At 35.1% G+C, this 431,066-nt stretch overlaps 1 protein-coding gene across 1 annotated transcript; it reads left to right on the forward strand.

Annotated features, from left to right (window-relative positions):
• Window positions 1-191,818: 191,818 nt before the first annotated feature.
• LOC150019283 (glutamate receptor ionotropic, delta-2-like) lies at window positions 191,819-429,042 on the forward strand. Its single transcript, XM_090267948.1, has 7 exons — window positions 191,819-192,097; window positions 199,318-199,523; window positions 301,852-301,905; window positions 309,844-310,017; window positions 317,552-317,713; window positions 333,665-333,784; window positions 428,841-429,042. The coding sequence occupies exons 1-7, from the start codon at window positions 191,824-191,826 to the stop codon at window positions 428,844-428,846; spliced, it is 996 nt and encodes a 331-aa protein (XP_090124074.1). The 5' UTR covers window positions 191,819-191,823; the 3' UTR covers window positions 428,847-429,042.
• The last annotated feature ends 2,024 nt before the right edge of the window (window positions 429,043-431,066 follow it).

The raw sequence follows: 431,066 nt of genomic DNA on the forward strand, positions 1-431,066 counted from the left end.
ATGCAAATAGACCTCCTTCAGGGAAAGGCTGGGCAGTCTAATCTGCACCCTGTGCTGAGCCCTAGAAGGATGAATGGGACATTCAGCGAATCCCTGAGAGTCCAGTAAGAACCGTTCTCTTGTTGGCTTTAGTATTGTGGGTCAAGCAAGCCTTGGAGGCTTTGAGAGCTAAGTGTTTGGGGGCCATCCTTCAGGAAGAAGACTTAAAAGGTGGGCAACAGATATTGGGTCCAAACCCTTTACTCCTTAGGCAGAAGCTGGAAGTTTTGATTTCCTTTTTGATTGCATGTCTCAATGCCATGAATGGGTTTATGTGTCTCAGCCTCTCCTGCTCCTTTTGATGTGTTTTCTTTTTTCTTATTTACCTGATGTGTAGTTTCTGGATTTCTTTCACAGGGAACTGTTTCATGTGTAGCTGTAGATTCGGTGTGTCCCTGAGAGGAGATGAGTGCAGGAGCCTTCTGTATTGCCACCTTGAACAGGAACCCTTTCTATGTTTCTGATGCTATCCTTCTAAATAGAGAATAGGACAGGATCCTTATTATAGACATAGAAGATTGCAGTGCTTAGACAGTCTGAATGGCTGCTGAAACTTTTGCTATAGTTATTATGCAAATAACTCAAATAATGAATTAATGTGTTGTTGACATGTTTTATAAAATAAAATTTTGATGTGATGTGCTAATGTGTATAATCACAAGTAATAATTTTTTAAATTGCTTTTAAAAATATTGTCTCAGAGATAAAAATGGAGAGGTCATTTAAAAATGTGACTAGATAGTATGCAAGAACTCAGTTCTATATACATTTGTTTTAATAATCATTAATATTATTTATATAGTCTTTTAAAAGTTCACATGCCAACTGTATTTTCAGTTTTGATTATGTGCTAGTAAAATTCTTAGAACACATATCATTTGCTAAGTATTAGTGCCAGTTGTGCAGGTGATGGCCTGGGAATAATCCTTCAAAAGTGCCTTGATTCAATTATTTTTACTTAAATGATTTAGTTTGGACATATTTGGTGAGGTAGAGTTTTATTTTAGAAGCAAGGTGAGATTTTTCATCTTTAGTTCTAGTCTTGAAATAGTATGCCAGATTGATGGAGTCTCATTTAGGGCTCATCAGGAACAGGGAACACTGAAATGTGGTTTGATTATAGTGTTAAATATCAAGCAACACAAGCAAGAAAACCATTAAGCCAGGTGTGGTTTATGCATGCTTTAAATAAAATGCATTTTACTCAAATTTTAAGCTGATTTGTTTGGCACACAAAACATATTATATGGGTCTTAGAAAGCAAAAAATTAAAGAATATATATTTGTAAATAATTTTAGTACACTATTTTTATTAAAGAGACATTAGTTACGATCTTAAAGATGTGGCAGTATTGGATAGTAAGTGGCTTTCTCATTTTTTAAATTTCAAATGCCCAAGCTACATTAGGAGTTTTAAGTTAGAAATATGCTTTGTTAAATAAAAACAGGCCATTTTATTTGTGGTGAGGCTTCGAGGATTCTTCACCATGGTAATACCCCAGTGTCCAAGAAGGGTCACCAAGAAGGAAATCTACATTGGACCAGAGAACTTTTAAAATTGAGATACCTCACTTGACTATTATTTTTAGAAAAAAAAGTACTTAAGAATCACTAATCCATGGATTACTGCTTCCATTTTATAAGTACCTCATATTTTCACTCCTTTGCTATGTTTAAAATAAATAACTGCATAGATGATCATTCTAAAGAACAATATAAACCTATGGTACTCTTATGATGGTATCTTCAACTCTTATGATTATTGTCACTATGGCTAGTGTTGTCGGTGGAAATTAGACTCTTCCATAGGATAAGAGGAAACATTCCAAGGGCCCATGCACAGGAGACCATGGTGTGGCATGGTTTATTCACGTGGAAATAGAAGCTTCCCCCTGGATTTCCAATGTCCTGTTTTCATCCATTTTGCCATAGAAGAAGTCTTATATTCAGTACGACAAGGCAAGAGCCAGTGTCCAGAATTTCTGCTCTAGATTAAAGTATAATCCAGTCCAGCGTCCAACCAGTTTAGAGTGTTTCCAGCTGCAGCCCATTTCGGGCTCCCTCCTGGAGTCTGTGTGTGGAGCCTACACAGCCAGGGACCATGTGGCTGCTATGGCCACTTAGCCATAGAGAGAGGACACATAAGGTGTAAGGGGCAAGTGCAGGTCATGAGCGAGAAAGAAAGTGATTTTGTAGTCCATGCCATCTGCTGCTGTGAGTCCCAGTGGCTACCAGACCCACACGGTTGCATGTTCCTGGTGAGAGAGCGCACAAATGAATGGGGCAAGTGCATTTCCAGATATGCAGGAGAGCAAAAGAACCTCTTTGTTCTCCAGGGATTATATTAGTTTGGGTTTGGGATGGACCAGGTTCTTTCTGAAAGTGACCAATCAGCTTCTCAAGCTTTTGTGGACTTTAGATGGGTTTACCTCCCAACCAATCCCTTCTTTCCCCAAGCTAGACCAGGAGGCACCTTTGTCAAGCACCTCCCCAACCCCCCGTGCCATTTCGATTTCTATTGTGCACGTGCCTGCCTCCCCCTACTCTCATCTGGCAATCTGGTACCTCTGGTGGGAAGAGAGGAGTGTTAATCCGCTTGGTGGAAGAATGCTGTTGCTTCCCGGTGGAGCCAATAGGCTCATGCTTCCCAGTTTATTAAGCTCAATGTCTAATTCCTTTACTCCCTTTTTCTGCTGAATACAGACAGCTACACTAGTTCCTTGTGCTATTTCCCATCTTTGATATGTGAAATCCCTGAGTGGTGGTAAAAAGAGAAAGTCCAATAGCATAATGTCTGGCTGGCTCTGAATGCTTAGATAGACCCACAGAACAAGTTTCCTCCTTTTTCCAATTCAAGTTGCCGGATTTCTGGGTTTTCTTTTTATTTATGTGTCTGGTAAATAGAAAAAGCAAGATGTGCATATGTTTGTGTATTTTGTTATGATTTTACTTATTTCTAAATTGTGTCTTTTGTTTTATTTTTACTTATTTTTGGTGTGATAAATGACCACAGAACCAGCAAGTCAGAGAAGTTCTCTTGATAGTTTAGGCTTTAACACATACACAGAAGTCATGCTCTTCCTCTTCATCATGTCATTTCATTGTCTGTGGAGCAAATCACCCCTCAGAAAACCTTCTTTCTTTGGTAGCTACTAGATTCTGGTACAGTCTGCCTTGAATTGCAGGGTGGCTTTCCTATTACAGGGGCATCATCCGGTAGAGTTATGTGGATGGAACCACTGTGAGGGGGGTGTAGTCCTGAAGCTTTGACTAAGGTTTTTCACTCTACTTTAGGATTCACCTGCATTTTTTAATAACTCTTCCTATTGAAGTAAAGAAAATATGGAATAAAGTTTTCCAAAGATTTAAAATCTCTGTTTGCAATCCCTTTCTCCCTCTAAAATCTGACTCTGTATGCAAAGTCTGGCTGACCTACACATTTTAAAGTTTTAATTTATTGTCTTTATTCCTTGTCCTCCTATATACCACATTTACCCATTCATCAGTACTTCTTGATACACTCACTATTTCTAGCCATCTATTTACCAGTGTTTACCACAAAAAATAGTGCATAGTAGACCTTTTTATATATGTTAACTTAATGCATAAACAAATCAATATGGAAGTGAATGCATGTGGCAGCGTGGTGTATGAAACTTCAAGTTTCAAGGAATATGATGCAGCCTATAGAGAATATGATGAACCAGCCAGGACAACTTGGTTGAAAGAAGGAATTAGGGTAAAGGAACTAAGTTATTTCATTTTCAGATTAACTAAAACAGATCTTTGTCAAAAATAATTATTTTTTAATTGTTGTAGTGATACCTTTGAGTGCATTTTACTCTTTTATTAATAATAAGTACCTTTATAAACTATCTCTACTGATTTGATAGATCTGATAAGGTAATCATCTGTAAGTTATATAATGTATCATTTGAATTGTACAAGCTATATGTGGGCATTGTTTTTAATACATGAGTAGATTCTGGAATTGGAATCCTATAGCAAATTTACATCAGTTTGTTAGTGGTTTGACCACATAAAAATTGTTGAGAAAAGTTTTCTATGTAATCCTTCCCCAATTCTACAGAATGCTAAGAAATCAATAAATTTCAAGCATAATATAGCTAATTCAAGTAAGAAACAAGTGGTTTTAAAATGTAGAATATATTGTTTTATTTATACCTTGATGTTTAGTTTGAAATGAAAAATTTTTTATAAAAAATATAACTCTAAAAAAATATTGAGAAGGTGTTTTAATGTTATATATAACTCAATTTTCTGGTACTCAAATTATCTGTAACATTTTAAATTTAAAATTACCATTTCTTTTCAAAATTATTTACTCAACAACAAATATTGAGTGTACTTACTAGAGATGCAACATCTTAGGGTGGAATGAAGAGTTTTTTAGGGGGGGGTGGTGATTTATTGAGTTGCAAGAATAAATTTTCACCAAATTATTTGACTAGTCTTAAAGCTCATGTTCTTTTGGGTATGACTAGCAACTAAGCCTGAGGTTTAACCTCTTGAGTGCCAGCGTCTCTGTGAGTGAACTGACAAATGTTCCCAAAAGTGCCAGCGTCCCTCCTAGCAACTCTTTTTTTCAATGGCTATAAATGTAAATAACAATGGAATAATTCATATTTTATGTTTTGTTCTTTTTTTTGTACCTCAGGTTATATATTGATATAATTTTTCTCATGCTGATCCAAATTTTGAATTATGCATGGCACTCAAAGGGTTAAATAAACATATTTCTGTTGGCAATCACCATGCTAAACACTGATTTCCTTAGAAGTATAATTAAGAAGTGTGTGATATTGCCAATGGGATGTGGTGATATATGCCCAGAGAGGAAAACAACCAAAAGTCTCCTTCAGTAAAAAAGTGTTTAATTTTACACACCATTTAATCATTTGTATTATTCCAGTTGCATGGAAATTATGTACAAAAAGAGGATGCATATATTTAGCCTATTAGAACTAACTTTAAAATATAGTATTCTTATTGATGTTGTTTTGATGAACTATTTTTATTTGAATTTTTATGCTTCAAATATTTTATAACATATTTCTCTTGCAGCTTTTATCTAGCTTCTGCCAGCCCTATAGTAGTTTATATATCATTTTAATGCAACTAAACCAACATTTTCTACCTAACAGGTCTTCAGGAAAGAAAATATGAAAATTCATATTTCTTGATATATATTATCTGCATAAAAGCTGAGATATACATTTTAAGGGTCAACTTCATTGTCCCTCAAATGCTCAAAATACAATAAAATTGGCCCTTAAAATGTATATCTTGGCCTTTATTCAGAAAATATATATCATGGAGTATGTTAGTTACTACTTTACAATACAACTTGGATCACGTTATTGCAATGCAAGCAAACCAGTGTGTTTATGCAATGCTTGAACAGATATAGATATAGAAAATGATTTTTTTAAAAGTCCCTTTGACCATTTAAGTAGTAAAATTTACTGCTTATGTTTATGTGAATCTCAGGAAATGTATTCACCATTTTACAGAAGCAGAAGCAATTAATAGTATTGCACATTCGTTTTGAAATCTAAAATTAAGTACCTGTTATGATCCAGGTACTATATCAGACACTAAAGATACAGAATGGGTAAAATAATAGACATAATTTCCAGACTCAAATAGAAGACTAAACAAAGTACAGAGAGAAGTCCTAAGTGAACCACAAGGCTGTTTAATCTACTCCCTGAATGAAAAATGTAAAGTATGTTTCAGAAAGGAAAGGGAGAAATAGCCATCTTTTTCACTAGGCATCTGCTTGTCATCTGGGCTGAACAGCCAAAAAAAATTTACATTATTAAATGTAATAGGTGAAAACATCTTATTTCTATTTCAATAAGTTAATCACATAGGAAAGGTATAAAAGTTTCCTAAAGTAGATTCAGTATGAGTTGGAATGTTTCAAAGCCCAAATCTGGGGCAAGCATGCCTATCTTACAGGAGATTCCTACATCAGAATCATAAAACTCACAGTTATCAAGGGTGCAGAGTACAGAGGCTACTTCTTGAATCATATTTGCAGATACAATGATTTTTAGTTTCTGAGATAGGTAATGCAAAAATGGCCATAAAACTCCGATTTTCAAGGGCGGGTCTGTTCTGTTTTTTGAAGAGCGTGCTAAACTATCTGAACATTCCTATTATTTAGCCTTCCAAATTATACCTCTTCCATTATATTTTGCAACATACACACAAATGCACACTTTTTAAATTATATTTAAATAAGAAAACATGATTGTAACAGTTTTGATGTTGGTAACAAACTATTGTGTTAAAAGACATAAGGAATTTGTTCAAAACTGTAAATGATGTTGTTTTGACATAGAGTCTTCTGTTTAAAAATTGTTCTTAAATATATGTTTTTCTTGTTACATTAGAAATTCATAATGTAAGCTATAAGTTGTAATAAGGAATGCATTTTCTCTAAAATTGTGGCAGCTCATTCCTCATTCACAGTGCTGGGGTTAGAGATGTTAGTGAACAAATATTAGCTCTTGCATCCATTAATACACTTAAAATGGCAGATTGTGACTCTGAACTGGAAACATTAATAAGAAAGAATGCAAGTATTTTTTAAATAATTAATAAAGGGCCATTTTCAAGAACTAAACTAAGATCTAATTCACTTAACCATGAAATTCACAAGGTAAAGACTTATCAAATAATCTGTTCTGTTCTAAGGGTTAATATATTGATTGATTTAAAAATATTAAACCCAATAAATGTTAATATAGGTAATTATAGTTTTTAAAACAAAATATTGTTGAGTGGTATTGTTTCACATTTTAGTAAATTTCCTTTTTTTAAGATTTTATTCATTTATTTTTAGACAGAGGAGAAGGGAGGGAGAAAGAGAGGGAGAGAAACATGCAAGAGACATAATGATTGGTTAACTCTCACACCCCCAACTGGGGGCCCCGCCCTCAACCCAGGCATGTGCTCTGACTGGGAATCAAACCAAGGACCCTTCAATTCACAGGCCGGCACCCAATCCACTGAGCCACACCTACCAGGGCTAAATTTCTTTTAGTGTCTTTTATTTTATTTAAGGTATAGTTGACATACAATATTGTATGAATTTCAGGTGTACAACATAGCGATTTCATATTTACATACCTTACGAAGTAACCATCTTGATAAGTCTAGTAACCACGTGTCAACATCCAAAGTTATTACAATATTAACTTTATTCCCTACATAGTATATTATATTCCTGTGACTTATTTATTTTATAAGTAATAGTTTGTACCTCTCAATGATCTCTTCTTTTACAGTAAAAACAATGAATTACTACAGATTTGTAAAATTGTTGATTTTACCCTTTAAAAGCAATTTCATTTGTTCAATAGAACAATTCAGTAGCTGATATAAACTATTTAGCATAACATAAAACAGTACCTACAGCATTTTATTTAAAGCAAACAAATACATGAATTTCAAAGGAAGAAAATATGAGAGAAACTCGTTCATTTTATTGCCTGACAAGGCATAATAATTAAAAATATCCATATACTTTGAAAAGAATGAATGAAACCTGATACTTGTATATGGATGCATTGGGGTTTTTTTCCTTGAAAATAAACTTACAGTGTAAATCCAGAGTTCACCTACTCTACTTAATTATAGAACTCAGAATTTGAGAATGAGATTTATGAAAATAAGTTGAAGTTGAAATGCAGGTAATATGTTTTGGGATAATGTGGGTTTGATGATGTGTTATTTTGGAATCTTAAGTTTTATTAGTCTGCGTAAGTAAAAGTCTGAATGTGGACCCTTTGCTGTATGGTCCCTATCTTATTCATCTTTACACTCTATAGAGTTTAAAACAGTAACTACCAGAAGTGAATGCTCAGCGATTGGGAAGAAACAGAAATCGTGGAGGGATGAATAAATAAAGCTAACCATCTGCCCCTTGTTATTCACTACCTCAAAACTCTTTATTCTATGTTTATTTTAAGTATTTATTTTTAGAGAGAGGGAAAAGGATGAAGAAAGAGAAGGAGAAAAACATTAATGTGTCATTGCCTCTCGCACACTCCCAACTGGGGACCTGGCCCGCAACCCAGGCACGTGCCCTGACTGGGAATTGAAATAGCGACATTTCGATTCACAGGATGCTACTCAATCCACTGAGCAACTACAGCCAGGGCTTGGCATATAACATTTTAATCAAGAAGCACTGTGGCATGATAGAAAGAGATCTGAATTGACAGAAATTCTGGGTTCTTATGCCATCTCTGATTCTTTTCTAATTATTGTACATTAGACAAGTTAGTGAACATTCTGGAGCCTATTTTTCTTCACCTGCAAAATGAAGGTATTGGAATAGAATGATCCCCCAAATTATGCTTCTCTGATGTTATAACACAGTATACTGGCCCAAGTAGACTTTTTTCTCTTAATTTTTAAAGTTTGACAAAATTCTGTCTTATTCATTTATTGAGTTTACAGAGATAATTCACTATTACTGTTTAAAAGATTCCCGCTGCGCCACAGTTGGCTCAGGTGAAAGAGATTAAGAAGGAGAGCAGAGCACTGTAAGACTTCATCAGCTACTCTGCTTAATTATAGAAGTCAGAATTTGAGAATGAGATTTATGAAGATAAGTTGAAATGCATATAATATGTTTCAGATAATGTAAGGTTGATGATGTGTTATTTTGGAATCTTAAGTTTTTCTGTTCTGCATAAGTAGAGAAGGGTGGTATCATAAATCCAAATGTGAAAATGGATCCTCCAGTCTTTCGGCCAATGTGGTTGATGTTGATCCTGGCAAAATTCTAAATTTGATAAGTAATTATTTTTAGTGATAACACTGAAAAATTAAATAACTAGAAGTTAATGTAAGCTTTTTAGTTAAAATTAATATCAGCCTGAGAATATGAAACTTGTTAGAAAAATCTTAGGTTTTCTTAACTGAAATATAGATTTTAGACAAAAACAGGTAATACTCTATTTCTGCCCTACACTTATTGGTCAGACTTCATGCCAAGTATTAATGATGGAGAGTATGTTTAATAGAACAATCACATAACTGAAATTAATTGAGCCATGTAATTAAGTATTTGGGAGTTCTCAACTATGTATAGGGTATCACTGTGGTTTTTAGTACTGAAAATTCTTCAACCATTTCTTTTTCTTCTGGTAAGCATGATTCTTGTTTCCTCCTGAAAATCGAGACTCCTCTCACTCTCAGTCTTAGGGTGAAGTTGACTCAAAAGTCTCCTCTGAGGACAAGTCAGAGGAAATACTTGAAATAGAATTAAGGTCAGCACAGGTGCACTCTGCAGACATAATTGTTTGTGGCCAGTGTATATTCTGACTGATTGATGGTAATGTCTATTCTGATAGACAGAAGTATGGGATATATATCTCCTATACTGCCCACCATGCCACAATGATTTATTTCATGATTAATGAGAGTCATTTTCTCTTTTCCACTAGACACAGAATTGTAAAGACACAAGACTGGAAATATATTAACATTAAAATGGGAGAATCTGTGTATCCAATATGTAGTAGGTGAGATAGGTTTTTGAGATGGAAAAACAAGGTCCTAATGACATAATTTGAGCACTTGGATCATACCAAACCTGAAGCAGTAGATCTACTTCAGTTCTTAGTCAAAAAAAAAGTTAACTTTTGTATAAACCAAAATCAAATAATATTAACTAAGTCATCATGAAGGAAACAAACCATTTCACAAAACAAAACCAGAGGTATTTATAAGAGAGAAAGGGAAACAAGTTATTTATATATTAATGATCTGTCATTAGACAACTTTGCAATATTGAGAGTATCAAAGGGTACACGTGGATAGAAGTTTCAGGTAGACAAATTTGGGATCAATGAAAGGGAGGAGATCTTCACAATTTGAGTTATCTAATAAATTAAACTGTTTTCTGTGGTAATAAGTACTAAAATTGAGTCTGGATAGTAAGGGATATTGTATTAGGTTGAAGGATCCACTAGCTATTACTAAAATCCTTAAAATTTATTGAATAATTACTGAGCCAGACACTGTATCAAGCGCTTTATATACTTTGTCTGTAAAGTCAGTACTATAACTAATGAAGAAACCAGGGAGCAATGAAGTTTAATCACATGCCCAAGGAAAGAAACCTAGGACATAACAACGATGGGAATGAAACCCAGTGTATTCTGATGGGCTTTACAACTTTATCCCTCCACTAACATTCTAACAGTGCCTGGACTTTTATGAATTTAAAGCAATTATAAAACCCTGCATTTTACTAACATTTTAGCAATAATTCATGTAAAAAAGAATTAATATAGTAAAGAATGAATTATCTTGGATTTATGGACATTAAGGTTTTATGAAAATTCTAAATATACACTTAAAGAAATTTAGTATGTAAAATGCATGATGATCAAAAGATGTAATACCTATGTGAACATAATTAAACTGTGTGGCTTATATAAATCTCCATAAATACTAAAAGAAAAAAGCAAACCCCAATTAGTCATAAAAATGCAAAATAAATATAATTTCTGAGAAAGCCTAAACAAACTCCCAGGAAATATGACTTCAAGGGCTAAGTAGCCACATTTTCTTCCAAGAGTTGTAATCAATACTACGTTTTTGAAACTGGAGATAGTGTAGCTACATGGAAGAGAAACTTCCTGCTGTAAATGAGGTCCTGATGGAAAGTATGCAAAGGAGTTTTAGTTGGTAATTCTAGTGCTAATTTATTGCCTCTAATTACATCTCTAAAACTGAAAAAATAAAAATATCATCTCAGGATCATTTAAAAACTTTATACTGATGCAGGTATCATGGTAATATGATAAGCATCATTATAAGACCTCTATTGTTTGATGTCATTATATTTTGTAATATGAGAAATATTAGATATTGTAGATTGTAGGACTGATATAGTTAAGAAAGTGCTTTGCCTGATGTAACTGCTAACTTAAATTCATCACAATTTTAAGAAAAATATGTTTAAAAGCAGATCCTTTTGTGGTTTATTTGATCAAATTTGTGGTCAAGCATACCCAGATTTTAATTATCAGTCTATTTGCTGAGCGAATCGCTTAACCTTTGCAAGTCTCTCTTTTCTCATATGTTAATGGGGATGCTAATGTTTGACTACCTCAGAGATTATTATTAGATTAAAAAATATAACCTGCAACTTCTGTGCCTGCCCAGAAAGGTCCAGAATAGACAATAGCTGCCTTCCCTGCTCTTTTCCTCCAAACTTTCCCTCTGCTTCTCTGACTTTCCAAAATTAATCTCAAAATTAATGAAAAACAACCATCTCCTTAACGCAAGTCAGATTTTAGTCCATATTTTTGTGTATAAGTCAGTCTTATGTAGTGTGTATTTCTGGGAAAGGGGAAGATATTGCGTAATAAAAGTATTAAGAATGAATGGTAGTCCATTTTTAAATCAAATTCTATTTCTTCTTTTTACCATCTCATTTTATTTCTGTGCTATCTCTAGCATGAGTCGTATCACCTAGCATCATGGCTTCTCTAAGTTGTAATGCAGAACAGTCTTTACAAAGACTGTTACTGCCAGATTTAACTTGGATCATTGGGTCTTCCCCAATTTGGGAAAGTCACTTAGCGCTTAACTGCACTGTAAGCATATTACTTCCTAGGTTGGAGAGCCTTGGAGCTGTTGCTGGAACACAATTAAAAAATGAAATTAAATCAAATCTCACTTGCTCAGACCCTAGATTTTTAGTAAGCAGACAGCAAGTTACCTTGAAATGAGAAGCTGGGGAAGGGCCACAAATAAATTGACTATTGTCCCAAGGTCACATAGTAATAGAGAGCTGCAGTCATAATCACACCCTAAGAAGATAAGGATGCTAGAATTTTGGCTGAGCTAGCATATACACTTTTTCAGTTTAGGAAGAGATTTCCAAGTTCAAATTTACATTTTCACTTGCTTTTGGTATCCGTTGCATCTAAAAACTTGAGAAGAATAAAATCTGTAGGTCATATATATCAAAGCACAAAAAAATTGAACTCACTTATTTTTTATATATTTTAGTTATTACCCATTAATTACATATGTTGAGTACCCACTGAATAGATCAGTACCCTGGCAACATGAAAAAAGAAAACATTCAGATCAATAATAAATAAAAAGATACATAGCCATCCTCTTTTTCCCCTACCCAACAAAATGAGAACATAAATTCTAATGCCTGAAAAATTTAAACTACCAGAAAATCAAAGGAATAAAGTTGCACATTTTTAAACCATGTATCGGGTCTAGCTATGTGACAGACTTGAAACCAAAAACACTATTTTTTCCAATATTTTCTAAAAGCAGCAAACTTTGAAATATATTTTAATTTTATTTTAATGATAATAGAAGATATTAAATGACCACACCAAACATATACGGTATATACTTGTGTCTTCAAGTCTGTTCGTATTAGCTTAAAACCCGAAGCTGTTACATGTAACATAGAACTTCTGTGAATTCCACTGCTCTCTGCGGGGGGTGGGGGGGTGGGGGGGATAACTTTTATTGGATTGTAGAGGGGAGGAGAAAGAGAAGAGGGCTTTTAAAAGTCAGGTAGTTCAGATAAGAAAAACTGGATGCTTCAGCAAAATTGTCAACCCTCTGAGATTCAGCTTTGACTATTATTACTAATGTAATGCTTTCAGTGTACAGTAAATTGGATCTTGGATACATTATGGGCCAAATCCTATCCTTTTATACTCATGTGTAACCCTTAACAGGTTTCAATGGGACATGTGCTTGGTTACTTGGAAGCACTTTTCCCATTATTTTTTCTACCCTAAATCTGATACAATGAAAGCAAAGGGAAGAAATACATGGGAACATTTTAATAGTAATAATATCTTTAATTTATTTAGCACTTTACCAGTTGCAGAGCTATATACTACATGTCATTTCATTATATCTGTATAGTACAATACATTTAGTTGTATATATAAAAATGTACTAAAAAGTCTTCAAAATCAAAATTTAAAATAAGTTTCAGAAAAAAGATAACTGCTTAAATTTATGTTTAACACAACCACATGTTAAAAAGAATAAAACTATGAATTCAATTATGTCAAATGGTCAAAAAAGTTAATTCTAATAATGGGAGTTCATTATTTATAAAATCTATAGAAACTATTATAATTATAAAATAATTTCAATTTACATTTTTCTCAATTTTATGAACTTCCCTTTGCTTGTATTTCTTTCCTTTTTCTCTATTTTGCTCGTTTGCATTTTTTCTTTTTTTTCTTATTTTATAGTTTAGGTATTTTTTGTTCTGTTTTATTTTTCATTTTCTGGTTCATTATCTAGGAAAGTATTTACCAGGATACAGGCTTCCAACAAAGAGTATTCTGAGTCAGCATCCTGAGTCATTGTCCTGGATGGTTGCATTTCGAGCTACTTCTATCATACTTTCTAGCTACTGAGTAGGACTCTATTTCCCAAGCATCTGTAAGCATGCATTTGAGATGTTATTGTCAGATTCATCATAGATATATTGTCATATGTTTCATTTGTTTGACTTTTTAAAAGGAACAGATTACTGTGATCTTGAAATTAAAAAAATGCAAAAACAAGGAAAAAACTTTGGGTGCTATTGTGCAAAACATAGCTATCAATAGAGTATTTGCAAAAGGAATTTCATTCATTATTTATTCAGCAAAATATTGATTGAGCTCATATTACTGTGTCTGAAATGGTGCTTAAGTGCTAGGAATATACAAATAAACAATAACAAACAAAAACATAAATAATAAGTACCTTTCTGGGGAGATTAGAAGAGAGTGATAATAGCAACACATAATGAAAAATTACACTTTGCAGCCTTTTGGAAGATGGTAAGTGCCATGGAAAAGGGAACAGGATCAGGCAGACCAGGAACATGTGGGAGAGGGGATTCCAGTTAGTCCTAGTGAGGTAGGTGTATTTGCACACAGACTTCAAGGTGTTGAAGGGATTAGTCAGGAAGCTACCTGGAGAGGAGTGCAAAAGGCCTAACTTTGGAAATGTGGCTGATGCATTTCAAGACCAGCTGAGGCTAATCTGGTTGGAGACCAGTAAACCAGAAAGTAAGAGGAGAGGAGGTCAGAAAATGAAGACTGGGAGCAGAGCATTAGAGATCATTGTCAACTTTAATTCTGCTTTCACTGGAAGCTCTAACAGGTTATGAGCAGAGGAGTGACACAAAACCTTTAATTGGGTCACTTTCATTGCTCTGTTGAAAATAGACTTCAGGAAACCAAAAGCAGGAGCAATTAAAATTTTTAAACAACGAAAGGAAGAACTTGGGAAGATGCTTTGGGAATCTTAGCTTCGTACAAAATTTTGAAGTAGGTAAATTAACTGCAATATTTCTAGATTGTCTTTTATCACCTTTATAAAAAATCTTCCCTCTCTACTTTTAATTTGTCAAACTTGATCTCAGCAAAGGATCCTATAACCACATTTTAAGGTAAAGGTAATGATTTACCTACATTTTACCAGGAGTAACCCACAGGAACACATTTTTTTCTTATTAAATTTCAAGCCTTAAAAAGCAGGGAGAGATATTTTGGGTTTAAGAAGATATTTAGACCTATGGGCAACATCAGTCAGTTCTGGTTCTTGATTTACTATAAAAGTTTCTCTTTACCAGAAAACTAAATATAAAAATTTAGAACTGACACTATTTTTTAATTTGAAGCAGATTGCTGAGTCTGTACTAACTTTTCTAGAAATGTTCATTGAATTGTTATAGGGAAGCAATTAAGTGCCACACAAGAATGAGGGCACTAGTAATACAATTTGAATGAAACACTGTACCTCTCTCCTCTCAAAGTGCCCAGAGTATGGAGCAAAGACATTGGATGTGTAAACAATTGCAGGGCAGTGGTGAAAGATCTACTGAGAGGAAAGTAAGTGCCTGTGTCAATGACAGCTCATCCAAAAATTCTTCTTCTTCTGTTTAACCTTCATCACCATTCCCCACAATCCAATTCCTTCTTTTATTGGGAAGGTCATGAACAACACCATCATGTCTCATTGACATGTGCTCTTAAACCTTGAGTTGTCACTAACTTCTCCCTCTTCTTCACCTTTAACATTTTTTCATGGTGGGTCTGTGGCAGATGGATTTGGTTCAGCATTTCTCTAACATCTTTTCAAATGTCCATGTCTCCAATTACATCCCTGATGACAAACTATTAAAATGATTATTAATTGGATTTCTTCTCTTCAGTCTCTACCTGCTCTGATGTATTCAAATAAAGCTTACAGAATATCTGTGATCATACCAAACACATGTTAAATGAATCACTACTAAAAATAACAAAATAAAATATTTATTTACTGTGTCATTAGATAAAACCTGATTTGTCTGACATTCATTATCTTCTGTGACCTGACTCTAAGCTACTCTTCTAACTACATCGTTGATATTTTCTCACATCCTATGAGCTATCTAAATCTTCCTATTTGCTGTTTTCCCCAACGTGTTGTGCATTTTGTGCTCTCTGTTCATATATACATAATTTCCTCTGCTGAAATGAACTCATTCTTACCTTCATATATAAAAGTCCTACCATCCTTCAAGGATCTAAAATCATCTTCTTTATAAAATATTTTTTCAAACATATCTTTCTCTCATAAGTTCCAAGATGACAGTGTCTGTGGCTTTATCATTTTTGGTTTCCAGAATTATTCCTTGGACTTGAATATATTAAGTTAAATTGGCTATAACATTAGTGCGCTGCCTTACCTTTTTTCAAAATGATTTACATACTATTTTGATCACTTTTTTGTAGTCATTTTGTTTCAATGCATTACTTTATAATTTTGTACAGGTTATTACCCAAAGATGAAAATAATTCTAATATATTTTTATTAAATTTAAATATTGCCTTGACATTTCTTTTGCACTCACAGTTATTGATTTAATAACAATGTAGAACATTCTTGTTTTTAGTACTATATGGTGAGATTAGATAGTAGTGCTTCTTTTTTACCACTGAAGAGTACATATGCATTTACCAACCAGAGCATGAAGTAAAAGGTGACTCTAGTAATATAGCTTCTCATATAATGCAGACATGAAAGTATACAGGAGAGAAAGAGAAAGCAATACAAGGAAAATTATAATTAGGCAAAATCTCAAATATAATGTTCAGCATACATTGGTGTGACACTGTAAGAAGTATTAAAACTTAAGGGGAAAACAGTTTAGGAAATTGAAACCGTATGTGTAAAATAGAATCAGCCCAGAGCAGTAGCAATGACAAAGTGAGAGGAGGAGGGTATTTAGGAGTTACAGAAAAGGAATTTTACATCAATGAAGGCGGAGAGGCTTCCTTTGGTAAACATCAAATGAGAGGAGTAGCTTATAAAGTTTTATGACTTTAGCATAAATTCTGGTGGAAAGAAATCTTATAATCAATAAAATATTCTTTAAAAAAGGAGAAGATAATGAAGAAAATAGACAACATCTGTGAGGAGAAATTTAATATTTAAAATACCCTTTTGAATGAATACTTGACTGGTTGTAACTTAAATGCTTAATTTTAAAATTAAAAATAAATAAATACTATAGTATATTATGATAACCTAATTTTACTAATCAAAACTTTAACAACTTGTAAAGTTGATGATTGACTAAATCAAGGTGGTGCATTGCTTCATCAATATGTAGGCACTTTGTTGTACTCTTTTGAATACTGAACTAAGGTCTGGTGATACTTATTGAAAACAAATGTGATATAGTGTTGTCTAATTTTTCCACTTATTTAAAGAATTATATATATTTTACCCATAGACAAAATTTCCATGATACAGTTGATCTTATAATAGGTGATAAAGTGGAATATTGAAATCTGATGCCATTAAAATTCAAAACTTAGTCCACCTCTACCCAAGACAAAGATAGGAACTGAAGTTTGAATAAGTTAATTACAAAAGCAGGACAAACTTTAGCCCCCAACATCTTTAACCTCAGCTGGGCTCTGAAAAACCAACATGATCCTCTTCTCTAATATATAGTAATGTTAACTTATGTCTTTTTCATATGATGGTTGTGAGAATAAAATTATATAACACTAAATGGTTTAAAACTTAACAAATGCATAGACAATCTGTCAACACTAAAGTAAGATTGAATTTTCCAACAGAATTTTCTGTGGTGTTGTAAATGTTCATATAGACCTGGAGGCAGTTCAGTATGGTGGCCACAAGCCACACATGGCAACTGAACTCTTGAAATGTGACTTGTGTTATTAAGGAAATTAATTTTTCCTTGTATTTAATTTTAATTAACATAAATGCAATCAGTCAGATGGCGTTAGTAGCTACAATAATGAAAAGTACAGATCTAGAACTAACCTTTTAAATGTGAGTTGATCATTTAATACCTCAATTTTGTAATTCATGTAGCTGCTGCAAAGTTTCACTGGAGATTACTCAAGAAGCTTTCTGGGAGAGGAGTGTTTTAAATGACCAGAAATTTTCCCCCAAGAATTGCAACAGAGATTTCAGATAAAGCATGAGCCAGCCTCTTTTGATGATAAATTATTAATAAACATACTAATTTAGCTAGCTCTATAATTAAGGTTTAGTAGTCACGTTACTTTAATCAAGCCATACATATTAATGCTTAGGTTTCTCAATTGTAAATGGGTAGACAAGGTGGATTAAGATTTGTAAAAGTTAGTTCATGAACAAGTCTTACAGTGTCATGTGAATAGTATGTTTTCAATACATATTAGTTACCTTTAATGAAAGCAAGCATTACAGAAAAATAAACATTGTTATGCCCTCTTCTGAATAAAGAAGTTGTTATTGATGACAATTAGATTATTCTTAGGGTTTCGGAACCTGGGCTTCCCTTGAACTAGGATTAAAGAGAAATACATCTCTAGTATTCTTATTTTGCTCTCATGTTTATGCTTTTGGTAGAGCTGTTACTGCATTACTCATTCCAAAGCTGATTATTAAACATTTGCAAGAATTCTGCTATTTCTGAGTCGACTCAGCCAGAGACGAAGCCGGGTCTTAGCCACCTTGCCTGACGCAGTGTTTTATGCCTCTCAGACTCGCACTTAACTCTTCCCTAATTACCATGGCTTGGTAAAGCTCTCTTGGTCTACGTGTCCTTTTAGTTTCTAAATTGCATGGAAATCCACCCCTACCACCCCTCAAAAATTAAACTTCTGGGACTTTAAAGCATCCCCCGGAAAAAATTCTCTGGCACTTCCTTTTACATTCTATATGATTTAGATTAACTTTAATTTCATAGCTTTACTGCTCAAAGTATTGGATTTGAACAAACATCGTAAAATGGCTTCACCTTGAAGCTTGTTAGTAATGTGGAATGTCAGGCCCCACACCAGATCTACTCAATCAGAATCTGCATGTTCTGTTACTAAGTGTTTCATACGTAGATGGGCACATAAATATTTAAGTGCTTTTTTATAGCACATATCCTCTTGTTTGCTCTGAAAGAACAGGAAGGTGTCTTATAAATTAATTTGTTTTGATACCACTTCTTAATGGAGCCAAACTTAATTATCCCCAACCAATTTAGGCCTCATTTTTCTGTTCCAAGTCATTTTATCTATTTTATTTTCCTTTCAGAAGTTTTAAAAAATTAGTTAAGTACAAAAAATAGTCAGACTTTTATTCTTCCCTTATCTTCTTATAGAGGGTAAATGTGCATATTTATTGGCCCAACATTCCTGTAAATGCCCCACTTTAGGAACAGCTCTACAAAGTACAATGACTACTAATTTCTATATATAGGTGTTTAGTATCACTTAGAATATTATCAACCTTTCCTAGTGATTTTAAATCCCATTTTAGTTAAATTTTCTTTTTTTAAAAAATCTTTATTTTTCTCTCTCAAAATACTTTTTTATGAAACACTTATTCCTTGACATTTGAATTAACATAGTTCCTTTGTTGTTTACTGCTCTGTTATTGGGCATCTAGCTGCAGGATGCTTACCCTTTATGACCTAAGAGGAAAGAAAGGAAAGGATTCTTACTCATGTTTGCCTTAATATATTTGTGACGTCATAGGATACAGAGTTTGTAGTATAAAATGACATTAAGAATTAATCAATTTTGTTCAGATTTTCTATTGTTAGTTGATATGGTTAATTTCTATAGGTAAAGATTTTCATTATTATTGTTTAAATAACAAGGGCAAAAAAAAAACTTAAAAATATCATACAGTATGTCCTAGATATTTTCTTTAACCTCAAACAAAAAGCATAAGAAAAAACTTGATGGGTTATTTTTTTCCTTTACTGGGATTCTAACCCTCTTATATTTGTTAAATGAAATAAAATAAACATATAAAAAGACATTTATGTTCTATTAGGTCAATATTCTATTCTGTTGTTTAGCCATTTTCATTTATACATATGTTATATTATGCAACCTAAATATTTCCTGTTATTATAGTTTAAGAAAATTTTCTTTAATGCTTTCTTTTGTGTACCAAAGTGTATAATTCAACAACAAAAAACTTTTTAAGTCAAAATCTACCTTTAAAAAGGAAGCACCATTTTTCTGGTATTTTTCACTTCAACTTACTTATTTGTAAAACAATTGCTCTCATTCTTTAGCTATTTTCCCACTTGGATAATTGTTCTATGCCTACAGAATATCACTTCTGCATTGATCTTAACTACTTTTTAGCATTATTGAACCTTCTATGTGTTTCCAAAGTTTTCTCTAGTATGTCTGAAATAAGTCTCTTAAAATGAATCATGTAGCAAAATACACACTATTTTCTGTCCAGAAAAAGTCCAGCAATTGTTAAGATAATGAGAACTATTTATGTGACATCGATGTAACCTGGCAGCCAAGGAGAATGGACTGGAATGCATACACATGAACACTGTACTAGTCAGTGGGGGCGGTAGACACCATTAAGTGAGCATGTGTACAGTGTGGCCATCATATCCAAAATGATTGAGTGAGTAAGGAATTTCCATCAAATTTTGCATTAAGCTTGAACATTCCTCTGTAGAAATTATTTGGGCGATTCAGAAGGCTTTCCGGGATGATGCAATGAGTGCAATGCAAATAAAAGTGGGGCACAAGTGCTTCAAAGATGGCCGAGAATCTGTTGAAAGTGATTCATGTTCTGGAAGGCCTGAAACAAGCAGAACACCTGAGAATGTTGAACATGTATGGACTGCAATCAACAAAGACTGGAGATGGACAGTGCGAGAACTAGAAGCTGATCTGGGGATTCTAAAACACTACTGTGTCTGAGATTTTGACACAGGATCTTGGCATGAAGCATGTCATGGCAAAATTAGTTCTGAGGCTTCCGCTACTGGAGCAGAAGGAACATTGTGCTGCATTTGTTAATGACTTGATTCAAACTGCTACCAGTGAGCCAGATTTCCTCAAGATGGTCATAACTGGAGAGGAATTGTGGGTTTACAGCTATGATCTGGAAACGAAGGCCCACTCATCCCAGTGGAAGTCACCTGGTTCTCCATGCCCGAAAAAGGCGTGGCAAAGTTGCAGCAAGATCAAGACCATGTTAACTGTTTTTCTGATTGGGAAGGTGTTGCACGTCACCAGTATACCACCCCCAGGCCAAACAATTAGTAAGGAGTACCACCTCAATGTTCTTCATTAGTTGGGAGATGCAATAAGATAAAAATGGCTACAACTATGGGCAACTGGTGATTGGCAGTTTCATCACAACAACATGCCAGCTCATGCATCACATTCTCTTGCAGAGTTTTTTGGTGAAACATCAAATCACCCAGGTGAATCAGCCTTCCTACAGCCCGGATTTGGCTCCCTGTCACTTCTGGCTTTTCCCAAAGCTAAAATCACCTTAGAAAGAGAAGAGATTTCAGACTATCAATGAGATTCAAGAAAATACAACAGTGGAGCTAATGGTGATTGGGAGAACTGTGTGAGGTCCCAAGGTGCCTACTTTGAAGGGGACTGAGGTATCATTTTCCTGTGTACAATGTTTCTGTATCTTGTATCTTCTTCAATAAATGTCTCTATTTTTCATATTACATGTCTGGATACTTTCTAGACAGACCTTATCTATACTGTGTGTGTGTATGTGTGTGTGTGTGTGTGTGTGTGTGTGTGTAGATAATAGAGCAAGAGAGAAAGGGAGATGGAGGAAGGGAGAGAGAGAGACAGACAGAAAGATAAATAAACTTATTGTTCCACTTATTTATGACTGGGAATGGAACCCGCAACCTTGGTATGTCAGGACAACACTCTGACCAACTGAGCTCCCTGGCCAGGGCCTACTCATTATATTTTAATTTATTAGTAACAATAGTTATTTTATTTGTCATTTCTTTCATTGGTGATTCTGATAAACATATTCATGTTTTGGTTTAGTTTTGTTGAGAAAATGTTTTGCTAAATAGATTTTGTAACTTAAGTCTGATACAGAGTTCTTTTTGTCAGTGTAGAACTATATATTTAATTCCAAATAGAAATAAAGAAAATAAGAAAGAGCAGCGAAATGGATGGTTGTGTATTTTTTCTTATTGTGGTAACCATCAAAGAGGCATTCTAAACCCTGTTTAATTTTATGTATAAATAAGTTTCTAATAGGCTTATACGGTGCTATGTTCTAATTAACTAAATATACGGTAGTCTCTCCTTATCTGCAGAGGATACATTCCAAGACATCTATGGGGTTCTTGGATCCACAGATGATGCCAAACCCTACAAATATTGTGTATTTTCTTATATATACGTATGTATGATAGAGTCTAATTTATAAATCAGTTACAGTAAGAGATCAACAATAGTAATACCAATAAACTTTAACAATTATAACAATATACTGTAATAAAAATTATGTGAATGGGGACTCTCTTTCAAAGTATCTTATTTACTGTCTGCACTGTTCTTCTTGTAAATATTTGAGATGACAAAATCCCTAATTAAGTCAAGTACACTTACCCTCAGCTTAAAGAAAGCACTTAATGGCATATTTGGATTGCCAGAATCACTACTTTTGAGCTTTCGGGCTGTTCATAAGTATAGTAAGGGTTGCTTGAACACAAGCACTGTGATGCCCTGACAGGTGACCTGATAACTGAGACGGCGGCTACATGGCTAATGGGAAGGACGTGTGTTCAGACTGGAGAAGCTGGAAAAGCGGGTGAAATGGAGCTCAGTGGGTATGAGATTTCATCCTGCTACAGATCAAGGCAAAATTTAAAATGTATGAATTGTATATTATCTGGATTTTTCAGACCATGGTTGACCACAAGTAACTGAATTTTTGGAAAAGGGAATTGGGGATAAGGGAGACTAATTTATTTGGTTAATTGACCATTGGTTGAAGCTGATTGCTTTAGAATAACTCATGAAGTAACAGAAATTTTCCTGCATGATGACTCAGCGAAAATAAAATATCAAAACAGTGAATTTAATTTTTGGAGGTAGTATAGCTAACACTGGTTATATGATAGAAACTTCGCTTTGATCACAGTAGTTTATCCTACTTAACTCCCACAGAGAAGCTGTTTCTTAGCTCATTCCATGGGGCTTGTGGAATTCATTCTGAGCCCTGGTACCCAAAAGGTATACCAGATAGGGTCCCTCATGTACAAAAGGACATATCATAGAGTTCATGAGCAACTCAATATCCCAATATTAAGTGTTAAATGAATCCCTGGATGGTCAATATGTTTTTTAAGGGTTTATTGAGCCATATACTAATCAGAAAAATAACCAGAACCTGGGACATTAAGCCTGAACCACCATCGGAAGGGTTAGATGGCAAAGGCAAACACACATGTTTGTTGTCTTGGGATTTATGGGGCCCTTTTATTACAATGAGTTTGGAGAAGAAAGGTATGTGTTTTGAGAGAAGTTACATTTGCTTTAGATAAGTGGGGGCAGAAGAAGGTAATGTGGGGCTAGTTCTGGGATAGGTGCAATGTCTGTGAGAAAGAGGTGTTTGTTGCTTTTGAACTGGTTGTGGGCGACAGCCTGGAAAGTTCATGCTTAAGTAGGATGTGGTGGAGGGAGCCTGGTGGTCAGGTAGCACTCTAGTTAAGAGCTGAAATGGCTGCCTGGAAGTTGATTCAAGGTTTCAATCAACATTCTGGAATGTGAGCAGTCTTTTGTTGGTTTCTGCCTTTGGCTATAGTAACTGTTTACCTCCTTTCATTTTTCTACCTTCTGACCCACTATAATTTAACTTAAAACATCTCAGAATTTATCTCTTCTCAAGAGTAATGGAACATATACATGCTAGTCTCTTTTCTTACTCGAAATTATTTTATGTAATATTGAGTGAATTAGATCATCAGGTATTTTAATAAAAATTGTTGTATTTGTACTGTACGTATGCTCTGAGTACATGCTTTGAGAAACATCGTACCAGTTGCTAAAATACTGAGGTAAAAATTAAAGATAAAAATAAAATTACAACTAAAGAAAAATATTTTAATTAATTAATTAACTTATTTATTTATTTATTTTTAGAGAGAGGGGAAAGGAGATAGAGAGGGAAAGAAACATCACTGTGCAATTGCCTCTCATTTGTGCCCCCAACTGGGGTCCTGACATGCAACCCAGTCATGTCCCCTGACTGGGAATCGAACCAGCAACACTTGGTTCGCAGGCTGATGCTCAATCCACTGAGCCACAGCAGCCAGGGCTAAAGAAAAATATTAAGGTTAAAGTTCATGTTATTTCATAAACTATACCAAAGCAATCAACATAAACCAGTGGTCAATTGTCAAATACATCTTTCAGTGATGCAAAACAACCCCAAAGGCAGGATAGAGTTTTATTAGGAAAATATAAGCATTAAAATTGTGCCCGTTATAAATAAAAAATGACCCTGGCCATTTAGCTCAGTTGGTTAGAGCATCACCCTGATATGCCCAAGGCTGTGGGTTTAATCCTTATGCAGGGCACATGCAAGAATCAACCAATGGATGTATAAATAAGTGGAACAACAAACTGATATTTCTCTCTCACTCTCTCTAAAACCAATTTAGAAAAATCAAAAAGAAAAATTATAAGAACAGTTAACAGATATAATTTGTAGTATGTTTTATTAGCATTAAAATAAATTTTGTAGTATTTAAAAGGGTAGTCTGTGGAAGCAGAGGGTGGGCAGGACAGGGGAGAGCAAAAGGGAAAAAATTGGGACAACAGTAATTGAACAACAATAAAATAAAATAATATTTAAAAAGATAATAATATAGATTAATTCAGGAGAATAAGGAAATGCAATGTGTTAAATTTCTGATTTCTTATAATAGTTTAAAGATCAATAAATCTCTGCCCAAAACTTTCAAGTTTACAAATAGATATACATTTATTTTAGTTTGTTGACAGTGTTCTGGGATGGTCTTAATCCTGTAGTGGCTATATGTACTTCATTTTTAATTTGTTAGGCATCTCTGGAACACTCCATGTGACTTCATAAATTTCCTTTTTATAAATTTACTTATTAATAGTTACAAAAAATACATGGCTTTAAAAATTTATTTTTCAATTATAGCTGACATACAATATTGTATTAGTTTCAGGTGTACAATGTAGTGATTAGAAGTTTATGTACCATACAAAAAGATAACCGCAGTAACCCAACTAACACCATACATAATCATTATTATTGATTTATTTCCTATGCAGCACTTCACATCCCTGTGACCATTTTTATAAATAGCAATTTGTACTTCTTAATCCCTTTTACTTCATAGAGCTTTTAAATATAATTGATGAAACAATGAAGCAAATCTAATTGTCATTAAATTGATATGTAAGATAAAGTGATGTATTTTAGGTAATTTAATTATAAATTTACAGGAATGTATTGTTTAAATGTCTGAAAAATTGATGACTATTTTGGTTCTAGTATATTTGGGAAACTTTTTAATTATATGTTTATTTTTCAAAACAGAGCTTGGTAAGAATGATCTGATCTAAATGATTTTTTATTAAGCTTATTGGGGTAACATTTTAATAAGATTATATACGTTTCAAGTGTATGATTCTATAATACATCATCTGTATATTACCTTATTTGCTCACCAACCAGGGTCAGGTCTCTGTCACCATATATTTGACTTCCTTTACCCTCTTTAAGTACCCAAAATACTGTTATCCGTGTCTATGAGGATTTTTGTTTGTTTTGTTCATTTGTAGCTCTCTGTATTATATTTTACATGTCAGTGAAATCATGGCTCTTGTCCTTTTCTGTCTGATTTATGTCAATGATTTATTATGAAGATCCATTAATGTTATTGCAAATGGCAGTATTACAGCTTTTCTTATGACTGAGTCATATTCCATTGTATATATGTACCACGTCTTCTTCTTCTTTGTTTTTTGTTTAAGTTAAAATTTTTTGATATATTTTATTGATTATGCTGTTATAGTTGTCCCAATTTATTTTCCCTTAGCTCCCCTCCACCCAGAAAACTCCCTCCCTTCAGTAGTCCCTCACCCCTTAGTCCATGTCTATGGGTCGTATGTATAAGCTCTTCTCTACCTCCCCCTCTCCATTCTTCACCTTCCCTCTATGCTTCTTAATTTCTGCACCATTTCCCTCCCTCTCCTCTCTTCTCCCTCCCAGCTGACCTCCCGCTCCCCATGCTCCACATACTTATGATTCTGTTCCCACTCTGGTTGTCCTCTTAGCTTGCCTTTGTTTTCATTCCCTAGCTTCTGTTGTTGATAGTTGTTGGGGACCCCCGACCCACAGAGATTCTCCTGGTGTTGGTGGATGAAATGAAGACTTCCCAGGTGGCTTGTGCTAGGGTAGAGAAGGCTGGTAAATGTCGGAGAGACAAATTCCTCAATTGCCTTCCTCTAATGTCTTTTATTGAGTGCAGTATGCTTACAGGCATATAGCATGCACGTAAAGCTCATCAATCAATGTTAAACAGTGCTGATTATAGAAAACAGGTATTGTTCAGGAATAAGAATTGAAGGAACATTGAGATCTTCCTCAGGTCAGGGTATGTTGGACACAAAGACTTCAGATGGCTATAAAATACGGAGGGTACGTTCATTTTGAGTTAAAGTGAAAACTGCTGCTGCTGGTACAATAAAGCAATCAAGCAAGGTAAGAGAACAGGGCAAGCTTCAAAGGACATAAAGCATTTCATCATGGCCTGATAACCACTGAGGCCCACTGGTTATAGCATCGTGGCACGTATGCATGCAGCTTTCCCAGGTCTTACACGCTTCATTTCCTTTACCTGGCCTGCGCAGGGCTCCGAGTCTTGATATTTTCCCAAGGCGACCCTTACATCACCCCCTTTCTTGTTTGATATCAACATGACGGTACTTAAACCAATGAAACCCACCACATGTTTCTTGGGAATGTGGTCCTGCAGGAACAATTTGCAGATACATCTCAAAATACACAATTGGAGGCAGCCGTCCGTCTCGAGAGACGATGGTGTAGCTTCTTAAGAGTCTATCTGCACCGCCGAGAATGGCTGTGCAGTCCGACTCGGGAGTGACACGGTATCTGTCTCCTCCCGTGTTGAATCAACATCTTGCGATGACGCTGGAGTGTCCTCTCCAGTGAAGCTGAAGCTACAGAGCCTGGGCAGGGTGATATGGAGGGTCTGCTGTTGCCCATGCAGCAGACCCCCCCTCTCTTCGCAGCTGAAGGGTCCAAGGGAAAGACGGAGTCAATACAGCTTGGCTTCAGGTGCGCCGCAGGAGTTGCCGGTGTTGACTACAACGTCAAACCGCCTTAGGGACTCCGGCTCCGGATTTTCTGTCGGGGTTTACTCCCTTAGCCTTTCCCCTGAAGAGGTATGCCGCAAGGCAGCGGAGGTTTTTTGGAGTCAGAGTTTTCCTTCTCTGCAAAATACACAATATTATAATAGTAAGTAGGTATCCAGCAGCTCCCATTACCTACACTTTTACATTAAGACCATCAAGCCAGGTTTTGGGGTTCAGCTAATGGAGGTTACCATTCAAAGTTTGGAAAACACTTTGCTGTGTTTTTTAATGTACTTAAGTTGTTGTTTCTTATTTTATTTTTTAGATTCAGTTGTTGATAATTATGAGTTTATTGTCATTTTATTGCTCATAGTTTTTATCTTCTTTTTATTATATAAGTCTCTTTAACATTTCATGGAGTAAGGGCTTGGTGATGATGAACTCCTTCAGCTTAACCCTGTCTGGGAAGCACTTCATCTTCCCTTCCATTCTAAATAATAGTTTTGCTGGATAGAGTAATCTTGGCTGTAGGTCCTTCATTTTCATCTCTTTGAATACTTCTTGTCAGTCCCTTCTTGCTTGCAAAGTTTCTTTTGAGAAATCAACTGATAGTCTTATGGGAATTCCTTTGAAGGTAACTCTTCTTCTTTTCTCTTGGTGCTTTTAAGATTCTTTATCTCTAACCTTTGGCATTTTAATTATGATGTGTCTTGGTGTGGTCTTCTTTGGGTCCAACTTGTTTGGGAATCTCTGTGCTTCCTGGACTTGTATGTATATTTTTTTCTCCAAGTTAGAGAAGTTTTCTTTCATTCTTTTTTTCAAATAAGTTTTCAGTTTCTTGCTCTTCCTCTTCTCCTTCTGGCTCCCCTATGATTCAGATGTTGGTTTGTTTAAAGTTGTCCAAGAGGTTCCTAAGCCTCTCCTCATTTTTTTCAATTCTTATTTCTTCTTTCTGTTCTGGATGAATGTTTATTACTTTTGTTCCAAACCACTGATTTGAATCCCTGCTTCTTTCCCTTCCCTGTTGGTTCCCTTTATATTTTTCTTTATTTCACTTTATATAACCTTCACTTCCTCCTTTATTTTGTGGCTGTACTCTATGTGTTCTCCGAACATCCTGATCACTAGTGTTTTGAACTGTACATCTCTGGGTTGGCTATCTCTGTTTCACTGAGTTCTTTTTCTGGGCCTTTGTTCTTTTCTTCATTTGGGCCTTATTTCTTTGCCTCCTTAATTTGTCAGTGTCCCTGTGTTTGTTTATGTGTATTAGGTAGAACTGCTTTGACTCCGTGTCTTGCTAGTATTGACTAATGCAGTAGGTGTCCTGTAGGGTCTAGTGGCACAGCTTCCCTATCACCCAAGCTGGCACTTGAGATGTGCCATTGATGTGGGCTAGTACACCCTCCTCTTTTAGTTGAGTCTTGATTGCTGTTGGCATCAATGGGGGGGGGGGGATTTACCCAGGCCTGTCAGCTGAAAGAATTGGCAATGACAACTGACCACCAACCTCCTCCCTCCATGGAGGATCAGTTGTGCAGGGGCAGGCTGATGGTGCTCCCATGTGGTCTGTAGCTATCCACTGGGTGGGCTGGCCCTGAGATTTCCTCAGTGGTACAGGCCAAAGTCAGCCCCCACCTGTGTTTTGCGTGGGGCATCCTGCCTGAGCTATAAGGCAATCTGAGATGAGTGTTATTTATGCTGAGCTTGGAGATTCCCAGGTGAAGCTGAGCTGTGAATCTAAGCTGGTTGTTGCTAGTGCCAGGCCTGGAGCTCACTGAGGCCAGCTGTTGCCTGTTTGATGGGATTTAGGAAGTTGTGAAGCAGGAGCCAAGATCAGCCTTTCATATGAAAAAGCATCTTGGGTAGGCCTGTAAATTGGGTGGGGCAGAAAGAATCTTTGGGGATCTCCAAGGCAGGTCAAACAGAGTTAGCCAGGTTGATGGAGTCTCAGATATGGTACCAGCTTGCTGGCTTGTGGGATAGGGTTTAGGAAAAAGATGATGGCCTCTGCTCACCTTAATACCAGACACTTCAGTTTTTCTCTGTATAACACTGGTGCCTTTCAAGCTTCTATACCCTGGTGCTGGAGCTCAGAGGGCATGAGTCTGAGTAGACGAGTCTGTGTGTGGGTTCTTTAAGAGGAACTGCTTGGAGCTCCTGCAATTTCTTCCACTGAAGCAATCCCTGCTGATTTTTGAAGCCAGAAATTGTGGGGATTTATCTTTCAACACTGGAATCTTGGGATGGGGGACCTGGTGGGGGACTGGAACTCCTTGTTCCTGAGATATCCTCCTGAATTTTTATCCACTACCATGGGTAAGAGACCAACCTGTTCCACAGCTGTGACCCTCCTACCTGTCTCAATGGATGTGGTTCTTTAATTCTGTAGTTGTCAGACTTCCATTTTCTCGATTTCTGCTGGTTCTGGCTGATGATTGTTTTATATTTTAGTTGTAATTTTGATGTGGTTGTGTGAAGAGGCGAGCCATGTCTTCCTATGTCACCATCTTGACCAGATCTCTAGATATGCACAGTACCACTTCTTCTTTATGCAGTCATTTATCAAGGACACTTAGGTTGTTTCCATGTCTTGGCTATCATGAATAATGCTGCAGAGATCATAAGGGCACACATATTTTTTAAAGTAAATATTTCAAAAATTTTCAGGCAGATACTCAGAAGAGGACTTGTTGGGTTATATGGTAGCTGCGTTCTTAATTTTTTGAGCAACCTCTATACTGTTTCCATAGTGACTATACCAATTTACATTCCAACCAGCAGTGTTTGAGGACTTCTTTTTCTCCACATCCTCTCCCATACTTGTTATTTTTTATCTTATTGATACTAGTCATTCTAACATGCATAAGGTAGTATTGGTATCTCATTGTGCTTTTGATTTTTCTTTCCCTTATAGCTAGTGAAGTTAGTCATCTCTTCATATATGTTAGCCATATGTATGACTTCTTGGGGGAAAAAAGTCTGATCAGGTCCTCTAACCATTTTTTTTAATTTGATTGTTTTTTGTTGTTGTTGAGTTGTATGAGTTCTTTATATATATTAGTCCCTTATCAAAGATATCATTTGCAAATATCTTCTCCCATTTTGTTGGTGTTTTTTTGTTTAGTTGATAGTTTATTTCGCTGTGCATAAGCTTTTTAGTTTAATGTAGTCCCATTTTTCTTTTTTTCTTTTCCTTTTGTTTCCCTTGCCTTTTGGGGTCAAATTTATAAAATCATTTTGAAATCAAGGTCCATAAGTTTAGTACTATGTTTTAACCTGTGTATTTTATTGTTTCAGGTGTTGTATTTAGGTCTAAATTATTCTTAAAATAATTGTTTATATTTAATTTAAGTACAAATTATCCTAATTAGTAATTTATGTAAGGCCTTAGATAAAAACTTTACTGAGTAAATTCAATCTAAATTATCATAAAACTGAGGAATGATTATGTAATTAAATCTAGTTACTTATTGTTTTCTTTGGAGAAATGCTTTATAAAACTCAATTTTATGTTAATATTTTGGTATAGAAGGAAGTTACTCCAACATGTATCTGAAATAAAAGACCAAATCTTATGTGCATTACATTAAGGCTTTTCCATTATAAACACCTTCTGTTATATGTGTCGTCAAATAGTTTTTCAAAATTAGAGGAAAAGCAACTGTAATATGTATGTTCTAAAGTATTTCTCATAATTAGCAAAATCTGTGATTATGACTTTAGTTTTAAATTAATTTTAGTTTTAAAATTTCAAATTTGGAATTACAGGAATCCAAAGCATGTTGAAATGTATATAAGTAGAGCTTTAATATTATTCACAAATATATTCATTATTTTAATGCACATTAATTGAGCATCTATATTTTCAATCATTATTTCCTACATTAAAAGGAACTCATAGCCAAATCAAAGAGCAGAATGAGATAATAAAATATATTTATATAAATTGACAATTATTATAAAATAACAGGCATAGGTTGTGAACACACTCTGCCTGTGAGGTATTAAAGAAGTCCTTACAGAAAAGATGCAGCAACTTTAAAGGAATAGGAATTTAGTAAGAAAAAGGGAAGGAGCAAAAGATTTCTAAGCCTAGAGAGTGTGGTGAGATCTTTACAACCATTGTCATATAGAATGGATAACATGGAGATGCAAATTTTGGCTTTATCAAAAAGAGATTTGATGGTTCAACTTCAGTAGGTAGTATTTATTTTATGCCTACTGATATAAGAAGAAGAATATGTGTTCAGGGAGTCATCAGAATCATCTAGGAAGATTTAAAAATTACAAAACCCTGCACCTCCTTCTGCTTCATTCCTTAGAGAATCTGCTAAGCAAGACTGAGGTGCCAATAATTTTGTATTAATATATTTGTAATAATCATTGTGTGATTATGATGCCCACACAGATTGAGAACCACCAGATTTGCCCAGAGAGAGACGAAAGTTTTAGTCAAGTATTGGAATTAAGTGACTTCACTTAAATTTTTTTAATTCTGCAATTTTTGTGTAGAATGAGTAGGCAACAAAAATTAATTTGAAAGGTACAATTGAGAGGTAAGGGACTGCATCAAGGCTCTGGCAAAGTAGAAAGGAGTGGGGTCATAGAGAAATTTCAAAAATAAGGGCAGTCTACTCTGTCAGATGCTTAGATTATGTGTTTTTAAATATAGTACTTATTTAATTAACCAAGTAACTTTATAGAGTTTCTGATAGTCAATACAGTATAGGAGTATTAATCTACAGTATGACAAATAATTAGGCTAATATTCCTCTTGTGCATTCCTTTAGGTGTACATTTTTTCATTTATTATTGTATTTATTTATTCACTTAATAAATAACTTTTGAATGCCTACAATATGCCACATAGTGCTAACTAGATACAGTATCTATTTACGAAAAATGGAATCTTTTTGAAAGGGCTATCAATTTCATACAGATATTTTCTTTCTTTTTAGATATGCTTTATTGATTATGCTGTTATAGTAGTCCCAATTTCTTTTCCCTTTGTGCATATAGTTCTTCTCAACCTCTTCTCCACTCCCTCCTACTATGCTTCTTAATTCCTGTACCATCTCCCTCCCTTACCCCCTTACCCCTCCCCACTGACCTCCCTCCAAAATGTTTCCCAAACCTACAATTCTTTTCACACTCTCATTGCCTACTTAGTTTGCCTTTGTTTCAATTCCCTAGCTTCTGTTGTTGGTTGTGATACAGTTTTCATTTTACTGTTCATTGTTTTGATCCTCTTTCTCCTAAACAAGTCCCTTTAACATTTCATATGACAGTGGTTTGGATCTGATGAACTCCTTCAGTTTTACTTTGTCCTGGAAGCACTTTCTCTGCCCTTCTATTCTGAATGACAGCTTCGCTGGATATAGTAAGTGTGGTTGTAGGTTTTTGCTTTTCATTACTTTGAATATTTCTTGCTAGTCCCTTCTTGCCTGCAGAGTTTCTTTTGAGAAATCAGCTGATAGTTTTATTGGGATGCCTTTGTATGTAATTCTCTTCGCTCTTGCTGCTTTTAAGATTCTCTCTTTATCCTTAATTTTTGACATTTTGATTCTAATGTGTCTTGTGTGGTTCTCCTTGGGTCATTTTTTGGAACTCTCTGTGCTTCCTGAATGGGTAAGTCTATTTCCTTCCCCAAGTTAGGGAAGTTCTGCTTCATTATCTTTTCACATAATTTTTTAATTTCTAGTTCTTCTTCCTCACCTGGCAACCCTGTGTTGGATGTTGGCCTGCTTATAGCTGTCCCATAGGTTTCTGAGCCTCTCCTCACTTTTCTCACTTTTTGTTTCCTCTTTCTGCACTGGTTGACTGTTTGTTTCTTCCCTATGCTCTATTTGTTGATTTGATCCCTGGTTTTCTTGCCCTCACCACTAGTTTTGTATATGTTTTTGTTCATTTCAGCAGGACTAGCCTTCATTCCTTCCCCATCTTGCTTAAGATCTGCTATTTGGTCTGTAAGCATTTTTATAACCAAAGCTCTGAACGGTGCCTCAGAAAGATTTTCTATCTGCTGCTTCATTAGATTAGATATTTGCTGTCTGGTCAGCTGTGTCACTGGATCTGTGCCACCCTGAATTTTTGTGTTTATCTTTGCTTCCTGGGCAGGGCTGTCACACCTCCTATGTCATAGGGGGTGGAGCCCTGTGCACTCGTCACAACTGGGTGACCCTTCTCACACTGTGGCATTTTCTGTGGGGGTGGGGGTCCAAGATGGATTCCTGCCATTCACTCTCTGCTGAGAGACCAGGAGCCTTCTCCTCCATCCTGACCCTCTCTGGGCCTCACAGTTCAAGGCAATGGGGGTCTGCCTTCCCTGGCATTGGAATTGCAAGATTACAGGTCCAGTCTGCAGCCATGGGTACTCCCCAGTCACTTCTCACCTCCCCTTAAATACGGATGTGTGTGCTTACTGCTGTCCCGCTGCCATCACCACTGTTGTTGCCACCAGTACAACTTGACGTCTCTGCCCCAGCTTTACCCCTCCTACCTATTCGGATGAGCAGCACTTTTTCATAATTTCATACGTTGGACTTCCATTTATTTTCTGGAACTTCTGGTTATCTCTGTTTTGCAGTAGTTGTATTCCTTCTTAGTTGTACAGGGCGATGGAGCTGTCAGTATAGGCCTCCATCTTGGCCAGAAGTCTCCTGTCCAGATATTTTCATTAAATTTCTTTCTCTATCCTTGTTGCTAAGAATTTAGAAAGGTATTTATAAATTTATACTACCTTTCTGGAGGACAAGTAAGCTATAGGTATCAAAAACATTTAAGGCATGCAACACATAATGTTTTTTTTTTATTTCTGCAAGTAGGTATTATGCTATGACAACATTGAATATGTATCTCTTTTCTAGTATGATGAATTTATACAGATATTCTTGGACTGCAAAATAACTGCTGGTATGTCATAAAGGAAAAGACATTGTATAAATAATAAGTTCCATCTAAGTTTCCTTTTTCAAACTTACTATCTTAATGTGCAATTGTATCTCTAAATCAGACAACCTGGAGCAATAAATAGAGACCTGCTTTTATAAGCATTGGCAAAGACATACCTTTTTTACAAAAACTTTTCTGTCTAGTTTATGTGCATTTATATAAGAATTCACAGCAATGATAAATCACCTGTGGTACTAATTCTTAGGAATTATAACAGTGTTAGTAATAAAATATTATTCACATAGGATTATAATTAGTCCAATTTATGTTATGAATGCATAATAATTAGGATATGAAGATTCTTAATGTTATCAACATGTTATTGGCCCATATCTTATATTGATAAAATGATAATAACAAACTTTTCATAAATGATGAAAAACTATTTTTGTTTTATATTTAGTGTGCACTTTACCATATTACTCCTACAGGTAAAACACTTCCTTGAAGAAGTTTCATTTACTGTATACACAGGATGTTCTATTTTAGTTTCCTTTTTCACAGTTAAAGCCAAAATTATTTTACATTTCTAGAAGAATATATACATTTTAGTTCATAGATGAGAAAGGTATACTACACATGGTGTTTATCAGTTCAGCAGCCAAAAGGTCAAGAAGCTAAATGAAAATGACCTCAAGTCTGCAAGTGAAAAATAGATCTTGTAAGCTAGAAAGACACTAAGATATTTAATTTGAAACAGAATTTTGGAACCTCAGCTACAGCACCATTTGTAAAATGCTTTTCCCATACGGTCTGCTTTAATGGTTATACATTTTACTTACTTAGATAGTGTATTGAGGGGGCCTGGTATTTCTGCCATAATATATTTGCCATAGACATCTTTGCCTGAAACATTTTTGCTGGAAATATTTTTACTGAATAACTAATTGACTATATGGCAGTTTTTCCAGAAAGAAGATAAAAATTAGAACCAATAAAAGAGGACATGAATGACTAACGATGAAGAGATTAAGCAACAACAACAACAATAAACACCTCATAGACACAGACAACGGTGTGGTGATTATGGGAGGGAAAGGGGGCAGGAAGTAGGAGAGGGTAAAGGGGCAATAAATAATGATGGAAGGAGACTTGACTTGGTGTGGGGAACACACAGTACAATACGCAGATGAAGTATTACATAATTGGACAGCTGAAAGCTATATAGTTTTATTTACCAATGTCACCTCAATAAATTCAATTAAAAAATAAAAATAAATAAGTAACAAAAGTAGAAAATACTTTATTGCAAATAAAGCAAAATATTTGAATGCATTTACAATGTGTGTAGATTAGTGGCAATACTGTGGAAATAACTGATTTTATTTTGTTTATTATACCAAAGGACTTGTTTCATTCTATGGAAAATGTGTATTCAACTCTCCACCCACTAAGAAGTGCCTTAGTGCTTATTTCCCCTCACAATGTAGTGTGTTTCAGAATAAAAAAACTAATAGGAATCTCTTGGGGTAAAATCATCTCATTTGGAAGAAATCCTAATTATTTTAAGACTACCACTATTAAACTGTTTTCTACACAGCTTTATCAATGGAGAAATGAAAATAAACAGGCCAGTTTAAAAAAATACTGTCAACCAGTTATTTTACCTTGTTTTAATGCAAAAGTGCCTACAACCAGTCAGTTATACAGTAAAAAAAAATCTTTGTGGCAAAAATGCTAATACGTTTTGCAGGAACAAAGATGCTGTGGTGACAGTACCTAGAAATGTGGATTGATATGTACAGAAAGGATGTATATCATTTTAAAAGAACTTTATCCTAAAAAATAAACAAACTACAATGTTGTTAGAGTCTATCAATAGAGCAGATCGAAAAATATTTGAATATGAAACATCAATGTTATTTATAATTTTTAAAAAGTCATGATTCTGTTGAGTGGTGTTTCAATTTGAGAATATTGTTTCCTTAATTGTAAAGATATTGAATTGTGCAGACATTGAATACAAACTCTTAGAATTACAGTTATAAAACAATGGTTCCTTAAACTTTGAAACTCTGATAAGTAATGGAATCTTCCTTCAGAAAACTGCACATACATACATTGTAAATAAAAATTTACAATTTGGTGAAAATCACAGGTTACTTTTACCTACCTATAATACCCATAGCTATTTTTTAGAACCTTAAATAAAAGTTCCTATGGAAGTATAGGAGATTTGTTCTACTGCCTTATGTACAAATAGAGTATTGATCCTAACTTTGTTCATTAAAGAGGATGATTTTGTGGCTTAAGACTAAATACGGATAGTGAATAATCATCAACAGTAATAAAATATATGAAAGTTATACCCTGACTTTATAATTTTTATTAATTCATTTGTTCAAAACACAGGGAAAGTAATATTCCACTTGATTTATGTCAAAATATTTTGTCTCTTCAGAATAAGTTTTATAAAAGTCAAGTTTGAAAAAATCGTAGACATTTATTGCTTGCCTTCTTATCTGGATGCTACTAATTATTATTTTTACTTCCGTTTTTGTTTTCTTGTGTACCTTTTTTTTGCTCTTAAAGTTACAAACCATCAGATTTTTAAGAAAGATGAAAATTTAAGTAAATTCTGTTAATACCACATTTTAAAAAATCAATTATCAATTAAAATAATTATTTTTCAAATATAATTTATAATACCGATTTCTTATCATTATTATTCCTGTTATAAAAACCAACAAAAATGACAAAAGTATATTAGGAAGAATATCCTAAGACATAACTGGCAAGTTGAATCCATTATACACATACGACTTTGGCAACATAGAAATATTTACTAAATGAGATATTGAAATATATTATGAGGCACATCACAAGATAACTGGCTATGGGTATCCATTTGCACATTTACCAGCGAAGCAGTTAATGAGCACATCTTCAATAGCATTAAGGAAACTACAACACTAAAATTAAGTTATTTAATCCTATAGAAAGAGAATGTGCTGATTTTACCTTGGATATGGAAGCAATTGTAACAATCTTTAAAATCTAAGATGTATGTGTCAAAGGGAAAAATGCAGAAAATGCCTTACTTTTTTAGACAACATTTCTGAGATTGAAGAATTTAAGGCCTTCTTCACCTACCCTTCTTCCTAGCCTTTATTTAATACTGATTTGGAATACTTTGTATGGCTTTTTATAGCACATTTATGCTTGTATTATCACAGCTCTGAAATAACATCCTTTGTTGTTTCTTAATCATATTACTGTGGAAGCTTCTAATTGAAGATGACATTCCACATTCTGTATTGTTCCTGGAATGATTTATTGATTTCTTTTTTTTTTTTTTTTGTATCTGAAATCAAACATTTAGAACATCCTTTCCTCAAAAATATAAGGCACCCTGTCTTTAGGCAGGAGTCTTTCTACGTATTTAGCACATGTCTTTACTTTATTAAGTATACAGAATTAATACCGAAGGTTTATGATAAATACAATAAACAGAAGCATCTTTATCAAGTTAAGGTACATTTTCCTACCCATTGCTAAAGAGTTGTCAGTATAAGCCAACCAAATATAAAGAGATGAACTCAAAATTTTAAAAAATTACTTTGAGCAAAATTTGATTTATTGTTTAATCTAGGTACATGATTCATATTCTGTCTCCTTCTCTCAGTCTCTCTCTCTAGCTCTATCCTTACTTCTATCTGTCTTTCTCCCTCTTCCCACCCCACCAGGAGATTTAAAAAAATAAACTATGATGCTGAGATTTCTGAAAAGCCATGAAGTAAAGAAACCTGACTATACCTTCAAAGCAATCACTATTTTCAAAAGAACATAATTTCATTTATTCACCAAAAAGTAGAAGGTAAAAACAGGTTGTTTAATAATATTGCTTTCTTTATAATATTTATTATAGGTTTTGCAATATAAACCAGAGCAAATGACTTTTAAAATGACATTTATGTGGGTAAAATATTTGCAAATAATATGTAGCATTTTTTTTTTTGTGTGTGTGTGTGTGTGTGTGTGTGTGTGTGTGTGTGTGACTGGCATCTAGGAATGGAATTATCAAAGTATAGATTAAGAAACCAATATATATTAATTGGAACCTCCTACCTGTGCATCCAGTTAAAACATAATCAAACTTATATTTGCTATTAACATATTAGGAATTGGTTTTATTTTAGTTTGGGAAGCTTCTGCTTTCTGTTGTGACTGAGTTCTTTTCTCTCACTCCTTCAATACCTTTATTTGAATTATGACTTTTAAAAATTTCATTAGTTTCACTAGCACAGGCTGAAAAGTACAATAGTTAGTTTTAGATACAGTAGTCCCTCTCCATATCACAGTTCACTTATTGTGGCCTCACTGTATCATGGGACTATTTAAAATATTATATTTAATTATTTATCGTGGATTTTTCGCTGTATCGCGGGATTTTGCCGTACTGTATACATATGTTGTTAAAGTTACATAGGTTTAAGAGTGTAGAATATGTTTAAGAATATAATTAGTGTTTATAAAAGTGTGGAAAAGGTTAATAAGGGAGTGGGAAAGGTTAATAGGGGACTGGGAATGGTTTATAAGTGTGTGGAAGCATTTATAAAGTCTTAAATACATATAAATACTAAAATAAATGTTATGTTCCTACTTCGCGGATTGCCATCGCGGGGGCAGTCTAGAACGTAATACCTGTGATAAGTGAGGGAATACTGTATACGCTATCAGAAAACCCACCATTTGTGTGTCCTTAAACATTAGTGTAAATAACCTAGACATTTTTCTTACTACATAATTAGAGTTGCAACAGCAGTCTGATAGTGTGTTTAATTATGAACAAGGAAAATAACCAAGTAAGACTTTAATATTTCAGAATGTTACAGCAACATTAAAAGGCTGTATTTTATTATGTGACATTTCTAGAACACTCTCCAATGATGTCGATTAATTGTGCCCCAAGTGTATTTTAATGCAAGTAAATTAGAACTGATTAATGTTCCCACTAAACAAAATAAGTATAACTAAAAGGCAGTTATTTTTTCTTTTGTTAATGAATACTTTGAAGAAGGTTGATTTATGGCTAGAGATGTATGCATTCTGCAATTATCTGGATGTTAAGTAACATGTTTATACCTATTAACTCTACTATTTTATGGTGGTGACTTATTTGCCTTGTGAATGAGGAGGTGGAATGATAAGTGACTCATTACTGACAAAAGCGAGTGGCAGTAGTTTATCATGGCAATTACCTGTTTCTCTAAGAGCGTTCTCATATTTTTTATTTCTAATGATTTCTAAACAAGGCCTATAAATTTGCTATATGTGACATTACTAAGGATATCCAGTATAAGTCCTGAAATTGATCTGTTGGAAAAAGTACTAAATGGATGATTATCAACTTACAAGACTTTTTCTATGGTAAAGTTATTTACAGAATGAATTTTTATAATTTTTTGTCGTCTGCATCCCACCCTTCTCCTCACACACATACAGGAAGTTAATACCTATTTAGAGGGCTTTTGAAAATATTAAAATGGGATTCCTTTAAAGCATCTTGCTTATTTCATGAACTTAGCTGAAAAATCAACACAATCTAAGTTTATTGCATGCAGCTCATGGTCAGGAATCACCCTATCTCTTGCACTGCAGCAACCATTTTCTATAGTTCAAGAGAAGAGTCAAATCAAATGAAAAACGCAGGGAGTACTTCCCTTGTCTTAGTTTGGGGAATTTGTCAAGAATTGTGAAGAGTCTGAGGTGTTATCATTACAACTCAGCCTGTCAGGTTCATAGATACTGGCAGAAGATATGAGACTTCTGGGAAAGAGACAAAGAACTTTATTATTTGGATTCATAGCCAGAGTATCTGTATTTTCTTATATTAGTTCCCAAGCTCCAGTTCCAACAAGGAGATACAAAACTGGCCAGGTGATTCCTGTACGCAAGTGGTTTACAATTCAGGAAAGGAACCCTGGCCTTAGGGACAGAAATCTTTTATGACAGTCATTAAAAATGCTCACCTTTCGCCCTGAAGAGACATTATCTTTATTCTGCTGGAGGGGTTAGCATGCCTGCCCTTTGCTCCAGAATTATGTACTATTTCTATCTTGCAATGTTGCTTGTTATACACACTTATACACATTTGAAAAGATAGTCCAGAAGAAAAGGGCAGTCAATGCTTTGCTTGCAAGACATGCAGAAACATGAATGACCACAAAATATTATCTCTCAACAGAGCCCATGGAAGTACAGTACAAAGACCATCTGTTTTACTATCCCCATCAATTTACACCAATCGTAGAGATTTGAAGCAGTCACTTCAGCAACAGGGAATTAAAATGGAAACTTACCTAAGGAATAAAAAGAGGAGGATTGAATTATGTGCATCTATTAATACAATTATCACATCTTTGATTTAGAAAGTTTTAAGTCAAATTTTGCTCTTTAGAGGTGGCTAGTTAAGAAAATTTGTTCAACTCACAAATAATCTGATAGGTACACTAATTGAGTTTCTTTTGCATATTAGGGTTCTCATAAGGGAATAAAAAGTGACTACAGAGTTTGCAAGAAATATGTGGGGCCAATGTTCTGCAGTTTAATATGTCTCTAAATTTTCTTGCCTTTATTGAATTTATGTAAATTCTCCTATTTAACATTTACTTGAGATAGATTCTTGTAATTTAATTAAAGAAATAGTATTTGTGGTGGAGAATTGGGAAGCAATATTTAGCTCTATTAGGTAATTAGCCACTGAACAAAAGGTCTGATCATTTTTCTGATTTCACACTAAAATGAACGAAATGACATACCAGGGATGAGATGTTTTGTTTTTTTTTTTATTTCAAGCTGGTGAAGTTTCTTAATGATTTTGTGATTTACTAAATTCTAGTAATGTTTGTGTGGATGTTCAAAATACATTCAAGGCAGTTAATTTTTGAGCATTCTTTTTGGCAGTATATAATAATGTTTTAATTTCACCATCTAGTGATAGCAAGAAACCAAAACAAATCCACCCCCATACCCCAATAAAGCCCAAGTACACCTTTCTACATAGGCATTGTACTGAACCTATTTGTTTTACTTAGTCTTAATTTTGAATAGTAAATCATTGTAATCACTATATCTTTCTTTTTAAAAACTCATTAAAAACAATTATAAAAAGCTTACTCTGTATAAAACTTTAATCTTTCAAGGAACTAAGTACAGGCTTATCAGCTTTAAAGAATACCATTTTTTTTCAAATGAAGTAGCACTTATTAATATTATTATAGTTGACTTAATAGAACTGACTCTTTATACCCCTTGTCTCAAAAGCCTTGAATTTGAGTGAAGATTAATAAACATTCCTCAATATCCTACTTTTTTCTTTTTAAAATTATTGTTCTATTACAGTTGTCTCAATTTCCCCCCATTGCTATCCCCTTCCTGTGCCCCCCACCACACACACTCCCACAGTCAATCCCGCCCTGTTGTCCCTGTCCTTGGGTTATTTATACCTGTTCCCTGACTAGACCCTTCACTTTCTTTACCCTCTTATCCCAGATATCCTATATTTTTTAACTCCCTTTCTTCATATGTTAATTTTTCCTTTTTGTTCCTTTTATGCAACTCTTAGCATTTGGTTTTAAGAAAAGCAATTCATTCTTAATAAACAATTTATTTTATATTTAAAAAATAAAACCAATAATTCATAGCAAGAACAACAAGTAATTTTTCTGGTTGGTCATATTTTACCAGTACTATTTTTATAATCAGCATGGCTACTACATCTTTTGTACCACATTGCTAACAAAACAACAGTGATGTGAGAAAAGGCTCTATGTGGTGTAATGTAATTCACAGACCAAATTAGTATGTAAAAGTCATAAACATTCTTCTATTGATAAAGTGTTCTTAAAAGTTGAGTGAATTACAGTATAAGTATGCACAATTTGAAATTGAGATGGCTTCCTATTTAATGAAGATATGTACTTAGAGTCCAAAAACTTGGGTTAAATCTTGTGTGAAATTACTAAATCCCTTAAATATCTGTAAAATTGTCTTAAAAATAACCTATTAGTTTTACCTGTTAAATAAGGGTAATGTATAAAATTATTTGATATACTGGTTGCTTAATAAATATAAATATAAATTACTTTTTACTGACTCTGGGTTTTACAGAATAATAGTATGTTAATATTGAAATCATCATCTATATTCTGGTTTAACTCAATGATTCTACCTCTGAGAATCTGGATAATTCTTTAATTTCTTTGTCCCCTTTGAAGAAGAAGGAGGAGACCTGTATGTTAAAGATCTATTATGAGTTACTTTCAAGTGAATTGTAGCATTTAATTTTATTACTCTTAAAACAATAGAGAAACTGGGAGTCACACGAAGTAAATGACATAAGATCACATAAGCAGGACAAAGTAATAATCACACCTAGATCTATATGAATTCAAAACGCTGTAACTTCTCTCCAAATTGTTTAATTTCTCACAGTTCAGATATTCCCCAGCAGGGCACGCCATTTAACGGTATCTGTGGGCATAGGCTTCTGCTTCTTACTGCAATGTTTCCATCTTTACCCAGAGTTTATAAATAAATATAAAATGTTTTATAAAAGCATAAATATCTGATTGCTTAATTTTATTTAATTTATCATTTTGCTTTGTTACTAATAAAGATTAAAGACTTAGATTTGAATATGTTTACTATACTTCCTTTTATTGTAATATTTCAAATCATAAAAATAAGATTGTCAATATTTAGACAATTAGCACTATCCTTTATTCTGCTACTCTCAGCATTCTGTTTCTCACTTCTGCAACACCTCATGCACATACCGTGTGTGTGCTTTTGTGTGTGAGGTTGTACATATGTATGTATATCTCCTGTCACATTGAATGCCATAATGAAATTACTGTGAAAATATAGTCTTGTTATCAAGTTTGTATAACTCAGTAACAAGAAAAACAAATAACTTGATTTAAAAATGGGCAAAAGGCATGACTAGACATTTTTCCAAAGAAGACATCCAAAAGGCTAACAGCATCACTAATCATCAGAGAAATCCTAATCAAAACTGCAATGAGATATCACATCATACCTGTTAATTTGACTATTATCAAAAAGCCAAAAGATAACGAATGTTGGCAAGGATGTTGAGAAAACAGAAATCTTGGCCACTGTAATTTGCTACAGCGATTATGGAAAACATATGAGGTTTTTCAAAAAATTAAAGGTAGACATTATAGGATTCAGTAATCTCAGTTCAAGGTATATATCCAAGGGGAATGAAATGAGGGTCTCAGAGAGACATCTATACACTCATGTTCATTGAAGTGTTATTCAAAATAGCTGATATAGAAATAATCTATGTGTCTGTCGATGGATGAATAAAGAAAATGTGCTACACACACACACGTGAGTATTATTCAGTTTTAAAAAAGAAGACAACCCTATCGTTTGTGATAACATGGGTAAATCTGGAGACCATTATGCTAGGTGAAATAAGCCAGAGTTAGTAAGAAATACATATACTGCATGACCACACTTATACATAGAATATACAATTGTCCAACTTATAAAACTAAAGAGTAGAATAGTGTTTGCCAGGTTATGGGGAGCAGGGGAAATGGAGAGATATTGGTCAAAGGTACAAAGTTTGTTATTAAGGATAAATAATTTCTGGATATCTAATGTACAACTAGCAATTATAGTTAATAATACTCTAATGTATATTTAAAATTGCTAAGGAATTAGGTCTTAATTGTTCTCACAATAAAAAGTAACTATGTGAGGTAATGGATATTAATTAGCTTGCTAGTAGTAATCATTTTGCAATGTATACATTTATCAAAAATGTAACATTGTATACAGTATTCCCTCACTTATTGCTGGTATTACATTCTAGACAAACCCCCCTCGCAAAGTAGGAACCTTACATTTATTTTACACACTTAAACCTGAGTAACTTTAACAACATATGTATACGGTACTGCAAAATTCCGTGATATAGCAAAATATCTGTGATAAATAATTAAATATAATATTTTTAAAAATCTCACGATATAGTGAGGCCACGATAAGTGAACCATGATATGGAGCGGGACTACTGTACCTTATATATTTTCTATTTATAAACCTGGCAACATTTTCAAAAAGCATTTGTTTCATTTGAAATCTGATATAATTCTTAGATGGTATAAAATATTATGAGAAGCTTGATATAGAATGCACATTTACCATGGATTTATGTTGTAAAAATTATTGCATTAATCAACATTTCTTATTGGTTAAATTAATTCTACTGGAAAACTATTTAGAATTTTCTTCTTTACAAATTGTACAAAAAGAAGGAAGTATATTTGAATTTTGGGGGCTACACTGAAGCTATTTCTGAAAACATGATAGGTTATAAGACTTCAAAATTCAGTTTTGTGGTGGAAAATAAATGATTTGGATGCTTAAGAAATGATGCGCTATGCAATGAGACCGGAACATAGAATCAAGGCTGGGAAGCTGCAATTTCCAAAGTGTGTTTATGTCTATTACAAAGTTTCATAGTAGCTTTACACTTTTCCTTCTACTTGGTCTTTTTAAAAATGCTACCAAAATTTAGAATGATTTATTCATTGGGTACTACAGTAATATAAAATGAAGACATTTTCTTTTCTCTTCATTGTCATTTTCTAACTATTGTATCTTTGTTTATGCTTTAAAAGGCAGTTTCCTCAGAAATAAGATATCATATATCACTTAAGATTGACTTTGTACGTGAAAAGGAGGTAGGTCTGAAATTAAAAGGGTAATGATTTATAATATTATAAAGGTAGTCTCTATACTATCTACAGAGCCTCATGTAAATATATACTTTAAAGCTTTTTGAAATGATGGCTGTATGTTTAGTCAACATATTTATAAAATTTATAAGTGACTAAACAACAATTATATTTTTTAAAAGTTGGCAAGGATGTGAAGAAAAAGGAGCCCTCCTGCATTGTTGATGGGAATGCAGATGGTGTGCAGCCACTGTGGAAAAAAGTATGGAGTTTCCTCAAAAACTAAAAATGGAACTGCCCATTGACCCTGAGATCCCACTTCTTGGAATATACTCAAAGAAACCCAAAATACTGATTTGAAAGAATATATGAACCCTTATGTTCATTGTCACATTACTTAACAATCACCAAAATTTGGCAGCAGTCCAAATTCCCATCACTAGATGAGTGGATAAAAAAGCTGTGGTACATTTACACAATGGACTGCTACTCAACCATAAAAAATAAGGAATTCCTACCTTGTTGGGACAGCATGAATGGACCTGGAGAGCATTATGCTAAGTGAAATAAGCCAGTCAGAGAAAGACAAGTACCATAAGGTTTCACTGATATGTAGAATCTAATGAACAAAAAATCTAACAAACAAAATAGAAACAGACTCATAGACACAGGGAACAGACTGACAATGTGAGCAGAAAGGGGTCTCAGAGCTGGGTGAACATGGCGAAGGGATTAGAAAAAAAAAAAATTACAGACACAGACAACATTATGTTGATTACTGAAGGGAAGGTGGGCTGGGAGCAGTAGCATAAAGGGTGGTAAATGGAGATGGAAGGAGACTTGACTTTGATTGGTGAACACAGTACAATACAGGTGATGTGTTATAGAACGGTACACTTGGATCCTATAAAATTTTATTAACCAACGTCACCCTAATAAATTCAATATACTTTTTAAATCTTGAATCCTGAAATGTTTTTTCTGCTTTAGAAACTTAAATGAAATGTCTTGGGAGAAAATATTTGCATTGAAATATGGTATACAAAAGAAATTTACTTTTTAAATTATAAAATGCCTTTTCTCTTTCATTTTCTTCCAATAGTGACTTCTATTTTGTGATCTTCACAAATAAATAATTACAAAATAATTTTGACACCAATATGTTCTGTTTGCATGGGAGTTTAAGTAATTAATAACCAAGTAAGGCCTAATTGCCTTACAAATTGATTGAACATTTGTATAGTTTAAATATAGAAATGGTTTCCATTAAGGTATTAGCTGAGTTTTTTCATAAATATAAGTCATGTCATTAAATATGCTGCCTTTTTCTTGAATAACTATAGAGTCAAGGGTCATTTTTATTTATATTATTTGCAGAGATTAGTAACAAAAAAACCAGATCAGCAATAATTTTTTCTGTTCTGAAACTACTGTTTAGTACTTGATAATGTAAAATTAGTAGATTGTGATTTCTAATCTTTTTTAGATAATTGCTTTCTCTTTCCCTAGCAAACTTCAACAGTGACTTTGTCTTTTTTTTGCTATTTGAAAGATCAGCTCATTCAATATCATAATTTTGTCTTAATTTCATAGTATTGTTATGTCCTGAATTACAGAATTTAAAAAAATAGGATTTTTTTAAAAGCAGTTTTAGGTTCACAGCAAAATTAAGCAAAAGGAATTAAGATTTCTTATATAACACATGAATACTCCCCCACTATCAACATCCCTTACCAGAATAATATATTTCTTAAAATTGGTAGACTTACATTGACACATTATAATCACTGAGAGTTCACGCTTTACATTGGGGTCACAGGTGCTGTACATCTTAGGGGTTTAGAAAATTATGAGGTGTTTTAGGATGCTGCCTTATCCATTTTTGTGTCTCTGGTCACTGATTATACGTAAACTTTTGAAGATACATTGTTTTGAAATACTCATTTTCAGAACCCCCAGTCTTCACTGAAATGCAAACATGTGTGTTTTGCATTTGTATATATTTTTATTATAGCTATCCTAGTGGATGTGAACAGGGGGATCTTACGTTTAAATTTGCCTTTCCCTAATGACTAATGCTTTAGAGTATCTTATCCTGTGTTTGTTGATCACTTGTGTATCTCATTTGGAGAAATGTCTACTCAAGCCTTTTGCCCATTTTTAAATTGTCTCTTTGTTTTTGACTTGCAGGGGTTCTCTATATATTCAGAGTAGGAGACTCTTAATCAGATATATGATGTGGAAACTTTTTTCCTTTTGTGTTTGTCTTTCGCTTTCATGAGAGTGTACTTTTGTATGCAAAAAATGTTCATTTTGGTATAGTCCAACTCATTTATTTTTCTTTTTTGTTGCTCATATTTTTGGTATCATATCTAAGAAGCCATTACCAAGTTACCCTGGAGATTTTTCCCTATTTTTTTTAAGTTTGATAGTTTTAGCTCATTTATGTACCTCTTCTATTTATTGTAAGTTAAGTTTATATGGCGTTAAGTAGGGGATCCAACTTCTTACTTTTGCACATGGATATTCAGTCGTCCCAGGACCATTTGTTTAAGAGACTATTCTTGGCCTTATCAAAATGGTCTTGACACCCTTGTTGAAAATTAGTTGGTCGTAGACACTTGGGCTTATTTTTAGACTCTCAATTGTATTTATTGACCCCAGTGTTCATCCTTATGCCAATATCATGTTGTCTTGATTACTGGTGATTTGTAATAAGTTTTGAAATGAAAAAGTGTGGATCTTCCTATTTTATTTCAAGATTATTTTGCTTTGGGACCCATTGAAATCCATATGGATTTTGGTATCAGCTTCTACATTTTTGCAGGAGAGTTATTGGGATTTTTGTAAGGATTGCATTGAGCTTCTAGATTACCTTTACCTTTAGTAGTGTTACTATATTAACAATAATATTAATTATTCTAATTCATGAACATAGGGTGTTTTTTTCCATTTGTTAGATTCCTTTTAATTTTTTTTTGCAGTATTTGGTACTTTTCACTGCACAAGTCTTGCACATCCTTGGTTAGATTTATTCCAAATATTTTTTCTTTTATAAATATGTTTGTTTTCTTACTTTACTTTTGAGATTGTTAGGTATATAGAAATAAAACATATTTTGTTTTGATCTTGTACCCTGCAACTTTACGGACTTTATTAGCTCTAATAATATTTAAATCTTTATATTTTTATACATAGTATCATGTCATCTGTGAATAAATATAGTTTTGCTTCTTTCCAATTTATGCATTTTACTTCTCTCTTTTGCCTGTTTACTCTAGCTAGAACTTCTAGTACAATGTTAAGTCACATTGGCAAAATTAGACATCATTGTCTTGAACCTCATCTAAAGGAAAAGCTTTCACTCTTTCACTAAATGTCATGGTAGCTGCAGGGTTTTCATTAAAATCCTTTATCATGTTGAGGAGCTTTCCTTCTAATCTTAGACTCCTGAGAGATTTTATGATGAAAAATAATTATATTTTTGTCAAATACTTTATCTGCATCAATTGAAAAGAAACCTTTATTTTTCCATTCATGTTATTAATGTGGTATACTACATTGATTGATTTTGTATATTGAACGACCCTTGCATTGTCTGAACAACTCCTACATGGTCATCCTTTTAATATTCTGCTAGATTTGGTTTACTAGTATTAGCAAGGATTTACAAGTTATTTTCATTGAAAAAATTTACTTATTGATAATATAAATCTTCTTTGTCATCAATTACTCTAGTATTATTTCACAGGAATTTCAAAAGAAATTATAATAATCTGTCTTATCCATGAGATCAAGTTTAAATCCTTTTGATTAATTTTTATGAGAGAAATAATTATTTCCCCAATAATCCCTGATAATTCTTTCTCCAAATCTCTTAAATTGAGATGTCTAAAGTACAGTAAAATAAGTATCCTAGTTGTTTGGTGTCAAGAGTAGTGGGAGGAATACTTGTCAGTTTTTCTGATATAATCCATTTGATTACATCAATTTGCAGCTTCTAATGCATTACTTACAAAATATGTATACACCAAATCCAAATACATAAAGAATTTCTCTTCAGAGATGTTATATTTGCATCTCTATTTATAGACTGTATTACATCTATGAATAATTTATTTTGTTTAGATTGATTCTTCAGTTTCACTAATTAATGAAGACTAGTTGAATTTTTTTCTGATTACAATCTAAACTTGAAATGAGTGTTTAACTTTTCTTGTTAAACCTCACATTCATTAAACATATTTTTTAATATTATTATATTGCAGGAATACATAGTTAAGTAATTTTCTATGTGATGATGCATGTGAGATATAATTTTGAGTTATTGCATACATAAACATCACTTTATTCTACCCTCACCTTTGATTTATAGTTTAGTGTAGTATAAATTGTGTTGAAAGTTATTTTCTCTCAGAACTTTGAAAGCATTGTTCTATTGTTCCATAGAGTTAAACATTACTTATGATTATAATACCAACCATGCTATCACTTCTTTGTATATGATCTGAGTTTTTTTTCTCCCCCAATGGAGAAAGTTGAACATCAATTAAGTAATTTTTGCTGCTCTGACGATCTATAAAAGTGTGACTAGTTATTTGTATTTTAAATTATTATTTATTGAGCTATACAGTCAAAGAAAACTGATTTTTCAACTCTATGAATTTTCCTTCTATTTTCTAATAGGTTTATCTTTTATTTTCTCTATTCTAGTAAACTAGAATTGGTCATTGTGAAGAGAGTTTTATTAAGGAGCACCACCATGATCCATGCTAGCTGCTCCAATTTGTCCCAGACCATTTTTGAAAAACAAATTCTTTGTTTTGAAACAGAGGTTCTGAACTTACTGCCATTAATTCTGTTCAGGATAGTGGAGTAAGCAGTTGATGGAGATATTTTCAGTTAATCATCTTGTTTTTAGCCTTTTTACTGCCTGCTGTCTTGGTTTATCAAGTCTTCCTCCCAACCCTCTGAAGGCTATTTTAGGAAAGATTCCTGCTTCCTTAACTTCAGTCCTCTCCATAAACATTTTTTGATGTAACTCTCTGCACTGTGCTTCATGAGTCAATACATTTCCACATTTACAACTGTCTTATAGAAATTTGTTGAAAAGTCTAGTTTGCTGATGACTTACCACTTGTTGTCTTCATTTTTATGGTGTATAGCTTTTAGAAATACCTTTTTTATCACAGTTTAGGTCTCTCAAATGAGAGAATAATAATGATATTTTCTTAGTTCATCTACTTCATTCAAAGGTTCCCTTAACACAATTCATTGACACATGGCATTTGGGTATATGAATCAATTTATTGAAGTTTTGGAAGATGGAAGGCCCTGAAAGCAGTTTATTCCTATTGTGACATATACTAGTTCCCTAAAGTCACTTCACTATTTTTTCTATTATGTGGTCACTTGATAATATTTTTCTGTTACTTAGCCTGCATGCCCATTATCCACTCCTCTATTAACTATCGCATAGCCTAAATTTTTTATATTTTATATAGATTGTTTTATCTATTATATTTCTTTTCTTGTTTCTTTCTGAATATATCCTCAGGAATTTATCTTCTTCTCAAATAGCTTATTCAAGTATTTTCTAAACACTTTCCTTCCAAAAAGAAATTCTAGTGACAGCTGTGTTATTTGTTTTAATCCTATTTCATTATAAATTCCACTGATTTGTAGTACTATTCAAATTCTACTATATAGTATTTTGTAATATTGACTTTAGCTCATTGTATTCAACAATGAATACCCTCTCATTTCCAACACATAAACTGCTTCAGGAAGGGGAACAGTGTACATGAGGTGGACATAGAAAATCCCACAACTGTCCTGGCAAGGTGGCTCAGTTGCTTGGAGCGTCATCCTGTGCATCAGAAGGTTGCCTGTTTCGTTTCCAGTCAAGACACATAGCTAGGTTGCAGATTGATCCCTGGTTTGGGTGCATATGGAAGGCAACCAAGTGATGTTTGTCTCTCACGTCAATGTTTCTCTCTCTTTTTCTTTCTCTATTCCGCTCTCTCTAAAATCAATAAACATTTTTTTAATAATAAAGAAAATCTCACAACTAACACATTAGAGGTGTGGTTTCAATATTTGGCATCCATCAGAATCACCTGAAGGACTTGGTAATACATAAGTTTCTGGGTCACTTCCCATAATTTTTAATTCAGTAGGTTTGTATGGAGCTCAATAATTTCCATTTGTGTTAAGCTTCTGATAACTCTGATACAGCTAATCTGGGTACTATAATATGAAACCACTGCCTAGACAGAGTAGCTCAGATGTCCTCAATGTGAGAGAGAGGAGGATTTAGAGAAAGTCCAAATACGTCAATAGTTTCTGAGAGCATTACCTTTTGTAACTGTGACATGTTAATATTTTCAGTAGATATTCAATAGCAGAAAAAGCTGTTTGAGAAGGACATGGCAAAAAATCGGGTATGTTTATGTGACTAGTACTTTCGCACTCTGGTAAAGTGGGTCAAAGTGCACATAAGCATTAAACATCAGCTAATTTTTGCATAGACTATGGGGACCATACAAAAGCACAGACATTAAAATGGGCCTCATTCTCTTTGCCAGAATTTGTGATTTCTATATGTACGCCCAATATTTATGTACTAATATGAGAGAAATATTTATTAAGAATAGCATTTTTAACAAAAAAAATGTTCCTTCTTTAGCAACCATAAAGTGTGAAATAATGGCTGAAATAAAATTAGAATTACTAATTTCTCATTCTGTAAGGCAATAACATGAATGTTCCCTGTGGAATACTAAAGCTACATTATTATAGTATTTTCATTATTAAGATGTGAACGTACAAAGTGTCAGATTTACATTTTTTCAACAACTGAGTATATCTTAAGTTAGATTGCATGAACAAATGTCTACTTTTTGAGAATAGATTTGACTTAATGAAAAACTGATTAAAGATTTTATAGCCTTGATATATCCTTCAAGGTGTGTGTGTGTACATGTGTGTATGAGTGTGTGATAGTGTCATTGCTAATCCTAAAAGGATGCATTAGAAAAGCTGCCTTCCACATTGTATTTATCAAAAAAAAAAACACAAATTTTATCTGCTGAGCTATGTTTTTGGTTGATTACTTCCAGTTTGATAATGAAACGAAGCTCATGCTCTTCTTTCAGTTTAATTACCTTTGTAAAAAATTATCTAACATTATATTATCAGCATTTTCCATGCCATCAAACATGCTTCTGGAACATGATTTTCTTAATGTCCAAAGAGTACTGCACCATATAAATGTGGCATGAATTAAGCCGCATTTATGTCTGTCTGTTGTTGGGCATTTCTTTAAAATTGTTTCCTGAGAGTAGATTTGCTGAGTTAGTGTATAAATACATTTAATACTTTTAATAAATTTTTGCAAAAAAATGCAGCAACTGATATTCCTACCTAGTGTAAAAATGTATATTTTATAGCACATTTGTAAATAAATACTGCCTATTATCATTTTATTTATTTTTTACCAATTTGGTAAGTAAAATCATATCATACCAATGTAGTTTTAACTTGCATTTTTGTAACTTTGTGTGCAGTAGATTGTTTTTAATGCTTTTAGGCTAATTGTTTTTTTCTTTAGTTTAAAATACTTGTGTTTTCTGTGAATATAACCTATTACAGAAAAGCCACAGAAGAATTACTAAGATTTTGCAAAGATTACTTACATACTCTTTTCCTACTTTATGGAAGTGTAAGGTAAATTTATATATGACTTCTATAGCTGATTTAATATATGTATTAGAATTAGAGATATTTGTCCCTCTCTCCTTTTTCCTTTTCTCTCCTCTATTTTTATTCACTAAAGAAAGGTTTATTTAAATTAATATATTACATTCAGATTCAATGCACAGCTTTATATTTAGGATGAATAGAGTTTATATATGGTAAAAATATGATATATGAATGATATTTTCTAGAATTAATGCTCTTAATTTTTTAGGTAATAGAACACATTATAAACTATATGAGTATGTGTATTTGTTTTACCACTTCCCAATTCAAAATCATCTCTTTGTTGAATTATTGAATATGTATCTTAATATATAGGAAAGTTTTGAAAACGAAATGGAGCATAACATTTTAGATAAAGACTACTGAGTGAGAAGCTAAAATAGCCTTTACGACTCCAGAGGAGACTGAATTTTAGTTTATGATCAGCTCTCTTCCAGCAGTAGGATTGGCAGAGTTCAGATAGGGAGCTAAATGTGACCCTGCTGAGATAAGAAATGGGAAAAAATAGAAGAAGTAATTGCTTTAGCAATGATCTAGTTTGGAAGGGATGGATTCTTTTAGGTAGAAGTTGGTAACCTTTCTGTCCCTAGTACACTCTCTGTGAGGTAAATTGCTCTGTCTAGGGAGGTGGAAACTCTTTAGAAACCTGCTACCATCCTAAACATTGTACTGAACTGATATAAGTGTAGTCGTGCATCAGGTCTTGTTATTCTCTGTGTCCATGAACATGATGTGAAGAGGAGCCATTTCCTAAAGATTTTTCAGATACAGTACTCTTCAGATCTAATCAGATCAGTCAACTTTAGATAAACACCCTGATGCTGAACCTGCGACTGGCATCTCCCTCTAACACATTTGTTGTTGGCACAGAATGTTTAGGGCAAAAGAAATACCAATTTTTTACATGCCTTTTTGAGAAAAGAAACAAGACAAGTCAATAAAGATATAGAAAAGTTTGGCTTTTGAATTTTTCCTGTTTGTGCTCCTCTGACCAGCTGTACATGTTTGGGAAACTAATCATTTACTTTGACAGACTTTGTTCTGCATCACACTTCCTACCGAGTTTTGTGTAAAGCAGAGAATATTCTGTCCTCCGGCATTCACACACCAGCTGGTCTGATTTTTGCCTGTTGGCTCACAGTAGGTGTTTGAAGGCTTTCTCCCTGACCTGAATCAATTCCCCAACTGACAGAGCAAAGTAAATCTTGGACAAAAACAACAAAGAATATGTTTCCACTAGCAAGGTCAGTGTAAATTATGGAGGATTTATGTACTAAGATGATGTATTAGAGTCCTGTGCCTTTGTTTGAATAGCAACATCAAAATAGAAAGAAGTGTTAACTTAGACAGATACATTATTTTTTCAGTCTGGTTCGATTATTAGTTAATATTACTTCATTCCCCTGATGCTTCATTAGTTGCACAACTAGAATGTGTGCAGTTTTCTAGCTCATTTCCAAAGAAACAGGATTAGTCAGAGATAAATCTTCCTAGCATTCTACCTCTGATAGTGGCACCAGACAAGCATGGCAATAGCATATATTTGTCCTCCTAGTCATTAGCCTCAAAAGTTGGTCCTTGATTTTGGCTTTATACTCCATTATTTATATAAACCTTTGAAAGTGAACTTAAGTTTATGATTTTGGCATCATTTTAAGAAACATACACTAGAAAAACATAGCCTTTGAGGTAAATTTGATTGATGTCTTTGTATTTTTTAAATAATAGTACCTGATTGAATTTCATCTATGGGATGCTCCCATTTCTTACTCTTTTGAAAATTACTTGTCAAATCCATATTCAAGTCATTTGTATTGATCATGCTTCAAAGATTTTGTTCCTATTCCCTTTAATATTTCCTTTCCTATTTTAAGTACCTAAATATTTTTTTTTCTATTCTTCTAAAATACTCTTTTAACTCTTTAATCAGCTTTCTTTGGAGGCTCCCTTCTTTTTTGATATTTTTTTTGCAGGTAAGAATTAGAACCACGCTATTGGAAGTATATATATTCTATAGATTTTACCTCTGTGATAGGTAAACGTGTTCTGATGTTTTCAATATAGTATTCCCTCACTTATCACAGGCATTATGTTCTAGACACCCCCGCAATAGGTGAAAATCCACGAAGTAGGAACCTTACATTTATTTTAGTATTTATATATATTTTAAGGCTTTATAAATCTTTCCCACACACTTATAAACCTTATAAACCCAGTCCCTTATTAACTTTTCCCACTCCCTTATTAACCTTTTCCACACTTTTATAAACACTACCTATGTTCTTAAACATATTCTACACTCTTAAACCTACGTAACGTTAACAACATACGTATACAGTACCACAAAATCCTGCAATATAGCAAAAAGCCTGCAATAAATAAAATATTTTTAAAAATCCCACAATACAGTGAGGCTGCGATAAGCGAACCGTGATATAGAGAGGGACTAGTGTACTCTTGATTATTCACATGGTTTTCATTACTACAACATAATCGTTATTAAGCTTTGTAAATGTTAGATATCTAAGCTTGTTGCATAAAGAGAAATTTGCCTCTATAGATTTTATGGTGTGCCATGTAAAATATTCCAAAAATTAGTAACAGAATATTTTATTTATCTTTTCAATATATAATGTACTCACGTGTTCAAATATTTAAAAAGCATGAAAACCAGCGATAAGCTTTCTATTACTCATTTGTTTTTCTATCAATATGTTGTAGACACATACAAGCAAAACCTAATTTCCTATTTTTTAAAAATATTCAGATGGCTTTATTCTACACATATTGTTCTGCACCTTGCTTCAAATACTTAATGTGTTTTGGATAACAATCCTTTATCCTTGAAGAATTTCATGTATTTATATGGCTTCATATTATTCTATTTCATGGGTTATTTATTTAACCTTTTCCCTACTGTTTAACATGTGCAGTTTTTGAAATCCTTTTCTGTTAAAAACAGTGATTCATTAAAATGTTAGCATATATGTGTTTTCACATATGTGCAGTAATGTAGAAGATAAATTTCTAAAGGTTGGGTTGCTGAGTCAATGGGTAAATGCATTCATATCATTGATTTATTGCCAAATTGCCCTCCAAGGTTATTGTACCAGTATGAGCTTAACCCCAATAATCTTTGACAGCACTTGTTTTCTTACAGCCCTAGGTACCCTAACATATTAATAGATCTTTATCAATAGAATAGGTGAAAAATGTTTTTCTGTTTGAAGTAATGTTGAGCATATATGTGTTGTGTTTCTTATGTCTTTTACTCATGTATTCCATTGTGTTCTTTTTCTTGTCATTTGTAAACAATGGGTCTTCACTAAGGGAAGTAGAACTTCATGAGTTACAACTATTTTATACAATATGATCTTTGACTTTAACTGCACTATGGTGGCTTTACCATGTAACAACTTAAATTTTTTTAAATTCTTATTCTATTATAGGTATCCTAATATTTTCCCTTTGCTCTCCTCCACCCAGCCCACCTCCCCCTCCCACAGTAAGTTCCCACACCCTTGTCCATGTCCATGGGTCATTTATGCTTTCTGTTTAATTAGTCCCCTTTCCTTCTTTCGACTGTTATCCCCCTCCCCCTGTCCCCTCTGGTCGCTGTTAGTCTGTTCCATGTTTCCTTGCCTCTGGTTCTATTTACTTGTTAGTTTGTTCATTAGATTCCACTTATAGGTGAGACCATATGGTATTTGTCTTTCACTGCCTGGCTTATTTCACTTAGCATAATAGCCTCCAGTTCCATCCATGCTGTAGCAAAAGGTAGGCATTCCTTCTTTCTTTTTGCTGTGTAGTATTCCATTGTGTAAGTGTATCACAGTTTTTTGATCCACTCGTTTACTGATGAGGACCTAGGTTGTTTCCAAATCTTGGATATTATAAATATCACTGCTATGAACATAAAGCTGCATAAATTATTCTGAACTTGGTGATTTGGGATTTTTAGGGTATATTCCCAGCAGTGGATTGAGGAGTCAAAAGGCAGTTCTATTTTTATTTTTTGAGGAGATTACATACTGTTTTCCACAGTGGCTGCACCAGTCTGCATTCTCACCAACAGTGCACTAGAGTTCCCTTTTCTCCTCATCCTCGCCAGCACTTCTTGTTTGTTGATTTGTAAATGATGGCCATTCTGACTGGCGTGAAGTGGTATCTCATTGTGGTTTTAATTAGCATCTCTCTGATGGCTAGTGATGTTGAGCATTCTTTCATGTGTCTATGGCCCTCTGTATGTCATCCCTGGAGAAGTGTCTGTTCAGGTCCTTTGCCCATTTTTTAATTGGGTTATTACCTTCCAGGTGTTGAGTCTTATGAGTTCTTTATATATTTTGGAGATCAAACCCTTGTCTGAGGTATCATTGGCAAATATGTTTTCCCATACGGTTGGTTCCCTTTTCATTTTGCTGATGTTTCCTTTCACTATGCAGAAGCTTTTTAACTTGATGTAGTCCTATTTGTTTATTCTTTCTTTTATATCCCTTGCCGTAGGAGATCTATCAGTGAAAATATTGCTGCATGGGATATCTGAGATTTTACTGCTTATGTTTTCCTCTGGGATTTTTTATGGTGTCATCACTTAAATTTAAATATTTTATCCATATTGAGTTTATTCTAGTATAAATTGATGGTCTAGTTTTATCCTTTTGCATATATCATTACAGTTCTCCCAACACCATTTATTGAAGAGAATATTTTTACTCAATTGTATACTCATACCCCCTTGGTCAAATATTAATTGACCATAGAGACATGGTTATTTATGAGCTCTCTATTCTGTTCCATTGATCTATATGTCTGTTCTTATGCCAGTACCAGGCTGTTTTGATTACAGTGGCCTTGTAGTATAGTATTATATCAGGTGTGATCCCTGCTACTTTGTTCTTCTTTCTTAAGATTATGAGGTTATTTGGTGTCCTTTTTTTGTTGTTGTTGTTCCATATAACTTTTTGAAATATTTGTTCTAGATCTGTGAAATATGACATTTGTATCTTAATAGGAATTTCAGCGGGTCTATAGATTGCTTTGAATAGTATGGACATTTTAATGATGTTAATTCTTCCATTCCATGAACACAGTATATGCTTCCATTTATTTATATCTTTCTCAATTTCTTTCTTTAGTGTTCTATAGTATTCTGAGTACAGGTCTTTTACCTCCTTGGTTAAATTTATCCCTAGATACTTTATTTTTCTTGTTACTATAATACATGTGATTTTTCCCCTAGCTTCTCTTTCTGATAGTTCATTATCAGTGTACAAAAATACCATCAATTTCTGAATATTTACTTTGTATCCCGCTCTTTTGTGGAATTTACTTATTAGGAAAAGTAGCTTCTTGGTGGGGACTACAGGATTTTCTGTGTACGCAGTCATGTCATCTGCAATAATGACAGTTTTTCATCATCCTTTTCTATTTGGATAACTTTTATTTCTTTTTCCTTCCTGATCACTGTGGAAATGATGGGTGAAAGCAGACACCCTTGCCTTGTCCCTGATCTTAGGGGGAAAGCTTTTAGTTTTTGCCCATTGAATATGATGCCGGAAGTAGGTTTCCCATAAAGCTTTTATAATGTTGAGATGTGTTCCCTGTATTCCCAATTTGTTGAGTGTTTTATCATAAATGGGTGCTGGATTTTTTTAATGCTTTTTCAGCATCAATTGATAGGATTATATGGTTTTGTCCTTCAATTTTTTATGTGGTGCATTACTGTTATTGATTCGCGAATATTGTGCCATCCTTGCATCCGTCGGATGAATCCTACTTGATAATGATGTATGATTTTTTTAATGTATTGCAGGATCTGATTTGCAATTATTTTGTTGAGGATATTGGCCATTTATTTTTATCAGTGATATTGGCCTATGGTCTTGTTGTTGTGTCTGTACCTGGTTTTGGAGTTAGGGTAATACTGGCCTTGTAAAAAGAAGTTGGGAATATTCCCTCTTCTCAAATTTTTTGGAATAGTTTGAGAATGCTAGGAGTTAGTTCTTCTTTAAATTTTGGTAGAATTTTCCTGTAAAGACATCTGGTCCAGGGGTTTTGTGTGCCAGGAGTTTTTTTTATTATTGCTTTGATTTCATTAGTTGTTATCAGTTTATTCAGGCTTTCTGCTTCTTCTTGATTCAGTTTGGGGAGATTGTATGTTTCTAGAAATGTATCCATTTTTCCCAGGTTGTCCCAATTTCTTGGCATATAGTTATTCATAGTAATTTCTTACAATTCTTATTTCTGTGATATCCTATTGTAACTTCTTTTTCATTTCTGATTTTATTTATTTGTGTCCTATCACTTTTTTTGTTGTTGTTATTGAGTCTGCTTAAAGTTTTGGCAATTTGTTCATCTTTTCAAAGAATTAGCTTCTGGATTCACTGATCCTTTGATTTTGTTGTTTATGTTGTTGTTGTTGTTGTTGTTTTGTGTCTGTGTCATTTAATTCTTCTCTGATCTTCATTATTTTCTTCCTTCTCCTCACTCTTGGCTTTGTTTGTTGTCATTCCTCTAGTTCTTGTAAATGTAGGGTTAGGTTGCTAATTTTAGATTTTTCTGTCTTCTTTAGCTAGGCTGTATTGCTATGAACTTTTCTCTCAGGACTGCCTTCACTGTGTCCCATAGGTTTTGGGCTGTTTTGTGTTCATTTTCATTTGTTTCCAGATACATTCTGATTTCTTCCTTGAAGTCATTGTTAACCCATTCATTATTTAATTTTATGTTGTTCATCTCCATGTATTTGAATGTATTTGAGTTTTTTCCTCAAAGTTGGTTTCTAGTTACAAGCCATTGTGACTCCAGAAGTTGCTTGATATGATTATGATTTCAATTTTCTTGAATTTGTTGAGGTTTGTTTTGTGTCCTACCATATGGTCTATCTTTGAAAATGTTATATGTGTATTTGAAAAGAACGTATATTTTGCATCTTTGGGGTGAAATATTTTATATATATATATATACATATATATATATATGTGTGTGTGTATATATATATATATATATCCGTCGGCAGCCATCCGTCTCCAGAGACGATGGTGTAGCTTCTTAAGAGTCTATCTGCACCGCCAAGAATGGCTGTGCAGTCCAACTCGGGAGTGACACGGTATCTGTCTCCTCCCGTGTTGCATCGACATCTTGTGATGATGCTGGAGTGTCCTCTCCAGTGAAGCTGAAGCTACAGAGCCTGGGCAGGGTGATATGGAGGGTCTGCTGTTGCCCATGCAGCAGACCCCCCCTCTCTTCGCAGCTGAAGGGTCCAAGGGAAAGACAGAGTCAATACAGCTTGGCTTCAGGTGCGCCGCAGGAGTTGCCGGTGTTGACTACAACGTCAAACCGCCTTAGGGACTCCGGCTCCGGATTTTCTGTCGGGGTTTACTCCCTTAGCCTTTCCCCTGAAGAGGTATGCCGCAAGGCAGCGGAGGTTTTTTGGAGTCAGAGTTTTCCTTCTCTCTCTCTCTCTCTCTCTCTCTCTCTCTATATATATATATATATAAATTAAGTTCATTTGATCTAGAGTTTTGTTCATTGCCACACTATCTATTGATTCTTTGCCTGGAAGATTGATCTATTGTTGACAGTAGGGTGTTAATATCTCCTACAATGACTGTGTTGCTGTCAATATCTTTCTTGAAGTCCTCCAAGATTTTCCTTATATATTTATGTGCTCCTATTATTGCATGCATAGATGTTTACAAGGGTTATATCCTCTTGTTGGACCTCTCCCTTGAATATTATGTACTGACCTTCTTAGTCTCTTGTTATGGGCTTTGTTTTGAAGTCTATTTTGTCTGATATAGGTATTGCTACCGCGGCTTTTTTTTTTTTTTTTTTTAATGTCCATTTGCTTGTAATTTTTTTTTTCATACCTTCACTGTCACTCTGTATAGATCTTTGGTTCTGATGTGGGTGTCTTGTAGACAGCATAAATGCAGGTCATGTTTTCTCATGTATTCAGATACCTATGTTTTTTGATTGGATCATTTAATCCATTTACACTTAAGGTTATTATTGATAACTACTTATTCATTGGCCTGTCCCAAATTATTTCCAATAATGTATAGTTTCTGATGAATTAGCTGTCCATTTACTGTGAGGGACCAATCTCTGTATAAGAAGCAGCTCTTAGCTGCTTGGTGCTGATGGCAGCTCTGTATAAAATCAATGCTGGGTTGGGCCCTGAACACCCCTTGTTGCACCTATCTCTAATCTCTCTGCTCCCTTGGTTTCAGTGGATCAGGGCCTAAGGAACCAGCGTAGCTTGTAGTGTCTGATACAAGTTCAGAAAGGTCCTTTTTAAACTTCTCCTTTTTTCCCCTGGGGCTATGCACTGAGCAGGGGGCTCAGGAGCCTGACCTCACTGATCTGCAGAGCCTGTAGTCCTGTAGATGGAGGTTGGATACACATACCTGTTAGCGCTCTGCTTGCTGCAATGAATCTCAAGCATTCAGCTCCTGGCTGTCCAGTCCACAGCCTGCCACTCTGGCAGGAGACTCAGGCCCAAACTCTCCTCTCTGTGCAGTCTCCTGCTCACCAGCTGCACTTTCTGTTCTTCCTGTGTAGTTTGACTCAGTGGGGACAAACTGCGCTCTTACTCTGGTTTCGTTGTTAGCAGAACTGCCCATGCAACAACTTTAAAAATTATTTTTTGTTCTGCAATTATAGGTTTTATGTCATATTTAGACAATAGTCACTAATCCAAAAATTATCAATGGCTAATTCTGTAGCATTTTGGTTTCAGTTTTTTACTTTTCCATTTTTCAGTTTTAACATTAAATACTTTATCAATTTTGAATTTATTGTATAAACTGTGAGTGATGGATTAAGATTCAATTTTATTTCCAGAGGACAATCCAAGTTTTCTAGAATAATTTATTAAGTAACCTAACTTTTCCTTAACTTAATCATTTACCACATTCCCAAACAATATCTGTTTTTCTGTACTTTTCCATCTAAACTTGAAATTAGTTTACTTATTTTAAAAACATAAATGCTATTGGCATTTTATTGAAAACTGCATCAAATTTAAATATTATTTTAGGGAAATTTTATATTTTTGTAAATTTATTCAAATCTAAGAATAAGGTACAGCTTGCCCTCTCTTAAAATCTTTGTTTGAACATTTCAATTTTTCTAGTATAGAAGTTCAAATTTTCTTGTACAGTTAATTTTTATGCATTTTATTCATGAATCTTTTATTTTTTTCTGATTCTAAATGAGAGGTCTGTGATCTTGTACAATTTTATTAACAGGTATTTGATAACTTTATTGGATAGTGTGGATAATTAGGAAATTGTGACAGTAAAGTGATGCGATAAACATAACTCAGTTGCACAGCTCATTATATAATTCATTCTTCACACAAGTCAAAGAGGAATCTCTTTCTTGCCTATTTTAGATTGCTCATGCTTCAGGCTGCTTTTGCCATTTTGACCATTTCATAATTCTGTAAATCCTATTACGACTGTATTAATTTTTTAGGCTATCTTCCATTCAGATTTAAGTGGACTTTGTTTTTCCCTTTTGAAAGTATAGGTAATTAAAGCTAACTTTAATGAATAGCTTATGTGCCAGATATTGCCCTAAACCTTTTAGTAATTACAAATATACTCTGATATAGACACTACTATCATGCCCATTTTAAACCAAGATATGGAGGCATGGGGAGATAATGTAACTCTCCTTGGCTCACACAGCTGAGAAGTAATAAGTGTAGTCTCAGTAAAGCAGTCTAATGACAAAGCAGACCGGCACTTTAGAGTCTCTTTGTACTTTAGGCAACAACATAATAAAGCTGGTCAGTATGCTCAAGTTAATGCTTTAAGTCAGAATCTCCTTTGAGTAAATTTCTGGATCGTATTAGATCTGGGAGCAGTATGAATGATAGTGGATTAATTAAGCAAACTAATTAAGCTTGGTCCACCACTTGCTTGGATTGCTTTTATATCACAGAAGTCAACCTGTCAAATAATTACGAAATACGAAAGTGAAAATAAGCTCAGTAAGCTAATTTTTATTTGAATAAAAATTTCAATATTTCCTAGTAATACTCAAATATTCTTTTTAAAAGTAAAGTAGACAAATGGTATATTTAATGTAAAGGATATTTTCTTATTTATTAATTATTACCTAATTTTGGCTATGTTTATTTTATTTATATTTACTATTGCTTATAAATATTTATGATTAGTAAGAAAAGTATAGTTTATGTTTGAAAATTAGAAGAAAGCAGGCTCTTTATTACATGTTTCTTGCTTTTATGACTTCAGTTCTCAGTATTTTTAGTTTTAATATAATTCAGATTCAGTTGGCATACATTTTAATTACATAATGAAAATACAAATTAGATATTTTTCAAATTCTGGATTTAATTATATCTGTTGCATTCAGGGATATGGAAATATCTGTGAAAATGTGCAGAGACAAGACAGTCCCGGCGCCATTTGCTGTGCTGCAAAGTCTATTGTTGCTTCATTGTATCACCTTTCCTGTTCTCTCAGATACCATGTGACTATCTATGTGGTCTATTTCTGGGCTTCTACTCTGTTCCACGGATTAATTTTTCATTTTTTCATCAATGCCCCACTGTCTGGATTTCTGTAACTGTATGGTAAACAGCATCAGTCCTCCAACTTTATCCTTGTTCTTCAATGTTGTGGTGGCTGTTCTGGATCTTCGGCCTCTTCATGTACACTACACTTTAGAGTCAGTTTGTCAATAATTGTAAAACAACTTACTGGGATTTGAGTCTATAGATCAAGTTGGGAAAAACTGACTTCTTGATTCTATTGTCTTTCTATTCATGAATGTGGAATATCTCCATTTATTTGTTATGCTTTGCTATCTTTCATCAGAGTTTTGTAGTTTTCCTCATAGAGATTTTTGACACAATTATTTTAGATTTATATCTAAGTATTTAATTTTTCAAGGATGCTGATGTTAATGATATTATGTTATTAATTTCAAATTCTGCTTGTTCATTGCAAGTATATAGGAACAAATCTGACTTCTGTATAATAACCTGGTAACCTGAAATACTGTTATAATTACATATGATGCCAGAAGTTTTTTTGGTTAATTCTTTGGGATTATTTTTGTATGGATGATCATCTATAAACAATGATATTTATTACTTCCTTCCCAATATATATACCTTTCTATCCTTTCCTTGTCTTATTGTATTAACTAGAACTTTAAATATAGTGTTGAAAAGGAGTGATGAGAGAAGATAGCCATGCCTTGTATCTGGTCTTAGTGGGAAAACTTCAAGTTTCTCATCATTAAATATAATGTTCACTGTAGGTTGATTATAGATACTTTTTATCAAGTCGAGGAACTTCCCCTGTATTTCCAGTTTACTGAGAGCTTTTGTCATGAATATATGTTGGAATTTGTTAAACACTGTTTTCTGCATATATTGACATGATTATGTCATTTTTCTCTTATAGTCTGTTGAAGTGATATAATATGTTAATTGGTTTATGAATGCTGAAACAACTATCCTTAATTTGCAAAATCCCACTTGGTCATAGTGTATAATTTTTATACATTTTGGATTTTATTGGGTTATACCTTGTTGAGAATTTTTTGCATCTGTATTCATGATAGATATTGGTTTGTAGTCTTCCTGTAATATCTTTGTTTGGTTTTGGTATTAGGATAATATGAACCTTACAGAATGAGTTATGAAACATTCCTCTGCTTCTATCTCTCTGAATGATATTGCAGATAATTGATATAAATATTTTCTTAAATGTTTGGTAGAATTTACCAATGAGCCCATCTGAGCCTGGTGCTTTCTGGTTTAAAAGTTATTAAGTACTGATTAAATTTTTAAAGCTAGAGTTCTATTCAGGTTGTCTCCTTTTTGTTTTGTAAATTTTGGCAGTATGATTAAATATCTTGGAAAGTAGTTGGCATAAAATAAAGGTTAAGTAAGTGAATGAATTAATTAATGAATAAGTGAATGAACAATATTTCTTGGATTATGAATAAATATGCATTAAATTTAAGTGTGGAGTGAAAGTAATGAAAAAAAGGCCCAGCAAAAACAAGTAAGCTCCATTTAACTTTCTTTCTCAAAGTTAAGGAAGGAAATGGTCATTCAACTTATATTGTTATTGTCTTTCTAACAATTCTCTGTGCTAGCTATGATTATACCTTTCTTTCCAGATTAGCAACCCAAAATACAGAGGCCACTTAAATGCTCTGGTAGTATTAGTCTTCAAAACATAGTCTACCTGATTCCATAACTTCTTATCTTTACATATAGTATATTTTCTTACCTTTGACATGCAGAAATGGTACAAAGAATTTCCTAAAGAGATATGGTTACTTCTCATTGTACTGACAATGTCAGATTCTACTACTATTCTGGAAACTTTAGTTGAACTAAACTTCAGATTATTGAAATTTTATAGAATTACTTTGATATACATCTTTGAGATATGTCCAGTAATTTCTGTACTTAGAAAAATAAAATAAATCTTAAAATTTTAGAATTGGAATGTTCTTGGAAATAATTTACCCTGGTCCACCACTTTATTCCATGCAATATAATAAGTTATCTTTTTCTCTAAGATCTATAGAGTGTCATGTGAAGGATCAAAATTTACTGAAGTCAGAATGTTTTGTTCATTCTATTTTCATAACCTTATATGACCCAAAGACATGTTACTTATAGTATACTAATAATTATCTAGAATATACAATTTCTTGATACTAATCTGACTTTTAACAGCATGATGCTTACTTTGATTTTAAAAAAGCTGTTGGTCCCTAGTGATATTTCTAACCTGTGTAAAATCAAAGATGTTTTGTTCTTCAAAACTGTAATTTGTTTAGTAATGCATTGTTACAAGAGAGGCAATGGAGCATCACTGGAGAAAGAGAGCAGTATTTGATAGCAGATAATGTACCATCAGAATACTGGGGTTTCAATCCTATCTCCTTTTAAGGCTTTCTTTGTAATAGTAATTTGTTTTCTATAACACTGAAAATACACTTCTCTGACAAAACTAGTTTTTAAAAAAATCTCTTTATTGAGGTATAACTTTGCATAACACAGAAAACATTCATTTAAAGTACTAATTTAGTGGTTTTTGCTGTAGAGGCACATAAATGTACAACCACTGCCGTATTCTATTTTAGAACACTTCCTCAACCCAAAAAGAAATTTTATTTTCATTAACAGTCATTCTTCATCTCCCCATCCAACTCCCCCAGCACTAGTTGGGACTAGTTAGGATTAGTTTGAAATCCTTCTTGTTGCACAGTCGGATAGAAAGCGTATGACTAGAAATATTGTTAACCTTGAGTAATAATGCCATGTAGTGCAAAGATGTAGTGGCAGCTGAGATTCCACTAACCTACGAAGTTATGGGTCATCTAACACAAATTATAGTCGTTTTAGAGGAAGATTGTCACATTTAATATCAATACACGCTCCCATTCAACCTGTCCTTAGTCAGTCTCTCATATCAGAAAAATATAAAGATATATGTATCTTTTAATACATATATGGTTTATTGTATATATTAATTCAGATATAATGCAATAGATTTTTAATAAATAATATTTAATATATTTAATGATAACTATGAAAATTGAGTAATCAAAACTAAATTTATGCTATTTGGCTGGTGTAGCCAATTGAGCTTATATCTTTTTGCTTAGTACATAAACACCAAAAACCATATTTTCAGAATATGATAATATAATAAGGACCTACATTTTGGAAATTACTTTGATTTTAGTCCTAAAAATATCAATTAGTGAGACACAATATTTTAGAAATACTTTTTTTAAGTTCTATCAATGCAATAGTATAAAGACAACTGAGAGAATCACTTGAAGATATATCTGTCTAATCAGGAACTGATTACAATTCGAGAATGTACAAGGAATCCTTACTAGTGAGAAAATATTTACCAATAATTCTCATTTTATGATACACTTCACGTGATAGTGAAAAAATATCCCTTATACCATGTATAGATTATGATGAATAACATAAAAATATAATTAGTACTTTATAAATCTATAAGTGTGTGTGTGGTGTATGTATATGTGTGTATGTGTGTGTCTATTATTAAAGCCCTAAACTAAGTAAATAGCCCATAAATGATGAGTTTTAGAAATAAATCTTTTTTTAAGTATATTTTATTGATTATGTTGTTACAGTGATTCCAGTTTTTTTTCCCCTTTGCTCCCCTCTGCCCAGTACCACCCTTTCCTCCAGCAATCCCACCCCCCCCACCTTGGTTCATACCCATAATCATGCATATAAGTTCTTTGGCTTCAACCTTTCCTATATTATTCTTAACTTCCCCCTGTCTATTTTGTACCAACCAATTATGCTTCTTAATTTCTGCACCATATCCCCATTTCTCCCCCTCCCTACTCCCAGCTGATAACCCTCCAAATGATCTTCATACCTATGATTCTATTCCTATTCTGGTTTGCTTAGTTGGATTTTGTTTTTATTTTTTAGATTCAGTTGTTGATGGTTGTGAGTTTGTTGTCATTTTAGTGTTCATAGTTTTGGTCTTTTTCTTAAGTAAGTCCCTTTGACATTTCATATAATAATGGCTTGGTGATGATGAACTCTTTTAGCATTACCTTGTCTGGAAAGCACTTCATCTGCCCTTCCATTCCAAATGATAGCCTTGCTGGATAGACTAGTCCTGGTTACAGGTTGCATTTCATCACATTGAATACTGCTTGCCAGCTCCTGCCTGCCTGCAAAGTGTCCTCTGAGAAATCAGCTGATAGTCCTATAGACACCCCCCTGTAGGCAACTCTCCGCCTCCTTCTTGCTGCCCCCCAGGATCTCTCTTCATCTTTCACCTTTGGCATCTCAATCATGATGCGTCCTGGTGTGGTCCCCTCTGGGTCTAGCTTGCTCATGACCCTCCATGCCTCCCGGACCCATATGTCCATCTCCTTCACAAAATTTGGGAAGTTTTCCTAATTTTTTTCAATACTTGCTTCCTCATTCAGCACTGGTTGACTGTTTTTTTCTTCCTTATGTTCCAGATCATTAATTTGAAGCCTCGTTTCCTTCCCTTCACCATTAGTTTTGTGTGGATTTTCCTTCATTTCACTTAGCATAGCCTTCACTTCTTCTCTTATGAGTTTACTGTACTCAAACATATCTGTCAAACCTGTGAGCATCTTTATCACCAGTGTTTTGAGTTCTTCGTCTGTTAGGTTGTTTATCTCCTCATCTGTGAGGTTGGCTATTTCCTTGTCGCTTAGTTCTCCCACTGGAACCTTAATCCATTCCCCCTTTTGGGCCATACTTCTCAGTCTCCTCATTCTGACAGACTCCTGTGTTTGTTTGCCTCCACATCTCAGGTACAGCTGTCGCTCCTGTTATGTTGTAAGGGGTGGATCCTTAGGGATTCATCAGTACAGGGCAACCTGTTTCACCACATTGTGATGCTGTATGTGGTGGAGGGGTCCGGGAGGGAACAATGGCACCTTCCCAGCACCTGCCGCTTTTCCAGGTACCTCTCCCAATTTTTAAGGGACTGGTGCCTCTCTAGCTGCTGCCCTGGCCATTGTTCCCAGAGTGGGTGGGTCTGCAGACATTCTAGGACTGTGGGGGCCCTTTAAACAAGCAGACTCTGCTGAGAGACTGGCAGTTTCTGTCTCTGCCCGAACCCCCACTGTTCTGCACAGTCAGAAGCAACAAGCCTTGATTTTCCCCGGTGCTGGGACCATGAGCTGAAAAGGCCAGTGAGGAGCTGGGAGTGCTCCCCAGGTGTCCCTCCTGACTTTTTAAAACACATGATTGCGCTTTCTGCTGGCCTGCTGCTGCTCCCACACTGCGTCCTCTCCGCCTTGGCTCAGTCCCTCCTACCTGTCTGGATGAGTATTTCTTCTTTATATCTTTGTTTGATGTACTTCCATGTAGTTTGGTTTTCTGAAACTTCTGGTTGTTTCTAGTTTTGACGTAGTTGCATTCCTTCTTAGTTGTGGAGGGAGACGCAGTGTGTCTGTCTATCCCTCCATCTTGGCTGGAAGACACCAGAATAAATCTTTGCAGGCACCATCTCATAATATGTTCTCTCTTGATTGACCATTGATGAATTTAAATGTATATATTAGGTTTGAATGCTTAGTGGCATATTAATTTAGCTGTTTTGCAATCGAGTCCTATATAATAAGGACATGGTTATTTAAATTACTAGTATTTAAACTGATAATGACATATCTTAATAACTTCTAGAAAGTATAGGAACAAGGAGTGAAGTATTTTATTATTTGGGAAAATAAAAATAAATTAAATACATTTAACATGGTTTATGAATAAAATGGATAATACAGTATTACAACACATGTCAGTCTCTTGCCAGTGAAAAATATGTCTGTTTTGAAGAGAAACTTAAGTATAAATTTGTCTATTATCCTAGTTATATAAGGATATTGTTTAGTAGTATATGTAGGAATTTTATTAAACTCAATTTTCTAGCTCTCTCGGGAAAAACAATAGTTATCCTCTATCCTAGGAAGAGAGAGAGAGAAGACACTATTCCGTAGTTTCCCCTATATATTATGATTTTGGAGCAGAAGAGAAACAATGACAATGTATCGAGAAGCAGTTGGATATGAATCCCATGTTCTTACATGAAAGGAAAAATTGTCATATAATTGACACAATGTAATGACAGCTGTGTGCAATCCATTGTGCTCATGCTTTAAATGCCTTAACTCAGTTTTATAGCAGTTGCATAGATTATTTTATTTTATTACTTAATAAGAGGAAGGAATTAGTTTATATGACATTGAATTAAGTCTTGACTGGAACAAATGTAAGAAGGTTGAGAGTGACTGTACGGATGTGAGGTGTGAGGGTAGATAAATTCCTTTTATAGGTTAAGTTATTATAATTTTAGTAAGCTCTTTAAAACATTTAGGAAATATTAACAATGCTTTCCAATGATTGTTTAAAATACCAAATCTTATTTAAAAAGTCATCTGAAATCATAATATGCACTGTAAGCACTGCTTTTATCAGGAGTTGATTTATAGCTGGCTTATGATATTTATACATTGTAATGTTTTGAGTGAATAGAATAAAATATTTCTATAACATGAAATTGATTATACTCCAATACAGTTTTTGTTTCAACCTGGCTCTGCAAATTTAATCATAACAGGATGCTTGTAGTAAGCAACACTCAATTTTCTAAGATATAGAAGTAGTCCATGGTAATCCTGGATAAAAATTGCCTTGAAAATGTAGTTATAATGCAGTTTAATAATGTATAATGTCCACAACATCAGTACCATTACTTGTAGGTTGCAAACTAGTAGGGAAGAATCCCTTCTTTCTTCTCACTTTTCATTTTATTATGTGAGGAAATTTCTACAAGCTTATTTTATAAAGTAAATACTTTCAACAGTCAGTAAATTATTATTAGTAACAACTTGCTTGCAATCAGTTCCCCAACTGATGACACACAGCAGTGTATCAAGAGAGTTGATGTACACATCTGGGTTACAAATTATGCTGTTAATATCTAAGAATGGATTGTGGAGTGTTCTGATAGCAGGGACTCTAACTTCCTCTTCTGCTCCATGAGATGTAGATGGACTAGTTACAAGCTCAAGAAAACTAAATTTCCATGACACATGAACCACATACAACTGCTCTGTCTTAAGCCAAGTTTTGGTCAGTTAATACACTACCTGGTTAAATCATTGAATATTAACAAATATGTGCTCATAAACACAGAGTATATTCTTTCAGTTACTGTATTGACTCCTCCACATATATAGTGTTGATCAAAGAGAAGACACTAAGAATATTTCAACTTGGTCATAGTAACTAATGATCTGGTAGATAAAGTAAAAATTAAAATTAACTGATAGCAGATCTCTCTACAGACAAAAAGAATAGACATGGATTAAAACTCAGAATTGCAAAGCAGGCACAAATACAAAGAGTGGCATTTTTAATAAAGGAATTCACACTACAAATTTAAATCCTCTTTTATAGTAACATAAGATACAGTGCCTGTATCTTCATTTCATGGACAGTGAGTTACAGAAATAAAAGCACACATAAACATCAGTACAACTGAAACTTTTGTCTATAGTAATGTTGTAATATATGAGTGTAGTCAAGTCTTGATTATATATATGCATCATTTTATGACCCATTTTAATTTTACTTCTGGGATATTTTGTCCTAAACATGGAGTACATCTCTGGCATACTTATGACCATTGTCAGATTTGCGTAGCTTAGAAAGTATAAGGCAATTTAGTATTGCCAAAGCAAAACACAATTACAGCAGTTCAAAATCTGCCATTCAGTATTATCTCTACGCTTCTCCTTACATTAGCAGATAAAATTGAATTGATGTTTATTGCTGACTCTCCCAGAATTGTGGTTTCAGCACAGCTGAGAGATTTCATGGATACTTAGCCAGTTGGCATGAATATATTTTAGTAAATAAATAAATACTATCACAATTGATTCCCCCTTTTATTATCCATTTTCTTACTTCATAGAATTTTAAATCTTATATTTAATTGGGAACCGATATTATAATGCTTATTTTACTTGTGAAGAAACTCTGACTCACACATTAGCTTCCATGACTGACCAAAGTACAGTTAGCAGGTAGCAGATCTGAATGTAGAACTGAATTCTTCCCACACATATGCAATCCATTCAGCAATCATTCTAAATATTTATGGTATATCTAATATTTGCCAGGCTCTGGAAAACTTATCTGATAGTTTAAGAGTCAGAAACTAAAAAGTAAGAAAATAAGTAGAACATAATTACATATTAAATACAAATGTTAGCTGAGGGAAGTAAGAAAGATGATCTGTGAAAGAGTAACTGTGAGGTAGTGGTAATGTTGATCTACATAAAACCATAGGTGTTTTCTCAAGGAGATGACATTTGATGTGAAGGTAGAATCACAATATGGAGTCAAGCATGAAAAAAACTTGGAGGGAACAATCTATGTAAAAGGAACAGGGAATGAAAGGGCTCAGGGTTAAGAAAGAACCTGGAGATTTCCAGAAACATAAAAATTAACATAAGGTGTATAGTGATGGTGGATTTAGGAAGAGATGAAATGGATAGTCAGGGGCCAGATCTTTAAAGCATTTTATGCCTTAGTAAAAAATTGGATTCTGTTCTAAGTGAAGTGGGCATTCTCTAAAGAGCCTTAAGCATACATTATTTGTTTCAATTTTATAGAAAACATTCTAACTGCAATGTGAACAATATATTGTAGGGGAGGAGAAATGAAAGCCATTGCTATAGCATAGGAGTGAAATTATTATGATTTGGAGTAAAATGTTTTTAATGGAATTGGAGAGAAATGGACACATTCAACATATATTTTGGGATTAAAATCAATAGAATTTGCTGATGGGTTAGATATAGAGAGGAGAAAAGGGAGAAATTAAGGATGATTTTCAAATGTCTATTCTGATCAGTTGTGTAGACTATCATGCTATTTATTGAGATGGGAAGACTAGGAAAGAAATAGAAGTAGGAAAAGTAACTAATAAATAATTATTTTCAAAGTATGTGAGATTTGAGATGCTAGATATATAGTCAACAGGAAATTTCAGTTGCCTGGAATCTCAGGAAGAGAAATGGAAATCTTGATACAAGTTATAAATATGGTGGTATTGCTAAACATAGGCTTCAGCAAGATTACCAAAGGACAGTCTATATAAAGAAGAGAAGAAGGTTCAGGACTAATCCATGGGAAATTTTAGAGTCTGGCTATGAGACGAGGACAGAGGAGAGGTAAGTAAGAAGGAATATCTAGAGCTATTGAGGAAACCAAGGAGCATAACCAAAAGAAATGAAGATTTACTAAGAGGTAAGTGCAATGATGTAGACTACTGCTACTGGTTAGAAAGGCTCTGTTATCATTCAGAGGACATTGTAATTTGAAATAAATAACACATGTTCTAAAATGTTCCAACCCAGTAACTGCCAAAAGCCTCAACAGTCTTGTAAAGTTAGGATGTTTTCTTTTTTTAATGAAAAATTTTAATAGCTTAGTTCTTTCCCAATACCTCTGTACATACAGTCAAACCTGTATTTTTCTAATGCTATTGTCATCAACAACCTTGATTTGCTGCACTTGAGTACATTAGCATAAAACTATGACATCACTGACTTCTGACATTCTCACTTCATATTGCCAGATGCCCTAAATCTTTTCTTCCCTGTCTCCTCATGGGACTACTACTGTTATTATGCACCAACTTATACCACAGTTTGACTCCTAACCCCCATCTTGGTCTTCCTCTCCGCTTTTCTCAATAACCGGGAAAACAGGGAGTAATTCCTGTCAATTACAATCCTTGTTACTGTTACAAGTCCATTGCCAGCACGACTGCAAACATTCAAAAATATTTGGTGAAGGAACTTATTTTCATTTCTACTGTTGTTGCTTTTACTCCTACTCTGCTTTTTTCCTCTGATTATCCTGTTTCAAGACCTCCAGTGGTCTGATCTAGGCTTCAGGGAACTTCTCTGGATTGTTTCATTTCTCTTGCAGGGATAAAACTCATTTAAACAGAAAGCACCCTCAGCCCATGAATTAAAGAGAAAGAAGAGATTTAGAAAAGAGCACAATCCACCATTTCACCACTAACGTTAGTTCTGTGCATATTTCTAAATCATATGAATTACTTTATACCTGTGCTATCCAGCATGATAGCCACTAGCCACGTGTAACTATTAAGCACTTGAAATGCGGCCAGTACAAATTGTGATGTGCCATAAGAGCAAAGTACAGCAGATTTCATAATAATACTAACAAAACAATGTAAAATACCTCATTATCAAAGATCTATTGCTCATATGCTGAAATATTATTTTTGATATATATGCTTTAATAAAATAAATCACTAAAATTAATTGCACCTTTTAAAAAACATTTAATGTATATATTAGAAAAGTAAAATTATACATCTAAATTATGTTTTCTTGGACAGTCCTGTTCTATACTTCTGATGCACAAAACAAGCACCTTAGAACAGGGTGTAGGTATCACCTAGGATACTGTTAAACATGCAGAATCTCAGGCGCTTTTCCAGACCGATGAGTCAAAATCTACTTTTCAACAACATCCCTAGGTAATTTGTATGCATGCTGAAGTTTGAAAAATACCGCTGTTGTTGCTGTCTCCAAAGAGCAAGGTGATTATGCGGTTAAATAATGACATATCCAACCTCATTTCCTGTGTAATTCAGACCGAAATCTTAAAAACTGCAAATCGTTCAGTGATGCACAGAAAGGTTATTATCAAGTGTGAACCCAGCTTTCAAGCCTCAGTCCTGCATTTTCCACTACAAGGGTTCATGTGCCTTACTTAGAAATTAGTGTAAGCAAAAGCCAGCTCGCTTTGCTTCTGCCTTTTGCTACTTAGAGAGATTTGCATTTCACAAATTAAGCTCAGGTGATAAAATGCCACTGCCAGAATGCCTGAGAAATTCAGTTCCTTATACAATTTTTGGAGTGGTCAGCAGGAATGCTAGCAGGCAACATCCCATTTTTTGGAGTTAATCTGCTTTATTGCTACAGTGTAATTTAAAAGAGCTTTGTCTAGAGGGAACCTGTTTTTTGTTGGGATTGTGATTTTTTTCAGGTTCTATATTACTCCCTCACCAATCTTTACTTTAAATATATTATGTTGGCTTTGGTATAAATATAATTTTGTGAGCATGTTAAATTAATACTGCCGTGATAATTCCTATAACCCATTTTTGAAAATTATTAGATCTTTACATTTTATTTAATATTTTTGTAGCTTTTGATTTATTTAGATAGAGTTGGGGAGAGTAGTGTACTTTTTCAAAAATATTAAATTGTGCATGGACACTGTCATGTCATCTGAATATTTGTACTTAATAGAGGTTCAAAAAATTTGTAATGAATAGTTTAAATTTATATGGTTAATTAATTAATTAGTATGATACCATTGCCCTAGAAAAACATTGAAGGTATTTGTTATATAGATCACCTTTGTGTATTTAAAATCATAGGGTACATAGACAACAAAAGCCGCATTTAGATTCCACCTTCTTTTCAAATTGAATTACTCATATATTGAAAGAAATGGAAGAAGTTATAAACACAACTCCTAGACTATCCTGATACTACATATTTGTTATTATGCAGGAGAGATTTGTACTTATCAAACACCCTCTTTAGTAGTTCAAGTACTCTTCTAGTTTTCCAGGAATGCCAAGAACTCATCAACGCTAGTGCCAGAATTTATGGGGGTCTTTAATAACAGGGATTGAGGGAGTTAAGAGGTATCACTAGTTGTAACAGTCACTGAGAGTATGACTATCCTAGTTACAGGTTCTGGCGGACTACCCCCAGTGCCTGTTACAGCTAGTGATACCCCTTAATCCCCTCAGTGCCTGTGTTACTACTAGAATAGTGACCCCACCAGAACTCCCTTTATGTACTATGAACTTCAGCATTTATGGCTGCTCACCCAGTTACTGCTGGCCTCCTCACACAGAAATCTCGTGTGCACTGGAAACAGTATGGAGGTAGATGAGACAGCTGTAGCATCTAACAGAGCCAGTGGTCAGCTGAGAACATGTTACTTCAGCTCCACCCACCTGCCTCTCATGATTGGCAGAGCTTAAGACACAGTGATTGGTGATGGGAGGTGGTTCTACTGACACAGTCCCCACCCAGTGTCAAAGACAATTGGCCATTGGCACTGTGCCTCATACCCGTTATTAGCCTCAGCTGATTCGACAGGTCAGCGGTTGTAGCTGGGAGTGTCAGGTGGCTCTCTGCACTCTCCCAGGTCTCAGGTGATGGGCAGAGGTGGATGGCAACTGACCAGACCCCTGAGATTTTGCAGTAAAATGGACATTTAAGTGTCCCCAGCAGTTTCACATGGGCCCACCGCCTCCTCTTCTAACAGCTATCACCACTGCTGACAGGTCGAGTAATATACATCACAGTCTGTGACACAATATTCACACCATAAGACGCACAGGCATTTCCCCCAACTTTTGTGGGGAAAAAAAAGTGCATCTTATGGAGTAAAAGGTACAGTAATTATTTTGTTCATGTTTCCTAAAATGTGAAAATCACTGCCCAGCCATTGATGTGAATTTGTGGCCTCATTAGCGCTGGAATCCGCACACATCCAAGTTAATGTCTATGTATTGTTGATAATGATTTTATGAACACTAAGAACAACTGTACATTTGAGTAAGTCTTGTAATTATAACTAGACATATCCTGTTTATAAACATGGAAAGAATCAATAATTCAAAAGTTTTAATCAAGGGCAGAAAGATTAAATCTGCAGCTAACCCTTATTCCCAAGGCCTTTTTCTCTGTATATCATATTTTATGGATTAAAAGTGAATGTGATTTCTCCGTGTCTGTAGCAACAACACATAATATACAGTGAGCTGAATTTATAGGAACTGGAAACTGGATTTATAGGAACAATTACTGTTGCTTATATTTGGCCTATAAATACATATGATGCTTGCCAAGAGTTCTGCGGATACATGGTCTTAATAATTCAGGAAATCTTGGGAATATATTCCCTGAAAACACAGCTAATCAATACAATGCAGAGACCAATAACAAAATTAATAACTTTTTTTTTCATTATTCTCACTTTAACTCCTTATTAAGCTGTAAAAACCTACATTTAGTGCAAATCAACAACTTTAAATGGTTTAATATGCAGTGTGGAAGTAAACCTTACTGAATTTGCCTAGTCCAGACAATGCTGATGTATGGAAAGTTTAGTTTATTTCAGTTTTTACAGAAAAACACCTTCACAGTGTAAAGTACTGTTAAAAAAAGATCACTCAGAAATCAGCACTTGCGTATGATAAGTGGGAGTCTCATTTTTATTCTGCTATCCTCCCTTCCTCTGTTGGATGTGACAATAAACTGTGAAATGGTCAAAATGAGTGGGAAAACAAAGCTAGATAATCTCAAATTCAGATTTTTCTACATCAACAACAGCTGTAAATGTCATTGATAAACATATGATATTGCAAAGTATATTATGCTCATTTCAATATATATAGTAATATAAAGATTACATATCAATTTCTTATAATGGGTTTAGATTGCAAAAGTTGAGATGAGTTCAAATTAATCTATGCAAATGTCATTTAGCAGTGATATTATGTGAGTGATTGAAAATTACTTAAATTTTGTTAAATAGCATAAGTGCAAAATACATCAGAATATTTCTTGACACTGCCATTTCCTCAATTTCCATATCTGATTTATTCCCAAACCCTGATTCTTCTGCTCATCTCTTGTCATCTTCATCCTCAGTGCCTCAGTACAGTTTTTTATCATCTGTCATTTGGATTTTTGCAAGAGCTCTCTGCTTGCTTTCACGTTTTCTTTCTTCATTTCATTCTCCACATTGCCTCCATGGATATCCAGATTACATTTATACTAAAGTTGACACTTCGTAGTTTTTTAACTCAAATCTTAAATTTTAGAGAAATAAAGTAATAACGGGTGTTAAGCAGAGCCATGTATCAAAGTTACAGATAATCACAGAACAAATACCTTCAGTGTTCAACTTAATTAAGACTCATTCTTAAGACTCATTAACCTTTTAGGAATACAAAAGGTGAGTGTTCGCCCTCTTCTGAGGCCCTCCAGGCAGAGAAGAGGCAAGGATAAGGACACTCCATGCCTGGTAAAGGAGGCTATCGATGAGCCTGGTTCAGCTGAGGCAAAAAGAAACAAAGCACCTTCTCCATCCAAGACAGGAAGTACAATCCCCCACCTGTGAAAAGGTAAAGGCGATTTCGAGTTATATTCAGGAGTTCATAGAGAAAAGCATATGAGTTGAATGAAGTGGTTTAGCACACAAAATAAAGCCATATTTACATGGATAATTTGGTGTGATAAAAGGAATACAAAATGTACTCTGCTTAGTTTTGATTTTGTAAAGGTAACCTCAGTGATATATTTAATTATTTGGTATATATCTTAGTAATATTTTTGTATGGAGAATCATCAGTTTATTATGAATGTATAGTGTATGATTGCTTATGAAAATTTCTCATTTTTGACTTAATATAAAATAAGGAGAGCCTGGCTTGGAAGCTCAGTTCCTTAGAGCATTGTCCCGATATGCCAAGGTTGCAGGTTTGATTGCAGGTTTGATCCTGGTCAGGGGAGGTACAAGAATGAACCAATGAATGTATAAAGACATCACTGTCTTTCTCTCTGGATCTCTCATTCTCTCACTTAAATAGGGAGAAATACACACACACACACACACACACACACATGCATGTGTGTGTGTATTTATGTATGTATAGTCTTCTTGATCTGCATTCATTCTTTATCTCTCTCTTTCTCTCTTGAAAGCATGACAGGAGAGATATTTGAGTTATTTTTATTTCCAGAATGAAGGAAGGCAACATTATTTAAAGATTCTTATTTTATTTATCCAAAGGAGTAAAATCTAAGACTCCTTTTAATAACCATAGTTGAACTGCAATATACCAACATAGTTGAGAAATATTTCACTCATGAGTGAGTCAGATTTTTCAGTCAACCATAAGTCATCTTCCAGCATTTAAACTTCATATAGAAGTTATACATAAATTAAAAAGCTGCATGAAATATTATCATGGATTATATATGTGATAGTTTATACATCTGAGGAAGAAACATTCATAATATTTTTTCATTAAACTAGCTCAAATAATCATCTGTTTAATCCTTACATCCTCATGTAGTTGACTTATGACCTGTTTTCAAAGAATGAAAGTAAAGTAAAAATGTAGCACAGCTAAGACATGCATTGATAAAGCAGGTAAAACTGAGTTTTATATTTGCTTGGAGACATGGATCACTTGCCTGAATCTGGTTTGTGCTGATCAAAGTTAATGGATTATAGATAAAATGTCATATCTAAGCCCCAATTTTCAAATCCATTATTCTTGGGGAAAAAATATCTGAAAAAGAAAAGACTATATTTACAATCCATGCCAATACCAAGATGGAAATTTGACACATCCAAAAGTAAATAACCTTAGGGAGAATGCTATTTACATTAATAAAGAGGAAACATTTTTCACTGGAGAGTCTCATAAAGGTCTATTTTGGGGATTAATTCAACCAATAATCAAGAAGAAGAAGAATTGAAAAATATGTATTGAGGGTGTATTTAATGTCTGTCTTTCTGGATCTAGAGATACAGCAGTTGACCAGAAAGATTCTTTATACTCAAATATTAACTAAGTATTAATTGTTGGTGGAAGAGGAACAATGTAGTAGAGGAATAGTATGAGTTTGCATTGATTCAGAAAGCAAAACAGGTGCATATGAGAGAAATGGAAGGAAAACTATCTTTGCATACATGATATCAATTGGCTTGTTGTGAAAGTAAATTATCGCACTAAATTTTGGTTCATTCTGAAAGAAATTTCATACCATTTTTGAATAGATAGAGACCTTATAGATTTTCTGATTGACGTTTCCTAACTTGTAGATGAAAAAACTGAGACTCGAAGAGGTTATATTTGTTGCCCAAAGTCACATGTTTAGTTACCAAAATATAAGTCCAGGCTACTCCATCCCAGGTCATTTCTTCTTTCTTCAAATCCAGTTTTATTTTTTATATGGTATGGCCATAAGTTCTCAAAAAGACCTCTCTTATAACTGATGAACAGAGCTCTAGCAGAAAAGCCTTATTTCTTTTTTAATTTGCCCTTCTTGTACAGAGACTAATTGGCCAGTACTTTGTTTATCTATGAAGACATTATAGAAATATTTCAATGTTAAAAAGTTTTAATTTAAATAAATGTAGAAGAGATTAAAAAATCAAGTATCATCATTAGTAAGCCCCACTATAGGAATTTCTTTCAGATAAAATCTACTGATGGATGCTGATATTAGTGGGCAAACATTTGAGAAGGCACAGGATATGAACATACTATTAGAGTCTCAAAAGAATTCTCAATTACAAACAGGAGATTCACAGTGTTACAGTGAAGAAATCTGTCAAACAGTTGATCAAGTTTAATGCCATCAGTTAGAAGACTAATTGATGTCAGGTACCCCTGAGAACACAACATGACTTGTGTGGTATTTTATTGCCAAACTGCATAATTTCAATGTAATTTTGAGCAACCAAAATTTAGAGAGATTATACAAACTAGCTGAGCACTGCTGATCAGATGTCAAAATTATCAGAGAGAAGAGAAATATGAGGACTAAGAGACCCAGCTGATGTGCAGTGTGGGACCCTGGGTTGGGCACTGGTACAGAAAATGGACCTTTGGTGAAAAAGCAGTGAAATTCAAATAAAATCTGTAGTTTGCTAATAGCAGCGGTGTGCTGGGGCTGGCTTGTACAGCTGGCACTAGTGATTCTGTGCATCTCCTTCCAACTTCAAGTTCAGCAATCTTGTGTTGATAGGTTGAAATTAGCCAACTGAAATTAGGAATACAAGGAAATTGACAAACATTACCAATCAGTGCTTCTCCACTGCCATCCCTGAAAAACTGTTTTAGCCACAAACCACTGATTAGTAGTGAGTGCTGAGCCAATGTTAATATCCAGGTTTCCAAAATACAGTAAGATTATATAAATTAGCATTAAAGGAAGCGGATATATGTGGATTCTCTGTACTATATTTACAACTTTTCTGTAAGTTTAAACTTACTTCTAAGTAAAAATTTTAAAATATTAAAGTAATAGTGCAAGGCTAATTATCATGTACATGGTATCTTATACATCAGACATAGATATAAAGACAAATAGAGTCCCTGTCTTTTAGAATTCACTATTTCACATAGTTTAGAGTGATTAGAAAATTTGGGAATTAGTGAATCAACAAATACTTTGAGTAGTACAAGGTTTTTTTTTTTTTTTCCTTTTTCCTTTTGAGTGTGTGTTGTTGATGTTACTATTGTTGTTATGCATTTAGTCATGGAACCTGAAATCCTCCAAGAGTTCATCAAATATAATGTATGCTCTTGAGCAGGGTTTAAAAATAAAGCTTCAAAATAGACTCTACAAAGAATGAGGCCTTTGCAAAGATTTTTTTGCATCTATTTCTAGTTGATTCCTATTAATTAACATTTATCAAGCACTGATTGCATGTCAGCTCTCCTGGTTCTGAAAGGAAAGTATTATTATATTAGTTTTACAAAAAGGAATCTGAATCTCTGAGATTTTCTGATTTACCCAAGTTTCTTAGTAATAAAAAATGAACTAATATTTGAAATTATGCATTATGAAAAAGGCACAGCCAATATTAGTAGTCACAACACAAGGCATGGGGGTAACTCTGCACATGGTGTGCTCCTTGAGAAATTATATTCTAGCCTTAGTTGTGCGCACTCAGTGGAAGGGCCAGAACAGTTAGGTTCCCATTGCTTTACTGTTGTTCCTCTCAGTAAATTCTGTGAATGTTAGAAAAAGTCATTCTAAAATTTTTTTCTAATGAGATGATGTGGATTTGGTAATATTTTACTACTAACTAAATTTGTACAAACAGAAATGGTTTTCTTGGAAGATTAAAACAAAAAATATTCTCCTACTACTTGGATAATTCCCACGGCCTTTAATTGTAACTTAAAAATCCAAGTACTCTATGGTACTGAAAAAGACAGTTATAAGAGAAGGCAATTTATAATTGATATCTGTTAATATCACAAAAGTTGTGTGTTTTGCTTCATCCTGAGATGGTAAAGAGATTTCTGCAATGTGACATTTGGTCTGGAGTGCATATTATGTTAGAGACTTAAAATTTTACATTAATGGGTTGACCGATTCTTTATTCAGTAAGTGTTTATAATGTTTATCTATGACTCTGTAACACATTGCTCCAAAATGTAGTGACTTAAAACAGCAAACATTTATTCTCTCCTGCTTTTGTGTGTCAGGAATCAGGAGTGGCTTGCCTGGGTGCCTCTAGCTCAGGATTTGTCACAAAGGGACAGTCAGGGCTACAGTCATCTCAAGACTCAACTGGGAAAGGATGAACCTCTGAGCTCCTTCAGGTGGTCGTGGGCAGGTCTGATTTCTCACAAGCTCTTGAACTGAAAGCTTCAGTTCTTTCCTACCAAATGGTGACCGAAGACAAATGAGAGCCATTCAATAGGGCAGTTTACAACATAGCAACTGGTTTTCTTCGGAGCCAGCGCGTGAGACAGCAAGAGAGGGCAAACAAGACAGAAACCAAAGTCTTCTATAAACTAATGTTGGAAGTGACATCCCCTTACTTCTGCCATGCTCTCTTTATTATAAGCAGGTCACTAGATCCAGCCTTCACTTGGGTAGAAGTGAGGAGATGACACTAATAGGAATGGGGGTCACTTGGAGCCATCCTCAAAGCTGCCTGTCACAGTAGTTTTTAAATTAACTGGGTCATCCCTTTTATAGATGACACCAGAAATATAAATTATTGTTTTATGTAATGGCTTCAGATATGGTCCCCAGTCTAGAGGTATTCAAAATCTCTGGAAGGATATAGACAAGTAAAGGATAACCATTATAATTATGCAACACATAGTATAATTGTAGAGTGAACCAAATGCCACAGAATCCCAGAGGAGCTGTAAGAGTGTCTACAGAGAAAAGGTGAAACTGAAAGATGAAGGGAAACAGCCTCAAAATTGTATCAATTGTATTTTCTCTGAATATGGAGAGCATTGTTAACACCATTTAGCTCTGCTTCAATAGGAAACTAACAATAAGCTTAAAGTACATGTAAAATTCCCGTAGCCATTTTATATATAGTATGTGTCTATGTATATGCACATGTATATATATATATGTGTGTGTATGTTTATATGTGTGCATCTGTATACACATTAAATATCACTCAAAAGAGAATGAGTTGGATGTGATAGCAATGCTGCCTTTTTGAATGATATTGTGACACCTTTACTGTGATAGCCCATCATGTAAATTCCAATGGATGTTAAGCTGTTGAAGTTAATGTCTAGTTAGTATTTAATGTCACTTTTATAATTATCAACACAGCTGCTCTGGTCTAAAATCTTGATCTCATGTCAGAGCTAATTTTAATAAAAAGTGTCCACTTTATGATCTCCAAATAATTTGTACACCAGTGTAAACACCTGCTGCATCTAAGTCCCATAATATCATCCTGATAACTTTTGAGCCAAAATCTTTTACACAATTCATCATAATTTATTTTAGTGACATATATTTATGACTTGCAGGTGTTAACATCTCTACTGAATAATATCAGGCTTCAGAAATTGAGCTAAGACAAAATAACATTTTATGTATTTTATTCAGTTTATATTAAAATATATAGAACATACAAACATGTTTCAAGATCATAGCAACATTTGTGAAAAAGCTTCACTTTATTAAGAAAAAATCATAAGGAACTAGAAAAAGAAAAACCTAAATGAGAAATTTACTGAACTTTCCCTGTAAAAAGAGAATATAGCACATATGTAGCTTTGGAAAATACTTTCACATAGTGAACCAAAACTAGACATTGGATAAGAAAAACTTGGAAGTGAAAATAGGCTGTTTTTACTTTAATCTCTTTAGAGTAGCCTTCTTAATGTCAGTGTGCATCAAAGATATGTAAATCCAAAATAGTGTGGCAATGATCTTAAAACATTTTATGTTGTGTTATTAATGTGTTGGAAGTTGTAAATGTTAAGTATGAGTATATTCACATTACAAACGACTAAAGTAAAACAAAATAAGTGAAGACCAATAGTAATGCAGACTCACAGTGTATATAAACTTCTATGGGCTAAATCAAAGGAACAATAGATTACAACCCTAGAAATGGATTTGATTACTGAAAATATAACAACATTTGTATTGCTTTCCATAGAAGTAAAAAAAATAAGAGCAACAACTCTCAAAAAGAGGAATATTTAACATATTTCAGTTCAAAATATATCAGCACAAATTAAGGAATACTTTAATAAAATTGTTTTTGTAAGGCAGTGTAATAACGGTGATAACGATTACAGTATTGAATGTTTACTCTGTGGCACAGATTACGCTCAACACTTTCTATATTTTCCCATTACTGACAACTTTGCTAGTTGAGTGTTATCTATTTTTTATATTTTAAAAACACCTGAGACTTATACATATTAAGTGGTTAGCCAAGTCATACGGAGAGTGAGGCTGAAATCCCAGCTCAGAATCTTTCAATGATCTTAGAATCATAGTTTGTAATACCAGAGACTGTATTTAAAGAGAAAAGAAATGCCTTTAAAGGAAATATACAGACCATCCTGATTCTCTAGGAAAAACAAGTAGACAAAAAGGTCACTACATTGTATTATATAATTGTGAATCTTAGGCAAGCATATATAGTAAGCTACCAAACTGACAATAAGCATGAAATTATGAACTGGAATAAATCTGGTGTAAATTAGATATTAAGTTACAAAGACCACGCATCATGGAAATTAGGAGAACCATCTCCATGGAAATAATTAATGCTATTTAACCACCCAAAGGGTAAATAGAAAAAGTATCTAATTGCTCAAGTTGGTTTTATTTATGAACAGTAAACATAATAAGATTGTTGCTAACTACAGTATAGGGTAGGCAATGATTATGAAGTAAAGGAAATGCTTTTCTTAGAACTGCTATACATTTATGGATCTGAGCTACTTTTATGGATTTGAGCTTCTTAAAAGGAATTTCAGAGCTTGCCAATGGTTGTAGAAAATTAATGAATAAAGTATTTTAAAGAACCAACTTGTATTATAAAATGTGAGATGCACCCGCAAGTAATTTAGGTCTGAAGACAAATAAATAAAAGTTAGAAATTAAAGCCAAATGACATTTTAAATTTCACTCTTAAAAATAAAGAGAACAAACAAAAAAACTTCACTGCATTAGATAATATATAGACTATTACATTTTTTAGATTTTTAATTTAAATGTAGAGATACATATATTTTTTCAATAGTCTAAATAAAAATCTATGAAGTACATGGGAGGTACATTACAATGGTAAGTTGCATTTATAAGAAGGAAGTTAACTGGGATGCTCAATTATGGTGACTCCTTTCCTATCCAAAACTATATCAGGTAGAGAAGAAGGTAAACTCACTTTAAAAAACTGGATTATTTGTCAGACTAAGTATGTTAGCATTTTCATAGTTTATCAAAGAATGAACCACTCTCCTACGGTAAATATGAGACCATGTTTGTGAGTGGTACAGCTGTTAACTGCACAATGACTTGGGAGACTCTCGTCACACCTCTGACAGTGGATGACAACCATTGCTTCATGACAGCTTCAGGCTCACTTCACTCGCCTTCTCATTATTTCTAGATGCACAAATAATGCAAAACTTCTACTATGATTACTTGAGTTCCAAATGTGTTGATCAGTTCATATAATAACTAAGCACAGTATATTTTTATGGGTTAGTAATAATATGTGGAAGTTAATTACTTCATGGTTGAATATTTATAAAATAAAACATATCTTTTAAAAATGTTTTCTTTATTTTAAGTATCACATTTTGCAATCACATTTTGTGATTTCTATATGAGGAGTAACTAATGCACATTGTGAAACTTATCTTTATTGTCAGAATTTTCATTTGAGCTTGGATCGTACATGCTTATGCAGGACTGCTTCTGATTTTACCTGCAAAATAATGATTTTTTTTCAGTCCAGTGAGCAATAAGTGCTTTCTACTTCTTCCCTGTACTTTCCAGTAGGTAATGAAATGTCACAGATTTGAAGATCATTAAACTTATATTTGAGATCCCTTTCAGAATTTGTCACTTTTTGTGCTGTTGTGTGCCTTTTCTCATCTTTATTGTGTCTCATAAATTTTTATGTCTTCTTTGCATTGGAAATCTGCAATTTTTCTCAGAGCTCCCCTAGGTACATTCTAACAGTAATAAAACCCCTGTCACCTTATATTGCAGCTTCTTCTAGAGGAAGGCCTACTGGCTTCATTCTGCAGCATATTAGACAAAATAATCAGTATGCTCAGGTTGAAAAATTAAATGCAGCATTTGTGTAGCCATTGAGTTACAGTGTTTTGAGGTTGAAACAAATGGCCTTGTAGAGATTTGTTAGATTTCTTGAGACTGGGTATTTTTTCCTCCTCTTTTTGTATCTACTTGATTTTTGGATCTACCAAAAAAGAAATTATCCAAAACAATTAATATCCATTTGACTCTTCTCAAAAAAAAAAAAAAGTATTGTAACTATTGAAAACAACTGTAGTTTTTCAAAGCATTTTCTAGATTATGTAGTTACCTTCTGAATAAATTATGATTAATCTTATATTTGTGAACTTTTTATGTGTGCGCATCCCTAGTCACCTGTAAGATTTCTATTGCAAAACTATTTTAACTCCTTATAATGTGTGATAAAAATGTAATATTATGAAGTGATGCCCATGTCCTTTCCTTTCTTAATATAAATTAAAGTTACCAATGAACCCTATGTCTGACCTGTATTTCTTCTGGAGCCTAATGCTTTTCTAGAGTGAAAAATGCTTCTCAAATATTTCACTTCAACTTGAATATTACATAGTCACTGTATTGCATTCTTTACATAGGCAATTTGGAGAAGGATAGTTAGGCATTTAAGAAATCAGTTGTCTATTGTTTACCCATACATTCAGCTCATTGATTATTCTGTGAAATTTTGACAAGTTCAAGGATCACAGAACATAGAACTAATTCATTTATTCAACAAATATTTGTTGAGCATCTGCTATGAGCTTGGGACTCATTGTGCTGAAATCTAGGTATAAAGCAGTTTATAAATAAACAAGAACTTGTGTCCATAAAGTTTTGTTATGATTTAAATATGCTATGAATTACATGTGTTTTGTTGTTTCAAAGTAAGATAAGCTCCTAGTTTTCTCAAGGTACTCTCAGTAAAGATATTTAAATTGTAAGCATTACTAAATTTAATTGATTTAAGTATTCAATCATCATGTCACTTCAGGAGCAGATAGAAAGAAACTTCTGCTCTTTCCCCAATTGTATGAGGATAAAATGAGGTTGTACATAAAGACCCATCAGAGTAGGTCTAATGTTATGTAGTGAATATGAAAGACTAAATGCATCACTGAGTCAGGCTGGCAGCAAATGCGTTCTCTTTCAGTTGTTCCTTTCTGCCCCTGTCTCTCACATTCTTACCGGGTTATCCTCTCCAGAGGATTATCTTATAGCAGAGGTAGCTATTTAAAAGAGAGTCATGCCCTGACTGGCATGGCTCAGTTGGTTGAACATCCACCAACAAAGCGCAAAGTTGCCGATTGGAATTTTGAGCAGGGCACATGCTTGGGTAATAGGCCCAGTCCCTGGTTGGGATACGTGCCAAAGGCCACTGACCGATGTTTCTCTCCATATCTTTCTCCCTCCCTTTCCTCTTTCTAAAAATAAGTAAAATCCTTTAAAAAATAAAATAAAATAAAAGAAAGCCATACTGCTAAAAATCTGAAAGCTTTAAGAGATGTATCCATCATACCTTAACTATATGCTGCTGTCTTTGGTAATTGTAAAGTAGCCTCATTTTGTTTTATATCTTGTCTTTTTGAAGTAATATTTATATATTCACTTTAAGTGCCATGCCTATTAATATTGGGATGTACTGTATGTCACAATAGGAGTTGTGTGACAACATTTAACACCATCACAACAAAATCATTATATATCAAGTCAGTGAAAGAGCTCATAGCTTAGGAAGAGTTACCTCCCACATGAGAGGGACTGATGCCTACCCATAATGTGTGAGCTGAAATTTGGCACAAATTAGTGCAATACAAAGCCTCAAAGATCTGGGCCTTATCCTTATACTCTCCCTGTGTCAAAGTAACCCAGTGAGAGAAAATTACTTGGGAGGTGGTGCGGGGCTTCCTGGGGAGATCAGAGCCCCTAATATAGAGATCCTTACAATTATAAATTCTTTACTCATAAAAAGCAAGGAGACATACATTCTTTTACCCTCATTCTAATGGGGAAGAGACTGCTTTATGGAAGAATTGGCTATATATGGCACATTTTTAACCTTAGGAAGCTGAGGGAAGTTGGAGAGGACGTGGATCGTGGCTGTCTGTCAGCAATAAAGTCGGTAGTCTGGCCTCATGAGAGTGAAGGTATAATGGTTTGGGGAAACACTGAGCAAATCATTTTATCACTCTGGATAGATGTTTCTTTTTCTACAAAATTATGGATTTGAAATCATCTTTCAGGCTCCAGAGTTGGAAGACCTGCATTGAAATTTCAGCTCTGTCATTTACTAGTTGCTTAATATTAGCAGAACAGTTACCACCCTTTCTGTGAAAATATCAGGAAATCTAAGTCACTCTGGCTTAAAGAAAGAAAATAAAATAAAATAATGGAATTTATTTATTGCTTACATATTAACTCCAGGGAAAACTTGTTAAACCTTATCTTTAGACCTCATTTCCTTATTCTTTCTTAGTGGCTACCAGCAGCTATGGCTTTACTTTCCCTTGAGTTTAAATAATTAACCAACTTGAGTCACATACTCCTCTGAAGGAATCTCTCTGGCTAGGTCAATTCTCTGGGCTGACAGATAATACTCTAATACTCCAGCCCTCATTCTGTTGAAATGAATCAAATTAAACAACAATGGAAATTAAAGTATTCTGTCATTAATTCAATTATTTAGAATGGTACATTGCATTAAAATATTTAGTTTTCATGATAACAGTAATGCTCTGATGTCCTCTCATTAGCCCACAGTATTACTTAATTGTATTTTGAACTGTTTTAATGCATTGCAAGGGACAAACAGTCATAGTCTCTGTATTAGAGTAAAGAAAAAAGCTGAAGACATTATTTCTGTATTTTCCCTGCTTTTCAAACTAAAACATGAGTTGCTTTGTAATCTAATTGAGACTATTGGAACCAGAGGATTCTTGCATCAAGAAAGTTAGGTTTCCACATGTGTGCAGTTTCAGTTAATTAGTGTCAAATATGTGGGATATTTTATGCAGAAAAAAATTAATTTGGCATATATTTAGAAAATACTTTCACTATTATTGTTTAAATAAGCTGAAATTATTTACAGAATTATATATATGTACATACATACATATATATATTTTCTGAAAAGAGGGTCCATAACATTTTACCAAATTGTCAAAAGGAAGACAATGTTCAAAAATGATGAATAATCAATGTATGAGATGATTTTATGTCAGTTTTATTGGGGTATTTTTGACAAATAAAATTGTAATATAAAGTATATACCATGGTGATTTGATATACATATACGTTGTGAAAGGATTCCCCATCTAGTTAATTAATACATCCATCACCTCAACTTATTTTTTTGGTGGGGAGTACATTTTCATTGCATTCAAGAGAGAGGATGGGAGAGAGAGATAAAGGGAGAAAGGGAGAGAGAACATCAATCGGTTGCCTCCCGTATACACGCCCCCCCCCCCGCCCCACCCAGGTATTGACCCAGCCACTGAGGTATGTACCCTGACCAGGGATCATACCCAAAACCCTTTAGTTTGCAGGATGATGCTCCAACCAATTGAGCCACACTGGTCAGGATAAGGTCCTTCTTTAAAATGTCTTCATGACAAGAAACTTGACTGCTCCTTATTTTATTGCTGTCTCAATTCTTGCTCAAAATTCAGGTGTCTTTTTAATGTATTTTTATCCTATAGGAAATGAAAGATCAATATATAAACTTTTAATATATAGAAAAGTAAAAACAAGGGAAAGCAACTTCCTTATTTTTAATATAGACTCTCTCACAATTTGGGTGCATAAAAACATGTATGCTATATTAATTGTATCACAATAAGAACTTTTTATTTATTAACTAATGTATTAAACATTTGTTAAGATCCTACAAAGTATATTGACCAAACATCTCAGTTTACCTGGGACCTTCATGCTGTTATCAGTGGAAGTCTCATATCCTGGGAAATCTGTCAGTCCTTGGCAAACTGGGATGATTAGTCACCTTTCTAAAAGATGGGGATGAATAACAATCAAACAAATTAACATTGAGTTTAGTGTGGGGTTGATATAATAAGTTCTAAGTTGCTAAATCAATGTTTTATTAATATTTTGTATGTTGCCGCATAATTTTAGTAGTGCTTTTATAACAATAAGCTTCTTTAATGTGAAGGTAAAATAAGGTAATATATCTATTGCTTTAGAGTAGACATTTGAATCACTTCCCAATTTTGTTATTGTAGACAACATTGACATGAACATCTCCTATTACAACTCTTTTTGATGTTTATAATAATTTCTTCAAGATAGAATCATAGGATATGGAATTGCTGAGATGAAGTGTATAAGTTTCTGGTACATGCTGCCAAGTTGCTCTCCAAAATTATGTTAAAATTTTATAGTTCAAATAGGCAGGAATATATTTTTTCAGGTAGACACAAAATTTATTTGTCTAGAACACTTTTTTCTGTAGTGTATTGGTCAACAATATTCCCCGGGGTCTGAAAGAGAACTCTTAAAGGGTAGTAAAAGGAAATATACTTATGTGGTCATATAATAGTTTTAATTAAATGTAACAATCTTGCTGGCCGCATTAGAACCAAACAGCCAGCTATCTCATAAGGGCTCTAAAAATAAATTTCTTTTTGGTTGAGATGCTTAGTGGGTAGTTGTGTTAGAAAATTTTTCAACATTAGCAGTATTAATAACTCTGTTTAGATTTATGAACACTTTACTTCAGGAAATTATATTATGAATGATAAAATTTTCTGTTTCTTTTGTGACTAGGGCTCTATTAATAAAGGTCTTGAATCTATCTTTAAATAAAAGCTCTCTTTAAAAACATGATAGCAGCCCTGGCCGGTAGCTCAGTGCATTAGAACGTCATTCCGAAACACCACAGTTTCAGCCTTGATCTCCAGTCAGGGCGCATACAAGAATCAACCAATGAATGCATAAATAAGTGGGACACCAAATCTCTCTCTCTCTTTCCTCCTCGCTCTTCCTCCATCCCACCCCCTCCTCCCTCTCTCTCCCTCACTTCCTCTCTCTCTGAAATCAATAAATAAAAAAAAAAGCCTTTAATAATATCAGAAAAAGACAAATAAGTGGCAAGATATTCTTTGTTCATTTGGTAGAATTAAAACTGTTAAAATACTCTTACTACACAAAGCAATCTATAGATTCAGTGCAATCCACATCAAAATTCCAATGGCATTTTTCACAGAACTAGAACAAATAATTCTAAAATTTGTACTGAACCACAGAAAAACTCCAAATATCCAAAACAATTTTAAGAAAGAAAAAAGACAGAGTTATCAAGCTCTTTGGTTTCAAACTATATTACAAAGATATAGTAATCAAGTGGTACACCATCGACACAAAAGCAGATACATATATCAATGGAACAGAATAGAAAGCCCAGAAATAACCACAAATATATGGGCTTATGACAAGGAACCCAAAAAAAATACAATGTGCAAAAATATGAAAGTGGACCACTATCTTACTCCATATACAAAAATTAACTCAAAATGTATTAAAGACATGAATGTAAAATCTGAAACCAGATGTTACATCGATGTTTCTCTCCCTGTCTTTCTCCCTCCTGTCCCTCTCTTTAATAATAAGGTTTTTATAATCTTTAAAATAAATAAACCATAGGGATGTAATGTACAGCATGGAGAATATAGTCAATTATATTGTATTAATTTTTAAGGTAACAGAGGGTAACTAGACATTTTGTGGTAACCATGTTTCAATGTCAGTAAAGGTTTAATCACTATGCTGTTCATCTGAAACTAGTATAATATTGTATGTTAATTATACATCAATAAAAATCTAATATCAGATTTTCAAAATAATTAAATTTTGGCTGAGAATTACTTAGTATTATGAGTTGTTGTAGGATCAGTATTCTGACAGAACTTCGACTTCCCCAGAGAGAAGACTTTAGCTTAATATATATATATAATATGTATAAATATATATATATATATAGTTTAATGGACTTATTTAATCAAATATGGGTATCTGACTGAAAATAGCTTCGTAACAGAAAAAGTAGACTATTAAAATTTTCTTCAGTTAACAATTCTCTAGCACAGAAGAATAAACCTTTAACTATATTGTAGATGAAAATTAATATTTATATTTAATAGCATTTACCTATAGCTCCATATATGTGCATATATATGTTTCATATCATGTTATACCATAATAACTTAGATATTTAATTAAACTTGAAAACTCAAGACCACAATAATTTTGCTAATAATTAAACATGCAGCACTGGATAAAATCATATTTACTTTGGTGTAGTAATGTTATGCTAGCAAGCATGTATTTAATATTACATAACTATTGTAACTTTTATCCTCTATATTCAGCATACATGTTAACTCCAGATTAAAATTGACTCATTATGTGAATGTGATGTCAAGACAAATATTATATTATAAAATTAAAAATTTATGATTAAACATACAAGTGTATTAATTGTATTATTTTCTTTTATGAAATGAAGCCACAGTAAACCTCATTTCAATTCATGTTCTCCTATCTCATTAACAATTGCTAGCACAAGCAATTATATGAAAAATTGAAGGGGAGCCAAAGGCTGCAATAGAGCTAAAGAAATTTAGATTGGATTCATATGTAAAATGAACCATATAGGAATCAAAGATATACCATCTGCTAGAACTTAACACTTATAAAAATGAATAGGATATTAAATGCCTTTGCATAATAATGAACATGCTATCGAACTTTGCATAAAAACACCATTAAAATTTTCCTGTACTTAATTGGTACTCTGAAAACTATAGAGTATTTAGTTTTCATAGTATTTGCATCAGAAATCAAGTCTCCAAATAAATGAAAGTCATAGACTAAATGATTGAGGGGAGAATTCTTTGAGAATATACAAAGTTCAGCTGTGTGCTAGGTCCATAAATTTACTCAACAATTCTACAACGCATACTAATCCCAAATTATTGGCAAGACAACTACAATTTAGAGAGGTTATGCAAAGTTTCTAAATTTATATGGCCAGTTAGTGGTTGAAGCTCTCTTTAAAATAATATCTATCTCCCAAGTCCATTTTTTTATCTCTTAGATCACACAAATAATGGTGGACACTGGAGTAATTAAAAATTTTTGCATACATACTTTTGGATGAGTATGTAAGTAATTCTGTAGAATAGACTAGATGGTCAGATTCCTAGGACAAAGTGAATATTTTAACTCTTGACATATTTAGTACTGCCAAATTGTTCTTTCCAAAGTCTTAGTAATTATTTTTAGTCTTAGTGTAAAAGAGTGATTGTTTTCTTGAACTTGCCCCAATGAAAGTTATTATTTTATAATAATTTTCTCCAATATCTGTGATGACTAATATGTAATTCAAGAAGGCCGTCTAATCATTGAATACCTTGAGATTATTTTTAGTGTAAAAAAAAAATCAAAGATTATATTTTTATTCCAGCTGGCCAAATTAAGCTTAACTAGTATTTTATCGTGATATAATCAAAACTTGCTTTGCTGCATGACTTATTTAAAGACAAAAACCTTCTGTGCGATAGGCCCCTCAAAACTGACTTTAACATAGTTGATGGAACCTGTGATTTCATTTTAGCTATGATCTCCCTCTTTGTTCTACTATTGTTGACACTAAATGTTTGCAGGTCTGTCCCTTTATTGTTTTAAATTCCTGGAAATCAGAAGAAAAAAAAAATTTCCCCTCTGTAAAAAGTAAGTTAGGTTAAAAGAAAAAATATCCAGTTAAGCACATGATAATCATTCACAGTAATCGCTCCCTCTCAAGAAGCTTCATTTAATCACATTTGAAAAGTCACCTTGCTATGAAAAGTAACATTCACAGGTTCCAGGGATTAGAACGTAGATATCTTTTTTCTTTTCTTTTCTTTTTTTTTTTTTTAACGGCGGGAGGCAGTATTTAGCCTATCAAAAAGATACAAACCACTAGTCAGTAGTATCATTTATCCTATATTTTTATTCATTGTTTTTATGTTCAAATGAAGTGCAGACTTTACAAGGCAATTATTTCATGAGCAGTGTGCAAATTGTTTAAATGACTCATTTCTATTCACATTTGTTCAGAGATCCATAGTCATTTTAGTCCTTAAAATTTTTAATATAGTAAAGCATTATGTAACTGCATAACAATCTAATGCAAATGGTCCTACTGATTTCTATTTTTTACTTAGTTCTAAATTAGGAAATATACAAAACATGATTAAGTACATTTAATTTCCATGGCAATAGCTGCTCAATTACTAGAAGCATTCTGTCTGGGGATAACTTGCATACATTTGTGAAACTACTTCTTTTTCTAATCTCTCCTCACTATTTTCAGCAGTTTTTACCATGTTCCTCAATGCTGGTGTATGGAAAAATTAGTCTGGACATGTTAATATTGGTGTGATGTGTGTGAGTGTGTGTGTGGGAGGGTGGAACAAACTTGAAAAAATATATCTTTAGGAATTAAAGATAAATAGCTGTGTCTTCTCAGAGCACTTATGCTACTATACATCAGTAATCTCCAAAAAGGTAATTTAGTATGTGATATTTTCATAATTTTACTTAATCATGGACATTTTTTTGTACTTAGAACCTCAGTTAACATCTTTAGCAACTAGTGAAGCAAGGAAATACCACACTAAACATCCACAGGTCTTTACAATCGTAAAATCTAAAAAAGGTTTAAAAACCGAAGATCATTTTAACTCATTTGAAGTCAAAACTAAACCAGAATGATTTTTTGTTTTTGTGACTTTTTAGTCACATTATATGTGGCTATTGATATTTTTGCTACAGAATGTGAATAAGTTTGCTTTGGTGGTACTGCAGCAGACCCTCCTGATAGCGTTATAAAAAAATGTGTAATATTGTCTTTCTAAAACCCATATTATGAATATTTAGACATATTGCATTTTAGGTATTGCTGTTAAAGGATTATAGATCTATATTACAAAAAGCATCTGCATTCCTTCACAGGTGATGCAAAAGCCTTTTTTTTTTTTAAGTTTGTGACCACGGGTCTCAAGTGAGTTTATAGCCCTACCTGAGAATGCTACTACAGTTCCTCAGACTAGTTCTTTTGTTACTGGAGAAACTCTGGTACTTTTAGCCAATGCAGTAAAGAATTACAGATCAGTGAGCCTATTAGCATGTTTGCAAAGTTTATTAGTGAGTGGGAGAGCAAAAGCAAGGGTGACCAAAGGCCCAGGTGGCAAGCTCAGCCTAGTGTGGCCAGAGAGCCAAGAGCATCAAGAGAGTGAGTCCTTTGTTTTGAGGAGTTATATAGTTGGTGGGGTGGCAGTCACAAGTTACATATTGATCAACAGAGAAAGGTGGGACCAGCTTTTCTTGGGGATCATGGCTACCCAAACTAGGTGTATGTGGGGATCTGTTAGCCAGAATCCTTATCTTGCTCCAAGACTGGATTTGTTTGTTCATCTTGTAACAGATATGTAACAGGAGGCAATTAATTAAAGTTGGGGCAGTTATCCAAAGTCATCTATGGGCTCTTTCTCTAAGCATAAGTGACTCCGTCATAAAACAGATAGCAACAGATATTGACCAGAGGTAGGCAATTAACTAAAGTTGTTTTATGGGCCGCTTCTTTGGGCACTGTGGACCTGCTTTCAGGCCTTGGAATGAAAGCATAGTTTCAAAGGCTTTCTTTTCCAGATAGTGAAGACTGATAAATAGAATTTTGAGGATTGCTCTCCTCCCATGTTAACATGGTGTTTCCTGTAATGTTGGAACACCTGGAAATATTATCAGACCAGGTCCAGGACTGCTGAGTTAGTGGGTGAGGCATGTCTCCCTCTGCTTCTAGCCTCCTTCATTAAGTTCTTTGTTAGATTGCAATGGTGCAATGCCTTTATTTTCCCTCTGCTACTCATTCTACTGTAACACTTTGGTTTCATTGGAAATAGAAATAATCAAGAGGCCTTCCCCATTTTCCTGCCACTGACACTACTAAGCTAGCTCTGCATGAGCCATGCACTCTGTTTAACTTCTGTGACACAGACTCTGTTCATACCTCCTTAAGGCCACCCTGTGATCTCTCTTCACACTGCACCTGCAAATATCTTCCCGCAAGCCAATAATGTGCATGCACACACTCATGAATCCAGAATTTCTTCCTTCCCGTCTCATTCTTTCCAATAGGAGGAAACATGCTGTGCTACTTCTTATATTACAACGCTCTTAACAATCAATCCCCATACCATGCGCTCCTCCGGTGAATGCCACGTCCCCCTGTCCCATTCGGAACAATACTCCTCTATAAGGCATCCAAAGTCACGTTCTCTTCTCCTTCACTTACTTTTCTCTTTTCAACCAATTCCTGTTCTCTAATATTCCTCTTACCATGGTTACTAATAATCTTCATTGTAACACTTCAATGGTCAGTTACTTTGTCACCACATTCCATTACAGTTTGACCCAGCCAATCCATTTTTCAGCCTTTAAACTATTTCTTAACTTTTCTTCCGATTTTAGATTTTTTTTCCCCTTTCTGCCTATTTCAAGGCTTATCCTCCTACAATTTTTCCATACCTCTAAATGACCTAGGGGCCAAGTGTTTTCTTTGGGGACTTGGTCTCTTCTTTGCACTTACTGCATGTGCCTCCATCTATTCTGATGGCTTCCAAATTCGTAAATGTACCACAGTGCTTCTGCTATGCTCTCGACTCACTTATTCATTTATCCACCCTTAATTCTAAAAAGAATTCCAAATTTTATGTTTCCAAAACAAGAACTATTGATTTTCTTTATAAACCTGTTCTTTTTCTACTTTTTAAAAACATATTTAACCTTAGTAAATCACATGTCATTAATCAAAAAGCATAGTTCATATACTGGACTCCTTCTTGACAGATAATTCTTTTGTACTCGGTCAATAAGTGCTGCTCGTGCCACCTTCAAAACATGTTAAATTCTATTACTTTTCACCATGATTTCTGCTACTGCCCCCATGCAAGTCACTGCAATATCTCACTTAGATTACTCCAGTAGCCTTCATCTCCCTGCTTCCTATCTTCTGTCCCTTTAGCACAGCGATCAGGATCTTTTAAAAATGTAAATTAGTTCATGCCTCTTTTGTCAAAACCTTCAAGTTCCTTCTCATACATTCAGATTAAAAAAAAAACAACTTATACTCAGTAAAATTAAATAGGTATTTAAATGCTTGTACACACATATTCATAGCAGCACTATTCACAAGTAGGAAAAAACTGAGTGTCCATGAACTGATGAATGATAAAAAGGTCATGGTATATACATATAATGCAATGTTGATATTCAGTCATTAAAAGACATGAAGTACTGATACATACTACAACATGGATGATCCTTGAAAAAATTAGGTGGAAGAAGCCAGTCACAAAAGGCCACATGTTATATGATTGCATACATATGAAATGTTCAGAGTAGGTAAATCCATAGGTATAGGAAACAAAGCTCCTAATTAGCTCTTCAGCCTCTTTCTTATCACTCTTCATTTATAACTCTTACACTAGCCACACTGGTCCCTGTCTATCCTTACACTCCTAACATAGTCTCAGTCAGTTTATTTATGATAGCTTTTCTCTCTGCTTGTATTTCTCTAAAATCAAAACTAGAATGGCTTTTTCTGGCATTTCATTAAGATATCTTCTTAGAATGCCTTCTCCTTAAAAACCTGTCACCTCTTCAACAGCTCCTGCAAACTCTCTATAAATAACAGTGGCTTCCTAAAACCAAATCTCCTCCAAAAACTATACAGATTGTAAGGAGTGTAACTACCTACAGAAACACCTTTAGCATTACAAGCAGAGTCACCTGTGTGTAAGGATAAAAACACCTAAAACAGCAGAACTGACTCTGGAATTCACACTGAATTAGAGAAACAAACTTTCAAACTAAAGGAGAGAAAGTGAAGGCTCAGAAATGACCAAATCACCCCACAGAGATTATCACCCGATGCCGAGAATAAGTCTAAGGAAATACTGAGAACAGGTCTAAGAACGGGTGAGTAGAAAGGAAAGTGCTTGAGATTATGTGAGACCAGATGTTACAGCTGAGTGAATATACTATTTCTGAGAATAGGCAAATTAAAAAAGTGTAAACTATTCCTTGGAGACTCTGTGGTAAAAATTAAAAAATGAAAAAGTTGAAATTAAAGGCCCAACAGAAACAAAACAATTACTATGTCAGAAAACTCTGTTGTATTAAAAATAAAACATACCTTCAATTATTTCGTTTCACTTTAACAACACAAGACAATATCCGTTAACAAAGAATCTATAAAGCCATGAAAATATTCTTTGCTCTTCTACCAGCTATTGCTTGTTGAGGAAATGATATTTTAAAACAAACAGAAAACTCTAAACAATAACCCCATGAATGTATCATTTTTAAAAAATGGATATTTAGTATCAAAAAAATTTAACTAATGAAAATTCTCACCCCACCCTCCCACATACATTGAAACAACCAAGCAAAAAGGAACACTGAAACTAAACACGTTGAAACACAACACCTTAATTAAATATCCTTTTAAAATGATTTGAAAATATTAAAAATATTTTCTGAATCAGTGAAACAAAAATAGAAGTGGACAAAACATTGAAAGATGTGAAATCAGAGTTGAGTAGATTAAAAAGAAAAAAGAAAAAAATCACTCAACTATAAAGATTAAACTGAAAGCTTCCGAATAGATTCTCATTAATATGTGTTATAAGTGGTGTTGATGAAGAAAACTTATTTGGAAGAATAAAGGGTAAAAAATACTCACAATAAAGATTATAAATAATGAGCTAAAACAAAGCAGAGAAAAAAATGATATAGTTATCTAAGCAGATACAGAACTCTTAAAATTGGAATCCCTGAAAAAGAACAGCAAAACAGGAAAAAAAAGTATTAAGGCTATAGCTCAAGAAAGTTTTTCAGAAATTAAAGATCTCAGTTACATATTGAAGGGTACATTTTGTTAACTATTAAAAACACCCTAGGGAAAAAAATATTAGCTTTTATGGATATTTTGGAAAGGTTCTCTGGGATTTCAAGCAAAAAGACCAATTTACTTCCAAAAGAAATAGAGCTGATTGTTATCAGATTTATCCACAATAATCAAAACAAGACAACGATGAAATCCTATTTTCAAAAAAATAAAGGAAGGACTATGAGGCAAGGGGTTGTTTAAGTGTTGGGGTAAGATACAGTTTTAAACTTGAAAGAACTTACAGAATATTATACTCACTAGAAGATCATCTTTACCCAACTTAGTTCTTAGGTAAACTTTGATGAAATATTTAATACTGTAGACTGAACATATTTAATTGTAGTCCAAAGACTAAAAGGTGTGAAAAGGGCTAGTATTGTATATAAATATGTTATATCTCTCTAAGGTAGGAATTTCACAACATTAAACAAATGGAGGACAGAGAAAAGAAAAATGGAAAGGATGACATTAATTTTTACATAGATGACAAATGGGAGTCCAAGAATATAATTTAAAGCTACATTAGTATCCCTAATTTTAAAAAACTACTAAAACTTCAAACCTTAATCCTGTCTCTCAAAGAGCTCAAAATGTTCTAGGGAAGATAATACACATACATTCATGATTTCTAGCACAGCTGATCTTTGAAAATGTTTTCAAAAATAACATTCAAAATGTGTATGTCTAAATTCTAGGAAGAAATTTCTACAAGCATATTGAAAAGTGTATCATGAATTTAGAAATCTATTGAATTTCTTGTCAGGAAACTATATAGTGTGTTTACAAGTGTGCTGTTTGTTGATTAAAGTGTATGGAAATATAAATATGCTTAAATGAAATAGTTGCCTTTTGAAATGTTCAATTCCATTTTATTTGGAAAAAAACAATTTTCATTTCCTTCCTTTTTCTCTTCCCTTCCTGTCCCTTCCTTCTGTCTTTCTCACTTCTTACTTTCTTCTGAAAATGAATATATTTTTTGAAATCATTCTTGCAAATTGTGTATGTGTATGTGTACATATGTGTGAATATGCGTCTTATTTTTTTACAGTTTTTGGTCATGTTGTTTGTGTGTTTTCGGTGGTGACTATGGCAGCAATGGTGGTGATATTTTATGTAGATCATCCACTTCCAAATGCATTTAAAAACATATCATAGAACAATTTCTGCTTTTGTGTCCTTTTGCATCGGCTATAGCTAGCTGTTTTCAATATTTTTGCTTAATGAAGTCAAAAGCAATATAAACAAAATTTATCCTTGCAAATGAATCTCATCCAACTGCACTCAGCTATGAAAGAGCTCTCAGAAAAGACTACCTATTAATTTTCATTTCAAAAATATTTTGTAAAGTGGTTCATGGGCCTTCATTAATGGCTTGGCTGATGTCCTCTGGATCACCATATGCTGTCATCACAGAACAGCAGGTCCATGGAGAAATGGCCTGACTGTTTTTTAAGGTTAAATTGTTGGGGAAAATATCACTAAGTCAAATCAAATAATTCAATTTCCTTAATCAAGTGTTCTGTGATTTTATGGCATAGAAATAGAGAAATGTTTTTCATTTCTTCTACTACATCTCATGGAATTGACAATAAGTTAATAAAGAAATACCTGACTGGATGTGAGTGAACTGAAAGAATCTAGTCAATGAACTGGGAGAACTTCTACCTTCCCTTCTTCAGGAGAAAACAACGTGTGGGAAGCCGGATGACATGTTAGTGGACTACCCTTACAACAAGTTTCAGCTAGAGCCAAAGAGATGCTCTTTACAGGGAAAAAAAAAGGATCAGGGTCTGGTGAGAGAATGGAGGGAAGGATGCTCAGTGGTAAGGAAAGCCCACGCTGAAACTGGATAGAACCAAAGGGTTCTTCTGGAGAAAAGTCTCAATTATTCTAATAAATATGTGATGCTTATATAGTCATCTTGTTTCTTTTCTTTGTCAGGCAGAAATTGGTAACTTGAATTTGCCCTCATATTTTTTTCTAACATAGGTGGGTGAATTCCATTTGACCCCCTTTCCCACAGCATCTGATTCAGTTCTTTTACCCTTACCACCTAGAGTCAGAGAGCTCTGTTTCTGTGCTTGTGTTCACAGTTGTTTCTGAAAGTTATGTACTCCGATTTCTTTTCTGAGAAATGCTGCTGTTTTGTATTAGATTTTTTTCTCCTGGTGGGATGCTTAAACACTTTTCAGTCATTTCCATAACTCAACATGGTATCTTGGAAACCTATAAAGTTCTCCACCTTTGCTAAGGGTATCTGTTTTTAAGAACGGTACCTTTAGTTTTCCTTGAGACTCCTTATTCATCCCTCTGGACTTGTTCTCTCTAGTTTAGAAGGTATTAGTAAGAATTACCAAGATCCTGTCAACTAACCTTTCTACATTATATTTGCGAGAGAGGGTGGTGGATAGGTAGAAGTCCAAACCAATAGCTACAACTTTTGTTATTTGTGGCAGAGGGTTATTCACTTTGTTTTTTTGACAATAATTTACATTTTAGTTTTGATTATTTTAAGTGTATGTTATTAGCTAATAGGGAGTATATGATCCAGCTTCTTTACACCATTTTTCCTTAACAGAATGTTTATCTTTTAAATATTTAAATGAATCTGATCAAGAAAATTTTATTTGAAAGGGACATATACGTGTGAATGTGTGTAGCCACATACATGTGCATGCATATATAATATTCTTGGGGTTTTTGTCATTAAAAGTTTTACTGATGGCATTAGCTTACTATATAATATACTTTCACAAAACACTTGATCATTTTCTTACAAGTGTCTTAACGAGCACATAAGAATGTATCCTGTTCCAAACAAGAAAATGGAACAACAAAAAAGGAACTCCGGGACTGAAAGACAGTTGATTTTTTTTTCCTTTTTCATTTTCTTGAAATTAATTATAAGGTGATACTATAGTTTGACACATGTTGCTATCCCACAGAAAGAGCATCACTGGAATTCTCATCAGCTTGTTTTGTAATTTTGGCTTCTATCTCTATTTTTATTGTGTAAATTGATGCTTTCTATAGATCATGAATAATGTCAAAGTAGCTTCCCATCCCTAAATGAGCTCTGAGCCATAATCATCAAGACTGGCACCAAAATAATTGGGTACCTGTAAACTTCATAAGCTCTGAAATTTCTTGCTGAAAAAAAAAAAATAGAGCAGTGCATGTAAATGTGCTTGAGATAAGAGACTGGTGAGTAATAGTTCCCTGGTACAGCTCTTATTATTATTCTTAATTCTGTTCTCTCATTTCTTTTTAGATGAAGGTAAACCAATTGGAATACCACTTACTTCTGAGCTTTTCTCATTGTCTTCTCTTCCTTTGTCTCTCCTCTAAACCAGGATGCAGAAATGAGTTTTTAATCAAAACTATTAATTCACATACATAAACATATTTCTTAGCATCACCCCCATGCTATATACCAAAGATCCCTTTTCTTTTTTATATTTTTATTATCCACATCAAAGTAGTACAGATCATGAAAATATCTGAAAAAACATGGTCAGTATACCTAGGTCTAGGACAACCATGTTCAAACCCACCATACATTTGGCAGGTGCTGGTAGCTTATTGCCATCATGTTCTATGACATGTACCATCCAGAGCTTGAACTTAGAATTACTTCTGTATCAAATTAAATCTAAGATGACTGAAGTCTTTTAAGAAAAAGGTACTTATTATTAAAAAATAATAATATTGTAGTGAGTAAAACTATGCTTTTGAAAATTTAAAAACACTAGTTTTGCTAATATGTAAAAATGGGATGAAATCTGCCTTAAAATATATGGATATTTTGTGATTGGCTTACCTAAAATTATTTTTACTGTGAAGATATAAAAAATTACTCTAAAGATATGGGAAAGTTATAGTTCAGCCAAACTATGCATATGTATGTACACATATGTGTTTATATATATTTATATATAATAAAATATATATCACATTATCTTTGAGAAATAAATTGAAATAATTAGATAGATGTTAGAAGTGAAGAAAGCTCCTTTAATATTCTGACAGTTTTGCTGCAATTCAAATGGAAAATTTTATACATAATTTCTTGCCTAGAAGGATTGATATAAGGATTACTAGTTACGTGACAGAGATATTTGTAAATCACCTTGATCTTCTCAAAGAAAAAATTGTAGTAGTGATCAGAAAATAAAATCTACTTACCTTATAACCCAGTCTGAGATCAGATCTTCTTTCACATGATAAAGAAAGTTAGTATTATCAAAAGGAGTCTAATATGTAGACAGATGGTCTAGAGAGATGGTATAGATGATCATGAGAAGAGTTTTATAGCCTTCTTTTATTTGATGAGATTTTTTAAACTATATTTATTATGAATAACTTTATGTTTATTGACACCATATGCTAGTACTATGTAAACACAGGATGTCTACACATTTAGTTAATACTCCACTCACTGAACTTTTCAGTGAGTTAAAATATTTGAAGCAAGTCAGCATACATCATCCATATGTTGCTCATATTTGATATTTTTAGCAAGGATGCTAATAATATAAAGGTTTTGACTTGCTATATGGATACATACACACACACACACACACACATGGTCAGTTGAGAGAAAGTCCAGCCATTGTTAATATAATAAGAACAATTTGTAAGACATCAGTGTAATCTGGCAGCCAAGAACAGTGGACTGGAATGCGCATGTGTGAACTGTACTAGTCAGTGGGGTGGTAGATGCTGTTGAGTGAGCATGTGTACTATGTGGTCATCATATTCAAAATGAGCACATAGAACAATGAATCCACATCAGATTTTTGGGTAAGCTTGAACAGTCACCCACAGAAACTCTTCAGATGATTCAGAAGGCTGCAGCTATGGGCAACTGGTGACTGGCAGCTTCGTTACAACAATGCGTCCACTAATGCATCACACCTTGTACAGAACTTTTTGGCAAAACATCAAATTGCCCAGGTGACTCAGCCCCACTACAGCCCAGATTTGGTGCCCTGCTACTTCTGGCTTTTCCTAAAACTAAAATCTTTGTTTGAAAGGGAAGAGATTTCAGACTATTGATGAGATTAAGGAGAATACAACAGGTCAGCTGATGGTGACTGGAAGAACTAAATGAGGTCCCAAGGTGCCTACTTTGAAGGCGACTGAGGTGTCATTGTCCTATGTACAATGTTCCTTGTATCTTGTATCTTCTTTAATAAATGTCTCTATTTTTTATATAACATGGCTGAATACCTTCTGGACAGACTCTATATATATATATATAGACACACACACACACATACATACACACACATATATATACATATATACACACACATATATACATATATATGTATGTATATGTATATATATATAGTGTGTGTGTGTCACATATTAAAGACTTACTATATTACAGGTTTTTGCTTATCTTAAATCATTGTTTCCTAGAATATATGCATGTATTCCTTTTATTATCACTACCAATTCATACTTTCTGGCTGTCTCAAAGGTAGGATATGCTACATATCTATTAAGTCTGTATTGTCACAAAGAGTTACTAGATATTTGGATTACTTCTTAATTATTCTTAATCATAAATTATTTAACTCATCTGCCTTAATATTTAAAAGTAGGGATAAATATGCCTTGCGGCATACCTCTTCAGGGGAAAGGCTAAGGGAGTAAACCCCGACAGAAAATCCGGAGCCGGAGTCCCTAAGGCGGTTTGACGTTGTAGTCAACACCGGCAACTCCTGCGGCGCACCTGAAGCCAAGCTGTATTGACTCCGTCTTTCCCTTGGACCCTTCAGCTGCGAAGAAAGGGGGGGTCTGCTGCATGGGCAACAGCAGACCCTCCATATCACCCTGCCCAGGCTCTGTAGCTTCAGCGTCATCGCAAGATGTCGATTCAACACGGGAGGAGACAGATACCATGTCACTCCCGAGTCGGACTACACAGCCATTCTCGGCGGTGCAGATGGACTCTTAAGAAGCTACACCATCGTCTCTCGAGACGGACGGCTGCCGACGACGAATGTATTTCAATAAACATTACTTGAGTGATAATTATGAACAAATATCTGATAAAGCATATAGTGGAACTAAGGGGAAGAATTGGAATGGAGAGTCAAATGATGTTAAAATAGTGACAGATATTGATTCAGTTCTCCAGAAGGTCAAATTCCATGGTGAAGACTGAATCCAAGGTAAATAATTATAAAACAGTGTAGATCAATAAAAATATTCTAACTAAAATGTTTGGACACTTTGTAGAAAGAAGGGGCATAAATTAATGTTGTTATTGTTGTTGTTGTTTTATGTATCAAGTGAAAGCCACATGGAAGTCACAGGATTTCTACACATCAAATTTAAGTGGGGATTCTAAGCAGATGGAAATGTACAAATAATAATACAAATAATACAAAGTATTCCTCCCGTGTCACGGGAGGAGACAGATACCGTGTCACTCCTGAGTCGGACTGCACAGCCATTCTCGGCGGTGCAGATAGACTCTTAAGAAGCTACACCATCGTCTCTCGAGACGGACGGCTGCCGACGACGACGAATACAAAGTATTTGAAGGAAAATGAAACTAGTTTGCTGGAGTAGGAACTAGACCTGAAAAAACCACCATGGTAAATGGAAGCCACTGTATAATTATTACATCAAACAATGCAGTCACAGAAGTTCATAGTAGTCACATAAGGAACTTGGGTTTGGGGAAGATCAATTCTGTAGAAAATATAGAAAATATAATACCAACAGCCATGTCAAATGCTGAATGTAGGGTTCTTAATAAATAGCTCTCATTAGATAAATTAATCTCTTGAATACATGTGTGAAGCCCTGTTTACGACACATAGATGCCTTGTTTTGGAGAGGTGATCTCTAAGTTTTGCTTCATATTCTCAAAGTATCTGAAACCACTAAGAGATTAAAACCAAGGGTGATAGTGGACCAGGACAGATCCTGAGGTAGACTAAGTCCATGCAAAGGAAGGAAAAAAAGAAACGAGGGAGACAATCTTGAGAAAGCAATGGTCCAAAGGTCAAAGCCACAAAGGACCTACAAAATTTCATAGAAATTAAAAGTACACATACTGAAGTCAGGCTGTGAGGGCACAAATCCTGATCTTACTAATAGCTAAGATTTTGATTGATTTATTTAACATTTTTATGACAATTCTCTGTATTTATTTAAAGTAGAAATAAAAATAGAAATATACTTCAAAGGATAGTATTGAATGTCAAATGGTTTTATATAAGTTAATTGCTGACAAAAGAGCCCAACACAAAGGCAGTGCTGTTTCAGTGTAAATCATGCACAAGAATCTGCCCTGGGGATTTCTACATGCTATTTAATTCTCATAGCGACTCGTGAATTAGATATTATAAATCACATCATGTAGTAAAGAAACCATCATTAAAACTAACTTTAGGCACAGTTCTGCTTGACTCTTTTTGTTCTTTATTTTTAAGTATATTTTATTGGTTATGTTATTACAGTTCTCCCAAATGTTTTTCCTTTGCCCTCTCCTACCCTTCCCTCAAGAAATCCACCCCCCTTAGTTCATGCCCATGCATCATGCATATAAGTTATTTGACTTCTCCATTTACTTTACTATTCTTAATGACCCCTGTTGATTTTGTACCTACCAGTTATGCTTCTTTATCCCTGTACTTTTTCCCTCCTTCCCCAATTCCTCCTCCCCACTGATAACTCTCCATATGATTTCCATATCTTTGGTTCTGTCCCTATTCTAGCTGTTTGCTTAGTTTGTTTCTGTTTTTTAGATTAATTTGTTGATAGTTTTTAGTTTGTTGTCATTCTATTGTACATAGTTTTGATCTTCTTTTTCTTAAAAATGTCCCTTTTACATTTCATATAAGAAGGGCTTGTTTATGATGAACTCCTTTAGCTTCGCCTTGTCTGGGAAGCACTTTATCTACCCTTGCACTCTAAATAATAGAATAATCTTGGTTGTAGGTCCTTGATTTTTATCGCTTTGAACACTTCTTGCCAGTCCCTTCTTGCTTACAAAGTTCCTTTTGAGAAGTCAGATGACAGTCTTATGAAAACTACTTTGTAGGTAACTCTTCTTTGATCTTACTGCTTTTAAGATTCTCTATTTATCTTTAACCTTTGGCATTTTGATTATGATGTGTCTTGGTGTGGTTCTTTTGGATCTAGCTTGTTTGGGACTCTGTGTTTCCTGGACTTGTATGTTATTTTCTTTGCCGAAGTAGGGAAGTTTTCCTTCATTATTTTTTTCAAATAAGTTTTCAATTTCTTGCGTTCTCTTCTCCTTATGGCACCTGTATGATTCATATGTTGGTATGATTAAAGTTGCCCCAGAAGTTCCTAAGCCTCTCTTCATTTTTTTCAATTCTTGGTTCTTCATTCTGTACCAGTTGACTATTTATTTCTTCTTTATGTACTAACTCATTGATTTGAACCCCAGCTTTCTTCTCTTCACCATTGGTTTTGTGTGGCTTTTTCTTCATTTCACTTAGTATAGCCTTCATCTCTTCCAGTATGCATTTGCTATACTCAATTATTTCTGTGAGTATCATTATCACCGGTGTTTTGAACTCTGCATCTGTTAGGCTGGCTATCTCCTCCTCACTGAGCTCTCCCTCTGGAGCCTTGATCTTCTCTCTCTTTTGTTCCATACTTGTCTGTCTCCTCTACTTGACAGCCTTTTGTGTTTGCCTCTTTGTATTAGGGAAAGCTGTTGCACCTGTTACATTTTAAAAGGTGGAGCCTTAGGTATTCGTGCTGTGTGACCTGTCTCACCACCTTATGGCACTGTATGTGGGGCAGGGGTCAGAGAGGGAACAATGACACTTGCTCAGCAATTGCTTCCTTTCCAGTCAATTCACCTGCTTCCTGTATGTGACTGGCACCCCTCTAGCTGTTGCCCTGGTGTTGGTTCCATGAGTAGGTGGGTTTTAGATGTTATAGGACCATGGGGGCTCTGTAAGCAAACTCTCCTAAGATACTAGCAGTTTATTCCAGTGTCCCAACACCTACTAGCTGTTCACATCCAGAAGCAATGAGGCTTTTTTTTTCCTGGTGCTGGAACTGTGAGCTGTGTGGTCTGGCCTGGGACTGGGATAATTCCCCAGGTGTCCCTACCAGCTTTTATAATGTGTGACTTCTCTTTATGCCTGTCAGCCACCTCCACACCATGTTCTCTCCACCCTGGCTTCCCTGCTCCACCCCTACTACCTGTCTAGATAATTATTACTTCTTTATATATTTGTTTATTGGACTTCATGCAGTTCAATATTCTGGCAGTTCTGGTTGCTTTTTGCTTTGAGGTATATGTAGTCCTTCTTATCATATAGGATGAGGTGAAGTGTGTCTAACTTTGCCTTCATCTTGACCAGAAGTCTCTCTGTTTGCTTCTTAAACCCAAGCTCCTTCAACTATACTACATGGTCATTGCAGAATATCAAAAGACACAGTTTTGAACATGCTTAGGCTTGTCAAATTCTATCGAGGAAGAATATTGAAATGTGCATCAAGATTTTTTATTGATGTACATAGACCACAAAAGAAATGTTTTCAAATGAATTTGGTTGATGGCAGAATGCAAAAGAAGATAACACATAGAAATAACAAATGCAAGTGAGAAGTTTTCACTTTAAAACAAATTGAGTAATACTTTTGAAGAGTTAAGAAATTTTCCTGTGGAATTTCTGTGAGTATATACATACAATGTGTGTATGTGTGTCTAACACCATTACTCTTTTGTGTGTTTGGAAGATGAGTGGGACTTGAGCCTGGTAGAATATTTAGAGAACAGAACACTGGAAAAGAAAGTTAAATTAATGAAAGAAGGAAAAATTTGTGCATCAACAATTGGGGCAAAAAATGTGTCTTTGGAAATAGAGATGCCCATTCTCCTACCAAAAGCAGGTGGAAATCAAAGAATCTTGTGGACTCTATTAACCCAATAGATGGTAACATGGATCAGTAACACTGAGTTCTTAATGGTGCACTGTACACTATTATAAGTGCTTTAAGTGAATCAATTCATGCAATTCTTATAACAGCCTTTTTTGAGCTAGCTACTGTTACTAAGAGGATAGTGAAGTATAGAGAAATTCCTATAGTGGCAGTGCCTGAACTTAGACTTTTACAGTTAAATTCTAAAATCTATGTACTTTACCTACCTACCTAAGTGCACTACCCCTCTGTATAACCCCTGGCTGGGCAGTTGAAAGTTAAAGACTAGTTCAGCATCTTCTAATGTTCTGGAATGTACAGATGTCTGAAGAAAGATAAATGGAAAAAAAAAACATAGTGATAGTAGTGAGTGAATAATGAGGAGGAGTCAGAACCCGAACAGAAACTGAAAACTAGCAGAAGATTCTGGAAAGAAACTGGCTTAGAGTGGGCAAAAGAGAAATGAAGACATGCCAACTACATTAGGTGTCAAGTTAACTGTTAAAATTAACTGTTATTAAAATTAATCTACTTTAGTCATATCAAGCTCATTTATTTTTAGAATAAAGTTATCACATTATTAGATTTTAAATTCACTATTTTTTTAAAAATTAATTTGCATGAGTGACTTCAACTTCCTTTAAAAAATCCACTCTTCTTCAGTACTGTCACTTTATGCTATAATATAGAAAGGATGAAAATACATTGAAGAAGATCTGGCTGGAAACTTCTAATTGTAAGGATAAAGACTAAAAATTATAAATTATTAAATTGGGAAATTTTATCAAAATCCCTTTAAGTCTCCTAAATATATCTGTTTAAAATTAGCACTACATTTCAAATGTAATATTGTGCTTCCTGTGGGGATTTTTGAAGATATTTGGACAAACTTAGAATATGAAATTTATTCCATAAATTACTTAGTAATAAATTGGCTCATAAAAATTGTTAACTATTTTTCTATAGAAAAATTAATACATTTAAGTTTTACATAATCAACATTTTATATATAGTTGAATGTGTGGCTTTTAAAAAAATCAGTAGATACTTTATTCTTAGGCTCTATTATATTTACATATGCAATTCATGGAATATGAAATATTAGCTTTTGGTACACTCAAGAAAAAGGTTTATAAAAAAGAATATTAATCAAATGTAAACATTTATTTTTTAATTTTTTTCTACTCTGTTTTTTACTTAAGAATTAAAAATTTTAGTTTTCATTCATTACTTGAAGGAAAGAAGAAATTTAAAAAATAATGATGCACTATATTAATTTAACTGACTAAGAATTCCAATGATTATATTGCTGTTATATAAGATAGTAAAAATCTTATGATCTCTATTATATCCAGACTTTTTTTCTTTTAGTAATATGCTTACTTTCTTCGGTTAATAAGTAGCAAAATGAATGTCATATTTTGAAACTTCTGTTACTGTGGTTACTAATAGGAAGAAAGTAATGACTATTAAATTATTAATTCTTTCTTTCTCTTGGTCTTATAAACATAATGGAAAAACAGAACATCTAAAGTTCAATCAATAGAAAAACAAAAACCTTCCTTTTCACCAAGAGGATTTTCTTATTTCAACTTAGTTCTTCCTGCAGACTTTAGTTTTCAGAGTAAAGACCTGAAATCCTCCCACAAAATATACTTTCTTAATGAGAGTCTGTCCCAGAAGCTTTAAAGATCAGGAATTAAAATAGCCTTTTTCATTAAAGCATCTGGTAACCCATAGCACATTTAGTGTGAAAGAAATTTTGCAAATCTAAATGAAGAAGACTTTATCTTAAAAAAGTATTCTAGCAAAATAGTAAGATACTTTAAAAGAAATAGCATTTGGTATTCTCTGACACTTCTGTAGCACAGTGTGTATGCTTCACTATTTGTGTATTACCACATTAAGGATCAGTCCAGTTGGGTTTATCTCACTTACTTCCTGCAGAGAATTCCATGCTACCTATTCCATCTATTATTGTGTTGGCCAAAAAGTTTGTGTGTGTGTGTGTGTTTTATGTAAAATGAGACACATTCTTTTCTCATTTTTACCAATAACCTTATTGATTTGGATATTTTGAGTATGCCAGCTATCTTCTGCATGGTATAATGCTAGTTTTTCTCAGTTAATGTCTTGATTTAATTGCTATCAACTTCAATTGGCCTACATGACCATGGAGCATCATCCAGTGAGAAATCTCCAGCATGAAACTTCACAAACCACTTTTGACACATTTGTTCAATCACAGCACCTTCTCTATTCACTATACAAATCTTTTTTGTGTGTTTCAGTTGCATTTTTACATTTTTTAAAATAATAAAGCATAATATGCCAAAAAATGATGCATATTTTCTTCCATCTCAATATTAAAATGGCTACACAAGAATTCACCAGTTTTGGTAAGCTTTTAAAAAATACATGTTGATATGACAGCTGTCACAATATAATCTAACAAAATTGTTTTCAATTAAGTTAAAGACAACTAAGCACTGCTAGAGCCATCTTACGGCAAAACCAAACAAACTTTTTGGACAACCAAATAAAAATACAAAATTTACTGTTATATGGAAGTAAATACCAAAAACCAGGTAGTCCATTAGAAAATGGCACATGCTATGTGTACCCAAACATAATATGTGAGGCTTTTTAAAAATAATATTTCAGTCTCTCAACAGTTTTGTAGAACATTTCCTTGTCAGGTATCAAATAGGTTATACAATTGTACTGGATAGGGCTTACTTGGGGATTATAATCCAATTATATAATAAGCAAAGAACACCAACAGAATTTGTATGAAACATTCTATGTTTTGTTTTTTTCTTTTTTACTGTCCAGTGTTATCTTTTTTACTTGATGAAAGATATAAATATTAGACTATAAAATATTTGGCAATACTGAACAAGGGCATGTCATCACATTTTATCAAGAGTACACATTTTAATTTTACAATAGCAGTGTGCTTTGTTAAAAAAATATAGGAAAGTTTCAGTTGTGTAGAAACTATTTAGTTAACTGGCCAGTTTTCTATATGACTTTTTATTCTACATTTTTTTTTTGTTTGTTTGTTTTTTGTTTTTTGACTGGAGTACTGGAGTAGTATTGCTCATTACTTCTTCATCTTGAGTAGAAATAGAAAGAAAAATGAAACTAGTTAATGTCAGCTTGTTTGGCTCTATGTTCAGTGAGAGAAAATGTTGATGCTGGCTTAAAGTAGAGCTGTTATTTATTTTGAGTCGTTATTCATCCATCACTAGTTTTTGCTAATAAAGTTAACTGTGGTTTATCTACCAACAGATCAATTCTATTTTAAGAGTGATTTATAATGCTTGGAGACAACCATGAATATAAAATTGTACAATTCATCATATTTTAACAATGGACAACCAAAATTGACTAATCAAAATCTAATTTCACCACTGGCCTAAAAGAAAGTTAAGATTTCCCTGATATTTTTTTTATTGGATTAAGTTACTACCTTTCTTATTATTCTTTGGTTTCTTATCTTGTGTCTAGCACAGTGGTACATATCAAAGGAAAATTAAAAATCCTAGTAAACTGTATGAGAGCATTTTACCATAAAGACACTCTAGTGAAGAAGGTTCAGAATCCAACTCCATGCAAAATTTGCATGAAAGGTAAAAAACCTATTCCATCCTTGAAGCAGAAAATGCATATTGAATTTTGTTATGTTTCACAATATGTGACTTTTTCTGCCAAGGTGTTAAGAACATCAGAGAATGTGGAGAGAACACCTCAGTGTCTACCATGAAATTCTTTATATTGATCAATATTGTATAGGCTTGGTTTTAATGAATATTCTGATGGAACTATTGGTTTCTGAGAGATTTTATTTTTAAATTATTTCTGTCTGTACACACATCCATATACACACAAACATATGTACATACATATACTGGAAGAATGAAGTCACAATCTTATAGCCAAGTATCGAATGCATTTTTATTACTTACATTTGCTTCTAATGGTACCAAGTAATGAATAAGTGCTTTAGTTACTCATCAGCTTGAGTTTCTCTAACTGGCATTCAAGAATATTTATCTTGGGATGTGAATATTTTTAAATTTATGAAGCACTGGAATAGATGACCCTAAATTAACCAATTGCCATCATCTTTTCTGTCGTATTAAGACCTTCGTGAACTGTTGAACACAAAATATCAGGAAAATAGTCTGCCTTTGGGTTACCATTGTCCACTCCATGTACATACCCTTGTCCTTATATAATACATAATCTTTAAAGTGACTTAAAAGGACAGAGCACATGCAGCCTAGCTGGACAGGACTTAGCTTTTTAGCACCACTCACACCAGACTTGCCTCTTCCCTCACAGCCAGGAATATAAGTCGATAGCCTGAGATAATTCTCTCAATGGCTTCCATTCTCTTTACCTCCCTTTTCTCTCCTCAGCTACAATGGTTTCTTTTACAATATAAAATCTAAAACCTGGTCACTATTTCCAGAGGGACATTGAAAGGTAGTAAATTATAAATTATATAGGGTATGTAGTTAAGCCCATGAATTCCAGAGCCTGATTGAGTTCATATTCTTTACTCTATGACTTAAAATTGTGTGACATTGGACCTGATATTTTACTTCTTTGTGGCACAGTTAGTAATTTATAAAACAGCACTTACCTTATGTGTATCTGAAAATAGCACTTACCTTATATGTATTTCTTGAGAAATTCACAAACCAAATTATTAAATTGTTTAATCACATTTAATGTATACAAGTAATTTAATATGAAACTAAAATTAAAATATTAAGGTGATGTTTGGGTACAATGTCATATTATAATTATGACCATGTCTTCATGATAAAAGTAACAGTATGTAGTACCCAGGCTAAATAACTGGACTCCACTAATATTTCCATGACATTTTTCTTCCCAAGCGTAACAGGTGACTTTTATTTTAATTTTATTAGCCATACAATGAAATTTTAAAACTCTATGAAAAGTGAAAAGGAATCCTCTGGTTTATATAAATTTATTAATATCATTTTCTCTTAAAGAGCATTAAAAGTTCTCATGCTCATGCCATTTAGCAAATAGATTCTCATTTTAAAAAAGGAGAAACCAGTATATGTACGAGAACTTAGTTTTGTTTAGCTTTGCTGATCATGAATAGTCAAAGACTAACTGTCAAATGTGGAAATGGACTGATATTTATTGATACCAAAGAAAATCTATAACCATATGGCAGCCAACATTTTATATTCAGGAAAAGCCTTATAAATCATAAAGTTTGTGGAGGTCCAAGATGACAGAGGAGTAAGTGGAGGCTGCACTGACCTCCTCCCAGGACCAATCTGAAATTACAACTAAATTCTAGAAAAATCATCCTGAATAATACACTGAACACTTGCTGGAGAGAAGCCTTATAACCAAGGACAGATAAGAAACCACTTCACCACAATGAGACTGATAAGGAGTGTGGAGGAGGCATGAGACAGCTGGCTGGGTTCCCATGGGTGGCAGCTGAAGTTCTGGAGAGGTACTTCAGAGGCTGGGGGTTCCGCTTGAGAATTGTGGGGTCTAAACCCCAAGCTGAGCTGCCCAGCCTACAGAACCAGAGCTGGAAAGGAACCCAGATGACATCCAGCTGTGAAAAGCAGAAGTATTTCTGTCTGCCAGGGAGAGACACCTGGAATCACATAGAGCCTCTTAAAGGCCTAATGCACAGAATTTTGTTTCAGCTATTTACCTGGGCCCTGACAGAGGGTGGCAGAGTGGACTAGAGAAGCTTGAGGTGAGTCTGGGGGTGGCTCTGGGGAGAGAAATAAAGAAACAGAGCCAGGATCCCTGTACTGACTCATTCCCCATACTGCAGAAACCATCTTTCTCAGACCGAGCAGTCCCCTCCAAGTGACATCTGCCTGAAGGAAAGCAATAGCCCCACCTGCAGGAATTACTCTGCCCCACAATGTGGTGCTTAAACCTTGCTACTGATTACGACTTAAGATTTTATTATCACTGACCAGGTAACAACTAAGGCAGAAAATACAAAGAAGCAGCCAGAATGGGAAGACAAAGAAACAGATCCCAAATAAAAGAACTAGAGAATCCTCCAGAAGAAGAACTAAATGAAAGTGATGGAAGCAATTTCTCAGAGAGTTTAGAGTAATAATTATAAGGATACTCAACAACACAAAAAAGGATATGAAACCATCAAAAAAAAAAAAGTCAGAAATAAATGCAATATCTGAAATAAATAATACACTGGAAGGAATAAACAGTAGGTTAGATGAAGCAGAGGATCAAATCAGTAATTTGGAAAACAAGGCAGAAAAAAATGCCCAGGTAGAGCAGCAAAAGAATTAAAAAAATAAACAAACAAAAAAATAAACAAGAACTAAAGAAACATTTTAGATAACATGAAGCATAACAGCATCCACATCATGGAAATGCCAGAGGGAGAAAAGAGTGAGCAACGGATCAAGAATCTTTTTGAAGAAATAATGACTGAAAACTTCCCTAATCTGGTGAAGGAAAAAGACATACATCCAGGAAATTCAGAAAGTCCAACACAAGTTGGAACCAAAAAGGCCTACACCTAGACACATCATAATTAAATGATAAGTCTTAAAGAAAAGGAGAGAATCCTAAAAGCCACAAGAGATAGGCAGGTATTAACCTACAAAGGAGCACCAATTAGACAGTCATCTGATTTCTCAAAAGAAGCATTTCAGGTCAGAAGAGAGTGGATGAAATATTCAAGGTGATGAAAAGCAAAGAGATGGAGCTATGTTAATTTGGAAAAAAATAATATCTAAAAATCAATTTTAAGAGTTGTGTTTGATGTTATATTCTTTACATAGAGGAAAATAAAATAAGGAAAGTGGGTAATTTAAAAATTTTTAAATATCACTTCTCAATTCTAATTGCCTTTCACTCAGAAAAGTAGGTAATAGCAAAAAATAGGTATGTTTTTCACTAACAACATCTAAAAATAAAAAAATAGTTTTCTTCTCTCTTTCCCCATAATTACTATCTTCCCTCTCCACAGTTAAAATCTATCATGATTAATTGGGAAGTTATGGTATTAGCTAAAATCTGTTTCAGGTTTACTCAAATGCTTTTTGAGGTTTGCTTTGTAGTTTATTAAGCTTATTATAAAATGGTTTATAAGGCACATTTAGCCTCATAGTCCACTTCATACAGAGGACAGCCTATGGATTGTCAGAAAACAATGGCTATATTTGAGGATAAATGTATCTGACTTGTACAGAGCAAGTTTAAATGCACATGAAACATCTCTATATTCCACATGTGGCTTTATTTCTTATCATCATGCATATTTGTGATGTTAAAATGTATGTCAAAAGTGGTTCTGTATATTGTAAAGTTTGAAGATCAATTCCATTGCATGCTAGTGCATACGTATTTTGAGATTTGCTTAGAGTAGTGTAGAAAAGGGTATTCATAATAAAACTTCGGTATAGTGTGTGTTTGTATTTTCCATCATTCTAATCCTTTGAAAATTATCCCCCAGACACCATTTTTCCTTGTCTGCATTTTTAAGATTTAATGTTGGGTGGAACATAATTATGAGTAACTAAATTTAAGAATGCAGCTTCTAAAATCTGTTTTTACTTCTGGTATACTGTTTATAGAAAATATGAAATTATATGCAAAATTATCTTTGTGATACTAGGTCCCAAAACCGAAAATGTAAACATTATTTATTTTTAATTTTACACTTGCATTATCATGCACATTTTAACTTGCTTACTCTTTGGAAACAAACAGAAAAGATGGTGATCTGAAAACTTCCTATTTTTAGTCAGACCAAGAATAGGCAGGCCATAGAAATGGGAGGAATGTTCACACAGAGGTGAAGTACAGATGTTATTCAGAATTGAAAGGAAGAAAATAGAATAATAAGACAATTTCCTTGAGGACTTCTGGTCAAGATGGAGGAGCAGACAGACATGACTTGCCTCCTCCCACAACCACATCAAAATTACAGCTAAAATATAGAACAACTGTCACTCAGAACTGTCAGAAATAAAGCTGAATGAAAATTCTAACAAATACAGAATAAACAAAACCACCTCCATCCAGGTTGGTAAGAAGGGCACAGATGCAGAATGGGCTGGTCCCACATCCACATACAGTTGATAAAAATTTGAGAGGGATATATTGGGAGCAAGGCATCCCAGCCCCACACCAGGCCCCATATCTCAGAGTTCCAGTGCCAGGAAGAGAAGTCCCCACAACTTCTGACCACAAAAACAAGTGTGGATTGAGTCGGTGGAAGAAACTGCTAGAGCCCAAAACAATTCCTCTTAAAGAGCCCACACACAGACTCACCTATGCAGACTCAGTCCATCTGAGCTCCAACACCAAGGTAACAGCTTGAAAGGCACCAAGGAGAAACTGAAGTGTCTGGCATCAAGGTGAGCAGAGGCCACTATCCCTTTTCTGAATGCTCCCCCTACAGAGCCAGCAAGCTGGTGCCATACCTGACTCCATCAATATGGCTAACAACTGTTTGCCCCACCCAGGAAATCCCTGAGACTCCACCTCACCCAACATATGGGCCTACTCAGGCTGCTTTTCCGTATGAATGGCAGGTCTCAGCTCATGCTTCACAGCTTCCTAAATCCTCTCAAAGAAGCAACACACCTGGCCTCATTGAGCCCTAGGTCTGGCACTAGCAGCAGTCAGCCCAGATTCACAACTGGCTGTGCCTAGGAATGTCCATGCCCAGGACAAGCAGCAGCTATCTCAGATTGCTTTATAGCTCAGGCAGGGTGGCCCCATGTAAAACACAGGTGGGGACTGGCCTTGCCCTGAACCACCTGGGAAACCCCAGAGACTGTGTACCCAGTGTACCCAGTGGGCAGCTATATACCACGTGGGAGTACCCCAACCCTGCCCCTGCATAACTGATCCTCCACAGAGAGCAGAGAGTGGTGGGCAGTGGTGGTCAGTGGCCACAACCATTCCTTGCAACTGACTGGCCTGGGTAAATCCCTCCCGTGAACCTGCCAATAGCAGTCAAGGCTCAAGTACAAGAGGAGGGTGTACTCAGCCTATATGAAGGGCATACCTCAGTTATACAGCTTGGGTGATAGGGGAAGCTGTGCCACTGGACCCTACAGGACACCTACTGCATTAGGCCACTCTACCAAGACACAGAGTCAAAGCAGCTCTACCTAATACATAGAGACAAACACAAGGACACTGCCAAAATGAAAAGACAAAGAAACAAGGCACAGGTGAAAGAACAGATCAAAACTCCAGAAAAAGAGCTAAATGAAATGGAGAGAAGCAGTTTTTATATGCAGAGTTCAAAACACTGGTTACAAGGTTGCTGAAGGAACTTAGTAAGGACCTCAACAACATAAAAAAATCCAGTCAGAAAGAAGGATGCACTAATTGAAATAAAAAAACAATTTTCAGGGAAACAAGAGTAGAATGGATGAAGTCAAGAATCAAATCAATGATTTAGAATATAAGGAAGAAAATAACAACCAACCAGAACAACAGGAAGAAAAAAGAATCCGAAACATGAGAATAATGTAAGGAGCCTGTGGAACAACTTCAAGAGGTCCAACATCCAAATCATAGGGGTGCCAGAAGAAGAAGAGAAAGAGCAAGAAATTGAAAATCCATTTGAAAAAATAATGAAAGAAAACGTCCTTAATTTGGTGAATGAAATAGTAATGTAAGTCCAAGAAGCACAGAGTTCCAAGCAACATGAATGCAGAGGCCCATTCCAAGACACATCATAATTAAAATGCCAAAAGTTAAAGATAAAGATATAATCTTAAAAGTAGCAAACAAAAAGTACTTACCTACAGGGAATACCCATAAGACTGTCAGCTGATTTCTCAAAAAAAAAAAAAAAAAAAAACTTTACAGGCTAGAAAGGATTGGCAAGAAATGTTTCAAGTCATGGAGAGCAGACCTATAGCCAAGATTGCTCTATTCAGAAAAGATATAATTTAAAATCAAAGGGCAGATAAAGAGCTTCCTAGCAAAAAAAAGCAACTAAAGGAGTCCATCATCACCAAACCATTATTATATGAAATGTTAAAGGGACTTATTTAAGAAAAAAAAGAAGAGAAAAACTATGAACAATAAAATGGTAACAAATACTTATCTATCAACTATTGAATCTGAAGGACAAACTAAGCAAACAAGAACAGAGACAGAATCATGGATATGGAGAGCATTTTGATGGTTGCCAGATGGGAGGAGTATTTGGGGAAATGGGTGAAAAGGTGAGGGGATTAAGAAGTACAAATATGTAGTTACAGAATAGCCATGGGATGTAAAGTATAGTACAGGAAATGGAATAGCCAAAGAATTTACACACGTGACCTATGGACTTAAACAATTGTGTAGGATTGCCTGAGGGAGTGGGGGATGCTGGGTGAAGTAGGGCAAAGGGGGAAAATCAGGACAACTATAATAGCATAATCACTAAAATATAATTTAAAAAAATATTTTCTCTTCAGCACACATTGGCAAATCAACTAATGAATTAAGTTTTTTTGTTTGTTTTATATATAAAATCATTTTTTTAGTTATTCTGGAACTATTCATATGAAAGCTATACTATTGTTGTAATGGTGATTTCTTTGTTTCCATTTGACTACATTTATATCGTCGTCATCGTCGTCGGCAGCCGTCCGTCTCGAGAGACGATGGTGTAGCTTCTTAAGAGTCTATCTGCACCGCCGAGAATGGCTGTGCAGTCCGACTCGGGAGTGACATGGTATCTGTCTCCTCCCGTGTTGAATCGACATCTTGCGATGACGCTGGAGTGTCCTCTCCAGTGAAGCTGAAGCTACAGAGCCTGGGCAGGGTGATATGGAGGGTCTGCTCTTGCCCATGCAGCAGACCCCCCCTCTCTTCGCAGCTGAAGGATCCAAGGGAAAGACGGAGTCAATACAGCTTGGCTTCAGGTGCGCCGCAGGAGTTGCCGGTGTTGACTACAACGTCAAACCGCCTTAGGGACTCCGGCTCCGGATATTCTACATTTATATAGGATGACATTATTAGCTATTTATCACTGGCTAGAACAATTATAAATTCTTAGTGTAAATGTGTCCAGTATATTAGTTTGTTTCATTAATGCATAATAAGTAGGCATTCTTTTTTTCAAATTTTATTACTAACACTAACATTCACAAAAGAATTACTGAAAATTTAAGTGGGATAATGCAATATCTTACCATGATTAGGAAATAAAAATTAAAGTGAGTACTATGTATCACTAGACAAAAGGTAAGTGTACTTATGGTTACACTAAATAGTATTTTTTTCCTGAGCTTTACAGAGAATATCCACAAACAAGTTTTATTACTCATTCTAACTAGTCTTACATTTTCAAAGTGTGATGTTTAGTAATTCAAAACACATTCATAACAATTATCTTATTTCTGGTGTTGAGGAAAGGATTGAATAAGTGTAAAAATATGCACTGATTTTTACAATAAAAATCTGAGCTAAACAAACATTTTTTTCTATCTTCAAATCCTTCTTACTGAAATTAGGTAAAAATATATTTAAACATATATGTTAGCTTTCATTATTTTATTAAAAGAAATAACTGAAATACTAATTTATAACATTAACACACAGCTTTTATTTTTTTCATGGCATGTTAATACAAAAATTATTGTAAAGAGCACAAACATACTTATTAATAAGAATGGAAAATTCTAATCAAAATCTATGTAATTTAAATAATTATTTTATTTATAATCAAACTAATATTTACAAATGTTTTAAAGTTATTTCTATTCCTCATTTTACAACTAGGAAATTATAAAGACCCAAATGCAATGAAGTGTCTAATTCACACTTGGAAAGATTTCTGTCACATACTATCTATTTAAAAAGAAGAGAATCAGGCTCTTCTTTAATTTATTCATCAAAAAAATATTCATTTAGTGCCTATAATTTGCCAAGTACTGTTTTAGGCATGAGAACAATGAATAAATTAGACTAGTTCCATGAGCTCATGATGCTTATAATATAATGAGGACGATAAGATACAACAATAAACACACAAATATATAAAAGATTAATGTCAGCTAATGATAAGCAGTGCTGCTTTTGGTAGTGCTTAGAGAAGACATTTGGAGCAGAATCTTGAAAGAACAGGAAGTGTTACCCAAGACACTGGAGTGCTTGGTGTCTCCTTGGAGCAGCAGCACCAGCATGCTGGAGGAGAGTGAGTGAGTCCCAGGGCAAGAAGATTGAAGAGTGTGCCAGAAGTCAGAAAGACTCAGACTCTTTCTAAGGAGAGTTGACATGGTTAAATAATGCTTTATAAGGCAGACAATGAAAACTTGGACTACTGTGATGGTATTGAATATACAAAGAAAATATGATTTGGGAATAATTTTAAAGCAGAATGTACTGCATTTGATGATAGATTGGATGTAGGCCTTGAGAGAAGGATAATTTTCTATGATGATTTCCAGGGTTTAGTACAAACAACCACTAGAGTTAAATAGAGGTATCAGATTTGGCATAAGGAATAATTCAAAAATCAAGAGTCCTATTTTTATTGGTAATATTTTGATGATTTTAAAAATAAAATTGGAATAGACTAAATAGGCAATTATATGTGGAAGTCAGGGAGATGTTTTTAAAGAAAAAAAAATATGCTGATGGCTTTTATTCAGGACAAGTACAATATGGGACAGGACTATTGCAATAAGGGAGAGAGATTAAACACCAGTGAAAGAAAAGGCTGAAGAATTTTTAAATGGGATAAACTACTGGAAAAGTACTGGACATCAACAGGGAGGTTGGTCAATATCATTAGAACGTCTGTGTTTGCTAATTTATGGATATAGAAGTTAGCCTTCTATCTTCCCTCAGAGACTGGGAGAGTGGGACCTTATCTGTTATTGATGAATAGGATTCAAAGAGATGGCTCCTGACTAGTAAAACGGACAGAGGCAGGGAGAAGATTTACATCTCAACTAGGCAGGGAAGACATTTACAGTGACAAGTAATCTAAAATAAACACTATAGGAAAAAAGAGGCCAGGGACCTGCAGGCAGGAAGAAACCTATCTTAATTTTAGGTTAGCAAAGGGGAACCTTAGGGCCCTTTGGGTCACATCTGAGTATTATGATAATTATTTTCATTTTTGTGACCCATTCCATTAAAAAACAATTACAAAGTTCAAAGAAAAAGAAACCTTCACCAGATGAATTCTCTCAACTTTTTCTTAACCACATCTCTCTCTTCTTGTGACCACTCTGTATCTCATTCCTCCATTTTTTAAATTGATATTCATGATCCACTCTTTTCCAGTTTTCATCTACCTAATTGATCTTCCTTTCTCAGTCACCTTTGCTTCTTTTCTCTCAACTCTCTGACCTCTCAACATTGTAGTGCTCGCCATTTATAACATCCTGAGGTACACTTCAGTCTGACACATCTAGATGCCGTTACATGCTGATGAACATGATGTTTGTGATGCCAGTATCAACCATGAGTGACCCCAGAGTGACAGACTCATATGTCTAATCGCCTATTCTAAATCACCACATTAAATTTAAACTTTTAAGGCCCAAAATGAACATCTGATTTACACTCTCTAAACTAGGTCCTCTCAGATCAATTTCAGTCAAGGTAACTATATCCTACCGCTGGCTCACAAAACAATTCTTAGTCATCCAAGGCTTTTCTTTTTCTGTCACATACTATATTAAAAAATCATTATGCTTTAAAAATCTCACCTAGAATCTGATTATTTCCCAAATAAAATAATCAGATTCTAATTTCCTGATCCAAGACTCCTTCCACACCTTCTCCTTCCTGGATGAAAACAATAGCCTCTTAGCTGTTCTTCTTTCATCTGTCCTTGTCCTCCTAGATATGCAAACACATGACAACCAGAGCAGGTTTTGTAAGATATGTCAGATCTCTTCATCATCTGCCTAGATCTTCCAATGTCCTAACTTTTGACTCTGAGTGTGTGTGTGTCGGCAGCCGTCTGTCTCGAGAAACGATGGTGTAGCTTCTTAAGAGTCTATCTGCACCGCCAAGAATGGCTGTGCAGTCCAACTCGGGAGTGACACGGTATCTGTCTCCTCCCGTGTTGAATCGACATCTTGTGATAACGCTGGAGTGTCCTTTCCAGTGAAGCTGAAGCTACAGAGCCTGGGCAGGGTGATATGGAGGGTCTGCTGTTGCCCATGCAGCAGACGCCCCCCCTCTCTTCGCAGCTGAAGGGTCCAAGGGAAAGACGGAGTCAATACAGCTTGGCTTCAGGTGCGCCGCAGGAGTTGCCGGTGTTGACTACAATGTCAAACCGCCTTAGGGACTCCGGCTCCGGATTTTCTGTCGGGGTTTACTCCCTTAGCCTTTCCCCTGAAGAGGTATGCCGCAAGGCAGCGGAGGTTTTTTGGAGTCAGAGTTTTCCTTCTCTGATGTGCCCTGACTGGAAGATCGAACCAGCGACACTTAGCTCGCAGGCCGACGCTCAATCCACTGAGCCAAACCAGTAAAAAGTCAAAATTCATAAAATTCTTACAAGACCGCAAATGATTTCCCTTCATTAGCTTTCTGATCTTATCTCCCACTAGTCTCTTTTTATCTTCATATTTAGCCACAGAAACTTCGTAGTTGTTACTCCAGCAAGCCAAATGCTCTCCTGCCACAGAACTTTCAAACTTCTGTCCTTCTTGTTTCTCTTCCAGCCACTACATAGCTGTTCTCTCTTCCAACCACTACATAGCTGTTCCCTCTTCCTTCAGTACTTCTCCAATGGGTCTATTGTCAGATCCTACTTGCCCATATGTACAGTAGCAATTCCCATGTGATTCCAGAATATCTTTTCTTCCTTCATTTTTTATTTTTCTCCATAGTACTTTCACCACCTGACAAATACTTATTCTGCTTATTTGTTTGTCCATTGCCCGGCTCCTACTCTCACCTTTCCCATGAAGGTATATGATCCAGGGAGGCAAAAATATGAATCTCCTCTGTTCATTGTGGTATCCCCAGCACTTAAAATAGGGCCTAGGATATAGTGGATGTTTGAAAAGTACTTGTAAAATGACTCAGGAGAGTCCATACAGTTGAGCTTTCTGTTTGATGAATAATCTTAATTATCTCACATTTATTATTGGTTTTTATTGTCTTTGTTTCTTCTGTATGGAATTAGGTTCTAACCCTAGCTCAACATGTTTTCCATGTCACTTAAAAATGACATGTTATCTTTTCTTAGACCACCCAAAATATTTCATCCTAAACAACCAACTAAATAGTACATACTGAGAAACTCTTGTGTGACTAGTACTATTTATAAACACAGAATCTTTATTAAAAGTCATTGGGGGTGAACTTCATAAATTTATTTAAAATTCCACAGTTCCATCACATAATTTTGAATAAAACACCCAGACATATAGTCATATCACCTATTAATAGCTTTTTGAAGTCTGCTGGAAAGCTGTATATGATCCCTTAACTCTCACCCATCTTCTTCTTTCCTCCCTGTAAGGGCTGGTTTCTGGTGTGTGTGACCGAGGCAGTTTCACTAACCCTAATATTGAGAAGGTTCTGTTTGGTTTAGTGCTTTACTGTTACTATATTGAAATTCTAAATAATTTTTGAATAAGAGGTATTCGTTTTTATTTTTCAGTAGGTCTTGAAAATTATGTAGCTGTCTCTGCTCTCTGATGTTACTTAAAGAATCTTCTGGAACAATTACATATGTAAATGATCCAGTTAAAAAATAGTGACTTTCAATTTAAGAAGCCCAGAAAAATTATGAAACCATTATATAAGGAAAACTTTTATGCAAGTAAATATAATTAGAGCAGGAGAATAATGAGCTAATACAGTGAGTTTATTTTGTGAAGAGATTAACTCAGAAGAAAGGAATTTCTCAAAATTTTAAATTAACATGGTGTTATTAATCTTCATAAATATCACATCCTGAGTTCACATTAGGTGCAGCGGGAAACATTTACAGATTATTAAAATGAGGCATAGAGGAAATAAATTATAAACTTTCCAAGCAAACACAAACTCAAAGGTTTTAAACGAAGAAAGGTCAAATAGAGATAAAGAGAAACTTTGTTGTTTTTTAAACTTCAAGATATAATTCAAGATTTACTACTTTCCAAAATATTTCTCAGATTAAAATTTCTTGGTTTCTCTATGAGTTACAGCTTTTATAATATATTTTATTCATATTTTAATACAGTAGATTCACTAATATGTGTTGATTTTGAATTTGAAGACAAACTGAACATTTTGAAATGTGGCCTTATGTAGTATAAATATTTTTCCTTTTTATTGGTACTATGCAGTCGTCGTTGTCGGCAGCCGTCCGTCTCGAGAGACGATGGTGCAGCTTCTTAAGAGTCTATCTGCACCGCCGAGAATGGCTGTGCAGTCCGACTCGGGAGTGACACGGTATCTGTCTCCTCCCGTGTTGAATCGACATCTTGCGATGACGCTGAAGCTACAGAGCCTGGGCAGGGTGATATGGAGGGTCTGCTGTTGCCCATGCAGCAGACCCCCCCTCTCTTCGCAGCTGAAGGGTCCAAGGGAAAGACGGAGTCAATACAGCTTGGCTTCAGGTGCGCCGCAGGAGTTGCCGGTGTTGACTACAACGTCAAACCGCCTTAGGGACTCCGGCTCCGGATTTTCTGTCGGGGTTTACTCCCTTAGCCTTTCCCCTGAGGAGGTATGCCGCAAGGCAGCGGAGGTTTTTTGGAGTCAGAGTTTTCCTTCTCTGATGTGTCCTGACTGGAAGATCGAACCAGCAACACTTAGCTCGCAGGCCGACGCTCAATCCACTGAGCCAAACCAGCCAGGGTACTATGTAGTAATATTATATTAAAATACTACATGTAATCATCATATTGTGATGGTATTAATATTAAGTGGTGTTTTTCTTTTAACTTTCCTCTATAACTATAAATATAAAGCATAAGGTACGAATGCGTAGGAGAATTATTTTATACTAAATGTGTCATTTTTATAAGATCCAATATTTATATTTCTTAATGAGGAAATAGAATTAATGAAAGTGTTATCACTAGAATAAGAAGAAAAATAATAAACTCACAACATCAAACTGTGAATAATTATTTTACAGATAAGTCCACTATGTCAATAATAGTATTTTATTATTTCTGATTATTTATATGACCAAAAGTAAATTATAAGAAAGATTGTTTTTAAAAAATTACCTCCCTCCTTCTGCCCAGTCTTTTTAAAAAGATGAAGAAATGTAAGGAAAAATAATTGACTGGAGGGCATGGTAAAGCAGAGTGTTTCATTTGCGCACCGTGCTGCTCCTCCTGAGATGCAGAGGAAGCTGCCTGTGAACTAGCAGCTGCTGTTAGAGCACCAGGGGCCTCGCCCGCTGAGGGAACACAGCTGGAGAACTGTGCCGAGCGTTTTCATCTTTAAATCAAACACAAACTAGAGAAACGGTTAATACTACATACAGAATACTTGTACTATTGACCAAGTTGAGTTTTCTGATCTTTCTCCTTTTTCAGCATTCATTTTAAGCTATGCCTCAAAGAATCTTTTCAGGGAAGCTTATAAAATACATGATTCTTTTGTGGCATTTAACTGTGAGTGTTTTTTAATTCAAATTTTTATTTACTTCCTTCTCTCCTTTTCCCTGTGCTTCCTCCCTTCCTTCCTTTGTTACCCATAGTGTCCCTTTAACACCTATCAAGTTTTAGGCCCCATTCTAAATTTTACGGACAATGTGGGTAACAGGTTGCTGCTCTCACTAAGCTGAGAGTATAGTGGGCAAAGGTTTTCTTTTGGTCATAATAACATATACAAACACACATTTTAAATGAAAGATGTAAAAATTCAGGAGATAAAAAAATGGTATCACAAAATGAGAGCAGGTAGGAGAATGTCGATGAGAGAGGAGAGGGAAGGAGAGGAAAAGGGAGGGAGAAAACAAGTTTATTTGACACTTCTTAGATATTTTGGGGAGATGGAAAGGAGTTTGTGGAATTCCCTGCTATGAGCACTCATTATCATGGAATTTTAATTTCTTTAAAACTCCTGCTACCAAGTGTTTTATGTGATTCACTATCAAACATATATAATTTAGGATACACAATCCTCAGTAATTCAGCTCTCAACAAGTCTTCCCTTGGGAGCTATAGTCAGTAGTTGAAACCAGGGATATTTTCCATTTTCCATACATCTGGCCTTTAAGTAGACTAAAGTTGTACTCACTTTAGGAAGAAAAATACTGCTCTCTTCTACTGAGCCATTTATATAGAGGCAAAATAATTCCACCTGAAAATTTACCAGCAGATTCTGTTTCAATCTAGGCAAAGCTCAAGAGTAATAAATATTATAAGGAGATTAACCTAAAGAAACATGAGGAATTGCAAGAGTTCCAGTGGTTTATAACTCTGAGAAACACAATTTTTGTTGAGTTAGGTCTGACACTTGTTTTTGACTAAATTTTGGCATCTGAATGCAAAAATGACCCCAGTTTTTCTCTATCATGTCAACTTTTTAAAGTACAGGATACCCTCCCTTTGTCCCCAAAATCATACAAAATGTACATACAAAGGAAAATAAAGAAAAAATTACCTGAATATTCTGTTTATGTAGAGTTATCTTATTCATATAAAGGCTATATATTGTTACTGTAAGTAAAATTGTGTACAAGTAGTAAAGTTCTGCTACCAAACATACATATTAAGGGATTTTATCTTTTCAAACAACAGACTAGGAAATGCCAAAATGAGATACTTGAAACAGACTCCTCCAATTGGCAAAGCTTTAACAAATTGCTTCATGAGACCGTTTTATGTGCAGAAGGGAATATAATGTTCTTTCTGTCAGCAAGTGGCTCATGTAGGATGTTTGGAATACCAGGTTTGAGGTCAGATCTTGGAGGCCAATTCAACTCCACCCAATGCTTCTCATGAGCTCTGCTGTCCCACATACACAGAAAAGAGGGATATCTAGTGTATCTGCGTTGCTTACCAAGAAGGAAGCAGACCATTTGAAGATCAACATAGATGATCCAATTGTGTTTGTGATATTACAACAGATCAATGACCTTCTTTATGTCTTCATATTCTTCATGAAAACAAACCGAATGGCCAATTGAGACTGCACCAAATAAATTGCCATTGTGGAGGAAGATATACCTCAAGCTCCGCTTTGAGCTATATGATAAACAGTTGCCATTCAGTTGTATTATAGATTGGAATTCCCGATTCCTCCATTAAACCATGTATGTTACGGCAATACAGTAGTCCCTCTCTATGTCGCAGTTCACTTATCGTGGTCTCACTGTATGGCGGGATTAAAAAAAATATTATATTTAATTATTGCAGATTTTTTGCTATATTTCAGGATTTTGCGGTATTGTATATATATATGTTGTTAAAGTTATGTAGGTTTAAAAGTGTAGAATATGTTTAAGAACATAAGTAGTGTTTATAAAAGTGTGGAAAAGGTTAAGGGAGTGGGAATGGTTAATAAGGGACTGGGAATAGTTTATAAGTGGGTGAGAAGGGTTTATAAAGCCTTAAAAAAATATATATATATATATAAAAATACTAAATTAAATGTAAGGTTCCTACTTCACAGATTTTCACCTATCCTGGGGGGGGGGGGGGCTAGAACGTAATACCTGTGATAAATGAGGGAATACTCTACACAAGCCACCATCACTTTGAAAGTACTACAGAAATGCACTTTCTCTTGATTGAAAGTAGGATACCTTTGCTCCTTTTTCAAGCCAGTTTTTCTCATGCAATCTTGATGCTAGGAGTTCTGAACCCTTTATGGATAGTCCCAAATCGTGTGCCAAATCAATCAACTCATGCAGATCAAACCCCTTACGAACTGAGTCATCTTCAATTTTAAAATCTTCATCATTGCTGTCACTTAGTTCTTCACCATACTCATGTTTTCTGAAAGAGGGAAGTTCAATGAAAACTGACACTGGGATTTTAGCTGAATGAGGCACTGGATGTATAGCCAATGGTAGACTAAGATACTCTATTTTACATTTATTTTTCTTGTTCTATCCTGACGTTTTCACTATACAAAAGTAACAGTCACTTGAACGATCTCTGGGCTCTCGCCAAATCTTAGGTATACCAAATGACAATTTATAATGTGTTCCATTCATCCACATCCATAAACTCTCAACACACAGCTTGCAGACCTTGTGAGAGCCCAAGACTTATCTTGATCACCAATGTGCAAAATCGGCTTGCCTGACAAGTGTGCTGATGTGTGTTCTTTGGGAATGGGGAATCTGTCACAGATATAATAAAATGAATCAGGGTTGTTTAGGCACTTTGACGAGAAATAGCAGAGGCAGACACGATCCGAAGGAAAGGAAATGAGTACGTATGTAAATAAAATAATAAATTCTGCTAACTCCTTGTATACAGACAAGAACTCGGACTACACTTCGGAATACGATTCACTATATAGAGCAGCACAGAACCTCTCACCACACTGTCTCACGTGTAACTGAATAGCCTAGACAAGTGTGAACTGTCGCTGGTCTCCAAGGTTGTCCCGCACCCCTCCCCACTTGAGGGAGGTTTGCCCTCAGCCAATAGAGCACTAGTGCTTCCCTCAATCCAGGCTCCATCCAGGCTCAATCCAGCCTAGAGTGGCTGCATTAAGATAAGCTGTAGAGAAAAACTTGACACAATAGAAGAAAACTAATTGCAGCTTTGAAATGAGCATGCCTATTTAAGTCTAAAACAGCTGAAAAACTGAACACCACAGGAATTACGTTAAAAATTGTCCCCCTGTGTAATTTAATAAGGAAATAAGAAAAGCACTATCTCAGAGAAACAGGAGAACTTCCTAAAACACCTGGGCAAATATAGTCGGTTCCCCCTAACATAACAAGTTCTGTCATACTGTAACTTATGATTATGAGTGAAAGATTATTTTCAGCTAGAGAGTAGCCCTGATAATTTTATCTCATTTATGTTATATTTGGAACATGGAAATTGGAAGATTCAGAGGTCAGTGCCAAAATCAAGATGATTTCAGTTAGTCTTTGGAAAATAGAGCTAAACTGGTCCACCAAGTTTATCTTGGGAAGGATCATAGACTTGAATATTGAAACACTAATATAAGTGGGTATTCAAACTAATCACAGCTTTTTAAAGAAACAGAAACATGATATTGAAGCAAATTTTGTGCAGAGCAACCCAAAAGCATTCTCACACATTGTTTTTAAGTCATTACATCTTGCCTCCTATTATCCTAACAGATAAGAGGGTTTTCTTAACTTCTACTCTTATTGGAAACTTTGTATCAATGTTTTATGTCAGAATGCAAATAAGCTAACTTTGCTCAAAAACTGTGTTCTTGTAGTGAAATTCAGTGCAAAATTATACTCAATGTCCACTTTTTTGGTAGGTCTAGTCATAGTTTCGTTCTAATTACGTGTATGTTCAAAGAAAAAAACTACTTAGACTGAAAAGATAGAATATATACTTATGTAACTTGAAAATATCAACTCATTTTTCATAAATAATAAAAAATCAAGTTATAAAAGTAGGCTAGCACCCACAAATTGCTATAGCCATACTTTCTATTAAAGAACAGCATATGCCAGAGTTTACAGTTTAGCCATGTATTTCTATCATGAAAACCACTAGAAGTCCTATTTTTCTTATAAAATATGACATTGCTATTAACTGACATTACCAAATTATTAGAATTTGTGTCAAATTTTTTTTAATGTGCTATCTGGCATTGAAATATTTTCACCCAAATATGTGTACCCAATATCACACATAGTGATAAAGACTTGTGCATCCTAATTTGTCCCTGTGGAGAGTTGTAGCCAAATGTGAAGTTAGAGGAAACACAGTCCACATAAGACCACCCTCACTTCCCACACCAACTACAAATTCAGGATGTTCCCAACACTACCCTCAGATCTGATGATTTGCTAGAACTTACAGAACTTACTAAAACTGTTACACTCATGTTTTTTTTAATGTGTCATTTATTACAGAGAAATGATACAGATTAAAATTCATCAAAGGAAGAAGCTCATAGGGAAGAGTCTAAGAAAGTGTCACACATGGAGCTTCTGTTTTCCTCTCGCCATGGAGTCAGAGCAGCCTGACTTTCTTGGTGTTTATGTGAGACAATATACTCAGAGCATTGCCACTCAGTGCTCAATATCCAGAATTTTCACTGGACATATGATTGATGGCCCCTGTGCCTGATCTTAGGACCTGTAGCTACTTGAACCAAAGCCCTGATCCTAAATCATATTGTCTTTCTGGCATGGTTAACCCCCACTGTAAATACTATCTGATTTGGCTAACTCTCACCCTAAATCATTTTGTTAGTCTAATCAGCATGATCCACAGAAATCAAAGACACTCTAATCAGGCGTCATATTCTCAGGGTCTTAGCTGAGAGCAAAAGCCAGATCTCACTTTAGGAAAGGATAAGTTCTTTACTACAAAGACACCAAAGGTCAGTTTGAGCCAACATGATGTGTACCTTGGCTCCTGGCCAAAAAAAAAAAGATTATGGAGTCTTAGGCTGTATTAATTAAAGTGATGTTCACATTATTCTGATTGGTAAGACCCTCTCTGGAGTTGTAATTGCCACACATTGGGAAAAGAAAAACTAGGAAGTTGGAGAAGAGTCTAGATTTTATGTCACTTATTTGTTCATTTGCTTTACATTGACTCCACAAACATTTTGGGGAACAATTACTGTGTGTCAAGCCTTTTGCATATTGTTATTGATATTGGATGTAGACAAACAAATAGTCATGGTATACTAAGCTCTGCTTAGTTTCACAGAGGAGAAAACCTTGTAGCTGCCTTTGAGCTGATCTCAAGGCATGCCCAGCAGTCTTCTGAGTTGATACTGTGTAGAGAGGTGTACAGGGCTATTGAGGGAAAGAAACATTATAGGGAAAAGAGAATGAAGCTGCACGACATGTTTTCTATAACATTTAGCAACGAAGCATATTTAGACAGTTAAAGAGAAAACTCAGAGATAAAAAATAAAGTAGTAGTTTTCAAGTAATAGAAGGCAAAAATATAAGCACGGCAATCAGTGCATCTAGGGTTTTTCCAGAATTGTTTGTACTTAAACTCTGTGTGTTAACATGGTAGTTTTCTAAAATCGAGCTTGGGTGCTACATACTTGAGGGATTAAAAACTTTGACTAGTAGTAAACAAGCCAGCAATAGGAATAACCCAATCACTGGCACACAGCACAGCAATATTTCACTCCACCTGGGAAAGCATTCACAGCTGTCACATTACTCATTGAGCACAACGTTTATAATGGATTGCTACTGGGCTTGAACTATTTTCTATCCTAACTATGCTCCCTTATATACTCACCAAGCATGTCCCGGTAAATACGTGACCTTTATTTAGTGCAGGCTTGGCATTATGTTACATTTCTTATTTCTTCCCTGGGCAAATTCTATCCCACTGAATACCCAGGTACATAACTCACTCAGTCCAATGTTTCAACAGAAAAGATCACCAGAGCAGTGTATATATAGTATACTAAACACACTCAACTTAGAACATAATGAAAAATGTATCTTTATTCTGACCTCGGAGTCTGTGTAAGATTTACTCAGTGGTGGGTACCTTCCCTGATGCTCCATGGAAACATGACAGGTCCCATGTCTTTTCAGTTTTTTCTTAGACAGTATACATTCTTGTAGTCATTTAAGAACCAATGTAGTTACCACTCATGAAAAAATTAATTTCCAGCACAAGACTATCAAAAATCATGACTGGATATAACAGAACTTTTCATGTCTTCCCAGCTCAGTTCTGCATGTGAAAGGAAGCATCAGCTCTTCCATGCCTTTTCATGCCCATCTCTTTGGCCTCCCAGGATTGGGGTTAGGAGCAGTGGAGGTAACAGGGTACAAGACAGTTACTTGAAGTAGTTTCCATGTTTTGGCTATATCCCTATGTTAGTTATCTTTTTTTTTTTTTTGTAACAAGTTACTCCCAAGTTTAGAGTATTAAAATAACAAACATTAATTATGTCATACTTTCAGCATATTGGGCATGGCTTTACTTGGTCCTCAAGCTCAGTGTCTCTCCCAAGTCTCCAATCAAGGTGTTGGCTGGGCTGCCGTTATCCTGAGGACCAACATGGGAAGGATTCACTTCCATATTCATTTCCATGGCTGTTAGCAGGCGTCAAATACTTGCTGGCTGAAACAGAAGAATCAGTTCCTTGTCACATTAGCCCCTCTGTACAAAATGGTCCCTGGCTTCCCTCGCAGCAAGCAAATGTGAGAGTAGAGCCCCAGATAGAACCCATGGTCTCGTGATCTAATCTCAGGAGTGACATCTCAACACTCTGCAGTATCCCATTCATTACAAACAAATTACTAGGTTCAGCATATTCTCAAGGGGAGTGGATAACACAGAGCACGAATACTAGGAGATGAGAATAATTGGAGACCATCTTAGAGGTTACCTGCCACAAATCCCCCTGGGCCCTTTTAAAAGATGATTCTTTGTCTAGTTGTCACCTTTGTGAGCCTTTGGGAGATTTTTGTCCCTGGAGAATTCTCACCTGTGGTTATCTTAACTGAGCAATGTATTTGTATTTCATTTAGAGTCTCCTCTTACGTTCTCAGCTAAGATAGTCTTAATAACTTAATAGTAATATATTTGGTGCAACCAAAAACAAACAAAAAACAAAAATAAACAACAACAAAAACAACAAAACTCCTATATACCTTATTTCCAAAAACTTTTAGAAGTGCATATTGATTCCAGCACAGCAATTATTGACTGCATGTGCTATTAAGATTTACATTTACATTTACATACAATGCCACATGTCTTAGTGGGTTGCCTACTGTCCCATTATCCACTTGTACACTCTCTACTTTTATATCTTAGTAAAACAAACCTTTACTTTTTTTTAAATTAAGGTATTTTGTATAGAAACAAATACCCTAAGAAACTACAGTTATATACTTATATTGATGGATATCAAAATCATTTAAAACATAATTATTGTCTTCAGGGAATAAAATATTTTTCTGTGTTATTTTCCTAGAAGTCATAAAGAGATAAAGAATAACAACAAAAAAAGGCCAGTGAATTAGTAAAATAGGTAGCAAACATAGCTTTTAAATATCCTGAGCTTTCACCAAAATCAAGTACAATTTACTTTATTTAATTTATACTAACAATACTCTATCATAATTCTCTATGGTCTTACACTATTTAGGCTCTGATTAATGTGTAGGGTGTTACAGTTTAACACTTTCATGGTATGGGCATGAAATTATACTAAGTAATAGTGGAAAACTGAAAGGCCATAGCTCTTATTCTATATAGGGAATTAAGTATGTTATCTAAACACTTGATAACATGGAATAAAATTGACACAATTTAATAACTAAAGGTAGTAATGAGAAAAGAATTCATAGTAGGAAAGGTACAAAGCTGTATGTCTACTAATTGTTGGTCTCAAGCTAGGTAGCTTTCTATTTATCATGCAACTCTTGAGTGTTGCTTAGTTTTTCAGCACATTTGATAAAAAGAATACTCAAATCAAATTATTTTATTATTTTAATTTGATTATCAGCACTTATTAGAGCATCTACAAAACACTAAATTTCTCTGTGACTTAGTTTCCTGTTTACACAAAAGAAAGGTAGAATTTTATTACCTCTCAAGTCACTACTACTTCTAGAATTCTGTAATTGTATTAAAAGTGCTGAAATAGTCACTTCTTGGGAAAGTAGAAAGAATAGAAAAGGTGCACTCTTGAACTCTTTCCACAAAGGTTATATACAAGCATTAAAGAAAAGATCACTGACAATGAAGTTAGTAACTAATAATCATGACGGACTTTGAATGGTACAATCTAAGATTTGAAAAGTAATTATGGGCCAAGATGGTGACATAATTTTGAGACATAACTTGGCCTTGGAGTTTGGTAACATTCTAATAGTAGATTTTTGTGATAGTGTTCTTTTTCTCTCTTTCACATCATAAGTACATAAAGGGTACAAAATTATTATTATCTGGATGAATCAGACCAAAAACTCATTAGAATGGATATAGTTTTAATTCTGTCTTAGTCAACTGTGATATCTTGTGCCTTTTATGTTTCTTTACTTGACTAATTAGTGAATTTGTTGTTTTATATATTTTAACAACAAAAATTTAAAGCACTGTTAAGAATGAGAACTTTATAATATTACATATATAAAATTTTAATAATTATTAAGTTCAATAGCTTATTTCTTTTTGGAAAGTTTTACTTATATCTGTTATGAAATTTTAAGTAATTTTTGAGTTTCGTATAGTGGTATGTGGCTGTACATATGATATCTTTGTGTGTCCTATTTTCACATTATTTTTTTCTGGTTATATTTATTAGGATTTCCAGCAGGGGTCAGAAACATTGTAAGAGATTTATATGAAAAATCTGAAAATATGAAATAAGTATAGAAAAGTAAATGTAGAGAATTAAAAGTTTAGAACAAAATTAGGCTTCAGACAATAGAGTTTAAAAGTTTGAAGTAATAGACAATTTTAAGTTTTGAATGAACGAAATATTATTAATGAAAGGATTTAAAAGTTTGACATTACCTTGATGAATTCAGGGATGTTTAAATTAGCAATCTCATTTTGTCAGCATAGTTAAACTGTGTCATTCAGTTAAAGAGTCAAGTTAACTAAACTCTCAGAGACCTATGTACAAGCCAAAGTGCAGAAATGCTGGCCCAGATAACTTGTCAGGCCCTGCTTAAGTATTTTCCCATAATTCCCCCTTAACTTCATTTTTTTAAATGAAAAGCCTCTCACCCTTTTAAATGATGTATTCCTTCTTGGCACATGTGAACACCATTAATTAGAGTGGTGTCAAATATCACTGTTTCAGGAGTCCTTTTATCTCTAAAAATTGATATTGCAGATTTATGACTTAAACCATTGATTTCTAGTTTAAATTTTGTAAGGGAAACGTCACCTTTAGTTCTCAGAAGAAACCTCTTAGATGTCAGTCACTATGTACAAGCTATCAAACCTAATTCATGTTTTAAATGAAGGCAATATGAATGGCATAAGATTACCTTTACATATTTTTTTAACTGTTATTTTGAAATCTCATGAAAAAGATTATATTTTTACAAAATCAAAACTGAAATATCTGAGTTGATATTTCTACCAAATGTTCTAATGTGTTAAGAATTGTGCTCAAAAGAGTTTAGCATCTATATGCAATTGTAGAATAGAGCACCTTTATCTAGAGAAACTTTATATTTTTCATAATTTAAAAATCTTGATTTGTCTACCACATTTTATTATTTTAATATTTAAAATATAATTGAAATTAAAGTGAAAAAGATTGTGCTTACCAAATCTGATAATGCTTATGATTTCAATGTGAAACCTAAAAGGGGAAGATTCTAAGAATTCCTCAAGAAAAGTATAACAAATAAATAAGGGAAAGTTTAATTAGATGATAGGAATAATAATGTGTTCAAGCTAATGTAAGAACATACAGAGTAGGGCAAAAGTAGGTTTAAAGTTGTGAGTACACAAAACAGTTTATTCTTGTATTATTAGGAATTATTATATGATTTCCCATATGAGCAACTGTAAACCTGCTTTTTACCCAACCTGTATATTCAGGAGGACTTGAGAGTATAAATAAGATATAAATGATTATTAAAAGGAATCTATTTCTTCAGAGATAAGATAAATACTAACTATATGGAATCATTTGTTTTTATAAGTCTTTCCTGCTTCCCTGAATGTTTTTCATATATGTTCCTCATTTTAACATATAAGTTGACTTAAGTTTTTTTACCATATATAGAAATATATTTCATCAATTTTTTGTAGAAAACATAATGCATGTTTAACAAATTGTTTTCAAAAACTCCTGTAATTTTGTCATGAGAAAAAAGTATATATATATACCAAAAGAAAATCACATTCCTGGCAATTATTTTTAGCCCATCAAGGTTCTTTTGTGAACAAGCCATTGATTGTTTTTCTTCATATGAAAAAGATCATGTTCCCTTCAGATTTATCCCAAAACTATATTAGGCATCAGACCAGGTAGCTACTTTAGGAGAAGAAGCAAGTAAGCAACAGCAGCCCTTCTTAGTAATTTTTGCAATGATGCAGCTATGGGACTATGATGGCCTGTCTTTAGCTGCCAATTAGAAAGGAAAGAGCATATTTTAGAGGATAAGAAAGGAAATAATGCTTCTGAGTGTCTGACTATAAGAGATAATAATAAGAATGCATCCTAGCAAATAATTTCTTTCTCTTTGCTAAGGGAGATGTCAAAGTCTGTTAATGAAGGGGAGTAACTGAAGTAATAGTCTTAAATATAATAACTAAAGTTCCCTTACATAAATTTATTAAAAATGAGTTAAGGATTTGACAATTAGATGTCTTTTGGTGACATTCAAGATCATTTAAATATCATGCAGTTTTTGTAGCCAAGAATTACAGTATTTTTCACACTATAATATGCACCTGACCAGAAGACACACCTAGATTTAGAGGAGGTAAACAAGAAAAAAAAATATTCTGAACCAAATAGTGTACTAAAATATTTAATAAAATATAACAATAATACTTCAACCATGGAAAATGAACAGCAGTCAACAGTGGTATTAAGACAATCATCACTGTCAGTAACAAATGAGGAGGGACTTTAAGTTTCAAGTACTCTTCTAGCTTTCTGGGGACCCCAAGAACTCATCATCACTAGTGTCAGAATTTATGAAGCTCAGTTGCTTACAATCACTGATATAACTTACTTCACTATCTTTATACTGACCAGACACCCTGAGATTCAGCAGTAAATTGGGACATTTAAGCATCCCTGGGGTTTTCACGTGGGCCCACTGCTTCCTCTTTTAACAGCGGCCGCCACTGCTGACAGGTCAGGTAATACACATCACAGTCTGTGACGCAATATTTGCTCCATAAGATGCACAGACATTTCCCCTCCACTTTTTTTGGGGGGGGGGGTGCATCTTATGGAGCAAAAAATACGGTAAGTGGTTTTTAAAATTGAGTATTTACTTATTGAACTTCTAACATGTACTAGTTAAGGTTAAAATACAGATTACAAGAGACAATTTGTACCTTCAATATACTTATAATTTGTAAAGGAGAGAGATAGATGCACAAATGGTAGAGTACATTGCACAAAAGCGTTACACAAAAGATAAAAGGGTAGCAAAGACTTGGGAGCATTTAAGCCATTCTGAGAGGGAAGGGCAGGCTTCACACTACGCTTGAGCCCTCTAGGAAGGGTAACAGGTTCACAGAACACTTAAGAGGTTAATGTAAGAGAGGATGGCATATTTTCTGGGAGATGAAGTTTAAAATGAGGAGTGATGTGAACAAAGACCAGACATGTAATTGGAATCTGCTCATCAAAGACATGTGAGTGACAGACAAGACTCCTGTCACTTCTCTTAAGTAACTTATAGTTTATAAGAAAAGAAAACTTTCACATGAAAAAAATGATGGAAAAGTGATAGCATGAGAGGAGCATTTTTCTTAATTTTCAAAGTTATTTAGATAACTTCATAAAATGAATAGGTATATTGCCATCTTAAACACCAGTCCTCCAACTGGCTTCCCAAACATGAGCCTCATATATTGTCATGGAAAATACTTTGTCAGGCTCTGATAATATCTGAACTTGGGCTCTTTATCTGTTATGAAACATTGCACAATTTTCAAGAATAGAAACTTATAAATAAATGTTGGTATATCTGTGGATATTATCAGGAAGCTTGCATATTACATTCAAAAGGAGTGGACTATAGATGAGGTAAAATTTTTTAGTTAAGATACTATTTTCCTACCAAAAGCACCTAGCTAAAGGTCACTGTTTTTCTTTAGGTTTAGAAAAGAAACTTTTCAGAACCTCTTTCAACTAAAGGAAAGAAGAAATCTTTTGAAAAGCATGTAGAATAGACATTATAAGGAGTAAGGGTTCCAATTGATCTATGGTGAATCTACAGTAATATTTGATCTTGCATCATCTATGTTAATGTTAAAAAATCAAAGAGAAAATTAGAAGTTTTTTGCTGTTGCTATTGCTTAAGCATATTTATTCATTTTGGTTAATTAACCATGCCCCATTATATCACAGTTGTTCAAAAGTTCATTTATTAATAGCAGTTAGAATCTTCAACGATACACTGAGCACTGTGCTGGGTCTCTCATTTCTCATTCCAGCCTTACAGATCAGGAAACCATTCTACAAAGGGTTTCCGTCCTACTAATTTTTATTGCTTATGCCTTATATACAATGTTTCCTGTATATATCATACTTTCTGAGAGAAACTTGACCCTTTTTACAGGTGTATTAGTGACCATTTAAAAGCATTTAAACACAATCATGTAAATGATAACCTTGTGGCCTGAGAGAGCTGATGTCACCTTGTGCATGCTCCAGGGCATGTCTGCTCATGGCAAGGTATCATTAGCATCATAGAAAGTTAGAATGAGCAGCATATATCCTAACGACTCACATTAGTAGCTTCCTTGGCTCCAATTATGTTATGTCTTTAGGATGCTCATAAAAGAAATTTAATTAGAGAAATGCTAATGAAGATTGAGAGAAAATAGCTAATAATTCAAATAAATGTACTTTCCTATTTTATACTTATTGATAGACTATATTTCTTGCTTCCAGTTTCCTGTGTTAGGTTTTTCTGTAGACCATGTAGGTACTACAGTGGTGATATTTCTGTGATACTACTTTTCATAAGGCATTGCACACAAACTAAAGGGAACCTGACAAATTGCAGTTTTTCACTATGTCTCATATATGCAGATATCTGTTATAAATCTAAGGTCTCACACACAACACCACAGAAATAAGTGCTTAAATCTAATAAGGTGACTATTATGCTCCATGCATGTGTCTAGTCAGCCTTTGTTCATGGTGCCTCTTTACCTTTGTCTTCATCACTTTCCTCTTAGCGCCTCTAGCTTTGACATACCTGTTCCATCTGCTCCTGCGGTGTCTGTCTCTTCCTCCAAGTTCATGGCTTGAGCCTTTATTATATCACAATAGATTAAAACTTTTTTTTTATTAAATTCACTTGGTATTAGGATCTTCTCCTGTGCATTATTCACTGTCCTGAGTCTTTCTCATTTCTCATACCTGGCTTACAAATCAGGAGACCATTTTACGCATGGTTTCTGCCTACCAATCTACTTTCTGAAACATTCTTCTCTTACACTTTTGTTTTTATTTTTGTTTTTCACTTCCTATACACATATTTATATAGACGTTCTGGAAAATAAAGACCACTAAAATGAACTCCATGCCGTGAGTTGTTCTTTCCTAAGCCAAGAACTGCGTAATGGGTCAATGTTTTAGAATTTAGTATTATAACAGCAAAATAGAATAAGCAAATAGAGCAGGCTTAATTCCTCAATGTCTTAGAAAATAGGTTTTAATTGATAAAAATGACAAACACATGTAGGATGCTTGGAAGTCTTACAAAATATAAGGTAGGCAGTAGAAAAGGCACTGCATATTTTCTGTATATTTGAATCCATGCAATAAACAGTCATCATCATAAACTTTATATAAGTAAGTAATATTTTCCTATAACTGTCAAATGTTCCTCTAATATTTGCAATTTAGGACATGTTTTTCTCTGATTTTTTCCTCATGATATAACATCTTTTGCACATTTAATCTATGACCAGTGACGGCCAATAACAATCTCTGTCAGTCATTCTTTAGGTATCTAGCTTTTATAATAAAACTGCCAGGACTCCCCACTGAATTTCTTTTTGAAGTTCAGATTTTTCTTTTACCTAAAGGGCAGTGTGCAGTGAGAGAAACAGTGAAAGATTCCAAGATAAAAAATGGATGCTGAAGGAATTTCAGCAGATGAGACTTTTATAATCATCTTAGCCACCTCCCTTTATTCATATAAAGGTTTAAGAAAGTTTACAGAAACTTAATTAAACATTTACAGAAAATTATAAATTGTGTTCAAGATCTCTCTTAGTATTTAATTAAGTGTTCTGAGGAATTATCCTGTATTAATATTTTCATCAGAGTAGCTTTCAATAAGAAAAATCCACTGATTTCTTTACTCTTTCTATGAGGCAACACTTCATCTCCCAAGTTCATCTCTCATTGACGAGTGATATTGCTGAATCAGATTTATGAAGAATACACCATGCAAGCATTTTCACACTAAGTATTTTGCTTTGCCCATTTGCCTTCAGTCTCATGATGGAAATCTATTAAAATTCATTGTCCACATATAAAATAAAAAACCATGAATCCATACTGATAGAAGTAAAATATTGAATAAATTAATAAATGAGAGAGAAGAGGCAAATTTTCCAAACAGAATAATCCCAAATAATTTTCTCACCACTCTACCTTCAAGCATAAGGAGCATAACTCCCTCCTCTGAAGTGTGTGCTGCACACAGTGCCTGCCTTCAAAGTCTAAGTGTGGAAAAGAATAACCTTATAGTACAGAAACTTAACAAACACTCTCTCAGCCAGGTGATCAAGGCAGACATCAGCAGCCGTAAGTCATCTTAATAATATTTATAATTGAGAGGATAATGTGAAATGATGGAAATGGCACTTTACCCCTGTGCTCTTCCTTCTAATAACCAATCACCAATGAATGAGTCTTATCGTGAGAAAAACAACAGAGAAATCATAGTAGTGAGCCATCCTATGAAATACTTGACTATTACCCCTCAAAACTGTCCTTGTTGTCACAAATAAGAAATGTATGGGGGAATGCCAAAGCCAATAGTAGCCTAAAGAGAGATGGCAGTTAAATGTAGTGTGGGATCCTGGTTGAACCCCTGGTACAGAAAAAATTAAGTAAAAACTAAGTAAATCCAAGTACCTATGGACTTTTGTTAATAACAACGGGTCGATACTGGTTCATTAATTAGTTAACAATGTTATCATATTAATGTAAGTTGTTTATTATAGGAGAAGCTGAGTGTGAGATATATGGAAACTCCCTATTCAATTTACACTCTTCTTAAAATTTCTGTATAGCTAAGGCTATTCTAAAGGATAAAGGCTTTTAAAAAAGATATTTAGTTGCTCGTGTTTTATAAAATTTGGATGACAGTGCTTTTGTACCATCCATTTAGTGCACTCTTATAAGGAACAATGGCACTACTGGCAATAATTTATTAAACTTCCCACCTGCCTCAAAAACAGTCAAAATTACTATACTTAACAGAGAGTTATAGTAATAAATTTAACTAATACAAAACAGTACATAACATTAGTCCTGTGTTTACAGAAAACAAATTTATTTTTCCCTAAATGATCACATCCTAGTTTAAATCACCTGTATGACTTAATTTTTTCAGTGATTTCTAGTATCAAACAATTGTTATGAATCATACTACTCAGCTATTCTAATTTCTCCCCTGGACATGCAGAGGTACATAAAAACAAACAAACAAACAAAAAACCCACCTCACCTTTCTTTACAAAGAAAATAAAATTTCCTTTAAGTTTATCTTTTATTGTATTTTTCAATTACTATTTAGTCTTTTACTCCCCTGTTCCCCGACAATCACCACCTTGTTGTCCATATCCATGAGTCCTTTCTCCTTTTTGCTCGATCTCTCCAACACCAAGCCACCCTTCTAGAGCTGTCAGCCTGCTCTCTGTCTATGAATCTGTCTCTGTTTTGCTTGTTTGTTCATTTTGTTCATTAGATTCCATGTATGAGTAAAATCATATGGTATTTGTCTTTCTCTGACTGGCTTATTTCACTTAGCATAATGTCTTCCATGTCCATCCATGCTGTTACAGAGGATACATCTTTTTCCTTTTTATGGTCAAGTAGTATTCCATTATGTAAATTCCCCATAGTTGTTTTTTCCACTCATCTGCTAGATGGACCCTTGAGATGATTCCAAATCTTGGTGATTGGAAATAATGCTGCAATGAACATAAGGCTGCTTATAGTCTTTCAAATTGATGTTTCGGGTTTCTTCAAATAAATTCCTAGAAGTGAAATTGCCAGGAGATAAAACAATTCCATTTTTTAATTTTTTTGAGATGTTTCCATACTGGTTTTCACAGTGGCTGAACCAGTCTTCCTTCCCACCAACAGTGCAGTAGGGTTCCCGTTTCTCCACATCCTCTCCAGCTCTTGTTGTTTGTTGATTTGTTGATGATGGTCATTCTGACTGGTGTGAGGTGGTATCTCATTGTGGTTTTAATTTACATTTCTCTGATGATTAGTGACTGATATGTGTATTGGCCATGTGTATATCCTATTTGGAGAAGTGTCTATTCAGATCCTTTGCCCATTTTTTAATTGGGTTGTTATTTGATTTGTTTTGTTTTGTTTTTGGTGTCGAGTTTTATAAGTTTCCTTATAGACCCCATATTAAATGTATTGACGAATATGATCTCCTGTTCATAGGGATGCCTTTTTATTTTGATGGTTTCCTTTGCTGCGCAAAAACATTTTAGTTTAATGTAAGGACCTGTACTCAAAAGCTGTACGGTACTGAAGAAAGAAATTGAAGAAGGTACAAGTAAGCAGAAGCACACTCCATGTTCGTGGAGAAGAAGAATGAACTACATTTAAATGTCATACTACCCAAAGCAATCTGTATATTTAACACAATTCCTATCAAGATACCAGTGATGTATTTCACAGAACTAGAAAATATTTCAAAAATGTATATGGAACCACAAAAGCCCCAAACAGCAACAATGTTCTTGGGAAAGAAGAACAAAGTTGGAGGAATCATGCTACTTATTATCAAACTACACAATAAGGCCATAATAATCAAACACCATGGTACTGGCATAAAACCAGACACATAGATCAACGTAACAGAACAGAGAATGCAGAAATAAACCCATGCCTTTATAGTCAATTAATATTTGACAGAGCAAGCAAGCACATACAGTGGGCTAACAATAGTTTATTCAATAAATGATATTGGGAAAATTGGAAAAATATGTGCAGAAGAATGAAACTATACCATCTTCTTATCCCACACACAAGAATAAATTCAAAATGGATTAAAGACTTAAATGTTAGATCTGAACCCATAAAAATTCTAGAAGGAAACATTGGCAGTAAAATCTCAGACAATGCTCGTAGCAATGTTTTATCTGATATATCTCCTAAGGCAAGAGAAACAAAAGAAAAAATAAACAAATGAAGTTACACCAAAGACTTCTCTAATGTAGCTCAGAGGTGAGGTTCAGAGAATTGAGGCTCCAGGGAAAGAAATGGAGTATATTTTTTTAAACTGGAAGTCAGTACCTCCAACTATACTGATGAAACCTAAGCTAATAGGAGAAACATGTGGGCCTTCCAGCAAGAGGTTTTTGCTCCGTATGTTAGGTGCCTCACAAGGGATGGTGGTGCCCCTGTTCTCAGGGAGTCACAAGTGCACCACTCTCAACAACTGTAAGCCCACACAAAATAAAACATCTGAGGTTCAGCCAGTTCCTATTCTAAAATTTTGACTCATACAGAAAGCACTTATTTCACACGCAGGAAAGAAGCTTCTGTCCATTCCTTTTGTATCCAGTACTCTTCAGCCTTCTAATGTACCTGTGCCTTTTAACTTTCTATAGTTTTCCCCTGTTTTGAGCTAGTCCAACAGTCTTCCTAGAGAATACGTATCTCAGTTAGATGTGTGATCCCTTCTCTATGGGACTTCCTGATCAAATCTGCATCTGTGGGAAGCCACTGGTTTCTGAAAATCACTGTCATTTGACATAATGCTTAAAAGTGAAAAGTGACCCCTTTAAAAAATGCCTCCCTTCCCTGCCCAAAAAATCATTTATATGAAAATCTATAGGAAATTTTATCAACCACTTATTTTAAAACTTTCCAGCTGAGAGGGACATAGGAAAGATGAGTTACTACATACAAAAAGATAATCACAGAAAGATAAAGCAAATCCCCAATTTTTCCTTGAAGGAAATTTCATACTTTTTTTGATGAATAAAGGAAATCATTGATCTAAGGTCTAGACAGCTTTGACATTTCTTTTTATGTACCATAGTTCTATCTGAACACAGTTAAGAAAAAGAAAAGAAATTTTTGATCCACTAGCAATGGGTATGAAGAAAAACTCAAACTTATTGAGAGAAATGTTAAATATGGCCCGTGAGTTTATTAAAATGCCTGATCTCCTTAGAGGCTGCTAGCTTCAGAGCAAGCTCTAGCATTCTACAGCACAGCATAACATCTGGTTGAAGATCTCTGTATTACAAGGACAAGTTAAACAGTGAAATTTCTCTAATAGTCGTAGGTTATTAAAACACTAAAATGATGAGCTTAAACGCTATGCAGAGTAATTGTAGGTGGCTTTTTAAAATTGTCTTAAATTAGCATAGTATATAAAATCATTCTGTTTTAAAATGATGTATATTTTTATATATTTTTTGAAATACTTTAATTCCTTTTTTTCTTTTTAAAATATTTTATTGTTTATGCTATACAGTTGTCCCACTTTTTCCCCTTCATCCCTTTACACCTAGCCTACCCCCCACTTCCGTAATCAGCTCCCTCACCATTGTCCACGTCCATGGGTATTCATATATGTTTTTTGACTAATCCCTTCACCTTCTTTCAGTCAGTCCCACTTCCTTCCTCCCTTCTGTCAGTCTGTTCCATGTTTCTATGCCTCTGATTTTATTTTGCTCATTAGTTTATTTTGTTCATTAGTTTATTTCATTCATTAGATTTCTCTTGTAAGTGAGGCCATATGGTATTTGTCTTTCACCACCCGACTTATTTCACTTAGCATTATATTCTCCAGCTCCACCATGCTGTCGCAGATGGTAGGCATTCCTTCTTTCTTTCTGCTGCGTAGTATTCCATTGTGTAAATGTACCATCATTTTTGTTTTTTATCTACTCATCTACTGATGGGCACTTAAGCTGTTTTCAAATTTTGGCTATTGTAAGTAGCATGGCTATGAACATGGGGTGCCTAAATTATTTTGAATTGGTGTTTTGGAGTTCTTTAGGTATATTCCCAGCACTGGAATTGCTGAGTCAAAAAGTAGTCCCATTTTTATTTTCTGAGATATCTCCATACTGTTTTCTACAGTGGCTGCACCAGTCTGCATTCCCACCAACAGTGCAGTAGGGTTCCTGTTTCTCCACATCCTCGCCAGCACTTGTTTGTTGATTCATTAATGATGGACATTCTGACAGGTGTGAGGTAGTATTCCATTGTGATTTTAATTTTCATCTCTCTTATGGCTGGTGATGTTAAGCATTTTTTCATATGTCTATGAACACATTGTATGCTTCCACTTTTTGTATCTTCCTCAATTTCTTTCTTCAGTTTCCTATAGTTATCCGAGTACAGGTCTTTTACCTCCTTGGTTAAACCTATTCCTAGGTACTTTAATTTTTATTGTTAGTGTTGCAATAGTAAATGTGATTGTTTTCTTAGTTTCTCTTTCTGATAGTTCATTATTGGTATATAAAAATGCCATTGATTTTTGAATATTGACTTTGGAATCTGCTACTTTGCTGAATTCATTTATTAGGCAGAGCCTATAGGGTTTTCTATGTATATTATTTTGGCCATGAATAATGACAGCTTTATTTCCTCTTTTCCAATTTGGATGTCTTCTATTTCTTCTTCTTTTCTGATTGCTATGGGTAAGATTTCTAGTACTACATTAAAAAGGAGGTGAAAGCAGGCAACCTTGTCTTGTTTCCTATCTTAAAGTGTAGGTTTGTAGTTGTTCCCATTGAGTATGCTGTTGGAAATGAGTTTTTCATATATGGCCTTTATTATATTGAGGTATACTTCCTCTATTCCCACTTTGCTGAGTGTTTTTATCATAAATGGGTGCTGGATTTTATCCAATGATTTTCTACTTCTATTGATAGGATCATGTGATTTTTGTCCTTCACTTTGTTTATGTGATGTATCGTGTTTATTAATTTATGGATATTGTACATCATTAAAGTGTCCATACTACCCAAAACAATTTATAGATGCAATGCAATTTCTATTAAAATACCAATGGCATAAATTCACAGATATAGAACAAATTTTCAAAAATTTATATGCAACCAAAAATGATCCCAAATAGCCCCAGCACACTTAAGACAGAAGAACAAATTTGGAGGGATCATAATACCTGATATCAAACTCTACTACAAGGCAACTGTAATCAAAAGAGTCTGGCACCGGCATAAGGCCAGACACATAGATCAATGGAATAGAGAAGAGACCCCAGAAATACACCCACATTTTTATGGTCAATTAATATTTCACAGTGGAGATAAGAGTATAGGATCGAGTAAAAGCAGTCTCTTCAATAAATTGTATTGGGAGAACTGGCCTGGTACATGCAAAAAAAAAAAAAAAAGAAAGAAAGAAAGAAAAGAAGTTAGACCACCATCTTACCCCCTACACAAGAATAAACTCAAAATAGATAAAAGATTTAAATATGATATGTCATGATACCACAAAAATCCTGGAGGAAAATACAGGCAGTAAAAGTTTGAATATCTCATGTAGTAGTATTTTTTGCAGCTATATTTCCTAGAACAAGAGAAATAAAGAAAAGTAATGAACAACTGGGACTACATCAAACTAAAAAGCTTCTGCACAGCTAAAGAAACCATCAAAATGAATAGGGAACTGACTGTACTGGAGAACATATTTGCCACCAGTACATCAGAGAAGTGTTTCATCTCCAAAATATATAAAGAACTTCTACAACTCAACATCAGGAAGATAAGCAGCCCAATTAAAAAAGTCAAAGGACCTGAATAGATAGTTCTGCACGGAAGACATACAGATAGCCCATAGACATATAAAATGAGTTATATTTCTCTTAAAATGGGAAATGTAAAAATATAGATAATTTGAGAGTAATGCATGAATATTATAGGTTTGCCACCTAACAACTTTCTCATTTATATTACAAATAAAGAACTCTCATAAAACTAATTAAATAGAAAATTATCTAGAATGTATACATGCAGTGCATGTATACAGTTCCTTCCAAAATGACAAAAAAAATCACTGTTTTTATATTTACTGATCTTGATTGTCTTGCTTTCATAAGTTGCAATTCAAATTATTATTTTGCTGATATGCACTACATTAGTATAATAAATTAACAAGTGAGAATCTGAAAATATTCTCTAAAAAACATCAATGCATTAACCTAATGTTTAGAACACAAAATCTGTCCAAAGACAAAGAGTCTCCAGCAGAATAAAATAATTAACTATGCTTTTATTACAATAATATAAATAAAATATTTGTCTTTTTAGAATATCAAGGTAATGCTGGCAAATTAAAATTTTTATGACTTTTAAATGGTAATATTAAAAATACATTCATCCAATATTCCTTTGCTCACTAATATAAAGATATGCAATTATCTTAGTTCTTTACATTTTCTTAACTACTAGGACATACACATGTCTAAAGGTATTATTTCAAAATTCCACAGTCTTACTCAGAAAGTTTTATGTTTCCATGGACTTCTTGCCTTTCTATTTATGCCCTGGCAATTAGTAATTATTGTACTATCTCTTCCTATGTAACAAGTGGAAGTATAAATTCTTGTGAACATAAAAAGATCAAGGATAAGTCACATTTAATATCAGAATCATTCCTGAAAGTACATTGCATGATTTTAACAAATTATACTGTACTAAATATTTTTGTTCTTTCATCTTAATCTTGACCTAAAGCAGCAATCTATATTTGTTGTTTTCTGAAAGCAGAGAGGCCATTACTAGAAATCAAAAATTGTCTATCTGGTCTCTGTACAGCATTTCAAATTGCAGAAGTTCAAGATGATAGTGGTGTTTTCTTTAACATAACTGCAATAGCCAGTCAACCATTAAATAAACATTTCTGAAATCCTGATATCTCCTCTTATTCTTTTATTTTTAATTAAAGCTTCAGAGAAGCATTGATTGAAATGTCTTTTATCCTCTTATTGCTTTTTATAAAAAATTTTACCTCAGTCTTTTATACTCTTTCTTAATTATGAATGCAAATAAAATTCAAACTGTAATCAGCAGCTGCTGAAAGAGAACACTGAGCAAACTGGTTGCCATGGGAACCATAAAGCCAGTCCTTGACCAGACAAAGAATAATACCTGATGTGTGTATGATGTGTGTTTGTGCAGATGCTTAACAAAAATTTACAAAGAACAACTGAAAATATGTCAAGGTTTCCCCCCCAAAAGAAATTGTTCAATTTTAGATACCATATTATGTTAAAGGTGAATGAATAAAGTCAACTATTCCGTTAAATTAGTAAGAGGTTGCTTCTCATTTGAGTCTGTATAGTCCTATACTGAATGAAACTACAGGTATGAAGATGTTAGACCACAACTGAACATGATAAATATTGAAATTTCTCCTTTGCAAACAAATAAACATTTAACGTAATTATTTGGCTATTATTTGTCATTATTCTTGCCTTCACTTCTCCAACAGGCATTACAGCATTTTAATTTTATTTTCTTTTGGGAAAGAACTATCTCCTATAGTAAGATCCCAGGGGAAAGTATTGTTAAGCTTTTTAAATGTTGAATATAAAGGTCATACCATGTGGGACTTTCTGCTGTGAGTAAATACATTCAGGGGAAGTAGTTCTCCACATCGCTCTTAGGCAATAAATGTGGTTTTAAACTGAATGCCACAGGTTTAAGTATCTCCATTTGGCATGAATAATGACCGTTGCTGGAAAGAATATCATTAGAATCTGTTAGAAGGACTTTATTAAAACTTATTAATAAGTCTGTGTAAAAGATAAAGACAACTGAATTCTATACATTTAAATCTGTTCTATACTTTCCATACCTTGGAGGAAAAAAAATTCTTGATTAATAAGTCACAAAAACAGTTGTCTGGTGGAGAATCTGAATTTAAGTTTGGGACACACAGACAGATCATATATCACTCGCCACAGGCACTGAGAAGGTGTTTGATCTTTCTTCTCTATCCACTTTGCCAAGAGGCAAAAGTTGCTACCATTCTCTTTGTACATATTACCTCCTGCCTGGAAGGTTTCTTTTTTTATTGGGTGCTCTCTTCATCCTGCATGCAGGATAGGTAACTGTGATTCTCTCAGCTTTACAGTTGAGAAAACATATGCATAAAATTTCACTGACTTGTCTAAAGTAGCAGACAAGTTATCAAGAGGGAAGAAATTGGAATTTACTTCTGATTTGAGTGTGTTTCAAAGATTTTACTTTTTCCTGACATGATAAATTTGGACTTACAAGTAGATATTGGCAAGAAGGTTACTAATTGAAGTTATTAGAATATAGAAATAGCATTGCTATCTAAAACATGTCATTAAAACTGTGTATGTGTTCTTACTTGACTAATAAAGACAGAGAATGTGGTTAGCATTTTTTTTACCATTTTTTCTAAGCTTCCTCTTACTTATTTGTCCAGTTTTTCTTTTCCTGTCATCTTGCAGCATACTTTACTGTTATGTCAGTAACTTCTTCTTAGTTTTTTCAAGCAATCAGTGCAAACTAATTTTGTTCTAATTGGTTCTACTTGGAAATGGTATTCAAGATGCCAAAGAGTCATTTTTACCTAGAAAGTAAGCAATTTTTTGTCAGAGTTTTTAAACAGATATGCCTTTTCAAATGTCTTCTTTGCAAGATAGTTTAATTTCTTTGGAATTATGTTGTATTAAAATATTTTAAAAATTTAGTATTTTAAATAGTGTAAAATTACTATGATAATGGAACTTAAATTAGGTTGACCAAGTTTCCCATCTGAGTACATTCCTATTCTCTTCATCACTGCTTCTACTTTATGAGGAGGGTGAGAGTTGGTAGCACACTTGCACATTAATTGATATATATTGCAATATTGCGTAACATTTCTTTTAATGTTCAAGTTCATGTATTCTGAGACTGATCCTCTGAATTATAAAAAGGCATTTCTTGTCCTGGGCTTCTCTTCATCAGATATTCCAAAGGAACTCCACAACTATTTCTTTATTCCAAAAAGATTAGTCCCAGTTTCTATCCTGAAATGTGCCACATCAGTCGGCTCAAGCATTACATTCTTCTCCACTCTCGCTGCAGTTAATCAGTGCTGCTTAGGGTCACTCACCAAATCCACAGCTGTTTGAGCAGTGTGAGAAAAATTCCCATTAGCCTTTACTAGTTCCACACCCTTACAGCGGTATTCACATTACTGGTTCAGAAGAAATAACAGCAGATATAATTGGTGGGAGGAATGAGCCTTCCTTCCAAATATCTATAGGTAGCAGCACAAGCTCCTCCCACTGAACTATCATGAAAAGCATATCAGATTGAATCTAATTGTAACCACTGCCCAACAGGCCATCAAGGCTAATTTAGCCATTTTTGTCTCATTTATGTTGTACAAAATGAATTTTTGTAAATCACCTGAAATTTTTACCTGATGGGGGCAGATTGTAAACTCGACATTTTTTCAAAATTTCTTAAGGAAATGCTAACTGAAACAAAAAAGTATATATGGACACTTATTACAACTATGAATTATAAAATTCACAAAATTAAGATTAGCCAATTTTATTTTAGTTCCAACGTGTTCTGTAATATTATTAAACTATTATAGTTGTTTAAAGAAAAAATAATAAAACAGTAAATGAGTTTAAGAGATTATTTTGTCTAATATTTACCTGTTAGGTAGAATAATAAACTTGACATTTAAGAAAGTAGTCCATTTGTATATCTTTTCTATCAAGCTTGGCTTCTATTTTCTTGATTTGTTGAGAAATTTGGGAAGAAGAGTCAACTTTCCTACTTCAGGCCAAGAACAACAGAGTTTAAATCACTTCTTAGAGTGGGATAAAAAGTGACAATCTATAGTCAAATTTTAACATATACCATATGTTTTAATATGTCACCACTTCTTTTCTATCTTTGTTGTCTTATTCAATACCAGCTAATTTATCATTAAAAGAATGCTTTAGAAAAAAACTAAAATGCATTTTTAATATGGAAATATAATTTATCCCATTAATTGAAATCTGGAAACCTAGTAAAAATTCAACTTCTTTAATAAATCAAAAAAATTAATGTTTTAAATCTAGTATGATAGTAAGAATAATTAAGTTTGCTTTGATCTTACAATTGAAGATTTCTAGAAGTATTTTCTAATAAAATGATTTCACATATTCTTCTCCATTCTATCAGTGTTAGCCTCTTCTACACACATTAAGACAAGTACTATATCTAGTTTTTTAGCTTTTCACTATTTTACAAGAGCAGAGTTGGGCCTTATCTTTATTTAGTTGTTAATTTCAACTTTATTGAGGTATAATTGACATACAAAATTATAAAATATTTAAAGTATACATTGTGGTAATTTGAGATGTAGATATACATTTTGAAGAGATTCCCCCATCTACTTAATTAACACCTACATCACCTCACATATTTACCATTTTTGGTGAAAATATTTAAGTTCTACTCTCTTAGCTAATTTTAAATATAATGTACAGTGTTATAAACTATAGTCACATATTTTACAGTAAAACCCCAGACCTGATCTATCTAATAGCTAAAAGTTTGTACCATTTTACCAACTTCTCCCTATTTCTCCCCCCTTCTACTCCCAACCCTAGCAACTTGTTTTCTGCTATCTATTTCTGAGCTTAGCTTTTTAAAAAATTCTACATATAAGCGATACCATATGATATTTCAGTTGGTCTTTTTCTGTCAAGTTTATTTTATGTAGCATAAGACTCTCAAGGTCAATCCATGTTGTCACAAATAGTAGAGTTTCCTCCTTTCTCTTGGCTGAGTAATATTCTACTTTATGTATATACCACATCTTTTTTATACAGTCATCTGTTGACTACTTAGGTTGTTTCCATATCTTGGCTCTTGTGAATAGTGCTGCAGTAAACATGGGAATACAGATACTGCTTTGATATCCTGTTTTAACTTCATTTGCATATAATATTCAGAGTTGCAGTTGGTGGACCATGTAGTAGTTGTATTTTAAATTTTTGGAGAACCCTTCAGATTGTTTTCCATAGTGACTACACCAATACACATTCCTAGCCATACTGCACAAATGTTCCCATTCCTCTATATTCTCACCAACTTTGTTATCTTTTGTCTTTTTTGATGATAACCAACCTAACAGATATGAGGTGATATCTTAATGTGAAATTAACTTGCATTTTCCTGATGATTAGTAACATTGAGCACATTTTCATGTACCTGTTAGCCATTTATACGTCTTCTCTAGAAACAGTTCTTAACTGGCTGGCAAGGACTCACTGTGGCTCAGATGTGGTTATACAATTTGATTAAAAAACGGGAAGAGGATCTGAATAGTTGTGTTTCCACTCCCTCTTTATGGTACGCAGTGCTGAGGTTATTAGTGTTAATAAAACAATGCTAGGTTTTCTACACTGTAATTTTCTATTCATAGGTCCTTCCCTTACCCACAGAAGGGTAAGAAAAACTTAGAAAAATTGATAATATTTAAATTTAATATCCCAATTTAAAACTTGGTATCTCTCTTTTTTTTTTTTTTTTTTTTTTTTTTTGCACAGAGGAAAATATAAGACATTTAACTTAAAAGTCACTGAGAGCCTTGAATAATTCACTCTAAATTTCAAATATTTTTATTGAATGCTGCTTTTTTTAATCCTTTGCTATTATAAATGATACCATCACCTTCTGAACTCATTAAGGTCTCACATAGGTTTGTTTATATGTGTTTCTGTGACATATTTATCAGTCAGAGCAGTTCAGAAACCTGCAGGGGTGTGGAATTGCTACAGATGGATCATTATGCAAAACCAAGGATATTAAGCCACCCAAAACTGAAAAAAGAAAATACTCTGGAATATAAAGGAGACATATGTTCCAGCTATAGATGCTGGCTTATAGTAGTCAGCTCTGCACACAGATTGTTTTCTATTAGCAGCTTTGAGGTAGCTGATCATAAGTGTTTATTTATGACTTTAAGAGTTCTGTAAGGTCTATGCTGATAATTTACTTTATTATAAACCTTCTGTTCTCTAGGAGAAACCAAAAAGTAAGAATCAGTCAATGATGATTCATTGAAGTAGGAATGTAAATGGAGGGAAAGGAACTACTCTGAGGGTGGGTGGACTGAAAAAAATAAATGAAAGAGCAGCATATTCAAAAATTTTATTAACCCTGAATGAAAATCATGTAAATGAAATAAGCTGGACATTCAAGTTAAACAACAAGCCCAGCAATCTAGATTTTGCCATTCTCAATTTTTAAATATCCTTTCCAATTATATCTTTTTTATTCTTAATGTAGTATTCACCAAAGATAGTTTATTCATTTTCAAACATTCTAAGTTAAAGAATGAACTGAATTGGAAACTGAGAAAAGTCAATTGTAACCCATGACTGGTATGTAGTTTACAATGAATATAAAGACTCAGGTATGTAACCCACTCAGAAGTAATCTAAATTAGGAGAAAATACAGAAAATAAAGAAGATTTGGTTTCTTGGCTCCATACTAGTAGTTTTCAACCTGCAGGTCAATACTAAGCTCATCAGAGTAAGCCAGTAATAAAACACTTTTTTCATTATCATTGACTACATTTATTTTAACAAACATGGTACAGCAAGTAAAGAACAGAAAATAAGCCTGGAGAGAAGACACTTTCATCTTATAAAAACGATATTTGCTTATGAGTACATATCTGTCATTGGCTTGTGACTACTGGGTAAATTACTTTTCAAGGGTTATAGAATTAAGTAAGCAAAGAATTTATTGCCCTCAAATTTTCTATCTGTTGCCTAGCTACTGAATCTTGCTGTGTTTGTGGTAGTTTGCATTCAAGTATCTTAAAATGCAGTAATTAGAATCATAACATTTCTTTTTGAAAAAAAATCTGTCAGATATAACACAAGTATCTGCCACCAGGATTGATTATTGTAATAGAAAGTTGTTCTGGGTTTAATATATTGGGCATAATTTGATAAATATTACAAAATCCTAAGAAGAAACATTTTTCAGTTTTATGAAATATTGGTAGCAAGATTAAGAATGTAAATAAAAATGAAAATAAATGAAAGTAATTGCAATTCTATGTACATAATTAAAGAGAATCTTAAGACGATACAAAGAAAACTGAAAAAGTGACTGGATCTGGAGAAAATCGCACGCGTGTGTGTGTGTGTGTGTGTGTGCATGTGTGTTTATGAGACAGAGAGAGAGACGGAGAAACAGAGAGAGAGAGAAATCTTAGCATATTTGGTCATTATGAATTATCACTTCCTAATATGGGAATGAAATTATTTATGCTTCTTAGGTGAATATTTCAGTATTCCTTTTTCAGTTAGTACAGCTTTTGATAAGAAGAAATAGAATATGTGACCTATAGTGACATAAAATATAAGGTTATGTAATGTTTAGGACAAAAAGTCTCAAGACCCTTGACCCTGAAATGTGCTTGGATTTTTTTTTGTGCTTCCTCTCTTGGCTGCAGTATCATTCTTACATCCTCACATGACTAGGTTTCAATACTGGAAGGAGATGAGGATGGCTCAGGAAGAGAGAGAGAGAGAAGAGGAGGAAGGAAGGGAGGGAGGGAGGAAAGAAAACATTCTTTACCCATTCCGTATTTCTTATATCAGGGCCACTGTCTTTTTGGAAGGATTCCGTCAGTATCTTTGACTAGAATTTTGTCAGTGAACTCCCCTATCTTCAAAGTAGTGGAAGAAAAGTATCCTGGTTTTCTATCTGAAGTAGAATATCTTTCAAATGTGAAAGATGGATAAAGAAGACTAGTAGGGGAGGCATCATGGTATCCAGTGAATAGAACCTGCCACAAATCTTATCTGCATTTAATATTAGTTCTCTATGCGTAGAACTCAGGAAGAATTGCTAGGCAACCCAGTTAAGGTTTTACTTTTTGTCAGGTAGGCATGTTCAAAATAGAGTTTTATTGAATTTACCTTCTCTATTTTTAGGAAATAAAATTATACTGAAAATGGATGTATATCTGTATTATAAAATTCAGATTTTGTTTATTTTTTCTTTGTCTTTAATTTTTCATGTTCCACCTTTGGTTTTATTCTTTAGAGTATGTTCTACCACAAGAAAACAAAGGTTGTTAGGATGAAGCTAGAACATGGAATTATCATACGATGTGCTCTCCAAGTTTACTTGAAATACTATGTGAAATTTTATTTATTTTTTACAATTTAAAAAATTTTTGAATTTCAGTTGAAATTCAATATTAGTTTCAAGTATATAACGTAGTGGCTAGAAATTGACATAACATGGAAAGAGATCACCCCTATAAGCTAGTACCCAGCTGACACCATACATAGATATTACAATATTTTCAACTATATTCCCATGCTGTACTTTACATCCCCATGAAGATTTTGTAACTGCCAATTTGTACTTCTAATTCCTTCACCTTTTGCAACCATTTTAAATTTAATAATATAAAAGATCAGTCTAAGTTGATCTCTACTCAAGCACAAGATACATTAATAAAAAACTGTTGATATCATCAAAAACTGTTTTTAAAGCATTTGCTGACCAGTGTTGTGAGTAAATTACTGGGGGTGACATCTACAATTCACAGTAAATTGAGTACACTTATAACAATTTTTCAGCAATATCATTCATGGGAGTATTTCACATTAGTTTTTTTTTTTTTTCCTACTCATTTATTATTTACTATATCCCTTCTCATTTACCTTTAAAATTGAAGAATGACTACATTGGCCAACAATTTGTTTTTATTTGAATTAAGAATATTTCATCTACTCAGAGGCAATGGATTTGCTAAGAAAATCTTGGGTCTTCTTTTGAAAAATCATTCTTCAGTTCTATTCAGAGTTGCTAACCAGCAGGCCCTCTGCTTTCCATTATTCAGGCCCTCTGTATTCTATTATTGCTTAAATCATGGTAAGTAGAATTCTTAATTCTACCACAGGAAGTAAATAGTCCCTCAGATCTCTCAATTTCTATATTACACAATTTTTTTCTTGCAAGTACACTTTGGGTTTTCTTAAAAGCCTTTGTACATGTACATTTTAATATCTAAAATTATTTAATTGTCTAATTGAAAGTATCTTTCATATGGCTTGTTCCAAATAAGTGCTTTCGTATACTAAAGTTAATTCAAGTTTGATATATTAAAATAGTTGTTTTATAAAAGAGACTGACAGTGCTCAGTTGATTTTGGCATCAGAATGTTAGTAATACTCATTCTGCAGAAAGGTGGTGTATTCAATCTGTTCTGACACCACATAATCATTTTCATTGCACTTGATCAGATAGTAGTAGAAAGATAGTCATCTTGCAAAATTTCACCAAAAAGAACATTCTATCTCTTGAGACACTGGGAGCTCTCAGTAATTTGAGCTTGCTGAAGAGCAAGTATACATAGTGTAAATACATCAATTAGGTTCACGCAAGAACTCTTCATTTGGTAACTTTTGAAATGCATGTCTGAAATGCAGAAACAGGTTAATAATCCAATCTAGGACAGAAAAAGTTTTCCAGATTTCTCCAACTTTTACTAATGACTGAAATGAAAGTCAATTGTCTAGGCAAATGAGTTGTTTCATTTTAGACTAAGATGGGGTTCTTTAAATTCATCACGATTGGTGTTTTGGACTGGGTGCTTCTCCATTATGACAGGGCAGCATCCTTGTACCGTGTGGTGTTTAACATACAGTGAGGCATCTCTGGCATATTCGCTAGTGGCAGTAATGTCCCCTCAAGTTCTGATTTAAAAAATGTCTGCAGACATCACCAAATATTACTAGGAGGACAAGATTGCCTTCAGTTGAGAACCACTGGACTAATGAGTGAATCAATTTATTTAATTTTATGTTCGTCAGTTTAGACATTTGAATATTATAAAATTTGTTAGATAATGTGTTTGGTATTATGAATATGACAAATATGAGTTTCACTAAGATTTGTCTGTGAAGAAAAAATTAATTAAACATATTTTATGCCACCTACAAAGATAAATTAGAGAAACAGTTATATTACATAGTTGTTAAACTTTTATCATCTGTTTTCCAAATAGAATGCTTAAAAAAGGATTCTTAGAAGTTTATTCCTAAGTGATCTTTTTATCAGTAATAGACAACACAAGGTCGCTAGATGTGTAAACCTAATAATTCTACCTATTATGTTGGTATCTCCTTTTCTCAAACTATCTAGACCATTACCATCTTTAACACTTTTCACAAAGAATTCAGTGTTCTCAACTGTTTTTTTTTTTTTTTAATTTACTATTTTCTGAAATCTGTTCTTTTGTCTGCTTATGTTTTAAAATAGGACCAGTAGGAAATATTTAGCCAAAACACAGCTAGATACTTTGATGGAGAGAGTTTGCTTAGGCATGAAATGCTGCTGTTTATTAGTAAACCTTACTGTGTATGTAATTTGACAATATTTTAGACTCCACAGTTAATGAGGTTAGCAGCAAACTGTATCCCTTGGGCCTAGTCAATTTGACACCATTTCCATATAGGTTGTCATAGCTATGTTTACTTTATTTATTTTATTGGGAATATAAAAATCAAATTCTTCATGTTGTATGGAAAGGTTTTTTTTTTTTTTTTTTTGCTTATTCTCCTTTGGTTTCTCTATCCATACAAATAGTAGATATCTAACTACTTGCTGCATCTCTACAAAATAATGTGTTGAATAGGTGGATATGTAAATAGGTATTTCCTTTTAAATGATCTAGATATTTGATTAAACATATTTCTCTCCAAAAACCACATATTTTCAATGCTAATATCAACTTCTACCAAAAAAATGTAATTACATAATGGAATAATGCAGCACATATGTTAACCTGATGCTCATAGCATGAGACCATATGTCCTCATAGGATGAACAACAAGAGGCAGGAAAATTAAATCATTGCTAATTCTATAGTTTTTCAACAAAAATATTTTCACTCGTGCCATTTTTTCAAACATCTTTGTTTAGTTGTATCTGTATGTTTTTCTTTTAAATTATATTTTATTGATTATGCTATTACAGTGGTCCTGATTTTTCCACCTTCTCCCCCTCCATCCAGCACTTCCCACTCCCTTGAGCAATCCCCCATCATTGTTCATGTCCATAAATCAGGCATAGGTTCTTTGGCTACTCCATTTCCTATACTGTACTTTACATCCCCATGACTATTCTGTAACTACCAATTTGTATTTCTTAATCCCCTCACCTCTTCACCCATTTCCCCACACCCTCCTCCCATCTGGTAACCATCAAAATGCTCTCTGTGTTCATTATTCTTCCTCTGTTCTTCTTATTTTCTTAGTTTGTCTTTTAGATTCAATTGTTGATACATGTGTATAATATTTATTTATTGCCATTTAATTGTTCATAGTTTTGATTTTCTGCTTTTTCTTAAATAAATCCCTTTAACATTTCATATAGTAATGGTTTGGTGATGATGAACTCCCTTAGTTTAGTTTAGTTTAGTTTAGTTTAGTTTTGTTTTGTTTTGTTTTGTTTGTCTGGGAAGTTCTTTATCTGCCCTTCGATTCTAAATGATAGCTTTCTTGGGTAGAGCAATCTTGACTGTAGCTCCCTGCTTTCCATGACTTTGAGTATCTCTTGCTAATTATTTCTAGTCTGCAAAGTTTCTTTTGAGAAATTAGCTGCTTGTCATATGGGAACTCTCCTGTAGGTAACTAATTGCTTTTCTCTTTCTGCTTTTAAGATTCTTTCTTTATCTTTAAGTGTTGGCATTTTAATTATGATGTGTCTTGGAGTGGACCTCTTTGCATCCATCTTGTTTAGGACTCTCTGTACTTCCTGGACTGATATGTCAATTTACTTCACCAAATTAAGGAAGTTTTCTTTCATTATTTTTTTCAAATAGGTTTCCAATTTCTTGCTCTTCCTTTTCTCCTTCTGGCACCCCTATGATGTGAATGTTGGAACAACTGAAGAGGCTCCTTACACTGTCCTCATATTTTTGGATTTCTTTTTCTTCTTCTTGTTCTGATTGATTGTTTTTTCTTCCTTGTGTTCTGAATCATTGATTTGACTCTCAGCTTCATACACTCTACTATTGTTTCCCCATAAGTTGTTCTTTATTTTAATTAGTGTAGTCTGTGTTTCTGACTGGATCATTTTTATGCTATTGAGGTCCTCACTAAGTTCCTTTAGCATCCTTATAACCAATGTTTTCAATTCTGCACCTGATAGATTGCTTATCTTTATTCTGTTTATCTCTTTTTCTGGAGTTTTGATCTTTTCTTTCATGGGCCACATTTCTTTGTCTGTTAATTTTGGCAGCTTCCCTGTGTTTGTTTCCTTGTATTAAGTAGAGCTGCTATGACTCTCTATCTTGGTAATGTGGCCTAATGTAGTAAATATTCTATAGGGTCTAGTGGCACAGCTTCCCCTACCATCCAAGCTTGGTATGAGGTGTGCCGTTACTTTGGGATGAGTACATCCCCTCTTGTAGTTGAGCTTTAGTTGCTGTTGGCAGGTCAATGGGAGGCATTTACCCAGGCCAGTCAGCTGCAAGGGCTGGCTATGACCACTGACCTCCGCCCTCCATGGAAGATCAGCTCTACAGTGGCAAGGTGGTAGTGCTCTGACTTGGTCTGTACCTGTCCACTAATTGTGCAGGCCCTGAAGTTTCCCAGGTGGGGCAGGCCCTGTGTTTTAACTGGGGCCACCCTGACTGAGCTATAAAGCAATCAGAGATGGCTGCTACTTGGCTAGGCTTGGAGATTCCCAGGCAAAGCCCAGCTGTGAATCCAGGCTGGCTTCAGTTTGTGCAGTATCTGGGGCCACTTAGCAAGAGGCATGAGGCCTGGAGTCTCCCTGAGGCTGGCTATTGCTTGATTGAAAGGATTTAGGAAGTTGTGAATCAGGAGCCAAGACCAGCCATTCATATGGAAAAGCTACTCTTAACAGGTGTAAATTGGGTGGGACATTGCCTCAGGGGATTTTCAGGGCTGGGAAAACAGTGTTAGACAGGTTGATGGAGTCTCAGATATGGCACCTCCCTGCTAGCTCTGTGGCTGTGTCTGGAGAGGGTTCAGATAAGGGACAACGGCTGTTGCCTGCCTTTCTCTCTGGGAGAAAACTATCCCTCTGCTCTTGTCTTTTTGCCAGACACTTCAGTTCCTTCCTGTATGCCATTGCTGCCTTTGAAGCTGTTACATTGCTGCTGAAGCTCAGAGGGAGTGGGTCTGAGTAAGTCTGTGTGTGGCTTCTTTAAGAGGAACTGCTTGGGACTCCAGAAGTTCCTTCCACCAACACAATCCCCACTGGTTTTTGCCGCCAGAAGTTGTGGGTACTTATCTTCTTGGCATTGGAACCCTGGGCAGTGGAGCCTGGTGTGGGTTTGAGACCCTTTGCTCCCAAGATATCCCTCCCAAATTTTTATCCTCCATGTGTGGATATGGGACCAACTTGTTCTGCATCTCTCCCCCTCCTACCATTCTGAATGAATGTGTTTTCTTTAATTTCCTAGCTGTAAGACTTCCATTCAACTTGATTTCTGATGGTTCTGGATGATGGTTGTTCTATAATTTAGTTGTAATTTTGACGTGGTTGTACAAAGAAGTTAGCCATGTTTACCTATGCTGCCATCTTGACTAGAAATCCTTGTTTGTTTTTCAAAAGTAAATTTACAGAACTTTACAGAAGGCAGTTTGGCTAATTAATTTAGTGCAAGTTTTAAGTTATTAAAGTAAAGGAAAATGTTATTTTAGAAATATCTTTATATTTTTTTCTGTCAGCCCGGGTCCCCAGCGCTGCCCCCTCCTAGAAATATCTTTTAATGCTATATATTTGTCACTTTTCTTCTGTTTTTGATGACATCTAACAAATACCTCAAAATTTCAGGGGCTTACACAAAGAAAACATTGTTCTTACTCAGATCTGTGAGTGGGCTGGAGTGGTTCTGATTCAGGCTGCAGTCAGGCTCTTTTTGTAATGGATGCCATCAGCACCAGAGACCAGGCTAAATCATGGCTACTGGCATTCCATTGGCTATGGCAAGTGACATGACCAAGCCCAAATAAAATGGCAGGGAAATAAATCTCAGAATCTTCAGTGATGGGCATTGCACCATCAGTGGTATGGTTGTACAATTCTATTAAGGAAGAGGGTGAAGACTTGGGAATTACTTGTACCCCAAAGGGCTGAATTGTCAAAGCAAACTTTACCAACTCACAAATATTACTCAATATCCATCTTTATTAATAACTGGCAAATATTACAAGCAAAAAATAGGCACAGAAATAGCAATTCTCTCTGGAATGGTCTCCTAACCTGTCAGATACAACTTCTGAAAGTACCTTTTTCTACAGTGGAACACATTTCTGTGTGAAAGTGAAAGCTAAGCACTCACACATCCATGGCTTCTTAGATACTTAGATACCACACCACACTGAGGTAGAGAAATACTATGTGGAAACTTAGATTATTGATTTTAGAGACCTCATCTTTCTAATGTATGCATTCAGTGTTATAACTTTTACTTCTAAGATATGATTTCACTCTTTCACAAATTTTGATGAGTTGTGCTTTGATTTTCATTTTAATTCAAAATATTTTTAAATTTCTGAAGATTTCTTATTTGAATCACGTGTTATTTAAAACTGCAATGTTTAATCTCCGTATAGTTTGGAATTTTCCAGTTATCTTTATTTTATTGATTTCTTATTTAATTTCATTGTAGTCTGAGAGCAAAATTATATGATTTCCATTATTTTAAGTTTCTTAACATGTGTTTGTTGGCCCAGAATGTGATTAATCTTGTTAACTGTTTCATGTGAACTTAAGAACATGTGTATTCTACTGTCATTGGATGAAATAGTCTATAGATGTCAATTATAACCAATTCATTGATGGTGATGTTGAGTTCAATCATGTTCTTACTGATTTTCTGCATGCTGGCTCTATCCATTTCTGAGAGAGGTATGTGTGTTGAAGTGTACAATGACAATAGTACATTTATCTATTTCTCCTAGCAATTCTGTAATTTTTTGCCTCACATAGTTTGGCACTCTGTCAGGTGTATACACATTAAGTATTGTTAAAACTTTTTGGAGAATTGACTTGTTTATCATTATGTAATTCCTGTTTTTATCCCTGAAACTTGCCTTACTTTGAAGTCTGCTCTATTTAAAATTAATATAGTTACTCCTGCTTTCTTTTGATTAGTGTAGTATGGTATATTCTCCATCCATTTACTTTTAACCTAAATGTGTTTTTATATTTAAAGTGGGTTTTTTGTATTCTACATACAAGGTAGAGCAAAAGTAGGTTCAGTTGTTTGTATGGAAAATGATACATTAATAAATAATAATACAAGAATAAACTGTGTTTCACATATTAACACCTATAAACCTACTTTTGCCCCACGCTGTATACACGGGTAGTGTTTTTTGATCCACTCTGACAATCTCTCTCTTTTAAGTCAGACTATTTACATTCAAAGTAATTATTGAAATTGTTTGATTAATATCTACTGTATTTGTTACTGTTTTCTATTTGTTGCCATTGTTCTGTGGTCCACTATTTGCTTTCTACTCTTCTTCTGCCTTTTGCAGTTTTCTCTGAGCATTTTATATAATTCTATTTTCTCTCTTTTTTTAACAGATGGGTTGTACTTATTATTGTTATTATTATTATTACTATTATTCATTTTTTGGTGGTTGCCAAGATTTTGCAATACCCTTTTACAACTAATCTAAGTTCACTTTCAAATAATACTGTACCACTCCTTGGGTAGTATGATTACCATAAAATACCAAAATAATCTTTATTCCTTCCTCTGGTCCTGTGTATCATTACTGTCATTCATTTCACTTATACTTACGCATTCATAAACACATATATATATATATATATATTTACACATAATATATATACACAAGCATCCACAATTAAATACTCTTAATATCTTAAACTGTTATCTATTAGATTAATTAAGAATAGGAAAAATAAAAAGTTTTATTTTACCTTTCCTTATTCCTTCTTCAATGTTCTTACATTTTTATGTAGATCTGAGTTTCTCTCTTATTTTCTTTATCTCTAAAACAATCTTTTCAAAATCATTTCTTGCAAAACAAAACTACTGATAATAAATACACTCAATTTTTGTTTGAGAAAGTCTTTACTTCTTCAGTTTTGAATGATAGCTTTCCTGGGTATAGAATTCCAGTGTTGTGTCTTTATTTTCTCACAACACTTTAAATATCTCACTCTACTTTTTACTGGCTTGCATGGTTTCTGAGGAGTCAGCTATAGTTCTTATCTTTATTCCTTCACAGGTAAGGTGCGTTTTTGCCTCTGGCTATATTTCAGATTTTTTTTCTTTATCTTTTATTTCTGCATTTTTGAAAATGATATTTCTAGGTGTAGGGTTTTTGTTTGTTTGTTTTTTCCTCTTTGGTATTTTATGAGCTTCCTGGATCTGTGGTTTCATGTCTGACATTAATTTGGCAAAATTCCCAGTAATCATTTTTTCAAAATTTTTTTGTTCCTTCCTCTCTTCTTCTTTTAGTATTTCAATTACACTTATGTTACACCATTTGTAGTTGTCTTACAGCCCTTGGATATTTTATTCTGTTTGTTTGTTTGTTTTCAATCTCTCTTTTTCTTTCTGTATGTCTCTCTCTCTCTGATTTTGAGGATTCTGTTGTTATGTCCTCTAGCTCAGAGATGTTTTCTCACCCATATCCAGTCTATTCATAAGCCATTCATTTTGGTTACAGTGTTTACGTATCTAGCATTTCATTTTGATTGTTAGGATTTCCATCTATGTTGTCCATCTGTTCTTGCATGCCGTCTACTTTATCCATTACATCACTTATCATATTAATCATAGTTTATTTTTACATTCCTGATATGGTAATTCTAACATTCTTGCCTTGATTCATTCTGATGCTTACTCTGTTTCTTCAAAATGTGTTTTTCCTCCAAATTGTGGTATGACTTGACATTTTTTCTTGATAGCTGGACATGCTGACATGCTCTACCAGGTAAAAGGAACTCATATAAATAAGCCTTTGGTAATAAGATGTTGAGGTGTGGGGGAGAGGAAGCCTTCTATAATCCTCTGATCAGGACTCATTCTTTTAGTTTCTTATGGATCCAAGAAGAGTTCTTGGTTTTTAGTCTCTACAATTTTTTACTTGTTGTTAGGGCACCATGGTGACTTCCAAGCATGGCAAGAAACCAGAAGTCAAACACTATTTTAATGGGGTTTTGGCTAATGGTTTTCCCACTAATGTAACATCCAAATCTTATGCACCTAAATATAAAATACATCCTCTCTTTAATTGAGTAATATATGGATAATATGTTCAATAAGTGTTGAGAATTGGGGTGATTGTATTTTTTTCACATTTTATAGTTACTACAACTTAAAGAACTGGAAAGAGGAAGAAGAAGAGGAGAAATGATCTACCGATTATAAAGATCCTCAAATCCATACACAGATCTAAAAAGATATTAAATAATCATAATTCTCGTGTAATGTCTTTCTGGCTATAAGCTGAAGATAGTAGTTGATTTAGTTACAGAGGTCATGATTAGAGGTAAATATAAGATGTCCTCCAGTAGTTATATTCCATATAATGATATAAATACAAAATAATTACACATATCTTTTTTGTCTCTAATTTCTCCTGATATTTTACTCATTGGTATGAACCCTTCATTCACATGCTGTAGAAAGTGCAACTACAGTTGGTCAAAGTTACTTAAGGACTGAAAGAGAGAGATATTTTGTATTCTATATCTTTTGAACTATATCTTTATGTAATTTCAGACTCAATTCTATATTTTTGAACTCTTGCAAGGGAACAAACCTAGTCTTGACTCTATAAAAATATGTTTCTTATTTAGAAAAAGAAGGCTATTTCCATATCACTGATACATTTTAGTAGAGTGATTGTTTCTGATTTACATTATTTGCATGGAGATCACCATTGTTTCTAAAAGGGCAAAATAAAATTCCATGCATCTATCAATGAAACAGGTTCTTGGAAAAGTTTATCCTAAGACATTATCAATTGTGTTGAAATCAGTATTATTCTAAATGAACAAACTTCAAAGTTATTTAAATGAGATGACTCTAATCTGTTTCAAGGCTCTGCTCTGGCAGCAGTGATGATTTGGCATTCTGACACTCATTCCACTTTGAAACACAAAATTTGCTTGTGGAGTTTTTTTTTTTTTGAGGGGGTGAGGAGAGGAGTATGACAGGAGAAATTGAAAAAATAGTACCATAAAATTTAATATGTGAGAAGCATTTGCAATTTGGAATTATGATGATCTCATTTTACTCTTACTAAAAAATATCAAAACCAAAAGTTGTATATGTTTTAACTCACATTTGATAATTAATACTGTATATCAAGTATTCTGTTTGGTGCACAATTTGATGCACTGTAGCCTAATCCTTAATAGATGCTCTATATGGGATTATATCCAGAAGATACATATTTGCTAACAATCAAGTTTTACCTTGAACTAGAATAATTTACTCAGGGCAGCAAATCAATAATGAATTTCTCCTAACTCCAGGTGAACAAATCTCATTTTCTTTCCACTTAGCCTATATGCTAATATATTCAAATTTATAAAGTAAAACATAAGAAATTATCTTGACTGATGTTTAGGATATTGCTAATGGTTTCCCATCAGTTGCAAATAAATAATAAATAAATAAAAAATAAAAAGCTATAGTGTTCATTTGTCTAAAAAGAATTTTCCTGTTTGGAAATAAATACAATTTGATTTTATATAGCATGCATTTCTGAAACCAATGAATAACTATCTTTGGATTGCTGTAATAATAACTTACATCTTTCAAATATTTTAGTTTCCAAGCTTAATGAATATGACCTTTTAGTACATTAATTTTGCAGATAAATAAACTGAGACTTGCACTTTTATTTAGAAAGTTACAAATCCAGGCTGCCTTTATAAAATTTTTAAATATGAGAATTGCATTTTATTCACCAAAGTACATTGTATAGTTTCTCTCTCTCTCTCTCTCTCTCTCTCTCTCTCTCTCTCTCTCTCTCTCTCTCTCTCTCTCCCTCTCTCTCTCCTTCTTATTAACCCTTTGGGGGTCATCAACTCCTTTGAGAATCTATGTAACATTTAATCAGAAAAAATGTTCAAACATAAATTATGTATAGAATTTCAAAAAGGGGTGTATGTAGTTTATATCTCTCTTGAAGTTCACCTTCAAGTTCAATTTTTAGAAAACGAAATTTACTGAATTCATGTCCCTCAGACAAACTCACACTGGTTGAGTTTAGGATTTTAATTTATTTTCTATTTTTTAATTTTGTTCAATTACAGTTGTCCCATCTTTCCCCCATTGCTCTCCCCTGCCCCACCCACCTCCTCCCTCTCCCACAGTCAATGCCCACCCTGTTGTCCATGTCCATGGGTCATTTATACTAGTTCCTTGACTAGACCCTTCCCTTTCTTTCCCCCCTTCTCCCTCTCCCCCTTCCCCCTGGTCACTGTCAGTCTGTTCTTTGTTTCTGGTTCTATTTGCTCATTTGTTTGTATAGTTTTTTTTTTTTTTTAATTATTATGTTGTTAGAGTAGTTTCAATTTTTCCTCTTTGTTCCCCTCTGCTCAGTACCCCTCTTCCCCCAGCAATCCCACCCCCCCTTAGTTCATGTCCATGGGTCATGCATATATGTTCTTTGGCTTCAGTCTTTCCTACATTATTCTTAACTTCCCCCTGTCTCTTTTGTACCAACCGATTATGCTTCTTAGTCCCTGCATCATTTCCCCATTTCTCCCCCTGCCCCCTTCCAGCTGATAACCCCCCAAATGATCCCTATACCTATGATTCTGTTCCTATTCTGGTTTGCTTAGTTAAATTTTGTTTGTATTTTTTAGATTCAGTTGTTGATAGTTTTGAGTTTGTTGTCATTTTAGTGTTTGTAGTTTTGATCTTCTTTTTCTTAAATAAGACCCTTTAACATTTCATATAATAATGGCTTCACCTTGTCTGGGAAGTACTTCATCTGCCCCTCCAGTCTAAATGATAGCTTTGCTGGGTAAAATAATGTTGGTTGTAGGTCCTTGCTTTTCATCACTTTGAATATTTCTTGCCAGTCCCTTCTTGCCTGAAAAGTTTCTTTTGAGAAATCAGCTGAAAGTCATATAGGTACCCATTTGTTGATAGCTCTCTGCTTTTCTCTTGATGCTTTTAAGATTCTCTCTTTATCTTGAACCTTTGGCATTTTAATTATGAAGTGTCTTGGTGTGGTCTTCTTTGGGTCTAGCTTGTTTGGGACTCTCTATGCTTCCTGAACATGTTTGTCTATTTGGGAACTTTTCCTTCATCATTTTCTCACCTTAGCTTTCAATTTCTTGCTCCTCCTCTTCTCCTTCTGGCACCCCTATGATTTGGATGTTAGCACATTTAAAGTTGTCCCAGCCGTTCCTAAGCCTCTCCTCACTTTTTTCAATTCTTGTTTCCTCATTCTGTACTGGTTGACTGTTTTTTTCTACCTATGCTCCAAATCACTGATTTGAACCCTGGTTTCCTTCCCTTTACCATTGGTTTGGTGTGGATTATCCTTCATTTCACTTATCACAGCCTTCACTTATTCCCTTATGCATCTGCCATACTTAAGCATATCTGTCAAGCCTGTGAGCATTTTTATCACCAGTGTTTTGAACTCTGCATCTCTAAGGTTGGCTAGCTCCTCGTTGCGTAGTTCTCCCATGGTACCTTGATCCATTCCCTCTTCTGGGCCATACTTCTCTGTCTCCTCATCTTGACAGGCTCCTGTGTTTGTTTGCCTGTGTCTTACATGGAGCTGTCACTCCTGTTACGTTGTAAGGAGCAGATCCTTAGGTATTCCTCAGTACAGGGCGACCCGTTTTACCATGTTGTGGTGCTGTATGTGGGGGAGGGGTCGGAGAGGGAACAATGCCACTTTCTCATCACTTGTCCCTTTTCCAGGCACTTCTCCCACTTCCGTATGGGACTGGTGCCTCTCTAGCTGTTGCCCTGGCCATCTGTTCCCAGAATGAGTGGGTCTGCAGATGTTCTGGGTCCATGGGGCCCTTTAAACAAGCTGACTCTGCTGAGACACCAGCAGTTCCTTCCTCTGCCCGAACCCCTACTGGTTTGCACAGTCAGAAGCAATGAGACTTGATTTTCTCTGGCACTAGGACCTTGAGCTTTGGCATCTGGTCAGGAGCTGGAAATGCACCCCAGGTGTCCCTCCCCACTTTAAAACATGTGACTACACTTTCTACTGGCCTGCCACTGCTGCTGCCACCGCACTGCATTCTCTCCACCCAGGCTCCGCCCTTCCTACCTGTTTGAATGAGTATTTCTTCCTTATATCTTTGTTTTCTGGACTTCCATGAAGCTTGATTTTCTGGAACTTCTGGTTGTCCTAGTTTTGAGGTAGTTCTATTCCTTCTTAGTTGTGGAGGCAGATGCAGCATGTCTATCCAGGCCTCCATCTTGGCCGGAAGTCTCTTTTTAGTTTCTTAATATATATTTGCTTAGATTAAGTTGAATTGTCTTTTCTCAGTGTTCCACAATATCAGAAGGTTAAGTAACATAAGTAATATATATGCGTATATATGAGGTATATTATATATTTACTATATTAAACACAAGTGTACATATAATATATAAAAGCACATTATAACACCATTATAATATTAAAATAGTATAATATGATCTATTTATATATAGTTTTCTTCTTGTATTTTTCTCATCACCACTTACAGAAAATAAAATCAAGCATAACATTTTTCTATGTAATTCTCCTCTATGCATTTTCATTATTTGTTTTGAAATAGTGATGTAAGATTTCACCATAATGCTTTGGGGTTTGGAAATATAATTTTATGAATTATAATGATGACATTACAATCTTACAAATATAAGTTTATTTTCTACCAACCTTCACTAGCTCTTTGCCGTGGCTTATACCTGTTAAATTCAACAGCACTAAGCTCTATCGATCGTTCCATTTCTTTGCACACCCACCTGCACTTGTCTGTGCTCTTCCTTCCAAGCCTGGTCTCCCTGACTAACAGGCAAACATGAAGCCAGGATAGAGTAGCTTATGTTACACTAGTTTGATCAAGATAGAAAGCATGCCTGAGATCATTAATTAAAGGTTGGGTTTACCCAAACTTCTAGACCATTTTTGCCTGACCCACAGAATTTTTTTTTTCTCCTTTCATCCAGAATGTAAAAGGAAAATGAATCAACATCATATCCCAATCCTTTTCCACTGTATCCTCATCTTTAGGGTCTCTTTTTTAAATGCATTAGCACACGTTTAAAGATATATCATTTTAATGATTTAACTAAGTTTGTTTTTAGTCATTATTTAAAATTTTTCTGTAATGAATCAGTAGGTGAATAGTCTTACTACAAGTTTATTTTGCTATTTGTCTATTATAGATTTAGCAAATCATTCTGTTCCTTATGTCATAAATGAACTGTTAACCCTTAAACCTAATTTCCTGTTTTAATAATGGTAATTTTATAAAACATAAGTTGTCATAAATTTGTGCTTTTCAATACAAAGTTAAAATGCAAATAGTGGCAACAAAATATGTTAAACTTTTGAAAAATATGTTTTGATAAAATTATAAACTTTATTGGCATTTTTCACCTAATAAGTAGAAAAAGAACTCAGTGACTTTTAAGAATCATGGGAGAATCTGAACCTAGTTTTATAATGATGTAAACCAAGAGCTCATGTTTAAAAGAAGATTTCATTTAAATTCTGATTTAAATAAAAAGAAACAGCTTGTCATTGTGGGTCATTGATACTGGTTTTCTTTTCAGCGCAATCACACTGCCTTAGTGAGATGTTTCAGGGACACATGCAGTTTGTACAAGTTTATTTACTCACAATGAGAATATTTCAAGCTGATAGTTTTAATTACTTTAGCTGATTCCTGTGATTGCTTTTGTGCAAAGGCTGAAAGAGGTGACTGTCTCTGTTAATCACTCCCAGTTATAACTTATGTGGAGCTCTGAGACATGCCCAGCTTGGAAAACTAATTTGATCTTTTTCAGAAAATACTAGTAAAAAGAAGACATGTAAGAAATCTAGGATGTGAATATATCAAGAACAGTTAAGAATCTAAAATTCAGAACTATCACTTCAGATGCAAGAAGAAATCTTTATGGAATTCATGAGAGTCTTGAAATACAGCATCAAACACAGATTTGCACATGAGAGATATTCATTAGTCATCTGTTGCATGAATAGTGAGTCATAATTTCCTCTACTACCAAGCAATTTATTTTCCTCATTTTTTAAAATTTTTTGTCTAGGTGTAGCATACTGGCCCTTCCTAACAGACTACTCTACAGCCTCCCTTCCTGACACCTATTCTGTTAAGAATTCAAATTTAAAACTAAAGGCTAATTTTTATTGAGTCGTCGTCGGCAGCCGTCCGTCTCGAGAGACGATGGTGTAGCTTCTTAAGAGTCTATCTGCACCGCCGAGAATGGCTGTGCAGTCCGACTCGGGAGTGACATGTTATCTGTCTCCTCCCATGTTGAATCGACATCTTGTGATGACGCTGAAGCTACAGAGCCTGGGCAGGGTGATATGGAGGGTCTGCTGTTGCCCATGCAGCAGACCCCCCCTCTCTTCGCAGCTGAAGAGTCCAAGGGAAAGACGGAGTCAATACAGCTTGGCTTCAGGTGCGCCGCAGGAGTTGCCGGTGTTGACTACAACGTCGAACCGCCTTAGGGACTCCGGCTCCGGATTTTCTGTCGGGGTTTACTCCCTTAGCCTTTCCCCTGAAGAGGTATGCCGCAAGGCAGCGGAGGTTTTTTGGAGTCAGAGTTTTCCTTCTCTGATGTACCCTGACTGGAAGATCGAACCAGCGACACTTAGCTCGCAGGCCGACGCTCAATCCACTGAGCTAAACCAGCCAGGGCAAATTTTTATTGAGTACTCAATGTGTATCAGGCACTGCCCTAAAATAATTTAATTCATCTAGTTCTTATGATAATTTCTGGTGGTGTATATTGGTTCATTTCCACTGTAGTGGTGAGAAAACAAGACCCATACAGGTTAAATAACTTTCTTGAAGTCATACAGCTAATAAGCATAGGAGCTAGAATAAAAATCCAAGCACACATACATATAACCAGCACATGGTTATTCTGTCTGAAACATTGGAAAATGGTATTTTTTATCTCTCTCTTATATTATAGATACCATAGAAAATCAACATGTAGTGGTACCAAGATATATGGAGAAAAGTAACATAGTAATTTGACTGCATTTGTTTTATCTCATTGCTATTTAACCTTTACTCAGTAAATAGGCCATTATTTGAAGAGGATGAGAGTGATTGTAATCACTGTTCCTGGGTAAACATCTGCCAGGAAAAACTGTTACTTAATCAGCAGTTCTCTCTTCCTGACACATAAATGACTACTCTTCTGTACCATTTGTAATTCCTAGAACTCTTAAGATCCCTCCTCTTTAAGCTAACACTAACAAGCAGTTCTCTGATTGCTATGCTACAGGTTGAACTACTCTCAATTAGGGCACCCAGGAGTCTAGAAATAGTGTACATTTTTGAAATTACAGTTCCAGTTGTTCTTGAGTTTATCTCTTTTGCTGAGTTATTATGAAAAAAATATTTCAGCTCAACCTGCAAATAAGAGCAAGGTAGCCTCACCATGATCTGTTTTCTCTATTTCCTTTCCCAAAGGAAGGAAGAGTTCATGATTTAGGTCTTTCCTCCACATTCCAGGATACCTTCCTCCTTCCTCCTTGGTTATCAGAATCAAACTCTTCAAGATCCACATTACTTTTGTTTCAACAAATATTTCTTAAGTGCAGACTCTGTGTCAATAGAAAATGAATAAGAAAATGTTGTCTTATTTAGGGATTTAAAAGCTAATGTGTTCCTTCAGAAAAAAAATTATCCAACTAGTTCAGGCCAAAATGATCCAACTCACATTAACATATATCCTCTATTTGAACACAAATGATATTTGCATATCAGCCATATGTTTTCTTTTATATAAATGTGCTATCTGTATTTGATTAATATTGGGTGGCACAGACTAGTGAGGCAACTGTAAGCTTCTAAAGACTGTGGACACCTTTTCTTACACTGTTTTTATTCCTTTGGGCATGTCCTTCATGGTTGTTTGAATCAAGGATTACAGACCTTAAGCTCTAAGTGATTGCTATGTTTAGTAAACAACTCAAACTATACTTCTGATACCTTCCAGGAAAGAGTGAAGTCATGTGAATGAAGGTAATACAAATTATAATAAAGTCTAACTCTGCTGTTGAAAAAGGACTTCCACATACATGTTTTCATTTGTGGTTAGCCAAAACTCTGGGGCAAATAGAGTATAACGACCACTATTTGCTTCATAATTGTCTGTGGTGGTGAAAGAGATAGAAAGGGCTTTGAAATGAACTCTCTAAGCTTATGGAAAGCATCATTATGTTATCACTACAATGGATAAACATTTCTTTGTATTTGGGGCATCTAACTCCTTAAATCAATTTTCAGGGATATCATTTATGGAAGAGTTCAAGATGGTATGGCATAGAAGGTGCTGTGAAGTATAAAACGTTACAGGGTTTCCTGGAAAGACAGAGGGATGAGAATGTCATCCTAAGACATGTTATTTCTGGAGATTGCTTCTTGGATGTAAACCCACATGAGTCCTAATTTCTGTGTCTGTCTTGTGTCTAGAAAAAGGACAATTCTCAATAACCAGAATATTATTTTAGAACTTTCTCATTTCTTTTATATTCTTGAGGGGAAGGGAATGAAGATAGTAAATTTAGTGCTACATGTGTGGTTTTATAATATAAATATGACACATTCAAAGATAATAGTTTTGTTAAAATTAGAGAAACCTTTATTTGAAGAGGTGACAAACCATTACACAGTGAAAAAATCCAAATGCTAGGGACATTTGAAAACAGGCATATTATAAATAAACTTCATTATACACTTTTCATTATAAGCTTGCAAGAGTGTACTTCCTGAAACATCAATTCAAAAGAACCTATGCACCCCTATGTTCATAGCAGTGCTATTTATAATAGCCAAGTGCTGGAAACAACTTAAGTGCCCATCTGTAGATGAGTGGATCAAAAAACTGTGGTACATTTACACAATGGCATACTACGCAGCAGAAAGGAAGAAGGAACTCTTAACTTTTGTGACAGCATGGATGGAACTGGAGAGTATTATGCTAAGTAAAATAAGCCAGGCAGCGAAAGACAAATACCATATGATCTTACCTAATACAGGAAACTAATAAACAAAACAAATGAGTAAAATAGAACCAGAGGCAAGGAAACAAGGAACAGACTAACAGTGACCAGGGGGAGAGGGGGAGGAGGAAAAGGGAGGAAAGAAGGGAAGGGTCTAGTCAAGAGACTAGTATAAATGACCCATGGACATGGACAACGGGGTGGGGACAGACTGTGGGGGGAGGGCAGGGGGAGAGCAATGGGGGAAAAAACGGGACAGCTGTAATAGAAAAACAATTTTAAAAATGTTTAGAAAAAGAAAAGAAAAAGAAAAATATTTTGTTTTTACTTTAGAATCTTATTCTCTAACTAGAGAATGTAGTTACTCTCCAAATGCCAGGCATGCTGAAACAAAGTAAATGATAGTATTATGTAAAAATAAACAAACAAACAAAAAAGAATATACTGAGCATACTGATTCACCAATAGCGCTCAACCCCCACTTGATAAAGGAAAAATAAAAATGTCCTTATAATGAATAAAAACAGAGGAATAGAAAGCCACTTTAAAGGGAAAGAAAAAATATTTCTATTTCTAGGACAATAGGTAACTAATTAAGTTAGAGCATGCCAAATAGAAGAAAGATTTGTTAATAATTCAAGAAAGGAGAAGAAAGAGAAGTGTTGGTATAATGTCTCCTAATCTCCACCCTTAATACATGAAGGAACTAAAATCCAAAAAGTAAAAATGATTTTTGCCCAAGGTCCATCACTGATCCACATCTGAACAAGAACTAAAAATCAGGATTCTTTACACACTCACTACGTTTCTAGATTATAAAGTCAGCACACTTCCCTGTGCTTATAGGCAATAGCAGGAGCAGAGGAGCCTTAGTTGTTGTTTTTGTTGTTTTCCGTGCTCAAGTCAGTGGTCAGGAAGATTGTCCTTTCAGCATAGTGTTTTGATTTTATATCTTCTCTTAGAAGAAACACTGTCTTGGTATGTTTAAGTGAATTGCACACAAGAGAATTACTGTCAAACATTTAAATACAGGTCTTTTCAACAACTTACACAATGCTGCTTAAAAATATATATATACACGTGAAGAGTTCACGTGATTTGTGAAAAGCTGTCTTTTGAAATAGTTGCCACAAATTTTATGCCATACTCTTCAGGAATTAGCTTTTTTTTACTTCATAATTGCTGCTAACAGTGGCCAAACCAGTAAACAGTGTTTTGGACCTTATGCACTGTTCCATAGCTCTGTAAAGTACATAGTTTTTTCCCCCAGAAATAGAAATGCTCCCAAAACTATGTTGAAAGGCATTATTAGAGAAATTAGAATATGATAACAAACTGCAGATGGTAAAAGATTACTTCCGCAGAGAATAATCCAAGTGCGTTTTATTCTAAGTGAAAGTGATTATCCATTAACTGTGATAGTGATGATCGACTCACAAATGGGTAACTGTGATACAGTTCCTACTACCAATTATATGTCTTCATTAGACCAAGATGAAAATCACAGATTAGAGATTGAGAAAAAAATTAAAAGCATTTTGCAATGAATTGGGATATACTATATCAGAAAATCACCTGCATTTTCATAGTTGCTATCATAAATCATACAAATAGCCATTTTAGTCCTTTTAGAAACCAAAATGAATTCTTCTGTTTAGCTTAAAATCATCTAAGACATACATAGTATTAAAATATTACTTTAATCAAATAAAATTTCATGTACTTTCAAAATAAATTTTTGCAGACTAAAGAGATAGACTATATTTGATATATCACTAATGCAAAAGCATCCATGGAAAATATTGCTTCTAAAGATGATGTTCTACTCTATTATATATTATATTGTATTCACATCTTTAGGAAATATTTACTGAGGTGTCCTATATGCCAAGATGATCTGAGTTAAAAAGTAATGCATGACATCTCTGGTTTTATGGAGCTTACATATGCTAGTCCTATTTCAAAGGAATATTAATATTTCTAAATGGTACATGTAAGGGAATACTAAACAACACTTTGTTATGAATGACAAATTCTTCTCCCTTTGCCCTTTTTGCTATTGTCAACTCCATTTAAGATTCTTCTTTATGAGCAAAAATAGACTGTTTAGACTGTTTTTGTGAAATAAGCCAACTGAGTAATGTAACGGTGAACAACCATTTCTTGTGTAATTAAACTACCTTACAGAGTTTCCACTTTGGGGATTAGATCGTTGCTATACTGTATATTCAGCCATTCATTCATTCACCATATATTCATTGGATGCCTACAATAGACCCATCTCTCTTCTAGGTTTTAGGCATAAAGCATTGAGCAAATAGTCAAAGCTCCTCCTCTAATGTAAAAGTATAAAAGCAAATAGATAAAATGTATTTAGATGATGATAAGTATTAAGGAAAAAATTTGCTTCATCATTTCCACTTTTTTAATAGGCCCCATTGCTTCTTTGGCTTCAAAAACCTACGTATTAATGGAATGGGAAATACTGTAGTCCTCAGCAAACTTGCCCCAGAGTCCCAGCCTTTCGCCCACAGGTCACTGAGAGTGACAAATGGCAAGAAGGTGGTGTCAGAGGACAGACTGTGGCCCCTTGCAGCAAGTGTTCTCGATTTTTGGGGTCTGGGCTCAGCTGGAGTCCTAACCATCCAGGAAGCCTGGCCCTGACCAGGGCAGCCTTAACAGCGCCCTGCTGCCGGAGGGGTCCCTGCCACCCCTGCCGGGTACTTTGGTCCTCAGTGGCACCACTGTCCTTGATGGTGCAGCCCTGGCATACTGGCCCTCTGCCGCCCTGGTCCCTACTCGGTTGGTGCTGAGAGTGAATCACAGAGCCTTTTCCCTGCAGCAGGAGACCGGCCCCTGGGCTATCATGTTGCTGGACTGTCCTGGGAACCGGTGCTCGGGCGGCACCAAACCCATCCCCGCCACGTTGATCGCAGCTTCCTCCAGCCACCAGCAGTCCTGCTTCCAGCGGGGCCAGGTTGGCACAGGAAGATGCTTGGGAATAGCTTGGCTTCCCATCTCCAGACAGAGCAGACTGGGGTGTGTTCCATTCTCTCTTACAGCTAGGATGCGGACCGCACAATGTAGGTCTTTCCGCACCCGCGGCTCCAGGGTGGCGGGGCTGGCAGCTGAGCTCATGTAGGGTGGCGGTGGGACTTCTACCCAAGTGTGCCTGTTGGTGCTGCGGATATTTTTCTTGAAACAAGAAATATTCTGAAGTTCCTCTGTTGGGCTTGCCAGCTGTTATATTCAGCTCCCATAGCTAGGCCTCGAGGCCTGAGTTCATCTCCAGGTCAAGGAGAGGCTAGGAGATAGATGCCTGACTCAATCTCATCTGGTTCTCATCAATGGGCTAAAGCATCTTTTCGGAGGAACTGAATATATAGAGCCTTCTTCTTGGTGAGCACCCTTCTGGGAAGAGCCAAAGTGAAAATAATAAGGTGCTGGGGGAAGGGCAAAATACCCTCTTACCCGCATGGTGCTCGTTGCTGGTCTAACAGTCAAAGCAGAAGCCTCTACTGGTGGAAGAGAAGTAGGAAACCATCTTGGGTCAAGGATCGTTCACAAATAGCAAGCAGTGATGTACTGAATCTGAGGCACAAGAATCTCTTTCCTGACCCACTGCCAAAGGTAAAAGATGGTGTTTAGCTATCACAGAGATGGGGGGCAGCAACACTGAGAAAGGGTCACCTTTAAGGCTCAGTTGCACAGGGCCTGCCTGAGATTGAGACTGAACCAGAAAGCATCAAACTTAGTGCAGAATCACACACAGCAGCCTACCTCAGTGGGTGGATGGATACAAGTCACAAAGGGATCATCACTGTGGTGCAGCTAGGGAGGAGGAAGACCTCTGAAGAAAACCTCCCCATTCTCAGAACAAAGTAACAACAACCTGCTGCTAGCAGAATTGGAAGCTTGTGGAGAGCTGTACAGAGTGATGACAAGAAAAACAAAGAAAACACATACCCAGATCAATTCCTGACTACACTGACTCATCCACACACTAACAGCCTGACAGAAGTGTATCGAATAATTTCATTTATCTCAACATCTGCTGTCCAGCAATCCATCTAAAATTATGAGACACACACAGAAATGCAAGAAAAAAAAAATCAGAAACTAAAGTGAGCAACAGAAAAATACTGAGCTATATAGTCACAGATGTTGGAACTATCAAAAAGAGAATAAAAAATTATTATTATGGTTAAATATATTAGCAGGAAAGGTGAATCACATCAATGAATAATAAATAAAATTTAACAGAAAGAGGGTAAACTGAAACAGTGCATAAATAGAAATTTATAAGACTAAATACCTATATTAGAAAAAATAAAAAAGAAAGGTCTAAAATTAATTATCATGGCTTTTGCCCTAGAAAAAGAAGAGCAAGCTAAACTCAAATTAAGCAGAAGGAAATTATAAAGATCAGCGTGGACATACAAAGAACACAATAAAGAAAATTAATGAAAATGAAAAGCTGTTTCTTGGAAAAAATTAATGAAATTGATAAATTTCTATACAGACTGATGGGGAACCAAAAAGAAATGATCCAAATTATCAGCATTAGGAATGAGAGAGCAAGCATACCACTAATTCTATAGCTATAAAAAGAATTATAAGGGATTATTATGAATGCCTTTATGCCAGTAAATTTGAGAACTTAGATAAAAAGGACAAATTGCTAGTAAGACCCAAACTACCTAAGTTCAATCAATAAGAAATAAATAAGATGGCTATTTCTATATTTATCCTTAAAATTGAGTTTATAATTAAAAACTTTCTCACAAATGACACTCTCCTTTCAGAAAGTTTTACTGGTGAGTTCTGCCAAATATTTAAGGGAGGAATAATGCTAATTATACAAAAACTCTTCCAGAAAACTGAATAGATATGATTATTTTCCAACTTATTTACTAAGGTCAGCATTATCCTTGCAAGGACGGTTTAAAATCCAGGTATCAACCAAAGTAATTATCCATATTAGGAGACTAAGAAAATAAGAAGCCATATATGTTCATCTCAATAGATGCAGAAAAATGTTTTGAGAAGATTCCCACATCCATTCATGAATAAAACAAAAAACAAAACAAAACAAAGCAAAAAAACTCTCAGAAAACTAGGAATAAAAGGGGACATCCTCAATTTCATAGACAACCTGGTCAAGAAAAAATCATATAGGTTACATCATATTTAATTGTCAAAGTCTGAATATCCCGCCCCCATATCAGAAATAAAGGAATGATGGTTGCTCTTGCATGTATATTCAACATTGGACTGGTACTAGCCAATGCAGTGAGACATGAAAAAAAAAAAGTTATTAAGACTGGAAAGGAAGAAATACAGCCACCTTATATGAAGATGATATCAATCTATGTAAATAATAGAATCTACCAAAAAGGAAACTAGAACTAACAAGTGACTTTAATAAGATTTTATGATATAAAATCAATACATGACAATCTAATGTATTTTTGTAATCTAGCAATGAAATATTGAAAATTAAAACAAAAGTACCATTTACTTATATATACATATAAATATAATACTTAGTAATAAAAGTGACAAAAGAAAAGCAGGTCCTATTTATTGCGTGCTATAAAATGTTGCTTAGGAAATTTTAGAAGACTGAATTAAATAAAAATACCTATTACACTCATGAATCAAAAGACTCAGTATTTTTAAGATAGCAAAAACAAAACTGTATAAGCACCTAGGCTGCTGAAAAAATAATATAATTAAAGTAAAAAGTATCTTGGTTTTATAGGACAGTGTGAAGAATTAATGGCAAGGGAGGTGGAGGTGGGCATGAAAATGTAGATTGGGGCGAATCGCGAAGGGCTTTGTATGCCTTGCTAATAGTTTGGGCTTTTTCTTTCAGAAATGGGAAGTCATTGCCAATTTTATCTCCTTTTAACTTTTAATTTTGAAATAGTTTTAGATTTATTGAGCAATTTCAAAAATAGGTGCAGACTTTCCTTATATTATGCCTCACACTAACTTCTATGATATTAACATCTTACACAACCATAGTACAATTATCAAGAACAGTTGGTTAAAATCAATACATTATTATTATTATTTTAATATGTTTTATTGATTGTACTATTACAGTTGTCCCAATTTCCCTTCCCTATGCTCCCCTTCACCCAGTGGTCCCCCTCCCTCCAGCTGTCCCCCCCTTTTAGTCCATGTCCATTGGTTGTGCATATAATTCTTCTCAACCTCTTCCTGTCTACTCCATTCCCTCCTACTATGCTTCTTAATTCCTGTACCATCTCCCTCCCTTACCCCCTTACTCCTCCCTGCTGACCTCCCCCCAATATGTTCCCCATACCTATAGTTCTTTTTCCACTCTCGTTGCCTATTTAGTTTGCCTTTGTTTCAATTCCCTAGCTTCTGTTGTTGGTTCTTGTGATGAAGTTTTCATTTTAATGTTCATAGTTTTGATCCTCCTTTTTCTAAACCAGTCCCTTTAACATCTCATATAATAGTGGTTTGTATCTGATGAACTCCTTCAGTTTTATTTTGTCCTGGAAACACTTTCTCTGCCCTTCTATTCTGAATGACAATTTCACTGGATAGAGTATTTGTGGTTGTAGGTTTTGGATTTTCATTACTTTGAATATTTCTTGCCAGTCCCTTCTTGCCTGCAGGGCCTCCCTTGAGATGTCAGCTGACAGTCTAATTGGGACCCCCTTCTATGTAATTCTCTTCTTCTCTCTTGCTGCTTTTAAGATTCTCTCTTTATCTTTAATTTTTGAAATTTTGATTATAATATGTCTTGGAGTGGTTCTCCCTGGGTCCAGTTTTTTCTGGAACTCTGTGCTTCCTGGACCTGTAAGACTATTTCCTTCCCCAAGTTTGGGAAGTTCTGCTTTATTATGTTTTCACTTAATTTTTCAATTTCTAGTTCATCTTCTTCACCTTCTGGCAATTCTATAATTCTTATATTCTATCTCTTATATCTGTCCCAGAGGTTTCTGATCCTCTTCTCACTTTCCTTGCTTCCTGTTTCCTCTCTCCATACTGGTTGACTGTTTGTTCCTTCTCTATGTTCTGGTTTGTTGATTTGAACTCTGGATTTTATTTCCTCACCATTTGTCTCATATGTGTTTTTGTTTTTTTCATTATGAGTGGTTTTTAATCCTTCCTCGTCTTTTTCCAAATCTTTTGTTAATTCTGTAAGCCACCTGATAACAATGGCCCTGAACTGAGCCTCTGAAATGCTTCTTATTTGTTCATCTGTCAGATTCTTCATCTGTTGCCTGGTGAGCTGTGCCACCGGGATTTCTATAGTTGTCTGCCTCATTTTGACAGATGCGTTTTGCTTTCTTGGGCCAGCTATAGGTGGCAGAGCCTGTGTACTCATCACAACCCAGTGACCCGAAGCAATCTGCAACCTTTTTCACCGCGCTGTGGTGCTTTGTGTGGGGGCAGGGGTCCAAGATGGATTCCTGCCATTATTCTCTGATAGGAGACCCAGATCTGTCCTCCTGTCCTCTGGGCCTCACCGTCCGAGGCAATGCGGTGGCTTCTTTTCCCAGCGTTGGGGTCGGGAGCTGCTGGGGCTCAACTGCAGCCAGGACTGTTCTCCCTGCCACTGCCCCTGGTGCTACCGCAAACAGCACCGCCCGATTCGCTCTTCTTACCTGCCCGATGAGCGCTGCTGGTTTATAAGTTCGTACATTGGGCTTCCGTGTAGTTTTATTTTCTGGAATTTCTAATTGTCTTTTGTTTTGAGGTAGTTGTATTCCTTTCTAGTTGTAGAAGGAGACCTAGCATGTCCATCTAAGCCTCCATCTTGGCCAGAAGTCTTCAATACATTATTATAACTGAACTACAAACTTTATTTAAAGTTCACCAATTTCTTTAATAACTTTTTTTCTGTTCCAATCTTATCTAAAATCTCATATTGCATTTAGTTATAATTTTTCCTCAGTTCCTCCCAGGTATAATAGCTTCTCACCCTTTTCTTGATGGCTTTAAACATAGAAATAACATAATGGGATTAAAAAATAGAATTATTTGTTTACAATGTAGATGATTGGAAAAGGTTAAGCTGGAGGCTGTGGAATTATACTAGTTTGGGGATAGTTTAGTAATTGGATCAGTGGTGATAGTGATAGAACTAAGGGATTGGCAGTGAATATTTTAAGAATAATTTTGAGAAATATTTAGGAGGTAAAATTATCAGTATGAGTTAACTAAAATAGATTTGAAGGAGTGTGAGGAAGAAGATAGAGGAAATAATTGATGATGACTGATGAGTTTGGCTTTAATATTCTAGATAAATCACAATAACAGAGAGCAATGTAAAATATTATTTTTCGTCATTCTCTGTCTTCTTCTTACACAAACATAAGCACATGGTTTCTCATATATTTTTACCAAGATATTACTTTTGTTTTACAAGATATAATTTGCTGGAGTATATTAAATATGCTGTCACTCATCTTGAAAGAAGCAGTTCTAAATCCAGAATGTGGCATATCACAAAAGAATAATAAATTTAGGAACTAGAATTTTGATAAAATGATGGAAAAAGTTTTGAAGATAGAACTATAATATTATATGATCATTATATCATATTATGTTGTGACAATTATATTTAATCCTCACTTTTTGCTGGCTTGGGTTATGCAGAGAAATATCAAACTTTACCTGTATGAACCAAATACAAGATTGTGGACCCATCTAGTTTCCTAAATTCCTATTGCTTTATCTTTTATTAGCTATTGGCTATGGGGTATAGGATAGCAAAGATGTTATTTTAGATAAGATGATTATTGTATGTGTGTAAATTGTGGGAAAAAGGCCTTTCTAAACATGATATGAAGCAAAATATTTCTGAAAGTAAAAGACTGACAAATTTGATTATATAATAATTATTAAACTTCTAAATAACTATATAAATTATACATAAATTTAAAGTACAAGAATAAAGGCAGATATTTAACATATAAATAACAGATAAAAGGTTGATACTGAAACTCTCCTTTGAATTAACTACAAAAAGGCAAACAAACCTTCTCAGAGATCACATTTCTTGGCTACTCCTCCATCTTTATCTTCACCATTCCCCAACGTGGTCTCTGCACTTCAGCTACTTGACTCTTCTGTCTTCCTCACAGGTGTTTCATGGTCCTTCTGCCACAGTGTCTTTGCACATTCCATTTCTTCTGTTTAGAAATATTTTCTTTACCCTTTGTTATCAAGATAACTTCTAGTCACTTAACTAGGTTCTATTTGTCTTTCAAATTGCAACCCATTATTCACTTCTGCATAAAAAGCTTCCCTAAACCACAGACTAGGAAAAATACTTCAGAGCTATCATAAAATAATGGCCCTTTTTGACTTACCACCTACTCAGCATATCATTCATTGTATATTTACAGGACTATCGTTTGACTCCCCCATTATTAACTTGCCTATTTTTGACCACCATGATTCAAGAGTACCTGGCACTTACCTGATACAGTATATACATTTTACATATGTAACACATAAATATATATGCACATAAATGTGTTCATTGCAGAATTTTTACTAAGATTAAAAGAGGAGGAGATTAATCTGAATTTTCATAAATAGGAGGCTATAGTAGTACCTAGTTGAAAGGTTCTAAAGTAAATACCACAAGATCTATATTCTAGGCTTGTCTTCACTACTTATTGGAAATGTAAAAAGGACCCTCAATTTAGTGTTCTGTAAATAAGGGTAAGAATTTATTTAATATAGTCATGCTGATAAGATGCATGTAAAAATATTTTGTAAAATATAAACAGCAATATAAAAACATACTAATATTTAGTCATTATTTTATCATTTTTACCACATTATTGTTTGTAGAGGCACTTTTGGGATTGATTGAAAGTATACTCAGTACTTTGCAGGTTCTTCTCAGCAGCTATTTTCAAACTTGTTAAAATTGTCTGTATATACTCTTTATATTTGGAGCTGAAACTATACAAATGTAACAATTTATATCCAAGCCCCCCCAAAAAAGAGAAAGAAGGGTATCAAAATTATTATTATCCATTTCTCTGAAATTTACTAAACATTGTATTGAGAGTTAAGTGACTTCCAGTGACTCTCTGTGTTTAAAAGCAATGATTTTTCAGTTCTCTATGGCCCAGGCATTGAAATCTGTGCCAGGTTTGAATTCCAACTGTGTCATTTACTAATGGCATGAATTTGGACAATACATTTAACTTCACTGAGACAGCTTCCTTACTTGAAAATGAGAATGATAGTAACTTCTCTGGACAAGGTTGTTATAAAATGGAAATGGAAAAATAAAGTGACTTAGAGGTGGGCTAGATTGGAGGGTAACAATGAGGGAAAACATGGGACAACAGTAACAGAAAAACAATAAAAATAAAATTAAAAAGAAAAAGAAAGTGACTTATAATAAGTGCTGGGTTAAATGTTTAGTCCATCTCAGGCTTAGATCACAAATTATGGACTTCCGGCCAAGATGGAGGCTTAGACGGACTCGCTCAGTCTCCCTCTGCAACTAGAGAGGAATACAACTACTTCAAAACAAAAGATAACTAGAAATTCCAGAAAACAAAACTACACAGAAGCCCAACATACAAAGTTATAAACCAGCGGCGCTCTTTGGGCAGGTAAGAGCGAAAGTAGGTGGTGCTGTTTGCGGTCGCAGCAGGGACAGCAGCAGGGAGAGCAATCCCAGCTGCAGTCGAACCCCAGCAGCTCCCGACCCCAACACTGGGAAGAGCAACCACCACATCGCGGAACCGTGAGGCCCAGAGGGTGGGAGGACAGATCCTGGTCTCCTAGCGGAATAACTGCAGGAATCCATCTTGGACCCCCACCCCCACACAAAGCGCCACAGCGCTGCGAAATAGGTTGCGGATCGCCACTGGTCGCTGGGCAGCGACGACACAGTGTCACAGCGCAGCGGAAAAGGTTGCTGGTCCACCGCCGGTTACTGGGTAGTGACCACAAAGGGCCACAGCGCAGCAAAAAAGGTTGCAGATCACTGCTGGTCGCTGGGTTGTAACAAGTACACAAGCACTGCCCCCTATAGGTGGCCCAAGAAAACAAAACACAGCTGTCAAAATGAGGCAGACGACTATAGAAATCCCGGTGGCGCAGCTCACCAGGCAACAGATGAAGAACCTGACAGATGAACAAATAAGAAACCTGTCAGAGGCTCAGTTCAGGGCCATTGTTATCAGGTGGCTTACAGAATTAACAAAAGATCTAGAAAAAGATGAGAAAGAATTGAAAAAGACTCATACTGAAAGAAACAAAACTACATACGAGACAGATGGTGAGGAAATAAAATCCAGAGTTCAAGTCAACAAACCAAAACATAGAGAAGGAACAAAGAGTCAACCAGTGCAGAGAGAAAAAACGGGAAGCAAGGAAAATGATGAGGGGATCAGAAACCTCTGGGACAGCTATAAAAGACCAAATATAAGAATAATTGGTTTGCCAGAGGGGAAAGAAGATGAACTAGAAATTGAAAAATTAAGTGAAAATATAATAAAGCAGAACTTCCCAAACTTGGGGGAGGAAATAGACTTACAGGTCCAGGAAGCACAGAGAGTTCCACAAAAACTGGACCCAGGGAGAACCACTCTAAGACACATTATAATCAGAATGTCAAGAGTTAAAGATAAAGAGAGAATCTTAAAAGCAGCAAGAGAGAAGAAAAGAATGATGTACAAAGGGGTCCCAATTAGACTATCTGCTGACTTCTCAAGGGAGACCCTGCAGGCAAGAAGGGACTGGCAAGAAATATTCAAAGTAATGAAAATCCAAAACCTACAACCACAAATACTCTATCCAGTGAAATTGTCATTCAGAATAGAAGGACAGAGAAAGTGTTTCCAGGACAAAATAAAACTGAAAGAGTTCATTAGATCCAAATCACTGTTATATGAGATGTTAAAAGGACTGGTTTAGAAAAAGGAGGATCAAAGCTATGAACACTAAAATGAAAACTGCATCACAAGAACCAACAACAGAAGCTAGGGAATTGAAACAAAGGCAAACTAAATAGGCAATGAGAGTGGAAAAGAACTATAGGTATGGGGAGCATATTGGAGGGAGGTCAGCAGGGAAGGGGAAGGGGGAGAGGGAGGGAGATGGTATAGGAATTAAGAAACATCATAGGAGGGAATGGAATAGAGAGAGGTTGAGAAGAATTATATGCACAACCAATGGACATGGACTAAAAGGGGGGGACAAGGGGAGGGAGGGGGGCCACCAGGTGGAGGGGAGCATAGGGAAGGGAAATTGGAACAAATGTAACACTGTAATCAATAAAACACATTAAAAAAACAAACAAATTATAACAAAAGTTTCATGAGATGACTGAAAAATAGTTGACTGAAAATTATTCAGTTAGTTTATTTGATGGCTGGTAATCAACAATTTTAGACATTCATATTATTTATAAGAAGAAATTAAGTTTTAATGCTCTTTATTTATAATAAAGTGAATATTTTTCAGTATTCTCATTTCCTAGGTAGATAATTATTATTAAATTGGACCTTGTAACACAATTTATATATAAAGACCATCTTCATTTAGAAGAATTTGTTCCAAATGATTATCTTTTTAGCAAACTACATTGATGATGTGTCAAATTAATCCCACCTTTTATATCCCACCTCTCAGTTGGTTGCCAAAAATCATATTTACAAAGAATGCTACATGTCTAGAATAGGCTGGAAATTTTTTGTATTACTATATTCTTACAAGTAGAAAAGCAAATGTCAAGTGCTTTTTTGCGGATGAAAAAGGGGAAAAAAGCAATTATAAATACTATGCTTCATTAATAGATTAAATAGAAAAATGAAGTTAAATTAAACTCAGCTGCTTAGAAAGAGTACAGATCTTTCCCATCTGCCATGGAAGCTTACCATATTTTCTCATTTAGAAAATCTCACTGCTTGTAACATTTATTATTGATTAATGAATTTTTCAAGAAAAATAATCTATCATATTAAATGTATTGAACAATTTTAAAATATGTCCTGATTTCAGATACAATAAAGTAGGGAAACCACATACATTTTAGAATTGTTGGAAATATGATATGTTGTGGAAATGTGGCATGAAGCCTTCTTTATTATTGGGGGAAAAAGAAGATAAGAATCACTTTGGGGGGTGCTTGACTCTTATTAACTCTTATCTTCTTACCTATACCTCACTTCTACTCACAAACTTAGATAATTAGAATAACAAAGAAGTTCTACTCCCCAGTTATGGTCATATTATCAATAATATTATTGAAAGAAAAAAAGGAACGTAGGAAAATCAACAAGTATTAGATGTTGTGCAACAATCACATCAAAGAGCACTGCAGTTACATTCTACCAGACTAATATTTTCCAGGAAGGGTTGCACTTACCACTGCACAGACAATACATCCTAATGCACACCCATGGCTATTAGCCTGGGATGAAAAAAGTAGAGCTTCTAAGGGTAGACTTAGTCACCTGTATTTTTTAAAATCTCTACTTTGAATTTTGATGCAGGGAGATTTTTGGAAATTCATTATGGTGAAGAGAGTGGGAGATCTTTGAGGATAGAAACTGTAATATACATTTTCTGATCTTGAAAGAAGCTCCTGATACATGGTTGAAAAGTGATAAAGGTGTGTTAAACACACTTAAAGACAGTTAAGAAACAAGTGTGTGAATGGAATGTGCTGAAGTCCTGGGGTGATTTAAAATTATTGGAAGAGCTTATATCAGGACAAATTGGTCAAGATAAACAAGTCAGAAAAAATATCACAGGGAATAAGTATAATCAAGTAAGATGGTGCTATCCTAAAATATTTTACTGAGCTCTCCTTGAGTGTTCAGTAACAGGTGATCAATTTCAAGACCCTTTACAAATTTTATTTTCATCTCATTTTATTTAAGAAAATGAAGACTCAAACTAATTAGTTTAAGAAATGAGAAAGATACTGTACATGAATATGATTTAACTTAAATTTATCCATTTACACAGATAATTTTATTTTCATAACTGCTTAGTAACTGATAAGGGTGAAACTAATGATAATTGAAAGAAAAAAGATAGAAAGAAAAGATAGAAAGAAAGAAAGAAAGAAAGAAAGAAAGAAAGAAAGAAAGAAAGAAAGAAAAAGAGCTTTCAGCAATTAGTGCAGACTCTAAACATCTTTGATAGTGTTAAAATCTCAAACAATTGGAGTCACAAAACCAGCAGCTGTTCAATATGCTCTATATATTTGGAGGTTCATTTGTACATGCATACACAATGTAAATAAGTGACAAGACTTGAAATAATAGTGTGAAAGAAATAGGACATTGAGAAATCCTTGGCTTTAATTCTTATAATTAAAACAAGGAAATACCGACAAAAACACACTGTGATCTTCCAAATTCAGTTTCACACTATAGGTAATAAACTGAAGTATGCATTGTATGGAAATAAAACTAAATAATGTGGCATTCTAACAGTCAAGATATGAAATTCATGTAGCAAATGGTAGGCTGCTTCACTCTTCTTTGCTTCTGTTCTTGCTATAGCTCTTTATTTTTCTCAAATCTCTCTTCTGCTGTCACAAGTCATAGCCTCTTTTTTATACTAAACTTTCTGTAGGACTCTATGAAGGGTCAATGTCCAGAGGAAATCAATTTGTATTTTCTCTGCTCCAACCAAATATTTATATTGATAAAATGAGGCAAAATGGACATTAAAAATAGCCTTAATAGGTTGCCTTGCAGAACAATTCTTATATGTGCCCAATTGGGGTTATGTTTGGGTCAGCCGGTCCCAATCCATTTTAGGTGTGGGAGCTCTTTGTTTCTTTATTGGGACCACCTATTTTACCAAAACTGACAAGAGACAATCTTTAATTGAACTTCCCCTTGCAGAGAACTCTATGTATCTGTTCTTTGCCATGCAAAATTTTAAATTTAAAAATATTATTTGCTTGCTATGTGAAATGGATATTGGACAATGAGTTAGAAACAAGTCATTTTTTAAAAAGGAAGTGTATGCTTTTTGACAACTGTAATCAATAATCAGCCCTGGCTGGTTTAGCTCAGTGGATTGAGCGTCGGCCTGCGAGCTAAGTGTCGCTGGTTCGATCTTCCAGTCAGGGTACATCAGAGAAGGAAAACTCTGACTCCAAAAAACCTCCGCTGCCTTGCGGCATACCTCTTCAGGGGAAAGGCTAAGGGAGTAAACCCCGACAGAAAATCCGGAGCCGGAGTCCCTAAGGCGGTTCGACGTTGTAGTCAACACCGGCAACTCCTGCGGCGCACCTGAAGCCAAGCTGTATTGACTCCGTCTTTCCCTTGGACCCTTCAGCTGCGAAGAGAGGGGGGGTCTGCTGCATGGGCAACAGCTGGCCCTCCATATCACCCTGCCCAGGCTCTGTAGCTTCAGCGTCACCGCAAGATGTCAATTCAACATGGGAGGAGACAGATACCATGTCACTCCCGAGTCGGACTGCACAGCCATTCTCGGCCGTGCAGATAGACTCTTAAGAAGCTACACCATCGTCTCTCGAGACGGACGGCTGCCGACGAATCAATAATCAACAGCAGGTAGAGCAGCATAAGAGGAATGCATGTTTAGGACTTGCCGGCTACCTCTCCCCTCCACCCCAGTCTCTTCCTTAGAGAAGCCTAACATAAATAATTATTTTGGTACTCTTTCTTAATGAGTCTTAGAATCTTTCAAAGTAGTGTTCCAAAATGCCTATTTATGAAACAGTCGTGTCTGGCCTACCAGTTAAAGTTGATTTTACATCTCTAGACTACATCATCTCTGAATAGCATGTCAGATCTAACATTATATAGTTCTCTGATTGTAATTTTTATGGTTTCTATTTTTATTTGATAGGGAAATTTTAGTTACTCTTGCTAATATATATAGCAGAATGAATAATACCAAACAGTAGATAATCTAACAATAATACATTTGCTTATGTAGTAATAACTTTTTCCACTGTTTGTTTAGTTTGTGTTCTTACTAACAGAGGTTAATAGGAAGTGACATAGTTGATTAGAGGAAATTATAGATTATATACTACAACAAATTTGTCCACTAAATAATGATTCATATGACTTTTTGGAGTTATCTTTAAATTTTAAAGATTAATATAGACAATTTTCATGTATTTTATATGAGAGAATATAATACTAAAACTGTATTTTTTTATCTCAAACTTTTATATGCATAACTATAACATTTGTGGTACATCTATATCGTCGGCAGCCGTCCGTCTCGAGAGACGATGGTGTAGCTTCTTAAGTGTCTATCTGCACCGCCGAGAATGGCTGTGCAGTCCGACTCGGGAGTGACACGGCATCTGTCTCCTCCCGTGTTGAATTGACATCTTGCGATGACGCTGGAGTGTCCTCTCCAGTGGAGCTGAAGCTACAGAGCCTGGGCAGGGTGATATGGAGGGTCTGCTGTTGCCCATGCAGCAGACCCCCCCTCTCTTCGCAGCTGAAGGATCCAAGGGAAAGACGGAGTCGATACAGCTTGGCTTCAGGTGCGCCGCAGGAGTTGCCGGTGTTGACTACAACGTCAAACCGCCTTAGGGACTCCGGCTCCGGATTTTCTGTCGGGGTTTACTCCCTTAGCCTTTCCCCAGAAGAGGTATGCCGCAAGGCAGCGGAGGTTTTTTGGAGTCAGAGTTTTCCTTCTCTGATGTACCCTGACTGGAAGATCGAACCAGCGACACTTAGCTCGCAGGCCGACGCTCAATCCACTGAGCTAAACCAGCCAGGGCAAGGTACATCTATATAAAATGTTATATTTGTTTAATCATTTTTAATTAGTGTAATTTAAAGATGGAATTCAATTGTGTACACCTTAATGCACTCTTATTTTGATATTAAATGCTAAATGAGTCAAAAGTTTAATCAAAATCTTTTTTAAAGTGAATTTCTACCTGCTTATATAAGCAATAATGGTATTATTTACTATAATAATGAAGCAACCTATTCACCAGTGTTTTTGCATAAATTCATTGAAAGTATAACTATAAAATCATACACATATTTCATGAACATGAGTAGGTACTATGATTTTTACTGAAACTCCAACCTCAATCAGTTATGATCTAAAAAGTGTTCATTTCTGAAGCTATTTTTCACATTTATTTGAAATCATATAACCTCTCTTTTCCTTAAAAATTATATTTCTAATAACTATTTGTTTATTTACTATGTATTAGTTTTCTTAGCATTAATCATAATAAATTTACTTGATGTTTATATGCAGGTCATTAGTATAACTTTCATTAACTGGTCAATGAATTACATATAGGTATTTATCATCTAAGTTTTCCTTTGAATTTTTAAGAATTATGTAAAACAATCTATATTAATGTCTGAATACAGAGAACATAATGACTATAATACCTACGGTCTAGAATAAAGACTGAGCCAATTATAATAACTAACTTTCTAAAATGGGATATATTTTGCCTTCATTCCTTTGAATTTACTTTTGATTTTTTTCTGATATCTTGCCTTCAAAGATTGACATTCTGAGATATCATTTCTTGTTTTTTCTTTTTCTCTATATGCTCTGTCTTTATATTTACTTATAATTTATACTTGATCTAGTTTCAATATATTTTGAAGTAAGCATATTGTCGAACACAGAAGAGCTAAAATTAAATTAAAACGGAGATCTCCCTGGTGATCTTTGGTTGGAGTGTCACCCGGTACAACAAAACATAGATCACAAATCATATAAAAGAAATAAAAAATTGTTCAGCTGGAAACCAGAATGAGATAGTTGCTGAAATTTAGTGTTGATTTGACTATGAGTTTCTGACTTGTCAAGAAGAAGAACAAAAAGATTTTCAATTCTCCAGTTTAGTAAGAGAGACAAAGTGCTACCAAAGTTTTAAATACCATATGGCTGTTTTCTGTGGCCAGAAATGTGTTACTCAAACCCTTCATCCTCCCGCCCCCACTCCATTCATTCACCAGTTTAGATATTACATCCTTTTTGAAAACCTTATATTATATACTCAGTAAAGAATGACCTCTGATTTATATATTAATAATTATAAAAGCATAGCTATCACTATCATCTGACAGGCAAATAACAGACACTAAATTATTTCCAACCATGGCAATGATCCTGCAAAATTCATGCTATTTTACCCTCTTTACAGATGAAGAAACTGAGACCAAGAGAAGTAAAGTAATTTGCACGGGTCAACTAGCTAAAAGGGCAGAATTTTTAAACTGTATTCCAATAGCACTTTATAATTTTGAGGCTCTCCTCAGGTATAATGTTTCTTTAAAAAATATCCATAGTTGTATAAATAACTATGAGCTTAATTCACTGCTGCTCAAAAAAAGAGAAAATATATGAAACTCGATGACATTTGAATATTACTGTGCTTTCTTGCAGCCTGCGAACTTATGAATCAAGGCATCTTGGCTCTGGTCAGTTCCATTGGCTGCACGTCAGCGGGGTCCCTCCAGTCTTTGGCAGATGCCATGCATATCCCCCACCTCTTCATTCAGCGTGCAACAGCTGGGACCCCAAGGAGTGGCTGCGGACTCACCCGGAGCAACAGGAATGATGACTACACACTCTCTGTTCGCCCGCCTATCTACTTAAATGATGTTATCCTGAGAGTGGTCACAGAATATGCCTGGCAGAAATTCATTATATTTTATGACAGTGAATATGGTAAGTGTGATTTGTGTGGGTTTTGTAAGTTGATATTTGCATGGCAAGCAACTTCATTAAATCATGAAGAACTTCAAGGACTTACTCATTGTTGACTGTGGGTTTCTTGTCCTGTCATATTCTTCTAATAAATTCAGCAGCAACAATAAAAGGTAAAGTTCAATCTTTTCTATTAAATCCCTTTGAAATCAGATTTTAATATAAATACCTGTACCTAGTCCTCAGTCTATAAATATTTGTAAAGGGAATCTGACTCCAGTGCCTCTTCATGTTTCAAATACTGGAAGTCATAAAGACAATACTGCCATTTTCCCCTTTTAAAAACATTTACATCTCTATATCATAAAAAAAGACCATTTTGGACAGATCTTGGAACACTGAAAAATTACTTATTTCTATTTATTGGTTCCAAAAATATCTGACATATCTTGCTTACACCTTTGTGTAGACTTTCATACCTACTTAGTACTTAACTTTTTTTTGGATCACTGAAATTACATTACTTTAAATTACCATGACATATTATCTACAATATGAAATCTCACAAAAATACAGAATAGTATGAAGATTCTTAATTTATTTCACTTTCCAAGGTAAGACACAAGCATTTTCCCTAAATTTACAATAAGTTGAAAAGATGCTTTGTCTCAGTATTTTTCTTTCATTTAATTAAGAAAAGTAAACAAAAATGATATTGTTTAATTTTTTCCTGAATTAATCTACTTGTTCCCTGACTGATCCTAGAGATGCTCAAATATAGTTTCTTATTTTTTTTCATTGGGAAGAAAAAGATGGATATAATCAAATGAAAGAAAGAAACAGAGATTGTAAAGCATATATATTTTGAAATATGTGTTTCCTTAGAGATTAGCCTTAAGATGGAATCTCAGAAAAAAAAAAAATTTCCATTCAATATAGATGGGTCTAGTTTTCACAGTTTTGTGGAAAAAAAATATCAAAACAGAACAAGAAGTTTCACTTTCTGAAGCGTAACTTATTTTTCTTAACATATAAATAAAACAAGCATTTTTAAAATACTGGTGTTCTTTTTATAAACTACTCAGCAGTGTGAACAATATTGGAAAACAGTAACACAAGAGTGAGCCAGAAGAAGCATCAATAGAACTGAACACAAAAAAGGTTGGCAGAAATACGGGAAGTAACAAGTAAGAACCCCTGTGGACTCCCAGCAAGGGAAAGCAAGTGGTAGTGACATTTAGCCCTAAATATTCAAAGATCACATGGGGTTTTGGCAGCCACAGTCACATTAAACTAGATGGGTAGATTCCAGCCCAAGCCTGTGGCACTCTCCGGAAGCACACTCCTTTATCTCCAGCACGGAAATCCTTCTTTTGCTTAACTCATGTTATTTAGGGGTCAGAGAACAAAAACCAAGAGACTGAAATGAATAAAATAAACAAAAAGAAAATTAAAAATAATTGGCTCATCAGTAAAAGAAAAGGTTGAACACAAATTTGAAATTCACTGATAGGATTATTTAATGAACATAGTAAGTTCTTCCAATGGAACTGTTACAGAGCGAAAAGGGGTTCTTTCACGTGGTGACTTGGTGTAAAACTCAACAACTAGTGTTGAGGAAATCAGGTCTTTATTTACAATATCCAACCTGGGGAGGGCAGTGAGCACTTCAACTCAGAGCCCTGTTCTCCCACTGGACCCAACACTTCCCTTGCTCCCCAAAAGGCTAGAAGCCAAAAACATGCCCAGAAGTTCCCCATCCCTTATGTGTCAGCTCTCTCATTCAGGATCTGGGGTGAGATGTCGTCAGCCTCCGTATAACAGTCCAGGAAAACATGTGCCATGTTGCACTGGATCACACATGGTTCTCTCTTTGCCCCTTCAAAGCCGCTTGGAGTTCTCCTCAGCCCTCCTGGCAAACCACATGGATCTCCTCTCCTCCTCTCAAAACTGCATGGAGATCCTAGCTAAAATGTCTGCTGCCTATTTTTAAACCCCCAACTGTGTCCTGTGACACAGTGGGTGTGGTACCAAGTTCTGACCATTCACAGAACCTTGTGCAGGCCCTGTATGCTCTTTCTGCACCATTCTTTGGTCAAAACCCCTCCCATCTTCTTGGGGCCTTGGAAGAACCAAAGCCATTTGCGTAACTGAGATGCAAAGGCATCTTAAGTGCTGTTCCCTTTTCCCTATCCCTCAATCTGCAGGCCCTGGGGATTTTTTGGAGACCCCCACTCTGTATCAGAACCAACATGCTGAGTATGGTTTTATCATTTTTCTTCCAATCAGATAATCTATGATTTTTATAACCTTAAAAGGCATTTTCATGACCTCTGCTGAAACATAGTTTGAAATAATAAATTTTTAAACCCTAAATTTTTCATTAAGGAGAGAAAACACTTTTTAGTAGTATCAAAATATTCCTGTAAAATAAGGAACAGAAAAGTGATTTTGGTTGAAGGCACCTTTTACAACACTAAAATGAGAATTTTACTCTTTAATATAAATGCCCATGAGGAAAGAAAATACTTTGTTATCTTGTTTCTAAGTCCTACATGTATTACGGTTAGGAAATTGTTACAAGGGAATACATTTTTACTACTGATGAGACAAATATTTTTGTAAATGTACATTAAATTTGTAGTAATATAGAATCATTTACATTCACTTGAAATTCCTCAATTTCTTTTGAGTAAATAAGATGCTATAATCTTGGTGTAATTCTGGGTCCTCTGATAGAAGCAGGATTTGTTTAGAAATAAATTTTTTTTCCTTTACTCTGGTGGTAACTTGCTCTTGACTTATTTAATTTATTAATTTATAAAAGATAACCTTGAAGTATCATTAAAATTATTTCTAGTTATACTCTTGTTTAGTGAGAGAATTTTTTTCTTTGATACTTAAACTAAATCTACTTAGTAAAGAACTGGGCCAAAGTCCAAAATAAATATCAAGCTCTCAAAATACTTTGTACCTTGAAGAGAGCTATGTTTATTTACATATCCATTCATCAGTGTCATCATTTTAAGTTCAAACATTGGAATTATACTTGACTTTTATCTTGGTTATTAGGAATTGCTTTCATTAATGAATGGATTAAGTATCATCTGTGGATGGAATCAGGCAACCTGCTGGAGCCAAATGTTATTGAACATATGTTTTGCTTAGAAAAATATACTTTAAAAAAGATTAAACTTCTATATCCAGTTAATTAGAGAAACACTTTTTTTTTTCAAAAGCAGTTAGTTATGAATAAGGGCACATTATAAAAGTCTACTTTAAATTCCCTAACAAAGAAGATTCAAGTCTTTGATTCTAAGTGAATGCATGAAAAGAGAAAAAAAAATGTGGAAACTTAATTTGAATGGATTGATTCAAAACATTTTTTTAAAGGCTTGAAAAGAATTTAAAAGTGTTGAGGTTTCAGAAAATCTTTCATTCAGGAAATGTTCAGTGCTCATTTGCTTCATGCGATGCTAAGTATGAGATAAAAAAGTCTTACAGAATGTAGTCTTAGCCTTTTAGAAACTTACTATTAAAAAGAGGTAAAATATTTATATGACTCTCTTAATAGAGAAAATAACGTGTCATGAATGATGTAAACTAAATGCTTGTGGAGTGTAATAAAAAGTGTTTCATTTCATCAGCAGTAATCAAAGGCTTTATGGTTAGGCTTTGACTGGATTGTTGCCTCTCAAAATCCTACCAAACTGTCACAAAGTATGGCAGATGACTGATCCAATAGAGAGAAAGTGTGAACAAATCTTGCAGCAGTAAACATAGTTAAAATAATATCCCTGAACATTTTTATATTCCAGGGACAAGAATAAATATTTTATATTATACCATTTAATCTCCTCAACATTTTTATATTTCAGGGACAAGAATATTTTATATTATACCATTTAATCTCCTCAACAGCTCTGATGAAGTAATATTATTATCACAATTTTACAGTTGGAAAACAGAAGCAACTGATGGGTTACTTGCTCACAAAGCATAGCTAAGATGTATCAAAGCTGAGATGTAGAGTCTGACCAGAGCCTGTACTCCTAACCATATATAATGAGTATAAAGAGGTTCAGTGGCCTATCACCCAAAAATATACCAAGCGCTATATAGAGAGCATTTATTGTATCCAGGCTCTGTTCTAAGTGCCTTACGTGTATCATATCAGTTGATTGTCATAGCAGCCCTATGAAGTAGATGATAGTGATGATGACTTTTACAACTGAAAAAACTGAGGTAGTAAGAAGTCAGGTAACTTGAAAGTAAGTCAAGAAGCCTGAATTCAAACACTGATAGTCTCATTTATTATACCCTTGCTTTCAGCACTAGAGAACTTTGATGTTATAGAAATAAGTACAAGATTAAGTTCTAAAAAACTGTAAAATAAAAAAGTTCACAAGTGAAATATATAGAATATATTTATTAGAAAGAGACAATAACTTCAAGCTTGAAGTTGTAATAGAAACAATATAATTGAACCATGATCACTTAAGGATCATGGAGTCATTGAGAAAAGGTTAGAATTGAATGTAGTGGACACCTAGAACCCTAATTTGGTGGTAAATCAGAATGACTAGAAAAGCTTTTTTAATCATCATAATACCTGGGTCTCATCCAGGATCTTCGAAACCAGAATTTTTGCAAAGTAGGCACAAGCAACATAATTTTAACAATCCCCGGGTGATTCTGATAAAGTCAGCTCTGTTCCTTGATAAGGCATCTCAGAAACAAGTTTCAGCAGATCTATTCTTTAACATCTTTGGTAGCATTGGTTGCCCTGTCAGAACCAAGAATACTCCAAGGGAGAGAGAACTCATATTCTGAAGAAGCCTACTTCACAATCACCATTGAACATTTCTAAGTTGTCAGAAAGCTTTTCTTTATATGAAACTTAAAACACTTGCATTGGACAAAATGATCAATTTTTAGTAATTACATAAGTAATCATTTTGCTTATAATAACATCAATAAGTAAAGAAAATTGTTACTTAGTCTTTTCCTTACTTAGTCTTCTATGCCTAATTACCAAGAGCAATTTCCTATTTTCAACATGGCTTGCTTTTCAGGTGTTCTATCTTTCTGAATGCCTTTATCCCTAGCTATTCTCATTTTTCAATCATATTATCTGACAGATATACTGATTACACAATGTGCCACATGCTCTTATTGCCTTCAAGAGAGAGGTGAAACCATTACCTCTTTTTAGGAAAATAAAAACACATATACCTTGTTGCGTGTCCTTTTAATTTCTGCATTTAAAAAATTGCATGTTAACTCCTTATTGTATTACTCATTATACATCTCTATCCTTAAAATTGTGCATCATTCTCAATTTGCTTAGCTTTCAACCAAATCTCTGAGAGGAATTGTGGTCGTGTAGGTGGAATATGATATCCAAGAATAGTCATTAAAAACAATTGACAGTAGTCCAGGCAGGCCCACTATCAGAGAGATCTAAGCAAGAAATTAATTGAATGTAATGACTAGATTCCAGAATCAGGGAACTGACAATATACAGAAACCAGAAAGTTATAGGAGTAGGTGGTCCTTAGAACAAAAGCAGATAGATTGCTTTAGTGGGAGGATTCTAGTCAGAGACTATTGACGAGAGAACAGTTGAATTTCAGGGCTGGGAGAACTGAACAGAACAGAATAGAAGGATATAAGCAGTAAGTTTGAATTGCTCTTCATCGAATGAGCTATTAGGGTTCTTTAATTTCCCTTGCCTGAAACAATACTGATCCCAGCCTGATATTGGCATGGATCTATTTGTAGATCTATTTGATGGATCTAATTATGGAGACTAGAAGGACAATAATAACAGGGATCTAAGCAGCTTGTTAGAGTAATGAGAGGCATGAACTCTTTGAAAGTAATGAGATACCCACTTATATATCCCCTCATTTCTACTTCAGTTCAACCATTGGCTTCATTCCCAGGCAAGAGAGATGGCATCGGTGACTCAAATCTTATCCTTACAGGTTATTATACTAAAGAATGACCCTTCCCATTTTTTAGCAACATATCAGGTATTATCTATATGGATATATATCCATATATCAAGCTCAGGCCCTGTTTGGGTCCTGTGCTAATCCTTGAACCAAATAATTTGGTCAGGGGCAGCTGGATTACATGATGGTTCTCTGAATGAAGGGTAGGCACATGTGGATACATGTGCTTCCCTTTCCAATTTGAAAGAAACCTTACTTAGAAAAAAAAATTAAATATTAATTAGGTTGTTTTAATTAAATTTATTTATTTTAAATTTTAATTTAATATTGAATTGAATTCTCTTAAATATTTAATGTTAAATATTTAAAATTATAAATATTTATTTTTGTCATTCAACCTTTAAAGTTGCTCTTAAAACATATACTTCTTTAGCTTGAATTTATTTATGTTTGTTTGGTCAGCATAAACTGTTTTATGTTCCTTATAGTTTTAGTATAATCTTTTCTCTTTTACAGCAAGATTTTTGGTTATATATAAATCTTTACTATAATTTGCTAAACTCAGTATTTCTGAAAATCAGAGAATTAAAAGTGCATAATAGTTGTTGATAAAATAAAATAACAGTATGGAAATGACTAAATCAATTATATCATTCTCTATATACATGTATAGATAACCAAGTTTCTTGCAAATAACACCCAGAATTGTCAGAAACTGAATCTAAAAAATAAAAACAAAAACAAACTAAGCAAACAACCAGAACAGGAACAGAATCATAAGTACAGGCATCATTTGGAGGGTTATCAGCTGAGCGGGGGGGAAGGAGGAGAAATGGGGGTAACGTGCAGGGATTAAGCATAATTGTTAAGTGCAAAACAGACAGGGAAATGCTAAGAATAGTATAGAAAATGGAGAAGCCAAAGAACTTATGTGCATGACCTATGGGCTTGAAGTAAGGCGTGGGGATTTCTGGAGGGAAGAGGGGTACCACACAGAGGAGGGCAAAGGGGGAAAATTGGGACAACTGTAATATCATAATCAATAAAATATATTCAATAAATAAATACAATTCAAAATAAAATAATAATCTCTACATTTTTATGTAAACACATTAAATCATGCTAAACCTTAAACCTACTTCAGAGTTTCACCAGCTACTCAATTTGTAGTTTTAGATGGCTTGTAATGTTGAACAATAAACTATTCTGATTTAAATTACGCAGCTCTTATCTCCCTTCTGTGCTCTAATTCACACTTTAATGGAATTTTGTTGCTCCTAGATATCCGTGGAATACAGGAGTTTCTGGACAAAGTATCTCAGCAGGGGATGGATGTTGCACTTCAAAAGGTAGAAAACAACATCAATAAAATGATCACCACTCTATTTGATACCATGAGAATCGAGGAGTTGAATCGCTATCGAGACACTCTTAGGCGAGCCATCCTTGTTATGAATCCCGCCACAGCCAAAGCCTTCATTACTGAGGTAAGGAAACCTTATCAAGGGACAGGGTTACGGCGTAAAAGTTAAATGTGTTGAAATAGACCCACAGAGGAGTTGAAAATTAAGAGCAGTGAGAAGGAATTAAGTACACAACTCTCATAAACACTGGTGGAAATAGCACAGTGAACTCCTGGCTCATTGCATGTACCCGATACTGTCCAGTTTATTGCCGAAAATGATTGCATTTATATATAGGCACATAGCCAGGATGGTTTTAAGAAATCTTATGAGGATTTACAAGTGGTGTTGACCTGAATGAATCTAACAAGCTCAAGAATGAAATTAAAAGTGCAAAGCTCTCTAACTAATCCTTAAGTCTTTTTGCAAGTTAAAACTTTACTTCTGAGAAAAAAATTTACCTGAACCAGGCTATTACTGCCTGAACATGATTACTTTTACACAAATATATAGCCAATTTACTTCTGTTCCGTGAACTCTGTATCAAGACAAATAATTAAAACTATCTGAAACTCTGCAAAGTGATGACCACTGTACATTTTATGATACCGCAGCCTCAAAGTTTTAATTGTATCTGTTCATGTGGCTAGACGCTTCAAAATTTTGTCAAAATACAGTTAAGACATTTTAATGATTGGTGTAACATATCTATGTTCTAAAATGCTTGCTATTGTCTTGCAAAGGATTATTGTCAAGTCATTTTTGCTCTAAGTTTGTAGTTTTATATAGTGCTAGAACTGGTCATGACATTACATATTTCCACATGGGTTTTATTATTCGTGTTTTTAATTTTGGTGACTTTGACTAATACTTTTTTCTCATTTCTTTATTATGCTTTCTTTAGCTCCCAAAGTACTGCTATAAAGCCTCCAAATTAAGAAAGTGTTAGAGGTTCTATAACACTCTATAATATAATTGGTGTCAAGGAACTAAAAAGAATAAAACTTTTGGGAAAATATCAATACTGTCATTTTATTTTAACAGATAACTTTGTTTTGCAGTTTAAGGACAAATATAGAACTTTAACCTTTTTCTAATCTAGAAAATTAAACAACTAGATTTTTCCACAATACAAAGAATATATCCTATTTTATAGGAGTTGAATTCTTTCCTTTAAGAAACACAAAATATACTAGAAGATTGAAGGGAAATGCACAAAAAACATGTAATATAAATTAGAATCTTAAAATTATAATAAGTCAGGTTGAAGCATCTGGTGTCATTTTTGTCTGGGGAGATCAGAGAAGGCTTCATTCAGAGGGTACCTTTGAACTGGCCTTAGTGTCCAAAGTAGGAATTCAGAACAGAGATGTTGTATGTAACAGGTAAATATGAGTCTGCCTCAGCCACTTCCTGGGTGTGTTATGTTGGTAAATTAATTAACATTTCTGAGTTTCTATTTTATCATCAGTAAAATAGGAATAATATATTGATTTCAACATAATAAATTTGTACTGTAGATTAATGAAATATCCCAGATATGCCTTAAAAAATAGGGGGTGGGAATTGAGCCTTTTACTAAGTCAAGGAAGCAGGTATCTAAAGATGGGGCAATATACGAGGAAGAGCTGGTCTGGGGATAAGGTGAAGAGGTCTGTGTTGGACATGTTGAGTATGCTATTTAGTCCTCAGAGTTCTTCCTCATGCTCAAGTAAATAGCTATGCAGTAAGCAGTTGAATACATTATTCAGATGCTGAAGAGAGATCAGGTCCTAAAACAGATACCTATATTTAAAGCACTACAGTGTGTAAAGAAACAGTAGGTCAAGTAAGGGGAAGGACAAAATTTAAGAACAAGCACAGACATGGAAATAAGAAATAGCAAAGGAAACCAAGAAAAACCTAAGCTTGTAGGGGAAAACCAAAACAGAATTAAAAAAGTACAAAAGTAAAAACGCTTGTACAAAGCAAAGGGGAAAATAATACCAAGATGATATTGCTGACAAGTTGCCCAATAAAATAAGGTCTGAAGTGTATTAGATTGAAACGTCCACTAGTATAGTTATTTAGCAATAACAAGTTCATTTGTGAATTAGAAGACAGATTTCTGTGTTGAATGGTGAATATGTGATGAGAAAACAAAGCAATGAATACTGACCAACATGTTGGAATGAAAATTGCCAGAAAGAGATAGAAACCTAGAAAAGTCTTAAATGAAAGATTTTTTGGTGCAGGGATGCCTTTAAAACCTTGCACATGGAAGATATCTCTGAAGGGGAACTTATAAAGAATAAATTAGAGAGGGCTATAAATGAAATCTGAGGGAAGCTCTACTAATTTTGCTAAGTGTGAAGAAACTATGCAGGCAAGGGATAAGATAGTCTAAAAGGTAGGGAGATAACCCAGATAGTGGTATGTTATGTGTCCTAAGTGTGTAGAACAAAGGATAGCTGTTAGGGTTAAACATTTTAGGGTGGTAACTCAAAACAATATATTTGTATGGAGGAGCCAAAAAGTTCTTAAGAATGGCAGAGACTACAGAAAGATTGCAAAAAATCATGGGGGGAGTTACAGAGTTGGGTACGTTGACTACTCAAGGAGTTTGGTGATGAAAGTAAAAATAAATTATGGACAATTTTTTAAAATGTTGGTGGATATCGAAAACAGAAAAATCTGTTTTATTTTTGGGAACTAAAACAACTGAAGCTCTTTTACACAGGTCCAAAGAAAGCAATCAGTAGAAACTGATAGATTGAAGATCAGAGAATAATTGCTGAGACTAGATCCCAGAGTATTAGCCCTCAGGAAGTTCTCTCAGGGAAGGCCTACCCATGGCCAATAACCAGAAATTGCTGTTTCAGGTAGATAAAATCAGTCCAGACTTTTTCAAAGGAATTTTCTTTGACCATCTGTGTATTATCGATAATTAATTAACCAATATGATCTTGACTTGTATTGTGATCATGGCCCCCTTTCCTTAACTGAACTTTGATACTTGTAATAATCTACTTCTATCTTTTTCTCAAACACATAAAGTCTGTTTGTGATTTTCCTGAGAGACTTCGCTCCCTTCCTCTTCTCAGCCACCATTTTTCCCCACTCACTTGTCTTTCACAATCACTGGTTTTATGTATCCAAACTGTGAACTAAGTTTATTCTACAGACTCAAGCAATGAAATAGGAATAACAGAAGGAATACGAACCTATCGCCTTCCCCATCCTAAGCTGGTTATACTGTCCTCTGACATATATAGTGGTTCCCCTTTCTCAGTTAGCTGTTCTTAGACTCCTCCCATGCCTTCTAGAAGCATCTCCCTGCTTAGGGAATAGGCTGAACTTTTCAGTACTAAAAGCAATTCTTTTAAAAAGCAAGTAGCATGAAATTCAAAAGGCAGGCATCATCAAAAGTCTGGAGACACAAAGAATAATTCCTGCCTTAAAAGATCACTTAGTGGAGTGGAGGAGACAGACATATAACTCAATAATGAAATGTGAAAGAAAAATGCTGTAATCCTGAAGGACAAATGGTGCTCTAGAATCCCAGAGAACTGACTTACTCAGCAGGGAACTCGGCTAGAGTCAGGATAAGTTTCACAGAGAATTTGCTTTACCAGAATCTTGCAAAATGAGTAAGAATTCTTTGGGCAGACAATAATAGGCATTTTCTGTGTGTGTTTGTATTTGTGTGTGAGCATGTATATGAGAGAGACAGATTAAAAAACAAATACAGCTGAAGGTTTTATAACAGAACACAAGACTTTCATGGTCCACCTCTTTTACTTCAGTTATTCTTTTCAGAAAAAATTACTTATTTATCATTTTTTAAATTTAATTTGTATTTACTTTTGAAATTATACATTCACATGGTTTAAGATCTAAAAAGTTCTTTTTCAATTTCAGTTTACATTCAATATTATTTTGTATTAGTTTCAGGTGTACAACATCATGGTTGGGCAATCATATACTTTATAAAGTATCACTCTAATATTTTAAATACCTACCTGGCACCATACATAGTTTTTGAAATATTATTGACTATATTCTCTATGCTGTACTTTGCATCCTTATGATTATTTTTCTACAAATTTTTAACGATTTAAAGGTTCTAAATGATAATCACCTGCCATATTCCTCAAGCACCTGATTTTCTTATCAGGAGTCGAATAATGTGTCTTGTTTGGCATTCCAGGTATAAACACACACACACACACACTTTTTACTTTTTCTTATGCGAATAGGGGTGTGTAAGGTACAAGCTCTGTGCCTGGACTTTTGTTACTTAGTGACACCTAGGAGCTCATGTAACTGATGCATATGAAGCGTTCTTCATCATTTTAGTAGCTATATAATATTTCATTAATAGATGGGATTGCTTTTAGCTCTTGCATTTTTCCTTTCACTTTCTCTGATGAATATTATCAGTTGACTTATTATTCTATTTCCCACTTATTTCCTTCTGATGTGGTAAAAATGAAGACTTAGTTCATTTGCTTCACCAATACTCACAGCTCCTCTCAATGTAACACGATTTTAAATAACTTTGAACAGCACAGCTACACCTTCACGCCTGTGCCATCTCCTATAGAGAGGACAGTATCCATGAAAGCTCTGCCACTCTTCTGCCTGTCAACTTCCGTGGCCTACCATTTTGCTTTTATACTGAGTGTGTTAGAGCACATATTTTCTAATCTGCAGCCATAAAAGATGGGATTCTGGAAATGTGCTTAATGTTTTAATCACTATAAATGTGTTTCTCTACACAATGAAACATGTAATTTTGTTGAGTTTTTATTTTATTTTTTCCTCAGTTTCAGGTTTTTTGTTTGAGTTATAACTTTTCTTACTTTTTTTGTTTTATCTTTGTTGACACCTTAAATTCTAAATTGATATGTTTAATAGCAAATCTCTTAAATCCCTGTTCCTTGCCTGGAGCCTCCCCTTCCAGAGGCCTGTCTCCCCTGCCCTACTTCTGGCACTTCCTTCATAACTCCTCTGGATCAGATCCGTGAATTCCTGGATTTCTTATGTTTCAGTTTCTTAGTTTGCTGGAGAATATCCTCAAGTGATTTCTTAAGAAAGAGTATGTAAAGGTAGAATTGATCATTTCTTTACCTTTTTTTAATGAAAATCTATTTATTCTAACTTAACCATTCATGAATAAATTGGCTAATTATAATTCCCTTGGTTAAAAATGATTTGCTTCAGAACATCACCAGCATTTATTTACTCTACTCTGGCACTTAGTGTGCTGATGAAAAATTCAGTGGATGTCTGAGCCTTATTTCTTTGAAGGTGGCTTGTTGTTTGCACCTTTTGGGAACCTTTATGTTTCTAAATTTTACAATAATGTGTCTACTTTTTTTTTAACCATCCATTTTACTGTATGCTTGATAAGCTTTGTTTCTTTTACTTTTGACTTATAAAATATCTTCTTTGAGTTCGCAATAGTTACTACTTAGAATTTTTAAGTTCTATTATTTCCTCAAAATATCTGTCCTTTATAAGGTATTTTTCCCTGTTTTATCTTGATCTTTTCCATTTTGCAGTTGTTTTCATATTTAAGGATGAATCAATAAAGGGTTTAGTAAAAGTTATGCATAGGGAAATAGACTTTTTAGCCTGTCCATTGAAAAGCTCCCCTTTAGATTGAGCAAATGGAACATTGTCAATTAACTGGAGGTTAACATTAGATTTTGTATGCGTGTTTATGTGTGGTCTTTGCTCTAGGATAATAATGCCAACATTTGTTGCCCCATTTTCCCCAGGAAGTCCACTTGAGTCTTCAGATAAGAATTCTATTATTATTATTTATTTATTTATTTTATTTTTTGCGTAAGTATGAATGTCAGCTTTCAGGGATATTATTCAGGAGGCTGTGTGAGAAGAACCCTGAGAAAATCAAAATGCACTTAAGTAGAGTCGATCCTCCTTGTTTACTGATTCTGCGTTTGTAAATTCACTTACTCATTAAAATTTATTTGTAACTGCAAAATTAACATTAGAAATGCCTTCATGGTCATTCATTAAAATATGCAGAGCTGTGAAAAATTTAAGTTACCCACTGCCCATATTCTCAGCTAAAGTCAAATAAATCCATTCTCTGTATTCTTGTTTCAACTTTCATATTGTAAACACGTCCTTTCTTGCAATCTATTTAGTGTCCTTTTTTGCATTTTTTTGTGTCTTTTGTTGGTGATTCCACTGTTTAAAATGGCCTCCAAGTGGAGAGCTGAAGTGCCATTCATCTTCCTAGACAGAAGCAGGCTGTGATGCTTCTGAGAAAGCACTTGTGTTAGATAAGATGGTTTTGGGCTTCAGTTATCATGCCTTTGGCCATGAATTCAACAATAATGACTTAGGATGCTATTATTTGAATGTTTGTGCCCCCTCAAAATTTATATTTTGAAATGCTTTGCCTAATGTGATGGTATCAATAGGCGGGGCCTTTGTGGGTGCTTAAATCATGAGGGTGGAGCCTTCATAAACAGGATTAGTGCTATTCTAAAGGCTGAAGAGACTCCACAGAGATCCCTAGCTCCTCGCCTTCCACCATGGAAAAATGCAATGAAAAATGTGCAACCAGGGAGGGCCACACTGACACGTGATTTTGGATTTCTAATCTCCGGAACTGTGATAGATAATGTTTTGCTGTGTTAAACTACCCAATCTGTAGTATTTTACTGAAGCAGCTAGAAGGGACTAAAGCAAAATGTCTTTAAAAAAGAACTACAAATGAAATCAAAGGCTTGCAGGAATCAAACCCTGTACTTTGTCTAGGAGCTATGGCTCAGTATTTACAAATTCAGTATGCATGAGAAATTTATAGAAATAACTACTTCAGATGACAGAAACTGATTAATTGACTGCACGCTCCAACTTTTCAGGTCTCTATCTCACTTCTGCCCACCACTTGACTGGACATTTGCAAACATCAAAATTTCTAGGACTCAGCAGGATAGAGGGCTCTCTCTGCTTTGCCCCTTCTAAATGATACCTAGTCTATGGCTGCTCGTACCATCTTCCTTAAATATCACTGCTTTATCTGGGTTTTCTTTTTCAGTAATTTATTTTAAAACACTTTTCTTATGGCCTTTTTTCCTTTTTCCTCATGGTTGTTGGTTTCTATACCTATCCAGTCCTTTATCTCTTGTTGGGGTTTTGGATTGCTCCCTTTAACCTTTTTAAGTTGGAAGTTTCAGAATGTTCTTTCAGATTTATAGAGATTAAAATTAAACAAACATAAAGTACTTGTAAGAACCATTTCTTTATTTTTTTAGGAAATAATATATTGATTTATGTCATTTTAGATTTTGAAAGTACAACATGTAACATTTTGTCCAAATTCCAGATTTACATTTTAAAAATCCAAAGCTGCTCTAGATATAATCAATGTTGGTCTCTAACTTCCTGCAGCACTGCTCAATGCCTTAGCTGAGAGCTGATGGAGGGGACACACAGGGTTCGAAACTGGTAAAGTAAGTTGTCAGCAGGTCAAAGTGGGTACATCATTGTTGTATTTGTAGAATACAAGTTTGTAGAAATGACTTACCTTCAATTGTATGATGAATAGAAAGGCCAATGAAGCTAGAAGGAAACTGGTGGATTGGGATAATAGGGAAGATAGAGAAAGTAAATAAAGGTCATGAGGAAGGCAGAGATAGTCAGGCTCAGGAAGCACCTAAGAGAGGAAGAGGTAGAGGGAGAAATTCTGGAAAAAAAAAAAAAAAAAAGGCTGGGGGGTGGGGGGAGACAATAGTGGAACACCCACCTTTACTGCTTCCTGTATACTGTAAGTTGGCACTGAAAGTTGTTGAAATATTCAAGAGCTATATTAACTTAAAAGTCAAAAGTTTGAATTTTAAAAAAAGGAATTGCTCACTTAGCATTGCCATTTAATTTCTAAGGGGGAAAATGAGAATATCAATTCTGTTTTGTATCTTTTTTTCTATCCCTGGAGCAATTATGCAGCACTGAATTAATTTTTCTCCCTTTGAAGTCTTAGAAATTTAATACATTACATGTTTACAGTTAATGCTCCACCTCTCATTCAAAGCTTTAAGAACTGCTGCAGTTTTCTGCAGCTGAGTAAATCATCCTGCTGTGATATTGGTAGAAACTTGTTAACACAGTGTACCTATAAGAGTCCTTGAAATGAATATGGTGAAAGAGGAGTGCTCATGTGCTTTGACTTAAATATGCCTTGGGTTGATATGTCGAAAAACAATATTTTTTATATAGAAAAATATTGTATACCATTTCCAAAGGATACAAAAATTGTATGTTACTGGTCACAACTTTCAATTTTGGAGTTTGAAATAAGAAAATCAATTATTTAAAAACAGGAGCTTTTATTATATGATAATTAATATCATTTTCTGTTTGCATTGTTTTCAAGTTTTCGGAAAGGAATCCTGCTGTTACAGGAAAGTCTTTTATTCTGCAATTAGAAAAGTGTATTAGTTCTTATTCCTTAAACATACTGTATGAAATAATTTTCATTCCATTGTACTGTGTCCCAGAGAACTTCAATCTTGTCATACATCAAAAAGAAAAAATTGCTTACCTCAAATATATAAGAAGCTTCAGAGAAGTAAGCCTTTAGGAAGGTTTAGGAAACAAGTGAAAGTATCTTGTCTCAATGGATAAAGATTCCTCGTTATCAAAAGAGTACCCTGAATATTCAAATTACTGTGATCATTACTTAATAGCTTTTGAAACAACTCAGTTGTTACCTCACCAATACTTGTTATTTTTCACTTTCATTTTGTTTATACTGTTGGGTATGCATTAAGTTTATATTTTGTTTTCAGTTTGTATTTTCTTGATACATTATTATTTGTTTATTTGTTGATTTTTTCATATTTTCTTTTATGGAGTGCCTACTCATTTTTATTTACTTTTTCTCGTGGTTTGTATGAGTTCTATGTATATTAATGGTAGGAGTCCACTGCCAATTGAATATATTTTAAACACTTTCTCCTACTGTTTGTTATCTATAAATGGTGAATTCTGATTAACATAAATTCCTATTTATAATGTAGTCCAAGTTATTAATTTGTTTTTATTATAGTTAGCATTTTTTCTCTCTCTTTTTTTTTTTTTTTTTTTTTGTAAAGAAAGCTTCTTATCCCAAGATCATGAGACATAGTCTATGTTTTTTCTAGGAATTTTCTTTTATCATTTATATTCAACACTGAAGTACATCTGAAATTGTTTGTATTATATGGTAAGAGTTGGTGAAGAGATACATTTATTTTCCATATAATGTCTACTATTCCTTTCAACAAAGGATCAGTGTTCCATGAATAGAAGAGAATGTTAAAAGTTTCCACCACCAATGAATAAAATGGGAGTTAGTAGATTTTGAAGTATAGGACCATTATTCTTGTATAGCATCTTGTGTCTATATTGTATTTTTTTTTTCTCTCTACCGTGAAGCACATGATTTTGGAGAGAATGAAAAACTAGAATGATGATTTCACTAGAATAAGAATATTTCCACGATCCCATGCTAACGAAATTTAATGGTGCTGGATTCCATAATAAAAGTTGCAACTCTTTCCAGGGTCCCATTATCACAGCTCACCAAGTAGCAGCTAGTAGCCAGCCACTCAAAAACTTAATCACTTTATATAGATATGGTTTTTACAATAATGTGGAATTCTAAGAAAAAAACCTCTAACAGGCAAATACTACATTCCTGACTCAACTGAAGTTTTCTTATGGCACAGTTATCAATTATTACTGAACTGCTCCCAAATCTTAGTTTTTCATTTAGTTCAATATTGTTTTGAATTTGAAAAGCAGTTTTGTTACTAGCCAACGTACACCTTTGAATTTTTTTTTTTTTGCAAACGAGGAAGTCTCAAATTTATTTTACTTTCCACTTGATCAAAATAATGATGACAGTTTTTGGTTCTGGTAATGAGGCCTGACAGAGAATATGAGGCTTAAATGTTCTGATTGCAGCTCTGTTTCGCTCTCAGAGGATTCTCCTAAAGATGGGTACTAATTAGAGAACGTGTTTCCAATGAGTCCAGTTCCAGTGAGTCCGAATAAGACAGATCCAACTCACCTCTCTCCTCTGACAACTGACTTGGGATACTGATATTGTTGGATAGTTTGCCTCTAACTGATTCTACTACTCTAAAGTTCATTTAGCAGTTTTTGCCTTTGCAGTATCTAATTTGCTAGTTTTTCTTTTTCTATTAGGTTTTTTAACGAGTTTGACATTTTCATTCTATTCTACTTATTAAAACTAAGTTAAACAGGAAAATACCCAAACTTAAGTGAGGATTGTACTCGTTCTTGAAATATAAAATCACAATTGCTTTAAACTTCAATATAAGGGAACTGAAGTTCTTCTCTAATTCATTATTCATTTATTCAGTCTTTCAGAAAGCATGTTTAAAGCTATTCTGAGCATGGCAGTGTGGAAAGTATTGCTAGAAATACAATCATGAATGATGCATGGTTTTAGCTCCCAAGGAACATACAGACTACTAAGGAAAAGTTGTAAACATAAAATATATAAAATAATAAAACCAGAAGAAAGGAAACAGTTAAATTACTCTCTTCACCTCACACAGATAAATTAAAAATAAAGAAAACAAAGTTGCTATATAAAATTTAATCAAATAAAGTATGTAGATAATGTGTAAGATTACCCATATCTAGAAGTAAACCAAAATTTTATGTCTTATTAGGTAGCAGAGAAGTCTTGGCTCCTTCAAAAAGATTCATAATTTGCTATATGGGCTTATCAAAGCAAGTCTAGAATTTGAATGAATCCAAGAGTGACTAAATTTACATTGTTTTTCCCTCCTTTAAATTATATGAACAAAACAAAAGCAAAGAGATGAATTACAATAGACTTAATGATAACTTCAAAGATTATAATTTGGCAATATTTGTCTATTATTGCCTTAGAAAAGAAAGACAGCAGACCTGGAAGCAAGGACATGCTAACATAGAAAGGTGTTCCCTTTACTATGCCAGGCACAATTTATCAGGTCTTACCACAGTCAGTGTGAAATGATTTTCAAAATTATGCACCTCCTTCTTTCTGCTCCCATTCTCAGCATCACTTTTTGAGGCTAGAAAGATGGTGAGCCCCTATTTTATAAGCACGGGGAAGGTATCTGTGCTGCAAATAAATGTTAGTAATTTAATTAATATCTCTGTTTCTAATAATTTGGTTAGTATTTAAATGACAAGTATGGCTCATACATGCTACAAGTACTATTATTTTCCATTTCCAGACCAAAACATAGATTGCTGTACGCTGCCTCGCTGTTCTAGGCAGCCATGGCAAATGGATCTTAGTTAGCGCTGGAGTCTAAAGATTTGCCAACCTGAGTTACTGGGATTCAGTGTCTCAGAACTTAATCAATGCCTTAAATGCTTACTGACAAAATCAATATTTTATATTTGTAGAGGACCAGAACTTCAGGCATAGTCAGTCCGTGAAGTTTTGTTGAAAAGTTAGCCGCTACCCTTATGTTACAATCCTGTCCATGCTTTTTCTCACTGTAATACAGATCATAGAAAAGAAATAAACTGCCTAGGTAGAAAAATTAAGAAGTTTCATTTGATTTTTCTAGAAAATGTTATTTTAATAGAGCACACAAAATTGTAACATAAGAAGAATAAAAGATTACTTACATGTGCCCACCCAACACTAAAAAAATATGATCATATGAGTCCATTAATTTTAAATTGCAATCACTATATATGTATGTATATATAAAACAATATATATATATATGTATATACTGCTTGATCGGACAACATTTAAATCAATACTTGGTACCCCTGTTTAGGATTTGGATTTTAGGCAATATGGAACAAGGTCATCCTTCCATGAATGAAGGGAATGCATGAGTAAAGATATTGAGCTGGAAATTGACAAGGGACAGGACAAGAGAAACAGGCTATCTAAAGTAAAATTTTAGGACGCAAAATCAGGAAATTAAGGTGGGACCCAATTGGTAAGTGAAAACTTTGAAAACTAAACCTAAAGAAAGATATAGACTACAATGACAGCATACACGTAGAATTTGGATTCAGTTTCGGTCTAACTAGCTGTGTAGCCCCAGCCAACCCACTTAAAATTATTAAGCTTTATTTTCCTCATCTATAGAATAGAGTAATTCCTGCTAGTGGAGTTATTTTGAAGGCTATATTTGGTAAGTATATACAATACATAATGTTCACATGTAGTAAAACTTTTAAAGTTTTAGTTGTACAATGCTTTAGAATTGTAGAGTAGGATAGAGAAGAAATTCTACATGGTAATTGAATTAATAGTCTTGGGAACTGATTGGGTGAATGCAATGACATTGAGAAGTGGACAACAGAGATGAATCCTATGATTAAAGTGGGGTTTCAAGGAAGTTGATGTTTAAAAATCAGGAACATAAGAAGATGAACAGGTTTTGAGATAATATAATAAGTGCAATTTTAGTCATAAGTTATCCTGGAACATCTAGACTGAGACATGAATCACATCAGTGGAAATCAAGGAATGGTACCCAGTAGTTTTAAGGAAAAGTTATTGTATTTGTCAATGAGATGATCATTGGTGACCTTTGAAAAACATTTTTATTAAAATAGTGTGAAAGAGAAAGGATTATAGGGAAATAATGAAGAGCTTGTTATCAAATAAGTAGATTAAAAGTGGGCAGCTATTTCAACTTTAGAAGCAAAAAGAAGAGTCAAGTAAAACTGAATCTTGGAAAGAAACATTTCAAGGTAGACATTTTCTGAGTAAGGATATCAGATGGGAAGGGAGAAAGAGGAGGTGCAAGATACAGAAAAAGAGTCAACATAAAGTCATTGAAATGAGGTCGAGTCAGCTTTATAAATAGGTTATACAGTATTTGAATGGAAGAGAAGCAGAAGGAGCAAGAAAGGATGAAAATACAGAGAATTTTGAAGGTAACAGGAGAGCTCAATTTCACTTTGATGGAATGCACTTATAGTAGAATCCGGGGATTCTTATTCATTTGTTTTCTGTAAGTGCTTAGTAGGTTATATGGAGAAACAGAGAGAAAAAAAAAATAAGTGAAAAAGATGTCTCACCCAAGGGCCAGGCTGTTTGAAGGGCCAGGCTCCCTCTGGGGACTATGATGTAAATGGTAGCTAATTATCAATAAGATACGCTGGGGATTTCCAGCAAGAAACCTACTTCCTAATGTGAGTTACCAGCTTTAAAGGAAAACAAAAAACTAAAACTAAACTTTGCTTATATTTTGCTTATACCTACATAGTAGATCTAGACTAGAGTTTTAAAGAAAGTATATTAACTGGGTTAGTACTTTAGAGAGAAATAAAAATGTGCTTAACTAGAACAAAATTTCTCAGCCTTGGCACTGTTGACAATTTGGACTAAATAATTCTTTGTTGTGGGAGGCTATCCTGTGCATTGTAATATGTTTTGCAGAATCCCTATCTCTACCCATTAGACACCAGTGCCAATCGAAAAAAAGTTCCAGATATTGCCGAGTTTTCCCATCCGTGGTGGTGGCTGGCAGTGGTGGCAGATTAAAAGCATCCCTAGTTGATAATCACTGATCTACAACTATTCAATGTTTGAAACATAAAATTGATTCTAATGGAATTTTTATTGCTGGTATTTGCGTTTCACTTTTCCTGTAACAGTAGCTAGTCAACATTTTTGGACTCTTTTCAAGTATTTGACACTATTCTAATTGCTCTCTAAATTATCTTGAATAATATTCAAAAATCCAAATAGATAGATATAGTAGTATCTTCATTCTGCAGATAAACAATCAAAAGGATGATGCATATCATCCTAGATTAAACAGATTATTTGCATTTTTATTAACTTACTTATCATTTTCTAAGTTGCTTTACTATTTTCTAACAATGTTCATTATAAATTTCTTTTTTTGGGCTAGAGTATAATTAGTTTCTACTTAATACTTACCTCTCTAGACTTTAACTAGTAAATTTATGTTATGGTCTTTGAACACGCCATCTGGGGCAAATCAATCTGCCTGATATATTTAGCTCAAAATAAATGAAAAGGCAAAAAAAAAATCAATTAATTGTATAAGTAAACTGATAAGGCATAACTAATTGGTGGCAAGGCATCTGACTTGATTCTACACATTGTAAAGCAGCTGCCACAGGCAGCAACTAACATTCATTGAGTTTTTCTTATGTGCCAGACACTAGTCTAAGCATGTTTTACATATTAATATGTTAAATCCTTACACTTAGTCTTGAGAGGTATCTAGTCCCCTTTTACAAAGAAAAGGAAAAGTGAGGCACAGAGAGATTGTGAAATTAACCCCAGTTCACACAGCAAGTAATAGCAAAGCCAAGTCTAGACAATACTTAGTGGATATTATATGCTTTATTACTTCACCAGGTGTGCAATTAATATGAAAAATGTCATCCTAACTTTTTATTTATGACTAAGGATTGAGCAAAAAAAATTTTTTTAAAGAAGATAAAGAACTCATGGACATGGGCAATAGTGTGGCAGAAGGGGGTGAGTAGAGGTGGAAGAGGGTATGGGGGGATAATTGGTAATAGAAAAATCCAATTAGAAAAGAAGTAGTTTGTATGCCTAACTCCCATTAAATTATTTTTAAAAAGAGTGCACTGGGCTGAGCTAGTGGAAAGGTATGGAAGGTCATTATGGTTGGTCAATGTGATTAGGCCATCTGTGTTTGGTAATTAGCCTCTATCTTTCTTAATTATTACATTTCAAAAGCATTCTCTCCTAGATCCTTGAGAAAGACAATCCTAGGTTCTAAAGCTAGCAAGAGGCTGGGAGAATATTTATATCTCAAAGGAGCAGAGAAAGAATTTACCATTTCAAGTCTTCTAAAGTAAATGCTCTAAGGAAAGGGAAGTCAAAGGCCTAGAGTCAGAAAGGAACCTATCTAAAGCTTAGATCCCATCTAAGAACCTTAATTTTAACTTCTGGGATGGACCACAGGCATTAGCATTTTAAAAAATATCCTCTGGTTATTACCATACATAGGAACTAATTATCAATAAGAAAGAAAGCAAAGGGAATTAGACATTGAGTTTAATAAACTGGGAAGCAAGGGTCTGTTTGCTTATCCAGGAAGCTATAGCTTCACACACTCCAGGAGATTACAGCGTTTCTTTTTTCTTTGCCAAGGGGATAAACACTTTTTCCTTGAGGGACACAGGGACAGACACTTGACCACAGGGACTTGTCAGTCCAACTAGGGGGTGTACCTATTAGAAGCCTGTGAAAGTTTGGGAAGTTGACTGGTTATTCTCAAAAAAGCTGCTGGTTGTAACCCCAGGGGAATGAAGAAGCGCTCTCTCTCTCTCTCTCTCTCTCTCTCTCTCTCTCTCTCTCTCTCTCTCTCTCTCTCTTTGCTTGGTGACTCAGTCTTGCCTCATTCATTTGTGCACTCTCTTGCCTGAGAACACATGCAACCACATGGGTCTAACAGACATGTGGGCCTGTGGCAGACCATGCTGCCTCCAAATGAGCTTTAATATGAAACAGAAACTCTGGACACTGGCCTGTGTTTTGGCCCCGATTTTCCACAGCAGGATGGAGGAAGATGGGACATTGGAAACCCAGGGGCAGGTTTCCACCATAATAAATTATCTTGTTACACCACAATGCATGGGTCTGAAATGCTTTTCTTGGGATCCTGTGGAAGAGCCAGATTCCAACTGACAACATGGTAGCTGATGGTAAGGCGCACAGAGTTTCAGAACCACTGCTCTAGATGACTGCTTCTTAAACTTCAATGTACATAATAATCTGGAGATTTTGTTAAAATGCAAATACTGATTCTGTAGGTATAAACCTGATATTTTATATTTCTGTCTAGCTCCCAGATAATATTGGACAGAGCACATATAGAGTATTTCTATCATCACAGAAAGTTGTATTGGCCAGCACTTCTCTAGACCCTGAATTTATATCTAAAAACAACAACAACAAAAAACAAACAAACAAACAAAAAAAACAAACATTGCCTGAAATTCAGAACTACTGCCATTTGGAGAGTGTAGAAATTTTGTAATAAATATTGTCTAATAATATAAATAGCTGTTCAGCATAAGTAGTTTAGCATTTAATACATCTATGTAAACTGTAACAGGCATTTCTCAACTCCCATGTCTGAGGCCCATTAGTTGTTGAAAAAAATAATTATAATAGAAGAGTTATTTTCTGACAATCCCCCACTAGCTAAAGTATTGAAACACTGGTTCTCTCTAACCTGACTGCAAGATTCCTAGGGTGTTCAAAACCTACCATATCCTTTTGATGCTAGTGAAAACGGGTCCTTTGTGGTGTTGCAAGAAAAGATTTTTAAAGGGCAGATGTGTGGGAAAATTTTAAGTCTAGTGGTAGGATGTATTGGGGCATAAAGAAATAATACAGCCTGGGGATTTAAAAAGTGGGTATGCTCTAGTAGCAACTACTCCAAGATCCTTGATAATCATCCATATATTTTCTTGGTTTTCAAGAACCAGCAGGTTTGTCATTCAAACGATTTAGCGTACTTCCTAGGTTTTTCCAGACCTGTGCTGGGCCCTCCCCCCATCCAATTTCTTTCCTGAATCTTCTGGGGTTTCACACCCTTATTCTATCCAGTCCTTTTCCCGGATTTTCCCATGCTAGAATCCTCCCCTGTATGTCTCTATTGTGGCTCCCACTGTGCATGCCCCATAGTTTTGCCTCATTGTCTGGTTTCTACTGCTACACCTGTGCTTACCTATCCCTGTGCCATCTTGGTTTCTACAATACATGAGCCCAACAAAGGAATTTCCTCAGCTGTTTTATTCCCCGGCCCCACCCTGTAATCCCAGCTATCAGACTGATTGTTCCCTAGATAGTTTGGAAAGCTGGATCTTCCTACCTGCTTGGAGATTCATGTCTATTTGGTGGAGGATGCAGCTGTCCCTTGGGGAGTCTGTGAATACTACATCTTCCTAGTTAATCAGGCACTATCTGATTCAGCTCCCTAGTTTATTAGGCTTAATGTCTGATTCAATTTGTTTCCTTCCTTTGTTAATAACTAAATAGCTACCTACGCACTTTCACCTTTCCACAAGGATTCTGGTATCATGGTTTTTATGTTGATGATCCAGTTACTCCAAATGTAACTTGGAGACTATTGATTCTACCAAAAAAAAATTCACAAATTACTCTCACACCAGGCTATCATGGATATCACTGTCTAGGGCCTCCTAGACACAGCAAAGTGCCTCTTCCAGCCCAAGAGCAGTCCCGAGCAACTCAACACCAAACCTTAGTCCCCTAAGCATTGAGTCCTCAGTTGAGTCAACAGTAGTAGTATATTTTGTTCCCTTAGTTTGATGGAAAAACTCTGGGATCTGGCATTTATTTGTTTATTTATTTAACCTTTTCTTTTTTTTTATTTTTTATTGCAACTCATTTTTCTGTGGCGTTTAGTACTCAGACACATGGAGCATAGCAGGGTGTCCTTCAGAGTAATGTCTCCCTTTAGACCCAAATGTTAGAAACACCAAATTAGTGGTGCTGCATTTCATACAATGTTCAGTGAGGGTGAAGGCTGGACCATATCCCCCCGAAGATAAGTGGATCTAACCTAGACATCCAGCTCTCAGCCCCCATATGTCTGGGGGTATTCCCCTTTATTTAAACAGCTTATGCAAATAGACCATTGTGTTTCCACCTTGTCAACCTTTCAGACATAAAATGGCAGAACTGAGATAGCTAAATCTAAGATATGCTAGGGCTCTCAGTACAAAACCAAATTGCTTCTGAAGATGATAATATACTCTGAGCACAACAATCGCTTTATATTTACTTGGAAAGATACAAATTTCAACACTAATAGGAGAAACAAAAAATAAAGAAATGAAAAAGCAGCCTTTTAAATTTCCCTACAGATTAATTCAGATTGTTTTTCTAGCTTTGATTAATGGACAAACATCTAGAATTTTGGATCTTTTAAGTCATTTACCAATTTTGACATTATTGTTTTTCTTATTTGTTAGATTATAAGCTTCATGGGATCAGGTTCTTTATTCAACTTTAAATCCAAATAAATGGTAAATTTTTTGAAGTAAAATTTTCCCTGTAGATGGATCATTTTAGTTTCTTTATTTTGATGTTTTAGACATTTTACAATGGATCCAAATAAGAACTAAGTCACATATACCAAGATGAATGAAACATATTTTTTTCTTATCTAATTGCATCCTTTCCCCCTTTCAACTGTATGTGAGATTATTGGCCTCATGTCGAATTCAGCCTTCAAATAAGCTAAATTCTAGCCAACCAATAATTTCTTGAAACATAACTGAGAGTGTTTCTCCACAGCAATGACCCTCTCCTCTACTTAGAATGTCTACTCTTGAAAATTTCTGTATGTATTACCATAATTTCCATTAAGAGAGTAAATGAAACAGTATTTAAAAATTTAGTCTAATCCTTTAATTTTACTCAATTTTAAAAATAACTGGTAAAATGAGCATATTTATTTATTTATGTTTAGTATTGTTTTAATGAACTAGATTGAGAACTAGCCTGGTTCAAACTTAGTATAGGGTGTAATATTTGAGACATCTAGTTCTCATCTCTGAACAAGTAATCCTTTTTTGTTGTTCAGTAAAGGAGGAAAAAATATTTTTCTTTATCCACCTAGGTTCAGTAACTAGGTCCCCAGAGTATCATACCGGTAAAAGAGAGATTAACAAACAAACGAACAAGCAAACAACAACAACAACAAAAGACTTAATTACAAACTGAAGGAGAAAAAATGTTTTTTTTCTTTTATTCTTGTAGGTTCTTGGCAGGGGTTCTTTAAGAAAAGACAGGGATTAACAAGAGAAAAACAAAGCAGAAGTTTATTAATATGTATATGGGGAAAATGCAGGATGAGTAACTCAAAGAATTGGCTAGAACTGGTACTTAAATACCATCTTCACTAAAACAGAGGAAGAGGCTATGGGGGAGGCAACTTATGGGAAGGTGACAAGGAAAAGTACAGTAACCAAATGCGTCTGTTATGCAGGTTTAAGTTAGAACCTTCTCCAGTGAGAAGCATTTCTTGTGATACAGAATCATCTACTTCTTGGTATACAGATGTCACTCAAGGACAATGAAGGGCTTATATCTCATCCCAAAGGATGACATAATGGAAAATAGGCTAGACAAAGAAAAACGGGTTTTCGGCTTCTGGAAGGGGAGATGTTAGAAGGTGACTAGGAAAATATGGTAAACCAGGATTGTTTATTAAGGTCAGTTCTGCAGTTTTAAATCAGAGCCTTCTCCATTAATAAGAATTGTTAGGTGTGGTCCTCATCTTCCTGGTACAGGAGGGAGGGACACCTTCACAAATGTAAATTTCCTCTATAAATGTAAATCTCCTTTACAAAAGGGAGGCTTATGCTCCTTTTTAGAGCTTTTTCTACATCTGCTATTCCTCAATTGCCTTCAACTAAAAGTAATCCTTATGCCAAAGTGACATACTTGGGGGCGGCATTTTCTGTTCCTCTTCAGTTCTTTTTCCTATGTGTGCAACTAGCATTATAGAGCAGCAATCTAGGAATATCAGATGTTTGCTTACACAGGGCCTCCTAGAATGGCATTTCTTGGTGCTTTTATATTCAGTATCTAATTTCAGGCACTTGTTCTTTAGTTATTTATAACCTGCTCATTCTGTAAGCAAACAAATAAACAAACATGCACTACTAAAACTGACTGGAATCCAAACCTGCAACAAAAATGGTTAAACATTAGGGGTAAGGAAAGTTAGCAGATTAAAGGGGTCCATTTGCCTGCATGCATCAAAGCCCAATAAGACATGAACAGGAGTTTGCAGCAAAGAAAGTAAGGGTTTATTTTTAGGAAGTGGCCCAGAGGATGGGTTATAAAGGGGGAAAATCACTAATCACAGAGACTAAGGGAGTCAGAGTTATGGTCTCTACTGATTGGTCGGTGGTAGGTGAGGGGGAAGCTGATCAGTGCACCTGGTCCTGACACCAGCCAACGTTTCCCTTCATCTGGTTCTGCTACTTTCCTGGGCCTGGAGCTGAAACACAGCTAAGGCCTAGGTGTTATCTCTAGTTTGACCAAAACTCCGTCTCTAAAGTCAGGGAGTGGTCGGGGTGCTACATGAGGCCAATCTGATTGAAAAGGAGAGAAAGGAGAGAAGGTCATATCAAAGAAACAAAAGTTTTACAGGGCTGCAAAAGGATGAACTAGAATAGAAGGATAAAGTTTAGGAAAGATTATATCAAAATTAGGTCGTGATGTTGCATTACCCACCCCCCAATAGTAAACTCCTTGAGGTTAGAGACTATTATAAATTTCATATTCTTATTAGTATTTGATGCAACACCTACATACAATTGATGCTCAATAAACACCTGATGGTTTGTTTTATTTCATTTACTTGTGCAGAAAATAGAGCATAAACAGATGATTGCTTTACACATCATGAAATCATTTTCTTTTTTATTGATGACAGCCTGCTGAATGACATAATGTTGAAAAGCTAGGAAACTGAACCACTCTCAAATTGCTTCACCGCATGGCCAGTTTTAAATACCTGAGGCAAAAACCATTGAAAATCCTTTATTGTGTCCACTGTTAAGTTTGGGCATGTTCTCACACCTCTCAGCATGGACACTAATTTCCAAATTTTAACTTGAGCCTTGAGGGTTCCAATTGCTTAACTGATACCTCTTTAGACAAAATGAACTTCAATCTGACATATATTCACTAATTATTATTATTACTCAATTCTCTTAAAACAGAAAAGATGAGAAGCTAAAACATAATTCTATTGGCAAAGGAATTTCATACCAGGAAGGCGCTTCTTGATTGTCAGCTGTGTAGGCAGAGGGAGGGTCGGTGGTATGGAAATTTGGCTAAGAATTCACACAGAAAAGTGCTCCCTGTGCTTGGAAATAGCTCAGTGAGTACTCAGCATGCTGTGAAAGCATTCAACTGGTGCTTGACTTCCAGCATATTTAAATGAGCTGAAAACTTACTTTTTAAAACATACTCAACTGGGAGTGCTCAGGTTGTGATGCCTGTTAGTTAGTTGAGTGCTAATTAACTTGTCCTTTTCATGTGGTTCAGTTCTCAGTTAAGCAGATAGTTTTGCTATTCATGTTTTCAGGTAGAACTGGACTTTGCAGGAGACACTGAGAGATCTGCACTTCTTTTGGAGGAATCAAATATCCTCCCAACCATTTCCAGTGCTTTCTTTTCTTTGGTTCATTTCCACTCGATTATTCTCTCCCCCTCCCTTTCTCTCTCCCTCCCTCTCTCTCTCCTCTCTCCTGTCTTCTTTCTCTGTCCTTTCTTTCTGTCTCTCTGAACTTTATTGTCTTGTTTGAAGGTATTTTGAGAAGACCAAAATAGCGGAGCTTGCTGTGTTATTTGATCTGGTAACTTTTTTTATTCTTGATACATGGGTTTATTTTTTCCCAAGTGCTTTTTCAATCATTTTGATAACATTGCTCCTCAGAAATGGCTTTGAGCTTTATTTTGAGCTTAAGAAACTGTGTAGCTTTGTGCGATGTTCCATAATGTTCACTTTTACCTTTGGTTAACTCATTGGTATCTCATTTTTTAAGTAGGGTAGATGAGTCTCATAATATGCTATAGAATATATAACTCCATTAACAAATTTGCTATAACAAATTTGAGCTATATATTTTTAGAATGCACTTTGGGAAAATATACTGTATTTTATGATAATTACCTCACTATTGCTATAAATTGAGACAAAGATTTAAATGGAATTCTGTTTTCTGTAGCAACTTCAAATTCTTATAGGAATGTGCATTGATGTGTGAATGCATTTTAAATTACTCAAATGATGTCATGTATTATTTTTGCATATACAGTACTTCATTATGCATTAAAAACAAAGTATATGCATCTACATGTTAAGTAGCCCATGGCTGCTCACATAGATCTGTTATTCAGTATGTTTTGTGACGCATGGGCTGCAACTCGGCAGGTGTAACCAATTTCCCTTGATTATCAATACAAAGTCTTTATCAGCTGAGGGAAGTCTTCAAGAACATCCTCCTTTAAATGGAAAAAAAAAAAACGTCAAGCCAAAATTTTGCCTCTTAAAATACAAGTTGTCAAAGCCTTTATTTCATTTTAATTCTTGATCTTCTATAATGGTGTGGCAGGTTGTTGTTCCAAGTAACGATAAAGGAATGTTGAGGTTAATAGAAAGGTAAAATGCTGTGTACGTCACCTGATAACTGAAGGGAAATGCAGAGCCTTCATTTTAAGGTGAGTAAAATAACACTTTGACTAGCATCTAATGCAGTACTAATGCATTAGCCTCATAACTCCTTTCCCCTGGTCTATAATTCATTAAAAAGGCCATGAATTTTTGTGGAGATATATATCAGGGCTTCTTAGGTTGCTGTAATTGAAAATGTGAATCATCTAACTTTCCCATTCTGATTTGAGTTCTTCATGCAACCTTCTGATTGTAATCGGCTTCCATATTGGTCTGAGGCAAAGAAATACTAAGTTGGGCAGATGAATAAATTGTTTAGAAAATAACTTAGTCAATATAATGCTATATGTCAGTCATGCCACAATATTTTCAAAAAGAAAAAATGAGTCATATTCCAGAATATGTGAAAGATATGAATCTCACTGGAATTTAATAAATTTACATGAGAGCTTTTTATCACAATCTGAATTTTGCTAGTTTGAATCTGCACAATCTGTTGGAATGATGTATGTTATTCTTGTAATAGCGGCTTTCTTAGACAACAGTGCTAATGGCTTGACCTTGGATGGCAGTGAACTCACTAAAGTAATGACTATTACACCTTGAAGCCCTGTTTAGGAAAGTTGCTAGATATCAAACTCATATTTAAAATTTTTTTCTTTGAATTTCTGTTTAATTCCTGTTGTATTTTCATTGTGTTCACAAAACTAATGCCATCCTCAGTTTTGTGAACACGATGAACGTTATTTTTCTAACTTAATGCTGATATTCAAAACTATACAATTAAAAGTATTTCAATCAAAATTAAAATTTTACATTTTCAGCCACCTGGAGTAGCTTATATTGGTAATTTCCAATTAGGAATATATTTTTTATAGAACAAAATGAAGGAAGTTGGTTAGCAAAGGTTTCTTCACAAATTCCCCCCAGTGGCTATAAGAGGCAGTACGGTGTTACTGCTTTGCTCTGAAATGAAGCTAGAAATGTATCCCCTGTTGCTCCTCACTGTTCTGAATATTGAAACTTGTCTGTTAAATTACCCCTTCCAAAGTTTCACCAAGCTCTCTTTCTATGAAAATAAAAGCTAATTCAGCTTTCTTATCTTTATGACAGAAAAAGGAATTATACCTAGAGTCAGAGTTTACCATGCAATTGTTGCACATTCAAGTAATGTATTTATTTTAATAAGCCAAGGAGGTATTTAGGTGGTTTGCATCAATTTTAAACAATTATATTTTTGTATTTACTAAACTTAATTAGATAATGATGTGCAAACAAATTTGATTCAACAGCACATTAGTAAAAATGTTCACTGAAGTATTAAAACAACTGCTTTTAATATTCCTGAACAAGAGGAGGCTGAGGATTCAACCTCCTGTGAGGTGTGTGGTGCTTAGTTGTGAACAGCTCTGACATTTTCTGATATTTCCACTACAAAAGAGTTCTGTTTTGAAAACATTTATTAGGGAGCAGCTGAATGTGTGTCCTTCGTTGACTGCTTCTTCATTTTGTTGTTGTTTTTCTTGTTTTCAGTTGTTGGTGGCCAAGATTAAGAGGAAGCATCTGTGTACATCACTTAATTTCCATATAAGATACTATTTTTTCACTTTTTAGTATTATCTTTTCCAAAGGAGGATTTTTTAATGTTGTTAATATGCAAATGCTTGCTATGACTGTGTTTTTCCTTTACGCTATGATTTGCTTTCCAATTAAAATTAATAACGGCTCTCAATTGGTCCTAAAATTTTCCTCAATATAAGCAGATGTTGCTATTGTTTGTTTGACTGGAACATTTACTTTGAAAGATATTATGAATTTGAAAATAAACTAAGCCCTAGTCCTGTTTTTGTGTAGTAGTGTTACAAGAGAAACTTGGTTCTTCTTGCCGATACAGTAAAGAATTACAGATCAGCAAGTCTATTAGAATGCAAACAAAGTGTATTAGTGTTACATTCTCATGGAAGAGAATGGACCTTACCCAGGTGGGGGTGAAGACAAGAGCAAGGGTGGCAAAAAGCATGGGTGGCAAAAGCAAAGATGGTCAGTGGCCAGGTGGCCAGAGGCATCAGGTCCTTTGTTCTGAGGACTGACATAGTTGGCGGGATGCGAGTGAGGGAGCTACATAGTGGTTGGTAGGTAAAGGTGGTGCCAGCTTCCCCCTGGAGGGTGTGACTACCCAAACATATGTGTGGGGGTTCTTTCCCAGATAGTGGAAATGGTACATAAAATTTCAAGGATTTCCTTCCCACCATCTAGGCCTTAGGATGTCCAGGACACTGAGCAATCTTGGTAAGATTATTACAGAAGCTTACAGATGCCCAGTCTCAAGGACTCTCCTCTCCTCCTATACTATTGTAGTTTTCCTTGTGTTATTTGGAATGCCTGGCAATTTTATGGGACCATCCTCAGGACTTCTGAGTTAGTGGGTGAGATCTTCCTTTGCTTCCAGTTTCTTGTATTAAATTTGTTGTTAGATTGTAATGGTGAGGGCCCTGCCTTTATTTCCCCTCTGGCTGCTCATTCCTAACTGCTGCCTAACAGTAGCATCAGCAAAATATTTTGTTTTGTTGTGAACTCAGTGGTAAACCAATGGTAGTTGTCTGATCATTTGTAGGATGTGCATTTCAGAGAGAAGTCATTCGTGCTTTTTCTTTTATTTTTATATTGATGTCTAGTCAACGACAACAAATAAGACACATGCTAGATCGAGTTCAAATGACAATGCATCTGTAATGGGGCTTGTTATAAGCTGTATGGTATGCTAAAATATTAGTCATTTTATCCATTTGTAAAAATCGAGCAAACATATAATGCAAATCATGTGCAACTGTTCAAACCAATTACAAGTTCTTGTAAACATTATATTACCCTTATAGGATAAACATTATTACTATCCCCAGTTTACAGATGAAGAATCTCAGGTTCAGAGAGATATATAGCCTTCCCAAGGTCACATTGTGTAGCTTGTAACCAAGGCAACCTGCTCCACGGTATGTGCTTGTAACTGCTATACTATGTTGTGTCAATAACTCCAAGTACTACCATTATTCCGTGGGAATTCTAGCTTCTGGATGTTTGTAAGTCCCTGCCTTAATGGTAAGATAGTTGACTTTCCAATAGTGTATTGGTACTCTTTGTCTAAATATGTAGTCTTAGTTTCTGCGGGGCATGACAGCCAAAAGAAAGGAGAAGTGAGAAAGAAGCTCACAAGTTTGCTAAGGTGACCCCAGTACTGAAAACCAGTGGGATGAAAGTGTTGTACCAGTGCAGTCACTTCATTTAATCTTAAAACTAAACCTTTTAATGAAAAATAATTTTTAGAAAATCTTAATGTATGCTGTCAATACTGATTGTAATATTCTTGCTTATTATCTTACACATAGTAGAAATAATCATTTGAAAAGATTGTGCAGAAAAGTTATATACCCATTATGAACTCAAGAAAGGAGAAGTGTAGAAGAATCTGTTGTTGAGATAAATTTACCTCTTTAAAGATGCCTTATTTTTTTTAAGAACCAATTATAATGCTACTAATTGAATACGACTGATATGGCGATTTCATCAACTGACGAGACCAATTATTTCCAGGATATAGAATACTATATAACTCTTATAGGCAAATAGCTTCTTTTATTACCTCATAAAAATATGAAACCCTTATTTTCCCTTTAAAATGTGGCCTCTTTCATCAGATAGTTTATAATCTAAGACTGTTGATTAGGGCTCAGAGAAAAAATTATAAAAATATAAGTACATTCAGAGAAAATAAAATGCGTAATTGTTTAAAGTATTAGACTATATGTCAGTTATTTCAAGTTCTAAATGATGAGACTTGGCTTGTAAATATAAATGTTACTGTTGCAGCCAGTTGATATTTGGCAGTCATTCTTAACCCTTTTCGAGTTTCAGTAGGAAATCAACATTTTGAAGTTTGCTTATCTTAGGCATATGGTTATGGCAAAACACCAGCCTGAGTTTATTTGCTCCTTGAACTCCTGGGAAAAAAAATAAATGTAAAATAAAATAAGCCTTTGAATTATTTAAAAAATGTTTATAGGCATTATGATGATTATTATGCAGAAGGCTGCCTTGCCCTTGAGAAATTTGCATTTTACATTAAGCAAACTGCCAGTTTATACTACTGTTGCTTGAGGTGACACAAATACACTGCAGGCACCTTACCTTATCCATTAGGCTCAGAAGGAACCCCCAAACTGCTCTGTCAATATTATTCATGCAAGTGACATATAATGTCAAACATACTTAATGATGTAAGTAAACAGAGTCAAGGGGGTTTATGATAGAAAGAAATAGTATATGGATGCACAGTGTGGCTGGGATATGGTTTGAGATGACAGAATTGCAGTTTAGGCTATGTTGCTCTGTTTTGTATATTATCCAATAGATATGAAATGTACTTGAAACAAATGAGTTTTATTGCTCTAAGAGAGCAAATATCATAGGGATAGTTTAATTATATCATGTTTAATAACATTTTATCATCAAACCAAAACATGTGGGACCATTGAAAAGTTACTATATTTTGTATTTGTCTACCTCAAGAGAGTAGTGTTTTAAAATTTTTTAAATTAATATAATTAGAAAAATAAATGTTCTATGTGAAAATTTTCACATATTTTGTGATAAAAAAGTTGAGCTTTTTGATATTTAACATAAAATTATACTGAGAATTTCTTCTTAATTTGGCATAATAAATGCATTTAAGTTTTACTTTTGTACTTTATTTATATCATAACCTATATATGCAAGACTATTATTATGCGATACAGGATATTTCTGAAAATCATCATCTACATATCATTGACTAATTTGAGGAATAAGTAGTATAAACTGAAACTGAGAAAAAAAGAAGGACAATAGTGGCCATAAACATTTGCAAAAAAGGTAAGATAATTTATGGCTCTGCAGTCAGACTTTCTGGGTTCCACATGCATTTTCTGTGTGACCTTGAACCTTCCTGAGCCTAGTCTCTTTACTAGCAAAATTGAGTTAATAGTAATACTTAAAAAAATATTAAAATTGTTAATAGAAATAAAGAATTAAATACATATAAACTACTTAAAATAGTGTCTGATACCTAGTAAAAACAATATATGTGCTGTTTTTGGTTATTTCCCCTATTTTAGTTATGATTATTATTAATCATGGCTCAAGATACTGTTGGCGGACTTTTATGTTGGTGGATTCTTGGTACAGCATCACAAATACTAAGTAACTAAATCAGGGTTTCAGTTCCTCTAAGAATGCCCCAGGTAAATCTGCTCACTAAAACTGAATATTCTCTCTGAGTATAATGTGCTGAAATTTCATGTGTAATATATCATAGTTCTTCTCTTATTTGCTCTTCCTAAACTCTTCTGATGTATTTATGCCTTTTGTGCTCTGTTAATTATGTTTACTACTTCTAATTGAACCACTGATTCTTCTTTGAATCTCCATATGGCTACATTACAGCATATCCAGCCAAAATATTTAATACATTAATTTGCCAATTATACCATAAGCCAAATGCTATTCTGACTTGTTACTCTCAAATTAGCCCATGAATCTCTACTGCAAGGCTATTCTAACTACTCCCCCAGTTAACTACACCTCTATTGACACTGTTATTGAAGCCAAACTGGGTGTTACCTTTGTCACACCCCAGGTCACCCAAGCTCCCTTACTCACTCTCCATCCTAATTGCCATCATTCCTGTCAAGGAGTCTGTTAACCCTCAGCTTCTCTTGCCTGGCTTATTACTTCAGGTTTGCTGACTGCTCTATATTTAACTTACCTCCAAAACGCTTTCTGAAGTGTTGCCCAAGTACTCTTCCTAAAATGCAAACAGGATTATATCGCAGCTGTACCTGAAATCTTTTAATAGCTCTTTATTCTCTTTAGGATAGTCTGCCTAGTCCTTATAGATGCATACATGTCCTTTCTACCTTCATCCCCTGCCACTGTCTTTTATTTATGCAATACTTTTTATAATTCCCTGAGAAATGCTCTCCTACTATCCTTCAAGACTCAGATTGTGTAAATCAGGGTTCCAACCAGAAAAAGACTATACCCAAGTCATTTAAATATCTCAAGGAGGGTGTAGTACAGTGGGTCTATTTACAAAAGTGTATTCAGAATGTGGGTAACACACAAATGAAAATGCAGTAATTGGGCTAATAAAAGAATTAGAGTATTACAATCCTAGTCTTGAAGTGGCAAGGAGAGAGGGTGGTTATCTGAAGGTGGAAGGAAGAATTATGTAGAGAAGGCTAACTGAAGGGGACCAGTGACTGTAAAACATAGCAGTTTGCAGGAAAGGAGCCTGGGGAATAAACAACGAATACATTTGTCTTGCTTCCATCCAGCACTGGGGCTTCCTATTGTCTGAACCTCCTCCAGAAGGAGGCTTGGGAGCCATTCACATGGCCCACACAATCTGCCAGGTCGGAAAGCTAGAGGGAGACAGTGGAGGTAGATCTGGAGAGCCAAATGGAAGATTCCTGAAGCAAAGTGGTTCCAGATTTTTCCCATGTCTAGTTAGCTGGTAGCTCTTGTGGGTTTTGTAGTCCATATTCTCCTTTTACAGCACATGTGGCTTGGATTGTAATTGTCTGGTGCTGGCCTGTTTCCTGCTAGACCGTGATGTCCTAGGGCCCGTGGGAGACCATTGTGCTTTACAAGTCACCTTCCCTTTCCTTCCCAACAAACTTAAATCAGCATCAGCATTTTAAATTGATTTTGTTGTATTTTCTTTAGTTCCCCACTGAGAAATTAGACCAACCTTTTGGAAAACACATATAAACACAGAATCCCACAGTTCGATAGGATTTATTGGTGTCCCATACAATTTCACATATTATTTATATGATGGAAAACCATGCATTGTGAGAAGAGGGTATGAAAATGGAATTATATATGTCTCTATCATTCGTGTGTGATCAGGAATGAATGTGATAAAACGCTAAGCAATTATACACTGACTATAAAGGAGGAAAACTAAGCAACAGATCCTTGCATTCTACGAAATTATAAATTGGACCACATACATATGAACAATGTTATGAAGCAGAAGTTACAACAACAACAAAAAAAGATCAAATGGCTACCAGAGGGGAAGGCTGGTGGAGGAGTTTAAGAAGGTAAAGGGAATCTAATGCATTGTAATGAAAAGAGACTAGACATTGGGTTGTGGGCACACAATGCAGTATACAATTGTACACTTGAAATTTATATACTCATTACTAAATGTTGTCCCAATAAATTAAGTTTTAAAAAAGGAAAAAAAGAAAAGGGAAGATCTAGGTCGGTTAAACATTTCATTAAATAGAGTAGCATTATGCTCTAGGTTCCCAGAGTAGATGAAAGTTGCTGGCTAGATATTTTAGAAAATATTATGGTAGTGTTGTTTTTGCACTGAATCCCCTTCCTTTTCCTAGAGACTCTGGGTGTTTCACTGAGGTCACAGAAAACCTCGCCTCAAACATGTAATTATATCCATGCCACATTTTGACAAATTGCTTTAGTCTCTGGAGAACTATCTGCTTGCTTTATTTACAGAGTTTCAGTACTGCTGGAGAAAATCCATTTTCACAATTCAGTTTATTTAGATGTAAAATTTAACTATTCTGATTTCTAAATTGATAGCTTCTATTATTTCTTACTATTTTGTAGTTTTACTTATTTTTATTATTTTTACATAGTACTTTTTTAAGTTTTATGGATTTTGAGGGAGATAGAGATAGAGATAGATAGATAGATAGAGAGAGAGAGACCGATTTGTTCCTCCACTTATTCATGAATTAATTGGTTGATTATTGTGTATGCCCTGACCTGAGATTGAACCTGCAACGTTGTTGTATCAGAACAGTGCTACAACCAACTGAGCTACCCAGCCAGGGCTCTTTACATTGTATTTTTAAATTTATTTTCACTTTTGTTTTAATTAATAGTATCTGAGATTGATTATAGATTCAAAATTATACATGCAGTGTGTCCATTTCTTTTTAAATCTGGAGATTAAAATTATCTTTAAAAGTTACACTTAAGCTACTTCCGAACCCAAGACCTTTCCTTCTGTGCAGTGGTTTGGAAACCAGCAGCAGTCCTGATACCTGGCAGTGGTTTGGACTTAGAAACTGAGTAAATAGGACCAGCCCTCAATTTTAAGCCCCTAAAGTGTGTTCATGAAAGAGGAAGGCAATGCAATTTGCAGGCTTAAAATAGAAAAGTAGTGTACAGAAGAGATTCTTAAAGGTGTTTCACAAACAAATGATTTTAATTTGAAATATATGTGTTTAAAGTATTACAAGTCATCTGTACACATTACAGAATGCTGTCAAGTTAACACATGACTGATTAAAAAAAGACATAATGTGTGATCTGGATATATTAATTCAAGAAAGTGAGTATGTTTCTGCCCACACTCAGATAAATGACAGCTACAGCTGTGGAACAACTGCTTGGGAATGCTCTCGTCGTGGCAGAACCTCTATACACTGACAGTATAACAGACTTCCATTGTTGTTGTGTTGTGCTGTATTACGAATAGCGTTAGTGTTTGTTACAAGTTTCAGGAAGCCTCACTTAAGTCTTATGCCTATAACAAGGAATTTAGATAATTGGTAAGTACTATTTGTGATTCAATATTTAAAAAGTAATGTCTACTGTTTCTTTTTTCAATCTTCCATGTTAGTACTTTGAGAAAATTTTTAAATTGCCTTGTACCTGAGTAAGCCAGATTCATTTTTGTTAATCTCATTGATGGTCTGAAATCTCTTCCCTTTCAAAGGTGATTTTAGTTTTGGGAAAAGTCAGAAGTCACAGGGTGCCAAATCTGGGCTGTAGGGGTCTGAGTCACCTGGGTGATTTGATGTTTTGCCAAAAAACTTTGCATGAGATGTGATGCATGAGTAGGTGCGTTGTTGTGATGAAGCTGCCAATCACCAGTTGCCCATAGCTGCAGCCTTCTGGATCATCTGAATAGTTTCTGTGGATGAATGTTCAAGCTTAATGCAAAATTTGATTCAGATTCATTGCTCTACCCATTCAGTCATTTTGAATGTGACAGCCACACAGCACACATGCTCACTCAACAGCATCTACCACCCCCACTGACTAGTACAGTGAATTCATCAGTGTTCACACATGTACATTCTAGTCCACTCTCCTTGGCTGCCAGGTTACATTGATGCCGCAGACACTGTTCTCATTATATTAATAATGGCTGGACTTCTTCCAAACAGACCTTGTATATGACTAAGTTTTCCTATTTTATTTTATGACTAAGTTTTTATTTTTTATAAGACTTGAAGCCAGCATGAAAACTTTCTAGCAGCAAATATGCCTTTTTGCTCAAACGGTTTTCAGAGGATTATTCTAACATTTGGATACAATTAGAGTTTTCTGTGAGGGGATAAAATACATTTTGTTTGCCCTTTTATTTGCATTGATATTGTCTAGGAAGTTTTGTAAAGGATATTACAAATTTCCAAACTACTTATTCCACCACATCTAAGGAAGTTAATTATGAACAACTAGGGATAAACTTAATAATGTAGTAACGTATGTCCTCCAATGCAACATTAGCCTGAGTCTGCATCACCAAGAGCATTTGGCAAAACATAGATTCCTGGGCCAACCCCTGATTTCTTATTCAGTAATGCTAGAGAATTCGCTTCCTACAAAGTTGCCAGATGTTTACTGCTGGTCCAGGGACCACACTTTGAGAATCAGTGCTCCAAAGAAATGGTACTCAAATAATGGAAATGAAGATTATGAAGATGAGGGTAGCTGGTAATACATACTACATACTATCCTGGTGCTTGGAAACCTGTTAAATTTTTACATACATAAACTCATTATGTCTCATTATTAGTTTTAATGAGAAACCTGAAGCTAAAAGAGGTTAAATGAATTTCCCAAGTTCATGACACTGAAAAGTGCAGGAGCCAGTCCTTATGCCAGCCATTTCTTCCTACAAAGTCTTTCACTCTTTGCTTGACAAACAGTAGGAACGGTATCTATAGGAGAGAAAGAAATTGTCACACAGGCGGGAAAACAACTGTACAGTCCATGAAGAAACCTTTGGCACTAAAAAGCAGATTCAGGAGAGCCAGGAATAACCTGAGGCTTCTAGTGAGGGGTAAGGAGAAGTTTCCTGTGTGGGAATTAGCTCTTTTAATCTGAATCCTTTAATGAGTCAAGAGACAGCTCAAAGTCATGAAAACCCCAGAAGCAACCTATAAATCACAAGAGGAAAGATAAACACTAGGGTTTCTCCATAGCTTTCATATTTAAAATTAAATGGCTTCTGTTGCTTAGAGCAGTGATTTTCAACCAGTTTGCCGCAAGGGGCACACTGGTGTGTTGCAAAAAATTTTAAAACATGCTATACTTGACTATTAAGTCAGGGTCACTGACTTCTTTTCCCTTAGATTGTCAAATTAAAATAATAACAACAGCCAACAACAATAGCTGTCCAATATGAGTAAATCAAAATTATACCTATTTTTTGTCAGATTGGTAAAAATATAACATATATTTTTGGTATGCCACAGAATTTTAGTAATTACTTTATTTGTGCCATGAGACAAAGAAGGTTGAAAATATCTGGTTTAGAGTAAATAACAATATTTCTTTATCAAAGTAATAGAGATTGAAATTGTGTTCTCTCTTTGCTTCATGCCCAATAAAAGTCAAAAATGATGCATTTGCTGGAGGACCCATAAAAAGGACCATTAATCATCTGGTTTCTGTGACAAGGGCAAAGTATCAGGGGAAAATAGGAACTTGTGGATAAGCCTTAAAATCTGAATCATAGGCCAAAACAAATATATCAGAACCTCTCCCACCTTTATCTCTACTGACTTCATTTGTGTTCCTTGAACACACCAAAGTTGTTTCTCACTTACAGAAATTGCAATAGCTCTTTCCCCTCCCAAGAACACCTTTATTCTGATGTGCACATGGCAGATCTCAAATGTTGCAAACTCAGGGAGACCCATTCCTGATCACCCACAGCCCATAGCAGTGATCACCATATGTTGCAGCATATATTTTAGTTATTTATTTGTTAATTATATATATTTTCTCTCCAACCACTATAATGAAAGCTTTGTTAAAAGAGGAATAGTTGCCTGGTTTTTACTACTATGTTCTTGGCATATAAACAGTGTCCAGCACACATTAGGTTTTCAATAATTATTAGTTTTTTAATAAATGAATAAAGGATGAAAGGAAGAGAGAGGAATTTAAAAAGAAGTATAGAAATTACAGCTCTTGAACTTAGATTACTCATAGGATTTCCATGCCTTACATCTGCATGAAGTTCCTATGCTACTATCTCTTTCTACACACACACACACACACACACACACACACACACAATTTCCTTTACAGTTTTCTGTCCGCAGTGATGATCCAATGCAATGTAGTTATATAATTATAGTCTCTGATTTTTGCCTACCCCATTTTCTCAGTGTTCTAAATAGACAAAGGGATATTCATATGAACAATATCTTTGAAAACTCCAAACAAATTCTCAGTTCAAAATTTGGTCAAATATTTAATTAGCTTGAATCACTTAAAAGATAATTCATTCTCCTCCAGAAGCAGTAGAAGTTATGTAGGAGACCCAAGACTAAATATTTTCATTCTACTTTTCTAGTGCTTGCTTCAGCAGCACGTACACTAAAATAATTCTACTTTTCTACTCTGTCAGGAATAAAACTGCATGTTTATATTGTGTAATCAATTGCAAACTACTTTTTTCATGAAGTCATATTTAATAGTGACATGGAGACTTAACTCTGTTTGGTAATGTATTTGGATTTTCATTTGGATAGAATTTAAAACAAGGGATTTGAAAATAAAGTGAAGAGGGAAATTCAATTATGATAAAAATTGAGTCAGTGATGAAAGTAGCATCCTGTAAGCTCTAATGTAAACCCAGTCTTTGAAAAATAACGTGCATAGTACTTGGAGATGCTCTGAAGATTGAAAGCTTTTCATGTGTGATCTTCTTAAAATGTAATTCATGTTCAAATAGTATGGATCCTGGTGTACAAAAAGCAGTAATGCATCCCAAGAGTCTTTCTAGATTTACGTGTGTGCAGGTGTGTGTGGCAGTAATGCATCCCAAGAGTCTTTCTAGATTTTTGTGTGTGCATGTGTGTGTGTATATAAGAGAGAGAGAGAGAGAGGGAGAGAGAGAGAGAGAGAGAGAGAGAGAGAGAGAGAGAGAGAGAGAGAGAACCAGATGACAGAGGTTGAGAGAAAACACATTGTTGTAATTTATAAATATTATGCTTTAGACTTATTAAATAAATAGAAAGGTTCATAAAATATGCTTATTTATTATGATTGCTCATTGGTATGAAGTAGGGATAACACAGTGCACTTTGTTTGTGGCTTTTAAATACTTACTCACCATTAAAATATTTATTGTGTATCTACTATATGTTTTTTATGTGCTGGGAGTGCAGCAAAGCATCTAGTTTCCTAACTCATATAATTTTCTAAACTGAAAAGAAGAGCAACTGCTTCTTAGATGTAGAGTGATTGAAAATATGATGAGATTGAATACAAATGTATTCTGTAAAGGTCTATGCCATATCTCTTTGGCTTAGTATTTTATTATAATGAAAAGATAACAGAATCAAGTAGAACTTTTTTTGGTCATTTTGTAAAGCAACCATGAACTAAGGAACAGAGTTATAAGGAAAGTGACCAGTGGATTGTGCATTTATATTGAGACCTATAGGGATTTTCGGTATGACAGGAAATGACATTTATAAACTCCATATGGAGTTGTAGTGCTAGGAATATACTTTTAATTTGCAGGAAAATATATGAAAATGATCTATAGATGCAGTTCCTATTATTCTAGAAAAACAACTAATGGATAGTAGAGAAAGTAAAAGAAAGTCTTCTTCTGATGTAGGGGATTTTATATACATTCTAAAAGAGTAATTAATGCTTATCAATTATTTTCTCTTTGACCTAGATGATATTTGACAGATTCTGTGAGAAAAATTTGTGCTCAAAGCAAATATAATCTTAGTGCAATCCTTTTAATGTCAGCCTTTTGGAAAAAAAAAATAGACTTTCTTTTCAATTTCACACTCATGGAAAAACAGAAACAGTGAAAGTAGAAATGCAAGACACAGTGCTGATCACTTCTTGAGGTGCTGTGCTAGGGCCTGGGAGAGAGAAGAGATGTCGTTAAGTCAGCCTGCTTCATACTGTGAGCCATTAGCTCACTGCTCCGGGCTCTGCGACAACAGTGCAGCAGAAGAGGAGGTGGCCCTTTGCAGGGAGGAAAGAAAAAAACAGATTTATTGTCTTCTCTATAGGATCTTATTTCCATTCTACTCTCGTGCTCTGTTATAAGACAAATAATTTCTAAACTCTTTATTGTGTGCATTCTTTGCAATCTGAATCAATGGAAAGGTATTTATAGTTTTTCTTGAAGTCATTTTAAAATGTGTGATTTTTACTTGTTTATCACTTTATACTTATAGCTTCCTAAAGACAAAGTCCTGGGAACTGAATTTTCTAAAGTGTGATTTTTATGAGTTTAGTTCACTGCAGTATGCATTTCTGGTGCTTAGAATAATACCTACGACACGGTAAGTGTTCAACAGATGTGTCACCTGAATGAATGGTTGTCTTTTGTTTGTGACAATTTTAAATAATATGGAAGGAACAAAGCCATGATATGCATAATATTATCAGAGTATGAAGTGGAGTGTAATTGCTTAAAGCCCAGATGCTTAACTCATACAGACCATGGTATAAAACACAGCTCTGACATTTGTCATATGCCTCTGAATAAGTGAGTTAACCTCTTTAAATATAAATTTTCTCTGTTGCAAAATGGAAATAACACTACTAACAACTTTACAAATTGAATGTAAAATAATGTCAGTCACACATTAAGCCCTTGTTATAAGTCTTATTTATCAGTGTCATTATTTTGACTGATGTAACATACACGTACAGAAAAGAAAAAGAAAATGAAAGTCAAAGAGACCTTGTAGGAAGGAAAGGATTCAAATGCTTAATGTATAATAATTAACTTACAAACCTAATTCTCTTTCACATATTATATTAAAATAAATTCTGCATTCTCAATTATAGCATATTACTATATGCCAGATTCAGTGTATTCATTGAAGTGTGACTGTAAGTGAGGATTGTTTCAAGTGCACTAAGCGGCATAACTTTGAGTGTTTAGTAACCTAATGTGAACATAACTGGGCTAGTTTCATTTGTAAATATCTGTAGTTATAAGTAAAGTTACAAGACCCTGGCTGGTTTAGCTCAGTGGATTGAGCGTCGGCCTGCGAGCTAAGTGTCGCTGGTTCGATCTTCCAGTCAGGGCACATCAGAGAAGGAAAACTCTGACTCCAAAAAACCTCCGCTGCCTTGTGGCATACCTCTTCAGGGGAAAGGCTAAGGGAGTAAACCCCGACAGAAAATCCGGAGCCGGAGTCCCTAAGGCGGTTTGACGTTGTAGTCAACACCGGCAACTCCTGCGGCGCACCTGAACCCAAGCTGTATGGACTCTGTCTTTCCCTTGGACCCTTCAGCTGCGAAGAGAGGGGGGGTCTGCTGCATGGGCAACAGCAGACCCTCCATATCACCCTGCCCAGGCTCTGTAGCTTCAGCATCATCACAAGATGTCGATTCAACATGGGAGGAGACAGATACCATGTCACTCCCGAGTCGGACTGCACAGCCATTCTCGGCAGTGCAGATAGACTCTTAAGAAGCTACACCATCGTCTCTCGAGACGGACGGCTGCCGACGACGAAGTAAAGTTACATATGATGCTAAATTGGTGCAAGAATGCAAGCTCTTCAAGAGCAGGGATTTTTGTCTCTTGTTCACTGCTAGATACAAATTTCTATGCTAAATGTGTAATAAATATTTGTTGATTGAATCAATGAATGTGGCAGCATTACATATGTTAAGATTTTTTGAAAGAATTTTGAGACTACTAATATAACTCATTAATGAAAACTGATAGGAAAAAATTGATTTGTTTGATGTATGATGTTGGAGGAAGGCTCTCTGGATACCCTGGACCACTAGAAAAATGAACAAGTGGGTCCTAGAGCACATTAGGCCTGAAACATCACTGGAGGCAAAAGTGACAAAACTGAAGCTGTCCTACTTAGGGCACATCATGAGGAGGCAGGGTTCTTTAGAGAAGACAATACTTCTGGGGAAGATAGAAGGCAGCAGGGAAAGAGGAGGAGCAAATATGCGATGGACTGATTCCATACAAGAAGCCATAGGCTTGAGGCTACAGGAACTGAGCAGAGCTGTTGAGGAAAGGACATTGTGGACATCACTCATTCAGAGGGTGGCCAGGAGTCAGAGCTGACTCAATGGCATGTACCATACATAGTATAAATTAACCTCATGCAAAACCATGACAAAGAAAAGTTCTGTTCCCATATCTTTGGCTTGGGCAAATGGCTTTGTCAATTTATGTCTCAGAAAGAAGTAAAGGAAGCATTTATTATTTTCAGTGCCTTCTCCCTTGGTTGTCAATGATGCCGCTAGCGTGTGGCTCCTCACATTAGACCTGTGTAACATTCCTGTACACAGGGAATATACACACTGTACTTACACAAAGCTTTTGGATCAAAAATGCATATAAAATTAAAAATCTTCATTTCCTCCCACAGGTACCAAGCAGCCAAAGGGGGACTAGGATATCAAAGAATATGAAGATTGTTTTATAAGTAACAAGCTGGATATTTAGTACAGAGAAAAGCTTTATAACCATAATCATCCTCTTCAGATATTAAAATCCTGTCAAGAGACATATCAATTAGACAGTTTTGCACTGCTACAGAGGGCAAAACGAGGCCTATAGATAAAATTTCCAAAGAAACAATTTTTAATTCAGTACCGGAAAAATACTTTAGGAGTTCAGGTTGCCCCCAAATTGAATAAAACTACTTGGTCAGTGAATGTGTTAGTTAATTTTGTGTGTGGAAGTTTTCAGGGAGCTTAGTCATAAAGTGTTTTGAGGGAAAAACTACTTATCTAGCTTAAGTACAGATCAACTTTAACCTAAATGTCCTGAAAATTTTCACACCATATAAAATACACAGAACAGAAGCAATAAATAAATAATTAATGTAATCTTGCTGGCAAGAACACAATGTCTAGAGGCAGTAGAGAAAAGACTGCATGTGAATATCTTTTTAAATTTGTCATTACATCTATTCTGGTTTGAAGAGTCTCTCCTTATAAATTTTCACCTCAATCCCCAACCCTTTGTAGGGTACCCCTTAGAGGCAGGGGCTTACTCCTTTTGGGGGAGTCAGGAGAGCTAAAGGACCAGTGGTCTGGCCCCCTCTGCAGGTTGAGATCACAGTCTCAAGGGTTCCATCTGACTTCTTCTTGGTGTTTGTCTTGCACACACTCCAAAATTTATTTGGGAGGTCCCAGCACATAGTGGTCTCTCTATCCTGGACCTTGGGCCTCTGGCTTTCTCAGAAGTTGTGTCCTGTTACAGAGCATAGAGAAACTACTGAGCCGGTGTCAGAAGCATAGCCTCAGGCTCATGTCTGCTTCTGCCTTCTGTGCTACCTTGCTTGATAGTTAAGAGGTGGGTGTAAAGATTTTGCTACAGGCTTGAAGCCAAGGTTTAATATGCTTGGAAAGAGGTCCCCAAAATCTCAAAATCCCACGTACTCTTATACATGTTACTGTCAGCTCCCAATCCCTTCCCACCTTCTTAACCTCTGGAGTCCACCTCCAGGGGAGAAATGTAATACAGACAACTTTGAGACCACCTCCTACAAAGGTCACCAACCAAGGCAGAAACTAGGCACTGCCTTTTCAATGTTGAAACTCCATAATCAAGTCAGCCACGTTCTTGATAAGGATAACAAAAACTATATTAAATAGCATCTCTCAAATATTATAGTTATGAACACCTATGAATTATGAAAAGAACAAAAGAATGGGGAAAAAGTGTAGTATAAACATACATAATTTCATAATCTGAGACATACTCATATACCACTATTAAAAAATGAAGGAACATCTAATACATGTGGAAGCAACCTTTGTATTTTGAAATCAACAATGCCAGGAGACAATATTAGTTTTGGAGATAGAATAATTTTCTTCTTTCAAGATATTTTAATCCAATAATCACATTCAATGGACTTGTTTTATGTGCTTCAATGCACAGTAAAATAGAAATACGTGTCTTTGGGTTCTGAAACTCTTGATTTAAATTTGATCAATTATACATCAGATTTTAATAGCTATGAATCAGCTTCAGTGTAACAGACTTCATATAGAATGCAAGCTTTTTAATTTATTTTGGAATGCTCTAGTTTCACTTGGTAAAATGTACAGATGAATGCTAATCTCCAAAGTGTGAAAGGAACAATAGTTCAAGGAATAGCACAAAGGACTTCAGAAAAGCAATCTAATCTCTTTGTTTCAGCTTATAGATTTGGAGTGAAAATGCATCCAAAATAACAGGATAATTAAATCTTCAAAATTTAATCTTAAAACCTTAAGATACTATCTTTAAACATAAGCATTTTGCTTGTGGACTAATTCTTTATCATTTTGATTTTTTTTTAATTTATTATTTTTAAATAGTTCATTTTTATTGTATTTTTCATGACTTATCCCCCCATACCCTCTTCCACCTCTGCCCACCCCCTGCCCACACTCCGCAATTCCACACTGTTTCTTGTTTCCAGTGTTCTTTTCTTTTTTTCTCCATCCCTTTACCCCCCTAACACCCCTTCCCCAGAGCTGTCAGCCTGCCCTCTTATCTATAAGTCTATCTCCGTTTTGCTTGTTAGTTCAGTTTGTTCATTGGGTTCCATTTACGAGGGAAATAATTTCATTAGGTTTGATATTTCACTTTTTAGAAATTATTAAATTTAATGTGGTGACAATTGTTGAAAGAATTATATAGGTTTCAAGTGTATATTTCTATGACACAAGATCTGTATGTTGCACTGTGTGCCCTCAGTATTTCATTTGGAGGTGCTAAGTAAAGGTGGTTGCTTATCCTTGAAAAAGATGAAGACATATATTACAGAATTGCCTTTCCAAGAAAAACATGAGAGAAAACAGATGAGATATTTTACTAGAAATTTTTGAGTCAGAATATTTATAATTAGGCACAGCTTAATTGAATAGTTGGTTACATACTGGTTGGTATACAAGGTCATTTTGTATTTTAAGTTTGCCCAAGTCTAGAAACAAATGATGTTTTTTTTATCATCTCTCTATTGTCACCAGCTATGACTGTAATAGACTGAGAAGTCCCTTTGTGTGGCTTTTTCTGGTAGATGAAATGTCTCAAAATTAACAATAGTATAGATTAACTATAATTGAGAAAATATTTGAGATGATCCAGAAAAGGAAAAGAGATAGTTTATAGCCAGGGGATGAATAGCACAAGAGTGTTGGACAGTTGAAAAATAGAACTCTGAAAGTATATCTGTAAAAATCTTGATGAAGATAAAAGGAATAACATGATCAGAGCAAGAAACACAGTTGTCCATGATTTTCAATGTTTACTTAGAGAAATGCTGCTGGGAAATGCAGTCTTTTGTGCAGTCTTTCAACCACCTCTTGGACAGATAAAGATAGACCTTGGCCTCGAACATTTTCTTACCAAGAGATGTAGGGCCCACAGAATCTGTGCTAACCTTCTTCCTTATGGGGGGATGGCTTTTTCTGCTTCAGACTCAAAAGGTGCTCCTTTGTTCTGCTTAAGCACATATGTCAATGGTCCTCAGAGAGACCTCCAGCTTAAGATATTTCAGGCTCCACAGTACGAGTCCTTCTGCTACAGTACAAGACATATGTGTATAGACCAACTGCCCTGTGTTAGCTCTACAGAGAGGCAGGAGGGGAAGACCCACTTGCAATGGGGGATTGACACACGCTATTAGAGTTGATCTTACTCTGTCTCTTTTTTTTTTAAGTATATTTTATTGATTATATTGTTACAATAGTTCCAATTTTTTCCCCTTTGCTCCCCTCTGCCCAGCACCCCCCTTCCCCAACAATCCCCTTCCCAAGTCCATGCCCATGGGTCGTACATACAAGCTCTCTTGCCTCATCCTTTCATATATTCTTCTTCTTTTTTTAAAAAATAATTAATTAATTAGTTAAATATTTTAACAATAAAAAATAACAATCCCTCTCTCTCAGACTTAAGACTCTTTACAATCTTATAAAGGACAATGGACGAAGGTCTCGAGCTCCTCTAGCTGCTTCAAGCTGGACATGGTCGTTGTCCTATCTACCCTTGGATCAAGAAATCCCTAATAAGAGTGGGGGTGTGGAGGGGAGGGTGGCTTTCCCACAAGGGGAAGGATCGTGCAGACTCCAGGTTGGTTGGCTGTCTCTGGACAACGGCATGCTTGGTTTAACAGGCTGGCATCCTTGTTGTATTCTGGGGGCAACAGGGTTAAAGGACATCATTCAATCCGTAACCACTAGATGACAAAAGACAGGTATTCATTTTTCAATGTCCCACATTAGGGAAAAGAAGGGCTTCTTTGGAGGAAGGTATGCCAGGTACATCTCACCTGTCCAAAACCCTTTTGCCCATTATACTTAGTTTGAACTGAGGGAAATATTTTAGGTTTCCCCCCTCTCAGGCCTCTGGGCTCTTTCCGTCCAAGCCTTTAGGATAGAAAAGAGAAACCAGTTTTAAAGTGAAGCCCACAGACCACCCCGTTCTTCACCAACCCAGCCACTTAATTCAGCCAAACCATTGAGTCTCAGGAGGCAGCAATGCAGACAGGATTAAGTGAGGCCTATACGTACAATCACTCAGGTAATGAGATCGTAGGCTTATGCCCTTTGAAAACAGAAAACATGTTAATTTATGTAACATAACCCCCATACAAGTCTCTAAATCTGTAGGACTGTCTTATTGGAAAGACATCCAGTTGCAAGGCATTTGACATTCTTCTTGCCTGTAAATTAAACATCTTTGATAATGCCACAGACATAGTTTAACTTTCAAATGAAAACAAATTTTAAATGAAAAGAAACTTTAAAGACGATTAGCTGCACTACTTTATATTCTACCACTGGGCATTGTGATCTTCCTTGAATCGTGATTTTTCTCCCTAAGATTACCCTCCTTGTCATTAAAGGGACTGCATTAAGTTCATTTTTAATTTATCCTGTTCATTTGCATAAACACAACAAGAGCAGCAAATGATCACTTATGATCTTTAGTTCTGCTTTGCTGGAACTTACGCAAGGAACATTTAGGGTGACCTTCAGTCTGCCTGCCCTTCAGGGCACAGAAGCTGAGCCACATACCTGGCATTCAGCCTTGCCTGTAAACACCTGTCTTTTCCAGGTCCTTCTGGTTTTCCATTGTGCCTTAAGGTCCCTTCTAGCCATCTTTCAGGAAAACAACCTTCATTCCTTCCCTAGAAAGATTGCTATGGACCGCTCATCCATCTAAGGTACCAGGCCTTTTATCTTGTGGAATTTTATTGTCTTTGAAAGTCAGTCCCAGTTGCTCAGGGCTTTTTGGTAGCAACCAAAGCCCAAGCATGTCTCCTTTAGGCATGACATTCCAGTCAAAGTCTTAGTGAAAAAAAATCATTATTAACAACTGGTCTTATTAGTTTTATGCAAAGAAACTTAGGTCATTACTTACTTCTTTAGAATGCCAAACTCTGGAGGGATCAGATAGGGAGAAAAATATACAGTGTGGAGGAAAATCCTTGTCCTTCTAATATTCACTGAACTTGCATTTCTATTCTTTATATTTTTATTTTCCCCCCCCACTAAAAATTTTTCTGTTTGTTTTTCCATTACAGTTGTCTCACTTTTTTCCCCCTCTTTCTTCCCTGCACCCTGCCCCCTCTTCTTCCACATTCAGTCTCCACCCAGTTGTCGGTGTCCATGGGTCATTTATACATGTTCTTTGACTAGACCCTTCCCCTTCTTACCACTTCTCTCCCTCCCATCTCCCCCTTTGTTACTGTTAGTTTATTCCTTGTTTACATACCTCTGGTTCAATTTTGGTCATTTGTTTGTGTTGTTCATTAGTTTCCTGTAACAGGTGATAGCATAAGGTAATTTTCTTTTGTTGCCTGGCTTATTTCGCTAAGCATAATTCTCTCTAGTTCCAATCATGTTGTTGCAAATGGTAGAAGTTCCTTCTTTCTTTCAGTACTTATTCATTGTCATTTTCCCCCTTTGTACTCGTGTTCCTCTCTGTCTCTCTCTGTTTCTCCATCTTCTTAAAGCAGACCCTTTAGCATCTCTTGCAATGCTGGTTTGGTGGAGATGTATTCTTTTAGCCTTCTTTTGTCTTGGAAACTCCTTATTTCACCTTCCATTTTGAATGAGAGCCTTGCTGGGTAGAGTATTCTTGGTTGTAGGCCTTTGTTTTTCATTACTTGGAATATATTTTGCCATTCCCTTCTGGCTTGTAGTGTTTCTGCTGAGAAATCTGATGATAGCCTTATTGGAGCTCCCTTGTATGTTATTAGTTGTTTCTCTCTTGCTGCTTTTAGGATTCTCTCCTTGTCTTTGAATGTTGGCATTTTAATTATGATGTGTCTTGAAGTGGGCCTGTTGGGGTTCATCTTCATTGGGACCCTCTGTGCTTCCTGGACTTGCATGATTCTTTCTCTCTTCATGTTAGGGAAGTTTTCTGTCATTAGTTTTTCAAAGAGGTTTTCTATTCCTTGCTCTTCTTCTTCTCCTTCTGGAATTCCTATGATATGGATATTATTACGTTTCATGTTGTCCTGCAGCTGTCTTAGAGCCTCTTCGGTCTTGTTCAGTCTTTTTTCGTTTCGTTGCACTGTCTGTGAGTTTTTGTCTACATTGTCCTCCAGCTCGCTGATCCGGTCTTCTGCTTCCTCTAGCCTGTTTTTAATTCAATCTACTGTGTTCTTCAATTCAGAGATCGTATTCTTCATTTCCTCCTGGCTCTTATTGATAGCTTCCATGTCCTTTTTGATGCTGGTATAATTCTCAGTAAGTTCCTTATAGTTCTTCTGGAGTTCTTTGTAGTTTCTGCTGAGCTCATTGAGCTTCTCCATAATCCCCTCTATTTCATTTAGCACTCTTTCTGGGGACTCTACCTTTCCTTTCGATGGGGGGTTGTTTCTCTGTCTCCCCATTTTTGTGACTCCTATTGTTTGTTGGTGCTTCTTAGAATGATCTGCACTTCCTGGATCTGCCCCTGGTGGCGTCAGATCCTGTACCAGTCTGGGCCTAGGCAGCCTGTTGGAGACTTCCAGGGATCTACTGCCTTTGTCTGTCTCCTTTAGTTGTTAATCTATTCAATCTGTGATTAGCTGTCAGGCTTAAGGACCATGGGTGTGGCAGCTTAATTCCTGTAGGCAGGGCCTTTGCTTCCCCTCAGGCTGATGCCACTTGGCCGGGAATGGTCTGCCTGCAGTGTGGGGATGAGTCAGCACTGGGACCCAGTCGGCTGCTTCCCCAGTTCTCTCCTCAAAGCCACCACACCAAACTCTCCCCAAGCATCTCCAGTCCTCTCTGTCTTCCCTCTGCTTGAGCCCAGGGTAAGTGGGGGCAGAATATTTTCATATGTGATCCGCTTAAGAGCTCTTTTTCTCCAGCTGTTTCTCTCTGGCTAGCAAGAAACCCTGTGGCTTTTCGCTTTTCTCAGCTGGATACTATTTTACTTTCCACTCTGTTGCTGTAGGCTGGGAAGCTCAGCAGGGGGGTTAGACCCTGCCCTCCTCGGGGGGGATCCCCAGCTGCTGAGCTGTTTCTCAGTCCCTTCAGCTGCCACCCGTGTGAGCCCAGCCAGCCCTTCCGCATCTCCACACTCCCCACCGGTCATGTTGTGATGTAGCGGCCTTTTCTGTCTCTCCGTGGTTATAAGACTTCTCTCCAGCTAGTGTTCGGTTGGTTATTCCAGATGATTTCTCCAAAATTAAGTTGTAAATCCAGACTAGTTCTGGGAGGAAGTTAGTGTAGCTTCCACTTACTCCTCCGCCATCTTGTTTCTCTCTCTCTGTCTCTTCCTTATGTGAATAAAAGCATTGTTCCCTGCAGTGCTTGGCTGCATTGCTTTTTCCTTGGCAACTACTTCACCTAGAAGCAATGTCAGAAGTGTTGGAACTTCTGTTCTTGGTGGTTGACACAGGGATGACCTTTGCACTTCTCCATGTGATTAGAGTCCTCCCCTGGCACTTGGAAGCATACATGGTGTTCTTCTCTATAAGAGCCTATAATGATATTTTGTCTTGAATCTGTCCCATTGAACATTTTTATCAATAACTTTTATGAAGATAAAGAAAGCCCAAGTATGAAATTAAGAAATAATTCCCAAAAATGATTGAATGTGTTTTGAATAGTACTCAATATCTAATTTATATAGTTGGAATTAAAGGCTCCAAAAGAATTAGAAGTAAAATTAACAAAAATATATATAAAATTCTAGTCTCCTGTTTCCTCAAGAGTGACATACTCAGTAACTGGAGTGCTCTTCCATTTATAATAATGAAAGCTCATATACATTTTTAGAAATAGTTCATAAATACTTCCATGAGCTGGCAAAAACACCCGGGTCTAAATCAGGTGGAGCACACACAATGTGGCTTTCATTTCGAGAGCATTTGCCAAACCAGGGAAGTTTGAGCGTTGGTTTTTTTCAGGCTTCCTGTACTCAGGGGACAGGGCAAAAAGCCCAGTGCCTATTCTTCCTACCAGAGAAGTGGCAGAGCCTAGCTATTTGCTCACCAATTTCATTTTGTTTTCTGTAGCATAATGGAAGGCAATATTTCCTTGCCTTTCTTGGGTTAGGTAAGGGTCATGCAGCTAAAATCTAGTCAACATGATAATGAATGAAAGTGTCATATGTTCCTTGTGGGCCAGGCTGTAACATGTTTTTTATCCCTTCAGTGGACACTGTAGTCATGTGTTGAAGTTGGTAGTGTCCCAGTTTAGAAACAAACTGAGTCACTGACTCAAGGCACAAGAAAGAGCCACCCAGGGGAGTTGTGATTCTCCTTTAAGTGTCCTTAAATATTTCTAATTTTAATTTTCTCACTTTTCATGTGAAATAATTGACATTCAGATACCTTAATATTCTTCTAGACCTAAAGTTTTTATTTTTTTCCTAAACACATTATAAACTATTTGAAGATAGGAATGATGTTTTGTTGCATATTAATGGGTATACTTCCTTGCATAGAATCTGGCATAAAATAAGCACTTGGTGTATTATAACAAATGAGTGAACAAATGATTCAAAAACTACTTTTCCCTGCAAAAATGTTTTCCATGGCAACTATCCCTACCTTTACTCAAAATTCTATTCCTTCAGTGTCACCATCTTATTGAAGAATAACTTTTCAGGAAAATAATCATTGAACAAATTCATACTTGGAAATAATGATATAAACTCTACAGGCTTATTGAAATTTAGTTGCTATGCACAGTTGTTAAAATATTGAAGTATTCCCATATCATTTCATAAATAGCTGCACCTTCTAGGCCAAAATTATAATGCGAAGGTGTCCCTAGTTACACTCCCACTGGCGCCATACCTGTTGACCCACATAGTGAGCTCACTTACACAGATTCATCATGTTTAGCCTTCAGGGTTTTTTTCTTCCCATCTCCCTGCCCTGCCAAAACCATTATTGGGGCCGATGATGTATGAGCTTTTCCTTGTGAACTGAATGATGTTCTCTCTATCTAATTGGCAATATGGGGGTGGGATGGAGCTGTTCCAGTGTAATGATTACTCAAGGGTGTTCTTAAGGTGTGTGCTCTCCACTATGCCTTGATGTCCACCTACCTTACTTACTGTGGTGTCAGGAGTTTGAGATCACGTGATGATGCTAACTCAGGACTATAAGTGTAAGTATTACACCATTTCTTCATGTTACAAAACTACAGAATTTCATTCTGCAGTTTGAAAAACTGTGGCCACAGCTGTGACATGCAGCTCACCTGCCACCCAGAATGGGCCCTGCACTTTGAATAGGCTTTCCATTTTGTTTTGAAGGCTCTCACAGTGAACCTTCTTGTTTACAGATTTTTTTGTTTGTTTTTGAGAAAAATGTTTACTCTTCCATCATTTAAAAACATTTAAAAGACAAAAAACTGTAGGATGAGTTAAAGGATGCTTTTTTTTATCTCTGAGAAAAAGGAGCAGCATTTGGCCATGTTCTATTGTTTTCTATTCCTGTCCTTAATCAAAGAGCATGATTCTCAGGAAAACCAGTTCCCCAGTTCAAAAATAAATAAATAAATAAATAAATAAATAAATAAATAAATAAATAAATAAATGTGTCTAGTTTCTTATAGCAAAAAAGGAAAACCCCCAACTTTTAGCATTGATACTACATACCCCTTTGTTAAAGAATTTTCTCTGCCAACAAAAGAAAGAAAAACAAAACGAAACAAAACAAAACAAAACAGACAAAAAACACTTCAAGCAGAAGTTTGACATTCTGCTTTCAAATGTTCTTTTTATTAGTGAGTGATGCTGCTTTGCTAATGATCAAGAGGTAATAAATTTTCTAATTCTTTCAAGTAGCTCTCTCTGTTTCTGCTCTCATGACTACAGTAATGTTTTACTGTTGTATCTTAAAGCTGAAATCAGTAACTATGCATCCTGCAAGCAAGGTATTGGGCTTATAGAATCTTTCATCGTATAGAGAATTTTAAATGTTGTTGCAAACTAACGAGTTACACCATTTTTACAATTTCTTTCTTTCCCCCCACCCCTTCTTTTTTGCCCACTAAAGAACAGACTAAACAAGGGTGAAAATTTTAACAGTACAGCATTTGCCATCATTTTATTGTCTTGATTCTGTTTGCATCCTACGATGCAAAAGAAGTCAGTGGCTTCACTGTATACAAAGAGAATGAGATTGTAAAATGTACAGTTTGGTTGTGTTTAATTATGAAATTTCTTCAAATGTAATAAACCATGACTTTTTGGCTGCTCAACATTAATTGTTCCTTTTTTGTGAATTTATTTGTATGCTCCTTTTGATAATGAAAATTTTCAAGTTGCTGTGCTTGAGCGTTCTCATAGAGCAACCGATTAAAAAATTTAAGCAATTATTTGAACATTTTATTTGAACTTATTCAGTTTCACCCTGAAATACTGTGAGAACAATGGGAAACTGTAATTTGCTCCTTCCTGCCTTTGTTGAGCATCTTTGGGATCTTGTTGCTCCAGACTTCTGTGACTTCATCTTCCTTACCATTTATGCCCATCTCAAGCCTCAGCAAAAGACCCTTTGGAACATGAAATTTAATGACTTGACAGTGTCCTAGTGTTACATTCATAGCTCTGTTACAGAACAAGAAATGCCGCCATCTGGAATGGCCTTCTTCTCCCGTCACAGTGCACACTGTTCCTCGCCACAGGAGCTCTGGGACAAAGCCTGTGTATGTATTTCAGTGTGTGACTTAAATCATGCTCCAGCTTGCCAGCTGTAAGCTAATGTTCAGTGCATTTGATGTATATTGACTTCCATACTGGTTTGACCAAAGACCAAAGGTAACTTTGAAAAATCTTGTCTGGAAATGTTTGGAACGTTAAGCTGACTGACCTTTTGGGGCATTGAGTAGCATATAATTGACTTCATAACTGTGTTAATTATATTGTTCAAGTGCTTGGGAGTTTTTTGCACTTGTTAGGTGGAACTAAAGTGTTTGAGCTTCCCCTTACTCCTCCGCCATCTTGGATCCCCTAAATAAATAAATAAATAAATAAATAGCTGCACCTTCAAACCTTCCAGTGTTCTTACCTCCAAAGTCCATGTGACAATCTTTGCCTGGATTCCTATGAGTTTCTAAAATTTCATCTTTCTCATTTCTTATCATTTCTCAGTACCTGTGTGGTCTCGATAATTGGCTTAATGATCCACCTTTTAGACAAAACTTGAAATTATATATTCATGACCTTTTCACTCTTACTTCTTTTATTTAAGTATTCACCAAATTCTCTTAATTCTACCTCCTAAATATCTCATGAATTTTTTCTCTTTCTTTATTCCCACTGCCACACACAGGATGGCCTAGGCATTCTGAACCATATGAAATTCCTCAATGAGCCCTGTTTTCTCATGCCTCTACATATTCTATTTCTCTGTAGACAATGACTTTATCAGTCCCAGCATACTCTTCTGTCTTGCAGATGCTTTCTCCTTATTCTTTTTATACCAAGTTTATCAGTCACCCTTTTTCAAATCTGTCCTGATACCTACAGGTCACAAAATATTACATCTCTATTATTGCACTTAATATATTTTACTGCAATAAATTCTGAACCACTCCAAAATATCCTAGACTTTAGCCAGTTTATCAAGAGGAATTACGGTGAGATAGTCATTGTTGGCACTATTTGCCAACACCTCATTCAGGTATTCTAATAGCCTAGTAATTGACATAGGAATTAGTCTAAAACATGATAACTGGAAAAATATTGGAGATGTGTGTACAAAAAATGGAGAACACAGAAGTGAGCAGTTTAGGAAATTTAAGTAGCTTCCTGTATCCAGAGCATAAAATATGGAGGGGAAAGGCAAGATATAAGTGTGAAGAAAAACAGAGAGGCTTCCTTTGAAAATACTTACAAGAAAAATTAAAATACTAGACTTTGTGTTTAAACATGGTGAGGACTTACTAATATGCTTTATTAGCAAGGAGGCAATTGGGATCAAATAAGGCTGAGATTCTGGCTTAGATGAGTGGATGTAAGAAAGCTATTAACTAAAATGAGAACAACGGTGAAGGATGCTTTGACAAGACTAGGATGGAGTGGATAGTGATTTGAATTTAGATCTAATATTTTAAGGAGTATATAGGGGATGCAAGGAAAGATACCCAGTACGTAGCTGAATGTATAAACTTAGAGCATAGACGAGAGTTATTTCTGGGTAGACAGATTTAAAACTAATCAGCTTCTCAGTGGTTGTTAAAGCAACACTCTCTACCTTCACCTCACTGATTAGTAAGAGTGAATGAAAGGAAAAGAAACTATGGCCATCCTATTTACTCATTGTTTCTGTTCCATAATTTTCAACACAAATAGTTGGCTAATAGGAGGAAGCAACACAATTAAGAAAACATATGATAGGGTTTCTCAGTCATTCATGATTCTTAGAATGCTTCCTATATAATACACTAACTTGTAGTCATGCTGAGTCACTTCACATGCATTTACCATGGACACACCAGGATTCCATGCTCAGGGGACATGGCAAATGCCATATGAGAATGGAGCAACAAGGAATCGTGAGTACACATATTACACACATCTCTTTTGCTAAGGCTTATGTTTCATTGTCTCATCAAAATTCACTTATAAAACTCAAGTTCAAGTTTCAAAATTATTAAAATTTTAAGACAGAAATAGTAGAATGTTAAACTAAGTAATCATGGGGCCATTCTGATTGCTAGGTCCCATGTGACTTCAAAGATTTATGCCTCAGAAGTTGGCCTTGTATATAATCTTTTACCACATGGCTTTTTTTCTACAACACAATCCCCCAGCCTGGAGGTGCTTTGGCTCACCAATGTTTTCCATTTGGAAAAATGGCATTATAAAGATACATGATAGTAGTGTGGGAAAAAATGTCATTCTAGTTACTTGTCTTCTCAGTTGCACACTTGGTGTTATCTTTGGCATAAAAAAATCTATATGTTAAAAATAAATGAGAAAAATCATCCTCTGTTACACACATTTATCATCCACTGAACATTTCTTTAATGTTGCATCAAAGGATGCTAGATTTGTTATTTTTAAATATATTTTTATTGATTATGCTGTTACAGTTGTCCCAATATTTTCCATTTGCTCCTTTCCACCCAGTAACCCCCTTCTCTCCAGCAATCCCTCCCCACTTAGATCATATCCATGGGTTGTGCATGTAAGTTCTTTGTCTTCAGCCTTTCCTATACTATTCTTAACATCCCCCTGTCTATTTTGTTCCTACCAATTATACTTGATCCCTGCACCATTTCCCCCTTACTTCCCCTTCCCCCTCCAAGTGATCCCCATACCTGTGATTCTGTTTCTTTTCTGATTAATGGTTTTTTGTTTTGTTTTGTTTTTATTTTTTTAGGTTCTGTTGTTGAATAGTCATGATTTTGTTGTCATTTTAATGTTCATAGTTTTGATCTTCTTTTTCTTAAATAAGTCCCTTTAACATATCATGTAATAATGGCTTGGTGATGATGAACTCTTTTTAGCTTTATCTTGTCTGGGAAGCACTTTATCTGCCCTTCCATTCTAAATGATAGCTTTGTTGGATAGAGTAGTCTTGATTATAGGCCATTTGTTTTCATCACTTAAGAATACTTCTTGCCAGCTCCTTCTTGCTTACAAAGTTTCTTTTGGGAAATCAGCCCATAGTCTTATGAGAACTCCTTTGTAGGTAACTCTCTGCTTTTTCCCTTGCTGCTTTTAAGATTCTCTCTTTATCTTTAACTTTTGACATTTTAATTATGATGTGTCTTGGTGTGGTCTTCTTTGGGTCCATCGTGTTTGGGACTCTCTGTGCTTATTGAACTTCACCTAATTAGGGAAGTTTTCAATTTCTTGCTCTTCTTCTTCTCCTTCTGGCACCCCTGTGATTCAGATGTTGGTATACTTATAGTTATCTCAGAGATTCCTAATCTTCTCCCCATTTTTTTCAATTCTTGTTTCTTCTTTCTGTTCTGGGTGAATATTTATTTCTTCTTTTTGCTCCAAATGGTTGTTTTGATTCCCAGCTTCCTTCCCATCTCTGTTGGTCCACTGTACATTTTTCTTTATTTCACTTTGTATAACCTTCACTTTCTCCTTTATTTTTGTGGATGTACTCAATCATTTCCCTGAGCATCCTGATCAACAGTGTTCTGAACTCTACATCTGATGGGTTGGCTATCTCCATTTCACTTAGTTCTTTGGGGTTTTGTTCTATTCTTTCATTTGGGCCATATTTCTTTGCCTCCTTAATTTGGCAGTCTCTCTCTGTTTCAGTGTATTGGGTTAAGCTGCTTTGACTCCCTGCCTTGGTAGTATGGCCTAATGTAGTAGGTGTCCTGTAGGGTCCAGTGGCACAGCCTCCCTTAACACCCTATATGGATACTCAAGGTACACCAATTCTGTGTGTTGAGCACACTCTTCTTTGTAGTTGAACCTTGGTTGCTGTTGGCAGATCAATGGGAAAGATTTGCCCAGGCCAGTCAGCTGCGAGGACTGGCTGAGCACACTTACCACCAACCTCTGCCCTCTGTGGAAGATCAGCTGTGCAGGGGCAGGGTGGTGGTGCTCTGGTATGGTCTGGAGCTGTCCACTGGATGTGCCATCCCTGGGGTTTCCTGGGTGGTGCAGGCCAACGTCAGCCCCAACCTGTGTTTTGCCAGGGGCACACTGCCTTAGATATACAGCAATCTGAGGTGGCTGCTACTGGTGCAGGGCTTGGAGATTCCCAAGCAAAGCCAAGGTATGAACTGAAGCTGGGCCTGGAGCTCACTGAGGCCAGCTGTGCTTGCTTGATAGGATTGAGGAAGTTGTGAAGCAGGAGCCAAGACCTGCCATTCATATAGAAAAGCAACTTGAGTGGGCCTATAGACTGGGTGGGGCAGAGTCTTTGGGGATCTTCAAAGCAGGTCAAATAGAGTTAGCCAGGTTGATGGAGTCTTAGGTATAGCAGCAGGTTGCCAGCTCTGTGGGAGCTGGTTGAATCAATTTACTGGGGCTAGGTGCATATGAAGTCTGTCCAGTAAGTATCCAGTCATGTAATATGAAAAACTAAAGATATTTATTGAAGAAGATACAAGGTACAAGGAACATTGTACATAGGACAGTGATGCCTCACTCTCCTTCATAGTAAGCACCTCGGAACCTCACACAGTTCTCCCAGTGTATCTTCTACCATTCAAAACACTCTGCAAAATCCTTTGTTGGAATTGCCATCGGCCCATTTTATGCCAAGATCCTGCATCAAAATCTTGGACACAGTAGTTTTTGGAATCCCCAGATTAGCTTCTAGTTCTCACACTGTCAGTCCCCAGTCTTTGTTGACTGCAGCCCATACACGTTCAACATCCTCAGATGTTCTGCTTGTTACAGGCCTTCGAAAACATGGATCACTTTCAACAGATTCTCAGCCATCTTTGAAGTACTTGTACCACATTTTTATTTGCACCACACTCATTGCATTGTCTCCAAAAGCCTTCTGAATCATCCAAATAGTTTCCTTGGAGGAATGTTCAAGCTTAACACAAACTTTGATGCACATCTGTTGCTGTACTTGCTCAGTCATTTTTAATGTGATGGCCACACAGTACACATTCTCACTCAATGGTGTCTACTGCCCCCACTGACTAGTACAGTGAAGTCATCATTGTTTACACATGCACATTCCAATCCACTCTTCTTGGTCACCAGATAACATCAATGTCACGCAAACCATTCTCATTATATTAACAATGGCTGGACTTTTTCTGGACAAATCTCATCACAGTTAGATTTTATGTCTTTTAGAACTCCTACTGTACTACTTTATCTTGCAGAAAATATATATCCATTTCTAAATTATATTTGAATTTTTTATAGTTCTGGGAACTATGAAACTCCCTTGCTAGATAAATAAGAAAACCTACATCAATGAATACAACCATCTACCATGTAGAAGCTCTGGAGTTTTAGTTTGGCAAACAAATATTTGTCCCCCAGCCATTCTTGGAAGAATGTAGAGATATATAGAAATATTGGAAGAATGTAGAGATATTTTATAAAATATAAAAATTTATTTTTTTCTGTATCTTAGACTATACAAAATCTTTGTATAAATGGAATGAAGAGGTTTAAACCAACAGATGTGCCAACCAACAGATGTATTAATAAGACTATGCTATGATGAATTACAATTAAGAATTAAATATAGTAATTGAAAATTATCAATGCAATAGTAGTGAATGAAAGCTTAATACACATGTCTTTGAACAATGGCATGAGATATTTTCCTTTTTTATTCTCAGAAACATAAAGTCTCATTCTTTAATATTACAACTCTTATTTCACATTAAATGGACTAATTTTTTGTATTAACATAAACATAAATGGGTACACAAACATGCACACACACATATATATCCTCACATTTTTAAATGACTCTCTGGACTCCAAATGATAATTGCAAATTTCTCATTCTAAGACTTTTCAATCAGAATTATTTTCTCTGAAATTGTGAGACATTTTACATATCTGTATATATTTGAAATAGTATATTCCCTTGAAAGGCTTTTATTAAATTGATGTGTTTTACAAGCACCAGTTTCTTAAAATACAGTAATAGCTAAGACCCAAAAGTGAGTTGACACAATCTGGGCATTATGTGTAATGTGCTTTTTAGAAATTATCTTATTTGATTTTCAGATATTATGGGATAGGAATCATTTTTATCATCACTTTGATTATGAAAAATCTTAGATGGGGTGCCTAAGACAATGGTGCTATTAAGTTGAGCTTACACATCATTCTAAAATGGCTTCAAATGTTGCATTCAGAACCATCCTCCTATTTTGCTTGGGTACAGAGATCGATTGGCCCTTATTTGCTCCTGAAAGACTTAATCTATATAATTATTTGGTGACAATATTTTAACGATACTATCTGTTGGTGTTTTTTTCACCCCCTGCTCGTGGCCGAGTCCATCCCCACATAAAATCACTCCTTGCAAGCTGTACTTCATTTCTTAGCAGTTGTTTGGACTCCACCTACACAGTGGAAAAGAATGGAATGGCTTGAGGAAATAGATGATTGCACTTAAACTGGTCAAATTACTAAATAATCAGTAAGGCTGCCTCTGAAATATTATTGACTGGGAGGCTCATCTGAGCCCATTAACTTTACTTCTAGTCAATGTTCCAAGGGTTGCTAGATGCAGGACCACCTGCAGAACCTAAGATTCATGTAGCGCTGAGGAAGCAACACAGGATTATTCTTATTATAGTTGATGCAGTGTTTTCAAATCTTCTGGTCATTTTCATTGTATTATAGGTATGATGCTCCATCATTCTTTTTCTGTCTCTATAGCTTTCTACTGGAAAAGAATTCAGTATAAACAATTTGTTCTTTTCTGTGCACACTCATGTATCTTACTTATCGATTTTATAGCAGGTTGACATAGTGAAAGAAAGATTATTAATACAGAAGATATTTAACCACTTTAAAACTCAAAGAATAATTTTTTAAACATTGTATTATCTTTATTCTAAGTACTTAAAACAAGATAGATAGGAATTTTTCACATTTGTGTTTTTGTTTTGTTTTGTTTTGTTTTTGTTTTACCACTGAGGAATTAAGTTCTTAGCACAGACATTTTTTATTTGGCATTGTCAGTATAAATAATTAGATAGATGCATCTAATCAGATTGAATTTGACTTACAAAGACAAAATCATGTGAGAGGATTGGATAATTATACAAAAATAAGTGGACTTAGTCCTATTATTATTTTTGAATAATATAGTGGTTAAATAATCTGTTGAACTTCTATAGCCATTTTATTAAGAACTCAAGGAATAGTACAATTTGACTTTTATTCCCATAGATGTTAGTCACATTTCATTTGTTATTCCAGGCAATAAAATGTGTTTGCATTTAATTATTCAGTATAGAATGAAGATAGAATGAGTTTTCTGTAGCTAAGAGGATATATAACCTTTGACACACATTGTCAAAGTTAATTACTGCCAGATAAAATACACATTGTTGTTCCAACTGGAAAAATCTGTGTGATAATAACCACTTGGATTGACAAGTAAAGAAACAAAAATTATGATACAAGTCATGATTATTAAGCCTAAAATTTTATCCAATAATTAATATTAATGAGGTTAACATCATTGCATAATTAAGCCCAATTAAGCTTGAAAAACCCGAGGTGAAAAATACAAAAAGAAAACTCCTCAGGTTGTCTTAAGTCTCAAAAAAAAAAGTCTACTTCAGAGATTATAAAGATAATAGCTGAGTCTATTATAATTTTGCTAGAGTTCCTGTTGCTAGCTAGTATCCAATTTCTTGGAATGATGACAATGCTGGAAGATTGTGAAATTAATGTTTTGTGACCACCAACTTCCCCTTTTATCCCTGCTTTTTGGCAAGGTCTGCACTATCTCTCCTCCAGGAATCCCCGTCCCTCATAAGGATTCCAGAGCAGCCCCGTTAGGAAAGGCCTCTTCTCCTGTCTCCAGTTCGTACATTTATCAGCCCTATTTAATGCAATAAAATATTGCAGCCTTATTCTGGATCCTGTAGGGATATCTTCACTGGTAGAAGCTGTTATTAGTAAATGGTGTGCTCATAAGTTAATGAGCATTAGGGTGCGCCATGGAGCAGGACCAGTCTTACCTGAGAACTAGCTAGAAATGCGTATCTGGGGGCTCCAACTCTATCTGCTGAAAGTGAATCTGCATTTTAACAAGGTACTCAGGTGATTCCTATACATGTGAAGGTTTGAGAAATGCTATTAGGCCACAGCAAAATGCTAACACTCCTGAATGATGGTCAAGAACACAATCCCTCAGCGGCAGAAATGTGTCCTTTTAAAGAAAAGATTCATTTGGTAACAGCACCAGGCTCCACGGTCAGGCAGCCTGCAGGGGAAATATTTTGGGACAGGGAAGGCTAATAGCTATTTTGGGAATTGCAACACTAGGATACTGAATAGATACAAGTATTTTTGTTTGTTAGTTTGTTTGTTTTTGGTCTTTGAAAACAAAATCGCTCCTTACTTTTCTGGGAAAATTTCACAAGACAGTACAAATTTTAAAAGAGGCAAAAAGTAATACAACTTTTTGCAATAAGAGAGAAAGAAACTTTTAAATAAAGCACTAGCAAAACTTTTGACCTATTGCAAATCATACAATTATAGGTATTGGATTTGTCTCTAACATTTGAGGTTTGATCAGAAACCTAATTTTCCAACCTTTAATCATTTCTGTGACATTTTCTGAATTCTTCACATCCTCATCATGACTAGGTTTTAAAACTGAGGGAAGGTTTTGATCAATATTTGTCACAATGGGAGAAATTTGAGTTCTCTATTAGCACATTTGTTTTATGCTTTATACTTTTTATTACAGCTGCATCTTAAATAGTTTTTAAATAATTAGCTCCACGTGGGAATTTATACATTTAATAAATTTATCAGGTGATTATAGTGCATGTAATCCTTGGACTAAACTTTGAAAGACTCTGAGGACTAATCACTAGACTCATCCCTAAGATTTCTGGAGTGAAAAAACAAACCAAAAACTGATATGTAAATCCTGTTTTTTATATGCCTGAAACTTTGTTGTCTCTCTAATTCAGTTTACTTTGTCAGTTGTGATTTTTTTAATGTAGTAATATTTTCCTCAATTTTTGCAGTGGGATCAATGTAAATTATACATATTTAGGTTGAAAAATGTTTTAAGTCTTTACTAATTTCTTCCATAATTCAAGTTTTTCTGAACTTTACCTATAATTATTTGTAATTCTTTTAAAATTTTTAAAAAGACTGTGATAGCAATTTAATCAACTCATAATATATTTTGAAAGAATAATCTTCCTAATATTTCTAGGGAAGAATTAAAATACAGTACTAAAGTTTTCTTTGAAACAAGCCTGTTGGGTTTTTCTCTTGGGGACCATTTTAGGACCCTCCCAATAGAAAATTTCTCATTTCAGGTAAGCTCTCCTTGTTTTTTGTTAATTTTAAAAATTTTATCTCTAAATACTATAGAATGAAACAAAATTCTTAGGCAGACTTATAAAATAACAATTATATCAGAATTATAAAGTAACCTTTTTACTGTGAATAACACTGAATATAATGGTGTCTCATAAAATTTTATATTTACATATATTTATTTTGTAAATATTTAAAAATAGTAACAACTTTAGCTCCTTCTTTTGGTGACATGGAAGCTTCTTTAAAATATAATAAGCATGCCACCCTATCAAATAATAGTTTCTTCAACTTGTTGAGATGTAAACAAGGACGGCAGGTGTTCAAAGAATAGAAATCTTGTGCTTATGCTTATAACCTCTCCGCTAGCTTTTACTTTAAATGGCTCTGTGTATTTGTATATTCCTCTTAACTTAATTTTAAAAGTAAACTAATCTTTAAAATACTGTCTGTAGACTTAGAAACCCATAATTATAATTATTCAACTTGACCAATGAACTTTATTTTATGGGTGCATTATCAACCTTGTATCCTTTTTGTCTGTTACACACAAACCTTGCCTTTAGAAATCCTTGAAATGTTCAAATTCACTGTCTTGAAAAGCCTTCACTAGAAAGAATGATGACTTTACCAATAATTAGGAAGAAGCAAAAATTTGGAAGGAAATTTGAGGAGTTCCATCTTAATTATGGTCAGATAAGCAAGCTGATGGAACATCTAGTAGGCAGTGTTAGGCAGCTCAGGCTCAGTATTGAGCACTGTGCAAAAACTAAATGAAGTGAAAAGAGAAGGGCCAGGATCCATTCACACTGGCCCACGCAGGGATAAAACTACTCATTGCATTATACAGAACATAAAGGTTTTAGCAACTCTTTTATAAGTTCAATTTAAAATACATCTGTGAAACATTTTGCTAGGTGTTAACTCTAAGTGAAATAAGAGGAAGATAACTAACATATTATTTCACTTATATGCAGAATCTAAAAAACTGAAACAAGTGAATAAATAAAACAAAATGAAAACAGACCCATAGGTACAGAGAGCTTGCTGATGGTTGGCGAAGTGGAGGTGGATATAGGAATGGGAACAAAACTGAATAAGTACTATTAAAGTAAATTAAACACACAATTAAAACATCATCTATTTTTTAAAGTGCATGCAGGTATTGAAGCACATATATCAAACACAGTGCAAGATCATTTTTTCTCATTCATAGTTCTGCTCTCCTCCCTTTTCAGGGGAAAGATATTTGGTATGGTTTGGAGTCATTTTGATTGTCACAACTGGGGAAGTGGTTGATGCTGGCATCTAGTAGGTGAAGTCCAGGAATTGTACTTCTCATCCTAAAAATAAAAATACACCTTGGGAAGTATGTTTTTTCATCAAAATATCTTATTCTTGAAAAATTTATATTATTTTGACTTCTATGTTGTAAACAAATATGTTTAACACTTTTCACTCAAGATGTATTATCTAAATTTGAACTCAGGTATATATGAATTTATAGGCCCTATTCTGTGATTTTATTTTCTCTATTAATGATCTTTTACATGTATTCTTCTAATAATATTCTGAAAGCATATAGACCAAAACATCAACTGTGCCTAGCTTAAGGTTGTAAGATTATAAATAACTTTTATTTTTCTCTTTTGCTTTCCTTTCCTTTCCTTTCTTTTTTTTTCTTTTCATACTCATCTGAGGACATGCTTATTGATTTTAGCAAGAGGGAAGGGAGGGAGAATGAGAAAGAGAAAAATACCAATGTGAGAGCGAAACATTGACTAGTTGCCTCTTGTACAAGCCCTGACCAGGAACTGAACCTGAAACCTAGGCATGGTCCTGACCAGGAATCAAACCTGCAACCTTTTGGTTTGTGGGATGACACCCAACCAACTGAGCCACATCAGCCAGGGCTGCTTTTCTTTATTTAAAAATAATTTAATAAAAAATATAATAGAAGATATTTTGAAAAAGAACAATAGAAGCAACTCAAAATAAATGTTTTGTATGAATTTATGTTTTCGATGAGGGGCTATTCATTAAAATTTTAGCTAAGAGAAGTAAAATCATATGAGGTTTTAATTGCCTGAAGAAGGATATCATGCTACCTTCACCAGGAGGAGCTATCTACTCCTCTGGAGTAGCTCTGGAAAATAAATTTATATGAAAAGAGTAGACTGTGACCAAATATCTGGGCTGTTTGCAAATGTCCTTTTAATATATATAGCACTGGAAATAATGTGAGAGTTACGAGTTTGAGATGACCAGCTAGGAGACTCAAAGTGCATGATGCAAATTTATAGACGGAGATGGCTGTTTATGCCATGGAATCAGGACCCCTTCCTATATAACAGCACCTCTCCTACCCCTTATCACACTGTATTGTAATTACTTAGTTAACTGTGTTTACCTATAGATTATAAGTTTGTCAGGAAGGAATTTGGGTTTATAAATTGTGCCTGGTATATAGTAGGGCATCAGTATATTATAGTTACATGAGAGGAGAACAAGATTTTAAACAAAGCATGGAGGAAATTTAGAAAAGAAGAATAAATAGAAAAAAAATTAGATAGTGTGGATGTCTCAGCAGAAATTATGGAGAGGCAGTGTAATTTTTAAGGGCATGATTTTTGAACTACGATTACCCTGGCATGATTCTACTCCTCGTGAGAATGAAGAGCAAACCTAATAAGTTAAAGTGACTAAGATTTGCAGCATTGGTTGGTACATGAGAAAAGTTGCTAAGCTTTATTACAAGATAAATTAAACTCAGAATATAACAAGTCATTTTTGGGAAATAATTTTTTAAAATATAGCTGAGATATTCATAAAATATGCAGTTTTTGAAAAATTTAGGACCAAGACTGGAACCCTTAAAAATTTATGCTTCTCTGATTTTGTCTACCCTAAATTAATCTAGAAATAAGGTTAGAGAGAAGTCAGATTTTATAATACTCTATGTTGACTTTAATAATGTCAAAAGGATTGTAGGGAAGGAAAATATATATTGGTTATCTTTGATTAAGGAATCTTGCTTTGGGAGGAAAGCAATGAATAGCTATTTAATTTTTTTCCAACATTTTTTCAGTTTTAGTTTTAGAAAAACACTTAGAAAAGTCTGAGTGTGATTTTTTTTTTCTATTGCCAGAGTACAAAGATAATGTGACAATTGGAGTCAATAAAGGTAGCTTTGACTGCCCTAATTCACACATGCTGCTGACATTCCTGTGCTCAGGAAAGTAACACATCTGGAAAGCAGATATGAATTCTTTTCTAGAGAAGCAAAATGATGTAAAACTTAACTGTATGGGCAGTGTTATTTCACACACTAGTATTCAAATCCTTACTTATCTGAAAGGCCTTGGACAAGCTTTTCAACTTCTCTGAAGACTGATTCTTCATATGGAAGATGGATATAAGAACTTCCTTATATAATTGTTGGGATGATTAAATGGGGTAATTTGTGTAAAGGGCTGAATACAGAGCCTGATACACAATAAGCGCAAAGACATGTAAGCTATTTTGCTCTGCCTTTTTTTTCTAATAAGATACTGATCATGCAGCTCTGCACCAACGGCTAGTCCTAAGGCCTGGCAGAGGACTTGCCACAGGCGGGGGAAGTAGACAGGGAACAGAGAAGGCCTTAGGTGGTTATCTTCTCCTAAAAGTTCTTACTGCAAAAAGAAGAAAAGACCAGGAACATGGCAAGAAGCACTTGAATATAGTCAATAACTCAGTTTTTTAGGAGCGTGAGAGATGCTAATAAATGAATCTACAACTAAAGGAAGAAATCCTGGAATCTTTTTCCTCCCTTGCCTTTCCCCACCTTTCTTTTGGGAGTTTTACAGCAGTGACACTGAGCAGAGTAAATGACAAAGAAGGAAGTACTGATGGCAGAGAACCAGAACTGGGAAACGTGGTGTGCCTGTTACATTAATATGATTTCCAAAAAGCTTGCCTAAGAGCACGACTTATCTTAGTTTTGAACAATACCCCTCTCTCCTGGTGTCTGTTCTTCCCTGTCAGAACTAAGCCCTATTAGCAATGGTGGCAGCCCAACATGAATGAATATTCCAAAATTAAAATGACTCTCTTTAATTAGAAGTACTAGATAGATAGGAGACAGCTTTTAAATCCACCTATTTGAACCACGAATAGAGGAATGTCTTTTGCATTTGCCTAACAAATATTGCATTAAATATCTAGACTGCTATAATACCAGTAGTAGAGGAGACCATCAAATTAAAGGTGCTTTTATCTTAAAGTGCTAAAGCATGCAGTCTAGGCAATTGCAAAATAGAACTACATGCAGTAAAATGCTCGTTGTATCTTTTAGGTGAAGTGAAAGGTGAGTGAGATACTACTGTCTTTGTGATTGTCCACATTGAAGGAGATAGAATTGGAGCTAGGATTTAAACTGGCATAAATAATTAAAGGTAAACTGAAAAAAATTAGAACAGTGTGGAACTTGTTAGCTAAACAGTTCAATACCAATCTACTGTTTCCTATGCCACCGACTCTAGAAAGCTAAAATTATACATTTTCCCCCAACCCCTACAGTGAGAATGGGAGGAAGGAGTTAAAGCAGCTGGCCTGCTACCCTTTCACTCCCTTCACTAGGAGAAGACACCTGGGAGAAGGAAAACGCAGGTGACTGAGGTGTATTCTTCCTGTCAAATGGGTCTGCAGGTAAACAGACTAAGGATATATGCTAGGTGGAAGGGACATGCCCTCTGAAATGCTCTCAGCATGATGGCCTGGCTAAGGAGCTCATAACTCTAGTAGATACAACCCTGCATCTTTAACGCATGACAATCTATAAGAAACGTCACATAAAACTACAGAATTATCTTGGGTATAGAAGGAAGATGTTTCAGAATTTGTACACCCACTGCTGTTTGAGGAACCCTGCAAGTCTCACCTAGAGACCTGGTCTGTTCTGGCCAGAGGTGCTCGTCTGACAGGGAAGAAAGACCCTGGGAAGCTGCCCTTGACATCCAGTTCACCCTTTGATTGAGGCTTTTCATTGCTTGTATCCTTGAAATTATTACTAGTTTACTTCTGAGTAAGGACTGTGATGCATATGAGTTTGATCTGACAATTCGATCCAGTGTTCAAGTTTGTAGGTTCTAGATAACTTGAATTCCACTAAACAGATGCTGTTTTGTTATCCTTGAATTTGGAAATGAGATAAATTGAGAGAGGAGTAGAGCATTGACAACCATGTTACTATTTAATTTACCACCACAACTAATGTGACCAAGGTGTGTGTATGTGTGTGTTGGGAGCAGAGGAGCATATATCATGAACAAATTTTATAAGAGGCACAATAGAAGTGAGAGTGAGAGCAAGAAAAAAAAAATAAAACATGAAGGAGGGAACAAAATTTGCCTGAGTTCTAGTTTTTTTCTGAGACACAGCCAGCATTAATATTTTTTATTGTTTTAAAAGAAATTCTGAGTCTTTTAAAGAAATACTTGAATTGCTTCAATGACAAAGATTCATACTCTAGAGACACCCAATTCTTCTTTTTTTCTTTTTCTTTTTTATTATTGATTATGCTGTTACAGTTGTCCCAATTTCCTTCCCCCCTGATCCCCCCACCCTCCAGTTGTCTCCCCACTTAGTCCATGCCCATTGGTCCTGTATATAGTTCTTTTCAACATCTTCCTGTCCACTCCACTCCCTCCCACTATGCTTCTCAATACCTGCACCATCTCCCTCCCTCTCCCCCTCCCCCTCCCCACTGACCTCCCCCTATTATGCTCCCCATACCTATAATTCTTTTTCCCTCTCATTGCCTACTTAGTTTGCCCTTGCCTCAGTTCCCTAGCTTCTGCTGTTGGTTGTTGTGATACAGTTTTCATTTTAATGTTCATTGTCCTGATCCTCCTTCTTCTAAACCAGTCCCTTTAACATCTCATATAACAGTGGTTTGGACCTAACAAACTCCTTCAGCCTTACTTTGTCCTGGAAACACTTTCTCTGTCCTTCTATCCTGAATGACAGCTTCGTTGGATAGAGTAATTGTGGTTGTAGGTTTTTGCTTTTCATTACTTTGAATATTTCTTGTTAGTCCCTTCTTGCCTATAAAGTCTCTTTGAGAAATCTGCTGATAGTCTAATTGGGACCCCTTTGTACATGAGTCTTCTCTTCTCTCTTGCTGCTTTTAAGATTCTCTCTTTATCTTTAATTTTTGACATTTTGATGATAATGTGTCTTGGTGTGATCCTCCCTGGGTCCAGCCTATCCAAAACTCTCTGTGCTTCTTGGACCTGTAAATTCACTTCCTTCCTCAAGTTAGGGAAGTTCTGCTTCATTATTTTTTCACATAATTTTTCAATTTATAATTCTTCTTCTTCACCCTTTGGCAATCCGATAACCCGAATGTTCATTCTCTTATACCTGTCCCACAGGTTTCTGAGCCTGTCGTCATATTCCTCACTCTTCATTTCCTCTTTCTGCACTGGTTGACTGTTTGTTCCCTCCCTATGTTCCGATTTGTTGATTTGATCCATGGCTTTCCCTTCCTCACCACTTGTCTCATATGTATTTTTGTTCATTTCAGCAGGGCTAGCCTTCATTCCTTCCCTGTCTTGATTCAGTCCCCCCGTTAGGTCTGTAAGCTGCCTTATGACTATGACTCTAAACTGAGATTCCGAAAGATTTGCTATTTGTTCCTTGGTCAAGGCTTTTATTTGTTTTTTTGTTAGCTGTGTGATTGGTATTTTAATCATTAATTCTGCTATTCTGACCATTTTGTTTATCTTCCCTCTTGGGCAGGGTGCTGTCACACCTCCTATGCTGTATTGGGCGACCTTTCTCACCACAATGTGGCACTTTGCATGGGGGGGGCAGTCCAAGATGGATTTTCACTGTTACTCTCTGCTGGGGAACAGGGCCGCCTCCCAACGGGGTCCACCCTCTCCAGCATTGGAATCGCAAGCCGACAGATCTGGTCTGCAGCCAGAGCCGTCTCCCAGACTCTTCTCTCCTCCCCTCAAATACAGGCATCTGCTTACTCGGTCCCACTGTTTGCTGCTGCGGCTGCCGCCTCCAGCACAGTTCGATCTTTCTCAGCCGCGGGTTCGCACTTCCTTCCCGTCCGGACGAGCACCACTTGTTTATGACTACATACGTTGGACTTCCATGTATCTTTATTTTCAGAAACTTCTTATTATTTTTAGTTTTGCATTAGCTGTAATCCTTCTTAGCTGTAGAGGGAGACAAAGCATTTGGTCTATGCCTCCATCTTGGCTGGAAGTCCCCCAATTCTTCTTTTGATGGGTCTTGTAGTTAAGCAGTTATATTGATATAAATCTGTCCCCAAACAGATTCTATCCTTCAGCCTCCTCCTTGGTGCTAATTTTTATTATGACTCTAAAGTGTTTGAAGACAGCAATCAAATTCATATGAGTCCACTGGTCTCTTGGTGTTTGTTTTCCTAATTCTTTCAGCCATTCTTCATAACATTGTTTGGAGTCTAACAATAAAAATAAATGCAAAGTAAGGAAATAAAAAGAAAGGTGGAAGACAAGCCTATAGATTAAAACCGATTTTTAAAAATCTAAAACATAGCAAAGCATGTATCTTTTTTCAAGGATTTTATTTATTTTTAGAGAGAGAGGGAAGGAAGGAGAAAGGGAGAGCAGGCTGGGCCCGTGACCCAGGCACATGCCGAACCGGAAACCCTTTGTTTTGTGGGACAACAGTCAACCAATTGAGCCACATGAGCTAAAGCATGTATTTTATTTGGATACTGATTCAAACAGATGGAGTGAAAAAAATTATTGTATGCAAGTTATCTGAAATTTTAAACAGTTACTGAAAATTTGTTAATATGGAGGAATTATTGTTAATTATTTCTAGGTATGATTTTAGTATTGGGATTATGTTTTAAAGGTTCCTCTCTTTTAAAAATGCATGTTGAAAAATTTATGGATGAAATGATATCTGAAGGTTGCTCCAAAGTAATTTATGGTGGTGAATATATGGGTATATATACACATGGCTAAGGTCTCCATGAGTAGGTATTTGCTGAAGCTGAATGAGGTTTATATGGGGGTTTAGTTAATATTCAGGTAACTTTTGTAAGTATTTGAAATTCATTATAATAAAAAGCGTCATACAGAAATTTTAAATTAAATTTATTTCCGTAGGGGCAGTTTGCTGCAATTAATTTCATCATCATTAGCTATATGCCTTATTCAAGAAACCACTCCACAAATAAGTGGGTATATGTGTGAAGTTAGATAGCCAGTCAAACTAGTACATAAGAAAAATGAGATCACTACCATCAGGATGCACTATTGAGGTTAATCACGGGATTCAACAAGTTAATTTATTTAATATAAATAACATATGACAAAAATCTCTTTTAAAATTCATCTTAAATACAGGCAGTTAGAGTGACTGTTTTGACTGTTTCTTTGCTTAAACTTGGAAATCTTACAGAGAAAGACAGAATGGAGGGAAGGAAAGATATGACTAGATATATTCATCTTTTAAGAAATCAGCTTTTATGTGAATGTTATTGAAAATATGATCACCAGGAATATTTCTTAAGTCAACATGTTTTATGGTATAAATGTGGTCTGTTTTGCTCTGAAAGCTGGTTTTCAAATGGCTCTGAGAAAAAGGACGTTAAAGGTTAACAGCCAAAAAAATAAAAAGCCAATATTATTTTATTTATCATTTTAGTTTTAGGTCACCTTTCAAACCACAAAAACAGACTATTACGTAAATATTTCTGAAGATGACTAAGGGAGCATTCACTGGCCTCAAACACTATTTTCTGAAAACTACCCAAGTGAGTACAAACAACATGTATTCACTCTTTGCAAGTAATATCATCTTCCCAAGTGATTTTCTTCATTATAAGAAAAAATACAATGCACACCCCTAAAAATTTGCTAAATCTGTAAAAAATCTATAAAAAATTTACTCTCTGGTATTTGAGCATACAAAATAGAAATATGTATGTTTATTGTACTCTTTCCTCAATTGAAATATTTCAAATTATTTTGAAAAACATGGAATTTTGAAATACCATGTTTATGAGCCCACCAATATTCATCTGAAATGCATGTAAAGATAGCTCTATATAACTTCACAATAGGACAAATGGGCTCATAAACATGATATTCATAGTCTTATTAAGATTTTATATTAATGTCAAATGATTTCCTAGCTTTCTTGATTATATAATAAGTTATCTATAACATATTCAATATTTAATTGCTATATAATTCCCAGAAAGAATCAGACATGGGTAGATGCCAAATTTAAGAATGTTATAGATTATAGCACTCTAAAAATGTAATGTTATTTCTTGTGATAAAAGTTTCAATAGGTTTTTAAGTCACTGATATAATTTTTCTCAACAATTCATGCCTGAAAGAAGATTTTATAAATATGGATATATTGTATAAATAAAGAGCAAGCCTCTCTTAAAGCATCTTGTATATCACAGAGTAGAGAGTGAGTTATTTTTCAGTGGTTGCATGTATCGTCAATAAATCACAAGATGGATAAAACCTTTTATATGCTAAAGCTCAATGTGTCCACTTGTACCCAATAGTTATTGTATCTTGAGCCTCTGATTCATACTCAGAGGAACATGAATTCCATCACCCTGCATGTACAGGCAAATTTCACCTAAATACAGTTAGAGGGGTCAAGAAAACAATCCAAACTGTTAGCTGTCTATAACAATTCTCACTGAAAGAATCAAATGATTTTGAATGGTTTTGTAAATATATACATATAATATCCCGCTATATTCAAGCATGTTTAAAACTGTATTATAACATAGGTTTAACTTGAAAAAGAAAACAATGAATTTCTATTACTTTAAATATTATATGTAATTCTGGAAGCCACTTTTACTTCTTGGCACTTTTCAAATACTTTAAAATATTATAATACCTTACAATTTTATGCTACTTAAGTGTTTAGAGTTTTTTAAATGCATTTTCTAACTTAATCCTCGTGGTAACCTTGTATAGTGTTATGTTTACCTACAATAATTTGGCTTAAAAGTAAGAAAATTTCACATAATCTACTTACTTATTATAATGACCCATGGAATATAATTGCAAAAATGTCAGTCAGATTGCTGGTCACGTGGCACTAGGCTTGGATGCACACCATAGCTGTGTATCTGCTTTATTTTTCTTTCTATTGCTATATTGATAGGTTTCCCTGTAAGACACTTATCTCCTGCTTCAGCATAATAGTGACTTTATTTTAGTCTTGTGTCTTGTAGGCACTGATTCTGACCCAAACTCTATATGTCAAACTCAAGTGTCAAGTAGGATCAGGTCCTGTGTCATAAATCCAAGTTCTCAGGTGAGAGAACGTGATTGTCTCAGCTTTGGGCAATAATTTCTCTTCTGAATTATAGTCTTACTTATCCAATTGACTGTTGCATACCTCCAATTAGATGTTTAATAGGTTATAAAATGTAAAATGTCCAAACTTGAATGTCAGATTTTTCTTGGAGTCATGTTTGATTTATCTCTTTGTTAAATGCCTGCATCCAATTCAATAAACCCACTTAGTTTTATTTTACAATAACACCCAGAATACCATGGCTGTTCAGTTCTTCTATCACTACTACTCAAAGCAAACTATAGTTCTCATGCCTGGATCATCCATCTCTCTGAATCTGCCCATTCTCACTACAGCCTACTCTCCATACAGAAAGTAGAATCATCTTTTAAAAATTAGAGTCAGATCATGTCACTTCTCTGGTCAAATTTCCTATCTTACTTCTAGTAAAATCAAATTTCTTAACAATCTTCTGCAGGTTCTGTATCCCCTGTGCTCCACCCAATGCCTTTGCGATGTTTTACTCTTCATCTTGCTCACTTGGCTCAAGCCACACTAACTTTTTACTGTTCCTAGTGCATGCCAGGGACATCCGCAGTTGCAAGGTTCTTTCTCCTGACTTAAACGTTCCTTCCTGAGACATCTGCGAGGTTTATTTTCTAACTTCCTTCAAGTGTTTGCTTAACTGTCTTCTCCTCAGTGAGGCCATTCCTGACCACTATATTTAAAATTGTAATTCTTATCACAATATTTCCTAAGCTTGCTCCATTGTTTAAATTTTTCTAGACCACTGATCTTCATATGACATACTATTTATTTTTCTATTTATTTATTTATTTTAGCTCTATCCTCTTGACATCTCTCTAGAACGTAAGCTCCATGAATACATGTATTTCTGTCAGTTTTGCCCAGAAACACTGCCTGGTAAATAAATATTTGTTGAAAGAATACATTGTCCGTCTCATTTCCAATAAGCTAAGGCCTATGAAGTGAGAGGCCATGACTTACAATGAAGAGGGTGTCAGGGGTGGAGAAAATATTTAGTGTCTATTATAGAAGCACATATTATTGTCTACTTCAGAAATAAAAGAAGAAATATACAGTGTCCATCAGGGACCTGCTCAGAGTTACATGACTAGTTAGTGATGGAAAACAATTGAATTTAAGTACTGCACAAGTGAGTTCAGAACTGTGTCAGCAGTCATGTAGCCATAGTGGCACATGACCTGAGGTTTGTTAGCCAAGACATTCCAAATTAATCTCATTTCATACAGTTCTGAAACTGACCTGTAAATTGGAAAACTACTAGATTCTTGTTTAATTATATTCTGGTGATTTACCTCCCAGCAGACTGTTTAAAGTCATATACGTTGTCTATCTGCTTAATGACACTATTATACAAATCTGGGTCAAATTGAGCCATGATGTCTCTTTTTGACTTCAGGTCAATAGCTCTCCTCTTTGGAAGTTTAATAACATACAGCACAAGAGCTTTTCAACTTAGATTCTCCTGAAGTTAAACTTGCAGCTTCCATGTTCTAAAATTGTCAGGTATTCAAAGGACCTGTTTAATGTCTGATGCTCTGTTATCATTGATATTGATAGGATGAAGCTGTCACATGAGGGACATTTACCATAATTTCTGATGAAAAGAATGAGAGTTATTTTTGGAAAATTATATCTAGTGATCCTATAACACAAATTGAGTAATATACTGGTGAGTGGATTAATAAAATTTTTTAAAAAAAGATCTGTAGCTGTATTGCAGACAGCAGACTGCTACGTTAAGAACCTAAGTTAAGATAAAGGGAAATTTGAATTGTACGAGAACCAAATGAGTCTCGGGTGAATTGATTCAAACTGCTAAAGTTTAGGAAAAATAGTTAACTGAAAATTAACATTTGAATTACATCGTAAAAAACATGTTGTATTGTGCTCTTATTTTTTCAATTTAGTGATTCACTATTGCAGTGCCAGATTTTTCTGTCTTAAGAATACATCATTTATTAGATACAAGGTATAGTTCAGGCAGAAAATATTTTTTGTTGTTGATAACAAATTTTACTTTTATATCAATGGTATATCAAAGAGTTATAAGAAAAATTATATTGTCCAAATAATTAAGACATAATTTTCTTATAATGTATAGATAGGCTGTTTAAAGCTATTGATTTTCTTTATGTGTTTAACAAACTACTTATAAATTAATTCGGTATAGTTCCTTTACCAAATTTTAAGGTCAGATTCAAAAGAGGCTTTTCAATTTATAGTATAAGAAAGAAAATTGTTTCTGCTCATTTTAAAGCACCTACTTTGTGACTAGAACTGATAATTTATTATAGAGCATATCAGGGCTATATTATTAGAAGTTACTGAGTCTTTCTCCTAAGAAATTGATAAATGAAATTTAATTTCATTTATCAACTCATTTTATCTAAATTTTCTTCTCCCTTCAGCCCTCAACCCAAGGAAGTAAGGAAGGGATAAAGGAAAGAAAAAAGGAAGGAAGGGAAAGAAATAGCAATCAAGAAAAGCAAAACTCATTCTTATTATAGATTTTTAAGTTTTGAGAAATTTGGGAGTGATGATAAAATATAGAGCTACCATGTTTATTCCAAAAATTTTCTTGAATAAAAATTTTATTTTTAGATAATTGTAAATTGACATATAATTGTAAGGAAAAAATATAGAGTAATCCAGTATATCTTTCACCCAAATTTCCCTAAATAATAACATATCACAAAACTATAGTACAGGACTACAACTAGAAAACTGATATTAATACAATCCATCAGTCTTATTTATATTTTACCAGTTTTATACATACTCATTTGTGTGTGTGTGTGTCTATATTTAGTTCAATGCAATTTTATAATATGTGTAGATTCAAGTGACCACCATGGTAGTCAAGAAAGAACAGTTCTATCAAAGAGATCCTTTGCCCTGGTCAGGTGGCTCAGTTGGTTGGCGTATCACCCTGTACACCAAAAAGCTGAGGGTTTGATTCCTGGTCAGGGTACATACCTAGGTTGTGGTTTCAAGCCCCAGTCAGGGCATGTATTGGAACCAACCAAATGATATATATTTCTATCTCACAGCAGCGTTTTTCTCTCTTTCTACCTTCCTCTCTCTCTAAAATCAATAATTAAAAAAATATATCCTCTGGTGAGGATTAAAAAAATAAATAAATAAAAGAAGGATGCTTATGCCACTCTATTGTAGCCAGACCCCTTCCTTCTGCACATCACCCTAATTCCTGGAAACTACTAATTTTCTCACCATCTCTATAATTTGTCATTTCAAGAATGTTATATAAAGGGAATCATGCAGTATGTAATCTTTAGAGATTGGCTTTCTTTTTCACTCAGCATAATTCTCTAAAGATCCATCCACATTGGTCTGTGACCAAGCAGAATCCAAAATGCTATAAACTGCATTTGTCCACTTCCAAGCTCACAATTTCTGATCTCCGATGTGACTACACCTGGGGTTAAGATCTTACTAACAATTGAGGTTAACTTGGGTCATAAGGGTGTGACCTAATTTAATAAGACTGTGACCTTATAAAAAGTAGAAAGAGGAGGAGGAGGAGAGGAAGAGGAAGAAGAGGAGAAGGAAGAGAAGGAGCAGAAGGGAAGTTTCTCTAGTTCTCTTTATGCTTTGTGAGGACACAGTGAAAAGGCGACCAGGAACACAGCTCTCACTAGAACACAATCATGCTGGCACCCTGGTGTCAGATGTTCAGCCTCCAGAATTGTGAGATAATACATTTCTGTTGTTTAAGCCATCCAGTCTGTAGTTTGTAATGGCAGCTTGAGCTGACTAATACACATGGCATGGATATATCAGTTTATTTAACAAGTTTGTTTAACCCAGGACCTCTGGGTTGCTTCCAGTTTGAGCTTTTATAAATAAAGCTGCTGTTAACACTCACGTACAGGCTTTGTGGTACATGGGTTTTCATTACTCTGTGGTAAATGCCCAATATTGCAGATGCTGAGACATATAATGAGTGCATGTTTAGTTTTGTAAGAAACTGCCTACGCTTTTTCTAGCATAGCTGTACAATTTTGCATTTTCACCAGTAACATATGAGTAATCCCATTTCTCCACTTCTTCATTAGCATTAGGTGTTATCACTACTTTTTATTTAGACAGTCTGATAGATGTATAGTGATACCTCATTGTAGTTTTAATTTGCATTTTCCTAATGGCTAATGATGTCAAACATCTTTCCATGTGGGTCTTACTAGATTTTAAAAACTATATGGAACTATATTTTAAAAGGCCTATGAATTTTTTTTTCCAAGACATACACTCAACACCGAAATTTTGGTCATGGTATTTATATTATACGGCAAAGTGTGTTTAGTCTTTGAAGCTCAAGTTTTATTTGTAAAATTCCAAGAAAATATAATATACATATTTTAAACTTATAGAAAGTAAAATAGATACTTAAACTGTGATTGTCACTAATCGTTTTTAGTTGTCTTTGGAGTAATTTTTACATGTTTTTAGAAATATGTTTTAATGTAATAATTTAGTTCAAACAGTAGCCATTCTGTAAAGTCGTATCCTCTAGCAGTGCAACGTCCCAGCACACCCTGTAATCCTGCAAAGCACTATGGGAGGACGGATAATTTTTAGGCAGACACATCTGCATTAGGAGTATATCTTTGTTCAGACGGTATCCAGAAATCTTGAATTATGGCTTTGGCTTTCACATGTCTTCCTAGGTACCTGCAATGTAAGTTAATAGCAGCCATAATAATTAGTTTCCTTAAAGTAAGTTGAGTTGGAAATACTCCATTTGTGTGTGAACTAACTAACGTCAGCTTTTAGTTTTTGGCTTTTTTTTTTTTTTTTTTTTTTAATGTGGTATAGTTCTTTGGTCCTCACAACCATCTCTGAGAAATATTCTCTTATTACCTTTATTTTTTCTTTGAAGAAATTGAGGCTTAGAGTCATTGCTGAAGGTCATAGAGTGAAGATGTCAAGAATTAAGCCCAAGTTTCTCTGAGTCTAAAGCATGGATGTTCTCCATTTTGTCATAATAAAAAATTTCAAAATACACTAGTTCCTCTCTATATCACGGTTCACTTATCGTGGCCTCACTGTATCACAGGATTTTTTAAAATATTATATTTAATTATTTATCACGGACTTTTTGCTATATCACGGGATTTTTGTGGTACTGTATATGTATGTTGTTAAAGTTACATAGGTTTAAGAGTGTAGAATATGTTTAAGAACATACGTAGTGTTCATAAAAGTGTGGAAAGGGTTAATAAGGGAGTGAGAAAGGTTAATAAGGGACTGGGAATGGTTTATAAGTGTGTGGGAAGGGTTTATAAAGTCTTAAAATATATATAAAGATTAAAGTAAATGTAAGGTTCCTACTTTGCGGATTTTCACCTATCGCGGAGGGATCTAGAATGTAATACCCATGATAAGTGAAGGAATATTGTACTTCAGAAACAAAACCCTAAATTAAACATTAGTAGGAAAGGATTGAGTACTGTAGATTTAGTATATAAGGAGCATGAGGGAAAAATTAATTCTAAAGCATATTTTACCACTAGCCAGCAGGTACAAAAAATCCTGTCAAGTTAAAACTAGGTGGTCAAAGTATATTTCTTCTAAAATTTCATCACTTAATCCATATAAAATTGTACTTAGGGCCTTATAATAAAAAAGGGGCTTTTTTTCCCCCTAAACAAGAGCAATTAACTAATAGCAACTGCTAGTACTTTATCCAGCTGTTTGAAGTGATTATTGAATTTTTACCAGTAACTGCTACAGAAGTCATTTATCCTTAAACATGTTTATAAAAAAAGACCATACTTTTAGTCAAAAATATTTTTATTACTTGAAATACCAATTTTTTAATTCTGAAGTTATTTAACAACAGCTATCCTTTCTCAATCAGTATACTTTTTTGACTTAGCTTTTAAAACCAAAAGGATTCCTTTTAAATATCTCTAGTCTTTAGATAAAAAGTCATTATTTAGTTATGTTTTTGCCAAACATTGTGCAGAAGAAGCCTCAACATATAAAGTGTACTACTTTTCATCATTTTTAAACCTAAATCCTTCAATTCTTCACATCCAGCTGGTACTTCAAACTTTTCTCTCTTTATTGGCTCCTTTCAGTCTGTATAAATACTCAGTTTTGTCATCTTGAAAAACAAAAATCTAAACAGATTAACAAGTAAGCCTTCCTTAAAGCTATGCTTTATCTATCCTGGCTTCCTCCTTCGCTAATCATCCTAAAGAGAAAGTCACTGCAGTGTGGCTCTGCTCCCAGCCCCCAGGCCTCCTCAACGTCCCCATGTTCAGTGGACAGTTGAAGTCCTCATTTTACTTAGTGTTCTTTAATATTTAACACTGAGGGCCATTTTTTTCTACTTGATTCTTAACATTGTTTTCCTTTAAAATTTTTCAAGATAAAAGTTTATTTTAGGCTCTGGCTGGTGTGGCTCAGTGGATTGAGTGACAGCCTGTGAACCAAAGGGTCGCTGGTTCAAGCCCCAGTGAGGGCACATGCCTGGGTTGCAGGCCAGGGCCCCAGTTGGGGGCAAGTGAGCGGCAACCATACATTGATATTTCTCTCCCTCACTTTCTCCCTCCCTTCCCCTCTCTCTAAAAATAAATAAATAAAGTCTTTAAAAATATGTATTTTAACTTCTATTTGTGATGAGAGACAGAGAAAGAAAGAGGAGAATGAAAGAGAGATATTATTTACGAAAGGTGATTTTTCAAAATCTCATTTATGGTATTAACTAGTAAACACTACCTGCCTAGGATTGTTATATCATTTTTGATTTTTGAGTTCTTATTTCTATAAAGTGGCTCTGTGAGGGTTTGTGGGGGAACCCAAAGTAAAAATATTCTACTTGCTTATTCAAAGAGGACTGAATACCACTTTGTAAGCCAAGGTTGCTGGCCCTTTATTTGAACCTATGTCAGTTGTTTTTCTCTTTAGATATATGTGACTGAGTGGAGGGAAGATATTTCATAAAACAGAGCACAGGGAAAAACTGGGGGGATTAGTAGAATTTAACATTTTAACAAGGGCTTGGGAAGACCTGGATCTGAGCTGGGAATCCCACTGAGGCAAAGTATAAAGAGGACACACATCTTTGTTCGATTTTAAATTGTTGGGTTTTTAACACTCTTTTCTCCAGTATAAGTCAACCTGATATTTAAGTCACAGACACTGTTGGAGAGCATAGCAATTGAAGCCACAATAGAGGGAAGCTAAATCTAAAATTACTTTACATCTTCATAGTAACTGTATCTATTTTATAGAGGTCAGTAATAACAATTTTATTTTGGGCCTGTAATATAGAAGGTAAAATATCAAATGAAATCTACAAATGTCAAATCCCTTGTTCATGTTTTTCCCTTAAAGTCTTGGAAAGTAAAAAATATTATGGCTTTTGAAAATCATGTGGACTAACGGTATCCAGTGTATATAAGCACCCACTGGTGAGTTATTTATATAAAATAAAATCATTTACAGAACTGTAGTATGTGAAATAAATATTAACTTTTATTGAGAGCTTATGTTGCACCAACAACTCTGCTAAGTAGTTCATATATAGCATCTTTTTAAATCATCTTAACAGTCCCATATGACAAGAACTATTTTGATACCTAACTAATAAACTAGGAATTTGAAACTCAGAGGAATTAGTAGTAACTAAAGTGCCACATAGTAACTAGTAGATTTGGGTTTAATTCTAAACAACACTGCTGATGTAAGCAGATAAATACACAGATGCATGCAATTAACGAGGGAACTAAAACATGACCTTGGAATACCACTGACCCTCACAGTATTTCCTAAGAAAATTTCAAGGACCCTCACCTCTAGTGTAACAAAAAAAAAATCAGAATTTTTCATTCCAACTTGTTGACTAAGTGCTCTTAGAACTCCTTTCCCTACTGAGCATCAATTTAAATGATTTTGAAGGAAGACCGGAGATACAAATACACCATGACCACATTCACCCAGTTGCTCAAGCCACAGCCCTAAGAGCACTTTTATGCTCCAATGCACTCACACTGTCACCAGTTTAATTTTTAAATCATCAAATGTGAGTATTATCACTGCTTATAATACTCCTTGCTACCACCTTAGTCTAAACCACAGTAATCTTTTTTCCCACACTATTTCAATGGCCTCCTACATGGTACATCTGCTTTCTCTCTTGAACCCTCTATTGAATTCTCCATTGTGTGACCTTTTGAAAATATGTTTTATGATATCATTTCTCTATCCTGCTTTAAAAAGTGTAATCGTTTATCATTACATTGAGAGTAAAATTTTCAACATTTGTAAATGATATGACACCAACTTGACCTCACCTCCTCTTTACACTTTTATTCACTCTACTCCAGGTATCCAGGCCTCTTCTCTATCCCTCGAAGAACATGAGTCCATACCTTCCTTGGAACCTTAGCATTTGACATTTTTTCTCCCTGGAACAACTGCATGGCTCACTTCCTCACTTTTTTTCAGCTATTGCCTAAGAGAAATTTGCCTTGACTATTTTATCTAACACAACCCTTAACTCTTATTCTCTTTCCTTTTCTTCCCTCTTTCCTTTCCTCCCTTCCTTCCTTCCTTCCTTCCTTCCTTCCTTCCTTCCTTCCTTCCTCCGATAACACTTTTGTGCTAGTCATTTCTTTGTTCCCTCCACTGACTCCGTGCCTCCTGGGGCCGCACTCTGTGGACTGCTGCCCCCCGAATGTCATTGGCCCTTGGCTACTGGTTGGAATTGGCAATGGAGCACTGGCAGTAGGTCAGATGGTAAAAAAAAAAGAGAGAGAGAGAGAGATGGATCAGGTTATTCATTATTCCCTTGCTTTCTTTATGTCTTGAGTCTGCTGTAGCCATGATAGACTTGCTTTAGGTCCACACTTGCTGACTGGTGGTACCTTTCCCACAGCCCCACTTCTGTTTCCCTTTATAACACAGTTCTCTTTGCTTACCTTTCAGGCTTAGATTGGTTCCACCTCCCCACTGCTGCTGGTCCCAGGGCACTTTATCATCCTCTGTGAGTTTCTGTAACCCTGTCCTTATCTCTGTATGAATGGTTTTTAACTCTCTTTAACTAAACTCATTGCCATCTTTATCCTGCCTGAAATCCACATGACTCAATCTCTCCTCTCCTTACTTGAAATTTGTTATTTGTTTTTTATCATCTAACTTTGCCACCAGAATGGAAGTTTTATGAGATATGATAAGCAGAATAATGCCTCCATTCCCACCAAGAGGTACATACCCTGACACTGTGAAAATGTTACCTTCCATGGCAGGTGGTTAAGGAGACAGACACTGAAATGGGGAGATTACCCTGGATTGCCTAGGTGGGCCCAATCTAATCATTCTAGGTCTTCAAATCACAGAAGCATTCCTGGCTAGGTCAGAGAGATGAGACAGAGAGAGAGTCTGAAAGCAGGGGAGAAACTCAATTTACCATTGCTGACTTTGAAACCAGAAGAAGGAAGCCACAGGCCAGGAGTGTAGTCAGTTTATAGAGGGTGGCAACACGGTCGGCTGACAGACAGCCAGGAAAGGAGACTCAGTCCTAAAACTACAAGGAACTGAATTTTACCAGTAATCTGAAGAAGGAAATGGGTCCTCCTTAGCACCCTACCAACTTTCTGTGAGAAATTTATTAGATTTCTTACCTACAGAATTGTAAAATTTTTACTGCCTATGCCACTAAACCTATGATAATTTGTTAGGACAGCAACAGGAAAACTAATGCAAGATGTTTTATTTGTCTGAGCCTTTGTTGTATATACAGCGCCTAGAACAGTGCCTGTACATGTAAAGATACTCAATAAATTCTGGTAAATTAATGAATTGATTTGTTAACATATATTAAAAAAAAAAACTTGTTCATGTTGACACATAGCATATGAAAGAGAATAATTATTTATAAAGAAGACATACCTCGGAGATACTGCAGGTTCATTTCAGACTACCACAATAAAGCAAGTTGTATTCTTTTTTGCTGGTGAAGGGTCTTGCCTTCAGTTTTTAAAAATGCAACATCTATAAAGCACAATAAAGTGGGGTAAACAAAATGAGGTATGCCTGTATTTATAAAATGTGATACTCCATGAGATCATCAAGAAGTAAGCTGAGACACTTTGGAAAGTATATGATTGTCTAACCACTGTGCTGCACACTTGAAATTAATACAAAATAATATTGAATGTAAATTGTAATTATAAAATAAGGTTAAAATAAAAGAAAAAGATAAGCTTAGAAAAAAGGGTTTAATGATCTGTCATTTTAGAAGTTAAACAGTAAATCAGTTTCTACTCAAGTTCAAATGAGCTTTACATTTTTAATATTTAAGATGTAGTATACCTGACATATGTAAAGTATGTTCTTTAGAAAAATTAAGTCATTAAACCATCTCATGTAGGTTTACTTAGGGGCTTCTTAAATTGTCAAAAATCTATTTTTTGAATTGAACTCACTTTAACAGCTTTTTCTTTCCCTGAAAATATCTAGTGATGTTGTGCCTCTAAAACTAATTCAAAACTCTAAATCTGTGATTTTTTTATGTGTGAAAGATCCTTACTTAGGCAAACTATTCTATTATCCTTAAAATAGACTGCATTATCAATTCAAATGTATAATCAATAAAATTGGAAGAAGGCAATTAAAAGTAGTCATCTAGACAACTATTAATTAGTTTTAAATTTCACTTTCTCTGTACTTACGTAGAGACAGGAATTTTTTAAAGTACATTTTATTGATTATGTTGTTACAGTAATCCTAATTTTTTTCTCTTTGCTCCCATTCTCCCAGCACCCCCCCTTCCCTCCAGCAATCCCACCCCCTTTAGTTCATGTCCATGGGTCATGCATATAAGTTCCTTGGCTTCACCCTTTCCTATACTATTCTTAACTTTCCCCCTGTCTATTTTGTACCAACCAATTATGCTTCTTAATCCCTGCACCATTTCCTCATTTCTCCCCCATCCCCATCCCATCTGATAACCCTGCAAGTGATCCCCATACCCATGACTCTGTACCTATTCTGGTTTGCCTAGTTGGATTTTGTTTCTATTTTTTAGATTTAGTTGTTGATAGTTGTGATTTTGTTGTCATTTTACTGTTCATAGTTTTGATCTTCTTCTTAAATAACTCCCTTTAACATTTCATATAATAATGGTTTGGTGATGATGAACTCCTTTAGCTTTACCTTGTCTTGGAAGCACTTGATCTGCCCTTCCATTTTAAATGTTAGCTTTGCTGGATAGAGTAGTCTTGGTTGTAGGTCCTTGATTTTCATCACATTGAATACTTCTTGCCAGTCCCTTCCTGCCTGAATAGTTTCTTTTGAGATATCAGCGGACAGTCTTATAGGCACCCCTTTGTAGGCAACTCTCTGCCTTTCTCTTGCTGCTTTTAAGATTCTCTCTTTATCTTGAACCTTTGGCCTTTTACTTATGATGTGTCTTGGTGTGGTCTTCTTTGAGTCTAGCTTGTTTGGGACTCTCTGTGCTTCCTGGACTTGTATGTCTATTTCCTTTGCCAAATTTGGGAAGTTTTCCTTCATTATTTTCTCATGTAAGCTTTCAATTTCTTGCTCCTCCTCTTCTCCTTCTGACACCCCTATAATTCGGATATTGGCACATTTAAAGTTGTCCCAGAGGTTCCTAAGCCTCTCCTCATTTTTTTTCAACTCTTGTTTCCTCATTCTGTACTGGTTGACTGTTTTTTTCTTCCTTATGTTTCAAATCATTGATTTGATCACTGGTTTCCTTCCCTTCACCATTGGTTTTGTATGAATTTTCCTTCATTTCACTTAGCATAGCCTTCACTTCTTCCCTTATGTGTTTGCCATACTCAAGCATATCTGCCAAGCCTGTGAGCATCTTTATCACCAGTGTTTTGAACTATTCATCTGTTAGGTTGTCTATCTCCTTGTTTATTAGGTTGGCTCTTTCATCACTTAGTTCTACCCCTGGAACCTTGGTCCAGTCCCTCCTTTGGACCACACTGCTCTGTCTCCTCATCTTGACAGGCTTCTGTGTTTGTTTGCCTCAGTGTCTTAGGTAAGCTGTCACTCCTGTTACATTGTAAGGGGCGGAGCCTTAGGTATTGTGGCACTGTGTTGGGGGAGCGGTCCAAGAGGGAACAATGCCACCTGCTCAGCACTTGCCCCTCTTCCAGGCATCTCTCCCACCTCTGTATGGGACTGGCATCTCTCTAGCTGTTGCCCTGGCCATCGTTCCCAGAGTGGGTTAGTCTGCGGATGTTCTAGGACTGTGGGGGCCCTTTCAACAAGGGGACTCTGCTAAGAGACCAGCCATTTCTTCCTCCACTCCAACCCTCACTGGTTTGCACAGTCAGAAGCAATGAGGCTCTTATTTTCCCTGGCACTGGGACTGAGAACTATGCAGCCTGGTCTGGGGCTGGGAACATTCCCCAGGTCTTCCTCCTGACTTTTTTTAAATGTGTGACTGCATTTTCTGCTGGCCTGCCACTGCCACCGCTACTGCTGCCACCACACCATGTCCTCTCCACCCTGGCTCCGCCCCTCCTACCTGTCTGAATGAGTATTTCTTCTTTATATCTTTGATTGCTGGACTTCCATGCAGCTTGATTTTCTGGAACTTCTGATTGTCTCTAGTTTTGAGGTAGTTGTATTCCTTCTTAGTTGTGGAGGGAGATACAGCATATCTGTCAATGCCTCCATCTTGGCCGGAAGTCTAAAGACAGGAATTTGAAGCTAATGCTAGATCATCAGAAGTCAAACCAATTTTTAATGTATGCTAGAAGGAGAATTTTTCAAGTTTACTCTAGTTTGAGTTTTCTGGATCTTCAAAATTTGAATTATGAGAAGCTCCAACATGTTGCCAACATGTAATATGAACTCTAATCTCCTCTAGTGAAGGTTTTTATCTTTTTATTTTTCTTTCTATTTTTATTACAGTGGGTCTCAAAATGTGATCCCTGAATCAGCAGCATCAGCATCACCTGAGAAAATGTTAAAAATGCAAGTTATTGGACCCAGTTGTCTCAGCTCTACAGAGTCAGACACTCTGGGGGTGGAGCCTTACAGTCTTCTAAACTGTCCAGCTGATGCTTATGCAGCTCAGGTTTGAGGATCATTGCACTAGAGCAGTGAATTGCCTACATTTCATGAGTTCTTCTCATCAGTTGAGCAGAATTAAATCAAAATGAGAAATGAAGAAAATAAGAATTGTACTTTCCTAAGATGTAGCTGCATATATACACAATACCTCAATTTCCACAGATACTGCAATTGCCAATAAGAAAACTGGGTAATGGGGTGTTCTGTTTGGGGAGAGTTAACAACAGAAAGTCTCTAACCTTGCAAAACATTTGCACATTTCAGTTACAGCTTTGTTTTTCCTTTTGATCTGTGTCTGTCAAGATTATAAACTGGACATAATACTGAACAATATACTAGGAGATCAGAAATAATGATTTTTGTGGTCCCTTTTTAAAGACATAAACATATTTTTCTCAATACTGAAAAATGAGTGCTGGCCCTCAATCAATAGACGCTTCCCGTGTGATGAATTTGTTCTAATACATGTAAAGAGTCCATGCACCTGCTGAGTACACACAAGAAAGGGCCCATTAAGGCTTCCCCATGGCATCCAGCTGATACATTCATTCCAAAAGTACTTGGGAAGTGTCCACAAGGTAGCTAGCTACTGCCAGACACTGAACTGGATACAGGGTAAAGTGAGGCAGCTTTCTGTCTGCCAGGATTTATAATTGAGCCAGGAATTAAAAAGAGAGGAAAAGGATCAAACATTGTCTCATACTCTCATGTGCCAGGCCCTGAGTAGGGCAGGAGATGTAAACTTTATCAGTTAATCTATGTAACCATGCAGAGAAGTTGACATAATTCCCAGTTTACAAATAAGGATGCATTAGTCTGATAAATGCTGAGAATTTGTTCAGATTCCTCAGAAAAACAAGTGACAGAGGTGAAATTTCAAAATCAAAACAGTTCATGCAGTTTCCACTGTACCATTTCTCCCACTTCTCTCTCATATACGACACATGCAGCAACTCACAGACATATACAATAAGTGCCTCAGTGCATGATGTATTACGTTCCTTGCTGGGGAGGGATTTGAAAAGGATCAATAACTGTGGATGATGAGGTGAAGACTTAACAGTAAATCTTCGTTGAAAGAAGACAGTGTCATGGCTTGGATAGGAAAAGATAGGATTAAAAGCATTCCAGATGGAAATGACTGTTAAATAGAAATGCCTAGTCAAAAATGAGAAAGGCAAGTTCCAGCAGAATGATAGCATCAGCTCAGCACATTTTAAGTGCCCAATAAATGATATACAGTAGCTTTGCTTCATTCTGTCTATTCATTAAAACACACCCTTTAACAAAGGCTAATGGTGAACCTTACAAATAAGTTTCACTTAAGTGGTGTATTTGCTGGTTTGAGGACTCTACTTTCCTGGCTTTAACTTCAGGTATGCATTATCTTCCCTCATTCTGCTCCTCTCCCATGCAGCCAACAAAATTCACTCACTTTAGCTGTATTATCTCTCAAAGAAAATCTCACAGGTACCTTTTCATAAATTCCTCAAGTCCAAAAAAAAAAAAAAAAATTCCTCAAGTCCCTAGAGCTGAACTAGTTCTTAGGACTATCAGGTATCCCAGGAACATGTTTGCAGATTTTGGCCAGAAAACACAGTCTTGCCGTGGGCAATCCAGTTTTGATTCAAGTTAGTATTAAGGAAATACCCATAGGTAATTATTGTAAGTAAAGCATGTCTGAGGAAAAGATGCACTTGATTGGTCTATCCTATTAACTTCAGTAGATTTGTAAGTAGATTTTTATCTGCCTCTGTATTTATTTTAAATCAAAGGACCCATATCGAGGTAGAAGGACATTTCAAGGAGTAATTTCAAAAGTGCCTTTGTTTTGCTCTCTTATTAAAGCTCTCTCTGTGGTAAGAAATATTTTTGTCATCTGGTAGCTGTGAATTTCAAAAGTATCTCTTGTGGTAGAATAGTCATTCCCCAGAGATCTTTGATCTACTATGGGGAATGCCATTGTTCCCAAAGCAGTAATAAAAGCAGTATGAAAATAATAATCATTCTCTGTAGGATATCACAGTTTTAATTGACTATGGGCACTCAGATTGATTTTTTAATATAAGGGTGCATGACCATGTCAGCAACAGAGGATTTGATAATGCTTTATGTACATAATATGAAGGCTATAGTTAAGATCTGGAGTATAAGCATAAGTGAAGTATGGTACTTTGAAAATATAACAGGTTTTAAAACTGCATATATTAATTATACTTCAGTGTGATTTTGGAGCCAATTTTAACAAAAATTATTTAGAAAATATTTTGCTTAGGTTTTTTTTAAAAAACAGTTCCTTTTTATAATTATGTGGCCAAAGACTATATAACAATTTTTTAAGATAAATGTTATTTTTATTAAAATTTTACATGTACTCAATAAATATTTTTAAAAGCATTTTATAAGACCAATAATGAACAAGAGTTGCTTCCTCACTCACTCATCCCTACTCTCTCTTCCCACTCTACAAAGAAAACCTTCAATTTTTGTTTTGTTATAGCTACTTCTGATATTTTAAAAATATTTAAATTACATGTTTATACTGCTTTCCTCTGATTTTTCAGATATTGATATAATCAATTGATAAACTAATATGAAATATGATAACTTAAGTTTATATAGATCATCTCACAAAAACTTACCCTTCCCTCCAAGTATAGTTTTAAGACATTTATAACTAGATCCTTATTCATTATTATCATTAATGTGACCATGTAAACATTTTTTTTCCTGATTCTAGGGAGGCTCTGACATCATTCAATATGCGTACTTTCCATGAATTACTTTACTTTTTTGTTCAATTCTTTAACGAGTCACCCATATTTTTGTTAGTTATATATACAGATAATATCTTTAAAAAATTATATATATATATATATATATATATATATACACACACACACACACATTATCTTTAAGAAAAATTTTGGACTAATTTACTGTCACTGTTTCAAATGTTTTTTTTTTTTTTGTTCCTTCTGATTTAGTTACAAAAAGTGAAATATAGATAACATGCATAGCACTACCATTATGTTTAGATATTAAATCTATTTGGAAATTTTAATTATCTTCACTTATTGCCAATCTTTAAAACCTGTGTATATATTTCCATCACTGGCTGCTAAAATGCAATAGGTCTTGAAAACTATTAACAGGATAGAAAGCCTACAAGAGACCAAATGTCTTGCCTCGTATGGTGATGTGTTTTTCCCCTTGAACTCTTGAGAGTGATGCCAGTCTCAGCACTGATTTTTGTTGCCCTCTTTGGATGAGTGTATTTACAACTACTAAAACTCTAACTTGTAATTGGCTCTGCATCTACTTTTTGTATTATATTTTAATCTTACGTAGTTTTGAGATCTTGATAGTTTAATAGTCTTTACTTATGTCATAATCTGTCCCCCCAAATAAAATGTCTTAAGGAATGGAAGAGCCTAGCACTTCTGTTTGCTTTTATTAAAACAATAACAATACACTCTAGTGTCTTTATGAAGATATTTGGTTGATAGACTTGATATTTTTCAAATTTAATATAGATTTTATATTTTATTAAACTATATTTCAAAAGCCACTGTCGAGTTCTATAAACTGGAACAGCCATTGAGTTAACAAAGAGGACTTAATTCAGCTCTGTTATATCACTGAGTTTGCAAGAAAAGAAACAAAATAATCCAACAAACAATAATCGGATCACTCCATTTCAACAATTGTGATCAATTCAGAAAATGATGTTTCCTTCAACTATGCCCTTGTCCTTAATTTTCACAAGAATATGCACTATCTGAATACTCTTCAAGTCTTTGAATACTCTGTTATCAAGCCATCTGGGAAAGAAGCCTTTAGAAGCTTGTCAATGAGTCTGCATTATGACTGTTCTCAAATTTTTCTAGAGAAGAAAGCAGGTGGCTCTCAGAAATACAGGCGTTAGTGCATCTCTTAAGATCTGAGGGAGACAAAGGGATTGTTATCTAATAGAGACTGCTTTGCTGTCATACTTCCATAAGACCTTTCATTCTGACTTGAGTAAACTGGAAAACTAGGATAAATATGAAACTACCTTGTGAAACAGTGCTAAGTATTTAAGTAAACTGTGAAACATATGGAAGATTCTAAATCAGTATGTAATTCTTAAAGTGGACCAGGAAACTTCTGGCACTATCTTTAGGACACTCCATGAATTATGAACCAAGATTGTGCACACAGCATTTATGGTGTCAACTCTAATGACAGAACACATTTCAGTCCCATTCTGTAATTCCTCATAAAAAGTAATTATCAAAAGAATTTACCAAAAGGCAGAAATACATACAGTAACCCTCAGAATTTTTTTTTCTCTTGATCTGTTGGAGTTAGAGAAAGCAAGCCTTAGCATGTTTATTTAATAACTTAGGAGAACTGATTTATACTGTTGAACCCAGGGTTGGCATATAAAAAAATAAAGAACAGGCAAATCCAATGATAATATTTCATGATCTAATTGGTAGCCTATATTCAAAACTGGCCTTATTACTGAGGATTTAAAAAAAAAAGAAAGAAAAAAAATACATGGTAGCAAAATCAAAGTAATGTATATGTTTACCAATCCCAAAAAATTTTAAATTATTTTAATAAATAATAGCCTATTACCCCAAAAGGAAAATTGTGTGATCAAAATAATTTGGATAAAAGTGTAATTTTTGTGAAAATGATTGAGGTATAAATAGCAGCATTTTAATGTGTATAAGAATTTTTACTTCAAATGAGAAGCTATATTTAAACAATAGTCTTACAATGACTATATTCTTTCTAAAACAGGCTTTTTGCCTTTTCTCCTATGGAAAGGTTTGTGTCCTTAGTTCTTTTGGCTAGAACATTGCAGATGCATTGTCAGGTACTCTTACACTTTTCATATTCCTAATAAGCATCCAATGGAGCTAGGCTAACAGCTAACTTAGGACAAAAATCACATCTGCCTTTGTGAGTGAGGCGACTCTAGTCTAGCACTATAGCTAGTGTATTTCAGGAACTCAAAAAGGTTAAATGGAAGGACCCTTTGGTTGTTTTCATGTCTTGGCCATCATGAATAAGGCTGCAATGAGCATAAGGGTTCATATATCTTTGGGATATAAAACTGAAAGCAACAAATGAACAAAAAGTAAAATAAACAAAAACTCATAGACACAGACAAAAGTATGGTGGTTACCAGAGGGAAGGAGGGTGAGGGTGTGGTAAAGGGTAAAAGCGTTCAAATATATGGTGACAGAAGAGATTTGACTTTGGCTAGTGGGCTCAAAATGCATTATAAAGTTGATGTATCAGAGAATTGTACACTTGAAACCTATATAATTTTATTAAGGAATGTCAGCCCAATAGCTTTAACTTTTACAAAAGTCAGATGGTTTTTCCTAGATAATTGGATGGCTATAGAATCAATGCCAGGTCATCACACTCTCTCCCTGAGTAGGGCTTTTCGTAAAGCAGTGGATCTCAGAACAATTCACCCAATCTGCAACATCGACACCAGCTGGGAACGTGTTAGAAATACAAGTTCTCAGACTCCATGATAGACCTTCAATCTCAGAAACTGTTGGAGTGGGCCAGCAATCTGCGTTGAAAAAGCCATCCATGTGATCCTAATTTGTGCTAAATTGAGAATCAGCAATGTAAAAAATCCTCAAATACACTGTACACAGTGACATCAAAGCTTTTTGTAATTATAAAAGTGCCTCACTAGTCTATTATAGGAACACAACTTCTCTGGACAGATTGTGCATAATTTTAATTTGTTGAGAATGTTTCTACTTCTCAAGAATTTCTCCATTTTAACTAGAGGGACTATTCTCTATTCATGCGTAGTAAATTGTGTTTTATGTAGGAAGGCTGACTCAGTTTGAGTTACTGGTACAGATGCTGAGTCAAGGACTTAGGAGCAGATGATTTATTAGGGAGATGATCCCAAAAAGCACAAGTGAGGAGGTAATAAACATGAGGGGAAAAAAAGAGGAAATTCAGTCAAGAATGTGTTACCAATAATGGATTACAAATGTTGGAAAAGGGGCTCAATCCTGCAAGGACCCTTCAGAGAAACTGTAACATATCTCAGAATCACTCCAGTGAAGAATGAGTAAACTGGAGCATTTATGCACACCCTCCCATCCCCATTGGCTGGTTGAGATGATGCTAAAATATCAGTAATGCTATCATGTACTGTACCCACTTCCTGGTTTTATTTGCATGTGGCCAAAGAAGCTGGACCAAGTTCTCAGGCAGAAGATAAAACACACAAACTCTTGAGGTGGGATAAGTCAATACACTAGAAACTCTTTTCATTTACTATTTCAGGGCATTTCACATAGGCTGAAGGGCTACAAGGCAAAGTTATCTTTCAACATGATAGTTTCCATCCAAGTTTGCAGTACTTATTTAATGTCTATTATGAGTCACATCCAAAGTTATTTGTTGGGAATAGTAAAAAAAATAAAACACCCTCCCTGCTTCCTGTAGCTTTTTGTATAGTGGAGAATGTAGACAAAAAGGTAATTAAAATATAATTAGATATGTTCAGTGACAGAGGTATATAGCCACATTAATAAGAGGAATTTATGTTGGGAGAGAGTGTAGTAATCATGGTAGACTTCTTAGAGGTGATGATAATAATTATGTCTAGTGAGAGTCCTAAAAAACACTTAAAGGCCAGCCAAATGGGGAGGGGGAAAGAGATGGTGTGGACAGAAGCCAGAATGATTGAGATGTGAAGAGGAGGTGCAAAAAAAGAAAAAGCAATTGTAGGCAATATTTGAGAAAATTGTCTGTAAAGGCTGGAGAGATCCTTTATTAGGTGGAAGGCAATGTAGAGTCCCATAGGAGGTACGTAGAGAGATGCAAACGGCACAGAAGTCTATAAATAATTGATGCTGAAGATTCCCTAAAGGAGGAAGGAAGAAAAGGAGCCAGACCTCCACTGATATGATTAGTCCTCTCTTTGGAGGAAGAGAGCCTGTTTTACTGTGAACGAATGGGAGGAATGAAGTTAAGAAGGTGTATATTCATTTATAAAATAGGAAAACAATAACTATTTTCAAAGGGTTATTATGAAACCTAAATAAGGAAGGTCACTAAAATGTTTACTTTTGTTTCTCATGGGTAATATGCCCATAATGTTAGTTAATATTATTCAAATAAGGATTTTCTTTTGCTTTGCTTCTCATTTTAGTGGGGCGGTAATTTGGGGTCTTGAAACCTTTTCTACCTGCTGAATAGGAAACAAAGTTGCCTGTGGAGTTTGAGCAAAACCAATGGTATAAGCGGGTAGAAAAAATTGCTGGTTAGAATTAAGTATCCAGGAAATGATTCTGCAGTGGCACTAAACCACCCAGTTTTGTGATCTGTTTCCAGGAAAGGTGGAGCAGTATATTATACAACATGTAAATGGCATTCAGGGTAAGTGTAGTCATTTTGTACAAATTATAAACACTGGCAAACAGATAAGCATACATGTAAATAAAACTATCCTTTTAAGATTTAAAAAAATGCTCCAAGAGGTTTAAGATCAATGAAAACTCTAACACAGGTCAGATGACTCTCAGCATTCTGACATTATGTGGTTGTAGCACAGGTTCTTTTGTCAGACTGTGTATTTCTGTTCTACAAATGACATTTTGTTGGAGTAGTTACCAGTTGGTGCCTCAGTTTCAACTGACATTTTGTTACTAAACACAGTTCTGACACCATAAGGTGATTTGTCAGTGGTAAGAAAAAGATGGTTTATATTTTACTGTAGTAAAATAGCACAGATGGGAGAGTTGACTGCTTGGAATTCAGGAAAGGGTCCATGCTGTTAAGTCCATCACCATTGAAAACTTTTTTTTTTACACGAAGCCGCAGGGTATAGTTTTTATGGAAGAAAATATGAAAATAATTTAGAAATCCCAGAAAGCTTGAAGGTTTTGTTTTGATTCTATAAAAACTTCAAGGGTTATACCTCCAATGAAATTAAATACCTTGAGAAGGACCAACACAATTACTTTAAGAATATGATCAGGGAAGTCCATATTTTGCATTTCTTTATTTTCCTTTTGGATACTTTGTGTGTCTAAACTAATAAGACTTTTGAATTATTTTCTTCTCCTATGAAGTCTCTTGATTCTAGAATTATCAACATTTTATACCAATACTGACATTCCAAGAAGCAGAGTTCACATGAAATATTGGAAAAGCCCAGGCAAAACAGAAATATTGAACTAGAAATGTCTTTTAATGGGGAATAACCAGCTTTTATAGTGGCTTCATCAGTGATGAGCCATTGAGAACCCAGAATATGGCCAAGTTATAAAAATAACATGAGTAAACTGATTAACTACAGAAACTAGATACTAATCGCCTTATTGCTAAAATACCCAATATTTATTATCTATTTTCTCTATAAAAGCTTTTACCCCTTTATCTTGTAGTGACAAAAGTTTTGTTTTGATGAGAGAGCAGGAACAGAGAACTGTTCCTCTGGTTAAGCACTCTATCTATATCTATCTATATATATAGCAAGTTGCTCCCATTTTGCAAAGAATATGGGAACTAAGACTCACTGTGAAAGAAAAGCATATTTTCTAACACCACTTCAAAACAAATGGTCATGGAGTAGAATGGTGGATGAAATCATCTGCATTTCTCAAACTATTTAAGATTCATTTTCTCTCTCTCTCTCTCTCCCTCAGAGGTGTGTAATAGACACGAATAAATTACATAATAGAATTCAAATACATAAAATTCCAGCATATACTGCACAACCTTCTATAATATTTTATTTAAACTCTAATTATTTTAATTTTGAAGAAAGCATCATAGTTTATGAAACTTGGTGAAAAAAAGACTATGAAAACATTATGTAGGAAGAATCTTTTTTAGTTATTGATTCTAGTTTCCATCCCAGGTGTTATGATTTGAGTGAGTTACTTTAGTTTCTTTACATGTAAAGTAGATAAAAATGTAGTATTCATACTATAAGGATATTGTGAGCATTAAATAAGTTATATATATGAAAGCACTTAGTACCTGGCACATAGTAAGCACTCAATAAATATTAGCTTTTATTATATTATTGATATACTGTAAATAGCATTCAATAAACATTTATTGAATAAACGTGTTTATAGTTATGTATGAGTATTGTCAAAAAATACTGCAACAAATTGAGTGAAGAAGAGAAAGCAGGTTAACAGAGAAAAGAGATTAGCATATATAATGTCAGAGGTGCATTAGACACATCCATCATTTAATCCTCACTATACACCTATGAAAAAAGCATTATTCAGATAATCAGGGAACCAAAACTCAGAGTAAGCAATGTACCTGACTGTCAATAGAGCTAAGCCCAGTTACTGCAAAAAGTTTATGTTCTTTATATCACCTACTTTCCAAATTCTGAGCTATTTGACTTTGAAGATCTTGAATATGCTACTTCTATACTTTCTTAGCAAATAAATAATCAAGGTTTCCTCAATTGAGAAAATGCAATTGAGTAATTTTTTTGTTATTTAACTTTTTAAAATTAAATTCGATCTGATGACTTCTTTCCAGCACAAGTTATCACATGGTTTAGTCCTAGGTGAAGGAGGGATATTCACAGATGTACAAACATACCGTAAGATTATCTAGTTATCTTTTTCTACAAACATTTAGTGAAAATCTGCCTGTGCCCAGCTACAAATTTTGCTGAAACCCTACTATGTGTCACTGATTATTTTAAGGGTTACAGGTGAGTGATTAAAAGTATAATATTTCTGTGAAGCTTATATCCTAGTGTAAGGAAAGGATCAGTAAATATGTGTGTGTGTATGTGTATGTTTGTCTCATGTGGATGAGCGCCTGCGGGGAGAATGATGGGTGATCATAGAAATCATGCCTGATACAGTGATATTTATGCAGAGACCTAAATGAAATGAAGAAAGGCCTCTGTGAACGTCCTGGGTGGAAGAGCAATTCAGAAGGCAAAGCAAGGGAAAGGCGGGCACTGGAGGACCAGTAAGAAAGCCAGTCCAGCTGCAGCAGAGGAAATAATGGGAGAGAAAGCACACGTGGCCCTCAGCCAGTGACATAACAACACCTGATTTAACCAAGGCTGGAATAAAGGCCTCTTCTGTGTGTTAGATGAACGTAAGAATCAGGACAATACTACCTGGATTAAGGAGCTAAACGTGGGGGAATTTTTGACATTTGTTTCAGTATTTAAATTTTGAGAAATACTTTGCCAAGGAGAGAGGACAAAGAAGCCATCAAAGGAAACAAGGCAAAGGCGTGAAAGTTCACTTTGGTGAAGGGCCTGTATGTTGCATTTTGATGTGATGAGTGGACTTCACTGTAGGAAAAGGGTTTCCTCCTTTATTTGCTTCAACATAACAACAAAGCATTATTTCATAAACCCTAGCAACTAAGTGCCAGTATACCCCCAAATCATGTTTTTGAGTCCCAATCAAACCCCAAGTAAGAGCTTATACTCATTTGTTTGTCAGTTATTCTTAAGAATTAATTTACTCTGCCAAGGGTTATTTAGCTATTAAAAAATAAATATTAAATAATACCCTGTTGTGCAAAAAAGTTAGCATATTAGAATATGGTAAAATAGACAAGGCAAGGGGTGAGTAATCCTTCAACGAATGCTACTTTTCCTAACTGTGTTGGGATAATGTACCTTTAATCACTACAGCAGACATCTAAAAGAACCCCAATGCAAGCAGAAACTCACAAAGAAAGCAGTAACAGAGTGATCCCCTGCACTAAAAATAATTGTTAAAACTTTATTTATATCCTCATCAGGCAAAGCATTGAAATTCTTGATTTACTTTTAATCACTGTTTAGTCTCTGTCCAATAATATGGAACACAGGAACGTCAGTCTGTACCATATAACGAATGCAGAGCCTCTATCTGCCTGCATTAGGTCCCATCTTCCCACATTAAGAAGCATAGCAGGTTGCATATTGTTGGCCAGTTCTTAGTGGTGGCATATTTCCATCTCTTAGGGGGTGTGGGAAGACCCAACTGCACAGCAGTAAGAATAATTCTAGCATATCCGTTTATGAAATAACTTTGGCAGTAATGGCAAGAGGATTTGGATGAAAGTGTATTTGTGGTTTTCCAGCTGGTAGATTAGAGCAGAGATTCTAAAGCAAAAAGCACAGAGTGGGATGGCAGATAGCGGTTGCTTGGATAAGGACAGAAGAGAGCTGTGGATCCATGCTAAGCTCAAGGGGAATGCAAACAAGACAGTGATTTCAAAATATCCCCAGGCTGCCTAATATCAGCACAAGGGATTACTGATGCCATCTGCTGGATATACTTGGGATTTTAAAATGGAATCTACACAAAACTCTGTTGTCTCCTTATACTGTGGCTTCAGTTCTACTGATTAAAAACAAAACAAAACAAAACAAGCTAAACAAAACACAACAAAAACAACCAATAGAATCATGTAATCCTTACCATACCTTAAGAATGCTGGAGTGTGTTATTGTCACTGCATTTCTGACATGTGTCGTATTTAATTGCATTTGGGGGGTGGGATGGTGGTGTTGCTATTGTTAAAAGCAGAACTCTGTGGTAGTACAGCTTAGCCATATATGACACCCAGGCAACTGAGTGTGAAGTTTGTACGGTAAATCCAGAAAGCTCTTTCTAAAAATCTATGCGTTATAAACTTTATACATGATTTATTCCCTTTCTATACTTTATTGGAGAAGAGTATAGTGGCTTGGTTTTTATTTTTGACTTGTTTTGTTTCATTAGAAAGTAAGAAAAAAAGATGAGAAGGAACGAATTAGTATCACTATTTGGTCAGAACTATTACATATGCATTGAGGTTTTACATAAAATATGATAATTCAACATTTGTTCTTGTTTTGTGGAACATTTCACTCTCTAGGATTATTGTAAGATCACGAATTAAAAATTACAAAACTCTTCACAATGCTTCAGTAAAATTTTAGAACTTTTAGAAATATGTGGCTAAATTAACATTGATTCTTAAAAAAGTCTATTTTCTTTAAAAGTACTAATTGCATAAGTTTTATAATGAGAAAAATGGTTTCCTTTTCATATCCATTTGGAGTATGTTACCTTCCAAGTATGTTCTCAGAGTTCCATAAAGCACACTAGTTAATATAAGGAGTTGGCATTTATTGAGAATTTACAGTGTGCCAATATTACATTTGATCTTTCTTATGATTCTCTTATGTGGGCACTTTTATTAACCCTAGTGACAAATGAAGAAACTGAGGCTTACAGGATTGGTAATTTTTTCAAAGTCATACCGTAAGAAAATAGAGGCACTGGCTGTCTGACTTTAGAGCTCAAGCACATAAGTCTGGTAATAATATGTCCCAGACTGATAAATGAAATTATTCATATTAATATTACTTTTGTGTTAATTTTATTTTGATGTTGATGTTAACCTGTTAAAGTTTCAAAGAGTAATGCAGTAATGACATCTACTTAACTTTGATTAACCTGGCACATTTGAATCTATTTGGCTACAGGATGCTTACCAATTTTAGCAGAAGCAGTTTTCTGAAGAATACAGTTCTAGAAATGCTGATGATATAAGCTATGGTATTGATGCAGAGGAGGAGACAGGAAGGGAGTAGCCTTTACTATTTCTCTGGCTAGTTGCTGCAGACTAACTGCTGATGTCCTTCCCCAGGCACTACACTCATAGGTTCCCACCTGGCAATCTGGAATGGGCAGCGAAGGGAAGCAAGTGCCCAGTTTCATCACTTCTGCAGGCGTACAGGGCACTGGGAACCTGCGCATAAATGTGTGATATTTAGTCCATCCTACAAAGGGAACAAGCTTAATTTAGTTAAGCCACAAGGTTGAGCATGTTGCTCTTTATTGTTTAGTCAAAATTAAATTGTCCTCTGTGCTTATATGAACTGTTGCATGTTATTTCCAGTGAGGTATATGCACTGGCAGTTTTTTTGGTTCAGACTATCTCATGTTAAGCAAACCTAAAGATCTGAGAACAAATGACGGAAGACATGGTGATAAATTGTTGGGCTTTTCTAAAGATTCAGAAGTTCTAAAGTTCCTGCCAGTGACAGATGGTCTGTCCTTACTTATCGCTTGTCTTCCTGATTTTTTTTTCCCTCCTTTTTTTGCTCATTCCTCTAAAGGAAGCTCAGCTTCTTGGAAGATGACCAGCTTCAGTTGTTGTAACTACATTACTCTATATCAACATGGCAGCTACTCTGCATGAACATGCTCTCTTACTAATCACCAATTACAAATATACACACATGTAATAAGACTAAAGCATGGAATAAGAGAGAGAGAGAAACAAATTACCAAAGAAAATCCTTATTTCCTTCCTTCCGGTTATTTTGATAACCAAACATACAGGAGTCCCCACTGGATAGCTGTTTTTTTGTCTTTTTGCTTACTGACTTGCTACTTTCTTTTGATAGCCCAAGCATGATGTGATGTTTTGGGAAATGTTGCTTGTTATTATAGCAATAAAGTATATATTAATTTAAGACCTTCAATATTTCATAGCAAACTAATTCTCTTAAATTTTAGGTTAAGAAGTACAATCACTGTTTACTAACTTGCTAAACCTTTATAAGAATTCACAGAATGACACCAAACAATTGTAGCAATTATGTGCTTAGTTATAAAATAAGTTCCCACTGAGGGAAAAGGGGAAATTTTCAAGTTGTTTAATCTCTTTCATTGGCTTCAAATACATTTATTGATGAAATAGGAGATGTATTACTTAAGTAAGGAAGGTGGGGAAAATAAACAGTTTTCCCTGCTTGCATTCTAACATAACTGTGTAGGTAAATACATATCGTCGTCAGCAGCCGTCCGTCTCGAGAGACGATGGTGTAGCTTCTTAAGAGTCTATCTGCACCGCCGAGAATGGCTGTGCAGTCCGACTCGGGAGTGACACGGTATCTGTCTCCTCCCGTGTTGAATCGACATCTTGCGATGACGCTGGAGTGTCCTCTCCAGTGAAGCTGAAGCTACAGAGCCTGGGCAGGGTGATATGGAGGGTCTGCTGTTGCCCATGCAGCAGACCCCCCCCTCTCTTCGCAGCTGAAGGGTCCAAGGGAAAGACGGAGTCAATACAGCTTGGCTTCAGGTGCGCCGCAGGAGTTGCCGGTGTTGACTACAACGTCAAACCGCCTTAGGGACTCTGGCTCCGGATTTTCTGTCGGGGTTTACTCCCTTAGCCTTTCCCCTGAAGAGGTATGCCGCAAGGCGGCGGAGGTTTTTTGGAGTCAGAGTTTTCCTTCTCTGATGTGCCCTGACTGGAAGATCGAACCAGCGACACTTAGCTCGCAGGCCGACGCTCAATCCACTGAGCTAAACCAGCCAGGGCATATTTAGGGATCAATGCATTTATTAAAATGATAATAGAGGCTTTTTTCTTTATTATTTGTATTATAAAAACCTAATTACAATACAAAATAAATAGGATATAACTTAGAAGTCTCATGTCAGAGAATACTGCCTAGGAATTCTTCAACATCCAAGTTATTATTAGTTTTTAACTGATTCCTGGCAGAACCCTCAGTATTTTTAACATAATTGGGCAAAAAAACAAAAACAAAACAAAGCTGTGCTAAACCACTTTTTTCCCCACTGTAAGTCAGAAAGTTCATGTTCAACTGTTATTTCTTGAACTTAAAATTTCAACACTGCCAGTTTTATCAGAGTTTAATACATACTGGTTCTTGTCCTCCAATTTTTGATGTCCCATTCCTGCAAAGTGTACTTTGCATATAAAGAGCAGTGTTTGTCTTCCAGCATGTGGAGTTTTTACTGGAAAAGCAAACTAGCGAGACGGGTTCACACAAAGTTATGGGATGACTCAATAACGATCTGGTATATCTAGATCATTATAACATAATGGTTATAACATAACCATTATTTAGCTCTTAAACATTGAGAAACTGAATTTTAACTGATAAGTAATAGCAAGCATTGTAAGATAATATAAAAGAAAATTGACATTTAAAGTGATAGGTTTATTCTCTTTTGGAATTTGAAAGCATGGAGAGAATAGGCTTGGGGAGGATTATATCCCTATGAAAGCCCTTAAAAACATTTTAGTGTGCTTAAGATATTGAACAGTATACTAAATAGATAATCAGGAAAAATTTGGATACTGTAGACTTCCATGATTTTCTTTCATGGCACTCCAGGATTCTTCTACCCATTTTTCGTCCTTGTCTTTTTTAGAGAGTAACATCAACTTATTGTTCCACTTATTTATGCATTCATTGGTTGATTCTTGTATGTTCCCTGACCCAGGGATCAGGAGGATGCTCTAACCAACTAAGCTAACCTGCTAGGGCCTATCACACTTGTCTCATTGCAGAGAATGTGTATTCTAAGAGGAACTTATTTCAGTGGGGTTTTTCTTCAGTAAACATGTAAAGCTGTTTTTAACTTACAAGAAAGTTGTTAACCTCTTTGGTTCCACTCTAGTCTTTAGAAATACCATACAGAATATATTAGGTAATGAGATTTTAAAAGATGCTTTGGATCAGGGGCCCCCAGCCTCCAGGCTGTGGGCTGGGTACTGGTTCCCACAGCAGGAGGTGAGCTTGAATGTAATGCGCTTGAATCATCCTGAAACAATCCCCCCACTCCAGTACATGAAAAAAACTGTCTTCTACAAAACTGGTCCCTGGTGCCAGAAAGGTTGGGGACCTTTAGATAATCCCTATAAACCTGACTAAGCCTTTTCCTCTTAAAGCATACTTTAGGCATACCTTAGCACACTTCTCTCCCCACTCTCACTCAACTGCCTTCTCTACCAATGTTCTTTGCCAAAAAAAAAAAAGCCTTGTCTGCTCCTTTTTATCCTTTTCCCAACCCTCAGCTTTCTGTATCTTACCTTTCCTCAAGAATGACCTTATATGCCTGAGTTTTCCAAAGTAAAATTCTCAAGTTAAAGCAAAGCAACAATCTAATTAGAATCTTTGTAAGGGCAATAGGTGGTTTTAAGACCGGGCTGTAGGTGTACTTTATTCCAAGTAAATATTTAATAATGCATATTACTTTTATGCTTCTCTTTTCCCACATACCATATTTATCTGAAGCCATTAGATTTTCATCTATTAAGGGTTTGTAAAAGACTGTGCAGTAGGCTCTGAAGGAGCATTTTAATGGAGGCCTTAATATTTTCAACCAAGATGAACATTGAGAATTTCTTATTTATGTGTTTGAAAACATACAGGATTATTTCTGTTAAGTTTCTCAGAATAAATTCTGTTATTTTATTGGCCATGGTTCTACCTCAGACCATTCTAACCTTTTAAAGGAAGTTTATCATTTAAAAGTAAGACTGAGGGGAAAGTACAGATAGTGGCAATTCATTGATATTGAAGCAGTTTAACTTTCTCTTCCAGCCTGTCCTTTCCCCTCCATTCTTCATATTAAAACTATTAATTCAAAATTCTCTGTGTCTGATTCTTCCTATCATAGAATCTTCTGAATTATCATCATTTAACTAAAGTTGATGGACTATAAATAGAGTCCTTTGAGACATTAACCCTAAATCTTTTATTTAACTACAAATATCCGTACACTGAAAAAGTGATCCCTATGTTAACAAATTGGCTGGTTTTTTTTTAAGAGTCAGAATGCAAAAAGGAAACAGTAGGATGTAGATAATCTTTGTTCTTGTCTCTGGGCAACAGGATGCTGGAGTGGAGGCAGGAAGGGCAGCTAAGGCTTGGATAGTCCCCCTTAGCCTCTGGGATATAATTATGTGGTGAAAGGTGGTTCTTTGGGGAAGACTGCACAAAGTACTGGTAATACCTTCACTGAAGAAAGAAACTGTTTTTGGTGTATTTCTTTATGCTCAATTGACAGCCACTAAAACTTGGCTAACTTTGAATAAACTAACTCTTTCTAATATTTCTTTTAAATGTAAATGTGTGTCTGCATCTGCTTCCACAGGTAAAATGCTGCCTTCATAGGTAAATTAAATTTAGGATTAACTCAGTCTGAAAGTTCATTTAGATGACAGATAATTTGTGTGTCTTCTACACCTTTGCCCTTAGCCCTGAGGTTTTTTGTTGTTGCTGCTGCTCTTGTAATACTTTTTAGTTGAATATGGAACTCTGTTGATATTATAAAGGCTTTTCATTTGGGGACAGAATGAGGGAAAAGGAAGCCAAATGCCTCTAACTAAACCAACTCTCCTCACCCCCACCCCTACCCCACCGCAGGCCAAATCTACTAAGGACAGAAGAGCTAAATAAATAATGGTAAATACATATATTGTTTAAAAAATTCTAAATGTCTTATAATAACTCCCTGATTCTTTATTCAAAAGTAATTTGGTTCTTCAAGTTAGTAGTACCACTAGTTTGATAAAACGTTACTTAGGCTGAAGTATATCAAGTGGAAAGGGGTTAATATTACTATAAAATGTAAAAGTTAACAGATGTATTGATTTGGGATTTATATAGTTGATTTTTGTTATCTATACAAGTAGCTGATAATTTTTTATGTAAATAAGTCTCTCTAAGAATATTTGTTATATTATCTCAATTTGATAATATGTGAAAAGAATAAAAATTATTACTTTTGTATAATGTTTTAACTCTACTGTAATTTTAAACCTCTGATATAAATATCTATCTTTCTCCAATATTACATTGTATATAATATAACCAGTAGGACATCATATGACTAATACAGGCATAGGCATAAGTTTATAGGAGATTATATGTACCTCTATACCTAAATTAGTCATTTTAGTGAAGGAACTCAAACCCTACTAGGTTTCCAAGGTGTAGGCTATTGAACTCACTGTCATTTTTGAATGACCCCTACTAAATGCTCCTGTCACAGTACATATTACTTACCATTTTAATTAGTGACTTTTTCACATTGCTCACTTTTAGCAGCATTCAATTATAAAATTCAGAGAACTCATGCCAGCTCACTGGTTACACATAAAGATGTTAACCTAGACCTAAGAAAATTATATTCCTCTTTTAGTGAACAGTACCTCAGATAATGAATTCAAGCATTAACTTTCTGTGTACAACATAGCGATAAAATATTTCAAAGCTTCTTTTAAACATGGTGTCACACTAACACATGGATTTTATTTGTGTATACCCTAATATTTTGGTATATAATTAAAGGAATAATAGATCTAACTTTTCATTTTTAAGTACCTTTCCAGTATAATTTGCTTGCCTTCCCCAAAGAAAAATTCTGTGTAAAAAAAGTCCTAAATATTCACTATTCATGAAAAGGCCAACAACTATTACATGGTTTTGCAGCCATGTCTTTATAAAATCACATAATTTTAAAATTACTCTAATGAGTATGTTTATTAAAACTTATTAAGGTTAGAAAAATTACATAGCTGATATTAATAAAAAAGAATTACATTAGGTAAGATAGGCTAAATTATTCTCAGAAGTCAGCCCAAAATGTAATGATGTCTCAACAGAACAGAGGTTTATTTGCTGGTTAGCACAATACCACATCAGGGAGTAGGGAGTGGGGTCTGCTTCACGAACTTGCACTATTGTGATTCATGTTTTATTTTTTTAATGCAGTAATATGCAAATAATTTCTCCTTGTTTCAAGTTTATACTGCTAAATGTCTCATATTTTAGTACTCATGTATAAAACCAAATATAGGAGTGAGGGGAGATCATTTCCCTGCTGACTCAAAGCAAAGGAGGGTGGTCGAGTGAGTAGAATCAGGTCCTTAGATGAGAGGGATCGATCCTGTGTCTCTATATTGTCCATGCTTTTATCTGTAAATTCATTTCAAGAGAGTGAAAGTTGAGTAAGTTTTATGGTCTAGAGAAATTATTAATAAATTCCCATTGTAACTCTTACCTCCTACTTATTTCATGAATGCTGTTGCACAAAACAGCTTCTTACTTACTAAGTTTTATGGGTTAATGCAGCGTACCCATTGCCAGAATTTTGCTTTATCAAGCCACATGGTACAGATTACCTAAAAAGAAACAATTTAAACTAAACTGAGTCATCTCTTCACTCTACTACTAGTATTGCTTCAGGAGTATATTCAGTTTATATCTTGACTTTCATAATGTTTCTTCTGAATTCTTTCTATTTTTGTATTTTATTCATGTTTTCTTCCCCCATCTATAACTGATTATTCTTCATTTTATGCAGAGAGCTATGTTTCTTATATTGGAGTCTTTGATTTGTATTCCTTAAAGTTATTGTGGAATTCTGACTAAGTTTCTAACACCATTCATTGCTAGTAAATTATTGATGATATATTTTGTTACTAAGACAAAAATAATCATAAAATTAAAAATAAGGGCCGCAATTACTGGTATAGCTAAAACTGAAAACTTCCATGAACCATAGTTTCTACATTGCTTCACATATAAACAGAGTATGTATTTCAAAAAGTGATAATAATGATATAACTAGAATAGAAAACATATTCTTACTTCTGTGATAATATATCATCTATACATCTCAGTAATATCATAGGACCAATATGAGGTATATTGAAATCATATAAAATTCATACAAAAAATTTTTAAAAGTTTCTGCAAATAATTATTATACAGAGAAAGCATTGCATCACATAAGAAATATATCATACAAAATTTTTTTAAAAGTTTCTGCCAATAATTATTATATAGAGAAAGCATTGCATCACATAAGAAATATATTTAGAATTGTATTTCTTGTGATTGAATACATCTTTCAGTAGGCATGTTCTCAGAAGGACGAAGACTAACCACCAAAATGCAATGCGTATTTCCTAAAAATTCCTTGCTATTGTTAGAAAGCGTTTTTATTTAAAACCCAATTTTGAATATTGTTGCTGAAAATAATGGAATAATTACTTACAAACAGTCTTGTCCGTTAATTATATGCCTATATACCCCCTGGTATGAATCATAAGAACATGTCTTAGAATATGTATGATAGGATTGGTTAGAATGGAAACTCCTATACCAAAACTACCTTTAATGCACATTCTCTCTCTCTCTCTCTCTCTCTCTCTCTCTCTCTCTCTCACACACACACACACACACACACACACACGCACACTCAAGGCTTACTTTTCTGGCCTAAGCCAAGGGTCATTTTATTTATTTATTTGTTTGTTTGTTTGTTTGTTTTTAGAGAGAGGGGAAAGGAGAAAGAGAGGGAGAGACACATCACTGTGTAGTTGCCTCTCACATGCCCCAACTGGGGACCTGACATGCAACCTAGTCATGTGCTCTGACTGGGAATCAAACCAGCAACACGTGGTTCACAGGCCAACACCCAAGGATCATTTAGAATCAATTCATCCAAAGTTAGTCAGCCAGCATTATTTCCAATATATTGTTTGCTTTTCCTTTTACATTTGTTTTATTTCTTTTCACATTATTAGAAATTTGAAAACGACTGAAATTACTTACCCATAACTTAATGCTAATATCATGTTTATTGCTTTTGGTCTTTGTATTCAAATCATTGAACAAATCGATGTCCTTAGAATATATACAAAAAGCTTTCAGAATGTAGAGCAGTTTACTTTACCAAGACAATGGCAAGCATATACACAGGGAAGTATTAGAAGATAAGAATGTTAAGCTAGACTGTAGAGGACTATGTACTTAGATATTTTTAGGTGAATAATAGAATGCTGTCAAAGTTCATTTGGAATAGGAAAGGTGATTCGAACTCCTCTCTCAGTTAAATCACTATGTGGTATTGTTATATATTTATTTTTATTTGAAAGTTATGTTTTTCTAGCCTTTAAATGAGTTATATTTTCATAGTTAGCAAGTCTGTAATTCCTCTATATATCAAACACAAATGCTTGAGTCTTTAGTATTTTTCTAACAGTTTTCTATCTCTAATTAAATAATGACCTTTCTAACATGTGATTCTTCATTCTTTTTTTTGTTTGTTTGTTTTGTTTTTGTTTTTGCAAAGTGTATCCACTTAGTTTGGTTTATTTTCTATAATTAATACTGCTTTGTTTTGTGTTCTAGGTTGTGGAGACTAATTTCGTTGCTTTTGACTGTCACTGGATCATTATAAATGAGGTAAAACCAACTAAACCTTATTGTCAACTCTGGGTCCTGTTTTTATATGTGTAGTCACAGCATTTCCTATGGCCTTGAATTTCTAAGCGGAAACGGAACACAAAGTAACTGTTCAGCTCACTGAGTGAATTCTATTTAATAAAAAATAGTCTAAGGAGTTTTTTTTTATTATAAAGAGCTTTGTACAAATAAATTAAATGAAGAATATCTTCCCCACTGAGTATTTTTTAGCCTTTTCCGTTAGCAGACACTGCCTGCTTCAGAAGATCATCTTTATAAAAAGTACAGTTTCTCTTTGTAAGCAAAGTGAATTCCTCCCAGTGGAGTGCTTGTATTCCATTTATATTTTAATGTTGTTTCTAGAACTTTTTATATCCACCTCCTCTTAAGTAGTTCAGCATATGACTATGAATAAACAAGAACAGATTTTTTTCATAAAGGAATATAACTATTTTAAAATCCAACAACTTGTCAAATACTTGTGAAAGTTTTTTGACTTTTATAAAGATAATACATAACATTAAAAATGCATTACAATATGAGAGCTTCATGAAATATGTTTTTCATTATCACCTGAGAGTCAGATTCTGAAAGGACAGCGGGCATATCAGTCATGGACAAATAATGAGATCATGTGAATTTGTCCTCAACAAAAGCTAGCATTCAATCAAACCTATTACTTATGAATAAAAATAATGTATTATTTATCACTAGATACTAACTATTGAATTATAGAATAATAAATTTTGTTTCAAGGGGAAAATAGCCTTTTGAGTAAGGATTCTGGTTTTTCAGTCAGCATGACTGGATCAATATTGGCTCTAAAATTTGGTTAGCTGTATTATTTTGGATATATAATATAATCGCCCTGTTTCCTCAGATTTTTTACTTGTACAATAGCCATAATAACACTTACTTTACAGGTTCATAATAAAAATTAAATGAGGTATTATTTAATAATCTTAACACAGTGCCTCAATAAATGGTACTACAATACTCATCACAGCACATTTAAATTTAAAGATTACTTTCTTACACTAACTTTTTTCTGTGGGTGAGAATATTCATCAGCTTTTCAGGTGCATTTTTAATATGCTGATGTGTCAAAATGAGCACATATGGGAGTTTGGGAATATTTCTTTGGTCCGCTATACTGTTTTATTTTTATCTGGGGTCTCTCTGGTTTTAATTCGTTTTTTGTTATTTGTTCCCCTGACTTCATCTGTCCTTCGGTTTCATTGGCACAAATGACATTAATTGTGTCTCTGTTTTCTAGTTCCCAGACCACGGAGATTTAAGCTATGTATTCTCTGGTTAGGGAGTAGAGGTATAAACCATTTGTTCTCAAGTGTCCTCGGATAGGGCAGATAAAGTCTTGAGTTCACCATTGGCTGCAAGTTGCTCAAACTGTTTGGCCTTGTTTCCCCATTGCACTTGCCTAGGAATATTCCTATCTTCTTAAGATACTGTCATGATCTCACACCCACCTTCTGATAGAGAAACAGATCAGACTGGTTTCCCAATGTAAAACACCTTGGAGTCATTTTACTTGTTCTTGTCTTACTCTATAGAGTTGTCTAGGGGAAAAAAAAACAGTGAAACAGATTGTTAATACTTACAATCGTTAAATGAAAATCCCCATCCCCTTTGTTGATAAGATTGAATAAGGGGCCCTGAATTAATGATTTTTCCATATCCAATTGAACTTCTAAAACCATGCTGAGTCTTAAAACTGTGATCCATGTAAAGCTCCCCAGAACAATACTGGCCATCTACATACCACTTATGTGTCAGTTTGTACCGTGGAAGAAATCACAACTTCATGTTATACAGATTAAGTCTGACTGAGTAGATTAACATGTATTTCATTGGTGGTAAATATGGAAAAAATAATGTTTACATTTTAATTTATCTTTCATAAGCATTATTGCTCATTTTGCTGAAGTTATCATTAACTTGTATTACCTAAAATCTATGGGGGGAAAATACTGTCTTTAAATTAATTCCATAGATGAGCCACTATTTTGCAAATAAAACATCCATACAAACAAAGCAATCTAAACAGCCAATAACTCAATGAATGTTAGAATTATAGAATGCAGTAGAGGAGCTCGATTATTTTTCTGCTCCCTTACACTTGGGTTTTCTACTGTCATAACTATTTATCTCTCTCCTTTATCATTACTGAACTTCTTAATCTCAATTTTGATCCACAGCTGTTTTACTAGTCCTTGAGTAGTGGTGTTATTTCTTTTGGACAAGTCAATACCACCTAGTTTTTAAAAACCTGCTGTTCACAGCAAACATTGTATGTATTAGTTATTACTTTTATTCATACTGGGTTAAACCTTGCAGATTAACGATGTTTTCTTCCCTCCCCACCACAAACCATCAGTACATCTGCAGTCAACACATCACTTCATTCAGCCACCTCATTCTCTTTGAACTATGCATCAGAAAACTTGACTCCCACTTCCTTCACTTCATTTGCAGCTTTGTGTATACACATTCATAATAGATGAATCATAATTTACCCCAGTGTCTGTAAAACAAGGAACATGGATTTCTCAGATTTTCTAGGAAGCTAATAAACTCTAAAAGTAACAATAACAATAAACCTTAACAATATACAAATGTCCATTTTTTGTATTTATTTTTTATTTTTCAAATCTCACCTGAAGATATGTTGATTGATTTTAGAGGGGGAGGAAGGGGGAAAGAGAGAGAGAAAGAGAGAGAGAGAGAGAGAGAGAGAGAGAGAGGGAGAATGAGAATGAGAGAGAGAGAAACATTGATCAGTTGCTTCCTCCACTGGAGAGTGAACATGCAACCTAGGTATGTGCCCTGACCAGGAATTGAACACACAACCTTTTTGTTGCACAAGACAATGCTCCAACCAATCCACGTGGCCAGGATGCAAATACCCATTTTGATTGAATGTGGAAAACATGCTGTGTCGTTTGGTTTGTGTAACTACTATTTCATTGTTATTTTAAAATGGGTTTTGAACATTTATTTAATCTTATTGCATCAATAATTTTTTAGAGAGAGACTATAAATCAAAGTTGGCATTGTAGATCATGATAAAAACTGATGTAAAAATTTGAAAACAATATATTTTTTCATTTGCATTACATGTGCTATAATAATGTGAGGATGTGCTAGCTTATATGGTGTAATCAATCATATGTTAGTAGTTGAAATGGTATTTATCTTTCCCTTACAATCAGTGGATCCAGCTCAGAACAGCTTTGCCATGTAAGTATTGTCATTCCTTCAGGGTCCTGAAGCAGATGTCCTAGCACTTTATTTATGTTTTGCAAAAGTTAGGAATTCATACAGAAAGGCACACACTTTTTTAGAGCTGCAAGAAGTGTAATGCTATGTGCACCTTCTGTTCTTGGATAATACTAAACCTGATCTTTGGTGCCTGATGCCTTATTTAAATAGTTTGAGTAATTATTATCTGTTCATCACTGCTGAGTTCTACTGTTAAGGAGAAGTTGTTGGGTTGTTGAGATTTAAAAGACTTGTATATATAATGGATGTTTTTCATTTTTTCTAGTTTAGTGATTAATTTAACTGCTCACTACTAATCTGTCAAGCGGAGTTGACATTCTGCTCTTCTTCCTGCTGGTGTACAGCACACAACTGATTTTGTTCCACACTTCCACAGAATGTTGGTATAATTATTTCACACTAATGTTACATTTTACGGAAATAACAAAAGATCATCTTTGCTAAAGCATGAAGAAGAAAAACATATTAGCAAAAACCAACAACAAAAAGCATGATCTTTTCAAACTACACCACATAGTAGGTTCACTGCTTAATATCATCATTAAAATCTGCTTCATTCAGAACTGTTAAAGTTATTAAAGCATCTCAGTGTCTAGAGTTAAAATTTCAGATACCTATCTTTAGATGATAGTTTGGTGAAAACTTGCCTTTCATTCATTCATTAATTCATTCTATATTTTATTGAGTACCTACTATGGGCCAGGAACTCTGCTAGATGAAAAGAGGGAAAAGAATGGGGAAAGGAGGGAGAGATTCCTTCTCTGAAATATTTGGTTGACTAAAAGTCCATTTAGTTTTTTTCTGTAAACTAAAAGACACATTTTTTCATTTTCACCAGTAACTTTATTGATTTGGATATTTTGAGTATGTTGGCTATCTCCTGAGAGGTACAACATTGATTGTTCTCAATTAATGTCTCGATTCGGTCACTATCAACTTCAGCTGGTCTACCCAACCATGGATCATGGTCCAGTGAGAAATCTCCAGCATGAAACTTCCCAAACCACTTTTGACACGTTTGATCAGTCACAACACCTTCTCCACACATTGCACAGATCTTTTTTTGCATTTCAGTTGCATTTTTACCTCTCTTGAAATAATAAAACATAATATGTCAAAAATTTGCATATTTTATTCCATCTTCATTATTAAAATTGCTGTACAAAAATTCACCGATTTTGATAAGTTTTTTATAATTACACACTAATATGACAGCTGTTACAATACAATATAACAAAATTGTTTTGAATGAAGTTAAAGACAACTAAGTGCTACTAGAGCCATCTTACAGAAAAAACAAACACATTTTGGCCAACCCAAAGTGTGTGTGTGTGTGTGTGTGTGTATTTGAAATCTGATACTTTGGTTTTAGAGAGTTTTTCCTTCCCTGGAATTCTATTAATTTAAGCCTAAAGCTTATATCCTACAAAGACTCAGGATTAATCCAACTTTTTCTGAAAGATTTGTTCTCCGAAGTGGATGTTTCTGGCTGGAGTTAGTTGTATTCCTACCAGATATTTTAGCTTTTCTCTTCTTTCACTCTTACACAGTTCAGGGTTCACCCTACATTAAGTGAACACAGAAGAGTAAACAGCAGTATTTTCTTGGATATATTGACTTGATTTTTAATAATATTTGATTAGCCATGTAAATTATTTTTGAGGGAAAAAAACTATATGCCTTTCTTTCAAAGAAGTAAAACAGAAAAATAAGTACACTAAAACATATCTGCCAATTTTTATTATAATATTACTTTCTCTTTCATAAATGTACTCATTCACATAAAGAATATAAAAAAGACAAATAGTTTTTAATTCAGCATGTTTACATGCTTTAAAGCTCAGGAAAATTTTGTATATTTTATGGACATGAACTGGTGATACTGGGGGCTTGGGAAAGTGAATAGTGAACTGGTTCTTCACATGAATGTTTAGAAAAATCAGATAATTTATACATATTTAAATTCAGAGCATTAGAACAATATTGATTCTAATAGATTATACAATAGCTTAATATTTTAATATAGACGTTTACTTATGAATTTTTCATTTAAAAGGACCCCTTAGTAGATTAAATAGTCACTTGGCTTTCAGTGTTCATATAGCATTACATCTACCACTCCTAAGTGCACATTTTGGAATGCAAAAATAAAGTTCTACAAGTATGAAATAGCTGCCTAATCAAGTTTTATATCATTATCAAACTATTTTTGAATAACATGTCAAAACTAAAATTTCAAGTGAATTTATTGAGACAAACTGTCTGTTAGTTTCATTCCAAGTAGCAAATTTTTTCCTCCCAGGAAACTACTTTTTTCTCCCTTCCCCAAATAAAAATAGGCACAATATATTCAATTCAAATTGACACTTCCTCAAATATACTCTAGTTATTTGGACACCTAAGAACTTCAGTTTTGGGAATTTATAAAAGGAAATCATCCTTTTATTGTGGGTTTGAAATAGTCCTCTTAAAAACTTTGATTCAGAATTGAGATTTTAGAAGAACTCAGAATGACTTAGTTAAGATTCATTCATGTTTGACACCAAGTTTGGTTTCATTACCATGCTGCATAAAATATAGTTAAACATGTAAAAAAACAACTTTGATTCATAATAGATGACTCTATCATTCCTTATAGAATCATCAAGCTATTATGTGCTGAAATAACATATCTTTATATATATTTAAATACTATCATTAATGAATATAGATCCAAATAATTTTTATAAGGAAATATGGACTTCTTATATAATTAATTATTTAGAGAGTGTCTCATGTGGTATTTGTAAATTAATACTGTAAATACAGGGTATTTTGAAATAAGAGCTTAGAATCTCTCCAGTTCTTTATACAGTGAGAATAACAGTACTCAAATATTGTTGTTTTCAGCAGAAAATAAGATAACAGATTATCTTAGTATTTTGCCTAGCATAGTAGGCAATTATAAATGTAAGTTTTTATTCTAGTGTGCTGACCTGTAGTTCATCATGGCTGGAGCCAGGTAGATATAATACTGCTTGTGATAAAACTCAGTATTGCTAAATTAAAAAAAAAATACCACAATTTAGTTAATATTATGAGAAAGTGGTACAATTTTCATTGCCTTAATTGAAAATGTTTGCACACTATGCAATTAAAAACAGTGTACAGTAATATTAATTGATTTTGAAAGATTTCTTGTTAAGGTTAAGGCTAAAAATGATGTTGAAAGAAACTATATAATTTTTTTGTAAGTGACGGGAAATTTAAAAAGTGACCCGCTTTTTGCCTGACAGAAGTTTTGGTGGCCAGTGAAATAACACAGACTAAAGGAAAAAGACAGCATTTTAAACTGAGAAACCATTTTTTTTTATGGCACATTAAGGTTTAATCAACCAAAAATCCAGGACATTACACTGGATACAGCTGATGGCAGGTGTTATTTTATTTTGAGAAAATTTATATTTCATAAAGATTATAAATAAAGAATAGATATGCTACTAAGAATACTACTAAATGATTAATCCAATAAAGAAGAAAACTTAACATCTGCAAATAATCTTTTTGTCTTTCATAATTCTGTAGTAATTCTTTGAACCCAAACTGATAAATTCTCACTGCATTCTAAAGTTTATCTCGTGTCAAATCTTTTACTTCTGTTGCCTTAAGAATCTACTGAAACAATAGTATGTGCATTGTAAAGGCTTCATTGGTTTAATGGAGATTATGCAGCACATACTACTGTAATAAAGACTGCCTTAAAGTTAAAATTTATTAAGATCACTCTTATTCTAATTACAACTAGAATAGATGTATATTATAAAAATATTTTATTTTTATTGCTTCTACATCCATGATTGAGTTAAATTCTAAAATTTAAGTCTGGAACTGGGAGGCATGGGAGAAGGAAATATAAAACACCTTGGAGTTCAGCAAATGCTCATATACAAAATAACGTTAATTTGGATCAAGAGCACTGGAATTCTTCATTCACTCATCTTGGTTCACACTATATTAATCAACAGAATATTTTGTCTTTATATTAATACCACAATTACATGCTAACTTATTTATTCAACATTTAGTGAGCATTTTGTTTTATCTATTTTTAACCTAGAGAATGGGTTAACACTGATAGTTCTAAGAAATTATTGGGAAATGTCTTTAAAAATAATATCTTCTCTTGCTCACTCTACTTGCCTTATTTAAGAGCACCATTTTCCATTGCTAAAAACAAAATACATTACTCCTTCATTGCAACTATCTTCCTAGGTACTCAAAGTACCCTGAAATCTATTAATGAATAATGAACTATAATAGCAACTTATTTTATGACCTTTTTGTTTTGTAGACAACACGTATTTTTCTAAAGTGTTCAACATAAATTATAAACTTGTTATTAATGAAATATATTTAAGTCAATTGCTCTATTTGGAATTATTTAAGTATTAATTTATATAATTTAACACAAACAGCAAATACAAATGAGATGATCATTTTAATGAAGGTATGTTTTTTCTTTTGGATGAGGGCTCAGCATTAAGCAAATATATTACAGTAACGATTCCTTAGCATTTCCAGATAACAACTTAGTAATAGATTTTTTGTTTCTGTTACTGTATTAAAGCATTTCTAATTCTTGCATTTCTTATCTTATAGGAAATAAATGATGTAGATGTTCAGGAACTTGTAAGAAGGTCAATTGGAAGGCTAACTATCATTCGGCAGACATTCCCAGTCCCCCAGAATATAAGTCAGCGATGTTTCCGTGGCAACCATCGAATATCTTCAACATTGTGTGATCCAAAGGACCCATTTGCTCAGAATATGGAGGTATATTCTTAGTGTCGGAATATTTCTTCCAATGATGCTTTATTGGGCAATTTTAGAGGTTTCTGAGTTGTATTGGATTTAGAATTATACACATATGCAATTTCTGAACTATTCCTCTTCTCTAGCAGTTTATTAAGTTGAAGCTTCTTAAGAAGAGTGTAAAGAATCTGCGTTTTTAATTTTTTTACTCAATTTTAGCAAAATGTCTACTTTTTAAATTATAATTTAATAAGTAAAATTTTTTTCCTTCTCAGCAAGAAGATATATCCATAATATTTCTCATGGTGGAATTTGAGATTGATACTCCAAATGACTTTATTTTTATTTTTTGGCATATCAAGGACACAGAATTTTTTTTTTAAGATTAGTGTCCAGTTTGAAATATTTCACAAACATTTTATTTAGAAATGCTATAGTATTAGATACGCATATTTAACTCAGCTGGGATATTGCTATAATCTTTGCTATTCAGAATATTTTAAAAATTGAGAATAAACAAATTAAATTTCTGAGCAACAAAAGAGAGAACTTTAAGTCCCTGCAGCTTACTCTTAAAAATGCCCTTTAAATACTCATGCAGAGCCTATTTCTTTCTCTTATTAACAGCCTTATCAGACCTTTTTGCTTTATTTTTCTTTGCACAGAAGATCTCAATATGTCAGTTTGAAGGGGATATTACAAAAGGCAGACTCATGGACAGCAGTAGAGAGGTACAAAGAGCACTCTCCAGCAAAGCAAGAGACAGGAAAAAAGACATCAATGAGATAATCTAATTCAAATATCTTTTCAGTAAAGGAATTTTCCTGTAAAAACCACTCTGTGTCATGAAACAGTTCCTAAGGGTATCACTGTAGTACACTGCAAGCATGTTAGTTAGTGTTTTTAACAGTAACTCTGAGATACCAACACAGATTAAATGATGGTCAATTTCAGAAGTCAGAAAAATATATATTTCAGAAAACTATTCCTTCAAAATGTTTAATATCAAAAATGTTTTAGTACTTAGAGATGTTCAGTTTGAAGATTTTGGAAATATAACTCTATTAGAACTTGTTCATCCCCAATAATACTAGATAAATAAGGTAATTTTGCAAAACCATTTCTTCTTTTGAATGATAAATTTATAGTTTCCCCTCTCTTTAGTTATGTTTGGATTTATGTTTTAGATGAGTTACTATGTATCCAACTATGTCTTTATACTTATTACTATTATAATGAGAAGCATGTATTTACCAGGCAGCTGACTTAGGGATCATTGTCCACAGAACTTTCTGTTCCCTACTAGATTTTAAGCTCTTTTAGAATAGGTTCCCTCTAGGATCTGGCATCATGAAATTCCATAAAATACTAGTCTATGTTTATTTTCCTCATCATACCTATCACAGTGCTTTTGCACCTTTGTGAATATTTGTGGATTTGAATGTGATTAAGGGAAAAGCAATGGTCAAAATAAGTCACTCTAAAGCCTAAACAAGACCTGTTTAAATTTTAATGCTCATCTTATTAATATGCTTATAGTGATCCAGCTTTCTATATTAACTGGTCATGAGTATAATTAATGTGGAAATGATAGAATTTTAAGTGTAGAAAAATAAAAGAATTTTGATTCAGAAAATGAAGTATTAAAGACTGTTTCTGTGAAAAGAAGTAGCAGGAAGTATAAAAATTGATAAAGCAGAAAGTAACTAACTATACAGTATTTTAAAACACATTTACCTAATGCATAATACTTCTGATTCAATTAACTAATTTCTTGAAATCAAGGAAACAAATATTTTACTTATCTTTATGTTCCCAGACTTGTCTGATGAATTAAGGACATAGACAAAGTACACCCCACTACATACACCTTCATCTTACTCCCCTCAAACCCGCAGATGAAAGGAAAAAAGACAATTACTTTTTCTTCAAAGGTTTATTACATATTAATTTCCCTATTATATGTAATAAAATGTGATTAAGTATTTAATATATAAAAGAAAAACATGAATTTAAAATGTTCCACTAAAAACAGAGCGTTTGGTATAAAGGTTGCTGTGGTGAAAATGTTATCTCACTGAAATTAAAGAAAGCAACAGAAAAATACTTACTGAAAACATGGGAGTAAGTAATTAGAAGTGACCCTCTCATCTTCGAGTCCATTAATAAAACAATGCAGGTAAAGATGATCACAGACACTCATTAGGAGCGTAAAATTAAGAATAACTCAGAAAAAGTAAAGATTTGAAAATATGACTCAAGTCAGCTCTAAAAAATAAAAACCCAACATAAAATTACAACAATCAATACAACAGAGGAGAAGAGGGTACAGTGGGCCTGTGTACAGATCTCTTGGCTGTTACAGATTTTAATATACTTGGAAAAAAGTAAGAATTAGAAAGAGCTAAACACAAGTTTCCCAACTCTTTAATATCAGAAAGAATAAAATCAGTAATTAGATGATGTTGCAAAATAAATGTTAAGGACACCTTTTAGCTAGAAACAAAGGAAGGGGCTTAGCGCTTGGTAAAACTAAGTTAGCTTGGCTGCTAATGGAGAAGAAACAAAAATATTTAAATCTTTTTGCTTTTGTTTTCTCTAATAAAAATTGTCTTCAATTTGGAAGGTTAAAATAAAAGTAATTAAAAAAGTAATCACTGTTTTAAAAAAAAATTTGTTTGGAAATGAGGCTTAGAAAACAATTGCTCAGAACAATAAATAAACAAGTAGATATGATCACAATATTATAATTTAGAAATACTAGTGAACTACTTGGGAAGAGAATTCAAGTACAAGAAGACAATGTTATAACGTCCCAAATTTTAAAAATGAGGCAAAAAGATTCTGTTAATCAAGAGCTTAATATGCTAAAAATTAATATATACATTATTTGTAGGATATATTATTACATATGTGATTTAGGGAACTTTAAATAAGACAATAAGACTTCCTAAACAACAAGCACTGCCAAAGTAAGTCCTATGTAATATTTTTTAGGTTGTGGTAATGTCATAAATTTATTGTATATTGATTTTTATGTAGGGTTCGATAAATTTTCTTATTAAATTCTTATGGAAAGGCATTGAAAAATCTAGATATATTGGTGTCTGTCAAACAGGTTGACTCCTAAAAACAAGATAATAAGCACTCTGGCCTCAGTTTTTTAAAAAAAGTTTAAAATATGTTAAAGGCTCATTATTGTTTTTAAAAGTTATGTCATGAGTTAATTTCAAATTATTTACCAGTTAAATTACTTAGTTTTTTTTCCAAATATTCAAGCAAAATTGGTATGCCTTGGACATGACTCTGGTATGTTCTGTAACCTTGAATACTCCCTGCTATCTACAATTTATCACCAAAGCTTTTATTGCCCTCAGTTTGATAAGTGTAGAACTAGAGGAATACTCAAACCACACTAATGAGTGTTCTACCCTTGAAATGCAAGGAGCTCTCTCTGGTCATCCAGGAGATTGTATTCTTCATCCTAATATTTTTTAAATGTTTATCACTACATGAATAAAAATGAATAAAATATGCCTATCAAATTTGTAAATGACATAAAGCTAGGAGAGAAAGCTTATGTCATATACTGAAGAACCAAGTTGTTAATTTATACTGAATAATAAGCCTAAAAGTTGAAATTTCACAGATACTAAGTATAGGTTCAAAATCAATTACGGAAAGTCTAGGTGGATGAGACCTTGTTTGACAGCTTAAGACTGTTAAGCTGAAGTTAGATTTGGTATGAGCATAACACAAGTCATATGTGTTCTAAACCTTTCTAATGTAATCTTGGTCTCTATGTCAGAAGTATTTTGCTAGGATAAAAAGAGATAGACCTTATCCCTCTCCTAGTCAGATCATATCTGCAATAATGTGTCAGTTCTGAGTATTAAACTTTGAACAGAAACATTGAAACATAAAAGGAGGAAAGAGGAAAAGAGCTGAGATGATAAACAGCCTAGAAATTATACCAGATGATGAACAACTTAAGTAAAAAGGATATTTCAGAGCAAGTAATAGATGATGTCAAATACTGAAAGGTTATCAGACAAGGTGGGTGATGGTGATTCATTGAGATAAAAAAATAAATGTAGTGACGGTAAGGTGGAGAAGAATCATTAGTCAGATGATGAGATACTGGTGTTTAAGATACAAGTATTAGAGTCCTGGTCAGATGGCTCAATTGTTTGTCCTGTACATCAAAAGTTTGCTGATTCAATTCTTGGTCAGGGCATATACCTAGATGGTGGGTTTCATCCATGGTCAGGGCGCATACGTATGGGAGGTAACCGATCAATGCTTCTCTCACATTGATGTCTCTCTGTCTCTGTCTCTGTCTCTGTCTCTGTCTCTGTCTCTCTCTCTCTCTCTCTCTCTCTCTCTCTCGGTGTCCCTCTCTCTCTCTCTCTCTGCTCTCCCTTCCTCCCTTCTTCCCTCCCTCCCTCTCTAAAATCAATAAACATATTCTCAAGTGAGGATTAAAAAAACATATTAGAGGAGGTATGTGTTTCTGTCCAGTGAATAGTCAGTTATATTGGTTGTAGCCAGAATAGAAGTAAAGATCATCTGTGTAGAAATCAAAGATATTTTTAATGCTGGAGGTAGTTTGGGATCATTGCGAGGGAGGAGTCAAAGACCTCATGAGTGACCAGGAAGTCAGGGATGATGGCAGAAAGGGGTTGTAAAGTGTAACATAGGAAAGAGCAGGAACCTTAAAGAGAATATGCACTACCTAAGAAAGAAGGGGAAATTAAAAGTTCATAGAATATCATCACCCCCTTTTGGTCCTGCCTTTTGGAATATTGGCAAATGAGCAGAAACAGTCTTTGATGATAACACCTGTCGCATATTGAATACGAAGCACTCACCTTTGAGACCAGCATGCATGCTCAAAGTACATGCCTCCAGGTGCCACAGACATGTAAGGTATCAAGTTTCTCACTTCTTAACTTCTGTCAAACCTACCTGATGTTAAACCTGACATTCTTTTGTTCCCATTTTTTGTAACACCTATTTATCAAAAAACAAGTTATCTACTAAGCTCTAGGCTAAGTCAATGGGAAATAAAGAATAAGGGAAACAAAAGTACAGAAAATAAAAATATGAGCCCTTGTCCAGAAGGAACTCATATTCTAGTGTTGAAAGCAGATTTTTAAAAATGTTAACATTTTGATATGTTTCAATAGAGGTATGCTTTGAGTGTTAATGATAGATTTAAAAAGCAGCCCAATTAGCCCTGGATGTAGAGACTCCTGAGAGTTGTTAGGGTAAGATTCACCTACCTTGACACCTAGGAATTGAGTTTTAGAGGAAGTTAACTAGTTGGAGAAAAACAGAGACATCAAAGAATGCTTCCATAACAATCTCATATATACACTTAAAGTAATCATTGAAAGGAAGAAGCAAATTAAAGCCAGAGAGATAAGAGCAAGCAAATTTGAGACATGGAGCCAGGAGAGGTTAGAAAAAGCCAGATTATTGCAAACTATTGAGATATAATAAAAAATTTGTCCTGGAGTTTTGGATACAGCCTACTCCTCTTCATTTTCTAGGTTTTCCTTTTGGGTCTTCACAGTCTAATTCAGACTAGATTTTGATTCATCAACTACATCTAACTTCAAGTCTCACTCTCCATTTATAGTAGATTTTGACCAAAGCCTCTCCCCCTCCCTCCCCACCCTGCCCCCAGTCTCTCTAGTAATTATCTAACAGGGGGAGGGTCAGGGGGGAGTGTCAGACAGGAGGGGGAGGGGGAGAATAGCCTCCTCTCATATTTCCTTATAAAGAACAAACTGATATTTCACATAATGCATACATATGTTCAATATAACTTTAAAGAAAAGACTACATTCCATAAGTATTATACATATAAAATAATTCTTTTTTTATTTTTTATTTTTTCTGAAGTTAGGGCATATTCTTTTTTCTTTTTTTTTTTTTCTTTTTGGTTTTTCAATTACAGTTGTCCCATTTTTCCCCCATTTCTCTCCCCCACCCAGCCCACCCCCTCTCCCACAATAATATCCCTCCCCGTTGTCCGTATCCATGAGTCATTTATACATGTTCTTTGACTAAACCCTTCCCTTACTTATCCCCCTTCTCTCCCTCCCCCCTCCCCCCATTGACTGCTATTCTGTTCTTTGTTCTATTTAGTTCTTTTGTTTGTGTTGTTCTTTAGTTTCCTGTATTAGGTGATATCATATGATATTTTTCTTTCTTTGCCTGGCTTATTTCACTAAGTATAATTCTCTCTAGTTCCATCCATGTTGTTGCAAATGGCAGGAGTTCCTTCTTTCTTTCTGCTACATAGTATTCCATTGCATATAAAGTAATTATTAAAAACACAAATGATTAAAGATTTACCAAGTCATGAAGAAAAATTCACAAAGCACTGTTAGGAAACCCTTTTTAACAGTTGTTCAATAACATCAAAGTCTCACTATTCTAGTAGCTGAACTTAATACTATTCTGTGATAGAGGCAGACAATTTCATAAGATTCCTTATTAGCAAAGGACAATGAATAGACCATCCCCTTTGTTTTTGTAAAAAAAAAGTGAAAAGACACTTTAAGATTTCTGAGAGTATTTAAATGCTTGAAGATAGATTTAATTTTCATACTTAGGTTGATGTCTCATTTTTTATTTTATGTTTGATTTTTTCTTCAGAGGAGTTATAGCATTTACCAGCTTTTATTGACATTGGATATCTCTTGGTGATTATGTTTTTCTAAATAATTTCTGATTTATTTGAAAAATAAACACCTTCAGTAGTAATAATATGGATAGCAATTCTGGCAAGAGTTAACTGTAAGACTTCAATATCTTTTAGCAAACATTTTTATAATTTATTTTTAAATCTACATAGTAGGAAGATAATAATATGATTGCCTTAGAAAAAAGAAAGCTTTAATATAAACACACATTCACAAAGTTAATAATTTATAGTATGTGTCATGATAATGAATTTCAATGCCTGTGTATGTCTGTATAATTTTGTATAGATTCTTGATCAATGTAATGTTTATGAATGGTGCTGTTTCTTCACATTTTTTTTCATTTCTGAATCCCCAAAAACATAAATGTTCACACAGATAGCTGCTTCCTTTTTTACATACCTGTAATATTCACCTTACATGTAAGATTGAGTTGATATTTCTACATCAGAATAAACAGATGCAAAAACTTGAAATATTCAGAAAATGTATTATTCAGTTGTCCTTCCAGTCTTAAGCCCTTAGATCTTTACCAGGGATTTTCTAGGTCTGACACTAACAGTCTTGCCTCTGTCCAAACTTCTCTTTTTTTTATCTTTTCTTTCACATCTAAATAAGACGAGAAAGCAATTGAAGCATACACTCAGACAAGACTACGTTCTCAATGGCAAAATAGCCTGAGAAATGGGGGGGAAAAAAAAAAAACCTTCTGCTTAATAAATAACCCAGCAAACCAGCCGTCTACCACATGAATGGCGGCAGCTGAGGTGATGATTTACTCCGTGTTCTTGATGGTTGGCATTGGTGATTCAAATGATTACTGTGCAATGTCTTTTCAGATTTCAAACCTTTACATATATGACACAGTGCTTCTGCTTGCTAATGCTTTCCATAAGAAGCTGGAGGACCGGAAGTGGCATAGCATGGCAAGTCTGTCATGTATCAGGAAGAACTCCAAGCCCTGGCAGGGAGGGCGTTCCATGCTGGAGACCATAAAGAAGGTAACTTCTGACTAGCACTTCACTCCTCCTAGTTTTCTGTAAAGAAGATACCATGAATCATTTTTTGATGGTTATCTTTTAGAAGGATTTTTCCTCTAATATACTGCCAATTCAAAGGACAAAACAGTGTAATGGAGAAATGAAATATTAAAAATAAAAGGTCACAATGTCACACACAAACAAAACAGGGAGCCCTTTTTTATTTGAAAGGTAGGTTTTACACAAGTAAAATGTTAATGGTGGAATATTTTAAGATTGCTTTGGTTACATCATTAGAGTTAGAGATGTTTAAATTAGTTTGGTGCCTGTCACAAAGTATAAAATGTTTTTTTCTTTATACTGCACCATCAACTGAAAAAACTGATCACTAGAGTTAGCTGTTTTTTCATTTAGGCGATATATGGTTAAGGCATTCGGTGTGATGACCTTTAATGTATGTTATAATAAATGTATAATTCATAAACAGTTAATACTTTGCAGCATGAGTAAACTATCTGGTATCTAATGGCATTATTTTTCCTCACTGTCAGTGTGATGTTTAGCCTGGCTGTGACCTGCTTTCGCTTACCTACCTGTTCCTTCCCCAGGAGGCACTTTATGTTTTCAGCTTCTCTCAACAGTATAAGCATTCTGCAGTTTATGAGCCTCTCTGTCATGTCATCCTTGCTGGCATTTTCCATTTGTCTCGTACAGCTTCTTGGATTTAAAATGAAATGATTAATAAACAAATTACTCCTGTCCTTTACACAAAGGAGTCAACCATTTGGAAGTTTATGTTCTTTATTTTACCTATCCTTTTTCTTTCTGCCTGTGTCTGCCTTTCTCTCCTGAAACAAGAAAAAAAAAAAAAGCTAATCAAATGAAACATGAATATATTTTAAAAATCCAGAGAAAAATCTAAAAATTTAGCATTAGAAATGAACTTGAAGTACAAAAACCAAGAAGTGGAAGAAAGAAATGTTTCAAATGGAGATTAGCCTGTACATTTCTCTTGGTACTGTTCCTCTTTGCAAAAGAATCACTTTAATGAGAATTTAGGTTCTTATCAACAGAAGTGCTTGAGAATTAAATGTATCAAGTTAATTAGCAGAGAAATACTTTTTAACTGAAAATGCATGTCAAATTTCAACTCAGGGTGTTGCCAAAATCTCCCTATCTATGTAGAGAGTTGGCAGGTAAGGATCTAAGAGAGGTTGTTGAACATGATTCTGACCTACCAATTTATTAATTTATGGTTTGCCTAGGATGCATAACTTGAATATATTCATTTTCCTAAAGCTGTCTCAAAAACAGAATAATAGTTTGGGAGGTTGCTTAGGCAACAAGTATTTAGTGAGAGTATCAGTAGGAGGAAAGAAAGACACCATTAAATGAGGTGTTTCTCCTGGAGCTATTCAATATATAAAATGTTTCTGTTACAAAATTTATAATATAAATAATTATATAATACAATAATTATGAAACTTAATTTTGGAGGCATATTTGCATATTTGTCCCTGTAAGCGCTCAGCTGAGTGATGCTTTTTAAAGGAATACCCAATTCTGTGTACATATAACACGGCACTTTTATACCATGGTTTCACTCCAACACGATATGACTGTAGAAGATATCCAAGAATTGCTGGTAGAAGGAGAAACTGATGAATCAGTTTTGGTGGAAATGACATCTGGAATGTGCCAAGATAACTTAAGGGATGGTAGCACTGATGAAAATGAAGAAGTTAAGCAGTTTACTCTAAAAAGCATAAAGAAAGGCCTAGACTTAGTCAAACAGTTAGTCATATTTCTTAAATGAAGATCCTTGCACTGACAGGAGCACAAAGTTTAAGAGAGAACTTTAAAAGTGCTTAGCACCGTATAATGAAATGTATAAAGATCTCTCAACTAAAAGCAAGCAAGCTAAAGTAACAGATTTTTTGCAAAAAGTAGAGATAGAAATCAAGATAATGCTGAAGGAAGTTCAGAGGATGAGGATACTTGTCAAAAAGAAAACGCATTCAGTTAATGGAGCTTAGTAGTGATGATGAAGAAAACATTACTTAATTCATATTAATATGTAATACTTTTGATGAAAATTGCTTTAATAAAGATATTTCTCTTAATTATAAAAATATAATAGTATGTTTTTTTTTAATTTTTGGAACCTAATCTGCCTTTCTATACTAGTTCTTTGTTTCATATAACATGGATTCACACAACACAGCATTTGTTAGGAACCTGACATCCATGTTATATTGGGGTTACCTGTACTTAGAAACTTAGGTTTGAATTATATACATAACTGCAAGTGTTCCATTTATTATTATTTTTGTCTGACAGTTCAAAATTACCTTAAAAATACACCCCTCCCCCGATTATACTAATTTGCGTCATATGAGAATTTTGGTCACCCCATTCAAATGTTGAGGCTGATAATATTCCACCAAAAGAAAATTTGAGAGAAAATGTACTACTCAAACAGCAAATCCTGGAAGAGCAAGATGGGCCCCAGAAGGTCCAGTCTGGCTGGGGCCCAGCAGAGAGAATGGGCTGGGCCTTTATAATGGTCATGGATTGGAAATAGAAAAAGTTCCCATTTACTTGGTCTGGAGACTTGTAAGGCTTAAATTTCCTGTGGGCGTCAATGAGGTGGTGCATGACGAGCTTTCGTAATCAGCTTGTCCAGTTGTGGAGTCACAGGGCAAAGAGAGGGCAAAGCATGACAAGAAGTCAGCAGCAAACAGTATAAATGAGGTCAGGCTCTTTATTGCAATGGGAATATTCTAGTGATAAAATTCTTAATTACATTCAAGTAACTACTGAATGGCTAACTAACGGCATGCTATATGTACTTCACAAAGTCTCTGTGCTGCTGCAAGAGGACAAATAATTTAAAGAACTAATGTCTGTCCTTCAATTATTTATATTCTAATTAGGAAGATGAGGCGAAAGAGTTTAAAAAACACTGCAGTTGACATAATACTACAAATGTTCAGTAAAGGGGGAGGTGGTGGTTTCCAAGGCACTCGTGTGTTGAAGCTTTATAATTTATTTTTTGAATTGGTGAAATAGGTGTCTACCCATTTCTCTTTTTTTTTCAAAAATTAGAGGTTAATTCTCAAATGTTTATTTCTCCCAGATATCATCAGTACCCCCAAGCCATTATTTATATAGATTTTATAGAATATTTTTGAGATAATTAATAGTTTTTAAAATATTGAGTTTTCCCATCCATGGACATAGTATCAATACATATGGTCATTTTTATAGCCCTCAGTAAAAATTTATAGTTTCATCATACATATTTCATTGTATTTACTTCTACACTTTTACAGAGCTTTTCGTATGTTTATTGGTGTGTGTGCGGGAGTGTGCACAGTATCATGAATTCCTAATCCAAACATCTTTCAGAGGATAACCCACACAAGTGGCTGGCCTGAGATCATGCCTTGGACTTTCCTAAAATCTCTCAAAGGTCCACAAACCCCAGCAGCAACTGGTCTCCATGTGCCCTGTACTTCTTGCTGAGCGACTCCAGTCCCAGGACTAGTGACAGCCAACCTCAGTTCATAGCATAGCCACTCCCAGCCTCTTCCAGGTCCAGTGCAGGCAGCTACCAAACACAGAACACTGTGTATCTCTGACCAGGTGGCCCTGGGCTGGTCACAGGCATCGGCTGAGCTCAGCCTATATCAGAACCCCTTCCAAGAGACCCTAGAACCAACACTCCTGGTGGCCACTTCAGCTACACCAGAGCACTACCCAATTAGTGCCACAAACAACACATACAAAGGGTGAGTTTGGCAGGCATCAGAGCCCTGATGAAGTGATTCCTGTTCCGTGGGTCAGTCCCTGAACAACAGCTTTTCACTGAAGTCACAGCCAGTCCTCATAGCCAATCACCCTAAGGGTCAGTCCCACCCACTCAACTACAACTACAGAGCTTGCACAATCCACACAAGGCACATTGCTGAAGCATGCAGCTCAGGTGAATAAGGGGAAACTGTGCTATTAGGCCGCATAAGATGCCTACTGTATAAGGCTATTCTGCCAAGCCTCAAAGACGTACCTGACATACCTAATACATAAGGACAAACACAGGGAATCAGCCAAAATAAGGAGACAAAGAAATATATCCCAAATAAAATAAAAGAACAAAACTACAGAAAAAAAAAACCTAAACAAAATGGTGTCTAACAATCTACCAGATGCAGCATCAAAACACTGATTATAAAGATGCTCAATTAATTCAGGGGAAGAATAGATGATCTCAGTGAGAATTTCAGTGAAGAAATAGGAAACAAAGAAGAAGATAGAAAACATAAAAAAAGAACTAGTAAGAAATGACGACTACAATAACTGAAATGAATAATACATTAGATAGAATCAACATTAGATTAAATGAATCCAAGGATTAAATCAGCACTTTGGAGACAAGGTAGTGTTACCAAGCAAAAGGGGGTCCTTTCATGGGTGTCTTGGTGTAAAACCCAACAATTAGTGTTGAGGAAAATAAGTCTCTATTTACAATATTCCAAGCTGGGTGGGCACTGTGAGCACTTCAACTCAGAGCCCTGTTCTCCCATGGGACCCAACACTTTCCTTGCTCCCCCCAAAAGGTATAAGCCAAAACCAAACCCAGTAGTTCCCCATTTCTTATTTGTTACCTCTTTTCTTCAGGATTTGGAGTATGATGTCATCAGCCTCGATATAATAGTCCAGGATGTCATCAGCCTCTTTATAATAGTCCAGGAAAGCATGCACCTTGTTGATTGGATCATGGTGTAGTCTGGGTTTTAACAGAGTACTTTCTGCCTGTCCAGAGTTCCAAAAGTCCAAAAAGTCCAGGCTCTGGAGTCCACTGAAGTTGGCATGATTAAAGCAGCAGAAGGCCAGCTATTTTACTAGCCCAGGCTGCATGGCCTCCCTTTTCTTCTTTCAGACTTATGGTTCCATGCCCTTTCAAAACCACATGGTTTTCCCTTTCTCCTTGCAAATTGCATGGTTCTCTTTTCCTTTCAAAACTACATGGTTCTCTTTTGAAAATGGCTGCTGCCTTATTTTTAAATTCATGTCTGTGGCCTATGACACAGTGGGTATGGTAACTGGTTCTGACCATTAGCAGAACCTTGTGGAGGCCCTGTAAGTTCTTTTGTCACCATTCTGTAGCCAAAACTTCTCCCATCTCCTTTGGGCCTTGGAAGACCCTTGCATAACTAAGACACTAGCTACCCACCATAGATATGCAAAGGCATCTTTTAGGCTGCACTGTCCCCTCCTCCACTTCCCAAATCACGGGCTATGGGGAATTTGGGGGACCCCTTCATTTTCACCCTGTAACAGTAGCAGAAAACATGCAATTGGAATGGCAAAAGAAATAAAAAATGAGGATAGTTTAAGGAACTAATGAACAACATCAAGGATAACATCATTTGCATAATAGTGGCACCAGAAAAAGTGAGAGCAAGGGATTGAAAACCTATCTGAAGAAATAATGACTGAAACTTCTTTAATCTGGTGAAAGAAATAAACATACAAGTCGAGGAAGCACAGAGAGTCCCAAACAAGATAAACCCAAAGAGGTCCACACTAAGACACACCACAATTAAAATCCAAACGTTAAAAACAAAGAGAGAATCTTAAAAACAGCAAGAGAAAGGACGTTAGTTAGTTAAAAGGGAGCTCCCATAAGACTGTCAGCTGATTTCTCAACAAAAACATTTCAGCTCAGGACAGATTGGCACGAAGTATTCAAAGTGATGAAAAGCAAGGACCTACCACCAAGATTAGTCTACCAAGCATGTTATCATTTAGAATCAAAGAGATAAAAAGATTCCTAGACAAGAAAAGACTGAAGGAGTTTATCACTAAGAAACCAGTATTACAAGAAATGTTAAAGGGACTTCTTTAAAACGAAAAAAAAAATGTGAATAATAAAATACTAGAAAGAAAAACGTTCTCACTGACAAAGGCAAACAAAAGCAGTGGGTCTACCAACACTAAAGCTAGTACAATGGTTCAAAGGCAAGAGTATGAAGACCATGTGTAACAACAGTAAATTACAACAGTAAATTGAGGAATACACACATACAAAAGAAGTAAAATTAAATTATGAAAACATCAATGTGGAAGGTGAGTAAAATGGTAATGATTTTAGAATGTGTTCAAACTTAAGTGGCCATCAACCTAAAATAGTGGCTATAAACACAGCTTTGTATATATGAAGCACATGGTAACCACAAAAAGAGAGACAGAGGCAGAGAGACAGAGACTTAAGAAATAAAGAGAGAGAAAGGAATCCAAACACAAAACTACAGAAATCCATCAGCATACATGAGAAGAGAGCAACACAATCAGGAAGGAACAGAGAAGAACTAAAAAACAATCAGAAAACAATAAAATGGCAGTAACTACTTATTTAACAATTACTTTAAATGTAAGTAAATTAGATGCTCTAATCAAAAGATGAATGGATAAAGAGGTGATACATAGCATATAAAGAAGAATAAAGAGGTCATACATATACTCAGCCATATAAAGAGAATGAAATCTTATCATTTGCGACAACACAGATGACCCTAGAAGGTATTATGCTAAGTGAAATAAGACAGACACAACCATATAATTTCACTTACATGTGGAATCTAAAAAATAAAATAAATAAACAAAACGGAAACAAACTCATAGACACAGAGAACAAACTGATGATGGCCAGATGTGAAGGAATTTGGGAGCTGGGTGAACAAAGTGAAGAGATTGAGAAGTACAAATCGGCAGTTATAGAACAGGCAGGGGGACATAAAGTACAGCATGGGTAATATAGTCAATAATATTGTAATAGTTATGTATAGTGTCAAGTGGGTGCAAGACTTATTTGGGGGAATCACTTCCTAAGTTATATAAATGTCTAACCACTATGCTATACATCTGAAACTAATTATAATACTGAATGTCAACTGTAATTGAAAATTAAAAATAAAAATAAAACACAAAAAGAAAATATTCAGCTACTACACATGTTAATTATCAAGGTTCGATTTGATCTTTCTCATGCTAGACCCTCAGTGTGAAGACTATGACAGGCATCTGATTCACTACCTTGTAACTCTGTACTACCAAGGCAAGGAGCAGGTGGCGGAAGAATTCATGGACATGGCAGTGCTGATGAACTTCATTACTCATGGTCACAGCACAGCCATGCCTTGACTGGGCCAGGACGTCAGCCAGGCTCTCATGAAAACTTATGTATATATTATCAGTAGTAACTACATTGACTTGACAGTGGAATCATTAGTTGCTTAGCAGAAGCCCAAGCTAAAGTATGATTGACATCAAAGAGGCAAACCACCTCTGAAAACTCTATTAACAGTCTGTCTGCTACTGACCACCAGGATGACGTACCTATTCTTACTACAGGACTGAGTGTTGTCACTCAGGAATGGAAGAATGGACAAGAAGACTCAGTAGAAGCATTGGCGGTTAAAAAAAATAACTTATTTGATCTAAGGGTAAAACAACAGCTTTAATTACAACTTTTAAAGATATTAAAGGACAGTCTAACATAGCAGTTACCAAAGATACATTTGAAGAAGCACTCAATGCATGCCTTGGCTGATGATGACTTTTGGACAGTGGTGGTGATGGAACAGCTGTTCACTTACTCAGAAGCTGTGAAGATCAGTGCTATGTGTTCTGCTCATCTGCACCTGGGTGTTGCACTTGCTTCCTTGCAAGTGCAGCCTTCATGCCAATCAGCTGCTACCATTGCCATCAACAGAAAAAAGATTCTTAAAATCACTATTTGGAGCCACAAAAATTTTCCAACCTGGGTTCATTTTTCATAGTAAAGTATTTTACTTTTTTCAGGTTTTAAATAAAAATACTGTGCCAATTTACAACCTATACAGTAGAGATAATTTTCATAAAGTGCCTTTTTTTCTGACACCAGGGTTTTTAATCTGTATGTGTTTATACAAAGAGCAGGATGTCAGTCCTTTTTTTTTTTTTTTAAGGTGGCATTCTGCGTCATGGTTTTTGTGTTAGACTTCCTAATCATCACCCATATTCTTGGAGTTTTGTGATATGAGATAAGACTGCCAGAGCCTTCATCCCTTGTCAGAGCACTCAGATATGATTCCTTCAAGAGGCTTGTTGCATGGCTACACTAGGATTATAAATGAGTGATTGGAAATGATTAGGTTCTAGGTTAACTCTGCCACTTTATCCTAATATGTAAAAATTTTTCCTAAATAATGATAGAGAAAAATCTTTTTAAATAATAAAATAAAACTTTTTTTTTTTTGCCTGAGTGCTTTAGCTTCCACTTCCAAAACTTGTATAATTTTGGTGATAAAGTTCATGTTGGTTTAATAAAAATGCCACAGGCATTTTGCTACTAACTAATTAAGGTTATTATTTGAAAAGGGATTTTAAAAACATTCTGTATATATTCTATTTTTGTCTTACTATATTTTATACTTAATTTTTTCTGTTTATTAGCAACTTATACAATTTTAGAGTAGCAAGGTAAAATAAGGTAAATCCTATTTATTTTCCCCAATTGTAAGGCAGAGAAAACTGAGCCTCAGAAAATTTAAATGATTTATAAAGGGCTGGCTAAATAGCAAGTTAGATTTAAATGCTGAGTTTTCTAGTTTCCAGTTATGTGTACCATACCATTTACCCTTTTTATTCTTCATGGCGGAAGTAAACACTTCACTACTGTCAAAATTATTTGGCTAAAGAAAATATACATACACTAGGGAAGAGGGGTGTAAGCTCCAGTGTTAATATTATATGAACACTCTCTTAGTTAAAAGATGGCTTTTTCAAATGCTCTGAAGTTGGCATGTACATTGATGAAGCTGCAAGATAACTATTTCAAAGGCATTTACTATATTTTTAAAAACTCTCATGGCAAGAAGTTTATTTGCACACATGTGCATATTTTGGTTCATTAAGAGAAGTTATATTTAATTATAGTTTGTATTTTGGTAAAGAGTTTTCATATTATATAATTTAAATTTGATGATGTTGTTGTATATGCCCTACAACAAGCATTTAAACCTTTTAAATTAAATAAACAGAACAGATAAAAGCCGAACTGCTCTGGAAGAGAGAAGGAATGGATCCCCACTGTGACCACCATAAGAGTATCTCAAAACCACAATTTGAAAACCACTTTTCTGGGATATTTTGAAATCAGTTTAATCCATACAGATCTGCCATCTTTCTCACAGATGGTGGAACAGTATTACACCATGAAACATGAGCATCTTATATTTATTCACAAACTTATTCTATAATTAAATGGCAATCGTATTCTATTTTCTCTCACTGTTGATATTGAATTGGTTGCCAAGAGTACGCTTTATTCATTCATGTATTGGTCACTCTCTTAACACATATTTATCAAATGCCTAGCCTGTGGAATATATTATTCAAACTCTTGTATGTGATTTCTTGAAAAGGAATTTAGAGCCTAGTCGTGAATATTGGCTAAGTATACAAAAAGCAATACTCCAAGAGGAGACAACAAAGGCCCAAATGTGGTAAAAAATAAGACTCTGGGGAACTTTAGGGAAGGACATAGTGCAACATGCCATGGTTCTCACTCAGACCCCACGACCTGCCTGAGGCATTCGTCTCAGACGGTGCAGCTGAACCTCTGACCCGGGACAGTCCCGGCGGAGGGGAGCTGCTCTACTTCCTTTCTGGAAAAGCATGCAGCCGGTGATTGGTCACTGAAGAACTGGAAAGGTCCGAGTCCCTTGCTTCTATTTGGAAAGTAACCAGAGACTGTCCCATGGGATCACGAACTGCTTTTGTATTTGCGTTGCGTTTCCCCGCTCCTTCTGGCCCTCTTTTCTCACTCCCTTGAAGGTACTTTATTAAGGAGCACTTCAAGTAATCCTCCTATAAACAAATATCCATTTCAAGCTGTTTCCTGGGGAATCTGATGCAAAGTAGAGAAAATAGATTAGGAAAAAATTACATGGAAGTGATAGCATCTCAATGCAAATATGGAAATTAACAGGTTTGAGATATGTAATGCTATGGAGTAGCTGAGGTATCTGTTGGAATAAAACATGGACGATGACAAAGATGGATTAAAATACTAGAGTACACAGAACACATGGAGAGAATAGTTTGGAGTGGAAACAGATGGAGAAGATAATTTATTTTCTAGGTAAATGAAAGATGCTAAGAAGTGCTTGAGCACGAGTCTGGCACTGTCAGCTGCATTATAGATAGAATATGCTTACATCTTTTGTTCAATGATTAAAAATAAAACAATAATATTACACTCAAAATATGTAATTACATATATAAACAGTGACATTTTCTATGTATTCTACACAAATAATCAAGATTTGATAGGTCATTAAATCAAATATTCCCACATTGTCTTAACTGATCAGTTTCTGTTAAATCCTTTGTGGTAATTATTTTTGAGACTGAATGTGGGAAACTATAATATAAAAATACTTGTGGCAAGATCTCATCTTTTAGTACCAATTTATTTGCTCATATTGAAACATTTTGATAAACATATCTAAAAGAGATATCTTAAAACATGTTAATATCTAAGAGTACTTTTCAAAATGATAAAAATATTTAAATTAATTCTCATATGGCAATAAATTTATTCAACAAATATTTATTGAATACTACCATATGCTATACTGTGAGGTCATAGAACAAGGAAGCAGAATAGAAATATCAGAAATAATTACAAGTGTGATCACTCCTACAAAAAGGGAAACACCAACTGTTCTAAAAATATGTGACTGGCGGTCCTACTTAAGCATGTGTGACAGATAAGTGGAAACGTTTAAGATGAGGAGACATTAGACAGGAAAATAAATAGAGGAGTATTCCAGAAATGGGGAAGGAAGAATGTTTCTGACAGGGCATTAGAATGTTAGCAAGCTTGCAGGAAAGGGAGACTGTCACATTAAAACATCTAAAATAAGACCAGGGTGGCTAGTATTGAGACAGAATAGGGCCATCATTCCTCATTAGGTCATAAAAGTAGTCAGGGGAACGATCATGAAGGGTTTTGTAAACCATGTTAAAAGTTCCTAAACTCTATTTGAGGGGTAAGATTAAGAGCCGCTGAGGTATTTTAAGCAAAATCAGATTACTCAGTGGCTGCCAAGTGGAGATCCATTCTGCAGCTGCCATTGGACCAAGACAGACTGGATGGGAAAACACCAATTAAGAGGCTGATGCTCCAATTCAGAGGAAGCTTATGCAATGATGTGGGTCATGGAAATGGATGGAAGGAAATGTCTTTAGGAGAGATTTAGGTTATTAAAATAAGATTTGGTAATTAAACATGAATATGCGGGGAAGGAGAAGAAGGAAAGGGTTTGTGACTTGGACAGAAATAACTCTCAAAAATTGGAGATCTTGCTGTTGTTAAATTTGTGTGCTTGAGGAATGGAAACATATTACTTTATGGTTTTTGTAAATCACTGTGTACCATTTAGAATTTATAAACCTGAATAAGAGAGAGAACTTCAGAAAATATAATCTGACTTACCAGAAACAGTACTGACTTGGAAATGTAAGATAGCCTTTTTACAAAATATGTGCAAAAGAACTTGCTGCCACAAGTGCTTTTAAAAAAGCAGTCTGCCTTTGGAATAGTCCTCTTGTGGACTCATCAATGTATACTCCAAATTCAAGGTCATTTTAATAAAAAAGAGGGCAAAGTGCTATAAGTTTAACTTAATTTAGTTCAACATACATTTTAAAGCAATTCGCCATGGTATACATATGTTATGTTAGACATACGGTTTACGTAACCTAGAGGAAAAAGTATAAGGTGCATGAGGAAGGTTTTAGTTCTGGTTCCTCAAGGAACTAGTTGTCAGCCTCAGTTTCTTCTTTCCTAAGATGTAAATAGCACAATCAGTATGCTAGTAACCTCCCATTTACTTCTCCATTTGCTTCAGATCTCTATTATGAATGAATATTTGAGTGTATATGTACATATGTATGTCTATATCTATCTGCACATATATGCATATATAAATGTTATATAGAAATTCAAATTTTCCTAAACACTTCACAAATTTGTTTTTGTTCTGAATTTTTGATATTTTGCATCTTGTATCTTAGTATTTATCCACCCATTATATTTCTTCTCTGAATAGAAAATATAGTATTTTCCTTCCAGCAGGCATTTTTCTATCTGAAATTAACTTATGAAGCATGAGGGCATCAGGACACACCACTGACTCTGCCATCTCTCAATATGCTCACTGTCTTGCTGGGCTTGTGTTTATTTAGCAGGTGTCCTTGGTTACCAAGCATGGCTGTAGGTGGCAAGGAAACTAGGAATATATATATAAGGAAATTATATGAGTGTCAAAAATATTTAATGTTCCATGTGATATTCAAAAAGAATCTCTAAGTTACTATGTAGATTCAAACATAAGAAAACATTCTTCAGCCTCACAAACAGAGCAAAATATATTTTTAGTAATATTTTTCTTTTTTATTCCAACTTACCCTGTTATTAGGGAACAATATTTTTTTTTCCTTTCAGAAACTAAGTCGGTAAATTATTCCCAACCTTTAGCTCTACTCTTTTAATTGTTCTTCTCTAGTGCTTCCTAGGTTTAATGCTCACTGGTATTTCTATATAGTGTGGGTAGGATGAAATCCAAACCAATTTTACTTGGTATTTTAATAAAGATTTGCTCTGGCAGCAATTTTTACTGTCAATTTAAAGAACATTTTAAAATTGTCTGTATGTGTTATTCATATTATCAGTGTTTCATTAGCTTATTTTGTTTAGAGTGTACTATATAATCAAGATATAAAAACCATAACTGCACATACACAAAACCAATGACTGTTCATTATCACCTGGCCAGCACACATTTTTTTACCAAGTCTCCAATTTCAAGGTTGAAATGAGGGTAAATGAAAAAAGCAAAGGTCAAGGGATTTCTGGACCCACGGGTAGGTAGGACGACGACCATGTCCAGCTTGAAGCAGCTAGAGGAGCTCGAGACCTTCGCCCATTGTCCTTTATAAGATTATAAAGGGTCTTAAGTCTGAGAGGGAGGGATTGTTATTTTTTATAACAATTTTTTTAAGAATATATGAAAGGGTGAAACCAGAGAACTTGTATGTACAACCAATGGGCATGGACTTGGGGGTGTGGGATTGCTGGAGGAAGGGTGGTGCTGGGCAGAGGGAAGCAAAGGGGAAAAAATGGAACTATTGTAACAATATAATCAATAAAATATACTTTAAAAAAAAAGCAAAGGTCAAAAGCATGGGAATATTTTTGGGAAGGTTTTACTGACTACACCTGGTAACAGCTCATTAAGAATATAGCAAAAAGAGGATCAGTTACAAAGTCAAAAAGATGAATAGGGTAAGTGGAGACCACAGAAAACTAAATGCAGGTATCCTGACTTAATGGTTTCATACATTGAGTAATGTAAGTAGTGGACTAAGATGTTCAATACTAGATATAAGCTAGGGATAAACACATTGGCCTGCGTGATCATATGAGTATTGGTTAGGGATAATAATAATATAGTGCCAGGCAGTCTAATGTTCAAAGGTTTAAAAATTACAGGAGTATAGCAATAAAGCTATCATATTGAGATATAATACCTTCCTCTTTTTCCTATAAATAAAGCACTATAACAGAGATTTAAGATTATGATATTATTGGGGATATTACTGAAGTGTGATCGAAGACAAGATAAGCTCTTATGAAAAGATTACCAAATACCAGTGGTTTGAATTTAAATGTAGTAATATATGCTATACTTGTCAGTCAAACTCTCACAGTATTTGCCATTTGGAGATATTAATGCTAATAAGATCCACTGCACTTATCCCAATCTTTAAAATTTTAAGGGATAATTGAATTCTTTGAAATATTAGTACTGAGCTAACATGTAGGATCAAATTGATTTTTAAAAGGAGTGAATAGATCCTAGATCAGCTGCATTAACTCTTTTCTATCCAAATACTAATCAATGTAATGTAATTGAGTAAAAATTTGCAAAATCATTTTCCAAAGCCATATGAATATTCAAGTATATAATGAAATTTTGCCACCCCAACAAACATTAGTTGGAAAAAATGGGAGAATGCCTACAATTTTTAGCAAAACTTGAAATGCTTTAAAATTAGAGAATGAAAATATCATGTAGATGATGGTTGTAATTGAACTTCCACAATATTTATCAAACACTCTACTATATTCTTTATATGTATTATAAAACAACAGCCTTCTGGGGTAGGTACTATTATTTTATAATAATGCTATTTATCAGATACAGAAATTGAGGCATAGAGAAATTAACTGATTTAGCCAAGGTTACACAGCTAATATATTCTGATACTATAGATCAAATCCAGGAAGTGACTCCAAAATTCATGGTATTGACTGTTAAATCATATATGAGGCAAGCACAGATGTATCAAAATCAACATACCTTTTATTAATAAAACTGGATAATAAAAAAGAAGCTGGCTTATTAGGAAATAATTATGGAAGATCACTTTTGTTTATTATAAATGTTGCAAAAATGAAATAGATAAATATTGAAAATAATAAGTAAGCAATTTTTTAATTGAATACCTGTTATGAGTTTAGTATCATTTAATGTGCTACTATACAGATATGCAGTAGGAGATACAGTAGATGGCATAATAGCTGCTGAAAAAGACTAGAAGTTGAGTTAGAGGTTATAGCAAATGAGATACTAATACTCCATGACTTATGATGAAATTATGTGCCAATAAACCTGTCGTAAGTTGAAAATATTGTTAGTCAAAGGTGAATTTAATACACCTAACTTACCAACCATAATAGATTAGCCTAACTTATTCTAATGTGCTCAGAACACAATATCCAAAAAACGCTGGTAACCAAGTATACTGTAGCATACTAGTTGTTTACTCTTGTGATTGCATGGCTGACTGGGAGCTGCACTCCCTGCAGCTGACCGGACACATGAGAGTATCAAACCACATATTGCTAGCCCGGGGGGGGGGGGGGGGATTAAAATTCAAAATCTGAAGTATGGTTTCTACCAGATGCTTGTTGCTTTTGCACCACTGCACAGTTATAAAAAAAGCGTAAGTCAAACCATCATAAATTGGGATCTGTCTGTATATTTAATTATCTACATCATAGAGGTGTAAGAAAGACTCAAAATATGATTTTTACTTGTAAAATCCTAAAGAAGGTGAAGGCTGATAAACTCAACTGAGGAAAGAGTGGTAAACAAGAAAGAGAAAAGTATGGCCTACATTACCATCTGTTGGGGAAATGAACATCTGTCATGTTGAATGAGATATGAAGCTTGGAAACTCCCAGTGAATCTCAACAGCCAGCACAACTGTTTAAGAGCAAAAACAGATTTAAAGCTCAATTTAGCTTTCTTTTTTTAATTTAGAAAATATATTTATAGGAGGAAAAATAATATTTTAATAAATTATAAGCCATGGCTATTAAGAATGCCAGATATAATATTAGATCAAATTAGAATGGCGTTTTGCTTGAGAAAGAATATTGTCAAAACATGTTTTCAATTAGGTTTTATGCTCTCCAGAAGCATCTTGTTTTCTGACTGATGGATCCATGCCTGTCAGGAGATATGGTGGCAAACATCCTACCCGGGAATTTAGTCTCAGCTGTAACATGGTGTCAGTTATTGTAATCATTTTAATCATTGAGTCTAAATATTTTAGTCTGTAAAGTGGATGATATTGGACTAAGTGATTCTCAAGATTATATCCAATTGCTCTCCTATTTATGCTGTACACTTAGTAAGAAAAAAATAGAGAAATAGCCTGTTTTTAATTGCTTACCTAAAATAATATATATTTTATAGATGGAAATTGTGCTCTTAGAACTTTCTATTATAATTTATCATTATTTTACTTTTTATGCAATTTTACATCAGTACTTTTTCTCTCCTTTAGGGTGGAGTTAATGGGTTGACTGGTGAGCTGGAATTTGGAGAAAATGGAGGCAATCCTAATGTTCACTTTGAAATTCTTGGAACCAACTATGGAGAAGAGCTTGGCCGAGGCATTCGCAAAGTAAGACCAGAAACATTGATAAATATGCTCTTCCTATAGTACCTATAGTAACTATGGTTTTGTTTGTCTTTATACAGTATGATCACAGCATCCATTACAGTCCCTGTTGTAGTTTGAAAGACAAGAAAGAGAGAGAGTGACATTTAAAAGACCTTACGCACTTACCAGTATTAATCAACGAATTCTATTTATGCCTTAGAATAATTTAAAGGAAGAAAGATAATCTGATGGTTTCCTAGGGAACTAGCATAATTTTTCATTCATTATAATAATTTTATAAAGTAATGAATTTAATATTTATACAATGCATAGCTTCTTGGTTTTTCACTTTTAACATGGACAATATCAGAATAAGAGCTTAGAGAAATTTCATATAGTAAGAATGAAATCCTACTACAAAACTGTGACATTTCAGTATTTCTACTTCTATATGTGTCATGCATAAGTAGAAAATGGCTTGCAGGAAACAAGCTCTTTTTATATACTTAAGATCACACATGTGTAAGAAGAAGCTGAGCACTAAAGGATGTTTCATGAACTCTATAGTTTGAATTTGCCATTTTTATATATTTGTGGTGGGGGAAAACCTAAGGTAACTGAATGTGCATACAAAGTTCATAACTATACATTTCTAACTGCATAAAGTTGCTGCATCAAGGGTTAAGAGGTCCTTCAGTAGGCGTTTCTTTCTGGAGCTGGTATGCAGGATACAGAGAAGCTAAGACAAAATGAAGTTAGTAGTTCTAATCAGCAATAAAAACCTCTCAGTAAATTTACACTGGAGGAGTTAGAACTATCTTAATGTGTTTTTAATTATTGCTTTATAGTGAAGCATAGCAGACATATAGAAAACTGCATAAAATATGAGGATAGTTTAGTGAATTATATGAAAGGAAACAACTACTACTATGGTCAAGGAATAGAACATACCAAGCATTCTAAATAGCCCATATATTTTATTCCCAACTTCCCTTCTGAGTGGTATGGCTAATCAATCTGTATTTTATGATACTCGTTTATTTACAGTTTTAAATGTAATCTTATCACCTGTATGTGCATTCTTAAATAATACAATTGAATTTGGCCACTATTTTAAGAACAGCCTCGATACAGTATATATTCCTTTTTCTTGCTTCTTTGTTCGATATTCTGTATTATTCCTTCTTGTTTTGCATGTAGTTGTAGTTTATTCATTTATATTGCCATGTTGTCTTCTATTGTAAAAACTGTCACAATCTACTGTGGTCTGTTCCCACTTTTAGGCTATTATAAGCAATGCTGTTATGAATATTCTTGGACATGTATCTTGGATATATACTCCTATACTTGTGTATGTATCTGTAGGTTTTGTATCCTAGATAGAATTGCTGTAATATAAGAAAGCATACCTTGAACTTTATTAGGTGACTTTAAAGCCATTTTCATAGAGATTTGTCAGTTCATATATCATCGATGGGAAAACAAGTCCTCCTTGCCCAAAGTTCTCACCAGATCTTGGTTTTGTCAGGCTTTTAAATTGTTATTAAATTATTGCATATATAATGATATATTCTGATGATTTTAATTTTTACTTCCCTGATTATAAAAATACAGTGGCATGTTTTCCTATAACTTTTGGCTGTCTTCAGATTTATTTTTTAGTTAATTGCCTGTTCAAGTCTTCTGGCCATTTTCTATTGGGGTGTCTTGTTTTTATAATTGATTCTAGAATATATATATATATATATATATATATATATATGTGAATATTAGTTTTTTGTTATTTAAATACATTGTAAGTAGCTTCCTCTCTGTGTATTTTATTTTCATTTTATTTATAGTACATTTACATTTAGCAGAATCATGAATTTTCTTCCTTGTGATTATTACCACGTAATCTTATTCAAGAAAGCAGTCCTTACTGCCAAAGTCATAAAGATATTATTGTGCTCAAGTATATCCCAAGGCTGTATAGTTTTGCCTTTTATATTGAATCCTTTTGTATATCTGGAAATTTTTTTTTTAATATTTGGGGAAAGGAATGAGTATAATTTAACTCTTTCATATGGCAACATGCTTACCTGTTTTTATTGAGATTTAATTTAAATACAATAAAATGTAATAAAATTTTAAGTGTACAAAGGCCTTCCACTGACTACATTTACCAATGTGACTACCCCCCAAATCAAGTTAGAGAACATTTCCATCATCTAGAATATTCCATCATTCCTATTTCTGCTCTTAACAACACAGATGGATTTGCCTGGCCTTAATGTTCATAACAAATGAATAATGTAGTATATACTCATTTGTATCTTCTTTCTCTCAACATTTTTGGTAGATACATTCTTATTTTCACTATTTTTTACTGATATTGCTGAATGGTATTATATGAATATAGTACAGTATCTTTTAAAATTCTATTTTCTGATTATTGCTGATATATAGGAATGACATTGATATTTTATATAGGTTTATATTTAGCTTTCTTTTCAACTTTTTAATTCCAATAACTTACTTGTCAGTTCTGGTGAATTTTATTATCATCTACAATGAATGATTTATCTCTTCTTAACTGTTCTACCTTTTATTTCTCCTTGCCTAATGTACTTACTAGGTCCTCTAGGGCACTGTTAAATTGAATTAATAGTAATAGGCATGGTTGGCTCATTATTAGTCTCAGAGAAAAGGATGTCAACATTATACTACTAAATATAATACTTTTCTTTTTATTAACTTTGATCACATTAAGGAAGCTCCACACATTCCTGGGATAAACCTAGGAATGTTTTATATAAACATAAAAATTATATTTAGATAATAATATAATTATGTTTTCATAAAAATTATTTGATTTGTTACTGCTTTGCTTAACGTTTTTACATTGATGTTCATTATTAAGGTTACTGAAATTTTCCTTTCTTTTGGATTTTTTTTTAATCAAGATGTTCCCTTAAAACATTTTAAGAACATTCATTTAAAGTCCTGCCACAGCCAGGCTTGTGGAGTTTTTACTGACTAGAGTGGATTTACAGAGATGGCCTGACTCATCATGCTCAAAGGGATTGTATCTGTAGACAAATAAATTTTCTCTCATGCAAAGTCAAAAAAAATAATTTAAGTTCTCATGAGTGTGCCCTGTTATCATTGTTGGAAAGGGGCCTTGCTAGTTCTCAATTACTTAGCAAACATCTGCTGAGAAATAACAAGATGAGGAATCTCAATAGCCAGCCACTGTCTGACCAAATAAATAAACTACAAAGAATCTGCTGGCCAGGCCCCTGGCCATCTGTGAATTCTTCCCAGGCTGAGACTCGGTACAGTCAATCAATTACAGCAAGTCTCAACATTATCCTTTCAATTAACATTGTGTTAAAGTTTGAGACTAAAGCTGATCTAGTCTCACTTTTGAACATGAAAGAAATATTTACACAATGATAGTTTGTAAGTGACTTGTGAGAAAGTCAGTACAGACTAAGAAATGCTGAAATGATCTAAGAATTAAGAGATCTGAGTTCTGGTTCTGTTTTTTTTTTTTTGTTTTTTTTTTTAATTCCCCGTTAGATATTGAACTAAGGTTATATTGGCCTTATAAAACGTGATGAAGATGGTTTTCTATTCTCTATGAGCTATAGATAATTGGAAGAATTTCTTCCTTGAATGTTTGATAATTACCGTAATGAAGCCAATTGAGCCTTAAATTTTCTTTGTGGAAATTTATTTACTTTTATTACTGATTCTGTTTTTTCACAATAAATAAATAAGTTATATTTATAATTCTTCCTGTCAACTCAAGAAGTTTTATTTTATGATCTTTTAAAGCTTTCTTCCTAGATGTAGTGGCATAAAATTACTAATATCTCATGTTTTAAACATCTGAAATATTTTGAGATCTGAACTTGTTTTCATGTCTTAACAGTTTTGGTAAAGAAAGTTTTGAAGTTATTATTATAAAGACTTATACTTCTAATTATGCATCCTCTCCTAATGAATATCTTGTCTGCCATTCATGGAGCTAAACCAACTTCCTTTCTGTTACTATTTAGATGGATGGCATTTCTTTTATTATTCTCTTACTTTGAACTTTTCTGTTCCTTTTGTTCCTACACATAATTTTTATAAAAAGTATATAATTGATTATTTGATGCCAACTTGATGATTTATGCTGAAAAACTAGAGCATTTTACATATTTATATGAAATGTACTTACTACATTTAGGTTTAAGTCTATCTATCATCTTGTACATCTATCATTTGTATATTCTATTCATCTTTCATATTCTAGGTTCCTTTTCTCTCCTTTCTTACATACTTTTGAATTGTTAATATATATAAGGTGGTGAAAAGTAAAGTTGTTTATATGGAAAATAACATGAATGATGAATTAATGAATAATAATACAAGAATAAACTCTGTGTTTCATGTGCTCACAACTGTAAACATACTTTTGCCCAACCATGTATATTTTTTACTTTTCTCTTATCCCTTCTACTAATTTACAAGTTATATTTTCTGTTTTATTTATTTAATAGTTCCCCTAGAATTTAAAGCATTCATATTTCATTTATCAATATCTAAAATTAATCAATAGCTTTGTCCTCCTCGGAGATAACAGACATTTAGAATATGTAACTCCATTTATTAAATGTACCCACCTCTTAAATTATAGGTAATTATTGTCATGTTTTAATGTCACTTTTTTATTTTGAAAATATTACCACTGTTTTGTGCATTAAGTATTTATTAACCTCTACCCACATATTTTTTACTTTCTTTGCTCTTTTCTTTTTTCCTTCCTGCATTTGCTTTTCTTCTGCCTAAAGTACAGCTTTTAAATTATTCTCGATGATGTTTTTCTTGTGGCCAAATTTATCAGTTATTGTTCATCTGAACATGTCTTTATTTCATTTTTTTCTTTAAGTGTATTCAAATGCTATTTTATTTTTTCTGCACATTGATGTTATCGATGTACTAGTTTTGTCTTCAGTATTGTAGTTGAGAACTTAGCTGTCTAACTGCCTATTTTCACCCGTAATCTAACCCTTCTTCTTTGATTTTAAGATTTGTCTTTGTTTTTCTATTCCTGCATTTTTACTATATAGTACCTAAGTGTGGATTTCAGTCAAATGTGCATAGTCATGGCAGATTAATGATGGCAAAACATTGGTTAGTCAACATGGGATTTATAGTGACTGAACAATTAATGCTAAGAATCAGGTGCTGCTCTAAAGTCCTGAGTCTGTAAGATCATAGAAGGTATCCAAGGTTACCATTAATTAATAGAGAATTTCAAAACTATTAGGGAAAATCTGTGTTAAGCCCAATCTTCTGACTTCAATTTTATTTAGTAATAATAAACTAGCTACATTTATGTAGAATCAGATGGAAACAAATAATTAAATAGCATAGAATCATAAAACAAGTTTAGTATAAATGTAACTGAAGAACCAGAAAAGGGAAGTATACACAGTTTTATAGCAGGAAAGAATATATCTTCCTTTGACATTTCTATTACTTAATTAATTGCCAGATAATATTATATTATAAAACTTTTTTGACCTCATACTTAAGAAATCAGGATTAGTATATTATGTGTTCTATATATAAAAAAATAAAAAGATGACTGCTATACACACTAAAGTATACATGCAGAAATAATTTTGTTTGCAGATAGGACCTATACAAATATAAACAAAAGCTCTTTATACAAGTATTAGTTAATTCCTTACAAAACCCTCCTCTCTTTTCCTTTTGTTCTATTCCCAATGATTATCTCCAAGTTTATGTATAATTATTCGCACCACGTTCTTTCTTTCAATATCTTTTGTGTAAAGTAGCCCATATAATGTTATTATTAACTTTTCTGAAACCATGTGATTCTAATACTTTCCTATTTTATATAAACTTATTTTAATTCAATAATTAGATATGTATACAAAAGGTTGATAATTGCAGTATTCTATATATTAATAGATGCTAAGAAACAAGAGTTTCAAGAAGTAGGAAAGGATCAGCAATGAAGCATTAGAGCAGTAATATAAAGACTAGAGTGCATTGAATTTAGGAACTTAGTAACTGAGGAGATGCAATACAGCAAATAGGTTAGCAATGTAGCTGCTAGTGTCTCACTGTAAACATCCTTGTTGTGTGTCTTAAAACCAAGTTTGAGTAACATGTTACTAAGCCCGTAGTAGGTACAACCTAATGAGTTAGTAATGTGACATATCCAGAACTGTGTCTGGTACATCAAAAGATGTTGCAATTAATTATCATTCATGAGAGAATCTCAGTCAAGTGGTGATGCTAGATGTTTAAATAATAACAAGTTGAAAGTAAAAAAGGAAGGTAATAGGTAGAAGCAGTAAGAGTAAATACCATATTAACCTATTTGGCTGTAAGAGTGATTATTAAGTGGCTTCATGAAATCAAGGGGGAGAACTTACAGAATGTGAAAGACTTGAGTATGATTGATGTGCATAGACTGAGCCAGTAAAGAGGAAGTAAAAGAAGATAAAGGAAAGAAATGTAATCATTTATAGAGATCCAGGAGCAAGAGAGAGGATTGGATCTAGAATCTGATAGAATGCTTCGTATCAGGCACTGGAGGGTATAGCTTGCCAAAGTGATGGGAGGAGGGACTAAGGAAAAATAGTGTAAATGCAAGTACATCCTCTTGTGTGGTGTCAAGAAGTTACGGGAATTAAGGAATATATTATCTTCTCTTGGAGAAATGAGAGGTGAGGTTATCTGCTAAGAGGGAAATTGTAACAGAAAATATTAGAGATAGTGAGATTGGAAGTTTAAAGACAGTTGACTAAGCTTTGAAATAGCTGTGTCAAACATGAAAGAGCACATTGGTGAACATGAGAAAATTGTCAGGTAGGGCTGTTGGCTCATATGAGGTTAGAGTAAAAAAATTCATTGTGTCACTAATGTACACGGTTGTGCACTTTCATCTAGCAGCAATCAACAGATAAAATGAATTTGATCTAATGTAGAGTTGGAATTCCATCAGATTATTGTCATTTTGTTGTTTTTGATAGCAGTACAATGAGGTAGCAAGGGTAAGGAGTTGACAGGGGAAGGCTGGAATGAGGAAGCATGAAATCTAACTTGGCCTTGTATGCTGAGGAGGACAGGTAGAGTCTCAACCACAGGAAGAAAGAAAGGCTCAAGAGAATTGAGACCTCAGTAAGTCAGAAGAGTCTGTCTATTGATTTGCGTGAAATGAGAGACTTTCAGGACCAGGAAGCTGTTAGTTGAGAGATATTTTAATTCATGATTCAAATGGTGAATGGGGACCAGGTACTCAAAAAGTCATGTTGAGAGGGTATCTGGAGTGGCTTCATTTAGCCTTGTAAAATCAGTGTAGTTCTAAGGTCAATGTAGTTGCTTCACCTTGCTCTGAATTCAAATTTCATGATGTGGTACTTATGCCATTCAGCTGACAATAAATCACACACTGCAAATCATGTCTATTTTATGTTTAGGTAATATTAAAGAACTCCTGTATTTGTTTATGTTTCTATGTTCCAATTTCCAAATTGGATTGAAACACTGCAGTGCACTGGCATTATCTAGATGTTGTGTAAAATGTGTCCTAAGTATTCACTTTATAGCACTTTTTACATTAACACTTGAATTTATTTTCTAGTCTTGTTACAGTTTTTAAACATTCTTAATCTTTAAATATTCTTTTGAGTTATAACTCAAATGTTTTTCTACCAAATTGAAAGTTTAATAGTAATTACTGAATTTATAAGGTTCCAAATCTAGCTTTCAAGTAATTTTAAGTCAACTATGAATTACTTTGTGAATTGCCAGCTCCATTTATAAATGGGTCAGTTTTTGCATAGGTGCATTAACACACCCATGCACACACAGAATGTCTTCAAGGATGCTTATCAAGGAAAAACATTACCATACAAATAATTAGAGTAGTAACTAGATGTGTGACCCAAATTAAGTTTCCACTCCCCATATCTCCTTGTCTCAAAAATAGTGAATGGCTTTTCAATTCATGAGCTGTCAAGTTGTCAGTGTTTATTCTGAGGCCAGTGGCTGAGTGTATACAATGCCTGCAGCCTTATCACCTCAAGCAGGGATACTGTCAGCTCCCATAAACTAAGTAGGCTTTATCTGCTTAGTATTTGAATGTGAGATTGACCAACGCCCAAATTTTGGACTAGTCTTGTCTGGCTTGGCATTGTATAAGTGGAGGTTCATTTTTTCTGAGTTTGGCAAGAATATAAAAAAGGATTACTTAATTTTCACTGATGTTAATCAAAACAAGAAATGCCCTGCTTTGATATTGTTTTCATGTTCTTTTCCTTTGATGTAAGGTGGTGTTTTATTCAAGGTATTAGACCTTGTGTATCCTTGAAGATAAATTCAGGTGAACCTCAAAGCCAAATTTCTAAATTATCAAGGTTTTCTGTATCTTTAAACTTTCTCCAAAAATATGGTTGTTCTGGTTTTTATTCATCACAATAAAAATTACCAAGAAGAAAAATAACAAAATAATAGCATTTTACGCAACCTTCTAAAACAAAATTTATTAGAAGATATAAAAAGTAAATATTAAATTAAATGTTTAATTTAAAGGATCAATTTTTTTTCTTAGAAGAGGAATTTTACACAATAGCTTTTTTTTTTTTCCATATGTGTCTTTGTTCTGTTTGGTTTTGCCAGTGCCACTCACTTTTTTACTATGAAGACTAAGTTCCAGGATTAAAATTTAATAATCTAAACTTATTGTCTTTGAACTTTATCATAAATAAGAAAAGAAGGCATGGAAAAATAGATTAAAACTGGTTTTACAACCAATCTTAATTGTATAATAATGCTCAGTATCTTCATTAAATTATTTTTTTATGTAAGCTGATGAAATAAAATGGTACAGCAGAGATATTATAGCTCCTAGGTATAATTGATTTTCAGACAGATTAGAATTTTTACTCAAGGTCTTCAACATTAAATTTATGAAAATAAAAACTATAGCTTTGAATTCTTGGGAAAAATCTAGTGTACTGTTTTGCAAAATGCATTATATAGAGTGTCATTGTTTCATTTTTAATGAACTGAAATATTTTACTGCCTTGTACTCACAAAAAGGAAAGAACAGCCTTCAAATGACCAGTGATTAAATATTATACTAGCATTCTTCAACATTGTATTTGTATTCTGATTCTGCAGTATCTAAAGCATTTACTTTTCATGTTACCCTGCTTTATGTTTCCATGAAGTACTTCTTGTAATTGAAACTATATGGATCCATATAAATATATACATTTACAAAACTCATATATGTATATATACATAATATATAAAAATATTGTATATATACATACACACATAAATACAATAAAATACATGCTTATAGTCTTTCTTTTCCATTATAGTGTTACTCCATGAGATAAGAATGTTCCTTGTCATGTAGGCATATAGTAGTAGATGCTCATAAGGTATTCAATGAATGAATTAATGAATACATTTTCATACTGACATTAAAATCTGCAATATTCTTTTCTGCATCTATAAGTGTAACAACCATATTTTTCCTCTATTAAAATAAAAAGTAATAAGTATATGGACATAAATTAGTTGTTGACATTCCACATTAGATTGTGACTATGTAATTATAACTTTTCTATCATTGTATCCTCATGCCTAGCAAAGTTGGCCACTTGATCATGAAAAATATAAATAAAATTATATGTAATCTCTTTGCAGGGATTCATGAGATAGGGAAATTGCTTGTTTATTATTCCAAGCAAATGGTTGGACTATTCTAAACAGAATGGAAGGACCCACAAAAGTGCAAACAAATAGGAATTATTGGTATTTGTAGTTCAAGATCATTTTCTAACAACTAGGCTAGATTTAGTACGTTTTCATGGGGAAAGGTGCTTAGCCTTTGCTGTGAGACACACTTAGGCTAAAATTCTGACCCTGTTACTTATTGACTGTGTGATTTTAGGAATACTAAACCCAGTGAGTCTCAATTTCTTTATAATGTAGATAATAATACTACTGTTGTAAAGATTGAGATAAATGATGTTTGTAGGTTACATAATGAGAGATAATTAAAATAGCGCAAATTTGCAAATGGACAGTAATCTATGTCAACATTTGCCAACACAAGAAATACAGTCTAGTTACTATTCTGACAAGAAATTGCTATGTGAGTTGGAGAAAGTAATTTAATTTTAGGTGTGATTGACAGAGTATTATACGTGACAATCATGGTAATAGCAGGAAACATTAACCTTTTTGTTTTGTTTAATGTCCTTTTCACTCTAAAATTCTACAAATCTTTTAAGCATCTGCAGTTCGATGGGAAGTTAATAGCAGAGGAAGGATCTAGTAGTCAGCGTAGCCTGCATTAAAACAGCCTTTATATTTAATCCCTTTATCAGAAAATCTGCCATCTTTATTTGGCATCGTATTTCTAACAACAAATTTGTATCTTTGAAGGTTTGTATAATGGAGAGAATCTAGAAAATGCTTTGAATTGACTATGTTTTGGAAACAACCTTTTTTCACTCTCCTGTATATATAATATATGATCATGATAAATTTAGCTCCATATGCTTTTATTTTGGTCTTGAAGAAAAGATTTTGTATCACAAAGTCATGTGATTTTGAATTTAGTACTTTATAGAATATTCAGTGTGTTAGACTCTCAAAATTATTAACCCCAGCAGTTTCCTGACAAGTAGAGGGACTGTGCACTTTTGAGAAATATCCAGCCTGTGGGCTGGATCGTTTCTGCTTCTAACGGAGTTCCTTTACTATTACTATACAGAACCAATGAGGTTTAGAGTTACTCTGACCTTTCTGGAAGAGTTAGCTGTTGCTTGTTTTGTTGAGATGACTTCTGTGGTAGTCTTACTCCATGCATGCAGCATTCACTGCTTCTTGGAGAAAAGAGGAACTATCTCTTCTGGTGGATAGGATGATACTGACTTCACCAGTGTGGGGCAAAGAGGCCTGATAGAGTACAACTCCAATGCACATTTTGACAAAAATAAATCCAACAACTTTTCTGAAAGGACTACAAAATCCAGATTGTTCGCTTGATATGCATTACTTTAGTACTTTTGAAGAAAAGGTGTATTGTGAGGAAAGTATGTCTGCTTTGGCACATAGATTCTCTGGAAATGTTTACAGACATGTGTGTGCTCATACAGAGACCCAGAGAGTCTGTTGTTCACCTCTAGCCCATTAGCTGATGACTGATTGAATTAAGAGTTCAAGATCATACCAGATACAGAGGAGGCAACATTCACTTTCCTCCCTACTTTACTAGACATTATCCATAGTGGTTCACACTGGAATCTATCTCACCTCAATGTCAGACACACCACCACTACTACCAATGAAATTCCAATCCAGTTCAAGTTCACCTATGCAATGTGGTAATACTTAACCATCCACTGAACAATCCCATTTCTATTTCCAACCACAAAGGGAGATTAATATTCAGGACCCACTGCCAGAGTGATAATTATTAAAGCAATCTAAATTAGAATACACAGAATTGATAAAAATTTACTCATATATGTACTTCTTGACAAGGTTTCATTTTGTAATTTAACTTCAAGTGGCAAATATCAAATGTTTATTTCTGAGGTTGAATGAATGGATAGACAGTGGCAGGAAGGGTCCACATGAAGTCATTTGTGCATTAATGTTGGAAACTCACAACAGGGACATTCATGTTATGGTAGGTTCAATTAAATTGGAATTTCAGGGTCTTGTTTTTGAACTTCAAATCATCTGCTTTTCTCTTATCTCTGAATTTCTCTGTAGTCTGTAGAATTTTTTATTATGTCTCTCTTATTCTCCCAGGCTTGTACAGACTCCTTCAGTGATTTACATATTCTCCTTCAACAGGAACTAGATTTTATACATTAGAATGATTATAAAAACTTTCATAATCTAGGTATATAATCTCACCAAATTTACTAATAGAACTTTTACAACTCATGTAACTGATGAATAACTGAAATTGTAATCATGGCTTTTGGTGACTGCTGCTAGTTTGCTTTCTTCCTGTCTCTCTTTGCTCCATTAATTTTATTTTCCTTTGTGACCAGCACACCTGACACATTAAAGTAGTCAGACACCAATTAAGACTAGTCCTAATTAAGCTGCTCCATTTTCCAATGACTGGAAATGAAAGGATTGGTATCTGCACATTTGTTCAGAATAGAAACTATGTTATTAAGAAAAAGTTTTTTGAGTCTTCAGGATAGGTTGGATGTGTAAACCCTTACCCCCCTTTCAGCTTTTGCTATTAGTTTGGATATTGCTTCCTCCAAGGTTTCCTCCCTGACAAAAAGGTGGTATGTTGAGATGAAAACAGTAATACAATTTGTTGCATTTCTAAGGAACAGAAACAATTGATTTGATGCTAAAAAGAATATATGGATAGTGCTAAAAACAGAAATTTGCTCTTTGTCAGCGGATCTTCATTGCTCAGCAGCATTAAAGACAGATTAAGGTTGGTTGAGGCCCCGGGCGCAGAAGAAAATATTGGGTCCCTTAAAAAAAAAAGAGAGAGAGACAGGGAAAATAAAAATACATGTTAACCATATTTTATGCAGTCTAGTAATGAAACCAAACTTGGTGTCATTAGAAAGAAGTGTAAAGTTGGGGTTTTGTGGGGCCCTTCAGAAGTCGGGGCCCAGGGCGCGGGTCCGGTGCACCCGCCGTTAAATCCGCCTCTGAACAGGATAGAGACTATTAACTTACGGTTGTGACAGCACCTTTCTCATTATACTCCTGGGTTTGAGGGGAGGGTATTCATATATAAAGTATTTTTACTGACACCTTAAGCCCATGCAAACTATTATTGAAAATTGTCTTTATTTATCTGATGGCAAATATTTCTGAAAATTAAGTATGCCTTTCTTTGAAAATGTGTAAACCCTATAATTCTGCATACAATAAGAATTTATTTCTAAGTATGAAAAGTGAAAAAAATTATCTTCTCTAAGTTAGTTGTATAGTTATGTATTTAAATGTTTCATATATAAAATTCTCTTTAGATTGGTGATCTTAAAATAGTGAGATTATGGGCTATTGGTATTGTTAATTCCTTCTTTATGTTTTATATATTTTTCAAGTTTCTGCAAAGGGAATATAATACTATTATAATCCAAAAAAATTAAAGTTTCATTTTAAAAGTTAATTTTTTAAATTTTCCTTTTAACTGGAAGAAACTATTTCTGAAAGTTCATCAGAAGTATGCAAGTAATTTAGACTTTGAAAAGAAAATTTTTTTGCTTGTAATTTGAAAAAGTCTGCTCTCTAGACTGAGCATTGTGTTCTTCTAAAACTCCAATACCATCTTGCATTCATAAGCATTCTAAAGTGCAATTTTCTAAAATAGCGAAAAAATTCACATTATTTATTTCTAGATACTATCTATGACACTAGAATATACAATTTACATGTCATATTATTTGAAGCAGGACTATACCATGTTGAATTAATGTGTAGCCTTAATGTGAAATAATTTATAGTTAATGACTTTTGTATTTTTAGTAAGTTCTTATTAAAATATAAATGTCCACATTGTTATTTTTATATCCTGAGATTAGTAGTCATGCTGAATCCCAAAAGTCTACTAACTATTTTAAAAGTCCATAACTGTAGAATAAAGATTTTTAAAATTAACAAAATAACCTATATCTTGTTTTGACTCTTGTCTGCAGATTCCATAGGCACTTAAATCATATATCTATGTATAATGTAAAATTTTGTCATAACTGTAAGAATTCTGATGGACGATTCTTCAATGTGATGGTTAAATATATTTATCCAAAATTAAAGTCTTATTTTTAGATGCACAGTATTATTATTATCAATTTTTATGTTCATGCAACTTAGATGTTACTGATATATGATCCCAATTATAGTATTTCCTCTGCTTTCCTCCACTTCTAGAGGATAAAAGAGTTATTTTGAGGCACTATTTTTTATTTGTTTTATTTTTTTGTTTTTGTTTTTTTGTTTTTTTTAGTTGAACTTGTAAGCATTTTCATAAAGGTCTTAAACATCATTCCAGTAAATTCTCTATGGATTTAATAAATAATCTATTGAAGTTGTGTAGAAAGCTAAGTTTGTATATAGCTGTTTCTAATATGAAAAATAAATGTTTGGAAATGGAAATGCTCTTTCGGTAATTAGAAATACCTTTATCAATCAGAGTAATTCAGGTGCAATAAGGGGCTTTTTCATTTATTGGTATTGAACTTTGATTTTAAATATGTATTCTGTAAAACACTTTATCGGTGTTATTAAACTCCATTATGAGAGTAAAATAGCATTTCTGGAATTTTTTTTTTAATAATAAATAGTGAGAAATGAATCTCGCTTTGAAAAAAAGTTCAAAATATCTTGGTTTAATGTAGGTTATGCCTTGAAATGTTTAACAAAATGAATGCATTTACCTAAATATCATCACACTGAGAAAGTCACTTGATGCTCATGAGGAGAAAAGTACTTTGCTGCTGAAATGTTTTCAAGCAATTCTTAATCAGTAGCTGTGGAAAGTTTTATTACCCTGGAGTACCTGAATAAAAGCAGTTTTTGTGAGTTTAAATGAAAATATATCTGAAATGCTTTGCTTGAGAATTTATTTTTGATTCATTCAACTTTGATATGAATCTGTATCCCAAACTGAGATGAGAAATCTTTTAGTCCAGACTCATGCTTTTCTGAATGTCTGATTGTAGCCATTTGAAGCAATAATACAATTTGAATTTGTGTGCTATCAATAAATAGGAGACAATGTCTTCTAGGATTGTGAAAAAGAAGTTGTATTTCGGTCTGTCACATAAAAAGTAGCATGTTAATGGATATTTTCTCTTCCTAAGAAAATTGGAAATTGGATAGCTATTCTTGGGACAATCAAAATAATTATAATTCAGGAAGTGAGTTTTCATCCCATATGATCTCTATTCATTGAAAATCATGTATTCATTAGTACTTGGTCTTCTTCCCCTTTCTGTGATTCTAGCATCCTCAACATCTTACAACAAACAAAACATTTCTGGCTCTTACATATCATTTATCTTCTAGTAGTTCCATCCATATTAGGTAAATTAGTTATACAACAGACTCTTCTATATATTTTCTTTGTTATAATCTTATAAACTGTATCACCATTAAAAATAGATACATGAACATTTTATTTATTTTTAGACACGCCCAAATTTTTACAGGTAGGCACATTTTGTTGTTGTTGTTCCATCGCAAACTTTTCTCTAGGATCACAAAATTAGGGGGGAAAAGGCAATCATTTGGTGAAAACATCTTTATCTTACATATGTAGTACCTCAGAATGTGGATGGAATGGCTTCCCTAAAAGTTTTTGTTTGTTAGAAAAACCAATTCGAGACTTCTAGCTTAATGTTTTTTCCACAGCATTAAGTCCAACTCTCCACAGTTCAAAAACTACCTGTTAGAGATAAAACAGTAAAGGTGAGGTCTCTTCTGTTTTTTTCTCTTATTGTAATAATGGAACTACATAATCTCTAAATATATGTATAGTTATTTTATTGTTCATTAAATTTCAAGGGAAAAAAAATTAAAATCTCACTAATAAAATTTTCTTACATCAATTCTTATGCTTTTCTCTTAAAAGCCCTGATTGTTAAGAAATGGAAATATTTTTGGCTACACTACTCTTTTCTATTTTTAACTTTCTTCTACAATGTTTTATGTAATATTTGATTTTGTCTTGTTTTTCTTACTCTTCAGATTTTATTATGATAGTAGAGGTAATATTTCCTTTCATTTCTTAAAGGCCTTTATTTTCTTTTTTGAAGGACAGCCACATTTTACTGTACTGACTTCACATCCACTGTTATCTCATTGTTGTTAATAGAAGCATATATTGATTGAAAATAAGTGGGTATGCATGAAGGTCATTTGAAACTTCTGATAACATATTTTTTAAAATATTTTTGTTACATATTTTATAATCCTAAGAGGAGTTTCCTAGCCCAAGTGCTTTGTTGTTGTTGTTGTTACAATGTATGCATACAAAAGTATATTGGGGCTATTATGACAACTGTCTTTTTTTCAAGGTGAGATTTGGGTGAGTCATGGCATAGCAAGTGTAGCCCTATATTTAAGGATTAAATTACATGTCTCTACAGGATCGTATAATATCAGCAAACAGTTGTAATTACTTACTGTTAGTAGAGTTATCTTTTTTAGTAAGAAGATAGGTAGCAAAAATAGGTAGATGATAGATAGACAGATAAGCAGATAGATACAAATCTTGTAGGACTTTTATGGTATCATGGCTTACATTTAAGTCTTTTATCCATCTTGAGTTTATTCTGGTGTGTGGTGTAAGTTGGTAGACTAGATTCTTTTTTTTTTTTTTTTTTTGCTGGTCCCTATCCAGTTTTCCCAACACCATTTGTTGAAGAGGCTATTTTTACTTTATTTTATGTTCCTGTCCCCTTTGTCAAATCATTAACCATAGAGACTTGAGTTTATTTCTGGGCTCTATATTCTATTCCATTGATCTGTTTGCCTGTTCTTATGCCAGTACCAAACTTTTGATTTCTATGGCCTTGTAATACAGTTTGATATCAGGTATTGTGATTCCTTCAACTTTATTCTTCTTTCTCAAGATTGCTGAGGCTATTCAGGGTCGTTTTGGTTTCATATAAACTTTTCAATATTTGTTCTAGGTCTGTGAAATATGCCATTGATAATTTTAATAGGGATTGTACTGAATCTATAAATTGCTTTGGGTAGTATGGTCATTTTAATGATGTTAATTCTTCCAATATGTGAACATGGTATATGCTTCCATTAATTTGTATCTTCTTTAATTTCTTTCTTCCGTGTTGCACAGTTTTCTGAGTACAGGTCTTTTACTTCCTTTGTTAAGTTTATTCCTAGGTACTTTATTTTTTTTGTTGCTAATAGTAAATGGGATTTTTTTCCTAGTTTTTATCTCTGCTGTTTCATTGTTTGAGTACAAGAAAGCCTTTGATTTTGGAATATTGACTTTGTATCCTGCTATTTTGACAAATCCACTTATTAGGTCCAGCAGTTTTTTGGTGTAGCCTATAGGATTTTCTATGTACACTATCATGTCATTTGCAAATAATGAGTTTTACTTCCTCCTTTCCAATGTGGATGACTTTTATTTCTTTTTCTCATCTGATTGCTGTGGCTAGAACTTCCAAAACTATGTTGAACAGAAGTGGAGAGAGTGGACATTCTTGTCCTGTTCCTGATCTTATGGGGGTAGCTCTCAGTTTTTGTCCATTGAGTATGACATTGGTTGCAGGTGTTTTGTATATGGCCTTTATTATGTTGAGGTATGTTCCCTCTATTTCCACTTTGCTGAGCGTTTTTATCATAAATGGATGCTGTACTTTATCAAATGCTTTTCCAGCATTTATTGATATGATCATGTGGATTTTGTCTTTCATTTTGTTTATGTGATGTATTATATTTACTGGTTTGTGAATATTATGCCATCCTTGCATCCCTGGGATGAATCCCACTTGTTCATGGTGTATGATCTTTTGAATGTATTACTGAATCCATTTGCCAAAATTTTGTTGAGGACTTTAGAATCTATGTTCATCAGCAATATTGGACTGCAGTTTTCTTTCTTTGTTATGTCTTGACCTGTTTTGGAATTAGAATAATACTGGCTTCATAGAAAGAGTTTAGAAGTCTTCCCTCTTCTTGGATTTTTGGAATATGTTTAAAAAGGATAGAAGGTAGTTCTTCCCTAAATGTTTGGTAAAATTGGCCTGTGAAGCCATCATGTCCGGGACATTTATGTACTGGGAGATTTTTGATTACTGCTTCAATTTCACTAGTTGTTATTGGTTTATTCAGGTTTTCTGCTTCTTCTTGATACAATTTTGGAAGATCATATGTTTCCATAAATTTGTCCACTTCACCCATGTTGTTAATTTCTTGTCTTATAGTTATTCATTGTGATTTCTGACAGTCCTTTGTATTTCTGTGGTATTTGTTTTGATTTCTCCTCTTTCATTTTTTATTTTTATTTTTTTAAATTTGGGTCCTCTCTCTTTTTTTGTAAGAATTCTGATGGACAATTCTTCAATGTGATGGTTAAATATCGTCGTCGTCGTCGTCGTGGGCAGCCGTCCATCTCGAGAGACGATGGCGTAGCTTCCTGAGAGTCTATCAGCACCGCCGAGAATGGCTGTGCAGTCCGACTCGGGAGTGACAATCCCTGCCGCACTTGTTACAGGTGAAGGCAGATGGCCGTTGTTGCTGCTGCTGACGCTGCTTCCGCCTCGATCTTTTCTGGACCGCCTCCTCGTTGCGCGCAGCCTCCGCGCGTGACGTACCTTGCCTGACCGCGAGCCTCCAGGCTAGGCGGTCGTCTGCTTGAACTTCCCATGTGTTGAGATTGATGGAGCATTGTGTCATGTCCTTTTTGCAGATGTCTTTGAACCGCAGTTTTGGGCGCCCTGTCATCCTCTTGCCTTCTGCTAGCCCGCCGTAGAGGAGGTCTTTGGGGATACGGCCTGCATCCATTCTTTTGACATGGCCGAGCCACCTGAGGCGTCTCTCGCTAAGAACTGCATGCAAACTGCTCATATTGGCTCGCTTCAGCACCTCGGTGTTGGGGACCTTATCCTGCCAGGCGACATGCAGGACGCGTCGCAGGCACCTCATGTGGAAGCTGTTGAGTTTCCTTTCGTGCCTTGCGTAGGTGGTCCACGTCTCTCTGCCATAGAGGAGAGTGCTGAGTACGCAGGCTTGGTAGATGCGCAGTCTGGTTTTCTCAGTGAGGCTGGAATTGTTCCACGCTCGCCAGTTCAGTCTGGCCATAACTGTGGCTGCCCTGGCGATTCTCCGGTTGACCTCCAAGTCGACTGACAGAGAGCTCGAGATGGTGGACCCGAGGTAAGTGAAGTCGTTGACAACCTTCAGGGTGTATCCGTCGATGGTGATGCATGGGGGAGTCCCCGTGCCTTGAGCCATAACATTCGTCTTCGTCAGGCTGATGGCTAGTCCGAACTCCTTGCATGCGTGGGAAAGGCAAGTGACTAGCTGCTGGAGTCCCTCTTCGGAGTGTGATGTCAAAGCTGCGTCGTCGGCGAAGAGCATCTCACGGATGAGCACCTCTTTGACTTTGGTCTTGGCTCGTAGACGGGCCAGGTTGTAGAGCTTGCCATCGGATCTGGTGTGAATGAAGACACCCTCGCTGCAGTCCTTAAAGGCGTATTGGAGGAGCATGGAGAAGAAGATTCCGAACAGCGTAGGCGCGAGGACGCAGCCCTGCTTTACTCCGCTGCTGACTGGGAAGGCCTCAGAGGTTGCGCCGTTGTAGGACACCGTGCTGTGCATGTTGTCGTGAAAGGACATGACCACAGCAAGCAGATGTGGTGGACAGCCAATCTTCCGTAGCAAGCTGAAGAGTCCGCTTCGACTGACCAGATCAAACGCCTTCGTGAGGTCGATAAAGGCGAGGTAGAGTGGTTTATGCTGCTCGTGACACTTCTCCTGCAGCTGGCGTAGGGAGAAGATCATGTCCACTGTTGATCGGCCAGCTCTGAAGCCACACTGGGACTCTGGGTAGACGCGGGAAGCAAGGGTCTGCAGGCGGGCAAGAGCGACCCGGGCGAATACTTTGCCGACGACGCTGAGGAGAGAGATGCCCCGGTAGTTGTTGCAGTCGCTGCGGTCTCCTTTGTTCTTGTACATGGTGATAATGTTGGCGTCTCTCATATCCTGGGGGATGTAACCCTCCTTCCAGCAGAGACAGAGTAGATGGTGGAGCGGCTGTAGCAGGACTGGTTTCCCGCTCTTTAGGATTTCTGGAGGGATTCCGTCGCTTCCTGGTGCTTTCCCGCAAGCGAGGCGGTCGATGGCTTTGCCGAGCTCTGCCGCAGTAGGTGGGGTGTCTAGCTCCTCCGTGACTGGTAGGTCTGGGATGGCGTTAAGAGCAGTGTCTGTTACGGTGTTCTTCGTTGCGTACAGCTCGAGGTAGTGCTCGGTCCACCGCCGCATTTGCTGTTCCTGGTCAGTGATGACCTCACCTGTCTTGGACTTAAGGGGGGCGATCTTGGAGGGGATTGGGCCTGTTGCCTTCTTGATACCCTCATACATTCCTCGTGCGTTGCCTATATCGGCGGCTTCCTGAATGCTTCTGCACAGTGAGCCTCGTACCAGTCAGCGTTCTTCCGCTCTTTCTTCCCGTAAGCAATAATGGCAGAGTTGTATATGGCGTCGCGGAGACGTGGCCAATTGGATTCGATAATGTCATCTGCCGCCACTCCCTCGCCGAGTGCATCTTCCACCTTGTTGATGAATTGCTGGGTCTTAACTGGGTTGCTGGCACAACTGGTGTTGATGCGTGGGCGACCCTTCATCTTGGAGTGGTGCAACCTCTTCGGCATTATGCGCACCTTGCTTACCACGAGGGCATGGTCCGTGTCGCAGTCTGCACTGTGGTAGCTGCGGGTGAGGAGGGTGCTGCCAATATCCGTTCTTCTGGTGATGACGAGGTCAAGCTGGTGCCAGTGACGGGAGCGGGGGTGCCTCCATGACACCTGGTGGATCTCTTTGCACTTGAAGAATGTGTTTGTCATGCACAGGCCGTGGTGACACAAAAGCTCAAGCAGTCGCTGACCATTCTCATTGATCTTTCCTCTCCCAAAGTTTCCAAGGCAGGTGGGCCAGGCCATGTGGTCGGCTCCTACTCTTGCGTTGAAGTCTCCAAGGAGATAGAGAGCGTTACTTCTGGGAATCTTGGATAACGCTTCGTCCAGTGCATGGTAGAACTGTTCTTTCTCTTCGGTGGTGGCGCAGAGGATTGGGGCATACGCGCTAAGAATGCTGACTGGGCCGAAAGTTGTTGACAATCGGAGGGTAAGTAATCTCTCTGTGCCTCCTGTGGGTGGCTCTATGGAGTTAACAAGTGTGTTCTTCACAGCGAACCCAACACCGTGCTGTCTTGGTTGGTCCGGAGACTTCCCTTGCCAGTAGAAGGTGTAGTTGGTTTCTCTGATAGTTCCATTGTTGGCCGACCGGGTCTCCTGTAGAGCCGCAATGTCGATGTTTAGTCGTGCCAGTTCCCTATCGATGACAGCGGTTTTCCTGGCACCCTTGATCCACGGAAGGTCTGCAGTAAGTCCGGGACACATGGTCCTGATGTTCCAGCTAGCGAGGCGAAGAGCCGGAGGCTTCCTTCTTGTTGTTTGCTTGGAATTAACTGGTGCGGGTGTTTTGTGGCCCACTTTTCGAGAGGCGCCTCTCTGATCCCCACGCACCCAGTGGGGCAGGCGAGCCATGACGAGACGGTAGCTGTCCAGTGAGGTGCAATGACCTCTCCCACCGTCAGAGGAGACCCCTGGCGCTCGTTTCCTTCGCCAATCGGATGAGCTTATAACCGGTATCTGTCTCCTCCCGTGTTGAGTCGACATCTTGCGATGACGCTGGAGTGTCCTCTCCAGTGAAACTGAAGCTACAGAGCCTGGGCAGGGTGATATGGAGGGTCTGCTGTTGCCCATGCAGCAGACCCCCCCTCTCTTCGCAGCTGAAGGGTCCAAGGGAAAGACAAAGTCAATACAGCTTGGCTTCAGGTGCGCCGCAGGAGTTGCCGGTGTTGACTACAATGTCAAACCGCCTTAGGGACTCTGGCTCCGGATTTTCTGTCGGGGTTTACTCCCTTAGCCTTTCCCCTGAAGAGGTATGCCGCAAGGCAGCGGAGGTTTTTTGGAGTCAGAGTTTTCCTTCTCTGATTTTAGAGATGTCCTTCCTCTTTCCTCCTTTACAGTCTTGAGGGCAGCATTTACAGGCTAAAATAGAAAACTGGCAGTGTAACCTTCTAAGCAGATACTACCAATACCCTGCTTGTGTATACTCACCCAACAATAAACATCTCTTAAATGTCCTCCAAGTGCCATGCCTCGAATTATTAAATGGCAGTGCAATGGCAGCCAAACATTTGGATCAGTTTCACTAAGTAAACCACCAACACAAGTAGGTTTTTAAAACAATTATACTATTCTACTATTCTATTCTATTCTATTCTATTGATGGTTAAATATATTTATCCAAAATTAAAGCCTTCTAGTATTTGCTTTATGTATTTCGGTGCTCCTATATTGGGTGTATATATGTTTATCAGTGTTATATCTTCTCGATGGATCGTTCCTTTAAGTATTATGAAATGTCCTTCTTTGTCTCTTTTTATTGCCCTTGCTTTGAAATCCGTTTTGTCTAATATGAGGACTGCTACCCCGGCTTTTTTTTCAGGTCCATTTGCTTGGAATATTTTTTTATATCCCTTTACTTTCAGTCTACGTAAATCTTTTGTTTTGAGGTGTGTTTCTTGTAGACAGCAAATATGTAGGTCCTGTTTTCTTATCAATTTTGTTACCCTATGTCTTTTAATTGGAGCATTTAATCCACTTATATTTAAGGTTATTATTGACATGTATTTATTCATTTCCTTTTTTACCTCTGTTCCACTCCTCTCTTTTTTTTTTTTTTTTCCTCTTCTTTTTTCCTAGAACATTCTCTTTAGCATCTCTTGCAATGCTGGTTTGGTGGAGATGTATTCTTTTAGTCTTCCTTTGTCTAATAAACTCCTTATTTCACCTTCTATTTTGAATGAGAGCCTTGCTGGGTAGAATATTCTTGGTTGTAGGCCTTTGTTTTTCATTGCTTGAAATATTTTTGACCATTCCCTTCTGGCTTGTAGTGTTTCTGTTGAGAAATCGGTCGATAGCCTTATCGGAGCTCCCCTGTATGTTATTTGTTGTTTTTCTCTTGCTGCTTTTAGGATTGTCTCTTTGTCTTTGAATGTTGCCATTTTAATTATGATGTGCCTTGGAGTGGGTTTTTTGGGGTTCCTCTTCATTGGAACTCTCTGTGCTTCCTGGACTTGCATAACATTTTCTCTCATCAGGTTGGTAAAATTTTCTGTCACTATTTCTCCTATAAGTTTATCTATTCCTTGTTCTTCTGAACCCTCTTTGGTTCCAATGACTCTAATATTGTTTTTTCTTATGCTGTCCTGTAATTCCCTTACCTCTTCTTCATACTTTTTCAATCTTTTTTCATTTTGCTATATCGTCTGGGAATTTTTTTCTACATTATCTTCTAACTCACTAATCCGATTCTCTGCTTCGTTTAGTCTGCTTTTGACTGATTCTACTGTGTTTTTTAGTTCAGAGATTGAATTCTTCATTTCTTCTTGTTTCTTGTTAATAGTTTCTATGTCTTTTTTAATGCTGGTGTAGTTCTCTGCAAGTTCCCTGTAATTTTCTTGGAGCTGCTGGTAACTTCCAACTTCCTGGAGGTTGCCAGTTGTTTTTAAGGTTGTCGAGTATATTGAGCTTGTTCACCACCCTTGTTTTGAATTCCGTGTCTGACATTTGGGCTATGTCTATTCCATCTACCTCTCTTTCTGGGGATTCCTCTTTTCTTTTCATTGAGAGGTTGTTTCTGCATCTTACCATGTTGAATTCTTCTTGTTTATGTTTGTTTTTTGGGTTTGTCTGCTTTGACTTCCCACCTTTGTGGTATGAGATTCTTTATGGTAGATCTGGGGGTTTCAGTGGTGCAGTCTCTTTGATCTTCTGACCCTGATGTTCTTGGGGTACCATTTATGTCATTTGTTTATACTTTCTGGTTATATTTCAGATGCTCCTTGGTAGGATCTTCCTTCTGGCTAGTTGACTGAGAGTCACTCTATCCACTTTGTCTTGAGTTATTTTGTGGAGATGCTGTTAAAAAACATAAACACACAGCCCAGGCAGGAGACCCGCACCCTCAAAAATATCCCCCACCCTCTATCCTGCTATCGTCAGCCAACGAGACAGTATTAATATAAATGTAGACAGATTAGAGCTTTTATACTATAGGGAAAATAGATAAGAGTTGTTTTTTGGGAGGAAAAATACGATTTTTGAGAAAGGGGTTGATAGATTAATAATAGTTGAAACTGTGCAACAGTAGGTAATATTTACATTGTATGTTAATAACTATAGAAGAAAAGGAGGGAAGAATGCAGAATATAGTAGGAAAGTGGGATTGTATAGTATTGGATTTATATAGTAGTTATTTCTATTTATTTAGAGTGAAAGGGAGGCTAAACTAGACCCACAAACAAATAAACAACAAAGAGGAAGGATGAGAAGGAGAGATTGTATGAAAAAAATTAGAGATATAGTTTTATTTTCCCCTTTTCCTTCCTTCCCTTCCCCTTTAAGGAAGAAAAAGAAAAAGGAAAAAAAAAAAAGAAGAAAAAGCAATGTTTTTACTCAGTTCAGTCTTTGTGTGTCATCTTCTTTTTCTGCGTCCACAGCTGGTCTAATGAGGTGGGTCAGAGGTTCCTATTCCTTGCAGCAGTGATGTGTGCCCGTGGTGGCCAGCACGGAGCTGTTCCTTTGGCGCCCGTTGGAGCTAGCTGAGATGCCCTTGAGCGCGCGCCCCTGTGTGTGCTAGTGGCCCCAGAGCCCGCCTCAGGCCTGCCAAGCCGCACTCTGGAAGTTGGTTTCTCACCTCTGAGAGTGGGGCCCTGGACACTTGTGCACAGTGGAAGTGAGTGTCTGTGAGTCGCTGCCACCGGCTGTTCCTGCGCCACAGCTGCCAGTCATTCCTACACCTACCTGTGGAGGCACAAGCAGAGCCTGAGCAAGTGGTCTGCGCTCTGGCCTGGCACCCACTGGAGCTGGTCGGGGTCTCTGCACATGGTCTTCCGTGTGTCCAGTGGGCCCTCCCTGTGCCCATTGGGGCACTGATCTTATGTCTGTTGGGGTGTGTCCAAGGGGCACCTGGACATGTGCCCCACGCACCTGGGCCAATGAATGAGGGCACTTTCCTATGCACGCCCGCACAACCCAAGGGGAGGGTTGGGGAGTGGGCAAGCACACTTCGGCACCTGCGCTCCTCAAGAATTTCCTATCACCCCAAGACTTTCCCCCTCTTTCTGCAGTTCACAAGAGAAAAATACAAAGGAAAAATTACCTTCTCACTTGCACAGCAGCACGCTGTCTCCTGTCTTCCAGCGCCAATGCCACCTGGTCAGTCCTGTCTCTGCCAGCGGGCAGAGATCTGCTCTCCTCCTGACTCCCCTCTGGTTGCCAAAAAACCTTTGTGTCCTTACAGCCGCAGCTCGGGCAGCCACCCCAGTCAGGAATCCCGTTTCATCCCTTTTTTCTCTGCTATCCTCACAAACAGGTCACTCTCAAATGTTTTTTTTCTAATCCAGCAGTGCCAAGGCTCGACTCCTGCCAGTGTCCAGCTGCTCACTGAGATGTTCTGTCTGCAATTAGTCCAAACTACAGACAGGTCTCGGGAGCCTGAAAGCGCAGCCTCCCCTCACTCTTCCGCCACCTTCCTGTGTCATTTTAATTATGATGTGTCTTTGAGTAGGCCTCTTTGGGTTCATCTTCATTGGGACCCTCTGTGCTTCCCGGAATTCTGTGACTTTTTCTCTCATCAAGTTAGGAAAGTTTTCTCTCATTACTTTTTCTAAAAGATTTTCTATCCCGTGCTCCTCTTCTTTTCCTTTTGTTATCCCTATGATATGAATATTATTATATTTTATGTTGCCCTATAGCTCTCTTAAAACTTCTTTATTCTTTTTCAGTCTTCTTTTGTTTTGTTGCACTGTCTCAGAATTTTTTTTCTACATTTTCCTCTAGCTCACTGATCTGATCTTCTCCTTCCTCTGGCCTGCTTTTGATTCCTTCTACTGTGTTCTTCAATTCAGAAATTGTATTTTTTATTTCATGCTGGCTCTTATTGATAGCTTCTATGTCCTTTTTCATGCTGGTGTAATTATCAGTACATTCCTTGTAGCTTCCCAGGAGTTCTTTGTAGTTTTCTTTGAGTTCGCTGAGCTCATTGAGCTCCCTTACAATTATTGTTTTGAATTCTATGTCTGATATATTGATTACCTCTGTTTCATTTATCACTCTTTCTGGGGATTCCTCCTTTCCTTTCAATAAGGGGTTATTTATTTATCTCCCCATTTTTGTGGCTCTTCTTGTTTGTTTCTCCTTCTTAGATTGATCTGCTTTGACTTCTGGTCTTCTGCTGTGACCTCGTGCGGTAGGAGACCTGTGGGATTCAGTGGTGCAATCTCCCTGATCTCAAACATTATGCTCTTGGGATGCCCTTTATGCCATTTATTTGACTGTCAGGTTATACTTGGGTTTTGTTTATTGTAGTATTGCTCTTTGGTGGGTCCTTCCCTCTGGCTTGCTGACTGAGAGTCCCTGTGCCCACCATGTCTTGTATACTGTTTTAGAGGTGCACTTTCTTTACTTCTTCAGTCTATCCCTGGTGGTGTCAGATCATGTCCCAGTCTGGGCCTAGGCAGCCCTATTCTAGATTACTAGAGATCCACTTTCTTGTCTGTTTCTTTTGGTTGTTAATCTATTCAACCTGTTATCAGTGGTCAGACTTATGCACTGCTGGGTGAGGCATATTAATTCCTGTGGACAGAGCTATTGCTTCTCCTCAGGTTGGTGTCACTTTGAGGGGAGTGGTCTGCCTGAAGTACGGGGGATGAGTCAGCAGTGAGACCTAGTTGGCTGCTCCCTCAGTTCTCTCCTTAGAGTCACTGCCCCAAAATCTCCTTAAACATCTCTAGTCCACTCTGCCCTCCCTCTGCTGGAGCCCAGGGTAAGTGGATGCCAATGTATTTTTGTGCATGGTCCCTTTAAGAATCTCTCTGTGTCTCCATTTGTTTCTCTCAGGCTGGAAAAAAAAACCTGCAGCTTTTGCTTTCCAGAGCTGGATGCTGTTTCACTCTCAGCTGTGAAGCCCAGCTGGAGGTTTAGACCCCACCCTTCTCAGGGGGATCCCGAGCTGCTAAGATGTTTCCTGTCCCTTCAGCTGCTGCCCATGGGAGCCCAGTCAGTGCTCTTGTGACTCTGCACTTCCTACCAGTCACGTTGTGATGTAGCGGACTTTTCTGTCTCTCTGTGGTTATAAGGCTTTTCCCCAGCTAGTGTTCAGTTGGTTGGTTATTCCAGGTGATTACTCCACAGTTAAGTTGTAATTCCAGACTGGTCCTGGGAGGAGGTTAGTGTAGCTTCCACTTACTCCTCTGCCATCGTGGATCTCTAAGATATATTGTATTAATAGTATATAAAATAAGAGATATAGCTCAGGTATTTTGTGAGTTATGTTGTGTTATATAGCTTCACAACAGATGTACACACAAATAATTCTGGTGCTGCTGCTTTGGATCTTATGCTTAAGTAACATGATAACATACAATACCTAAATCTAAAATCATTCTAAACATTTGGAATTTAAAGTCATTCTAAACATTAGAAGATTGTGTCATATTTATATCTTGACCATATAGTTTACCAAAGCAACTAACTGGAAAATAATTTGCTCATTTTGAGGGAGGAATGCATGTGAGACAAAAAAAAAAAAAAAAAAAAAAAAAGTAGAATATCTGCAAATAATTTTACAAATTAATATTAAAGTCAATAATGAGTAGAAAATTAAGTTCATTCTGGATTATTTGAAACACGGAAAATGACATTAATATATATTGCCTAGCATTCTAATCTGATTTACTTAGTATCAACAATGGAAATTACCTCCAAATATAAGAGATATCAAGAAAATGACAAAAGTTTTGATGGTCTAATGCCCTAAATTTATTACAATAATTTAGGGGTCACTGAAGAAAATAAATTATAAGAACTCATTACATTTTAATAAATGATGCAAGTCAGTACAATGCAATCACATTGTGTTTAAGGATAATATTCAGTAGAAAATTAAAACCAATAACTTATCAATTAGTCTAGCAATAGTAATTTTTAAATTGTTATCATTTAAGAAATATTTTAATAATTTTATTGATAGAATACTAATTTTAAAAATATTAAAATTATTTCCATAAATAGAAGATTTTAACCTACAAGGAATAAACTAAGAATATATATTTCTTGGTTTTTTTTCTTTAGATAAGGATTCTGTTACAAAAAAGAAATGTTATAAAATATTCTAAGTAATGTTGTAGCTTTACTGTTACAGGCTGCCTTTAATTTTGATAGCATTTTAGGAATCCTCCCTGCTTTATGCAATAAAAATATACTTTTTGAATGATAATATGGTACATAAGTACCCCTGCTTGATAATGTCTACTCATTATTTTCCCAGTTCCCAATTTTTGTCTTACTTTAACAAGGCAAAGGAACAAAATAGAATCTTAATTATTACTTATTGCTGGGAAAAGGATTGACAGCATAAAAATATTTTCACTTTATATACATGTATACAGTTTTAGTAATTACTTAATTTACTGAGGTCATTAAGAAAACTATGTTGCAGGAGAAACCCATGAAGGAATGAAATATTTTTTTTAACATAAAAACATAAGGCACATCAATACTATTTTCATGTATTTAATAATGTTATTGATGGGGAGAGAGAGAGACCTGAGGCAAGAGGCTCCCTCCTCCACTTCGGTTCTTGAATTCTTGTCCACCAGACACGAATTCAAGCAAGAGATAAACATGTACAGTGGACATGAGAGAGCGAGTTTATTTTTGAAAACACACACGCAAAAAGCTGCAAGTAGGCACCAAGCTAGTGTAAATGTCCCATGTATAGAGGAAATGAATTTGTTAGTAATTTTGTAAGTTTATTCTATATACTTGCGCTGAGGCTCCAAGTGGGTACTTAGCTAATCAACTATTGGGGTTCAAGAGTTATATAAACCTTACCTGGCTTCCAGGTACTCCTTCTCCCCTTGGGGAATAATGTACAGATACAAAAGCTTTCTCTTTAAGTTAGTAAAAGTTATTTTTCTTAGTGAAAGTGTTACAGAGGCCCCCTTCCCCAGCATAGCCTCCTCTCTTCCTCCTGTGCAATCCCCACCTGTGATGTTCAGCACACCCAGCAGTGTTAGTCAGATTGTTGCAGAAGCCCCTTTTCTCAGCACAGTCTTAAGGCCTCTCCCCTCCTCCTGTGCTATTTTGCTTGTAATGCTCGGGACACCTGGCAGTCTTATCAAACCAAGCTCAGGACTGCTGAGTTAATTGGTGAGACATGTCTTCCTTTTGCTTCTGGCCTCCTGTGTTAAGTTCTTTGTGAGATTGTAATGACAAGGGCTCTGCCTTTATTTCCCCTCAGGCTGTTTGTTTCTAGCTGTCACCTAACAATAGTAGCCATGTGCAAAAGAAAAAAATAAACGTTGTGGTTTATAATATTTTAGGTTTCATGTTTTGAATAAAAGACTCAAAGTTATAGGGAGAAAAATATGACTTTATGCATGGATTCTTTATGGTAAGATTTGTAAAGCAGAGGGACGATGCTCATCTTCACCTAAAATATTCTTACTTATCAATTAAGTGACTGATACATTGCTATTAATTATGCAGTGTCATAGACACAAGCTTTTTTTCCCTTTTTCTTCTCATATGGAGTTCATTAAAGCTTTTACTAGAGCCTGCCTCCCAACCTCGCCTCGAACAACTCAGTTGTAAATGGTCTTGCTATACAATCAGTTCCTAAAATATAGGACTCATGTTTGTTGTCTCTTTTTCTTTCACCTTCTACACTCAGTAAATTGTTCTTCTTTTTTAACTTTAATTTTATTGTTGACACTATTACAGTTGCCCCCACTGAGGACACCAGATTTTAAAACCATTTGAACAGAAGAGATTACCACTCTAAACTCTAAATAACCTGTACCTAGACATGAATTTATTTATTGTTCTCTGTTTTCAATAAAGAGAATGTGTGCGGAAATGGGGTAGGAGGAAAGAATTAGATCATAGCCTCTACTGGAAAAAGTTGGCCCAGGCGAAGAATATTAGCAAGGACTGAAACACTACCTGGAGTAACATTAAGGCAACGGAGCTAGGGAAGAGACATTTTCAGAGAAAGGGAATGGAGATCAAAAGGAGATGCATTTGATAGATAAACTTTGCCTATTTTACCCTTGTGTTTCAAGTTCAGTTTGGTTACAGTCTCAGGTTGTATTTGTTCAAGTAATGCTGTATGACTAAATGAAAGAAAGAAAAAAAAGGATGATAATGAAGACGGATACCTGGACAGATACCTAATACAAGTTAGTTTGCTTTGTAGTGCTGAATAGCCCCAGACAGAATTAATTTCAAAACTGTGAATGGATGTACCTTATCAATATGTTATCAATTAACGGTATTGTTACAAATACATAGACAGCTCTTTATTACCCATAATTAGTCACTGAAACTCCCAGAGTATTTGATTTCTCACAATCTAGTTTTCCAGTGCCCTAAAGAAGAAAACAACATTTCTTTTAAAAATATCCTTAAATATGCTCATTACCTTAATTTCTGAAATAGTTTCACAGATGCATACATGTGGAATAATTTATCAAAGGGTACACTTTAATGAAGAAGTTTATAAAAGCCCATTGCAGAGCTAATTAAATAAATACAGGATAAGGTAAAAGTAGGTTTACAGTCATGAGTACGTGAAACAGCTTATTTTTATTTATTAATTATTGTATTATTTTCCATAAGAAAAACTATATAAACCTGCTTCTTCTCCACCCTGTACATAAAATATTTTTGAACATCAAAACTTTTGTTTTAAGTTTTTATAGATAGCTTTTATTTATCCAGATACAGGTGAACATATGAAGGAAATAACTAAGACAACCAGTTATATGTTTTACCTCATATTTCACAAAAAAAATGTGAATGTCATATTTAAAAACTTTTTGTCAATTAATTTTATAATAGAAATTAGATTTTCTCTTTTAAATATACATATAATTCTCTCAGGATTTTAGTTGTTCTTTTAATTGTCTGAAAATGGCTATATTTAATATTGTTAAGTAATTTGGACTGTGTGTTAAAATATGTACATTTCAGCTGCCATTTGCATTAGTAAAGCACAGTTAAGTGAATAATAATGGTGACAGAATTTTTCAAACAACATTGCTCATGAAATATTGTTTGTGGTTTTTCTTATTTTTTATGTGGGAAGATTTAGGTGAGCTATATTTTTATGTAAGATGCATTTGAACAACCTGTAAATTATCTATTAAATTATTCTAGCTATAATGGTAATTTTTATATAAATTTACTTACCTCAAAATTATGTCTCATAAAACATTGACACTTCACCACAGACTTGAGAGAATGATTCACAGTAGTATATATGGTCAACTATAAGTCTATAGGATTTATTTAAAAATCAAATTTACATTTCTTTATTTTTGAAAATATTTATAATTTAAATTGCTTTTTCCCTAAATATTATCTATGTAAGAAGAACTAATGAAATCTATCATATGATATCAAATTTTAATAATCAGGATGCATTTGTGAGCACATTGCTATAATATTTTTTCCAAAACAAAACAAAACAAAACAAGAAAACCCTATAATGATAGAAGCATTTAATAGAATATTAAAATGACACAAGAAAAATTATCTAAATATTCTTTTTTTATTAGAAATGTGCAACTTAAAAGTATGACAGCCTTTGCATACCATTTCATTAAAATAATTCAAGTAATTTAGGTAAAGCAAAAGGAAAGTGGACTTGAAGCATCAAGTGTTATACTCAAAATCTGATTGCTTTGTTTTGTGGCATTTGACCTTTGCAAACCCTCAGAATATAAATGCTGTAACCTTACAGTATGGTGGTCAAAAATACTGGTTTGCACCTGAGGTTCTTAAGTCCTGCTGCCTTAATAATCTGATTATGGAACTATCAAGGGGTTCTTGGTTTACTTGTCATGGAAATAGGAAATTAGAATTGAAATCCTTTCTGTGAAAATATTTAAATACAAAAGACAAGAAGCACACTGCAGAAATCCTACCTACACACAATGGTTGACATCCAACACTGTCCTAACTGAAATGTTGACCTGTAGGAGCAAATGAAAACTGAGAAGGCCTAACCAGCACACAGTTCTGTGGTCTAAGTTAATGTTCTTGCTGTCAAGAGTAACAAGTGATTATACTAGGTTGGACATCCTCTCTGACACAGATCTCTGCGACTGTGATTAGCTGCTGTGCATTGACAAAGTATACTTATAATGAGTCAACAAATATGTGTATTCATTTTTCTCAAACTTTAGTTTAACTGAAAATCACCTGGGATGCCTTTTAAAAAGCATCTATTTTCAGGCCTCATCCCCAGAGATTATAACTGAGTACCTTTCAGGAGACACTCAAACACTTGTGTTTTCAACAAGTTGGTGTCTACAGACCCAACTTGCTAAAAATACAGTGTTTTCAGTTTTTTTTTTTTTTTTTTTTTTTTTTTTTTTTGTGAGACATGTGCACACGTCATTATTAGTGAGGGTCTTGTAAACACCATATTACAGGATGTGCATTCTATATGAGATTCTATAATTTAGCAATCATAATCTGGGATTGCCAAGGCTATTATGAAATAATAAAAGGGTGAAAAAATTTCAAATGGAATGACCTATCTACACAGAGTAAAAAAATAAGAGTGGACATGTTCAAGAGGCCAAGTAGATTATAGTATGGTAGACTGAACAAATGCTTACATTAAGAGAAGAGCTTGAACAGGAGTGTGGAGAATTTTGAGAGACTCTAAAGATGTAGCTAGCTGAGTAGAAATCTGCCTAATTCAGAGGTTAGCAAACTTTTTTCTGAAAATACTTTAGGCTTTGTAAGCCACTGTGGAATATTCTTCTTCTTGAATATATGTGTATTTACAATTCTTTAAAAATGTAAAACTATTCTTAGGTCAAGTACTGTACAGAAATAAGGCCAAGGGTTGATCTATAGTTTGCTGACCTCTGATCTTATATATAAAGCTTCTGACTTCTTTCACAAAGGGTTCAATGAGACTAGAAATAATAAAATAAATATTAAAACATTAAAATGAATAATGAAGAGTTAGCAAGTAAATGACAAGTCAGAATTGTCAATGCCTAATAAATAAAAAATAAGAAAAATGAGAAATCAGTCGATAGTCTTATGGGAACTACTTTGTAGGTAACTCTCTTTTTCTCTCTTGCTACTTTTAAGAGTCTCTATCTTTAATCTTTGGTCTTTTAATTATGATGTGTCTTGGTGTGGTCCTCTTGGGGTCCGATTTGTTTGGGACTCTCTGTGCTTCCTGGACTTGTTTGTCTATTTCCTTCATCAAATAAGGGAAGTTTTCTTTCATTATTAGTCAAATAAAGCCTCCCACAGTAATTTTTGTGAAATTAAAATAGATATTAATAAAGTATAGATTTAATGCATTTCTGCCACCTCCTTCATGTTACATTTTACCTACTCAGGACAGAGGATCACAGAAGATATAATCATGCAAATGGATATATACAATAAGTAAGGGTCACCAACTTATTAAATTATAGCCAGATAACTAAGCTTGTACCTTGCCTGGAAAAATATAAAAAGCACTGAGCCAAAGCACATCCATCTTCTCAGATGACTGAATTAGAATAAGCAGAAAGAAAGATTGTCACACAATCCTGAGAGCCCATGTTTTTTAGATTGATGGAGAACTGAGTGAATGGTTCTCCCTTTCTTGAGCCTCCTTTCAAGTGATGAGCAGAAATACATAGAAGTTTTATGACTGACCATCATAAAATTATGATCATAAATGAATTTGTTTCCCAAAAAATATTACAGAATGTCATTATCTTTAACTCAGGTTTATATCTAGACATAATCCAGGATAATTTTCTAGGAAGACTCTAGAATACCCATATCTAGAATAAAATTATGGCCAGCCTAATACGGTGGTTCTTAAGCTTTGTTGTACATTATAATCACCTGAGGAGCTGTTTTAAAATACCCAATGCCAGTGTTCTACCCTAAGTCAATTAAATCAATCTCTGATGATGAGATCTGACATTTAAAAATGCTCCCTAGATAATTCTACTGTGCAGAGAACCCCTGGATTAAAATTGAGAAGTCATAGGCTAATGTAGTAACCAGTTAAATTCTTTCATCTGAAATCAGAAGGCCAAGACTGTATGGACAAAATTGTTTTTATTGACCAATACTTGGGTTTAGAAATTTCACATAAACATGGCAAAGCTCACTAAGGAGTCATTAAGACAAATCACAGTCAAATGAAATCAAACATTATTGAGTGGCAACTGAAGATCTAAGCCCACAGTTGGGAAGGGGTGTAAGGAAGTGTCATGTTTCTGGCACTAAATAGAAATTATGGGTATTCAATCTGGCTTTGTTCATAAGCTCTACTGAGGGGATAAGTCTAACTAAATAGTCTCCCTTGAAAAACTAATTAGGGTGGGGCAGTTTAGTCATAAGCAGCATTAAAGCAGGAAATTTATTGAAACTGAGAAATTAAACTTCAACCAAATATCTCTTCTGGACTCAAGTCTGTAAAAAACAAAACAAAACAGAAGTCCTGTTCTGTCTTGGGCAGATGGTCAATGAAGAGGGTCACTCGGCTGCCTCTCAGCACACTGGCAAATAGAGAGGATAATGTGCTGTTGCCATTTAAAGTGGATGACTCCTTTTTCTGTTTCCTTAGCAATCCAATGTTTGCATCTAATTTCTGTAACCCTTTAAATGTGGCTTTTTCCATAATCAACATCTGTTTAACCCTCATAATGAGGTAGCCACAGTAGGGTGCTTAAGAGTTCGGTTTTGTTTGCTTGCTTTTTCCCAGTGAGCAGGTGGAGCCATTAAAGCCCTCTGGGAAAGCAAGTTACATGCAAGTAGGATTTGAGAACTTGACTCCTTAGCAAGATAGAGCTGAAGAAGTAGGCACATAGGCAAAAAGATCCTCTAGAATACCATAATAATAACTATTTCAAGGCAGTGAGAACTTAAACTCTCTATACATGTGTACATGCACACAGGTGAGCACACACACACATGCACACACTGGAGGCTGAAGGATGTTTTAAGTAAAAATGTAACAGGATGGTAAATCTAAAAGTGTTTTCAGCATCAAGATACTATAGAGATGACCTTCCAAAATGGATACAATCCCAAAATGAAAAATTGTCAAAGGACGGTGCAATAACTGCTTATACTATTCTTAAATGTCTTTCTCAAATAGAAGAAATAAGCATGTTAGAACTTAGACAAGCTTTGGAGAAAATTGCTTTGAAGAGAGCCATTAGTGTATTATGAGTCCTTCTACTGAAGCACCCCCACTAGCCTATTCCCATCAAGGAGCATTAGAGAAGGTCTCAGGCTTCACCACAGCCAAGCGAGCAAGTGTAAGGAAGTCTAAATGGAAAATTTAAGATGTATGTATTTCTTGCAGGTTGGAGAACACAAGAGGCCCAGTGGCTGATTCATGCCACTTAATTATAAATAATTGTTTTACAAACTACTTTGATAGTTGATTGAAGGAGAGATTGATATTACCTTGTGTAATTTGAACTCTCTGTCTTTATAGGACAAATTATGCCTGTGTCCTGTGGACTAGATGTAAGCCATGCAGAAGATAGAATGTCTCTCATCTGGGTCATTTTAGGTCCTGTTCTAAAGGCCAAGAATGGTAACAAACTAATCTCACTAGAGAGAATCCTCTGGATAATCTGAAGGTACCACGAGATTCCCAGGGCCTGGGGAAGAAGCTAGCAACCATCTAGAGTAAAGGAACTCTCTGTGACAAAAACATCCATGAAAATGGGTGTGTTGGACAGAGAAAGTCTCTTAGTTTCCAAAGAACCCATGAATGTGGTAAGTGCAGGAACAGGAACATAAAGTAGGAGCTTTCCTGCCTTTTTAAAACCTATTTTATCTTCCTGTGCCAACTCTGAGAGAGCCAGATACCCTAGTCAAGAAAATTTAGGGGCAGAAATCAAAGAATAGCTTCTCTGGCACTGAAACAAAAGTCACTATATTTCTCCAGCTACAGACTCCCCACCTGAAAGTTGAGGGAAGGAAGAAGTCTCAGTATCTAACCAGGGTCAAAGTTTAAATTTTTATTATGGCTAAATATTTTGAAATCATTGAATTAGTAATGTGACTATAAGTCACTTTAATTGCTTAAGAATAAACAGGAAAGTCATAAGGGCTGTCTGAAGTTTTATCCAAGAGTAAGGGAAAAATAACCCTGCAGAATAAGTTTTAAAGGATTGTGAGACACACAAAAAAATAAGCCTGTTTTTTATTGTACTTTGAGGGTTTTGCCTGTGCGATCCAGCATTTCTAAAATTCAAACCAAGAATTATAAATGACCAAGAAAGACATAGAATAATAATCACATTTTATACCCTTGTTGTTTTTATAATTTTACATATATTTTCTTGTTTGATTATAAATATCCTGAAGATGGGACAGATATAAATTTCTGCATTTTACAAAGAATAACCTGAAAATCAGGTTTATAAGTGATATATACAGGATATTACACATTAGAGTAGGTTTTGAAGTTAGGGCCCTTTCTTTATGTAAGAAATAGCCTTTGAAATTTCCCTAAGAGCTATTTTCATTAATTTATTCAGTAAAATTATTGCTTTTCTCCATGTACCAAACTTTGCTGAGGATTCATTATGAAAGAAATCAGAGAATTTCATTGTTCTCATGCAACTTACATCCCAATACAGAGGAACATGATAAATAAATATAACAAAAAAGTAAATTATATGTCAGGTGACAAATTTTGTGAACATGTAAATGAAGCAGGGTATGGAGGATGCAGGTTTTGGGAGTGAGAACTGCTGAGTGTTTTGTAGGCCATAGAGCCAGAGAGAGAATGTGTTTATGGTCAGTCAAAGGCCACTGTGGCTGGAGCCAAGTGAGCAAACGGTATTGGTAAAAAGGTGATGCTCCAACAGAGCAAGAGAGTGTGCACTTCGAGGAGGAGGTCATACCGGGCCTTCTGAGACCTGGTAAGGAATTTGATTTCACTATGAATGCAATGGGAAGCCATTCATAGAATTTCAGAAGAGGAGTGATATTTTTTAAAACAGACATGCTGGCTGTTATGTAAGTATAGACTGTAACAGGCAATGGTGGCCGTGAGGAGACAAGGATGGGTGCTGTTACAGTAGTCCAGGAAGGGCTGGTGAGGTAGTACAGGTGCAGAGGTTGGTGACTCTTTAATTTTAATTTAGCAGGCAGTCCTTAGCCAACTTCAAGCTGCATTCCCTTAGCTCATGCTTGTGAAATTTATAACAAAAGATGTTTCTATGACAAAAATGTTTTCTTTCTATGCCCAAGGTTATTCTTTACTTTCTGTGTTGTAAAATATGACCCTAAATTTTCACCTTCACCCTGTCAGGAGATTTCACTGAATGCTACTTATTTTCTTTATATCACTTATCATAAATTGTGATTGTACATTTATGTTTAGGTGATCATGTTCATTTCTTTCACCAGATAGTAAGCCTTCAGAAGGCAGTATCTACTTCAGTTTTGTTCACTTCTGCATATTGAATGCCTAGTCCACATTTGGCACAAAACAGTTACTCGAAAATATATTTTGAGTGGATGAAATAAAACATCCCCTTATATTTTTAATTCAAAGTTATTCCAGTTATCTTTTTCTGTTCATATCAATATCAAAAAGCTAAGGAAAATATCTGAGTGATTTCAATTAATTTTTTCCTTTGCTTTAAGAAAAAAATGAGAGCATCCTGCTTTCCCTAATTTCCATATACATTGATTACATATTTGTGATAGGTGAAATAATAACATATAGCAGCACAGGAATTCAACTCCAGCTAGGTTTGCTTTGGATTCAGCGAGACTGAAAAACAACAGTGGAGTTCTGGAGAGTGAATTCATACCAATTTAATCTCACTCCTGTGGGCGAGGACAGGAAGAACAGGATCTGCCTTTCAGTTCTCATGGAGGCGAGAGAACAGGGGAGCCAAGATCTACGCCTCTTGAACAGTGGAGACCCATATATATACATGAAGTGAACAAAGGTGGCACCTTGCCAGTCTGATCTGAGTGACAGCATAACACTTAAGTGCTAAGAAATTCTCTTTAGATAAGGGTGACCTAGGCAAATGAAAATACATGCATGTGGAGGCAAGGATCCTGGCTATGGTCACCCTGACACTACATAGCCCCTCAAATATGTCCATACCCTATTCCTCGAACTGTGAGTATATTACTTTACATGAGGGAAGTCATAGGGAAAGGAGAATTATATGAGAAAGAGAAATTAATTTTCAGGTGGAATTAAGGTTTCTAATCAACTGGCCTTACAGTGAGAAATTATTCTGGATTATCCCTGTGTGCACGGTGGAATCACATTAACTCTGTAAGGCAGAAATAAACAGCAGAGGTCAGAGAGCTGTGACCTGAGGATAGGACCTGCCATTGCTGATTTTGAAGATAAAGAAAAACATGAGCTAAGGCCCGTGAATGTCTTTAGGATCTAGAACTGTCTCAGTTTAAAGACTGCAAAAAAAAAAAAAAAATGGGGACCCGAGTCCTACAACTGCAAGGGCCTTAATCTACCAACCTATTAGCAGGAAATAAATTCTCTCCTGCACTCTCAAGGAAAGCAGGAATGCTGGTGTCTTCATGTAGCCCAGAGAGACACATACTGGACTTCTGACCTAGAGAACACGAAAATAAATTTGTTATCTACGCAACTAAATTTATGATCTCCTCCTATTTTTTTAATCATAACACTAATATTTTTAAAACCTGGAGTGACATTGATAATGAAAAACAAAATCAAAATTTAAATTTAAAAAATGTTTCAGATATAGTTAAATATTACTTTTTCTATTTCTTTACTAACAAGGTACTTTCTAACATCTCCTATTCATCTTTTGTTAAATTTATTTATAAATATTTTATTTTTGAATGCTGTTATAAATAGAATCATTTTATTAATTTATTGGATTGTTCATTGGTAATATATAGAAACATGATTGACTTTATATATTGATCTTGTATCCTGCAACCATGCTAATGAAGCAGATACAGTTTTTCATATGTACTGTATGTACTTACTCATTTTAAATCAAATATGGAATGGTTAATAATACTTTTACTCCTATGCTTTAAAAAATAATTTAGACCTTATGATAATTTCTTTAAGTAGAGATTACATTTATCTAATATCTTCTGCTTTCTTGACCATCAGAAAATATTTTCAACAAGATACTATAAAAAGTAAAATGGATACAAAGACATATAAGATTCTTGCCCTCTCTCAGCTATTATCTATTGGAAAATATAGTCTACACACATAAATGTTTTATGTAATGTTACAGGCCTCATACTTAATGTATACAAAATAATATTATCTATTTTGTTTTTAAGATACATATACTTGCCCTTAGAAGATTAGAAAAAAAATTATGTTTTAGTTTGTTTAGCTTTAACTTAAAATTTTTATTAAGTAATCTTTGGAATTACTTAATGTTTCTAATAACTTTACTTGCAAAAATAGTAATTTATTGTTGCATTGAAACATAAGTAGATACGTGACACTGGCTAAGTTAGCATACTTGTAAATAGAGGAATAGCAACGAATTACTTAATCTTATCTCTCTTTTTCATTACATATATATTTTTAAATAGGCTCCCAACTATAATTTATGAACCATAATTCAATGTAATGTTATAACAGAAACCACAAGGTACTTGGGTTTTAATCTTTCAGTTGGCAATTTTAAAAATAATATTACATAGCTAACATTTCAGTGCTTATTAGCTCTTTGTTATGAAAACTTTAAAATAACTATAGTTAATTTTAAAACAGTGGTAACTTAAAAATATACATATGAGGTAGTTATTCTTTATTATTGTTCTGGAAATTTGGGTGCAAGTTGAACATACTAGCAAAGTGTAAAGGTGATACCCATATTTTTGTTAAATGTGTTAAAGTGAAGCCACTGTAACTACCACTACCGCTCCCATCCCCGCCTCCACCCCATTAGCACAGATTTGTCATTCCTAGAGCATTTGTTTCTCTTTGTGTCATTGGTCGCTATAATAGCATCTGCCATGTGAGCATTCTGTAAGTGCTTCTTAAGTGAATGACTGAACAAAGAGAAGGGACATCTACTGAAGTTTTGAGAGAAAATGGATTGCTCTGATACTGAGCATTCAGTAATGTTTCTTAAGAGACTATTAGGCATAAAGAGATATACAAGTCTTCCATAATCAGAAAGGAAAAGAGGGGACATTTGAGTTGTGAACATGGCTATGGAAGTGAGAAGCTGATTGCATCTGGAGAAAAAGAGCAGATAAACTTGGAGTGAACACAAATGTGAGCTCTTTATGGGTCTCCTGCCAAACCAGTGCCCCCCTCCCCTGACCCTAAACTGCTCTTTTAAATGAAGTTTTGTTGGAACATAGTTTCACCCATTTGTTTATAGAGTATCTATGGCTGCTCTTGTGCTATGACAGTGGAACTGAGTGGTTGGAACTGAGACTGTAGATTCTAGGACCCACAAAGCCTAAAATACTTACTAAATGACTCTTTACAGGAAACACTTGCCAGCCCTTAGATTAGAGTATCCATCAAAGGAAATAGTGAGAAGTAAGATAGATACATGATGCTAGAATGCAGACCATTTAACTTTATGGCTATGAGTTTGGACCATATTTGTATTTAAGGTTGGTCAGTGGAGCAATGTGTATCAAGTTGGTAGATCACCTTGGCAGCAACCTGTAAGGTAAATTACAGCACAGAGGAGAACAGGGAGCCAGCTGATAAACACATATAGGAAATGGCCAGAACCTGAGCTCTGGTGGCAGAAGCCAGGGAGGAGGGGGGGGCGGTGATGGTGGTAGAGAGAATATAGAAAAGAAGAAATACATAGAGGAATACATTATCAAGGGGACACACTTAGCATGGAGGAAATGGATGGAAAGAAAATAACACCAATATTGTTAAATTTTTACTGGTAGGTACGAAGAATAATGTTGCTCCTCCTGGAAATTGAGAAAACTACAGAGTACCTTGGGTTTGAAGGAATGATTCTGACAGTTTTTAAAAGCCCAGTTATTTGATGAGATAAGAAATCTCTACAGAAATGTCTGGCAGGTCATCAGAAATTTGGGGCTGGAGCTCAAAGGCAAAGACCAAAATAAGGAGTGGTTTTGATTTGAGAAGTAGTGGTTAAAACCAAGAGTAGAGGAGATCTCTAAGGGAGAAGTGGGATCATACAACACAGGGAGGGTAGAGACACAGGGTCTGTGGAAGAAAAGGTGAGACAGGAAAGGCAGCAAGAGTTTTATGACAGAAAATTTGCATCACCTTATCCAGAAAATAATTTCAGAATGAAGAATACAATTAACTCAATTAAATTTTATTTTGAGTATATAATGAATATGCAAAGTGGCTTATTAGCAGCTCCTAGTTCACTGAAAAAAGCAGAATTTTAAATTTTAACAAAAGTAGATTTTTTTTTTACAGATATAGGGAAAATCTTACAGGATTATAGGAAAATGGAAATAACATTTCATTAAGAAGCTAAAGATTGTTTTCTAATGACTCTTTGGTATATTTAAGGGTGTTTTGTTTTGTTTTTAAGATTTTATTTATTTATTTTTATACAGAGGGGAGGGGATGGAGAAAGAGAGGGAAAGAAATACCAGTGTGTGATTGCATCTCGCACACCCCCAACTGGGGACCTGGCCTGCAACCCAGGCATGTGCCCTGACTGGGAATCGAACCAGTGATACTTTTGTTCACAAGCTGGTGCTCAACCCACTGAAGGGTGCTTTTATCCTTTTAATTAATGTACAATTTATTAAAGTTACAGAACAAAAAGGTTATTCCCTTATTAAGCTTTTAAGCTTATATGCTTTTAGTCAGCCTCTCTCTTCTCTCTCTTTCTCTCTTTTATTCTTCCTGTCTTCCCTCTGCATCAACAAGCACTTTAAAATTTTGAGGAGTAAGTATTTGGTCTCATTTAAACAGTAACTTAAATTCCTTCAAATATTATACACAGAAATGTATTTGATCGCCTTTATAAGTATGCTACTTCAGTTATATGTATAACAAAATGCCCTATTTGAATATTCTAATAAATGTATAAATAAATGGCTTCTTAAGTGTGTTTATATGTTCCAATACAATATATAAGCTGAAGAAAATTTCTACTTTAAAATAATATCAGAATTAGTTATTCAATTATATACTCCTCCAATTAGGCACACTATAAATAAATAGAAATTTTAAATTACTAATATGTAAAATAGCAATATATATAATATCAAGATATCAATATGTTTGGTTTCATTATCTTAAACATTTCTGTTATTAACTTGAAATATCTCTAGATTTAAAAGAATTGCATTTATTAATATAATAATAAATTAATCTTAAGCAGTTTAAGGGATCGTCGTCGGCAGCCGTCCGTCTTGAGAGACGATGGTGTAGCTTCTTAAGAGTCTATCTGCACGGCCGAGAATGGCTGTGCAGTCCGACTCGGGAGTGACATGGTATCTGTCTCCTCCCGTGTTGAATCGACATCTTGCGATGACGCTGAAGCTACAGAGCCTGGGCAGGGTGATATGGAGGGCCAGCTGTTGCCCATGCAGCAGACCCCCCCTCTCTTCGCAGCTGAAGGATCCAAGGGAAAGACGGAGTCAATACAGCTTGGGTTCAGGTGCGCCGCAGGAGTTGCCGGTGTTGACTACAACGTCGAACCGCCTTAGGGACTCCAGCTCCGGATTTTCTGTCGGGGTTTACTCCCTTAGCCTTTCCCCTGAAGAGGTATGCCGCAAGGCAGTGGAGGTTTTTTGGAGTCAGAGTTTTCCTTCTCTGATGTACCCTGACTGGAAGATCGAACCAGCGACACTTAGCTCGCAGGCCGACGCTCAATCCACTGAGCTAAACCAGCCAGGGCAAAGTTTAAGGGATACTCAGCCAAAATATTGATAAGTTTTTGTTCAAGATTACATTGAACTATACTGAGGTCTAAAAATAATCTTTAACATAACTTGATAAACTGGAAGGATTGTGATATGGGTCTCTAATCTAAATATGTTGTCTGTAACTCTCCCACACTTTCTCAGGCCTTGATTGCATTTAGGACTTTTCTTTTTACTAAGATACATAAATGCTTCTTATATACTTGTTAAAATATGTATTTCAGATATACACATCTAAGATAGTTCCTCACATGTGAATCTAATTTCTCTGTTACTTTCTGTAATGAGCTTTTGTTGAATTATGAAACTGATAAGCTGCAAAATAGTAAATTTAACATTGAATAAATTTATCTAAGAAAATGTCTTTATTTTTTATGATTCTATATTCTCTCTTTTCTTTTTTTAAGTATACTTTATTGATTATACTGTTCCAATAGTTCCAATTTTTTCCCCTTTGCTCCCCTTTGCCCAGCACCACCCCTCACCCAACAATCCCCCCGCCCCATGTCCATGCCCATGGGTCATACATACAAGCTCTCCTGCCTCACCCTTTCATATATTCTTCTTCTTTTTTAAATAATTAATTAATTAATTATTTTAACAATAAAAAATAACAATCCCTCCCTCTCAGACTTAAGACCCTTTATAATCTTACAAAGGACAATGGGTGAAGGTCTCAAGCTCCTCTAGCTGCTTCAAGCTGGACATGGTCGTCGTCCTACCTACCCTTGGATCCAGAAATCCCTAATAAGAGTGGGGTGTGGAGGGGAGGGTGGCCTTCCCACATGGGGAAGGATCATGCAGACTCCAGGTCGGTTGGCTGTCCCTGGACAACGGCATGATTGATTTAACAGGCTGACATCTTTGTTGTATTCTGGAGGCAATAGATTTGGCAACAAGGTTAAAGGATATCATTCAATCCATAACCACTAGATGATAAAAGACAGGTATTAGTTTTTCAATGTCCCACATTAGGGAAAAGAAGGGCTTCTTTGGAGGAAGGTGTGCCAGGTACATCACACCTGTCAAAAACCCTTTTGCCCATTATACTTAGTTTGGGCTGAGGGAAATATTTCAGGTTTCCCCCCTCTCAGGCCTCTGGGCTCTTTCCGTCCAAGCCTTTAGGACAGAAAAGAGAAACCAGTTTTAAAGTGAAGCCCACAGACCACCCCGTTCTTCACCAACCCAGCCACTTAGTTCAGCCGAACCATTGAGTCTCAGGAGGCAGCGATGCAGACAGGATTAAGTGAGGCCTATATGTACAGACAATCAGTCAGGTAATGAGATCGTAGGCTTATGCCCTTTGAAAACAGAAAACACATGTTAATTTATGTAACATAACCCACATACAAGTCTTTAAATCTGTAGGAGTGTCTTATCGGAAAGACATCCAGTTGCAAGGCATTTGACATTCTTCTTGCCTGTAAATTAAACATCTTTGATAATGCCACAGACATAGTTTAACTTACATATGAAAAGAAACTTTAAATGAAAAGAAACTTTAAAGACGGTTAGCTGCACTACTTTATAGTCTACACTGAGCATTGTGATTTTCCTTGAATCATGGTTTTTCTCCCTAAGATTACCCTCCTTGTCATTAAAGTGACTACATTAAGTCCAGTTTTAATTTATCCTGTTCATTTGCATAAACACAACAAGAGCATAAAATGATCACTTATGATCTTTAGTTCTGCTTTGCTGGAACTTACACAAGGAATATTTAGGGTGACCTTCAGTCTGCCCTTCAAGGCCCAGAAGCAGAACCACATACCTGGCATTCAGCCTTGCCTGTAAACACCTGCCTTTTCCAAGTCATTCTGGTTTTCCATTGTGCCTTAAGGTCCCATCTAGCCATGTCTTAGGAAAACAACCTTCATTCCTTCCCTGGAAAGATTGCCATGGACCACGCATTCATTCAAGGTACCAGGCCTTTTATCTCGTGGACTTTTATTACCTTTGAAAGTCAGTCCCAGTTCCTCAGGGCTTTTTGGTAACAACCAAAGCCCAAGCATGTCTCCTTCAGGCATGACATTCCAGTCAAAGTCTTAGTTAAAAAAAAAAAAAAAAAAAAAAAACCTCTATTAACAACTGGTCTTATTAGTTTTATGCAAAGAAACTTATGTCATTAACTTATTTCTTTAGAATGCCAAACTCTGGAGGGATCAGATAGGGAGAAAAATATACAGTGTGAAGGAAAATCCTTGTCCTTCTAATATTCACTGAACTTGCATTTCTATTCTTTATATTTTCATTTTTTCCCCACTAAAATTTTTTTTGTTTTTCCATTACAGTTGTCCCACTTTTTTCCCCCCTTTTGCTTCCCTGAACCCTGCCCCCTTTTCCTACATTCAGTCTCCACCCAGTTGTCCATGTCCATGGGTCATTTATACATGTTCTTTGACTAAACCCTTCCCCTTCTTACCCCCTTCTCTCCCTCCCATCTCCCCCTTTGTTACTGTTAGTTTATTCCTTGTTTACATACCTCTTGTTCAATTTTGCTCATTTGTTTGTGTTGTTCATTAGTTTCCTGTAATAGGTGATAGCATAAGGTATTTTTCTTTTGTTGGCTGGCTTACGTCGCTAAGCATAATTCTCTCTAGTTCCAACCATGTTGTTGCAAATGGTAGAAGTTCCTTCTTTCTTTCAGTACTTATTCATTGTCATTTTCCCCCTTTGTACTCGTGTTCCTCTCTGTCTCTCTCTGTTTCTTCATCTTCTTAAAGCAGACCCTTTAGCATCTCTTGCAATGCTGGTTTGGTGGAGATGTATTCTTTTAGCCTCCTTTTATCTTGGAAACTCCTTATTTCACCTTCCATTTTGAATGAGAGCCTTGCTGGGTAGAGTATTCTTGGTTGTAGGCCTTTGTTTTTCATTGCTTGGAATATTTTTTGCCATTCCCTTCTAGCTTGTAGTGTTTCTGCTGAGAAATCTGATGATAGCCTTATTGGAGCTCCCTTGTATGTTATTAGTTGTTTCTCTCTTGCTGCTTTTAGGATTCTCTCCTTGTCTTTGAATGTTGGCATTTTAATTATGATGTGTCTTGAAGTGGGCCTGTTGGGGTTCATCTTCATTGGGACCCTCTGTGCTTCCTGGACTTGCATGATTCTTTCTCACCTCATGTTAGGGAAGTTTTCTGTCATTAGTTTTTCAAAGAGGTTTTCTATCCCTTGCTCTTCTTCTTCTCCTTCTGGAATTCCTATGATACAAATATTATTACGTTTCATGTTATCCTGCAGCTGTCTTAGAGCCTCTTCAGTCTTGTTCAGTCTTTTTTCATTTTGTTGCACTGTCTGGGAGTTTTTGTCTAAGTTGTCCTCCAGCTCGCTGATCCGATCTTCTGCTTCCTCCAGCCTGCTTTTAATTCCTTCTGCTGTGTTCTTCAATTCAGAGATAGTATTCTTCATTTCCTCCTGGCTCTTATTGATAGTTTCCATGTCCTTTTTTATGCTTGTGTAATTCTCAGTAAGTTCCCTGTAGTTTTTCTGGAGTTCTTTGTAGTTTCCTCTGAGCTCATTGAGCTTCTCCATAATCCATGTTTTGAATTGCATATCTGATAGTTTGCTCCCCTCTATTTCATTTAGCACTCTTTCTGGGGATTCTACCTTTCCTTTTGATGGGGGGTTGTTTCTCTGTCTCCCCATTTTTGTGACTCCTATTGTTTGTTGGTGCTTCTTAGAGTGATCTGCACTTCCTGGATCTGCTCCTGGTGGTGTCAGATCCTGTACCAGTCTGGCCCTAGGCAGCCTGTTGGAGACTTCCAGGGATTTATTGCCTTTGTCTGTCTTCTTTAGTTGTTAATCTATTCAATCTGTGATTAGCAATCAGGCTTAAGGACTGTGGGTGTGGCAGCTTAATTCCTGTAGGCAGGGCTTTTGCTTCCCCTCAGGCTGATGCCACTTGGGGGGGAATGGTCTGCCTGCAGTGTGGGGATGAGTCCGCACTAGGTCCCGGCCGGCCGCTTCCCCAGCTCTGCCCTCAAAGCCACCACACCAAACTCTCCGTAAGTCCTAGTCCTCTCTGCCTTCCCTCTGCTTGAGCCCAGGGTAAGTGGGGGCAAAACATTTTTGTATGTTATCCGCCCAAGAGCTCTTTTTCTCCTGCTGTTTCTCTGCACCTAGCAAGAAACTCTGTGGCTTTTTGCTTTTCACAGCTGGAAACTATTTTACTTTCTACTCTGTTGCTGTAGGCTGGGGAGCTCTGCTGGGGGTTTAGACCCTGCCCTTTTCAGGGGGAATCCCTGGCTGCTGAGCTGTTTCTCAGTCCCTTCAGCTGCCACCCGTGGGAGCCCATCCAGCCCTTCCGCATCTCCACACTCCCTACTGGTCACGTTGTGATGTAGCGGCCTTTTCTGTCTCTCCGTGGTTATAAGGCTTCTCTCCAGCTAGTGCTCCGTTAGGTATTCCAGATGATTTCTCCAAAATTAAGTTGTAAATCCAGACTAGTTCTGGGAGGAGGTTAGTGTAGCTTCCACTTACTCCTCCGCCATCTTGTTTTCTCTATATTTTCTTGATTTTAATAAATCTTGGTCTATGATTTGATATTCTCTTGGTTCTTTGATTTACATCCCCCCCCCCTTTTTTTTTTGAATAGGTGCTTTGTATTTTATGTTTTAAATGAGGAACAGAATTTTTTTATCTGGTTAACCCTGACTGTGAGAAACATAGATTATACAACAGTAAGAATTCCTAGTCATCTCTTAAGAATCTTGCAGAAGATTTTATTTTTAAAGAAACAAATAGTTATTCATATATGAGTAGCACAATTTAAACTGCTTTGAGTGAGGTGGAATTCCTTTATGATATTAGCAGAAAAAATCAGTTCACCTCTTTCTTCTTGTGGTTCCCTCGTATGAGAAAAATAAAGTATGAAATTTAACAGTCAATAGATACTTGACTACTTATTATGTGCCAAACACTCTTCTAGGCACAGAGAAAATAGCAGTATACAGAATGCACAAAAATAAACAACAGTTCATATTTTGGGAGTTTGTAGAGTTTACATTTTGGTAAAAGCAGAAAGATATATATAAATAAAGCAGGGAAAGAAATAGGTTAATGAATGAAGAGGGTTGGGTGTTGAGAATGGAAGGTCACACTATAGGATATTAGAGAAGACCTCAGCGAGAAGATTTTGATATTTGGGGAAACAAGAGTTGGTGAGGAAGATAATCAGAGGAAAATTCTCTACAGGGAGGGGCAACAGCACAAGCCAAGTTAAGAGGTGAGCTGGACCAAGTGTCCTTGAGAGCAAAAGCAAGAAAGATAATATGGCAGCACCTAAAGACTGTTGCAAGAGGCAAAGTAAGACAAGTAAGGAGGAGAGAACAGACAGCGAAAGAATATAGGCTATTTTAAGGGTTTTGGCTTTTATTCTGAGTCTGGTGATAAGCAATTGGAGAGTTTGAAAGAAGGAGTGTCATTATCTGACTTACATTTTTAATAGGATAAAGGCTATAAAGTAAATGGGAAATCTGATACTTGAAATCAGGCACTCAGTTGCCACACTTTGTCAATGCAAGCAGCATAATTCAGTGAAGCAATTGAATGGAATTGGAAGGCTGGGAAATCTGGTTCCTAGTCTTGTCTCATGTTGGTAATGGGCTGTATAGTTTTGGTTGAGTATATTCATTGTTCTGGGTGAAATGAATAGGTAATATTGAAAGGTCCTTCTTGCTTTAAATTCCTCATTCTGCATTCTCAAAATGTTGGACCATGTATAAAGAGATCTGGGAATCATATAAACCTTTCTCCTGTATGGAAAAGTTATGATTCACTTCATTTTATAGCATTATAAAATAATGATAAATAAAAATTTGTTCACCAGCCCTGGCTGGTATGGCTCAGTTGGTTGGAGTGTTGTCTCATAAACCAAAAGGCCGTAAGTTCAATTTCCAGTTGAAGCACATGCCTAGGCTGTCAGTTCATCTATGGTGGGGACACATACCAGAGATAAAAGTGCTATAAACAAACAAAGAAACAATGACAGAAACAACCTAACCTTATATTCACTAGTTTTACCATAGATTTAAAGTTCAACAGGGGTGGTCCAAGTTCTGTTTACAGTTGTTCATATTGAAAAAGACATGTGGGTTATGATTACTACAATAGCTTCATTAACACAAAATAATGTCATAATGGCACAGTAAACCTACTGTTGCCCACTCCTATACAATTAAAATGGAATAATGGAACAAAATATATTCTTGCATCTTTATTCCATTGTGATTGTAGAGAGAAAAAAGAGGAACATGAGTTACATGTTGTCTTTTTAAGTGCCACATCATTGTTTAATATAAGATCTTGAGATGATTCTACTACTTAGACTAGGCTGCAAGGTTTTAACTGCTCTAGGAGAAAACAAAATGCTCTTTTCTCTAAGGACCTCTTTGGTTTAAAGAAATTTGGCAGCAGAATACCAGCTTTTGCATAGATCTCCCTTCAGGTAGTACAAGACAACTACAGGGACCCAGAACAGTAACAGTCCTGAGCAATCTCTTAGGTTTGACTATAGTCCCTTGACTTAACTAATTTCACAAAGCATTATAAATGTGTTCTCACAATACACAGGAAAGAAAAGGATCCTATATTAACTATTATGTACTTTAAAATTGTATTAATAGAACTATATATACCTCATGATTGGGGCCACTGAGGTCATGTGTGGACAAAAGCCCCTTTCTGACCAATGGTAGTTTGTTTATACAAAATGATATTCTTTCTCTGGAGACAGACACTATTTATATGTAATTCCAGCTTCCAAAACTTGCCCCAAGTCTCTGCTCAGAATGAATTATCAGTGCCTAACTTATCATAATCCCCTGGCAATTATGTGACAATTACAAACCCATGAACACCCAGCCAAGACAATGGTATCAAAATCTCTGAAACTGAAATTTAGAGAGAGAGAGACGTTGTAATTATGTCATTTTTTTTCTAAATTTTGAGACCTATCAACTTGGGAGTTGGGTAGGGGCAGTTAATTCTCATTGCCCTTGGGGATTTATGTGCAAAGCCTGCATGCTCAGTTAATGCTCTAAGATGTTTAATATGTGCCATGGGAAGAATTTATATACAACAGTCAACTTTCCTGATGTATTACATACTTTTTCAAAATAAAATAAAGCCCCATAGGTAGGTATACAGGCAGCTTCAGATTATTTGGAAAACATTGAACTGTGAGTTAGTTACCACAAACTTTCATACACTTTCAGACAACAGATGAGCTCCAATGGCTTTACAGAATTCATTAACATTTCAAAACTTTATCTCAGGTAGTGCATTATACACTGAAAGGACCCAGCTCAATCTCTTTAATATTTCATGTCATGGAAGTATATTAATGGATGCACTATGTAGTTCAAAGCATTAAACATTTTATAGTTAGGTTTCACTGTTCATTTCTTTTGTACCAACAGTCAATTTTTTCATATCTAGTTTTATTTTCCTTTCCTTTGAAGATGACAAATTTTCTATTTTTTCATACTTTCATACTGGAAATTTCTTGTCTCTTTTATTAATGTTTAAACCTTCAATTTTCTGGTGTAATGGATCCATATAAGAATCGCTTGATTCACTTGGATCAGAAGGAAGAAATGAAAATGCAAAAATAATTTTTGTTAATTTTTATTTCATATTTTTAAAAAATGTAAGATTGAAAATATTAAAAGAGACAGATTCAGGCAATGAGGTTTTATTTGTTTGTTTGTTTGTTTTAAATTACAGTTTAAAAGAAGTGAACACAATAGAAGGACTACATTTTCAAGGCCACCCCCAACTACAATTTTTTTGTTTTTTACAGATGGGGCAAGATCTTAGGTTCCGTCCATCTATATTAACTTTTTTTTTCAGAATTCTAAAAAATTGTATATACATATTTACATAGTTGTATGTATTATATGAAAGAAATGTAATAATATATTTTTAAAAGAATTGTTCATTGGAAATGAATCCAATCAGTCAATATATTTACAACACTTGGCCCACATACTAGATATTTAATAAATATTGGGTGAATCAGGAAGGAAAGAGTTGGTGGGTGCCTAAATGAATGGATGTAAACATAGTATTTATTCTAACCTAACTGCAAAGACAGGAAAAAGCATCAATCAGTGATATTTGACTTTTTTTAAATCACAAGAATCTTTTTAATCTCTTAATATATCATCTGATTTATATACCAGCAATCACAGGCAAAGTAGTATAATTAAAAACACTCTATGAAATTGGGTGTTCAATAGATAAGCCTACACTGCTAGAAAGCAAAATTGTAATACAAATGTTATCCAAGTAAATTTATATGGTTTAACCACTGGAATGGTATTTTCATATCACTGGATAGTCTGTGAACTTCAAGAGCCTTTAAAAATCTGCTGTCTTACAAGCTATTAGAATTCTCCATGGCTGAGAAATTCTGTCTGTCCTGATACTTCTCCTTTGGCTAAACATGTATAGATACTTCTTTTTATTTTATATTCCTATATAAGAAATATGGTGAATCTTCTACATATAAATCTATCATGAACAGAGGAAAAATAAAGTGTGTATTATAAAAGAAGAAATATCAGGAACTATATATTTAAGTCTCAAGTCTTAAACAAATATACTGGGCATATTAAAAACAATATTAAATAATTGGTATTGCGAAACTCCAGTGACATTTAAAGCATAAATGATTATATGTTATTTCTATATTTACTAATTTTATTTAAAATTTGTCTAAGGAAAGGAAATTCAGTATAAGCTCTTAATATGCCTAAGATAAAATATGTAAGTTAATGGCAAAATGAAGGTTTTAAAAACCTGTTTATATGTAGCAAAGTCATAATACTGAAAACACTAAAATATGAATTATAATTTGGCCTTTCTAAACAAGCATTTGGAGTGCTATAAAAGTCAAGAGTTGACAGTGACAGTATAATTCTCCCTACCGCTGTAGGAATAAGATTGCATAATTGGTAATCAAGGCAGTTTATGTTTTTCTGAAATAAAATCCTGCATACAAAATAAGAACTACAAAGACTAAACATTTTTCTAAATCTAGAAAAAACGATTTTTAGTCCATCTAAATTACTTTATGTTAAGATTTTAATAGTCCTTAGATATCAATAAACTGTGTAGTTTCTTTGGAGTGAAACTGTAATTTCTGCCTAAATGTTATCTAAATTTCAAATAGCAATAAATGTCAGAATAAAAATCTTTTTTCCACTGCATATTGTGAATATGCCCTTGAATTTACATAAAATACTTCAATAAATTGTGATTGATGTGAAAAACAAATAAAACAGGACTGTTATATAAGCAGAAGTCTTGAGTATACTATAAAAATAGACTCTAAGCACCACAGAAGCTGTATACTGAAGCTCTTACTTGTAAGTAAGGGTTATTGGAATACTGGTTTAACAATAATGAATGAGTTGCAACACCAAGTATAGCCTATTAGGAGAATGCATTAACCAGAAAGTTTAGATTATGCCAATGAAATTAAATACTGGCTCCCAAGATTACCAGGCAACTTAATTTTTTTTTTCCAGACTTTAACAGTGCTATTTACAAATTCATCTTTCTCCATTTCATAGCCAAAATCCACATTCTAGTTTTGGGAACTACATGTTTCTCCTTGAGCTCATGCCACCCTTCCTCGCCTTCATGCCCATGTGCCATTAACATCAGCTGGGAGCTTGTTCAGCACCCCTTCCCCCAAGCCTGGTCCTCCAGCACAGACACATTTCATTTTACATAATTGTCTCTTTCACTCAAGACAGAGCCCAAAGACTATCTCCTCCTTAGAAACTATTCTGACCCCTTCAACCAAAGAAAATTTCCCCGGTGTTTTATTTTGATTTTGCTCTTTGACTTGAGAAGGGCTTTGCACATTGGTTGTGGCATTTACCTTAATCCAACTATTGTTTTATGCCATCCTTAGAGTAGCCTTTCCCATAAGAGTATGCTTTTCCTTTTGAGACAAATTATTTTCCAAGTTATAATTCTGTTGTATAAAGTTCATCATTCCTCTGAAATTAATAATTACAGAACTAAATTCTACATATAGTAGAAGTTGATATACTAGAAAATCCATGTTTCCCTGAGACTTCACTCTACAGAAGTTTGTTTATTCTTACAGTGATCAAAATAATGATAGGTTTATTATGAAGCTAAAATGAGAAAAAATTAAAAATACCCAGCACTAGGTACTTGCTAAAGATTATTATTTTTTCTATATATTTTTTATGCCCTAAGAGAAAGAAGAAGACAAAAATGAAGTGAACTGATACTATAGTTTATCCTCATAGTAATTAAGTCCCTTATTGGGAACAAAGTACAGTAATACTATAGAGTGGAATAAGGCTTATGAAGAATGTTAGAAAATAGGTAAGTTATTTTTTTCTTCATTGTTACTGTTCTGTTTATGAGAGAAAAGAGTAGAACAGAAGAGTAGGAAGAAGGAATTACCTGGAAAACCTGTTTTTGTAGAGATGACCTGCAGGGAAGCGATGTGACACTGATAGAAAACCATGGGTGCCTCACTTCAAGCAGGTGGGAAGTTGCAAAGAAGTCTCCACACTGCTGTCCTAGGACAAGGCAGGTGGGACTTCAAAAGCCAGTTTCAAACACAACTGTGTAACCTCCAGTAGGTCATAGCCTCTGGGAGAAGAGAATATGCCTTAGGAGCGTTCCTCATGACAAGGAGGAATTCAGAAAAGCTTCTTTGAATTAAGAGATCAGAAGAGTTTAACTTAACACAGAGACCTTTGCATCTTTTATTTTGCTTCAAATGACTTGTTTGAATATTTTATTAATGTATAAACATGTGATATCAGCATGTTAGCCAAGTGGATATGCCAATATACTGTTGAACTAAAAGAGGCAAAACTCACTTATGAAGTGACCATAGTACTCACTTAATGATTGGTCTGATATTATATTGCCAATTCTGAAAGCAGGAACCCATTGATAGTTCTCCATTACACAAGTTTCACCAATAGCAATCTTTCAGAATTATAGGCATAAAAGCTCATAATGTGTTTTGAATGAGTGGTTGGAAATATGAGTGGATAAATTAGTGGACACTAGTATCCCTTCCTAGCCCAACTTAAATGATATAACTGAAGCTATCTAACCCCCCAAAACTGTTTTCACATAATAAAATTTTCCAAAACTTATATTTAAGAATTTTTTTGTTGAAAATATATTATTCAAATAGATGTGACATCGTTTTCCTTTTTAAAAAGATTTTATTCATTGTTATTTTTTTCATTTTTTAATTCTTTTTTATCCTATTACGTTGTCCCAATTTCTCCCCTTTGTTCTCCTCCTTCATACCCCACCCCTTGCTCCTACATTCCATCCCCACCTTGTTGTCCATGTCCATGGGTCATTCATACATGTTCTGTGACTATTCCCATCCCCTTCTTTCCAACATTTTCACCCTCGCCCCTTTCACCTGGCAGCTGTCAGTCTGTCCCCTGTTTCCATGTCTCTGGTTCAGTTTTTCTCGTTAGTTTATTTTGTACATTAGGTTCCTCTTATAAGTGAGATCATATGGTATTTGTCTTTCACTGACTTGCTTATTTCACTTAACATAATAGTCTCCAGTTCCATCCATGGTGTCCCAAAGGGTAGGAATTCCTTCTTCTTTCTTTCAACTGCCTAGTATACCATTGTGTAGATGTATCACAGTTTTTTGCTCCACTCATCTACAGGTGGGCACTTAGGCTGTTTCCAATAGTTGGCACTGCAATGAAAATTGGGGTGCATAGATTATTTTGAATTGGTGTTTCAGGATTCTTAGGGTATATTCCCGGCAGTGGAATTGCTGGGTCAAAAGGCAGTTCCATTTTTTAATTTTTGAGGAAATTCCATACTGTTTTCCACAATGGTTGCATAAGTCTTAGCAGGGCAGAGCTCCTATTAGGGTTCGTGGGCCAGATTTTGGGTCTACTGGATGCTGGAAGGATGTTTCTGTGGCTCTCCTGTGATGGGGGAGCACCAGTCTACTTCTCAGGATAGTGTGTGGATTGGCTGTTTCCTACTACCAATCTTGGACGACCCCTGAGTCTGTTTATGTTCCTGCTGCCTCAGTAAGTGTTAAGATGCAGTATGGCAGAGAAGGCAGGGGAAAAAAAAAAAAAAAGAACACCAAGACAGAGCAAAACTGAAAAAAGAACAACAAAAGTCCTGAGTGGAGAAGTCAGCAGGATTTTAGAGGTTGTTCAGAGGGGATTTCTAGAAAGTGGCGAGATCAGTATCCCACAGGGTAAGGTGATTGATTTTCCCCTGGGAGGGGCTAGCTCTTATCAAGGAAGATGGCTGTTGTGGAGCCCAGGGGTATCGACCCCAAAAATCCCACAGCCACTCCCCCGAGACTCTCACCAGGGCCTCCCCCTCCAGACTCTCCCTGCAGAACTCCAGACTGAACCTCCCTCCCTTCACTAGGGTTCAAGGTGTGTAGCTGCACACACAAAATATGTGCTTTATTCCTTTAATGGAGGAAGAAACCAACCAACCAACCAACCAACCACAAGCAAAGATGGTGGGTTTGTCTCTGGCGGTTTTCACCTCTCCCCGAGGCAGAGCCTATTGGCGGGAGCTTTCCCCATTGCCAACCGAGGGGCTCAGCCGCACCACGACCTCCTCTGCCCTGAGACGGCTTCTAGGTGTGGGTTGAGTCCCCAGCTGGGGTCCTACAGGAGGCCACCTAGCCACGCTTCTCTCTCGCACCCACGCGTCTTCCCCTTCTCCCAAATTAATAGATTATATCCTGTGTGCATCCTCTTCTTTCACGTCTCATATCATCCTTTTGGGGTGGAGGAAGGAAAGAAAGTGTCCAGCAGCTATACCACGTCATGGGGCGGTGGGGGGGGTGCTTGTGCCGCTCCCTCCAATGAGTCTCATCTTCAGACAGGGGTTCCTGCTGCTGCGCCAAAGCTGCTCCCTAAAGATTTTATTTAGTTATTTTTAGAGAAAGGGGAAGGGAGAAAGAGAGAGAGAGAAACATTGATACGACAAAGAAATACCCATCAGTTGCCTCTTGCATGTGCCCCACCCAGGACTAAATCCTCAACCCAGGCCTGTGCCCTGACCAGAATTGAACCTGTGGCATTTTGCTTTGCGGAAAGATGCCCAACCTACTGAGCCACACTGGTCAGACCGGATGTGCTAGCATTTTCCTCTCGTGTTTCATTGGCAGTATCCTTGAAAGATGCTAGACTTTTCTTCATTGAATACCTCTCACATTGGAGACAGGGATACAGGAATCCTGAATATATTCAATAGTTTAATCTTAGCATTGTTTCCTGCTGAAATGATGAAGCAATTGGATTGATATAATCAGAACATTTTAAAATAATAACAATGCAGTCAAATTATTATTAGACTGAGGGATCTGCTGTGTACTTGAGCCACCTCTAAATAGAGTACTTTTATTCACTCCGAGTGCCACCTGGGTGTCTGCTGCTTAGGGTTCAAGAATTCAGAACTTATGCTAAATGCATGTACTGCGTGGGACATTCCTGATGCTATTGGTGACGAACAGGTGGTAGCCCGCCCCTTGCGCAGCACCTACATTGCTCTTAGATGGCCGCCATCGTGCTGGAGAAATGGAGTCCAACTGCCTCAGGTGCTCCATCTGACCGAAGGGAATTGGCTAACGCAGAATATCTGCGCTTTCTTGCCTACATCCTTTTTATTATATATAAAAATACATATTAGAAATTAGGCTTTTTAAATATATTCTATTTGCATTGAACTGTTAACCATAGAATGATATTTTGTAGCAAAGTAACAATTTGTGTTTATAATAAAAAATTCTGCCTTATTTTTGTGTAGGTTTGAAGATGGCTCCTCATATGAGGTTTTAAATTTACTTATTTTCTGGAATTTCCCCAAATAATTGTGTTTCTTCTGCTTAATTTTTATGTTTTTCTTATGTTGTTTGAGTAAAGGTTTGTTAAAATGAGAAGCGGTTTTGCTCTTTTGATATAGTAGATACAGTATATTATTTCTTGACTCTCAGTGATCTAAATGCTTTTCTATAATTTTATTTCGAGACAAATATAGTATTTATTTTTTTAAGTGTAAGACAACATACATTCTTTTGCTGAAAAGGCTGTAACAAGAAACATTTTAGGAAATTCAGTAAATCTATTTTTAAAATTAACTGTGTGTGTGTGTGTGTGTGTGTCAGTTGTAAGTGCTTACTTATTTCCCTGCTGTGTTTTGTATAAAACTGCGATAATTTTTTTTTGCAAAGAAAAGAAGCTCCAAAGCTAGATAATTAACTATTAGTCATTTTCTTTGAATGAGAGCATTATGAACCTTTTTGGCTTTGATTATCATGCTGACACAAATAAGCTTATGGAAGAAAATGTTAGTTGAAGCAAAGAAAATTGGGCTAGCTGTTCTTCCTGTACTTTACTTCTTTTAAGAGACTGGATTCCATACAATTTCAAAGAAGCTGGCTACTTACATCTGTTGCCCTATAAATGTACCTTTTTATTTATTTATTTTGTTTTATTTTTTTAATTTTTTTTCCTTTTATTTTTTGGTTTTTCAATTACAGTTGTCCCATTTTCCCCCATTGCTCCCCCCCACCCAGCCAACCCCTTCTCCCACAATCATATCCCTCCCCGTTGTCCATGTCCATGAGTCATTTATACACGTTCCTTGACTAGACCCTTCCCTTACTTATCCCCCTTCTCTCCCTCCCCCCTCCCCCCTATTGACTGCTATTCTACTCTTTGTCCTATTTAGTTCATTTGTTTGTGTTGTTCTTTAGTTTCCTGTATTAGGTGATATCATATGGTATTTTTCTTTCTTTGCCTGGCTTATTTCACTAAGCATAATTCTCTCTAGTTCCATCCATGTTGTCGCAAATGGCAGGAGTTCCTTCTTTCTCTCTGCTACATAGTATTCCATTGTGTAAATGTACCACAGTTTTTTGATCCACTCATCTACAGATGGGCACCTAGGCTGTTTCCAGTACTTAGCTATTGTAAACAGGGCTGCTATGAACATAGGGGTGCATAACTTTTTTTGAATTAGGGTTTTAGATTTTTTCAGGTATAATCCTAGCAGTGGAATCGCTGGTTCCAAAGGCAGTTCCATTTTTAGTTTTTTGAGGTAATTCCATACTGTTTTCCATAGTGGCTACACTAGTCTGCATTCCCACCAACAGTGCAGTAGGGTTCCCGTTTCTCCACATCCTTGCCAGCATTTGTTGTTTGTTGATTTGTTGATGATGGCCATTCTGACTGGTGTAAAGTGGTATCTCATTGTGGTTTTTACTTGCATCTCTCTGATGACCAATGATGTTGAGCATTTTTTCATGTGTCTATGGACCTTCTGTATGTCCTCTTCGGAGAAGTGTTTGTTCAGGTTCCTTGCCCATTTTTTAATTGGGTTGTCTGTTTTCTTGATGTTGAGTCGTATAAGCTCTTTAAATATTTTGGAGATCAGTCCCCTGTCTGTCATATTGTTGGCAAATATGTTTTCCCATATGGTTGGTTTCCTTTTCATCTTGCTGATGTTTTCTTTTGCTGAGCAGAAACTCTTTAGTTCGATGTAGTCCCATTTGTTTACTTTTTTCTTTATTTCTCTTGCCTTTGGAGATGTATTCGTGAAGATATTGTTAAGTGGGATATCTTAAATTTTTCTGCCTATGTTTTCCTCTAGGACTTTTATGGTGTCACAGCTTACATTTAAGTCTTTGATTTATCTCGAGTTTATTCTCGTGTGTGATGTAAGTTGGTGGTCTAGTTTCATTTTTTTTGCACGTCCCTGTCCAGTTCTCCCAGCACCATTTGTTAAAGAAGCTCTTCTCACTCCATTTTATGCTTTAGAATGCATTGAAACCTAGGGTAAAATTTGACGTTGTTAGGTTTCCATGGAGAGAATTCTTTAAGGGATACTTGTTACCTTTTTGCCTTCCTCAAGTTCAGATATAAATACCTATTGGTATTGTAGAGGTTCTTTATTTTGAGAATATAAAAACACAGCAATTGTATTTGTTTCTATAACAAGAATACACATATATTTAGTTTCTTTTAAATAAAAATATAAACTAATATATGAGTTATGATATCAGTTTTAATTCCTCCTTGTTCAGGAACAGTAGTCACCCTTAGTCTGTGTTGCTAAGATCTATTTTGGAGGGGAGTGCCCACAAGTCAGTGATGGGCTATTTGCTTCTTGTTTCAGGAGTCTTATTGTTATTTGTGCATATGTATGTATAAACTACATTGACCTAGAATATTTTAAATGACTTAAAATAGTCCTAGGTTAAACCAGCTAAAGATAAGTGAGATATTTGGAGTAAAGATTCAATAAAGTAATAAAAATATATGAAGCTGGGAGTAATGTTTGACACCACTCCCTCTAGCAGCCAAGATAACAAATCCAGATCAGTTATGTGGTTCCCAGTGTATTTTAAAGTACTTAAGGACACAATTATCCTTGGCTCTGGTAAAAATAGGTTTCCTTTTGTCTTCATAAAGAATACACTATGTGAGGCATTGACTCACTTAAAAGTTTAAAATCTGACAAAACTGCCACATATTTCATAAAAATGGCAATATTGTTGTGGTATGTTAACAATGAATTTCATGTTAAAGTTCTTCATTGTTACTTATGAACTGATACTAAAGTTTGATTTCATAGGAACAAATCTGTAGCACATGACTACTTGTGAGTGTATGTGTGTATGTGTGTGTGGGGGGTGTCAGGGAGAGGTGTTATCTCTGCAGAGGTGGGATGGAGAGAGGGATCTTCAAGGCAAAAGGATATGACAAATCCAGTAGCAATGGTTTCTATGTTGTAATGAGAAAAACAGTAACTATGACATGTAGAGGACAAGAAAAATTTTAGTCTTCACTTGCATGTATATTTTTATTTAATCTTTACTTACAAGTACAGTATAAACATCAACTGATTTATTTCTCATTTTTCTTTTTTGTATTGTATGATTTTGTTTGTATAACTAACCTGGCTTTACTCTTTTATTCCTTTAACAATTTCGTAGCAGTCAACTATGCATGCATTTGTATATTTTTTATTCCCTCCCTCTCACACATGCAAATATACAAACTGACATAAATAAAATCAGATAATACTTATTTTTATTCTGGATGGATTTTTGTCCTTTTTTTCTCCCATCCATCAACATCCTTCCTTTCAATCTTGCCTTTCCATTTAATATATTAAAAGCCTAGTGTTACTAATTCCATATTTTTCTCTATATTTATGTAATCATATATGTATGCTACATATACACACATATTCTTATATATATGCAAACACACTCATAGTAAACATATGTATATATGTTTACTATATATATATATATATATATATATATATATAGACATATAGACATATTTATACAACATTTTGGTCATTTTTTATTTTACCAAATACAAGATCTTAATATAAACATTTTTTTTGATAGCTTGCTTTTCTCACTCAGAATTACCATATGGAAATCTCTTTAAGACTAAATCATCAGTCATTGCTCTAATTTAGTTTTTGAAATGATTGTATAATACAATTATGGGAGGAATTTGTCACAATCCATTCAGTGATTTCCCTATTGATTGCCAGTGATTTTGTTTACAATTCTTGCTTATTTCAAAATTTACTGCAATAAATATCATTTATCTTAAATATTGGAATAATTTCCTAAAATGGAATTGCTCAGTCAGAGGAATGCTTAATTTTAATTTAGTAGATGTTGATAGATACATGCCTAAAAAAGGCTATAACACTTTATATTTCTGCTAAAAAGGTCTAATAGTATCTTTTATTCTTTCAGGAAAAATATTATAGGTCTTAGTAAATGTACCTATCTAATGGATATAGAGATATAGTTTTATTCTAGTTTTTTTCTACTCTTGAACTGGAGCAAACTTTCTTGACTAGTTCATTTATTCTTTGTGAATTATCTGATATTATGCTTTTCCCACTGAGTTATCTTTTTCTTTCCATTGTAAGAGTTTTTTGTGTATAGTGTCAAAAGTTAAGAAAGAACAGAAGAAAAACCAGTAAGTCACTGAAGCAGTAATTAGTAAAAGATTATTGTACACATCCCCAAAAAACAGTTTGTAAACCAGGAACACTCAAACTAAAAATGGAATGAAGCTCAGGGGTATCTTGTTATAAAGCACCTCATATAGTGAGAAAGCAGTAACATTTTTCTTCACAGCAATTGGTTATAATATTAGAACCTACAGTGGTCACCTTATATCAACCTTGGGAAACAGTTCAAGTTTTACTTATGATTTCCAGAGGCATAACCAAGAAATGACCCAGGACAAGTTAGTTTTGCAAAATAAGCTAAATCAAACTTTGTTTGTATGACTAAACTGGTTTTGTCTGCTCAGTGAATTTTCAAGGCTGGTCTTTTCTTTCTCTCTTTTTTTTAACAATAGAAAGTTGTGTATTTCAACTGGATTACAAATATTTTTTTCAAGACTTCTTTTTCTATTTTAAAAAAATTAATGCACAAGTGTTCAAAAATGTTTATATGGATAAATAATATCTACATTTTATTTTACAACTTGAAATTCTCATTGCAATTTTGACAGTTTCCCAAACTGCAGAGTGTATAGGTAATAGTCATTTAAATTTTCCTGGGAGATATTTTCTTTTACACTTAAGACATCAGTTTATTTGTGATTTTATTTTATATGCCGATAAGAAGGCTTTCGTTTTAATTGTCTTTCAGATGTTTAACCAAATAAACAAATGAAATTACCCATTGAATTTAGCTCCTAGTATCTTTGTCAAATATTGACTTTTTATAGATACTAAAAAAGGTAATACTTCCATATTTTATTATTTGTTTTTCCTTTATTAATATTATGATTTATGAATACAACCTATTTATACTATGTTTTGATATAGCAAAACATAAAATAAAAAAAACTTCATAGTTCTCTAACTTATATTTTGACATATTTCTCTATACAAATTTAATTTTTTTTATTTAATTACTAAGACATTGTTGTTATTTTATTGAAAATAATAAATTTATATATTACTTTAAGAGATATCAATTGATTTTACTAGCATATTATTAATGTCCTGTAGAAGCTACAACTCTGACTCTATGAGTTTCAATTTAATAAATATTACATGGTAGAGATGATAAATTAAAACAGTAATTTAGTTAGAAACAAATATGCCAAACCACATCTGCACTTCTCCCCAACTGCACTGGTAATTATGGTGCGGTATAGGGTATGCCCAGCTTTGTATGCATCTTTAAGTGTTTTTCTACTCCTAGTTTTTGGTGAGATTAATTTTTATTTCTTCACAATTTACCCTTAGTAAATTACTTTTTAATTAGTTTGTACATATGCAGCTGAAAGCTCAAAGGCATTGCATTATTTCATCTTTCTTATTCTCCATGTATCTTCTGTTAAAAAGCATCAGACCAAATCACTGTCAGTCTGTTCCTTATTTCCATGCCTCTGGTTCTGTTTTGCTCTTTTGTTTGTTTTGTTCACTAGGTTCAACTTATAGGTGAGATCTTATGGTGTTTGTCTTTCACTTTCTAGCTTATTTCACTTAGCATAATACTCTCCGTTTCCATCCATGCTGTGGAGAAGGGTAGAAATCCCTCCTTTCTTTCTGCTGTTTGGTATTCCATTGTGAAAATGTACCACAGTTTTTTGATCCACTCATTCACTGATGGGCACTTAGGCTGTTTCCAGCACTTGGCTATTGTAAACAGTGCTGCTATGAACATAGGGGTGCATCGGTTCTTTTGAATTGGGGTTAGTGGAATCATAGGGTCAAAAGGCAGTTCCATTTTTAGTTTTTAAAGGAAATTCCATACTGTTTTCTACAGTGGCTGCACCAGTCTGCATTCTCACCAGACTAGAAGGGTTAAGGGGGTAAAGAAGAGGAAGGATCTAGTCAAGGAACAAGTATAAAGGACCCATGGACATGGACAACAGGGTGGGGATTGACTGTGGGAGGGGACAGGGGGGAGCAATGGGGGAAAAATTGGAACAACTGTAATTGAACAACAATAAGATAAAATTAAAATGAAGGGAAAAAAGGGAAAAGAAAAGCATCAGGCTAGCGGTCAAGATCACACACACAGGCTTTAAGGTCAAAGGGCCATGGTTACAATTCTGCCCTATGAAGTGTTTTAGTTTGGGCAACTTATTAAACATCACTAAACTCTGTACTCTGTAAAATTGGGAAAATAAGAGGTTTTCTTAAGATTAAGTGGTATCACAGTGTCTGACATTACCATAAGCACTAAATTAAATATTAATTTTGCTTTAATTTCTAAAAATTAGATTCAAAATGTGACTTAAACAACAAGCTTATAATTCTTTGGTAACTAAGATATAACTAAGATAAACTTCTATTTAACTTTCTTTTTTTTAAATTCTCACCTGAGGACATTCTTATTAATTTTAGAGAGGAGGAAGGGAGGGAAAGAAAGGGAGGAAAACATTGATGTGAGAGAGAATCAATCACCAATCAGTTGCTTCTTGCATGCACCCTGATCAGGGATTTAACTCACTACCTAGGCACATGCTGTGACTAAGAATCAAACCCGTGACCTTTTGGTTTATAGGAGAGCATGCCAACCAACTGAGCCACACAGGGCAAGGCCTGGTAAGCTTTTTCATGCAATAAAAATCATTTGAATTTTTAAGTTATTTAGAGACATTAAATTGAAAAACATAAAACAGCATGGATGTAAATTATTTGCTCCTCTAACTCTTTTCAAAGAGTACACTTATTTTATTAGTGTGACAAGTGATTGGATTTGTCCATCTTTTATCAAGATGGGCTTTGTCAATTTATATTGTTACGATAAGCAGGTTGAATGACATATGTTCTGACATGATAGTGACAGGGCCTTCCACAAGATGGTGCCCATAAATGTCTTTACTTTAGTGATAAACTTGTAACTTTATATACTTAGAGGAAAATAAAAATAAAACTTATGAGTTACAATTATCTAGTATTTTTCAGTAGCATATATTTTCAGAAGAATAACTATGGTCCTTCTCCCTATGTCTTAGGGACCAAAATATTAGAGACAATGGTGTGGTCTTCTTCGCGGCAGCTTACTCCTGTATCTTGCATTATATATGTGCTTTGTAAATAAATTTGCACTCACCAGATGCTGACTGAGAATGCGCTATATGCTTGGTATGGTGTTTGACACTCTGTAATTCAAAAGCAGGGAAAACTAAAAGGTATGTTAATGCAGACAGTTTTTGAACTCAGATAAATGTGTGTCAGCTACTTCTTAAAATTTTTTAAAGTGTATTTCATGGATTATGCTACTAGGTGAGTTTTGATATCCAAACAGAAATTGTGCAATACTCTATCCTTGCCATCAAAACTTAAACTTAGTTGGAGGCTTTAGACATAACTTACAATTTTTTAAAATACTGGCTTTTATCTTAAAATATTGTGTTATCTCTGAGATTCAAAACTGCCACATTGTTAAGAAACAAGCCATTACTGAAACATAAAGTTTCTTTTTCAAGTTCACAAGTGCCTTTCCTGCTTCCTTTCTTCCTAGATATAGGTCCCCTGAGATACATTGTAAGGTGTAATCTTCTCTCTCAGAACTGTCTAAATACAGTAAGCCCTACTGAAAACAGACGGTCGGTGCGATTATTTCTAACAGCCCTGGAGATATCCATATGCTATTCAGTAATGTGGCATCTGTGTGGCCCTTTAGCTGTGGAGTATACTTTAAACATAAGCAATTTTTAGGCAACAAGGTGTCAAACTGTTCATCCATGTGAGGTGAATCGGTGCTCTGGCAAGTCTGAGTACAATCAGTGAAAACCCTTAGAGTGCCATTAACCACCCATCTTCCACAGGCACACAGCATGTTCTTTGAAGAAAGTTTCATAATTGTTCCTCCAAGTCAAACACTTCTGTGAGGTGAAATACTCATTCCATTAACATTGGGGTCACTAAGTCACTGCTGTACTGACATTTCCCACCAATGAGTCATGGGGGCATTCATCGGGCTGCAGACAGGGCTTCTGTATTCTACTCTCTGCCTAGTCTAACTTAGACACATTCAATACAAATAAATAGATGAAGAAAAGTTTAATTCTGAGACACCTACAGTAGTCCCTGATTCTTTTGTCTTATTCTCTAAAGAAAACCAAATATTGTATTACTGTTCTATGCTCTATGTCCTCTCTTTTTTATTCCTTTTCCATTCTTGAATCTTCAACATTAAACAGAGTAAAAAAGAGAGATAATAGATAATAACTATATCCTGGTAAGCACATTATTGAAAAATGTTATCACTTAAAATAATTGTCAAGAAAATAATTTGTGGGACAATCTACCCAATAAGCAACATTATAAAACTATAGAAAATGGCTGAACCTGGTAAAGATATTATGGCCATCTTGTTAAATGCTCCTTTACTTACTCACATTGGTTTATGTATCCACCCAATCATAAGGGGAGGCACATTTTTTCATTAACTCATGTAGTATTTATTGAAACCTACTATGTGTTAGGCATAGCATTGGACCCCGAAAGACATGGCATTGAAACAAACAAAGATGCTTGAACTTGAGAAACTTATGTTCTAGTAGTAGAGACAGAAGCTAAGTTAGATAGTGACCAGTGCTATAGAGGAAAATAAAGAAAGGATGAGATAGAGAATAGATAATGGAAAAGAAATTGTAATTTTCACTAGAATGAACACAAATGGCATTGTGATGAAATGATATTTGAGCAGACAGTGAGATGAAGGTAATTAAGCAAGTGATGTGGACATAGGTAACGGTAAATAGAGCAAAGGAGTCAACCAACCCAAAATCTTTGAGGCAGAAGTTTTCTTAATGTGTCCAAGGTAAAGAAAAAGACTGGTGTGGTAAAATCTAGAAAAGGAAGGAAAATGGCAGGGTTGAGGTCAGAGGTAGAGGTGACCTGATAAGCCATTGAAATAACTGGCTTTTTCTCTGAATTAGGAGGGTTTTACTCTGAATCAGGAGGCCTACTAAAAGGTGTGGGGTAGAAAAGTAATGTGATCTAATTTGCATTTTAGAATATTTTAAATTTCTAGCTAGTCTACTGAGAACGTATGTGTGTGTGTATGCACACAGTAGCAAGGACAGAAGAAAAGAGACCACATAGGAGCTTAATGCAATTATACAAGTAAAAGGTTATGGTATTTTGGAAGAGGGCAGGATAAAGTGGCCCATTTGGAATAAATGTCAAAGACAGAGTCTATTTTATTCATTAATATATCGAGCAGGAATGTGAAGGAAAGGGAGAAATCAAGTACGATTCCAAACTTCTGGCCTGAACAACAGGAAAGATTGATGCTATTTACTGAGAAGAGAAGAGTACAGGAGAAGCAAATTTTGAGCAGAATATGAGAAATTCAAGTTTAGACATGTTATGGTAAAACACCTATTAGAAACCTGAGGTGGAGATGTAAATTTAAGACTAGGGTTTTTAGATGCAGTCTAGGCTGTAGATTAAAAATAAATGCAAGGGATCAACACATAGATGGTATGTAAAATCATTTTCTAAATGAGTGTAATAGAGAAAAGAGGTCCAAATAATGAGCCTCAGACTAGCTAACATTAGGAGGTAGGAAATATGAGGAGGAAAGAACAAGGGAGCCCAAAAAGAAGCAGTTGGCAAAATAGGAGTAAACCCAACAGTGTGGTATCCGTGAAGCCAAGTTTCTCAATCAAAGTTGAATCAGATTTAAAATTAAAAGGAAATATTTATTATGATATTTATTGCAAAGAATTGGCCTATATGGTGGTGGTGGCTAGCATGCAAGTCCAAAATCTGCAGGGCAGGCAGGAGCTGAAGATTAAGTTTACAGCTGAAATTATTTCCTCCCCTCCTCTCCCTCCTGTCTCCCCTTCTCCTCATCCTGTTCTTCTCCCTATTCCTCTCCTCGTCTTTCTTACTTTTCATTCAGAAAATCCTCAGTTTTGATTTTAAAATCTTTCTACTTATAGAATCAGGCCCACTTAGAGGATCTAGGATAATCTTCCTCATTTACTGTCAATTTATTTTAAACTTTAATCACATCTTCACTAAAACACCTAGATTAGTATTTGATTGAGTAACTAGGACTATATCCTAGATAAGTTGAAGCATAAAACTTATCATCACACAAACCAAGGAAGAAAAAGCAGGGAGTGATTAATGTGGCAAATAATGAAGAGAGCTTGAGTAGATTGACTATTGAATTTAGCTACTAGAAGGTTATTTGTGAATTTGACTATAGCAGATTTTTTTAATGGAGCTTTCTTTGTTTCCTATGGCTGTGGTGACAAATTACCACAATGCAAGAGACTTAAAATTACACAGGGGTATTCTTTCTGAATTCTGGATGCCAAAAGTTCAACATTGGTTTCACTCACTGAAATAGAGATATCAAAGGCCAGGCTCCCTCTGGAGTCTCTAAACTACCTCTGCCAGCTTCTGGTGGCCACTGGCCTTCGCTTGCTTGTGGTGGCACTACGCCGTCCAATCTCTGCGTCCATCACCACATTATCTTCTCTTCCCTGTGTATCTAGTTTCTCCTCAAATTAAGATACATAATTTTACTTCTGGCCTAGATGGAGGCATAAGTAGACACTCGTTGCCTCCTTGCACAACCATATGAAGGATTACATCTGCTTTGAAACAAAAAACAACCAGAAGTACCAGAAAACCAAGTTGCATGGAAGTCCACCAAACAAAGATATAAAGAAGCAGTACTCATCCAGACAGGTAGGAGGGGCAGAGAATGGGAGCTGGGGTGAAGAGGACATGGTGTGGTGGCTGCAGTGGTGGTGGAAGGCAGTGGCTGTGACTGGCCATCAGAATGAGCAGTCACAACTGGGGAGCAATCCCAGCACCAGAACAGACCATGCAGCATACAGTTCCAGTGCCAGGAAAATAAAGCCTGATTTCTCCTGACTGAAAACCAGTTGGTATTGGAGCAGTAGAAGAAACTGCCAGTCTCTCAGGAGAGTCTGTTTAGAGGCCCCCACAGTCCTAGAAGGTATAAAAACCCATCCATTTTAGGAACCGTCACTAGGGCAACAGCTAAAGGGGCACCAGTTGCATATGGGAAGCAGGTGAAGTGACTGGAAAAGGGGAAAACACTGAAAAAGCAGCATTTTTCTCTCTGAACACCCCCCCCCCACATACAGTGCCACAAGGTAGTGAAACCGGTTGCCCAACAGTGCTGCATATTTAAGGCTCTGCCCCTTACAATGTAACAGGTGTGACTGCTTTACCTAAGACACAGAGGCAAACACAGGAGGTGGTCAAGTTAAGGAGACAGAAAAGTATGGTCCAAAAGAGGGAACAGATCAAGGCTCCAGAGGGAGAATTAAGCAAGGAAGAGATAGTCAACCCAACAGATGAAGAGGTCAAAACACTGGTGAGAATGTTCACAGAAATGATTGAATATAGCAAACACATAAGGGAAGAGATTATGGCTACCCTAAATGAAATGAAGAAAAATCCACATGCAACCAATAGTAAAGGGAAGGAAGCCACGGTTCAAATCAATGTATTGGAACAAAAGGATGAAATATACAGTTAACCAGTACAGAATGAAGAAACAAGAATTGAAAAAACTGAGGTGAGGCTTTGGAACCTCTGGGACAATTTTAAATGTGCCAACATCCAAACTATAGGGGTGCCAGAAGGAGAAGAGGAAGAGCAAGAAATTGAAAACTTATTTGAAAAAATAATAAAAGAAAACTTCTCTAGTTTGGCAAAGGAAATAAACATACAAGTTCAGGAAGCACAGAGTCCCAAACAAGTTGGACCCAGAGAGGACCACAGCAAAACACATCACAATTAAAATGCTAAGGTTAAAGATAAAGAGAGAATCTTAAAAGCAGCAAGAGAAAAGAAGGGAGCTATCTACGAAGAAGTTCCCATAAGACTATCAGCTGATTTCAGTGATGAAAAGCAAGGACCTACACCAAGATTATTCTATCCAGCAAAGCTATCATTTAGAATGGAAGGGCAGATAAAGTGCTTCCCAGACAAGGTAAAGCTAAATGAATTCATCATCACCAAGCCATTATTATATGAAATATTAAAGGGACTTATTTAAGAAAAGGAAGATCAAAACTATGAACATTAAAATGACAACAGACTCACAACTATAAACAGATAAAAGTAAAACACACATACACACACACACACACACAAAAAAAAAAAACTAAGCAAAGAGGCAGAACAAGAACAAAATCATAGGTATGGGGATCATTTGAAGGGTTGTCAGCTGGGAGGCGGAAGAGGGAGAATGGGGGGAAATGCTCAGGAATCAAGAAGCATGACTGGTAGGTACAAAACAGATAGGGCGTCGCTAAACACAGTAAACTAAAGAGAGAAGCCAGATAACTTATATGCATGACCTATGGACATGAACTAAATGGTGGGGGATTGCTGGAGGGAAGAGAGGTGCAAGATGGAGGGGGACAAAGGGGCAAAAAATTGGGACAACTGTAATAACATAATTCATAAAATATACTTTTTAAAAGATCCTTAATTTAATCAGATCTGTGATGACCCATTTTCTTTCTAAGGTGACCTTTACTGGTTCATTCTGATATCATTGGATGGCCATTATTCAACCTACTACAGAGGCAAAGCCTGATTGGAGTAGACCCACTATTTTACAATGCTTTTGTAAAAAGGAGCAAAGAAATTGGGCAATGGTGGAGGGAAGGATGGAAGTTGTACCCCAAGTCACATCCACAGAACTTTTTTCCTTTACACACAAACATCCTCCAAAGACATGATCAATTTTATGGATTTCACTCTCTAGTCATTCATGCCCATTCATTTCTCTTACATCTATGCATTGAAGAAAATTTGAATGCATCTGATAGACAAGAGCTAGCTTTCATGAGCCTAAATAATATTTGAAATTTTATTTTATTTTTTTACTTTTGTCTTACAAAGGAAAGTCTCTGTTATTAAAAAAAAAATGCAGTTAATACATTTTGAAAGCATTGCATACATTTGTTCAGTCTGGCCTACAAATCAGATTTCTTATCGTATCTGAATGTGGTTTCTCCTGTATTGTATTCAAGAATTTGGAATTACTTTTACATTCTTAAAATAGATATATTGGAGATGCCAATTTTAAAAAATTTTCCATGCATTTGTCTCTTTATTTGCTTTTCAAATCATTTAAGCCCATTCCTATCTGTGGCCGTATAATATAAAAGTTATCTAGAGTAAAGGGAGCTGATATAAAATTAATATCTTACTTTTCTTTCATAACTCACAACAATGTTTAAGAAGTTTTAATTTATTCTGAATGCCCATTTCTATTATGCATAGGCTGTCTGGTATAAAGCACTCAAGAACAGTACCTGATACATAAGTATGTGCTCAATAAATACTGAACTAATGAGTGAATAAACAGCAAAATTACAAATAACATATTTTATGTTATGTTTATTATTATTCTATTGCTATTAAAGACGTGTAGCAACATATTATTAACTGGTAGTACATATTTAGTATGTATCTTTTTAGATGAGAAAATTCAAAAAATAATTATTATTGGTAGAAGGTAGCAATTTTAAAAAGAATATTTCTTTTGAGGAAAGTCTATGGTTTAAGAGTTTCATGAGAAAATTTGTTTGTTATACTCAAAAACAGTACAGTCTCATGGTGAAGGAGACTTTAGCTTTAGAATGAGACAGACCTTTTCTTTTTACATATCCCTTGTTTGTGCTTTATCAAAATTGTAGTCTTGGGTTAATTATATGTGTCTGTTTCTTAGTTTACCAATCTGGTTACCTGGGTTCTTTACCTCATGTAATTTTTTAAACTTTAGTTTGGGTAATTCATATAAAGAACCTAATATTATTCAAGTAGTATCTAATATTTTTATCATTATCCATCATCATCATGGGTAGGAATATTTTTTTAAGTGTATTTTATTGATTATGTTGTTACAGTAGTCCCAATTTTTTTCCCTTTACCCCCCTCTGCCCACAATCCCCTTCCCTCCAGTAATCCCATCCCCGTAGTTCATGTCCATGGGTCGTGCATATAAGTTCTTTGGCTTCACCCTTTCCTATGTTATTCTTAACTTCCCCCTGTCTATTTTGTACCAACCCATTATGCTTCTTAATCCCAGCACCACTTCCCCATTTCTCCCCCTTCCCCTCCCAGCTGATAACCCCCCAAATGACCCCCATACCTATGATTCTGTTCCTATTCTGGTTTGCTTAGTTGAATTTTGTTTTTATTTTTCAGATTCAGTTGTTGTCAGTTGTGAGTTGGTTGTCATTTTATTGTTCATAATTTTGATCTTCTTTTTCTTAAGTAAGTCCCTTCGATGTTTCATATAATAATAGCTTGGTGATGATGAGCTGTTTTAGCTTTACCTTGTCTGGGAAGCACTTTACCTACCACTCCATTCTAAATGATAGCTTTGTTGGATAGAGTAATCTTGGTTGTAGGTCCTTGCTTTTCATCACCTTGAATACTTCTTGCCAGTCCCTTCTTGCCTGCAAAGTATCTTTTGAGAAATCAGCTAATAGTCTTATAGGCACCCTTTTGTAGGCAACTCTCTGCTTTTCTCTTGCTACTTTTAAGATTCTCCCTTTATCTTTAACCTTTGGCATTTTAATTATGATGTGTCTTGGTGTGGTCCTTTTGGGTCTAGTTTGTTTGAGACTCTCGGTGCTTCTTGGACTTGTATATCTATTTCCTTGGCCAAATGTGGGGAGTTTTCCTTCATTATTTTCTCATGTAAGTTTTCAATTTCTTGCTCTTCCTCTTCTCCTTCTGGCACCCCTATGATTCGGATGTTGGCACGTTTAAAGTTGTCCCAGAGGTTCCTAAGCCTCTCCTCATTGTTTTCAATTCTTGTTTCTTCATTCTGTACTGGTTGATTGTTTTTTTTTTTCTTCCTTATGTTCCAAATCATTGATCTGAACCTCAGTCTCCTTTCTTTCACCATTGATTTTGTGTGGATTTTTCTTAATTTAATTTAGCATAGCCTTCACTTCTTCCCTTATGCATTTGCCATACTTAAGCATATCTGTCAAGCCTGTGAGCATCTTTATTCCAGTGTATGGAACTCTGCATCTGTTAGGCTGGCTATGGCCTCATTTGTTAGGTTGGCTTTCTCCTCGTCGCTTAGTTCTCCCACTAGAAATTTGATCCGGTCCCCCTTTTGGGCCATACTTCTCTGTCTCCTCATCTTGAGAGGTTCTTTTGTTTGTTTGCCTCTGTGTCTTAGGTAGAGCTATTGCTCCTATTACCTTATAAAGGGTGGAGCCTTAGATATACATCAGTAGAGGGCAACCCGTTTCACCACATTGTGGCGCTGTGTCGGGGGGAGGGGTTTGAGAGGAAACAATTCTACCTCCTCAGCACTCACCCTTTTTCCAGGCACTTCTCCCACTTCTATATGGGACTGGCACCTCTCTAGCTGTTGTCCTGGCCACAATTCCCAGAGTGGGTGGGTGGATCTGTGGACGTTCTAGGACCATGGGGGCCATTTAAACAAGCAGACTCTGCTGAGAGACCAGCAGTTTCTTCCTCTACCCCAACCCCTACTGGTTTGCACAGTCAAAAGCAATGAGGCTTTATTGTCCCCAACACTGAGATCACAAGCTGTGTGGTCTGGTATGGTGCTAGGAGAGCTCCCCAGGTGTCCCTCCCAACTTTAAAATGTGTAACTGCACTTTCCACCGGCCTGCTGCTGCTGCCAGCACACTGCGTCCTCTCCACCCCAGCTCTGCCATTCCTACCTGTCTGGATGAGTATTTCTTCTTTATATCTTTGCTGGACTACCATGCAGCTCTATTTTCTGGAACTTCTGGTTGTCTCTAGTTTTGAAGTAGTTGTATTCCTTCTTAGTTGTGGAAGGAGATGCAGTGTGTCTGTCTACGCCTCCATCTTGGCCAGAAGTCCATGGACAGGAATCTTTTATGCTGATTTGATTGCACAAGCAGTCTTTTATAACCTTTTATGACATGAATATAATTATCGTTCACAAGACCAATCTTCTGCACATGATTTATTTGAAGGCCTTTTAAAATCTACTTATTACATAAGATTGAGTGAAAATAACAAGTAAATGAATATAATATTATCAAATTCTATAAACAATTTTTACTTTTTTTCTAAACTGTTTCATATCTTGATGACTCATATTTCTATTTGTCCCATTTTGCCTTTGAAATTTAGATCTTTATATTTTTGCCTCTTTGCTTTACCATTTAAATCTTTTAAAAGAAACATATCTAATAGCAAATTTATAATATTCCCATCCCATTGTTGCCCAAATATGGCCTTATATGGTCTTCTTCTTCTTCTTTTTCTTTTTCTTTTTCTTTTTTAAATAACCACTGTTATTCATTTAGTTTTGCAAACCATAAATCTAGCAGCTTTTCTTTTCCTTTTATTCTTTTCTCTTTTTTTGGATATATAATTGACTTACAACATAATGATTTGATATTTGTATATATTGCACAGTAAGTCTAGTTAGCATCTGTTATCATACATAAATACAGAACTTCTTGTGATGAGAACTTTTAAGATTTAGTCTCTTAACAGCTTTCAATTATGCAATACAGTATTATTAACTATAGTCACCATAGCTGTTGTTCTTGGTTTTTCCTTTTGCCTCACTTTTATAGTCAATGTCTTACAAAGATCATTGATATTATCTCTAAATAATCTACCCTTAGAATTTATTCCAACCCTTCATCAAACCTCAATTTAGTCACTACTTCTTTAAAAACTTCCCCTTCCTGTTCCTCTCCCTCCTCCAATCTTCCCAGAATATACCCTTCACAATCCCATGATTCTTTATTTTGCAGCCATACAATGGTGATTTTATATCAGTTTTTAAAATTACTTAATTTATGTTCATCTGTGATCATTTGATCTCCAGAATCAAGTGTTTTTCAAAATGTCAGTTGAAATCCATTAGAGTAGTAAAATCAGATTAATTAATGAATAATGTGAAGTATTTTTGTTCAATGAAAAAAGATGAGTAAAAGTTATGTGGAAGTGAATAAAATATAGTAAACATAAATATTATACGCCAAAGCATTTTCTTTTTAGTTTTGAGTGCATTTATGTATTGACGCAATATGTATTTGTGTATTGGTATTGATGTGAAATATATTGCATACTGTTGGTCTTGGCCCTGAATTATAAAATCCATGATTTAAGAACATGACTGACACCTCATAAACATTTAATAAATATTTGTAAAATCAATTAATTAATGCCTTTTTTCCTCTCTGTTATTTAATCTGGTCATTTTAAGATACAGACCTGTTAGTAGAGTTAGTAGAGTTAGTAGACCTGCAAGTAAGGTGGAATACTTCTGTATACATTTTTGAAAAGAAAATTACTAATTCACAAGATTCTATAGCAAAGGTTTTCACCTTAATTTAATGCTACTTCAGTCAATGAATATAAATATGGTTATTAAGTAGCTAAATAGTTCAATTTTGTCATAAATAATTATATAATGTTGCAATAGTTTTAAGTTTTATTCAATTTTCACTGTGCTTTAATCACCATTAATGTATCCTTTATTAATAATTAAATAGAGTAGTTTTTAAAAACAATACAGGCGACTTGATACACTCATTTATTCCACAAACATTAATTGGGTGCCTACTTTATGCCAGGCATTCTGCCAGGACATAGGTATAATAAAATGAATATAATTTCAAAAAGCACTTACTTCTGAAAACTAATTAATTAACTCTACAAATATGTGTTGAGTACTTATTATATCCCAGCATCTATATTCAGGTATGAACAATATAGTGATCAAAAGAAAACATATATAGTGTCTGGGTCTCTAACCCTGAAACAAGGATTCAAGTTCAAATAACTTATTTGAGAGGAGATCCCAGGAAACACTGACAGGAAGTGGGGACAAGCTAGAGAAAAGAAGGTACTCAATAAAAGATTTGTTTTCAAGCAAGTTATCACTACAAGTAACTGAAACTTAATTCTGCTGGGATTTCTGGGAACTAGCATAGAAGTCATTTCAGGAACCTACCTGATAACTGTCAAACCACTGTGAACTGTTCCCAGAGGCTTTAATTCTCAGGCACCTGTGGCCTGTCCCACAGCTGGTTAAGGTCCTGGTGCAGAGCTGCAGACATTGGCAATATCTGCATCAATGTACGTTAGAAAGATAAGGCCTATGGGGAGGACGCAGGGTGAGCAGCAGCCTCAGAAGGCTTACAGTATAATGAGTGTCTCAGGCTTCTCTATATGAACTCAGTTATTGTGTGAGTGTGTGTGAGTGCTGTCTGCTTTGTTTGAAACTAGAAAAATAGAATTGTCTTTGTTGACTGATGATCTCCTTCTAGTTGTCTTTCTCCAATATGGAAACTAAATGTCTATTTCTTTAGTCTTTTTATCGTGCAGTCTTTACTTTTAAATTGTTGCATTATTTTCAAGGTATATAATTATTTTAATTGCTCTGTATTGAACTTCCTCTAAGTGCTCCTAATATGTAAGGCATAAAAATACAAGTGTGAGCATGAGCAAGTATAACTAATGTTTATTGAGTTTCATAACGTATCAGGAACAGTTAATACGTGTACATTAATAACCTTACTTAATGCTAACACTTTGAAATATTTACAGACAGGTGAAAGATTGAAGAAATTGCCCAAAATGTCAGAACTAATAAATAATGAGGTCAAGACTCAAACCCAGATCTGTCTTATTTTAAAGTTCATGCTTTTTTCTCAGTGCTTTATTAATTTCATACACAATCAAGAATGATGTGCTAGAAAATTCCACATGGAATTCCCCACCCCCAAGAAGGGCTATCTCTCTACTTAAAATAAGATTATTTTGAAGCTAGTACCCAATGGGTGGTTAGAATTTAGGCAAAATATATTACAAACTGAATGAATTGATTAAGAATGTGGGCCATGGGGTTAGGATCATTTTATATGGATAGGAAATCCCAACTCCACCACTTAAAATTCTTTGGTGTGGATACAAGTTAGTTAACTCTGTATCTCTTTTACTTTGTTTCTACGTAAGAATCATAATGCCACCAAACTCAAAGAATTGATGCAAGGATTAAATGAGATCATAGAAACAAAATGCTTAGCACAGTGTCTGCTCCATAGTAAGTCTTCAGTTATGATTAGCCTGAGTTAATAATCACAATATTAACTGTACTTAACTATGATACATGGGGGGAAAAATGTAGAACCTCTGAATCTGATAGCACCATCACTAAAGTAAATATGGCTGACCTCTATTCAATGGTTTCCCAATTTAAATAAGAGATTATATTCTCCTACCTGGCTGGTTTGGCTCAGTGGATTGAGCATCGGCCTGCGAGCTAAGTGTCGCTGGTTCGATCTTCCAGTCAGGGCACATCAGAGAAGGAAAACTCTGACTCCAAAAAAAAACCTCCGCTGCCTTGCGGCATACCTCTTCAGGGGAAAGGCTAAGGGAGTAAACCCCGACAGAAAATCCGGAGCTGGAGTCCCTAAGGCAGTTTGACGTTGTAGTCAACACCGGCAACTCCTGCGGCGCACCTGAAGCCAAGCTGTATTGACTCCGTCTTTCCCTTGGACCCTTCAGCTGCGAAGAGAGGGGGGGTCTGCTGCATGGGCAACAGCAGACCCTCCATATCACCCTGCCCAGGCTCTGTAGGTTCAGCTTCACTGGAGAGGACACTCCAGCGTCATCGCAAGATGTCGATTCAACACGGGAGGAGACAGATACCGTGTCACTCCCGAGTCGGACTGCACAGCCATTCTCGGCGGTGCAGATAGACTCTTAAGAAGCTACACCATCGTCTCTCGAGACGGACGGCTGCCGACGACGACGAATAATCACAATATGACAAGAACATATTCAGAGGAAATTAGCCTTTTGTGCATACAAAATATTGTATGGTATTATTTTAAATATTAATAAGAAAATTAATAGCCTCATTACTAAAATAAAGAACAAAGTCTTATAATATTCTGGCATAAGCACTGAATAAATATTTGCTGAATGAGTAACTACAATGTTAGTTGTTTTTCTTGAAGAAGTATGCATGCTTTGTTAATTTGTGAGAAAACACCTACTAAATATAAAAGTCTGAATCATCCTGTGTTTATAAGTAGTCCTTCAATGAGAAATGTGTTTTATGAAAGAAGCAGCTAGTTTAGCTTGCAGAATTGATGTAGCAGAATTGTTTTACATGCAAACAAAATGTTAAAAGATATTTACTGAATGGTCGAGTTATAATAAAATTAATACTATTCAATGTTTAATCAAGGACAGTCTTGTGTTTGTTTGTTTTTTTCTTCTTAAACGTACAGAGCTTGGTAGTGAAGAATGCAACATCTCCCCGTAAAGTTGGTGCCAGCCTTGATCTGTGCTGAGGTGAAGGACTTTGACCCACCATTGCCTTTGTTCCATCAGTGCAATAGTCAACATAGCAAAAAAAGACAAATATATCCTCATATTATTATGAAAATATTTTTGGTGTTGAACAATTCTTTAAAGGGTGTTGAGATCACACTTTGAATACTGCTGGCCCATAAGACAAAAATTTTCTCAACATCAATATGAAGTATTTCATAATAAGAAACAAATACGCTATTCTTCGAAAAAGATGTTAAATCTTAAACTGTCCTTAGTTCCAAAATAACCTCTTTTGCATTAATTTTCCCAACTATTTAAAGAAATTTGTATATTTTAACTTTAACTGGGGATAATAAACATATACATTGTTGGACTTTTTAAATTAGAGTTCAGTTATTCTTTCATTTGTTCTACTTTCAAGTTTTAAACTGAAATTTGTTAAACGTTAACACAAAGAATGGTACATTACAAATAACTAAATAGACTAAAAGCTCTGTGAGGCTCTATGCACATCAAATGTCTTTTGGAATCATTGTTTCCTTTAAGAAAGCAGCATGTTGATGATGATAACATAGAATACAGAAGAGAAATGGTGGTCATTTTCTTACTAGATTAGTTTTAAAACAGCAACTGTTTAACTAGAAGATTCTATTCTATGCTTTATCCAGGTACCACAAAGCTATTTTTTATTCTCATGTAATTCAATATATAATTAACTCAATGCTTATATTACCACAATTATTTGATATATTTACTATGTCTCATTATCTAGCTACTTATTATTGAATTAGAGTGATTACAGCCACTTCTTCTTGTTTTGTTTTATTGTTGTTATTGATGTTGTGAAATGTTTTCCACTAAAAAGAGGTTCACGTAATCAATTGTCAATCTGAAAACAAAGGATGGTAATATAAAAGTAAAACTTATTAATTAAACTAATATTTATTGAGAGCCACCCACATGAGGTGGCTTGGAAGCTATGAAGATTACAAAGATGTTACCAAGTAACCTAGGATCTAGTATAAATAACTTATGTAAAATAGATAAGAAGGCCATGAAATACACTGGTAAAATCTAGAGGTCAGAGGAGGGAAAAATAATCTGCGAATGAGAAAACAATGTTTTTTCCCTGAAATACAATAATAATTTCTTCTTATGTTCTTAGTTTTCATCTATGCTTCATCTGGTAGATTTCTTCAATTTTCACATCTTACAGTATTAAAGTTAAACACTTTATAGATGCTGTTCAAAGTATTATAAAGTTAGTACAGGCTTCCAAATATATGGTAAAACAGTTTAAGCAATTCCAATAGTGATAATGCTGTCTTCTCTGTAGGCGGTAAGTGTAGGCAGTCAGGTGGGTAAAGCCTGAATTTTATACCATTTCCTTGGAACAAACTGTAGCTAAGAGCCCCATTAACCTCATGGATACTGCACCCAGGGGCCAAAAAAGCTCTGTGTTCCAGTTCTGTTATATGACTAACTTGCAGAGTAACTTTTAAGGAAGCAAATGCAATGTTTATTTTTTCCATATAAAATGTTTAATTTTTATTATGCACAGACACACAAACACACAGAGCACAAAAAATTGGAATTACAGATACATTTTATCAGGTAATTTGGTTATTTGTATATCTCCATTTTCTGTATATTTATGAATGTAAGTATAAAAACCTCACATTTATAGTGGTAGTTTAATAAACTACTGTATTTGCCTATTTCAAAATAAAACCAACATTATATCCAACTTCACAGTGTTTTAAAGAGAAATTAATTACAATAATTACTATTGTTAGGGGATAATCCTATGTGACTATTTTATGATACTGCATAGTCTGGGCTTTCTGAACAAAACACTGGCAAAACTGAAAGATGACTGAGTAATAACGGGCCTTAGAAGGTAGAGATTGTGTATTGCTCCAGAGAGATTTACAAGCCTAGCTTCCCCGAAGCCATTTGTTTACACTGCAGTGTGGTGAAGACAGAGAATTTCTCCACTTGCTAGAGATTTCTTTAGATTGCAGAGTAGGGACTATATCAGTCTTGGGGTGAAATTGAACAGTGTGCCGGCTGCCCTTTGTGAGTCTGAATCTCTTAATTCCCCTGGGCTTCAACATCAGTATATGCACAGGGTCACATCAGACTTGTCTTACTCTGCCCCATGAGAATCAGGACTAAGGAAGCAGCACTAGCTCCTATATGAGCAAATAAACGGTCTGTTCTCTGAAACAGACTTGTATTTCCTATCAAAATATCTATCTACCTCTGTCTGTCCATCCATTCGTCCATCTGACTAAACTAATTATCAATTATATTTTTGGCTTAGATTATTCAGAATTTTTTAAAATTTCTTTTCTTCCTTCTTAGCTTTATAAGTAAGTAAGCCATGCCATGCCAACTAAAATAGTACTATAGTTTCATAAAGCAAATTTTGTTTTTAAGTTTTACTAATTTTATTTGAAGGTTCAGAAAATAATAATTCAATGTGGCTCAGTGGATTGAGCGTCAGCCTGAGAGCCAAGTGTCACTGGTTCGATTCCCAGTCAGGGCACAATGACTAGGTTGCACGTCAGGTCCCCAGTTGGGGGCGCGAGTGAGAGGCAACCACAGAGTGATGTTTCTCTCCCTTTCTCCTTTCCCCGCTCTCTAAATAAATAAATAAACAAACAAAAACAAAACAAACAAATAAATAAATTTTAAAAATAATAATAATAATTCAAGTTAAATACATTAATTGAGTTCTTTCCCCTCAATATTTATATTGCATTCACACTAAGCAACTCAAAATGATTATTAAATATTGCAAAATAACTTTTTTAAAAGTATGCTTTAAAGAAAAAAAATTTTAAATAGCCTTGATAGTTGTATTTAACTACTTAAAAGAGAACATGTATGTACTTCATTTTCACAAACCCAAAATTAAATTTCTGAATTTATTAATAAAAATATTTAGAAATATCTTTGGAATCAAGACAGTGACCTGAAAAAAATATTTTAAAATATACCTATAAATGCAAACACTGTTATATGTTTTATATTAACTGGTAATGTAATATATGAGAAAAATTGTAGAAAAAGTATGATGCATAGAGATAAGGCACTAATCAAAGAGACAAGACAATACCACACGTATAGGATCTTTGCTAAAGTTACTCTTTTTCCTGAAGAAAAGTATAGCTTCTCTTTGGGAAAACTGAGATTTGGGTACTCTTTAAAGCCTTTGAAAAGTGCTTTGATATTCAATAAGAAAGAAAAAAAGAATTTGCATTTGCAAGGAAATAAAAAAATAATAATACCAGTTTTAACAAAAGGACATTGTTTTATGTACTTTATCACACACTACCCAAATGTAAAGAGGCCCTCTTCATTAAACTAAATATATGTTGTTTGAAAACAAATAGGAAAAGATATAAAAACAATAAACTAAAAACATATGACATACTAACTGATTTGTATAATATATAGTAAGTAGTCAAGTTTTTAAGTTGAATAGTAATGTAGTAAAGAAGCTACCCAGAGGGTATCATTTACAGCCAAATGTTTGTCTTTGTGGTAGAAATGTATCCCTCTAATGAACAGAGAGAGTACAGTGTAGTATGTATGTAAACAAGGATTTTGCAGGAGGCAATGGTTTGCTCAGTTTAACCAATGACATCCAAGAAAGTGATACTGCACTCTTTCGGTGGCCTCTTCTTTGACTGCAGTTTTGATAAAATGTTCATGTTCATAAAAAGGTAGACTGCTGTGGATGCAAAAATAATTTTCAGTAAATTCTTTAAGGGCTTTAATGCCACTGGTATATTTGGACAGTAATTGAGGTTCGATAGTTCTAAAAATTAGAACACCCGCCTCTTGATATAAATGAGGAAATCTTGGGACAAAAATGTAACAAGCACATTTCTCCCCAAAAGGCAACTGCAGAACCAAGTGTGATTTTGGCTGTGGAATTCAGACAGGGACATAATCATCATAGCATGTGAAAGCGAACTTAATTAATTAAAAGATTTCAAATGAGGTCAATATCCAGAATTTCTGGGTAAATGTTTTTTATGTGCTAATGTGTATGAGCCAAACAGAAGATGAGCTGAATTCCTTAGGAGGAACAACATAGAGACTTCTGGGTGAAGGGACAGATTTAGCTAATGATTCTTGGGTTACATTTGGGAACTTTGTATGAGGCTCCCTCTCTCAATGCTGAGAGAGGTATAATTGAAGAAAGTGCTAAACCTAACTATGGGAACATGAGAACAATTTTCTAGACATAGTAAATTATTTGGATAGGAAAAATACTGAATAGAAAAAAAAAAAAATATATATATATATATATGGAGAATAATGAAAGAACTTTTGGAATTTAGAATGTAAATAAAAAAGAAATTCCAATCTTAAGACCAAGTAAGTGTTGGCCAATCAAGATGATGAAGTAGCCGCTGTCAGCATACTTTGTTATTTAATACTATTAATGGTGGATCAGACATTTATTGATATTCACTGCCTGTGATATAATACACCTCTAATCCATCCATAAGATTAATTCCAGAGTCAAAAGTCTAAATCACAAGGTAATGATGTATTAATGCTTTGAGGCTCACATGATCCTAGAGCCACATCCTCAAGTTTCCACATCTGGAGTTAATCAATCTTCTGCTTTCCTATAGAACTTTGCTTTGATTTCTATTTCCATAATTTAAGTCAACATAAGTTTGTTAATTGCTTATGTATACTAATTTGTCTCTAGCATGTGGTTGCAAACTGCAAGGTTGGAATTCTTCTTATTAATATTGTTTGCTTAACAACAGGACAAAAAACAGTCTCTCTTGGAAAGAGAATAAGCCAGAGGGACTGTAGCCACACACACACACACACACACAAATACTTTTGTGGGGAGTGGGTCTAAAGAAAGGCTTTTCTGATTAGGCAAAGACAAGATGGTGATCTTAGAAAAAAACTTTTAATTTATTAAGCCTTTTCTGAAGTTGGGATTGCCCATTTCATTCATCTCAGCAACTTATGTTATAAATCCCTGGATACTGTACTGAAGATTGATTAGCAGTTCTGGAAGACAGTGACCTGGAGGGGTTAGGGATGTGTCATAGAGAAGGAGAGAATGTGAAGGAAAATCAGAATCCATTGTTTGAAATCTGCAGGCCTGGCACCTAGCTGTCTCCCTAATGTGCTTTTAGCACAGAGAAGTTAACCAAGGAATGTAACTAAATAAAACATTTCTGAAGAAGCTGCCTTGTATCAATGGAGGAGGTACTCGTTTAAAATAACGATATGGATGCCTTTGTTGCCGAAAATGGGTTCTTGCATTGTCACTAGAAAACAATTTTAAAAGACACACGTACAAGAGAAATTTAAGTAGTAGTGGCAAGATTTATTGGGATGAAAACAAATACACTTTCAGGGGTGTAGAGGGTAGGCAGGATGTAACATACTAGAAACTGTCCCGAGACCCTTGTTAATGTTCCAAGTTTTCTTGGTTTTTGGAACTAAGCAGGCTGTCTTTCAAACTATCCAACCTGTTCCCTGGGTCTTCCTGGGCTTGTGCTGGGCCCTCCCCCGAACCAATCCCTTTCCTGGCTCTTCCCAGGGTTTTGTGCCCTTATCCTATCTGACCCTTTCCCCCGATTCCCCAGGCTAGACTCCTCCCCTTTATGTTGCTATTTTGGCTCCTTTTGCGCATGTCTTGAAGTTCTGCTTGGTCATCTAGTTTCTGGGCATGCGCTTACCTCCCCCTGCACCATCTTGACTTCTGCACCTGCGCTCAGCAAAGGAATTTCCACCTTACTGGTTTGTCCCTACCCCTGCTGATCCTGCGGAAGGGGCTGTTTGCTCCTCCGCGGAGGCTGGACAGCTGGGTTTTCCTGCCTGCTTGGGGAGCAAGTCCCTTTGGAGGGTGTGGCAGTTCCCTGAGGAGCCTGTGAAGCTACAGTTTCTAGCTAATCAGGCTTAATGGCAAATTCCGTTGGCGTTCTTTTTTTTGTTAATAACTAATTACCTTCTGTAATACCTTCAGCAGATTGATGGTTTTCAAATTAATATGTAAAAAAAATATCTACTACACATTTACTGGTGGTGGGGAAATAATTTACTGTTATTAAAAGTAATATGGAGAGCAGAAACAGATTAATTTAGGATTTCATGTTCACTATCTTAAATATAATAAATAGCCTATAAACAAACTGGCAGAACTTTATCTTTTTTTTTTTTTCAGTTTCTTAATACTTTCTTGTTTTCTTTTTTGATTTTTCCCAAACCAATGACTCCTTGGTAAGTAAATTTTACATAAAATTTAAATTAAAAAAATTATTTACATCCCAGTAATAGCGTGTTGTGTGGTATTTGTTGGACTTTCAGCAGCTGTGATTGTCCCGTGGCCTGCAGTTAGATCGGTCAGCATATCGCTCTCCACATCCCATTTTTATAATGACCTTCATTTGGAAATAAAAGCATCTTATATGATGCATTCAACATAGGTCTCTTGCATATCCAACCCCCAAAATTGATGACACTTTTGATCATGTTTACATGGGACCTTTAAAGAGACTTTATGAGTGAGCAAGTAAACATATACAAGGAGGTGGAGGCACAAACATATATTTGTTTTTTTTTAAGAAGACCAGAATCATATTTTTCTGAGAAAGGGAATAAGAACAATAAGTGACATGAAATGCCCCTTTTTAACCTGTTAAATATTCTGTAAAATGCTTTAGCTTGTTGATTTTCTCTTGCCATTTTCTTCCTTTCACACAGCACTTGGCAGCATATTTAAGCAACCCCTCTTTGAGCTGACCTCTACATTGTCAACTGTTCTCCCTGGACCCCTCCTGTTTGATTTCTGGTTCTGAAAAGCTTGATGCAGAGCACTTAAGTAGTACTCCAGATTTTAATTTGAGAATGTGAACTATATTGCAGCTAATAGTCTTGACTCTTTAAAAAAATACAGTTTACCCTAAATACATATGAAATTTCATGATAATAATCAACTTTCTAAATTACCAACGTTTCCATTACAGATATTTAACATTTTGTGATTAACTAAATCACTTTGTAAATGCCCTTTGTTCCCTAAAATGTACCCAATAAGGGAGAAATGGCATGACTGTACCTCCACTTTTACTTCCAGCTTTATTTTTTTTCAAACTAATTTTGCACACACATATACACAACTCATTGTCTTAATTACCTTCCGATATTTTCACTATTTTTCCAAAGACCTGTTCATATTACACATGCAGATCTTGCTGGCAATTCAAAATAGTGATGTGACTGAGCCCTGCCAAAAAAATAACTTTTATTAAAAGGCAAAATCTTGAACATCTTCCTAAATTTCACAGCTTACTTATTAGAGAATATAATCTAAATAGCCATAACTCCAAAAGTGGATTTTTCATCCTCTGCACTCCCCCTGATCTGAGGGAAGCCAGTAAGATGCTCTGCAGGCCCCCTTCCCTCCTTTAGAGCAGTGACTGACGGAAGTGGAGGCTTGATCACAAGTCCTCTGACAGCCCGTCTTCAGTCTGCTTCATCCTTTCACCTAAGCTGTGTTTTGTGGTTATCAGAAGTGGCCGGCACGACTTGTGAACCAATTACAGCTCTACATCAATTCTTTTCTTGCTTCCCTAATTCACATTTATTTCCATGAGAGTTAATGACTTGATAGAACAGCAGTTATTTTCTGAGTGTTGATCCTAGCTGACTGAAATGTCTCAGAAAACAAGCCATACTGTCCTGTGTGACGCTAATTACAAACTCAGTAGAAGTGGACTTTTGGGCAGTTTCAACACTCCTTTTTTTATTGAAAACAAGGAAGGGTCTCTGTACATTGCTCACAGATTTCTAAAGCCTAAAAATAAGTTTGAATAAATTTACATAATAGAGAAAAGCAGTGATGAGAAAGGAAAAGAAGAAAAATAGAATTAAGTGCTTTGTGAATACTTAGGAGTACTCACAAACCCTGGCTGGTTTGGCTCAGTGGATTGAGCGTCGGCCTGCGAGCTAAGTGTCGCTGGTTCGATCTTCCAGTCAGGGCACATCAGAGAAGGAAAACTCTGACTCCAAAAAACCTCCGCTGCCTTGCGGCATACCTCTTCAGGGGAAAGGCTAAGGGAGTAAACCCCGACAGAAAATCCGGAGCTGGAGTCCCTAAGGCGGTTTGACGTTGTAGTCAACACCGGCAACTCCTGCGGCGCACCTGAAGCCAAGCTGTATCGACTCCGTCTTTCCCTTGGACCCTTCAGCTGCGAAGAGAGGGGGGGTCTGCTGCATGGGCAACAGCAGACCCTCCATATCACCCTGCCCAGGCTCTGTAGCTTCAGCGTCATCGCAAGATGTCGATTCAACACGGGAGGAGACAGATACCGTGTCACTCCCGAGTCGGACTGCACAGCCATTCTCGGTGGTGCAGATAGACTCTTAAGAAGCTACACCATCGTCTCTCGAGACGGACGGCTGCCGACGACTCACCTAAAACCAGAGCTTTTTACTTCATATGCAAAATGACTGTCACCAATGAAATAAGACTTTTCCCAAAATTGTTCTTACAACTATAAACAGTTGGAGTGTTGCTTCCCTGACTGCACTGTGTAATGAAAATACTTCAGTACAAAATATTCCTCATGCCAGAAAAGTTAGTCTTATTACAACTTGAGAATTTCCTGAGGGTGGGTGAGAGTTAATATCTAAAATGAGTAAGTGGTTACTTAGCTATATACAGATTTTTAATAAACAGCCATGCTATAAAAATGTCCAACTCCCCCTATGCACACTCCTCTCCCCTTCTCTGAATTATTTTTTCATTCAAACATAATATGCATTTTATCTATCTAACAATGCATATATATGCACATGCATATACTATTTATTATATTTGTTGTCTGAATCTCCCACCGGACTGTGAGCTCCTAAAATGGCAGAGGTGTTTTCCTTTGGGTTCATTCTGGTTTTCTGAGCTTCTCAAAGAGGGCCTGACATACAATTGTTCTTGATCAATACTTGTTGCATGAGTGAAGGAAACTAGAGTTTGCTGCAAAGAGAAGCCTGGGGTTGTTACACTTACTTCCAAAGAAAGAAAGATGTCCCTCACTTCTAGAGTGAGGCACTAACTGTGGAGCATGAGGCATGGGATCCAGACAATCTATGTACTGCCTCATGGCAGTTTTTCTAAAAATGAGAGTAGCAGTTTTAAGGGCTCAGTAAATAACCCCCTTGAGGTAAATCAGCACAAAGGCACCATAAGTGCAAGAAGGGTAAATGGACCTGTTCCCAGCTGGGAGTATTATTATTGTAGTTGTATACCGTTGCTGTAGTATATTGATGATAAACTGATAGACAATGAATTGTTTTATTAATTGTTTAGAATATTCTGCAGAGACGATATACTCTTACTACATGCACAGGTCACACAGTTCCCCACTGGCACCTCTACTGTCCCCTACTACCTGCAACTAATACTCCACTGGAAGGAGAAAAATGAAACACTACCTGCATTACTAATTTTATCTTATTTATTTATTCCACTATATTTACTGGAGAAGTAAAACAAAACAATTTGGTGATTCAAAGAAGGGTAAGTAAAGGGAGGGACGTATAAGTTTTGTTTTGCCAAGTCAGACATGCTGATTGCTTTATTAAAGAACACTGAATGATGAGCAGGTTTATGCAGAAAGTTCTTAAGTTTATTGCTGGCCAAGTTGAGTTGGAGATGTTAAATTCCTCAAATTATCACTGCACCATCTGTACCATCTGTTAATGAAGCCAAGTTAAATGTACTGGAACTTTCAGTAAGAAACTCCAGTAGTTGCCCTTTTATCCACAGTTTCGTTTTCCTCAGTTTCACCTAGGTTTCAGTTACCTGTGATCAACCACCATCTGAAAACATTAAATGGAAAGTTCCAGAAATAAAGAATTCATAAACTGTAAATTGCACACTGATCTGAGTAGCACGATGAAATGTCATGCTGTCCTGCTCCATCCCAGCTAGGATGTGACTCAATCCTTTGTCCAGTATATCCACACTGTATATAGTATGATAAGATTTTGAGAGAGAGAAACCACATTTACATAACTTTTATTACAGTATATTTTATAATTGTTTTATTATTAGTTATTACTGTTAATATCTTATGGTGCCTCCTTAAAAATGAAACTTTATCATTGGTATGTATGTATAGGAAAAAAAGATAGTGTATATAGGGTTTGGTGATATTCATGATTTTAGGCAACCACTGAGTCTTGGAACATAACCCCTGAGGATAAGGGGGACCACTGTGCTCTGAAAGGGTTTTAGTGTCTCACAAGAATGAATTGAGAGTGAGATTTTTATTAAACATTGGAGTCTGGGATCAAGAAGCTTATGATAGATTTTTCAAGACAGAATTAATTGAAATTGGGCAACATTCATGAAATAGTAGTTTAGAACTGCTGGCTACAAGAAAGCAAGTTTCGTGATGTCAGTCTTAATAAATAACTTATCAAGTGAGCAGACTGTCTTTAAATTGATTTGAAAGAAATTCCTGAAGCAAACAATATGAGTTATTTATAGGATTATAGTCTTATTGTGTGTGTGTGTGTATGTGTGTGTGTGTAAAAGTTTACTGGAACAAATGACTGCAATGTTTGACACATGATCTCAGTTCACACAGGTTATCTTTTGAGATATCCAAGGGCATGTGTTGAATAAACAGTTGGAAGTCAGAGGGATAGTATAAAATGTAGAAGTAATTGTTATATAGAATATGATAAAGATCTAGAGGTGGTTTTTAGAGGATTCCACAAGGAGAGAAAGAAGTAGACTAGGATTGGGTATTCAGAAATATCAGTGTCTAACAGCACACTGTATAGATAAGCATTCAAAGCATATTGGGAAATGATAAAGAAGAAAAAACGTATTTGGATGAACTGGAGAATGTAAGGAAGGCAGCTTAAGAAGGAAAGAGTGGTCAACAAGGCCAGTGCTGCTGAGTGCAGGGGTGATATAAAGACATTTAAATGTCCAAATATCTATTTAGTAATTGGAAGGGCATTGTTAATCATAGTGTGAATTGTTTGGGTTAGTTTATAGAGGCATAATAATATCAGAAAAGATTAAAAGGGAGTGAATGTATAGAAAATTGAGGGTACTTCAAGAATTTTTGCTGAGCAATAGAAGAGAAAGATAAGTTCGTCATTGTAAAGATGTGAGAAGTAGATTCTTTTTTCAGGTGCAAGAGATTTGAATATATTTAAATATATGTATTCTTTGTTTCTATTCTCACTCTACAATTTTATCAAAAAGAATGAATCAATCAATTCTTCCTTCCTTCTTTCCTTCCATGAAATGATTCATTTATTCATTTTATCCAGCAAAGAGGACACACAAACCTTAGCCCTGGGAACTTAGTCTCATAAAAGATTAATATGTTGAAGGGAAATGTGAGTAGGTGTATAAATACCTTATCTCTGTTATTGCATCATTAGTAGAAAAGTAGTTTAATTTTGTTTTATTGTTATTTCCCAAAGTGATGGGTTTACATTACTTTACAATGCAAGTATTCAGCCGAAGATTGGATTGTGTTCTGTAGCTCAGAATCCAATTTCCTCCAGACATAGCTGACTCCATACAAGGAGGAAACGTGTGACCTGAGCTTATTAACACAATGAAACAATTCAGTGAATTAGCAAGTACAAAGCTAAGACAAAAAAGAACATTATTTTTTTAAATTAATTGTAAAAGTCTAAGTTGAGGGTGGGGGAATAAAATTTCAACCTGTGGAAGTAGTGTACTTTAAAAAATTCACCTGAAATTACTATTCAATCAAATCTTCTTCCATTTCAATATTAAAAATATTCATTTTACCCTAACCCCTTAAACCAAAGATGCTATAAGTAAACTAGAATACACATAGGAAGTCATGCTGCATTTCATGTTGCTAATTGGGATTTTGACAAATATTATACAGAAGCAAGACAAGACAAGAGCAAAGTGTTTCCATTAGCTTCTCTACCCATGTTTCTGCATCTTAATCAGAGCCTAGTTAATATTTAAATATGCATTTTAGGCTTCCAAGTGTAATGGAAGTTTCATTAATAACTATAATTTGTATAAAAGGATGTATGCCACAGACAAATCCTCAAATGTGGAGTTTAATTGGACTTATAAAGTCTTATTTTGTAGCTCAGAAATGTAAAAAAGAAATTGCAGCAAGAAATGAACTTATTTTTAGTTACTAAGATACATTATGGCTTATCATTTATTGAGAAAAGATTTTTATTTTAAGATAATGTTTCCCCATCAGCTATGTACCAATGTTTTCTCATGTAGGGCTATTTGGAGATAGAGAAATGGAAAAGGATCTGCAGGGGAGAGAGGTATTGACATCACCTGAAATGCCTTATAAGGCAGATTCCGAGCCCTGCAGCCTTCAAAAAAGACATAATGGAGTAGAGAGAGCTGTCACTCTACAGCTGTGACTCTTTTCTCCTTCAGCGGTCATGCTTCAAATGGGTCCTTCTGCAGAGGAATGGCTTGAAGTAACAATCATCATTCCTTTCTCACAGCAGTCTGCCACAGAACAAAACCCTTGGAATGTCAGTGTTCAAATGACAAAGTATATTTTTCTGTACATCCACAAGGATATTTCTATTGTATTCCAGGTGCCAAAAGAGAGGATAGACTTCGTTATTACCAACAGCTCTAAATGTTCTTGCTATGTGCAAATTAACTCTTTTATTGAAAAAGGAAAGATACTAGGGACTTTCTAACACATAACAAACATATTTAGATTTCTATTCTTAAGGACTTGCTCTGACTCAAATACTGTTTTCTACTGAGTATTAGTATGAAGTAGGCATTCAACAAGAAATTTACAGAGAAGGAACATACGTATTTTTTTAAATTTGCTTATATGTTTTAGAGAATGAGGGAGGAAGAGAGAGACATGAATTTGTTGTTCAACTTATGCATTCTTTGGTTGATTCTTGTATGCGCCATGATGGGAAATCGAATCAGCAAACTTGGCATATCTGTATGACACTTTAACCAACTAAGTTACCTGGCCAGGGCCAAGAAACATATTTTTAGAGTAACAGGATAATCTGTTATGAGATATTACTAGATATCCCCAAAGCTTTTATGTGAAAAGTTAGAGGGAGTCTTTACATCAAAACAAATAGATTGAGTTACTTGCAATTTTAGCAAGTGTGTTGGTTGAGAATTCCTCTCAGAGGTAGTTGATTACGCCATGACTGTAGTGGTTGTTTATCTGGCGCACACACTATGTGAAAGTCTTACTTATACATGAATAGCTACTTCACGTAGTAAGTCTACCTGCCCCCAAAGCGTGATTGCTGCCGGACTGCCACTCAGTATTGTCTGGGGATTACTGTGTAAAAATGAAAACCCAAGACCTTCCAATGTGCTGCAAGACCCACATCACCAAATTCTCTCCTGCCCGCCCCCCTTGCATTTTGTCTTCTATTTCCCCTGTCTTGATTGGCTCAACTGCAATGACAGACTACCTTACTGTTCATTGGGACTTTCCCTTCACAATCTCATCTTTGTGTGAATCATTCTTCTTTTACAAAATCACTTGGCTAGCTGTTTTCTCTTTCAGTGTTTCCTGAACGTTTCCCTTCTTCTCTGATTATTTTACTGAATAGTGCAACTGTCCTCCTCCTTGTAATTCCTCCTTACAATGTTGTAATATTTTTCATAGTGTTTATCACTAACATAAAATATAATTTCTGTATTATATTTATTATGCTTATTGCTCATTTTCTGTCTCATATCTGCATGAAATACCCTTTTACCCCATGTAATCTCTTTGACTAGGACTCTTTGTCTATTTTATTAATTGTATCCTAAACACTGATATCTGTGTCTGACACATCATAGGTACTTAAATATTTAATGAATGAATGAATTAAAGAAACCATGAACCATCTTCCTTTCTCATTACCCTGTAAGATGCTACTTCATGTAGTAAGTCTACCTGCCCCCAAAGCATGATCACCGCCAGACTGCCACACAGTATTGTCTTGGAATTACTGTGTAAAAATAAAAACCCAAGACTTTCCAATGTGCTGCAAGACCCACATCACCAAATTCTCTCCTGCCCGCCCCCCTTGCATTTTATCTTCTATTTCCCCTGTCTTGGTTGGCTCCACTGCAATGACATGTCTATACAAAGTTTAAAAGTAGTTAATTTAGTAACTTAACTTCCTGTTAACAGAGTCCCTTTTTTTAGGTTCAAACTCTAACACCAGGAGGTCATTAAAGTAACACATTTTGATAAATGCAATGGAATACCATGTTGACATACTCAACTATTTGTATACTGTGTTTACTAAATATTGTATTTAGTACGTAAAGTAGCAGGAATGTGAGAGAATAAAGCTAAGAACCTAGATTCTGGTGAGGAGACTTGACAATAAATTTTGCTACTACAGTGTGGTTTGGCAAAGGAAAGCATCTTTATTTCAGGTGCATTCAGAAGAAAGAGGAGAGGACTAGTTGTGAGTCTGTGTTTTGGAAAGTGCTATAAACATGATGGGAGAAAAGAACCCAACAGGGGAGGAAACAAATGGGAAGAAAAACTATTCATTTTTTATAGTTTTAACAGGGTCAGCCTAGGAAGTTTAAAATACACATATCCACCAAAGGGAAAAAGTTCACACAAATTGGCAGTGCATTTACCCTGCCGCCTTCTGTAAATCAGGAAAGAATTGAGAAAAGTAGAGGAATTAGTAGACATCAAGATTCAAAATCTAATGGAAAAAGTATGGAAAGGCAGAGTTTACATTTCTCAAAAGGCCAAATACAGGTTCTCCCCCCTTCTCCCCCCCCCCCAAGTCATGCACCAAGGTGCTTTGAATTATATGTGATTTTTCACTCTAGGAAGCCAATTTCTCTGGCCATCTTAAAAACCTAAAAAGAAATTAGCAATGGTTATGATAAACACATGCATGTATCTGCACCTTTCTTATCCTAGTGACGGGTGGCACCTTTCCAAGAGTTAAATATCTCCCTTGAAAATATTTGGAATCCATTAAATGACTTACATATGTTCTATATCAGTTTGTTTTGTTACTCTCAAAATATTACATGCCCTGACCTAAGTTTTCATGTTAACCTATATATTCATTAACAAAATAGATCATAGTAAAAGAATTTAGGTAGTTAGAAAGCTAAACCCATTACCTTAGTTTTCTTTTTTATAAATTAAGCATTGCAAGATCATTTCTGAGATACTAATTTTTGATGTAATTTTCAAGGGAATATGAGCTTTTGATATCTGAGGTGATTATTTTTTCTTTTAAATCAATGTGTCCATTAAGGAATGCATTATTGTGCACCAGATGGAGTTAAATGAACCATTGTGTGAACCTGGCATTTTTAGTTCTGGTTACATGAATGTAATTACCTGCAGATAGTTTCTAAATGTGTTCATAAAGGATTAGCTTTTATACAGATATACTCTCTGTTCTTCTTAACTTTTTTTTTCTCTTTACAATGTATTTAGTCATTTTGGCTTATTGTACCATCATATTCTACCACTAATAATGGTAAGAATTAATCCTCAACTACCAGAATTGATGAGACAGAACAAGTCAACAGCCATTTAAAAAAACAAACAGACAAGAGACAACTTACAGGAGAGATTATTATGGTTTTGTGCCACATACAACTTAAATTGTCTGCCCTGCTTCTAATAATGCTAAAATTTTATAAAATTAACCTGTGCATTAAATAGATTTTGTTTTCAGAAATTTATCCCAAAAGTGCAATCCTATATTTCATTTCCTATTGTCATTTTTATATCATGTCAAATGAAGAATATGGATTTTTACATATTTTATATCACATTTCATTTTCATTTTTTGTGAGTGGAATTCCACTTTCTAAGAGTCACCTCTTCACATGAGTACAGCTTCTGGGTGACATTTGTTGACAGTGTGACAATGACCTTATTCTCTCTCCCTAAACCCTGAGGTCATCGTGGTCAAAAAATTACAGCATAGGTCACATGTATCCAAGAGATTCATTCATTTCTAGTATGTACTGAAATGTGAAAAAATATTTAAAACACTGCAAATTTGAATTTTTGTATAATAAAATACATGATTTTTAATTATTAGTTAAAATCTACAAATTATTAAACAAAGAAATGTAAAAACATAAAGAATAAATTTTTTTTTCACAAAATGGAAACATGAGTATTTCTAAAAATTACAAGCAAAATACGTCTTTAACATTAATTAATCAGAATCTTCAATAATTGGCTTTATAAAACATTTGTAACAGTTATCACAAACAATATTGCTATGATCAAGGTATAAATAACTTTTACAATACTTGCAAAAATATTTTGATAAGTGACTTGAGTAGCATTTACTGAACTTCTTCAACATCTCTTGGATTATCGAATCGATACATTTTTCCAGCTATTTTCAGTGGTAAGTGAAAAAAAACCGCAAAAACAAAAACCCACAGCAGTAACTTTGAAATTCAGGGAAAAAACAACTACACCAACACTGACTTTGGCGTATGCGGTATCTCTCCAATACAATTTACTGTCAAATATCACACACCCTTAACAAAACACGTGTTATAGCCAAACGGACAGCTTAAATGTTAAATGTACAAACATGCAGCTGGTCATGACCTTGAACCTGTGCACTCAATATATGTAACAATATATAAGAAAAAAGTTTGTTGGTATTTCTCAGATCAGCTGCAACCTCCACAGGGTAAATAATGAGGAGAGGTTATGTGTCTGTTTCCCACATGGATATCAAGTGCACAATTTTCTCTTACTACAGAAATATATATTTAGGCTAATGGAAGAATGGGAATTCAAAACTCTTTTAGACTCTTTACATTGGATCAATTTTGTCTTTCTTTTAAAAAATGAATTGTCTGTATATTTCTCAAGTTGTTACTATTTTCTTAGGGCAGTTGGCAAAGATATATAATCTGAGACTAGGCAACATCAAGTTTAATGGAAAAATGTGACTTATAATTTCAAATTACTTCATATACTATGTGCTTGGTTTTTTTTTTTCTTTTTTTCTTTGAACCTTGTAAACTTTCTGATTAGTGAACCAAATAACAAGAATCTATGACTTTTTCTTCTTTTTGAAAGAGAGCGAGTATGCTATGCTGCTAGCAGGAATCAACTTTTAAAGCATTCAGCTAGTACTTTGTTCTAAAATACCTGATGATCTGGGAAAAAATAAGAAGAACCTCGCAAAAATGGAATAACATAGATAATCAAATATGTACTGCCACTTTGTTAATTGGTGTTAGATTATGTTGAAAATAGGTCATTTCCAAATAAGGAATAAAATAAAATTGAAATTAATATTATGTACATTATAGTTTCTAATTTATAAGCCAAAGAAAAAGACTTTGACTGCTTTAAGTGAAATTTGCAGAAGGTATGCTGGGCTCATTAATGAGAATATCAAAAATTAACCTTGAAGGCAGAAAGGCACATAATTTCTCTTAACGGTCTGAAAGCAGGAATAGCAGCCATGATCTTGTAGAAACTTTGTTTAACAGCTTTATTGAGATATAATGCACGTGGTGTACAATTCACCTACTTAGAGTGCACATACAGAATGCTTCAACTACTCGTACTATTTTTGTCTTTATAACTTAAAAGCCCAAGTCTTAGAGGAGCATCTAGTTGGCCAGGTTTGTCCCACAGGTCCTCTTTCTGCAGGTGTCAGAGCTGGTGAGGGCTCGAGGTGGCTGGGGTCATGGCATAAGGGAATGCAATACCCAGAGGCAGCCTCCTGGGTTTACTCTAACTGTGAAAGATGAGGCAGAGGTTATTTGCAGTGGTGTACTGGTAAATATTTAATAACAAGCAGCTCTCCAGGAAGAAAATGACCTTTCTTTTTTTTTTTTTTTTTTTTTAGAATTAACAGATTTCCATGGTGTAATATTTCAACTATAAGGAATAAGTTGAAGCCACCAATATGATTGGAACGAGATGCTTACAATACATTCTTGTGGGCTAAAATGAGTTGGCTCCAGCACACCGCTAAACTTCTCCCCAAAAGAACATGAGTGCTTTCAGGGAGGGGGAATAAATGCTAGGTAGACCAGAAAAAGCATATATTCAGGTATTCAGCACAGATGTTTTTGACCCTAAACACAGAGGCTTTCTATATGCTTTTAAATAAATTAATAACTCAGTAAATAAGAATTTGTGTATGAATGTGGTAGAAACTACTACAGACTTTTTATTTTATAGGATACCACTGCTCCCTGTAAATTATTTCTTACTTTAGCTGGGGAATTCAAGTGGGAACATTTAAAATACTAAAAGAACTTTTTAAAACTGCTATGATTGGAAGAATTCTAATATGGCCTGAGACATTCATGCCTGGTTTCACTCCCATAAACATGTCACATTACATAGCAAAATGAACTTTGCAGATGGAATTAAGGTTACCATGCAAATGACGTTAAGATAGGAAATTTATCCAGATGGACATGAGCCTTTAAAAGCAGAATGTCTCTTTCTGACTAGAAGCAGAAGAGGACATCAGAGAGATTCAAAACATTAGAAGGATTCAATGCAGGAGAGGCATACATTGCATTCAGAAAAGAGCTGGGAGCAGCTTCTAGGAGAGCAAGACCAATCCTTTGGCTGATACCCATCAAGGAAAATGTGACTTTAGTTTTATGATGACAAATAACAGAATTCTGTCATTCACCTAAATGAACATAGAAATGGACTATTTCCTGGAACACTAATAAGAATCAAATGTGCCTGATACCTTAATTTTGGCTTTGTGATACCCCAGGCTGAGAAACCCCTCAGGACTGCCCAAACAACTGACCTATAGAACTCCAAGATTACAGATAGTGATTGTTTTAAGCTTCTAAGTATATGGCAGTTTGTTACACAATAGAAAACTAATATAGCTGCCTGAAAGATAAGTACATTACATGAGCAATGGTGCTTCAAGCATCTGAAAAAAAATTGAAGGTATTGTATGAAATAAGGGGAAAGAAAAGCTTTTATAGAACACTAAGTATAGAATTAAGTAATAGAAAAAAATACCATTGGGATAAGGAACATGAAATAATAAGTGGAGGAAAAGGGGTAGAAAGGTGATCATGGTATTGCCAACTATTGGCCCAAGAAAAGAGCTACTAGTAGTGGTATATAAGGGGACAGAGAAGATCATGTTAGGTCATAGGAAATAAGGTCAGAGAGTTGAGACTGGCAAATAGATAAAGACCTAAAATGCTGTATCAATAAATGATTCTCAACTCTTTTAGGAATTTTATTTCATGTGGACTTTTAAAAAACTGGGCACCAGAACAGCACTTCAGAAAAACTTAATCAGAAATTCTGGAATGTTACATCTGTATTTTTTTTTTAATTTTATTTTTTGGTTTTTCAGTTACAGTTGTTCCATTTTTTCTCCATTGCTCCCCCCCACCCAGCCCACCCCTTCTCCCACAGTCATATCCCTCCCCATTGTCCATGTCCATGAGTCATTTATACATGTTCCTTGACTAAACCCTTCCCTTACTTATCCCCCTTCTCTCCCTCCCCCCCTCCCTCCTATTGACTGTTATTCTGTTCGTTGTTCTATTTTGTTCATTTGTTTGTGTTGTTCTTTAGTTTCCTGTATTAGGTGATATCATATGGTATTTTTCTTTCTTTGCCTGGCTTATTTCACTAAGCATAATTCTCTCTAGTTCCATCCATGTTGATACAAATGTCAGTTCCTTCTTTCTCTCTGCTACATAGTATTCCATTGTGTAAATGTACCACAGTTTTTTGATCTACTCATCTACAGCTGTATTTTTTTAACTCCATGGGTGTTATTGGGGTGCAGCCAAGGTTGAGGTCCACTAGTGAGAATTTCAGAATTCATGAAAATTTAGAAACTATCTAGAGCTATGAAAGAGTTGGGAACTGTTTCCTTCCTTTCTTCCTTCCTTCCTTCCTTCCTTCCTTCCTTCCTTCCTTCCATCCTTCCTTCCTTCCTTCCCTCCCTCCCTTTTTTCCTTTCGTGTATAAAAAGACAAGGTTTAACCCTACCTAAATTGTATACTGATCACTTTGTTAGCACAAGAAAAAAATTAGAGAGAAGAACTATTATAAAATTCAAGCAAGAAAA

This window comes from Furipterus horrens, unplaced genomic scaffold (genome assembly GCF_987537825.1).
Source record: "Furipterus horrens unplaced genomic scaffold, mFurHor1.1.pri manual_scaffold_2, whole genome shotgun sequence".
Classification (NCBI taxonomy): Eukaryota; Metazoa; Chordata; class Mammalia; order Chiroptera; family Furipteridae; genus Furipterus; species Furipterus horrens.

Excerpts from the sequence above, each read along its gene's own strand:
- LOC150019283 (XM_090267948.1), top strand. The coding sequence starts at position 191,824 with ATGAATCAAGGCATCTTGGCTCTGGTCAGTTCCATTGGCTGCACGTCA. Across the intron at positions 199,524-301,851 it reads CCAAAGCCTTCATTACTGAG|GTTGTGGAGACTAATTTCGT; the intron begins GTAAGGAAACCT and ends TTTGTGTTCTAG. Across the intron at positions 317,714-333,664 it reads TGCTGGAGACCATAAAGAAG|GGTGGAGTTAATGGGTTGAC; the intron begins GTAACTTCTGAC and ends TCTCTCCTTTAG.